Here is a 576,716-nt window from a genome sequence, read left to right as displayed (position 1 = left end):
AAATGACATGGCAAGAGATATTAGCTTACAAGTCAACGTGGGTAAGGCAGAACACAAGCACAGTTATGACCACAGCTAAATGAAATATTATTTTTTGCCTGGCTGATTTCAAAATATGCCTATATTTCTCTACTTTAGCTCTAGTACAAGGTTGTTTGCCACATGTATCCGGCACCTTATAAGTTATCATCCTATTTAGGTCACTTTCATAAATTTAAGGGTTAGTGGAGAGTATAATTAAAGAGTTTAAAAAAGGAACATAAAAAGAACAATCTCCAGTATGAGAGGGTACTCCAAAGTGTTGAGATCAGATTACCCTCTGCATTCATAGCAATACATACTGCTTAGGGATAAAAAGTGTTTCTTGCTCCTCCTAGCTATGATCCTAAGATAAGAGAATCTTATGTACAGACTGGTGGAAATCATGGCAAGTGTTTTATTTGACAGTACTTGGAATTTAACACTTTAAGAGAGTGATGTCAGATTTTAGACTTTCATGAAGATCTCACCACCCTTTGAATTGATTTTGTCCTGTTTGTTTATAAAACCATTCCATGTGATTATACCATCTAGAAACATTATTTGAAGTAAGGAAACAAGCTGACAGTAAAAAATAATGTACTACTGAGTAATCTTGTGGAGGGAATAAGCAATGCACTGTACTTTTAAGGGCTTTAATGGATTCTGCTGCATTGTAGCCAACTGACTAAGGAGCTGCAGTGTTAACCACAAGGCTGACCATCAGATCAGTCCTCACTACTGACTCACTTTATAAACAGCAAACAACCTAAACTGCCTTTGCTACAACTTTAGAAACAACTGTGCTGTAAAAGTGTCAGTGAAAGAGATTAAAATACACTGATACGCAAAATGTTCCAGGTTTATCTCACACAAACATTTAGGAGCACAGAACTGGTAAATTAAAAGACTTATTTTGAGGTGTTTCTGTACAGTATTTATTACAGTTTTGATGACTAAACATAATATGTCACATTTGGTGATTCTAAACAAATCGCCCTTTTTAAATATTGTGCCAAAGACTCTTATTTTCACTTTGAAATGGAGTCAATCTAATTGTTTTTAGTCTACTGATATATTTTCAGCAGTTCCTTTACAACTCAATCTAATGCATACTACAACTCCTCTAAATTTATCACAGTTAAACTATTTTCTATTTTATGATAAAATCATAATCATACTCTATACTCTATAAAGGTAGGGGTATGAACAATATCCCTAAAGTAGGAAGGTTCAGGGCACTCTTTCAGCTGAGCAAGATCTTATTCACAAAGAGGTTGTATACATGCACATTCAAACATGCATACACCTGGACTCACTTTCATATTGCCAAGTGGTTTATCATTATATAGTAGAAGACCAATAATATAAAATTCAACTTGCAGTTATTTTTCTACACTTTTTTCTGTTGATCTTTATTATATTTTTCTCTAAGACAGATTAGTTTAGAGCTTAAAACATAGTTGCCACACTAATTAAGCTAATTTTACTGCTTTCCATGAAGTGATTTGCCACTAATTATGTTGGAAATGCTGAAAAACCATAAGTCAAAATATTGTGACAATAAGTGAAAATTATATTTTTCACTCTATCAATCAATCTATTTCTGGCCTGGATTCTGTCCTGGCAGCAAATAGAACATGAATTAGCAATGGTTGAGACGTCAATATATCACAGAGTACACTCCCATAATCTATACTAATAAAAGGCAAAGTCCTCTCCTCACTCACTCACTCACTCACTCACTCACTGACTCATCACTAATTCTCCAACTTCCCGTGTGGGTGGAAGGCTGAAATTTGGCAGGTTCATTCCTTACAGCTTCCTTACAAAAGTTGTGCAGGTTTTATATCGAAATTCTACGCGTAATGGTCATAACTGGAAGCAGTTTTTCTCCATTTACTGTAATGGAGATGAGCTTCAACGCCGTGGGGCGGAGTTTCGTGTGACATCATCACGCCTCCCACGTAATCACGCAGTACATAGAAAACCAGGAAGACCTCAAAAAAGCGCTGAAGAAAACATGCATTATATAATTGAGAAGGCAGCGAAACAATAAGAAGCGAGCGAGTGACATATACAACCATATTCATGAGTTCTGCTACTTCGGAAACAAAGCACGATGTAAACCTACACTTTAAATTAAGTTCATAGACAGGCTGCCGCTGGCGTTTGTAATTTAGTGCCTGCCCATATAAGGCCGTCCGTCAGCGGCAATCCAATAGCAAACTGCCACGGGTAAATATTCACGGGTGAAGGACTGTGCTTATGGAGAGGAAGATGAGATGGTCAGGGTGGTGTTTGACACAAACTCAGCGAAACTGCGAGAGAAAGTTTTAAGTGCCAGGACTAAGGTGACATTAAATACAGCCATGGACATAGCACGAGATGGCACCAGCACAGCTGGGAAACTTCGATGCATGTACACCGAGTGGCTCACGTGAACTGACGAGTGCACAGATAAAAGCAACAGTTCCAAAGAGCTGAACAAAACCGAATTACACAATTGAAAAGGCAGCAAAAAATATGAAGCGTCTGATACTTACAAGCATATTCATAAATCCAGCTACTGCGGAAACAAAGCACACGGTGGAAAAAGTCAATGTCCCGCTAAAGGAAGACAGTGTAAAAAAAACCCATGCATGCAGTGTGTCAGGTCTCAGATAAAGAAGAAGACGAGCTGTTTATTGATGCAGTAAGAAACGAATCGATGAATGAAACCTGTCATCTTTACAACGATTGACAAACACGGAATGTAACTTGAACACAACACATCCTACAAATACGAACCTGATTGAAAGAAATAATGATAATCAAATCCTTGATGACGGCAACACTCAGTAACACTCACAAAACAAATACTGTATATTGACAGTCACGTTACGTTACGTTATTTACGTTATTTTTAAAATGTTCCCTTTTCTTTTTCTAGCTTTTTTAACACACTACTTCTCCGCTGCGATACGCGGGTATATATATATGTATATATATATCCCGATCTACATACTCGAATAATGGATACTGATCTACATACTCGAATAATGGATACTTTATTCGCCATCAATGATTGTTTTGGTAAAGCCATACTCGGTGTACTCATTAGATGAACGGTAAAAAAGTAAGAGCGAGGGGAGGATGACTCATTGAGGCATGCAGGCTGTAGTGCGTGTCAACTCTATCTGAATTGCGCGATCACATTTGAAAAAATATATCTTTTCAAGTTCTATTTAGTCCATATGTGTCAAACTCAAGGGCGGGCCACATCCGCCCGGTGTGTAATTATATCCGCCCGAGATCATTTTATATACTGTATTATTGTTATTAATGGCCGGGTATATGAAGCGCTGGTAACACAATAAACTACAGATCCCATAATGCAGCGCTTCAGCTGCCTTGCCAACACTTACCGTTAATCAAGTCTAGCTTATGATGCTGCAAGTTATTGCGAAGCTAGAGTTATTGCGCACTGAGTTTGCACGGCGCTTTGGTGACTTTGAAGAACAAAAAAAGTCCGTCTACATGCGGCTCGAACCTTGTGCATGTTTGGTAGCACATATCTGTGTGAGAAGCTCTTCTCAGTGATAAAGACTAACAAAACAGCACACAGGAGTCGCCTCACTGATGAGCACCTGCAATCCATCCTGAGAATCTCCACAACACAGAACCTCACACCAAACATAAACGAACTTGTGGCCAAAAAAAGATGCCAGGCGTCCAGCTCTAAAATGACATATGAGCAAAGACAACTGAATGATTTGATTTGTTATTGCACGTAAGAGCGGAGTCAACGTTTTAACAAACAGCGTATTGCACTGATACGAAATAGCTGTGTGTGTATATATGTAGATATGTATGTATATGTATATATATGTTTATATATGTGTGTGTGTGTATGTATATATATATATATATATGTATTTGTGTGTATATATGTGTGTGTATGTATGTATGTGTGTGTATATATGTGTGTGTATATATGTAGATATATATATGTATGTATATATGTGTATATGTATAGATATGTATATATATATATGTTTATGTGTGTGTGTGTATAATATATATATATATATATATATATATATATATATATATATGACAACAACACTCATCACTCACAACAGTGACAAAACAATTACATTGACAATCAGGTTACGTTATTTTCAAAATGTTTCCTTTTCTTTTCATTGCTTCTTTAACACACTACTTCTCCGCTGCGAAGCGCGGGTATTTTGCTAGTCATGCATAAAAGGCAAATTTAACATTGCCTATCATTCACTTTAGAGTATGGTTGAAAACAAAAGTCAACACCTAAAAGTTTGGAGATAAGAATGTGAAACAGCAACACTACACACAGTGCCATTGCAGTACCCACACATCCTTTTAACTTAATCATGGTGCAGACCATTTCAAGTTTGACAGTAAAGCAAACTGGCAATGAGCAATTTGTTACTAACAATGCAGGAATTACCATTAATGGGGTGTTAGTGGAGTGATGAATAGGAATAATAAAAATTCAGAATTTGGACCAGATATATTTACATGGGTTAAATTAGCACACTGCAGTTACGAAGCATCAGTTTGTGAAAATAATCTAAACTCTGCTATCGAAGCAAAGCCAAGGATGTGTGTGAGGTGTCCACTTGAGAAGGCTAGGGATGGTATCACTGCTTTATATAGATCTTGATGGTGTTAATTTTCCCTGGTAAAGTGAGGTGGGGAGTGCACGCCTTGTTTTCCATGCAGTCAAACAGTAAAATTTTGTTGAAAATGAGCTTTATGTTTACTTGTGATGTTTACCCCTGATCTGTGATGATAAAAGGGAAGGTGTCCAATCTAATGTTGGGTGCTAGAGAATTCACTAGGAAAAGCACACTTTTATTCAAATTAATTTTTATTCCAGATATCTTTTGGAATTCTGCTACTGCTATTAGGACTGCAGGCACAGTACTTTGTGGATATAATATATATAGTATCATATCATCTGCATATAGTGATATTTTCTGTTCAAGTCCTTCTCTGATAATCATCCCCTGTATCTCAGAAGAATTTCAAAAGTAAACAGCCGACGGCTCAATGGTGATTTGTAAATAGCAGTGATGACAGGGGGCATCCTTGTCTAGTGTCAAGTTCTAGTTTGAAGTAGCCTGAAACAATGTTGTTGTTAATACAAACTGAAACTTCTGAACTGGCATACAGTAGTTTGAACCATGCACATATGTTTTGCCCAAACCTAAATTAGTGCAATGTAGTGAATTGGTAGTCCCATTCAACCATATCGAAAGTTTTTTCTGCATCTAACGTTTAGGGTTTCTTTATTTAGTCATGTTTACACAAGAAAACATGAAATTTGCCTTCTCAGTTGCATCTAATAACAGACAGAATGAAATAAAACAGACAAATAGAAACAAGAAAGGTTAAGGTAAGGCAGTTAGATAATACATATTTACACCAAAAAAAAGGTTACAGGATATATATCAAAACCTTAATCATTATCTCCAATATTTCTTATTGAAAAGTCGTATGGCACTAGGAAGAAAGGAATATCTGAAACGATTTGTGTTGGCTTTCAAAGCGACTATCCTTCCTGATTTACTGAACTTTAGTTTTACATGTAATGGATGATTGTCATCAGTTGAGATGATTTCCAGTTTCTTTAACATTGCACTCTGACACACACTAGTCAAATCATCCTAATCAGCCCCAATGACTTCAGCTGCATACTTCATAATCTGCTGGAGCTTTTTTGAGTTTTGGTTTGTCAGACTATTAAACAAGGCAATGAAAACTGAAAGTGATCACAGACTAAATCATACTGAGATAGAAGGACAACATGAGGTCCTTGTCTACTTTAAATAGTTTGAGTTTATGGAGGAGAAATAGGTGCTGGTTGCATTTAGAGATTAATTTTTTGTATTTGTATTCCAGTTAAGATTGTTATCTGGGTAAATTCCTAAGTATTTATATTCAGTCACTATTTCTACCTCCTCTCCCAGAACTACAATAGGTGAACATACAAATTTCTGTCTCTTAAATTCAAATATCATTTCTTTGGTCTTTTTTACATTCAGAGTGAGAGAGTTTTTATTGCACCAGTTTACCATACAGTCAACTTGATTTAGATAGTGGCTTTCATCCTCACCAGATATGCATCCTATGAGCATGGTGTCATCCGCATACTTGATAATGGAGCAGTGGTCATTGTTCTGTCTCAAGTTACTTGTGTACAGAGTAAACAGTAATGGTGATAAGACACACCTCTGTGGACTTCCTGTGTTTGAATGAATGACTATTGAAAAAGTGTTGTGACGTTTCAAAAACGTTTTGAATCCATAGTGTAATAAATGGGTTTACATTCATACTGTTCATTTTCCCAATCAGTTTATGAGGCTGTATAGTATTGAACGCTGAAGAAAAATCCAAAAATAGTGCTCTGACATATGAACCAGGCTGCTCAGGAAAGGTGTAGATTTGATGTAAGATAACAAGCAGAGCATCTTCCACACTTCTATTTGCACAATAAGCAAGCTGATTGTTGTCTTCAAAAGACTTTGTCTCTGTCATTAAAATGTTTTTCACCAAATGTTCAAAGCATTTCATTGGAATAGATGTAAGTGCCACTGGTCTGTAGTCGTTTAAACAGCCTAGAAACCTTAGATACAGGGGTAATGATTGATTGTTTCCACAGATAAGATACAATACCACAGGTCAGAGGGTGAATATATTACATTAAACAGGCATCGAAGATTGGAAACTTAAGTGTGTGCCTTTAATAAATCCAGTTTGGTTCTATGATATTACTGAAGGAAGCACTTTCTTAATCCTTCTAGCTAGAACTTTGAAAAGTATCTTAACATCATTATTCAGAAGTGAGATTGGTCAATATGATGCACATTGTAATAAGTCCTTATTTTTCTTAGGATAGACTCTAATTAATCCTTGGCAAAAAGTTTGAGGTAAAATTTTCTTGTCTCTGGCTTTTATAAATGTTGCTACTGAAAGAGGAGCTGACTTAATTGAATTTTTTTTTTGTAAAATTCGGCAGAGTAGCCATCAGGGCCTTCTGCTTTCCCACTCTGAAGTGAGTTTTTAGAGTCTAGTAATTCTGAGAGTGTCAGAGGTTTATCCAATTCCTCTGCACTGAGAGTATCTAGTTGTGGTATCTGTGATGCATCGAAAAACACATTAAATTGTGTCTTGTTTTCTTTAAACTGAGTAGAATATAAGGACTTATGGTAGTCTCTAAATGTGTGCATTATATTTTTATGGTCAATGATTTTATCTCCGTTCGTGCTGGCGATTGCTGGCATTGCATTGCGAACTTCTTGCTTGTGGATTTGTTGAACTAAGAGCTTATTAGCTTTCTCCCTGTGTTCATAGTACCAATGTTCCGATTTAAAAATGAGTTATTCCATAACTTTTATTATCAGGAGGTTGAGTTCTGATTGCAAAACCTGTCTTTTCCTGTAAAGTACCCCATTAAGGAGCCTGCCATGCTTTTGATCTATGTCCTCTTAAAAATGCCTTCAGAGTTTCCCACAGTATTCCTGCAGAGACCTCAGAGGATGTATTTGACTCTAGAAAAAAATCAATTTGCTTGGATATAAATTCTGTAAAGTTCTCATCAGCTAATAATGCGGTTAAGACGCCAGCTGTGAGATGAGTTTGGGGACGGCAAAACCATTTTCCCCACCGTGTCGCTCCGGCTGGAGAATCCAGTGGCGCGCCGTCGGATCGCCATCCGCAAGTCCTCTATGGACGCGACTGCCTTCCTCTCTAGTACCTGCATCTCTGCCCGGAGGACACGTAGCACCTGGAATAACCGCTGCTCTGCGGGCTGAAGGCACGCCTCCAGCTCCGACAGAGCAGCCGGCAAAGACAGGGAGTTAACCGACGCGGAGCCTACCTGTCTGTCAGCCTCCGATGCCGGCAACTTCCTGTGGGCCTCCTCCTCTGGCCCAATCGGGTCTCCCCCCTGCACGTGATGGATATTCCTTGGTCCCGCCTCTCTGCAGTCATTGGCGGACACACAAGACACACCATCCAATCGCGTGCCTGTCAGTGGGAGGGACTTCTGGTCCGTGGCCATCTTGCCTCCCCTTCTGCGGCAGCGACGTGCTTGCCGACAGCCTTGTTGTTGTGGCTCTCAAGCTGCAGCGTCTCCTCCTCCGCAGGCCTTGCAGCTGCCGCCGTGCTGCCGGATCCCCGCAGACCGGCATGCGCCCGCCACTGACGCAGATCCGGGAGGTCCCTGCCTGGAAAACAAAACAAACACCCGGCCCCCAAGGGCCGGCTGCCGATAGGCAGGGAACTCACCTCCCAGGTCCTGACTAACCAAGGAAACGTCCTCGGCCTGGCCTCTCTGGACGCCATGCCGTCCTGGGCGCCTCCAGCAACGGCGCGCTCGTCGGAGTCTGATGCACTCCTTCCATGCATGCCGCCTGCCCGCAGCAGGGGAAAACGGCCCTCCTGCGGAACCCCTGGCGGTCAGTGGGGTTTCTTTACCCCGCGGGGCTGTGTACACGCAGCACCCGTGGTACGTGGGTGGGATCCCCTGCTACGTAGGGCCGTCCACAACAAGATTTTTATAATCAGGTCCACGCCTTGAAACAGGGAGCATCCTGCCGGCTACACCAGATGTGGAGCCGACCCGGACACAGACATGCGGACATGTTGTTTTTCACTACCACACGTATTTATTATATACAATATTTACAAATAATGGTTACTCAGACCCAGTTCAATGTGCACAAACCCCAACACTCAGTCCTGGCGTTACAAATGCCTCTCTTTGGGCCGCCTCCACACTCCTCACGTGCCTCGTCCTCTTCCACCCGACTCTAGCCTTGAATGAAGGGAGACGGCCCCTTTTATATACTCCCGGACGAGCTCCAGGTGGTTCACGGCATTCCCCTCTTGGCCACGCCCCAGCGTGGCAGAAGTGCCGGCTGTTCTCCCGGCAGCTCTCTGGGTGTCCTCCTAAATCTTCCCCCCAGCACTTCCTGGTATGGCAGAAGTGCTGAGGTCACAAGTCCCCAAGGCATTGGGGCGCCTCCTGGCGGCGACCACGGGCCCCTACAGGGTGGGGCTTCCATGCCCTGAACCCGTGGCCCCCAAAGCAACCAGGAAGGCGGCTGCCACGTGATCCCAGATGGGCACACGCCCACTTCCAGTCCTCTAAGGCGTCCCGGCCGGGTTGTCGCCCCTGGCATCCGCGACACTTGCTCTTTTTGTGTCCCCTTCAGCCCCCATCCCTCCATCCCCCCATTTTGCCTCCCCACCCTCCCAATTTTTCTCGCCACGTGAGGCTAGATTACACTTCACGAAGTCCCAGTCCTCTGACATACCTAGAAACAGAGCACGTCCAAAACAAAACAAGCCCTACAGCAGCAGTGTAGAAGGATTAAAGTAGAGATATCTATTGGCAATACAGTCCAAATACTATAAACGTAGAATATAATCTTAAACAGTCCCAAAAGGTTAAACCCAGGGAATAATGTTAAACAGTGCCCATGGAGAAGCAGATAATGTACTGTATAATAGTACAGTCCTAATACAATAAACCAAGGGTATGATGTTAAACAGTCCCCTTTGGGGAGGAAAAGAAAAAAAAATGAATTAAATTTAAAAAATAAAATACAGAAAAATGTATAATTATAATTGTAATTAACACATAAAAATAGCCGAGAAGAAAACAGAATGTATTATTATGGCAAAAGTCATATTATGAATGGACCAAATTGCAGGTAAGATTTTCTTTGCCTTGCCAGGACGCGATATGACTCATGATTGTATTTCAAAAAGTGTTGAGATCAGTTTTCTTAGTTCTTTTTCTGCTTCATCTACATAACTAAAAATGTAGAACTTGCCTTGAATAACCACTCTCAATTTCTCAGGATCCAAGAGGCTTTATCTGATTTCGGCTTTGCGTAAGCGCTGTTTAATGCTATAAATTGAAGCATGTTTAGCAGTTGTTGAAGGTGAAAAATCAGGAAAAATATAAATGCAGTTATTTTCAAATATAGTCACATGTTTCAGTCTGAGGAGTGACATAAAGGAATCCTTTAAAGCATAAATAAACCTTCATGGGTAATGAATGCTGTTTCTAGTATCCTCATTAAAAAGAACCTCATAATAAGCACATTGTAAACCCTGTGTAGAAAAACAGCACTCCACTGATGTTCACAGAATATTTCTTTCATATGAGGTATTGGATAAATGTCCACTATTACTGCTTTGTTTGGTTCCCTTAGATCCATGCATAAACAAATACTTCCCTCATCTTTTCACCATCACAACAATGGGGGGAGACCCATTCCTAAGACTCCACAGGTTCAATAATGTCCTGCAGTAATAATTTCTCTAGCTCAACCTGTGGGTTGTGGCAGCATTGCAGGTGGGCTGCGGCCAACCCCAACCACTGGTGTGATGATTTATTTTGTGAAGAAACCTTGATCGTATCCTAGAGGCTGAACACACTCTTCAGTGACAACTGACACACACTTCTCTTCAGGGCAAATATATTACATATTTTCTGTAATGTGTCCATTCAGCAACTGCAACCCAAGTTAAGCAAACAGATTTTAGCCTAATATTGCAATTCAATGTCTGGTAATATAAAGTTCTAAGTCGGCAGTATAATTACGAAATTACACTGTAACTTGAACACTGCCCTTCACAACAATTGGATTACCTCCCTAACTAACAAGTCTGAGTCTTGGAGTGCAAAGCCTCAGAGCCTGATTTTCAGGAATGGTTAAACATGAGTAACAAGAAAGGGGGTCAGAAAGAAATGGAAAACAAACCTAAAGCTACATCCAAGTCTAGACAGGCATCAAGTCCAAGTACGAGGTACGGCCTTTCAGAAACTGACCTGGAACAGGCAGACAAAGCACAGACTTCCCAGGACCCCACTCCACTCCATCATCTCCAGTTGAGAGCGAAAATGGGAGAGAAAGTGCAAGTCATGATAGCTCGCTGATTCCAGATGATCACTTGCAATTGAAAATGGCCTTGCAGTCCGCGCTTTCATCTACTCCTCGTGAGCCGGAAGCATCGGCTGTAACGGGGATTGCCACTTCACCCGCGGAGCACGAAAGCCGAAACAATATGTCTGAATTAAAGGTAATGATCGCAACAGTGGCCACTGCCATAAATGAGCTCAAGAAAGACATTCAGAAAAATACAAAGAAAGAAATAAATGGCTTGCTCAAGACAAGCAAGAAGACAAATGAGAAGCTGCATCAGGATAATAAAGACTTGTAAAAATGTATATATAATCGCTTTGATGCAGCCTTTAAAGGTATGCTGGGAAAAATTGAAGAATACATTCAGGAAAATGAGTTCAAACTGAGAACACTTGCCGATCAGCTGGAAGACGTTAAGCAGTCATTCATGACTCAAATTGAAACAGCTGAACATTTGGCATCTACCGCTGATGGAAAAGCTGTGAATTCCGAATGCAAAAAACTCAGAGACAGACATGCGGCTCTAGAAGATGGATGCAGAAGGAATAATATTAGAATTGAAAGTCTACCAGAGAATTGTGAAAGTCCAAACCCAGTAAAACTCGTAGCTGAACTATTCTCAAAAATAATTGTAGAGGATTTTAAATCAGATACCAAGATAGCGGCAACTTATCACATACGTGGATCAAATACCTCTAAACCTAAGACTCTAATTGTTTGCTTCAAGAGATTACAATTTAAGCTTAATGTAATATCACTTCTCAGAGAGTAAAAAGAGATTATATTTGAAAATAACTACATTCGTATTTTCCCTGATTTCTAACCCTCAACAGCTGCTAAACGTAGCTCTTTTTACAACATTAAACAGTGGTTATGGAAAGCCGATGTCAGATACAGCCTATTGTATCCTGCCAAACTGAAAGTGGATAGTCGAAACAAATTTTACATCTTCTTCACCATGGAGGAAGCAGAAAAGAAGTTAAGAAAGCTGATCCCGACACTTTTTTGAAATACGATAGTGAGTCGCATCCTGTCATGGCATGGCAAGAAGAAATTACCTGCTGTCTGATCTGCTTGCAACAATACTGGTACCAAAATTATACATCCTTCTCTCTTCTGGGCCACTTTCTGTTTATGTTTTAATTACAATTATACATGTATGTGTGGAAGAAATGAAAGTAGTTTTTTTACTATTGTGAACGGGACTCGGACCCGGACACAGACAGATGGACATCGTTTTGTACCCAACACACATGTTTATTTACACCACCACTATGTACAATATTCACAAACTTTAGTGCACGTTCCAGTGCCTCCAGCACCGATCCCCCAAAAGTCCAGGCCTTTCACCGTCTTTTATGCCTTTCTTCTGGCCGCCTTCAGTCCTCTCTCCAGCTCCGTCCTCTTCCACCCGACTTCCGCTCTCGAATGAAGGGAGGCAGCCCCTTTTATCACACCCCAGATGGGCTCCAGCTGCTTCCCGGCATTCCTCCGCGGACACGCCCCAGTGTGGCGGAAGTGCCAGCTGCGCACCCGGAAGCCCTCCGGGTGTCCCCTGTCTTCTTCCCCCCAGCACTTCCTGGTGATGCGGAAGTGCTGGGCCCCAGGTTTCTTCAGGCACCGGGGCGCTGCCTGGCGGTGGCCACGGGCTCCTACATGGTTGGGCTTCCAAGCCCCTTACCCGAGGCCACCAACAAAACCAAGGCAATCGTCTCCTCGTGGTCGGGAGGAGGCACCAGCCCTCCTCCGATCCGCTCTGGCGTCCCAGCTGGGCTCCACCCCCAGCCGCCTGTGACACTATTCTAAAGGAGACTGTTTAACATCATACCCTTGGTTTATTGTTATTGTTGCATTAGGGTTTACTATGCTTATCCAGGGCCACTTTTTAACACCACCCCCTGGGTTTACTATCTTAATATTTTAAGACTGTTGAAGATTATATTTTATGCTTGTACTATTTAAATTTTATCGGCAATAGATATCTCTACTTTCTAATCCTCAAATGGCGCTGCTGGGGGGCTTGTTTTGTTTTGGACGTGCTCTGTTTCTAGGTATGTCAGAGGACTGGGACTTTGTGAAAAGGGGTCCAGCCTCACGTGGGGTGGGGATAAGGGGGGGAGAGAAAGAGAGCAAGCTATATCTATTCTATCCTTTTAATCATTATAATTATAATTACCAACGTAACAATAGGCTGCATGGCAATAACTCATGGGAAAATTGGAAATTAAGGTTAAAGCTGTGTCACTTCCAGTTAAGACTACAAAATGACATCAAAAATTCAGAATCAATGTCTCCATGATGGGACAGTTAACCTTGTGAGCTGGAATGTTAAAGGCCTGAATCATGAATTAAAGAGAAAGAAAGTATTCTCTCACCTAACAGGTCAAAATGATAAATAATATTTTTATTGGAGACACACTTACTAAGCAAGGATCAGTTCCAGTTGCAAAAAGACTGGACTGGCCAAATGTTCCATTCCAGATTTAAACAAAGAAAACTAGAGGGGTTGGAATTCTCATATATAGAACAGTCTCATTTGTAGCATCAGATGTAGTATCTGATCCTGAAGGGAGATATGTGATTGTCATGGGCAATTTATTTAACTGTAAAGTGATTCTGATAAATGTTTATGCACCTAATGTCGATGATAGGGAATTCATGCAAAATGTATTGTGCACACTGTGAACACTCATAAAATTATAATGGCTGGGGACTTTAATTGTGTTTTAAATCCACTCTTAGATAGGTCTCTTGTCACAGGGGTGATGACATCTAACACTGCAAAGTTTTTAACTGACCACAACTTAACAGACCCTTGGAGATTTCTAAACCCAAACTCAAGAACATAGTCTTTCTACTCAACAGTGCATCATTGCTACTCAAGAACTGATTATTTCTTTATAGATTATAATTTTCTTGCATACGATTAAATCTTGCAAGTGCAACACCATTGTTATTTCCAACCATGCCTCTCTGATCTTGGAGCTAAAATCATTATGCCCCACATACTCATCTCACAGATTGCGTCTTAACCCACTTCTATTAGCAGATGATAACTGTACAGAATTTATATCCAAACAAATCAGTTTCTTTCTAGAGACAAATTCATCCTCAGAGGTCTCTGCAGGAATACTCTGGGAAACTCTAAAGGCCTTCTGAAGAGGACAGATTATTTCATATCTTTCCCACAGAAATAAATTAGAAACTAAGAAGGTATCAGAGCTAACCAGCGAAATTACTAGAATAGATCAAGAACATGCCAGGTGTCCAAGTGAAGCTCTTCATAGGAAAGGCAGGCTCTGCATTCAGAGCTCAACCTCTTAACAACCAAAGAAACTGAACAACTCATTTTTAAATCAACACCTCATTACTATGAACACGGAGAGAAAGCTAATAAGCTCTTAGTTCAACAAATTCACAAGCAAGACGTTCGCAATGCAATGCCAGCAATCGCCAACACAAACAGAGATAATAAAATCATTGACCATAAAATTATAATGCACACATTTAGAAACTACCATAAATCCTTATATTCTACTGAGTTTAAAGAAGACAACACACAATCTAATGCATTTCTGGATGTATTACAGATACCACAAATAGATACTCTTAGTGAAGAGGAATTGGATAAATCTCTGGCGCTATCAGAATTACTAGATGCTATAAAGTCACTTTAGAGTGGGAAAGCAGGAGGCCCTGATGGCTACCCTGTTGAATTTTATAAGAAGTTCTCCACTCAGCTAGCTCCCTTCTTATTAGCAACATTTCCAAAAGCTAGAGACAATCAAATTCTACCTCAAACTTTTCACCAAGCATTAATCACCGTCTTTCCTAAACAAAATAAGGACTCATTACAATGTGCATCATACAGACCAATTTCACTTATGAAAAATGATGTTAAGATATTCTCCAAAGTCCTAGCTAGAAGGATAGAGAAAGTGCTGCCTTTGCTAATATCACAAGATCAAACTGGATTTATTAAAGGCTGACAGCTTCCAATCTTCGATGCCTGTTTAATGTAATATATTCACCTGCAAAGTCAAACACCCCAGAGATATTATTATCATTGGATGTAGAAAGAGCATTTGATATGATTGAATGGAACTGCCTTTTCACTACATTAGAGAAATTTGGGTTTGACCTGAACATTTGTGTATGAATCAAACTACTGTATACCAATCCAGAAGCTTCAGTTTGTATTAACAATATTTGTTCAGACTACTTTAAACTAGAACGTGGTACCAGGCAAGGATGCCCCCTGTCACCACTACTTTTTGCAATCGCCAGTGAACCACTGGCAGTTCACTGTCAAAATGCTTATCAGATAAAGGGGATTATCAGAGAAGGATTTGAACTGAAAATTTCTCTATATGCAGATGATATGGTACTGTATATATCAGACCCACAAAATACTGTGCCTGCAGCACAGAATTAATTTGAATAAATGTATGCTCTTTCCAGTGAATTCTCAAGCACACAATATTAGATAGACACCTTTTATCATTGCAGATCAGTTTTAATACCTAGGGGTAAATATCATAAGTAAACATAAAGCTCTTTATCAACAAAATTTCGCCATTCTGTATCGAAAGAATTAAACAAGACTTGCAAAGATGGTGTAATAAAGAGACAAAATACTCATAAGGGTTTGGGGTTTTCCAGCTCCGTATACTGTAAACAATGAGCCAAAGTAGATTGGTACAGATGTAGTTCATCTAACAAAGACTGCTTGAATGGTTGAATGGGGAAAGATTTATGGTGAGGGACTGGAAATGAAGAGAGATGAATGCTGGGAAGGAACCAAGATGGATTCTGGGATTGTTGATGTCATCAGGAAGGGAAGGGAAGGAAGGCGGAAGTGGTGATGCGTGGTCAGGTAAACTTGGCAGGTTCATGGTGGTGGGGCGTCTTTCCTTCTGCAGAATAAAAGAGAGAGAGGTTAGTACCCTGCCAATCCCTTCTGGCATGCACTTTCACGCTACAGTTCAGGGGCCTCATGTATAACGCTGTGCGTAGAACTCACACTATAACATGGCGTAAGCACAAAAGCCGAAATGTGCTTACGCACAGAAAAATCCACATGCAGGAATCTGTGCGTACTCAAACTTCCACGTTCTTCCGCTACATAAATCCCGATCAGCATGAAAAGTAACGCTCGTGCACGCGCTTTATGTAACGCCCCAACTCCTCCCAGAATAACGCCTCTTTGAATATGCAAATGAATATAAATCGCCCTTAAGCTCAGCCTTCTGTGAAAAGACAATGGGAAATGCACGGGGGAAAATATAAGAATTTTAGCGAATACCAAGTGGAGGCAAAGGAAAAACATACTATTTGTTCAAATAAACCGTGGTATAATCAACAAAAGGAAGTTGATCAAGTGACATAGCGTGTTTGAGAAACTTGAAAGCTCACGTTCACAAAATCGCACAGTGCCGGAAATAAAAAAGAAGTCACATATCAAAGTCGTCGTGAAAAGGCGAGTTGTAGCCCACTGTCTGAGTGTCATATGAAAGCTTATTAGGGTACAGAGAAAAAAAAGGCACACAGTGGGGAAAAAGCACGAAATGTCAACTTCAATCTCGACATTTCCACATTAATCATGTAGTTTATTTTGTCATTAAAGTAGAACATCATAAACTTCATCTTAAAATCATTTAATTAACCAGTTTCTCAAATCACATCGTAATTAAAGTAGCACGTTAAATGCTTTGTTTTGCATTTGATCTTCTATGTGCTCTATGTGTGTGAATCACTACTTGCTTCTTAAACCGGCTCTCTTTATCCAACTGGACACAGAATCCATGACATTCGTGATATTACAGCTCTGAATAACTAAAATACTGAGATGTATACGTGATATCATTTTCATGATGATAGGAGTTAAAGCACGTTATTAAACATGAGTTTAATGGCGCAGTAATTGTGTGCGACATTCGATGAAATAATTTATTGCAGCAGTACTCAGGGGCGGCTCTAGGCTTGTGGTGGCACTGGGCAGAGGAAGAATCGGTGGCTCCTTCGCCCGCCAATGTCAGTAAGGTAGCTTATGCACGTGAATGGCCACGTCCATTGCAGAGACTGCATAGCCGCCTCGTGCTCACGACACAAGCATTTAACTTTTGCCGAAATTTGTCTCTGCATTTTTAGCTGTGTTGTTATTTTCTCTTTCTGTTTTATATTCAATATATATTGGTGTAGCCGCCACTGCAGTCCTTGCTTTTCTTTCCCCAAATACCCAATCAGAATTGGGGAGTGTCGATTCTTCAAAACGTTTAAGGAACATTGAAATATCTTTGTAGTACATGTTTAATTATTCTATCCTTCACGTCACTCCCAGTGAAGAATATAGATTATTTAAATGAAATTAAAGTTTTATCTGTATAATATAACTAGCAAAATACCCGCGCATCGCAGCAGAGAAGTAGTATGTTAAAGTATTAAAAAAGAAAAGGAAACATTTTAATAATAACGTAACATGATTGACAATGTAATTGTTTTGTCATTGTCATAAGTGTTGCTGGCATATATATTTATATGTATGTTATATATACAGTGGTGTGAAAAACTATTTGCCCCCTTCCTGATTTCTTATTCTTTTGCATGTTTGTCACACAAAATGTTTCTGATCATCAAACACATTTAACCATTAGTCAAATATAACACAAGTAAACACAAAATGCAGTTTTTAAATGATGGTTTTATTATTTAGGAGAAAAAAATCCAAACCTACATGGCCCTGTGTGAAAAAGTAATTGCCCCCTTGTTAAAAAATAACCTAACTGTGGTGTATCACACCTGAGTTCAATTTCTGTAGCCATCCCCTAGCCTGATTACTGCCACACCTGTTTCAATCAAGAAATCACTTAAATAGGAGCTGCCTGACACAGAGAAGCAGACCAAAAGCACCTTAAAAGCTAGACATCATGCCAAGATCCAAAGAAATTCAGGAGCAAATGAGAACAGAAGTAATTGAGATCTATCAGTCTGGTAAAGGTTATAAAGCCATTTCTAAAGCTTTGGGACTCCAGCGAACCACAGTGAGAGCCATTATCCACAAATGGCAAAAATATGGAACAGTGGTGAACCTTCCCAGGAGTGGCCGGCCGACCAAAATTACCCCAAGAGCGCAGAGACGACTCATCCGAGAGGTCACAAAAGACCCCAGGACAACGTCTAAAGAACTGCAGGCCTCACTTGCCTCAATTAAGGTCAGTGTTCACGACTCCACCATAAGAAAGAGACTGGGCAAAATGGCCTGCATGGCAGATTTCCAAGACGCAAACCACTGTTAAGCAAAAGAACATTAGGGCTCGTCTCAATTTTGCTAAGAAACATCTCAATGATTGCCAAGACTTTTGGAAAATACCTTGTGGACTGATGAGACAAAAGTTGAACTTTTTGGAAGGCAAATGTCCCGTTACATCTGGCGTAAAAGGAACACAGCATTTCAGAAAAAGAACATCATACCAACAGTAAAATATGGTGGTGGTAGTGTGATGGTCTGGGGTTGTTTTGCTGCTTCAGGACCTGGAAGGCTTGCTGTGATAGATGGAACCATGAATTCTACTGTCTACCAAAAATCCTGAAGGAGAATGTCCGCCATCTGTTCGTCAACTCAAGCTGAAGCGATCTTGGGTGCTGCAACAGGACAATGACCCAAAACACACCAGCAAATCCACCTCTGAATGGCTGAAGAAAAACAAAATGAAGACTTTGGAGTGGCCTAGTCAAAGTCCTGACCTGAATCCAATTGAGATGCTATGGCATGACCTTAAAAAGGCGGTTCATGCTAGAAAACCCTCAAATAAAGCTGAATTACAACAATTTTGCAAAGATGAGTGCGCCAAAATTCCTCCAGAGCGCTGTAAAAGACTCATTGCAAGTTATCACAAACACTTGATTGCAGTTATTGCTGCTAAGGGTGGCCCAACCAGTTATTAGGTTCAGGGGGGAATTACTTTTTCACACAGGGCCATGTAGGTTTGGATTTTTTTTTCTCCCTAAATAATAAAAACCATCATTTAAAAACTGCATTTTGTGTTTACTTGTGTTATATTTGACTAATGGTTAAATGTGTTTGATGATCAGAAACATTTTGTGTGACAAACATGCAAAAGAATAAGAAATCAGGAAGGGGGCAAATAGTTTTTCACACCACTGTATATACACACACACACACTCATATAAACATATATATACATATACACACACACACACACACACACATATATATATACATATATATGCATATATATACATATACATATTGTAATAAGTGGAGACCAGAGACGTGGAAAGGTTTGGGGCAGCCACCCGTTTATTACGGTTTCCCGGCTGCAAAAGTCTTTGAGGCATTGTTACACAGTTGTTTACACAACAGAGTCCAAAACAGAACTGCCTGCCTAAGCAAAGGCAGTGAGCTTTATAGCACAGAGGGCAGAAATGATGTCGTCCTCTGGGCCGGAACTGGAAGTGACATCATCCTTGGGGCCGGAACCGGAAGTGACCTCATTCTTGGGGCCGGAACCGGAAGTGATGTGTCCTTCCTGGAAATGGCGGCTCCTGGTGGGATTTCCCGGTAAGACCTGCAGAGAACTCAGAAAGAGCGTCAGTGCACCCCGCCCCCCCCTGGGCAGATGTATAAACAGTATTTCCTAAGCCCTTTAGCTGCTTCCCATGCACACGTGTGTGACAATATATATATACATATATACATATACATATATAGCAAAATACCCGCGCTTTGCAGCGGAGAAGTAGTGTGTTAAAGAAGTAATGAAAAAGAAAAGGAAACATTTTAATAATAACGTAACATGATTGACAATGTAATTGTTTTGTCATTGTCATGAGTGTTGCTGGCATATATATATATATATATACCTGTATATATATATATCTATACTAATAAAAGGCAAAGCCCTCACTCACTCACTCACTCACTCACTCACTCACTAATTCTCCAACTTCCCGTGTAGGTGGAAGGCTGAAATTTGGCAGGCTGATTCCTTACAGCTTACTTACAAAAGTTAAGCAGGTTTCATTTCGAAATTCTACACGTAACGGTCATAACGGTCGACAACGTCTGCCATGTTGAACTTTCTTATTTATGGCCCCATCTTCACGAAATTTGGTAGGCAGCTTCCCTGCACTAACCAAAACCGATGTACATACTTATTTCAGTGGTATGACACCAGTCGGCCACCATATTGAACTTTCCAACGTCACTAATTCTCCATCTTCCCGTGTAGGTAGAAGGCTGAAATTTGGCAGGCTTATTCCTTACAGCTTACTTACAAAAGTTAAGCAGGTTTCATTTCGAAATTCTACACGTAACGGTCATAACGGTCGACAACGTCCGCCATGTTGAACTTTCTTATTTATGGCCCCATCTTCACGAAATTTGGCAGGCGGCTTCCCTGCACTAACCGAAACCAATGTACATACTTATTTCGGTGGTATGATGCCACTGTCGCCCACCATATTGAACTTTTCAACGGTCTTTGTTACTTATGGGCCCATCTTCAAGAAATTTGGTATGCAGGTTCCCAACGCTACCTGAATCCGACTTACGTACATATATACATCCATAGCCTGCAGCTCGGTCACCGTGTGAGGCGGCGTTGGGTCCCCATCCCAACGCCTCCCACATTGTTGGCTGCCTGCCTATATAAGGCCATTCGTCGATTCGGCCTCTACATTCCCTTCCTTGCTTCGCCACGGGATTCACATCTCCCTGCTGATAACTACAGCCTTTTTATTTAATCTACGGCTTCTCCGCTGTTTTATTGTTATTAGTTACTGTGTAGGTATTTTAGACTTACTTTACATTGTTCATTTACCCATTTCCTTTATCGGTCCAACCGTACCCCCATTAACATGTCTATTGAGGTGATCACCATCGATCAAAGAACTGTCACTTACCGAGTGGTTTCCATGCCCAGAGATGGCACCTGCCTTTTCCATTCTCTTTGTTACATATTGCACGGCCATATCAGGCTCACTCTTGATATCTGGAGGAACATTGTGTTTTATGTATTGAATGACTGGGACAGGTTCAAGGTGTGGACTGATGACGGTACAGGAGATAATTATACTACACAGGAGCACTATAAGAGTGAAATGCTTAAGCATTTAAATGGTTCTGCATGTGAGTTGATGGCTGCCGCTGAATTGGTCAGTTGTTGCTTTCAAGTGTACCGAAATGGCCAGATATTTTACACCTTTCGACAACCGCCAATGCCTCTTAAACATCTTAGATTCACAGGTGACGATTTCAGTAGTGGACACTTTGATGTTTATGAATGTTTAAACTCTCAAAAGCTGGATGCGAAGTTATCGATGCACCGCTTGTATGCTTACAACGCTTGACAGATGCCGAATGTCACTTCAATACAAGTCCTGCAAATACTGTCGTAATTGAAACAAACCATGAAGCTCAAACTGATTATGACAGCAGCAATCCAAGCTGTGAGATTTGAGACAAGATTACTTTTCACATGGCCAACTGTACGTTGTATGCTCAAGAGTAAGCTCAGCGCACAGCTTGGTCATATTACAACCGGACGGCCGAACCGACAATGTGGTATACAAAGAGATCCTTAACAAATAATTTTTGGTATATTTTCTTCTTCTTAATTTTCTTCTTAATAAAAATTTTAAGGCAGTACTTCGCCGCTGCAAAGCGCGGGTATTTTGCTAGTATATATATATATATACATACATATCTACATATATACACACACACATATACATACACATATCTATCTATCTATATCTTTCTATATCTATATATATGTATATATCTATCTATCTATCTACCTATCTATATAATCTATATATCTATATCTATCTACCTATATATCTATCTATATATGTATATCTATATATATATTGTAAAAGACTCAAAAGGAAACAGCATAAAGGTTTGGGGTTTCCGGCCCCGTATATTGCAGACAAATCCATAATAAATTAAACACTGGTCAAAATATAAACAAAAACAGTTCATATGCGCAACACCAACCATGGCGTCGGCGGCCATTTTATAAAGGAGGAGCCGGAAGTGGAGGAATGCTGGGAAGGAACCGTGAGGGAGGATGGGATTGATGACGTCAGCAAAAATGGCGGAGGAAGGGCGGAAGTAACGTGTTGCGGGAATGAGGCTTATGGTGGCAGAGCGTCTTTTGTTCTGGAAGAAAGCAAAGGAGAAAGGTTAGTACCCCGCCACTCCCTGCCGGCGAACGTCTTCCAATGTGTGTTAAGGTCCGTCCGTGGTCTCCTATTCGCGCGTGCGTGACATGACCCCTCCCTTAGCCTAAGACCGTCAGGTCGGGCGGACCTAACCGAGAGATCGTGGATGCAAGAGAGGGCATCGGCATTGGCCTGAAGGCTGCCGCGACGATAAGTGACCGTGAACTTATAAGGTTACAAGTCCAGAAACCACCTGGTGACCCGCGGATTCGACTCCTTGTGCAGGGACATCCACTGAAGCGCAGCGTGATCGGTCACTAGAGTGAACTTGCGACCCAACAGGTAGTAACGAAGATGGGTCACAGCCCACTTAATGGCCAGGGCTTCCCTCTCCACTGCCGCATACCTGGTGTCTTGGTCCAGCAGTTTCCAGCTTAAGTACATCACGGGGTGTTCGACCCCATCGACGCTTTGGCTCAACATGGCGCCCAGGCCTGTGTCCGAAGCGCCGGTCTGGAGGATAAAAGGGAGCCCAAAATCAGGGGTCCGTAATACAGCGGCCGACGTTAGGGCCTTTTTTAGGTCTCTGAATGCGTGTTCCATCGTCTCGGTCCATACCGAGGGGAGTGCCCTTCTTTGTTAAATTGGTCAAGGGTGCTGCCCTTTCAGAGAAACGGGGCACGAACCGGTGGTAGTACCCCGCTAACCCTAAGAAAGCCTGCACCTGTCTCTTGGTATTCGGACGGGGCCATTCCAGGATGTCTTTGAGTTTTGAACATTGGGGTCTCACCTGTCCTCGTCCCACCAGGTAGCCTAAATACTTGGCCTCCTTCAAGCCAAAAAAACACTTACGGGAGTTAATGCGGGGAGGCCGGCTCTTCTCTGGCTCTTTGCGGCGCTTCCGCAGCGCGTCGAGGGGGCTTGGGGTTAAGGTCCGTCCGCGTTCTCCTATTCGCGTGTGCGTGACAATATATATATATATATATATATATCTCCTTTGGGGTGCGAGCAGCTGTTGCTGGGGTGCCAGAATCCATCGAGGAAGAAAAATTAAAAACATTATTTGTACAAAATCTTAATTTATCTATCCATTCCTAAATAATTAAATGGGCAGGCTATTTGGTATCAGTGCAATACACTGCTTGTTAAAACGAATGACTCCTGCTCTTACGTGCACTTAGTGCTGCGTGGGTATTATGAACTATCGTATCTGTTCAAGTTCTATTTAAATTTTAAATATAAGTAATTTTTATTTGGTTGACAGAAATATGTTTAGTAGGAATTGTAAGTTAAATTTAGTCATCATTGCATAAATTTTTCTTCACCAATTTAAAGACTAAATTCAACTTCCATTCCTACCAAAGATATTTTTGGCGACTAAATAGAACCTACTTATATCCAAAATCGAGCTATTGAACTGTCGCCTGCCTGCCTGAATAAGTCACCCTCGCTTCGCTCTTACTTTTTTACCGTTCATTTAATCATGGCTAGTCATGGAAAAATTATAAAATGGAAGGAGGATTACACTGAGTATGGCTTTACCAAAACAATTATTGATGGCGAATAAAGTATCCATTATTCATAAAGCTTCAATTGGTGATCTGTTTTTCTGCATTAACCTCATATTTTTTCATAATTCTTCTCAAACCAAGGGGGTGCGAGGGTAAAATGAATCGGGAAGTGCTGACATATATATATTGAATACACTGAAATAGTTTTACTGTCAATTAATGCAAACAGTACGCGGCACGTGTTTCGCCCTGATTCTAGGCTCATCAGGCAGTACACACTCACTGCACCCCCTCTCGGGAATCGAACCTCGGATGTCAGCGCTAGAGGCAAAGCCTCTCATGTTGCGCCACGGCATGTGGTTTGTTTATTTGACAGTATGTAGATCGGGGTGTGTGTATATATATATATATATATATATATATATTGCTTTTGAGAATGCAATGTATAGTTTTGTCCAGGAGGAAAGCAATGTTGCCTCAAATCAATGGCAACCTTTTGTAGGGTGTGTCCCTGAGACTTATTAATTGTCATTGCGAAGCAGAGCCTTACTGGAAATTTGAGGCATTTAAATTGGAATGGGAGATCAGAGGGTATAACGGTGATGCCAGGAATACATTCAGATTGTGGCGCTCTGCTGTTTTTTGTGTAGCTGCCTTCACACAGCTTCTCCGCTGCTTTATAAACGAACGCCATATAAGGCCATCGTTTCTCCTTGATTCGCGGTTCTGTACTGTTTTATTGTTCGTTTATTACGATTCTTATAGTTATTGTGTAGCTATTCGAGGCTTACTTTACTGTTCAGGTACACATTTCCTTTATTTAATTCGCGGCTTGTGCATTATTTTTTGCTCGTTTATTACGATCATATAGATATTTATTGATTCCCGTTTTTAGCTGACTGCCTGCTCATATAAGACGCTCTGCTGGTTTTTTGTGAAACAGCCTTTACACAGCTTCTCTGCTCTTTTATAAACGAACGACATATAAATCCATCACCTTGTCAATTGTGTAATGTGTTTTTTGAACAGGTTTGATGCATGGAAGTGATCACTCGTACTGCGTTCAGTAAGTTTACGTGAGCTGCTCTCTTGTGTGATGTTGCGATGTCCACAGCTTAATTTAATGTTAGTTAAGACCCGGCACTTAAAAGTTTCTCACTACAGCAATTTGAACTCCGTTACAAAGTGATCCAAAGTCTCATTTATACCTCATGTCTTTTCATTAAACTTGTATCTCGTGAATAAAGTATTCGGCGTTTTTCTTCAGCGCTCTTTGGGAGCTGTTCCTTCTTTTCTACGTACTGCGGTCACAGTCAGTTCACGTGATTATGTCACACGCAGCTACACCCCAACCCCCATGGCCATCGAGCTAACGTCCATTACAGTATATGGAGAAAAATAGGTTCCAGTTATGACCATTACACGTAGAATTTCGAAATGAAACCTGCCCAACTTTTGTAAGTAAGCTGTAAGGAATGAGCCTGCCAAATTTCAGCCTTCCACCCACACGGGATGTTGGAGAATTAGTGATGAGTTAGTCAGTGAGTGAGTTAGTGAGTGAGTGAGTGAGGGCTTTGCCTTTTATTAGTATAGATAAACATATTTTGCTGCATTTCATATTAAAATAATATCATCATCATATGTAAATATGCGCTTTATAAAGTGGCTAAGGTTGTGCAATATTTTAACTGTAAGTTTACAGTGGGGTGATTGTACTTATAAGTACAAACCGTTCTACAAGGAGCAATTGATTGAGTGCGTTTATAGTTCTTGGGATGAAACTGTTTCTGAACCGCCAGGTCCGTACAAAAAAGGCTTTGAAACGTTTTGCCGTGGCTGAGACAGCGTGTACTTGAAGCTGTATACCGATAATTCTCTTTCCGATCAGCTGCTGCTGTGATTTACACACACAGTGAGAGTAATATGGAACAAGATGATCCGCTGTGGCAACTCCTAACGGGAGCAGCTGAAAGAAGGTGCAGTTAGAGTAACAACGCTAAAGCAGTTATCCATCCATCCATATTCTAACCCGCTGAATCTGAATACAGGGTCACGGGGGTATGCTGGAGCCAATCCCAGCCAACACAGGAACCAATCCCAGGCAGGGTGCCAACCCACCACAGGACACACACAAACTGGGGCCAATTTAGAATCGCCAATCCACCTAACCTGCATGTCTTTGGATTGTGGGAGTAAACCGGAGCACCCAGAGGAAACCCACGCAGACATGGGGAGAACATGCAGGTCTTCTAACTGCGAGGCAGCAGCACTACCACTGCGCCACCGTGCCGCCCTTAAAGCAGTTATGGTATTTGGAATACTATGGCTATTCCCTGGACCATTATATTGTTACAAGTTAATTACAATCAGATGCGTTACACTAATAAACAATATGCGGCTAGCTTCAGTGTATTTATAAAGCCGCGTCAGGAAAATAAAGTGTAACCACACAGGAACAGTAGCACTGCTTTGAATCTGGGTGCCGCCAGTCTGCAAAACCGAGCGGAGAACTTGCGTACGACAAGGTATGAGGTACCGTGGAAAAGTGCGTGTCTTTACGCCAAGTGTAGGTTTTATACATCGCAATTTGAACGTGGAAAAGTTCAACATTTCTGTGCGTACGCACCGTTTATACATGAGGCCCCAGGTCCTTACGCGGCCCCCTAATCGCACATGCGTGAGAATGGTCAACCCTTCATCTCACTCTAGCTGGAAGAATTAACGTTGTTAAGATAAATATCCTTCCTAAGCTTCTCTTTTTATTTTAAAACATTCCAATATACATCAAAAAAACATTTTTTAAGCAATTGGATTAAAAAATAACCTAATTTATTTGGAACTTAAAACATACACGTATCCAAAGAGCAACCCTACAAAGACCAAAGACAGAAGATGGCATGGCTCTACCTAATGTTCAGTTTTATTACTGGGCAGCGAACATACAAGCTATAAAAACCTGGACACAAATAGATGAACATACACAAGCTTGGTGCGCAATAGAAATATAATATTGCAGTACTTCTTTATATTCCCTGCTTTGTGCCCCAATAAATGCAAGTTATCACCAATATACTAATAACCCAATTGTGCTTCACTGACTCAGAATATGGAACCAATGTATGAAGCATTTAAAGATGGAGAGTCTTTTATCTGTGGCACCTTTTTCAACCCTCCCAGTTTTTAATATTTGGAAAACATTTGGGATTAAATTACTTAGAGATCTTTATATAGACAACATCTTTGTTAAACAGAACCTGCTCGATTTTCCTCATCTCCCACCTCCCTCTATGCTGGAAAAAATATTGCTCAGTTTCGAGGACTCAGACAGCATTTCTGCAATATATAAAATTATTTTACAGTCCCTTCCTTTCAAAGATCCAAGAGGAAAATGGGAAAAAGATCTCTTAATCAATATATCAGAAAAGGAGTGGAAAGTAGCATTGCAGAGACTTCACTCGAACTCCATATGCGCAAAGCATACAATTATTTAACTCAAAATTATATATCGAGCACATCTGTCTCGCTTAAAACTGTCCAAAATGTTTCCAGGGCAAGATCCAACCTGCGAACGCTGCACACTAGTTCCAGCCTCACTGGGTCACATGTTTTGGGCCTGCACCAAATTAACATCATTCTGGACAAAACATTTTAAGTGCCTTTCAGACAGCCTTGGTGTCACAATCCCTCCTAACCCATTAACAGCTGTGTTTGGTGTTCTTTCAGATGGGCTTAAAGTGGAGAAGGACAAACAAAATATGATTGCCTTTACTATACTATTGGAACGCAGACTTATTTTGCTAAACTGGAAGAATCCTAACTCCCCTCTTTTAAGTCAGTGGGAAACTGATGTTTTATATTATTTGAAATTGGAAAAAATTTAATTCTCAGAGGATCTGTGCAAAGCTTTTTCAAAACAAGGCAGGATCTAATCATTAATATTTTAGAATAAGCTCTTAAAGCACTGAGGAAGCAGATTCTCTTCCCATTTTTTTTTTCTTCTCCATTTATCTTTATCCGCTTATTAAACTCATCAATTTATTTATTTTTATTAGCTTTAAGTTTTACTCCATTGGTCATGCTGTCTTTCTCAGGGGTGGGGGTTAATTTGTTTTCAATCCTATCTTTTGTAAAAATTGATCTATTTGTATGGAATAATTACAATAAAATCAATACAATTAAAAAAAAGGAATGGTTTCATGTACAATGAAAATGAAAGAACAGAGCAGCTGATCCCATGACTAATATAAGCTGCAATTCACAAGCTTCATGCTCATTTGCTGGCCTAACAAAAATAACACACATGCTTTTATCTGCATTACGATCTGTCTCCATGTTTAATATATACTGTTCAAAAAAATTAAAGGAACACTTTTTAATCAGAGTATAGCATCAAGTTAATGAAACCCCTGGGATATTGATCTGGTCAGTTAAGTAGCAGAGGGTGTTGTTAATCAGTTTCAGTTGCTTTGGTGTTAATGAAATTTACAGGTGCACTAGAGGGGCAACAATGAGACGACCCCCAAAACTGGAATGGTTTAACAGCTGGGGGCCACTGACATTTTTCCCTCCTCATCTTTTGACTGTTTTTTCCCTAGTTTTGCATTTGGCTATGGTCAGTATCACTACTGGTAGCATGAGGCGATACCTGGACCCTACAGAGGTTGCACAATTAGTCCAATTTCTCCAGGATGGCACATTAATAGTGCCATTGCCAGAAGGTTTGCTGTTTCTCCCAACACAGTCTCAAGGGTATGGAGGAAATTCCATGAGGCAGGCAGTTACTCTAGGAGAGGTGGACAGGGCCATAGAAGGTCCTTAACCCATTAGCAGGACTGGCATCTGCTCCTTTGAGCAAGGAGGAACAGGATAAGCACTACCAGAGCACTACAAATTGACTTCCAGCAGGACACTGGTGTGAATCTCTCTGACCAAACAATAAGAAACAGGCTCCATGAGGGTGGCCTGAGGGCCCCATGTCCTCTGGGCCACTGTGCTCACTGTCTGGCACTGAGGAGCTCAATTGGCATTTGCCATAAAATACCAGAATTGGCAGGTCCACCACTGGTGTCCTGTGATTTTCACAGATGAAAGCAGGTTCACCCTGAGCACATGTGAAAAATGCGAAAGGGTCTGGAGAAGCTGTGGAGAACGTTATGCTGCCTGTAACAACATTCAGCATGACCCGCTTGGTGGTGGGTCAGTGATGGTCTGGGGAGGCATATCCATGGAGGAACACCTACAGGCTAGACAACAGCACCTTGAAATTCGTGGATCAATTGTGAGATGCTATGCTGGTGCATTGGGTCCTGGGTTCCTCCTGGTGCACGACAATGCCCGGCCTCGTGTGGCAAGAGTATGCAGGCAGTTCCTGGAGGAGGAAGGAATTGATACCATTGACAGGCCCCCATGCTCTCCTGACCTAAATCCAATAGAAAACCTCTGGAACATTATGTTTCGGTCCATCCAACACTGCCAGGTTACACCTTAAGGTAAGGAGCTCAGTGATGCCCTGGTCCAAATCTGGGAGGAGATCCCCCAGGACACCATCCATCATCTCATTAGGAGCATGCCCCGACGTTGTCAGGCATGCATACAAGCATGTGGGGGCCATGGAAACTACTGAGTACGATTTTGACTTTCTGCAATGAAATTTTGGCAAAATGGACTAGCCTGCCGCATCATTTTTTCACTTTAATTTTCAGTGTGTCTTTGAATACAGCCCTTTGTATGTTGATAATTTTCATTTCCATTAAACGATGTGGCATCCATTCGTACCTAACATATTACTCATTCCATTTCAGTATAGATGGATATCCAGCATGATTTTTTTCCCATTGAGATCTGATGTGTTTTCAAAGTGTCCCTTTAATTTTTTTGAGCAGTTTAGTTGCTTCAGGCACTTCTGCAAGATCCTAACCTACATATCAAATCAGGTTAAAAATCTTCAGTAAACCTTATAATGATTTATACTGAAATTGTCATTTAATGATCACTTCTATTGTGAGACATGGTTCTATAAAAAAATGTGAATTTTTCACTATAAAACTTTAAATTCACATGTTTTAAAGATCCATCTCTTTCAATAGATGTGATCATTTACTGTCACTTTCTGGTGGGATGGGAAGGAGGGGGAGTCATGCTCAATAACTTATCATTAAAATGGATGTGCTTTCAGAGTTAACCTAAGCCACAGACTAATATTGATTCCATGCACTCCAGGCAGGGGACACATTATTGACAGCCACCTCTATTTCTTATGCTACAAGCAATCTACACAACCAATAATAAAAATGCATGTAGGAACAGCTGCATAAAGAAAATTTATAGGTGGGGTAGTCTGTATATGCATGTAATTCCAAGACTGGCATCTTTTGCATTCACTTTGATTAAGCTTATTCTAAATAGGGAGCATTAATATAAGATCAGTTTTACAAGGAAATAAATAATGTGTTTTCTTTGTTTAGTTAAAAGTTTTTATTTACAGATGTTTATATGGTAACACTTTAAAAAACTGACACTGTATGTTTTGTATTAAACAAACACAATTTTTTTTTCTTTGCTCACTCTTGTAAAAGCTACAAAAATTACAGAAACACAACTTGAAAAACAGAAAACATTTATTAACTTTGTAAATATAAAATCATAAATCTCCCTCAGAAGCAACCTTACAAAACTGTTAAGTTCTTATCACATTGGACAAGGTCTGTCCAGTAATGAGTATGATGGGAAACCACAGTATGAATTAAGAATGTGCTTGAGTGGAGTTTATGTGCTTCAGAATCCAAATTTCTGAGATATTACATACTTGCAATACTGTAAATATATACATTTTATCTATCTATTTATAAAGTATATATAGTTGGTAAAAGTTTTGGGCGTATAAGAAGAACTATGTAACTAACTAAGTGCTCTTCTGCATACTTGCATATTTGTAGTTTTTACCAAGGGCTAATATTATTGTCTGGCAGTGTGGTATAGAAGTTAAGGCTTTGGACTTTAGACTTTAAACACAGCTTTTTCCAGTGACTTGGCTTTTGTTGATGGCCATTGCAATCAGTAGGAATAATGCGAAATTTGACTATATATTATCATTATTAGATGTACATGATTTTCATTTGTTTGTGTCATTCACTCAAGTACTGTATTTCTTTTCACAATTTTAATCAGTGTAGCCCTTATAAAACTGCAGATATGAATGTATATGTAAAGCAGTATAAGAAGTGAATATATGTAAGTATCAATACCCCATGTGTTACACTGATGTATTAACGTGAAGAATGGGTAGCATGGAGCATTGTAACAAAATTTCTGTGACTTCCCCATTAGAATTTGAAGATTCACTATTTAAGACCAACATTTCTGCTTTGGAATTTGCAGCACCATCATCGAAGAGTAATGGTGGGAGAGGGAGATGGTTTCCAGCACTGCACCCAGGAGCTGGAAGTTGACAGAGCGAAATTGATAACCAGATGAGAACTGATATGCATCGAAGAGTGCTGGTAATCAACATCAAAAGCAGCATTTCCTAACCACTGAGCTTTGCATCATCCTTGAGCTTCACCAAACTTTTTCTTTCCATTTGTGAATGTGATCATGTCTGTTTTTTTTACTGCCCAGGACACCTCCCTGTCTTCAGTTGCCTGTGCATCCTTTTGGTTACGGGTGGTATTCATTTAGCTCGTCAAGTACTTTTGCTCTGTCTTTCATTGGCATAAAACGTGCTTTTAGCGCAGCATTAATATTAAGAAATATTGACAAAAAAATTATTAACAAATAGAAAAGCGTGTCAGTTAATTTTACTTTTCTGTAGCATCCCTAAATTTCTATTAAATCTGTCAAAGCATTTTTTGTATTGTTTTGGGTTACGGTTTACCCCTAAATACTGGCATATACAAAAATTGTTTCTTAGCGGATACCTACCTACCATCTTGCCAAATTAAAATTTTTTAACTAAACAGAAAGTAGTGTTTTTGTTGAGTGAGTAAATGAGTCAGTCAATGTTGCATTTTGTATATATATATATATATTGTGTTTTAAGATGAAAGACGCAACAAAAAGAGTTGGGGCGTGACTGTTTGCCGTGTTTGTTGTGGTTATTGCTGGACATACATAGTGTAGTGTTTGTAAATCTCTCAGATTGTTGAGTGCATTGTGATTAACTTTATGGTTTGATCACAATTGTGACTGATTACGTCTTCCTTGAAGCCACCAGTTTCTGTGCCTGTGGTATTAGCAAAGGTAGACATTGTACATTAGGTGCTTTGTTTATGGAGACCTGCAGCAGGATTGTCATGTTCTGTGTTTCGTAAAAAAAATTCTTTCTTTAAAATTTTGTCTATCCTTTTCTTTATTGGAAATGAACTCGGATTTGAATGATGTAGGAGGGAAGCAATTCATAATATTTATTCTTATCTTTACTATTTGGACTTATTTTCATCTGACTTAGGGTCTTCATGCTACTCCTCCTATTCAGCCCACATGGACTATATACACAGCAGAGAGAATCTGTTTCAGCAGAACCTGCCTGAACACATGCATCTCCAAATGTCACCACTCTTTTTAATACAGGAAGTTTTTTTAAAAGTTGTGTAAGCATAGAAAAATGAGAAAGGGGAAAAGACAAGGTTTCTGAGAAAGTCAAAAAACAGCAAGAAGTGCAACCTCCTTTACCAATATTTATAAATGAAAATGTTCAGTCACTCTGAAATAAAGTGAATACACTTCAAGCATTCTATTCTTTCAATCCAATTTCTGAGATGCAAAAGAAGGTGAAACGTGAAATAAAGCTGGCATAGCTTAAGTATAAGAAGAGGATTAAGAAAGATCTGCGAACTGATACCCTGGGTGCAGTGTGGAATGGTATGAAGATTAGGGATGGCATTCAGAGTTGGTTTAAACTGAAAATACGTTTTCTCAAAACATCAATGAATTCTATTTAAGGCTTCTGATACGGAATTTTACTTCAAAAATTATTTAGCACAAAGCCAGATTTAGGACTGGAAATTCTTTGATAAGTTAATTAAAAGACAACTACTTAACAAAACCTAAGCTGGTTTGGAGCCTTACCAATTTGCAAACAAAGCAAAGTGTTGGGTTGAGGATGCCATAACAACAACTCTTAATTTACTGCATGAGCAATTGGAAGGACAAAAAAAACCATGTAAGATTTTGTGTTAGCTTTTAATACAATCCTGCCCCACATTTTACCTGACAAAAACTGATCAATAAATTCTGTTTAGATCCTAAATTGGTGGGGTGGATTCTATACTTTTTAACTAACAGAACACAAAGACAGAGCGTTATTGGCTGTCTTTATGATAGTCTTAATTCTTCTCTTAGTTAACCTGAAGGCTGCAGAGTGTCTAAGCTTCTTTTTATCTTATGCACAAATGACTGCAGCAGTTCACACAAGGACAGAGGTATACTGAATTTTGCAGATGACTGTTTTTGCACGTCTTTTACAAGATGGTGTGATCATTTCTTTTTAGAGCTAAATATATGTAAGACAAAGGATAAGGTTGTAGATTTTTAGGTGCACCCTTCTCCCACTCCCTTAACAATAATAAAATGAAGGACCGTTGACATGGTGGAGCACTATAAACACATGTACTGTATCTAGGGATAATCATTGATAACCTCAACCTTCACCTTTTATCCCAACACAGAACAAACTTGTAAAAATGGACAGAAATATCTATTCTTTCTTAGGGAATACAACTATATTAAAGTAAACTATACCATAAAGACACTTTTTAATACATTTGCTTTTATATATTAGTTTGGAAACCACAGAATTAAAAATATGAACTATTTCAACAACATTGTAAACATTACCAATAACATTATTGGTTAGCCCCAGATCTCTGTCACTGAACTGTATTAAAAACAGGTTAGAAAGAAGGCCAACTTATAGTAGTTCTAAAAGACAGTATCTATCCTCATTTTCTTAAACTTCAGCTGTTACAAACAGGGTGCAGATTTAGGTTTCCAAGCATAGGCAGCAAAAGATTTAAGAACTGTTGTATTCCCAGAGCTGTAAGCATTTTGTATTTTGTTACTTTTAGGTATGCTTCTGAATTATTATTTTGTGTACTGTTAAAGGAAATTACTCTTCTTTCTACTAATCTTGAGTGTGTGTACTTATGATAAGTTTATTTCTAAGTTCTTGTGTCTTGGTTTATTTTAATGTATCTGTGTAACAATACCTTATGTTTGTACATTCCAGCTGCAAAGAAAATTCCCTCCGGAATAATAAAAGACATTTAACCTAACTTACCCTAACCTAACCAAAAGAGGTGGGCTTGGATAACGTCAGGACTCCTTTAGGGGTGTTGAGTTCTTCTTGGCTGACAGAGGCAATAAAAAACAGTTCAGCCACTCCATAACCTTTATCTCTTTCCCTGTGTTGCTTTACCCAAGATGCCAGGAGCAACTTTTACATAAAGCTTTAGTGTGTGAAAATATATACATCTATATATCTAGCGTATAATAAAACACAAGGTCTTTGTGTGCCTGGTCCCTCAGATCAATTTGATTGGTCAATTTGGCTTTGATGTCATTTGTCAGTTAGGCTTTTTGATGTGATTAAAAGAGGAAGTTAAACCGTGAGACACATGAGGAAGAGGAAAGGAGCAAGTGACACTCTAAGAGTTGCCTTCAAAGATGGGAAGTATAAAAGCGGACTGGTGGTGGGGAAAACACCTCAAAATGATGAGACTGAGAAGCAAGCCTTACAAAAACATACTTGACAGAGGAACGTCTGGTCAAGAGAGCTTCAGTTACATGAGGATACTTAGAAAAAGTGCTGAAGGTAAGTGTAGGGCAAGACATATCAAATATTTTGAAATTTATCCTATGACCTGTCTTCAACAGATAACATTGCTAGCACAGTATAAATCTACATGTTCCTGATACAGTCACTAACTGACTGACAAGAAATTTGCAGAGCACCTAAGGTAAATCAGTTTACACTTACAGATCATTCTCACGGCCTTAAGGCCCACAAAATTCACTTGTTATAAAAAAATCTGAGAAAACCACAATGTTTTATATTTAATATTTATAAGGAATTTTTCTGTAGTAATACTGGTCCACAGCAGGTGCAGGAAAAGACATATTATAGCATGTCCGACGGCAACACAGAAGCATTGTTGACCTGCTTCTATCTTTATTTAGATTTAATTTATGTTTTATGTTCAAAACTACATACTGTATAGTAATACAAAAAATCTGAAATTAATGTTTATCAGTATAAATGTCCCAAAGGTATCACGTCCTAGTGAGCTGAATGACTTCCGGCCTGTTGCTCTGACGTCACATCTGATGAAGACCATGGAGCGGCTGCTGCTTCACCACCTGAGGCCACAGGTCCATCATGCCCTCGACCCTCTGCAGTTCGCATACCAGGAGAAGGTGGGAGCGGAGGATGCCATCATCTATATGCTACACTGATCCCTCTCCCACCTGGACAGAGGCAGTGGTGCTGTAAGAATTATGTTTTTGGACTTCTCTAGCGCCTTCAACACCATCCAACCCCTGCTCCTTAGGGACAAGCTGACTGAGATGGGAGTAGACTCACACTTGGTGGCATGGATTGTGGACTATCTTACAGACAGACCTCAATATGTGCATATTGGGAACTGCAGGTCTGACATTGTGTTCAGCAATACAGGGGCGCCGCAGGGGACTGTACTTTCTCCGGTCCTGTTCAGCCTATATACATCAGACTTCCAATACCCCTCGGAGTCCTGCCACGTGCAAAAGTTCGCTGATGACAGTGCTATCGTGGGCTGCATCAGGAGTGGGCAGGAGGAGGAGTACAGGAAGCTAATCAAAGACTTTGTTAAATGGTGTGATTCAAACCACTTACACCTTAACACCAACAAGACCAAGGAGCTGGTGATGGATTTTAGGAGGCCTAGGCCCCTCATGGACCCTGTGATCATCAGAGGAGACTGTGTGCAGAGGGTACAGACCTATAAATACCTGGGAGTGCAGCTGGATGACAAATTGGACTGGACTGCCAATACTGATGCTCTATGTAAGAAAGTTCAGAGCAGACTATACTTTCTGAGAAGGTTGGCATCCTTCAACATCTGCAGTAAGATGCTGCAGATGTTCTACCAGATGGTTGTGGCGAGTGCCCTCTTCTACGCGGTGGTGTGCTGGAGTGGCAGCATAAAGATGAAAGACGCCTCACGCCTGGACAAACTTGTTAAGAAGGCAGGCTCTATTGTAGGATTAAAGTTGGACAGTTTAACATCTGTGGCAGAGCGACGGGCACTAAGCAAACTCCTGTCAATCATGAATAATCCACTGGATCCACTTAACAGTGTCATCTCCAGACAGAGGAGTAGCTTCAGTGACAGACTTTTGTCACTGTCCTGCTCCACTGACAGACTGAGGAGATCGTTCCTCCCCCACACTATGCGACTCTTCAATTCCACCCGGGGGAGTAAATGCTAACATTAATTTTATTTTAATTTTTTTCATTTTTATTACTATTTAATTTAATATTGTTTCTTTGTATCAGTATACTGCTGCTGGATTATGTGAATTTCCCCTTAGGATTAATAAAGTATCTATCTATCTATCTATCTATCTATCTATCTATCTATCTATCTATCTATCTATCTATCTATCTATCTATCTAAATGTATCCCTCATCATTGGGGTTGAAATATTAGAACAATGTACACGGCTTCTTTGTCTCTCAAAATATATTATTGATTGGGCAGAATGTCATGGTACAGGAACAAGTGCAAAATACATTTGAATGAATGCACCTTTTTAATGCTAATCTATCATTTAGAGGCTACCAGAAAGCTGATTGTCAATCTCAGATTTTGTATTCCCTTGAGATATTTGCTGTTCTTTGTCTTACTCCAATACCAGCTGCTCTGACAGGTGAAAGCCATCAATAAAGCAGCAGGATTTTCCTCTCTTCTAATTCCTTTGACCATTTTTAGGCACATGCTGGTTCAACAATAAAGGAATGAATAGATTTTTGAATTGATGGTTTATAAAGTAATGAAATATGCTTGGTATATATAAGTTTAAACTATTTGAAATGGGTTCTTTGTGGTCAGATTTCTTTGGCATTTATTCCAAACATGAAACACATAGTTATTGAAAATATAGTTTTACCCAATTCTAATATTTTCATTACTGAAATGATCCACGTTTTGCAGTCTTTTTAGTTTTAGTTAGACTGTTTTGCATAAAATGCATTTCCTTCAAGATTATACAGTTATAAAAATAAAATGACAACAGCTTAATCCAGAAATGGAATTGGGACCCAATAGTATTTTTTTCTCTCAAGTATAATATTCAGTTTAGAATGATTTTTTTTTTTTTTTTGTAATGAGGGATAATCATGAATGACATCTCCCCAGAAAATGTGTTTTTCGTGTATCTAGTACCAATCAAGCATCCTGCAATCTGATTTGTCATTGGGACACATTTTAGGTGTCACTACACATCCATGCTCAGACATTTAGATGTTTCAGGGCGGCTTCAGGTCTGCCTACACCCTTTCTCTCTAATACCAGAGCTGTAGTCTCGTATTAAAAGCTGTGTCATTCCTCCGTTTTATCTGCCTCATGTCTGCCATATAGTATCTTCATTAGGCCAATGGAGATGCTTCCAAATTGAACAACTGATACGATACCCTTGGTCTTACACCCTGTCAATCTGAAGTTAATTTATTAAATTAATTAATTAATTTATTTATGAGATGCAACGTAAACAGGAAAGTTCCCAAAAGTCTCTACTTCACATCTTCTTACAAGCATATACACAGTGATTAATTTATCTAAGCTTAAATATTAAAATCTAGTAGATAATAACACTTCTTTCTAATATTTACTTTATATTTTCATACCCTTCCCATAATTCTTCCCTCATTTGCATATCTCAGAATTTAACACTTTGTTAAAACCCATACCCTAAACATACCACCATTTATTAATAAAGGTGTTTCAAAAGAAAAATAAAGACTGCAAGGTGCCTCATGGAGACCAGTTTCACTCCTGAATGATGATGGAATTATCAATTTACTACGATGCAGAAATTCATATTTAGTCCCAATATATCTGCATGAATTATATTTCTCTATACCAGTCCTGAAGTCTCAATTCACATTAATAACACAAACTCTGAGTCCTTCAGATTAAAAACAGGTACTCAGTAAGAGTGCCCAGTTTCACCAAAGCTATTTGTGTTAGTCATTAAGCCACTAACCATTCATCAATGGAATAAACTAGAAACTCAAACAAAAAATATCACTATTGAATATGCAGATGATATGGTGCTTTATGTATTAGACAGACAATCCTCTTTACCATTAGTCTCAACAATATTAGAAGAATTTCATAAGATCTTTAAATATAAAACTAATCTGAATTTGTGAACTCTCTAGCATATTAAACTAGATTGGATAGCTCTCTGTTTATAATATCAAAACAGTCTAAATATCCGGGGATAACCATCACAAATAAATATAAAGGTCTTTTCCAATACAATTTTGGTAAGACTCTGGATAAAGACGTTAAGAGATGGTCCAACCTCCATCTCACCTTAGCAAGGAAAATTAACATTGTCAAAATGAGCATTCTCAAAAAGATGTCAGAGTATTCCTATATACATAAAAAATCATTTTTTAAGAAGTTAAACTCAATTATAACACCATGAATCTGAAATGCAAAACTTCCATGCATTCAAAAGGCAACTCTACAAAGATCTAAAGCAGATGGTGGACTAGTATTATTTAGCTTTTAATTTTACTACTGGGCAGAAAATATACACACAATACACAACCTTGGAAATCAGCAGAAACTCATAAATTCACACCAACCTGGCTTCCAATGGAAAAGAAATCTTCTTGTTCTGAAATCTTCCTTTTATGCCCTGCTTTGTGCTCTACTCTATAATAATATCGTCAGTACACCAGTAATCCAGTCGTCCACTTACTACTTAAAATATGGAAACAATGCAGGAAACATTTCATGTGTTTCAACCTTTTCAGACGTACTCAGTATTTAATCAATTTATACTACTGTGGATTAAGATATTTAGAGGTCTTTATATAAACACGGTATTTGCATCTTATAAACATACTTCAGATTCAACATCCCAGATACACACTTTTTTCCGTCATGCAAATTAAAACTTTTGTTAAAAGAAATGTTTCCAGCGTTCCACATTTCACACACATATCAATCACAGAGGCCATAATGACCAGATTTGATACAAAATATGACAGGATCTCAACAATATAAAAAAAATAAAAAAAAAAAACTACCTCTCAGTGACCCTAGGAAATGGTTGGAAAACAACCGCTCAATCTGCATCTCAGAAAATGACAGGAACTCAGCCATACATAACAGTTCACACCAGTCCTGCCTGTGGCAGGAATTCAGTAATTCAAGTAAAGGTCTTTCATTGATGACATTTATCTCCTTTAGAAATTGTCCAAAATGTACCCAGGGTAAGACACACCCTGCAATTGCTGCCATCTAGGTTCCAGCTTCACTAGGCATGCACTAAGCTAACCTAATTTTGGACCAAAATCCTTACATACTTCTCAAATAGCCTTGGTGTTGCAATCACACCAAATCCATTAACAGCAATATTTATCGTATTCCCAGATGGCATTAAATTGCATAGACAGAAATTGATTGCAATAGCCTACACCACACTATTAGCACACAGGCTTATCTTGTTCAACTGAAACAATTTCAACCCATCTTTTATAACTCAGGGGGTAAGTGATGTTCTATATTATCACAAATTAGAAAAAATCTAATTCTCTCCCATAGGATATGTCCAAACATTTTTTAAAATATGGCAAGAATTCATTAATACTGTTTTAGAATAAGCACACTGGACATCTGATTGACTCTCCAATGTCATTAACTGGTTTATCATTGCTTAAAAAATTTTAGAGAGGTTTTGTTTTTTTCCCATTTCTTATTGGTAGAAGTTGAATACTTTTTTTCTGCTCTTTGTCTTTGTATTTTTCATTTTCTCTTTGATTTTATTGTCATTTTTTGAAGTAAAAGGTTGTACCTAGTATGTTAATTATTATAATATGTTTGATCTGTTGAATTCCACTGTAATGTGGGTTTGGAACATAAATTGAAAAAAGAAAAAAAAAATAATCTAAATAAAAATGAAAGCTAAAAGTGAATTAAAACTTAATACTTAAAAATAACTGAAATACAAACTGTAATTCAAGAGTGTTATGATATGGGCTTGAACTCTTCAGACTCAGTTTATCATCCTTATTCTCTGTCTCTAACTTTTCTGAATTCTGATAAATGCTTTTGGTCACTTGTACAGTGTTTGCTTAATTTCAGGTGTTGTTATTATTCTAAACCAAAAAAAAAATGTAAACAGTCTAATACACAAATTCTGGGTTCACTCTGTAAAAAAAGCACCACCATCTTGTAATTTCTGGATTAATACAAAAAAAAATAAAAATTTGGAAATAACTTCTTACTTAGAAGTAGAAGCCCAATTAAAAGAAGCTAATTTAGAGGAAATTCTGAATCCACTGGAAAAACTCCCTGTAGGCCCAAACTGTGCAGATGTCACCCTATCTTCTTACCTCTTCAACACTCCTGCAGCTGTTTTGCCCTCATGCTTCTCACCAACTCTGTTCTGTTCCATATCAGATGCTGTACTTGGCCGAACCCCTCTAAAACATTTAAGTATGAGGGGCTAACATGGACACAATGAGGTTTAACCCAACTAAATGTCTGTTCACTGCTTGCTAGCTACTATTAACTCTACATGTCTGAAAGATGGCATACTTGTTAAATTAAGCATAAAACAGTTTACTGCAGATATATGAATAGAACAGAAAATAAGCAATATCCTCTGACTATGACTAGGATCGCCAGACGTCCTTTATATACGGGACATGTCCCATATTTGATAATTTTGTCCCTCGTCCCATACTGTCCCATATTTAGTTTATTTTCAAATTCTGTAATAAAAATATATTTTTACTACCTTTATACGGTACTTAGTTGTAATTTTATAAGTAATTATACTCTTTTCTCAGATTCTCTTGATTAAAATAACCCAAATGTAACGAAGAAACTAGTGTTTGCTGCCTGTTTGCAACTTGTTCAGATGCTATGGTTGGCTGAGGACAGCGACACTGTTACCGTTTTGCTCTCCAGCCATGCTGCTGTGCAGTTCTGCATCAGCATTGCAACATACAGCGTCAACAAAGTGTTTGGTTACTATTTGCCACGGCCTAATTTATTTCTAACTTAATAATTAATCCATCCATCCATCCCAAGATAACAAAATGTAGTTGTGTAAATTTTGTGATGAATATTCCAGCAAATGGATATTTATCAAACAAGGCAGAAGCTGTTTTGAAGCAAACGGTGGTATATGTAATTGCACTTTCAGTATTGAACGTGGCGGGAAGTTCCTGTATTAAATAATAATAATATTTCTCTGTTGTCTATATTAAATAAATATTTTCAAATGATTCCACTTTTATAGAATTTTTTTAGCTTGTATTAAATAAATTTAAAATGATTTTACTTTTGTTTTCCTCATAACTCATTAAAATCCTTGCTTTATGTTTTTAACTTGTGTCTCTGCTTCTATATAATATATTGGCCTGGTGTGTAGGGGGCATGTATAAATTTATATATATGGTAATATAGATAGAGATTTTAAGAGTGTCCCATATTTCTAATTTTCTAATCTGGCAACCCTAACTAAGACATATGTCTTGTTAACAAACCTAGCCTTTCAACGTAGTCAGTGCTGACCCTGTTGCAATTCTTTGAGCAGAAATCTCTAATTTGTTTATTTAATTTCAAACAGTATTCTCCATTTCTAATTTCTTCTCGATCATGTTTCTTGTTTGTATCAGTTAGGCAGTGTGGGGTGGCTGAGATTTAGTACAATCATGTGATTGGACACGTTCACTGAGGATGTGGAGTGGGTAACTCGTGTCATGTCTGTCTCGCATGTGTGGTCCTTTGCTTGCTCACTCGCTGTTACAGCCTGTGGCTTGAGAGCATAGTGACACAGCTCATAGAGAGCACAAGTTTGTCCCATTAGGTAGTTCACATTACATCCATGAAGTAACGATGATTTCGTTTTCCTAAGAAGTTATAGAAATGCTGTTAAAGAAAATAATCTAAATGACTTGCCCCCCCACAAGGTGGAGCCTTATAGGTAGTCAGAGCTCTTCAGCTGCAGCCTAGGGAAGTGTATTTGTTATTCTACATCTGTACATGACTTAAACTGCAGATTATGTGTCTGGTAGCAGTTCTAACTACTGTGCGGCCAAGTGGATCTCATTTTAATATGGAAGATTACCTTCAAGCCCCATCACCAAACCGGAAAATAAGGATTTGACACATGCACACACGCCCAAGCATATAGAAAATACTGCATGCCCAATTTCTCCAGTCCCTAACCTAGAAACGGGCTGATAGCAATCAGCACAAAGACTACAAAAAGCAGTATTTATCTAGAAGAATAATTACATCAAGCATAAGATATACAATCCGAAAAAAAAATGTTTAAGAAGGTAAAGCTGAGGGTTATCATAAATATTTTTAAAAAATTATTTAGGGGGGCGGCGCAGTGGGTAGTGCTGCTGCCTTGCAGTTAGGAGACCCGAGTTTGCTTCCCGGGTCCTCCCTGTGTGGAGTTTCCTTTTTTTCCCTGTGTCTGCCTGGGTTTTCTCCGGGTGCTCCGGTTTCCTCCCACAGTCCAAAGACATACAGGTTAGATGGATTGGCAATCCTAAATTGTCCCTAGTGTGTGCTTGGTGTGTGTGTGTGTGTGTGTGCACGCCCTGCGGTGGGCTAGTGCACTGTCCAGGGTTTGTTTCCTGCCTTGCGCCCTGTGTTGGCTGGGATTGGCTCCAGCAGACTCCTGTGACCCTGTACTTAGGATATAGCGGGTTGGATAATGGATGGATGGATGAAATTATTTAGGGAAGCTTAATATTTATTTTGTACAACATCTGATGTTATTCTGCCCCACTGTCTCTGAATGATGCCTATGTAACCTAATGAGCGTGAACGTTGTCTGCCAGCTAGAAAGAACACATTTTTGCACATGGACACACAGGATACAATTGGCTATGGACAGGATAGCATTTTCTAGGAGTACTTTGATTCTGGAACATGCAGTAACAAGAGCAAGCAGGGATAAACTGCACACATTTATAAACATGCTTAAATTAGTTTTACAGAAATATATAGAAAGAGGTTGAGAAGTCTTACATACTGGAAAAAGACAAATCTACCAAAAAAGGTAAAATGACAGGCTATATTACTCAATAAACCGTTATGCAAAACTTTCCTGTAAATCTTAATTAAATCTGATTGCTGAATTTTTCCCATTAATGCAGTAATTAAACAGAAGCTGCAAATGTTCTTTGTGAGTTTATTTAGGAGTCTAATTGACAAATGTCAATTAAAAAGCTTTTTTCTTCTCAAAAAAAATCCTGCTTCTTCAGGATAATTCAAATCCTTAATAAAAGCAATTCATAGACATTCAAGATTATGCTTTTCATTTGCAGATAATCAGCAGGTATGGTAGCACAGTGATTAGCACTGTTGCTTGACAGTTTCAGGTGTGGGTTTGAATTCCGATCTGTGATTTTTTTTTTTAGGATTTTACATTTTCTTCCTATATATCTGTTTGGCATTTTCCTTTGGGTACTTCAATTGTCCTTGTGCTAGTTTAAGATGGTGTGCATCTGAATGTGTCCTGTGATAGACTGGAGTTCCAGGCAGTTTTGGTGAAGGCAGAAAGTATCATATGTTCAATTAATACTCACTGTAGTTTGAATATTAAATAAGCTTTGTACGAACATAGACTGATCCATCCATCCATCCATTTTCCAACCCACTGAATCCGAACACAGGGTCACGGGGGTCTGCTGGAGCCAATCCCAGCCAACACAGGGCACAAAGCAGGAACCAATCCCGGGCAGGGTGCCAACCCACCGCAGGACACACACAAACACACCCACACACCAAGCACAAACTAGGGCCAATTTAGAATCACCAATCCACCTAACCTGCATGTCTGTGGACTGTGGGAGGAAACCGGAGCGCCCAGAGGAAACCCACGCAGACACGGAGAGAACATACAAACTCCACGCAGGGAGGACATAGACTGATCTGTTTTTTAAATATTACTCTTTCAAATAAAATCTATTTTATTTCTGCTTAATACCAAGCACCATGTTTTGCTTTGCCTTTTTGTTATACTGTATATTCTTACTTTCTTTTTTGGCTATAGTACTGTGTCAGTCTGTGAGAAAATATTTTTTGGATTTTGCCAAGAGTAACAGGGAGAAAGTTATTTGTTTCTTTGATATTTCTAGCAAAAGGGGGTGCAGCTCTTTGTTAAACAAAGACTTGGTTTATTGTACCAAACAATATATTGTATTGGTTTATTTTACCAAACAATATTTTTAATAACCATAGCTATAAATTACATAAACTGTTATCACACTTTGGCATTTGAGAACCCCGTAACCACTGGATACTATACATACTGTGGCAACAGAACTGCTGACCTACTCAACCCTGGACTTTGAATTCTGGCCCTTCATAGACTTCCACCCTCCAAATTTCTCCATTCCCTAACAGCACTAGGAGAAGGTAATGACCAGATCCCAGAGAGCACTTTAAACAGAAAAAGAGAGTGAAAGAAAAAACCTTAGCTGCAGTCATCTTGTCAAATTCTGTTAGGGTTTCTCTAGCATAAAATGGACTATTTGCTGAATTCTTGTAGAAAATATGTGTTTTACGATTGTTTTTTGTTATTTTTGTCACTTTTGTGTATCTTTCTGTATTTCCCAACAGTGCATAAACTGTAGTCCATTTGTAGAGTATATTGTTCTCTGCTGGGTACAGTTAGTTCCTTCCATGGACAAATGCTACTAGTATCGGCTCTGACCTCACTGACAAACCCCACACTGACATGCTTTTTGGCTGTATAGTGTAAACTTACAATCAGTTAGGCCTCCAAGGTTCCTGTTGTCCACAGAGAACAGACTTTTGCCAGTTATTTGCTTGTACGTTTTGCCAGTTAACTTCAAATCAACTACTAAGAAATTTTGCCAGCTTTGAAATATACAATAAAAGAAAGAAGCCCCCTTTGTTAATTCATGTTGCCCTTCTTACCCAACTTGAGTGTCTTTTTTGTATTTGTTGTACAGTTATTACATGTCCCTTTCACGTTGTTTCCTAGAAAACCATGTTTTCTTCTTTATTTGTCCTGCTTAGGTTTGGCCTCCGATGAACCACTGACATTTTCTGATTTAAAAGCTCTGTGGCTCTAAATCATTTACATTCAGTGCCCTTGAAGAATGTTCTTTTGTCTACTTTAGGCAATTGTTATTAAACTGATTTTCTTTGCTCTTATTAAGATGTATACATGTAAAACTAAAAGGGCTTATACATATCAGATTTTCTTGACAATGTAAGGGACAAGATAATTGACTATTTATCTATGACAGGAGCACTTGGTGTATCTTGGTTCAGTGCCATGGAAAAATAAATTGCTCTTTTTGAAAATACTGTAAAATGTATTTTTTGCAAAAATCAAAAGCACCTGCTGCTACTTTATATTATGTGGAACACCAGTTTCAATATTTCCACAGTGGCATTGACCTTTAAGTCAAGAGGTCCATTTCAATGATACTGTTTGTGAATTTGTATTCATTCATTTTTCCATCCATTCATTATCAGTACTCATTCAGTTCAAGATTACAGAAGCCAGACCTTATTCCAACACCACTGGGCACGAATCAGGAGCCAATGCTGGGCATCAGGTTGTCCATTATAGGGCACATTCACACACACATTCACAACTCTTCATATAGCTCATGTTTAGAAATACAATTAAACCTAACGCACATGTCTTTGGAATTTGGAAGGAAAAAACACACAAACAAGGGAAGAATGGTTAACAGTGACAGGGCCTGGGGCTGGAACCCAGTTGTCTGTGCAACCCAAGACATAAACAATAACACAGTAATAAGATGATTGCAGGTATAATGAGGTTATTGCAAAATAAACACATCCTGATTATGCTAGAGCTAACTAACCTTCAGGCTTACTGTATGTTACATGATGGTGGTTATTGTGGAATGTGTTTCACTAATAAAGTACACTGCTGGTGATATGGTGAATGTTCATATTGTGGACAAAATGCATGAAGTAGAAGACAACATTTACAACAGTACCATATCTCTATATACTGTATATATATATATATATATATATATATATATATATATATATATACTGTACACTGTATAATCCAATGTCTGTCTGTATGTCTGCACGCTTTTCACCACAGAACTACTTAATGGATTTAGATTGGGTTTTTTTTCTTTCATTTGCCTGAACATTCTGGTTGATTTTGTGACTTCTCTCATTGCCCTATGTATCATAGTTCGCTTGCGGTACCAATTTATTTGAGCGAATCCGACAGACACGCAGCGGGCCGAGGGGAGGGGGGCAGAGCCTTTCTCACTCACGCACCAGCCTCGGGGCGTTCTTTACCTCAGCTTATCTAGTGAATGAGAGAACTACTTAATGGATTTACATCTGTTTGTTTTCTTTAATTTGCTTGAACATTCCGGTTGATTTTGTGACTTCTCTCATTGAGCTAAGAATCATAGTTTGCTTGCAGGAGTGATATATTTGCGCTAATCCGAGACAGAGGCTGACACATGATATTACAAAAATAAACAAATAAGAAAAAATATGACGTTCATAACGCCAGGGCACAACACTTACACAGTTGTCTACTGATGGTCAGAGCTGAACTTGTTACTGGCCATTTTAGTTGACGTGGTAGGAGTTGTTGATGTAGTAGGGATGGTGTGGGGAGACTGGTCATTGAAAGAAAGTGGAAGTGGGAGGAAAAAATCTATTAAAGGATATGGCATTGAATTATTTGCTTAAGTATCCAGGACTGTCTGACTCTGTCTTTAACATTGTTTGTTACAACTCACCATGGACCCCCAAGTGGTTTACTTTCTCCAGGGATACTGCTGACTGGAGTTTTTCTTAATTTGTAAACTAAATGTAATTAGTCTTTTCACCATTCTAATGATCATATGATCTATAATTTACACCCTGCACAAAGTGGATTTGCTCCTTTACCTGTAGTAGGAAGTGAACAGCCCTTTTTTCTCCTGGTTCCCCTTTTTAAATATGTTCCAGAGGTTACGTGTCCAGAAGGGGTGGTCCTAGGGTGTCTTGGAGGGGTCCTTAGAAGGCTTGTTAAGTCCCATGATATTTCCTCAATAAAACATTCTTTGAGAAAACTAGAGCTCCTTCAATCAACGTTTGTGTTTTCTTTCAGCCTGTGTGTCACAAGGAGCTAGAACAACATTTAACATTATATGTGTGTATCTGCCTGTTTTGTATACTGACTTGATCTGATTCAGGGTCACAGTGATCATATGTTTTAGATTGCATTATTAATTGGTTCACAGCAATATACTGTAACTAATTATTTTCACTATGTGCACAAAACACTTTTTTAATGCCTGAAACATAATTCAAAGGCAATCATTATGATGTATCTTACATGGAGACATATTCTCATTTCCATGAAATCAAAATCTTTTTATGGACTCAGAATATAAATATTCTGTTCTGATCTATAATATAAATTTATTGTAACTTTTCTTATAAAAATATTTATATACTATCCACATTTATTAGTTTTGCACAGTACATATATACATATCATAAGCTCTTAACAATAAGAAATATTCTTAAGAAAGTGGAATGTAAAATTGATTCAGCACAAAACTTTATCATGCATAGTTTGTCTAAGCATATCTGAAAGCTACTGACTTACTACAAGATCGGTTCATCAATCAAAGTGATGTGAATTACAAATAGATGACTTAACTTGACCTTGAAGCACTTCATTCATAAGGCAATGAAAAGAAGAAGAAATACCAAATGCATACAAAATGGTACCCGCAAGATCCTGATAAAGAAAAAAATAACGATTGTTCTAGTCTATTTTCTTTACCATAAAGATATATTTTGATTTTCATAGTTTACTTTACTTAGGTCAGTCAATCAATCATCATTTCAGAACCAAACAAATGGCAAATCTTCGCAAAAGGGTAAACATAAGCAATTCAAAAAAGACAATATTTTTGAAAATATTATTCAAGTTGAAAGAATGTCCTGTTTAAATTGTTACATAATTATGTTGAACATAGGATTATCATTTTGTTAACACAGCATTTAACCATAAAGGTTCAAAATACCTTCTTGGCCAGCAGAGGTTGTTATAGGCTCAGTCTTGTGCTTTTTTATTTTTTACTTAACTGTTGCTTTTGGTCCAGCCATCTCTAATCTCTAATAACTGTAGGTGATCCTAATTATTGGATGATGACCCTGTTTGTGAAAAAGTCCAGCTTATAAAGAGAAAGTATGTCCACCAAGACTTACTCAAATGTCACAAACCAAACCTTATTCTTATACTTAATAATTCATGTATTTTATTTTTTTTCTGAAAGAGGAAGAAAATTCTCTGCAACCATACTGTTTGGACATGAACCCAAGTTGGGACTCTGTTATAGAGAGATTTTTTGGCTTATTAGTTAGTAACTATATGAAAAACACTCTCTGGTAGATGTACACAATATGTATCAACATATACACTGAAAGAATCTTCAATATCTGACAGCATAAACATCATCAACAATTTCCTTAGTGATTCTCTTTAGCTTAACTAATGCACTCTTATTGAGAATACTGGTCAGTATTTCAAAAATGTTCTTGTTCTGTAATGGGAAAGTCTCAGAGTGGTACTTACTTTCACATATATGTTTTAGTTCTTCACTCTCTAATTAGCAATCCACGATTTTAAAAAAATCAGAAGAAATATTAATGTAATAAGATGAGATTTCAATGATTTTAAAATGGATTTTAAGTGGATAAGGCACATAAGCTTCTGAATATAGTAAAGAATGCCTACCTTTAAATCAGTTCTAGGCGTGCTTTAGTGCAGCAGGTAAGAGGCTCCCCTAATCTTAGAATTTTTTATTCTAATGTAAAGCTTCCTTTTCCTTGGCATTTTCTTGATTTTAATTTATATATGTTTTGTATAGACGTTTGTAATTTGAGTTTTTGTTTTTATTACTTTTTGTTTACTTTTTTTAATTTTTGAATTTATATTGATTGCATTATTGTTTTTATTTTGTGTGACCCATCTTGTGGTGCAATTATGTACAATAGGTGATATTCAAACAAATACAATTATTATTTTTTAATGCTAATAATTCAATTCTGAATATCAAGTAGCAATTTGGAAGCCATACCTTAACCAGGCATGAGTGGGAGACATTCACTTCTAAACCCTTGTCATTAATATAGCTAGAAGATTAATAGTTAAATATGAACTGACACAACATCATTCCAGATTTTACAAATCACAGAAGACTTGTCTATTTTTGGAGACGTCTTTAGTATACAACAGCTGCTGCTTGTTTATATTTGACCTTTTTTTCTAATGTTACCTTCTGATGCAAAATTATATTGAAACCTCATTTTTTAATTACACTATAATATACTTTTAAAAAAGTATAGTCTAAATGCTTGCCAAAAGCAATGCTTTAATCTCAGTAAGGAGAATCACTATGAGCATCGTTACCTCATTAGCAGAATCCAGTTTTGTTTTTTTATCTCTGTAAGCACTACTTAGTATGTAAAGTTAAATGATTTTTTTAATGGCAGACTGCGGTCTCTGGTTGCGGGACAACTTGTTTGTTAATTTAGTTGATGGTGGCTTGCTACTCAAGAAGATATTCTGGAAGCATATTTTATAACATAATTATTTTATTAATAGCACAGAAACAATTAAATTATCACAGATATCACAACGTGAAAATGCAGAAAAAATCGCTGCAGTGGGTTGGCGCCCTGCCCGGGGTTTGTTTCCTGCCTTGCGCCCTGTGTTGGCTGGGATTGGCTCCAGCAGACCCCCGTGACCCTGTAGTTAGGATATAGCGGGTTGGATAATGGATGGATGGATGGATAGAGGAATGGTGGTGTTAAGTCATGCATCAGCTGAAGATGACTTCAATGGCAGTATGAACGTCATTCCATCATTCAAATGAACAGTTTTAGTGCCAGAAGCAGGAGAGCCTATAAAAAGGACAAGCCTGCTTCAGTCACATGATTGCCATTTCAGTGTGACTAAGGGAGCTGACCTTCCAAGGATAGTGAGCCACTTAAGAGAACAATGAAATGAGTGATAATCCATTGATTTAGCATTGACCATCACTTTGAAGCTTTAAAATATTGGGCGGGGATACAGAGGCTGCTGTATTTGTATTGTAGGTGCAAGTTATTTGTCTAGTGTATCATTTGAACCTTATATTCCCTTTTTTGGACAGCATGTTCTCCAGCCCCTGACATGTCTGTTGCGAGATGAAGAGAAACTGATGAAGCAGACGCAGGCTGTTGGAGAGTGACACCATATTTCATTTTTTTCCAAAATGAATGTCAGTTTTCAGCTGTTACCGCTATCTCTGCACTCATTCTTCTCATTGGTTACACTGGTGTCAGAAGTAATGGGAGCTTGGAGGAAAAGGCACATCCTTACGCAAATGGTTTGAAACTGATGATGTGCTTTGAACAAGCTCTGACACCAGCACAGACCCCAAAGATGAGAAGGACACAGATAAGACTTTCCACAGTAAAGCAGTATTTAGGCATGGGGAGACTTATCGGGGTAATGTTCAAGGTGGCTGCAGGATTAAACCAATAGTCTCAGGAAGAGAAGGCAGTCCATCTGGCCCTGGTACTTAACTGTTGACAGGCTTTATGAAATTCTGGCTCACTTGCGGGCTGTGAAAGAACTGAGGATGATACTGTGGTGCTACTATCACAAAGGCAAATTACATGACCTAAAAGAACACCATGTCTGCCTCAAATGCACCGTTGAAGAGTTGAAAAGGCACGACATTGTGCTAAAGGAAAGCGAGTCCAAACTGATTAATAAGAATTAGTCAAAGATACCTGGAGGACATTGCACAAAGACAGGAGAGACAGAAATAACACTCCCCAGTCAAGCACAGAACCTTTAAGTCTAGAGAACTGCTACTTAAGCCAGGAAGATGGGACACATTCTGAACTCCCCTGTGATAGTACGGACATCAGTCCTCTGGCAAAAGAGCATGTGATGCCACTACCTTTTGAAGAGGGGTGCTGCACCTCACAAAGAGGAGCAATGGTAGATGCTGCACCTACAGGCGAGCAAGAGGGTGGAGTGGTGGCTCTGAGGCTAAGGATCTGCACTGGTTGCCAGTTCGAATCCCTGTTACTGCTCAAGGGCTGCTGCACAATGGCTGAACCTGCTCCCTAACCACAAGGGGGTACGTGAAAACTAACAAATTCCTAATACAAGAAATTGTATAAGGTGAAATGAAGAGCAAAAAAAAAAAGGTGAGAGAGCTGCTTTGTGGGTAGCAGCAACTAAGTGCAATTCATAGTTTCAAAGGGGCTATACTGTCACATGTACTCTCATTTGCATGTGCTAATCAAAATGAACCCCATTGCCACTCTGGCAGTACGATAAATGAGTATTAATTACTACCTTACCTTGACACCTCTGTCTTCCTTACATTCAAACGTATGTCATCCTTACAACTTAAGTTCCTATTCCTCAGACAGGTACCATAAATAGGGGTGCTTAGCTTTCAGATACACAGTAGCTACAACGCATTCTTATGAATCATATCACAGGAACAAAATATTACATTGCACAAAACATATAAATCGACATATTTTACAATGTTAAACTTGGAAAAAATAGCTTAGGTTTACCTTTTTCCCCCCTAACAACAACCATACAAGAAAAAAAACTCACACATATTCTCTAATACCACTCAAAGTAACATGCACATCATGTGTTGGAGGACACCAGTGTCTCTGAGAAATCCATACAGGCACTCGTAGGTTGAGCAAAGACTCTTTGTGGATGTGATTTTGTAATGTTTCTGTTTTCTCTAATGGAAATACATCAATGTTGTTGTTCTGTGACACTCATTTACCATTAGTTAATCAGCTGTAAAGTTAGCAGCCAACATCAAAAACAGGAAATGCAAAAAAAAAGGCATTCAAATTCCCCTATTGTTTTCCATTGTTCTTCAAAGAATGTGTGCAAAATCATTAGAGTGAAAGAAAAAAAACTATCATCATTTAAATGTAAGCAGATTTTTTTAAACTGTTATTCAAGAGTGTGAAATGTTGTGTCTGTAAGAAGGCAGATTATAAATCTAATTGATCGAATGTAAAAGACTATCCCAAAACAACAACAACTTTGATGTAACATAACATTTGCAACCAACATCGTGCAATCCATGGGTCACAGAGGGCCAGAGTCTGTTTTTGTAGCAATGAGCACAAGACAGTAAAAAGCTTTGGGCAGGCCATCAGTTTATCACACTGTTCACTCACACACACCCTCTGATTCAGGGCCAGTTTTCAATCACCTAACCTGCACATCTTTGGTGATTCCAAATACCCACCTGGAGAAATTTCAGACATAGTATTCAGATCCAAGACCCACTATTTGTGAAGCAGCAGCACTGACCACTGTACTACCCTGCCACAGCAGTTAACCAGTGTGCTGCATATTCTTTTTTCACTCTTAAATGAAGTGTTTTAATTCTCAGACATGAAGTGTTAAAACTTACAGGTTCATTAAATGTTTTTTTCAGAATATGCACTGTCAAAATTAAGTTGGTAACATAAAGACTGTTCATTTATATTAAACACAAGGCAGATACTTTACGTTAGACACAAGTTTGTCAGCACTAGTTTTAGTGGATACTTGTCCAGTAATATATAGAAGGGGATAATTTACTGTGCGGTGGGCTGGCGCCTTGCCCAGGGTTTGTTTCCTGCCTTGCGCCCTGTCTTGGCTGGGATTGGTTCCAGCAGATCCCCGTGACCCTGTAATTAGGATATAGCGGGTTGGATAAAGAATGGATGGGTAATTTACTATTTAGGAAAGGGTTAAAAAAATAAGGATAATGAACTTATCAAGTAAGTGTATTTTTAACAATAAAGTATTGTGGAAAATATTCCTTAATACACTGTAGCTTAACTTATGTTCATGTTAATAACATGAATATTTTAACATTAATATTTTAGCATGTGATATGGCAAGAAAACAATGGAGCATGGTTCCATTTTGCTGTATTAGGAATTGCCATAATTTAATGATGTAAGCCATGATTGCCAATTAATTCCTGGATGTTCCCTACCACTGCAGGTTTTCATCCCAACCAATTTGTTCTTTTAAGTGGATCCTCATATTAATGAAGCAAGTGTTACTTCTCTTTTGATCAATCCAGAAATTACAAACTGGTTACGCTCAATTTTTATTGAATGAAACAGGACTTTAGATACATAAAAATTCTGTTATGTGTTTTAGTATTGTAGTGTCCCGGCCAGGTCGAGGGGTTAGAGCCTGGGGGGCGGGAAGTGAAGGTTGGGTCGATCAAGGGAGGGAGGGGAACAGGGTGGAGGACTGACATCGGGGATATGACCGACAATAATGGGACAAAGAGGGGTGGCACCCTGAATGGAGGGGCAGAGGACGAGGGCAGGGATTTTTTCTTTTCTGGATGGTTCAAGAGATAGGGCCTTTTTGCTTTTACAATCCTGTATTTATTTGACTATTCTCGTAAACTGTTCTGCTTTCCCTTCTTTGGCCTTTCCTGTTTATTGCTTTTAAAACCTGACACGCTGAGGTCGCTACAGTATTTACCTGTGCAAAGCAATAGCAGTTAATCAGAAGCTGGCATGGAGAAGTCAGAATTCAAAAGCAGATATGTAACTGGGAAGATTATATTTAAACAAACAACGCTTAGGATGTGTAGCTAGAATGTAGTCAAAGAACAGACCTTTAAGTCATAAACCACAAAGGGTACACAAAACCAGAAACTGTGCTACTGTACTGAGCTATTAGGTGAAAGGAGAGATCTACACTGTTTTGAGGTTAAAAACAATATTCTAAGTCACACACTATACTCTCCACCCAAGTTCTATTTGCCAAATGAACATGTTAAACAAATAGGTGCTATATTTATTTATGTAGCACATTTTCATATAAACGATGTAACTCAACGTGCTTTACATGATGAAGAAAGAGAAAAAACACAAAATATAAAAAATAAAATTAGGCAATACTAATTAACATAGAATAAAAGTAAGGTCTGATGGCCAGGGAGGATAGAAAAAAAACAAAAAACTCCAGCTGGAGAAAAAAAAAAAAATCTGCAGGGGTTCCAAGGCCATGAGACCACCCAGCCCCCTCTAGGCATTCTACCTAACACAAATGACCTCATTCAGTTCTCATGATATTCAGGCTTCACATGGAAGAACTTGATGATGATGGCCATGTGCACGTATGGCCTTTAATCCATCAATGTAGGGACATCACAGTGCTCTCATTGGGTGGTGGTGGCACAGATCACCACAACAGAAAACCAGAAAAAGAACAGCAGAGAAATGAGGGGTTAGTACTGATTTCCACCATCAACAACAACAACATTTATTTATATAGCACATTTTCATACAAAACAGTAGCTCAAAGTGCTTTACATATTAAAGAATAGAAAAATGAAAGACATAATTATAAAAAATAAATCAACATTAACATCGAATAAGAGTAAGGTTCAATGGCCAGGGGACAGAAAAACAAAAAAACTCCAGACGGCTGGAGAAAAAATAAAATCTGTAGGGATTCCAGACCATGAGACCACCCAGTCCCCTCTGGGCATTCTACCTAACATAAATGAAACAGTCCTCTTTGGATTTAGGGTTCTCACGGAAGGGCTTGATGATGATGATGGTCACGTAGACTTCTGCCTTTTAATCCGTCCATCATTGTTGGAGCATCATGAAGCTTTGAGTAGGTGGAGGTGGCGCAGGCCACCACCACAAAGAAACCGGAAAAAGAAACAGAAAAGAGAGTAGGGGTCAGTACCGATTTTAGAGCCACCATGAATAGTTATTTTGATGAATTGAACATACAGAGTATCAGGATTAAGTTAAATTACGATTAAAATGAAGTTATAAAAAGGCCATGTTAAAGTAATGTGTTTTCAGCAGTGTTTTAAAGTGCTCTACTGTATCAGCCTGGCGAATTCCTATTGGCAGGCTATTCCAGATTTAAATGCATATGCATCCAGAATAATTAAATGCATATACAGAATATCAGAGTTAAACTAAAACGAAGCTATGAGAAAGCCATATTAAAATAAATGAGTTTTTAGTAGTTTAAATACATATGTTAAACAACACAGTAATTCAGAAGAAATATAAGGTGACTGTGTACATTTTTGTATTTCTCACATTCTTTAACGTACATATGTTTTGCATTTATTAATCAACATTTTTTTCACCTCAATAATGTAATATCATTCATTTCACAATTCATATCAGTAATAAACAGTCAGCTAGTGGGCACAGTAGTTAGAAGTAGTGACAAAATTTTAATGTACTAGCAGTATAATAGTTTTTGTTCTTTTTTTTCTTTCTTTATTAATTTTATCGTAATCCATACAAATCAATCAAGTTTTTACAAAAAGAAAAATTGAGTTAAGAACAGATCCCCACCCCTGAGAGAGAGCAAGCCAAAAGGCGTGAAATTTAAGGCTTGTAAACATACCTAAATTAATAAATTCTCTGTGCTTTATGAGCTTATTTTAAAATATTACTGATTAGATCCTGCCATGTTTTCAAAAAAAGTCTGTACGGATCCTCTAATTGAGTATTTGATTTTTTCCAGTTTCAAATAGTATAACATCGATTTCCCACTGACTTAAAAGAGGAGAGTTTGGGTTCTTTCAGTTTAGCAGAATAAGTCTGCGTGCCAAAAGTGTAGTGAATGCAATCACAATTTGTTTGTCTTTCTCCACTTTAAGCCCCTCTGGAAGAACCCCAAACACAGCTGTTAATGGGTTAGGAGGGATTGTGAGTCCAAGGCTGTCTGACAGGTGATTAAAAATTTTTGTCCAGAATAATGTTAATTTGGTGCAGGCCCAGAACATGTAACCCAGTGAGGCTGGGACTTGATTGCAGCATTCGCAGGTTGGATCTTGCCTTGGAAACATTTTGGACAGTTTTAGTCGAGACAGATGTGCTCGATATATAATTTTGAGTTAAATAATTGTATGCTTTGCGCATATGGAGTTCGAGTGAAGTCTCTGCAGTGCTACTTAAAACTCCTTTTCTGATATAGAAATTGAGAGATCTTTTTCCCAGTGTCCTCTTGGATCTTTGAAAGGGAGGGATTGTAAAATGATTTTATATATTGCAGAGATGGTGTCTGAGTCCTTGAGATTGAGCAATATTTTTTCTAGCATGGATGAGGGTGCAAGATGAGGAAAATCTGGAAGGTTCTGTTTAACAAAGTTCCTGATTTGAAGATAGTGAAAGAAATGTGTAGCTGGAATGTTAAATTTGGAATGTAATTGTTCATAGGATGCAAAAACGTTGTCTATATAAAGATCTCTAAGCAAGTTAATTCCAAATTTTTTCCAGATATTAAAAACTGCATATGTTTGCGAAGGTTGAAAGAGGTGGTTTTCTTGCAGACTTGCCACATATAGAACCTTCTCCGTCTTAAAATGCTTTCCAGATTCCAGGTTCCAGATTCTAAGTGAGTGGAGCACAATTGGGTTATTAGTATATTGCTGATAACGTGTGTTTATTGGAGCACAGAGCAAGGAATACAAAGAAGTACTGCAGGATTTTACTTCTATTGCGGACCAAGCTTGTGTATGTTCTTCTGTTTGTGTCCAGGTTCTTATCGCCTGTATACAGTATTTGCTGCCCAGCAATAAAACAAAGAGGCAACAACATAATACAGAAAAGCCTGAAATTTTTTCAAAACGTTTGAAGTGGTGCTACAATTTTTAAAAAGAGGAAAAGGTGCTACTACATACAGAAAGAAGACACGTCAATCAATGCAGGAATAGTGATGCTAGCCTATAAAAATCTAAATCTAAAATATTTTAAAAAGATGAAGCAAAATCCTAGTGGGACTAAAAAGGCCTTAAAATCTGAATTTATATTATAAAAAATTTTACATTTAAATCTAGTAATGTTGTATTTAATATGCTAGTGACATTTCATCTTAAGTACTATTTGTAGTTATAGCCATCCCACTAAAGTCAGACTCAATAGGATGAAACTTGTATATCCAAGAATATACAGTACTGTCTTTCCTGCTCTTTTGGAATGGAAATTCTTTAAACATTGTTATGGGTTGGCTGCACACTCCCTGCTGCATGCTGGGAGCCTCTTGAACTTGAGGCAGTTAATAGTCATAACCGAGATAAGCTGGGCTAATGACCACATGCTCATATCCACTAAAGGATAGATGTAACAAGTGCCAAATGCTTTTGTTTACAACCTGACAAAAACAATGTCCAAATAAATAGTGCAGTTCAATCTTCTTCAAATAAATAAATAATCCAATAATATTGTGCAGTCTGTGGAAGAGACCTACCTTTTTCCACATGCTCGGGTCCCTATTGTTCATGGCTCACAGCAGGGCATCGTGCCGAGCCTCCACTTTCTTCTTCAGCTTCTGCTGCCAGGCTCGGGACCCTGTGGTCCATGATTCCTTTGCAGGGCACCGCACCGAGCTGCTCTTTGCTCAATCAGCTGCTGCTGCCTTTCCTAGCTTTACGTGGGAACAAGCCTCATATCACTGCACTCTTCAAGAAACGCTCAGTTGGGATGACATCACGCTTCCCCAAGAGGCTCTCCTCCTGCTTGTCTGCCTCCTCTCTTCCACATCATGGCATCTCCCAGTCCTGCCACATCTCTCTTTTCCTCTCCATCTCTATTTCCCCTTAAACTCTGTTCTCTTCTTTTTTCTTCCTCTCTGCTGAGCAGGCTCCTCATATATTACCTTCCTAATTGTGCATGGGTGTGAGATGTTGCTCCCTCTGAGGCAATAATGAGACACTTGACTGGCACTCACATTTGCACATGTATGCATGATCAGCCAGGCACCTCAAACATCACAGGAGCGAAGTGCGTTCATGCACACTCACAACTGATTCTGAACCTGCTTGCTTGGGCACAATTATTTATTTAAAATCAGCACAGCGCCATGGACCACTTACCTTAGTCTTGAAAAGGTAAAGCTACATAGGGGCCTCCTTCAGTAATTCTCAAAAGTATGCATAAAGTTAATTAATCAAAACTCTTTCAATTTAATGGTGAACTATATACTTGAGGACACTGGGGAAAATTAATGCAAATGCATTTAAAAGAGAAACCAGCAAATCTGGAACAAAATTATGGAAGTCATATAGCTGAAGACCTTAAAGACTTTTAAAATGCTTGGATATGATATTAGGTTAAATTATTATTGATGGTCTGGGTGGTTTTAAATAAATGACTGCTACTGTCGTTTGAAGAAAATATTTACATTAATACTGTTACTGCAAGGATCAATTTTTACTTATTCAGGAAAATATCTATTAACATACAGTAATTCACTTTAGGTAATTTTTAATACTTTTTTTTGTTTTGTTTTTGGTGAATGCACAATTACTGGAATATATATTATTTGTTTATACTACATTATTCTTCTTGTGCACAGTGTTGTCAGATTGACCTTATTGTACACAGTCCATTTATCAACAATTCCTGGCTGTATTTATCATTATGTCCACACACACATGCGTGATGTCCTGATACATAGTAATATTCACCTTCCTGACTTTTGGATTTATGTTAAGATAGTTTATCTTGGAATTCAAGTAATTTCCTTGGCATATACTTTGCTAGTATAGGACAGCAACTGAAGATAAGGTCAGTTTGCTCTTTGTGCACAAAGTGTCTCTTCTTTTATGTTGTTCTTTTGTTAAAGTACAATAATACTAAACTATAAAGGTTCTTATTAATTTTGTAGGCGCGTTCTTTGTAAACAAACACTCAGAACATTTTTAATGATTTTCTTCTTATTTGTGTTTCTACTTTTTATGTTGGAAATTTTCCAGGATTGAAACTGTATGTCTCTCTTGGCACAGTATTTTATTTAATTTAACTATATTTTATGCATGCCTATTGCTTTTTTCATTTTATAAACCTAATGTTTTATGAACCATACATCAATCCTGAATATAATATATAAATATATACAGTATATATAAAAATGGTAACTGCCAAAAAAAGAACTGGGAAAGCCCGCTAGTAGTGATGGGCCGCTCGATACTCAGGTTTCAACACTGTGTCGAGCTTTCGAAGCACTGGAGATCGAAGCACCGCTTCGAGGCTTGCTTCAAATGCGCCCGTCACGTGATTTTGAACATGCTAGCGTCATGACGTCATTGATATCTGCGCAGTCAGCAGTCGATTTGGTCAGTAACTAGTCTGCTGAAGTGCTTTGGCTCAAAGCGTAAAAGCGGTTGTCTGTGCTATATTAATAAAATATGCTAACCCGAGTTCAAATCCTAGTTGGGGCTCACATATGTTGAAATAAGGATTTCGTATAAAACAGTTAAGTAGTACTTGTCTGAAAGTTAACAAATATATTTTGGAGACATTATGAACGATTTACATGGTGCACCTTTTTCCTTGGTGTGGAATCGTGTCCACCAAGAATTTGTAACAAATTGATGAGTATATTTTGCTAAAGGTAGCACGTATCATAACAATCCAGAATCTATTCTACCCCATGTCGATCATATCAGAGAGGCTAAGAAATGCTTCACTAAAGCCGACGTGGTCATTACACCAGTATATGCGCAAGACATTCCTCATTAATCGTTTTTACTATTCAGTGATTCCCAGATCTGTTGCTGATTTGTATTATTGATTTCCAAAAAGCAATGTGAGTAAAAGCGTGTTCTGCATAACTAATCACAACTGTCTTTAAAACAGAATCAGTGCCATCAACAGTGTCTTCTGCAATTTTAGGAAAGCCTCGGGATTTCTGCGTTAATGAGACAAAAAAGTTGTAAAGAAACTTTGCGAATTCATCCAGAGGTGAACGTAAAGATCACTCAAGTACTGAGAAGAAGGAGCAGTTGGATAAGCACATCTGGAGCCAAACTTTCAAAAAAGCATCTGACTTTGTCAGCAACATCCTTTACTTGTGAATTCATCTTATCAAAGGCTGTGCTGTTTGGGGTAAATAAGTAATCTTCCGAAGTGCAGCACAACAGAGTAAATAATTGACGTAAATAGAATTACTGAAACACTAAGCTTTTGTCGTTTCTGTATTCTTAAACCATCTTCCAGTTACACAATCCCCCGCAGTCAATGTCACATTCAATGTTCCCTGCTCCTTAACCTGTCTTGTTACCCAAAGCATCAACACTCAGTTTCATTCAAGGCTTTACCATCCTTCCTTTCATAGACATAAAATAAAACACATTTCCTCTACATGTCCAATAATAACAGTAAACTTGCAGGAACGAGAAAAAGCACAAGATGGGAATATTTATGACAAGAGCCTAGGCATCAGGATGAGAATGTTCCTTGTCACCCATTACGTGAGCTCGTCTGCCATCCCTCGGTTACACTGGCACACGTTACACTCGGGGGCAAATGCAATGGAGAATACCGACAATGTACACCTTCAGAAGTGGAATAAATCGACTGTATAAGTAGAACATTTCAGATAAACGATGAATTTTGTTAATCATAAACAATGCAACATAACTATCATACGTGTTGTTACTTTTTATTTATACTCACCAAACTTTACATATCTACGAAATGAACATGGGTAATATGTTTATAATCATTCTCACTAAAATACACTGTCAAAATATATTAATGAGCAAATTGAGACAGATTGGCCTTTAGGAAATATAAAAAAGCATGTGCGCTGTCATTTAGGACAGAATGCATTGTTAACGTGATGCACTCTCTACTGACACGATGTCACAAAAAAAGAAACAGCGCAGTCCATGCAAACTCAAATCCTCCTTGATGTTTGACCTTATGATTAATTGTCAATATCAAATCAATAAAGTCATTTTAAGAAGATGACAAGTCTGCTATAGTCAGTTTAATCAACGCTCCTTTTAAAAAGTTTGCTTATACAGAATATAAAACAGAATCTCAATGATACGGGACTCGTGAGTAGTAACGAATAATATGTGACACTGAGAAATTATAATTCCTAATAAAGGGAACAAGTAAAAACTACGACTTCCTAAAACGGACACTGTAAATGTAGGTATTTCAATAAATAATTTAGGAGACTTGTGTGTGCATTTCAATATCGATTTAAGAACTACGTAGGCCACCTGTTGTACTATAAACGGTAGCTCAAGCAGCACTTAACAGTAAATAGTCTAACAGGACAATGATTGACTGAAACGAAGATGCTCCACCGCAACAATTAAGGTTCACACTGTTGTTCTGCATGTTTAGAAGGTGCTGGTTGGCTGAAACTGTTTATAGTGAATTGTCCCAAGTTGGAAGTGCAGTATAGCGATCAGACACGAAAAGACACATTTAGGCATGCTGGACAGTAGTTTGTTTTTCTACAATACAAATTCAGTACGACACCAGGGTCTGCAAACACACAAATATGAAGTTTATTACGTTTTACAGTGAAACTCTTTACATACACAATATAATTAGGGGCGTGTGCCCCCTGCCCGATTACGGTGGTCCAACCTTCCCTCCATAGCTCGATTCACTCGCTATCTGTCCAAGCTTGTTAAATGGAGGAATAGAAAAAAAACGTTCACAAGAGGAGGATCAGCGAAGCGAACCCCTGGTGTTTTTACTGAGAGACAGTGACACCACTGAGCCACCTAATCAGGATAATTAACAAGCTCTGCACAACTGAACTACTACTACTGTTCTTACTGTGGCGGATGAAATATGTTGTTTGACATATGCATGTTAAAATGGTTTAATTGATACGAGAGTATCATTGTTGTATTCTCCTAATGAAGACAAAAAATTATATTTATAGATGTATACTATATGACATATGGTTTTGAACAAAATTAAGTGTTTCATAAAAAGGTTGAACAATTTACCTAATCTTTTCATATATATAAAGTTGATATATGACAATATACCTTTGACACTATGTATCAGACAAAGGAAATCACAGCAATCCACAAGAACAATAATTAATTCTCAGCAACTACCTGAATTGTAGCTTAACCATATCAACTGAAATGTGTAATGTCAATACGAATTACAAAATATAACTAGAGAGTTAAGTGTCAGATAGACTCTCAAAATATAGAGGTCAATGCCTTTCAGTGTGCTGAGGCTTCACAAAGATTCAGTAACCAGTGACCATGTCTGCTTGAAGCCCTGTCATGATCTAATCTTGGTACTACGCATGTCTGAGGCTTCGGAGCCCCGTCATGATCTCAGTAGTACGCATGTCTGAGCCTTCGGAGCCCCGTTCAAAGCCTGTCATGACGCAATCTCAGTATTACGCATGTCTGAGGCTTCAGTAGCCCCGTCGTGATCTCAGTAGTACGCATGTCTGAGGCTTCGGAGCCCCGTTCGAAGCCCGTCATGATGCAATCTCAGTACTACGCATGTCTGAGGCTTCAGTAGCCCCGTCATGATCTCAGTAGTACGCATGTCTGAGGCTTCGAAGCCCCGTTCAAAGCCTGTCATGACTCAGTACTCTGCGCAAAGCTTCGACTCATTATTTATTCATCGAGCTCCCGTTTGAAGTACATATGGCATCAACAGAGTTAAAAAACTCAACAGAATTCCCATTGAAATGAAAGTTTGTAGATGATCAATACATGTTAAATGATTGTGCCCGATAATACGTTGTGGCAAAAAATAAAATTATAAATTATACATCATACAAACGCCGACTTGTTGAATGCATAATGCTGCAAAGAAGAGCTTTAGAAATACAGGTGACGACACATCTCTCACTATAATACGCTCATAAATATCCATTCTTTGCCTCATGCAACGTTTTCATGCAACACTGAAGGTATGTCATATAGTATACATCTATATATAATTTTTTTTTGTCTTCAGTACATACATACATGCATACATTAAAAAACCTACATTATATACCACCCTCCTGAAAATAGTAGTGGTGCAGTGGTAGCGTTACTGCTTCATAATAAAGCATACGTGGGTTCGGGGCCCACGTCCACCCACTGTGAATTATGACCCAAAAGAGTCTGATTTTCTTTTTTTTTTATTAAACAGCAAATTCCAACGTAGACCGGGAGCGAGCAAGGCGAGAACACTAGTAAAGATATATCAAATGGAAATGTGCATCTTGTTTTATGTCTATAACAAAAAAATATTTGAGTAACGATTTCAACTGTTTTTGTAGTTGTTGATGGCGGGTTTAGCGGTTTAAATTTTTAAATATTAAATTGATAAGGTGGAATGTGTTCTTACTTTGAGTGTTAATGTGTTAGTAACTGGGATTGCGCCTCTATTACTGGAAGATTGCTTAGGAATGATACAGACTGGACAACTATATGTTTTAGGAAATGTTTTATTATTGCACTGTGCTGTGACTAAAAAACTTTTTACTGATCACCTGTCCGGACCTTGAAGATGTGTTCACGAGGGAGGGATGCTGTTGTTAAAAGCAAATGTGTTTATCCCACTGCTTTTTGTTGCCTCAGCACTCAATCTTTAATGCCGACTTTGACATGTGCACTGCTCACATTGGAGTGTCCCGTGTGTGTCGGTGACTGATCTGCGCCGTGTCTCTCAGCCTCTCTGATGTGCTACGGATTGATACCTTTGAATGTTTGGTGCAGCAGAGCAAATTCAACCTGATCTACCACAGTGGGTTTGTTATCACCTTATTCCAGCTTTTCTCAACCTTTAAGTATTTGCGACCGAGTTTTCATAACAGTTTTAATCGCCCCAACATTTTTTGAAATGTAGATGCATATTTGATTATACCTACTTAACGTTTATCGACATTTATCTAACTCTATACAGTATTTATTGTTCTATTATCAGAATGTAGTTTAAGTTCATTTGTTTTGGTTCCAACAGATGTTTTCTTTTTTTCACATCTTCGCACACCCCTTTTTGTTACTTCCCGCCCACAGGTTGAGAACCACTGCCTTATTCAATGGAGGGGTTCATGGACGTCAAATGGCTATGAATAGAAATGGATTAATGTAAATACGTGAGCTGCCATCCGCAATTTGACATCGCATTTTGATGCCGATTTTGGTGATTCCCGAACAGATCTCTAATGCGATCCTTCCACAGTATCTCTCAAAATTATTTAGTTCAAATTGGTTATAAAGATTTCAATTCTGATCATTTTTTTTATTATTGTTAATTTTGATGAGTCTTTAAGTCGGATCGAACTTGGGCTAGCACTATGCTCAGAATTTGAAAAGCAACCACCTTAGTTAGTTGAGCCATTGACGGCATCATTTCTTTGTAGCTAATTCGCTACTTTCGTGCTCCACAAAATATTGTAAAGTATCAATAAATTAAATATTTCAATACTTGATCGAATAATAACAACTGATTTAAGGATTTCACCTTTTCTTTCTCAAATGTGCTTACCTATATCATGGCACAGTACAGGGATAAACCTTTATTTTCCGTCTACTCCATTTTAATTAAGTCAAACCAAAGAAAACATTTAAGACTATTAAATGTGATCTCAAGAAAAGATGAAGGTTAATTCTAATACTAATAACAGGACCGATTATAATGATACAGTGCAAAAGTAAATACTAATTGAAAGAGCCGGGAATCCATGAGTGAGGCATCTTATTTTGTTTAACTCGTGCTATCGTATAGTACATTCTGCTTGTCGGCGTTAGTTATATATATATTTATATTTTTTAGACATCAGACACTAGAAGTTGCTGACGAACCCTTCTCTTCGTTGTCAGTCTGTAGTAGCAAAAAAATAAAAGCAATAAGAGTTATAACAGACGTCATTGAAGTGGATCATGAGTTTGTATAATGTTAATGAAAATGGCCAGGAGGGGTCACTAGAGAGGTGAGTGTCAAATGCTTCGAAGCTTCGGTACGATTTCCAACACAATTGCTTCAAACGTTTTGATGCTTCATGAGGCTTCACTCCGCCCATCACTACCCGCTAGTAATAGTTGGGGCGCCAACTGGATGACCCTGTTTAATAACAACATAAAAGAAAACAAGTGCATGAGGGCACGACTGAAAGATGACAGCTAAATAATCCAAAAAGTAATGTACAGCCTGGATTTCTGTTGAGGTCACTGTAGGACAAAGTAGGCATTGCCCATTCTGCTAGCCTTTAGTGGCACACCAGGCCAGTTAAGACAGTTGATTTAACAGGGAGGCAGACATCCAGGTGAGCCTTCACCCACTAATATTCCAAAGTAAGAGACTGAACTCTTCATCCAGGAGCAGTCTGTACTTCATGTGATAACTAAGGTATAAATCATAGTTGAACTGACATCTTTGTGATATTCTATATGGGGTTCCACAAGGCTCTATCCTGGGTCCGCTTCTTTTCTCAATTTATATGCTTCCGTTAGGTCAGATTATCTCAAGTTACAATGTGAGCTACCACAGCTATGCTGATGACACACAGCTGTACTTATCAATAGCACCTGATGACACCGACTCTCTCGAATCAATAACACAATGTCTTACTGGTATTTCTGAATGGATGAATAGTAATTTTCTCAAGTTAAATAAAGAGAAAACTGAAATTTTATTGATTGGCAAACGGATTCAGTGAGGTTATCAGAAATAAACTTGACGCATTAGGATTAGAAGTTAAAACGGAATTAAAAAACTTAGGGGTAACCGTTGACTGTAACCTGAATTTTAAATCACATATTCATCAGACCACTAGGACAGCATTTTTTCATTTAAGAAACATAGCAAAAGTTAGACCTCTTATATCGTTGAAAGATGCTGAGAAATTAATTCACACTTTTGTTTTTAGTCGATTAGATTACTGTAACGCACTGCTCTCAGGACTACCCAAAAAAGACATAAATCATTTGCAACGAGTACAGAATGCAGCTGCTAGAATCCTAACTAGGAAAAGAAAATCCGAACACATTTCTCCTGTTTTGATGTCGCTACACTGGTTACCTGTGTCTTTCAGAATTGACGTTAAAATTCTGCTTATAGTTTACAAAGCCTTAAATAATCTCGCTCCATCTTATATATCGGAATGTCTGACACCCTATATTCCAAATCGTAATCTTAGATCATCAAATGAGTGTCTCCTTACAATTCCAAAAGCTAAACTTAAAAGAAGTGGTGAGGCGGCCTTCTGCTGCTATGCATCTAAAATCTGGAATAGCCTGCCGATAGGAATTCGCCAGGCTAATACAGTGGAGCACTGTAAAACACTGCTGAAAACACATTAATTTAATATGGCCTTCTCATAACTTCACTTTATCTTAATCCTGATACTCTGTATGTTCAATTCATCATAATAACTATTCATGGTGGCTCTAAAATCCGTACTGACCCCTACTCTCTCTTCTGTTTCTTTTTCCGGTTTCTCTGTGGTGGCGGCCTGCGCCACCACCAACCTACTCAAAGCACCATGATGCCCCAGCATTGATGGACTAAAAGCCAGAAGTCCACGTGATCATCATCATCATCATCAAGTCCTTCCGTGAAAACCATAAACACAAAGAGGACTGTTTCATTTATGTTAGGTAGATTGCCCAGAGGGGACTGGGCGGTCTCATGGCCTGGAATCCCTGCAGATTTTATTTTTTTCTCTGGCCGTCTGGAGTTTTTTTTTGTATTTTCTGTCCCCCCTGGCCATTGGACATTACTCTTATTCTATGTTAATTAATGTTGACTTATTTTATTTTCTTACTGTGTCTCTTATTTTCCTATTCTTCATTATGTAAAGCACTTTGAGCTACATTTTTTGTATGAATATGTGCTATATAAATAAATGTTGTTGTTGTTGTTTGAAGAGGCTCACCCAAAAACACTTTCAGGCCAGAAGGTGTGAAATGGACTCAAGCAAGAATAAAGAACCATAATTCAAAGAATGAAAACTCGGACGGATAACAACTTAGTGACTGGCTGTGACTTTAATCTAACAATGTCAGGTTCCACATTCATTCATAAACTTGTAGCATTCATCCAATATTAGTATACTCTCTGGTTCTCAGGAACTCTGAGGAAAATCCCATGGGAGCTCTGCTCTCATTCCTGAGCACTCTCACTGAGCTCCCTGGAGACTATCTTAGGACATTCTCCTTCATGGGTGTTCTGTGCCAGAAGAATACTGTGCTCTTACTATGTAAAATGACCTTCTAAAACCTATCTGTTACCAGAGAGCTTATGAGCTGCTCTCTCATTGGGGATCTAAAAGCTGAGATCCAGTTTGCAGAGAAGTGGCCATTACTTTAAGAAGGGACATTCAGCATCTGAACTGTCCTCCCAGAAAGACTAATACTTTTCCCTATGAGGTTTCACAAGACACAGCAGATGCAAGCTGAGAAAACAGCAACACAGAATACCACAAACAAAAGATCATGCAGAGAGAGAAAGAGTGAACTCCAAAGCAAGAAGAATCCTCCACTTGAACTCGGAGCAATACCTTCACACAACATTGGACATCATCTTTAAAGAATTGGTATCTTAAAACTATTTATCAGTGCCAAGATAAATTGGAACTCTAAATAAACAGTAAACAACCAAACTTTTCTGGGTTATGTGTTTGTTAGTCTAGTCTGTCTCCTGTCTTACGGTCTATCTATCTATCTATCTATTGTGAAAGGGTGCCAGGACACAGACAGACGGACATCGTTGTTCACTCAACACACGCTTTTTTATAATATTTACAAGATCAGTGCACTTCCCAGTGCCTCCAGCACCGATCCCCCAAAGTCCAGGCCTCACAGTCCAAATGCCTTTCCAGCCGCCTCCAATCCTCTCTGCAGCTCCATCCTTCTTCCACCTGACTTCCGCCGCTGAATGAAGGGAGGCGGCCCCTTATATAGGAACCCGGATGGGCTCCAGCTGCTTCCCGGCAATCTCCTGCGGACACACCCCCGTGTGGCGGAAGTGCTGGCTGCGCACCCGGAAGCCCTTCAGGTGTCCTTGCTCCTCTTCCCTCCAGCACTTCCTGAAGTGCTGAGGTCCAGGGTTGTTCAGGCACCGGGGCGCCGCCTGGCGGTGGCCATGGGTCCCTACAGGGTTGGGCTTCCAAACCCTCTACCCGTGGCCCCCAACACAACCAGGGCAGTCGCCCCCTCGTGGTCTGGAGGAGGTACAAGCCCTCCTCCGGTCCTCCTGGGTGTCCCGGCTGGGCTCCACCCCCAGCTGCATGCGACACTATCTATCTATCTATCTATCTATCTATCTATCTATCTATCTATCTATCTATCTATCTATACTGCCATTTATTCATATCTATCTATCTACAGTATATATTGTGAACGATAGGGGGCGCTCTCGCTCCCTTGAACCCCTGTCCATGACTCCAGACACCAGGTAAAAGTCCTCAAGTTGACTTTATTTTGTCGCCACAGTGCACAAAGCACACTCTCCACCACAATACTCATATAAATCACCAATAAATCAATAATACACAATCCTCCAGCTCCCAGACGCATTGCCACCCTTCCACCCAGCTCAGCTCGCCGTCTGGGAGCTCCCATAGTCCTTTTATAATCCCTGACCCGGAAGTGTTCTCAATCCCCAGTCCATGTGATCCTCAATCACTTCCGGGTCAGGTAAAAGTTTTTTTCTTCAACCCGGAAGTCCGTCGCTCTTCCTATGACGAACCTCCAGGTCACAGGGCACGAAGAAGCCCTTGGTCCTCCCTGCAGCTCCCTCCTGTGGCCCCCACGGCATCCAGCAGGGCTTTGCATAAAAACTCCATTGTCCATGATGCCCTGCTGGTCTTCTGGGGACCTACATGCTGCAAGGAGGGCTCCACCTGGCGGCTTGGGGGTATTGGCCGGGATAAATGGCCGGCCATCTTTCAAAATATATATACATGTCCCTGTCTTGCACCCCAAAACACAAGGCTGAGTTTCAGTACTTTAGCAAAACCAGCTTTTATTCAGCTTGAAACAGGAACAGCATGGTTATCTATTGTAATGGGATCTACATATACACAGCAGACAGGCAGGGTAGTGGCCAGGTTAGTAATACTATTCCCTGCATTTATAATGTTCTTTGCATGACCCATCGAGGGCAGGTGCTTATAACGTGACTGCAATCTTTTCGGATTTGCTTTCACAGCGAGCTGCTATAGCACTGGGAGCCTGTGTTTGCCCTGGCAACTGATAGGCCATCTTCCACAGACATAGTGAATGCACTTTGGGACACTCTTCAGCATGTCATCCCATTGGAGGGAGTCCGAAAAGAGTTTAGAAACCTTACAAAATAAATGCAGTTATCATATTTTTATAACCCTTGTGTTTATCAATAAAATGTATTATTCTGTTTCTTAAAAAGAGTGTGCTTCAGTTATCTTAATATAAGTCTTAACAGCCAGGTAAATAAACTAGGAGCCCTACTGAATTATTTAATTGATTACCGGCATTGCCAATGGTAAATCAGATAATTAATTAACCCAGTTAAATCTCTCTTAATTCCTACATCATGTAGGAGATCTGTCCTTTATAAGGCTTGAGTCCAAATGAGACACCTCCTTCCGGGACTGTCTCCAACCTGAAAGGATGAGGTCAGAAGCACAAACTGGGCATCTTGTTTGAGCTACGGGTGGAAGAGAAGAAACAGTTATCAACTGCACAACCTCTCATCCCAGAGTGGTATTGATTACCACAGCTGAGCTGGGAAGGTGATCAATGTCATTAATTGGATCCTCCATGAATGAAAAAAGGTGTAATACCTCCAAAAGGCTTCACTGGCCAGGACAGATCTCCTCTGCCTGTCTGGAAAGAGCCTCACTCTGATGAGCTAACTCAACATTCCAGTGACTTACCTAAGGGTACATAGGCCTAGAAAAGGTGTTTGCCTCAAAATATCCTTAATTGTCAAAAAGACCTCATGAGACAAGCATAACTGAAAACCTTGGCTTGTTCACAGATGGGTATGCAAATAATCATTATGAAAAAAAGATTTATTTGCAAAAAAACAAAAATACAGAAACAGCTTTACAAAAACAACAGAGGCATTAACACTTTTGCCTTAAAAGCAATCCACAGCAAACACAATCCAGTTTTAATAATTCTTAAACAGAGCAAAAATAATCTGAAAACCAGAAACTCCAACAACAAATAGTAATACTTACAATTCCGACTCACAATCACAATAGGGCAGGCAGCAGTTCCTAAACTGAGATGGACAGGTGATCCCACCTCTTGGGGGGGTTCCATCCACAATCTCACATTTAAAGAGAGAGGATATAATTAAAAACATTACAGAAAATATATAAATTCTAAAACAAATAACTCAGAAATAACAAAACAACAATAAAAATCATAAACATGTGAAATACCATAACAATCCCCAGGGCAACATGTATGACAATATACAGTATATAAATTTGTTTTTAAAATTCCTCAGCAAACAAATAACACTAATATCTTTGCATCAGACTTTTCAGACCATTGTTGTCTATTCATTTTCAAACAAAATTATCAGTTACTGAGATCAGTTTTAGTTTGATTCATATTAATTTAGGTATTTGATACACTATATTAATCCCAGAGGGGAAATTGTCTTTTCGGATGACCTTTGGGGGTCAAGGCAAGGCATTGTAAAATGCCTCGGGAGTATTTTTCAGTGCAAGGGCCTTACTGAAGTCTGGCAGTCACTGGATTTGAACTGGCAACCTTCCCATTACCATCGCAGATCCTTACCCTCAGATTCACCACTCTGCCTAATCCCTAGTTTAACTGACATAAAGATAACTTAAATTACATATCTTATAAATAATTATATACTCTACATGCAAGTAAAAAAAGAATATTATATATCTGTACTTAAAGGAAGCTTCTTTTTTAATGGAAAATTTGCAATACCACTTAACATAAACATTTAAAATTGAATAACTCTATTACAAAAAATATTTCCTAATATAATCTGATTTTAACTACATTGCTGTTACATGGCAATTCATATTTCAACATGGATATTTTATCTCAATGCTGTCTATTGGAAGAACGCTGCTAAAGGGGATACATATTGAATAGGCATTACAAAAGCTTTGCTAAAGCAGTTATACTTATTATTGCAGATAATTATTTTGTACTAAATTTATGTATTTGGTGTATTATCAAATATTTATATCAACATGCCCAAATGTTTAAGAAATCATGAAAATTGTTTTCAGTGCTACTTAAGCATATAACATTCCTTAAGAGGCAAAAAATGAAATACTCATAGTTATTATCTTCTTTTTTAGTAAAACATGGTATTCTGACAAAATTATCATTGTTAATTAAATAAATGTAAATAAATAAGTAATATGCTCACTTTTTGTAATGTCAGTACATTGTCTAAGAAAATGGTTGCTGCCCCAAGTTGTGCATGATTTTCCCAGAGGTTAATCATGAACAAAGCATTATAGTCAGCTTACATATTCACAGGTATTTGCATAACATTGTGTTTAATCAGCTTCATAAAATATCTGTGGAAAGTGAAGTGTGTATAACATCATACTAATTATGCCTAAATTGTATATTCATTCAAGTTCAAAAAAGTAGTTTAGAATACAGATCATTTAAAATGTAAAATAAACCTCAGTTTATCTCAGTGTTGTTGGTAAGTTGCATGGGTAGTAATAATGAATGATCCACTGAAATTAAAATATATTACACAAACACTACTTAGATGAGGATATCGAAATGCAATGAAATGATTGAATTTTAATAACACTTTATTTTTCTGTCAATTTCTTAATTATACTTAATGTCCTAATTTTTTTAGTGTTGCAAGAAGCTGAAGTCCATCCTAGAAATATCAGGAGAATCTAGCCCTGAACCATAACAAAGCAGACATGCTGAATTTTCCTTTAAACAACAGTTGAGATTACCACTATAACAGTTTCAATGGACATCTTTTATCACAAGACTATGACAAGACTAACTGAATTAATTAATTAATTAATTTCTTTTAAGACTAAACTCTGTCCATTTCCCATTGTATTTTCCATGATGCTTGCCACATCATGTCTTTTTCCTGTGCAGGGCAACTGTCCCTTTTCACATGTCAGCATCCCCATTTTTCTGCGTGATTAAAGCGTCATCTTGTACAGTGTGGCTATTTTGCTGGCAGCATTCATTTGAATGAACTGCACACCCCATTTCTCTATGCATTCACAGCTGAAGCAAAAAAAGGGTGGAATACATCTATATGTATATATATATATTACATCTATATTACTGATATACTGTATATCAAGAAATTAAAAAACATGCATTGGCTAATTTCTTCTTCTATAACGTCACAAATTTTCAATCAAATCTGCTAAGACATTTTTGATATTTGATTGGTAATATATTAAAATGTCTTCTCTTAGTGGATAACTACTGACTTAGGAGTTCCATCCTAACTAATTTTGGCTTTTTTACAAAACATAAAATAGTGTCTTTTTTATGATAAGTGAGTGAGTGAGTTAGGCAGCTTTGCATCATATAGATAGATATATATAAAATGGAAGTTCAGAAAGTTTCCGCACTTTTATATTTTCATTGGAAACGGTGAAGGCGGGAGGAGTAGTAACTGCTCATGTCTGAGAGTGTCATGTGACTGGGAAGATTACATCACAAAGGAACGTGACTATGTAGAAAAATGATGTAATTTGTTTTTGAAATTCTAAATAGAATTAAAAAAGTGCAGAAACGTCATGTCCCATATATATATATATATATATATATATATATATATATATATATATATATATATATATATATATACACACACAGTGATCCCTCGCTATATCGCACTTCGACTTTCGCGGCTTCACTCCATTGCGGATTTTAAATGTAAGCATATCTAAATATACTCAGCAAAAAAAGAAACGTCCTCTGACTTTCAACTGTTTTTACTTTCAGTAAACTTAATGTGTAAATATTTGTATGAACACTAAAAGAGTCAACACCATAAGACATAAACTAAAAATGTTTCACAATGTGTCCCTGAATGAAGGGAGGCTCAAAATCAAAAGTACCAGTCAGTATCTGGTGTGGCCACCAGCTGCTTGAAGTACCGCAGTGCATCTCCTCCTCATGGACTGGACCAGATTTGTCAGTTCTTGCTGTGAGATGTTACCCCACTCTTCCACCAAGGCACCTGCAAGTTTCTGGACATTTCTGGGGAATGGCCCTAGCCATCGATCCAAATCAATCCCGCTCCAGGGTACAGGCCTCGGTGTAACGCTCATTTCTTCGACGATAAACACGAATCCGTCCATCACCCCTGGTGAGACAAAACCGTGACTCATCAGTGAAGAGCACTTTTTGCCACTCCTGTCTGGTCCAGCGAAGGTGGGTTTGTGCCCATAGGCGGCGTTGTTGCTGGTGATGTCTGGTAAGGATCTGCCTTACAACAGGCCTACAAGCCCTCAGTCCAGCCTCTCTCAGCCTATTGCGGACAGTCTGAGCACTGATGGAGGGATTGTGTGTTCCTGGTGTGACTCGGGCAGTTGTTGTGGCCATCCTGTACCTTTCACGCAGGTGTGATATTCGGATGTACCGATCCTGTGCAGGTGTTGTTACACGTGGTCTTCCACTGCGAGGATGATCAGCTGTCCTTCCTGTCTCCCTGTAGCGCTGTCTTAGGCGTCTCACAGTGCGGACATGGCAATTTATTGCCCTAGCCACATCAGCAGTCCTCATGCCTCCCTGCAGCATGCCTAATGCACGTTCACGCAGATGAGCAGGGACCCTGGGCATCTTTCTTTGGGTGTTTATCACAGTCGGTAGACAAGTCTCTTTAGTGTCCTGCGTTTTTAGAACTGTGACCTTAAATGCCTACTTTCTGTAAGCTGTTAAGTTCTTAACGACCATTCCACAGGTGCATGTTAATTAATTGATTATGGTTAATTGAACATGCATGGAAAACATTGTTTAAACCCTTTACAATAAAGATCTGTAAACTTTTTTGGATTTTTAAAACATTATTGTTGAAATACACAGTCCTGAAAAAGGGACGTTTTTTTGCTGAGTATATATATCACAGATTTTTTGCTGGTTCGTGGATTTCTGCGGACAATGTGTCTTTTAATTTATGGTACATGCTTCCCCAGTTTTCTGCCCAGTTGATTTCATACAAGGGACGCTATTAGCGGATGGCTTAGAAGCTACCCAAACAGAGCATGTATTACATATTAAGTAAAACTCCTCAATGATATACGATACGCTTCCCACGCGGTGCTTGATTGTTTGCTTTTTTTCTGTCTCCCTCACTCTCTCTGCCTGACGGAGGGGGTGTGATCAGAGGGGCTGTTTGCACAGAGGCTGTTTGCTTAGAAGATACGGACACTCCTCTAAAAAATGCCGCTTTATCGCGGTGCTTCGGCATACTTAAAAGCACGTGTTGATTTTTTGATTGTTTGCTTTACTCTTGTGCTCACTCTCTCTCTCTGACATTCTCTGCTCCTGACACGCATTCTTTGAAGAGGAATATAGGTTTGCATTCTTTTAATTGTGAGAAAGAACTGTCATCTCTGTCTTGTCATGGAGCACAGTTTAAACTTTTGACTAAAGGGTGTTATTTCATATCTAGAGGGCTCTAATAATGTTAACAGTGTGGAAGAGTGTATAAGGGCTTAAAATATATAAAAATAACCATACAAACATATGGTTTTTACTTTGCGGATTTTCATCTATCTAGCGATCGAGGAGGGATTACTGTTATATACATATAGTATATATCTTTGATTTTGGAAATTGGGTAAAAATGTTTTCATGGCACTCTATATTATTTTGAATCTGATGATACCAGAATCAAATATATTAATTAAACTTACTGTTAGAGGATCTCCAGACAATGAATTGATATTCGGTCCACACTTTAGTGTTATTTTTGCATTTCTGCTTATATTTATTTTAATTATTTTGCTTGGATTTAGAATTTGTTTTAGTTTCTATTCTTTCTAGTTATAGCATCACAATGATGCAAGTTTGCGTTGCTTTGCAGGTTCTTGGTTTTATAGATCAAGACAAAACAAGCATCATGAAATGACAGAAATGAATGTTGTATCTTGTCTCTGTTAGCATATTGACCTCTTATTTAAAGACAACAATGTGGAGTTGAAAACATAAAGAAAGAAGTAAAAATTTGTAGTTAACATAAGATATTCACACATCAATGAATTTTAGAGTCGTTGATCAAATTAATGCACATGTTTTAATGCTATAGAATAAATCTGGTGAGAACAATGGGAGTTTTTGCTAAGTCAGCTTAGGCAAGATGCAAATTGAGCTCTGAATACAAAATTCTAAAAGTTTGCAACATTAACGTTAACCATTTTAACCCTAGAGCATATATTAAAAATACACTGTGGGTGATGAGTTGTCGATATAAGAATAGCATGGAAAAAGAATTTACAGAAACACTGGGAATTAAAAGCAGATGCTTCCACAATGGACATGAAGAGACCTTTTTTTTATATAACTATAGACAGCAGGCAGACTTTGGTGACTTTGAAAGAGAACTTATTTATGGAGCTTACTTTATGTGAGATCTTGATTGGTGGTGAAGACAACCTAACCAGCTCAAGATCAGGTCTATTATGAATTGGGTTCTACACTTTGTTCATTTTTAATTATGTTGATATATTGTTCTAGCCTATATTATTTTTGGAATGCTGAGGATCTTTTCTTTTAAGTTTCAGATTCACTTTGCATAATGTTCTATTTCTAAGTTGAAATTTTTGATTGTTTATAATTTCACATTTCTCTTGCAACTCCATCTTTGTTGTAGTATAACCATTGTGAAGATGTGACATCATTGCTGAGACATGGAGATGAGTTGATAGTAGATGGTTATTGGATGCCACACAGGTTGACGCCATTGCTGCAAATCTATTTTTTACCTGCTGTTGCTCTGGCATTTATTGTTCAAGATGGACAGATATGAAATGAATATCAAACAAAGTATTCACAGCAATTTAGTGCATTCCTGGTTACCTTAGAAAAATACATTTTCGGGTGTGGGTTTTGATTTTGACTTTTAGCTAATGTGTTGGCTTATACTGGTTTTCTGACTTCCTGTTTTTTGACACGCTCTTGCTTGGACTTGATTTTTGTTTTACCATCTCCTTGTCCTGCTCTCTTGTACCTTTTTTGACAGTATACGCTCAGCATTGGTGTAAGAGAAAACCTCTGTGCTCCGAACAACGTAAGTAAGACAGTTTAATTTGGCTCAACAAGCAATTTATTAATTAGTAATATATTTTTTCATTAATGTTTAATGCAATAAAGCAACTCAGAACAAAAATATATAGATACCAATTATTTTTCCCTGAAATAAAATATAAAATAGTAGTGAGCAGCATTTGGGTGGCACATTCCAGCTGTATGGCCAGTCCAGGTCACAGTAGAGTGAAGTCAACAGGCTTACCATCACTTATCATCACTGACATAGCAAAGTGCCAGTCAAGAGAAGAAAAGTAGATGCTGAATGTTGCATTTTCAAAGAGAAATGGACAAATGATTACTTTTTTGCAAAAGGCAAGCCAGTGTGCCTAATTTGTGAGGACACGTTCGCACTGATGAAAAAGGCCAATCTTGAGCATCATTACAGCTCGAAACATACTTAACTGTATGAGTAGAAGGGACGAATACGCTTGAATAAAGTTAATGCTCTTTGGTGGACTTTAAATACCCAACAAGCTGCTTTTCTGAGGCAAGTTTTGTAGTAAGCGATCTAATTGATAAGAATCTGAAACTTCATTCAGAAGAAGAATTTGTGAAGGACTGTCTTGTTGTTGCTGCAGAGCTGCTAGCACCGGACAAAGTAAAATTGTTCCAAAGTGTCAGTTTGTCTCAATGAACTGTGTGGAAAAATACAAAACAGCTTGATCAATCTGGTGTGCGTGACAAGAGCCATGCAGACCCTGCTTGCCCATGGTGTACGAGACAAGGGTCATGAAGACCCTGCGTGCCCAAAGTATGCGTGTTAAGTGCTACTTCTTGTTTTAAGGTTACTACACAAAAAAAACCACAAGTGTGGACTCATCCAGCCCCAAACTAAGGAAACTAACAGATGTATTTCACCTGTAGATTTCTGTTAGTGCTGATTCAGGCTAATATTTTGAAATACTTGTGTAACTAAAGTCATAAGACAAAAACCCTATAAAAATATGGGACACCAACCCCTCCGGGCAGACGAAGGGCAGGTATCCTAGGACTGTGCTTCTCTGTCATTTTACCTTTGCCTGGTGTGTATCAATTAAATATTTTTACTAACTTTAATTATATCTCTCTGTCTTCAGTCACAAGAAACAACACTATAGAAAAAGTGTCCACAGTTTTCTGGCGCCCAACGTGGGGCAAGAGATGGCCGGCTGACTCCTCGAGCTGGACCATCTCAGTGATCCGTCTTTTAAGCGGACTGCCGCCAATACAGGCCCCGGCAGCAGTGCAAGCAGCTCCGGCAAAAGTTAGGACTGTCCTGTCCTGAGACGGCTCCTGCGTGAGGAGCCCCGGTCTCCTCTTCGGCTGATCCACAGTGACTGAAAGGATTTCCAGACAGAGCTCAAATACTCCCAGGCTGGGGTAAGTACTGGGGAAATCCCCGTTTTTGTACACCGCCGGCATAGGCTTGCTGTTAGGAAACATAGGAAAATTTTTATCTACATACTGGAATATACATACTTTGCTTTCGCCGTGCACTGTGACAGTCGATGCAAGAAAATAGTGCGGTATGCTTCCTCTGGGAATATTAAGGGGAACATTGGGGGCGGGTGTGTGGCACACTGAGCGCTCCAATAGTTCATTGGACAGGGGAAGGAATAGGATAAGTATTTAAAGGAAAATCTGACACAGGGCTTGGGGAAAGGCAAGGGGACATAATGGGAACACATAACAGCAAGCCTGCCAACCGGCGCTCCGGGGGTTCGAAGTCTTTTATGCTGGAAGGGTTATTACAATAGCAAAGATCCCCTGTACCCTGTTATTTGCCCTCCCCCACCTTACCAGCCACCACATGACCCTCCACTTCCACCTCCCAATGCACCAACAGCACCCCAAGTAACAGATGAACCAGGTTTCTTTGATGAGCAATATCGATATGACCCCAATAAGGACGACTCTTCTGGGGATGAAATACTTTTTGAATCCCCGATAGCACATCGCACAAGAGGGGGAAAAAAGACCCCGCCTGTTACCCAGCTCACATGTCCACTCATAGAGGTTCCCAATCCTCGTTATAACCCCGACCTGGCTGTGGGACCCCAGAACCCTACTACTGTCATGATTCATCAAAATTGGGACATTCAAGAATTAAAAGATGTGGTTTCTGAGCTGCCCGATCCTAAGGGCGTAGGGGGACTGAAGTTTGTTGAAAAGCTTGAGCAATTGGACAGTATGTATAAGCCTAATGCTGCAGAGTGGACGCAAGTATTAAGACGGAAACTCGGCACCACTTGGGCAACTGTGAGTCGGCGACATAGAAACGGTGCGCCTTGGGCGTGGAATCAAAGCTTTCATTGAGGAGAGGGTGCCGGTGGAGAGGCTGATTTTGAGCTACAATGGGAGTCATTGAGACAAAATATTTCAGAAAAATATAAGAAAGGCACAGACTGGTTCCTTATCTCAGCCGCTAAACAAAAGAAAGACGAGACAGTTGATGAGTGGGCACATAGAATTCAAGACCTTATGGCTAATCACTCAGGTTTGGAGAATGCAGATGATCGAATTCGTGCTGCGGTTCCTCCTTTTGTCTCGGGACTAAGATCTGACATACAGACCAAAGTGCGCATTTCCTGTATTGGATGGGAGAGCGTTACATTTGAGGAAGTTAAGCGACACGCGGAACATGCTGAAAAACAGAGCAAGCAAAAACTCAGACTAAGCTAATAGCCGCCCAGATGAACTATTACACAGGAGGGTCTTTAGCAAGAGGACGAGGAGCTGGTTTTCGGGGTCGAGGAAGAGGAAGAGGGCGAGGCCGAGGTTTTGGAGCCCCGTCCGTTGAACAATCAAGAAACCCCTTTACACCCTCCTCCTTTAATCCCAATAGGACTCCGTATTCCTGTTATAATTGCGGCGAACCTGGACATTTCCGTCGGGAATGTCCTCAGAAACAGCAACACTCCCCGGCACACCCTCCCCCGCCTGTTTTTCCTGACACACCAGATCAACAGCATTGGGCATAGGAACACGCAGGGACCCCCAGCCACTCGCTTCAGTTGCCACTGCTTACTCATAACTCAAGAGACTGATCCTTTATTGACATTGCTTGTTAATGGCACTGAGACTGTTTTTCTTGTCGACACTGGGGCCACTCGGTCCACCCTCTCGCTGGCTAAGGTCCCTGCCTCGGACGAAACTGTAACCGTGCTTACTGCATCTGGACAACCACATGTTTTACTGGTCTCAAAACCCCTTCGAGTTCAGCTGCTTTCTGGTGGTTCCACTTTAACACACCGATTTCTTTTAAATCAGCTCTGTCCTGTTAATCTTCTAGGAAGGGATCTCATGATGAAGTTTTCTCTCTCTATTTCTATGACAGACCAAGGATTTTCCTGCTCATCCCCCCAGTTACTGTGCCAAATCGCCCCTCACCCCAAACCCTCTTTTGCAGCATGGACTCTAAATATTTCCCCACACACCATCCTCTTTAAAGCCCTACACTCTTTTCCCTCCTGTCTTTTTCCCCACTTGCAGGTCCCTGACACTTTACACTGTACTGCTCAATATTTTCCTGTAGAAGTAGACACCCCCTGGCTAGAATCATTTCTTTCTTTAGGCACTTGCCCCAAAACCCTTCACATCCCCTGTATCTTCAATCTTCCAAGTTCCCAACCAACTTCTCAGTTCTCTGGTTTCAAATATGAAATCATTTGAACTAAAATTAAATCTGTGGCAAGTGCAACTGGGAAAGGGTAACACTGTGCATTTTCCTACTCTGCAAGAACAAAAGGCTGCTGAGACATCTGAACATGCTGGTGAAAGTGCCAAACTACTTCAGGCATTTGGTGAGAGGTCCCAGGAAATAAAAAGTAAACAAAAGGAACTGAATATACTGTACTTGCTATGCCATTTAATATGGAACTAGCTGATGTACTTGACAAGATGCAGCATGAAATCATTGAACTGCAAAGCAGCAACCAGCTCAAAGCTAGGTAGAACAACCTCCCTCTGCTGGAGTTCAATAAACTGTATATACATCCTGAGGAATATCCCACTCTGAGGAGAAATGCTCTGAAATGTTTTGGACAGCCTACTCCTATGAGCCATTCTTTTCAAAGCTAACTCTTGCAAAAAATCGACTACGTTCAAGACTGACTGACCAAAACCTGGATAATCAGGTGAGAGTAGCATCATTTAAATGAAGTAGTTCTAGCCATCGTATTAGAGAGGTTAGTATGATATGTATTGAGTAATTTGGTATGGCCCTTGAAGGATGTTATAAAAAAGTGAAATGACCCTTGATAGGAAAAAAGGTTCCCCACCCCTGCTGTATGGTGATGCTTCAGCATTATAGACATATAGGGTCATTATTTTCACAGAGTTACAATGAAGTGAAATTCTTCCTTGCATGTTGTAATCAACATGCAGCCCATAACTACTTGATTAGTAAGTATAACTGCCTTACATCGAAACTTCTGTAATCCTTCACTGAAAAAAAACTTTTTTGTCATAACATTAAATAGAATATACTAGTGGTCTGACTAGAACTGACTAGAGTCATACCTGTTTACTGGAAGACAGATTACATTCCCTCTTCACCCGAACTAACCTTAGATAGGGTTCCAATCTGAACTCAATGCCACTTATAAAAGAAAGCAGAGTAAGTTAAAAAGGTTGCTTGTAAATGACCAGATTTAACATGATAAAACATGATATATGCTTTTGCTGGGCACAGTCTGTAACAAGCTGGTCCTCTGGTTTCATCAAACGCATATATTGTATTACACCCTATCAAAGTCTCATGTTCACTATTCAGAAAAAACACTGCTTAAAATGGAAGAGCATACTTAGAGATAACAGGGATGCTCCATACTGTTTTAAGAACACTGTGTTCTAAGAATATTTACACCATAATAGGAGAATTTAGAGTCAGGCCAGTATTAAAATGCAACTGAGAAAGAAAAGGTGAAAGTTAATTACACTGGAAATCAGAAAAGAGGCAGCAGGAAAGGGCAAACTCCTGAAAGCGATGACAGTTTTATTGTGTCTAAAGTCAAAGAGACTTGCTTGTAAATCACTTTTAAAATATTTAGATGCCAATTAAAAGTAGGAAATGAGATGTAGTGCTGCAGAAACTGCCCTGCCATGTTAGGTGACTTACATGGAAGGTATTAGGAGTCTTTTATTGTTATTTTTTGTAGTAAGTAAACATGGGGATAGTAGATCCATTATGAAAATAAGAGAAGGGGCGTCTCTTGAATTTCCATCCATCCATTATCCAACCCGCTATATCCTAACTACATGGTCACGGGGGACTGCTGGAGCCAATCCCAGCCAATACAGGGCGCAAAGCAGGAAACAAACCCCGGGCAGGGCGCCAGTCCACCACAGGGCACACACACCAAGCACAAACTAGAGGCAATTTAGAATCGCAGGGCTCTCTTGAATTTGAACTTCTTAAAGTCAGTCCTGGAGCCCTCCTGCAGCTGCAGTTTCAAATTCAGAAAGTCATTTTTTCCCTTTAATTGATCTCACTATTTAATTATCTGTTCTGTTTGTTTATCTTAATTTGTGTCCAGGAAAGTGTGTCTGTGTTAGTTTTACTCTTATAAGAATTTGTGTTTTTGCTATATTTTTTGATGTTTACCTCTGCATTTTTGCTCTCTTAATTGTATTTGAATACTGACAACAAATGGCAAGCATAGCAAACACAAGGGCACACAATACTGATTGCTAAAGGGCAGCTATTTTTGGGTTACCCATTTGTATGCTTAATCGTAAATAATTTTATAAGTAACCAGAAAACCAAAAAGAACAAAATACTAAAAAGCAAAAAATAAATACATCTAAATTCCTGCTTCACTTCTGGACTGATATAAAACCACAAATTTGGAAGTACCATCATGCTTAATTATTGTAGGATTTCAATTTAAACAAGAATGTTGTTGGATTAAAAAAACCTTTAGCGACGGGAGGCCTGCAGGACTGAACTTGAGACCATTATTTAATAATTCACACTTAATGTGATCGGTATCATTTAGCCAATCTCAGCCAACACATGGCACAAGGCAGGAACAAACCCTGGGCAGGGCGCCAGCCCACCACAGGGCAAACACACACAGCCACACACAAGGCACACACTAGTGGCAATTTAGGATCGCCAACGCACCTAACCTGCATGTCTTTGGACTGTGGGAGGAAACCAGAGCATTCAGAGGAAACCCACGCAGACACAGGGAGAACATGCAAACTCCATGCAGGGAGGACCCTTGAAGTGAAACCATGTCTCCTTACTGTGAGGCAGCAGCGCTACTACTGCTCCGTCTAGGCCATTCATTCTTTTCTTATTTTTAACTAGGATATGCCCTCTGATAGGATATTTTATTGAAAGTTTTCAAGGCCAGCAAGGGTTGACACAACAAAGATGTTGGGTAGGAGATAAAGAGAGAGAAAAGAAGATAGCTAGCTAGCTAACTAGAAGATAGCTAGTAATGGCTAGAAATTAATTTTAAAGGGAAGATGTGATTTTTTGATTCTGTTTCATGTTGAAGAGTTCTCCTGTGCATACCAACTTTTTCACTTTTTGTATTGGTGAATGCTAAAAGTACATGGGTGAGTGGCAGAGGTTTAGCATTGCTAATTTGAAATCAGAAACATTACATTAGCAACCAAAACAACTGCGAACATTTTCTTAGTTTTAAAATAACTTTGTATTTATTATGTCATCAATTGATTCTTTGGAATGAAAGCATCCACAGTAATCAGTGCAACACAAAAAATGTGACAAATATATACAAGTGAATTCCACCTCCTTGTATCCCCTTGCACATCAAAATAAACAAAATCTGCTACAAATCCTGACACTCAGTCGAGAGGACTCACAATCCTGCCTATTATATATACTGTATGTAGTATTTCTTGGCAAAACCCAGAGTAAATTTTAATGTCGCAATGTCCATCTTGGGAGACCCCAAATACCACTGCACCCCTGAATCCTGATTTGCACTTTAAGGTCCATGATCCGTGGCAGCAGTTGGACATGCCTGTTCTACTCCTTGGAACAAAGTAGACTATAATGATATAAAATCTATTATATACTAAACTAGTTTAGTAACAAAATAAATCTTTAGAGTCTCCTCATTTTTCATATTTAGTGAGACAAAATCAACCACCTTTTTTCCAACAGGACATTTAATTATACCTTCGCTGGTATAAACATTTTCAACTTTGTATATATAAAATCTAATGTTTGTCTGTCTGTCTGTTTGCTTTTCACAAGAGAAGTACTAAATGGATTTAGATTGTTTTTTTTTTTTTCTATAATTTGCTGAAACATTCCGGTTGATTTTGTGAGTTCTGTCATCGTATGTATCAGAGTTTGCTTGCATGTGCAATTTATTCCAGTGAATTTGAAACAGAGGCTGCAGGCCGAGGGGAGGAGGAAGCATGCCGTCAGGAGTGAGGAGCCAGGGTTGAGCCCTCTTCATTCAAGTGCCAGCCTCCATTCGATTCGCTCTACCTCTCATCACATTTTGAAGTGTACCTTGCCTCCACTTAGCTAGCAATACCTGTTTGTTTATTGATTTTTAAAGTTTGTCCTGTTGTACTACTACACAGGAGGTGCCGGCAGAAGACAGCTAATAGTAATATAACTGAATGTTTTAAGCATACATCTGTTACAACAAGGCACAAAGCATGTCCAATTTAAGTGATGAAAAAAATTAAATTATATATGTACTGTGTGTACATATGTAGATAGTTTTTGAGGTAAACTTTGAACACTGCTTTTATGATCATACTCCTATATCTACAGTCGATTTCTGGGATCCACCAATATCCAGTTGCTGGTGTTTATTTTGCACCCTTGGCCAAACTTATTAGTTTGCCAACCAAGGTTATTATAGTTAACGAAAACTAAAACCAAAACTTAAACTATTATTACATTTTTTTTTCGTTAACTGAAATAAAATAATTTACAAAACCGAAATGAAAAACTAAAACTAAATGAAACTATTAAAGTAGCTGGAAAGACTAACTGAAATTTAGTAAATTATTACTTTAATATTTTTAGTTTTTGAATGAATATTCTTGCCATTAGTCTTTAACCCTTGTAACCTTTAACTCTATAACAGAAAGTACTCCACCACGTTGCACCCGCATATATTCATCCAGTGAACAGCGGATGGTAACGGAGGGCGGGTGTTCACACAGCATTTGTGGTAACACAGAGAGCTGACTACGGGGGCGTAAAATGTGTATAATAGAAAGCGATTTACTGTGCCTCCTTTCTTTACACTTGTTGTATATCAACATGTAATTCAAACGCGTGAAATCAGAATGTGTAGGTCAACAAAACCTTTACCGTATAGACAGAAAATCACGACTGAGTAACATTTCAGTTTATCTCTGAGGTGTCTGCGTTTTGTTGACAATAACTCATCTGCACAGGAGAAATCCTTTCTGAAAATAAAATGTCACTGATCAAGAGACTGACTAGGTCATCATACAAGATCAGCATATTGTTACTGACCGATAACTTTTGCTTTAAAAAGGTCATTTAACAATGAACCGACACAAACCTTGTAAAATTCCTGAGTTGGCAAAGTCTCTACTGAACTACTGGTAGGTAGGTGAAGAGAGTTTGCCAACTGGTGAAAAACTAAACATACTAATGTGTTTTTGTATTTATTCTATATTTATTAGTTTATCTTTTTTTTGTTTACATTCACAGCTCAAAATAACTGATATTGTGAAAATAATCCAGCAGCAGAATTATGTTTTAAACTGTTTGTCCCTCTTTTTTCAATTTTTCTGTCTCTCTTTCTCTCTCAAAATAGATAGAAGAAATATCATAGTCTGTTTTTTCTTAACAATAACCATATCATGCAGTACATATTGCATACCAGGGATTTTTCCTGCCTTGCATCAAACCTGCTGGGGTAGGCTCCAGTTTTCCGGTGATCCTGCTCTGGATAAGCGGCCTTAGATAATATTGTTTCTAATCTCAGATGCTGTTTCTGTCATTTTGTGCCCATCTATACTCCTATTACCTGCTCTTGCTCTGCTCATTATGGGTTTACTGTTCTTATGTGTGGGCTATTTTAGTCTCACTACCCCTAACCGTTACACTACATGCTTGCTTTTCTTTTAATAGAGCTAAGTGGGATCTGCACACTGATTTCTAACTAAAGAGTCCTTTTCTTCCTAAGCCCCTATGATTTTCATCATCAAGCTTGTCAGAATACGGTAGTATCTATTTTCTGATTTTTTATCTTTTCAGGCCTGTAGGTGGCATAATTCTGTCTATACATTGTATGTGCCTGAGATGGAATCAGAGATCAATATGTCTGGTAGAAAATAAAGCCCAGTATGGGAGATTTTTGAATGCAATATTGAAGGCATTAATTATAAGCACATTGTCTTGGAGCAGGATATGTGTGCTATAGACATTTTGAGTAAAAACTCCTCAGACCTTAAAATTCATCTAAATTTCAATACAAATTTGCCCATTTTGGGCAATAAAAAGAAAAGACAAAAACAGTCACACACTTACCTATCATTAAAATAATATTATATCCAAACTTTTTAATTGTACAGTCTGATTGTGAAACAAAACTTAACTCCATAGTAGCACTTTAACCATACCATAATTACTAAAACTAAATAGATACTAAAACTAATAAGTATAAAAATAAAATGGAAATGTCTTTTTGAAATAAAAACTAAATTAAAAATAAAAACATATGATTAAGGAAAACTAAAACTAAACTGAATTTCCAAGTAAAGTCAGAAATAATTCACACATACTTACCAGACCCAGCCAATTTAAAAACACCAATTAAAAATGTACATGCATAAACTTCTGTATGAAGAAGGGGAACAGGGTTTAACTAGAGAGGGAGAAAAACTTGCAGACAGAAGAATTAACAAACTTCACACAAATACACTGATCTGGTTGGGAGTTAAACCCAGTCTCCTAAAAAGCTACACTGAGCTACAATGTCATGTAATAGCTATGATATATTATACAAACATTAACAAATATTAAGAGCTACTGCTAATGGTGTTACCAGAATGGAGAGAGAATGGATTTGCCACAGAAATTATTTAAAAAGAAAATAAGATTATGAAAATTGTTCACATTTTATTTTTTACTAATCAATGCTTCATTTAACAAAGTCAACAAAAATCAATACTGTATTTCAAAATGAGAAGCAATCAATATGTGAAATAAACCCACATGATGTTCCCTCAACCACCCCAATATTTTTCCAAAATTTAAATACAATAGAAAATGTCATATTTTTACCATTTTAGACATGATTAAATAATACTGTAGATCCTAAACCTGTGTGCATAAAATCTCTCAAGAGGGGGAGGAGAATATTTTAATTTCACTGGATTATTCATTATTGCTATCAATTCAATTTACCAACAACGCTGAGATAAATTGGTTTATTTTACATTTTTAAATGATCTGTATTCTAAATTACCTTTTTGTACTTGAGAATAGGTTAGGAGTAAAACAATATTATAACCAAGGATTCAACTTAGGAAGTTGTTAAAAGTGACTTAAACAAAGTCTGGCAAGTTTTTCACAACATTATAAAAAATTAAAGAACATACACTCACCTAAAGAATTATTAGTAACACCTGTTCAATTTCTCATTAATGCAATTATCTAATCAACCAATCACATGGCAGTTGCTTCAATGCATTTAGGGGTGTGGTCCTGGTCAAGACAATCTCCTGAACTCTAAACTGAATGTCAGAATGGGAAAGAAAGGTGATTTAAGCAATTTTGAGCGTGGCATGGTTGGTGGTGCCAGACGGGCCGGTCTGAGTATTTCACAGTCTGCCCAGTTACTGGGATTTTCACGCACAACCATTTCTAGGGTTTATAAAGATTGGTGTGAAAAGGGAAAAACATCCAGTATGCGGCAATCCTGTGGGCGAAAATGCCTTGTTGATGCTAGGGGTCAGAGGAGAATGGGCCGACTGATTCAAGCTGATAGAAGAGCAACTTTGACTGAAATAACCACTCGTTACAACCGAGGTATGCAGCAAAGCATTTGTGAAGCCACAACACGCACAACCTTGAGGCGGATGGGCTACAACAGCAGAAGACCCCACCGGGTACCGCTCATCTCCACTACAAATAGGAAAAAGAGGCAACAAATTGCACGAGCTCACCAAAAATGGACAGTTGAAGACAGGAAAAATGTTGCCTGGTCTGATGAGTCTCGATTTCTGTTGAGACATTCAAATGGTAGAGTCAGAATTTGGCATAAACGGAATGAGAACATGGATCCATCATGCCTTGTTACCACTGTGCAGGCTGGTGGTGGTGGTGTAATGGTATGGGGGATGTTTTCTTGGCACACTTTAGGCCCCTTAGTGCCAATTGGGCATCGTTTAAATGCCACGGGCTACCTGAGCATTGTTTCTGACCACGTCCATCCCTTCATGACCTCCATGTACCCATCCTCTGATGGCTACTTCCAGCAGGATAATGCACCATGTCACAAAGCTCGAATCATTTCAAATTGGTTTCTTGAACATGACAATGAGTTCACTGTACTAAAATGGCCCCCACAGTCACCAGATCTCAACCCAATAGAGCATCTTTGGGATGTGGTGGAACGGGAGCTTCGTGCCCTGGATGTGCATCCCACAAATCTCCATCAACTGCAAGATGCTATCCTATCAATATGGGCCAACATTTTTAAAGAATGCTTTCAGCACCTTGTTGAATCAATGCCACGTAGAATTAAGGCAGTTCTGAAGGTGAAAGGGGGTCAAACACCGTATTAGTATGGTGTTCCTAATAATCCTTTAGGTGAGTGTACATCTTTAGGGTTATTTTAATGAAAAAAATCTTAGTAATGACATATTCAATGCCAGTGACTAAATAACTAAGTATTTAAGAGAATGCATTTAAGTGCTGCCTAATTCCAAAATTTTGTAGATTACCAATTAGGCAAATGAACCAGATTCTAAGCAATGTCCAAGGCTGAGAAGCACCTACTGCTTTTTACTTTTGTTAATATCAGTGTAATTAGCAATTCTGAATCTTTGGAAAATCTCAATCCATTGTTTCTTGAGAACATCAGTTTTACATTCCCCCAGTATGTTGGCCTAGTCAACTTTCTTTAAAAACAGTGCTTTATTAAGACATGGCAGCAATGTCATACATGTATGTGCTCGTTGAACATCTATTTCAAAGCATCTTCTCTTTCGGGAATCCGGGGCAATGGCTTCTGTACATTTAAAGTCTTTTAACATTCATTATCTGTTGTACTCAAATATGTTTTAATTTAATCTCCCCTCTCTCTAAGTCACTTATGGTAGAAAACTTATGTAGAAAACAGAAAACAAACATTTTTTTTCATTCAGTCCACAAACAAATACAATAGTACAATGTTAAATGTATTTTTCTAAAATGCCTGATGAGTTGGTTTGAAGAAAACTACTTTCACCACTCTCTTTGTTTAATTTCTTTGTGAATATTTTATTATTTAAAATAAATAAAAGTGGCAACCTTTACCTCGTGTGATCATTGTAATTCATTCTTAACAGTCTACATATTATAAAAGCCCTTTTAACATGATAAAACCCAATAAAACAAAAGTTACAAATTTCACAAATCTTATTTTTAAAAATTATGAACTATTAATAGAATAATTAATAAAATATTTATAGACTGTTAATAGGCATTTTTAATGGATACCTAAACTAAAGTGTCATACATTTATAAATATAACTGAACCTACTATTTAAAGATTTCCTAATTTCACGAAGTAATACACATACTTTTAATGGATTACCATAGATATGACCACTGGATTTCAAAATGGACAAGGCCTTCAAAAATATCCACAAAAAGCATTTCAGAATCCTAACTGGCCTGCCCACAAATTGGCCTCACCCTAGGGGAGCTTGGCTGTAGGAAATTTGGAGGCATAATCATACATAATTAATGTTCCAAAATGTATCAAGAATATCAAAATGTAAATAATATGCCTGACAAGAGGGAGAACCATAAAATTCTGGCTCTAACAGACAAATTCCACAAGAAATCTTTATAAATGAAAATAGCAAAAGAAAGCGCGAACGGCTCAAAAAAAGGAACAAAAAGGAGTTGCTTAAAAGGCAATCCAGAATAAATAAGTGCATAACTAAAACGCAGAAGAATAATCCAGTAAACAGAAGCAAATGATCAGAAACACAGCACAAAAATTTTGAAAATAGCAATTCTCAGAAAGCCCGCCTCCAAAACTTGAAAGAATTCAGTTTCCCAGTCTGCTTTTAAAGGGTGAGGGAGGGTCCCTTAACTGTGAGGTAAGGGTGGACCCGCCTCTTGAGGATCCACCTACAAAATACAAGGACATAACAGAACACAGTTACACACACAGGAACTAAATAATACATAAATAATAAACAATTTCTAAATAACAAAATTGTTAATACATTAAATATACCTACTAAATAATAAACAGACAGATCCATATTAACAGAAGTGACCAAGACAAATAAACAATAGTGAAAACTGAATTAAAAAGACAGAAAAAAGAAATATAAACATAAGCCAGGAAGAAACCATGGTTAAAACATAACACCCATTTGTTTTATTTGAAATTCTTTAACGATTCAGTCTGAGATTCCTGTGGGTTGCTTTGATTTCCAAGCCTGGCCTTCTTGAAAAAGAATGTGCTTATATTCACTATGCTTCTAAGAATGTTTAATTGATATAATCTCTATATATAATCTTCATTTGGATCTTGATCTTTGTTTGTCTGCAAATGAATTAGAAGAAGAAGCACTAGATGGCAGTAGAGAGACAGCTAAAACATAGGCATTGCATTAAGAATCTCCTCCAGGCTTATACTACTGAAGACTGTAGTACTCCAGTCACACCTCAAAACACAGATATTCAAACTAAACAAATTGTTGTGCTTTAAATTAACTAAAGAGATCTTCATTTAGATCTTGATCTTTGTTTGTCCGCGAATTCCACGCATGCGTAGACCACCTTCCAATTTAGTATGTTGTTGTTACTCACGGATGTCAACAATGTGCCGGAATAACGAAAGGGGTGGTGGACAGTGTTACGCTGGTTAGCTCCTGAGGCCTGATTAGAGAATGAGATTGCCAAAGATAAAAGGTACGTGCCTACGTAACATATGAATGAAAGAAAGATAGTGGGTAAAATGAATGACAACGTAACAGCACGTTCCGGAAATTATTATTGTTACGTTGTAGCCGGCAAGTGCTGTGCATCTCACAGTTGTACCGTGGCTTGCTCACATGTCAGTGAAGTGATCCCTATTTATGCTTTAAACAGCCTGGATACCTATGTGTCCCCCTTTTATAACCATTGCTCCGTGTATATTGCCTTACTCTTTGGATTGCCACAAAGCAACCTGCAAGATTGGAGAAAGGTTGAGAAGAGATCTTGAGAGGAAACGATAGCGTCATGAAAACGAGACGGACTGTGAACGGACAGAAGCAGAAATGCTCCTACACCACCACATAATTACTATTCGGATAGTGATTCCGAGTAGGCCGTTCCTATCGAATCAATGTCCAAGGGTTTTCTTTTTTAATTTTGTTTCCCTTATAAAAATGACGAAGGAAACAGTTCACGACTGGCAGCCGCATTTAAACAGGGAGCCCTTCACAGACAACTTTAACATGCGCAACGTAGTTGGGCACACATGGCTAGTTAAGGTTATATTTTATCCTTTGTGAGAGAATATACATAGAGGCACTGACTACAATGGTTAAGGCTAAATTTTACACAAATATTATCAAACATATGTTAATGCATGACGCCATATGAACTTTGGGTACCAGCAAAAGTTTTTACAAAAGGTTTAATTGGAATAAATGGCCTATTCTCCTCAGAAATATTCAGTATTTTTTATTTGTTACCATTCCTTCTAATGTACTTCTGTAGTAGAATTCTTTACAGAAATACAATATACAGTACCTTGTGTATAGCTTGATATAAGAGGTTATTGAGTGACTTTGTGAACATACTGTAATACAGTGAAGATATACAGTGCATCCAGAAAGTATTCATAGCGAATCACTTTTTCCACATTTTGTTATGTGAGCCTTATTCCAAAATGGATTAAATTCATTTTTTTCCTTAGAATTCTACACACAACACCCCATAATGACAAGAGAAAAAAGTTTACTTGAGATTTTTGAAAATGTATTAAAAATAAAAAAAATTGAGAATGTTAATGAAAATGTATCCTTGAAACCCTGGTTTTTGGGGTCTTCAATGACCTACGGTACTTAAGTGTAGAGTATGGGATTACATATAAATGAAATAAAACCAGTTGGTATACACACGAAATGTTCTTTTGAACCCTTTTCATAAAAAATGAAGCTTGTGCTGTGTTTGTTATTGTTCTGTACCTTGGTTAAAAATGTTTTCAAAAATATTGCTAGAATATTTAGATGAGCAACTGGCTTGAAATAAATTACATTTACTAGGTGAGAGCAGTACAGATTAATTGAAATGGACAGTTGCTTATGAATGCAGGACGAATTGATACACTAAGTTTTCTGTGGCTGCAAACTAACTGTATGTCAAAAGTGATGGAGGTCTAATGCCTTTGATTCTCAGTGGCCAAACAGGGTTGGATTTTAAACACTGTAACCAGCCAACACAGCCATAGAATTAAAGCAAGTGCTCCAAGGCTTCTAAAATGTACTGCATGTCCAAATGCTGTCACCATATTTAGACGTATTAATAAAATAACACTAGCCATGTCATTTAAAACAACAAGATTTAATTTATGATATGCTTCATGCAACCAGTGGTTATTGGGAGGGTGATTAAAGTTAAAGTACACAACTTCTTAGTGAAGAATCATACAATTAATGCTGCAGTGGTGTCCTATTATGGAATGTTTTGTAAAACATAATGCTCATATAAAATATAGAGCAGTACCATTGGCCATGACTCAAATGAGCCTTAACGCATCACCTCTGAACAAAGCAGCTGAACTCATCGGGTCTTTTAAATGGCTAGCAATTTACGGTTTTACCCTGCATAGTAAACATTTGGTCAAGAGACATGTAGTTATTCCTAAGTCACTCTCACTCACTCTCATTTTATTTAAAGGAATTGTAACTTATATGTAATGTCCTTTATTTGAATGTTTTAAATCTGCATTCTAAGCAGCCATGATTTTCTAAAGAAATACATTCTGGTGTCCCTTTTTATACCACCTCATTTTCAAAATCAACAGCATTGCTTATGAATATATTCCGCAATGTCTTATAATGAAACATGGATGGCAATGGAGCTGCGCTATTTGCAAAGACCAGCAAATTTAAATTCAAGTTCAGCCATAAAATCACAGGAAAATGCTTACAAAAAAGATGGACTTCTGTCTGTGTAAATCATTTGTCTGAACATTTTTATTTTCTTTAATTTATTTTTTTAGAGTATCATGTTTGCTTTTGTCATAAGCGCCGGATTAACTTAATATATTCTGAAAGAAAAAGAAGAATTGGCTCAACCATTGACCTTTTAAAAACAGCAGCATTTTCTTTTTTTTTTTTATCCATATTTCGTAAATGGAGGAAATATACCTTTCATTAAAAAAACTGACTACAGGTTTTCTTTCGAAAAATTTTTTTTGAAACCCTGTTAACATGTTTTGAGGATTTTAGGAAAGATGTGTGACAGAGTGTTTTTGTGTTTAATTGTGTGAACAACTGTAACTCTAGAATGATTTGACCGATTCTTATGAAATATTGTGGACAACTTGCACTGTTTCATCTTGTGCTGTTTTGGTTTTTAATGAATTCGAACAATTTAACTTCAAGTTTGTAAACTTCTGCTTTTTAAAACTGATACTATCAAAACCCAAAACACTGTTCAGGAGTTCACAAAGTTTAGCATGCACATTTAGGACTTTGAAAGAAAGATATTTGATACTTTTGATTTCAATCCAATTTTAAGTTTACATTTTTTAAACATGAAAGTTCCAGCAGATAAACTCTCTTTTCTAATTGCAAAGAAAAATCATTTACATTTTTGCCTTTATTAAAATACCTACATACCTATTTGTTTTGTATACCTTTATTAAAATGACTATTTACATATTTGTTTTTAGCAGGTACTGCTTTAAGTTTTTAACTCTGAAAGTTAATATTTGAGTTGGGGGTCTTAGCCCCAAAACCACCTTAACTATGTATCCTGTAAATTTCAACTTTTTAATGAAACAAACCATGTGTAAAGGAATTAATACAAAATTCACTTTGCTATGGGGGAATACATTCATTAACATTAAACTATTAAACTCATTATTGCAGAAAAGCTATATAAGTTTCCCTGTGAGGCAGTTTACTGAACCTTAACAATGACCTTGGTCTGGCAGTGTGAACTACTCTTAGCATCCTCCTTATTTTGGAATTCTGTTTTCAAAAGTATTCCTCTCTCCTCTGAATATTCCACCCATTAAACACATTCATTTCAAATATGTGCGGTATTTATATTTTACTTCCTTCAAATGTTACACTATGAGACTGACCAATGACTCCTGCTGTCAATTATGCACATTCTCTAAAAGAGAATTCAGTTTTTGGAATATATAGTAGTAGTTGTATTGTTATGAGTTCAGGAGGAGGAGGAGGAAGTTGGGAGCATGTAATGATACAGGGTGTTGCTACACCCACCACACTACAAACCACCTCAGGATCCCAGATTAGAACCCGAGTGCAGCCATGCAACAGGTGACACCTCAGCACCACAGTATTTCAAATGTTTTTTTACAGTGGCTGGAGTGCCAATCCTGCCACCAAACCCAGAGTTTTTGTCATGATAAACAAGAATGCAGTAAAATACAAAAATTAACCTTTTACAAAACGTTTTGCAGTACTTTCCTTCTGGTCTGCTGTTTCCAGTCCTCTATCATGCCAGTTAGTCTTTCTTTCTTTCTTTCTTTCTTTCTTTCTTTCTTTCTTTCTTTCTTTCTTTCTTTCTTTCTTTCTTTCTTTCTTTCTTTCTTTCACCTCTGAGACCAGTCTTCCCATTCAAACTCCCAGTGAGGCTACTTTGTTTAGCAGTAATAGCCTCAAAGGCTTTCATAGGGCAATTCCGAAAATCTCCAGACTGTCTTTTAATTAGTGGATGTAAATACTGTCTGTCTTCTAAATTTAACCAATCTTGTGTTTAAATGTAGAAGACAATGTGCTTTAACAGGACATCTGGCTCAAACATTGAAAAAGGTCTCTACTTGGTGCAATAGGAGCAGGCCTCAGTGGCCAGTGATCACCTCTGCCATCTCACCTCATAACATTTCATATTTCTTTGTCCGTCTTTCTTGAGGACCTACTATAGGTGCTCATCTAGTATCTCTTTCTCCTATAGGTCAGGTATCATGGCTGACACTGTTTAATTTGTTCTAAGGAAGATTTGGATGGAGTTTTTTGAGGGGGTGATAAAATGTGGAGTGCTTGTCGGTTTTGGGTGATCAATTTATAGCTTTTTTTTTACTTGCATTTATTTAAAGCATGTAACATTTCATCCAATCAAGTCAAACTTAATAAAACTAATTTCAATTCAACCCTATCCCATGAGAAAGAGAGAAAGTCCAACAGCCAGAGTAAAACGTTTGAGAGTAGTATAGAGAGAAAGAAGTCTTTCTCCCCAATATAAGAGCTAATTCTAGAATATTATTGATTAGGTCCTGCCAGGTTTTAAAAAAGTATTGAACAGACCATCCTTGCATGTCTTGTTTAATTTTTTCCAATTGCAAACAGCAAAATTTTATTGAAAAAGAGCTTTATATTTACTTGTGATGTTTAACCCTAGATATTTAAACTGATCTGCAATGATTAAAGGGAAGGTGTCCAATCTAATACAGTAATCCCTCCTTGATCGCGGGGGTTGCGTTCCAGAACCCCCCGCGATAGACGAAAATCCACGAAGTAGAAACCATATGTTTGTGTAGTTATTTTTATATATTTTAAGCCCTTATAAACTCTCCCACACTGTTAACATTATTAGAGCCCTCTAGACATGAAATAACACCCTTTAGTCAAAAGTTTAAACTGTCCTCCATGACAAGACAGAGATGACAGTTCTTTCTCACAATTAAAAGAATGCAAATAGATCTTCTTCTCTTCAGGAGCAGAGAATTTCAGAGGTAGAGAGAGAGCTCGCGCTCGCAAAGAAAAGCAAACAATCAAAAAATCAATACTTGTGCTTTTAAGTTTGCCGCGGCATTTTTTAGAGGTGCGTTAGTATCTTCTAAGCAAACAGCCTCTGTGCAAACAGCCCCTCTGCTCACATCTCCTCCGTCAGGCGCAGAGAACGTCAGAGAGAGAGAACGAGATTAAAGCAACAATCAAAAAATCAATACGTGTGCTTTTGTGCTTTTAAATATGCCGAGCACCGCAATAAAGCGGCATTTTTTTAGAGGAGCGTCAGTATCTTTTAAGCAAACAGCCCCTCTGTCAGGCACAGAGAATGTCAGAGAGGGTGAGAGAGAGGCAGAGACAAGCAAACAATCAAGCTCCGCGCGGGATGCATATCTTATAGCATTGAGGAGTTTTAGTTAATATGTAATACATGCTCTGATTGGGTAGCTTCTAAGCCATCCGCCAATAGCGTCCCTTGTACGAAATCAACTGGGCAAACAAACTGAGGAAGCGTGTAGCATAAATTAAAAGACCCATTGTCCGCAGAAATCCGCGAACCAGCGAAGAATCCGTGATATATATTTAGATGTGCTTACATTTAAAATCCGCGATAGAGTGAAACCGCGAAAGTCGAAGCGCGATATAGCGAGGGATTACTGTACTGTTTGCTAGAGAATTCACTAGAAAAAGCACACTTTTGTTCAAAATAATGTTGAGTCCAGATATCTTTTGAAATTCTGCTAGTATAGTTAGGGCTGCAGCCACTGTATTTTGTGGGTCTGATATATACAGTACCATATCATCTGCATATAGTGATATTTTCTGTTCAAGTCCTTCTCTGAAAATCCCTGATGAATTTAGAAAGTGAACAGCCAATGACTCAGTGGCGATTGCACATAGCAGTGGTGACAATGGGTATCATGTTCTAGTTTGAAGTAGTCTGAAATAATGTTTTTAGTACAAATTGAAGTTTCTGGACTGGTATGCAGTTGTTTGATCCAAGCACATATATTCGGGCCAAACCCAAATTTATGCAATGTGGTGAATAGGTAGTCCCATTAAACCATATCAAATGCTTCTGCATCCAAACATAATAAGATATGTGGAGTGTTAGACTTTATGGGTGAATATATTACATTAAATAGGCATAGAAGATTGGAGGTTAAGTGTCTACCTTAATTAAATCCGGTTTGGTCTTGTGATATTACCGAAGGGAGCACTTTCTCAATCCTTCCAGCTAGAACTTTGGAGAGTATCTTGACATCATTATTCAGAAGTGAGATTGGTCTGTATGATGCACATTGCAATAAGTCCTTATTTTTGTTAATGCCTTTATTGTCTCTGGTTTCCATTAAATGTTGCTAATAAAAGGGGAGCTAACTTAATAAAAATTTCTTTTTATAAAATTCAGCAGGGTAGCCATCTGGTTCTTTCCTGCTCTGAAATGAGTTTATACCATCAGGTAATTCTGATAGTGCCAGAGGTTTATCCAATTCCTCTGCACTGACAGCATCTAGTTTTGGTATCTGTAATGTATCAAAAAACACATTAGATTGTGTGTTGTATTGTTTAAACTGAGTAATTATATTTTGGTACTCCACCCAGATTAGCATCCCGCAAAAAACAACTTCACTCAGCATTACACTTTAATACTGATATGCAACTGTCTGTATCTTCAATTGAGGGTACATTGGCTGACCTAAGAAAGTAGTATATTTTTCTGAATAGATGCATTGTATATTGTGCTCCTTGTTATTTAACACAGATTGGTAAGTGAAAGGGAAATGCCAAAAAGTATATAATACTGATCCCTTGCAGCTCACGCTTTGTGGATGTTAGTCATAATGGTAGAAGCTCAGGAAAGCGTCACACGTGAGGGCTACAATAGGCCCAGCATAGTTGGCAGATGCTTCCCTAGCTCTCAGGGACACAGATCATCACACCATTATAATCTACTCAAAACTAGTTTAGTTTCTACATCCCGTTAATGACAATGCATTTTGCTAAATATGTTAAAATTCCCAAACATTTGCAGCAAATTCATTGAACTCGAAACAATGCAAATTCAGCAGAGTTCACTCATCTCTGCTGTTGAGTATTGGCTGACTTCATAAACTGCTGGTGTGCAGGAAAGCACTTTTTGTACTTCAGACAGTAAAACGTAAAATTGCTGGTGAATACCAGTCCTTAATTAAGAGCAGCAGTATCACTGGAAAAAGGAAGGAAGGCAACCTATTCTATATGGTATCCTAAAAAGTTATGTTTTTTTTAAGTACATAGTTTACTTTATTTAGAATGTCAATGAAACAATGTTTCTCATCTAAGTTTCTACCTTAGAATCAGATGTATCTAATCATAAGTGTTAGGTATACAGAATTCCTATAATTTTTGGTTTGCTTCTCTTAAGCTCAGCAGGATGTGCAGAATCTAAAAGCAGAAAATAAGTAGTTCACTCAGCAAGTTTCCTTGATATCAATTATTTTTCCAGACAATGTTCTATCTGAAGCACAGCTGCCACCTGTGAATTATCATGGCTGAATGCATTGTAATTAAATATAAAATAGTTAGAGGTCACATGTGCAGTGCTGTCATTGGTGTACTGTTTAGTGATAAGCTTACTGACTATTAAATCTCTGGTAAGGTATTAAGTCTACTTAAATGTAATTATTGGCTCAATGCCTAAAAGAGAAAACATTTGCAATCTTCAAGTAAAATTATAGGTCAAAGAAGACCACAAGAGGCAAAAACAATACATTTATTTGCTATACCGTGTATTCAGTAATCGGGTATTCTGCACATTGTTGCATTTACTTTTTGGTTCTGTTCTTACCCAGCATAAAGAGGGTGACAAATCATTATAGAGGATTCGATACCACACATTTTTGGAACTTCTGCAGTGATGAAATAGATCCTGCAGCTAACTCTTTTACCATGTTTTCTAAAGGCAATCAAATACTTATAAGCAAATGGTCTACACTTTTGTAAATGTTTCTGTAACAATCCCTGTATTAGGTATATCATTTGGTGTCATTGCATATATGGAAAACATTTAGACTTAGTTTCATGGTGTAAGACATGCTATTTTTCGTTGTGTTGTGACCATAGCTATATACAATACTCAATATGTGGTGTCACTAGTGTTGCATCTTGTTCCTTGATTTGTATTTAATAGTTTTACAATATAATTTTCTTTTAGTTGCTTCTATGCATGATATATATGGTGAAAATGATGTGTCAGCATAAGTCCCAAATGTTTTTCAAGGATTCCTTTTTGTAGATTGATGTTGCTCATCTTGTATACATTGTACTATATTTCAAAATGTTTGACCAGTTATGAAAATTGTGCAGGCATTTTTAAAGTTGTCTGATTGCCTCTTAAGTGTTTCCTAGCACTTCAATTTTAGTGACATATGAACATTCCATAAGTTTGCTGACTATATCAGAATGCATGTTGCTATTATTAATTAGAAACATTCATTGACCAAGCTTACATACAGACTTCTGAGACACTTTACTGATGGCCTTGCTCCATGTAAAGCTTTGCTACTATTGGATGTACTATTTATCTTCAGCCCTATTAACTAGCTTGAATCCATTTTTGCAAGTCAATTTTGGTGCCCATGGCTTCTTGCTTCAGAAATAGGGCCAAACTCTCTCCAGTGAGATGGAACTTGCACTGGTGAGAAGAACATGCAAGACTCTCACTGGCTTCCTCAAAATATGTGACATTTGCAAATATGTGTGAGGACTGGCAAATTTATCATTAAGTACTTCTTCAAACTGAACTGATTTAAATATACTGTATGTCTTTTGCCGGTTTTAGCAATATTGGTAGAAGCCCATCAGACCTGGAAGTCTTTGGCTTGGTTTTGAATTTGATCTTAATGCATAAGGATGCTTTTAATCTTATATTTTTTATTATTTTCTTTATTCATCTATTTAATCAGTTCTTTGGATTTTTTATTTTATTTGCTTTTTGTAAATTACTGTGTCACAAATCTTTCTTGAACTTTGCGATATCTGAGCTGGGTGCACAGGAAAACACTACGGTGCAGGCAAAATGTGACAGGTGTCTGGTCACATTTATAGGTAATCTAACCTAAACACAGTTAAAATATCTGACTATGACACCTAGTTTTGTTAAGAGACTGGGAACTCTTGAGATTTACAGATAATTGAACATTGGTTTCTGGAGGTGAGTAAACACACAGTGGAAGACACGACAGCAATTTCAAGAAAAATAACAGCAACTTGTATTAAACCAGACTATATAAAATTCACCAAGAAGAAAAAAGTACATAAGAATATAAAAATATCATTAGTGAAAATCTTTTTGAAAAGAAAAACACTGTTTACGACCTTCTAAATACATTTTTTAACATTATTAGAGCCCTCTAGACATGAAGTAACACCCTTTAGTCAAAAGTTTAAACTGTGCTCCATGACAAGACAGAGATGACAGTTCTTTCTCACAAAAGAATGCAAACATATCTTCCTCTTCAAGGTGCGCGTCAGGAGCGGAGAATGTCAGAGAGAGAGAGTAAAGTAAACAATCAAAAATCAATAGGGCTGTTGCGCTTTTAAGCATGCAAGCGGCGCAATGAAGGGATCAATGTGAAGGTAGCCTTTCAGCATTTTTTTACAGGCGCGTCCATATCTTCTAAGCAAACAGCCACTGTGCAGACAGCCCATCTGCTCACACCCCTTCCATCAGGAACAGATAATGGGGCCAATCATACGCCTCCCTGATGGTATTGCATGATGGATAAGTATCTGCCTGTACTGTATTTGTCAGAGAGAGTGAGAGACAGAGAAAAGCAAACAATGAAAAATCAATACGAGCCGTTAGAGCTTTTAAGTGTGCGAAGCAGCACACGGGAAGCATATTGTATATCATTGAGGAGTTTTATTTAATACGTAATATGTGCTCTGATTGGGTAGCTTCTCGGCCATCCATTAATAGCGTCCCTTGTGTGAAATCAACTGGGCAAACAAACAGGAAGCATGTAACATAAATTGAAAGACCCATTGTCCGCAGAAATCCGCAAACCAGCGAAAAATCTGTGATATATATTTAGATATGCTTGCATTTAAAATCTGTGATGGAGTGAAGCCGCGAAAGTCGAAGCGCGATATAGCGAGGGATCACTGTACAAACTTTTTCCAAAGAAGCAGGCAGTTCTTTTATCATAATATTGTATTGGATGTATGTTTAAGCACTGCAAACTTCAAAGCAGGTGACTCTTTTGCAAGACAGGTAAATATCTACATCCTGTAGACAGCCATCACAATAACCAGCGTGAACTTGAACCCGGACACAGGCAGACAGACATCATTGTTTTCACCACACACTCGTTTTATTTACAATATTTACAGGTTGTCCCGCGCTCAACTCCCCAGTGCCTCTTGCACCGATTCCTCAAATCCAGGCCTTACAATGCCTCCGTCTCTCTTTTCAGGCCTTACAATGCCTCTCTCTCTCTTTTCTCTGGCCGCCTCCAGTCCTCCCGCTAGCTCCGTCCTCTTCCACCCGACTTCCGCTCCAGACTGAAGGGAGGCGGCCCCTTATATAGTGCTCCCGGATGAGCACCAGGTGTTTCCGGCATCCACTCCTTGGCCACGCCCCAGCATGGCGGAAGTGCCGGCTGTCCTCCCAGCATCTCTCCGGTCGCCACAATAAGTCTTCCCCCCAGCACTTCCTGGTGTGGCGGAAGTGCTGGGCTCCAGGGTTCCTCAGGCTCCAGGGCGCCGCCTGGCGGTGGCCACGGGCCCCTACAGGATTAGGCTTCCAAGCCCTCTACCCGTGGCCCCCTATACAACCAGGGCGATCGCCCCCTTGCGGTCTGGAGGAGGCACAAGCCCTCCTCTGGTCCTCCTGGGCGTCCCGGCCGGGGACCACACCAGTAACAGGGTCATTCAGGACATTTGCCTTTTCACTTATTACCCTGGTCTCAACATAGGGAGCCTATCGTCCCTTCATCAATTGCCTTTTTACATGTATTTTGTGCCTAAGAGAAAAAAAGAAAACCACCCATTGTACAAAAAAAAATGTTCCCCTGTGGCAAAAATGCTACAGGTACCTCACCATTTTTGAAAATCATTTGAGGTGAGAACACCAATTGTGGACACAAGTCCATAGAAGAAAGACGGTGAATTCAACAAAAATAAAAAGAGTCAAACCTATTCCAATCTCTTAGAATCCTACAACAGGCCAAAATGAGGTGTCAATGGATCCATTAAGTATTTTAAGTATTTTAGTGAAGGTGTCTCCAAGATTCTTGAGTATCTTGCTTTGTTCTCTGGGTGATGGATTGCCCTAACACAGCACATGCTCTTCAACCCAGTTGCTACAAATTTTCATTGGGTGATTAAAATGTGTGATCTTTTGTGGGAGATTTGAAGGACAGTGGAAAGGCCCAGAGGCAGAGTTTGATTGATATAATGAGTGAACAGCAAGAGAGTATACATGGCTCTCCAGTAGGATTAAGGGAAGAACAAATAAAAAATAATTTACAGATGTGTTGTTTTGGTAGCATCTACTGTGACCCTAACAGCAGGACTAGGAGAGATTAGCCATGGGGCTGCAAGAGAAGATAAAAATGGTGCAAAAAGCATTCATTACTCCGCTTGTCACAAAATTTAATTCAAATCATGAATTAGAATATTTATGAAGTGACATTATATATAGGGTGGTTCAGATCTAATTATGCAATTTTCATTACGCTATAACTTATTAAGTGTATCACATAGAAAATCACCCGTAAAATCCCGGACAATCAAGAAGTGTGTGAACTGACTACATGAAGAATTATCTTTGCACCGAACTAGAATCGTCCCTGCCTAAATCAAAATCATCCAGATGATCTGGATCTGCATAATTAGATCTGGACCACCCTGTATTATTTATAGCCATATTGCTTGTATTGTTTTTTTTTGTAATCAAATTTTTAGTGATAATAGGAAAAGGAATACAGTAAAAAGGAAACCATCAATAATGACTGTACTTTGGGGTATGTAAAAACAAAAACAAAACAGCCCTTCATCCCACTTGAGATGACTAACTAAATAGAAGCACAATAAGAGAAAATTAAAAAAAGAGTCAACAGGAAAACTATAACACACTCACACAACACTAGACTGTTAGGAGAAGTAAGGGGAAAAAAAAACAGGAAAAGTGGACAGGAGAAAGTGCCTCATGGAGCAACCTCCAGCCAGCTCTTTGCTAACTGAACAGCATGAAGCCAGTTGTTGATAGTAGAACAAGAAGAGTTGTTGATATGGGATGCTGTAAGTTCAAACAGGCCACGATCGTAAAATGAACACTTCCAGATTGCAGTAGAGACAGGGGCAGATTTCCACCGAGCAGGTAAAAGCAATTTAGCTGCAATGGTTGCAGTCATTAAAAGCCTCTGCTGGGAGAGAGAAAGAGAAAGTAAGGAAAAAGAGGAAAGGTCTAGGAGGAGAAGAACTTGAGGGCACAAAAGAATGGGAAAAGAAGGAATCGTAGAGATGGATTCAGTCACAGCCGGAGGACATTCCCAGAACATGTGGAGGAAAGTGCCAAAAGGTGACATAAAGGGAGTCGGGTACAGTCTATCAATTAAGGGTTAGGATTTTTAGAACAATTTTTGATATTCAGAAAGATGGTTTGTTGGCACAAGGGGAAAGGTATGTTAGCCAATTAGACATTATTGATAAAATTTTGAGGGAAGCTTTGCGGAGGAGAGAATAGAGATCAGATATTGGATTACACTTAAGAGAAGGATGAAGCAAATGAGTACAGAGGATGAACTGGAAGAGGGGAAGAAAAAGGGAACTCCACATGTCCTGAGTACAGACCTCAGCTGCAAATAGAAAAAGTAGGACTTGGAAGGGATAGGATGCTTAGATTGAAGAGAAAGGAACACTTCCAGCCCTTACTGATTAACTATAAGAAGGAAATTGGACGACTTCTGATATTAAGAGCAGAATTAAGAAATAAAGCATTGTGGAGGTGCCATCTTGGTGGAGTACCCATTAATTTATCAACAGTTCTTCTTGTTTGAATGGAGTAAGACACAATGGAGACAACAATAGGAGAGAGACTTTATTAAAAAGAAAGGAAATTAAGCTGAACAATGGGGGAAAATATATTTTGTTTCTATGGGTAACCAAGAAGGAGGATGCTGGGGAGGACAGATCCAGCACCAGACTGGCATACAGTAAAGGCAATGTGGTACAGTTCAAACTCTTGGAGAGAGAGGCCACCATCTGACCTGTTGTGGATCAAAGTTGAGTGTTTAATAGATAGTCTCTCATGATTCCAAAGGAATGAAGATACCAGAGACTTAACAGATTGCCATCTCTTGGGTGAGAAAGAGGGAGTATAGAGCTAACAAAGCTAATTCTAGGGAGAAAACTAATTTTAATAATTGCCAGTCTAGACTGAAACAAGAGAGGAAGATGAGGCCAAAAAGAAATGGAGTCTCTGACACCCTTCAGCACACGGCAAATGTTGACAACTGCAAAATGTCCATGTGATGTTCCGGGTTAGCTCCATGTTACCAGTTGCATCCGGCAGCCTTTTGAACCCTGATCATCAGTAGTTGTAACCAGGATGAGCCTTGCAGAAGAGGACACATGCATTCCAAACAAGGGGATGATACAAAAAGTGAACTGTGCTTTTACATTACAAATCAAAGCAAAAGCAGGATTCAAAACAAAGTGCAGTGCATCATCATTGTCAATAAATAAATAATCCATAAAATCCATGTGCAAATGTGGAAGTTAAAATATCCAATAAATAGTTAATAGAAATGAGGTTAAAATTACTCAGACAGCAGTCTTCTAAAATCTCACAAACCTTGGTGCATTACTTTTAAACTGACATCTCTCTGGCTTATCCTGTTCGGATCTTGCAGCACGGACTGACGTTGAACCAACAGTTGCAGACAAACCTTAGGTCCTGCTTGAGTCATCACTGTTAATCCCATGGTGTTCCATAGGGCATCTCTGATCTTCCACTCCTTCGACTCCTGCTGCCATTTCTGACCTTGTGTGGGAGGAACAACAGCAGGAACAACCCCCTACCCCCTCTTAAATGTTGGCCACATGCTTCATCCATGGGGCTCCATTCCTGTCCACCTGCTTTCTTCTGTCTTGCACCTGCTCCTTTGCTCCTGCTCTTCTCTCCATTCTTTCTTTTAACCTCTTCACATCTTTTTCCTGTTCTTCCCTTTAATTTTTTCTGTTCTATTTCTCTGCTGTGCAGCCTTCTTTTTATTGCCTGTCTAATTGAGTGCAGGTGTGACACTCCACTCCTCTTAAGGCACAGTCGAGGCACCCGACCGATCTGCTTGCCTCTGCATGTGTATTTGGTTCAGACAACTAGGTACCCCAATTAACTGTGGAGCCAAGCAGGCACACACCGGCTTCTGATTGAAACCCTGCACTTGATTATTAATTTCAAAAGTCGCCCTGTGCCATGGACCACTTATTGCAGTCCAGTCCCAGGTATCTGAATGACACTGTCCAGGGAATGAATAAGGGAAATGTAGAGAGATGACAGAAAAAATTTATTGGGAAAAGACCAGACTGATTTTATTGTTTTGTTTTATTTGCTGTTGTTGTTCTTTATTTCATGCTGGTTGCTCTATTTTTTTGTTTCTTCTGGAGTTGTTTTTGCATCACCTGTCTAACTTTTCCGTTCTTTTAACTCTAAATAGCAGCAGTTCAGTTCTGTTGTGTAGCCAGTGGCTCTTTTTTTTTGTTTATCTGTGGATCTAACGTAACAAACCCCACTACACTATCTCCTCCTCCTCCTGTCTCAGCGTGTAGTATATTTGGCTTTGGAGGATCTGAATCTGCTATATTCATTTTATCTACACAGCTGTATAGATGTGTGATACTTTCCTGTGGAAAGCACCTATATCTCAGACATAGAGTACACAGAATCAGTTTACAATTCCTGATTTTGACTCCAGATGATCTGATTTACATTTTAATTTTGATACATGCTATCCCAGATCAACAGTCTTCTTCCCCTTAATTAAAACACTTTATTGTTTTGTAAATTTCTAGCTGAAATCATGTTGCATCTAGTCTTTCATTTAGGTCCTGTCAGTCAAAAAAATAATGAGGCAAAAAAATTGTTCTATGATTTTGTTCTGGCTGTCCATCTGGATCATGCTATAGAGGTTTTGGCATAACAGTTTTACTGCAGATAAAAGAAGATCCCTCATTACATTCTGATCGTGATCTTTTACTTTATCTGTCTATGCCACAATTTTTGACACTCCTGTGTGCCTATCAAATTTCCAGGATAGAGACTTAACAGGTAACTGGCTTTGCACTTTTGGGTTTTTGTGTATAAAGAAATAATGTATCTCTAAAATTTGTTTTAATTTAGAATTTGAATGTTAATGAGGATTTTCTTGCCCTCTTGTCCTTTGCTAGGGACCTTTGATTTTCAACATTTGCTGTAGATTTATTCATTATTTTCATTTTTGACTGAAATACTAGGATGATTCAATGTTTTGCATTTAGCAGTCTGTGCAGTGCCGGAGCCAAGTCTCTCTAAAGAGCATCCTTCTAAGAAATTCTTAATCTCGCATTTCTGGCATGTGTATCTGCCACCTGATGCCTCAAGTATACTTAAAAATGTAAACCAATGAAAGAAACTAATGAAACTAAATATTATGATATGTTTTCACATGACCCTCCAGAAACCTATTAGCAGATTTTTTTCGACTCTATTCCCGAGGCCAACTTTTTTCCACAGATGGTCAGTATTTTTGCTTTAATTATGAAGGCTACCTTTTCAGTTTCCTCTTGACTGCATATTATTCTGCAGAAACAGATCAGTTTTGGATAGTGTCATCATTATTTATTCCAGTTACATAACTACAGCTTTTATCATTCATGGATGGTTACATATGTCTCTTTTCTTATACTGCAATGTGAATGATGGGCATGCTGCTGGCCAAAGAAGTTCTCGGCTGTCTTGGCAACATCACATTCATGGTCTGAAATAAGGGTCTCTGCTGTTGCTCTTTATTTCAGCATAGCCCAAAATGATTTATTAGAATGGGAAGAGTCTGAATTCTTAAATGTCAGTAAGACATTTGGTATTAATATAGAAAATGATATTTTCATTCACCTGCTTATTTTACTGTACTACTGACACTTTCAAAACAGCTGCCACCCCCTACAATATTTTCAAGGATACTACTAAAGTAATGTAAATAACTACATTTATTCTTTAAAGGCATAGCCCATGCACAAAATGTAATATGTTTTAACTAAACACTCACACTGTGAAATACAGAATTTATAATCTGCTGTAAATCTGATTGTGTTAATACATATTGATTCTTATGTAATTAGAAACTTTTTAGATTAGATTTTAATTATGTTTTAATTTTACAGAAGCTTCAGGGTGTTAGCCATTATGAATGTAGTGAGAAGTCAAGTATAGTGACACCTTTTATTGGCTAACTAAAAGATTACAATATGCAAGCTTTGGAGGCAACTCATGCCCCTTTTAGTTAGCCAATAAAAGGTGTCATTTTGCTTGACTTCTCACAGAAGCTACAAAAAACAAAAAACAACCCTACCAAACACATATAAAAACTTCTGACATGGATAACAGAGAGCTTCTTCTTCATCATCATCTTTTCCCACTTCTTTGTGGGATTGGTGTGCTTGATCAGCCTTCTCCAAATAACTTGGTCCTGCACTTCCTTGCCAGTCAAGCCCTTTTCCTTCAGATCTTCTTTTACTTTATCCATCCACCTTCTTATCTACCTACTATCCTCTCTCATTCCCCATTTCTCTCCCTTACTCCCCACCCTACATGTACCCTCTCTATCATCTGTCAGTTCTTATCTACATGCCCATTTAGATACCACCAACAATCATCTTTTCCCTCACTTGCACCACTCTAAGCTCTTTATCCATTGTGTCCTTCTCCTTTCCCTCAAAGCCCACTTGAAGAGCATGTGTACAAAAGACATTAAATACAGTTGTGTCACCAAAGTGCAGCTTGACACTCATCAAACTATCACTCTTCTTATTCACAGTGACAAGACTATGTTTTAGTTCTTTGGATACCATCATACTTATACAATTTCTTCCTTGCTCATTTGCACATTTGCTCCACTGTACAACAACTTGTAGCCTCCTCCAAATTTTTATTTCCTTTCCATCAGATCTGTCAGGTCTCTTCCTTTCCCAGTCATTTTTCCAATGTTCACTGTTCCCACTCTTACTTTTAACTTACCCTTTTCTTTGCCATCCACTATCTTCCTCTTCTGGACTATCTGTTTTAGCTGAGCTCATCCTTGAACTGGTAGCCCTCACTCACTTTCCACAGTAGTCAGGTGATGCATTTTCTGAAGCTGATAGGATTGATTAAGGTTTTACAGCTGGATGTCCTTCCTTGGTGCATTGCTGTCACTGCTACCACTCATTAAGGAGCCTACCATTCGTATTCCGGAAGGCGTTGGCAACCTTGTTTGGGATAACGGACAGCTGCTGCTATGAACAACATGTTTGTATGTGGCAGTAAAATGAGATCAGATCTGCTCAGATTATGCCACAGGTTTATATTTAAAGTCATTAATATTTAGATAGAGCAGGTCCAGCTTATAGTGTCTAGAATTTGAACATGCCTAATAGACACGATTCCATGTTTGAAGTCACCAGCATTCAGAAGAATTAATCAGAAAAGATACCGGTACAGAGTGAATCATTTATGTTTATGAGTCAGCCAGGATGATGTAACATACTTTCCAGAGCAGTGACAAGGATGAATTCAGTCCACATTTCAGTATCTTGATCACACATTTTAGTGTTAATTATACTGTGCTCACTTATTTCATCATTGCATATTCACAAAAATCTCCAGCATTAAAATTGCACTTGAAATAAAACGTGTCTCTGCAGTATCCAAACTTTTACAGTACCTCAACTTGCCTTAAGTCACTTTGAGATATACAGTAGTTCAAACAGCTTACAATACAACATTTCTCATTTTATGAAGTCAGGCCAGGCCAGAATGCTTTCTATCCTACTTTTATTTGGAATTAGTAAGGAAGGTACAGAAAATGCAAGGATTAAGGAAAGCTTTGTGGGAAATGCATCATACTAGTTGGGTTTAGAAAGAAGAGTGTTAAGGTACAAGACAATAACAGAGTGGCTCCCCAAGACCCCAAACAGTGTCAGAGAACCCCAATATAGCCAGAGATTACAACTAAGATATTTTGTCACAGATTATTGGAACATATTATTTACACATTAGTACAATTTGAGATCATACTGAGGAAGAAAGGACAAGGGTCATGGGATAGACTATGCACAGTATTAATTTATAAAGCTTCTGGAATGATAATCTAGAGAAAAAGCAAGACAATGTAGAAAACGTATAGGTAGGCATCTAAAATATTGCAACAACACTGGACAAGTTACATTAGCCAGGTATCAGACAGATAAGTATGAGCTGGTATGACATCACCAAGGGTCAGGGCGCCTATCAAAACAGCAAATCTGCAAAGTTGCACGTCTTTCTTTCTTTGTGTGGCTTAAAGCTAGAAGTCGTTTTAAATACAGCAAGCTAATAAAAAGAACATAAAATGAGCATGAAGTCATTGGGTCAGGCACCATGCAGCATTACATTGGTGTCAGAAGTGGGATATGGAGAGGACCTATGTTCCAACTCAACCAAGGGTCCAGTGTATCACCGACCCAAAATGGACTTGCTGGGGTTTTTACCCAGTTTCAATGGTCAGATATTGTGGGAAACACAACTGTGCCCGGCCTCTCGCCACAATATATTAGAGGGCTTAAACAACAGCAGCATACCTGGGCATGGCACTGGGAGGAGGAGTGGTCAGTGCATTGCTAGATACTGCCCAGAAGACCATGGAGACCTCACTGTATTGGTGACAGTGCTTGAGAGGAGGTTTTATGGCGAAGGAATGTGGCAGAACATATCCAGACTGCTGTGTCCACTAAGCAAAGAAGGAGCCAAGAAAAGCTTGGAGCTCTGGCAGAGGATATCTTTTTGCTTATCCATTCACTAGACACTGATCACTTGATCCAGACACTGTATTTCAAAGAATCGGAGGGTCAGGTGGTAAGGTGGATAGAATCACTGCAGGACTATGACTTTAAAATCAAGCACCGAGCATGAAGTTGACACTCTAATGCTGATGCCCTCTCACAAAGACGTAGTTTCCAGGAAAAATGCAGCCACTGTGCCAGAGCCGACCAATAATGGGCTACTGAATGCCATGCAATACAAGAGACACTTAAAGAGCTGACCACACTACACAGCATCAGCAAAATCGAATTCCAGAAGGCACAGGAGGAAGATCCAGAATTGGCTATAGTTTGGGGATGGATAGCAAAGGGATGGCACCCATCACAGTGAAGGCATACTGCTCTCAATGGCACAGTTTAGAACTGCAGGATACCACATTTTACAAGTGCTGGTACCCCAGCACCTACGTTAAAAAGTCCTTTGGGGGTATACAGAACACCATGGTTGGAACAAGTTGGTGTTTCTAAGAGGCTGTGGTGACTGAGGCAACAGTTCTACTTACCAGGCTGCAGGCATAACATTGAGTTGTTTGTCCACTGCTGTGACAACTTCTCTGCAAGCAAAGGTCTCACTCCCTGATTGCATGAACCTTTATAGCCTCTACAGGAAAGATCCCAACGGAGCGAGGAACTGTGGTCATCCTCAGCCCGTTCCCAATCATAAAGGCCGGGAATTGTTATGTTCTTGTGGTGTATGTGATTCTGTATCAGAGCGAGACCACCTGTGGTAAGAAGAGATGTTCTGCCGTTTTGATGCATGTGAGTATTTGCACAATGACTAGGTTCAAAACCTCAAGGCTAAACTAATGAAGGATGTTTGTCAGCTCATCCATATCACAAGACTTGTACCACTCCACTGCACCAAGAGGGCGAAGGGCTTGTTGAAAAATTTAATCAAACCACGGTTACACAGCTCTCTGTTTTAATAGCAGAGCATGATAGAGACTGGGACCAACAGCTTCCTGCCTTGCTGTGGTTTTATCATTCTGCTGTCCAGGAATCCACTGGGTTCACACCTGCCATGCAGATGCTCAGGCGGGAGCTGCGAAGTCCTATAATTTTGTACTTTGGGATACCAAAAAATCAATGCCACTACAGGGCCTCAGTATGTGAAGGACTTGCGGGACCACTTTCTAGCTCAGAACCAACAGAAGGATGCTAGCGATTGACAGAAATGTATGACAGTGGATGCCATGGGAGCCCACTACTCCCTGGCGAACCCTAAAATCCCAGTGGAAATGGGGGTCCTTCCCCAAATTGGCCAACAGCTGGCACTGATTGTGTACTATCCTGGCCTTGGTAATCTGAGGTAGTTTACCAGGTAAAAGTAGGATGCCACACAGTGGTGGTGCATTGTGACTGGTTGGCTCCTTACCATCACAAGGGGTAATTGAATTCACAGACCACAGTTGCAGCATCAAACAACACTGCTGCACCATATCACAGCACTGCACCTAACATCCCTGTTGTGCCATCTGCCAGGTCAGGTGCCAACAAAGCTAGCAGTCCATTTAATAATGACATACTATTAAAAGATCATAAAATCAGCATGGGTCAGTGCTGACAGTTACAGCACAGCTTTACAATATCTATCAAGACATATAAAACCTTATGAGTTATATGGATCCATAGTATCAATGCAGATCTTTCACTTCCTGTTCTCTTAATGCTTTACACATAACATCAACATATTTGGAAAATTTCCCAAGGTGCTAATTTCAGACATGTCTTTTCATTACACCTACAGATTTTTGTGTGAAGATATATTATTTCAGCTTTGTAAAAAAATTTTAACCAGCCTCCCCAACTTTGTTAATGAATGTAATTTATTTTAAAGTAGCAGATACCATCTTATATATAAATGCCTATGCGAGGAAGTGTGTGTGTCTGTCCGTCGGCCTGGAAGTGCGAGTCTACAGCATGAAGCTCAAAGAGCCAGCAAGGCGGCCCCAAGTTAATGAGTCGGAACAAGAAAGAATTGCGAGGCTACAGCATGAAGCTGGAAGAAAGCGACTCTGTCCCCAAAGTGAAACCACTAAGGATATCTCGCTTAGCTACTAGCATACAAGCGAGGCAAGGACATCGCCAAAACAGAACCTCTGAAGAGAGAGAACCTCGCTTAGCCAGGGATAGACAAGGGGGGTGAGCACATCTGCAAAATGAAACCGCCGACTCCACATTTCAATTTTTTTTCTGGTTATTTCAATGGTTTCTAGGAACCTAGGTTTTTTACAGCATGGGCTTACACAGCAAATTAACTAATCATTGTAGATGCTTAATTTATAATTTGTGTATAGCTTTAGTCTTGGCTTAAAAGTAATCTTTCTGTGCTTCCTCTTTTAGTAATTCTTCAATAGACATTTTCTGCTAATGGTACCCCTTCTTATACTATTGAAAACAAAACTATACATAGAATCCCAAATGATAGTAAATGTGAAATGTGCTAGTAGAGGGAGTTGCAGGACACTGGGATCCTCAGAGTGATGTTTTGAGAGGTTTGTGTTTTGGTAAGATTACTTTTGGAAATGAAGGGCATCGACCTGAATAGTTGTAATAATGGAGTTGCATTTGATTTCTCATCCTGCCACTATTCATGTTCACTTTGTGATTGCTGAATACAACAAGCTGGCAGCTGCAGTCTTCTTCATCATCTTATCTTCCCAGTCAGCTGATCATTAGCCAGCCAACAGCTGCTACATCCTTTTTCTCTATGTGGCCATATTCTACCACTTTATCTGGTGTGGCCAGTGATAATTTCACCTCTGACCATGAGTATGGACTGTTCATAACTGATGACCAAGTGAGGAGACAACTGAGGCGGCTACACACAGTATAAAACACAGGTCCAGGTGGAGTTAGTCCTTGAGTTCTTAAAGCCTTTGCTGTCCAACTTTGGGGTATCCTCTGTTTACTGTTCAGCCTGTCTCTAGGGCTCCAGAAGGCACTGCCACTGTGAAAAATGTTTCAATTCTAAAGAAAGCAGATGCTTGTTTAACTAATGACTACAGACTAGTGATCTTTACATTGCACATAATGAAGACATTTGAGAGACTGGTCCTGGACTATACAAATCCTCTTGTGAAAGACCACTTGGACACACTACAGTTTTCCTATCAGACAAACATTAGAGTAGAAGTAATAGTTATTTTTCTTCACCATAAGACATATTCCCATCTACACAAAGCTGGCAACACTGTGAGGATTACATATTTCATTTATCCAGTGCCATCAGTATCATCCAGCCGTCCATGTAGAAGGAAAAGTTCAGGGATATGCAAGTGGGTGAGCCTATGGAGCTCCAGATAATTAACTAATTGTCCAGCAAACTGCGGTTTGTGAAACTCAGAGACTGTACCTCTAATGTAGAACTAAGCAAATCTGGAGCACTGTAAGTATAATTCTTGTCCTTCTTTCTGTTTACTCTAGACCTTGGACTATAAATATAACACCAGGTCATGTCACTTGCAGAAATGCTTCTGCAGTAATGTGATGCATTGATGAAACTTTTTCAGGCATATTTGTATGCACACAATTTTTTGTCACAAAATTGTTGCCATTTTGCCTTTTTCTTACTTTTTCTCTTTCGAAAAATTGTTTTTTTACTCATTCCGGTGGGAATGAATCAAGCCAGGATTTAGCATTTTACATATGTACTTTATCACTATAGCTCTTATGCTCAGAGTTCCAAGTCAGTTTTTGGAGTCTTTTTATGAAAATTCCCCTAAGAATTTGCCAAAATTACTTTATCTAGCATCAACATCATTCTTTGAGACATACAGTAGATGAAAATATTGCCAACTATTTGATCAAAAGTCATGGTGACCCTGAAGTTAAACTTAGTATTAGCACAAAACATTAAGGAGTTTTACTAGGGGGTTACCCCCTGCTTGCTTCACTCGCCAACCCCCGTGGTCTTTGGTACGCGCCAGTGACTTCACGTCTCTGCATCTTGTGTTGTGAAGAGGGGTTCTGAATGCATCTCAAGGAGACCCGGTCACTCCTCCAAAACTCCATCTTAAACGGTGATACAATGGAAAACAAATACAGTTTTTTTTTTTACCTCCTCTTTGCTCAATCAGCTGCTGACTTGCTGCTGCCGCGCCATGTGATCTGCATCTTGCGCTGCGCTTCAAACAGTTAAAACACTGTACAGCAGCTGTCTTTGTAATCTACTCTTTGTCTTTTATTTCCGGGCCCCAGGCATGGTTTAATGTCTTGGCACATAGTCTTGTCTCGTGGGACGTGAGTTCTTGACATTTTAGTATTTTAGTTTATAATTTAAAATGGAATAAGAATCTGAAAATCTAACAACATCACATTAAAGTTCGATAAATTCTGAAAAGAATGATACCAAACATATATATTTAGGTTTTAAAATAAGCCCGATTTAAAACGTGACAAAAAACGTGACATAAAAAAATCACATAAAATCATTGCACTTTTAGGCTTAGGATTTTATATATATAGAGTAGATAATGTCTTTCCTTTGTGCATCACTACAAAGCATGAAGAGATGAATGTCCACTTCAGAGATTTTTGTTTCGATTAACCTTTTTATATACTGTAACTGTTCCCATGTGGTAAACTATTACTATTCATAAAAGTAATATCACAGATTTTACAGGTACTTTTCATCAAAAACACACCCCCCATCCCCTCCTTCCACATACAAGTACAGTGCTGTCCTCTGAATGGCTGAAGAAAAACAAAATGAAGACTTTGGAGTGCCCTAGTCAAAAGTCCTGACCTGAATCCAATTGAGATGCTACGGCATGACCTTAAAAAGGCGGTTCATGCTAGAAAACCCTCAAATAAAGCTGAATTACAATTCTGCAAAGATGAGTGGGCCAAAATTCCTCCAGAGCGCTGTAAAAGACTCATTGCAAGTTATCGCAAACGCTTGATTGCAGTTATTGCTGCTAAGGGTGGCCCAACCAGTTATTAGGTTCAGGGGGCAATTACTTTTTCACACAGGGCCATGTAGGTTTGGATTTTTTTCTCCCTAAATAATAAAAACCATCATTTAAAAACTGCATTTTGTGTTTACTTGTGTTATATTTGACTAATGGTTAAATGTGTTTGATGATCAGAAACATTTTGTGTGACAAACATGCAAAAGAATAAGAAATCAGGAAGGGGGCAAATAGTTTTTCACACCACTGTATTTGATACCCACTGTTGGGAAAGATTTATCCAGTTCATGGATGTTTCTAAAATAATGAATTACTTACTTTTCTTATAATGAATAGCAACGTTATTATGTTACAGCTTTGCATTTAATTTTGTATAGTATTTTCCAAAATAAAAAGAAAAGCAACTGTCCATGCAGACTGTGGAATATCCAAACATTTATGTGTAAATACTAATGTGCAGTGTCTGAACAAATATTTAATATTAATTGACTCCTTCACATACTCTTTAAATAAAAACAAAAACATAAAGCCCATGTTTTAGATTCATACATTTTCTGAAGTTATCCTTTTTATTATAAGATATATAGTATATATATAACATAGAACTAGGTCTATAGTTTACCTATTAATATTACAAATATTCACTTAAATATTAAGCCAAATTTAGGTGTTATTTACTGAATGCACAACACAATTTTTGTGCAGTCGTGCTCAACACAATTTCATTATTTAAATTAAAGAAACACGATTCATTGCTTTGAAAAATAAAAAAAGCTTTTCTACATTATCTAAAATGTCACAATGTTAAATAAATACTGCTACATGGAAATACTGCCCTTACGAAAGTGCTGCCTGAGGCGATTGCCTCTTCTTCTCACCCTATGTGCTGGTCCTGATGCCTTTCCTGACAGTACTGGACACAAAGCAAATCAACAAGCCATTTGGAAGCTGTCATTTAAACTACCGTAGAAGTCTTGGCATTGTGGGAGGAGAACAAGAGTGCCTGGTGAAAAACAATGCTAACAGAATGCATGTGCAAACTAAGCACAGGAAGTGCTGTGGCAAAACTCCCCGCTGCCATATATTTCTTCTATGAAGATGTTCTTATTCTGTTTCCTATGTTGTAACTGGACTGTATTAGACTTTGAAAATATCGGAAACAGTTTTACAATTTCTGTTCATAAAGTAAATGCAAAAACTGTTAATAAATTTGACAGTCATCTTCTCACATTTGATATATATTTTCTAATTACAAATATTGATTACATTTTTGAAGAGAAGTCTCTTGTTAAATGATAAAATTAAAATAAAATAGTTTGAACAAATAGACCCTTTGCTACAGTATGTTTTCAGAATATTGGAAGCAACCCATAAGGTGTCACACCAGTAAGAAAAGCTTCAATGAATTTTACTACAATATCCATGTGTGACAGGTGTCTGGTCACACTTATAGGTAATCTAACTTAGACACCATTAAAATATCCAACTACACCACCCAGTTTTATTAAGAGACTGGGAACTCTTGAAATTTACAGAAAATAGCACACATGGTTCTTTAAATTGGGTGGTGAGTAAACACACAATGAAATACACAACAGTAATTTCAGGAAAAGCAACAGTAACTTCTATTACACAAGACAATAATAATTACATTAAAAAGATAAATGAATATAAACAAAATCTGACAATATCAGGAACAAAATTCCTTTTTTAGAAAGGAAAGCACACAGTCCACCCTCTAAAAGTCCATTAAAAACAAGGATTGGAGAACACAACCTTTAGTGGTGCGGAGTCCAGTTTGCGCAGTGTTACCCCAACAACTAATCTTTCAACTGTCCATGGATGCACTCTGTTCACCGGACACTTGTTTCCCAAAAGAAGTTTTATCAAAATCATGGAATCCCTGTCATTGTCTCTTCGTCGTTCCTTTTTTCCACTCTGGGCTCCTTGTGTTGCTGTGACCTAGGCACGCCTCATTTCTCGTCTGCCAGTTTTGCTTGGTCCTTTCATGCGGCTTACCTCTCTCGCTGGAACCACAACTGGCATCCCCTTGTGGAGCTGTCTCTTCCTCCCTAGAAGTAAGTCTTGTGCCTCACGTCGTGCCAGCCATGTACCCTCGTCTGCCTGCGAGCCCCTGTGCTCTGTTCGAGTGTCTTGGCAGCGTTCTCAGTGGACTGTCCCTCTCTTGCCTTCTCCTGCCTAGAAGTTTAAATCTCCTTCAGTCCCTCCTATTATCAGTTTTGGACAATCGGATTAAACAATGGCACATCTAAATTTCCTGGGTTTAACAATTAATGAAAACACAAGTTAACAAAATGTATTGTTACCAACTATTAATGAGTACAGATCTGCTGATTAGAAGCCAATATTGTCAAACGTTAATTTCCAAGTCAGGTAAATACAGACATCCTCCAAGGAAGGAGCAACTTGGTATTGTTTGTAATCTCAACCAGCCACAAATGTCAAAGTGGTGACTCCTTTGCAATACAGCAAATGCCTACATCCTGCAGACAGCCTTTTAACTTCTAACCCCCAGTCCCAACAATGGGTACCTAATGGAACCAGCCAGTGTACAAAAAAATGTCCCCCTCTGACACATGCACTAAATAGACAAGCTATTTTAGGTGAAATTTCTATGTCGCTTGTCTCCTCTGGAGCTGGTGAACATTATTTACATATGTGAGTCTTTGTAGTTTTCATTGCACCTGTAAATGGAATTTCTAAAAACATCAGCAACTGAATACTCAAAGAAAGGCATTAAAACAAGCCAAGATACTGTATATTATGTGAACAGAAAAACTAAGATAAGCTGTGAGTTAAAACTAGTGTCAGCATTTGAATAATACAGGTTTTCTTTCAGCCTTCATAAGTACAGTTCTTGAAGAAGGGTGTTAAGAAAATGCCAGATAACTTTAACTTGAGGACCATTTCGTAGTGCAGTCTTCCTCTTGATATACCAGGAAGTCATGCTGCTCTATGCACCGAGCTCTGTAGAGAAGACTACCAGTTATGTAATTGAGAATGTTCACCAATGACTGTTCTGGCTTTCACTCTGAGAATGAGTACCTTTTCCAACAGATTTGATTAATTGCATGCATAGCTAAAGAAAACAGTGATTTTTGTCATTGTTAGGCCACCACATTACTCAGCATGTATGCCATTTAAAGAAAAAATTTTAGTTAGAACATTCAATAAAACATGGAAGTCTAAAAAACCTTATACTGAGATAAAAGAAAAAAGAAAACAGCAGCACTTCAAAGCTAACAGAAATAAGCACACAATTCTTATAGCTTAATTTTCTATGACAGTTAAAACAAATGACTACTTACACACACTTGTTTTACTAGTACGTTTTTTAATTTTGTGAAAATTATTCAGTAGATCAGTTTTAAGGCAAGCACCATCTGTTAAAAATTTGGAGCTGAATCTAAACCAATCCATCAAGAAAAAAATGTTTGTTTATCTGTTATAAAGAAAATTATTTTTAAAAAAAGGTCATTAATCCAAATTGAACTTAGTGCTGCAAATATGATTACACCATACGACAGTATATACATTAACTGATCTTAATTTTCACAGATTAAATGGCATTAGCAGTTAGGATTGCTCTTCATCCATGTTATTGAATTGCTCAGAACACTGCTTATTATCAAAATTTTAACATAATTCATGGTTTTAGTTATGTATGCTTTGAGGGAGTAAACATGAAAGAGGCATTTAGCCCAAGCATTGCCAATTTACCATATTTGGTCTTCAAAAAAGAAGAAATTGGTAGTAAATGGTGTGGCATCACAAAAGCAATGAATCTTTATTCTTCATTCTATGAAAAAAATGAATAATTTCAACTTAATCATCTCTATATTATAAAACAAAAACTTGGAAGGTTGGAAGGAGACAAGACGTGATTTTCTCACAGAGACACTTTCACATCCCGTGAGACGAGTCTTTGTGCCAAGAAATTTAACCATGCCCGGGGCTGGAAATAAAACAAAGAATAGATGACGAAGCAGAAGTTCATAAAAAATTCAAAAATGTTGGCGCAGTACACATGCAGAGCAGGTTAGAGATAATGGTACAAAAAGTACAAAAATTCGAAAGTCTCTAAAAAAGGATGGTAAAGATCGCATTAGCGCAAACAAACAGAAATTATTACTCAGTGAAATAACGAACAGCAAAAAGAGATTGAATATATTGTTCGGATTTAAACTTTAAGTTATGGTCTTGTAGATCGTCTAATTTGTATTGCCATCAGGGAAAAAAGTAGTGTTTCTTCCCAATGAAGAGGTGTATCCATGAGTATTAAAAGATTTGTTGTTTGGTGAAAATGAAATCCTGTGAGAGAAATCATTTCTCATTTGTGTGAATGCCATTTCACACAAACACTTTTCTTGTAGAAGGAATGAAACGATATTCACTCACTGGCAGTTATATGTTGTGTTGGCACAATGCAATTCCAAACACAGAATCAAAATTCAATGCAATATCGATGAAGAGATAAAAGCGAAAAGAGATCGAATACATGGACATAGTTGATATGACAGAAGTGCGCCATGTGAGATGCAGATCACATGGCACGGCAGCAGCAGCAACCAGCAGCTGATCGCACAAAGAGGAGGTAAAAAAACTATATTTGTTTCCCATTGTATCACCATTTAAGAGGGGGTTTTGGAGGAGCGACCACATCTCCTTGGGGTGTGTTCAGCCCCCCTTTTCACAATGCGCATGCTGGCAGGGGGGTTGAGGAGTTCTTGGGTTGGCGAGCGAAGCCAGCCGGGGGCAAAGCCACCTAGCTTTTATAAAACTTCTTAGAAAACTTTTTAAACAGTTGCTGAGTTGTTATTTTTGGATGAAATATCATCATACATATACCATGAATTTTCAATTTACCACGTATAGGATCTTAACACCTTGTTACATGCATCTGGCAGGATTATGCCTGGTGTACAAAGGTGCTGAAGAAATGTGTTCTGCTAGATTTGTTATAACATCTAATTTCTTATAGGTTTCTGTTGTTCAACCTCATAATAAAATGGATAACAACTGACTGATCTGTAATTCTGTTTACAGTGTCAGTGTGTTAATATTTATAAAATAGTTATCTAAGACACTGGTCTGTTTCACAATTGTTTCACTTTTTTTCAAGATCCACTGTTTTCATTTTGATCAAAAAAAACAAAAAAGATCACATGGTAAATACCACCGCTTCTTCCTCTTCTATGACTTGGCAGTTGGCATTGAGAGTTCTGGGTTAAAGAAAGCTCATTTCCTTCATAACATTTAAATTGTTATAACTGTGTGGATAGGAGTGATTTTATGGATACCATGCATGGCTGTATCAATATTAGCAACTGTTTGGGCTGTGGTATTAAAGAAGTTGATTATTTTTCCTCTGTCTTCATAATTAGTGGGTAAGACTTGGCTCTCAGCTTATTCAGAACTTCCAAGCATAAAAGCAGCCTATGTACAAGCCACATCAAAACATCCAGTTTATCGCAATATTGTGGAAAATTCCCATACATTTTCTGATTTTTAGTGTAAGTGTTAAGTATTGTAAACCACATTGAAAGATCAGGGATTGTAATAATCAACTGTTAAAGCCTTTAGTTAACCTTAGAACCTGCAGAAACAACTGAGTTAAACGCCATTAGTTATTTTCTATCAATAGAAACTATGTGCCTGATAATGCTGCTCTCATAATTTTCTCTTGATTGCTTACCAGAATAATCTGTTTTGTGATACATGTAATTGATTATGTTTAATCTGAGCTGTAATTAAATATTATAATTTATTGTTTGCTTTAGTGCATCTCTTTTACTTTATAAGAGATACTGTACATTTTGCTCTGACAAAGTGGGGTAACCCCAGAAGTGACTATGCTTTTTGAGTTTCCTACACCTGTTTCTTCTTTTTGATTTGAGGTTCACAAATAGTCTGCACTTGAATTGAACAGTTATTAGAAGAGTTTAATTTGTTGACAACCCAGTTGCCTGTTTGAAAGTACATTTTTTATTATTCTAATTAATGGACTTTCAGCCTTATTTGGATGGACTTTTTATCGATACTAACAGTTTATTAGGGTGTTTTTTCCCTGAATATACAGTGTACAATAGAACCTTTTCTTTGTTTTGATATTTATAATTTAGTTGAGAAAATTCCCACCTTCTTTTATGATTTTGATTTGATTATTGTATGGTTACTTCTATTTCTGAAATATTATTTTCCATGGGTTTTTCTTTATATCTATTTTGTTAATATTTTTATGTTAATTTATTACTTAGTATTTATGTATGGTCCATTCATGATGTTAAAATATTTTCTTTTTGTTCTGTGGATGGAATCCCATGAAACAGGTTCTTCCTGATGTCACTACTGCTTCAACCACCGTGCACATTTATATTCTGGTAGAAGAGACAGTTTCAGCAGAGCACCTTTAATAATTTGTAGAGATACCATGGAGTGAGTATGGCTCAAGTTTACTGGTTTGTATTATTATTATTTTCCTTTGTTTAAACACTGAATCTTTGGTTTGCAGATTGGTCTTGTTTGCCTGGAAGGCATACCCTTTTTTGGATTACTTTGTTCTTTTCCCTGTTTTTGCCATTTTTTTTGCTACTTTTTTATATAATTAAATTCTTCATTTATAAAATTCTTCAATGGACTTGTTATTCAGGCCAGAGATTTTATTATGGTTAATCCTCTCCCTTAAAAGCCATTTTGAGTATTTTAATATTTACATTATTTTAAAACTTTTAAAGCATGTATCTTATGTGGCCTGAAAGCCAGCCTCTTGAGTTTTGGCGTATGGCTGCTTGAGATCAGACTTATTTTTTTGAGTTTCAGTGATATCCTTGTCTGGCCCGTTTGTTTTTGAAGGCTTAACATGCCTTTCCTCATCTTGGGGGTATTTTCCGTAAGTCGCTAAAATTACCCAAGATCAGATGCCTCATCTTGGATGAGATAATGCCGGTGAAACTCATCCGGGATAAGTCGTTTTTTCAAATGCAGCTGTGTAGCAGATTAGTCTAGCTGGATCTAATCATCCGATATGAATGCGCGCACCCGCACTGATTGAAAAGCCCATATATATTGAGTCCAGAAAACATGATCAGCAAGTCTTTGAAAGACTGCAACAAAATGATGAAAGAAGAGGCGCATTTTTTCACACAAGAGGAGCAGGACCTTTAACTCGAAGGATATGAAGAATTTGAAGATTTAATATGCACAAGGGGTAAAACTGCAAAAGCAGCCCAAACCAGAAAAGACGGTTGGCAAAAAGTGATGATAAATTAAAAGCGTAAGTAGTGTGCATTGTACTTACTGAATGCAGAATTTCATTTCCTATGTGTCAGATTAATTATTATTTAATATGTCATAATTACAGATCAAACATGAGCACAAGGAGAACATGGGAACAGGTTAAAGTGAAGTACAAGAATATACTTACATAATAATATATAATTTTAAAGCTAATAAGAAGGCAGACAAGCAAAAAACAGGTGTAAGTCCATGTGGTCCAGATCTAACCCCTGCAGAAGAGTTGGCTCTCCAGCAAAATGCCCATCACCCTGTTTCTGAGAGCATTCCGGGGGAAGCTTCTCCTCAGAACCAGTGGCAGGATGCAGTGGTCACTTCATTTCAGGTAAAGGATGGTCATTGCATATATTTGTCCTCAATGTGTGCCATAGGTATGTTCCATATAGCCCTCTTTTTTTGTTGGGTCTGTTGCAGGGAATGTCATATCCCTGGAACCTGTGTCTGACCAACGAGATATTGACCAAGGTCAAATATTTGATGAAGACACTGTGTCTGATTATTCATCAGGAGGAGAGGTAAATTTTCCAAATGTTTGATCAAACTCCACTCTGATCAGTCTCATGTGCCCCAATCACATTTGGAAATCCTGGGTAATGAGAATGTTAGGCTGATGGTTAGATTCTTTATGGAACTGTGGGTGTTTTTGCCCGTGTATTACCTACCTGCAATGGCATGAAACACCTCTTTTATTGTCTGCACACGCAGGTGTCCAGGAAACACTATGAAAACCCAAAGGAAATATTTCAGAGCCAAAGAGACTTTACGACTGCCTGACAAACTGCACTTTTAGATAGATTTTCTGCATCGCCTACAGTATATAAAAAGTGCTGTTTGCAAAAAACCTCAAAGAAATGCATACTGCCTGTGTGGTTGTGAGAGCCCGACTTCGCCTAGTTTGACTTTGAATATAAGGTGCTAATAAATCTTTGACGTACAATATTTCAACCCCCCCACGGGTAAAGCGGTATCTTTTGAAAAGAATTTCCAACAGGAGCAATAAAGAATCTTGCCAATCGCACAAAACCCTCACTATATGGAATTCTCTTCTTATAATTTGCACTCCAATATCAATTGGTCACTCGTTCATGAATGGCGAAGCCATGACTGAATTGAATTCCATGCACGGACACTGATTAATTGTGTGAGCTAATCCTTGTTTACATAGAACAAACCTGCTCCGAGCAGGTTTGAGGATTTGGGTGTGCTGCTATGACAACACATCCAGCAAGAGTTTTGAAAAACCGACAGATCCAGGATCATGCCAAATCGTCAACAATTACATCCCGCTAAATGAGTAATCCACATACGAAAAATACTCCCCTTATGTCACTATTTAATGACACTATCTTATTGACATTTGTCATCAGTAGCATAATTAATGGCATGTTTACAGCTGCCAGAATTTGATGTCATGATAGCCTTTATTTTTATTTATAGGCAAGTAATTTGTGAAGAGCACATCTGAACTTTTTTTTTGAAAAATAAAGAAAAGAGTAAGTATTAAAGGAAACCTTACAAAAAACAAATTAACTATACAAGAAATAGTCCAAACTTTTTTTATGAATTTGGCAAGAATTTATTAATACTATTCTTTGGAAAAGAAGCTGGACCTCTGCTATCCTTTTTAATTTCTTAACATATATAAGGAACTACTTTACATTGGGTTCTCTAATCAAATTATGGAGGGGTATTGAAATTGACATGAAACACATATGAATGAGATGTACTGCTGCTTTTAACGTTTTCCTGTATGTTATATTTTACTCGGTTATCAGAAAGACACAGCATGTTGCAGTGTTGGGTTTTCACTTTTGTACTTTATATTGTGATTTATAGGTGGCGATCTCAAGCTGATTCTAAAAGCTAGGGCAAAATATGCCTGATAATTGTTTAAAAATTATTTTAAACCTCCATACAGTATATTTAATGATATTTTTTCTTTTGCAATTTTCTTTCTATTGATCTCTCATTAAGTACTTATTCTTTTTTTTTTGTCTGTCTCTAAGTTTTCTACCTGACAGTAATATTAACAACAGATATTTAAGTATCATGTATCTTGCTAGCTAGCTGAACAAGACACATTACTTGTACTTCAGTCTGATCCCACAAATAATATCGGGGACGTTTGTTGCGCCTGTCCCTGGTGTAGTCACCATGGGGCGCTACAGTTCGCCAAACTCCCTACACACAAGTTGGCAATGAATAAAGGGCTTTATTGGTGTGAAATGCTTACAAAGAAGTGTTTCTCAGGTCACAACCAGGTTCTGTTCCTCTCTCTCTCTACCATACTGTCATCTCTCCATCATCTCATTCTTTCTCTCCTCCACTCCCCCACAAGCTTTGTTCTCTTCCTCCCAACTCTGGCTCCTGGAGTTGAGTCAGACAGCTCCTTTTATATAAAACCCAGGGAGTACTTCCAGTGTCCCAAAACTTTGGCCTGTGAGCACTTCTGGGTTAATCGCTAGTCTCTTCTGCATTCCCTGAAAGCACCTATGGAACCCAACAGGGCTGACACAGCAGAGTACAATTCCCAGTGTGCTCTGTGGGAATCTGTGGTGGCACTGTTATCTGGGAGGCTGCCATCTAGTGGCTCGGGGGAAGCAGTGCCCTGAGTAAGAAGCCTTCCCCCATCCTTCCATGCCATTGGTATCCTGGCAGGAAAGGATTTCAATACAGCTCAATCTGAGATGCCAGTCCTCAGGTGGTGTCCTTCTTGAACACAGACAAATACACACATACACACTATGATCAATTTAGGATTGCCAATTCACCTAATCTGAATGTCTTTGGACTTTAGGAAAAAGCTGGAGGGAATCCCAAGCAGACATGGGGAGAACGTGCAAACTCACACAGGGATGACCTAGGAAAGCGGTTCTCAAACTGTGGGGCGGGCCCCCCGCCGGGGGACGCAAAGTAACAAAAAGGTGACGCGAAGATGTGAAAAAACGAAAACAGGAATCAAAAATATGAAAAATACATCTATTGAAACCAAAGCAAATGAACTTAAACTACATTCTGATACTAGAAAAATAAATATAGAGTTAGATAAATGTCGATAAAAGTTAAGTAGTATAATAAAATATGCATCTATGACATATCATTAATTAAAAAAGGAACAAATTGGTATTAGTCGGCTCCTTTCAAAAAACGTTAGGGGCGGCACTATTAAAATTGCTATGAAAACTCGGGTCGCAAATACTTAAAGGTTGAGAAACGCTGACCAAGGAGATGAACCCTCGTCTCTTTACTGTGAGACAGCAGCATTACCACTGCATCACCATGCAGTCCCATCAGAAATAAATGACAGAAACAAACACTACAATTATTGAATAAACAGAATAAAAGGGATACATGGAGTCTTGCAACAAAAGTATCTACAGGATGCCGTTTAAGGCGCTGATTAAAATGGTGTAGTTTATACATTCTCAAAGTTTCAACAAATAAAGATAATCAATTGAATGTCAAGTTATAAGAATTTGATGTTAGGTTATAAGTTCAGAGAACTGTTTAAATGCAAAGAACTGATGAATGTAAGGAAAACCTTTAAAAGCAAAATGACATTTAGTTCATCGCAGCTTGTCACTTTTCTATTCATTTAGTGATTCTGCAAAGAAACTGAAGTGAGATGTAAATGCTCCCAGTGTACATCTTTTGCACTGCATTACTTAATAATTGGTTCAATCCATTATCAGCTTTATAAGAAATAAAGTGTCTGTGTAAAATCTGTTCTTAAGCAGCTTCCCATTGTGTCTGCTTGTTTATTTTGAGGGAATTACTTTCAGGTAAAAGCTGAAATTAACCGATTGCAATTACAGTTTCTGAAGCTTTCTCATTTTTTATCTTTTACTAAAGTGGAAAAATTAAGTTAACTTAGCCTTCTAAAAATATTACAAAATCAAAAACCAGAAAAGGTTGCAAGCCATTAAAGAAAATGTCCCCAGCAAATTGGTAGCATCACAAAACTTAAATAAAAAATGGGGATCGGTAATGTAGGCATGTAGTGTTTTTTTGTGATAGTTTGAGGTTGCTGATCATGAATATGATATTTTAAATATTTTGCTGCCTTTCCTAGCCCTTAAGAGTTACTCTCAGAAGATTAAAAACAATTTCTGAATCCATTGTATATAGGGAATGTATGTACTGTATAGTTGCCCTACTTGTAGTATATTTAAAGCATATTTACAATTTTGTTCTAGAATTGCTAAAATGTTGTTTAAAACCTTCAGGTTGCATTAAGCTTTGTAATGTTAATTGTATGACTTACCATAAACAAGCATGCAAAAATAAAATTACTTATGGATATTTCTAGTATCAATTGTAGCATTTTAATTTGACACGCTTTTGATTTATTGAGCTTGATAATAATCCATCTGTTCATAACAATAAAATCCTTCTGTTCAAAACACCTTTTTGTGCCTGATACAAGCCGAATACATTACTGTCATTCTGCTAGCCATTTAGAATTCACAATATTTACATATATACAGTTTTAGTCATGATATTTAGTTTTTTATTAATTTTAGTAAACTGGGAAAGCTTACATGCCCTCTTGAACTTTTTTATAAATGACTGATGACTGATAACTTTTGTTATTTTGAATATAGTATATTGCTGATTAACATTACATTTGTTTTTTGCTGCAGCTTGTTGAAATTTAGTTAATGTTGTTTATATATATATATTTTGTACTGATTGGTCTTCTCAAAACAGTAACTTAGCCACAGTTACAGTTTTGACAAATTTAAATCCAACTCATGTACAGTAGAAATTGTAACAATTACTTTTGGCAAGCTGAGAGTGTTACCTGTGATAAAACGCTTCACAGTAAGTCTCCTTGCACTCACTGTCAGACTCAAGAAGTAAAGTGGGATAAAGTATTGATCTAAAAGATTACATTAAATATGAAAAAAGTTAATAAAAATCAACATAATACATTTAAATTCCACACTCATATTTTCATATTTCAGAAAATCAATGGAAACTAACCAATTGCATTAAAAGCAGGATAAAGAAAATGGCTTAAAGTGAAAAAAATGAACACTGTCAATTAAAGGGCAATAAGGTTTGTACCAACGTGGAAGCAGAATGGGGAAGGGGAATGAGAGGAACCACTTAGATATAGCCCAACTTATAAATGCACTAGTGGCATTGAAAGCAGAATTCTTGATTAAAAGTGGTTTCTGGTCTATTATGGAATAATGCCATGGGAAAGGCTCCAGGGGGTTGAGAGGATACACTTAGCTCTCTTGCATGGCTGCTTACTTTGTGCTGGAATTTTGGAGGGCTGCAGAATGTGTCCATCCATCATTCAGTTATCTGACCAGGTTTCCCAGTTTTGGGTCATGGGGTGCTAGCTACAGAATATACAGTAACTGATTATTTTTGTGTTTACACATAACAGCTGTTCACTGTTTTGGCACGCTTAAAAATGTTTGGTGTGAATTTGAAGGAGCACAATCTGTTGACTCTGGAATTTTACTCAGTGGCTTTAAAGCTCATGTTGAGAATGAAGGAGATTCCTTACGGGACAGGGTTTAGAAGAACAGCCTGTGTGATTTAAATGCCAGAAGTGAGCTGCTATTGGATTTCTGTGCTAGCATAGATTGTCTATAACTAACAACACATTTCAACACAGAGTTACTCAAAATGTGTAGCAACATAGTACCTTAGGTCAAGAAAATGTCTAATGAGTGGCTTCATTAAGGCTGCAATTAACATGTAATCAAAATCAAATCATGACAACAGAGAAACATATCACTGCAATAATCTTTAAATTAATTGACGTAGCATTCTATCATCCAAAGGAAAAGGCATATAACGTTTTTGAAATGAAAGAGTAGGAGATGAAACTTTTTCAAAAGCCCAGGCCAAGTTTGAGATCAAAAAATCATTTTACCTAAAACACTAAACCAAAAATTGTAGTCAGTGAAACACACACACATTTTTGTTAACCAGAAAAAAAAGAAAAAACAATTTTGCATTTCTGCAAACTCAAACACCTAGAAAGTGAATGATGCTGACATTTATACCTTTGACTGGTGATGTCACATGTGGCACAGTTACTGTTGACTTTACCTAACAATGGCATAGCAAATATCAAGACAATTTCCTCACAATTGCAACATCCTGGAAAAAACAAAATGTTGTTGCAGGAGAACATGATACTGTAAATGTAATCGAAAATCAAAAACAAATGTCAGAAATAAATTTGTTGGGCTTCAAAAGCATATTCTACATGGGGAACTTTTAGTAAACACCAGAGGAAAGCTCAGGGAAAATTTTAAACAAAACAGCTGATCATAGCAATTGGATGATTAGAACAGAAGTAATAAAATCTGTATTCTGATGATCATAGAAAATGTGAAAAATGGAAGACACATTAAATTCCTGAAAAAGCCACAGCCTCTTCTGAGATACCATAGAGTGTACATGCTCAGTAATTCCACAGACCCAAGATCTTGTCAACTACTTCCCCTGATTACTCCCTAGTTAAAGAAGGTTACCAGAAAATGATGGTATCAGTGATAAAAAGAGCTTGTGGAGCAGAGTAGCAGCTCTACCTGCTGTACTCTGTTTTCCTCAACTTCACCCATGCATCCAGTAATTTTGTCATACAGGATTCAAAACTGGTTCTTGAAGCATTTGCTGATGTTAAAGTTATATGTTCCATCCAATTATAGTGACTGGTTCTTTACATATTTTATATAACAGACAGGGTCTGATCCTTTTTGTCATTTTAGTTGATTTTGAATTATTATTTAACATGTGTTTCTTGTCATTTTGTAATTTTTTTATTCAATATCCTTTTGTTCATATATTATTTAGTATTCACCCCAAGAGGTGGAGCCACCATGACATCACTGCTGAGGGGCCACCATCAGCCTTTATATTCAGGTTTAGGGTTAAAGCCTCTGTAGCATTGTGGAGTCAAAATCATTGTATGACATTCAGGCTGTAGAATAAGGTCCTTCAGAGTGTCTTTATAGTGTTGTGGTGTAAAAATCATTGTTAACATTGTTTGAATTTTTTTGGTTTAATGGGTTTTTAGCTCGGTCTTTGTGGGTACTTATTTTTGGATTATGGACTGATCTTGTTAGCATTAGGTTGTCTTTTTAGGAAAAAACACTTTTTTCCCCTATTTCCTTGCCTTGATATAGTTTGTGCTTCTTTTGTTTATTTAATAAATCATTTAAAAACAAATATATAAAGACCAATCAATTCAAATCCAATTAAAAGGTTAATAGATAATTTTTGATATTGATGCCAACTCCTACTTGAATCCTCTGTAAGATATATTTCCCATCCCTGCTCAGCATATCTCCAATTCTTCTTGCTCAGTGTACAGAGCTGGTTCTGATTTGAATTTGTCTTTTAGGTTAAAAAATCCTTTGGATATTCCTTATTTTGTTCATCATCAGCCTTAATCCAGACTGAATGATATTTTTATTTCTCAGTCCTTTTCCCTCCTTCATCACAAGTTCCTTTACTGCAACTGCCTCTTTATCTAATCAGAAATGTATTATTTTACACATCCACCAACCTTCCCTTTTGTTGCATTCCTAGGGAATTTTAATATCTCATTACTACAAAATTGTTAATTCTTAAATCAACTATACTAAACAATGGGATAATTTTATATCTGCTCAAACTGGCTTTTTTGATGACTTTAACTCTGTCTAGCAAGTGCAATTAACGACTTCACAATTAGTTTTTCTCAGCGACTTGTCTTATTTGAGATGTCTCAAAATATCTAAAGTAGATTTTACTCTTACCTTTTTGGAGACTACAAGTCAGAAGGTGGTTGACCTAAGTCATGAATCACTTACTATGTGCAGTAAAATTTACCTAAACCTTCTTACCTTTCAATGTGCTGATTCTGAGATTAACACGCAAGAGCTTATGTGATAAGCCCAGTAAGATGCTAGTAATATGTCTTTGGTGATATTAGTCATGTGCTGCAATTTCTGCAATCAAAACATGTTATGCTCACCAACAAACTACCCAAGATAAATAAACAATTGTTAAAGTCCTATTCTGTGCTATTTGTTTGTAACTCTACTGCTTCTCTGTCACTGAAAACTGAAATCCCATTTTATGTATTTTAAATACATAATTTACCTATTCTAAATATTTTGCAGTAGTCCTTTCTGGGTGCACATGCAGGTTTTTTTTGTTTTAATAATAATTTAAAGAGGTGGGATTATCAAGTGACTTACCTTTTGTATATGTTGTGTTTCATTTAATTTTCTGTTGTAAGTACACTTATTCATATTTTATGAGAATGCTTTCATTATTTGTCGTAACGTTTTTTTCACAATGTTATTCCAGGATTGATGTCTCTTTGAGTTCCCAACCAAGTCAATGTTGTGAGAAGCTGCCTTTTTCATTCCTAGGGAAAGGGACATATGTGCACCGGAGATGCTAATCTTAGGTAAAGTTAGGGCTATTTGTGGGGGGGAATTAACTATATGTAAAATAAGATAATGGATTGATGTTAACAAAATACTGTATGTCTGATTATTTAGGAACAAGTATTATAGAATGTTAAAAGTAGTTAAAATATGTTGATTTTATAGGTCTTAAAAGTATGATAAACAAAGTAAATGAGATTTACTTAATATTGATTCCTATTTTTTAATGTCAATGGAAATTGTTGGATGGATGTGGAATTTCTAAACCATATATACACTCACCTAAAGGATTATTAGGAACACCATACTAATACAGTGTTTGACCCCCTTTCGCCTTCAGAACTGCCTTAATTCTACGTGGCATTGATTCAACAAGGTGCTGAAAGCATTCTTTAGAAATGTTGGCCCATATTGATAGGATAGCATCTTGCAGTTGATGGAGATTTGTGGGATGCACATCCAGGGCACGAAGCTCCTGTTCTACCACATCCCAAAGATGCTCTATTGGGTTGAGATCTGGTGACTGTGGGGGCCATTTTAGTACAGTGAACTCATTGTCATGTTCAAGAAACCAATTTGAAATGATTCAAGCTTTGTGACATGGTGCATTATCCTGCTGGAAGTAGCCATCAGAGGATGGGTACATGGTGGTCATGAAGGGATGGACATGGTCAGAAACAATGCTCAGGTAGCCCATGGCATTTAAATGATGCCCAATTGGCATTAAGGGGCCTAAAGTGTGCCAAGAAAACATCCCCCACACCATTACACCACCACCACCAGCCTGCACAGTGGTAACAAGGCATGATGGATCCATGTTCTCATTCTGTTTACGCAAAATTCTGACTCTACCATTTGAATGTCTGACTCATCAGACCAGGCAACATTTTTCCAGTCTTCAACTGTCCAATTTTGGTGAGCTCGTGCAAATTGTAGCCATCTTTTACCTATTTGTAGTGGAGAAGAGTGGTACCCGGTGGGGTCTTCTGCTGTTGTAGCCCATCCGCCTCAAGGTTGTGCGTGTTGTAGCTTCACAAATGCTTTGCTGCATACCTCTGTTGTAACGAGTGGTTATTTCAGTCAAAGTTGCTCTTCTATCAGCTTGAATCAGTCGGCCCATTCTCCTCCGACCTCTAGCATCAACAAGGCATTTTCGCCCACAGGACTGCCGCATACTGGATGTTTTTCCCTTTTCACACCATTCTTTGTAAACCCTAGATATGGTTGTGCGTGAAAATCCCAGTAACTGAGCAGATTGTAAATTACTCAGACCAGCCCGTCTGGCACCAGCAACCATGCCACACTCAAAACTACTTAAATCATCTTTCTTTCCCATTCTGACATTCAGTTTGGAGTTCAGGAGATTGTCTTGACCAGGACCACAACCCTAAATGCATTGAAGCAACTGCCATGTGATTGGTTGATTAGATAATTGCAATAATGAGAAATTGAACAGGTGTTCCTAATAATCCTTTAGGTGAGTGTATACTATCAGAGTAAGATAGAGAACAGCTGAATAGCAGCACTTCACACTGTGAAGACTGTAAATGGAACATTAATTGATTTATATATATATGTACGTGTTCTAAGAAGCAAATAATAAACTAACATACACTAAAGTGCTACTTTTTGTGTCGTTGTGCCATTCATCAGTATTTCATCTAGTGTTGAAGTTGAACCTGTGACATTCTCTTTCTCATATCAAGACACTTTTAAGCAACCTGGCCCTCTCCTGATTGTGAGATGAAACTCTGAAATCAATTATCTGCACTAAGTTACCACACAGATTTCGTTATATTGTGCCAGGATTCTGATAACAAAAATGGACTGTCCATCAAGATATTGTGATGCATTGTATTACATTAATGTTTTAATCATCTGTTATATGATAAGGGCTGTAATAAATATGGGATAATCAGAAGAGCAAAAAGGTTTTACTTTGCTGGGTTCTATGAGGGTGGGTGGAAGGAGCAAGTTTTACCCCATGTGGATTTGTGGGGAAGGCAGTTTGTCCGGGAGTGGGCTCCTTGAGTTGAGGGGGCTCCGTGGACACAAATGAGTGGTCTTTTGTAATGTTTTCCTTTTCCTTGGTAGCTAGGGAAAAGGGGGTGTAGTTGTAGGGCACTTGTGTGTGGGCTGGAGGAGCGTATGTAATAAGATTATGGCAGAAGGAACAGCATGGTCACACATACTCAGGTAGCAGTGTGAATTTATAGCTGGGCTGACTTGCATGATCAAATCCTAGGTGACTTTGTTTTCACAAAACTCTAAGAAAGGTTGCAAGCCTGAACTCTTTTAACAAGGTTTATGACAGATTAACTTCTGGGGACATCAGATGAAGCCAATTAATTTTTTTCCCCTAACATATACAGTATGAAATGGGAAGGACTTACTAGAATTAATGCAAAATAATTGTTTGAAGGAAATTATTAGATTGTTTTGTAGGAAGCTGTAATTTTTGGCTTTATACTGCAGAACTGAAAAATAAGAAGTAATGAACTTTATGTGTGTCTTAATGCATACTATTATACACCAAAGATTTTCATTCTTTATTGGATGTATGCTTTTAATACAGAAGATTTTCCCAATAAAGGTTTTTTAAGACATCCCTCTTGAGCTGGTCTACTCACTGGGTCACTGGTCCTGTGTCCCAGTACTGGACGTCATTCTCCTTTTGATGTAAGGGTGAGGAGATGTGTCACATGGTGCCTGTTGTAAGGCCACAAACTATAAAATCAAGCAAGACAGAGACAGAGAGAGAGAAAGGTGAAGTGAGAATCTTCAGTTTCTCTCTCCAACGATGCGATCCTACTGACTCCCCCAACCACCCCTGCTGCCCTACCCTAACTATCTAACTGAAGCAAAGAAGAGGGAAGTATAAGACTAACGTGAAAGGAGAAATTGGAATGAAAAATTAAGAGAAAATAAATTTAAACCACACAAACAAAGAGTAGCAGCATGTAAGGAAATTAGCAACTCACAGGCAAGATCTGAATTTCAATTAAATTTCAATTAGAACCATCCATATTTTACTTTCAAATCAATTAAACTAGTCTTGATGCAGATGAAAACATAGCAGCTGTCACCAACGGTGAGAATTAGTGTTGCACACTATGGACTTAGCCACCATTTTCATTCATTTTGGGATTTTGTATGCGCTTGTCACCATATGTAACTCGCAGCATGCACAGCTGCTCTTTCTCTCTGTTAGTCCTGATAGCTCCTTCATTTTAATACCCTAATACTGACATTCCCACCTGATTCAAAATATCTCCATTTCCACACCTCTGTATTTTAAAATTAGGTTGAAAATTCCCTCAACTTCTGGTTCTTCCTTTTTTTTTTCTTCCATTCTTGCTAGGCAATTATTAAATTGAACATTATTCTGCATTTTAATTTTGACAGTGCTAGTGCCATGTTCCTTCTCCCCTCCCCCCCCATTTGCACTTCTCTACATTCTCTTTATCCCTCACCGTTCACCTTGTGGATTTATGCTTCCACATGGCAGATCTGTGCAGCTTTTTTCATACTGAGCCTCATTGAGCCATATTGATCACCCTACCTCTGTTACTTGCCAGTGTACACTGCTCCCAGGCCTGGATCCACAAATAGGTTTTGCTATCCCTTTTAAAGGCAAGGTGCTCTACACAACATTGTTTTGCGGATCACTGAGGTACATGGGAACCCTTAACATTCCAAGGTTGCATTCCTAGGTGGAGTTAAATTATACATTTGATCATTATGTCTCTCTTAGGGCAACCTCTGCAGAGTATGTACGATTGATATACAGTATATACTGTACTGTGATCTACTGAAATCTCAGTATGTTATAAATCTTTTTATGAGTTTTACATTTTACAGTGGTTCACATTTAAGCATTGGCCAATATAATTGTTTACATGATTATAACAGTTTGTTTTTAATCTTGATTTTAACCTTTTATCCACACTCCAAGTACTGCTTGAAGAAAGCTTACATTAATAGTGAAAGCACAGTTTGCCAACTTAACGTGGATCAGCATTGCTAGAGAATAAAAAAAGTGGAAAAGGATTAAAAAGGAGCACAAAAAGCACTGACTAAATATAAGCTTCTGTCATCACTGCATGGGGTAGCACAATTAGTACCAGCAAAAGATCAGTTGGTGCGACTTCTGCCCAGCTTGCCAGCCTCCTTTGACAGTTTTGTTGACAGGGACATGGTAAGAGAGACTGTCTCGCCTGGTCTGTACACAACAAGTGACATAATATTAACAGTAAAGTACATAATGGGATCCATTGATATAGTGTGTCTAAATAATGATGCAAATGTTTTACCAATTGTTACTTCTACAGCTTTTAATTGTGAGGGGAGCTCAACAATATTTTTTCCCCCAGGGCAACCTGTGGAGAGTATGTACAATTGATACATGCAGTATATTGTGCTCTACATAAAGCTGAGGAAGACAGATGCTACATTATCTGATAAATGATTTTTACATTTTATAATGGCTCACATTTAAGCATTGGTAAATATAATTATTTTCATAGCAGTTTGTTATTTTTTTAACTATGCATAACACAGATTAGCAAGCACTTCAGGTACATGCATCATCTGGATAGTGCATTTCCATTTATTAACTCATTTGTTGCGTTTGCTCAAACCAGCTGCAACATTGCAGGAGGCTGGGACCTATTCTGAGAGCATAAGGCAAAAGCATGGATTAATAATGAAAAACAAACAGACAAATTTGGAATTTGGGAGGAAAGCTAAAGTACTTGATGAAAAACAGGTGCAGATACAAGTATAATACACAACCATACGGATATTAACCAACATGATCCAGTAGCATTATTTAAATTATTTTATTTAAGGCAAGTAAGCAACCATGTATTTTTTAGTCTTTCTGGAACTGAGTGGGGGAAAAAAGAGTAGACTGTATACAGTACAGATTACTGACACAAATTATTTTCACTATGGTTCATTTGATACAGCTGGGGCGATGACAATTGCAGAGATTACTGATAATGCATCAACTGAAGATGTATGACTGCAGAGCAACACTTTTAACTGCATGTTTTTTAGAAAAAAATGTTAATCAGGAAAGAAATACAGGGATTTTTATTTATATAGAGCTCACAATGATTCCACAGTGAGTACAGGACTGCATGCAAATTGTTATTTGGTACAGTGGGAAGAGTTTGTACTTACAAGGCTTCACTATGTGTAAGACCTGACAATAAGACAAATAAGTCAAAACAGCAAATACAAAATGCAAATTTCTGGCAAATACAACCAGTTCTACAGGACAACCCACTTAACTTACTCTGCTCATGTTAAAACCTGTTTTACCAAGGACCACAATGAAGTGAATCAAATGTGCTAACCCTATAGGATTATATGTGTGGAAGAATAATTTTAGGGTAACATAGCATTCATCTTAAAGAAATAGCATAAAGGGTTAATAAATCCCTAACGTAATACTGCAAAACTTGCATCATTCAATCAAGGTACACAGGGTTGCAGAGCCATTCCAAGCATCACCAGGCACAAGGCAGGAAACAGCCCAGGATGGGGACCCATCTAATTGCAGGGCCCACTGACAAAGATACCAGCACTCACGCTCTCACACATATGGCCATGTAACCCAACCTGCATGTCCATGGGATGTGGCAGTAAAACCCATGAAGAAGACATAGGGAGATATGGGTAGAACGTACAAATTTTACACACATATCTCCAGACAGAATTCCATCTCAGGATAATGGATCTGTGAGGCAAAAGCGTTAAACATTTTGCAAAGGTGTTTTGACCATTTAAACAAAATCTTGAAATATCATCAAAAACCTATGCAGTTATCACGGCAATTCTCCATTATAATTGCCCAGACCCTGGAACATCTGTTACATAGTTGTAGTTACATACCCTGATGTTTTTATTACATTTTGAAAGTATACAATGTATACTATGTAAGATACAATGTAACTATGTAAGTACACTTGTTTTTGGATCAGTGATAAAGTGTTACATTGAAATTATATAAACTGTGGAATAACAATGATAACTGAGTGCAGTAGTTAACTATAGTGTTGCTTTGTATTACACAGTAAGTACAGAGTAATAACTCGTAGTTACACTGTACTTATACAGGTAATTACATGGTAGTTACAATGTAATTATGGACACTTAATGTAAAATGATACCCAATATTTTGTTGTGGAGTTTTAGGAAGCACAGACTTTGAGATATTTGAGGTAGCTGAAATATTTACTAGGATTTAAGTTCAGAGTGTCAGAGATACAAACTAGAGTAAGAGGTAATGTAAATCAAATCTTCTGTCAAACAAGAGTCATTAACATGGATCAGTGGAAAATAAAAAGTCAAAAAAGGCAATTTCAAACTCCATAAATTCTCATTCTTTAATAATTGCACCATGATGATGTCAAACTCCCAAATCAAGTGCTTAGTAACAGGCAATGTTACCATAAACAACACAACTGCACAAAACTATGGCAGGAAAAGCACCAAAAAAGGCACTGTGATGACATCAACAGACAACAAAAAAAGAAACAGAAAACCAAAGTTAAAAATTTATTTTGCCCCAATAATTGTAAAAGTCAGTCCATGTAGGTTCCTTATAATATTAAGCTATAACAGTTTACATCCTCCTAATTGTTAATGCTAATAGAGAGTTTAATTATAATACAAATACCTTTTCTAGATCCATGGTGCTATGCTTGATGTGCTTGTGTTAATTGCTTCCTTTTTATTACTTAAAACCCTTGTTTTTTGTTGTTTTTTTTACTTAAGTTTTATACCTGACCTAAAGTACTATTCTTATTTTATCTTTTTATAGTGTATGCAGGCCTTTCCTTCTTTTTTCTTTCTTATGGTCTACGATGATGTTTATGTTTACCTGAGAGATTTTTTTTTTTTACTTTCGGTATTGGATTTTATCCATGTTGATTTTTTTTTTTCATCTTTTTTCTTCTTACATTGCGACAATCACAGTGACAGGTGCTAATAATGCCCATCTTGAAACATGCCTGTTATGCTATTTTAATGGTATCTGCTTCATAACTATGCACATGCCTGTGCATGACAGCACAAGCATTAATTTCAATTAATTTCTGCAAACTGCACATTAAAGAGTTAAAAAAAAAGAAAATGAATTTCTAATATTCAGAAAAAGTACTATCTAATGTTATAAATAAAAGATAGATGGAAAAGGAAATCTTAATGATAGATAGATAGATAGATAGATAGATATTTACAGAAGTTCAAGTTACATTATAAGAAACAACAACAAGCTCCTTCAAATACACACAAAAATACAAACAAAACAAAACGAAAAAATATCTTATGACTTGGCTAACAATAAGAGAGCAGTTACAGTGAGGTATTGTAAAGGTATAAAGGACCCCCTTTATGCTAAATAATTTGTCAGATAAAAGTACTCATTTTAGTGTGTCATATACTGTATGGGATTGTTGCAATGACCATCAAATTCGTCTTCATTCCCTTCTTTGCTACTACTTCCTGGGGATCCAGAGTGTGTACCAAAACCAAGACTGTTGTTTTAATAGCTTGTTGATTCAGATGGACCGCTCTTGAATTGATGCTATCGGCTCAGCACACCACAGTATAGAAAATCTCACTGGCTATCACAGAGTTGTAGAAAATGTCAAGGATGTAATTTCCCACATTAAAGAAGTGCAGTCTCCCAAGAGGAAAGAGTCTGCCCTGCCCTTTCTTATAATGTTCCTCTGTGTAATGAGACCAGTCCAGCCTGTCACTGATTTGGACCTCCAAGTACTTTTAGTAGTGACCCCTCATCCTCCTCTGAATTTTGAGTGAAAGTCAATAACCAGTTTCTTGGTTTTGTTGATGTCAAGCTGCAGACAATTCACTTTGCCTGACTCCTATATTCTGTCTCAATTCCCAACCCCCTTATCAATAGACCCTATTACTGCAGAATCATCAGAAAATTTCTGCAAGTGACATGACATGGTGTTATATTTATAGTCTCAGGTGTACAGGGGGAACAGAAAAGGAGGCAGGACTGTACCTTTTTCTGTTCCAGCATTACTCACACATTCACATCAGAAACACAGTCCCTGAGTCTCACAAAGTGCAGTCTGCCAGAAAGATAGTAGATTATCCAGGGCACCATAAGCATATTCCAGGATAATCCTAAGCTTCCTCATTATTGCACGGTTGGCTGGATGGTACTGAAGGCACTGGAAAATTCAAAAAACATAATCCTCTCAATGCTCCCAACTATGTCCAGGTGAATATGCCTTGTGGAGCACATAGGAGTGGTACAAAACTTCCACTCCAATGTTTGCCCAATAGGCAAACTGCAGTGGTTCAAAGTGGTCTTTTACAAAAGGACTATAGGATAGGATATAATCAAAGACCCACACCTCATAGGTCTTCTTAATGTTGGACATAAGGGCCACTAGTCTGTAGTCAGAAGTGAATGCTGAGAAAGGGATATAGAACATTATCTACTTTCAATGAAACTGAAAACAATATAATATTAAAAGAAATGAACAAATCTAGTGTTTATTTTGGTTATTTTGTCTGAACTTTAGGATAACTCTGTTATTCAGTTTGGTTCTTTTCTAATGTATGGCTTGAAAATAAGTTAGTAAGTTATAAAATTAGTTTTAAACATTAAAATAGAAAACTGACTTTGTCTTGGTCTAGAGAATTGGATACATAGCATCTATTACTCAAAAATAATCAAAGTAACCAAACAAGGAAATTATATAATTTTATTTATCTGTTTGTGGTTCAATACATCATAACAGTCTTCCATTTGCAAGATGTATTTATTCTTCTTATACTGTAGCTTTTGGACTGAGTTCTTTACATTTTCCTCTATAACCACATTTCATATGTCATGTTATAGTACAAATATGCTTTGACTAAGCAGTGTAGTGGAGAAAAATAAAAATGCTGCTTTGAATGCTTATACAAGCAGAAGGATGAATAAAACAGATAGGTGTCACCGCTGTCTGGGTGATAGAAATAGAATATTAAGCAACATAGTGACAGAAAAGTCAAAAATTGAATATGGAAAAAAAAAGAAAAAATCAAATGACAGTCCAAGTGTACATTCTAATGTGTACATGTGGTATAGTGGGTCTGCGGCTCAGCAATAGGTGGCTAATTTTAAATAAATAATCATGCCCCAAGAAGGTGCAGGCGCCAGATGGGTGGAGGTGTGTGTGAATGCGTTTCATTCTGTGGGAAATGGAGGTGCTGGCTGACCGCACCACATGCACTTGTGGAGGCGGGCAGATTATTCGGGTTCCTCAGTGATGCTGCCTAGGGAGTGGATCCTTGCACCTATGCCCAATTAGGCAGTAGATTATAAGAGAAGCTTGCATGGGCAGAGTGGGGGCAGACGAAAAAAAGAAATGGAAAAGAGGCATGGAGGATAAAGAGTGGAGAGAAGGGCAGAAGCGAGAGAGAGCTGTTATAAAACGGGAGGAAGCAGGTAGACAGGAATGGAGCCACAGGAATGGAGCCCCAGGGAAAGGAGCGCTTCGCTGGCACTCAAGATGAGGCTGAAGGTTACTCCCAAGGACTCCCCAGTAGGCCTGGGGATGGCAGCAACAATTAAAGGGAATAGAAGCTCAGTGGCACCCCGTGGATCGCCAGAGGATTGATGACGGGGACACAGGCAGGATCAGAAGGTTGTCTGAACATGTTGGTTGATGCCTCTCCATGCTGCAAGATCCAAATAGGATAAGCCAGAGAGACATCAGTTTTAAGGAGACACCAGGACTCATGAGTATTAAGAGATAGTGTCCTGCTGTGGAGTTTTGATCTTGTTTTAAGGAAATTTGTTTATTGCATTTTTAACCTCCACTGAACACCTGCATTTTATTGGATCGTTTATCTATAGAAGATTTTGCTGCACGGCACATTGAGCACTGTTTGCTTTTGATTTTGGAATAGTTTTTAATAAAAGCACTGATTTACTATTGCACCTACCCCTTGTCTGGATGTGTCCTCATCTGCTGAGCTCATCTTGGTTACAGTACAGATGGTGGTGGATTCAAAAGACTCCTGAATGCAACAGGAGCATGGAGCTAACCTGCACCATCACAGTACACACAAGAATAATGACTTTGCACTTCCAGTCCCAGGGAGGCTTTATATATTCATACTGCTGATGGTATAAAGGAGCCCCAGTGTTTCCTGCCACACTTCTGATGAATAATTTGTTTGCTGAAAGCACTCAGTGTTAGTATGTCAGACAGACGATGTGCAACATTCTTAATAATGACATTCAGTTTTGCTATAATTCTCTCCTTTGCTACGATCTCCAGGGTAGTCCACAGTGAATTCTATAACTGACCTTGCCCTTTTATTTAGCTTGTGGATTCAGTGGGCCTCTCTTAAAGTGATATTACCAGCCCAGCACGCCACAGCATAGAAAATCACACTGACCATCACAGAGTTATAAAGGATGTGAAGGATGTTATCCCCACATTAGCACTAGAATTACCAGAGCCTACGAAAAAACTTTTAGATCTGGCCCACCTTAAATACATTTGCACCTCTTCGTCAGCGTCTTTTGTCCTGTCGATGTGCTGATAAAGTCAAGCAGCAATCAGCCTGGCATCCCATCCCCCCACTGCCGCAGAACGTGCACAATGTTCTCCCAGCTCATGCCTTGATTGATTATCTGGGAGTGAAGTGCTGGAGTTTTACAGTGGAAATAACAGATCGTTATTTGGAACACATGCATTTCATGTGTGTTCCGTTTCTGTAATAATCTGTGTAAACACAATGTTAAAACAGAAATGTTTTTCCTATTTCAGTAGTAAATGACAAAATGTTGGCATAAACTATATAATGTGTGAAGCATGAAGTCCATAGATCAAATAAACACTTTCACAAAAGGTTCAAGGATGATACAACAACTTCCGTGGCGTAGCAGTAAGATTTGCTGACTTGTAATCAAAAGTTCCCGGTTCGATCCCTACTGCCTCCTGTATTTGCTGTTTTCAGTAGTGAGCTGCTCTTAGTGTTAATATTATACAGTACACACATACATATGGTTTGCGTCTGTAACAGACGGTGTATATTTATAGGACTTGTAAAAGTTACCATTTTTTTTTCACTTTTATTCTCTCAGTTACAATCACGATACATACTACCGCCCTAGGGATCTGACGCTATTAGTTTTAATTTGAAACTGGGAGTAACTGTAGATGTGAGGGGGTGTTTTGAGGCAATGGAACTGGGCATTCTCTGATCTGGAGGGATAAAAGCTGACACACAAATGCTGGCGAATCTGCCTTCTTCGTATCTCACCATCACTTGATTTTTTTTTTATTCAGTTTTATTGAGTGTTCCTGCTTACACTGAATTAGTATGCACCTTATGGTCTATGATGTCAAAAAAACAAAAAAAAGAACCAGAAACATAGGTATATATGATATTTGGAATTACTCATTTTATGACCTGTATAGTACTGTATATTTTGGAAAACATTGTGGTACGGATGCAACATTATTCATATTATTCATATTCATTCGCATCATATCTAGTGGTTGTAATCGGCGGCCGGATGTTTTTTTTTGGTTTTTCCCAATCTTGCCAGTCTCCACGTTGCTGTATGGGGCTGTTTCTTTTGTATTCCAGAACATGCAGAGGAAAGAATAGTACAGAGAGGTAAGTTCAAAATTCAAATGTTAACAGTTTACACACACGCAAGGACCGTCCTTCCTACATTTAAGACATGTGTACCTGTTGCAAGGCACACACTTTTCTCAAAAGTCTTCATGATATGAAATGTAAATACTACTGGTCTGTAGTCATTAGATGAAGAGGCGCCTGCCTTCTTTGGAACAAGAACAATCCTGGACATTTTCCACAGCAGTGGCACTTTCTGATGCCTTAGGGATAGACTGAACAGGTAAAAGAGGACACCACAAAGTTGTTCAGCACAGACCTTAAGAACTCAAGGACTAACTCCATCTGATCCCGCAACATTTCCTGTATGTAGCCTCCTCAGTTGTCTCCTTACTTGGTCTTTAGTTATCGACAGAACATATCAGGGAGGTGAAAAGTTCATCACTTCAAAAACAGTTAATTTGTGGTGAGTAAAAATCCTAAGGAATATAATGTTTTGGGAAAGACACATACTTTGAAAGAGAAAGAAAAAAGTAGTTAAACTTGGAAGCATCTGGAAGGATATGTACATTTTTGATTTTTAGTAACAGAAACAATCATTACGTTACATAGGGGACAGATGGCCAATTAGATTGTAACTTGGGATTGGATGGAAGTAAGTCTGAAACTATTGAAAAGAATAAAAAAAGGAAACAAAGCTATTGCAAAAAGTCCTAAAAGAACTGTGAGAGAACACTGAGAAATAGCTAGTAGACAGAGTGCAGACTGGAGACATCACAGTATTTGCCAAATATGAAAGGAGTGCAAGAAACTGCAAAAAATAAGAGAAGCCTGAAGGAGAGAAGAAAATGAAAACTAAAGACATTAAAGTTAATAGAAAGCAAAATACATTAGTGATTAATGAACAACTACCTGAGAAGAAAAAACAGAAAGCATGTAAGAGTTGTTTGAGGTAGAATATACTACTTTCAATTCGTAACAGAAAAAGGCAAAAACATTTTTTTTACCATCTTTTATTTTTAGTCCCTGTCTTGACACAATCCATTATTTTTACTGAAATTCCTATACATAAATGTCCATTTAAATGCAAATGTTGATATAAGGATGGTTCTATACGTGATTGAAGTTATCATATACTTCACTGAGTCATGTCAGTAAATCAGGTTATTTGCTTTCCAGTGATTACAGCATAAACCAGGAAAAAGATTCATTGTACCACTAAAAACTGTTATTGATGCCTCATCCACACCCACTACCAAGACACAAAAAATTAAAGACACACCAGAGAATATTAAAAATGTTACCTTATCACCAAGCTGTGTTTTGTATTTATTTTATTGTTTTAATCCAGCTCTGTATGTTTTACCTTGATATTGTCACAACCTGAGATGCATATGTCCAAAGGAAGAAAATACAGGTAAACTAGGTAAAGTTTGTTGACTTTTTATTAACACAACAAAAACACAAAGAAACAAATGAACTATAAACAACACACCCCTAATGTTGTGGCCTAGAGGGACACCATCCACACTGCACAGGTGTTCTGGGCCCAGGGTATGCCAGCCAACCTGCCTGCCTACACTTGCTGCATTACAATTCCAAAGAACCTTGTGCCTTCACCGTATGCTATTTTCTCTGCTTTTTCTATCATTTTCCCATTAATTGACTTTACTTTGCTCTTTATCTCTCTAAAACAACAAAATGTACTTCTACAGAATATTTTTATGCATAAGGTATATATCAATTTGCTTTACAAGAAGCCCAAGAAATAGTTACAATCATAGAAAAAAAAAATTAAATAAGAATAATAATGAATAAACAGTACACATATGATAGGTACAGAATTAATGAAAAAGAATCAATTTTTTTTCATTTTATTGAATTTATTAAACTCAAATAATATTCCATACAAGCAAATCAAGTTTTACAAAACTAGCTTTGAAACAAATCAACCTTCACCCCTGAGAAAGAGAGATAGGCCAACAGAATAAAACTTTAATAGTAGGCAAAATAAATAAATAGAATAAAAAAGGGAAGAGAATCCACTTCCTCCATTTAAATACTTATTCTAAAATGTTATTGAATAGATCCTGCCAGATTTTGAAGAAGTTTTGTACTTATCCTCTAAATAAGAATTAGATTTTTTTCAGTTTCAGATACTATATAACATCAGTTACCCATAGACTCTTCAGTATGCGAGTGACTCTCCACACTACTGTTTAGAGCTGGACGATGTATGTGCTCAAAAAAAAAGTCTAACTGCATTCTCGTACCATTGCTTGCGTACTAAAGTGTCAGCAGGCACTTTTCGTGGCATTACACATGTATTTTTTGAGCATGCCTGTGTCGATCAAACACAGGAAGCTCTGCAGTCTACTTGTGACTTTACGCTGTAGGAAGTAAGTAAATAAATTAAGGTGAATAACATTCGATCTGGCTTTTATGTAAGTAACATATAAATGTTAATGTTTTGGACACATGCACCATCCAGATCTAAACACTAGATTGGAGAGTCTATACCTGCAGGTGGAAGCTGCCATCACTGTACTTTGTATATAAGAGCCCGATCGAATGTTATTTACTTATTTACCTTTATTTATTTACTTACTTCCTACAGCATAAAGTCACAAGTAGACTGCAGAGCTTCCTGTGTACATATACAAAGTACAGCGATGGCAAAAGTGCGACGTGCATTCTTGCTCCAATGTAGAACCGTCGTCATGAGCTGAGTTCACCTCTGTTATAACGCGTCTTTATGTGAAAACAGCAGTGTCAGATGGGGAGGGGGGTGGGATCGTGAACGTGACTAAGAGAATAAAACTGAATTAAAAAAAACAAAGCTAACCTTTTCAAGTATCATAAATTTACAATGGCTGTTACAGACTGAAATCAAATGTATGTTTTTATTCTGAGATAGTAAGAATAAGAGCAGCTCACTTCTCAAAATGGACTCGTCCGGGGTTGAACCTGCGAAGTTTTGATTACCAGTCAACAGCTGACACTGTTGCACCACCGAAGTGGTCATAGCAAATGTGTGTCAATGTCACACCCTAACGTGGGTTCTTTTTCTGCAGTTACAGTCTTGAATAGAAGCGCACTTGTTCTGTTATATTTGTACCTTTTGTGAAAGTGTTTATTTGATATTTGGACTTCAGGCTTCACACATTATACACTTCATGTCTACATTTTATCAATTATTACTAAAACATTAAAAACGTTTCTGTTTTAACATTGTGTTTACATAAACATGAAATGCATGTGTTCCAAATAACGATATAGTATTTATAAAAGGTGTCATTTTGCTTGACTTCTCACTCTATATAACTCTAAGCAACTGACACGCAGGTAAACAGACTTGAGCTGAGAAAGCTGTGCTGCAGTGGGGGAATGTGATAATAGGCTGCTTGCTGCTTATTGACACATTTACAGGACAAAAGACGCTGATGGAGAGGTGGGAAGCGATTTAAGGTGGGACGGATTTATGAGCTTTCTCGTAGGCTCTGGTAATTCTAGTTTTAAACAGTGTGGCAGTAGGGGGCAGTAGTGCACCCTTGAACCCTCAGGGATGACTCCAGACACCAGGTAAAAGTACACAACCCTTTATTGTTTAATAACAATGTGCACCAAGCACCCTCCACACTACTCATAAACCAATACTCTAAGTAACACACAATAAACTCTCCTCCTCGCCCAGACACTTGCTCCTCTACCTCCCAGCTCAGCTCCGTGTCTGGACTGAAGCACCGTCCTTTTATAGCCCCTGACCCGGAGGTGTTCCTGTCCCAGCAGTCCACAGTTCCTTATTCCTTCGGGTCAGGGCAATCAGTCTTTTACTTCACCCCGGGAGCACGCCATTCCTTCCCGTCACGTGACTGTGACGTACTCCCGGGTCATAGGACACAACAGATCCCACAAGTCCTCCCACAGCGACTCCTGGTGGTCCCCAAGGTATCCAGCAGGGCTGTGTATAAACACTACAGAGTCCATAAGGCCCTGCTGGACCTCGGGGCACGATCCTGCTGCCGGGAGAGCTCCTCCTGTCGGCCTGGGGGTGCGGACCGGCCTGGGAAGCCGGCAGTCTTCCACAACAGTCTGGAGAGAGTAAACCCAGGGAATGATGTTGAACAGAAGCCCTGGATAAGCATAATAAGCCCTAATACAATAAACCAAGGGTATGATGCTAAACATTCTCCTAAAAATAAAATGTACACTACTCACGATTGTATTTTAAAAAAGTGTCGGGATCAGTTTTCTTAACTCTTTTTCTGCTTCCTCCATTAAAGTAAAAATGTAGAGCTTGCCTTGAATGTCTACTTTCAGTTTGGCAGGATAAAAGAGGCTGTAAGTGATCTTGGCTTTCCATAAACGCTGTTTAATATTGTAAAATGCAGCACGTTTAGCAGCTGTTGAGGGTGAGAAATAAGAGAAAATACAAATGTGGTTGATTTTAAATAAAATCTCTTGTTTCTGTTCAAGAAGTAACATTATATGTAAGTTAACTTGTAATTTTTCAAAACGCACAATGAGAGTCCTAAGTTTTGAGATATCCGATCCATGTATGCGATGAGCTGCTGCTATCTTGATGTCTGATTTGAAGTCCTCTCCGATTATTTTAGAGAATAGTTCAGCTACGAATTTCACTGGGTTTGGGCTTTCAAAATTCTCAGGGATACCTTTGATTCTAATATTATTCCTTCTGCATCCATCTTCTAGTGCAACTAGTCTGTCTGCGAGTACTTTACATTCGTAATTTGCAGCCATTGCTTTTTCATCAGTGGTAGATGCCAGTTGTTCAGCTATTTCAATACGAGTCGTGAATGTTTGTTTAATGTCTTCAAACTGAGCACCAAGTCTTTAAATTTATTCTCAGACTTAGAGGCATTTTTCTGTATTTTTTTCCAAACTTTTTTTCTAGTATACCTATAAAAGTTGCCTCAAAGCGATTATTTAAACGTTTTCCTGGTCTTTAATATTCTGAAGCAGCTTCTCGTTTGTCTTGTGTATGTCCTTTATTTTGTTCCTTATATCATTTCATTCTTTCTTTATATCTTTCTTTAAATCATTCTTGAGCTCCTTTATGACTTAAGCGATGGCAATTGCGGCGATCATTAACTTCAGTTCGGACATATTGTTTCGGTCTTCTTCATGCTCTGCAGGTTGAAGTGGCAGGCCCATTTGGAGTTGATGTTCCTGGCTCACAGATAGTAGTTGACAACGTGCACGGTAAGGCCATTTTCAGTTTCAATTAATCTTCTGGAATCGAAGCAGATTCCACCTGGACCACCAGAAGGAGAGGTGGGCTAAGTGTAAGCAGCAAGGGTTGCATCCAAATCAGTCCCCCTTGTGCCTTCCCAAGACAGCCTTCTCTATTGATCCAAATTCCATTTTCTTAAAAAAAGTTATTCATCTTTATGAATGCTCTGTCTGCAGCAAGGAACCCCCGGCTTATTTACAGGCGACAATATTTGATTCTTTTCATATCCTACAACAGGAGCACTAACTACTACATTACTTACTGTACAAATGACAGCACCATGCAAGACCCTGACTGCACCATGATGCACCTCCCTCAATCACCCACCCTGAAATGATATCTCACTCCCCCCCCCCACTGTTTAAAAGCAAATGGTTGTCCTACCAGAAGTGATTTTGGGTTCAATTGCCTAGCAACCTAGCCAAGCCAATACACAACACTAAAATTATGTCAAAGTGATGCAATAAATAATGGCTGAAGTTATAAGAAATCCTAGCATCTGATTCAGCATCATGGACTCATGTTACAATTGTATAAAATTTGATAATGTTAACGTAAAGGTGTAAGCTCAGTTCTAATTGGATCCATCAAACCACAAACAGAGGAAAATAAATGAATGTCCTATGGGGCTGATGATTAAACTCCTAACTCTTAACACTGCAAGTGAAGCGCACAATTTAGAAATTATGTGGACACTGAGAACACAATATCTTTGATACTATGTCACAAATGTTAAGTATATTTACCTGCGTGAACATTATTAACATATAATGGCCTAAAGACAATATACATTTGATTACAGATAAACTAAATAAAAGTTATGTTCATATTGTAAACTGCGGTAGAGTAAATATGCAACATCTTACAAGTGGAATGAAATGAGATTGAATGTCCTCATTGGGGCTTTCTATCATCTGTAGAGTTGCTTAGATGAAACATGTCCTTTCTGTAGCATATTGAAGTGGCGCATCATTTTCACATACTCTTCTAGTTTTCAGATGTAAGGCTTTCTGGTCAAAGACTTGTGTTTAATAAACAAACTTAATGGTGTGGTGCACAAACACAGTTTTTCTCGACCCTCTGTGATGACGTTTCTAGGAAAAAATTATTTCTGCTCAATGAAAGAAGTCCATGATACAGCCATGGGGTATGTATTGTTACTTTTGGTTCATTTGAAAGTTTGCTGTGCAACAAATCACTAATCATTTACTTATTTGGCACAAAACAGACAAACTATGAATTTAAAAATGTCTTTAGAGTATTGTTTTAATCCCAAGAGTTTCTAATCAGGAATTAAGTATATAAAGTTTTGTTTTTATTTCTTTTTAGTTTAAGAATCTGTTTTTTGTTAGTTTATCTACAATACTATTTTTTAACAATCATTAATTTATTCTCATTGGTTTTCATCATCTGTTTTTATTTATTACTTTGTGTTCTTGAATAGTATCATTTAATTAAATTTTTCATTTGTTAATCATTTGTCTGCATATTTGGAGAGATTAGATGGAGATTGTTTCTTTAAGTTTATTTAATCAATTTTTTTATTGGTTTTCCTTTGAGGTAACCATGATAAAAGCTGTTGGTTATAACAATACTGTATGCTAGCATAAAAAAAAATCCACAAAACGTCCAGAAAAAGTGGGTAATGTTTGCAAGTCAGGGAAAGGAAGCAAACCCAATACACTGGAGTTCCAATGAACCATAATAGAAAAAAATTTTTTTCAAGAATATTTAATATAGAACAAAGTTTTCTCAGAAACACCTTTCCTGTTAAATTCTTTCCTAAATTAATATATTAAACTTCCCATGAAGCTCAATATTTTTTTCTGGCATAGAGGTAGGTGGGGGGTGAGGAAAACTGGGCAGGTTTTGTTTAGCAAGTGTTGCTGGAGAGTTACATTTGGAATGTAATTATTCATAGGATGCAACGACGTTGTCTATGTACAGATCTCTAAGTGATTTAATCCATCATTGTTGGAGCATCGTGATGCTTTGAGTAGGTCACCACCACAAAGAAACAGAAGAGAGAGTAGGGGTCAGTACAGATTTTAGAGCCAACATGAATAGTTATTATGATGAATTGAACATACAGAGTATCAGGATTAAGTTAAAGTGAAGTTATAAAAAGGCCATGTTAAAGTAATATGTTTTCAGCAGTGTTTTAAAGTCCTCTACTGTATTATTGAGAAGAGCAGCGGACCCAGGATAGAGCCTTGTGGAACAGCATATTGGGGGTTAGGTAGTTAGGGAAAGCCATGCCACCTTCCGCCTTAGGTCTTTGTAAGGTCACCCTTTGGATGTGTGGATGTTTTGAATTCCAAATAAATGAGGTTATGCTTGAGTCTAATTTCATTAAAAATGATTTATTGATGTATATTGGAATGTTTTGAAATAAAAAACAAGCTTAGGAAGGATATTCATCTTAACAATGTTAATTCTTCCAGCTAAAGTGAGATGAAGGGTTGAACATCTATGCAAGTCTTGTTTAATTTTTTTCATACAGATGGCAAAATTTTCTTGATAAAGAGTTTTTTGTTTACTTGTGATGTTTACCCCTAGGTATTTAAACTGATCTGTGGTGATGAAAGGGAAGGCGTCCAATCTAATATTGTATGCTTGGGAATTCACAGTGAAAAGCAGAATAAATAACAGAAAAAGGTGATGTGGCTCAATAACAGAAAAATAAGCAAAAGAAAATGATTTTGAGAGCTTTGCCTCCAACAGTAGTGGGTCCAAGAATGATGACCTTGCTCCACTTGTCACCTGGATAAACAGGTCCAAGCCTTGAAGGGACGGTGTTTAGAAGATGTGTCAGGGAAGGCTAGGTGCCCTCTCTGGTCTGAGCTGCAGAGAAAATAGAAGATACAGATTACGACAGCACCCCACTTGCTTTGGAATGGTATTGACTGCTTTACCTTGGCCTTCCTGGTGGTACCAATGTGTGCATGCATGACAGCGAATACTACCAGTAATACTACTACTGTTACTGCTACTAGTAAACCTGATACTGTCATGCTGGAGAAGAACTTCTGCAGAGAAGAATACAATTCCTATACAGCCCTGTGAAAAACTAGCCAATAACTAGCAATTATTTCTGCTTTAATTTAGTTAGTTTTAACATATCCAAGAGGGTGATTACTTTTCAAAATCAGACAATAAGTAGTACAAACCTTCTTTAATATATTAATTAAGTAATGTTTGTAGTCTATTTTATTTTAACTTACATTAATATCCACAAATAGGCAAGAATTTCAACAGAAAAGTACAAGTTATCATAAAGTAAAAGAATATATGGCCTATATATGGCATTGTACATACCAAATTTAAGTCAAACGAAGTTAAACTCCAATGAATTCAGTCATTAAGTAGCTGACAAAGCATTGCAAGCTTCTAATACAACAATAGAACATGCAGATGTCATATACAATACCTTTCACGTTGAGCAAAATTACCGTTTTTTTGTAAATCAAACAAGAGCACACCATTACGAACTGAAGAATAAGGTCATTTGAAAGTAAGAGAAAACATGGTCACAGCAATAATACTTTTCAAATGATGTTAAACAATGAACTGCATGTCAACAGGAGTTCATTAAAAGGATAACTTGATGTTCTGCACACAGCTGTTAGGTACAGGAAAGTACATTTTCAAAAATTACATACAGAGATGGTAGGTCTGAACTGCAAGAGAGAAAAACAGGCATTTTAATGTTTTTTTTCAGCTATCAGATTTTTATTAATAACATGAAAAGGAAAAGAAAGAAACCCATTTTAATGTTGTGATTAATGTAATTTCTTTAGATTTTGACTGCATAGAATGCCTGTAAAAAGCCAAACATGGAAGTATTCATGTTTTATTAATTTACAACTTTGAATTAAAGTGGTCTTAATTTGGCTTTTTTGACATTGACCAACAAAAAAAATTCCTAAATGTCAAATGAAAATTGAAAACTGCAAAGTGCCCTACATTAATTACAAATATTAAACACAAAACAGCTGATCACAGTATTCACATCATTCAAGTCAGTATTTAGTTGATGGACATTTGGTAGCCATAACACTCTTGGGTTTGTGTCCACAGGTCTCTATCAGCTTTGCAATTCTGCACACTTCATATTTTCCCCATTCTTCTTTGTAAACCTGCTCAAGCACTGTCAGGTTACATGCTGATTCTGCATGAATAGAACTTTTCAAGTCCACACACAAATTCCTAATTGGACTGAAATCTGGACTCTGACTCAACTACTCCAGGACTTTAATATTGTTGTTTGTAAACCATTTCTACATAGTTTTGGCTTTATGCATCAGGCTGTTGTCTTACTGAAAAACAAATCTTCTCCAATTACGCAGGTTTCTTGTAGACTAAATGATATTATCCATTAGGATGTCCCTGCTTCATTCATTTTATCCCCACTCTCTCAAGCTTTTCAGGGCCTGCTGCACAGAAGCATCCACACAGTGTGATGCTGCCTCCACCATGCTTCACAGTTTGCAGGGTTTGGCTTACATTAAACATGCCATTTATTTTGATGGGAAAAAAGCTCAACTCTCCATTTGTTTACCTTGACTCTTTTTACTATATATAAATAGTAAAGATGGAATTGGTTTGGGGTCCTTACCTGGATGGGAATGCCTGTAACATGGAAAGACAGTGGAGAGCAATTTATCTTGCTTATTGTCTTCCTTCGTACGCTAGATGGCATCAGCTTTGGATATCGGTACCTGTTTGGACACCTGCAGGGAATACCAGGAATTGCAGTCCAGCATCACATCCTTGCTGGTGGGGGGAGGGGTTTCTGCCACTAGGGGGTGCTACAGGGAGTTATACTCCTTACTATTTCGGACTTCCATATGGCCAGGAAGTGCTTCCAATGGGTGAAGCCCTGGCACCAGAAGTACTCCTGGGTCCTCCATAAAAGAGACTGCACTACCTTATCCAAGCAAGTAGGAGCTAGTAGTAGGAACAGGTAACACTTGCTTTGGAAGAGTAGCAATGTGGTGAAGAGAGAGAAAAGGAGGAATACCACTTGTTTGTCAATTTTATTCAAGGTATAAGTAATAAAAACCCCTTAATTTGAGCCCAGGATTTTTATTGTGTATTGTGGTTAGGGTTTGGGGCTCAGTGGCACCATACAGCTTATGCCACCACAAACGGCACAGTCATCAGGATCTCCCCTAGCTGTCCTAGTGGCTGGATCATGTTATAAGGGAATTTATTATGTAAGGAGTCAAAATTATGTCATAGTACTGCTATGTATATACTTACTGTATATACAATTTTTGTGGACAATTTATGTTCCACATATGGTACATGTGTTAAAAATGATGGTGAACAGGTTGAGACCTTCCTGTAAATCATCTTGCACATATGAAGTATGTTTTGTGAATAAATTGTTTCTTCCAATCAAATGTTAACACAATTTTGTATTTTACTGTGACTGTCACAACTGTTGTATTGGGGAAAAAACATGATAAAAAGAAAACCGGAAAGACCTCAAGAAGCCAGATAATGGACAACACCATTTGTCTTTGGAGTCATCTGGTAGGAAACAAGGAGGACAGGGCAGTGATGTAACCTGCAGAACTACATCCTCAATAAAGATGGTATTGCTGATGGAAGAGGGACGCAAAGGACAACGTCTGCAATAACTATGACGAAAGCTTAGATTCAGAGGTATGTGCCGACTCTGCATTTGACATGCGGGGGTCATGTTAATTATTTCCCATATACCTTCCTCTTCAGCGCTGAAAATGCATCTGTTAACTTGTCGCATTACTGGTGACCCTGACAAGATGGAGATGATGAGCAGTTTTGCCGGTCTAGCTACACAAATCTTGGGACCCGATTTATATATTGATAGGGTGTATGTACATATATACAGTATATATATATATATATATATATATATATCTATACTAATAAAAGGCAAAGCCCTCACTGACTCACTGACTCATCACTAATTCTCCAACTTCCCGTGTAGGTAGAAGGCTGAAATTTGGCAGGCTCATTCCTTACAGCTTCCTTACAAAAGCTGGGCAGGTTTCATTTTGAAATTCTACGCATAATGGTCATAACAAAAGCTATTTTTTCTCCATTTACTGTAATGGAGTTGAGCTCGAAAGCCGTGGGGGGCGGAGTTTCGTGTGACATCATCACGCCTCCCACGTAATTACGCAGTACGTAGAAAACCAGGAAGAGCTCCAAAAAGCACTTAAGAAAACATGCATTATATAATTAAGATGGCAGCGAAACAATTAGAAGTGAGAGAGTGACATATATAACCATATTCAGCGGCTCACGTGAACTGACGCAGTGCACAGACAAAAAGCAACAGTTCCAAAGAGTGCTGAACAAAAACTGAATTACACTGCTACGCTGAAATAAATAAACCACATGCCGTGGCGCAATAGTAGAGGCTTCGCCTCTAGCGCCAACGTCTGAGGTTTGATTCCCGAGAGGGGATGCACTGAGTATATACGCACGCATTTTTATTTATTTTACCTTCGCATCCCCTTGGTTTGAGACGTATGAAAAAATATGCAGTTAACGCAGAAAGACAGATCACCAATTGAAGTTTTATGAATAATGGATACTTTATTCGCGATCAATGATTGTTTTGGTAAAGCCATACTAAGTGTATTCATTAGATGAATGGTAAAAAAGTAAGAGCGAGGGGAGGGTAACTTATTGAGGCGCGCAGGCAAAACCACAATAGCACACGGGCTCGATGTACTGTAGTGCGCGTCAACTCGATTTGAATTGCGCGATCACAATCGAAAAAATATATCTTTTCAAGTTCTATTTAGTCCATATGTGTCAAACTCAAGGCCCACGGGCCACATACCGCCCGGCGTGTAATTAAATCCGCCCGAGATCATTTTATATACTGTATTATTGTTATTAATGGCCGGGGATATGAAGCGCTGGTAACACAATAAACTACAGATCCCATAATGCAGCGCTTCAGCTGCCTTGTCGAACACTTACCACGTTAATCAAGTCTAGCTTATGATGCTGCAACTTATTGCGAAGCTAGCCCACACGATGCCGAAGAGAAAAGGTGATTCTGAACATAGAGCCTTTAAAAACCGATGGAAGGCTGAGTATATGTTTACTGACATTGCCTTTAAACCCGTGTGTCTCATTTGTCGAGCTAATGTGGCTGTAATTACAGAATTTAATCTAAAACGGCACTATGAGACAAAACATCAAGATAACCTGAAAGACCTGAATGCAATGCACAAGATACAGAAAGCAGAAGAGTTAAAGAAGAATCTGACACTTCAGCAGACGTTTTTACCGTGCAAAATCACAAAGTGATTTCAAGTGAAGCTACTTTTATGGGAGACACAAATGCACCAGTGCAACTTTCCCCGCTTTCCCTGTTGCTAAGTAATGTTGAACCAAGTCGGCACAACGGTGTTCCCAAATACGCATTTTGCTGATAAACTGAGCGCACTGCGCACTGAGTTCGCACGGCGCTTTGATGGCTTTGAAGAACAAAAAAAGAATTTTGAGTTGTTTCGCAACCCATTTGCCGTCGATGTGGAAACTGAACCTGTGCAGATTCAGATGGAGGTGATTGAGCTGCAGTGTAATGGCACACTGAAGGCAAAGTACGATACTGCACGGCCCGCACAGTTTATTCACTCCATTCCCGCACAAATGCTCCAGCTCCGTCTACATGTGGCTCGAACCTTGTGCATGTTTGGTAGCACATATCTGTGTGAGAAGCTCTTCTCAGTCATGAAGACTAACAAAACAGCACACAGGAGTCGCCTCACTGATGAGCACCTGCAGTCCATCCTGAGAATCTCCACAACACAGAACCTCACACCAAACAGAAATGAACTTGTTGCCAAAAAAAGATGCCAGGCGTCCAAATCTGATAAAATGACATATGAGCAAAGACAACTGAATGATTTGATTTATTATTGCTGAAAAGAACAAATTTTATTTATATTTCCAGGTTTTGTTATGCACCATGTTCATATTTGAATTTGTAAAATTTTGACAGGATATATTTTTATAGTTATTTAAGGTTTGAGTTGATTTATTCCGGAATAATATTCTGTTGACTAAATAAAAATTCCTTCTATTTAAAATTTATATAGAACTTGAACAGAAACGTAATAATCATAATATCCACGCAGACTTGCACGTAAGAGCGGGAGTCATCCATTTTAACAAACAGTGTATTGCAACGATACAAAATGGCCTGCCCATTTAATTATTTAAGAATGGATAAATAAATTAAGATTTTGTACAAATAATGTTTTTCATTTTTCTTCCTTCATGGATTCTGGCACCCCCAGCAACAGTTGCTCGCACCCCAAAGACTGTATATATATATATATATATATATATGTGTGTGTGTGTGCGTATATGTATATATGTAGATATGTATGTATATATATGTTTATATATATGTGTGTGTATGTATATATATATGTATTTGTGTGTATATATGTGTGTGTATATGTAGATATGTATGTATATGTATATATATATATGTTTATATGTGTGTGTGTATATATATATATATATATATATGACAGCAACACTCATCACTCACAACAATGACAAAACAATAACATTGACAATCATGTTACGTTATTATTAAAATGTATGCTACTATTCATATATATATTCTGTACGTGTATGTTCTTATGCTCACCATCACATACAGTATCACCCTCTTTCATTTGCTATTAGTTCATCAGTTCATATTTGGTAGTTTTCCATGTAATATATTTGATATTGATTAATGTTGTCTTTTGAAATTTACCATAAGTTTCTTAATGTGTAATATATAACGTTGTGCTATGTAAAGAGGTGTTAAAAAATGATCAACTATCCGTTGATTTCATTTCAATTTTGCCATTAAAAGATTTAGCTTACTTTAACCTTGTGATGGAAAAGTGGGTTTGTAATATAAAATATCATCTTCAAACCTACTAAGTCCAGTTCAGTGTTGTTGTGGGCTATTACTATCAGCTTCCTGTGCAATGCATGGAACAGCTCTAAATAGTGTGCCAGTTTATCACATGGCCCAGTCATTTACTCACTTATAATTGGAGCCATTTAGAATTGTCAGATAATGTAACACTTGTCTTAAGGGATGTGGAAAGAAAACAGAAAACAAAACTACTTTAAGAAAAAAAAAAACACATGCAGAGGAATGTGCAAACTTCATGAGACATAAGCACTAAACATTACATCATAGTGTCACCCGCAAATGAGGTTCAACTGAGAAAATCTTCAGTACAGCTGTTCTGTGTACCTATTTGCCCAATTCAGGGTGATGGAGCCAAAGTCTGTCCCAGCGTCATCAGGAGCAAGGCAGGAACCTAAACCCTGAGCTAGTCTTGAATTGAGTATACAACTACATAGAGTCAATCTAGAGTTTATATTTAACTCCTTCTACATGCTGTTGGGATAAGAGAGGAAAATGTTCACATAGACAGTTTCAGGACTGGGATTTGAACCTAGGTGCTGTCACAAAAAATGTTCATTATTATTCCACTGTGCCTTTTACTATTAATATTACAATATCAATGCAGAGAAACCAGCATTTTCTAAATGTCTGACATTTCTAAAATATTTTAAAACAAAAATAAAATAATAATAGATTTTTACTTTTCATAAATAATGAGCCTGTAGTGATATAATAGGGTGACACAGTGGCGCAGTGGGTAGCGCTGCTGCCTCGCAGTTAGGAGACCCGGGTTTGCCTCCCGGGTCCACCCTGCGTGGAGTTTGCATGTTCTCCCTGTGTCTGTGTGGGTTTCCTCTGGGTACTCCGGCTTCCTCCCACAGTCCAAAGACATGCAGGTTAGGTGCATTGGCGATTCTAAATTGTCCCTAGTGTGTGTGTGTTTGTGCCCTGCGGTGAGCTGGTGCCCTGCCGGGGTTTTTTTTTCTGCCTTGCGCCCTGTGTTGGCTGGGATTGGCTCCAGCAGACCCCCGTGACACTGTAGTTAGGATATAGTGGGATGGATGGATGGATAGGTAGTTATATAATACACGTAATTGTTCCTTTTATAAAGTATGCTTTTTAATTTATCTCAGATTTTGAACATTGTATAATATTAAAACAGTAAAATATCCATCCATCCATTTTTCAAATCAACTTATACTGGATAGGATTGCAGGGAGGGGAAGCTAGTCCATCGCAGGGTGAACACACAAACATAAATAAACTTAAGTCCTGTATTCTGGTACACTTTTTGTTTGGCAAGTGCAACATTCTGCACAAATGAAAATGCAGAAATGGGAACAACATCACAAATTAATGCAATATAAAGACAAGCATTTTGATTTTTTAATCTATTTTTCAACCTGCTTATCCAGTTCAGGATCACAGGGCTTGAGTGTGGAAGTCGGTTAGCGCCTATCCTCTGTTTTTCGTTATTAATTTTGCTATTTTATTCTGATCTGTTTTATTTGGCTGAAAGATTCTCCTGTATTGATGCCAAAATGATTAAAAGGCTAAAATCAATATCCAATTTTAGTTAACCATTTAAGATCATTTAGAATGTGAAGGTTCTTCAAAGGCAGTAATTGACAGTTGGACATGGCCCAGAAACTGCCTTTTTCCAAAGGTGCTTTTTTTCATGATGATCTGCCTTTCTCTTAAAAAAATGGAATTTCATGGTTTTTTTTTTTTGGTCTTGAATGCCATTATGCCATATTGTTGCAAATTGATGTGACAGTTTTCATAGCACACCCTTCTAAAGTCTAAGCTCTCCTCTCCCTCCCTCTCTGCATCTCACTCTCTCTCTCTCTCTCAACAAACAAGCACATTCACGCTGGACTCCATCTGGCCAACTCAGACTAGCATTCACTTGATTTGATTTAAATGGCCCTTGGAGCAACGCTGAAGTGTTTCTGTGGCAGATGACTTAAACGAAGATGTTGTTTTAACCAATGCAAATCAGAGGACTGGATACGAGACGATTGGCGCAGTTCACATGGATGTTTGCTACATAGTTAACCCGGTGGATACTTGGAAGTGAACAGCAACAAATTATAAGCTGCCTGAGATTCTGTCATAACTAAATATTGAATGAAATAATTTCCGTTTCAGTATTTTAGTGCCAACATTAGTAGCATCATTACCATTAAACGTTTTCAGTAGCCGTCACGTTTACTCAAAACAGTTTTCAAATCTAATTTAATTAAAATAACGCGATGGAACAAGGGAGATAAGTGGGTGTGCTGGCAACTCACACTGCTATGCTTTGTGAAGCAAGCACGCAATTCAAAATGAGCAGTACCTTATAAAAGATCGTGCGAGGACTCTTAATATCTTTTGTTTTTATTTCCTGCATAATGGAAGCACATTTCTTGCTGTAAGTGCAGATATTTAGGGAAGCAATCCATTATCTATTCACCACATTTAAATCCCTTCTCACGCTTTGTTTTACTTGCTTGTTTCTTTTTATTTCCCCCCTTTGCGCTTCCCCTTGGGGATTGTTAGGGACAAGACATTTCATCTCTGAGAATTTCAATTAGACTTGTGCCAATGGGCAAAGAGTGCATATTAATGATGCTCGGTTTCTGGCAAAGGGAGAAAGCGAGCATTCAATTATTTATAATGCCCACTAAGCTATCATAGACATAATAGTTAAATTGCTTTGTTTACGCGATTTACAGAAAAGGCAGGGTAAAAACAAGTTTTCTGGCAGTTAGAGAAAAATATCTAATGAAAAATGACACTCGTTAAGCTCTCCTGTGATAAAAAGTGCACATTTTCTATGTGTGTGTGTGTGTGTGTATGCTTTCGAGCGTACACACACACTAGTAGTATTTAAACCCTCTTTTTTGTAAGTGTGAGCACCGCACGTGCACATCATACAGGGCAATACGTGCAGTTTTTAGGCATGTTCTTAAACATGACAGTCCACGATTCGGTCTCTCGTTGCCATAAAAATGCCGTACATTGTAAGTATCCCGGGCGTGCATGTCCTCGTGAGCGAAAAAAGTTCACGTGTACTCTTCAGCTTCAGCTGCCTTACCATCCTAATAAACGTTTGTCTTTATCTCCCTCCACCCCCTCCCCCAAATCAACTGGACCCCGATGCTGCCTGCGCTAGCAAAGAGGTGATTATTTCAGGTTACAATTAAACGTGCATCTAATTTCGTTGTGCAACAGTAGACCATGTTTTTGTCACAGCCTCGCAACCATTGCGGTCTTACTGTCATGTTGCAAGGAACGGTTTGACTCGGAGGCATGCAGTATGTACAGATGTCAGTACAGCAAAAATAATACACATTTGTCAGAATTTCACGTTGGCTTTTTTGTTTCCTTTCACGTCACGTAGCAAACATCACTGGGAAACCGATTCAGCTTTCTGATGGTTCATCTCTGAGAATTGTTTTTTTGTCTTCTTGCTTTACATGTCAAGCTTTAGGACCCGGCGGGACTCCTCCTCTTTCTTTGTAGTTTTGTTTCTCCGTTTTAGGGCTGCAGTGAATTAGGAGCCGAATGTCAGAAGGTGAAAAAGGAGCCAAAATTCATGGCTGGTTTCATACAGATCGTTAACTGGAGTAAGACGCTATAACATGAATGTGTACAACAGGCGGCCCAAGTGATTTTTCCAGTGTAAGGAATTTATTCAGGCTCGCCCTTGTTTCTCTTGCGCGTTCACGGGGTCTTACCTAAACCACACGGAACAGCATCCTAGTGCTGCAGTGTGCTCTTAGGCATAACTTTCGCATCTTCTTCCTCCACATTAAGATCAGTCCAAGGAAAACTCAATCTTATTTTCAGGTAAGAACATACCATTAATAATTGCTAATTAAACTTGCACTTCTAAATACGTACAGTGTAGTATATATATATATATATATATATATATATATATATATATATATATATATATATATATATATACTGTGTGTGTGAGTGGGTGGACATGCGTTACATAGCTTAACAGAGAAGTAATGTTTTATTTATACAGAAGATTACAATATTTACACTTTTGTCATAATTCAGTAAATCTTTTTATGTAAGCGTAAACATCACGACTGATGCTTCAGTTTCTCTACACTGTTCCTAATAAGATAGTGTACTTCATTTTTAGATGCTTCCTTTTTGATACTAATATACAACTAGCTAAAGTTATGTCATCTCGTTTACCCGTATCGCTTTAGCAATCAGCATGAACAAAAAATGTAATCACATGAATACGTGATCGGTTTTAATATATCCCGGGTGTCAGTAATACTGTCACAAGAAAAGCAGTTAGCGGTTCATTCCTTATTTAATAAGCATTTGTGGGGAAAGTGCATTTTAAGTTAGGTAAATGGATAGCTCCACGTATTCCCGCACAGCGGCTTTCCTTTAGCGGATGCATAATTTTAGCATGCCTATGGGTAAAAGTTGCATTTAAATGAAATGCACGTGCTTTATTGTACCGATATAATTGGTTGTGTAATTTCTTATTTTAATAGGCTTCCAGTTCCGCTATGAAGAAGATACTCTACACGTTCCAGTGCTTGTGTATTTGTATTTCCTTGACGATATTATGGCAGTCAAGGTAAGTGTATAACATTATTTAAATGTACTTGCCGATTGACGTGAAAGTTAAGAACTACATTTTTATTGACTGTGATTAAAATATTAACAAAAACAATAACGGCATATGGAAGCACAACTCCAAAAAAGCTACCATAAATGTAAGACCCTAAGATAATCACAACATGGGGAATAATATATGTCACTCACTCACTCCACATTAATACTGTCGTTGCTAACAGAATAGCATTTAATAAATATATCGTTTAAGATAATATTTAAAATAATTTGAGAAGAGAAGTGATATTCAGATTGAAATCCTCTAGGTGGAGACAGTATACAGCTTCCCATCCTGAACAGCAAAATAGGCGGATGCTCTGGTCTCCGCTGTTCGTAATGATGGTTCTCACTTAGCACATTCTTTTATAAATGATATTTTGTTACAGAAATGTGAGCAACAATCTGAATAATGTTAAATAAAAAATATCAATAGACATTTGCAGTATATTAAAGTTTATCTGACCAGCTTTAAGTTATTGAGACATTTACGCATATCCCGGCTGATCAAATAATAATAATAATACATTCTTTATTAGCAGTATAAAGTTTTGGAATATTTAACCTTTTCTAGACGCCAATATACAGTTTAAAACGAAAACTTTTAAATACTTCATGCAAAAGTTAAATGTGTAGATGGTTGGGAGAACAGCCTGCTCAACGTGGGTGTGTGAGTGCGATGTCTTTTTAGGTGTTCTACCTCTCTTCTGTATAAACAGGTAACACTGAAACATCAGTTTTATTTAAGATTTTCAGTAAAATCCCGAATTAGTAAGAGTGGTAGAGAGGTTTTCTCCTGTGAGTGCTCCTAATTCAGTCGTGGTATGCGCTGTGATTTGGCAAAAACTGCGTGTGAGACTGAAGTTCGATACTGCCCTGAAAGTACTGAGGTGAGAATCATCGACTGATCCTTTACGTAGATTCACTGTCTGAAACGTAATGGCCTTCGCTCATTTTTTTAATCGCCGCTGCTCCAAAGTTACAAACAAAAGTAAAAATAATATTAATGATATTTATTTCTAAAATAACTATCAAGCTAAATGTTCCATCGCCAGATATCTTAGCACGCATGGCTTAGTTTCCCGGATGAAGTAATTCATTGATATCTCATTTTTGCTCTACTGTAGCAGTCGTGACTAACTTTGGGCTCTTATGTATTTCACATGTGCAAGGCTTCAGATTCAGTATTAACTGAGCGATTTTGGAAAGTATTCCTGGAATATGTTTCTGCAGTACATTATGCCTATAATTGCCACATGTTATTTGTTTTTGAATACTGTTAATCTTTACTTTAATAAATTTATTATCATGAAATTACAATTCAGTTTTACCTCAGAAAACTGTCTATGTGAAGTTCTGTGAACATGCCAAGCAGTTGCATGAAATGCTTTATATCAATGTCCTTAAATTCAAAAACAGAATATAAATGTTAATGTGTGCAATTTCCATTTAGATCAGCCATGGCTAGTTCCTCGGAAGATGAAATGAAAAATAACATCACCTATTTCACTAAGATTCTTGACAGCCTTTTGGATGGCTATGATAATCGACTGAGACCTGGATTAGGAGGTAAACATCTCATTATTCAAAAACAGTACTGTGCACAGGACATCTTACAATTAATAATCACAGAAAGAATTCTTACTTAAAAATGTTATTGTTATTATATCTTGTAAATTTGCTTAGAATTCATTAGATGTTGCTTTTGCTGTTCTGTTTATTATAATTTTACTTGAGGTTAAACCAGTTTCAGATTTCTTTCAGTACATTGTGTACGCAGTTGCATTTTTGGTCATAATTAATAGCAACTAATGTCTCTTTTTGTATTAGCAGTTTCCACTGAGCTTTATCAATAATGAATAAAATAACTATTTCTAATTTTTTTGAACACATTTTGGGGTATCATTATGATTGTTCAAGTAATATACCTAACTGCAATTGCAATAATAGCAAAAGGTTTAACACCACACACCTTTTTGTATTTTACGAGCTTAAAATAAACACCCTTTATGTATACTTCTCCAAACTGCAAATAATTTTAAAGCAATTGTTTTTTATAGCATACATTTATGTAATTAATGTCTTTGTCATTGCCTAATGGCTAGCAAAACTCTTGGAGTTTAAGTAGAGGTATATTATATTTAAACCTGCATTGCTGTACACTTTCAGTAATAATTTTATTGTGTACACTTTCAATAATAATACAGTATGCACATATTGAAGCCATAATACATTTTTTAAAAGATAACTTATCTGAGTGTCATTAGTTATGCATAACACAGACTTTCTTATCTTAGTAAGGCAATACTGGCTGTTGCTTTGTCATTGGTACACATGTTTTCAAATTTGGTCTTAATTGAAAAAAGTAAATAGAATTAATATTTTTATCTTTTGTTCATTGTCATTTTGTAAGTATTGTCTCTCTTTCTGCCTATATGTGTATTTCTATTTTACTTTCCCATTACATACACATTATAGTAGTAAGTAGCAGAAAAAATCATTTATGAGTTCATGACTTGTTCATTAAATGCTGGTCATGTAAATCTGCAATGCAATAATTTATTTGTATGAATTTTATTTTATTCTATTTGCTCCAGGGACTAATGGCTTCATACAAAAGGCAGTATTTGCATTTATTTTTTACAGGAGTAGCTGGAGCTAATGTCTTTTACTATTATACAAACTACTGCATGAAATCAGCTATATTTTCCAATAAAAACTGATACAAACAGACAAATAAATTACACTTTTACTTGAAAAATACCTTGAGTAATTTCTTTAAATAACTGGAAACAAAAGATGAGAAGCAACAATTAAGTTCATGAGAGCTAGTTTTTAAAACCTGCACCAGTCTTGGGAACTTGTAATATTTTAAACCTCTCAGTGCTTAAGGTACTACTTATTTTTGTGCAGTATCTTAAAAAGTGAAGATATCTGAGTTATTATGGTCTGATTTCGTCAATATTTGTTTTGTCAATTATAGTTGTTCTCTGAGCTGAAATTGAATATATAGACATTGTGGTGTTTTATTTTGCACATTTGTGTAAGATAACATTTGTGTGGTTTTCTTCCACTCTATAAGTAATCTTTAATAAGTTGTCCATGGGTTTTGTGTTCTAAAACGGTGTAACATAATTTAAAATATTATTTCTTTATATTTGTGGCAAAGGCACTCTTCTGTTCAATTAAATTAATTTATTTTCGTTTATAAGTAGAGACATTCTGTAAGTAAACTAGACTACCCCATTAAATTAATTCAGAGATGTGAAGAAAAATTCTGTCATCTCTTTAACATAAAACTTAAATATTAAACAAGTAATAACATATCTACAGCAGAATTAAATGTATTAAAAAGATCACAAGCAAGACATTTGAAATTGAAGTGAATTACATTATACTAAACACCTTTAAAGCTGCATTAGCAACAAAGCAAACTTATTAGGCCAAAAATAAAGCCAATCATATAGTAAGTAGTAATGATGAAATATTCTATTAATATTCTTAATAATCTGAATTGCACACTCAGCCACATTCCAGTTCAACATACATGTTCATTCTTTTGGTTGTATACAGTAATAGTGCTTAAACCTTTAGGTCTCCTTTTTTTTAAGTTTTGTAAATCTTTTGTGTGAAATGAATTGTTTCATTACAAAGGTGAATGAATTAATGAGTCCCAGCAGTTACAAGAGTATTATTCTAAACTAATAAAGGAAAAACAAAAAAGTGGAGAAGTGGGAAATAAATTCTTTATGTAAGTGTTATAGGGAAAGCAGAAACCCATGGAAGTCTAGTGCCAACAGATCAACTCTCCTCTAGAATGTTAAATAAATAAAAATTGATTTTCAATTGTTGCAGATGTTCAAATATGCTGAAAATGCATTTAACATTGGCTGTAAAAAACATAATTGGAAAGCCATCATTTTTATAAATAAAAACAAAATGATTATGAGACTACTGCTATGGAGCAAAGCTGCATTGAAAGTTCCAAACCATATTGACTGCTAGGCTTGCTTAGTAAAACACATCTGTGTGAGAGTTTGCACTTATATTATTTCTAATTTGTTATTATCCAACAAGACATAAACATGACAGATAATTCAGTAAATGCAAATGTGTGTTTGAAAGGGCTTTCTATGTTGAAATACTCCGGGATGATCAGAGGGGGTGGATTTTCCTCATGAGCCACCCTTTTTAATTATAATAAGTATTCCGATGACGCAAGGTTAATTATGAATATTCATACCATGTGAAACACAGCATTATATAAATTAGTTTTCGCTGTTGTTGAATTACTTTCATTTGTAATAAAAATGTATATGATTTTTGTAGAAAGGATGGTACACACTTGAAGTAAGCTACATAATGAAATTTCTGAGATAGAGTCTTGGCTATCTTTTAGGAATGTACAGGATGTGATATTTTGATCAAATGGCTTTTAGCTAGCATAATGAACTGGATGGACTCCTTCAACCTGTTGTGTTTTCTAATGTTCTTAAGTGGAATATTCAATAAAACAGTAATAAATAAAGAAGACATAGCCTTGCAAATTTAAAGTATGTCATACGTAGATAACCTGTATATGCAGGCTGATATCTAGACTAGTCATTGGGTAATTTCATGGGCAGTGTGTGTGTATCTTAAAATTGTTCAAATGTTCATACACAAACATATAAAATGAAACCAAAGCGGTTATACATGCATCTTTCTGGTTTTAATTTTTGCTTCTACATTTGTCTCACTCTTGTTCTATTGTGAGCTTTGTGATGTTCATGTTAAATCCATCAGAAAAACAACATCACACCCATCCAGACTGTACTTATTCTTCATCTTTAGGATGCATTTCTAATATTATTTTGTACTTCCAGAAAGGCAAGTATAAAATAGCCAATTTGAAGCAATATTTTTTCATTTGTAAAATACACATAGCAGTCTTCACAATTATTAATTGCACTTGCAAAGACCAGCAAGCTTGGTTTTAACTTTTCACATGCATACATTTTCTAGTTGATAATGGGTCCGTTATGCTAGTACACAAGAACATTCTAGACTGTCTGAGCTGAATATAAATTTTTCCAAAAATATAAAGATAAATTACATGGAAAGAAATAAGTTAAATCTGAAATAATATTAAACAATCATTATCAGAAAAAAATTGCTGCAAATTTATTCAGTTGCAAGTAGCTTTAAGTGGGTCCATGCAGTTTATGAAAATTGAAATAATTTACTATTCATTTATTGGATCTTTCATGGTGTAAAATTCCCTGCAAGAGTCTGGAACCTTGTCCTCTGCAGTTTCCAGCCTTGTGTACAGTGCTGCCAGTATAAACTCTGACCCACCACAACACTGAATTGTATTAAGCAGGTTTTAGAATTGTATGTGATATAATTTTGCATTTAAGAAGTGTAGAAGCAGTTAATTTAAATTAGTTTTACACTCACTATTATTTTAAAATAATGTAAGAACAAAACCTAAATAATTAAAAAAAAAAAATCAAATGGATAAAATAAAGCATAATTTGACTAATAACATCAATATACATGTCTGTCCACATTTTTTCAGAATTAAATTACGCTCAATATGCTGCAATAATCTGAGTGATTAATTCAATGAGCTGAAAAGCAACCCAATGAGCTCAGCAGGTGTTTGATGACCAGAATTGAAACCACACCCTTGATTTACATTTGTGGTATTTTACTGAATGTCAAGTGGCTTCATCTAGGCATGTGACAGAAGCAGGGTATAAACCCTAGGGTATTTTAGAGGTATAATCTTCTTCTTTCGGCTGCTCCCGTTAGGGGTTGCCACAGCAGATCATCTTCTTCCATATCTTTCTTTCCTCTGCATCTTGTTCTGTCAGACCCATCGCCAGCATGTCCTTTCTCACCACATCCATAAACCTTCTCCTTGGCCTTCCTCTTTTTCTGTTACCTGGCAGCTCTATCCTTAGCATCCTTCACCCAATATACCCAGCATCTCTCCTCTGCACATGTCCAAACCAATGCAATCTCACCTCTGACTTTGTCTCCCAACCGTCCAACTTGAGCTGACCCTCTAATGTACTCATTTCTAATCCTATTCATCCTCGTCACACCCAGCGCAAATCTTAACATCTTTAACTCTGCTACCTCCAGCTCTGTCTCCTGCTTTCTGGTCAGTGCCACCATCTCCAACCCATATAACATAGCTGGTCTCACTTGTAGACCTTCCCTTTCACTCTTGCTGATACCCGTCTGTCACAAATTACTCCTGAAACTCTTCTCCACCCATTCCACCCTGCCTGCACTCTCTTTTTCATAAGGGACTATAATGATTACAGGCATTATATACACAAAATCTTCTAGAATATTATCCTACATTCTGTAAATGAACAAAAAGTTGAATACTGATTGCTGTTTTTTGTTTCAATAAAACTGGAAGAACATGTGAAAAAAATGTGAAAAACACTTAGGGACCTTTAAATCTCTATTTGATGTTATTTTGGACAATCTAGGTGAATACGATGGAGAATTTTGTTGGGCTGAATGGCCTGTTCTCGTTACAATGTTTTCAAATGTGCTAATGTTAAATTATGTTTCTTGAACACAGTGATAACAAAGTGAACCTTTGGTTATTGTGCTCAAAATGCCACTGTAAATTGAAACTCAAGAACAAAGATTGCCCTCAATTGTATTGTTACTTACTATGTCATTGAGATGTCTTTCACTCTGAATAAAGCTCCATTCTGAACTTTTTCTTCTGGATCATTCGTATTTTAACAGTAATTGTCACATATTTTCTTACATTTATCGCCGAATCATCTTCCATCCATGCCCTTTCTTATTTGTGGACACTTGACACATTTTTATACACTTCTGGCTACTTGTGATCAGCAGTTGATTATCATCTGTAAATTGGCTTCTGTCCTGGTTCTGTTTTTATGAGGCCACGGTGTACATTTCTGGATGTAAGCAGTCACTTCTTATTTGCTGTTGATGACATCAATAATTTGAATTCTCTCATACCCCATGTTTGATACTGGTCATACTTGATTCAAAGTTCACCTCTGGTACAGCTGATTTGCTTCCAAAAACAATGAATTTTTGTAGTTAATAATGTTAGATTTGACATCTTATTTATGGAATTTGGCCAATTTATGCCTCTGCATGTCCCCTGCTTTTTTTCTACCACTCATAATATTAATGATAATGAAAAATGTCAAAACAGTAGTTGTGTACTGTAGAAAAAAAAGTACAAATGTACTGTACTGATTCTCAGAGAGCTTATTTCTTCTGAATGTCTCTGATTGACCAACATCAACACTTTCGGAGTATAATATCACTTAGTTTATGTAACATAGCAGAGGTATAATTAGAGGTACAATTCAAGATAAATTCAACCTAATGATATAAAACAAAATCTAATAGTACTTTATTTAATTTTGAATGTTTCTGGGTCTTTATGAAACAATGTGTGTTTTATAAATAAATATACCAATGTCATGATTTGCATCAATGATTTGATGTATGTAAAATAATTTAATTAAGTTTAATATATTCTTTATACATTTTAAATATTGGAGCTGCTGCAGTAACAGTCCAATATGACATTCCAAAACACATAATAAACCCATTTTTGAGGGATGCTCATCAGTCCCACTCCCATGTGGGGTTCCCCAGGGTTCCATTTTAGGGCCACTACTTTTTTCAATCTACATCCTGCCTTTAGGTGCAATTTTTAGAAAGCATGCAATTTCATATCACCTATATGCTGACGACTGCCAAATTTATTTCTCCCTCAAGCCAACTGACTCCACCAAACCTCTCCTCGACTGCCTATCTGACATTAAAGACTGGCTGGCTGTAAACTTCCTTCACCTGAACGATTCAAAACCGAGGTCATTGTTTTAGTCCCGACTGCAAACAGGCTCCACCCCTTGGCCTCGTTTCTCTTCCCATTCCAGTAACTTCGTCTGTCTCCAATCTTGGAATCAAAATGGATACGTTCCTGAAAATGGATGCTCAAGTCAACAGCACAGTAAAATCCTGCTTTTTCCATCTAAGGCGAATCGCCAAACTCAAGCCTATTCTTTCTAACCACCTCCTGGAATCAGTAATTCATGCATTCATTACGTCCCGGCTTGACTACTCTAATTCCTGCCTTTTGGTATCAGTAAAGCCACACTTTCTAGACTCCAACTGGCTCAAAATGCGGCTGCAAGGCTTCTAACTGGAAGTAGCAGAATCCAACACATTTCACCAATTTTGAAAACCCTTCACTGGCTGCCGGTTAGATTCAGAATCGATTTTAAGATTCTCCTCCTAACCTATAAGGCATTAAACGGTCTAGCCCCCACCTATTTGAGTGTCTTGCTCCATTGTCACAATCCCCCTCGTGTTCTTAGATCCACAGATCAGCTGCTCCTAACCGTTCCCAAGGCACGTTTTAAAGCTCGTGGTGAAAGGGCTTTCTCCGTCTGTGCACCCAGGCTCTGGAACTCCCTGCCCTTAGTGGTTAGGCAAACCGCTTCAGTCGCCACATTCAAATCTCGCCTAAAAACGCACTTCTTCACATTGGCTTTTAATTCTTAACCTGTTTCATTTTCCACTTGTCTTTTGCTATTTTCTCTATTTTATTTGGTCCCTTGACCTGTTTTTAGTATCTCTGTTTTAATTCTCTCTTAATGTTTATTTTTAATATTTTGCTTTTAGTCCTGCTTGTTGTAACTGTACAGCGCTTTGGTTTTTAAGCGCTCAACAAATAAATATGGTATGGTATGGTATGGTATTCCTACATGGTTTATTTATCAATAGCTTATGAAAAATCTTAACGTTTTAACTTGCTAATTCTGTAGTAATGGAACTGGTCACACTTAATTTTCGGGAGAATTGGATAGCTTCTTCTCTGTCCGGCTGTCTCTTCTTGGTCATGAAGGATTCTGCAAATGTTTATTTTTGAATTTCCAGTGTGGAAGTGTGTGTGAAGTTATTCATTTTTTACACATTTTTAATGATGTGTGTAACTATTGATTTTTTTTACATGCAATATTCAGTTACCCTTCATCCCTTTGTCAGATATTCTTTGTTTATCCCATTCTGACCCATGTCACTGTCTCAGCAGGAATTTCAATATTTTTTTTAGCTTATCCTACTGTATTAACCACTGGCAATAAAACAGACTTTTCATTGTAATCCAACACAGTGTTCCAACCCCTATACATGGTGTACACGGGTAATAATACATTAATGTTCTTTTCATATTTTCTTCTGTGATAGGAACACTCAAATAATGGCACTTTGGCAATGTGTGGAGCAAAGGGAATGATTTTCAAAGAAAAAAATGCTATGTGAATGAAAGTTAAAGGAAGATTGTTTTTATGTTCTTTTGTAAGAAAATATTCTACAAACTTTTTTTTAATGAATTAAAATCAATATTTTTATTTTATTTGGCTGTGCATTAATGGTTTGTCATGCTGTGCTATATAAAAATAATAATTCTTTGCATTTATTTAGCTCTTTTCTCACTACTCAAAATACATTTCTGTTTTATGGAGCAACTTGAGTAGCTACCTGCTATTGTCAGCACCTTTGGCATGAGTGGCTGATGGGAGATTATTCCTAAAAGCCATATTAAGCGTAATCATTATTTTGTAAATAATCTAATATGAAATTTCTGGAATATATGGTAAATTATTAGAATTACCATGTATTAATGAGCTGGGTGAGTAAAAAAAAATAGATGAATGCATTAATAGAATAAAATGTTAACTGAGGTAATAAATCCCTCCAAAACATTCAGTAGGTGGAACTAACTTAGGTTTTGTCTTTTATTTCTTGGTGCGATGACTCTCTAGCCAATTGTACACTGCAGCTACATAAAGCGCAAATAGTGTTGTAATACAGAAAAAAATCACTGAAATGTGATTACTGTGCTCATATGTCCAACTCAAAATTAACAAATTATAAATTAATATATTATTATAAATTGAAATGATTAAACAAGCACATGCTTTCATAATAATTAGACTATGACTTTATCCTGATTTAGCATGTTTTGTCTCTTCAATTGATTTATCTTTAGCAAAAGTAATGTGAAAGTACAGTATATTGACTTAAAAAATGTAACACAAACACTTGCTCTCTATAAAATAATAAAAAATCTACCTTATTAAAAATACGATCAACATTTGTGCCACAGAAAAATGCTGTTAAATATGGCTGATTTTAAAATCAGAAACAGATCGTCTATGTATTATTTCTTACTAAATGAAACCACAAATGCTGCATCCTTAATGTAAAATTTTGCTTAATAATAAAGTGGAGCTTGATCTTAATTTTTGTTCTGTTGCCTGCCTGTTTATGTAGAAAAAATAGTACCATCTCACATCCACTTTTTAATCATCTTAGACGTGTTCATTTATCTGCAAAAATATGGGGGAGCCATACGCAAACATAGTTTCTCATTTCATACTTGACCTGTTTTTGAAACTGCAAAAGATTTAACATAATCCCTTCAAGTAGTAATTTCAAGGTGACGCCCTGTGGCATCTTCCTTATTAAAGAGAGGAGCCTTTGGAGTAGATTGCAAGTGATTACAGGGTAATGTTGTTTTGGCCACTTTCTTTTTAATTGGGAGAGTTCTGAGTACAAAGATAGCTGATATTTTAGCTCAGGCATTCTCTTGATCTTGGTCTGTAAATACTTTGGAGAAAAGGTAAGTCAAATTTTCTCGGATTTTGCTTTAATTGCTGTTGCTACGTTTTTAATCTGTTATTGCAGTAACACATGAATGCATTACTTTAGTTTCCTTGTTACTTTCAAGTAAGCTGTTTCAGGAGAAGTGTAGCTGGTGAACTGTAAGACCCTTACTAATTGGAGCAGTAAAACATTAGATCCGTGTTATTTTACTTGGTCCCTGGTGGATTATGAGTGGGAAGTATTGAGTTGCTGATTAATGTTTTTTGGACTTATAGATTGCCTTTATTTATTTTCAGTTTAGTATTTTACTTCGGAATTGGCTTATTCAGTCAGTGGCTGTTGAGTCACTCTCAAGAATTTACGCTAATAGTATACACCATTGGAGAAGTTTGTTTGTAATGACTATGGTAATAAGCACATTAATTATATATGCATATTTTTTACTTTATTGTAATTCTTTGTACATTATATATCAACACTTGGTTATTTTTTCTTGTTATTTTGAAGAGTAATTTAGGAGTATCCATGTGTTGTGTATTGTGTTTATATATGGTACTATGCACATGTTGTTCTGTCATTACAAACAAATCAATGATTTGACAGAATTTGTTTGTGGTTTTTTTTTTTGTCAATTAGAGAATAAAAAATTTTTACTGACATTGCTTAAACAGTCTTGGTCTGAGTTACTGGGTGCAGGATTCAACTACAGGATGCTGGATCTGTGAAGCAGCTATGCTATACTGCTGTGGTCCCCTGGTGTTTAATTAGTGAATATTATTTTAAGATATATGAGTATGAACACTTTATTTTATAATAATGGTGCTATTGAAACATGCATAAGCAGCTTATTATGGCTTAATGTCTGGTTTTCCTTGTTTGTGTATCTACACATGCCTTCTCTTAAAAAGTCTATTGGCATGAGGTAAATTTATTGGGCTGTACTAACCAAAACTTTACAAATTAGCTGATTATTGCACCAAAGTTTTGTAAAAATAAATTATTTGATAATTATGTTATAAAAAACTGCATGGCCCCTGTTGAATTTTCTTGCAAGTTTCTACTTATTAGTGCTGCTTTATTGGAACACATTGTTTAATATTAATTTTCTATTTATAGTACAGTGCATATGTAATACGAAATCTGCCAAATTGTTAGACAGCTAACATGGTTACAATATGTTATGGATAACGTCACTTTATGTAAAACCTTTAAAATGTTTTTGTTTCAAAATGAAAGAAGAAAATTAAAACATGAATTCTCTGCTCACAATTCAGGGTTTAGATATTTCTGTACAAGGTTTGTTTATTACTGATAATGCTTTACGATAAGTGATACAAGTGCTTTAGATAGTATAATTTGGTAAGCCACTGAAAGAGTGAGCTTTTATCTCAGCAGTTATGCCTGTTATCTTATATAGTAGAAAAATACCAGCAGGCTATTTAGTTTTTTTTACTCCCATTTAGCCTGCACAGAGGATTTTATTCATACTGTTTCACAGTGCTGAAAAACTGGTGTTTCAATTTTTTGGTTATCTGCTTATTAGTCAATTTTTAGAACATGGAGCTTTTTAATTTTTTCACTTTTAAAACTAGTCTAGATTAAGTAACTTTATAGCTGTGGAAAGCTGTGGAAATACTCACATTTATAGTACACACTGTATCATTGCTTTTGCTTTCTTTAGACAAGTGCATCGTGGGTAATTTATAAGTGTTTTCGACTTAAAAGTATGTAGTGTGTGTCAGGGATCTCTGTTTCACAATCCAGCCAGGATGCCAGAAATGTAAAGAGATCTATACAATTTAAAAACAAGATTCATAAACTGTCAAATGTTTATGTTAAATAACCTTCACTTTCTCTGTTGTGGTTTGGATATGACCATAGACTACTTTTTAACAAATAAAAAAACATGCCTACTGCAATAAAGCAAATAATACAATTTATTCATAACATAAGGATAACAGAAATTGGATATATGCATGTATACATAGATATAAATGTATATTTATAGACGAAGGACATATGGTTTGGGGTAGGTGATGCTTTATTCCTTTTGGGTTTGCTTTCTCTGGCTCACGTGAAAGTAATTTAGGTGTGCTTTTCTTTCTTTGTTCAAAAGTTCCCCTCTCTTTTCACCTTGGTCGCACCTTTTGGTTGTTGGCAGTATTGCTATTTTCTCTTTAGGGTTTTACGCACAGTGTCCTCGTCAGCTAACATAAAAGTTTACATCTGCTAAGCAGCTGGTGGTCAGTCAACTTCTGTCTTTAGTAAGACAAACACATGCCTTTGATGTATGGTTCGTCTATTGCTTGTGCATCTTGCGTTACTTTAACAAGGTTTGGACTTATGGCAGGCTCATCTGACTACAGCACCAGGTTAGCCTTCTTCTCAGTAAAAGGAATCTCTCCAGCCTTTGTTTCAGCTATACACTAGGGAATGGGGATCCTGCTATGGAGAAGAAATTATGATCAGGCAGAGAGCATTGAGCATTGAGCATGTAGACAGAGAATAAATCTGGCACATCTGCCATTTGTTTCTTGGTTGCATTTAAGTCCAGTCTTTTGGTTAACAACTGGTGCAAGGTTTTATCCATCAGTGTTGCCCACTCCGGGCAAACCAGTGCACTGGGGCCCCTACCTACACAACCACTCAGCAAGTCACAACATACATAGATTAGCATGGGGCCCCTATGTTTGTGGGGCCCCCGGGCAACTGCCCAGCATGCCCATGTGTTAAGACGGCCCTGCCCATCATTGAGTTATGTCCCTTTGTCCCGGATCAAGTGTTTAGATGGTGCATCAAGAAGACATTTCTGGGATGTCTTCTGGGATGTAATTGACCGTTTTATTGGATAAAGCTCACAAGCTGCATTCCAAAGAGGGCCTGTGAGGAGAGAAACTTGACATTTGAGCTAAAGTGAAGAGTATCTGGCAGTTTGCTTATTAGCAAAGCCATGTGCGCCAAGGTATAGCAAAAGGGGTAATTCCAGTCCACCCTACAGTGACATATGAGTAAATTAGTAATTTCTGACTAAACACCAGTTCAAAAGGTAATCTTCATGACATGATTTTAATGTGGGCAATACCAGGAATGTTTGCTCATATAACACTGTACATTTTGCAGAAGTTACTGTATAGTACATATATTCTGATGGATAGATACTTTGCAGGACTTTGGAAATTCCAATGTAAAATCACACAAAAAGGGCATTGGGCTAGCATATGCCACCAAAAGAACTTGTATATGTCATGACCAATATCTGAATAACAGCAGAAGTCAGGCAGAACTATTTTTCTATTTGAAATTTAATAAGTCTTATGCCTTCTTAATGGAGATGAGAAATCTTATTTTAGCAATAATTTTAGGATCTAAATGGTTAGGTTCTTATCCCGTAATTAACATGTCTGGATAGCTTTTTTGTTGTGTTCTTCAAACCACTGACTGGTCATTCAGAATCATTAAGAAGATGTGACATGGACTTTTCCTTCACTTCTGCAGTAAAGCATTCTGGCTTGTAGGCAATGTTGAATAAATGTTGCAGCAGCAGGTTTATAGAAGGCTTTACTTTATAATAAAAGATACAGAACTCACATGCGATTAAGGAGATACTAAAACATTTCTCTAATTCTTGGATATCTTTCCATTACTAAACTCATTGATACTTTTTATTATAGCAACCTTTTCATATATCCTATATAACCTATATAACCTATTCAATATTTAGAAACTTAGTGCATTAAAATATGTTTACTTGATGTTGGTTATAGATTTTTTTGGTAGCTTTTTCTGATGCTGTGAAATGCCAGTTGGTAATGAAAATTAAGTTGAACAAATAACTACAGAAAGAGTGAAAGGTACACTTTGCTGTTACATGTGTGTAGGAATTATGCACAAAGTTGTTCAGCTACACAATAGGTATTATTAGCCAGGATGAGAAGGAATCAGTCATTATTTCAATAGAAAAATGCTGCAGTATAAAATCTTTCATTAACTTACCATTCTTATATTAGCAGAATCATCTGACTTGGACAACTGATTTTCCCCAAGTATTTCTATAGTTTCGGGCACAATTTAAATATGAGAATTGCATAGAATTTCAAATTACAATCATATGATGTTCAAAAATCTAACTTTTTCTTCAGTCATTTTAATTTAGGTCTTGTTTCAAATTAGTTATTGTATGATTTGTTTAAAAGAGTTTATGTGGCTGTGGTTTGCCTGTTTCAAGTGATGGTAAAGTCTACTGATGAAAAGTTGACTGAAAAGTCCATTTAAATGACCGTTTTTTTATTGTATAAAGTTTTATCTATCAATCCATTTTTTACACATGATATCAATTACAAGTGCTGTGTGCTGGTGCTCATCCTAGTAACTCCATCAAGAACCAAACCTGGAGCAAACGCTAATCTATAGTAGGAAATACTTTCTTTTTCCACAACGAAGTAGTGTCAGGAGTAAAGCTAACATACCTACCTTTAGGATATGCCATTTTAATATAGTACTACACTGATTTAATCTGTATAAATTTAAAATAAAAAATGAACATTTATTTGAGAAAGAGTTCAGCTATATTATTAATTATGTGAACAGTCTATCTAAGCATGGTACTAGTTTGACATTACTTCATAAGAATCTGTTGAATAAGGTAAAAATAAACTGTGCTTGTGATTTGTGGTTTAGTAGGAGCAATCTTAAGAAATAAGATGTTCTTGGTGAATGATCAGGATCAATCTCTGTCTCTATCTGCCTTCTAAGTGTTGCTATAATAGAAATAGAAAGTGATAGAGAAATTCCAAACAAATGAGACAATAATGTCCTAGGTTACAAAGTGTGCGATAATGATTTGCTTGGAATTTAGCATCCTTTTTACTTAAATATTGCATTTATTTAATGTTTTTTGAAACTGCTTCATCTAAACGAAGAGCTCCCAACATGGTCGATATTGACCCCCTGGGGTCGATTTGAACTTTCAAGGGGTCGATAGTTTCAATAAAAAAATTTGGGGGTCGACAACAGCAAAAATAGACCCCCTTACTACTGCTATTTTTTTGTTACTTCAAAATATCTATGATTCCAATAGGCACCTAATTAAGAAGTAAAATAATTCAAAAAAACACTTTTTTGATAAAAACACATTACATACCAAACTTGCAAACGAAAAGGTAAAATGTGTCATTAAAAGAGTCACACTTAAGAATGCATGAAAATACATGTAGCACAAACATATCTGTGCATTGTCTTATCGAACGTATCAAAGCAAGTGCGGACATGAAAAACCGTTGCATGTCCGCACTTGCTCGCGGTGGGATGAGACGATAGATATTTGATATTAGCAGAATCTATCAGTCTTGTGCGGTCATGCGTTCATAAAACACTTAAATTGGTTCGTTTGATGTGACATGTACTTATTTGTGATTTGAACTTTGAATATAATTATTTATTGAGGACCAGTACTACGGAAAAAAAATCAGAGGACACAGTTTATTTATTTGAGTTTTAACAAAAATCTTCTGTTTCAAGTAAGTACATACTTTATTGTTTTTTTTTTATCACAGGAGCTGTTTGTTAATAAAAGTTTTTATTTCTTCAGATAATAATATGACTGAACCAAGAAAGAAATGCAGACAGTACAGCTTGGACTATTTGTACTTATTTTGAATTTACATATTTATTTCATAAATGTCAAAAATGTAAAAAAAAACTTAATTTTTTTTGCTTTAATTTTCGTTAGTGCAGGTTTCGATATTAAATGTTGCACAAGATAATGCCATATTTCGTAGTCCTTTTATCTTTTTCAATCATTAATTACAAGTGATTAAAATGAAAAGTTTGATATCTAGTGAAATATTTAATATCGAGTACTGTACAAATTTATTAATTTGAGTAAGTAAAGTAAATGACTAGGGGGTCGACGATTTTAAAAGTTTTTGGTAAAGGGGTCTGCAGCCGAAAAAAAATTTGGGAACTCTTGATCTAAACAATAATTCTTTAAAGCAGTGCTTGCTTGGAAAGCAACATGCAAAACTATGTCATAAACTAATACTTGCAGTAATCAATTTCCTTTGATATGCATATACCCTGCAAATGAACACCAAAGCAGTTTAGTGTTCATAATCAAGTTAACAGCATGATTTTAAAGAGTACATGGAAACAGGACAGTTCTGAACAATTTGCAAAGTGGTGCTCTGCAGTTTACATGCACTTTGTCCAGGACTGTTTCCTCTTTTTACATCCAGCAAGAATGAAACATCCACCTTAATACAAGGATAAGTGTCTGTGTGTGTGTGTGTGTTCGCATGTCCCTCTGTTTGCTCTGTCTCCTTAATTTCAAAAGATGGCGCATCACAAGCATTTTTAGTAACAAAATGCATTGCACTTCAGTAACATTAACACAGCTTTTATGAATTCCATACAAAATGGCATTTAACAGGTACATATACATTGCAAGGTGCTGCGCAAACGCTAATGCTTCATCTCAAGGTTAAGTCACTCACTCACCCATACATCATGCCAGCTTTAAGTGCCCAATGAACCTAACATTCTCGTCTTTTGAGTATCATCTGGACTTTGGCCTATACAACTATGAATATTTATAGTCTACAGACTATTGTTGACAATATGTTTTTCCAAAAAAAATCAAAAGTGTGAAAAACAAATGTGCAACATATTGGTATATAAATGAATAAAATCATATTTATACTGTCAGAAGTAAAATAAATTAGTGCATACTCTACTGTATTAACAAAGAGTTGATTTTTAAAATAGTAATAAACAATTTAATATTTAGCATTTTTGTTGTCATGTTATTCATATTTTTAGAGTTATAATTGTTATGAATTTATAAATGACTAATGTTTATGTAGTCAATTTCAGTAAACTTTAAATGTATGGTATTTTTCAAATAAAGAAAAAAAATGCACATATTGTGTTAAGAGCTCTGATTGCAGAATTATAATTTCAGACTGATAAGGCTAGTGAAATTAATGCACATTTGGGGAAATAAATCCCCTAAGTGTGGAAATTACCTGTTTTAATGGTATAATCGATATGGCACATACATTTTTAACTTGTTAATAAGAAATAGTATATTAAAGCCCAAAGATGTGAGTAAACTTTTTTTTTTTGCTTTGGGAGTGTGTAAAGCATATTTTTTCAGCTTTCAGAGATGGTAAAAGTCTCCTCACATGTGGGAAAGCTATACATAAAATATACTTCTATATAGTTTCCAACAGTATTAAAGTACTGAAATCTAAACATGTTCGTATTATATGTGTTAAGCATTTGTGTTTATCTCTAACCTTAATTGCAGCCGAATTTGCATAGTCTTATTCTGCACATTTTGTACATTTTTTATTGAATTGCAGTTTTGTGTGAATTGATCGTCCTTTCTCAGCATGCTCGTTTTCTAATTAGCCCATCTGATGTACCAAACTGCTTCAGTAAAATGCACTTTTTTGTTGATGTGGTGGTTTTGTTTTGTCAGTGAAACCCTGGGCTGTTTTAAGAATTAGTGGCAATGCAGACCCTGCTGAAATGATAGATGTTGTACCTAGAAGCTTGATATCGAATTGAGTTTATGGAATTTATTCGGAAACTGAAATATTAAAGCAGCAGTAGTGGATAGTAAAATACTACATTAGGCTTACACTACATGATCATAACTCCTGAAACAATCATAAACATGAAAGTAAATCTGAGTGTAAATCAAGAAGACTAACAGCATACAACATCAAATTTAAACATTAAAACAATCATGGTATGATACGTTTAATGATGTTTGACTTTTTATCTTGAAACATTATGTTTTGTGCTACTGTGGCACATCTTTAGACCAAACTATATTTGTAAATATTAAATAGCATGCAAACTAAATTGAATATTTTGCATGCATTGTAAAAGGTTCACATGTCTGTGTAACACATGTAAAACTTTCCATAAAATGGACCCTTTGGAATTAATAGCCTTCCAAAAAGACAATGTACTGTGTGTTGCAAGACTTTCACTGTTCCTTTATCCAAAAAAAAAAAATACTAGTGACTAAAAACCCTCATTAGCAAGCCTTTGAGGTGTAGCAGCATCACAGACTTAAAAAGATGGCCTGTCAACAGAGTACAGTTGCTATCTCTGTACAATAAACATTGTCTTTCCATTGTAAACACAATCCATATTTCAGCATCTAGAGAACTGTCAGGTTGAATGATTGCTTGGGGCCACAAAGTGAATCAGTGGTTGGGATTGAATCAACGACTTTGTGGATTACAATAAAAAGCTTTGTTCACTAGACCACAACCTCAGTTTAAAATGTGCCCAATCAAGACTGAACTAAGAGAAAACTCTGTTTGCAGACCATTCAAAGGAGTGGTGGCTCTGAGGCTAAGGATCTGTGCTGGTATCCAGAAGGTTGCCGGTTCAAATCCCTGTCAATACCAAAAGAAATCCTACTCTTCTGGGCCCTTGAGCAAGACCCTTAACCTGTGATTGCTCCAGGGGTGCTATACAATGGCTGATCCTGTGCTCTGATCCCAAGGGGTATGTGAAAACTAACAAATTCATAATACAAGAAATTGTATAAGGTGAAATAAAGAACCAAAAAAAAGGCTGTAAACTTCTTTCACAGTAAACAAATCATAAAAAAACTTATGCAGCACATCTTTCTTAGCCAATAACCTTTTAGTTTTGTTCATTAGACATGTTTATACATTACAAGACATCATTTTAGGCATTTCTGGACTGCAGGTTTGCTTAAGTTAAGTTATGGATCACCCACAATAGTTTTTTATTTTAACTACCTAGCATGCTTCAAACAATTGTAAGTAAAACCTAAACAGATTTAAATACAGAAAACTTTAATAGCATTATGTATGAAAATTTTTTCCAATAAAAGATTATCATGTTATTATAATAAATACAAATCAAAGTTACATGTCTCTTCATTCAGAAAATAAACGCCTAACACTAACTAACTCTTATTCAGCAATGAACTCCAGGCACTCTCAAAATAAAATTTCATTTTTGTTTTTTTCACATTCTGAGGAGGGGATAAAAATTGAAAATCTGCCTTTGATATGCCAACTTTTAAATAAAAAGAAAAGGAAAAAGAAAAAGCAAAATTCTGTTTGTCACATCTGTTCATTTGATTGATTTTGTTTGGCAGCCCTGCTCATGTGACTAAATCATGACTGTTCATAAATTTACAACCATTGACTGCAGTACAGGAAAAGAGACACTCAGTATTAGAGTGTATAGAATCATACATGTCACAAACAATAGAAAAACAAAGAGGCTTTTCTACTTATTTTAGAATTTTTTTTATAATGTGTGTTTTCAGATTTCTTAATGGTGCACTATTATGTTATTATATCTCAGGTTCTAAGAGGACTACATATTTCATATTGAAGTAAAGCTTAGTTTCACTAGCTTTTCTATTATTTCATAAATTAAAGCACACATTATCAAAGGCTGAATTTATTTTCATTATTATTTAAATATCTGTCTACTATACATGTGTTTTGGTGATGTCAAAGGATAGTTAAGTTTCTGTTTCAAGTTGGTACTGTCATAGAATAATAGAATATAATAACTATTATCATCACTAGAAACTGTAGTGAACTGGTTCAGGTGTGTGTGAAGTAGCATTTATAGTAATGATAAAGAATTAATTAGGAATGAAGCAGAAGTCCTTATGGACAATGGTGCAGTGTTTTACAGTATTTCCTCACAGCCCCTTATTTCTTAACTTCTTAACTTTTCTTCTTATTTGTGAGAAGTTTTTATGTTTTCTCAGTTTGTTTATGAAGATTTTCATTATATACTCAGGTTTTCCTGATCTTCAAAAAATGTCTGTCATAGATTAACAGGCAGTTGTAATTTAGTCCTATATGAGTGCAAATGTGGCTTTGTGTTATGTGTGCTCTGCTATAGAGTGTTGCCATGTGCAATTACTGCTGACCCCTGGCCCCGAACTGGATTAAGTGGGCCTGACCTGTTATATTATGTAATCTCTTTGTGGAAACCCCTGTACAGATTAGAATATCTTTCCTTTACTAAGACATAGTGTTTAAAGTTTTGGCAGTTGACCTCAACAAACAAATGCACACTACCTTTCTGGCAGTTGTTACAGTATAATTGGCACAGAACGTTTTAAACCTTTGAGAAACTGCGGAACTCCTGGGCTCCTGTGGTTGTCTTCTTTTTCTCCAAACAGTGTCTTAATTTCTGACCAGCTTTTTTAGCTTTAGCAAGACTCTTATCAATTTAACTATTGTATAATTACAATAGGGCGGCACGGTGGCACAGTGGTAGCGCTGCTGCCTTGCAGTTAGGAGGCCCGGGTTTGCTTCCCAGGCCCTCCCTGCGTGGAGTTTGCATGTTCTCCTTGTGTCTGCGTGGCTTTCCTCTAGGTGCTCCAGTTTCCTCCCACAGTCCAAAGACATGCAGGTTAGGTGCATTGGAAAACCTAAATTGTCCAGTGTGAGTGTGTGCTTTGCGGTGGGCTGGTGCCCTGCCCAGGGTTTGTTTCCTGCCTTGTGCCCTGTGTTTGTTGGGATTGGCTACAGCAGACCCCCGTGACCCTGTAGTTAGGATATAGTGGGTTGGATGGATGGATAATTACTATATTTGTTTTTTTTTTACTCATACAAATAATTTATAGAAGATACGTATAAGAGATTGATACATTTTACTGGCTTAATTTAAAATCCAATTCTGTCTTTTCATTTTTTTTTCAAAGTGCTTTTAAAAGATAAGCATGCAATTTGTTAATGATACTGAATTAACTATGTCACCTTAGGCTACACTGTTATTTGCGCCAGTGTCTGCCTAATGTTAATTGTTAGCATTACAAGAAACTGTTTAGAAACCATTAAGGCAATAACCACTTAACAAGAAAGTGAAGAAATAGAACAATTATTATGTAATTGTTATTATGAACAAAATGAATCAAACATGGTGAATAGACTCAAGTGACTGAACAATTACAGTATAACTGCAAAGCACAGATTTCCAGATTTCATGCATAAATACAATTACAATGTAATTATTTATAAGCAAACTTCTGCACAGACTAACTGACAGTCCCACAGAGGATACCACATTTACCCGATGTAAGCAAATGTGAAGCACACACAATGGTGAATTTGTGACTATTAAACAATGAGAGTTGTAACAATAACATGTTTCAAAGCAAGATATTCTGTTTAAGATTTTTGATGCAATAAGAAACAGCTGTCACCCAAGTGCTCTAAAACTGATTTGGGTAGCAGATTAGCAATGCCACCTTTAGAACCGTACATTATTCATAATAATCTTAAATAAAGGATGGTAAGGAAGAGTGCTTAGTTTGTCAAATGTTTAGTTTCTATGGATGCATAATAAAATTTCAGGATTGGCCAACCCCAAAGACAGTAAAAGAATCCATAATGGAGTAGACTTACAGCATGTTTTGCAAACTATGCTAAGCAAATAAGAAAACATTACACATAAAAAGGTATACATTATTATTCTTATCAGTGTTGTTCCATGAAAATTAAATAATTAAGGCATCAATAATAAAAAGTTTTAAAAAATCACAAAGTTCAGTTAAATAGGTCTCAGTATTAAAAAAATGCTTTCTGACAAAGGTGGCTGAAATCTAATAAACTAAACTCCAATAAATACATACTTTTCAAATAACAAATACAGGTATTGCCAGGTTCACAAACATAAATATCCCAGAACATTAAATCTGTCACTACTAATACTTCATAATATGTAATAAGATTTGTAAACGCTACATTGAGAATTTGATCTACAGACTTACTGCTACCATTAATGTGAAAGAACACATTCAACTATTCATTCATTTGACACATATTATTTATTTATATGTGAGTCGAAACTGAAGGTCATTTGGTGTAAACCTAACAACCCATGTCAGAACACATTTTCAAGGTGATCATACCTACTGGGTTGTTAAGAAAGTCTGGATGTATCTCACTAGCAGCCTAACTTCATTTAATATTTCACATTCTTTTTCAAAATTCACAATACAGTATAATCAGAATTTTTTGATCAAAAACACTCATAACCTATTAGATATACAAATCAATTGTCGCACAGTATGGATAACAGCTTATTAGTCAAAAAGCTGTACAAATGTGCAGAAAGCAAACAACAACCTCCTAATTGCATATCTTTGGACTGTATGAGTCAGTAAAGATTATGTGATGTTCAAGCACCCATGCAGAAGATACTATGAAAAGCATGGAACCCGGTCAATACAGCAAGTGGAATATCACAGGTTTTTAAGAGTTATACCTCTATAAAGTGCTTCCTTTCTCCTGTCTCTTTTTTAAAGAATCTTTACTTGCTTGCTTATTACATTCCGGGATGCTTTTGGATAACAGATCTTAAGGTGGATAAATGATAGGGCCCCGTTTTTTGTGTTCTGCCGGGGTTTTGTTAGCTTTTATCTGCACAGAGTGGAAAAGAATATTAACTCTTTTGTCTACCAAATTGTCTACTATTGGAAAAGATCAACAGAGGTTGTCATTATCCATAAAGTCCACCTATCTCTTCCATATCTGGACAGAAAAAATATGAATATTAGAATGCTTTTCATCAACTTTAGTTCAGTATTCAGTACTATCATTCCACAGACATTCAACAGCCTAGACATGAAAGCTGTTATCAATAGCTGTACTTTTTGACCCACAGACCAAAGACTGTCAGGCTTAGAGACAACATCACCCACCTTCATCAGCAAAGCACTGTTATTCCCAAGAGGTGCATACTCAGTCCATTGTTGTACTCTCTGTTTATCCACAACTGTGTAGACAGACATAATGCTTACACACTCATAGGTTTTCTGAAGATGGTACTGTTGTGAGCCTGATCTGTAACATTGATAAGTCAGCTGAGCATTCCTTCATACACATTGGTGGTATATCTGTGAAGATGGACTACAGCTAAATGTTTCTTGGTATTTGTAGCTCTGAGGTCCTCACTTGGAGCAACAATACCACAGCTTTATGAAGGCACAGCAGCAGCTTAATTCCCTGAGAAATTTAAGAAAGGCCAAAGTTTCCCAGAGAATCCTTAACAACTCTTATAACTACACAGTACAGAGCCTCCTGGCCAGCTACATTACCATCTGGTAAGAAAACTGCACTGTTTTAGATAGGAAGGCTCCGGATCGTACTTAACACATCAGAGAATATTACTGGGGTCCCTTCTATACCCCATATAGAACATCTTTTGAAGAATGTGCAGAAGGAGGACCCAGATCATCATGAATGACTATTCACACTCCTGTCACTGACTATTTCTTCCCCTTCTAACCAGGATACAGTACCCCAGTTTTTGGAATGGAATGGCCTGGCATAACATCATTTTCATCCCTTGCTTATCTGCGTCCATCAAGATTTTTATTAACCCATAGGATTGTGTCTATTTATCCATTAGTATATTTTTGAAACTATTTACTGTTGTGTTTATAAAAGGATGTAAGTAAGATAGTGTATGTCTGCTGTGTTGTAGTATGGCAGTAGGCCAATTTACACTGTATGTGAACCAACAAGAAAGCTTGTTTTGTTTGTACTGTACATCTGTGTATTGGGTAATGGTAATTCACTTGACGTGACTTCTAGTGAGAGATTCTGATTCCTCTTGTGCCCACTTACTTTAGTGCCAGAAGGAGTAGAGCCAACATTATACTTACAGTTACTGAACATGGACATAACCTCTAACCTGCACACAGAATACTACTAACTAATGTTACTCATCAATACTCGCCAACAAAAAATTTTAAGGGTTGTGAATGTTGAATAATTGTTGCACAAATGGCTTAATGATCTCGCCTTGCACTCAATTCTGCTGGGTTATATTTTAGGCCAGTTAGGCCCATTGAATGGAAAACCAGGCTAGAAGTGACCCCATGAGATGCCAAAAACATTGTTCTTTGTTAAAAAATATATATGTTATTATTTACTTGTCAGCTAATCAGAAAGCAATTTATATGTACTTTTAATCTAACTTTGTTGACCTTGTAAATTTTCAGTATTGGATGTAGCCAAGATAAAGAACATCAAATACACAAGAAGAAAATAAACTTTTTCATGATGTGAGAGTTCGGGGATCAAATACCACATTCTACTGCTAGTAACGGAAAAAAAAAGAAAAAGAGGGTATCACATTTAAAAACAAAGCAATTGTAAAAGCAATAGAACAATGATAAAATTAGATTTTTTTCATTGCCACTTGAGAATGATTAAATGCTAGTGGATGAAAAATTATACTTTTCATTACATGATCTACAGAGCAATAGTAAATCTGTTAATATTAAAATGTGCACATTTAAAGTGTAAAGGGGTGTCTAATTATATATCAAGGTTGTGAGAAATGTGGCAACACTGTCATGTCATTCCACACGTGATCGAGGCTACTATTTTAACCGGGATTAGAAAGGGAGAGGACATTTTCATTCCACATATGCCTACTATTTCCAACAAACTCCCTTACGAATTCAAATGATTTCAATTTCCTGTACATCTTGCATTTGCAATGTCCATAAATAAAGCGCAAGGACAATCACTTAATGTTACTGGAGTTTCACACAAAGTGCCGTGCTGTTCACACGGCCAGCTATACATTGCCTGTTCCAGAGTAGGATCAAGAAATGATTTATACATTCTTGCTTCTAATGGCAATGAAAATGAAAAATGTTGAGTATCATAAGGCACTCTTAATCTGTTATCTTCTTTTATAATACACTACTTTGGCTGTCCATTTGTCTGTCCAGGATTTTAAATCACCTTTACCTCGCAAACCGTTTGAACTATTGACCTGAAATTTGTTACACATATACTACGTGCCATTTGCTGTCCTCTTTCGAGGTGATGATTGACCTCCAAAGTTATTCTCTTTTTATTTTTATTTTATTTTATTGTAGAATCAACTCTCGGCAGTAGCCAGCAGTTCTCACGTCTACCTCCTTCGCTGTCGCTTCTCCAACCTCTTCATATCTTAACACTAGAATTATCAGAGCTTACAAAAAAACTTGTAGATCCGTCCCACCTTAAACCGCTTCTCACCTCTCCGTCAGCGTCTTTTGTCCTTTAAATATGTTGATAAGCAGCAAGTAGCAAGCTGCCTGCTATCACATCCCCCACCGGTGCACAGTTTTCTCAGCTCAAGTCTGTTTACTTGCGTGTCAGTTGCTTGGAGCTGTATAGAGTGAGAAGTAAAGCAAAATGACACTTTTTATAAATATTATATCATTATTTGGAACACATGCATTTCATGTGTGTTCTTTGTCTACAGCAATCTATATAAACACATTGTTAAAAAAGAAACGGTTTTCATGTTTTAGTAATAATTGACAAAATGTAGATATTAAGTTTATAATGTGTGAAGCCTGAAGTCCAAATATTAAAGAAGCACTTTCACAAAAGGTACAAATATAACAGAACAAGTGCGCTTTTATTAAAAAATATAACTGCAGAAAAAGAACACGCGTTAGGGTGTGACATTGACACACATTAACTGCAACTGCTTCGGTGGTGCAACGGTATCAACTGTTTACTGGTAATTAAAACTTCACAGGTTCGATCCCCAACGAGTCTGTTTTGAGAAGTGAGCTGCTTTTATTCTTACTATTTTAGAATAAAAACATACATTTGATTTCAGTCTGTAACAGCCGGTGTAAAGGTTAGCTTTGTTTTTTTTGAGCGAATGAAACTGAATAATAAAAAAAAAAAAACAAAGCTAACCTTTGCAAGTATCGTACATTTACACCGGCTGTTACAGACTGAAATCAAATGTATGCTTTTATTCTACAATAGTAAGAATAAAAGCAGCTCACTTCTCAACACAGACTTGTTGGGATCAAACCCGTGAAGATTCGATTACCAGTCAACAGTTGATACCGTTGCGCCACCAAAGCAGTCATAATAAATGCGTACCTCTGACTCTATACAACTACAAGCAACTGACACACAAGTAAACAGACTTGAGCTAAGAAAACTGTGCACCGGTGGGGGATGTGATAGCAGACTGCTTGCTGCTTATCAACACATTTAAAGGACAAAAGATCCTGATGGAGAGGTGCAAAGTGTTTTAAGGTGGGATGGATCTACAAGTTTTTTCGTAGACTCTGGTAATTCTTGTGTTAAATCATTCTTGAGGCAGATTTAAGACTTAAGTGCCAGCTTAAGTGAAAAGTTTAAGAAAATGTACTAAGTAATTGCAACACAAACACTGACTAAATCAGTTTAAACACGAAAAGGTGCAGACGAAAGAAGAGAAGAAGCAGGCCCCTAGGGTGGAGAAAAGAAGAGCTTCTCAGGAAGGAGGAAGCGTATCAACCTCTGAGCAAACAAATGCTAAACGTACAGAGAAAGAATATGAAAACTATGAATGCTCAAGTCAAGTGTATATATAAATGGGTGATGTCACAATCAGAAGCAATTTAGTATCCTTGAAATGGAATTTGAACCTTGTGACTGAAGCAAAACATTGTTTATATGGTTTACATTGTATTGCAACTTGCACATTAACACAGTTGTGGTTTTATGGATTTTTTTGTCAAAAGAATCAAAGAACTCCAGTTATCACTCCTTGTTTCTTTGTCACTGTTGTCAATTTCTTTGTCTCTTTTTTAAGTCACCTTTTACTCTGATAGCTGGTAAGAGTTATTTGAAACTATTCAGTGGGTGGAATGGGCTACCTCCACCCTCAGCCCATCCTTTAAATCTTAATTAGTAGGGGTTTGGAGATTTGTTCTTAGCACTTTCTACTGTCTACAGTACGCCCTGCTTCTCTTACCCGTGCCTGATGGGTAAGTAATTCACATAAAAAGCAGGAGGACTGTTGTTGGATTTTTTTTTTGCTTTTTCAGTCCTCCTGGCCATCTGACCTTACTCTATTCTTTGTTACTTAGTATTGCTTAATTTTATTTTTTATATTTTTCCTTTTTCTTTCTTCTTTATCTTGTGAAGCACTTTGAGCTACATAATTTGTATGAAAACGTGCTATATAAATAAATGCTGATGTTGCTCAAATACTGCAGTAGTGTAACTGTGCAATTGCTAACATTTATAGCTCTTCGACCTTTGGTGTTTTGTGCTTTCTGACTTCTTCTTTGGATTTTTGGAAACTGATTTTTTTCCTTTTGTTCCTGTTCTGATCTACAGGTAATGACAATCTGCTTATGTTTGTATTTGGTTTGCAGGTTTCTCATTTTTAGATTGGTTAATGAATCTTTCTGTTTACCTTAGACCAGTCTCTTTGGGGAAAAAAAGTATTCATTTAAAACTAATAAAATCACAAGCTTTTTAGTGTGATGGCTTTTATGTCAGCTCATCAAAATCTAGAGTGCTAGTAATTTGTGCTGCCAGCCGCAGTTGGATCTGTGCACTGTGCTGGGTGCACTGTTGTTTCTTTGAAAGTTTCTGGTCAGTGGGCCCCTGACATATAAACAGACACAACTAACTCTTAGGTGAGCAGTATATCTTACTAATTCCAGTTTAATTTTAAAATTTCTTATAACCGACACAACTTGCAGGAGAATTAGGCTGTTTTCATTGAACTGGTCAGACATCCAATTTCTAATATTAAAAATCTCAAGGATAAAGAGGTTAAGGAGGAAGATAAACAATTCCATCTTTTTCCAGACATAACACCTCAACTGAGGAATCTCTTTCAGTAGTTACAGATGCTTCTAAAGGTTAATCTTGTAGTTTGGGATTTTTTGTACTGCCCAATGATAGTAAAATTACTTACACTACTACCAATAAAGTAAATCAACCTAGCATAGCTCATTATCTGTGTAATAATATAGATGCCAGCCAATATTGTGTTAAGACTAACTGTAAGCTTTAATTGAGAATGTTCGCAATGAGTATTCTGTGCACAGTTCCATGCAGCACTATAGGTGGCATCAAAATCCACATCCAATTAATAAAGCTCAAAAGCACTAATATAAAAAGGTAATGTAACTGAAAATCAAGCAATGCTTTTTAACTTTTAACGCTAGTTCATTTTTTACTTATTGAATTCATCAGTTATAATGTAGCCAGACATGACTTTATCTGGCCATGTTTAAGTAATTAATTATTCAAATTACCAAAACAATGAATTTAAAGTAATAATTTCCATTTATGTCTTCATTATACAAAGCTCTTCACCCAAATGTTAAAAATGCACTTTTCATTTAATTTTGAACTGACACAGCAAAATGCCCGTTTACTAAAACAGATACAATTATACAATGGTAAATCTATGTGTTTTGATCATGTTGTGCTTTTAAGAACCTCTATTCGCTTCATATGCTAGCCCTTATGTCCCTCTTTCTTTGTGCATCTTCTTGCTTTTGGTTGTCAGACATTCTAGACCTTACATCCATCTTTCTTTGTGCTTCTTGTTGCCTTTATTCATCGGACATTGCAACCCTCTTGAGGACACTGGACAACATTAAGCCTAGACATGGACTCAACACTGATGTTTTGCCGTTTTATATATATAGATGTTTTATTTGGAAGAAATCAAATTAATAGTCATGATATTAATGCTTCCACATTCTACCTATTAATCCAGTGTCATTAACTAATTAGCATATCTTATATAACCTTTAACCTGAAACTGTAGAAAAAAATGAGTTCCAAAAATTGTTTGATAGAAGTAATTTGTAAATAGTGTAGGACCCAAATTCAAAGTAAGGCAAATAATACAATTTAATATTTTGGTGCCAGTGGTAAATTAAATCTATCTTTACAGTGTTGATTCTGTTTATTAAATAAAGTACAAATTGTCCATTTATTTACTAAATAATCTTCTTAATGGTTAGGGTCATGTAGATTTGGAGGGTTTTCTTACAATAAAAGGCATCAACTAGAATGAAGGCTTGTTGGTTCTTTGATGGACTCCAAAGCCGCACTAATAATTTGCACCCATCAATTTTGTGAATCCAGATTAATCTAATATGAGCATCACATAGAACAACAGCACTGGATATAAAACAGGATTCAAGGCAGTTTGACACCAATAACATTAAAATAGAACTGAACCATTTCTAGATAGATGATAAATAGTACAAACTAGTTTTGATGCTGCCCTTTTTCTGGAAAGGAAGGTGAAAACACCCAAACACTGAATAGCCTTCACCATTTAAAATTGTGAAGTAGAGTGAAACAGTAACTTAAACCAATATATAATAAATATCTGGTAACGGTTAAGCAATGAATTTATTTATTTTATTTTGTGATTATGTTTCTACATAAGAGAAATTTTTACTGTCTCTGCATTGAAGAGAAACATTTCATAAATCTGGGATTATATACAGTGTGGAATGTGGCCCGGACACAGACAGATGGACAACGGTTTGTCACCCAGCACACACATGTTTATTATTTACAATATTTACAGGTAGTCAAGTCCGTGCACAAACCCAGTGCCTTCAGCACCTATTCCCCAATGTCCAGGCCTTACAGTCCAGTGCCTGCCTTCTGGCTGTTTCCACTCCTCTCTCAGCAGACTCCCGTCTACTTCCACCCGACTCTTGACCCCGAATGAAGGGAGGCGGCCCCTTTTATAGCAGCCCGGATGGGCTCCAGCTACTCCCCGACACTCCTCCGCAGACACTCCCTTGTGTGGCGGAAGTGCCGGCTGCGCACCCGGAAGACCTCCGGGTGTCCCCAGTCTTCTTCCCCCAGCACTTCCTGGTGTGGCGGAAGTGCTGAGGTCCAGGGCTCTTCAGGCACCGGGGCGCCCCCTGGCAGTGACCACGGGCCCCTACAGGGTTGAGCTTCTAAGTTCTGCACCTGTGGCCCCCAGTGCAACCAGGGCAGTCACCCCCTTGTTGCTCCTCCAGTCCTCCTGGTCGTCCCGGCAGGGTACCACCCCCAGCCGTCCGCCACAACAGTAAATTCATTTTAAACATGTAACAGTGAAAGCTGCTGGTGTTACTGTTGAATAAATCAAGTATTTTATTTATTTAAAGCTAATGGATGTTGGATAATTTTCTAAATGTTTATTTGTATTTTAATTAAAGGAGTTTGTCACATTTTTTAATGATCTGCCATTTACATTAGTGAATACTTGGGACAAAAGGGGTAGCATGACACACAAAATCAGAAGATAGAATTAAATGTGATAGCCTGGTCTCTGAATTGTGTAACAGAATAAGGGCCCTACACTGGAAAGTCAAAAGCGAAATTAAATAAAATGAAAAGTTTTCAACTTTTTTCATTTAATTGTTGTACTGTACTATAAATACGATTCAACATGAGTTTGGTGCTGAAAGTTAGTGAATTTTTCTATGTGAAATCTCTTCTTTTTACCTGAAATTCAGTATTTTCTGCTATTAACCAGGGATATAGTTTTATTTTAAGCTTTCAAACATTTTCTGCATTTTTATAATACAGTATTAAATATTGTTTGTTTAATTTAACCCAAATAACAAGTAATGACTGGTATGTTTTCCTGCCTTAACTTTATAACAAAATTCCTGATTTGGAGCAAAAAAAATCAGTGAAAGCAGATCAAAGAATAGCATGAAATAATTGGAAAATATTCATTTTTTTAATTATTTTTGTTATATTTGCTAAAGATTAATCAATAATGACACATAGAAGATAAATGTAACATAGACAAATAAGATCTGAACTTGTTTCGGAAAATATAAAGTTAAACCTTCTGCTCACCTGTAGTAATGTGGGCAACACGTGAAAGAAAAATATTAGTGGATAGTTAATTTATTTGTTATATTGATTAATTTAAATCTGCATTAGTGACATGCTGTCAAAGAAGTCATTGGGGTAGGAGAAATTGTCTAACAGCCCCTGCCTTGTGGAACTAATATAAATAAACTGACAGGTAACACTTGTTTGAGTATGGATGAGAAAGCTTTTGAGTTTTATTGCCTGTACACTAAATGGCTATAATTTTGAGCTGGGGCTTGGTGCTTCTGAGATTGCTGCTGCTGCTTTATATTTTATGCATGTTCTCCTAATGCCTGCATAAGTCCCACTTACCCCTTTTGCCATGGTCTCCAACTATGTTAAAAAGGTGACCTGGTTAGATTTATTGACAAGTCTAAATTGGCCTGGGAAGAGTGAATATTTTGGTGCCTTGCAATAAACAGCTGTCCTGTCTATGTCTGGTTCTTGTTCTGTTCTGTTATGTAAATGCTTGTGTTTAGAAAACAGGTAACAATATGAGATATATAAAAATATTTCATGTTGGTGAAAAGATACTGCAAACAGGTTGATTTCCATACTGTGAAAGAACAGGGTGAAAGTAAAAAATCTAGATTGAGTAAATGAAAAAGATTCAGAATTTATAAAACGCAAATTGCATTAGTGTTCAGATTTGAAGACTTATACCATTTGAATGATTTGACAGTTCATCTTTATTGTACTGTTAAACATAGTTCACTTGGATGTTAAAATATAAAATTTCTTCAATTATGATTAAAGCACTAAGCAAAATACCAGAGTCTTTTAACCAGAAAAATATTAATTCATAACCATGAATAGGCAAACCCAGCCACAGGGGATGCACAAACCAGTGTGTTTCTTTGTGCCGGTCCCAAGCCCGGATAAATGGGGAGGGTTACTTCAGGAAGGGCATCCGGTGTAAAATTATGACAATCAATATGCGGACAACAATACAAATTTCCATACTGGATCGGTCGAGCCCCGGGTTAACAACGACCGCCACCAGTACTGTTAGCCAACAGGGTGCTGGCGGAAATTGGGCTACTGTTGGGCGAAGAAGAAGAAGGAGAAGAAGAGGGGGGAGACATGTCCGGAGGCAGGAGGAGAGGAGGAAAGTAAAGAGAGTGGAACTGTGACTGGTAAGGGGAGAGAGTTATTAGATATGATGGAGAGAAGAAAGGTTGATATATTGTGCGTTCAAGAGACTAAATGGAAGGGGAGTGAGGCCAGGTGGATCGGAGGTGGATTCAAATTGTTCTATCATGGTGTGGATGGGACAAGAAATGGAGTAGGGGTTATTCTGAAGGAACAGTATGTCAAGAGTGTTTTGGAGGTGAAAAGAGTGTCAGACAGAGTAATGATTATGAAGCTGGAAATTGGAGGTGTGATGATGAATGTTGTTAGTGCATATGTACCATAAGTTGCGTTTGCAATGGGTAAGAAAGAAGATCTTTGGAGTGAGTTGGATGAAGTGATGAACAGTGTACCCAAGAGACAGAAAGTGGTGATTGGGGCATATTTCAATGTACATGTTGGTGAAGGGAACAGTGGAGATGAGGAGGTGATGGGTAGATATGGTGTCATAGAGAGGAATGAAGAAGGTCAGAGGATAGTGGATTTTGCCAAAAGGATGGACCTGTACCGATTGGCTAGACAGAGGGACCAAGCTGGGAAAGATGTGCAGCAGGTTAGGGTGATAAAGGATAAAGATGGAATAGTACTCACACGCGAGGAAAGTGTGTTGAGGAGATGGAAAGAGTACTTTGAGAGGCTGATGAATGAAGAGAACGAGAGAGAGAAGTTGGATGATATGGAGATAGTGAATCAGGATGTGTAATGGTTTAGCAAGGAGGAAGTAAGGACTGCTATGAAGAAGATGAAAAATGGAAAGGCCGTTGGTCCAGATGACATACCTATGGAAACATGGAAGTGTTTAGGAGAGATGGCAGTGGCGTTTTTAACCAGATTGTTTAATAGAATCTTGGAAAGTGAGAGGATTCCTGAGGAGTGGAGAAGAAGTGTACTGGTACCAATATTTAAGAATAAGGGGGATGTGCAGGACTGCAGTAACTACAGGGGAATAAAATTGATGAGCCACAGCATGAAGTTATGGGAAAGAGTAGTTGAAGCTAGGTTAAGAAGTGAGGTGATGATTACTGAGCAGCAGTATGGTTTCATGCCAAGAAAGTGCACCACATATGCAATGTTTGCTCTGAGGATGTTGATGGAGACGTTTAGAGAAGGCCAGAAGGAGTTGCTTTGCATCTTTGTGGACCTGGAGAAAGCAAATGACAGGATGCCTCGAGAGGAGCTGTGGTATTGTTTGAGGAAGTCGGGAGTGTCAGAGAAGTACGTAACAGTTGTACAGGATATGTACGAGGAAAGTGCGACTGTGGTGAGGTCTGCGCTAGGAGTGAAGTTGGAAGTGGGATTACGTCAGGGATCGACTCTGAGCCCTTTCTTATTTGCAGTGGTGATGGACAGGTTGACAGACGAGATTAGATTTGAGTCCCCGTGGACTATGATGTTTGCTGATGACATTGTGATCTATAGCGATAGTAGGGAGCAGGTTGAGAAGACCCTGGAGAGGTGGAGATATGCTCTAGTGAAGAGAGGATTAGATGAGTTTAAATACTTGGGATCAACAGTACAGAGTAATGGGGATTGTGGAAGAAAGGTGAAAAAGAGAGTACAGTCAGGGTGGAATGGGTGGAGAAGAGTGTCAGGAGTACTTTGTGACAGACGGGTATCAGCAAGAGTGAAAGGGAAGGTCTACAGGACGGTATTGAGACCAGCTGTGTTATATGGGTTGGAGACGGTGGAACTGACCAGATAGCAGGATACAGAGCTGGAGGTGGCAGAGTTAAAGATGCTAAGATTTGCACTGGGCGTGACAAAAATGAGCAGGATTAGAAATTAATACATTAGAGGGTCAGCTCAAGTTGGACGGTTGGGAGACAAAGTCAGAGAGGCGAGATTGCGTTGCTTTGGTCATGTGCAGAGGAGAGATGCTGAGTATATTTGGAAAAGAATGTTAAAGATAGAGTTGCCAGGCAAGAGAAAAAGAGGGAGGCCTAAGCGAAGGTTTATGGATGTGGTGAGAGAGGACATGCAGGTGATGGGTTTAACAGAACAAGATGCAGAGGACAGAAAGATATGGAAAAAGATCATCTGCTGTGGCGACCCCTAATGGGAGCAGCCAAAAGAAGAAGAAGAAAAACCATGAATAGGCAAATCAAATAACACAATGCACAGTAAAACTGGAATTTTAATATTGGATACTCTTGAATATACAGTAGACCCCCGCGAAGTCGCGGTTCAGGGTTCACAGAACCTAGCTATTAATTGTCAGTGGAAAGCGCAAATATCCTCCACAATTTTTTATGGCTTTTTTCGTGGCAATACTGTGTTGTAGAGAGAACAGGAAGTAACTGCTGAGGGGAACGCGGTTTGGGATGGTGAAAGCAGCCAATTCGAGAACGTTATTCATTTCTCCTTGCTGCTGATTGAGTGTTGCCCTGTGACGCGTCTCCAGGTGAGTGGGTTTACCACTGCATGAGGGAAGCACAGTTTGGGATAGTGAAAATAGCCAATCTGAGAGCGTTATTCATTTCTCCTTGCTGCTGATTGAGTGTTACCCTGTGACGCATGTCCAGGTGAGTGTCCTCGTGTTTTCCATTTTGTTATTGTTTTCATTTTGTTATTCTTAATTGCATAAGATGTCGCCGAAACACCCTGCGCCTTTTAAGGCTTCTGACTCTGAGCCTAAGCTCCAGAAGAAGTTTAAAACACTCCAGGAGAAAGTTGAACTACTGGATTTGCTCCGGGAACTAAAAAAGTTATGCTGCAGTAGCACGCTATTATGGCATTAATGAAAGCACTGTACGCTACATAAAGAAGAATTAGGCTGCGATTCGGAGTACTGTATCTGTAAGTTTCTGTGATAGTGCCAAAAAGGTAACATCCGTAAGTAATAAAAATATCATCAGGATGGAATCTGCCTTGGTATTATGGATCACTCACTGCAGGAAGAAAAGCATCCCCTTGGATAGTAACATCATCCGTGAGAAAGCACGGAAATTGTACCAGCAGTTCGCTACAGGAGGCAATGTAGCAACTTCCATTCACAATGTTCCTGAAACCTATAAAGAAAAGCCAGCACGAAACCCCACTAGAAGAAGACCCGTCCAAAGATATGACTCCTCCTGAAGTGTCTGAAGAAGAGGTACCACCCGAGGAGTTTTAAATCGTCTGCATCGTACTGCACAGCTACTTCATCATCATCATCAATATCATTCATCATTGGTGAGTACCTGTACATTTTACTGTATTTTAATTGAATAAAATCATTATGTATTTACTCTACTTATAAGAAACAAAATGACAGCACATACCAAAGAAAACGCACTTCCATGAATTACAGTACGTATATCGGTAACATCGGTATTTTATATTCTAACACCGCGGGAGACATAGCAGTACAGTACTGTACAGTATACTGGCTTACCTTTACATTCTGTTTTTAGGTAAGTTATTAAAGTAATTTTTTAGGTAATGTATTAATGTATTAAGCTGAGTTTGCAATAAAATTAAAGTGCTTTGGGGGCATACTGTATTTAGGGTTTAAATTATAAAAATAGGCATTTAATAGGCATTTTTTAACCACATCCAAAAGTCATGGTTTTTCACAATTCGTGGGTGCTCTAGGAACGTAACCCCCACGAATTTTGGGGGTGTACTGTATTGCATAATGCAAAAATTGAATAACACAATCATAATCTTTTGGTCCAAACCCTCACATTTAAAGTACAAGTACTTAGACCTCTTAGGAAAGGCAACAATAAAAAATAAAGATATAGTATACTATATCAAATTCAGTCACTGTCATATCCTCAGTCCACTCTATTATAAAAGATGACACAAAGACCCTTAATTAATAATTAATAATCTTGATTGAATATTCTTGTGTAATCTTGAAAAGACAAGAAAAGGGAAAGGGAAACACTTTTTTATATAAACTTTTCACACGGCTGAACAAGATATGATTTGTTTCAGATGTTGTGGTACCAGCATTATAGCATATAAAATAAGGGAAAAATACCTAAATATCAACATTTCATGGAAAACATTATAATAACTGCTCCCACTTAACATAATACTTTGAAGTGTCCAGTTATTACTTATCTAGTTATGTTGGCAGTCATGTATTTAATGCTGGAAAGTCAACATGTAATAAAATTGTATTGTAGAATGACTTATAATAGAAACAGTGACATTTCTGTGTCTTCTGTGTGATGCAATATGTTGTAAAAGAAAGCCTGAAAGACGTTGTATGCAAAATCCACTACAAAGCATCATACATTAACATAAAAGTGAAACTTTTAAAAGAAAGAATGACTTAAGGAGGTTATGGATCATTAGAAAGAAGCTGAAAAGACCAAACGATACACTTGTCCAATGTTTTTAATGGCACTGTATTAAGTATGAACACCAGAGTTTCAAAACAACATCAAGGAGTATTCTGATTCAGTGTGTAACTACCAAATGAGCTTCAAAGCCAGATACAGTAGGAGTTATTCATATCATTAACAACTGCCTATTTAGGCAGTTCAAAGCTTCAACTACCCAAATGCCAGTGAAACAGAATAGGCGATTACTGTATGCAGTACGAGAGTACTGGATCTCGTATGCGAAAAAAAAAAAACAAAACAAAACATTCAACTGGGCTACACACCACTGTGATTAAGAAAACAGGGAGAAGATAATGAAGCAAAAAATGGAAAAGTAAAAGTGATTGAATTGTGCTATTTTAATTGTTGACCTTAAATTGGCCCCATGTAATTGAGTATGGGTAATAGTATGCCCTGTGATAATCTTACAAACCCTTAAAATGTATGAGGCTTCTTTAGAATATAGATTCTGAAACATATCACTTATATACTGATGAATGGATTTAAGCAGCCCAGATGTTTGTCAATCTCTTTCGTCTTTTTAGGGTCAAAATATAACAATGAAACATTTTTAGATTATATAGATACAGTAGATTATACTTGTTGCAATGGGAAATTTGACTTTTCACAGAAGCTCAATAAATATTATAACAAACAACTGCATCCTTCAGACACCCACACTGATTACAAAAGAGAAGAAAACAACTTATGATTTGTTTAGTAATAAGGAAACAGTCACAGCAAGGCATCATAAAGGCATTTTGCTGTAGATATGAAGAAGCCCCAGTAGCATTTCTTAGCACACTTCTGTTAGCCTCCTTAGCGTTATGCTTATCCCCAGGAAAATAAGTCAAAAGTTTTGTTTTTTTTAAATTTTTTTCAACAATAAAAAATGTTACTCTGTGTAACAGGAACATGTACATTTCAAAATGTCAAAATTAATACAGTAGAAAAGATATGTCTAGTGTCCACTAGTTTACTGATGCAGATTTAGTACATCTTCTTCGTGATATGTTTTGAAACAGTTACCAACCCCTAGCGCATCTTTGCAATCGGGAGAGTCAAAGCATTTTTCTTTACACTCTTTTTTTATATTTTTTGTTTCTTGAGGATGAGAGGGTAGAATGTCAGTTCCGGATACATACGATCAATGCGCCCATTGTATTATTCTAGACTATCACAGCACAAGGCTAGAGACTTCTATATTTCCCTTACAAGGATTAAAAACCAGAAGTCTACATGACCATCATCATCTAGTCCTTCCATGGGAACCCTAAACACAAAGAGGACTGTTTCCTTTATGTTAGGTAGAATGCCCAGAGGGGGCTGGGCGGTCTCATGGTCTGGAACCCCTGCAGATTTTTTTTTTTCCAGCCATCTAGAGTTTTTTTTTTGTTTTTTTCTGTCCTCCCTGGCCATTGGACCTTACTTTTACTTTATGTTAATTAGTGTTGTCTTATTTCAATTCTGACTTTGTCTTTTGTTTCTGTTTTATTCATCATGTAAAGCACTTTGAGCTAAATTATTTGTATGAAAATGTGCTATGTAAATAAATGTTGTTGTTATATAGACATTAACAGTTGCTGCGTTGTGAACAATATATGGGCTAAAGTGTTTCTTGTCATCATTCTACTTGATCAAAATATGACCAGTTCACATTATCTTTACCACTGCTTGATTGAACTTGACCTTAGACTGGCAAAATATATTGAAATATTCATGATTTTTTGGAGCATGGTGTTATTTCACACACTAGGTGGCAGCAGAATACTGTCCCAAGTGTTAATTCAGTCTTAAAATTATAAAGCGAGCCTTTACACATCACCCTGAATGTGACTTGGGAATAATCACAATTAAGTAACATTCTGAACCCAAATTACACACGGATTTAAAGTAAAAAATGTTAAATAATTTGTTGGCTAAAAGTGCTAAATATTAGTTTGCACATCATTGTTCACAATGGCAGTTATGCCTTCATTCTGTCTTTTGGGACTAGCAAATAGGACTGCTATTATTATTATTATAGTCAATAAATACAGAAATCCCTTATGATCTTTTATTATTATAATTTTCCAAGAATAAAAGTGACCAAGTGATTTAAAAAATAACTCATTTTCCTCTATTATTTCCATAACACATTTCAGGAGTATTTCAGTTTATCAGAGGATACATTTACTGATGGTGTCAATCACATGTGGGCAATTTAAAGTCTAATTTTGATGTGGGAGGAAAGACATTCAGAAAGGCAAGTCTCTTAAAGCAGTTATAATTGCCACATCATGCCACCTGTAGCTGTGAGATGACAAATCAACAGATATGAAGCGACTGACTCATGTTAACAGCATCAGCTTGTGTCTAAATTCAAAAGCCTGCCAGAGCATAGTCACATTTGAACATTTTATGTTTACAATATTAGCAAAATTAACACAAAGTGATTACAAATTATGCACAATCTCTTTGATATTCATTAGAATTACGCTATGTACATTATGCCTTTACTGTATTTGTCTTACCAGTGTTACACCAGTTCTAGTTTTGCTTCATGGTTCAATCAGTGTTACATAATTTATAAAAGATTCGTAACTGGTATATGAATTTTGTTGCCATGGAGACAAGACGAAAGCTGTCTGCAATTGATTCCATCCCTGCAGCATTTTACATGCCAAGATAAAACTTGCCTAAAAATGTCTACTTTAGATAAAGGTGCTGACTGCACATTGCTCATAAAGGCTGGATTAAGGAATTAGTAAAAGTGATACTTCAAAATGGGGACAGGAAGTCCTTCTAAAATTAAAGGCTCCTTCAGGCTGATTCTTTTAAATTATTTTAGCAACCGAGAGTGAACAATGCTAACAAATTGGCCTTGACTGAAACACTTTGACAAGCATAGTTTCAGTTTACTGAGATTGTAATGCTGTTTGCACTTGGAAGGCTGGGTTCTCAGCTTCTAAACTGAACACTTCAAAAAGCCTTGAAACGGCAGGATCTTCCTTACTTGCCCTATTATTCTGTGAATCCATCACCTGTCTGCTTTCTCTTACTCCCCTTATACCTCTTACACCTCTTTGGCAGCTGCAGATACAGTTTCTTGCTGCTGAGATTATGCCCTACATCTTTGCTTCACTCCTTTGCTTCTGATGCTGAATTGATTCTGTAATGCTTACAGTTTCATTCTAAAGTTTAGGCTGTAAAAGCTTACATGTCATTTAAAAGGAATTCAACTTTTCCCTATATTTTTCTTCTTTCATCTAATACCACTCTCAAGTAAGTTATGTTTTGCAACAGATAATCTTCTGCATTGCTTAGTCAACAGACAGCAGGACAACACATTATAGTTATATACATTTCTTAAAATTATGTTTTCAACTTCCTATAGCTGCCAGAGGTTTTTCTTTTTTTTTATGGTAAACAAGATGCATATATCACTGATAAACATAACACATATCCACAGCACTCCAATAGATGGTCCTGTAAGTATTCCTACTGATGCATCCGTGCATACATGTACATTCCTTGTTCCCTTAAAAGAATTTATATCTCAATTTAAAAATTAAGCCTGACAGGTTTTTTGTGCAAATTACCTGTTAATCTTAAAGACAGAAATGATTACTGCAAGTAACACACATGAGCAGCATAAAGGGAAGAAGGTGGTTGGAGGTTTGAACTTGATCCAAACACTTTACTTGCTGCTAACACCCAGCGAATTGGGCGCTCCACTGATGGTCACCTGTTACTTCAGTAGGAAAGTTGCCAAGCTATAATAATTCTTTAGAGCTAAATGAAGTCTTACTTCACATAACTAGCAGTAGCTTTTTAAATATTTGGATTGACAAGAAATGTTTGGACAGAGAAGAATACTTGTACTCAGTAGTGTCAGGGTATACAGTAAATAGCACTAATATACTGATGTTAATATTATTTTGTGATGAGTTTGGCTGAATAATTGATTTATATTCCTTCTTTGGATACAGCATTCATTTGCTGCTTGTCATTGATGACATCAACTGCTTCATTGGTGGTGTAGCAGTTGTTATTTGTGCAGCTTCATTAATGTTTGATGAGTGTTAAGAAAGGAAAAGAATACTAAAATAAATATAGAAAACATTTTAATTTAAATGTTTTATCATGATTGGCTCCAGCTGGCCCCCGTGACCCTGTAGTTAGGATATAGCGGGTTGGATAATGGATGGATGGATATTTTATCATGGGAACATCTTTTGGGAATATCTTTTCTTAAAACATTAATGCTGGGCAGATTGCCATATTTGAAACACAATGACTGTGTTTCTGATATGGATGTGAGCAATATTGTAGCACTACAAGGAACAATCCTGTCTCTATTTCTCTTTACTCTGTACACCTCTGAATATAAATATAACACCTGGTCATGTCACTTACAGAAACTGTCAGATGAGTTTGCACTTATGGGGAGTATTATCCTGATACAGCACAAAGAAGAGGCAGCATAAAGCAGAGGGACTCCTTATCCCTGGACAAACTGGTGAGGAAGGCAGGCTGTACTGTAGGCACGAAGCTAGACAGTTTGACATCTGTGGCAGAGTGACAGGCACTGAGCAGGCTCCTGTCAATCATGGAGAATCCACTGCCTCCACTGAACAGTATTATCTCCAGACAGAGGAGCAGCTTCAGCGACAGACTGCTGTCACTGTCCTGCTCCACTGACAGACTGAGGAGATCGTTCCTTCCCCACACTATGCGATTCTTCAGTTCCACCCAGGGGGGTAAACGTTAACATTATACAAATTTATTGTCTGTTATACCTTTATTTTTATTACTCTTTAATTTAATATTGTTTTTAATCAGTATGCTGCTGCTATCTATCGGTCTCAGGTGGAGAACCTTTTCTCTTGGTGTAAAGAGAATTGTCTGCATCATAACATTAGCGATCCAAGGAACTGGATATTGATTTTTGCTGCTGCAAAGAGCCTATATGTCCAGTCACTATTGAGATATTTGATGTAGAGATAGTCCAGATGTGGGAAGTGACATCCTTTACATCTTTTATAACTTTGTGATGGCCAGTACAATTTTCTATGTTGTGGTGTGCTGGACTGGTAACATAACTTCAAAAGAGGCCCACAGAATTAACAAGGTAATTAAAAGGGTAGGCTTAGCTATGGGCCACACTCTGGACTCCCTGGAGATAGTAGCAAAGGAGAGAATTAAAACAAAACTGAGTGACATTAGAGTGCACATCCTTTCTCTGACACACAAACACTGAGGACTTTCAGCCAATGAATTATGCAGCAGAAATCTGTCAAGAAACACTACTGGGGCTCCTTTATACCAACAGCAATATGCCTGTTTAATGCCTCATTGTGACTGTTAAAGCCAAGTCCAAATTTTTCTCTTTCATTTTTTTCCTTTTTAGTCATTCTGGTATGTATTCAGACCATAGTGTGTATATATACTCAGCAAAAAAAGAAACGTCCTCTGACTTTCAACTGTTTTTACTTTCAGTAAACTTAATGTGTAAATATTTGTATGAACACTAAAAGAGTCAACACCATAAGACATAAACTAAAAATGTTTCACAATGTGTCCCTGAATGAAGGGAGGCTCAAAATCAAAAGTACCAGTCAGTATCTGGTGTGGCCGCAGTGCATCTCCTACTCATGGACTGGACCAGATTTGTCAGTTCTTGCTGTGAGATATTACCCCACTCTTCCACCAAGGCATCTGCAAGTTTCTGGACATTTCTGGGGGGAATGGCCCTAGCCATCGATCCAAATCGATCCCGCATTGTTGCTGGTGATGTCTGGTAAGGACCTGCCTTACAACAGGCCTACAAGCCCTCAGTCCAGCCTCTCTCAGCCTATTGCGGACAGTCTGAGCACTGATGGAGGGATTGTGTGTTCCTGGTGTGACTCGGGCAGTTGTTGTGGCCATCCTGTACCTGTCACGCAGGTGTGATATTCGGATGTACCGATCCTATGCAGGTGTTGTTACACGTGGTCTTCCACTGCGAGGATGATCAGCTGTCCTTCCTGTCTCCCTGTAGCGCTGTCTTAGGCGTCTCACAGTGCGGACATGGCAATTTATTGCCCTAGCCACATCAGCAGTCCTCATGCCTCCCAGCAGCATGCCAAATACACGTTCACGCAGATGAGCAGGGACCCTGGGCATCTTTCTTTGGGTGTTTTTCACTGTCGGTAGACAAGTCTCTTTAGTGTCCTGCGTTTTTAGAGCTGTGACCTTAAATGCCTACTTTCTGTAAGCTGTTAAGGTCTTAACGACCATTCCACAGGTGCATGTTAATTAATTGATTATGGTTAATTGAACATGTATGGAAAACATTGTTTACAATGAAGATCTGTAAAGTTATTTGGATTTTTAAAACATTATTGTTGAAATACATAGTCCTGAAAAAGGGACGTTTCTTTTTTGCTGAGTTTATATATATATATATATATATATATATATATATATATATATATATATATATATATATATATATATATATATATATATATATATATATACATATATTTAATTACCTATTTATTTGGTTATCTATCTATCTATCTATCTATCTATCTATCTATCTATCTATCTATCTATCTATCTATCTATCTATCTATCTATCTAATACTCTTTTATTAAATGCACAGATTATTTTCCTGTAGACTACAATTTTATGTTACACCTCTGTTGCTACTCCTGTTTATCTATTCTTACACATATTAACTTTAAGGGTAAACAGTTCTCAGCTATAAAGCACTTGCACCAAAGACTATAGACCCAGGTATAGCTGTCACTGCAGCTTATTTCTTACAGCTTTGATTGACCTAGCTGAGAGAAGAACTCATTTTCCCAGCTGTCAGCAGCACAACGAGAGCAAAACATACAAGCAGGAAAGTTGGTTTAGTACGTTTTAATCTGTAAATATTATAGTTAGTACCATAAAGTAAAAGAAAAATGCAGATATGGCTTTTAAAACTATACGTATAACCTGAATAATCCAGTAGGTCTGAAAGCAAAGATCAGCAAAACTTTCAATATGTGTGTATTGATCCATTAGGCCCATAATCTTAGTAGCTGCAAAATGTCTCTGGTCAGATCATCATTTTTTGTCAGCTTTTTCTGGTTAGTTCTGTCTGTAACCAGATCATCATCTAATCTGATTTCTTGCTAGCTTTCCCTCTTTCCCTCTCACTAGCCCTCTTATTGTTTGACTTTTTATTGTCCTCTTATCACTGAGTCTGGCTAAGCTGTCTGTCATTCCTCAAGCTTTCCTTTGGATTGCTTAACTTAAGCTCATCCTGTCCCTTCCAGGCTTTCTGAAATGTAAACATTCCTTCTGATGTTCAGAGGCTCATACAACTCAAAGAAACAACTGTTCTTATCAGTAAAACATTAAAATATCTTGAATATACTTATTGGTCAGAAAGCTGTTTCTTTCTTTTAATTATCCATTTAAAATCTAACCTATCCCTAAAAGACGTAGCAATCAATTATTGTAATGCTAGATATTATAAATACAATACTGAACATTGACAAACAACACTTCAGAAAACATGTGCATTTTGTGCAGTATTTAACTCAGTTAATTTCCCCTTTATGTATTTTAATTTCTGATCATATTTTTAGCCCCTGTTATAATATATAAGGACTGTTTAATACATTCATATTATTAATTTTGTGAACAAAAAAAAAGTTTACAAACGTTTTTCATGTTTTCTTCTGCATGAAGGGTAGAAGAATTATGTTTCGCTTAGTTATTAGTTATTTATATATTTTTTTGTCTGTGATCACTATGAAAGGCAACATTTTTGAAGTACAGGTAAAATTCCATTACAACGAATATCTTTTCAATGAAATTTTCATTACAACAAAGTATTTTTATGGTCTCAACAGTTTCCCCATATGCCACAAGTCTATAGAAATCTCGTTACTATGAAATACATTCAGCAGATACTTTACAACGAAGTGCCTAAAAGACCTTGAAATGCCTGAATGAATCATCCATAGAGCAGTTAGTTCTGTGGTCGCAGCTCAGTTGTGCACAACGCTCCCCCAAACAGAAACACTGTAAAAATGTTTTTCTTTCTTTGAACTTTGCTCGTACTGTTTTTTTGCTATTTTAGTTTTCAGTGGTATTGATACATTTTGCTTATTACTTGTCAACAACTGAAAAACATCCACTGGAATTTAACTTATTGTCACCCTCCTATAGAAATGGCAGACATAAAAAAACAATAACAGTTCATATTAGAAAAAAAAAGAAAAAAAACAAATTTGCAGCTCTTGATTGTGGCCAAAAGAAAAAAAGCAATTGCCAGTCAATTCGGAATTTCGCCATTGACACTGTCAACTTTCTTGAAAAACCGAGCAAAAAAAGAAGAAAATCTGAGGTTGCAAACGTATGTGACCTGCTGCATTTGAAGACGCAGAAAAAGCAGTTTTTTTGTGGTTCAGTGATGCTCGTTTAAGAAACATTCCTATTAATGCGGCACGCATTCAAGAAAATGTGAGGTTTCTTAACTCTCTTGGAACTTTCCCCAACTGGACAATACTCCAAAGAGCATCACAAAGTGCGATCACTGCATCTGTGAAAGACTGTTTATATGTTGCTGAGGCAACAGCAGGCTCACAGCTCGGCTTGCTGCCAAAGCAAACAGAAAAGATCTTGATGGGTGATGCAAGGAACATTGTAAATGCAGGGTACAGGATTACTTGGCCACGACCCTGCCTGACTGCTGTGTCTGTGTATAGCAGAGTGGCAGATCATGCTACAATAAATAACCATGCTGTTCCTGTTTCAAACTGAATCAAGCTGGTTTTGCTAAAGTACTGAGACTCCGCCTCTTGTTTTTGGGTGTTAGACAGGAACTTATAGCACGACCCCAATCTTTTAGGATTTGCTTCTGTGAAGCCTCACTGCACCACTGTGAGCTTGCTGTTGCCCTGCCCTGGAAACGGACAAACAATCTTACACAGACGCGGCAATAGTGCTTCGGGACGACCTTCAGCGTGGCGTTCCCATTGGGTTGGGGGATTGGGGGGATAGGGGGATCCCAAAAGAGTTCAGAAACCTCACAATATGAAGAAGAAGAAAAAGATGATTCAGCTTATGATTGATAACTGTGCTGACCACAACATGCTTCTGCATTTAGATAATGTTTGTGTTGAATTCCTCACACCCAGTTCCACAGCAGTGCTTCAGCTATTGGATTTGGGCATTATTCGCACCCTGAAAGTGTATTATCACAAGGAAATGCTGAGAAAAACTCTCATCAGCATAACTTGTAGACAGGAGAAGATTAAAATTAACACGAAAGAAGCTATTGAAATGATTGCAGATGCCTGGACACAAGTTAAATAAAGCACTATAGCAACAAATACATAATCTCATTACAATGAAATATTTTTTAGGTCCCTGGAAGTTCATTGTAATGGAATTTTACCTGTATTTCAATAAATGTGCATAAGCAATATACATTTTTGTTATCAGGCTGGTGTTATTTTTGACGTTCACTATTTAAAAATTAATAATCACTTTACAGGGCAGCATGGTGGCGCAGTGGTAGCGCTGCTGCCTTGCATAAGGAGACCTGGGTTCGCTTCCTGGGTCCTCCCTGTGTGGAGTTTGCATGTTTTCCCCGTGTCTGCATGGGTTTCCTCTGGGTGCTCTAGTTTCCTTCCACAGTCCAAAGACATGCAGGTTAGGTGCATTGACGATCCTAAATTGTCCCTAGTCTGTGCTTGGTGGGTCGGTGTGTGTGCCCTGTTGTGGGCTGGTGCCCTGCCTGGGATATGTTCCTGCCTTGTGCCTTTTGTTGGCTGGGATTGTCTCCAGCAGACCCCCATGACCCTGTGTTAGGATATAGCAGGTTGGAGAATGAATGACTGACTGACTGACTAATCACTTTACACAACTTGTAGTTGTACAACGTGAGACTTGCTGATTGAAGTTGCTGTCCATGTCAGTTTACATGACTGAAAGTTGCCGGGTATGTCAAAATTTAACGACCAAATACCAACCTTCCATTATAGTTGATCTTGCACCTTTTTCTTAGAGCCAATAGTGTGCTACCTGATGGAGCTGGTGCTATATGAAAGGTTAACAGGTACATAGAATTCAACTGTTATCTCAGCTCTTTTTTTTCTTTTCTCCATTCTGCCATGGTACATAAAAAAGAGACATAAAACAGATGAGATTCTCTTCCGTTTGTGAGGTGAAAAAAAAAAACAATGTTGTATATTCCTTGCCACTGCATTGAATGCATTGTGCTTTCGAATGAGCATTTGTTGGTTACTGGCTTTCACAACCACCAATACGACTTAAGCAAAACTTTTGATTTAGCTGGAGTGAGTCACTGGGTGTGTCACATTACACAACTGGTCTTCATGGGAGCATGCCACCCACTGCTTCTGACTTGCCAACATTATGAACTAAACATCACTGAAAAAGTCATCTAACGTGACGTGGTCTTAATGTGTAGGTCTAACGTATTCATTTTTAAGTGGTGGATTTCCATTTAATGGTTAAGATGAGAAAAACAATTCTAAAAGAATTTATATATATATATATATATATATATATATATATATATATATTTTTTTTTTTTTTTTCAAACTGTAATATCTAAGCTTTGCAATGGATTGGTGAAGTCACATAACTCAGTAATTGATAACTGATAAGAAATATTTATAGTTATAGGTATATGAAAAATGTGCATCCACTGTCTTTATAAATTATCATGTTGTATCAGATTTTCACCTCAGTCATGCTGCACTATGATATTTGCTTGGGCCAAAGCAAAAATATCATAACAGCAGCTTTCTCTGATTTTATTTTTTTTCATTAAATTATATTTTCGGTGAGGTCTGATTTCTCTGAATCACAGAGTCATAAGTTGATCCTTTAGCAAAAAGTGTTTTCTTTCTGTATGTCTTCATATGGCCACGAATCCTTGTCATCTAATCATTCAGTTAGTCTGACATGTACAGCTTCACATATATAGAGTATATAAAACAAGAAATGTAATTATGATTAAGCTACTAAGCTGTATGTTTAACTTTTTGGAAAAATTACACTTAAACAGGGAAGAAGTATGGAAGGAGATGTGCTTGCCTATTTTAAATTACACAACAGCCATTCTTGTGTAATATTTTTAAGTTCATAACATCTATATATGTTGTATATAGTGGCAACATATAATTGATTGTTTGTATTATGTCCCATCGATCCATTATCCAACCCGCTATATCCTAACTACAGGGTCACTGCGGTCTGCTGGAGCCAATCCCAGCCCACACAGGGCCCAAGGCAGGAAACAAATATATATATATATATCTACAGTATATACAGTATATACAAATAGTATTTAATGTGCAGTATATCTATACACCTATTTAATTACTGTATGTTCCTAAATCATCTAAATATTCATTACCGTTGTAGAATGAATGGACTGTAGCAAGTAAAAGTCAAATAAATAACCTCAAGCACAGGCTCTGCTCATTTTAATCAAAATTATATTCTTTGGATTTTTATTAAAGGTTTTAAAATTCTTAAAAATATCCTCATATTTAATCCACTGTCACATTGTGTGAAATATAAAGATTAGTTTTATAAGTAAATTAGATATTTTATTGTTATGTTTTTTTTAGAAATTAAGAAACCAGTTAAGATCCACAATCCTGATCCGTTTCTCTGGCAGATATACTGTATGCTTTTTGATATTTAATTGAGACTCACTGATCAACAGAGAATATGAGAAAAACTAACTGTATAGCAGGTCTGTAAAATTTATTTAGCTTTGCTTATTCCACTTAAGGACTGCATCAGAACAGAGTAGTAATAAGTATAAGACAGATACAAAACATTGACAGTATGCCTTTTAATAACAGAGCAGACTCATACTTATCCACTCTAAGTTACAGTATACAGAGACAAACCTAAACTCAGTCTAACCTTTGGAATTTGGGCTGAAAATCTGGCTGGCAGAAAAAAAAACAAAGCAGGATATGAAAACTCCAAATAGTCAATGATTAGATCAATGTTCACACCCAAATTTCTGGAGCACCAGTGCCAACAACTAAGCCACTGTGCAGCTCAGTTTTGGTCATTAAAATCAATAATTATATGTAGAGTCAACATTTAGGTTAACCTTGAAAAAAAGATTTTTTTATTTTTTATATAGTTTTAAAAAGAAATTCTAGGGAGACAATATGAAGTTTTAAGTGTTTAATTTATAGAATAACATATGTAAATAAACTCTATTACAAGAGCATTGCAGCCATATCTTAAAAAAGAGTTGTTTACTTCTACAAACTGCAGTCTGACATGGATTTCCAATTACTGTTAGACAACTGAATGTTCTAACACTGGCCATCTTATTGTTTTAAAACCACATTACATATCTTATATGCTGACTCAGCTTCGTAATTCTTACTGCCTGATACTCTTGTTACTAAGTTTGTTTGTGAGGCTCCACTTGCCGTGGCCTTCAGACACAAACTAAACATTTACTTGATGTCTCTGGCATCTGTGAATTTGATCTGCTTCTGCTATTCATGGAGGCTGTACAGTCTGTTCTGCACTGTTTAATATATTAACTTGTTGCAGCTCTGAAAGTTCTGCCTGTAATTTATCTATTCATCCATTGTCAATCACTAAACATTTTGTATTTTTAATGTGGATATATTTATTTGAGATATGTAGCTCCTTTTTACATTTTACATTTAAAAAAAAATTAGCAAGTCTAATTTTATGTACCGCTTGTCAGTGTTTCAGTTTTTCATATGTGCTAGTTTGGTTTAAGTTTCTAAGTTAACATAAGCTCTTCGGACCCTGAACTGGATTAAGCAGGTCTGAGAATGTTATTTTATGTTTGTAGTTATTTTTGTACATAATATAATGTTGTTTAAACTTGCTTTGTAATCATGCATACTGCTAATGGAATTCCATGATTGATAAAAATTTTGGAAGATCGAAACAATTGCTAGTTACTTTATGTGCAAAAAGACAAATCTGAATATATTTTAAATATATATATATTTTTTCAGATTATGTGAAAAAGGAAAATAATGTTTAAATCTATTAAAAATTAACCTTAAAAATACCACCTTAATTGACCCTAAGTTTTTAAATAAGGAATTTAACTTATTTAAAATAATATTTAATTTAAAATAAGCCATATCAATACATTAATTCTCCTATAAAGTATTCCTTCTTTCTTTCTTTCTTTCCCAGGCAGCTTGCTGCATGCATGTGAAAATTCTTCACTGAGCAGTTTCTATTTCAGACTATTGTACGCTTTAATGCAGTCTTTCTTATTATTTCTTTCTGTGATACACAAAAGGAAAAGCAATTATTTGCATACCATTAACTGTTTTTATTATGAGCTTTCATTGATACTTTTAGAAGAAAGGCATATTAGAAGGGAAATCCCACACTGTTTTCTCTCTGCCTCCTATTGTTCTTGTCTTACATAACATGTATTGAATTATTTTTTTTTTTAAATAATCCAAAAAAAAGATTTTACCAATCAAATGTAATGACTTGAATGTGCTAAAGTGATTAGTTTAGATTAGATTAGATTAGACTGGACTGATAGAGCATTTGTAGAAGCTTGCTGTATACATCAAACGACCTGAGTCACCTTAGGAAGTACAAGAACTGGCCCTTCATGTACACTGTGTTGTCAGACTAGTCCAGTTTGCCATTTATCTAAACCCCAGGTGCTTGTAGCTCTGCTCCACTTTCACGTCTTTCCCCTGAATGGAGACTGGTCTCAAAGGCTCCTTGACATGCTGGAGGACCACCACCAGCTCTTTTTGTCTTGCTGATGTTGAGCTGCAGGTGGTTCTCCCTGCACCATAAAACAAGTCCTCCACAACCTTGCTATAATCTGACATGTCTCCATTATTAATGCAGCCTATGATGGAGGAGTCATCTGAAAATTTCTATAGGTGGCAAGATCTGGTATTGTACTGGAAGTGTGTTTTGTAGAAACAGGAAAGGAGACAAGACAGTTCCCTGAGGTGCTCCAGTATAGAAAATCACCATTTCTGACACACAGTCCTTGAGCTTCACAAACTGGTATCTGTTGGTCAGGTAGTCAATGATCCAGGAGATTATGGTGGCATCAATATGTATATCCTAGAGCTTCTTTCCCAGTTGGCGAGACATAATGGTGTTAAAGCAGCTAGAAAAGTCAAAAACATGTGGTGGCTTTGTCCAAGAACAAGTACGCTCTGTGGAGCTTGAAGATCAGGGTATCCTTCACACCTATTTGCGTCTGATAGGCAAACTGCAGATGATCCAGATTTAGTGAAAACCAGGGGTCATAGTTGTTTAAGGATTAGCCTCTTAAAGGTCTTCATGATCTAATACTATAATGATCTTCATGATCTAATACTGTACTTGTAAAACTGGAGTTAATCATTCTTTTATACTTTGTAATGTTTACTATAAACAAGGTAACGTGTTTTGTTCAGATGAAATGATAATTTTAGCACTTAAATCAGTTTATTGAATCCTTCTTTTTTTGCCTTTGTCATGAATATATTTAGAAATATAGTATCTGTCCTTCATAAATAAATTGCTGATTATAAGTATGCATTATTTAATAAAATATGAAAACCGTTTGCATAGTCATCTGTTTTTTTAAGCATGATAGCGATACTAGCACCATACAAGTATAAGTAGTCAGGTAGAAGCTGTATTTCACATATAAGATGTTCAATTAAATGTTTGTTATGGGCTTATTTGTGCATTATTTCTGCCTATAATGTGATCTGTTAGCACCAAAATATGCCTTAGGATTTTTTAATTGGCAATTAGTGACAAATAAATATCTAACAGCTTGCCTGTCAATGTAGTCGCTATTGTAAAGCCCTACCAAAATGTATTTACTTATAATAGTAGCCCTATGCAAGTATATGTCAGCAGCTGGAAGCTGTGTATCTAGTATAAGCCGTTAAATTAAATGTTTATTATGAGCTTATTTGTTCATTATTTCTGCCTATAATGTGATTTATTAGCACCAAAATCTGCCTTTTGATTTTTTAAATTGCCATTTAGCCACAAATAAGTATAAAACACATTAACTCTCAATACATTTACTATTGTAAAGTCTTACCAAAATGTGTTTGCTTATTCCACATGTCTGAGACAATTCCATGTTAAATGTGGTTGCTTATTAAATTATTACTAGTAACGCTTAGATTATTGTCATTATTTTAATGGTAGGTGCTATGGATTGTATAGAATTTTTAATCTTCTGGTTTCCTGTACTAATTAATACTCTTTCTCAAAATTCATGTTCATATTATACTACACAAATACAGAAAAATGTGGCAGTTAATGAGCAGCCCCTGAAGGATATATAGGCAGGACAGTCCTTAAGCTGGCCTACACTTAATCACAAATCACTGCACATGGAACTCTGTGACTCATCTCCATGTCTAGAATAGCCTTTTTACATGACTCTAGGTGACTGATGTTTCAAGAGAACGTGATCTTATTTACATACACCTCCAACAGAGCAATGGAGCTTTCTAATATACTTAATTTATTCCCTGAATACTTAGTGTTCTCTACTTGTGACAAGGGGCAATGACTGTACCCACCCCTCCCAACTTTTCTGCCTCATTAAATACATGCAAAATAATTACACCCATGTTTTACCTAATATGTCTTCCATTAATGAATTTCCCGAACGAATAAATCCCAACTGTATGTTTTGCATCAATATAAAGGCATCTGCCATGAAGAACTTCATCAATCAGTCAATAAATCAATCTTTTGTTTAATATAACACTTTTAACATGCAGGCACAATCACAAGGGTACATTAAAGCAAACTACTGGGAGGATACAAGATAATTCATGTCTAAGGTATGCCTTTTGTCATGCCATCTTTTATATATTTACTAGCAAAATACCTGCGCTTCGCAGCGGCGAAGTACTGCCTTAAAATTTTTATTAAGAAGAAAATTAAACCTTTTTAAACTCAGGGAAAATATACCAATAATTATTTGTTAAGGATCTCTTTGTATACCACATTGTGAGTTCGGCCCTCCGGTTGTAACATGACAAAGCTGTGCACTGAGCTTACTCTTGAGCATGCAACGTACAGTTGGCCATGTGAACAGTAATCTTGTTTCAAATCTCACAGCTGAGATTGCTGCTGTCATAATCGGTTTGAGTTTTATGGTTTGTTTCAATTACAACAGTATTTGTAGGACTTGTGTTAAAGAGACATTCGGCATCTGTCAAGTGTTGTAAGCATACAACTGGTTTCATTGATAACTTCACATCCAGCTTCTGAAAGTTTAAACATTCATAAACATCAAAGTGTCCACTACTGAAATTGTCACCTGTGAATGTAAGATGTTTAAGAGGCATTGGCGGTTGTCAAAAGGTGTAAAATATTTGGCCATTTCGGTACACTTGAAAGCAACAACCGAACAATTCAGCGGCAGCCATCAACTCACATGCAGAACCATAGGTGAAGGGTTTAAGCATTTCACTCTTATAGTGCTCCTGTGTAGTATAATTATCTCCTGCACTGTCATCAGTCCACACCTTGAACCTGTCCCAGTCTTTCAATACATAAGACACAATGTTCCTCCGGATATCAAGAGTGAGCCTGATATGGCTGTGCAATATGTAACAAAGAGAATGGAAAAGGCAGGCGCCATCTCCGGGCATGGAAACCACTCGGTAAGTGACAGTTCTTTGATCGATGGTGATCACCTCGATGGACATGTTAATGTGGGTATGGTTGGAATGATAAAGGAAATGGGTACCTGAACAATGTAAAGAAAGTCTAAAATACCTACACAATAACTATAATTGTAATAAACAAACAATAAAACAGTGGAGAAGCCGTGGATTAAATACAAAGGCTGTAGTTATCAGCAGAGAGACGTGAATCCCGTGGCGAAGCAAGGAAGGGAATGTAGAGACCGGAGTGATATAGGCCGGCAGCCAACAACGTGGGAGGCGCGGGGATAGGGGACCTAACGCCGCCTCACATGGCGACCGAGCTGCAGGCTATGGACATATATATGTACGTAAGTAGGATTCAGTTAGCGTTGGGAACCCATGTACCAAATTTCTTGAAGATGGGCCCATAGTTAACAAGGACCATTGAAAAGTTCAATATGGTCATACCACCGAAATAAGTACGTACATTGGTTTCGGTTAGCGCAGGGAAGTCGCCTACCAAATTTTGTGAAGATGGGGCCATAAATAAGAAAATTCAACATGGCAGACATTGTCGACCGTTATGACCGATACGTGTAGAATTTCGAAATGAAACCTGCTTAACTGTTGTAAATAAGTTGTAAGGAATGAGCCTGCCAAATTTCAGCCTTCTACCTACACAGGAAGTTGGAGAATTAGTGATGTTGGAAAGTTCAATATGGCGGAAATCCCTGTGACCCTGTAGTTAGGATATAGCGGATTGGATAATGGATGGATGGATGGATGGATTAATTTAGAAATGTAAATACAGCATAGATCATACATTTGACAGATGTCTTTCTAGGGGTAAACTGTAAAATCACATGGATTTAGAAAGAACTTGCAAACTTCAGATAAAGGAAAATCTGCTAAGAATACAATTAGTGTCCAGTTGCAGTGAAGTTGCTGCTCTACACACTGTCACAATAACACCCCATAATTAAGTATGTAATACAATGGTATATTGAAATTTTTAAGAATGATATTTGAAAAAGAGTATATGAATTACAAATTTTAAATCTTCACCATTCTCAAGAAGCTATGATCTCATTAATTGTATGAACACACAGCAGCAGTAAATGAATGTCTGAGGTGTCTGTGTAAGAAGTAAGAAGATAGCCCAAAAGCTGATTGTTGCACTTCATATCTCTACTTTGTAAACATTTAGAACAATAAAAACAGCAACAAGAACTGCATTTATTTCTATAACACATTTTCACACAAAGGATGATCAAAGTGCTTTAAAAAATGTCAAAGAAATATTTACATGAAAAGAAAAACAAATTAATTTAGATAAAAATAGTAATTCATATATAGTGTACAAAAATTAAGTAATGCACATTTACATAAGATAGATATATATTTAAGAGAATAAATAGAGTCCTTAAATTTGGAATTGTATTTTTAAGTCGCTAATTAACAATCCAATGATAAGGTCAGATGGCCAGGGTAGACAGAAAAAATGAAAACCTCCAGTGAAGTTGGAGAAAAAAACAAAATCTGCAGGGGTTCCAGGCCAAAAGACATACCGGCCCCCAGTGGGCATGTTCCTTAGATGGAAAAAAGCAGCCTTAGTAATATGGTTTATATGGGGTTTAAAGTTTAGGTCAGAGTCCAAGAAAATGCCTAGGTTCTTTACATCCGCCTTTACTTTATAGACAGTGAAAGACAATATGACACTGTTGGTGTTTTCAAGCAAGACTCAGCTATGTCTCTATCTCATCAGTCAGTTTGCTGTTCTCTGAATAACATGAGTGTAAGAGGGGCCACTGGATTTATTATGTGGTGGTATTTGAAATACCTTTCTAAACCATTGGTTCAGCTCTAACACTAGGGCAAGCTACTTCACATTAGAAATTGGGGAATTGCTTTATTGCTTCTAGAACTAAAAATGATTCTCACATTGAGACCTTATGAAATATGTGAGTTTTTTTGTATTTGAAGAAGTGTACCATTCCTCAATCCCTTAAATATTATATAATGTACAAGATCAACAACAAAGAGTATGGGTATATTGAGATTGTGATAATCAAACAATAAATTCCAAATGTTAAACACATATCTCATCATTCAGTATTTAGCTGTCTACCTTCTGAAATCCATTTCTTCAGTATTCTTGCTGCATCTTTTATGGTTGTGTTAATCCATTTAAAGAATGCTTCTTTCTAAGTGGACAGAATTGGCAGCCCACCTAGCCTTAAGACCTACTTGTCCTCAGGTAATTCTTTATCAGTTTTAATTTGGAAAACAAATTACCACCCTCTAGTCACTGACTGCATGCTTTTCTGCAAAATCTTTTGCTATAATTAACAACCTCACAGCCTTGACACGCATCATTTGTTCCTTCAGGGTTTACGTGTTGTGGCAGTCAAAACTCTGTTCAGTCGATATTGTGCCCAGTTCAATGAAATGCTGGTTCAAACTCTTGCTATAATACAGATAAAAGCACTTGGATGGATGTGTATTCCAATTTTACTTTATCATATATTTTTTGTTTGTATTTTGTTTGCCTGATTGATTGATTGTGAGACTTAGTTACTTTTAAATCTTTTTTGTTTTCTGCTCTTGGTTTAATTGTGGATCTGTTCTGTTTTTGTGTGTTCAATTACAATCCATTCCAAGTAGATGCTTGCATTATGACTGATGATGCTAGGATATATAGCATCTCCTGTAACACTAAATGGAAGGATTTTTTTTTCTTTTTTTTGTGGCTGTTAGTGCAGACTACAGTGGACAAGCATCCCACCCTGAGGACCAGACTTTCATTAATGGGCCTTCACTTTACTTTATATTAAGTATAGAATCAAAATTTTACTTCATGCAGAATCAGTCTGAAGTAGCTAAAGAAATTCAAGTCTTCACCTGCTATACTGTATAACCAACTCATCACAACTCACGCAAAGCTGTTTGTAGGTTTCTCATTGGTTTTTAACACCATTCAGCTCCAACTGCTTACAGAGAGACTTACAAATCGTTTGCTTTGGTAGGGTCTCTGACTGGCTTTTTAACAGAAAGAGTTAAAAGAGTCAGTGTGAACAGTTGTCTGACATGCTGACATCATCCACAAGGTCCCATCAGGGCTGTGTTCTTTTGCATATTTTGTATAGCCTCTACAGTGATGGTTGTCACAGTAACTTTGAAACAAGTTCATATTAAAATTTCATTACTATTCTGCAGTCCATGATTTGGAAATTTTAATGTTAGCAGCAAAAATAGGATACATCAAATTGTAAAATCGAGAAAAAAAATAAATAAATAAAAATAAATAACAGGGCCTCAGCCGTCAAGTCTCTCAGACTAGTTCAATATACAAGTATGACGGAAAACAGACTATTCTGTCAGACAGGACTCACCCACTTTGTTCTCAATTTCAGTTGTTGCCAACAGGTTATAGGTTGAAGGTTCTAAGGATTAAAAGTAACCAGTTCAAATACTCCTTGATTCTAAATTATACTATTCTTCTAAATAAGTTAATTTTTAACAAACATCTGCTATCCTAAATCACAGGAACAACAACTATCATTTGCATCATTCATTAGTTAAGTCAAAGTTTTGGTTTAATTTTTATTTGTAATAGTGTATTTGTTTGATTTGTAGTGGTATTTGTTTGATCTAATGTTTCACCCTAAGTATCACGTTCACTGCTATTTTCTATTTGTATGTACTTATATTAAGTTTATGTTTGATGGCTGTGTTCTTTGTGATGGGCTCTCTGTAAACCCAATTTTCCCTTTTGGAACAATACAATTGAATTGAATTGAATTGAGTCTTTTTTGATGAAGCTGTTATATATAGTCGTGGCCAAAATCTTTGAGAATGACACAAGTATTGGTTTTCACAAAGTCTGCTGCTTTAGTGTTTTTAGATCTTTTTTTTTAGATGTTTCTATGGTATACTAAAGTATAATTACAAGCATTTCATAAGTTTCAAAGGCTTTTATTGACAATTACATTAAGTATATGCAAAGAGTCAATATTTGCAGTGTTGGCCCTTCTTTATCAAGACCTCTGCAATTTGCCCTGGCATGCTGTCAAACAACTTCTGGGCCAAATCCTAACTGATGGCAGCCCATTCTTACATAATCAATGCTTGGAGTTTGTCAGAATGTGTGGGTTTTTGTTTGTCCACCCACCTCTTGAGGATTGACCTGAAGTTCTCAATGGGACTAAGATCTGGGGAGTTTCCTGGCCATGGACCCAAAATTTTGATGTTTTTTTCCTTAAGCCACTTAGCTATCACTTTTCAGCACATTTTCAGCACTTTTCAGTGCTCCATCATGCTGGAAAAAGCATTATTCATCACCAAACTGTTCTTGGATGGTTGGGAGAAGTTGCTCTCAGAAGATGTAGAATGACTGTACAGTTGACCCCCGAAATTCACAGGGGTTACGTTCCTAGAGCACCCGCGAATTATGAAAAACCTCAAATTTTGGATGTGGTCAAAAAAATGGCTATTTCTATAGTTTAAACCCTAAATATGCCCCCAAAACACTTTAATTTAATTTCAAACTTGGCTTAATACATTACCCCAAAAAAAAAAAGAATGTAAAGGTAAACCCATATACTGTACAGTACTGTACTGCTATGTCTCCCGCAGTGGTAGAATGTAAAATACCGATGTTACCCCTATATGTACTGTAATTCATGCAAGTGCATTTTCTTGCTATCGTTTTCTTTGGTATAAGTAGGTAAATACAGCAATAATTTAATTGAATTTAATAAAATTACAGAAAAATATACGGGTACTCACCAATAATGAATGATATTGATTGAAGATGATGATGATGAATTAGGTGTGCAGTCTGATGAAGGTATGTAATGAGGATAATTACTACACAGCAAAGCAGAGGATTTACAGGTGGCACCTCTTCTTCAGGCGCTTCAGGAGGAGTTGTATCTTCTGACGGGTCTTCTTCTGGTGGGGTTTTGTGCTGGCTTTTCTTGATAGGTTTGTGAAACATTGTGATGGGAAGTTGCTGTCGTTGTTTCTTCATGGTGGCGAGGAGGGTTTTATATGTCTGAATGGCAGCATCGATGCCATTATTAACTTTGAGAGCCAAAACCATATAGGAATCCCATGCTTAGGTTCATTGCAAGAAGCCTTAGGAGGTGCAGGGCATTTGGGTGGCATCTTAGGGCTTTAAGAAGAACAGAATGAGAAACAGGAGAACACTCAGCAAAACACTCGAGCTAGGTACACGCAGTAAACTGTTATGATGCGGAAATACTGGGCTGCATCTGCTGTAGATGCGTCACAGGGCAGCAGCCAGTCAGCAGCAAGGAGAAATGACTAACACTCTTGGATTGGCTACTTTCAAACCTCCCACCTCTGAGTACAGGGGTTCAGTATTTCACCATCCCAAGCCGCGTTTTCCTCTACAGTTGTTTTGTGTTCTCCCTACAGTACTAAAAAATGTATACAGTATTATATTTTATATGGAAATTATTTATTTATTTTTTCATCATAGCTGGTCTTGATATTAACTGCACAATAGACTTACTGTTAATGCACAACAGAATTTCTGACTTTTTATTTTAAAAGCTTTTATGGAACCTGTATACTTTAAACACTGTTTCAGAACCAATAAATATATATATATATATATATATATATATATATATATATATATATATATATATATATTTGGGCTGAATATTTAAATCAGACAGGACTGTTGCAAATTCTGTCAACCATTTACAGTATTTAGATTCAGAATTATAGCTTACACCATTTTCGATTGAAACATTATAGTAAATCACATAGTAAATCACATGCTGTGAAAGGAACTCTTCCTAAAAGCATTTCTGAATTATTCTTTTATTTAATCAGTTGGTTTTGTGTTTGTTGCAACTTCTGCTAAGCTACCATTTTAACGACACCACTCAGCTAAAGTTGTCCAATAAAATGTGTTTGATTGGCTTTGATTTAGCCAATTATAGTTTTTAATGTTTGCATTTTTTGTTTTTGTTGCTTTTTTCCTTTGATATTATGGGGAACTAAATACATTACCAGTGTATCTTGAAGATGATTGGATATGGTGCCTTGAGGTCTGTTTGTATTTTAAAAAATCTGTGGAATGCCGCCTATGATCAAGTATGATTTACTTATCATACTTATTATTTACTTATTTACTCATCTGGGGCTTCATATATAAATGGTGCGTATGCACAAAAATGTTGCATACGAACATTTCCACGTTCAAATCGCGAAGTATAAAACCTAAACTTGGCGTAAAGTCACTGTGACAGATAGGAGGCAGTATTGCTCCCTTGTTCCGCTGTCCAATACGCCAGACACCAGATAAAAGTTCAAATAACAACAACAACAACATTTATTTATATAGCACATTTTCATACAAACAGTAGCTCAAAGTGCTTTACATATTAAAGAATAGAAAAATGAAAGACACAATTATAAAACAAAATAAATCAACATTAATTAACATCGAATAAGAGTAAGGTTCAATGGCCAGGGGGTACAGAAAAACAAAAAAACTCCAGACGGCTGGAGAAAAAATAAAATCTGTAGGGATTCCAGACCATGAGACCGCCCAGTCCCCTCTGTTGACTTTATTTATTATCAAAAGTGCACAAAGCACCCTCTCCTCTACAATACTCATTAATTCACCAATCACAATCAATAATAAACAATCCACCACTCCCAGACGCGTTGCCCTCCTACCACCCAGCTCAGCTCACCGTCTGGGAGCTCCCACAGTCCTTTTATATTCCCTGAACCAGAAGTGTTTCCAATTCCCAGTCCATGTGATTCTTTATCACTTCCGGGTCAGTTACAAGTCCTTTTCTTCGCCCTGGAAGCACGTCATTCCCCTTGTCCATGTGACTCGGACGTACTTCCGGGGCGTAAGGCAAATACCCATTGTTCCTCCCTGCAGCGTCTTCTAGTGGTCTCCATGGTATCCAGCAGGGCTGTGTATAAAAACTCCAATGACCATGATGCCCTGTTGTTCTTCGGGGAACCTCCATACTGCAGGGAGGGCTCCACCTGGCGGTTTGGGGGTATTGGCCGGGATGAACGGCCGGCCATACACCACACCACTCACATTTCCATGGTAGCTCATACCCTGGTGTACGCAAGTTCTGCGCTCGGTTTTGCAGACTGGCAGCACCCAGCGTCAAAGCAGTACTACTGTTCCAGCGTGGTTTCACTTTCTTTTTTAGATCCACATCCCTGACATGGCATTATAAATACACTGAAATTAACTGCATATTGTTTATTAGTTTAATGCATCTGATTGTAATTAACCTGTAACAATATAATGGTCCACATAATGGTCAAACTATTCTATATACAATAGCTGCTTTAGAGTTGTTACTGTCACTGCACCTTCTTCTTTTTTCAGCTGCTCCTGTTAGGGGTTGCCACAGCGGATCATCTCTTTCCATATTACTGTCAATTAACTACTTGGAGTATTTATATCACTGTAAATGAGTGGGGAATCACAGCTGTACAGCAGCTGATCGGAAAGAGAATTATCGGTATACAGTGGAACCTCAGTTTACGACCATAATTCATTCCAAAACTCTAGTTGTAAACCAATTTGGTTGTGATCCGATGCAATTTTCCCCATAGGATTGTATGTAAATACAATTAATCCGTTCCAGACCATATGAACTGTATGTAAATATATATATTTTTTTAGTTTTTAAGCACAAATATAGTTAATTATACCATAGAATGCACAGGGTAATAGTAAACTAAATGTAAAAACATTGAATAACACTGAGAAAACCTTGAACAACAGAGAAAACTAACACTGTAATAGTTCGCGCTATAGCGCTAAGAACCGCTTCCTAAAAACACTTTTTTTTAATGAGTGTTAAGCACAGGGAAAAAATGAACATTTGAAAAATCCGTAATTTAATAAACCACCAAGAAAAGTAACATTGCAACAATACATGCTACGAACGGATCGCTGTAAACAGTGTGAGGGATTGCCGGCCATGTATCCCGGCCAACAACCCAAAACCGCCAGATGGAGCCATCCCTGCAACATGGAAGGGCCCTGAATTCCAGCAGGGCATCATGGAACTTGGAGTCTTTCATCACAGCCTTGCTGGATACCATGGGGGCCACCGGAGGTCGCTGCAGGGAGGCCCAGGGACTTATACTTTCCTTATAGCCCGGAAATAATTCACAATCGCGGAAACGGACGAAATTATATACTTCCGGGCTGAAGAAAAGAGGAGTTTTGATCTGACCCGGAAGTGCTAGGAATCACATGGACTTGGGGGGGATGGGGGGTGGGATCAGAGGCATTTCCGGGTTAGGAAATATAAAAGGACTCTGGGAACTCCCAGACAACGAGCTGAGCTGGGTGGTAGGGTGGCAACACGTCTGGGAGAGAGGAGGATTATTGATTATTGGAGAATTGATTTGTTTATTATTTATGAGAATTGTGGAGAGGAGCGTGCTTTGTGCACTTATTTATAATAATAAATATTATTATTGGACTTTTACCTGGTGTCTGACGAGTGGTCTGAAGGTTCAAGGGGTCAAGAGAGCCCTAATCTGTCACAACAGAAATGAAAACAAAAACAAGCCCAGTGCATTCTTTAACTGCCTTCTCTACCTTATGCGTCCAGCTCTCTCTCTCGTGTGTGCGTGTGTCTCTCTCGCGTGCCTCTGTGTGTGTGTGTGTGTCACTTTCTCGCGCGCCTGTGTGTGTGTGTATATCTCTGTTGCGTGCCTGTGTGTGATGTCTCTCTCTCGCGTGCCTGTGTTTGTGTGTCTCTCTCTCGTGCGCCTGTCTGTGTGTGTGTGTGTCACGCTCTCTCTTGCTCGCTCACTCTCTGCACAGGAAATGCACAGGGAGAGACTGAACATGTACAAACCGAAAGGGAAACTGGCTTGTTCATATACCGAGTGTGTGGTCGTGAATAGAGGCAAAAGTTTGGCAAACTTTTTGGTCGTAAATCGATTTGTACGTGTACCGAGATGTTCGTGAACCAAGGTTCCACTGTAGAGCATCTAGCACATGCTGCCTCAGCCATGCTGTCTATTGAACTGCTCTCATGCGGCAAATGCTTCAGAGCCTTTCCTGTACGGACCTCACGGTTTCATCCCAAGAACTATAAACGCACTCAATCGTTCATCAAGTGCTCCTTGTAGAACTGTTTGTACTTATAAGTACAATCACCTCACTGTAAACTTGTGATACAGTTATAATATTGCACAACCTGAGCCACTTTATAAAGCCCATATTTACATATTATGACGATATCAATTTTAAGATGAAATGCAGCAAAATATGTTTATTATATTATACAGATAAAACTTTAACTTAATTTAAATAATCTGTATTGTTAACAAATAAACATGTGAGGACACGGTGTTGCAGCGCTAGCAAGGAGCTGGCGCTCCGTTCACGGATTGTTCCTGCCTCGCGCTGTATTCTTGCTGGGACTGGCGCGACACTGGATGGATAGAATAATTTAACATGTACTATGAATATATTTCAATGTTTCTTAAAAGTTTTGAAGAATCGGCGTAGCTAAGCTTACAGAAGGCTTAACATCTGTTAAAGAACTGATTGTGTGGCGATTGGGTATTTAAAGAAAGAAAAGTAACGACAGGAATTAGGGGTTAGTACGTTTGAAAGAGACAGTACTGCTGCAATAAATTATTTCAACAAAGGTCGCGCACGGCGCAGCAAGCATGAGACAGGAACAACCACTGCTCCACTATGTTCCCATATTTAATAACATGCTTTAACTCATATCATCATGAAAATTATATCAAGTATACATCTCAGTATTTTAATTATTCAGAGAGCTGTAATATCACAAATGTAATGGAATCTGTGTCCCGTCAGAGGAAGAGAAATAACGTTTAAGAATCACGTAGTGATTCACACACATAGAGCACATAGAAGATCAAATACAAAACAAAGCATTTAACATGCTACTTTAGTTTCGATGGGATTTGAGAAACAAGTAAATTAAACAATTTTAAGATGAAGTTTATGATGTTCTACTTTAATGACAAAATAAACTACGTGATTAAAGTGGAAATTTAGAGAATTAAGTTGACATTTGAGTTTTTTTCCCACTGTGTGCCTATTTTTTTCTCTGTACCCTAATAAGCTTTCATATGACACTCAGACGATGGGCTACGTCTCGCATTTTCACGGCGACTTTGATATGTGATAACTTCTTTTTTATTTTGGGCACTGTGCGACTTTGTGAACTTGAGCTTTCGAGTTTCTCCGACACTCTATGTCACTCGATCAACTTCCTTTTGTTGCTTATACCACTGGTTAAACCAACAAATGGTACGTTTTTCCTTGCCTCCACTTGGTATTCACTGAAATTCTTCTGTTTCCCCCCATGCTTTTGCCATTGCCTTTTCACAGAACGCTGAGCTTAAGGGCTATTTATATTGATTTGCATATTCAATGAGGCGTAATTCTGGGAGGAGTTTGGGAATGGTAGAAGGCGCGTGTACGTGCGTTACTTTTCACTCTGACTAGGACATATGTAGCAGAAGAACGTGGAAGCTAGTGAGTGCACAGATTTATGCATCTAGATTTTTTTGTGCGTACAAACATTTCCGCTTTTGTCCGTACGCCATGATATAGTGTGAATTCTTCGCACGCCGTTATGCATGAGGCCCCCAGTCTTACTGTAAGCACAAGTTCAATGAAACACTTTTTTATTCAGTGTCATTAAGCAATTATTTTCAGTCTTCATGAATGATTGAATTCACCCACTTGTTCACATTAATTTTTGTAAATGAGGCAGTATGTCACAAAAGTTACGGTATTAAAATAAGCGATGTAAATCCTAATGTAAAATTCAGGAAAGTAAATATTAAAAAAATGAAAAATTCATCAGCTGTCCTCCAGATATATTTAAGGAAGCAGATGCATTTTTTTTTTTTACTTTTTCAAAAAATTAAAAAGAAATTAAAGGGTAATAGTCATATTTTTAAAATGAAACCTTGCCATACATACACAGTATATATTTAATATTGAATATGCCTTTTTTAAATTTAATATAGGGTATCATAGGGCATTTCTACTTACTACATATGCTTATCATAAGCAAAATTCTGTATACTTAAGATTTTTATTTTTGAACATTTACCCCATATCTTACTTAAAGATTTGGACTTAATATATGTTCAGATTAATAAATGATCTGATTCTCAAATGAAACTCCATTTCTCTCTTCTTTTTCAGAATCAGTTTTGTTTGGCACTGGGCTTTGTGGAGCATAGTCTATACTGGCATACTCATTCTCACTTTGCCTGAACAGAGTCACAGATTAACCTAACAGAGTGTCATTTATGCATGCAAGAAAACAGGATCATCATAGTCAACACATAAAAGTATGTAAATTCCAACTAATAAGCTGATTAGGCAAGCTTCTAACTAGAAATAGTCACCATAATGCCTGCTAAGTGAAAATCAAGATCTCATAGTATTAGGGAACTTAAAAATATTTAATAAATAATTTTTCTAAACATTTCTAAACCAGAACAATGTAAGAGTACTATATATATTTTGCTAATAATCCCCGGACATCATTATTATCGATGTATTTTCTAAAACTCCATAACCAGGGCCAGTGTGTTAAATAATGCTGCCTGAAGGAAGGCTCACTTTTACTGACCAGCCCTCTATATCCTTACTACTTTGTACACTTAATTCATATTCAATACTTACTGTGATATAGGCTTCAAGATACAGTTTTCCCATGAAACAATGTATCCTTTAAACAACAGAGAAAGGAATATAATCAATGGAATTATTTTTTGGGAAAATATGAAAAAAAGAACAAGATTAGCTTAAAAACAGTAAACCATACAAAATAGACATTAAATAATAAAAAATATTAGATTCTTCATCATTTCCAAAATATTTTTGAGTTTTGAGATTGCAAAATTTAATGTAAAACTCAGCTGTTTCACTTATGCACGCTTCTCTAAATAACGCCTGCCCTTTTTAATTAAACAAATGCTATTCAGACTTAAAAGATGTTTATAGACTGTGACTGACACCCAAATATCACTCAAGAAATTAATCTGGTAAATTGCACGCACAATATAATATACGAAAATCAGAAAAATGAATGCCAACATCATATACTAATACATAGCATTGAAACTGTAGTGAATCGTGTTTTGTGATATTTAAAACTTTAAAAGATGCTGCTTTACAGTCTGTTGTTCTAGTTCATGGTATGAAGGGTTTTTGACACACATTTATAGATTACGGCTGCACATTACAACTAAGATCACTGAGCTATAGGTGAAAAAAAATAAAATCAGTTTTACAGAACTTGGCATTGTGGTATTATGGGTCAGCGGCTCAGAAAAAGGTCACCAATTTTAATAAATAAATAATTAATTGGTCTGCTTATTCTGCGTGGGTGTGTGTGCTCATGCACCTGCACGTGAGGGTGCAGTCTGTCTTAATTGCTTCAATGGCTTTGTGTGGTGCACGATCAAGATACCGCACCCATAGAGGCCTATAAGAATAAGCCAGCATGAGAAAAAGAGGAGAACCGAGAGACGAGAACAGCGGAGGTTAAACAAAGGAAAGAGAAGCAGGCAGGAAGATGGGAGAGAGAGCCAGTGCAGGTGTGAGCAAGTGGGAGAGAGAGTGAAGCAGGAGGCAGTAAGCTGTGAGGAGAGCCTCTCCAGAGAGTGGGTGGCCACTGGTCAGGGGCTGTTGTGGAGGATCACTCCAGCTGAGTGATGTAGAGAGTTGGAGTGAGAAGATGGTGTGGGTGGCTCACCCCAAAAATCCGGGATGGCAGTGGGAGTCTGCGAGGCTTGGACTGGGAGCTCCATTGTGAGCACCATGGCCTTTGGGGACCCAGGTCTTGGGTCCAGAGTGGGAGCCCTCTCATAGCCTTTGAGTAGCAGTGACCCAGACCCGTAAAAGGTTGGCAGCATCTGTCTACTACTCGTCTACAAGATCCAGTCAGGATGAGCTGAGGAGACGGCTATTTTAAAGGAGTGCACCTGGACTTTTTAAAGACAGTTTCTGCCGTATTTTAACCTCATTTTAATGGATTGTTTGTAAATGTGTTTATGTGAACACAATGAAACATCCATATGTGGAGCATGCTGTTCAGCCTCATACATATACAATCATTCTGCAGAACCTCATTGTTTGGTAGAGTGGCTTCCCACCCGATGTACTGAGACCACACCAACTCCATTTAAGAGAAACTGAAAGCGCAAGATCATTTTAGTACTGCGTTCAGATAAGGGTGTTCGAGCAGGTAGCCACTGTTACCTGGCACATGGAATGCCATGATTGCTGTTATAAAGAATAGTAAATGCCATATGAAAAACTGAGGGTTCAGCTAGTTACATTACCAATAAATCAGCCACTACATACAGAACCATCATGTCTGCCAAAGACACTTTGCCTTAAATGAAAATAATCACCCAGGCTACTAAGCCACAATGTTTGTCACTCTGATCTTGGCATCATGGATGACTTGGGCATTATTAGAATGTCACTGCTCATGCTTAAGGGCACCTAGAGGGAATTAAGCTAGTTAAGAAAAAAGCTTCATTCCTTCTAAGTGCCCCTATTACAATATGAGTTGAGTAAAGTGACCTGCTTGCATTAGACGAACCAGACACTACTGTGAATTGCCTTTTTATATGGGCAAAAATATGTTATGTTTTATGAATGTGCACCCACACTATACGAAATCTGCTGGTTGGTTAATAGCTTCTAGTACAGTACACATACCAGAGTGAAGCTTGGCTGAGATATTTCTGACATGTTGGCCAGTTCACAGAGAAGTGACAAATGGTATTTGATATAAACTTAAGAAGAAACAACAAAGCTCTCCTCTACAAATACACAGCATTCACCTTCTTTAAAGTAAAATATAGTCTGTATATATACATACAGTGCATCTGGAAAGTATTCACAGCGCATCCCTTTTTCCACATTTTGTTATGTTACAGACTTATTCCAAAATGGATTAAATTCATTTTTTTCCTCAGAATTCTACACACAACACCCCATAATGACAATGTGAAAAAGTTTACTTGAGGTTTTTGCAAATTTATTAAAAATAAAAAAACTAAGAAATCACATGTACATAAGTATCCACAGCCTTTGCTCAATACTTTGTCGATGCACCTTTGGCAGCAATTACAGCCTCAAGTCTTTTTGAATATAATGTCACACGCTTGGCACACCTATCCTTGGCCAGTTTCACCCATTCCTCTTTGCAGCACCTCTCAAGCTCCATCACGTTGGATGGTAAGCGTCGGTGCACAGCCATTTTAAGATCTCTCCAGAGATGTTCAATCAGATTCAAGTCTGGACATTCACAGAGTTGTCCTGAAGCCAATCCTTTGATATCTTTGTTGTGTGCTTAGGGTCGTTGTCCTGCTGAAAGATGAACCGTCACCCCAGTCTGAGGTCAAGAGCGCTCTGGAGCAGGTTTTCATCCAGGATGTCTCTGTACATTGCTGCAGTCATCTTTCCCTTTATCCTGACTAGTCTCCCAGTTCCTGCCACTGAAAAACATCCCCACAGCATGATACTGCCACCACCATGCTTCACTGTAGGGATGGTATTGGCCTGGTGATGAGCGGTGCCTGGTTTCCTCCAAATGTGACGCCTGGCATTCACACCAAAGAGTTCAATCTTTGTCTCATCAGACCAGAGAATTTTGTTTCTCATGGTCTGAGAGTCCTTTAGGTGCCTTTTGGCAAACTCCAGGTGGGCTGCCATGTGCCTTTTACTAAGGAGTGGCTTCCGTCTGGCCACTCTACCACACAGGCCTGATTGGTGGATTGCTGCAGAGATGGTTGTCCTTCTGGAAGGTTCTCCTGTCTCCACAGAGGACTTCTGGAGCTCTGACAGAGTGACTATCCGGTTCTTGGTCACCTCCCTGAATTTAATCCATTTTGGAATAAGGCTGTAACATAAGAAAATGTGGAAAAAGTTATGCGCTGTGAATACTTTCCGGATGCACTGTATATACAGTATATTCTTTACTTATGTTTGTCATGTCAGCGTACATTATAATAAATAGTGACATAAATTATTATGTATGCAAGTCGACATTTAGCTGTCTTTGCTGCATATTTCTACTTTATCTAGAGCAGGGTTATTCAATTGGCGGCCCGCGGGCCACTTGCGGCCCAGAATCAACCTCCGAGTGGCCCAGCCCGTGGTTCCGCCCATAGATAATAAATTAATATATATTATTCATAAATTGTTATTTAATATAATTTAATATAAATATATATATATATATTATATTAATATAAATATATAGTATATTAATATAAATATATAGTATATTAATATAAAGTATTTATTATGTCTATGGTCCCGCCAAAAACGCGCATTCCTACGTAAATTCCGTAGCCTGCAACACACAAACAATGCAGAACGTGCCGGTAGTAGCTTAGATTACTATTAATGTCTTTCTCAACACTGAAATGTAAAATTGCCAATGAAAACCGTAAGTTTAACCCTGCCTGGACTGACAAATACTTGTTTATTTTACCGCCACATCCAAACGCCAAACCGATGTGTTTAATTTGTAATGAGTGCGTTGGAGTATTTAAAGATTACAATGTGCGGAGGCATCATGTTGAGAAACACCACACTTTTCGCACCAATTTTCCAGAGGGATCTCAAGAGAGGGCTGCAAAAGTGCAGAGTTTGATTGCATCTTACAACCGGAGCACTACTACCATGGTGCGGTCATTCACAGCCCAAGAGATCGCTACTGCAGCATCCCTTCGTGTTTCCTGCTGGCAAAAAAGAAAAAGGCCATTCACAGACTCTGAAACCGTGAAGAACTGTATGCTGGCTGTCGTGGATGAGGTAAAATGAGCGTGGTATCTGCTATAAAAAACGTTCCCCTGTCAGATACTTCAAACATTCGTAGGGTTGAAATTTTTGCTGCAGATGTGTATGAAACGCTGTTAGGAGACCTGATGAAAGCTGATACTATGTCTATAGCAGTAGATGAGTCAACAGACAAAACTGATACTGCTCAGTTGTGCATATATGTCCGTTTTTTTGATGGCAAATGCTTCCGAGAGGAGCTGCTCGGCCAACTGCCGTTAGAAGGACACACAACTGGCGATATAGTCTTTGGGAAAATTTCCGCCTTTTTTAAAGACGGTGGTCTTGATATGAAGCGTGTGTGCATGCTTGTGACAGATGGGGCTCCGTCCATGACGGGGAAAGTGAATGGTTTGGCAGCACGTTGATCCGCTGTTGCACCTCAGTTGATCTCCTTACACTGCATTGTGCATCAGGCGGTGTTGTGCGCAAAACTAAGCGGGGCGCTCAAAACGACAATGGACAGCGTTTAATGGCTATAATTAATTTTATTCGCTCCACATCAAGCCTCCAACACCGCTTATTCCGCATGCTGCTGTCAGAAATGGCTGCTGAGCACCACGAACTTCTTTTGCACAATGACATGACGTGGCTGTCCAAAGGCAAAGCACTGGAGCGTTTCTGCGGTCTCAGAGAAGAGACCATAACTTTCCTCCACGGCAGCAAGCAAAAAAAGGCAGAAACGCACTTGATTCGCATACTGGACGACAACTTCATGGCCGATGCCTGCTTTCTGAGCGACATATTCAAACACCTGAACGATCTCAATTTGGGACTACAAGGCAGAGACAAAACTGTCATCGACCTTGTGGAACAGATGCGCGCATTCCAAGTTAAACTGGACCTTTTCGCAAATGATTTGAGCACAGGCCGAATGCTGCATTTTCCGACACTCCGCAAATGCATCTCATCCCCCGCACAAATCACGGATGTGATGACAGATTTCATTGCGATGTTGAAAAATAACTTTGCTGGTCGATTGGATGGACTTGATCTGCCCACAGAGTTGGCCGTTTTTGTCAGAGACCCATTCACTGCTTGCAATAGAAGGGGACTTATCCGCCAGAGCTAAGAAACTGGTCCCTTCCATTGACGAGGGGAAATTCACACTCGAACTTGTTGACATGCAGTCGTCTGTAACCATGGCACAGGAGCTTTCCACTAACGGGCCTGTAATGTTTTGGACTGATGTCAACGCACATCAGTTCCCTAACATTAAGAAAGTAGCGATCGTCATGCTCAGTATGTTTGGATCAACATATACATGTGAGTCAAGTTTTTCACACATGAACTCCATAAAAAGCAACTCTTGTTGCTCCCTGACTGACCATACTCTCCACCAATGCCTTCGAATTGCATTGACAACTTACGAGACTAAAGTCACTGCTCTCATTCAAAACAAAAAATGTCACTTCTCCCACTAAGTCAGCAGGGTAACTGTAACCTACAATACATCAATATAATGTGGGATGCGTACCAGAGGCATGCCTACTCACACATGGGGATTTAAAATATGTTCCCTCAGTGTTGTTATAGTTGTGAATACTGTGCACTTTGAGATGTCCATCCATCCATTTTCAAACCCGCTGAATCCGAATACAGGGTCACGGGGGTCTGCTGGAGCCAATCCAAGCCAACACAGGGCACAAGGCAGGAACCAATCCTGGGCAGGGTACCAACCCACCGCAGGACACACACAAACACACCCACACACCAAGCACACACTAGGGCCAATTTAGAATCGCCAATCCACCTAACCCACATGTCTTTGGATTGTGGGAGGAAACCGGAGCGCCCGGAGGAAACCCACGCAGACACGGGGAGAACATGCAAACTCCACGCAGGGAGGACCCGGGAAGCGAACCCGGGTCTCCTAACTGCGAGGCAGCAGCGCTACCACTGCGCCACCGTGCCGCCCTACTTTGAGATGTTCCTGGGTCAAATGTGTGCAAGTTGTTTGTTTTGTTTCAAAGGGAAACAATGTTATTTCTAATAGCCTACTACTGTGCACTATTTTGTTTTATGCACTTTGTGATCAGATAGGTCAGTTTTTTTTCTTTTGTAAGTGGGAAAAATAAATAGGGGTTACCTCAGATTCTGTTAATTCAGCTCTTTTTGTATGCACCTTTTTGCTCTGCAAACTGACCAAAGTTAAAAGAGAAACAATGAATAAACCTTATGTTTTTCAATAAATTTGTTTGTGTTAGTTTTAAAATTTGTCATTACGAGCTGCTTTGCCGCTAAAATGACTGGCCCAGCTAACCTTCTTGGTTTGACAATCTGGCCCAACTGAATTTGTAATTGAATAGCCGTGATCTAGAGTGTCGCCATTTCCCAGTATCTCAGAAATGATGTGTGCACATGGGTAAGAGTTGCCATAAGCGTGCACGTTCCCCCATCAAGTTTTACTTTTTTAAATCCTAACGTTTGAATTGGAAGTTGTGTACACACATTTCCAATGTCTTTTTGTTCATATATAAACTTTATACAGTGGTGTGAAAAACTATTTGCCCCCTTCCTGATTTCTTATTCTTTTGCATGTTTGTCACACAAAATTTTTCTGATCATCAAACACATTTAACCATTAGTCAAATATAACACAAGTAAACACAAAATGCAGTTTTTAAATGATGGTTTTTATTATTTAGGGAGAAAAAAAAATCCAAACCTACATGGCCCTGTGTGAAAAAGTAATTGCCCCCTGAACCTAATAACTAGTTGTGCCACCCTTAGCAGCAATAACTGCAATCAAGCGTTTGCGATAACTTGCAATGAGTCTTTTACAGCGCTCTGGAGGGATTTTGGCCCACTCATCTTTGCAGAATTGTTGTAATTCAGCTTTATTTGAGGGTTTTCTAGCATGAACTGCCTTTTTAAGGTCATGCCATAGCATCTCAATTGGATTCAGGTCAGGACTTTGACTAGGCCACTCCAAAGTCTTCATTTTGTTTTCTTCAGCCATTCAGAGGTGGATTTGCTGGTGTGTTTTGGGTCACTGTCCTGTTGCAACACCCAAGATCGCTTCAGCTTGAGTTGACGAACAGATGGCTAGACATTCTCCTTCAGGATTTTTTGGTAGACAGTAGAATTCATGGTTCCATCTATCACAGCAAGCCTTCCAGGTCCTGAAGCAGCAAAACAACCCCAGACCATCACACTACCACCACCATATTTTACTGTTGGTATGATGTTCTTTTTCTGAAATGCTGTGTTCCTTTTACGCCAGATGTAACGGGACATTTGCCTTCCAAAAGTTCAACTTTTGTCTCATCAGTCCACAAGGTATTTTCCCAAAAGTCTTGGCAATCATTGAGATGTTTCTTAGCAAAATTGAGACAAGCCCTAATGTTCTTTTTGCTTAACAGTGGTTTGCGTCTTGGAAATCTGCCATGCAGGCCGTTTTTGCCCAGTCTCTTTCTTATGGTGGAGTCGTGAACACTGACCTTAATTGAGGCAAGTGAGGCCTGCAGTTCTTTAGACGTTGTCCTGGGGTCTTTTGTGACCTCTCGGATGAGTCGTCTCTGCGCTCTTGGGGTAATTTTGGTCGGCCGGCCACTCCTGGGAAGGTTCACCACTGTTCCATGTTTTTGCCATTTGTGGATAATGGCTCTCACTGTGGTTCGCTGGAGTCCCAAAGCTTTAGAAATGGCTTTATAACCTTTACCAGACTGATAGATCTCAATTACTTCTGTTCTCATTTGTTCCTGAATTTCTTTGGATCTTGGCATGATGTCTAGCTTTTGAGGTGCTTTTGGTCTACTTCTCTGTGTCAGGCAGCTCCTATTTAAGTGATTTCTTGATTGAAACAGGTGTGGCAGTAATCAGGCCTGGGGGTGGCTACGGAAATTGAACTCAGGTGTGATACACCACAGTTAGGTTATTTTTTAACAAGGGGGCAATTACTTTTTCACACAGGGCCATGTAGGTTTGGATTTTTTTTCTCCCTAAATAATAAAAACCATCATTTAAAAACTGCATTTTGTGTTTACTTGTGTTATATTTGACTAATGGTTAAATGTGTTTGATGATCAGAAACATTTTGTGTGACAAACATGCAAAAGAATAAGAAATCAGGAAGGGGGCAAATAGTTTTTCACACCACTGTATATATTCTTCTAGAATCATATTAAAACCTTGAAGTTTTAAAAATGCACCCTAGGGTGAGGTAGACTGCCTAACTTTGATAAATCCTTTTAATATAGATTATTTCAATTTTGGGACTATCACAAATTACTCACAGAAATTAATGGGATGAGGTTAGCATCATGGAGCCCATCCAAACTTTGATGCAACTTCCAGCAGCCACCCTCCATTTACTGACAAAAGGCTAATGCTGGATATTTCTCTTTTTTATGAATGGGTAGTTTCAAGGTCTTCATAAATGTTTCTCTGGCTCTTCAATGCAACTTAATTTATATATTTTCTTTTTTTTGCAAAATCTAGTAAAGCAGTTTAAAGGTGAGTTGAAATCTAGCTGGATCGTGCACCAATGCAATGAATCCAAAAGCAAGTCTATATGAGAATGGGTGAAGAAATATACTGTTTTGGAATAGCTTAGTGGATTAAACACCATATGCTCAAATGATGGGGAAAAATCTGTTTAAAGACTAAGAGCATTTTATTGATTGACTAGCAAAATATCCGCGCTTTGCAGTGGAGAAGTAGTGTGTTAAAGAAGCAATGAAAAAGAAAAGGAAACATTTTGAAAATAACGTAACATTGTCAATGTAATTGTTTTGTCACTGTTGTGAGTGATGAGAGTTGCTGTCATATATATATACTGTATATATACATACATATATACTATATGTATACATATATACATATACACATATATATATATATATACACACACACATATATACATACACATATATACACATAAATCCACATATACAGTGTATATATATATATAATTTATATATCTACATATACACACATACATATACATACACATACATATACACGCAAATACATATATATACATATATACACACACACACATATATATACATATATATACATACTGTACAGTATACATATACACACACACATATATATATATATTGTGGTCCCCGGATACGATCATAATATTCTGGCACCCCCAGCAACAGTTGCTCGCACCCCAAAGACTATATATATATATATATATATATATATATATATATATATATATATATATATATATATATTGTGGTCCCCGGCCGGGGCTGGAGCCTGGCCGGGACGCCCAGGAGGACCAGAGGAGGGCTTGTGCCTCCTCCAGACCGTGAGGGGGCGTCCGTCCTGGTTATGTTGGGGGCCTCGTACAGGGCTTGGAATCCCAGCCCTGTAGGGACCCCTGGCCACCGCCAGGCGGCGCCCCAATGCCTGCATATCCCTGGAGCCCAGCACTTCCGCCACACAGGGGTGTGTCCAATAGGGAGTGCCAGGAAGCAGCTGGAGCCCATCCGGGTTCCCATATAAGGGGCCGCCTCCCTCCAGTCATTAGTGGATGTCGGGTGGAAGAGGACAGAACTGGAGAGAGAACGGGAGGCGGTCAAGAGAAAGGCACAGAGACTGTGAGGCCTGGACAGTTGGGGGAATGGTGCTGGAGGCACTGGGAAGTGCACTGATTTAAAACTGTACATATTGTAAATAAAAGTGTGTTGGGTGAACTATGTTGTCCGTCTGCCTGTGTCCGGGTCCCAGTTCACAGTGGCGTAGTTGACAGGATGGTCCGTCTGGTACAAGACAGGGACCTGTTTTAAAAACAATTATTACCTCCTGGAGCCCGGCCGGGGACCACAATATATATATACAGTCTTTGGGGTGCGAGAACTGTTGCTGGGGGTGCCAGAATATTATGATCGTATCTGTTCAAGTTCTATTTAAATTTTAAATAGAAGGAATTTTTATTTAGTCGACAGAATATTATTCCGGAATAAATCAACTCAAACCTTAAATAATTTATAATATTTTGCTCTCCATAAAAATATATCCTGTCTAAAATATACAAGTTAGAAATAAAGTAAACGTTAAAAGAACAAATATTCAAATTTCTTTACTCTTATGTAATTTTATATAAAAAATAAACTTAAATTTTAAATATCCCAAAAGATTTTGCTCTCCATAAAAATATATCCTGTCAAAATTATACAAATTCAAAATGAACATGGTGCATAACAAACCCTAGAAATATAAATAAAATTTGTTCTTTTCAGCAATAACAAATCAAATCATTCAGTTGTTTTTGCTCTTATGTCATTTTATCAGATTTGGACGCCTGGCATCTTTCTTTGGCAACAAGTTCGTTTATGTTTGGTGTGAGGTTCTGTGTTGTGGAGATTCTCAGGATGGGCTGCAGGTGCTCATCAGTGAGGCGACTCCTGTGTGCTGTTTTGTTAGTCTTCATGACTGAGAAGAGCTTCTCACACTGATATGTGCTACCAAACATGCACAAGGTTCGAGCCGCATGTAGACGGAGCTGGAGCATTTTTGCGGGAATGGAGTGAATAAACTGTGCGGGCCGTGCAGTATCGTACTTTGCCTTCAGTGTGCCATTACACTGCAGCTCAATCACCTCCATCTGAATCTGCACAGGTGCAGTTTCCACATCGACGGCAAATGGGTAGCGAAACAACTCAAAATTCTTTTCTTGTTCTTCAAAGCCACCAAAGCAACGTGCGAACTCAGTGCGCAGTGCGCTCAGTTTATGAGCAAAGTGCGTATTTGGGAACACCGTAGTGTCAACTTGGTTCAACATTACTTGGCAACAGGGAAAGTGGGGCAAGTTGCACTGGTGCATTTGTGTCTCCCATAAAAGTAGCTTCACTTGAAATCACTTTGTGATTTTGCACGGGTAAAACGTCTGCTGAAGTGTCAGATTCTTCTTTAACTCTTCTGCTTTCTGTATCTTGTGCATTGCATTCAGGTCTTTCAGGTTATCTTGATGTTTTGTCTCATAGTGCCGTCTTAGATTAAATTCTGTAATTACAGCCACATTAGCTCCACAAATGAGACACACAGGTTTACCGGCAATGTCAGTAAACATATACTCAGCCTCCTATTGGTTTTTAAAGGCTCTATGTTCAGAATCACCTTTTCTCTTCGGCATCATGTGGGCTAGCTTCGCAATAACTTGCAGCATCATAAGCTAGACTTGATTAACGCGGTAAGTGTTCGGCAAGGCAGCTGAAGCGCTGCATTATGGGATCTGTAGTTTATTGTGTTACCAGCGCTTTATATCCCCGGGCCATTTATAACAATAATATATAAAATGATCTCGCGGGCCGGATATAATTACACTGGCCAGATGTGGCCTGCGGGCCTTGAGTTTGACACATATGGACTAAATAGAACTTGAAAAGATATATTTTTTCAAATGTGATCGCGCAATTCAGATCGAGTTGACGTGCACTACAGTACATCGAGCCCGCATGCTATTGTGGTTTTGCCTGTGTGCCTCAATAAGTTACCCTCCCCTCGCTCTTACTTTTTTACCGTTCATCTAATGAATACACTGAGTATGGCTTTACCAAAACAATCATTGATCGCGAATAAAGTATCCATTATTCATAAAGCTTCAATTGGTGATCTGTCTTTCTGCGTTAACCGCATATTTTTTCATACGTTTCAAACCAAGGGGATGCGAGGCCAAAATGAAGTGAAGCGTGCGTACATACTCAGTGCATCCCCTCTCGGGAACTCCACGGCGTGTGGTTTGTCTATCTGAGCATAGCAGTGTAATTCGATTTTTGTTCAGCACTCTTTGGAATTGTTGCTTTTTGTCTGCGAACTGCGTCAGTTCACATGAGCCGCTGAATATGGTTTTATATGTCACTCGCTCGCTTCTAATTGTTTCGCTTGCTTCTTAATTATATAATGTATGTTTTCATCAGCGGTTTTTGGAGCTCTTCCTGGTTTTCTACGTACTGCGTGATTACGTGGGAGGCGTGATGATGTCACACGAAACTCCGCCCCCACGGCTTTCGAGCTCAACTCCATTATAGTATATGCAGAAAAATAGCTTCCAGTTATGACCATTACGCGTAGAATTTTGAAATGAAACCTGTCCAACTTTTGTAAGGAAGCTGTAAGGAATGAGCCTGCCAAATTTCAGTCTTCTATCTACATGGGAAGTTGGAGAATTAGTGATGAGTCAGTGAGTCAGTCAGTGAGTCAGTCAATCAGTCAGTTAGTGAGGGCTTTGCCTTTTATTAGTATAGATAGAGAGAGCTCTTTCAAGAATGTCTTTACTATAGCAGAGCTATCAAGCCTGTAGTTGTTGACTAAACCCCTCAAAAACCCAATGAAAAACAACATCAGCGAAATTCCCAGTGTAATAGAGGTGCAAGATACCTTTAGGAGCCTGAGAAACAAGAAAGTCTCTGGTCCTGATGGAATCCTAGCAGAGATCTAAAGGAAGGTAGACTAGTAGTACAGCACCACATACACAGCCTGAACCTGGAGGTTTTAGAAAAACAAACATAGAACTTGGGTATTCTGATAGCGAATATATTTACAGGGAGATATGGCAGGATGTGGCAATTACCAAGGCTCCTCCCTTCTGTTTATTGTTCGAAAGATGTTTGTTTGTGACCTAGAAATCGACTTAAACTGTAAACTGTTAAAATGGGTGAAATAGCTGTGTTGTTCACAAGTTAGAGTCCAAACCAGAACTGATTTAAGTTTGTCAAGTGACGTCATTGAGGGTGCCGGAACCGGATGAGATTTCCCGTGAATGGTCTGCAGGGGACTGAGAGAAAAAGTCAGTGCACTTCACCATCCCTTGGTCTGGCGTAAAACTGTCATTATTTAGGCCCTTTAGCTGCCTCCCATGTGTGTGTGTGTAGCAGAAGATATTGCTGCCCTGTTAAATACATACAGATACTAAAGCTGCATTATGATGGCTTGTCAGCCATAGTCCTCAGTGCCAGTGGCTCTGAATTTGAATTCTTTACTGTTGAGACAGTGTCAAAGCAGGGTGACATCTTTGCTTCTTCTGCATTAGCCATCTTTGTTACTGGCATTTCATACCTTATTACTCATGATATGCAACAAGGGAATCATGTTATGAGTGAGTGGCAGATATTACAACCTTAACAGTTTTCAGGCAACAATCAAGGTTAACAGCACCGCATTCACAGAGATTCAGTTTGTAAATGACAAAGCCATGGTAGCACATTCACAAGAAGACCTTCAATATATCAGATAACTTTGCAAAAGTGTTTAAAGCTATGAGCCTATCCTTGAATGTTTAAGATGACTCAAGTCATACATCGCCACCACCCAATCAATAAACTACTCTGTTCTAGATAAACGTTGATCATACTATTCTTGAGAATGTGGGCCACTTTTTTTTACCCTTCATAGTTCTCTCTCTCTTTCCTTAAAAGTGGACACTGATCCAGAGACTAGCCATCACCTGAATTGTATCAGTGGAGCTTATGCAAGGTTAAGGGAAAAATTCTTGAAGATAATGATCTTCAAAATCAAAAAAATGATTGGTTTACAGAGCAGTTATTTTTTTGAAGTCTACCTTATGGGAACAAATTTTGGACCACCTACCATAGGCATCCGGAGATTTTCCATCAATAGTCCTTGAGAAAGTTTCCAAGGATCAGGTAGAAGGATAAATGCACTAACACCAGTTTACAGGAAAAGCCAAGCAAGAACAGTAATAACTTCAAAATAATGTACTATCAAAACAGATAAACTAGACATGTCATTTGGATGTGTAACTCATGCTTCCCCAAACAGATTATTTTTTCACAACTGAAAGAAGGTCAATGATCTTCTGAAGGTCAAAAAAGTGTATTAACGGTGACATCAATACCAACCAGTGTTGGGGAGTAACGAAATACATGTAACGGCGTTACGTAATTAAATTACAAAATAAATGTAACGGTAATACATTACAGTTACTGTATAAAAATGTGTAATTCAATTACAGTTACTTGTGTAATTTTTCAGAATTACAATTTAAGTTACATATTAAAAATGTCAGCAAAGCCTTTATGAAATATGAAATAATATTTTTTTGCCTGTTTCGCACGTTTTCATTAGGCCTATAAACATCGTCCTTTTCCATTCCCCCCCCCTCCCACAGACAATAATTATTTCTGATAGGCTCTCCTATCACGTCTATAATTGCAGCGCCAGCGCCATCACCTCAGTCTGATAGCAGATGCCTGGGCATGTTGTGATCTGAGTTTCAAACTACTACTAGCAATGTCTAATAAAACTGCATTTCACAGCTGGAAATTTAGAAAACATTTCAGATATGTCGGAAAAGGGCATAAATCTAACTGTGCAATGTAATGCTTGTTTGCCGGCTATCAAGATGTTGTCCACATCGAAAACCTCAATGTCCAACCTCAGGAAACATCTAGAGGCAAGTGCTGCTTGTAAGAGCAAACGGAAAGTTTTTTTTTTAGCAATGAAGCCTTCACATTGTCACACAGTCACAGATGCCACGCCACTTTTCACAGCCACACGCTTTTAATGTGCCCAAATGCAGATGTAGCCTATGGCTATTTTAGCTCCCTATTTCGGTTCACTTTAAGCTAGCTACTCTAGATAGCTAGCTAAGGAGGTTGTTGAGCCATATACGCACTTTCCCTCCCATTTTGTCAGTTTTGATATTAGCGTGCCTGACTTGCTATATGTAATTTAAAATGTGCCTCGAATGGTAGATTTTAACAAAGACTACGCATTGTCCAAGTTTTACATGTATTGTCTTGAATGCAAGCGATCGGCTACTTCAGCATTTGTGATTGAAAAATAGACTATAAAATGTTTTGTCTAGTAAAAAGTCACATGTTTTTTGTAAAGTGTAAACACAATAGTGGTGCACCATAGTCAATGTCTACCCCATAATTTAGTTTTAATTAATAATAACCACCATTTAATGCTACGATTTATTTTACAGTTTTACACTTTTATTTAAGTTTTTATTATAGACAAAAAGCTAACAAAGACACATTCCAAAAGAGTTAAGACCTGCTTATTAAAGTACTGCTTATTGTTTCTTATTTTAATTTTCATTGTAGACAAAAAGCTAACAGAGACACATTCCAAAAGAGCTGCTTATTAAAGTAGTTTCTGATACCTACAATGTTAAAAAGAAATCAAAATGTGTGATTTAAAAAAAATGTTTAACAGTAAAATGTATCTTGAAGTCTGACCTTGTGGTGGTTATTATAGTGTCTTTATGAAAGTTCTGATGTTACTTTGTGTATTAAAAGAGGATCAAAAGTGTTTAACTATTTTAAATAAGAAATTCGGTGTGAATTATCCCATAACTCTGTTGTCTGATGTCCCCCAAGTGCTGTCAGCTGGAAAAGAATTTAAAAAATTGATACAACATACTGTACAACATAGACTGTAATAGTCTGGCAACTAACAATAAGTGGATGTGACACAATAATTAACTTTCAGATTATTTTTTCTCTGCTTCATTGATGTAAGAGATATTGGTCCATTATTCGGTCTATGCTGCATCAAAGATTTTTTTTCTTCCTATATACAGGCAGCATTCAGTCACCTTGAACAACAGGGCTATGGACTGATTCACACTTGATTTCACCATAAAGATTATTACTGTCAGGTTTGAAATTGAAAATGGATACATACAAGCAGGCTACGGGTACAGAATACCCATCCAAAAATTGGAAAAGTAATCAAAAAGTAATTAAAAAGTAATTAGTTACGTTACTCAGAACAAGTAATTAAAATAGTTACACTACTATTACATTTTGAACAGGGTAACTTGTAACTGTAACGAATTACATTTTTAAAGTAACCTTCCCAACACTGATACCAACATGATAAATTCAACGTTACATCTAAAAATTGGAAGTATATTGCACTCAGTAGGGAGTCCTAGAACATATCTATTCAAAAGTGAGCTGCACTTTATGAAAAGAGCCTCTGCTGTGATGGAGGGCATAAATGACAGCTACAAAAATAGAGACTGAACACGCACAGTGCCCAAACATTAACTGCAGACACCACTAACACTTCTCCATGTTACACCTGAATATGTGGATCCAAGGGATCCAAGATTTGCCTTTACAGCTACAGATAGTCACTGTGGACAACATCATACTTAATTTAATGAAATAATAGTAAAGTTGGCATAACCTCATGAAGAGTTCAACAGGGCAATTACCTGTCAATATTTCATTTTGAGTATTATATTATTTTCTTTCATAACTAAATTAAATAAATAATTTCATACACAATCTATTATTATGGTCTCTTTTATTTACAGTATTATTATGTTTTGCAGAAGATTAGTAAAATTTGACATATATGTATACTTTTTAAAGAAGTTAGTATAGGGCTGAATCAGCATGAATCTGCAAATGAAAAAAAAGAAAGGTAATTTCCACACTGAAAAGGAAAGAAGATAAAAGATGCAATGTGTTAACAGTTAGTTGGTCATTAAGACCTTGAGAAATTAATGGTTCTAACAAAGAATGAGCTTAACTTCTTCTGTTTTTCTTTCAATAGTATGTTTGTAGCCCTGTGAAAGAATAAAAACAGGAAGATCAGTGGGGCTATGATCAAGGGATAACGAATGTGCTACAAAAAACTTTGTGAGGTCTTATATTTTAATGGCTTTAACATGATTTGTGAAGCAGTCTGCAAGCTCTCTCCCTGTTTCACCTACAGTATGTAGATGGCTGTTCTTTATGAAATAAGAACTTGGCATAGGTTAGGTGGGCATAGGTTAGGTGGTTGATGAAAGGAGATCAATGGATGGTTAGGAAAAAAATGCTCCTTTGGAAGGTTCATTCTGCACTCTTGGGAAATTTTGTTTAATTACCTGTGTGAGAGATAGAGTGCTAAGGTGGAATGGGAGGACCAGCTGAATACTGATTTATTATTGGGGTTCCTCTTAGAGTTGATGTTGTATGGTCTAGTCCTGGCTTGATTGGGGATCCTTCCCACAATATGAGAAGGGTATTCTTTGTCAATAAAATAATTCCTCATTCTGAGTGCTTCTTTATAGACGTCAGCCTCCACTGCAGAGGTGGTGAAGTCTAAGGAACTGTGAAAGAGGTAGAAAGTTTGTAGTATGCCAAGGATGGAGGGAGCTGTGAAGAAGGTAATTGTGTGAGTCAGTTGGCTTGTATCAGACAGAGGTTTGAAGTCCTTGAAAGCTGATAGGAAGACTGATATTTAAAAGTGGTTGAGCTGTGGTGGAAATATGGAACATAAACATATGAGATGGATGGAAACTAGTAAAATCATTAATGAAACTGTCTTTTGGAACAAAAGGTGACGCCAACACAATTGTCAATGTATGTATTATACAAGTATGGTTCAAAGCCTAGGTAAGAAGAAAAGAAGCACTCTTCCACCCAGTTAACAAAGAAGTTGGCATAGTTATGTCCCACTCTATTACCCACTGCAACTGGACTGACCTGATGAAAAAAGCTTTTATCAAGAGAGACGGCAGTGTGAGTAAGAACCAGTTCTGACATGTTAATTAGTGTTTGTTTGAGGATCCTGAACTGGACATCTGCTGAATGCCTGTCTGAGGGCAATGAGACCTTCATCCACGGGAGTGACTGTATACAGAAAAAGTGATATCCATGGTAAAGGTAAAGCAATCAGGAGTGTGAAACCTAAAGCTGTCAAATAACTAGAGAGCATGGTTTTTGTCCTTGAAGTATGAGGCCTTCAGCCAGAGGTCTCATGAGACTGTCAAGGAAAACTGAAACATGATTGATGGGACAGGGGCATACAGAAACAATTGGGCATCCAAGATTGTCCAGTTTGTTGATTTTAGAGAGAAGGTAAAAATGAGATATCGGTAGGTTTTCAACAAACATAGCATTGGGAGGTAATTTCTTCCTGCTGATGAGGAAAGAAATGGTATAGTTTACCTCCTGGTGATAATCATCTGTTGAATCCTTATCCTTTGTTGAGGAAGTCAGAGCCTGGAATTCAAAGTTTTAATGAGGTTGTTGTGGGAAGAAATATACTGAGGAGCAATGCATTGCAGATGGTTCTTGGCTTCCTTAGTAGTACTATCTATGAGTGTAAGTTGTTGTTTAAGGGAATGCATGGGGAAGAGCATGAGTTTATAGGAAAATTAAAGAAGAGGACTTTTCATATTGTTCTGGCATGTGGCATACGCAAAGGATGCTGTGTTGAATTATAAGTGAAATCCTTGAAAAAAAACAAGGTAACAGTGACACATGTACAGAAAACCTAGATGGTTAGAGAGTCATGTTTCACAGCTAGTTAAAATGCAGAATATAGGTTTGATAAGAAAGGAAAGCAGAGAGGTAAGAGAGTAAGAAAAGAGTTATGCAGAATCTTAGGAAAGGTTTTCAAAGAAGGCTTGCAGGGTTACAGAAACTTAAATCTAAAGGAGTTCATGTTGGGCTACGTGGGTGTGCATCTGGGAAGGAAAAAATGTCAAAGTCATTTCCACACTAAAAAGGAAAGAAGTTAAAAGACAAAATATTTTGGCTGTATAGTAGTGCTGTGCGGTATACTGGTTCATACCGAAAAACTTTTTTTATTTTTGTCATGATGTAGATTTTTCTTATACTGCACCACCGGTTTAAATTGCCTAAACAACGTTTGGAACGTGGCGCAGCGGGAAACTGTTTAAGGGGGACCTTTTTCACTGCTACACCGCTAAACACATACAATGGAGTACATGCGTTAGTGGAGGTGTTGCGCAGGGGCTCTTTTTCACTGCTACACCGCTAAACAGGCATGCAATGGAGTACATGCTGTAGTGGAGGTATTGAGCGGTGAAAATGGACAGAGAACATTCCGAAACTGAAGCTGTAGCAGACGATAAAGTTGAACATGATGACACAGAAGAACTTTTTGCTGGAAAAAGGAGCCATGTCTGTTGTCTGGAGATACTTTGGATTTAAAAGGTCGGATGTGGACCATTATGTTCAAATGTGTGAATACTGTTTCTATACTACTGGATAATGCTACAAGCCACGTTGTACTTGTTTTATTTTTTTCAATACTGTGTAATGTACCTGGGTACTGTGTAATAGTGTGACGACATGTTGACTTTATTCTCGACATATAGTTTTTTTTTCTTCCGTGTCCATATTTTTTCTTCTTCTCTGTGCCCTAATACGATTCCGTAGGGTTATACCACAAATATAATTATAAATGCAAGTTGCAGTTTTATTATTTATGTATATAGCTTAGCTTGAAGCAAGGTCCATATTAATGCAATTTGCCTTAATGATGGTTCAGTTGGTAAAGATGTCATCACCAAGTTGCACTTGTTTTATTTTATTTTTATTTGGTGAATACTGTGTAATGCACCTGGGCTTGAAGTCTTGAAGTAATAGTATTATTACTGGAAGTTGCACTATTATTTATTTTTATTATATATTATCTATACTAATAAAAGGCAAAGCCCTCTCTGACTGACTGACTCACTGACTGACTGACTCATCACTAATTCTGCAACTTCCCGTGTAGGTGGAAGGCTAAAAGTTGGCAGGCTCATTCCTTACAGCTTACTTACAAAAGTTAGGCAGGTTTAATTTCGAAATTCTACGTGTAATGGTCATAACAGGATCCTATTTACGTCCATATATACGGCCATAGCCTGCAGCTCGGTCACCGTGTGAGGTGGAGTTGCATCCCGCATCATTATGCCTCCCACGTAATTGAGTGCCTGCCCATATAAGGCTGTCCGTCAGCTGTAATCCAATAGACACACTGCCGCTAAATATTCGCGGGTGAAGGACTGTGCTTATGCAAACAAAGACGCTGCCCCTGGCGTTTGTCATGCCTACGGCGAATACGATATTCGCAAGATACAAGTTTAATGAGAAGACGCAGGGTATAAACACGACTTTTGATCACTTTGTAACGGAGTTAAAATAGTTGTAGCGGAGTTAAAATTGCTGGTGAAGGACTGTGCTTATGCAAACGAATAGGAAAGCAAGGTGTAAAGCTTAACTTTAAATAAAGTTCATAGACATGCTGCCGCTGGCGTTTGTCATGCCGAGAGACTGTGTTTGTGGAGGGATGGACAGTTAAGGCGGGTGGGGGAGTCAGGTCATCATCTCCACTCCCATTCACGTCATTTCATTCACTTCATTTCGCTCTGAGCTCAGCTCCGCAGCTGACACGGTCTTGCCATTCTTTTTCCTAAGTGTTTAGTCCTCTCTCCTTTATTGATTTATATAAAGGAGAGTTGAGATCTGAGAGACTGTGTTTGTGTGTTTGTGGAGGAATTGACAGTTAAGGCAGGGGGGGAGTCACGTCATCATCTCCCCTCCCATTCACCTCATTTCATTCACTTCATTTTGCTCAGAGCTGAGCTCCGCAGCTAGCGCTGTCTTGCGGAAACAACTTCGTGACGCTGCCGCCAAATACTCACAGAAAAATCCACAAGTTCATAGACACGCTGTCGCTACAGTTTCTCCATACTCGGAATCCTCCAGGCACTCCTGAGCATTATCTAATTTTGAGGTTTGGGACACCAATAATGTTACTAAAAAACTTACAACCACCAAAACTTTGCAACGGCACGTGTCTGCAAAAGAACCTAATTGAGGCAACTATTTTTACTGGCAGTTGCTCAGGGAGAGAGTTTTTATTCCTTGCATCCCCGTTATACCCTCTGATCTCCCATTTCAATTCAAATGCCTCCAATTTCTAGTAAGGCTCTGTTTCGCAATGACAATTAATAAGTCTCAGGGACAGACCCTACAAAAGGTTGCCATTGATTTGAGGCAAGATTGCTTTTCACATGGCCAACTATATGTTGCATGCTCAAGAGTAAGCTCGCACAGCTTGGTCATATTACAACAGGAGTGCCGAACTGACAACGTGGTATACAAAGAGATCCTTAACAAATAGTTATTGGTATATTTTCCCTCAGTTTAGAAAGGTTTACTTATCTTCTTAATAAAAATTTAAAAGCAGTACTTCGCCGCTGCGAAGTGCGGGTATTTTGCTACTTTTAAATATTATGCAGTTTAATGATGGTGAAGTTGTTTAAAAAGTCACTTTAACATGTCAGTGGACTGAGATTGTTAACATTAACAGAAAGTGTAGTTGGTTTACAAAAAATATTTACTATGTATTTCTTTTCCAAGACATGTTCAGTGCAATGCAACTTTTGACAAGCACCTCTGGATATAAATGCCTCTTCGGATGGTTGAAAACATGTTGTCAAAATTTTAGTTTAAGTTGTTTGCAAAATTTGTTCAATAAAAAGGTTCTATATTTTGACTGCAACTGTCATGCAATGTGATTCATTCTCTTCATTAGTGCCACCCCCTTGAAAATTATCACTTTATGGGGTCATGCAAACCTGCATTAATACTTATGTGCTCATTAAAATGTTTTTTTTGTACAATGTACAATTCTCATGACAGTGGAATAGGTTATTCTTAGCCAGTCTACTGCAGTAATTGCAGTGGAAAATGTGGTTAACATCCGCTCATGCATGGGAAAAAAATACAGTTGAATACCGTGAAACCAGTATAATTTTGAAAAATACCGTGATATCAAATTTTGCTCATACCACCCAACACTACTGTATAGATTTCTTCAGGTGTGAAGTTTTTAATAGTCATACAGATATCTGATGTTGGGCTGCTATTCTTCTTGTCTAGTTCAAAAGAAACAAGGACACTACAGCTTGTAGAGTGGATACCACAATGGGGTTTCTAAGATTATCAGTCTCTCTTCTTTGAATTTGCAAAGATCCCTCTTCCTCCTATATTTGTGTTACAGTATTCTTGACTTAAAAATAAGTGACCTTCTAACTACATAAGACGGCAAGTGTGATGTCATCTCAGACTCAACCCAGTGTTTCAATTCAGTCAATATCTGTCAATTTCATGGTGGAGTTGAGTACCTAATAGCTTAGGTTCAGTCTCAGATGAGGAACCTTAACTATTCATTTATCAATCAATTTTCATTACCTCCTTATCATGATGAGTGTGGTGAGGTAACAAAGCGTATGCTTTTTATTAATAACTGTAAGGAACTGAACTACATTGGGTAAGACACCACTCTGTTAACAAACCAATTGCGCAAATTTCGAGGCATCATTGTAACCCGAAGGTTTTCCTTAGATTGGATGAAGAAATTTGAATCATTGCAAGGAAAAAACGAACATGACAATACAGTTCTTCATAGACTATCATTTATTTTCTTGGAATTCATCAAAAAATTTATATCAAATTGTTAATGTAAATAAAACTGTAAAGTTACTCCTTTGTAAATGTATCCTACTATTTTAGTCACTCAAACGATATACTTATTGTTTAATCCTTTCTAATTACTGTAAATTTGTAATAGTAGTGCATTACAATTGTTTATTTATAAAACAAAATAACCACAGAGTCAATATGCAAATAATTGCATGGAGAAATAAGTTGAAAAAAACATGAATACCTGGTTTCTCATAAATGGCAATTCACACTCTACTGAATTCTTATCAATATCTACTGCACCATCATGATGCCAAGTTTTCTCTTTTGGAAAGAATTTTCTTAAACTTTTTTCATAAAAATGCAATAGCCATTAGTACAATAGCTTGCCAATTACTTACATTTGAACATCCAGTAGAGAAAAACAAAACTTTACTTCTAATATTCATGGGAACAAGTTGTAGAGCAGAGTATTTAGAACATCGTAGCTAGTTCTGGTCACCCTAGTTATATATAAGAATTTAAGAATAAGCAAACAGTAGATCCGCCAAAGAAATACTGCATCAGGTTAAAGGAACTCACATTTGTTGGTCTTGAGCAGAAAAGAAGCTTCCCTTTGGACCTAATCCAGATGTTTAAAATTCAGAAACATTGCTTTCAACTAGGTAGCAACGCCAGCGCTAGATGAGACTTGTGGAAAGTAAGGGAGCATTTTATAAAACCTGGAATGGTGAGACTTTAAAACAAAGTCATATGGTTGGAGTGTATACTCTGTTACCTTTTAAGATGTGATAAAATGACAAGCTGATTCAAAACTTAATAAACTAACCACATGAAATAAATGGAATCTTTTTGTTTGTAATCATTGCCGTGTTCTTCTTCAACTGAGCAGTTAAGTGCTATTGTTCTCAGGTAATTGAGGTGTAAATAGTGTTTCAGGCACTCAAGTTCCACAGCATGAATCACACTTTCCTTTAGTGTGAATAACATTTGGCAACAAAAGTAATTAATGATATAATTACATCATAAAATAATATAGTCAAAAGTCAGTATATGTAAAATTGTTACCATTTTTCCCTGTACAATAATATGTGAATGTCCAAAAGACATTTTTTAGTCTTAGACTAAAACTGAGTTACTACAGTTTTTTGTATAAAATGCTTTTAACTGTTTGTTAAGGTAGAAATCCTGCCCCAGTCTTTATGAAGTGTGCATATTCTCCACATGTTTGATCTAATTTCTCCTGGTACCCCGGTTTTCTCCTCCATCCATATTCTAGGCTGACTGTATGCATACCATACCCAGGTCTGATTCTTGTCTTTTCATCTGCGTCTCTTAGGATGGACTCTGACATCACATGGCCCTGTATTGATAGAAGCAGGTTTGGAAATAAATGGATAATTAATGAAGCTAAAGACATTTTAGTAAATACAAACCTTCACAAATATATGTAGATACAAAATGTTAAGTGGCTATAAGTTGTTTTTATTATTGTCATTGTACTTAAGAAAGCAACTGTATTTAAATTATATTAAGGGGTGTTTCAATCAAAATGTACAGTTTTATTACTATTTGTTTTTCTGATTCAAGGAGCTATATTGGCACAGTATAAATAGCCAAACAGGTACAAAGGGCCAAAGATGGTGCAAGATTCATCAGCTCATTGATACAGTACCTGCCAAATAATACAAAGAGTACACAACACGTGTTTCAGCCTAAGTGGGATTCATCAGGTATAAGCACCTTTGCTTCACCTTATGGAGATCAAACTTCAGAAGTCAGCACCTGAAATGAATCTTCTAATGTTGTGCCATGGCGGCTGGTTTGCTTACTTAACAGGGTAATAATCTATACTAATAAAAGGCAAAGCCCTCACTCACTCACTCACTGACTCATCACTAATTCTCCAACTTCCCGTGTAGGTAGAAGGCTGAAATTTGGCAGGCTCATTCCTTACAGCTTACTTACAAAAGTTGGGCAGGTTTCATTTTGAAATTCTACACCTAATGGTCATAACTGGAAGGTATTTTTCTCCATTAACTGTAATGGAGTTGAGCTGGAATGACGTGGGGGGGCGGAGTTTCGTGTGACATCATCACGCCTCCCACGTAATCACGTGAACTGATTGTCAACGCAGTGCGTAGAAAACCAGGAAGACCTCCAAAAAGCGCTTAAGAAAACATGCATTATATAATTGAGAAGGCAGCGAAAAACAATAAGAAGCGAGCGAGTGACATATACTACCATATTCATGAGTGTTGCTGCCTCGGAAAGAAAGAAAGGTGTAAACCTAAACTTTAAATTAAGTTCATAGACAGGCTACCGCTGGCGTTTCACATGCCCACAGGTAATGCGGGATACAAGTTTAATGAGAGGACGCAGGATATAAGCGAGAGTTTTGATCACTTTGTAACTAAGTTAAAATTGTAGGTGAAGGGGTGTGCTTATGCAAATTCCGAGAGACTGTGTTTGTGGGGATTGACAGTTAAAGGCGGGTGGGAGTCACGTCATCATCTCCCTCCCATTCATCTAATTTCGGTCTGAGCTGAGCTGAGCTCCGCGGCTAATGCCGTCTTTCGAAGCAACTTCGTCAGACTGCCACCAAATACTCACAGAAAAATCCACAAGTTAATACACACGCTATCTCTCGAGTTTCTCCACACTGAATCCTCCAGGCACTACTTACAAAAGGTCACATTGACAATCGTGTTACGTTATTTTTAAAATCTTTCCTTTTCTTAGCACAAGCACAGCTGAGAAGCTTCGATGCATGTGCTCCATAGCGTTAAAAATAATGCATTTAATCACACTTTGCATTACAAGCAAAGGGAGCTTTTGTCAATGCATGATTTCCTGGTACACGATTACATTGATCAGCGCATCCCGATTCATTTTACCCTCGCACCACCTTAGTTTGAGAAGAAGTCTGAAAAAATATGAGGTTAACACAGAAAAACATCACCAATTCAAGCTTTATGAATAATCGATTACCATCAATAATTGTTTTGGTAAAGCCATCCTCCTTCCATTTTATAATTTTTCCGCCAATAGCCATGATTAAATGAACGGTAAATAAAGTAAGAGCAAAGCGAGGGTGACTTATTTAGGCAGGCATATATATGACAGCAACACTCATGACAATGTCAATCATGTTACGTTATTATTAAAATGTTTCCTTTTCTTTTTCATTACTTCTTTAACACACTACTTCTCCGCTGCGGCGCGGGATTTTGCTATATATATAATATATGAATGACCTCCAAAGAGCGCTGAGACTTTTGATATCATGAGCGTGTCTGCAAAACTGTGGTCTCCTGCCCAGCAAAAGTCGAGCAGCCAGCGCGTGCATAGCTGTGCCGGCCTTTGAGACGCTGACTGCGCTTCTGCCTTAAGTCAAAGTGAGCACTTTTAATTTTTTTCATCCTCCCCCTGCTCTATAGCCCAGACAAGTGCAAACACGGGACCCCTTTTCTACACCACGGAAAAATAATATTAAGGCGATTCACACTTTCTTTTGCACGTATACGATTATGAGGTCATCACCTCGGATTATGAAGACATGCACACGAGTGGAGGACTGACAGTGCCATCACAGCTGATTAATGGCAGGGACGTCTCACCAGTCTACACAAGACCCACTGCGACTGTCCCCAAAAGGCGATCATAACGTCAGCGAACACATCTCTCTATACTATATAAAAGAAAAAGGCAACTTTCCTTTCTTTACACCTTTTATCCCAAACCAAAGCCTTTCTCTCTTAACAGTGCAGAGGACACAAAACTAATTTTCTTTAAATGCGGTAAGGCACATTACCAGAGGCACAAATTTGAGCGTTCACATAGAAAATGTAATTTCTATACCACAGCCGTCGTGTAGCGCCTTTCAAAAGGGATCTACTACCGAGAGATGATCCATATACATTTTAGCTGCTGTTAGTTACTTACCTGTTGTGTTACACAGTCTTTAAAATGTAGTTTAGCCGAAACCACTCCAGTAGGCTCAATGTACCTGTACTTCTTAAAACGTTAATGTTTTACTGTTTAATAACTTATAGACTATATTTTATTATTTTTCCCTTGCACTCAGTGACCAAAGCTATACACACACATATAGACACATACAAACATACACACAAGTATATATATGTGTATATATATGTATGTATATGTATATATATATATATACACACACACACCTATCTACATTATATATATATATATATATATATATATATATATATATATATATATATACACACACACACACACACACACACATACATACATACATACATACACACATATATATAATTTGTGTGTGTGTGTGTATGTATGTGTGTATATATGATGTAGATAGGTATGTATATATATATGTGTATATGTAGATATGTATATATAGATATGTAGATATGAAGATATGTATGTGTATATATATATATGTATGTATATGTGTGTGTGTGTGTGTGTGTGTATATATATGACAGCAGCAATCCAAGCTTTGAGAAAACAGTAAAAGGAGGCGTGTCAGACGTCGTGGTACATTTTCTGATGCAGCTACGAAAACAACTTGTGACGCTGCGCCAAATACACAAAACAATTACTTTGACAATCATGTTACATTATTTTTAAAATGTTTCCTTTTCTTTTCATAACTTCTTAAACACATGACATCGCTGAAGGCTGGTATTTTGCTATATATATATATATATATATATCACAGAGACACTCATAACAGTGACAAAACAATTACATTGACAATCATGTTACGTTATTTTCAAAATGTTTCCTTTTCTTTCTCTTTCCTTCTTTAACACACTACTTCTCCGCTGCCAAGCGCGAGTATATATATATATATAGATAGATAGAGATATATATATATAGATAGATATGAGAACAACATATATATATATATAGATACTGTAGATAGATATATATATATATATATATATAGATAGATATGAGAACAACACTCATATCAATGACAAAACAATTACATTAACAATCATGTTACGTTATTTTTAAAATTTTTCCTTTTCTTTTTCGTACCTTTTTTAACACACTACTTCTCCGCTGCGAAGCGCGGGTATTCTGCTAGTATATATATAACCGGTGCCAATGCCACAGACACCACAGCCTGGAAGGACCAGGGAAAATAGCTTGCACAGGAATGCCAGATGCCTCTGGTCATCGTAGGAACTACAGTTCTTTGCATCAGCCCTGTTGGGTTCTGTGGGTGCTGTCATTGGGTGGAGAAGGGACTAGCGACCCCTACTCTGTTAAGCTCCAGCCTCACCCGGAAGTGCTCCTGGGCCAAGGTTTGGGGACGCAGGAAGTACTTTTGGGTTTTATATAAAAGGAGTTGCCTGCCTAAATTGCACTATCCAGATTCAGGAGGTTGAAGATGAAGCTTACTGAGAGGAGCGGAGGTGAGGCTGAGAGAAAAGAAGACAGAGTATTGTTGTGTGTTGTTTATTGTACTGTGGTTGTGGGCCTTTATCCATTGCAACTTGTGTCAGAGCTGTTTGTGCTGGGTGTTTGTGGAGTACGAATTTGTTGTTGATGTTCTTTTTGATGGACTGACACACTGTCCTGACTTGGTTCCTTCACTAGGGTAGGTTCCAGCGGTTGTGACTGTAAACTGGATTTTATGTGTTTTATAAGAAGTGGATGGTTGATTACTTGACGTATAAGCATGTTATAATTTGAACATTTGTCCTAGTATTTAGTATTCACTTGCGTTAAGCTAAACTGATAGCATAAAGACAAAAAAAAAACTGAACAAATTAAACAGACCAAGACCAATACATGAATCATGGGCTTACCAGTATGTTCATCTAAAATATCTTTTCTAGACCTCTTCATGGAAAATTTGTTGTTATCAATAAATACAATAGAATTTAAACACATTTGATGAGCGACAATATTTATTTGCTTAAATTTTTGCATGGAAGTCAGTCTGTGCAAAATATTCTGAGAAGACAGGGCTGAACTCTCTGTTTAGCAAGAAAAACATAGTTGTGGTTACTGAGGGTCTCTCTGCTTGCTCAGTAGAGACTCCTTTTTTATTTGAGCCTGGGCACACTTTATAACTTGAATCCCATCTAGAAGTGAACCAGAATAAATGATAATCTAGATACTGAACATACTGTGAAGTTTTCCTTAACATGTTTTGAGTACTATTTTTTCTGCATGTAATCAGATTCTCAGTCACTGCCACACTTTTTTCAATCTCTTTTAATCCTCTTTAATAAAACCCCTGTGTGCATCCAGGTGTCTGTGTGTGTGTGTTTTCTGGTGAAGTGCGCATGTGCGGGGCCACACGGCACGTGTTCAGTCTCTTCCTGTGCATTCCCTGTGTGTGCAGAGAGAGAGAGACACACACAGGTGTGTGCGAGCGAGAGACACACACGCAGGCCCGCCCGAGAGACAGACACACACGCACGCACTATGCACGCAGGCAGGCAGGCAAGCCCGCGCGAGAGACAGACACACACGCACGAGAGACAGGCACGCACGCACGCACACACACGCATGCACACAGGCAGGCCCACATGAGAGACAGTCACTCACACACGAGAGACAGACACGCATGCACGAACGCACACACTCAGGCATGCAGGCCCGCGCGAGAGACACACTCACACACACAGGCAGGCAGGCCTGCCCGCATGGGGGACAGACACGCACGCACACAGGCCCACGACAGAGACAGACACGCACACAGGCCCGCCACAGAGACAGATACGCACGCACGCACACACACACGCGCACGCCCGTGATAGAGACAGACATGCACGCCCGCATGCACGCACACACACACACACAGGCCCGCGACAGAGACAGACATACACACACACAGGTGCACGCGTGCATTGTTGAAATGTTATTTTTCTTGGTTGTTTATTAGATTTCGGATTTTTCAAATGTTCATTTTTTTCCTTGTGCTTAAAACTCATTTAAAAAAAGGTGTTTTTAGCGAGTGGGTCGTAAGGCTATAGCGCAAACTCTTGCAGTGTTAGTTTTCTCTGTTGTTCAAGGCTTTCTTAGTGTTATTCAATGTTTTTACATTTAGTTTACTATTACGCTGTGCATTAAAATGGTATAATTAACTATATTTGTGCTTAAAATCTTAAAATAATATATATTTACATACAGTTCATACGGTCTGGAACGGATTAATTGTATTTACATACAATCCAATGGGGGAAATTACTTCGGTTCCACCGAGGTTCCACTGTATTACTGTCCGACACAATTACAGGCATTTTACAGAAATACAAACCAGTATTACTGAGAGAGAAAATTAAAGGCACACAATACAGTGACACATATTACAGCCACATACAAGGTCCCTTACCATTTAATATAGACTGTTCATACAAATGTTTATGCACTACTGTTCTAGCGCCCGTTATTGTAACGGCCTTAATGTCTAGTTATTAATAATCATTTATAATTATAGGGCAATGGTAAAATATGTACATTGTCATTTTGTCATATGACATTTCTTTTATGTAAGCATCAATATGAACATCTAACTGTCCATTCTAAACTTTTTTGGTGTATCATCATAGGGAGCCAGAGACTACAGTCCAAAGTCATATATTTATTCCTACAAAGATTACTTAAAGTTGCCAATTACCCTTGCATGCACATGTTTTGACAGAAAGTGCCAGAGTAAATAGAGAAAACCCATATGAAAAAATGCAACTAAACTCTGGTTACTTAATTGACAATTGCAACACCATGCCAACCTACAGATTATTAAGATGACTAAAAACATATTTAAATTTGATGCTTTCATAATTTGATAACCTTGGCTGCAGCATTAGGGTTGAAAAGGAAAAGCTATTTATTATTAGTAAACTTTAGACTGGAAGAGTAGTGATTTGTTACTGCTTCCCTACACTTTTATTATGCTACTTTATTTAGCTATTTTAGTGCGTTCAGAAATCCTGAATTGCCCTGAGCTGGTTTGTCAGTGGCCAAATATTATAATTATATGGAAAAAATATTATGTATTGATTATTTGGAATTTTGACATGTAAAAGCTGTACTTAAGTGAATAATAATAAAAAAATATAAAAAAGAGTTTTCTTTGTATTCCATAGTTCTATATGATGATGCAAAAAAACTCATGCTGCAAAACAGTGAAACAGAGAATACCGGTATGTCTTGTTGTTTATGGAATCAGTAAAGTAAAGTATCTATTTATCTATTAATCTATCTCTGTCAGAAAATGGGTAATAAAAACTAAACCACAACATAATAATAGACATTTACCTTTCAGTCGGCCACACTTTACAATAACCTGTCTCTTCCTTTTTATTATTTTTGTTCCGTTTATCTCATCGTCACTGTAGATAAATAAGCTTCCGAAACACATCAGAAGTATAGTTTTTCTACTTCTTGATTTAGCTGGAGGCTGTCAAATTAACATCAGTTAATATTTACACATGACGTTTTTCTCATAGACTAACCATTAATTTTTTAAAGCACATTGTACAGCAATACAATTCTTCAGAGACACATTCATTCTTGTGGAAAGAAATAAAATCAGGTTGTGAATTAAGAAATAACATAAATCAAATTGCATAGTAACTTTTCTTTGTAAAAGTGAACTATTATTTGTCACTTAAAGAATTTTGTATTTTCTGCTTACTCATTTCTAGTTACTCTGAATTTGTAAAAATTGGTGCATTGCAAATTTTATTTATTTAATAAATATACTATCCATAGATATTTTAAATTTCATTTATTTGGTTAGAAGATACTTTTAGCCAAAGCGACTTACATAATTGAAAAACATCAGTCATGGGATTGTTTGGGAACAAGTGTTACAGGACAAGGGTACAAAATTAATTTCCACACGTGAAATGTTTTAAACAAAATATAAGCAAGTTACAGGTCCCACATTTACAAAACCTAACAGCTATCACTTAGGCAGAGATTCAACCAAAAAAAAGAGTCTTCAAATGCTCCTTGATCATATTGAGGGAGTCAGAGTTTCGAAGGAGGTTTTGGAATGGAATTCCAAGTGCAATTAATTTTTTGTACAACAAATAAGCAGGAAAAAACATAATGTATGGTTTTTCATCAATGTCTGTTCATAATCAATTGGATTTTTTTACCACTGCTGTCTAGTTGCTGCCCCAGTACGTTTTAAGAAGGATACATAATTTCGAATATTCCTTTTTTTATGCTTGCACTGCAAGATTAGAGAGTGACAGAGCAGTTCCGTCATGTTTTATTTGCACCATAATAGTAAAAAAAAAAATAAAAAGTAGTGGAAGTAGTATCCCCTAATCTGTTCTTTCAGTCTCTCTTATTGACAGCCTCCATTGATTTTTACTTCACAAAGCAAGTTGTGTTGAAAGAATGAGCTGTATACACACAAAGAGGGAATATACAGACAGACAAGATTGTCGATTACAGTCAGATTCTAAGAAATTATTTACAAAATGACAAAATATATACATTCTCTTCACATTTTGTTCTCTATTGGGAAAACAATCATTATAAATTTGTAGTTTCTCGTGAGGCACATTACCAGATGAACAAGTGCCAGCTACCTCATCAAGCAACTTCAAAACCAGATTTTAAAAACAGTAAAAAGTAAGACAGCAGTAGTTACAGCAGAGAGAAAGGTTTTGACAGGTGAAGTCCGTTGTGCATTTTATAGAATAACATTTTTACTATGAGATTATAAATTGCATGATCATTATAACCTTTATGTATGTACATTGTCTGTGCATGAATTTCTTATCTGTTCTAATCATTTTTTTAATAGTCCATTATAAGATAAAACTATGATATGGATTTTAAGCAATAATTTAAAGCTCATTCCTGCCAAGTTCATTTGTATTTGCACATCTTAAACTATGGATTCTAAGAAAAAGAGCAAGTAGTGAAATTGTACTTATGCCCCTCTGCTTAAAATGTTCAGCTTTTAAAACTAATTTTAATAATCTATCAAGAAGTCTCATCATACGCATTTTAAAGCATTCAACTCTAATCACTATGCATGCTATGCAAAAATATTAACAAATATTTTAGGAATGTGGTACTGTTTGTACACATTTTCCATTGGCAAATGCAATATATTTTAGGAATAATAATAAGTAGAAGACTGAGTATATGTCTTAGTAAGGAGAATGTTAATCACTCTGAAGCCCAACCTGCAGGACAGATGGTACTTGCATTTTTTAATTCATTAAACTGACTTCAGTAAACTATTATCTGAACTTTTTTTTGGTAAAACTGCTTCCATTAACCCTCAATGAGAATCGGTCATATTCAGTGTCTTTAAAAGAATCTACCCTAATCCTCTTACATTAAGTTATTTTTAAAAGAGTATATCTTACATAATTAAAAATATCAGAGTATCTTAATGTTGTATGTGATGGATAACTTTGACATTTTTAGGTTTTGGGCATATTGTAAAAAATATCGGAAAATGAGAAGTAGCTCTTGTCATGAGGTGATAATCGGCAGTTTAAACAAAGTAAATCTGAATTGTATGTGCTAGAAAAAAACAAAACTGACAAAATATTCCGAAGACCTTCCTTGAAAAGGGCAAGATAGAAAAATACGTAATTATCACAAGTAATTGAAAATTTGAAGCTTGAGTGAAAATGTCATTATTTTTCCATGGGGGTGAGTATTAAAGTTTAGGCAGTTATTGATACAGAAATAGAATATGTTGAATTCATAAATTATTTGACTCACTTTCTATCAAAAGCTCTAATTTAAGTAATTTTTTTGTTACCTACTGTTAAAGCTAAAGCTGGCTGATGCTTCATTCTATGAGCGGAACAGCTCTAGGACTTAAACTTTTTGACTCTGAAACAGTAGGTGTGTGTCTGGATATTTCCAGTTACACCGTCTGATTAAAAGTACTTGAAACCCACTTCCAAGGACCCTAACAAATCCAAAAAAGTGAATATAGCTGTAATGATGTATGCTTGTATAGGAGAGGTAAATATGAATAGATACCCAAATAGAAACACACGGTTTGTGAACAAGGTGGGTGTTGACTCTTTAACCGGCTAATTCACCCACCTGTATAAAATGGCCTAGAAAAGGTTTGGAGCCAGGTGTGCGAAGAGAGCAGCGGCTAACAGGGTGTTCGATTGCACAGTAGCAGGTATCTATCTATCTATCTATCTATCTATCTATCTATCTATCTATCTATCTATCTATCTATCTATCTATCTATCTATCTATCTATCTATCTATCTATCTATCTATCTATCTATCTATCTATCTATCTATCAGTCTTGATTCCTGCTACCATTTTTTCCTATATATTTGATTGGCTAACATTATTTTAGCATTTTCTCCAAGTTTTTAACAAGAATAACATTTTAAATGAAATATGCTACCTTTCTGACTTTCAGTTATTTTATAGGTTTTTTAAAACATAAATTGTTTCTAAAATAAGATGAGCTTTAAGAAGTGAAAAAATCAGTTTATTTTTATAGAAAAATATCTCTGTGTGCAGTAATGGATTCAGTCACGAATTTCAACTTAAATTATTAGAGCCTGTCAGTGTTCCACTATAAGTGAAGCATAGTCAGAAATAACAATGTCATTAAAATTGCAAGATTTAGTAGAGGATAGCAAATTATATTCAATAAAGAAGGAATCAACCTGTGAGTAAGTATAATGGACTAAAGAGAAATAAAAAAAATACTGTCTTCAATGTGAGTAGGGAAACCTTCATGGTTATGGGACTTTACATTCTTTAAAGAAATGTAAACTGGATTAGGTAGGTTTATGTTGCTATGGTTAAAGATAAGTGTGGTGAAGCCAGCACAAAATTACTGACAACCAGCTGCCTTCTGTTCATGCCGTGTATATTAGTCAATGCCTTTAAAAGGCAAGCAGGATTATTAAAGACCTCAGCCACCCTGCACAGTTGCCCTTCTTACTCCACCCTCCTTTTAATTTCACTTACTATATTTACTTTCTCGTCAGTAGATTCTGGGACAGGTTTTATCCACAAGTCATATTATTACTGAACAGTCAGTCATTGTAATAACATGCAAGGGTAATGAACAGCTATTCTTATTAACAATACTACACTTTTTCTTACACAAATACATATAAATATTATATATATTCATAAATATTTCTTTTTTTGAGGGTGTGCCTTTTGTTCATATATACATGACAAAAAATACCTTAAACTTGAAAATCGCCACCTATTATATGTTTGGGATTAAAATAAAAATAAAAATAAAAAATAACTATGAATTCCTTATCTTCATATTCAATTTTCCATTACTATAATGGCTTTCTGATTCATTAAATACCACAGGGGCAACGAAAGAGATTGCTTTCTGAATCAATATAGCCAGTTCTCTTTTTTATTGTCATAATTGAAGTGAAATACCCGTCCAGTCCATCGTTACTTTGACCTAGTTTGAACTTTAATTTTTAAATATATTTTCTGTAAGAAGGCTATATCTGACTTCAGTGAGCAAATATGTAATGACACCCTTTTTCTTTCCTATGTGTAATTAAGACCCTAGACAATGCAACTAATAATACAGTTACTAAATTATTCTTAGCAAAATAGATATTTGTTATCTTTTTTAGTAGTAGGTTTTGAGTTTTCCTACAGATTGAATTAGTCGTGTAGTCATTCATTTAGTCAGTAATATCTTAAAGTTATTAAATGGATAAAAAGACAAGTTAGGCACAGCTTTCCTCCTACATCCCCTGCCACCCATCTCATCTTGTCTTCCCAAACAACACTTCAGAGCCCCAGTCCGCTGACATGCAGCAGAGCAAAGCACCCAAGAAACTAACCTAATCAGGCAAAAATGAGAATCTAGTAAAAATGATTAGTAGTTAATAAATTGCTGATTGTAAGAAAGGCGCTATATAGCTCCCAACCTGGCACAGACTACTGCAGTGGCATGTGTACAATAACACAGGCTTTTATATATCTTCAGCTGGAGGGCACGTCTTCCCCGTAATCCCCCCAGCCACAACACAGTCCCAAAGCCCTTAAACAGGTAAACCAATACCACATTCCTTCCTCTGGCACCAACAATCCTTCCTCTGGCACCACCACTCCTCTCAGGTAACCTCGTCCTCCTCCTCCCGATTCTGGCTCCTTGAGTGGTGGTGGCTGGTCCTTTTATAGCCCACCCGGAAGCGTTCCAGGTGATTGACCACCTGGTCCTAATTGCACTTCCGGGTGGGGCTGAAGACTTGTCCAGCCAGGCTGTTGGAAGCAGACAGCCCCCCCTAGCGGCCACCCCGGGCCCCAACCAAGCTGTGGAGGACTCCATCTCCCATGGAGCCCTGCGGGTGGTTGGGGAATCACCGTTGGCCAGGGAGGCTGCCACCAAGCATCCCGGGGGAGATATTGGACTGCCCATGGTGGCTCCCCCAGAACATAAGCAGCAGGGGCATCCCTGCAGGGCATGGGACCCGGCTGTCCTTCAGAAACAAAATGATGGAATATTCTAACATTTCTGCATTGCTAATACTATAAAGACTCTTTGCAGTTCATGTACAGTATATACAATGCCCTCAAATAGTATCTACCCCTATTATTACAGATTTGTGTCATATCTTCAGCCAAAGTCAAATAGTAGATAAAGAGTTTCCTCATGAATAAGTAAAACATGTTTTTTAACTTGTTATCTAATACCATCAGGTACTGCATGGAAAAGTACTTCCTGCCCAACTCAACCCAATTAAAGGGATAATTACAGTCATCTGATTGAACACAGTCAGGCTTGATTACATCCAGCCCTGCTCAGTATGAACCTCACTTATTTGGACCCTTACCATTAGAACTGAGTTGCCAGCTGTTTCTTTAAGCTATTTTATAATATTCATCTCAAATCACTTACCGCAATATTGCCATTCATACTTTATTCACTGTGTAAGATTAATTTCCATGATCTTCTTGGCTTTTCAGGAGTGTGAAAAAAAAAAAAAAGTTCTGTTTGAGCTCCATGTCATATGATTACATCAGGGATCATCTCTGAGCCCTTTCTTATTTGCAATGGTGACGTTTGCTGATGACACTGTGATCTGTAGTGAGAGTAAGGAGCAGGTTGAGGAGACCCTGAAGTGGTGGAGATATGCTGTAGAGAGGAGGGGAATGAAGGTCAGTAGGAACAAGACAGAATACATGTGTGTGAATGAGAGGAAGGTCAGTGGAATGGTGAGGATGCAAGGAGTAGAGCTGGCGAACGTGGATAAATTTAAATACTTGGGATCAACAGTACAGAGTAATAGGGATTGTGGAAGAGAGATGAAAAAGAGAGTGCAGGCAGGGTGGAATGGGTGGAGAAGACTGTCAGGAGTAATTTGTGACAGACAGTTATCAGCAAGAGTGGCAGGGAAGATCTACAGGACAGTAGTGAGACTACCTTTATTATATGGGTTGGAGAAGTTGTCAATGACCAGAAAGCAGGAGACAGAGCTGGAGGTGGCAGAGTAAAAAATGCTAAGATTTGCATTGAGTGTGACGAGGGTGGATAGGATTAGAATTGAGTACGTTAGAGGGTTGGCTTAGGTTGGATGGTTGGGAGATAAAGTCAGAGAGGTGAGATTGCCTTGGTTTGAACATGTGCAGAGAAGAGATGCTGGGTATATTTGGAAAAGGATGTTAAAGATAGAGTTGCCAGGCAAGAGAAAAAGAGGAAGGCCTAAGAGGAGGTTTATGGATGTGGTGAGAGAGGACATGCAGGTGGCGGGTGTGACAGAGTAAGATGTAGGAGACAGCAAGATATGGAACAAGATGATCCGCTGTGGCAACCACTAACAGGAGTAGCCAAAAGAAGAAGAAGAAAAAGAAGTAGTCACTGCTTAGTGAAATTTTAAGTTTCTCTTTTTTGTGATTTCAAAAGTAACACCAGAAAAAAAATCTGACCCAGTTGTTTTTCCCCTTACTCTATGAAGTACATTTTCTTTATCTATTCTTTATTCTTTATCTAAAGTTTTTAGAAAATTCTGATTAAAAACTTTTGAAAATTCTTTAACAGTTAAGCAGTGTGCTGTTTCATTTACCATGTTTTACTTAAACACGTTTTCAAAGATTTGGGTGAGCTAACCGTACATAAAAGAGATTTCCATCATTTATTCCTTTGTGGAATTTTAACAATCTCCAGTGATCACTATTTTCAGAAACCATACTACATAGCTCAGCTTGCAGATTCAAATACTCTACCATTTTGCCTCAGGTGGTTACTCATGTTTTTTGAATTAAGATGTAAACACATTGTGCAGTTACCATTTTAATTTTATAAAACACAGGATTGCTCAGACCCAGAAGACACTTCTTAATCTCCTATCTAACCCCAACTGTCTTTCAGTCTTTCAGTTACATATTGTACTCCATTGCTTGTTCTGTATTATATTTTGTAATAGGTTTTATTATGTACTAGTAAAGTATTGTATCCTGTTGATGTCAAAGATGGTAACGGCAAACAAACCATTGTTGCCAAAGAACACAGTAATAAACTATGACTAATGACTGGGCTCAGAGTTGTTGCAGAGTTGGATGTGAAATGTGTTGCTCTGACTAATTTGGTTACTGTTGCATTGGTTAAGCTGCCTCAAGCATCCATGCCTGTAATTTTGAGAAGATTAACTATTTCATTAAGCCATTCAACCTCTTAGAAGAATCCCATTCAATCTACCATCACTAACAGAAAAGAAAATCTAAAAATTGGAAGGTATTATATATTTAGGGTGGGGTAAAGCCCAATGGTTATAGAGCCAAAGGCTAATTTAGAATTTTGTAGTGATATGTAGTTGTTAGAAAATGCTATCCAAACCTACTTATTCAAAAGTAATTTAACTCTTACAAGAAATGGATGGATGTCAAATGTACAGGATATTAGATTTGAAATGGAACTACCATTATTTCAAATGGCTTCATACCTACTTGTATGGCAAAATGCTGTATTTATTTAGTCACTGACCATAAGCTTTAGATTCTATATATAGTTTAGGCTCTAAATCTTAAAAAAGTGTCGAACATTGGATCTGGGGAATACAAACTTGTAATTTTACAGCTGTTTGCGTATTTGGGAAGAGAAAATTGCAAACCTACTGCCTTCTGGAAAGTGCAGAAATAAAAAAAATTACTCCGTCAATGTGGTATACCAAAAGCTGTAATCACAAGAGATGTGGAGAATGTGTCAAATACTGACCACAAATTGAATGAGAGAAAGAAATCTTTCAATTTTGAAATATGCAGTACTTTCTTGCAAGCAGCTAGGGAATTTAAAGTAGTGCAATATCATGTACTTTTTGGAGCTTTCATAGTAATGTAAGATTCAAAGAACTAACCATACTCATGAAGTACATTTAGTAAGATATACAGGCTAACAGACACTGTAAGTTGTGCTAGTGTGTCAGACTGTTGCACAACTAGACAAGTCAGAATTGATAAGATACTGCAATGCACCATAAGACACATATTTTTTCAATTATTTTTGCATATGTTAAAATCTAAATTGAACTACTTCCTGATATAGTGTCTATCACTTCTTTCTAACAGTTTCAAGAACCTGAGTATGTGGAGTGTTTCTTCTTTCCAATGTGTGCTTTTTCCATACATTGGCAAATTAGTGCTCTGTGCTTCCTGCCTTGAGTCCAGTGCTGCAGAGGTAGGCTCTCTATTGTTCCAAAAGCCTGTAGTGCAAGAAGAGGACTGAGAATAATGGACAAATGAATGTTCCATGTGAAAGAGAGGTCAGCCAACTATTCCCAGCTTGTTAAATATAATGAAACCATTTTCACTTAAGTTTGACCTTCGTGGCCTTTCTAGTTTAGTCATTTCTTCACATCTGCAAGAAATATCTAATTGAATGGGGGTTTCAGAACACCAGAGCTTTATCAGTAACTAATCTTAAAAGCAATTACTATTCCATCTGAAAACACACTTGTGCACACACCCACCATGTTTCTTTGTGTTGACAAAGAAAACCCAGGCAGGCTGTCACACATACGTGCCAGAAGATTGCCTTCTGGGGTCACCTGGGTATGTGGTACCACCCTGGGACAATAGGGGGTACTGCCTCTAACAGTCTTGTATCCTTCTTCCATCATAGTGTCAAGAAACTGCCCCTTGAGGGCAATGAAACCACTCCGCCTGGTATTAGAGGGAGACGCTCCTGGAAGGTGGCATCTCATTTGGACCTGACAACGGTGGACAGAAAGTGAAAATGACACCAGAATGATTTAGACAGGCAACAAGCTGAAAATTGTAGCGTCATTGAGTTGTGTTCTGTTTTGAAGCTTTCTTTGTTGTAATTAAAGAGGGTTTTGCCCTGTTGGCACCCCAACTATTTCTAGACTCACCCTGCCTCATCACTTGCCCCTCCATAAGACCTATGGATGACATGCAAACTCAAATGAACCCAGGTCCCTTGGATAGCATAACTGACTACTGCACCACCCCATACTGAACTTGTTGAATGCAAAAATAAAAAAAAGACTGCACTTGATTTTAAATATCCACACTTACTCTATAACTTGTCAGATTTTGTTTTTCAAATTTACAATACAATTAAAATACTATCTTTTTTAAGGCAATGCATGTAATACATTTTACATGAACATAATTATATATATTTTTTTAACTAAAATTTAATTTAATAACTACAGCTTTATGTGTTATAAATTTTATATCTTGTGTTGATGGGTGTGCCCTGCAATGGACTAAAACACCATCCAGGGTTGGTTGTTTTTTCAGTGCTACTTAGATGGGCATCAGCTCCAAGCAACTCTTTGCTTTAATAGAGATTTACTCGGAACTGTTTGACAGAAAGAGGTGATTGGAAACAGCTGATTTAAAAAATATGAAATGACAAAGAATAATGCATTTTTTTTTTGCAGTTTTTAGTATATTACACCAACTTCGGTGTGGTTAATGTATGCTTAATATGAATTAAAGCTCCTGGACTGACATGATATTCACCACTGGCTAACATGTTAATCAAGCGCTAAAAACGAAAAGTGAATGATAAACAAATATTGATTCTAGCTATGGACCATCATGCAGTAGGTTGTCCCTGTGGGCTGAAACTAATCAATGGTTATCTGATAGCAGCAGTAAGAGTGATGAAGATTGTCTTGTCTTGCATTGAAATTGTTATTGTCTAAAGATATTGACAACATAAAATGTATGGGTTTTAGAATAATGTTTATGTTTATTATTGGCATGTATTCTTTGGCCTGGCAGGAAAGAAAGAACTGCAGACATTTAGGCTGTTTAGACAGTATCACAAATTGCATTGTCATTTTGTCTAAGGCACTGAACAAATAATAAGCATATTTTGCTTAAATGCATTTAAACATATGCTTCTGTAGAAATATATATCTAATTGTGGCTCAGTGATTTACTTTTTTGCATCTCCTGACATCTGTTGAGTTTATATTTGAGTTGTAGACATCAGGATTTTGATGTACAGTAAGTGCAAGCTATACTGTATGCTAGCCAAATTCATTTACTTCCCATTATAATTGTTTTTCTCTTGATATAACAAAATTTAACAAAAAAATACCCCTTTCCATTGTTGCAAAAGTCAGTTCTAGTACATTTATTGTCAGATTAATTAGTATCTTACCATTTTCCTCTTACTGCCTCATGATGAAATTATGAAAACGGCCATCTGCTTTTTCTCAAAATAAACCCATGGAACTAATAAAATGTAGTTGAGCGTGCTAATATATATATTGTTAACACATCATTCCCCCATTTATGTCATTCAAGCACACATTTTCTATTATATTCCAAGTCAAACTTTAAGAAAAGTTTGACTTTCTGCACTTGTATGGGTGCTGATTTTACACCAATTATATGTGTCTTATGCATTTGGTTGCATGAGCTTAACTTACATAATTTTAGTGGTCAAAGAATAAAATGAAACTAAAACTGTGGTGTTCAGCCTCCTATAAAAGAATAACATTTGATATTTGCAGGATGTTAAACTCACTTTTTTTCCTAGTTATTTTAATTTCCTTATTTTATTCAGTTCCCACAAGCAGCATTTTTATAAGGAAACACAAATTGTATTTTTTCCTAAGTGGACCTTGTGACTGTCTAGTTTGACGTAATTTATTTTCTGGGACATGACAATGTGTGCTTCAAAGAAATTTACTGAAGATTTTAAAAATGCAATTACCAATACTATAACATGGGACATACTATACAGACTTGGGAGGAAAACTAGAAAATTGATCTCTCAACTGTGCTCAGTTGACCTCAACAGACATTCTTTGCAGCTTTCCTTATTCTTGCAGAGCAATGTCCATTTCTAAATGATGCATGTATGATGGTATAGTTAGAGCATATTTAGTTTAGTTATATTCAGTCAGTAGAGTACAGGAAGATTGTTATACTGTATATGTGGTACATATTTATTAACATAGCCAAAGCATGAACAATATTTCTGTGAATCTGTTACGGTACAGCCATCAATTTTCAGAGTAAACCGTGATCACTGATCATGTGATGTCCCATTGTAACAAAGGATTGGATCTCTATGCAAAAAAAAAAATAAAATAATGCAGAGTTTAGTTCACCTTTAAACATACTGAATCAGCTTACCGAAATAAAATACACCTGCAGATGTGGAGAAAACAAGAGAAATACAGTGGGGTAGATCTGGCAATGAAAAATAAACCAGCAGCAGGTTTTTAATTGGTAGTTACGTTGAGGATGATTTTTTTTCTCTATTCACATGCTTTGCTTGTGAGTGTACATGTGCTAAACACTAAAATAAACGCAAATTGGCTTCTACTTGATGTCTAATTAGTGAATGCGCTCCAAGGGCCTATAAATGTCTTATATTTGGAGAGGCCCTTTCATTTTACATAGAAACTAACCAAATCTGACAATAAGCAGGTCTTAATTTATCAACACAATGGGAGTATGCAGCAAAAAGTAAGTCTGTCTGAAATTGTGAACATTTTAAATTTAATTAGATACTGTATATGGTGATGAGAATTATTTCAATGATATTTTTACTAGAAAAAACTTCATCAGGCAGAAGTATTCTTAAGGATGCAAATAAAAGATAATTTATTTATAGAGCTAAAAGAAAGATGGAGATAATTAATGGGAGAAAAGGTTTATAGATGTCATGGTGTTGTCATAGCAACATTAGCTGTTAAGACTCAAGTAAGCATTGGAGACCTTTTGAAGCAAATGTTGAAAGCTTTCATGTTCTATTTCCCAGGATGAACTTTAGCAGATTATTCAGCTAAACTTATTATTTTCTGCTATGGTTTATTGCAGATCGTGTAACAGAAGTAAAGACTGACATATATGCGACAAGTTTTGGACCTGTGTCTGATACGGATATGGTGAGTACTGATTGAAGTAACACCTTCTGTTATCACCTATCGGAAAGGTACACTGTATTGGAAGGATAAAAGCATCTTTGTGGTGTATGTTCCAATTCTCCAGTTTTTTTATTACTGAGAGCAAGAATAACCTGTCTGCAAATATTTAGGAGGACTATTTCGGAACACTAACCTGCATGTCTTTGCAATGTGAGAGGAAACCAGAACACCCAGAGAACCCACTTATATAATTTGAGAATGTCATATTTTACACGAAAAATGCATGAATAGAGATTTGCATTCACAGCAGTAACCCATTAGTAGAATTAGAATCTAGAATGGCTAAAGGTTTGATACAATTCTAGATATTTTGTGTTTTTTTGATTCCCTGTGACTTATTCAATGACTCATACTTTTTATTATATTAACTGAATTATCAAATGGCTTTGCTCTGTGTTCTCATAATGTTGTTAATAAGGTATATATTTGAAGCATTGAGATATTCTGATTTTTATTGGCAGGTAGATTTGTTTTACCTTCTGTTTTTGATGACATACTTTCTTATAATCAATATTTTGTTTATATAGTTTTTGGTTATGACTGCAACAGGCACAGCGTTTGAATTTTATGTAACCACTCAATGGAAAGGAGTTTAATTAGCACCTCTGGTACTTTCTCTGCTGTACTCTTGTTTACATGGACTTTCACCAAGTAGTCTACAGTCTTGTCTCATCCCAAAGCTCCACATGTTAGATTATTTGCCAAAATTAGATTAATCCTGCATTTGTGAGTGTCAGGGTATGCTTGAGTATACCTAGTATTGAACTGATTCCCAGACTAGGGATGTTTCCTGCCTTACACTAAATGCTTCTTTAGTAGGAATCATCTCCTCATGAGTAACAGGAATATTGTGTTCTCTTTGTCAAGGCAGAAAATGTACATAATAATGTGTACATACTTTTAACACATGAAGGTTCATTGATTCTCTGAAATCATAATTTATTAATTTCTGACTATTACTTCTACGACTTTTTTTAACAACAAGCTAACATAAAGGTCAAATAAAGCTAATGTCTAATTATGTGACTTCCAGTCGTCGGGTATGTCAGACTTGCCAACCACAGTTGTTGAGTTGTAGTCATACCATGTCAGTTTACATGACTGAATATCACTGGGCATGTCAAATTTAGTTATGGAGTGATGACTTTCCAGCACTGTTGAGCTTACCCATTTTTCTCACAGCCAATAGCATGCTGCCAAACAGAGCCAGTACTGTACAAAGGGTTAATAGGTGCTTCAAGTTCAGCTGCAATCTCGGCCCTATTTTTTTCTTATTTCCATTTGTTGATTTATGTATATAATCTCACAAGCTTAGACAAGCTTCTTTTTTGTTTGCAATGTTCAAAACAACTTATTCCTTATCACTGTATTATATGAGTTGTTCTTTCAGATGAGGATTCATTGGTTGTGAGCCGTCATGCACATAGAGTCCACCCTCACAACTAAAGGCAAAATCAAACCTGTTGGAGTTTGTCAGGGTGAGTTATGGACTAGTTGGACTGAGTTACTCGGTAGGTCAGAATACACTACTGGTCTTCTTGAGATTGCCTCTGAAAGTCATGTAATTTGACATGGCCATAAGAATGTATCTTAATTCATAGTTAAATTTTTATGCATTTTGAGTTCCTTGGTAAAGCAACATACTACTGACTGTTTTTATTCACAGACTTAATGAACAAAATGTTTTAGGAAAAGATTCTGTAAAGGTTTGTTTTTATCATTTTTTCAAGAATGTAAACATAATAGCAAAACACAATAGAGTGAAGCATAAATAACATAACATACAGTGGTGTGAAAAACTATTTGCCCCCTTCCTGATTTCTTATTCTTTTGCATGTTTGTCACTCAAAATGTTTCTAATCATCAAACACATTTAACTATTAGTCAAATATAACACAAGTAAACACAAAATGCAGTTTTTAAATGATGGTTTCTCCCTAAATAATAAAAACCATCATTTAAAAACTGCATTTTGTGTTTACTTGTGTTATATTTGACTAATGGTTAAATGTGTTTGATGATCAGAAACATTTTGTGTGACAAACATGCAAAAGAATAAGAAATCAGGAAGGGGGCAAATAGTTTTTCACACCACTGTACAACCATAAGTTCCAAAGAAATTTCACACTTCAACATATAAGGAGTTTAGATTAATAGAATAAATAAATTTTAGAAATAAATTTTATTTTAGAATAAATAAATAAATAAAGTTTGATTGAGAAATACTTGAATTCCACAGTGATTGGGTCAAATTCATAAAAGTGTCAGCATTAAAACAGTGTTTGTAAATGATAACTTAAAGATCAAAGTTTAAGAAAAGAGTTGTGAAATATGAATATAAATTAAAAGAAGGTATACTTTACTAATATTACAGCTATACTAAACCCAATGGCTTCCTCTAGCATTTAAACATCTCATACACTACAGAAACAACAGAACTCCTGCATAGAAGACTATTTTCATTTATAGTCTAAAGCTTGGAGAGCTAACTGCATATTTAACTGTTTTATTCTGCTGAGATCTTAATAAATTATGGAGCAATGCAATTGGGCCTTGTATTGCAAGCCTGAACATGTACAGTATCTGTTGATGCAGTGGCAAAAGAAAATGGAAAATGTAGTTTTCTTGATGGCTACAGAAACCTGCTTTTATATAAATACAGTATAAATGAAATCCTCCAGCTACTTGGAGAATATTAATTGAGGTTGCTGAAGAATCACAGTGGGTGAGGAAAATCTGCCTTCCATCAATCCATGCATTCATTTTCTGAATTTATTTCTGCTGGTATTTGGCCACATTCAGTGCAAGACATCATTATTCAAATAAACATCAATGGTGAGGTCAGTGTCACTAATCAACCCAACCTACATACCAGGAAAACAGAGTATCGCACTGATAAAGTGATGGGGCTATGATTTGAACCCAAGTCCCTGTAACTGTTAGACAGAAGTGCAAGGCACAAGTTTTGCAATTTCTGAAGCTATTTTGCAGTAATTACAATAAACATTGTATATTAGTAAATACATCAGAAAAGAAGTCAGCTTTTAAGTTTTAAGTATTATTCACTATGTTGTCAGTATTGGAAAGCTGCAAGCATGTTTTCGTAGCAATCATGAACATTAAGAGAACAGGAAGGGGCTTATTATCATTTAAGGTCACAATTATTAGATACAGAATACAAGAAACATGCAGTAGACTGAAATGATATCTTGTTATGCCCAAAATATTACTCAGTAACATTATTTAACAAAACAGTGATATAACTCAAAAGACTTTTAAGATTTTAACCAAAACGAAAGTAGCAGAAAATACAAATCCTACAATATCAAATGGATTTGTGCACTTTCAGTTTACATCAGCCCACCTTCATTAAATAATACATTAAACTCATATAATGATGGACTTCAAAGGTAATTAGGATTTTAAAACATACATATTCAAATAAGAATAGGTCCTATTGCTGTTCATCCCTTCATCCCTTAAAATTGCTTGTTTGAGTCTTCTGGAAAGCTACAATGTATTAGCATTTATTACATCTTAAATGTCTATGAATTAACTTGTACATTTCCAAATAAACTAATCTTTTCTTCTCTTCCAATCTCATATTTGTATCTGAAATGAACAGCATGTGCCCATCAAATATAAGCTTGATTGGTTCCGTTATGTTCCCAGTTCTTAACTACCTATTTGTGCTACTAACCTTTCTAGCAGACACAACTGGAATCAAATTGAGTACATAACTTGCTATCAATGGTAGAGAAGTTCATTTCAGCCTTCTCTACCAAGATCAGGGCTGACTATTGACCATGAGCTTTTACTACTTACATTTTGAAGTAAGTTGAAGTATAGATTAACCTTCTAGGACATGCAAAAAAAGAAAACCAACTATTCTGTTTATCATCAGATTGATGTAGGTTGTACAGGACAGTACACATACAGTATACAATAGTACACCTACAATACCAACATGATGACGGCACATGGTGTTATTACATGCATTTAAATGAGGAACTGAAATGACTAAGTGTAGAAATGCTTCATTATGTAACTAAAAACTAAAGTTAGCAAATGCATATTGTGTTTCATTCTTTTGGAATTTTTAGTTTACAATTTAGTTTTACTCATTTTATCTTATAGCTATCAAGAGCAATGTGGTAATAATAATAATGATTCTTTGCATTTATATAGAGCTTTTCTCACTACTCAAAGCACTCAAATGGTTAACTATCTATGACCTCTCAATATGTGTTAGGATCAAAAAGGGAGTCTATGGCAAAGAAATTAACTGACAACCTTATTTTTTATAATACCATGGAACACTGCCTGCCTATTGTGAAACTGAGAAACATCCATAAATATTCCACACTGCCAGTTTAACAAATTTCTAAATATTGATTTACATTTATCATTTTAGGCATTTCTCAACTATCCCATGTATAACTTTGTAGTCTCCTCAAAACCAAAAAATATATGTGCCTTGGTTAAAAAAAAAAAAAAAATTCTTTTCCATTCTCTTGAGTGTCTTAATAGTGAAGAACACAATCTGTAATATGTGTAAACAGAATGCTGTGGGTTTGTTATCTGCATTTTTTTATATTATAGCAACTACCCTAATCTGTTAAAAGTCTATTTCTTTATGATATCTCAATACATTCTTCCTAAATTGAAAAAGACATTTTTATACTCGTTATCATTACATTTTTTCCAGAAACTCTTGAATATTCCAATGTGTAAACCTTGCACTTGTCCATCCACTTTTGCCCACTTATTCCAGTTGAGCTTATTGGAAACCAGAGACTAACCTGCCACCAACAGACACGAGATATGGACGATCATTCAGTGGCATGTCAGTCCATCACAAGGCAAACTTGCATGCACCCATAGGGTTATTTTTAAAAAATAATGACTTTTTTATTTTTTTTAATTACCTAACCATTTTGTTCATTTTTGCTTATATATATATATATATATATATATATATATATATATATATATATATATATATATATATATATATATATATATATATATATAGCCTAAACGTTTCTTGTGAAAAAAGTTAACTAGATACAATATCAATTCTATTGAAATGGAGACTTTTATTTTGTAATTCTAATTCTCGAAACACTATTAATTTAGTGTTAAGTTTAAAGCAAAATTCTGCTAATATCTTTATTTATAACATAACTACATAAATAAAGTTTGTAAAAGTAAAATAGAGCACAGTATTTGATAATTTTTATAAAACTAACAGCGCATGAAATGCTACCTTAATGTTTTTTTCAGTTTCAATAATTTACTTTCACTTTGACTTTTGCAGGTTTTATTTAAATTTTACCTTATTTGTATAGGTGTTTATATTTCATAATGGGACTTTTCTGAAGTGGCATATTTCAAAATATTTTATTATTTATTTCAGAATGTCTCTTTTAATCTGGCTTTGTTATCTATCAACGATTTTTTTACTCTATATAATACATTGTTGCAGTATTTTAAAATGTAATGACCTATTTAATAAATACCATTGCAGTTTTTCAAGAGATTATTTCTTTCATAATTACCATTTAATGTATTTCATTTTGACACAAATTGCATTCCAGAAACTCTTGACAATTGAGATTGCCAGCCTAATTTAATATACCTGACCCTAACAGTCCAATGTTTATTCTACATCATGAGGGACACACAAACAAATTTTATCAACTGACAAAGTCACAACGGTAGCGAGCAAAGTATTAGCAGATGATATATAATGGTGTCCTCGACTCTTTGCAACCCCAATGGCGCTGACTAATTAAAATGGCAATTAATCTAATAAGGTACTGCAGAATATGAAAAGTCTAGTTGAAAGCTTCACCTTGTGCTCCTGATTTTCAAAATAGTTGTTCTCTATTCTGGGACAATCATTTCCTTTTTTCCTTGCTTCTTTCGATCTCTTTTGAAAAACTACTGGTTACTCTAAAAATTAGTGAATCACTGATTCACACCAGGTATGTATTTTTTTGGCATATATGAGTAGTGGTTTTCATTTACGTATTTAATTTGTATATTTTAATAAAATGTATCTGTATTTTACAAATCTATGCCCTGGTTACATTTTAGTTTTTGGACTGCTAGCAGTTTAGGGAAGGTCGATGTGGGGAAACACATTCATAACTCAACACAGAAGGTGTATGTCAAATACTTGCTTGCCCAGTCTTAAAATAATAAAGTAAATAATAACACTTTATGAGCTAATTTATTAAGCAGAATGGCTTTTGTTCATTGTATAATAGCAGAAAAAACACATACCTCCGTTCCTTCCATGGTCAAGGTTACAGGCTCAGTAATAGCCTGAGTACCAAAAGGTTGTTGATTGCACACACTTGACGGCCTGTGGATGCCAGAGCTACCATTCTTCTTCTTTCATGTATTCAGCTCCTGTAATTTGCTTTGCGTTTAGCAGCCATGTCACCTTCTCAAACATTTTGCCTCTGTAGTTTACAGTAAAAATGAAGCAGTTTGTCATTTCATGTTTCACGTCTACCTCACAGTAATCTTTAAATGACTTTTCATTTCAATACTTAAAGCATTCAGTTCACCTCCTCACATTTCCCAAATCCTTTGGATTAAAATTTCCTAGAGTCCTGTCTGCATGACTAACATTACTATCATCTGAATTATCTCTTTTGAGTTAATAATATAAGTAGTGCTAAAGAGAAAATTATATACTTTTTCTGCAGTCCTCATATATGAACCACTCTTGTCAGAGTGTTTGAGACTTGATTGGTTTTTACTGAAGCTGAAAACTTTTTATTTAGACATCAGAAAATAAACAGAGTTCCTTAGTTTATATTGGTGCATAATTATTCATTTAATTGGATTAAGTCCTCTAAGTAGGCAATAACTATTTTCATAAGTGATTCAGTACAATAAACAAGTGAATGAAGCCCCAAATTTCAATATTGTTTTAAATCTCAGTGTCATCTATACATATACCAATACCCACAAAAAAGTTTTTATCAAATTTATTGTTAAAACATGCAAATAATATATTGTTAACACAATGTTTTATACAGCATACATTTCTTTCATTATTATAATTGAGTATACAGGATGAATCAAAGATAATTGGTGAGAAACCCTCAATCACTTTATTGTTTAGTAATTAAAATTTTATTATATATTTTTAAACGTTCATATGTTTACGTCTTTGTCCACAATAATTTCTTCTGCAGCAAATTTCTGATGTACTAATGTCCATTTTTTTTTTTTGTTTCAGTATAATAAGTATTATTTCAATATTATAAGTAGCATTTTAAAGATGATTTATGAAATTGCTTGACAGACTTAAGGTGTTTATAAGGCTTATTTAAGTGTGAACTGTTAAAGATACTCTGCAAAGAGGCTGCAGTGAATCTCGGCAGCTGGTATCGTGTCAGCCTTTCTGAGTAGAGTATCAGCTAACAAGAGGTATGCAAAAAAAGTGTCAAACAGCATGTTCATGCTTTGTTATGGAACTGAAACTGGTCTTGGAATGGATTATGACTACAAATATAATAAAATGAAGTGATACTAAGTTTTACTATATTTTAAAGTATGAATGAAATTGCTTTGCAATTATACAAAGGACTGCCCAATAATAGAAGCAGAAAAGAATAGTGTTACCATTTTAATCCTTGATGGTGAAGACCAAATTAATTATACGGGAAAAGAAAAATGGTCTGTTTAACTGAATACTTTGATGATTTAGAAAATTGTGGCTGGAGGAAATATTACAGTAATTGGGCTGCTGGAAGGTAAATTGAGTAATCTAAAGCTACAGTCAGGTCACTTGAATACTTAGAAACTAAAACTGACTTTGAAGAACACATTTGTTTAATAAGTTTTTAAACTAGGAGTGAATTAGCACTGTGAAACAATAATAGTCAGATTTTACAACTACAAGAACTCTGACACATGGAACTTGTTAGAAGAAAGAAAAGCATATGCCTGGTTTATTCAACTACTTAAAAGATTATACTTATTTTACACCATTTCAAATGCTACTTTATTCTTATAACCATATTTAGGTGTGCACTAATGTTTTATTATGATTACTCTTTGTAATATGTAATGAAAATATAAAGACAAGCATAAAGGGTTGGGGTTTTGAGCGCTGTATACTACAACCAAAGTCTGATATTTCTCTTACAGAAAATCATTGGACAATAAAGGGTTGGCAAAGGGACAACTTATAGAGGCAGACATTAAATGAAAACAGTGGGATGCTGGGAAAGTCGTGGTGGTGGAAGGGTATTGACGTCATCAAACAGGGACCAGGGGGTAGAAAGGAACCCAGAAGCGATGCGGCTCTTTAGTTGTCCGGGTGGAGTTACGGTGGTGGTGCTTAGTTCTTTCTGAGGAAACAAAAAGAGAGAGGTTAGTACCCCATCGTTGTCCCTCACCAGGGTGAACTCCCGGCCCAGCAGGTAGTACTGCAAGTGAGTTACTGCCCACTTGATGGGCAAGGCTTCCCATTCCACCCTTGCATACCTCTTCTCTCAGTCCAACAGTTTCCGGCGCAGTTATATCATAGGGTGCTCGACACCATTGATGCTTTGGCTCAGCATGGCACCTAGACCTGTGTCTGAAGCATTGATCTGGAGGAGAAAATAAAGAGAGAAGTCAGAGTTTCTCAAAATAGGTGCCGTTGTCAGGGCTGTTTTCAAGTCACTGAATGCCGTTCTGTCAAATCGTTCCACACCACATACAAAGGGGCTCTTTTCTTTGTCAAATCTCTCCAGGTGGCAGCCCTATCTGAGAAGCACGGTACAAACCGGCGGTAGTAACTTGCTAGTCCCAAGAAGGCTTACACCTGCTTCTTGACTATTGGAAAAGACATTCAAGGATGTCTTTTATTTTACAACTCTGTGGTTTCACCCATCCCCCACCTACCAGGTAGCCCAAATATTTGGATTCTTTCAATTCGAAGTAACATTTCTGGGGATTGATGTGTAGCCCGGCCTTTGCTAACGTCAGGAGGATGGAGTAAACCTGTAATACATTCTTCTCCCAGGTGTCGGAAAAGATGACAATATCTTCCAGGTAGGCGGCACAATAGGACTGGTGGGGCCTTAGCACTCTGTCGACCAGACGTTGGGAGGTTGCTGGTGCCCCGTGCAGCCCGAATGGGAGGACCTTGTATTGCCAGTGTCCACTAGGTGTGCGGATGCCATTAAGGGAATTTGCCTGTATCCCTTCGTCATGTCAAATAACGGGCCGTCTCCAGCCTCTCGAAGAGCTCATCCACTCGGGGCATGAGATAGGCATCAAATTTGGAGACCTGATTGAGACGGCGGAAGTTGTTACAGAATCTCCACGACCTTTCTTCAATGATGTCCATGTCCAACATCCGCTGAACCTCCAGCTCCACCTCAGCACGTTTCGATTCCGGGAGACAATAGGAGCATTCCCTGACTACCACCCCCAGATCCGTCACTATGTCGTGCTGAATTAACGAGGTCCGGCCCAGTGCTTCACTGACCACTTCCGGGACAGACAGGATCGCACTTTCGAGCTCCTGCCGTTGGTGGGGAGTCAAATTGTGGCCGAGGTTAAGTTTATTTTTTTCTGAGAAAAGGGAAAGGGTAGGGCCAGGAAGAGGGTGTTTTCCTTGGCCTTTCCACAGCTTCAATAAATTAATATGATATACCCTTTTGCTCGGCTGATGATTTGGTTGACTCACCAAATAGTCAATGTGCCCTTTTCTCTCTTTTACCTTGTACGAGTGAGAAGTGGGCACAAGCACCATTACAGGGTCTCCTAGGTGAAACTCACGCATGGAGGTGTTTCTGTTGTAATTCCAGGCCTTCACTGCTTAAGCCCTCGACATATGTTGTTTAAGCAGGGGTCGAATTTTCTGTAATCTATGGCGTAACTGCGCAATATACTCTAGGATGTTGGTGGATGGAAGTGCCTCCCCTTCCCAACCTTCTTTTAGCACGTTCAAAATGCCCCAGGGGTGGCGTCCGTATAGTAGTTCAAAAGGGGAAAAGCCAGTGGAGGCTTGTGGCACCTCCTAGTCCCAATTTCTACCGTCTGTGCTGACTACCTTGCGGAGCATCTGCTTGAGGGTCTGGTTGAATCTTTTGACCAACCCATCTATCTAGGGATGATAAATCGACGTTTTGAGATGCTTAATGCGGAGTAATTTGGCAACCTCCCTGAACATATCCAACGTAAATGGTGTACCTTGGTCTGTAAGGACTTCTTTTGGTATGCCCACTCGGGAAAAAAGCACTACTAATTCCCATGCAATATTTTTTGTGTTAGCGGCTCACAGGGGAACTGTTTCTGGATGCCGAGTTGCGTAATCGACCATCACTAATATGTATTTACAGTATGGCTGTGCGCCGAAGGTTCTAGGGGTCCTACTAAATCGACACCGATCCTCTCAAAGGGAACGTCTATAAGGGGAATCGGGACGCTACCTCCTGAGTATCTGACATAGCTGACATACTGGACAAGACTGGCAGAAACTTCAGACGTCCTTATTGATCCCTGGCCAATAGAACTTGCTCCAAAGTTTTCTTGGCCCTGAGGTGGCTGCCTAAGAGGTGGGAGTGAGCTAGCTCGCAAACCTCCCACTGGTAGGTCTGCGGGACTAACAACAGCTTCCAGACCTCACATTCGTGTTCCACAACTCGATATAGCAGCTCGTTTTCCATTACAAAGTAGGGTTCCAGTGGTGTGAAATCTACCGATGATATGTCATTGACAGACACAATAGCATTCTGGGTAAACTTCAGGGAATCATCGTTCCACTGTTCTCGTGGATCGAAACTGAAAGTCCATGTCGGTGAGCGGATCAAGGATCTGGTCAGGCGAAACATCCATGCAATCCGTGACCTCATCTGGTTGTACTTCTGGGTTGAGGTCCGTCGCTGAAGAAGGCTCCCCCTGACCATCCACGTCATCTAAAATTTCCAAAGAGCACGGCTCGGGAGCAGCTGGGAGAGCTTCTTGGCCCTCCATAATCAGACCCAACCTGGGCTTAGGAGTAATCGCTGTTCTACCGCAGTTTCTTTCTGACCAGTCTTGTCCCAGTATAACTGAAAAGAGGGGCTCAGGCAATACAGCGATAAGCAGTTACTTTGGTTTCCCCCCCGATTATGAAGCACTTTGCGGACCTGTACAATCTGGTCTCCCTGTGTACACAAGTGACGCTCGTTCTTTGAGTCACCCACTGTCGCGGTAGAACATAACTGCAAGCAACAATAGTAATGTTACTCCCGGAGTTAAACAGTGCAACAACTGAGTGGCCATTTATCAATACCACTCCCGTATTTGTGTCCGCCAGAGGATTTGACAGAGCATAGTACCTCTCTCCCTTAGCCCAGTGGCAGTCCATTGGCTCAGTGTTGAGGGGGCAGGTCTTGAGGATATGCCCCACCTCGCTGCACTTGAAACAGCGCAGAGGGTCGGGCACTCTGTCTTTCAGCTTCGCCAGAGCGCTCTGCGAGCGGTGTGCTCTGGGGTGGTGACTTGACCTGAGTTGGGTCACCACCAGTTGGCACTGTAAGACCTCCAGAAGATCATTCATGTCTTTAAAGGGGTGTCTCCGGACCTGCTGGGTGAGAACGTCGGGCATGGCATTGATCAACCCCTCAACAGCTACTTGCTCGACCACCTGGTGAGCCTGGTTGACATCTGGCCTTTGCCCCAGAACTCGAACGTCGGCATAAAATTTCCACTGCCGCCATTCCCTCGCCTGCTGGCCGGAGGTCACACCGTAGCTTTTAAATATTTGAGCCCTCAGGAGGTCATAATTGGCAGCTTCCTCCTCAGGCAGATCGTGATAGGCCCGCTGCATAGGGCCCTTCAGATACGGCGCCAGTATGGATGGCCATTCCAACCTCGACCATTGGTTCCGAGAGGCAGTCCTCTCGAAAACTGACAAATACGACTCTATATCGTCTGCCTCCGAGAGAGGAATGATAGGAGGTTGTAGAGGCCGTGTGGGCTCCAGTTTACTGCTTCAACCACTGAGAGCCGTCTCTTGGTCTCCGCCAGCTCTGCCTTCGTGGCCACCTGCTCCCTCTTGACAGCCTGAAGCTTGTTAGCCAATGTTGTAAGCACTGTATTCAGGTCTTGCCCTTCTGACATCTTTCAAGGGCTTCTATCCAACTACACCACTGTAATGAAAAGTCAAAGACAAGCATAAAGGCTTGGGTTTTGAGCCCCTTAATTTGCAACCAAGGTCTGATATTTCTCTTACAAAAAATCATCGGACAATCATCGGGTTGGCAAAGGGGGACAACTTATAGAGGCAGACAGGAAATGAAAACAGTGGGATGCTGGGAAAGTCCTGGTGGTGGATGGGTACTGACGTCATCAAACAGGGACCAAAGAGAAGAAAGGAACCCGGAAGTGATGCGGCTCTTTAATCATCCAGGTGGAGTTACGCCGGCAGTGCTTTGCTCTTTCTGAGGAAACAAAAAGAGAGAGGTTAGTACCCTGTCATTGTCCCCTGGCACGACTTGCCTCGGTGCGCGTCGGGTCCTTAAGCTGCTCCCCTTGTGCTTGTGACAAATATTACACATGATTTTCTGCAATTGGAGACACTGTGTGGGTAAATGTAAATACAAGGGTATTTTATGTTCTGTTTAATTGTTGTTCCATCAATAAACATTGCATAGATGTCAAGGTTTGCTGAGTTATGTTCCAGATTCCCTGTGACCATGCCCTGGATACGTGGGGTTAAGTAAGTGGTTGGATGAAGGTCAAGTGAGCAAAAGGACTTGGATTTCTAAAAGAAAACAACAGAAACTCCTCTAGACCAATAGGTGGCAGCAGAGTGTTCATAGAACTTATGCTAAACACTATACAGGGCAGGCTGGTGGCCTATGAGCAGGAAAGGAGGCCTAACCTTTTGATTGAAAAAGAGAATTTAAGGATCTTTTTAAGAAATTAATAATAATTGGGATCTTAACAGGGGACTCTGATGGGATCACCCCTGAATGTTCTTTAGACCACCAAATGAAACCTCTTGGCAGAGGTGGGTAGAGTAGCCATAAATTGTACTCAAGTAAGAGTAGTTTTACTTCAAAATAATGTTACTCAAGTAGAAGTAAAAAGTAGTCATCCAAAAAATTACTCAAGTAAGAGTAAAACAGTATTTGGTGAAAACACTACTCAAGTACTGAGTAATTGTTTGAACATAATAAATGATTTATTTTTTAGAAATGTTGTAATAAGACAGACAAAAATATAATATAATGTGCAAATTCTATTTCCAAATAATAAAATAAAAAATGAGTAAAAATAAATAACATCTTTACAAAATAAAGATGCACAAATAACAGTTCCAAATATCAGTTTTTCTCAACAAAGCTTTTGAAGCCAATACCTACAGTAGGTAACATGTATGTTTGAACAGTGCAAACTACTTATAGTGACAAGATATACTGCACATTGACAGTATAATACTGAATATTCACTTTGTGGTGTAGCGGGTCCGCGGCTTCAAAAAAAAGACCAGCTTCAAATCCATTAAGCTGTATCACTCTCTGTGGGCACAATTTCACGACCGCGGGGAGTTAATGAGGTAGTTGGAACGAGTCTCAACTGCACGTGCGGGTGTGATCATTCTCAGTTGCTTCGTTGGCTTCCTGCGGTGTGTGATTAAGGCCCACGGAGATGGGAGTGTATATATATGGGTAGGCACAAAAAAAGGTGGGGGAATCAAAGAAAAGGAAAAAAGAAAAGAGGTTAAAAAACATGAAAGTCAGGCTTGGGAACAACGATCTGGCCACCTGGAGGGAGGAAGCAGTGCAAGCTAGGGCCCCATGAAAGAGCGTTAACTGTGGCACACTAGGGGCTAGTTGGCCCCACTGAACATTTGGGTGGATTATGGCGAGCAAGGCAGGTGCTCTCCCTAGGCTTCCGAGGTGCAACCACATGAACACGAAGGAAGAAGGGAGAAGAGCTGACCTCGCACAGTCTGGCTGTGATGCCTGGAGGCAGTCAAGACGGAGGCTGGCCGAAAGGAGCTTGTGTCTGCTGAGTCTCTGCTAGCTACGCAAGCAATGGGTGAGCTGAGGAGAATGAGAAGGAGGTGGGCTGAGATCAGAAGTTAGTTTGCATTTTAACCTCGGATTTTTAACGGATTTATTTATTGATTTGTTTTATACCCAGTTTTCACAATGATTTTTATGGATTTATATATATATACTGTTTCTTTAGAACACTGGACTATTGACACTTTTGTTGATTTTACTTTTGTTTTGATTGGTTTTTAATAAAAGCACTTGAGCACTTTTTCCACCATCCTCTGGCCTCATCAGTGAATTTTCCTCATGTCAGCTCATCTTGGTCATAACTATCGACGGTGTGGGTTCAGCAGACTCCCACGTGGGAAGAGGGAGTCTGTAGGGGACCGGCATCGTCACACACTTGCCCTCCAAATAGCACAGCTGATAGAAAATAGCATTAGAACAAGGCAGCTTGTGCACGTTGTGGCACGTGGCTGGGGGTGGTACCCAGCCGGGATGCCCAGGAGGACCAGAGGCATGAAGGGGCTACTGCCCTGGTGGCTTTGGAGACCACGGGTACAGAGCTTTGAAGCTCAGCCCTGTAGGGGCCCGTGGTCACCTCCAGAGGGCTCCTCAATGCCTACGGAGCCCTGGACCTCAGCACTTCCGACACACCCGGAAGTGCTGGGGGGAAGAGGATCAGGGACACCCGTAGTGCTTCTGGATGCAGAGCCAGCACTTCCGCCACACTGGGGTGTGCTGGTGGAAGATTGTCGGGAGGCAGCTGGAGCACATCTGGGTGTGTATAAAAGGGGCCGCCTCCTTCCATTCGAGGGCTAGAGTCGGATGGAAGAGGACGAAGTCTTGGTGGAGAGGAGTGGAGATGGCCTGAAGAGACAAAAGCTATTGTGTTGAGGGCCTGACCTTGAGGGTGATTGGTGGTGCAACACTTGGTTGTGTGTTTTTATTGTAAATAGGGCTTGTAAATAAATGTATGTGGTAATATAAAATCATGTCCACCTGTCTGTGTCCAGGCTGTTCCCCACAATGTGCAAGAAGTCTCACTTTACCATGACTGTCTGTGTCTGTGCATGTTTGGTTAAAACATGCTTGTTTTTCACTCAGTGAAGTGATGGTTAAGCTTTAGCAGGAGTTGGCTCTCAAGGTTCTTGCAGTGAAGCTATGACCGTTTAGTAGTGAACAGGAGCAACGCATGACTAAAAAGTCTCTCACAGGCTGCAGACGCAGGAAGTTTGTGTGTGGTCATGTGACTGCATGGCTACGTCTGATTCGTGAAACAGAGTCATGTGATTATTGTTGCTACATCTGATTGGTGAAACAGTCATGCAGTAGATCCACTGGCGACTTCTTTCTGGCAAAATATAGTGTATCTAATGTGTAAATGGAAAATGTAATGAGTTGAGTGTTGCCCAATGTAACGGAGTAAGAGTAGTGTTTCTTCTTCACAAATGTACTCAAGTAAAAGTAAAAAGTATGGTGCAGTAAAACTACTCTTAGAAGTATAATTTTTTTAAAAGTTACTCAAGTAAATGTAACTGAGTAAATGTAACTCGTTACTACCCACCTCTGTCTCTTGGTGAGTTTTAAAGGATATTTGGTACCTGTTGCATGTTGAGCTTAGGTGAGTTTTGGCAAAGGCCCCAGAAGTGCAACTGTACACATTTTTGGAGTTTATCTAGTGAGTGAGAGAAGTTTTTTCATGTGAGGAATTATGTTTGAGTTGGGCAATTGTGCAAGCCAACCCAACTGATTCTTTCATGGGGAGTTGCTGTTTTGTTCTGTGACACAGATGAGTATGAGTGAATAGAGAGAGTTGTGGTGCAATGGCTTCCCTGAAATGTTTGAAAACAGTGTATTTAAACACATAATGTTTCACAATAATTCTAGCAATCTTGTAATGTACATGATTGCTTTCATGATCAAAAAATACTCAAAACATTCTTGAATGTATTAGTCAATCAAACTGACCATAGAATCAGAATGGAAGAATGCCATCATGCGCACAAACACTTGCCTGTACAATATAAGAGGAAGTGAAGAACAATAGCATTGTTGACTAATCAACACTGTTAATCATTTCAAGTGCATGGGAGTTTGCTAAGGGGACCCTCCCTCTGCTTAATTAGTCATGATAAAGATGCATGTAGGTCAGTGCAAATTTTTGTTATCCATGTTGTGTTTTGTTAATTTGTTATGCTTCCAGTGCACAACATTTTAACTGTTCAAATTCTATTGCTTCTGAAGATACTAGGATGTGATGAATTATTAAGTAGTGTTTTAACACAGACAAACCTCTTCATTCCTTCAATGAAACCAAATAAATAACTTGGTAGAGCCATCTAGCTGTTGATTTATTTGCATAGCAATTTCTTGACAGTTGAAATAATCTAAGTGTATCTTTAATTGTTTCTTTCTGACATCTGCCTCACTTTATTTAAATTCACATTTAATAACAGAAGATGGAGGTATTTTTTAAATTGTAACTTTAATGATTTAAATGTTAGTTCATAAAGTATGAACTATTACATGTTATTGTTTTCACAACTTAGTGAAAATGACCTAAAAATACAATAATTCACAAATACTGTAATTAAAAAGCTGCAATGTTTGGACAGTGTCTCAAGCACACATTTCAAAGACACAGATGCCAGTAGTGTCACATGTTGTTTGTTCTATGATTCAGAAAGTCATGACACACAGTAATGAAACTACTATTTCACAAGTGTAGCTTTGCCCCTTGAGGAGTAAAATTTAATATACTTGTGCTTATATTCGTATATGCCACAAGCCACCACTGGCATGTAGTCTGAGTTATTATCAGGGACTATAGTAAAACATAATATTGCTCCAAGCTCTTCTCCTATGAAGTTAGTCATGTTAGACAGTAACATGAATATCTTATTGCACAGGTGTCAAACTCCAGTCCTGGATGGCCGCAGTGACTGCAGGTTTTCATTCTAACCATCTTCTTCATTAGTGGCCAGTTTTTGCTGCTAATTAACTTCTTTTGCCTTAATTTTAATTAACTTGACTCCGCCCCCTTAGTTGTCTCTTTTTCCTCAATTTGCAGCCAAACAATAATGAGACAAAACAAGCCGCCACATCACACAATATCTGAAAATCAAGAAGGGTGATGGTCTCAGTTCGGTTGATCTCCGAGGTCACCCAAACATCTTGGCGGTGTTCTTAGAAAAAACAGAGAAATCAACAGTTTTAGAAATGTCTGCTGTGGCAGAATGAGAGCAACAACAAGCCAATTAACAGCAAGAATCAGCTTCTCATTAAGAGATTGGTTGGAGTTTGCTGTTCATCTGTCAGCTCGTTTCACATCTCATTTCTGTTTGGCTGCCATTTAATGAAGAAAAGAATCAATTCAGAGGACTGAATCCTTCAAGACAGGGCTGTTAAAATGATGGGAAAAGAAATTAATCAACAGTGAAACCTGGTCACTGATTAGGAAAAGGGTTAGAATGAAAACCTGCAGCCACTGCGGCCCTCCAGGCCTGGAGTTCGACACCCCGTCTTATTGGATACCTTTAACAAAATTTTATGTAGTAAAATTTTCTATTTTTTCTAAGTTGTGCTAGATTGTTTGATTTTCCATATTTCACGTCTTCATTCCCTCCATATTTTTTCTTTATCTAGGGCCTCTGTAGTGGAGGGGTGTCTCTCTTTTTCATTGATTTTTATTTTTGGATCATCTTCTGCATATCCCTTCATTATCACATTTCTTTCTTCTTCTTGGTTTCCTTAGAACAATGTTTTCCTTTTGTCTCCATTTATAACCAGCCACTGGAATCTTTCATTAACCATTTTCCACAGTATCCATTTCACCTTTAACCTTCCCTAATATAACAATTTTCTACTCAGTCCTTTTTGTTCACCCCACTCATCCATCACACCATTTTTATCTTATTAACATTTCTTTCAGTCTCATTTTTAGCTTTTCCCCATGTTCCTGCACCATATAATATTGATAGTCTCTCTACCATCTTGTATATTACTTTCGTCACAAATATTCCTCTCTACCTTCTCTACTCATTTCAATCATTTCTGATTCTCTGCCTAATTTGTCTCTGTTGCCCTCCATCCTTTTGAATCATTAATCCTAAGTGCAGAAAGTACTCCATTGCTTCTAACTGATCAGTTCCCAATTTCACTTTTCCATATCTCCTTTTCATGTTATACGACTTTAGAGCATGGTTACAACTCTCTAATTCCATTTGCAGTTTCCTCCTTGTATCTTCACACAACTCAAGATCATCTGTAAACAGCATGACCATGTAGACTTTTTATCTTATCATTACTATTCTCATCTAATATTAGTATAAACAATAATTAATTTTGTACTGACCATTGAAGTAATCACACTCTTCCTTTAAATTTTTCATATTAACTATTATAAAACATTTCTATTTTTGAAAAAACAATAAATGTTTTTAATATCTAACTAGACTGAATACACTATTTCACAATGTTTTCAAGCCACTTATATTTAAGAAAACATTGAGCACTGGTAATTTACTAAATTAAAACTGTGCAATCCTTACAATACACTACACATTTTTCTGTAATTGACCCAGTGCAGAAATAAACTAAGCACTGGTTTAAGGAGCAGCTTCAAATGAGAACCCAGGATTTCTCCAGCTGCATTCGACTCCCCACACCAAGAAGTAACAGGGAAGCGAATTTTCAAGGGACCCCACAACACAATACATGCTTCAAAATAAAAAAGCAATTTTATATTTTGCAGCATACTGATCCTCAGTCCAGTAATGTATTGCAGTTTGTTCCCTCAGACTGAAGTCTAGAAATGAATAAGCTCTATTACACACCCCAAAAAACCCTCAACTGGATTTCTCCCATTTAATTTTTCTTTGAACTATGGAACTGAATTTCAAATATTTTAGCAGTTTCTATTGCAAGATTGAAAATGCTCATTACAGAACATAACATACACCTCTACATAATCTTGACTATTAGGCTGGGTAATTCTCAGAGAAATTAACCCTTAAGTCTAAAATAGGGCTGTCATGGAATAAGAGAGATTTAAATGTTTAGCTTATACAATATGTTTTTATATTAATATGCATGTATAATTCAGGTGGTTACATACAGTACATTTACAGTAGGCTGATGTTAAAAATAAAGTAATGCTGAAGACTACTTCTCAAACACTGTTTAAAGTTTCAAGGTAATTTAATCATGAGAAAAAAAATCTGAAACAAATCTCATTGTGTCTTATTTCTTTCCTTTAACAATAATCTTTAACATTTAAATCTTCCTTATAAAGCTGCATTACAGCGCATATTGCAGAGAGGATGTTTGGTCCAATCATTATGCAATGCACATACAATACAATACAATACAATTTATTTTTGTATAGCCCAAATTCACACAAGGTGTGCCGCAATGGGCTTTAACAGGCCCTGCCTCTTGACAGCACCCCAGCCTTGACTCTCTAAGAAGACAAGGAAAAACTCCCAAAAAAACCCCAGTAGGAAAAAAATGGAATAAACCTCGGGAAAGGCAGTTTATAGAGAGACCCCTTTCCAGGTAGGTTGGGCATGCAGTGAGTGTCAAAAAGAAGGGGGTCATTACAATACGATACAATTCAATACACAGAACAGAACAAATCCTCAATACAGTATAACAATAAAAGTTTTAGAAGTACGTAGCAGAATTTAACAGTGGATGACATCACATAATATGATTTGAATTTGTTTAGAGTCCTGGAGACCTCATCCATCAAGCTGTCTCCCACATTGGGCCACTCCACAGCTGAAACAATGCTGGGCCAGCCAATGAAAGGACCTCTCTTTCCCATGATTCCAGTGAATCCTTCATCAGGGATGACTTTACCATAGGCAGGCACAACCACTTGACAGGTGGGCCATGGCACCAAGTGCCACATTTGAGTACCAAAAAAGGGAAACAGAATAGGTGAGGGTTAGTATCAAATTATAACTATCATGTTACTTATGTTTTAGTGCTAATGACTGACAACAGAGATGCAGTATGTACAGTTAATCAGCAGCTCTATTCAGGATATGCTAAACTGAAATAGTGAGTCTTCAGCCGGGATTTAAAAGCTGAGACTGAAGGGGCATCTCTGATAGTAACAGGCAGACCATTCCACAGTTTAGGGACCCTGTAACTGAAAGCTCGACCTCCCACTGTTATTTTATTAATCCTGGGAATCATAAGCAGACCGGCATCTTCAGATCTTAATGTGCGCTCTGGTTTGTAAGTCATGATAAGTTCAGACAAGTAAGCCGGACCTTGGCCATATAATGCTTTATATGTTAAAAGGAGGATTTTGAAATTTGCCCTAAACTTAACCGGGAGCCAGTGTAAGGATTTAGGAACTGGAGTTATGTGTTCGTATTTTCTTGTTCTTGTGATAATTCTTGCAGCAGCGTTTTGGATTAACTGGAGGCTGTATAAAGAACAGTTTGAATATCCAGTGAACACCGCATTGCAGTAGTCAATCCTACTAGAAATAAATGCATGAATTAATTTCTCAGAATCCTGTTTATTTAGAAAGCCCTTTAATTTCTGAACATTTTTAAGATGGAATAAACATGATTCGGACAACTTTGCAATATGTGCTTTAAATGATGTGCTAGAGTCAAAGAGAACTCCGAGATTTCGGGCTGATTCAGTAAAATTAATGGTGATTAATTTCCAATGAAGACAGAATATTGTTGTGATCAACGTCATTCCCTTAACATTTCTGTTTTATCTGTGTTTAAAGACAAGTAGTTCTCATCCATCCACGCATTTAATTCACTAACACAACTAATTAAAGACAACATTGGAGAAACTTCATTTGATCTAAATAAAAGGTATAACTGGGTGTCATCTGCATATGAGTGAAAATTAACATTATATTTCCTAATGATAGATCCCAGTGGAAGCATGTAAAGTGAAAACAGTAAAGGTCCTTGTACTGAGCCCTGTGGGGCACCATATTAACCTTCTGTGTATGATAATGGAGTACAGTAAGCACATTTCTGTATGTATTGGAATCGAATTGATAAATAAGAACTAAACTAAGCGAGCATGGTGCCTGTAAGCCCAACATCATTTTCTAGCCTGTGCAGCAAAATAGAACGGTCAATGGTGTCAAATGCTGCACTTAAGTCTAACAACATAATTACAGTGGAGCTTCCTTCATCAGAAGATATCAGAATCTTGTTTACAATCCGCGTTAGTGCCGTTTCTGTTCTATAACCAGTGCAGAAACCAGACTGGAATTTCTCAAATAAATTGTAATGCGTAAGATGTGATTGAAGCTGATTGGCGACTACTTTTTCTAGTATTTTAGACAGAAAGGGTAAATTTGAAATAGGCCTATAATTATTAAGTATGTGTGAGTCTAGGTCTGACTTTTTAAGTAATGGTTTAACGACTGACACTTTTAGTGCGTCAGGTACTGTGCCATGCAATAATGAACTATTGATAATGTTTAAAATAGGTGCTGCAAGAACATCCATGGCACTTTTTACTTGTTTTGTTGGCACTGGATCTAGGGAACAAGTAGCGGGCTTCATTTTATAAATTAAAGTTAAGACTTCCTGCTCAGTTACAGGATTAAAATTACTAAAGTGCTGAATGCACTTTTGCACTGTAGATATGAATTCCAATTCATTAATTTATCCACTGTTCTAAATAGTACCCGAGGATTTTTTTATTGCTATCTATTATTGTAGAATAGTATTCTGAGCGGGCTTTAAAGAGGGCTTTTTCTATTTATTAACACTCTCTGTCCATGCAATTTGAAAGACATGTAGTTTTGTTGTTCTCAATCTGCGCTCCAGTTTTCAACACTCTAATTTAAGAGCACAAGTGTTTTCATTAAACCAGGGAGAGTTTCTATGTGCTTTGATCACTTTTGTTTTAAGGGGAGCTACGGTGTCCAGAGCATCTCTCAATGTGATGTTAGCTGATCTAAATTGTTTTCCACGCTTACATTTGATGTTAACTAATCTAAATAATTTTCCTCAATTACACTCGACTTACTCAAAGTATCTATACATTTTGAAACAGAATTACAATCTAGATGTCGCACTGTCTTTGTTTTAATCTGTGAGTGCGTTGGCACAGAACTAAATTAAATGTAATTAAGTAGTGATCGGAAACTTAATTTAATTGAGTAATATTTAAATTTTGAATTTCAACTTTATAAGTTATAATTAAATCTAATGTGTGGTTATGATTATGAGTTGGACCTTTGACAATCTGACAAAATCCTACTGAATTTAACAAATAAGTAAAACATTTGCTAAAAGTGTCAGTTTCCACATCAATGTGTACATTAAAATCCCCCATCAGTACTACGTGATCTGTTGTCTGTAGACTAGCAGTATAATTGTGTTGGAATCTGTTTTAACATTTAAAATGAATGCCTCAAAGGATGTAAAGTTGCCTAGATTTTTAGAAGTGATTTGCATTTTGTTACAATGAATTATTCCAAGTCCTCCACCTCAACCAGAATCTCTAGACTTATGAAGGAACGAGTATCCATCTGGTGATGCCTCAGCTAGGGGAACAGTGTCACATTTACTAAGCCAGGTTTCATGTGAGCATTGCTGCCAAAAGTGATACATGATTTCAGTTGAAGCTTCTTGTAAATACAATTTCCCTTATTCTCTGTGTGTGAAAATCAGAAACAGACATATAGTGCAAAGTGAAGAATTCAGCCTTTGAGCATTGCTTTAAGCTGTTTAAAGAGACAGCCCTGCTTTACACAATACCAAAATACATGTTGTTTATTTAACATTGTTTGCAAATTGCATTTTCCATATCAAGTTCTTTGTTCCCAACAATATTGTGAAAACCAAATGTTTTGACTGTCTTTTTTTTTTTTTACTATTGTAGTGATCTAGGTCACAGGTGACAGTCATATTCCTTAGCCTCAAAACATTTGTGCTACTCAAGTTATTGATAGTCATAACAAAGGCAGTATTTTTTATTAGAATCTACAAAACAGTGTTAATATTATTGAAAGTACAATAAAGTACAAAAATTGCATTTTGACAGCGATGAGTAATCTTTTTCAATGTAGAAGAACTGGAATTTGATAGACAAGTACCAATAAACTACTTGCTTGTAAATTCACGTAGGAAGTGCAGAAAAATAAAAAAAATCTTATTCTGTTTATCAATGATACAACAAAAAGAAATACATTGCAGTGATATGCCATATCAATTTTTTCCCATCTTATGAAAAATTAACCCTTCAAAATGATAGACTGCTTACTATGTTGGACACCTTTTCATGCTCAGTTCAATTCATTTTTATATAAAGCAATTTCATTTGAGAATAAATGAAAATAAAACAAACATTCATAAAGTACAAAACTACCATTTAAATACCCAAACCTAGAAAGAAAAGTGATGTAAACCTGAAATTTATTAACATATTATTTTTTTAAAGAAAAAGACTGAAGAGATAAAAAATCATGAAGAGGGGTTGGGGCACAATATTTTAACCATAAACAAAGAATAAATAAAGCCCTAGCTGTCTCACTGTGTCTGCTTATACAGGACCTGTGTATATGTCACATACTGTATCTCCCCACCATTTGAGCAATTGTCCTGACATATAGCTAAACTCTGTCTTTAATGAGAGGTCTGGCAGTGAGAAGCCCTCAAGCCAAACATGGATTTTCCTAGAAAGCAATTTGAGCTACTCCGGTTTTTAGGATTGCTCTTTGAAATACCATGGGCCTTTCCACGAGAGCATACCATGTTACTCCTGGATATCTCTGTACTCCTAAACCCCAAATTCCAATTAAAAAGATAACGGTATTAACCAGAGTGCAACACCCACTAAAATAGATACCCATTTGTGACCACCTACCAGTTTAAAGACACTTCCCTTGCCCTTTTCAAATCTCATTTTAGTGCCATGTAATGTCTTACGAGGTCCACAGTTAAAGAAATAAGATGTACTGTCACCTTTTAGTCTCCATTTAGCCATAGTAGCACTTACAAGAACATTCTCCAATCAACATTCATTCCCTGTCATATACCAGTCTGCTGTCTTATCTATCCTAGCACCATTTTTCCAGTTAGTTATACTTCTCCCTTGTCTGCAATGCAGGTGAGATTACAAGATTAGGGTTAGGTTTAGGCATTAGGGTTAGACATAATATGATAGGTCTGCCTCTGGTGAAGCTAATGTATCCTTATACTATAAATTCTTCTTCTCATATCTTTTGAACGTATTTAATTTGAAGCCGTGTTAATTGCTCATCTGACTTCTGACTAGTTTTTTTCTTTTGCCTGTGATCTGAACTATCTTGTTAATTTTCCTTACAACATTTATTATTTAGCAGTCACTTGACTGAAGTGGCTGTTGGGGAATCAGAAGATAGCTGGGCAGAAGTAAAAGACTGGTCATAGCCAAATGACAGAATATGTAAGGTGATGTTACAGGCAAAGTTGAGAATAAATCCAATATGGCTGATACAAGGATCAATACTTTTTTATGGGACCATAAGAAAGACATTTTCCAAATTTTATCCAAAACAGCTTTCCTTGTTTGCAGTTGAAATTACCAGTGAACAACAAATCTACTTTGATGTTTTTTTTATTAATTGAGAAACCACTTCTGAATTATCTAAGTGTAGCTTCTTTCTCATAAATTGTTGTATTCCTGCCTTTCTTCAAATGAATGTTTGCTGCACCAAAACAAAAATTTGGACATATAGTGCACCTCTGTTGGGAATGGGCTAGGTTTGCTTTCATCTGCCTTTTGCCTCAGGCTCCTTCTTTATGCATCTGTTGGGGTCTGTTGCATGGCAATAGTTGTAGAACAACAGTCACATAATGGAGGTGCTGTGGCCCCCTTGATTTTGTGTGTTTAGTGCTATGATTTGAATTGGATTTACAGTATTTATTTTTACTTTTTTGCCAGTTTTTGGATTCAATATGATACTTTGAATTTATCTTCTCTTTATATGACCCCCTTCCTCTATATTTTGGATTCTGCTTTTACTGTATTTGTTGGCATCTCTTATCAGCTACGCTTTGTAAAACATTATGATACTGTGACATTCCAGGTTGGCATCACTTATTCCTCTTGTCCACTCTTACCAGTGGAAGAGCTGGCATCTGAGGGCCAGGTTGCACATGCTTCCACCCATTCAATGCAGAGAACCTGTGCACAGTTCAGATATGCCACCTTTTCCCTCACCATTTCAATCTTGCCCAAAAGATATATGTTCATCATAAGCCACAAATAATGAACGTATTCCTAGTATTACTATCATGATGCCTCAGTAGACATTCAGATAGTGAGAAATATTTTGCCTAATTTTTTTATTTATTAGGATTTATCTTTCTAGAAAGTTGTTTATCTGTTTTCACACTTCCAGTTTATCCTAAAGTTGTGCAAAGACTTCTTGCCGCCAACATATTTGTTGCTTCTTATAGATACAATCCATCCTTTTGACAGGTGTGGCAGATGGCCGGGACCCATGCCTGGCCGGGGCGCCCCTTCACCACATCTGCCAGGTAGACAAGGGTGGGAAGCCCAGTATCTCCCCCTAGACGCTAGATGGCAGCATCCCTGGGTTGCAGCGGTGCCTCGGACTCCCCCAGGGCTTCATGAGGATTGGAGTTCTGTGCAGCTCCGTGGGGTTCTGCAGGCAACACCAGCGGGTGCTGCACCAGGAACAACTGCCCCCTTTTGGGCACTGGTTTTGCTGCACCTGGAAGTGCAGCTGGAGGCCAGCAATCAACCACCTGAGCACTTCCAGGTGCCTCATAAAAGGGAGCCAGAAACCAGAACTTGTTGGCCAGAGTCGGGTGGAAGGAGGACAAAGCTGTGGAGGAGTGGTGGTGAAAGAGAGTAGTGTGGTGACTCAGTGATAAGTGCTTGGGACTGTGTTGTGGCTGGAGGGATTATGGGGAAGACGTGCCCTCCAGCTGAAGAAAAATAAAAGTCTTTCTGTTTTATACGTGCCTCCTGTGTCGAATCTGTGCCGGGTCGGGCGTAATATAGCGTCTTTCTTACACAAGGAAAGTGTCTTTGATACAGTAATTTCTGTTTGCAGAAAAAAACATACACACAATGCACAAATTTAAACTTAAATGTTAATAATACATCTGTTTCTCCAACTTGTCAAACCATGTAGTTTCCACAGATTCATAAGTAAAAGGTTAAAAGCCAAAGCTTTATATCTTATAATTAAGCAACCAAATTCTAACTTTTCACTAAATTTATGTACTGTAAGTTAAAAGTGATTTTTTTTTAGCATAAAACTGTTTGGTATAAAACAGATCTAATTTAAATAGCTAAAATTGAATAAAGCATGTAAATCTAATGCAGGTGCCTTAGTAGTGCAGTGCATTTTGAAATACATCTCTCTATTATAAAAAGAAATCCTGGAAAGCAAAAGCAAGTCGACGATACGTGATCTACTTGGAAAGTCTCGAAAGATATTTAAAAGACCTGTGAGATAAAAGAGACTTGCCATGGAGCGTCTCGCGGGGACCGTAAACATGAGACTTGGTGCCAAGAGACTGTCCAAGGGCCATCTCACGGGGACGTGGAACATGAGATTCTTGCAAGACACGCCTTACTTACAACAGATATCATATAAGAGTACATCCATCAAAAAATAGTCAGTCGTATAAAAGCACGTAGTGCACACAGATCCTGTGCTCTCAACACATATGAAGTGTATCAGCACAATACGGAGAATAGACACCCAAAGGCGTTGGAGAGAAAAAAAGGCAGATAAGAGATTATGAAACCAGTAAAATCTGAAAGTATTGCAGCGTCCCAACCAGGTTGCACCCTTTTTGGCTTTAAGTGACTGTTCAATCCGATTGAGGAAGGGTGGAATACAGCACGGAAGACTGATAGCGGGGTATTAATTGATGTTGCAAGACGCCGGGGATGAGGGATTGGAGAGGGTGCTAGAAAGTTGTGTTTGGAGTTACGAAGTCAGCGATTGCTCAAGTAAAACTTTTGTGACACTTTATCATGTCAGTCACTACAGTATCAAAGAAAAGATAGAAAACAAAAGGTGATTAATCATCAGAACCAAGTGTAATTGAAAAAAGAGCAGGACAAATTGAGGTCAGAAATAAAAGGCAAAGAGTAGACAACAAAGTCTTTTCGCATTTGCATCATTCTTATGCACAAAACGTGGATTTACACAATAATAGACCATACACTATGAGAATCTGTGGTCCTGCAACATTTAAAGCAACGATAAGTTGAATTTCAAAGAATGCACAATTCGGTCAGGGGTTTATTTATGATCACAGAGAAGCGATGCACATTTTAACAGGCAAAAAGAAAGATAATGTACAGTATATATTCCGCAAATAACATTACACACCAAAGGAGATCAGGAAGTGTCATTCGTATTAAAATGTTTACAGTTTACTGTGAGAATAACTTTTGCTATAACAATCAATAAATCACAGGGACAAACATTAGAAAAAAAAACCAGAAACAATATTCACTCACGGGCAGTTATATGTTGCGTTGTCACAATGTGTCTATAAAAAATATTGCTTTTAATGAAGTTTTAAAGTAAAAGTGCAAATAATGTTCACAAAAACAACAAAGCACATACTTCTTTCAAGATCACTTTGTAAACCAACTTCTGTTTTTGTTAAAATGGATATATGCTAATAATACCATCCATATTTTATTACAAATGTCTTAAAATCATTCTTTTTTACACATGAGGAATATGTACTGTCACAAAGTTGAGACATACTCAAAGAAAGGTTTGGGGCAGCCACCCGTATAATCTTAAAACCTGGCTGCAAAGTCGTTCATTTCAAAGAGATATAGCACTGAAGTGCATACAACGAGTCCAAGACAAGACTGAGGAAAAAGGGAAAAGGGCAGGCTTTTAAAGGGGAAGACAGGAAGTTAGGTCAAAAGGATCTGGTACGTGTTCATTGCTCATTAGATCAGGCCCGGATGTGACATCAGGGGGGCCGGAGCTGGTATGGTCTGTTTCCATTGGTTCGGTCCCGGAAGTGATGTCAAGAGAGCCAGGTGGAGTCTCCCAGGAATGGTCTACAGGGAAGTGAGAAAAAGAGTCAGTGCACTCTGCCACCTCCTGGCATGTCTCAGAACTGCCTCCACTCAAGCCCTTTAGCTGCCTCCCATGCGCACGTGTGTGACAGTACTTAACCTTTTTTAAACTAACTGAATTCAGTTTATTATATATTAGTACAAGTTCTTGATTATTTGATGCAGTCCCAGCAAAAAGATTTAGAGTTCTCAAGAAACTGCTGCACAACATAAAGTACTATCAAATTCAGAAGCTGGTATAGTACAGTCAGTCCTATTATTGGAGTCATTCACTCTTCCCTTTAATAAGATTTAAACATAATACAGCCATATTTTCTAGTGATAAAGAATGGCTGCTTCAGTAGTCTACCGTATAACTAGCTCATCCAGCTGTATTGCTCTGCCAGGCCCTTTCATTTGATATAATTTATCTGGCATACATTCAGTTCTTTTCGTTGATCTTTCTCTCAAAGCTGCCTTTATTTCCTTGGTTTCCACTTCTTGGAACCCAATAATTTTAATCTCAACTCACTTTAAATAAAACTGACGGCTTATGGGATGGTTAATAAAAATTGAAATTCTTTTGAGATGCACATCTATCTTCAGGAAATGTTCATTTAATCACTTTTTATTTCTTTATTTCGCTACATATTTTCTTGCTCTTTGTTTGCTTTCAAACAGATGACTGTGAATGGATTTGAATACTACTAGTGAGGCAATTTAACAGCATAGACAAATTGAATCTCAGAATTTGACATGTTTATCATGCGGTATATATTTAGAATTTGTAATAGGTTTTAAAAATCATGTCTGATACATTTTGTATGCAACAATAGTGGGCAAAACTGAATGATATACAATATCTTTATAATATGCTTAAAGCCTGTATGTGATCTACTATTTGCGACAGGTTTTATACCCTAGAGCATTTAAGCTCAAAAAAGCAACAAGATTAGAACAGTTATTATAACTTTAGCAAAACAGCATGATTGATTATATTAGAAGTTAAATTGTATTCTTTAAAATTAAAGTACACAGTACTCTCATAAAGTTGGGTTTAGTGTTAAACTCAGAAAAGAAAAAATGTATAATTTCAATATTCTTTGAACGACATGATTGCCTGTTTGCAAAACTTCCAAAAATACCAGAGTCATTACTCTGTGCCAGATATTGACATGTTTTACTTCACACCACCCAGCTGCTCATCTAAGCAGTCAATTCAAATTCACTGTATGAGTATGCAAACGACGGAAAAACATATATTGCTTTGTGACTTTCCTCACTTTGCTTTTCTTGTTATAACAGAAGTTGTTCAATACAATCCATCCATCCATCCATTATCCAACCCGCTATATCCTAATTACAGGGTCACGGGGGTCTGCTAGAGTCAATCCCAGCAAAGGCAGGAAACAAACCCGCCAGCCCACTGCAGGTTCAATGCAATATTTCCTCTTAATTCTGTCTGACAGCTTCTTGAGCTGGGAAAGACTTACATGGAGCAGAATAGACAAAAGGGTCACGAAACAGTGAAAGGGCATAAGGTGTCCAGACTAGTAAGTTTAATTGCATGTCTGACCAGCATCCAGCAGGGTGGGTAAGTGGTGTTGCTCACTGAATTTACATATAGAGGTGAGTTGGCGCAAAAAATGCTAACCTAACTGTGACTTCTTTGTGGTACTTTGTCTCCCTCACTCTTAATCACATCCAATATAGATCCTACTTTTATGGAACAATTAAATCAGCCACAACATCACTGATTTAATCAATCAATCAGATCAGGATGACCTGCTGATAAAGCTGATGAATGAAACAATACATTATATTCCAATGTGATGATTTTATTGCAACTCATCAAGTGCCTTTAGTTAACTCCATTATGAGGCACTGGGTCAATGGATATATTAATTTGTGGTGATGTTTTGATTTCTTTTATTTATTTTTAAGCATGCATTTTACATTTCATGTTATTACAAATAAAATGTACTTTCAGTTAATTTTGAAAATAGCATGGTTTCAGAATTCTGTACATATTTTTAAAAATAATGAACTGAACAAGCCACATGATTAATTAACCAGTCAATTTGAACTTGCTTAACCTTTTAATTTATTTTCTATTTTTGTTCATAAGCAGAGAAAAAAGCAAATGCAATGTTAGGTTATTTTGAAAAATGCTAAATATAAATCAAAGAACATCATGCTCTGGCTGTTTAATGTCTTTTCTGGAGTACTGTGTCTATTTAAACTGAAGCATTTCTTCACACAAAGAGTCACAGAAAACTAGAAAAAATGATTGCTATGTATTTGAAGCTTAAAATTTTATAACTTTTGAAAAAAGTATCTGGATGAGATATTGTGGCAGCAGAACTATTAGTTAGCCAAAACAAGCTTAATCAGCTGAATGCTTACCTTTTGTTTCTTAAACATGTTTGGGGGATTTCAAAGTGTTAATGTGTTTCAGAGAATATTGTTTTGTTTTTTTTTTTCTTTTCTATTATATTTTCCTAAAATACTGAACTGTTTTTAATCCCCTTTATGTTCTCATTCATACACCTAGTCATGGGGAGCCTGTATCTATTTTACCAGCACTGGGCACAGATCTAGAAGCAGCTCTGTATGGGGTGAAAGTCCACATAATAACATTTTCAGACCAGCCTAATCCAATTTAGTGTTACATTGGGATGAAGACTTTCAGCAGGACTGGGCACAGGAAAGGAAACAACACTGGACATCAAAGGGCACAAATTAAAAAAAAAATCTCTTTTAACTGCATTATCTTTTTAGATAATGAAATGTCCATTTATGCATAAAATAAGGTATGCTTTTTTTGCTTGACCCCTTAAACATTAATTAAGAGATTTCCAGAAACTTAACCTTGTAATCTGTGTTGGGGAACTGAGTTTGGATACTAAAAAAATCCATGAAGAAACATATTTTGCAAACAATTTGCCCTGTAGGTCTTGTGAGCTTGTTATTGTGAGTTCCATTAAAAGCTAGACATAGTTTGAGATTATTATGGTTTTGAAATTTAATGTATCAGGAATGGGTAGGGATTCGGCCCCTAGCCCTTCCTCTTTAATGTAACAAAAGGGTTGGGGGTTTGTCTATAGTGCTTCTTTCTATCTACTGTATGCCACCCTTTGTCTTTTTCTTTTGCTGTGCTGTGCATATTGCTTGGCAGTCCCATGAAAAATGGGGCATTTCAAATGGTGGTGTGTCTCAATATACATATACAGGCAGTCCCCGGGTTACGGGTGAGATAGGGACTGTAGGTTTGTACTTAAGTTGAGTTTGTATGTAAGTCAGAACAGGTACATTATTTTAATAAATGATATTGTTGACCGACTGTAACCAAGTGCTCTGCCAATGAATGATGGAGTTTTCACCTCTCTCTGACCATTTTATTATTTCTACTTTATTTTCAATGGTGATGGGTTTTCTCTTCTTTACTGTATCACCAGCACTTGCATCAGATTTGTGTTTCAGAGACATTCTTGAAGGGTGAAGACAAAAGGTTAAGATGAGCTTTTCTGCACAGCACTGTACACGCTATCACAGCAGGAAGGCACCCGTCGTCAACACGTCTGATGTACTGACAAGAGACAACTTCCTGCTATGTGTGTAACAGTACAAGCAGGCTTGCTATTGAGAATGAATTGGGGCGGCGAGGGGCGGTTCATCACCAGCCCACCTCACAGTCACCTCCACTACAGTAGGCTGCCTGCAGCGTCCGCCCACCGAGAATGAACTCGGCGCGGCCAAAGGCAGGTAGTGAATCACCCACCACTGCCCCCATTCAACAGGCAGGCAACCAAGGCACACTACAATGCTACTCCCCACCGCCCAGTTCACCCTCAATGGCCTCCATTCAGCCACAACCAGGTCACCGCTTGCAGCATTACCAGCCGCCCACCGAGAATGAACGGGGCAGCCGCGTGTGGTGGAAAAAAAGATATGCAAAAAAGATATATTAATATTAATAATATTAAGATTTAAAAGGGTAGACACATTACTTTAACTTTAGTCTAATTTCTAGTTTTACGAATTTTTCTAGCATCTAAAATATCTCAAATTCATTCAAGGCCATCATTAGAGCAGTAGTGCAATTGACTGATTTTGGCTTAAGCCATCCATAGCATTAAAACAAAATTCCTAAGTTCAGAATCACATTAAGTAAACCTATTTTATAAAAAAGACAATGACTCTTCTTACTAATGGAATGTGTTGTCTGTTTGGCTTAGGGTTTATTTGCTGTGACAGTGGGATTTGATCCACACACACTCTTTAAGTAAACTTTCCATCATTGAAGAGGTGTGATGCTTTTTTTGAGTAATCATAAACAGAAGTAAATACTGTAAAGAGACTTTTTCAAGGATGTTCAGAGTTGTAGGCTTTTTTCCCTAGTTAGTAGAGGGGCTTGCATGAGAAAATAAGTCCATGTTCCAAGCACAAGTCTTGACTATTCAGAAGCCTTGTCCTTTCTTTCAGACCTTAGTTTGGCAAGGTTAGGAACTCTCGTTGTTCAGTACACCATTATAGTGTGTCAGCTGGTGTTCTTCTCCCTCTTGAAGCCGTAGGTGACATTCCACTGCGCTGGTTTTATTGGCCTAGGCAATCTCCCTGTCACTTCAGGCCTCTTCTGCCAGGTACATGTCATTTTTATGACACTTCCAGTCCTCCCCTGACCAGAGACATTAACATACTCTGAGGCATCTGGTGTACCTTGCCTTTTCCATTACATGTTTTTCCTATTCTTCAAGTTCCTGAATCATCTGAAGAATACTTATTTACTTGTTATTTGTCTCTGTCAAAAGATATAATTCTGAGACTGCTCATTATTTATAACAGGTAAAACTTTACACAAGTAAAGTTTACATGGTTAATTAAAATTGATTTTCTGATTATATTATACTATTTTGATGTAACTCATTTTTTGTTATTTCTTTGCATGTACATTTTTGAAAATGATCAGTTTCTCCTAAAACTCAAGAAAACCAGTTGAAATATCCATCCATTATCAAACCCGCTATATCCCAACCACAGGGTCACAGGGGTCTGCTGGAGCCATTCCCAGTCAACACAGGGCGCAAGGCAGGAAACAAACCCCAGGCAGGGAGCCAGTCCACCACAGGGCACACACACTAGGGACAATTTAGAATTGCCTTTTAGATGTTTTTAGACTGTGAGAGGAAACTGGAGTACACGGAGGAAAGCCACGCAGACACGGGGAGAACATGCAAACACCACGCAGGGAGGACCCAGGACGCGAACCCAGGTCTCCTAACTGTGAGGCAGCAGCGCTACCCACTGAGCCACCATGCCTCCCCGGGTGAAATAATTAAGAAGTATTTCATATCAGTAAGAAATGCTTTGTCATGAAGCTGATGACACATTTGTCTTTTTTTTCTGACTGGACGTATACAAAATTAATGATTTCAGATATTTTAGTAGTCATGATGTGAGTTGAAGGAGCAAAACAAAAGTGGTATACATTTTTTACGAGGAGCAAAAAAGAAAGGCAGTGAATCACATAGCTTTAAATTAAAAGTATGCTAATGAATTTAAATCAACAGTATTCTAAGAATTTGAGATTAATTTGTTATATGAACATTTTGGTTATTATGTCAGCATATTTTCAAACTGAAGGTGAAGTGATTTATAGTAATGCAAAATATATGTTATAAAGTACTAAATGACAGCAAAGATCTGCTGGTGGAGCCAGGCATTTTAATTTCACTCAAGTAAAATGACCTAAAATGTCGATAGCTTTCAATAAGAAATGACTGTAAAACACTAAACATCCTCACCATTATTGTCTGGTAGAACATTGCTGGATGCATTTTCCTGTTTAAAATAGACCCTATGCTGATGAATACACTCCTGCCAAATTCTACTGCACATGGTTTAGAATGATGTTTATATATTTTTGATACTCAAACATTTTTCTTTACTCAGTTATTTATTTATTTATTTTACTCAGCCAATATGTGCTACAAAAACACAGCTTAACGTCATTTAAACCAATGCTTCCACCTGTTTGTCTGATAATACCTAGCAGCATGGATCCACACAGCCATGGCATTTCCTATTCCCAGGGTGATTCAGGAGTATTCAGTCTAGGTGTTTTTTCTTGGTCTACAAGTTTTGGTTTACTTTAGCCCACTGCAACTGTACTTTCATGACTTTCACTGTCAGAAATTGAACATGGATAAGAAGTCAGCATATTTGCCAACGATATCTCTGTTTTGGTGCAAATATTGTATGTCTGCTTTAAGTGATTGTAATCTACATATTCTTCTGCATAAGTCACACCTGTCTCTGTAGGAAAAATGTATCCTTTCATTAGTAGTCTTTGTCTAAAATCAGTAATGCCATTGACTGCATATTTTAGTTTAGTCTATTGAAACATATATTTGTGAGAACCAGGAACCCACTATCTTGTCATTTTCAAAGCCACTTATACAGTACCTTAAGAACTGCTCCTTATCCCAGCAAACTGCAAAAACAAACAAATTAGCTGTTTACTGTTTTAAATAGTATTGTTAGAACATGCTGTATGTATGTTGTTGTCACTGATTGAGCAGCCAGTTATGTAAGACCAGCAAAATACCCGCGCTTCACAGCGGAGAAGTAGTGTGTTATGAGTGTGTCTATGAACTTGTGGAATTGCCTGCGAGTATTTAGTGGCAGTGTCTCTATTAACTTGTGGATTTGCCTGTGAGTATTTAGCGACAGCGTCTCTGTGAACTTATGGATTTGCCTGCGAGTATTTTATCGACAGCGTGTCTATAAACTTGTTGATTTTTCTGCGAGTATTTGGCGGCAGCATCACAAAGTTGTTTCCGTCTAGCTGCATCAGAAAATGTACGATGACGTCTGACACGCCTCCTTTTTACTGTTTTCTCACAGCTTGGATTGCTGCTGTCATAATTGGTTTGAGTTTCATGGTTTGTTTCAATTACGTTAGTATTTGCAGGACTTGTTGTGTTGAAGGGATATTCGGCATCTGTCAAGCGTTGTAAGCATACAACTGGTTTCATCCATAACTTCTAATCCAGTTTTTGAGAATTGAAACATTCATAAACATCAAAGTGTCCACTACTCAAATCGTCACCTGTGAATCTAAGATGTTTAAGAGGCATTGGCGGTTCTCCAAAGGTGTAAAATATTTGGCCATTTCGGTACACTTGAAAGCGACAACCGAACAATTCAGCGGCAGCCATCAACTCACAAGCAGAAGCATATGTGAAGGGCTTAAGCATTTCACTCTTATAGTGCTCCTGTGTAGTATAATTATCTCCTGTACCGTCATCAGCCCACACCTTGAACCTGTCCCAGTCATTCAATACATAAGACACAATGTTCCTCCGGATATCAAGAGTGAGCCTGATATGGCCGTGCAATATGTAACAAAGAGAATGGAAAAGGCAGGCGGCATCTCCAGGCATGGAAACCACTCGGTAAGTGACAGTTCTTTGATCAATGGTGATCACCTCGATAGACATGTTAATGGGGGTATGGTTGGAACAGTAATGGAAATGGGTACCTGAACAGTAAACTAAGTCTAAAATACCTACACAATAACTATAATCGTAATAAACAAACAATAACACAGCGGAGAAACTGTGGATTAAATAAAAAAGGCTGCAGTTATTATCAGGGAGACATGAATACAGTGGCGAAGCAAGGAAGGGAATGAAGAGACCGGAGCAGGCAGCCAACTACATGGGAGGCGTGGAATGGGGAACGCAGTGCCACCTCACATGGTGACTGAGCTGCAGGCTATGGACATATATATGTACATAAGTAGGATTCAATTATGACCGTTACGCATAGAATTTTGAAATGAAACCTGCTTAACTTTTGTAAGTAACCTGCAAGGAATGAGCCTGCCAAATTTCAGCCTTCTACCTACACGGGAAGTTGGAGAATTAGTGATGAGTGAGTCAGTGAGGGCTTTGCCTTTTATTAGTATAGATGGGCAGATAAGAACATAAGATGTTTCACAGGTAAGAGGAGACCATTCAGTCCATCACGGAATTAGTGTTCAACCTTGTGTTATCATGATGTTTGTTGCACCTAATACAAAACTTGCCAACTTTTTTTCTTAATGGGTGGTACAAAGAAATGTCAAAACCATATCAATATCTACTACCTGTAACCTCTTACCTGTGTCACTATCTGTATTATACCTTGTGTAGTCAATACTAAGAACCTGTGATGGAAGGAAGCTTCTGACTCATACCGTCTTTACTTCCAAACATGTAATTTAACCAGGCTTTATCGCAAAGAGCGGTCTTCACAAACTACAGCTAGACAGGGTATGGACAATCTACCTTTCCAGCTGTGCTAATAGCAATCAGACAAACACTTTGATATAAGGTCTCAATTAAAAATGATATATCTATTTGCTTCAACAGCAGTAAATACAAGCAATATAAAGAATTAGAAAACCTTAGTGGATTTGTGCAGTCTTTATTCAGTCCCTGATGACAATTCCCAGATGACTTTTTTACTTTTGGTGCCTATTATGTATCTTTAAGTTAAATGTGTTTGATGATCAGAAACATTTTGTGTGACAAACATGCAAAAGAATAAGAAATCATTAAGGGGGCAAATAGTTTTTCACACCACTGTATTTGGTATTTTATTAAAGAAATCAAAAATGAAGGCAGTCAAAAAAGAGCAAAATGCATCTTTCATTAAGTGCAAACTAAAAGTAAAAAATCAAACAAAAAAAACAAAACATGTTGAGCATGGCTGTATTTTCTACACTTTTGAATAGTCAGGACAGGATGGGGTGCTGTCATGTTTTAGAATGAAAACTACTACACTTGCAAATGCTTGCATGCTTTCATTCTATTCTATTTTTCTAAAATTTTTAATGTCTTGTTTTAACACCATGTTGTGCTTCTTGGGGTCACTATATTGTTTTCACATCTGAAATTTGTTCCACTTGCATGCCCAGGTACATGGTCTTGGTACATGAAATCATCAGGGTTCCACTGTAAAAAGGAGTTGCCAAACCTTTTCAAGAATCCTACCTTTTATTGAAGAATTGTCTAAAACAAGCTTTTTAGAATGGTCAAGAAGTAGAAATTTCAATCAGCATTAAGTGCATTCAGTTTTTGACATCTGCTTTTACACATTAATCACAAGTTTATTTTTGCCTATTGTAAAACTTGAAAATTACCTTTTACTTTGAATTCATAGTCTGGCTCATGTCTACATTTATAGTTTGACTTTGCATAGCCCCTTAATGCTGTTTTCATCTCTTGGTCTCTTATTTCATTATACAGTGGAACCTCGGGTCACAACCGCAATTCGTTCCAAAACTCTGGTCGCATCCCAATTTGGTTGTGACCTTAAGTAATTTCCCCCAAAGGATTGTATGTAAATACAATTAATCCATTCCAGACCATACAAACTGTATGTAAATATATTTTTTTTAAAGATTTTTAAGCACAAAAATAGTTAAGTATACCATTTAATGCATAGCGTAATAGTAAACTAAATGTAAAAATATTGAATAACAAAAAACCTTGAACAGAGAAAAGTAACATTGCAAGAATTCATGCTATAGCCTTACGAACAGCTTGCTGTAAACACTTTTTTTAATGAGTTTTAAGCACAAGGAAATACATGAACATTTGAAAAATCCGTAATTTAATAAACAACAAAGAAAAGTAACATTGCAACAATGCATGCTACGAACCGATTGCTGTAAACAGTAGTGAAGTGGAGGTTAAAATCCAATAGAAAAAAGTCTTCATTAAATACGAGGTTAAAACAATGCTCGAATCAATCTCTTTAAAAGCAAGCCCGGTACATTCTTAAACTGCCTTCTCGGCCATACGTGGCCAGCCCTCTCTTTCTCTCGCTCGCCTGTGCTCTCTCTCTCTCTCACTTGATGCACAGGGAATGCACAGGGAGAGAAACTGGCTTGTTTGTCACCCGAGTATGTGGTCGTGAACAGATGCAAACTTTTTGGTCGTAACTCGATTTGTACGTGGTCCGAGATGTTTGTGACCCGAGGTTCCACTGTACTTTGTACATGGGACACTACTACTACTTTTCTCACAAACATCCAAGACTTTTTTCAACTTGCCATTAACAGAAAGTTAGCAATATATATTAACATATATATTAACGGACTAAATACTTTTTTTTTAAGTTTTGTAGGTAGCTAAAACATAAAAGTAATAAATCAAATTTTATGCTCTTGGGTTAGGTATAAAGGAAGCAGAATGAGGACGTTGGCACATTCAGAAACAAATTTAATAAAGGAAATTTGTTTTGCATACTGACATTTTTGGTACTGGGGAGAGCTTTTCAATGATTTGTGCAGCTTCAAAGTGTGTGACTTTATTTTTGTGCCTGCATGAGATCAAAAATTACAATACATTTTTTAAAAAGTGTTTTTCATGCCATGGATTTTATTAAAAGTATATTCAAATTTACATTTAATATACAAATAAATGTGATATGTTTCTTCTACTAATCTGTTCCTTCCTCATATCAAATTATAGTATTTGCCTTTTTTGTCTTCTAAGCAAAAAATATTCACAGTATCACAATAATTTAGAAGGGTTCTTTTATTCTCTAAGATTAAATCTGACAGAGTGAAGAGAAATTGTTTTAAAGTAGGCTGATAGCATTTCCAGGTGAATTGCATTTTTTAAATGAGTGGATGTGTTTTGATAGGAATAAAAAGTGCTTCAGTACAGAACTGTTATAAATGTTTTATGAAGGTATAGCAATGTAAATGTCTATGGCTACTCAAACTTTTAAAGAAAAGAATATGTTTTCTATAAGTAAAATAAATGTTCTGAGCATAATTTTACTTCTAATCTAATTGGCTTGTTAAAATGAAAAAATCATTTCTGTTCATAGAAGAATTCTGTCCATCTGTAATGATTTTGCTGATTTTGGTACCCTATTTCCATCTAGTTCAATGTAATCTGCCTATGTTACCATCTTTTTAGTTACTTTTTAATCTAAATTATTTTTATAGATTAAAGAGAGTAGTAGCCTAGACAGTGATGTTTTAGGGACTCCACAATTACATTCAGGAAAAAATTAACATTGTTGCAACATATCTTTTTCTTTCTTAAGATAATTCTTTCTCAAGACCATTTTGTCCTGTGTGGACTGTTGAACATTTAATCACTTGCCAAAACCAGGTACTTTTTGAATAAATAAACGGCTTGTTTATTTATTACCTTCACATATACCTAAAGTGTTTATTTATTTATTTTTTATAACAAATGACTAATTTGATGTTTATAAGTTTGAACGGTCTGGTTCTACAGTAGCAGAATATCTCAATAAGTCTCCTTCACGCTGAACTAATTTCTGTATTCACTGTATGCTTGGTCACAGAAATATAAACTATCAGGTAATGCATTGAAAGCATGAAGGTTTCAATTTGTATGTCACAGTGGGCACAAGACAGCACTCTCTGGCTTTATCTCTTATAAATTTTAATGCACAAACTGCAGAAACAAGGTTATATGATAAAAAAATGAAAAGATTACAAGAAGTTGAGCTTATGTAGGGCATACCATGCATAACACCATCATGTCACTTTGTGATGTCCACAGAAGGTATCTCTTATCCCCTAATAAAACTCTTTTGAAAACTGCTTCAGAACAAACTAGGCATTCATTTAGTTCAGGTTGCATGACAACAGACATGCTGACAAAGGAAGATGTTTTTGAAATAAGCACATATAAAGAGAACAATGTGACAGGAAAGCCATTAATAAAAGTGCTGTTCAGTACTTTAGCAATAAAAGAAAACACATGGAGGAGATGATATATTTTAAAAGCACTAAGGGTAAACTGTAATGTACAAGTATAGGAAGTAATTAATGCTGTAAATTTAGATTTTTCTGACACTGTGCAAAAATCATGAGTAACCAACCCAAACATTTTAACAGAGTGATGCATACCATACAGCATACAGTATTTTCAAAAATAATTAGTTATAGTGATTTAACTGAAAGACATTCAAGGTGCAGTGTGCAGAATTTTAGTGTCAGTTTCAAGTCAATGTATGTAATGTATGACAATTAAAATGTTTTAAGCCATTCCTGAGTAGCTTTGGCTTTAGGCCATTGTCTTGCTGGAAATCAAATCTTCTCCCATAGTGCAGGTTTCTTGCAGACTACATCAGGTTTTCCTCCAAGATCTCCCTATATTTTGCTGCATTCTCTTTAGTCTTTACCCTCACTGGCCCTACATGACCTGCTGCAGATAAGCATCATCACATCATAATGCTGCCACCACCATGTTTCACAGTAGGATGGTGTGTTTTTGATAATGTGCAGCATTTGGCCAATACAAGCATGGTGTGTAGTCTGTTAGCCAAAATCACAATTTCACTCTTATCAGACTGTAGAACCTTCTTCTAGTTGACTTCAGAGTCTCCCATTTTTCTTCTGGAAAACTTTAGCTGAGATGTCATGTGCAATCATTTTGTTAACAGGGGATTTCTCTTTCCCTCTCCCCTATAAAGCTTGCCCTGCCGATGTACCTGGGCACTAGTTGTTGTATACACTGTCTCTCCAATCTCAGACACTGGAGCTGGAAACGTCTTCAGAGTTATCATAGGTATATTGGCAGCCTCCCTCAACAGTCTTCATCTTGCATGTTCACTCAGTTCTTGTGGACAACGTTTATCTAGGCAGATTTAGAGTTCAGCCATAATGTTTTCATTTCTTCATTTTCTATTTTACTAGACTTCAAGGGATATTTGGTGATTTGGTTATTTTCTTATATCCATCTCCTGACTTGTCCTTCTCACTCACCTTTTCATGGAGTTGCTTGGAGTGTTCTTTTGTCTTCATTGTGTGGTCACGATACTACTCACCATGAGTTTGACCTTCCAGATACAGATGCATCTATACAACAATCAATTGAAACCCCTTTACTATGGACAAGTGATTTCTTTTTAGCTAATAATGTGACTTCCAAACCCAACTGGATGCACTAGTCATGATTTAAGTGTCCTATATTAAAGTGGCTGATCATTTGTTTTCTGTTTTGTAATTGTAATTAATTTGGACCATCTTGCAGAGATCTGTTTTCACTTTGACATTTAAAAAGCCAATTTAAATCTATTATGATTCAATTTTGTACAACAATAAAATGTGAAAACTTCCAATACTTTTGTAGGCATTGTAGTCAGGCTGCACTATTTTCCATCATATAATAGAAAAAAACTACTTGCTTGAGAAGAGATAAAAACTTTTAAATTGTTTGTGTAAAAGTCAAAGAAGGAAAAAAAAATTCCAGTGTGGATAATTATGTTAAAATAAAGAGTCCAGAGATTAAAAATAAATGGTCATCCTTTTTTGTATAGTCACCAGTAATCACATGACATTTACATTTATATGTATTTGCTTTGTAGATGGTTTTATTCAAAATTACTTACAAAACAGGGGTCAAAATAATGAAATGGGTAAAGAAAATAAATATTTATTTTTTCATTTTAGTATGATAATTAAAACTAAAACTGAAACGCTTTTTATTGTTTATTGAAATGAACAATCAATACATAATACTTCTTGTATGAAGTAATATGCAGCCTTGGATGTGTTTATAAAAAAAGAAAATAAAGAGAGATGCCAAGGTCCCTGCTTCGAATGGTTAATTTCACAATTCACATTATGCCAAGCTGGGTACAAATAAGTTAGTAATGGATTGATTATAACTACTCATACAAGTCAAGTGAGAACACATTCTAAATGAAATATATTTTGGTATGAATCATGCATGCAAACATCTGGCAATGCTAGAGCACTTCTTACTTATTTAAATGAAACAGATGCTATGGAGACAGATGAAAACTTCCAAACATTTCATCATCTACATTTTGAGAGGGAGAGATGCACACAGTTAAGTGCAGTTCAAATAGGTGGGCATAATGTTGAATAATTAGGAATAATAATTTCAAAGAAAGAAAATACTTAGGAGAATGATGTGAACAGCAGGTCATTCTCTTGAGCCTATCAAAACAGCAGTTGGACCCATTGTATGCTCAGTAAATAAAAATGCTTCTGAAGTGAAAATTCAAATAAACACCATTTTAAAAAGTTTCTGAGAATACTACTTGAATTTATCTTCATCTAGACCAGTGTTTCCCAACCTCAGTCCTGTGGCCCCCCTGTCGCTGCAGGTTTTTGTTCCAACCAGCTTCTGTTTTTAATTGGACTCCTGGGCTAATTAAGTGATGTGTTATTTCCCAAGTTCTGTGTTTTGGGAACAATATAGAAATTAGAAAACTAAGTTTGGTAAAAAACAAATATAAATAAAATATATATATATATATATATATATATATATATATATATATATATATATATATACTGTATATACATTAAAATGTACCAAGCAGTTATTTGGGAATAATGTATTTTTTTCTTGATTTTCATTCTACTTTTCTAGATGTTCTAATTGTTTAATTAATCCATTATTTACTGCTTAGTAGGTCTGATGCTAAAGTACTTGCAGCCAAATCTGAGGCCAAATGGACATGAAACCATATTATAAGTCAGGGCAGGGGCTATCCGTGGGGCACCATTCAACACCAGGACAATTGCTTTTTCACTTTTACTGTCAGCTTCATTCTAAATGTTCAACTTCAACCAATATGGTACAAACATCAAAACATCTGCAATATAAGTGACAGTGTTCAAAACTATATATTACTTGTTGAAGCTGCACACAAATACACTAAACTGCCGAAATAGATGACGTCATCCAGTATACGAACTGTGGGATTGTAGCAGTCTGTCTACCAGACGTTGAAAGGTCGCTGGAGCCCCTGGAGCCGGAAATCATTGCAGAATCTCCACAACCCGTCAGGCTTTGGGACCAATACAGCTGGCTGGACCAGGGACTGTTGTTTCTTCAATAACACCAAATCCTGCATACATTTGATTTCCAACTCTAGTTCAGTTTTCTTTGCCTCAGGAAGGCGATAGAGCCTTTCCCTAACAATCACCCCGGGATCAATAATCGTCACGCTCAAGTAGTGAGGTGCAACCATGTTGCTTGCTGACTACTTTTGGAACAGATAGGATTACTGTCTTTAAAGCAGAGTCAAATCTGGTCTGAGATTAAGGGCATGATTTTTAATTGAAAGGGAGTGATGTTGGCCAGAGTTCTGGCTCCCGTTCTTTCCATGGCTTCAACAAATTAATATGGTATATCTACTCACTTGGTCGACGATCAGGTTGTTTTGCCACATAGTCGACGAGCCCTTTTCGTTCCTTAATCTTGTATGGGCCTTGCCAATGAGCCAATAATTTGGAGTGTGAAGTAGACACAAACCTCCGGGAGAAATTTCCAGAGGGTGGTGTTTCGATTATAATATCGAGCATGTACTGATTGAGCCTTATTGAGTTCTTTTAGTAAGGGCTGAATTTTTCCAAATCGATTACGTAATTGCTTGATATATTCTGAAATATTAGAGGAAGGAAGAGCCTCTTCTTCCCAACCTTCTTTTAGGAAGTCCAGAATGCCCCAGGGTTGTTGCCCATATAATAACTCAAACAGGTAAAACCCAGTAGAGGCTTGGGGCACTTCTACAATGGCAAATAGTACGAGGTGAAGTAATTGAGCACAATTTCTCCCATCCTTGCAAACTACCTTGCAAAACATCTGCTTAAGTGTCTGATTAATTCGTTCCACCAACCCGTCAGTCTGGGGATGGTAGACAGAGGTCTTAAGATGCTTTATGCAGAGTAAATTAGCCATCTCCCTGAACATCTCCGAAGTGAAAGGAGTTCCGTGGTTGGTTAGTGCCTCTTTAGGGATTCCTACTTGTGCAAAGACCCCTTCTAATTCCCGTGCGATGTTCTTTGAAGTTTCTGTGTGCAAGGGAACTGCCTATGGATATTGGGTAGCATAATCCACTATGACCAAAATATATTTATGACCATGTGCTGAGGGTTCTAATGGACCTAGGAAATTGATAACGATTCATTTGAAATGGACATCAATTAAGGGTAGAGGAATAAGAGGAGCATGGTCCTTTCTATGAATCTGATGAAGCTAACACTCCAGACGGGAAGTACAGAAGTGTTGGACCTCCTTGTTTATTCATGACCAATAAAATCAGAGCTTAATTCACTCCAGTGTCTTCTCGGTGTCTAAATGGGCACCTAAGAGTTGGGTATGAGTTAGTTCACATACCTGCCCCCAGTAGGTTCATGGAACTAGCAACAGGGACCTCTCCTCACCCTCATTATCTTCTACATGATACAAGAGATAATTTTCTATAACAAAGTGAAGGTCCTAGGGTATAGGATTATGCGTGTGTTGGCCATTAACTGAAATAACTAAATTTCTTGCAAAGGTTAAGGAATTTAGCTTTCCATTGCTCCCTTTTAAAGGAGGATGGCATGATCCTAAACTGATTGATCAGCTGACGTACACGGCGTGGGGGCAGCCGAGTTCAAGTTTTCCTCATCCATTATTAGGCCCAACTTTTTATTAGGGGTGAATATGTTCATACTGCTATTGCTGTCAGACCAGTCCCGCCCCAAGATCACAGAAAATGGAGGGTCCGGTAAAATCGCCGCCTAAATTTTTTTTAAGGTGTCCTGAAAAGTTATGACACGAGAGGCGGACCAGTAATACTGAGTCTCCCTGTGTATACAAGTAAGACTGGTCTTATTTTTCAGCCATTGTTATGGTGGAACAAAACGGTGAGCAACAATGGAAATGTTATTCCCAGACTCGAACATACCAAGCACCCAATGTCCATTTATCAATATCACTCTTGTATGAGGGAGAGAGACAAAGGATTAGTCAAAGCACAGTACCTCTCTCCCTTGGCCCTAGGAGCAGTCCATCGGATTGCTCATTAAAGGACAGGAGGTGATGATATGACCTACTTCCCCACACGTGAAACAGCGGGGAAGGTGGAATTGTTTATCCTTTGGTCTGACTGGAGGCTTGGGTTGGCAACGGGTGGGCCCAATAGGAGTGGCATGTACTTGTTGAGCTATGCAAGTGGTCAGTTCTGACCTCTCTAATTTATAGACCACCTGGTGGTGCTCAATCACCTGAATCAGGGCCTCCATCGTTTTATAAGGTTTGTTTGCGGACCTGGTGGGTGAGATAATCAGGAAGGGTATTGACTGGGGTTTCACAGGCCAGTTGTTCCACCACCTGCCTGGTGTTATTTATGACTGGCCTTAGCCAACAGCCCGTTTTCTCCCATATTTAAAAGGCCTGGCTTCTCATGGGCTTATCTGGGTCGAATTTCCAGAGTCTTCATGCCCTTGCCTACTGGTCCGCAGTGACCCTGTTGTATTTAAAGACCTGAACCCTGAGGATGTCACAATTAGTGGCTTTCTCCTTGGGGAGATCACAATACATGCAAAAGTTCGCTGACAACACTGCTATCGTGGGCTGCATCAGGAGTGGGCAGGAGGAGGAGTATAGGAACCTAATCAAGGACTTTGTTAAAATGAGTGACTCAAACCACCTACAACTGAACACCAGCAAAACCAAAGAAGCTGGTGGTGGATTTTAGGAGGCCCAGGCCCCTCATGGACCCCGTGATCATCAGAGGTGACTGTGTGCAGAGAGTGCAGACCTATAAATACCTGGGAGTGCAGCTGGATGATAAATTGGACTGGACTGCCAATACTGATGCTCTGTGAAAGAGAGGACAGAGCCAACTATACTTCCTTAGAAGGCTAGTGTCCTTCAACATCTACAATAAGATGCTGCAGATGTTCGATCAGACAGTTGTGCTGAGTGCCCTCTTCTACTCGGTGGTGTGCTGGGGAGGCAGCATAAAGAAGAGGGATGCCTCATACCTGGACAAACAAGTGAGGAAGGCAGGCTCTATTGTAGGCACGGAGCTGGACAGACTGACATCTGTGGCGGAGCGATGGGCGCTGTGTAGGCACCTGTCAATCATGGAGAATCCACTGCATCCACTAAACAGTATCATCTACAGACAGAGGAGCAGCTTCAGCGACAGACTGCTGTCACTGTCCTGCTCCACTGACAGACTGAGGAGATTATTCCTCCCCCACACTATACGACTGTTCAATTCCACCTTTAAACGTTAACATTATACAATGTTATACCTGCCTGGGACTCTCCACCTTGCATTTTTTATCTTGCACTGCATTTTTATCACTCTTTAATTAATATTGTTTTTATCAGTATGCTGCTGCTGGAGTATGTGAATTTCCCCTTGAGGATTAATAAAGTATCTATCTATCTATCTATCTATCTATTTATCTATCTATCTATAATATGCCCTTTGCGTGTCACCCTTCAGGTACGGTGCTGATATGTTTGCCCACTCCTCCCTCGGCCAATGATTATGCTTAGCAGTGCATTTGAAAATGTAAAAGTACTTTCAGGCTTTAATGCTGATGGAAAGTCAAGAGTTTTAACAGTTTATAGCTTTTAGTGAGTCAACTGGAAGTCACCTGTTCAACAGTATGCAGCTCAAGTAAACTAATAACATTACCTCTGGTAAAACAATAAAATCGTACAGAAAACTGCTTAGTTAGTTACATAGTACTTCAGATACATCCATTTCACCAATGGCACTATAACTGAGATAACCACTGGTTTGGAAAATTTCCTTGGAAAAGTCAGGTAGCCCAGCTAGTTTCATTATATACCAGGGACTGATCTGATGGTGCCCCACCTTACCCCTCCAAATCAATATTAAACCCTAAGACCAAGGAAATTATTTCTCTGAGGTTGGGATGTCTAGATAATGATAATACATTGCAGCTATCTGTTCCTAATTATATTTGACATCAATGAATATTTACAAGATAGTTACTCATAGCCCTTGTCTATATGAAGACAAATGATTTTCATAAGCAACAGTAGTCCTGGCTTAAATGCTATCAGTCTCACTGCAGCTTTTCAGTGCCTCCACAAAACTCACTTTTAGGAGATGGCTAACAATGTTTTACAGATTTTACCTTTTTCATGTATGGGCACAGTGCTGTGATATATGTGTACTTTATCTGATTTATTTTGCGTTAATTCCTATAAAATTAGTGCTTTGATGTTTTTAATTCATGTCATACAAATGGGTGGCTTGGATGGAATTGTGTGGATGTCTGATTTTGTTGTTTTTTAGTCATTTGTAATCTGGAAAGCACTTTGTGCTTGAAATGTACTATGCAGTACAAATACAATTATTATTATTATTATTATTGCAGTTGTTGTTACTATAACTCAAATAGCACTGTCCAGCTGTTAATAAATGCTTATACATTTGTGAGATCGAAAAAAAATGTGGTACTTTTCTGTTATCGTGACTCAAATCGGTGGGGCCTCCCTCATCACCCAGTGTGCCAGACTTTGCAGGCAGATGGTGCAATGGAAATTAATTTGTTTCCTCTCACAACGACTGACTTCCTACGCGAAAACTTCCTGCATATTGTTCCCTTCGCCATGTCTAGGTTAGCTCCTCACACCATGACAAAATGAACTGAACCACAGTCGTGAATGGTAATCTGGAATTCTCCAGCCAGTTCCCTTGTCGAATTGTGACACTTGTGCGGCAAGTTTTCCTGGAGCACCTCCACTTTACCCAGTCGGAGAAATATAGTTTAATAGGGTGGTTTCGGGGACACTGCCTTTCTATATGAAGAATACCTGTGCCCTGAAGAAAGGACATGAATGTCTCCTTTGCTAGTTGGTAGTTCCCAAATTTTCATTGTTCCAGGGTACACTGCACTATCAAAGAGGCAACTTGAAAAGATTAGTGGCAAGGAATTAACTGTCAACATGGCTTGCTGCACATGTGTGACTTGCAGTGGAAGAGATTGGGGGCGGCGGCCCCACCAATTTGCATCACAATAATAAAAGTTGCGTCATGATAGTAGAAAATTAACAAAAATTTTTTGTATGAGGACAGTGGTAGAAGCTCTCAGCATCATGTGATAATTCTTGGGAATCTGAGGAAACCCTGAAGTTGATGAGGAGAAATTGTACAGCATGCAATAAAAGTTAATTATGTCAATATTTATTTATTTCTTTTTTTTTAGTAGTTAGGCACCGCCGTGAGTGACAGCCTTTCCAGCAGCTCCATGTATGACTTTATCTTGCACTGCACTTTTATCACTATTTAATTAATATTGTTTTTATCAGTATGCTGCTGCTGCAGTATGTGAATTTCCCCTTGGTATTTAATAAATTATCTATCTATCTATCTATCTATCTATCTATCTATCTATCTATCTATCTATCTATCTATCTATCTATCTATCTATCTATCTATCTATCTATCTATCAATATACTGCCATGTCCTGCTGTCTTACTACAACTTGTTGACTGGTTTCTACCATGTCATTCACTTTGGTTTCAAGTTCCTACTGACCTTGTCTGTGACACAAGTGCCTTCTGAACGATGCTTTTCCACACTAAAGCTTGTGAAGAAATAGGATGATGACCTCTGTTACCCAGGAGCACCTTGAGGCTTTTATGCTCATGTAAGTAGAGATAGAAGTGCTGCACTTGATACTGACAAGTATAGCTGACAAAGTTGCAGTGAGCAGTGAACTCTTGTGTCACCTGCTGACTTTCTAGGCAAAGGCAAAACAGTCTATTGTATGGCATGACTTTTTTTTTGATCTGTGGGGTGTGTGAAATTCCTGGCCTGTATTTTAATCCCAGTCCAGCCCTGATTTAAACCATATACCTCAACCAATATAGTCACTGGATCTTGTGCCAATTGAGATTTTAGAGTAGCACCTTTATCCACCATCATCATTAAAACAGAAAAATGCTAAGGAACACCAAAAGGTTTCATTTTCACATTGCTTTTATGTTATAGCATTGGTCTCTACACATCACAAGTCTCATTACTTGTCCTTTTTCATGTAGCATCATTTTATATCTTCCTGGAGATAGTTGTTGTTAAACTAAGCATCTTTTAAACATTCACTCTTACAGTTTATGCTTACTACATATGTACTATGTAAACTACTGTGGATGACTTGCTAAACTAGTTATCAAGCTAATAATTGTTAATAAAATTGTATTTATTCTTCATTATACGTATGCTTAAATGAACATACTTGATTTTTATTAGCCACTACATTTCTTATAAAATTTAACAAACTTAATAGCTTTTGAATGAATTTGCTTGGCTTATTTGGGTTTCCTCAGAGAGCTAAAACACCTGCAGATAGGTTAACTGGGAAATCTCGACTGGATAAGTGTGAGTAATTGTGTGAATGCAGCCTTCATTGTAAACATAAATCACAGCAGTCCCTAACAGCTTGAAATAAAAGATAGAATGTAACTTACTGGATGACATCTTGGAGTAACAGTTTATAAAGATATACTTTTCACTCAACAAAAATTGTAAAGTTTGTTTTAGGTAGCACAAATAGAAATACAGAAAAAAAAGTTAAGAGATCATCTGAAACAGGTAGAGTATATCAAGTTCAAACACACAGCTTTCTTATACTAAACCAAACAGTAAAACAAACACATGGTCACAATTTTTAGCATCAGTCCAGCAATCAGTTTTAAGATTGAATCAGTTTTAAAACTAAATGTGTAGCAAAACTGGTTTTAGTACATTTTTGTCATGGTTCAATGATGTTATATTGGTATCATTATGGTATAGATAGATAGATAGATAGATAGATAGATAGATAGATAGATAGATAGATAGATAGATAGATAGATAGATAGATAGATTGTTAAAATTGCCACTATTGTGTAGCAAGTTCTGTTACTTCTAGAGTCCATGAATGTCTTTATAATGTCATGTGTGCAGTCAAAAAACCATTAGTATTGTGTCATAAACATCAATAAAATGTTAAATACAGAATAAATACAGAGATTAGCATAGTTCAAATAATCAATTTACACAGCAGATGCCCGTGTGAAACAAATGTTAAAATCTGTACTTGAAAGATCAGTGAAACGTTGACATTTTGCCAGGTTTTCTGCACTTTGTTGAAGTAGGGGGCCTTTAAGTTATTTAATTCCAAAACAGAACCAGTAGCATCTTTAAAATGTGACAATAATTATGTCCCATGTGTTTATTGATTACATTATAGCCTCAGACTTTTGATTTACCTACCTTTATTGCAGAGCTGAAACTCATGACTTGGTAGAGCGGCCCCTTTGAGAGTCTATTCTGTTTGCCTAATTTTTGCTGTAATCCACAGTTCAACTAACTGCTGAGCACAACAGATGTTCAATATCTCCATTTATAACACTGTAATTTTAATGGAGCACAGCCTTAACAAATTTCATGGGTTTTAGGACATCTCTAGAACAATGGTAATCAACTTCAATAGCCTTTTATAGTACTGGTACTGAATTTAGTGATTATGAATGAGTCACTGAGGATGTTACACTACACTACGCTAATTGAAGATAGTGGGTGCCCATTGTTATAGTCTACAGCTTGTTTTGATTTTTTTTTTTATTATGTAAATTAAAGCTTTAATTAAAGTCATGTATGGTGTCATCAGTTTTACAAGAAAATACAAACAATTGTAGTACAGTAAAGTAATCAGTTGGTTAAATCAAGAAATCCATCCATCCATCTTCTAACCCGCTGAATCCGAATACAGGGTCACGGGGGTCTGCTGGAGCCAATCCCAGCCAACACAGGGCACAAGGCAGGAACCAATCCTGGGCAGGGTGCCAACCCACCGCAGTAAATCAAGAAATCAGAAGCCCAAATAATCAATGAGAAAAATGAGCCTTACTAGCAGACTAAAAGTCTGAACAAGCACTGATAAGTTGATGCAACCTACTGAAATACTTAAAATATTAAACTTATTATATTTATATCGGTCATATTCAAAGGAGTGACATGTCGTAGGAGTGAGATAACAAAGGAGTGAAACCTCAGATATAAATTTCAAAGGAATGACAACCATCCAACCAACCATCCAAGTGGTAAGTGAGGTGACAACGATTTTTTTGGCGAGCGCACTTTCAGTTGTGTTTGGTAGGTGACTTGTTATGACACTCCAATAAAATGTCACTCCTTTGATACGGTATTTATGTCACTCCTTTGTTATGTCACTCCTGTGAAGTGTGAACCATTTATATATATTCTTTTGTGCAATTGCCCCTAAAGTATAAGTACAGCACCAATATTTAAGTCAATAAACTACTCACACATATTACATATACTGTCTAAAAATCCCTCTATACACAAGCTTTAGGTAAAAGAAGTACAGGTAAAACAATCAGCTATTTCATATACCATTTATAGTTAGGTATTTTGTAAATATGACATGAAAATATCAATGTTTTCTTTTAGATTTAAATTTCCCCTTGTGATTATGAACAGTAATAGCTACTGCTTTTAATGTGTGTGGTGTTATGGGTCCACAGCTCGCTTAGTAAAGGCCATTTAAATGAATAATCACCGCGCTCGCGGCTTCGTGACAGGGCATAGTAGTCGTAGCAAGCCGCGGAGCAATCTGTGGTGTTGGTGTTTCTTACCTAGTGCACAGGTGAGGGAGTGCCCACATCCGTGATTGTTCCCGTGGCTAATGTGCTACAGCTGCTATGGCCCCTCGCTATATAAAAAGAAGCGCAAGTCGGATAAGCAAAAAAAGAGAACAACAAACGAACAGGAAGGAAAGATCAGAGAAAGAGAAGGAAATGGAGGTTGGCGGCAGGAAGCAGTGAGGAGAAACAGAGCAAGTCGGTGAAGCAGGAAGCGGGCGAGTGCTCACAGGCAGCTGAAGGCAGCCTGGGTGTTAGGCCGACACCCAGGGCGTAGTAGTTGTTGTCGCTCCCACAGAGCAAGCATGTAGCGGGAGTGACCAAAGAAGGAGACAGGTGACTCCGCATGGGGCTGCGGATGGCAGTGGGAGTCAGGATTTAGGATGTGGTGTCCTCCACATGAGAGCCTTGGCTGTGTGAGGAATTCCCAAGTCGCGGTCTGGAGGGAGCGGAACCGAAGCCAGGGATCGGGATGCTGCCAGATCTGTAGTGGAGTGAAGGTCAGCTGCAGGCAGAGTGGCTCTCCTGTTGCGAAGCCTGGTCAGGGAGAAGGAGGGGAGTCGCCAGTTAAAAGAAGGCACTGAACTTGTTGATTTTTAAAGACTGCTCCTATAAGAAACGTTTTAACCTCTGGTTTTAAAAGGATTGTTTTTTCTATTGTTGTAACCTCCACGTTTTATTGGATTATTTATTTATTGAAGAATTATGAGTGAACTGCGCTATTTATTGGACACTTTGTTTTTGATTGTTTTTAAATAAAAGCACTTTTTCACTTTTTACCATCCCCTTGCTCAGTTGTTATTGCCTCCACTGACTATCTCATCGGTGACATTACCGACGGTGGTGGGTTCAAGGGCTTCCAAATATCAGATGGGAACGTGGAGCCAGAACCCACATCATCACAATGTGGACATCTCTGAGATACCCAAACATTGTTAATATCCTGGTTAGGAGCTGACACAGTTTTGTTAAAAAATACACTGACAATGATAATAAGATGCACGTAAAACATGCAGCACCAACTCCACTAATGGAGTATTCAGTAGAAGATCAAAAACTTTTCTTACACTGTAAAAATATTATTTATATTTTATTTAACATTAAACAATACATATTTGATAGACTAAGGCCTTTAGGCTTCTATTTGTTTAATTGAAATAGAACCACACTTTTTAATAAACATTTTAAATTAAATTGAGTTTTTATTTGAAATATCCTGACTTGTTTACCTTTGGGGAAGTGAAGTTAGAGTTTATTTTATCTGAGAGATATAACGGATAATTTTCTGATGCCCCATATATTGACCTATGTGATATAGAGTCCTTCCTTTAATCTTAAAATATTTTTGGGAAAATGTTATAATTCCAGTATTCATCATGCAAGCCTTTCTAAAACCTGGTAAAATACATTTTGAAGAATTTCAGCTGGCAAGTGTTCATTTAGTAAGCAGTAGAAAGGGGACACACTTCTATAATAGATCAACATGTTATCAAGTATATGCTAAATATTCACTTGTGCATTCATACTCTATAAACCTTTTGCCTAACAAAGGATTGTTAGCCTAACCCTGTTTGTACTACAAGAGTTACCTGCTTGTATCGTTGTGCACCAGAGATATCTTTGCTAAAAAAATAACTCTTGTATTTACATATTGCTATAAGCTGAAGAACCTTTTTATGTATTTTAAACATGACTCAAGAGATTATTCCTGTCCTATGTCATCCAAACATGTTTCTTTTCTTAATGGGATGTGCATTTAAGTCTGGTCAGGAAGCATCTCTTTACACAAAGGTCTGTGGAACTCTGAAACAATCTACAAAGATTTGCAGTTGAAAAAAAAAACATTTTTACAATCTTTAAGAAGAAAATGGGTTAGACACGCAAGCTTGATGGACTGAATGGTCTCCTATCATTTGTCAAATTTATGTTTTTATGTTAGACATAGTCAGTAAAATACAGTGGCTGCTTGTTTTATTATCTTATTTAAATATATGAGGGTACTCATTTAAAGTATAATCATATAGTCATTAACAATTATTTTATTCATTTTACTGTTTACTACAGAGCAGTGTTTTTAGAAACTTTAAATGAATATGGTATACATGAGTCTCCAGCCTTGATTTAAATGCTGAGACTGATAGCTGCCTTGTTCACTGTGTATTTTGATGTATTCCTAAAGCTACTTTGTTCTCATTTAAGTTAAACTGAAAAAAAACAGAACAAAACAAGGATTCCCTGTTGTATATTTATCAGGATGTTGCATGTGTATACTGTAAGTGAACATATTTCAACCCCAATGGGTTCACATAGTTTTTCTATGTTAGGGCAAGAACAGCACAAAAAAACAATTTTCAGGGAATGATTAAAAACACATTCACTATACGCAGTCAATTAACCAGGCAAGTGGTGATTGAAAGTAACTTTTTTTATCATTTAGTGTTGAAACAACTCCAGAAACACATAATAGCAAAGTACTGGACATGCTGTTAGTTGCACCTTATTTAAAAAACACATTACAATATTATTCACCTCAGAAGATAATGTTTCCCTGAAATTATTAACCTACTGAAACCAGTAATATGTTACATGCTGTGCTAGAAGTTAATAGTGTATGTTATTAAAACAGCATGAATATGAATTTTCTTATTTAAATTTTAAGCCTATACAAGAACAACAGAATCTAATATATATGTAACTTTTCGGTTGATATCATTCCTTTCCAATGAGTCCTATAAAACAGACTGCACCTTTGGTGGTTCAGCTGCTGCAATGTTCCGACTAAATGAGTACATTTGACAGTGCATGAAGCCCTAAAGGCTCTTGTGCAAGTTGGTGAGACAAATCCGGTTTGGCATTAGCCTCAAGTTTAAAACCTGTGTGTAGAATAATAAAAAAATAACTGAAAAGTTGAACTGCAAGATTGGTGATTTTTATTTACACTTTGTGACAAACATTTTTTGTTTTTAGCTATCACAATTTAATTTCTGTTAGATTCTGAAATGCTCACTGAGATCAAGAGGTAACATTTTGAAGGGTTTTTTAATGAGTTAAGTGCAAATGAATGCTTAACCCAGGTACGACAAAGAAAACTAATAGTAAGGATTTTCGTAGATTCCAGAAATGTTTTTCCACCTATTTGAAAGCCTGATTAATACAGTTTACTGTAGATCTGTAGGGTTGAAGCCTATTTTGATATCATTTAGTATCACATCAATGTATCCTTATTAATTTAAACATGCTTTATAGGATTTTGTGGATAAAACCATAACAGTAAATATTTTAGAATTTGTGTTCTGTTTTCTATTAGTTTTCATAATATGTCAAATTTGTTCTTGCTTTTCCAGTGGACTGATAGTTAAGGTGTAAACAACAGAACACTGAATTAGTGAAATAGGTGAAACTCTTTAGAAAAACAGATTTTCTGAAATTATTTCTGAGTTCCAGACTACTAGATGATGATAGTGAGAACATTTGTTAAAAATATAGTGGCTTCACCTTTTTAAAATGCTATAGACAAATTTGGAGATGTAAGTGTTCCAAGGGTGATATTCCACATCCTAAGAGCCAACTTATGTAGCTGAGGATCAGACTGCCAAGGTCCCCGCCTTCGGCCACCACACAATTCACACTGCCCCTGACCTCCTTGGCCCCTCCTACAGGTGGTGAGCCCATGGGAAGGAGAACCCACGTTGTCTCTTTGGGCTGTGCCCGGCCGAGCCCCATGGGTGCAGGCCCAGCCACCAGGCACTCGCCATCGAGTCCCACCTCCAGGCCTGGCTTCAGAGGGGGGCCCTGGTAACCCGTGTCCGGGCAAGGGAAAACGTAGTCCAAGGTTTTTGTTCTTCATAGCAGGTTTGGTTGAACCACTTTTTCTCTCATCCCTCACCTAGGACCAGTTTGCCTTGGGTGACCCTACCAGGGGCATAAAGCATTGGGGACAGTACCCCTGGATTGGCAGACCAGGGTGGTGGCCCCCCTCTTTAAGAAAGGGGACTGGAGGGTGTGTTCCAACAACAGAGGGATCACACTCCTCAGCTTCCCTGGAAAGGTTGCATGGGAGTTTGCCCAACCAGTCTACATGTGTTTTGTGGACTTGGAAAAGGTGTTCGACCGTGTCCCTCTGGGAATGCTGTGGGGGGTGCTCTGGGAGTATGGGGTACCAGACCTTCTGATAAGGGCTGTTTGGTCGCTGTACAACCGGTGTCAGAGCTTGGTCTGCATTGCCAGCAGTAAGTCGAACCCATTACCAGTGAGAGTTGGACTCCGCCAGGGCTGCCATTTGTCACCGATTCTGTTCATAACTTTTATGGAGAGAATGTCTAAGTGAAGCCAGGGTGTTGAGGGGGTCCGGTTTGGTGGACTCAGGATTGGGTCACTGCTTTTTGCAGATGATGTTGTCCTGTTTGCTTCATCAGGCCGTGAACTCCAGCTCTCTCTGAATCGGTTCACAGCTGAGTGTGAAGCGGCTGGGATAGGAATCAGCACCTCCAAATACGAGATTTTGGTCCTCAGCAGGAAAAGGATGAAGTGCTCTCTCAGGGTTGGGAGCGAGATTCTGCCCCAAGTGGAGGAGTTCAAATATCTCGGGGTCTTGTTCACGAGTGAGAGAAGAATGGAGTGCGAGATCGACAAGCGGATCAGTGTGGCGTCCGAAGTGGTGAAAAAGGAGCTGAGCAGTAAGGCAAAGCTCTCAATTTACCAGTCAATCTATGTTCCTACCCTCACCTATGGTCATGAGCTATTGGTAGTGACCAAAAGAACGAGATCATGAATATAAGCGGCTGAAATGAGTTTCCTCCGCACGGTGTCTCGGCTTTCCCTTAAAGATAGGGTGAGAAGCTCAGCCATCCGGGAGGGGCTAAGAGTAGAGCTGCTGCTCCTCCGCATCGAGAGGAGTCAGATGAGGTGGCTCGGGCATCTGATCAGGATGCCTCCTGGACTCCTCCCTGGCGAGGTGTTCCGGGCACATCAAACCAGGAGGAGGCTCTGGGGAAGACCCAGGACACGCTGGAGGGATTATGTCTCCTGACTGGCCTGGGAATGCCTCAGGATTCCCCCAGAAGAGGTTGAAGAAGTGGCTGGGGAGAGGGAAGTCTGGGCATCCCTGCTCAAGCTGCTGCCCCTGCGACCCGACCTCAGATAAGTGGAAGAGGATGGATGGATGAATGGATGGATGTATAGATGGATGGAAGAGTTCCGAGGGAGATAGCACAGAGTCCCATGTGTAAAAATTCTTTATGCAGCAAGGATTTCTTTAGCTGAAGCTCAGAGAGGTCACCAAAAAGAACATTTCCCCATGAAAACACATATATATTTATAAATCTGGTGAATATAACACGAATCATAAGGATAAGGATGGACCAAATTGGGTAACTGGGAAAACATTAGTAATAAAGAAAAATATGAAGTGCGGTTATGAAAGCTTAACTCAGAAAAATTAAATTCTTAACATAAGTTTATGTTTTAGTTCTTTTTGCAACAGAATGAGTTGCATTTTTCATTTAAAGTACAGAAGAAATACACCACAACCCCTTGCTCTTATATCAGATGGCATACCAGTAATACAAAATCAGTTTACATATACACATTTGAAATGCCACATTAAGAAAGAAACAGGGGTGTTCTGCCCAAAATTGTGACATGGCAGAAATCCATATGAAACTTGAGTGAAGGCAGAATAAATAAGAGGTATTAGGGTCAGTTGTGTAATTTCACAAAAGTATTAAAGTATGCCACAGTAAAGAAACATTATAAAATACATTTTTGTGTTCAGCTTGTATGGTGTAAAATAAAAAGATTAGACCATTTTTGGACTAATTTTTAATAAATATCAATCTGGGTTTACAAGTGTCTGATTTTGTGCCTATTTCAAAATACTAAAACCATATTTTCTTAGTTCCTAGTATGTTACATCCCTGGCATTAATAATTGCTGTCTTATAAGAAAGATTACCATCAAAACTACCACAATGTTATTTTTGTCTATGGATATAATCTATGAAATTTTCACATTCAAATATTTACGTTACATCAAAAGCTGCGTACATTCATCGGTCCGTCTATCTGTTACTCAACACATTTTTTCCATTACAAGGTTTCAGAGTGTTGTGAATTTAAACAAGCAGGCATTTAAAATTTAACTAGCTGCAACAAGATGTTTTGCTGGCTGTGAAAAGAAGATAGTAATACTGTATAAGGTGCACAGCATGTATAGCTGTAAGTGCAAAAGAAGGATGAGAAAATGGATAATTTACACGGATGCTTACATTCTTCTGTATATACATTATAAGAGAAAGGCAAGACCACAATAAAGATTTGGGAGTACCACCCTAACTTAATATAATGAAATTAGATGTAAACAAAAGAAAACACGCAGCAATTGTGGAGATATCTTCACAGACACGAGTGCAGAACAGAACTGCCTCAGGAAGGCAGATCTTCCCATCTTAAGTCCCTCTAGCAGGAAAAGGCAGGTCCAGGTGGATGAACATCAGAAGTGACTTCAATGGTGTTAAAGCTGTCAATCATCTGGCCTGCAGAGGGAGGAAAAGAAAAGGCATTAGGATACAGCGCCATCCCCTGGAATGGTGGGGTATTACAATTACCAGAGCCCTTAAGCTGTTCCCTATGTGCATGCTTGTGAAAACATGTCACTTGTATGCTTAATAAGTATTTATGATTATTTAATCCAGTATCCATCCAGGAGTTACATTCTGTTGGACGTATTCAGCATTAATCTTTGAGATGCACCATACAGTGCATCCAGAAAGTATTCACAGCGCATCACTTTTTTCATATTGTATGTTACAGCCTTATTCCAAAATGGATTACATTTATTTTTTTCCTCAGAATTCTACACACAACACCCCATAATGACAATGTGAAAAAAGTTTACTTGAGATTTTTGAAAATTTATTAAAAATAAAAAAAATTGAGGAAGCACATGTACATAAGTATTCACAGCCTTTGGCATGAAGCTCCAAATTGAGCTCAGGTGCATTCTGTTTCCCCTGATCATCCTTGAGATGTTTCTGCAGCTTAATTGGAGTCCACCTGTGGTAAATTCAGTTAATTAGACATTATTTGGAAAGGCACACACCTGTCTATATAAGATCCCACAGTTGACAGTTCATGTCAGAGCACAAACCAAGCATGAAGTCAAAGGAATTGTCTGTAGACCTCCGAGACAGGATTGTCTGGAGGCACAAATCTAGGGAAGGTTACAGAAAAATGTCTGCTGCTTTGAAGGTCCCAATGAGCACAGTGGCCTCCATTATCCGTAAGTGGCAGAAGTTCAAAACCACCAGGACTCTTCCTAGAGCAGGCCGGCCATCTAAACTGAACGATCAGGGGAGAAGGGCCTTAGTCAGGGAGGTGACCAAGAACCTGATGGTCACTCTGTCAGAGCTCCAGAGGTCCTCTGTGAAGAGAGGAGAACCTTCCAGAAGGACAACCATCTCTGCAGCAATCCACCAATCAGGCCTGTATGGTAGAGTAGCCAGACGGAAGCTACTCCTAAGTAAAAGGCACATGGCAGCCCGCCTGGAGTTTGCCAAAAGGCACCTGAAGGACTCTTGGACCATGAGAAACAAAATTCTCTGGTCTAATGAGACTGAACTCTTTGGTGTGAATGCCAGGCGTCATGTTTGGAGAAGACTAGGTACCGCTCATCACCAGGCCAATACCATCTTTACAGTGAAGCATGGTGGTGGGAGCATCATGCTATGGGGAGGAAAAAAATGAATTTAATCCATTTTGGAATAAGGCTGTAACATAACAAAATGTTGATAAAGTGATGCGCTGTGAATAATTTCCGGATGCACTGCATATTGGAATATATTTTGTAATACATGTAATAATAAAATGCACTGCACTTTTGGGTCATTCATGTGTGCTGCTTGCGAATATATATGCAAGATTCCAGTTTATGAAATCTAAAGAGTCATCCATCATCTGTATATACATATTACAATAGCTGCTGTAAGAAGAGAGTTATGTTTGTTACAACCATGATGCATTAGATCCAGGGTCGATTTAAACATATGGGCAACTAGGGCACCAGAACCCCGGGAGCACCCACAGCAAAAACAGTAAAAAAAAAAATGCTGAACTCATGAGCAACTCAATGGCTGCATGCTTCTTTTCATGTCTGTTCACCATTTGAATCACAAAAAAATGAAAATTACACAAAAGCACACACAAAAAAAGATATGTTTCTGCTTTTTGTTCTACCTGTAGTGGCACCAGTTGAGAAAATGTAGTGGCCAGTCATCAGCTTATTGCAGGGGTCCTCCATTTGAGAAGTGCAAGCAGTCTTTTGTTTTATCTTTTGTTCACATGCAGCCTGCCTGGATGTATCTGATGATCAATCAACAAATCATTTGTATTGATTATTTCTTTACACATTTATGTTTAGCTGATGTTTAACACCACACTGTACTGAAAAGCAGCATCTGTCAAACCAGTTTACTAGAACATTTAAAGATGCCTGATGAGTGCTTCATATTGAATAATATTTCAATTTCATTGGTATAAATAATTTCAGATCTCACATAGTTATCAGTCTTTATGCAGTGATTTGCTCAGCTGTTTTCATGTAGCAATTTTTGTCCCATTCACCAGTTGCTCTTCACTTGTTTGCTCTTGTTTCCTTTTTTTGTTTTGGTTTAAAACATGGTGAAAATATCTCTAAAGAAACTGGAAGTGCAAACAGTGCTCTATTTTATTATTTTTCTGTCAAACTGCATCCACGTCTAATGGATGATTCTTTATAGCCTTCCACATTTGGAATTTACAGTGCAGTAAATTCAGTAGGCACAGTAACCATTTATTAATTCATTTGGTGTTTGTTAATTAGGGAATAGGGATGCAGAATTATTACACTCTTTTTTTCTATACAAAATCATCTCTTCTCAACAACATCAGAAAGTGCAATGATATAAGCATTTGTTATTTATGAAAGGAACATATGTAGAAAGCTATTCAAATATGTTGTAGACTATATTTTTAATGACTAATTAATCATACAATGTTGGAGGTTGGTTTTGTTCTACCTAACTGCAAAAAAGGTGGGTTAATTTCTTTTTGTTCAGTGCTCTTCTTCATTGGTATTTTTTTATGAAGATATGATTCCAAAAATTAAACAAATATTCATGTCATTACCAAGTAAATATTATGTGTAAGTATAAACTTTAGTGTCCTTTTCAAGGAAACATGATTTCTTATTGTGTGACCTATGTAGCTTGGTGTCATCAGGGTTTGCTGCCCCTGGGAGAAGAAGGCTGACGACAATTGGCTTAGTGGGTGCGATAAAAGGAAAGAAAAAAAAAGTCTAGAAATGTGGTCATGTTGCAAACTATGCTGAAATCGCTAGATTAACTTTTTAGAAAAGATGAAGCCTCAGATCCATTAGCACTTTGCATTAGTAGGAAAAAATTAACGTTAGTTTAGTCTGGTCTGAGGGGGTAATGTGGTTTTTTGAGTGTAAGTGACACAACTGCCCATTAGCAATTAGCCAACATTAGTATGTCTGAAGAAGATGGAGCCCAGGTTGCGTCTAATGTTCGTCAGTAGAACCCCTAATAGTGTCTCTGTAGACCCCGCACAGTGCAAGCAAAGGAATATCTATTAGGCAGGGGTCTTCATTTTTGAAAAAATACTTTTTGTTCTTTGTCAGTCTTCTCTTTGCTTGCTCTGCACTCTATTTAGATTCATAGATTATCCAAATTTTGTACTGGTAGCTAAAAAGCATTGTGCTTTGCATTATTCTGCTGATTCGTTATATTTTGGACAGTAAGAATTGAATACTAAAGTAATTATAATTCTTGTTGTATGTAATGTCCCTTTTCCTTGGGCATTTTGTTCACATTTTATTATCTTGCTTTAGTACATATAATTGCAAGCACGATGCACAGGCCTTATTTTGTTTGATTCAACTTTTGGGGAAAAAGAACAGCCAAAGATACTAATTTTCTGATTGTGTTTTGTAAATCATTACCAATCATGATAACAGATTCTAACACTCCCAGAAAATTGATGCAGGTGCCAGGTTTCTGCCATTTGAAAACATACTTGCTTTTAATACTGTCTGATAAAGCTTTTTTAGGTGAAATAGTAAAGTGAAGGTATGGATGCCTGGGGCACATTAGAGTCATAATTTGTCCCTGATTTGTTCATATATTAGTTTGCTCTATTATAAATTATGGACTAATGGTATTTTCCCAGTCAGGAGGTCATTGGAATGGAAGGACAGTGGAAGACTGCCTCACAAAATCAAAAATTCCCCCAATACCCTGGGTGACAGCATCCCTCTGGTATGACTTCCATTTGGTCACCCACAGGGCTACATGGGAATTATAATTGTGGTGAGCAATCTTGGTGGGGTCTGTGAGTGCCGCTAGAGGGAGCTGCTGGAGACAGGCTGTCCTCTGACAAAGAGGTCCCACCTGACTTGGAAATTGTTTCTAGGGAGCAACCTTGTTACACTAGAAGTTCTCTCTTGTTCAGGTTAAAAAGGAGTGCTTCACCGTCCCCAGGTGAGTCAGAATTGGGAGTTGAGTTGGGCAAAGCTCTCTTGGGAGGTGTGGAGGAGAAAATAAAAGACAAAGAATTATTGGTATTTCTGAAAGAAATGAGGAGAACTGTTTAAAACAGAAGTCTTAAAAGAAGGTACTTATTTAATAAAAACAAAACGTTTTACTTAACCTGGAACAGTGCTTGTAGTAATTGTGTCAAAGGTTTGTGGCTCTGAGACACCCCTTATATGCCATACTGGTGTTATTGGATGTCTTGGTCAGGAAGTTTGCTTTTGTTTAAGATTACAGATTTTGTTATTTAAATAATGCCAGTAGCATTTGAGACAGTGGCCAATAGTAAAAGATATATTTTTTATATTTTTTCTACTTTTCTAAGTTTTAAAAGTTCATAATTATTCAGATGGGTGATTGGGCTAATGACAGATGCATTGTATCAGATATGTGATGCCTTGGTTAAATTAAATTTTACATCGACTACAAAGTTTAGTATTTATAGTTGAAAAGTTTAAAAATATTATCTGTAAATATGTTTTCGTTGTTTTTGATTAATGAGTATAAAGCTGAGAGTTTCAAATTATATTGATTATAATAGGGTTTTGTTTACAAATAAGAAGATAAAGAATTTAATTACTATAAATTAACTTTTATAAAGTAATGTCGCAGTTAAAACAAAATGCTTATCCACTTTACTAAACTAGGTATGTGCATAATTCTTTACTGATTAAACAAAAAGCATAATGAGATGTAATGATATTCAAAGAACTATTGAGTGCCATGGAAACCGATGAAGTTATCATGGAATATGGATGCTGTATTGTTTTAAATAAAGTAGAGGGCTTTGCCCCCTGCTCACTTTGCTCCTTCGTATGTGGATTTCACTTTCACCAAACAACAAAACTTTTAATTCTCATGGATAGGCCTCTTGTTTTGGAAGAAACACTACTTTTCCCTGATGGCAACACGAAGTAGATGATCTACAAGTCACCAACTTAAAGTTTAAAGCCAAACAATATCTGCATACTTCTGTCATATAACCTATGTCCATATATTCAGTCTCTTTTCGCTTTTACCTTTTTGTCAATATTGCATTAAATTTTGATTCCGTGTTTGGAATTACATCGTGACATTGCAACGTATAATTGCCTGTGAGTGAATATTGTTTCTTTCTCTCTACACGAACTGTGTCTGACAATAGCATTCACACCAATGAGAAATAATTTAACCGTGTGCGTGGTTGTAAATGTTTTAGATGTGGGCAGGACTTTTCCAAATCTCTTTGCATAAAGTCGTGTCTCACAGGTCTTGAAATTTTCTCTCGCAGGATTTCACTTTCACCAAACAACAAATCTTTTAATTCTCGCGGATAAGCCTCTTCATTCGGCAACGCTAATTAGACGATCTACAAGAATCCGACTTAAAGTTTAAATCTGAACAATATAGTCAATCTCTTTTTGCTGTTCCATTATTTCACAGAGTAATAATTTCCATTTGTTTATGCAAATGCGATCTTTACTATCATTTTTTTGAGACCTTTGAATTTTCATATTTCCATTACCTCTATCCTGCTCTGCATGTGTATTGCGCCAACGTTTTTGAATACTTTACGACGTTCTACTTTGTCATCTACTCTTTGTCTTTTATTACTGACACTGGGCATGGTTAAATCTCTTGGCACAATGTCTCGTCTCGCGGGACGTGAAAATGTCTCTCTGAGAAAGTCATGTCTCGTCCCTCTTCCCAAGATTTTTTATTATAATAGAGAGGTGTCTTGTTAGTTTTACACTTTACATCAAATGTGAATGTCATTTTTTTTAACAAAACTGTTTTAAGTCATTACATGAAGGGAATATTTTCTTCTGTTAACATGATTCATATATATAATATACAGTTATTGGTTTACATACATACAACCATTACATTAGAAAAGCTTTAAAATAAAAAAAAATCAAATAGACTGTTATATATTAAAGATTAATAATGTATTTTAAATGGTAGGTTTACTCAGGCATTTATATGTTTTAAAAGCAGCTGGAAAATAAAAATTAAACACAAAGAATAAAACCACTCGGATATAAAAGGGCACAAACATTTTCAGTGTGTACACCCTTTATAAGAATAATTAAAAATAAATGTAAGCTGAACTACTATGCAGCAGATGTTGAATAACTTCTACCCTGAATACATTTTTGGAGTTGTGCCACTTCACCTACAGAATGAGGTGCTGTATATTGAGAATATCTACAGGTTGTTTATGTGAGAGTTTATGTCCATTTAATTAGTCAACTAAGCCCAGCACAATAACATTTTCTGAGTAGAGTAGACATAAAACAGTTCAATTGCACAAACAAACTAGTTGAATATTAGATAGTAAGTATTGGACTTTCTTTTCAAGATTCAAAAGAATTCTGGACTAGTCTGCCACATCATTCATTCACTGTACTTATTTGTCTTGCCACTTATTTTCCTTAATACTATTCTCTTGATTCTCAAACCAGTCTTTTTTGCTGGAATGTGGCTGTTTTCGTGACATATGCTCTCCATCTATATGTTTAGTCTGGTTCATTTCTTCCTGCCCTTAAGCCTTCAAAAAGAGTTTGAAATAAGTACACTTGACACATCTGTTCCTAACCACCATTTCAAATCATCCAGATATATAATATATCCTATATATATATATATATATATATATATATAAACTGTGGAGTACCTATTAGAGTGCTTTGGTTCTTTAGCTAATCTATAGTACTGTATTTGATTTCCAGCAAGTATAGGCACGAATCAAAGCATTGAAATTGAAATTGCTAAATGTCACATTTTAAAGGGACAAATTTTAGAACATCATTTATGTTCTGGGCAGAAAAGAAAAGAGCTAAGCATTAGAACAACTTGGTCTTCCCATGGATAGCAAATTCTTTCACATGAGCGTTGATACTTTGAGTTTGCATTTCTTTGTCATTTAAGTAACTGAATTTATTTATCTATACATTTATATTTATTTTATATTATAATAATGATAATAAATTTGGTAAATGTAAGATTTAAACGTGTATAATAAAAATTAATATTCTCCTACTGTCTTATATACTTCTGTCTTGTGTAATATAAGTAACAAAAATAAAACATGACCCTTTAAGTTGATCTTAATTAGAAGAATGGCATGAACATGACTACAGTATAAATTGGAAATATTGCCACTGCACCTGAAAAGACTGACACACTATGATATTTAAACACACTGTTAATTACACTCTCTGCCTTCAAAACAGCATCTAATGGCATTAATCATATTTGCGTGTCTGAGACATGAAACTCTCTTACAATGCTTATTTTAGAGCATGCTCAGGGCCCTGTATGTGTCTTCTTAAAGATAGTAAAACCAAAATAAATAACAGAATGTGTCCAAGTTTCCTGAAAGTGGTTTAATCAATAAAAATTCAAAGTTTGAAAAATTACACCTTGTGATCTAAGTGAACCACCAACTCATTATGGAGACAGACAGTGCTTGCAGCTTTGACTATCTTAAAACACTACATCTTCTACTCTATTGTACTGTCATTCAGTATTAGCTATTAGGTTGAATTATCATCACAGTGTTGCTTATGGAAAATGTTCAACATTTTGCTGTCAAAGAATATAGGAACACCTACATACACCACTATGTACAGTATACCTCAACTTAATATCATGAATTCTAGAGGGTCAGAAATACTAACACAAAGATTGCCAGGTCACAGTTTTAGAGTCCTATCATATCTTTGAAAACCTGATATTCTCAGATGCTACAACATGGAAAAAGAAATTATTTGAAACTGGAGCTCATCAAATGAGCCAGAAAGTATATGTTAATGTTGTAAAACTTCCAACCTATAGCTATTATTATACAATTATTGCACCTGATTCTTTTTGATGGACTCTCTAGCTCTTATTAGAGTTGACTTCTTTGCATTATCAGCACACTTCTATGTTTAGATATAGTTGTCTTAGTATCGCCTCAACAAAAATTATATCTTAAATAATGGTAATGTTAGTGGCGACAGTATCGTTGATAAGAAGAATAAGGCAGCCCTTGAAATTTTTCAAACATATGAATAAACCTAAACACAGAAAAAGGAATGGTTTCCTGAATTCATTACACCAGTGATAAGGGGAGCTTGTGAAAATTTGATTGGCATCTTAGAAACACGGTATATGGGCTTGTATAAAAACTGGTGTATCTTCTTGGAAACAAAATTATGCAGAAGAGGCAAACAAGAAAGGGTAAATGGCAACAACATCCAAAAGAAAGTTAAGAAAAGTACAGTTTTTAAGGCCTGTGTTTAATTTCACTCAGTCTGGATTTTCTTAATTTCAGCTGATTGTGCAGTTACTCCAAAATAGGTGAAGGAAATAGATTGTATTAATTAACCATTTACACACATTATCATTTTTGCTGTATAATTTCAAATACTGCACAAATGATGCAAGGTTAATTTTAAGATGGTAAGAAAGTAGATTATCACCAGTTTGAAAGAACCTCACATCACCTCCTCTTCACACCTTAACTTTGTTTTCCTAGAGCAAAGCTATTTTGAATAAGACAAGCATAACATTCATAGTAGAAAAACTGAACTTTGCAAAGTAAAGCAGGTTGTAGGTTGACATCACATTACAGAAATGTTAAGGATACATGCTTCTGTTGTATGTAATATATCAGAACGTTAAGAAAAATAATGAATATGTTAAACCTTATAGTTTATTTATTCTTTGAAATGTTTATTAAGTATTAAGTTGTCAAATTCCAAAATTATTTTTCTTATGACAGATATTGAAATGCAAAATCAGAATACATTTTACTTTCATTTTTACTTTACTTTTATATGATTATATTTTATTTTATGTAATCTCATCAATTATGATTTTTTTATGATATAAATATTTTCTGTAGAAGAGAGGCAATCTGCCAATCAGTAAAAAGTTAGTCTTAAAAATGCTGGCCTTGCACAGAATATACTATACATTTTCTGATATATGGGCAGATGACTAAAAGACATTTCTCTGTTATCCAAGACTTATTTCCTTGAAAGCAAAATGTTCTTTCAACATTTTCGTAAGTTAGAAAGTGAAATGTATGTTCCCATTTCTTTATAACTAGACAATTCAAAATTTACATAATTTTGTTATAGAGTCAAGATTGATATCTGGGAAAGATGGTTAAGAACTTGTTGTTCTATTTTTGTGGCTGCCTATGACTCTGCTCCAGATTAGGAAGAATGAATGTAGAAATATTATTTCTTCAGTGTTATTGGGAAATGTATCACTAGTATTTCATTAATAGCTTTAATTTATTGTTAATGAATTGGCATACCATGTAGGGTAGAATGGTTAGATGGAAAAATTTACTGTTTTATCTTGTTTTATCAAATCAACTGTGACATTTACCTAATACGAAAGGTATAAAGTAACCTCTCAAGTTCTTTTCTTAATGAGGGAATAAGGCAATATGTCAAAACCAGGTATATAACAGTTGTCTGTTATCTTTTATGTCTCTCACTATCACTGTGTTGTTCCCCATGTATTTAACACTTGTGTAATCTAATGCCAGTCTGATTGCAGACCGGGATTGTTTTTACTTCCAATCTTTTATTTCATGAGTTTCTCCTCTTGTCTGCGTGGGTTTCCTCTGGGTGCTCCGGTTTCCTCCCACAGTCTAAAGACATGCAGGTTAGGTGCATTGAAGATCCTAAATTGTCCCTAGTGTGTGATTGGTGTGTGTGTGTGTGTGCGCACTGAGGTGTGCTGGTACCCTGTCCAGGATTTGTTCCTGCCTTGCACTCTGTGTTGACTGGGATTGGCTATGGCAGACCTCCGTGACCTTGTGTTAGGATACAGCGGGTTAGGAAATGACTGACTGACTGAGTTTTATTTCAACCTGAATTTACCACCAATATACTGTAGGGCTTCACAAGAGTGTTCACAAGTGCCCTTCACAGACATCAGCTAGACAAGGAATGGACAATATAGCTTCTCAGTTAAGTAAATAGAAATTAAAGATGTTGATTTAAGCTTTCATTTCAAAATTATATTTATTGGCATCAAAACCAACAGCAGCAAATGTAAGTCAATAAAAACAGTTATACAACCTGCTGGGTGGGTTCATGCAATGTTAATTTAGTTCCAGATGGTCCAGTTTCTTAGTTACATATTATATATCCTTAATTGAACAATGAAACCCCTCCTCGAACTGCCACTTTATCATGGTGGAGGAGTTTGCGTTTCCCAATGATACTAGGAGCTCTGTTGTCTGAGGCTTTATGCCCCTGGTAGGGCCACCCAAGGCAAACTGGTCCTAGGTGAGGGATGAGTCAAAGAGCGGTTCAGTAGACCTTCTATGTTGAATAAAAAATTTGGACAGCGTTTTCCCTCATCTGGACACGGGTCACTGGCGCCCCCCTCTGGAACCAGGCCTGGAGGTGGGGCTCAATGGCGAGCACATGGTGGCCGGGCCTGCACCCATGGGGCTCGGCCGGGCACAGCCTGAAAAGGCAATGTGGCTCCACCTTCCCATGGGCTCACCACCTATGGGAGGGGCCAAGGAGGCCGGGTGCAGTGTGAGTTGGGTGGTGGCCGAAAGCGGGGACCTTGGCAGTCCAATCCACGACTACAGAAGCTGACTCTTGGGATGTGGAATGTCACCTCTCTGAAGGGGAAGGAGCCTGAGCTAGTGCACAAGGTTGAGAGGTTCTGGCTAGATATAGTCGGGCTCACCTCGACGCACAGCATGGACTCTGGAACCAATCTCCTTGAGAGGGGCTGGACTCTCTACCACTCTGGAAATGCCCCTGGTGAGAGGCGCCGAGCGGGTGTGGGCATACTTATTGCCCCCCGACTTGGATGCTGTACATTGGGGTTTATCCCGGTGGACGAGAGGGTAGCCTCCCCCCGCCTTCGGGTGGGGGAATGGGTCCTAACTGTTGTTTGTGCATATGGTCCTCAGCCGGAAAAGGGTGGAGTGCCCTCTCAGGGTTGGAGGTGAGATCCTGCCCCAAGTGCAGGAGTTCAAGTATCTCAAGGTCTTGTTTACGAGTGAGGGAAGAATGGAGTGTGAGATCGACAGGCGGATCGGTGCGGCATCCACAGTGATGCATGCTCTGGATCGGTCTGTCGTGGTGAAAAAGGAGCTGAATCATAAAGCAAAGCTCTCAATTTACCAGTTGATCTACGTTCCTACCCTCACCTATGGTCATGAGCTATGGGTAGTGACCGAAAGAACGAGATTGCGAATACAAGCGGCTGAAATGAGTTACCTCTGCAGGGTGTCTGGGCTTTCCCTTAAAGATAGGATGAGAAGCTCAGTTGTCCGGGAGGAGCTCAGAGTAGAGCCGCTGCTCCTCCGCATCGAGAGGAGTCAGATGAGGTGGCTCGGGCATCTGATCAGGATGCCTCCTGGATGTCTCCCTGGCGAGGTGTTCCGGTCCTGTCCAACTGGGAGGAGGCCCCAGGGAAGACCCAGGACATGCTGGAGGGACTATGTCTCCCGGCTGGCCTGGGAACTCCTTGGGATTCTCCCGGAAGAGCTAGAATAAGTGGCCGGGGAGAGTGAAGTCTGGGCATCTCTGCTCAAGCTGCTGCCCCATGACCTGACCTCGGATAAGCGGAAGAAGATGGATAGATGGATGGATGGATGAACAATGAAAAGAAAACATTTTTAGTTTTTTTGTTTCTGGAGAGAAATCTGCTTGGTAAGTGTCCAGCAGCTAAGCAGCATAAAAATGTCTATGAAAGTGTCAGAGGCTTCTCTCAAAGTGTCGATTTCAGCAAATAAACTGAGCTCTTTACAAATGTTTCAGAAAAGCAGCACTTCCCTTCTTCGCACCCAAAATGTGCACCCATCTAATACTTTTTTCTTAGCAGAGCTTACACATTTCTCAAAAGACTTTTGTTATTGAATCATTATCAAAAAGGCAAGTTTTTTTTCTAATGGGAGTCAAAAGCTGTACTTTCTCACTAAGTGAAATACTCTAAATCCTGCTTTGCCTTTCAGCATTTCCATTATACACTACACTTATGTTGACCATGACAAGACTTTCAAGCTAAGGCCTATTGTGATCTGCCAGCTGCAAAGATACAGCTAGCATTTAGTTGTGTGTGGTCACCATCTTGTTCATGAAAGCAGTTAATGTAATGCTACTATGACTGATTTTTTCATTTACAGGATATGTTTTTAACAGTAATCTAATATCTACTTTGACTTCTTTTGACAGGAATACACAATAGATGTCTTCTTTAGACAAAGCTGGAAAGATGAAAGATTAAAATTTAAAGGACCTATGAACATTCTTCGACTAAACAACTTGATGGCCAGTAAAATTTGGACTCCCGATACTTTTTTTCATAATGGGAAGAAGTCTGTGGCCCACAATATGACAATGCCTAATAAACTGCTCAGAATTCAAGATGATGGGACACTTTTATATACTATGAGGTAAATATTATTTTACTGTTTAGTTTAAATATGTCTAAACTACAATCTGAAAAAAAAACCGTTGCAGCAATTTAGTTAATTAAAAAATATAACCTAATATTTTGCATAAAATTTAACATATATAATAGATCATTATAATTGTTATTTTAAAGGCAACATTGTGAAATGATTATCTGTTATGGTAAAAAGATATAACATGTACAAAAGTAGAATCTTCATTTTCCAACTGGAAACCTCAGTAAATACTGTTGCACCTTTATGGATTCCAGTCACTGTGAGAATAAAGAATGTCAAAAATGCCTTCAATTTTATTTTGGCCTGATATCATTTACAGAATATTTTAAGCATATACTGTAAGCAGTTATCCTTCCCTGTGGTAATAGTAGTAGTAGTATCAACTCTCTTTGTTGTTGATTTGTATGTACCATACTTAATAAATTATAGCTTCATGTTCTCAAAGTTGTTTGGATTTTATAAAAAATGCATAACTGCATATTATGAATTCTTCATTACTGTCTTGTCAGCCTTATATCAATTCTGTCATCATTTTTAATAAACTAAAATGCTATGATTCTTTATTAGGTGATGCAATTAATTTGATATGTCATGTTTTATTTCACTATTAACTAAAAGTTACATTTAAACAGTTTTCTGAGCACCATTTATTTTGAGTGAAACAGAACTGATCCTTAATACAGATAGTGCTATGGGAAATATTATCTTCTACATTCTTATTCAGTTTCATCTGGAAGGTGTTTTGTGCATGAAAGATAAGTGCATTAAAAAAAAAAAAAGATTGTAGCCTAAATTAGAATAGTCCATCTCCAGTCTTTGAGGTACACTGAGACTTCTATTTTTTCACTAGCATGGCTGTCAAACTGAATCAAGTGATGCATTCACACTTCACTAGCACTAACCACTTAAAGGAGACATGCTTTGAATACAGAACATTATAATGTCAATACTGACAAAGAAGTAGAAGAACAAACCTATGTTATGCTTGTTTTCATTAATCCAAATTAGGTTCAATAATATATTAAGACAGCTTGTCATATACAGTAGTGAAGAGAAACCAGAGATAAGCTTTTAAAATAAATAAGTAAATTCCCACTTACTAAAAATTTACTTAGAGTATTTTATAGAAATTTCAGAAATGCCATTAATTTAGAAAAATTGTATTCAAAAAGTAACAATTTTCCTTTGTCTTATATTATGAGGTAAAGAAAAACAACTGCATAGCAAACCAAGAAAAGCAAATAACTTTGATGCACATAGTCGGACTTTCTATTATGACTTTTCCTAATTATGTTGTATTTGGAAAATGTCTTCATTCAAAGTGATTTCCTGCACAAGGCTAATCTATATTAAAATTGTTTCATATATTGTTAAATTTAAATATACTTCAACTAATCCTTCCTTTATTAACCCCTTAAGGACACATGATGAAATGTCATTTATATTTCCTAAATTTAAAGTAGGTCATCTCACATTTTACTTTCTAGACTTGCTATGTTGCCTCCTGGTAAACTGTAGGTGTATGTGGTACTGCAAATTCATGAAATGTCAGTATTCACTGATTTATTTCTCCTATTTAATTCTACAACTTCATAGCTGCAAAACCCCTCCTCCTAGTCACCGTATACTGGAGAATAGAATAACCAGTTTCAGAAAATATACCGTTTTTAGAAAAGAAAAATATCATGAAAAAATACATGCAAAAATATGCTTGTTGTAGCACAAAAAGCTTAGGAAATTTATTTTATTTTGTTTATGGTGGTATTTTAATTTTAAAAATAAAAAAATTGGTAACAGTAAATAAAGAACACAGTACATTCTTAACTTTATTTACTCTGTATTAAAGGTATTGCTATGCATCTCCAATGGACACCATATACATATGTGTACATTATATGCTAGTGGCATACGTACCATTCCCAAATTTGCTTAATTCAATGCAGGGTATTGATGGGGTCAGTACAGTCCCTGAAGCATCAAACTTCAGGAGCAAGCTAGGAACCAAGTCCCCAGTTGATAGTTGAGCCTTCTCACTCACCCATGTAAGTGGACCTTACAAAAAACTGAGGACTCTTGGTTCCCCTTTTATCAACAAGAACATTTTTTTCTATAGCACATTTTCATACAAGGAATGTAGCTCAAGGTGCTTTACACAATATAAAAGAAGTGTTACAAGAGAAAAAACAGCCAGTTAGATATAGATATATATATATATATATATATATATATATATATATATATATATATATATATATATATATATAAATAAATAATATATAAAAAATAAATTATAAAGACTCAGTATGCACTTACATAACACAAATATACTAGCAGTAGAATCCTAATTTGAAGATAAGTTTATTAAGTTCATTAAAATAAGTCTGATCTTTGGTCACATGGCCAGGGAGGTGAGAAGAAAACAAAAAAAACTCCAGGGGTGAGATGCTGGAGAAAAAAGCAAAATCTGCAGAGTTTCTAGGCCAAAAGATCTCCCAGTCCCCACTGAGCTTTCTACATAACTTAAAGGTACTAAAGTCAGTCTTATTATTTATTAATATCAATATTAATTAATTTGATGCATTTGGTCACGTAGACAGAGTATCTTCTTTCATTTCATCATTACAAGTGGCTGTACAGTACTGTAATCAGGTGGTGATGGCCACAGGGAAACTGAAAAAAAAAACAGGGATTAATAATGATAGCACATCAATGAAGTATATGTTGTAGCAATGCATATATAATCTGTTAGAAAAAAAATAATTAAGAAAAGGACAACCTGAAAAAATGGGTTTTTAATAGTTTTTTTTTAATTAATCAGTGGTATTACTGGTAAAGTGTTCCACGTTTTTGATGCATAACAACAATAAGCCACCTCACCACTTGTTTTATACTTAGCTCTCAGTATAATAAGCAAACCAGTGTTAGACGATCTAAGGTTACGACTGGGAATAAAGGAGGGAGGCAAGATTATTTAGAGCTCTGTATACCATTAACAGTATTTTAAAATATATTATAAAGGACACAGGTAACCAATGTAACAATGCTAAAATCAGGGAGATGTATTCAGACTTTCTTGTGCTGGATAAGATTCTTCAAGCTGCAGCATTTTGAGGTAACTCCAACCAGTTGCTGTCTTTCTTAGGTAGCACTATTAAGAGAGCATTACAGTAATCTAGTCAACTAAAAACAAAAATGCACATTAATTTTTCAGCGCCTTGCAATGGTATAAGAGGTGTAATGTTTGCAATATATCTCATGCAGTTCTAGTTATATAGTTAATGTGTGATTTAAAGTTCATGATCATAACACACTTCTTAACTTCAGCCTTGACTTTGAAAGCCAAGGGGTCGATTTTATTTCTAACATCTTCAATCTTTCCATTTTCCCCCAACAACTAAAATTTCTGTTTTTTCCTTATTTAGCTTGAGAAAATTACTTTTCATCCATTCAGTACAAAAATACAGACATTGGATCAATGGGCACAGACAGTCAGTGTCATCAGGTTCTATAGACAAGTAAATCTGTATATTGTCTGCATAACTATGGTAGCATACCTTGTGTTTCGAGGAAATCTGGCCTAATGGAAGCATGTAAATTGAAAATAATAGTGGGCCCCATATGAAGTATCATGGATCCTTCAGCTACAATCACCATAACTAACAAAAATGTCCTGTGTGTTAAATGAGACTAAAACTAATTTAGGGCAGTACCAGATAGACTAACCCATTGGCTGGGCGATTAATAAGAACACTGTAGTCTGTGGTGTTGAATACTGCACTCAATTCTAAAAGAATGAGAATAGATATATTGCCTCCATTAGCATTAACCCATAGGTCATTAACTACTTTAACCAATGTAGTCTCTGTACTGTAATTTAGTCTAAAACCTGAGTGAAACTTATCAAGAATGGTGTGCTTATTCAAACTATTATTTAACTGATTAAAAACTGCATTTTCGGCAATATACTGTATATCGGTTAACCAGTTATCTGCATTCAGGACAATAGTTACTCAGACTCAAGTTCATGACCGTTCATTTCCGTATCTCATTCATTTTTGTTATTCGTGTTGTTTGTTATATGTTACAAGGGCAAGGGAGGGTTTGTTATATTCATATAGGTTGTTGTCACGTTGTTGCTTTGGTGGAGGGATATATATATATATATATACTAGCAAAATACCCACGCTTCGCAGCTGCGAAGTAGTGCCCTAAAAGTTTTATTAAGAAGAAAATTAAACCTTTTTAAACTGAGGGAAAATATACCAATAATTATTTGTTAAGGATCTCTTTGTATACCACATTTTGAGTTTGGCCCTCCGGTTGTAATATGACCAAGCTGTGTGCTGATCTTACTCTAAAGCATGCAATGTACAGTTGGCCATGTGAAAAGTAATCTTGTCTCAAATCTCACAGCTTGGATTGCTGCTGTAATAATCGGTTTGAGTTTCATGGTTTGTTTCAATTACGACAGTATTTGTAGGACTTGTGTTGAAGTGACATTCAGCATCTGTCAAGCATTGTAAGTATACAACCAGTTTCATCGATAACTTCACATCCAGCTTTTGAGAGTTTAAACATTCATAAACATCAAAGTGTCCACTACTGAAATCGGCACCTGTGAATCTAAGATGTTTAAGAGGCATTGGCGGTTGTCCAAGGTGTAAAATATTTGGCCATTTCAGTACACGAACAATTCAGCGGCAGCCATCAACTCACATGCAGATGCATAGGTGAAGGGCTTAAGCATTTAACTCTTATAGTGCTCCTGTGTAGTATAATTACTGTATCTCCTGTACCATCAGTCCACACCTTGAACCTGTCCCAGTCATTCAATACATAAGACACAACGTTCCTCCGGATATCAAGAGTGAGTCTGATATGGCCGTGCAATATGTATCAAAGAGAATGGAAAAGGTAGGTGCCATCTCCGGGCATGGAAACCACTCGGTAAGTGACAGTTGTTTGATCAATGGTGATCACCTCGATAGACATGTTAATGCGGGTACAGTTGGAATGATAAAGGAAATGGGTATCTGAACAATGTACAGTAAGTCTAAAATACCTACACAATAACTATAATCGTAATAAATGAACAATAAAACGGCGGAGAAGCCGTGGATTAACTAAAAAGGCTGTAGTTATCAGCAGGGAGACGTGAATCCCGTGGCAAAGCAAGGAAGGGAATGTAGAGACTGGAGCGACGGATAGCCTTATATAGGAAGGCAGCCAACAACGTGGGAGGCATTGGGATGAGGGACCCAACGCCGCCTCACACGGTGACCGAGCTGCAGGCTATGGACATATATATGTACGTAAGTAGGATTCAGTTAGCGTTGGGAACCCGCGTACCAAATTTCTTGAAGATGGGCCCATAAGTAACAAAGACTGTTGAAAAGTTCAATATGGCGGCCCACAGTGGCATCATACCACCGAAATAAGTACCAAATTTCAGCCTTCTATCTACATGGGAAGTTGGAGAATTTCTGACGTTAGAAAATTCAATATGGCGGCTGACAGTGGCGTCATACCACTGAAAAACGTACGTACATTGGTTTCGGTTAGCGCAGGGAAGCCGCCTACCAAATTTCGTGAAGATGGGGCCATGAATAAGAAAGCTCAACATGGCGGACGTTGTCGACCGTTATCGACCGTTATGACCGTTACGTGTATAATTTCGAAATGAAACCTGCTTAACTTTTGTAAGTAAGCTGTAAGGAATAAGCCTGCCAAATTTCAGCCTTCTACCTACACGGGAAGTTGGAGAATTAGTGATGAGTCAGTGAGTGAGTGAGTCAGTCAGTGAGGGCTTTGCCTTTTATTAGTATAGATTGTGGCATCCGGCCGGGGCTGGAGCCCGGCCTGGATGCCCAGAAGGACCAGGGGAGGGCTTGTACCTCCTCCAGACTGCGAGGGGGCAACCGCCCTGGTTACGTTGGGGGCCACGGGTAGAGGGCTTGGAAGCCCAGCCCTGTAGGGACCCGTGGCCACCGCCAGGAGGCGCCCCGGTGCCTGAACAACCCTGGAAGAAGACAAGGGACACCCAGAGGGCTTCCGGGTGCACAGCCGGCACTTCCGCCACACTGGGGTGTGTCTGCGGAGGAGTGCCGGGAAGCAGCTGGAGCCCATCCGGGTTCCTATTTAAGGGGCCTCCTCCCTTCAGTCGAGAGTGGAAGTCGGGTGGAAGAGAGACGAAGCTGGAGAGAGAGGACTGCAGGCGGCCAGGAAGGCACAAAGGACTGTGAGGCCTGGATTGAGGGGGATTGGTGCTGGAGGCACTGGGGTTTGTGTGCACGTAAATAAGTTGTAAATATTGAAAATAAACATTTGTTGGGTGCAAAAGCGATGTCCGTTTGTCTGTGTCTGGGCCAGCGTTCACAGTGGCGTAGCCGGCAGGATGGTCCACCTGGGTCGAGGTGGGGACCTGCGTTAAAGGAAAATCATTCTGTGGACGGCCCAGCGCAGCAGTGGACCCCACACACTCGCCGCGGGAGCGGCACGTGCACAATCCCGCAGGAGCAGTTTACCCCTTGGACTGGCGCCGGACCGCAGAATGGCCATCCCCGGGTGCGGAGGAAGGAGAACGGGCATTGCCAGAGTGCAGCAGGCCCCGAAAGTCTCTCTGTCAGGATGGACGGCCAGGCCGGCGTGGCGACACAGAAGGCCACACCGAGTCAGGGGCCTCAGAGTGACGGGATCCGGGAGGTGAGTGCCCTGCTCTGCAGTAAACGGCCCTTCGGGGTTGAACTTACCTTGTTTCCCACAGGAGGGACTATCCGGATGCGTGTCTGTGGCAGGAGCACGCTGGGCCACGGGCTGTTGGCAGCGCGAGGGTGGCAGCGGAGGAGGCTGCGAAATCGGAGCCGCTGCAGCTCAAAGAATCGCAGCAGCTGCGAGGCTGCCAGGAGGCACGCCACCGCACCCAGAGAAGGGGAGACAAGATGGCTGCGGGCCGGAGGTCAAGCCCGCTGACAGACACTGGATTGGCAGGTGTGTCTTGTGTGCCCGCCAATGACGGTACAGAGGCGGGAAAAAGGAATGCCAGTCTCGTGCCGGGAAGAGACCCTATTGGGCCAGAGGGAGTGGCCCACAGGAGGCAGACAACGGGTGCGACTGATGGACAGGTAAGCCCACCGACGTCTGTCTTCCTGTTTTCGCCGGTGGCTCTGCGCGAGCCGGAGGAGTCCCTTCGGCCCACAGAGTCGCCTTTCTTACAGATGTGTAGTGCTCTCGCCGTCCAGCTGGAGAATCTGAAGGGGAAGGCGGTCACGTCTTCGGAGACGCCGGGTGGACCGGAGGAACGCCGCGTCGCTAGAGCCTTTGGCCGGCAGAGTACGGCGGGGTAGGTAAGTCATGCCCTCCCCGTACAGCATGAGGGAGGATTCGCTGAAAACGGCCTTGACGATAATAAGAGTAACCGGCAGCAAGTAGGCGATCCTCCAACAGCGGACACACGGCGGTTCAGGCTGCACGGGAAGCGAGGAGACAGAGATCGCATGGGCTGGCAGGACAGGGGCGGATGAGTGTCCTGGGTCCTAGCGCCCTGTGCTCCAAGCTCGCGGCAGTCTCCTGCCGCTCTGCAGGGACGCAGACGGGGCTGGGTTTGAGCTTTCATCATGCTCAGACCCAGACCGTCAGTGCGTCCAAAAGGAAAAGGAGGAACCGAGGGGTTAATGCCGGTTCCTCCAATAGGATGGGACGTGTCGCTGGGTGTGCGCGTCCGGTGAAGGGCCGTCCTCTGCGGAGGCAGAGGGAAACCCCTGGGCGAGTGGAGGAGCCGCCTGCGAGAGCAGTCCCGCCAACGACGAATGGACAGGCATGGAACCTGCGGCAGAGGAGCCAGACAGGCAAGTCGCGGGCTGTCGGTAGGGGGGGAGGGTGCTGCCGATACAGAAACCGGTGGGACACTCGGTGCGAGTGTCCAGGCAGTGCTTCTGGCCCTCCCTTTTGTCTTTCCACAGGACCGAAGCCCCGACGAGCACTGGGACCGACGCCGTTAGGAACCTGCCCTCCTGGAACGGGCCGCTCCGCGGGAGGACTCCTCACCGGAGAGCGGATGGTGCTGGCGGGGACGGTGGAGGCGAGGGTGGCGCAGACCAGAGGGGTGCGTTGGCCGCGGAGGGGGTGCCGAAGTAGGGTATCCCAGGGTGCCGTGATGGACCCAGGGTACGTAGTAGGACCCACTCTGGGTACGTGCTGCCCTCTTGGGAAGTGCCGCTCGGACCGACATGTCTTCACTGGCTGTGGGGCACTGTGGAGGAGGACCGGAGGAGGGCTTGTCCCTTCTCCAGACCGCGAGGGGGCGACCGCCCTGGTTACGTTGGGGGCCATGGGGAGAGGGCTTGGAAGCCCAGCCCTGTAGGGACCCGTGGCCACCGCCAGGCAGCACCCCGGTGCCTGAACAACCCTGAAGCCCAACACTTCTGCCACACCATGAAGTGCTGGGGGGAAGAAGACAGGGGACACCCGGAGGGCTTCCGGGTGCACAGCCGGCACTTCCGTCACTCTAGGGCGTGTCTGCGGAGGAGTGCCGGGAAGCAGCTGGAGCCCATCCGGGTTCCTATTTAAGGGGCCGCCTCCCTTCAGTCGAGAGCGGAAGTCGGGTGGAAGAGAGACGGAGCTGGAGAGAGAGGACTGGAGGCGGCCAGGAAGGCACAAAGGACTGTGAGGCCTGGATTGAGGGGGATTGGTGCTGGAGGCACTGGGCTTTGTGTGCATGTAAATAACTTGTAAATATTGTAAATAAACGTGTGTTGGGTGCAAAAGCGATGTCTGTCTGTCTGTCTGTGTCCGGGACAGCGTTCACTATATATATATATATAAAATATATATATATATATATATATATATATATATATACATATATATATATATATATATATATGTATTTGTTTTGCTATTCTGTTTCATTTAATACAATTTATCAGTTTAAGTTTACATATCTGCTTTTCTTTTGTGCTTATTTTATTTACACCGTCGATTGTGGGGAAAAGTTTAATTTGTTAAAGGTACGGCTTGATAATTAAATCCCAACCTCAGTAATTTATCCAGGCCATAGGTCTTGGAGGTGGAGCTGCCAGCCGGGTAAGGGGTCGGCCGTTACAAATTCTCTATCAATCAGATTAGATTGGACACCTTCTCTTTTATCATTGCAGATCAGTTTAAATATCTAGGCATAAACATCACAAGTAAATATAAAGCTCTTTTTCAACAAAATTTTGCTGTCTGCATGGACAAAATTAAACAGGACGTGTGTTCTGATCTCACTATTACATCGTAATAGATATTCAGGCAGCTAAACTCCTCCCTTCATTAATATGAAGACCCGGAGACTGACTTGACGCAAGGTGTACAAATTTCCAGTTTATTAATAGAGCAGGTGTGAAACTACAAGTAAAGAAATATAATATTTAGTATGCAAACAGTTTGATAACAGATTTAAACTATAAGTAGCAGTACAGAGTGGTAACATTTTACAAATATAAACTTACCGGCTATGCTACCATAGGATTAAACAGGCAGGATGAACTTCTTTCTATGTGTTTGTGGCAGATACGCTACCTACATCGGGAACGCCCTACTCTAATGCGGCTTAGGAAGGACAAACGTTACAAAGCGTGCATCTCTGAACACAACAACCGCTCACAAATGGAAATGGTCAATAATTAAGCACATTACCCTTCCCAACAAACATGACAATGTGCATAGATCGTCTACCCTCCATCTTACTTTAGCAGGGAGAATTAACACTGTCAAGATGAATATCCACCTTAAGCTTCTGTTTATATTTCAAAACATCCCCATATACTTTAACAAATATTTTTTTAACAAATTAGATTTAATGATAATCTTATTTATTTGGAATTCTAAATATTCACACATCAAACAGGGCACCCCTACAATGACCTAAATCTGAACGCGGCATGGCTCTGCCTAGTTTTCAGTTTTATTACTGGGTGCCAGACATACAAGTTATAAAAGCCTGGACACTGACACAAACAGATGAACACACACAAGCTTGGTCTTCAATAAAAATGAACTCCTGCAATACCTCTTTATATTACTTGCTTTGTACACCAGTAAACACAAGGTATTGTCAATATACTAACAACCTAATTGTCCTTCATTCACTCAGAATATGGAACCAATGCAGGAAGCACTTCAAGTTAGAGAATATTTTATCTGTGGCACCCCTACATGACTACTACCTTTTTCCACCCTCTCAAATTTACACAGTTTTAATGTTTGAAAAAAATATGGGATTAAATAATTTAGAGATTTGTATATGAATAATGTCTTTGCATCCTTTGAACAAGTACACTCTAAGTTTAGTTTCCCATCAACACAATTTTTCCATTACTTCCGAATTGGAAACTTTGCTATACAAAGTCTGTCCAGTTTTCCTCACCTTTCATCTATTTCCATTCCAGAAGAGATAATGATTAGTCTTGGGGTCTCAGACAGCATTTCTATAATATCTAAAAACATTTTAAAGTCCCTTCCTTTTAAACATCCCAAAGTACAGTGGGAAAAGGATCTCTTACTCAACATTTCAGAAAAAGAGTGGAAGGCAGCCATGCACAGAATTCACTCCAGCTCCATATGTGCAAAGCATTCAGTTATTTAACCTAACATTTTTTATCGAGCACATCTATCTTGTTTTAAATTATACAAAGTGTTTCCAGGGCAAGATCCAACCTGTGAACATTGCATTTGTGGATGAAGGTTCGAGGCAAACAACAGGCAGACAGCCAATATAAAATAAAAAGCAATTTCTTTATTCTTGGCGGCAGAGAGACCACTTCAGCCCTGTCAGGTAGGATCACTGACAGTCACCAGCAATAGCCCAATCTTGGGGGGGTGAGTTTCCTTTTTATAACAGAAATGTTTACATCTTACAGAGATAGCCTATCATGTGACAAGGTTACACAATTCTTTGGGGGGGGATTCAGTAATATGCCCAAAAATTACAACACATTTGTTCAACCACTAAAGATGAAGTGAAAAAGTCTGTTGCTGTTTTACAATCCTAGATGTTTGTTAAGATTAACAGTTTCCTGAGTACAGACTAAAAGGTCAGCAGTTTAACAGAAATATTGCAAGTTACTTTTTTAGCTTACATGTATTTAGCAGAGGCAGTTTAAACAATGGCTTATTGACTATTAGTACATACAATATTATAGCTTAATATCGATTTTTCTTTCTCACAGTCAACCTCCAGCTTCACTAGGCCACATGTTCTGGTTGTGTACCAAATTAACATCATTCTGGACAAAAATCTTTAAATGCCTTTCAGACAGCCTTGGTATCACAATCCCTCCTAATCCACTAACAGCTGTGTTTGGTGTACTCCCAGATGGACTTAAAGTGGAGAAGGACAAACAGCCTGTAATTGCCTTTACTTCATTACTAGCACTTAGACTTATCTTGCACAACTGGAAGAATTCTAACCCACCTCTTTTAAGTCAGTGGATAACTGACGTTATATACTATTTGAAATTGGAAAAAATCTAATTCTCTCTTAGAGGATCTGTTCAAAACTTTTTTTAAAAACCTGGCAGGATGTAATGAATAATATTTTAGAATAAGCACCTATATTAGGGAGAAAGACTCCTTTTTCAATTCATCCCCATATGAGATAAAGAAAATTTTGTTTCGTTAATTTTGACTTGATTGTATGGAATGTTACATGTTAATTCAATTAAAGTTATAAAATATAATAAAATAAAGAACATGTTGGAACTATCAATTATTCTATAAAGTTCAGGTAAAGCTATTTTAGTGAAGGAATTAAGTTGACTATAGTGAGCTTCATAAGGTTCAACAGTATAGGCCTTTGAGGACTGTAATATTGTTTATTTTGTAATTAAAGAATGCTGCAAAAGTTTCTCATTTTTGGCTTGAAATATTCAGGAGGCAATCTGCTGAGTCAGTTTAGAAAATGATCGATAGTAGAAAATAAAACTCTTGAATTTCTTGCATTTTCATTTAGAATTTTAGAAAAATAGGACTGCCTCTCTAGTCATACTGCTTTTCAGTATTCAGTAATATGCACCAGTAATATTTCGTAGTGAACTGTTAATTTTGTTTTTCTCCATGTACTCTCAGCCTTGCAGCATGCCCTCCTAAGTGTAGACAGAGCACAAGTCTTCCAAGGTATTCTGGTGCTGGTGGATTTTTTAACAATTTGTTCTGGGACAAATATGTCAATTACAGATCTTATCTTAGCATTAAAATTGTCCACCTTACTGGTTACATTGCTGGCCATATTAGGATAACCAATACTCTTAAAATGGTCATGCATAATATTAGTAAATGTAAGGGAGGCTGTGGCATCAAAATACCATTATATTCTGCTTTTTAGTGCCAGTCACCGGTATTTCTACATCAACTAAAATGCAGAAATGGTATGATATACCAATGTCTATAACCTGCTTCAGATGCATTATATTAAGGAGGTCAATAAGCCCTGTCCTTGTGTTTCTCAATGCCTGTCGGAGCTCTTCTCATAATATCTTGTACTTGTGCATTGGGAAAACAAGAAACAAATGTTTTACATTTAGGGCATTAAATTATTTTTGGCTCATTCCCATCAACTCTTAAGTGTGTATTGTGCTTGTTTCCCTGCTAGTCTGAAATGCCAAAGTCTGCTTTTGCATCCTAAGTACCATGAGTCAGCTTTGACTGAGATGCCGTCATTTCTGAAAGTTTTATGAGGGTGTCTCTGTGGCACCTGAGCCAGGGCTATGATTTTCTGTGCCGTTGTGAGAGTGAATAGATAGAGGGTACAATGAAAGATACAAAAACAGCAAATTTTTACTCAACCCTGCAGGTTTTGGGTTAAGTGGCGGAGCCGACAAGTAAATGCCTGGGTGAGCCTTCCAAAAGAATAACACTATACAATCTGTGACAGGGCTTCAGTGTTTGCCGGCAGCCAGAGATGCAGTCTGCCAGTTTTGGCAGAGCTAGAACAGTGCCGAGATGGTAGAGTAATAGTCTTGTAGGAACTAGCTGGATGAGACTGATGTACTGAAAAAATTACTGATCTACTGGAGAAAACGGACCCAGGCTGTGTGAGCTATAACTGGGAAACTACTTTTTTATTAAGCTGATTTATTTTTATACAGTGAACTTCACTTTGATGTCTGATACACACATCCATAAAATATTATTATAATAATAAAACATCTTCCAATAAAATGAAGAACACAGTGTAATATGTGTTTGTAATATATACAAATGAGGACTCAATTATTCTTTATTTAGCCTATATCTTACACAGTGTGACTTGCAAAAATCAAAATGTTTCAGTTCTTGCAAACTACAGTTGGACTCAGAATGATAATCTAAGGATGAGTACAAGAAGTTGCCCCTAGGTGTCATCACTTTAAGAGAAGTGATCATACTTTTAATAAAGCAGAGTATGGACACCAGGTAGTTCAATACAATGAGGTATCTCCCACTCTTGCATTGGGCAAGTGGACACTCAATGGTTTCATCAAGTTTGGATGAAATGGCCTGTTGCTGTCATAGTACCCTTTGCATGCACTCAAAACGCCCTGATGCTAGATCAGCCCTTGTTGCAAACACTATATGACAGTTTATTAGTATAAAAAGTAGATTAAAGGTGAGTAAAATCCTAAAAACTGTTTGATATTCAGAATAGACCTGATGGAAAGTATATGCCGTTTCAAGGTGGCACATGAGATGCAACAGAACATCAATAAATTTGAAGCAGTCCAAATGGTCAGAGGAACCTCCCTACAACATTTAAGAACAACAAAAGAGTACAGTAAGAGCTGTACTTTTTAGTGCATATGGCACAAAGATGAGCAATGAAGTTGCAGATTAAGGCAGAAAAATGGCCTTCAGGGAGGTTTGCTGAAGAGACAACACACTGGAGATATTGAGAAACAGAGCCATGTGGCAAGCTCTGGGTCAAGGATATGAATTTTGAACATAATCATAGAAGTGCAGGGAGAAGTGTTACTATAATAAGGAATAGAATACACCACAGTGGCACTAGCATTATACTGTAGATGAGTTGGAGGGGTATTTTTTTTTTTATTCAGTTTTTTTACCTTCATGATACTGATAATGCAATACCGTAAGTAAATGGTAATAACAAACATCCTTAAACTGATCTTAACTTTCATAAATTTATATTAAAAGATAAGTTTGGTGTTTTTCAAGTCAAGGTTATTTTTTTTTACAATCATGGTATTAAAAAAAAAGAGCTAACCTGCTCTTGCATTTTATAATGGAGCTAATGGGTCCCACGGTGAAGAAAAGCATTAAAATTTACTTAGTACATCGACTATGAAGTAGCAAAGTTTTTGTTTTAAGAAAAATGTGCCTCGTGCGTTTCTAAGGCATTTTTGTAACATTAAAACTAAACTAGAAATAATATATTTTATTGCAAATTCTTGGTACTATTTTCTCGAGGTAAGGAAAGGTTTCTTGTTCACTTGTCCCCAGTACCCATTTAAGTCCATTACAAAACACAAGACCAAGCTAGTTCGTTTTTAAAATATTTAAAATATGCTTCACTTTAGAACTTAACATTTTTAAAAAATGTACTGCACTCTGTGGTGATATGAGCAAGAAACATAAGTAGAATTAATTTTAATGATGTGACACACATTATATGTTTTTCCTTCCACATCTTAAAGATGTTTGTTGGGTGAATGTGAATAAGGACATGTGCATAACACTTCATAGTTAATCCATATCCATTGCAAAATGAAGCAGATGCAGGAGTAGTCTACTGTACTTAAACCATTTATTTCTGCTTAGAAATATTTTGTGAATTCTCTGCATTTAAATGGGTTACCTCGACATACCTTTTTGAGATATTAAAATAAAAAGTTTTAAAGCTTTTAATTTTACAATACAGAAAGTTGATTAACCAAGCCAGTGTCCTTATTTCATGCATTAATTTTTATAGATTATTTTTACTGTTAAATGGCTTTGTGTAAACTTTGGCAACATACACCTTGGCTCTCATTTCCTGTCACTGGGCTGCACTTTGATTTTCCCTGTAGACATTCTGAACATAATTCATTCTAAATCCTCTTGTATCCAAAATACCCAACATATCAAATTTGTAAAAAATAATAATAAATGCAGCATGAAATAGAAAGGTCATTAAAATAGCCAATCCAAGAAAAAGCTCACCAGGATGGGGGTGAGAGAAAGGCAGGACACGGAGATAGCCGGTGGGGGTAAGCAAGTGAACAAGCAGGAGAGAGCCATGGACCACGAATCTGGCAGTGGGAGTTGAAAACATGGCGTGGTGCCCTGCCTGGGTTATAGACGGCAGCAGGGGGACAAGCCTAGAAGCAGTGTAAAAGGTTGACTGAACTGCTGATTAGGGGACTCTTTGGCTTCATGACATGTTTGGGGTTAAGCCAAGGAGACGGGTTTATCGGAATGCACCAGTGGTTGTATTTTTTTTAGGAGGGATACCTGCCACTGTTTTACCCTTGTTTTTAGGGATGTATTTATTTGGTTTTTAACCTCCACAACTCACTTGTTATTGTGGATTATTTATTTATTATGGAATTTTTGCACTTATCACTTTCACACCTATCCCTTGCTTTGTGTGAGTGTCCTCATTTGCTGGGCTCATCCCTCAGGTATGTTATTGGTAGTAGCGGGTTCAAGATGCTTCCAGAAGGACCCCGGAGCGTGGGGCTAGCCCACACCGTCAGACAGTTCAACAGATAACCTCATGTACACAGCTAGCACTGGGGATAGTAGTATGATGGACACTAATATGGGTACAAGGTCCTCCAAAAGACCTTCATATGACAGCAACTTGGCATGGAAACCTTACCTGGTGTAGTTAGAAGCAGGCAAGTTGCAATATTGTCATACTAGATCACCAATAGCATCTCCACACGTGTACCTAGTAGAGAATGAGAAAGGCTGATTTAGCAAAATGCATTGGGCATCAGGCTTTATATAGACTGTAAATAATCAATACTGTATGAGCAATACAGTATTCAAGAAATAGCTCAACTTCTCACAAATGCATGTCCTAGGCAAATATATTTCATTTTTTGACGTATTTCACTTTTTAAAAAATGTATCACAAATGAATGCCTCAACACCAGTCTGTATACCTGTTATCATTCTTATCTATTATATGTCATTTATTATTTATCCTTTCTTCTGTTGCTTATAAAAGTGGATTACTTTAACTTTCTCTTATTATTTTTAGGCTTACTGTGCAAGCTGAATGCCCAATGCACCTTGAAGATTTTCCCATGGACACTCATGCCTGCCCATTAAAGTTTGGTAGCTGTAAGTATTCTATAAAAGAAGTTAAACCTTTTAGCAAATAGCTTTAGGCTATTTCATGAAACTTGGTAACAAAAGACATAAAACTTTGTAACAGAATTGTTAACTTTATGAGAAAATGCACTAAAACATAAATATGTCATTTTATTCAGCAGTGATTAGTGATGAATTTATTTATTTTGAAGGGTCTAAATCAGGGGCTCTCAACTTGATCCTGAAGATCCACTGTGGCTGCAAGTTTTTGTTCCAACCAGCTTCTGTTTTTAATTGGACTTACAGGCTAATTAAGTTAACTGTTATTTCCGACATTTTGTGCTTAGGGAACAATACAGAAATATATATATATATATATGTATGGGTGGCACGGTGGCACAGTGGTAGTGCTGCTGCTGCGTGGAGTTTGTATGTTCTCCCCATATCTGCGTGGGTTTCCTCCGGGTACTCTGGTTTCCTCCCACAGTCCAAAGACATGCAGGTTAGGTGCATTGGCGATTCTAAATTGTCCCTAGTGTGTGCTTGGTGTATGGGTGTGTGTGTGTGTGTGTGTGTGTGGCTCTGCGGTGGGCTGGCGCCTTGCCCTGTGTTGGCTGGGATTGGCTCCGGGAGACCCCCGTGACCCTGTAGTTAGGATATAGTGGGTTGGATAATGTATGGATGGATGTATATATATATATATATATAGTGGGGTACAGCCCAGACTAAGACAGGCAGACATGTTGGTTCACCACACGTGTTTTATTTTCAATTCTATTTACAGTGCAAAACTCAGTGCCGCAGCACTAATCACCCCTTCAAGTCCTGGCCAACACAATGCCTTGCTCAGTCCTCATACCGCCTTCACTCCTCTCCTTTGAGCTCCGTCCACTTCCACCCGACTCTTGCCGTCGACTGGAGGGAGGCGGCCCCTTTTATGCACGCCCGGATGGGCTCGAGGTGCTTCCTGAGGAGCCTCCGCCGACACACCCCCGTGTGGTGGAAGCACCAACTGTGTAGCCAGAAGCTCTCCGGGTGTTCCTGCTCCTCTTCCCCCCAGCACCTCCTGGTGTGGCGGAAGTGTTGAGGTTCAGGGCTCCCAAGGCATTGAGGCGCACCCTAGCGGTGACCATGGGCCTCTACAGGGTTAGGCTTCCAAGCCCTCTACCCGTGGCCCCCAACACAACCAGGGCGGTCTCCACAATATATATATATATATATATATATATATATATATATATATATATATTTTTTTTTTTTTTTTCAGGTGTTCTAATTGCTTAATTAGTTAATTATTTATTAATTAGTGGGTCTGACACTAAAGTAGTTCCAGTCTTTCACAATTCTGTGTTGTTTGCCTGGGTGTCTGCTCTGCTAGTTTTTAATTGTCACTTTTAAGACACAATGAAGGGAACAAACTGAATAGAGAAATGGCAAAATATAATGAAATCAACAACAGAGAGTTAAGCATTTAAATCTATAGCAAAAATAGAAATATTTCTAAATGTCTTATTAATGTAAAAATCATGTTGCTCTGCGTTTCTGAATGTAGAATAAGAGAAGAGAAAAAATACCAGCTAATTAAATGAGATCAGTGTTATCTGTAGTTGTCACTGATTATGAATCTGGTTGAAACAAAAACCCGAAGCAACAGTTGGCCGCATGGTCTGAGTCTGAGAACCACTGGTCTAATTATTAACATAAATATAAATACATTTTCTCATGAAAAATTGTAACATTTGTTCACATGACATTTGGTATGTTTGTTTGCCTTGGTTTCTGTCATCATATAGGTTGATTTTTTTCTGCTCCCACACTATAGTTGGGTGTTTACTCAGTGGCAGCTTCTTTGAGAAATCTTACTCGGTGACTCCTTATTTTCTTACATTATCAGTATCAAATCAAGGATGCATACAATCAGATTGTCATGAAAGTTTATGAAGAAATTAAAAGTTGAAACATTTAATATCATTGTATGGTGTACCTTGGTACTACCCCAGGGGTAAACTTGTGGACAAAAATGGTTAAACATTTACATTGATGGGACTGATCTAGCCAGTCATATTCTGTGGGATAAATCCAGTATGTTTGCTACTTCTATTTCCCTTTTTTTATTCATTTTCAAATAACACATTCTCTACAAATATATCCAATTTGAATCTAAGTTATACTGATGCCAGAAGAAAGTGTCTGATGCGGGATTCTGAAAGCAAAGAATAGAAAAACAACCATATGAAGCCGTACCATGGCACTTTGCAGCCACATAATTGAGGCTGAAATATTAACAAATGACGGAACAGGTCTAATAGTTTTTTAGAATATGTCTGGTTCCCAATAATTTCTGTTCTCATTTAAATGTCTGCAATTTCCCATTTGTGTCTGTTTTGCTGTGACCATAAAAACATCAGAATGTCAGACACTGAAAATTGCAGACATTGATTTAAGAACAGATTTTCACTCATATGCAACATTATATATTGCTTGCCAACAAGTGACGTCAAACAGGTCTTTGCATATATACATTCTATGAAATACTTGTAACAAAGGCGCAGACCCGACACAGAAAGACACATAAAAAGTACAAAAGTCTTTTATTTTTCTTCAGCTGTGGGACACGTCTTCCCCGTGCCACACAGCCCAAACACAGTCCCAAAGCACACACTGAAAACCCAACCAACAATCCTTCTTCTCTTCTTCCACTACTCCTCCTCAAGCTTAGTCCTCCTCCTCCCAACCCTGGCTCTCTGAGTGGTGGTGGCTGGCCCTTTTTATAACCCACCCGGAGGTGTTCCAGGTGCTTGACCACCTGGTCCTAATTGCACCTCCCGGTGGGGCTGAAGATTCGTCCAGCCAGGCTGCTGAGTCCATGCAGCTCCCCCTAGCGGCCATCCGAGCCCCCAACCAGGCTGTGGAGGACTCCATCTCCCATGGAGCCCTGCGGGTGGTTGGGGAATCACCGTCAGCCATGGAGGCTGCCACCAAGCGTCCCAGGGAAGGTACTGGAGTGCCCATGGTGGCTCCCCCGGAACATAAGCAGCAGGGGCGTCCCTGCCGGGCATGGGACCCGGCTGTCCCTCACATACTGTACAACAAAAAGTGTAATCATTTAATTGGACTCACAGGCTAATTATTTAAGAAATTAAATTTAATGCAGTTTATTCATTTATATCTACCCATCATAGATGAGCAACTCAGCCAGTAAATAAGTAAATAAGATGTATAATTGTCAAATTGAGACAGACCGCTGCACTTTTATGTATTAAGACATTAATTGCATGGTGTGAAACTGTCCTTCCCTCCTGTGACTATTTTAAAAAATGGTCATTATTAGTTGCCATTTCCTTATTTGTTTTGCACTCTGAGTGACATTTGTCTACTAAAGAAGCAGAAAGGTTATCAGTGGTCTGATGTGAAAGAAACTTGAGAAAAACTTCTCATTGTTTTAAACCATTGCATCGTGCCACATTTTCTCCAAATGTGTATCTTCTGATTGTTAGTACAATGGGATGGAGTAGAAGGTAATATTTGACTTTGCAGAACAAAAACACAAGCAGGCTACAAAAGATGAAATATGCGGGCCAGATGGAAAACTGTAGGGTGTTTGTCTGAATCTCTTAGAAGAACAGTCTGACTGCCATTACCAGTACAATAATCTGTCAAATATAAGGACCATGGCTTAGTAAGCAATGGCCTGTCTTTAAATAAATAAATTATTGAATGGCTGGCTTGATTTCCATGAGTGTGTCTACTTGTGCAGCTGTGGGAGGCTTGTGAGGTAACTGAGACGAGACGCACCTGCACGTGAGAGTGTGGTCTGGCTCAATTGCTTCATTGGCTTTCTGCAGTGCACGATTGAGTTGCTGCACCCGCGGAGACATTTAAAGGGAAGCCAACATGGAAGAAAAGAGGAAAAATATGAAAGGAAGACTGATCAAGATGAGAGAATGGAAAGAAAGAAAGAAATAAAGAAAGAAAAGGCAGTTAAAAGATGGGAATGAGAGAAAGGCAGGGCACAGAAAGAAACGGTCTGAGTAAATCAGTGAACGAGCAAGAGAGAGATGTGGACTTCAGGGGCATGAGCCTGGCAGCGAAAGTTGAAAACATGGAGTGGTGACCTCCTAGATTTATAGATGGCAGGAGGGGCCCGAGCCTAGAAGCAGTGCCAAAGGTTGGCTGAACTGTTGATTAGGTGCCTCATTGGCTGCAACAACATGTTTGGGGTTAAGCCAAGGAGATGTATTTATCAGAATGCACCAGTGGTTGCAGTTTTTTAAGATGGATACCTTCCACTGTTTTAACCTTGTTTTTAGGGATGTGTTTATTTGGATTTTAACAACTCACTGTTTTTATGGATTATTTATTTATTGTGGAATTTTTGCACTTCACTTTTGGACGCTTGGATTAATTATTTTAATAAAAGCACTTATCACTTTCACACCTAGCCCTCGCTTTGTGTGAGTGTCCTCATTTTCCAGGCTCATTCCTCAGGTATGTTATTGGTAGTAGCAGGTTTAAGAGGCTCCCAGAAGGACCCGCTAGCATGGAGCCAACCCACACCATCACACAATGCCACAGATAACCTCATATACACAGCTAGAACTGGAGAAAGTAGTATGACTGACACTATCATGGGTACAGGGACCTCCAAATCACTCGCTGTGGAAACCTTACCTTCATGACTTTTGCTGATTTTGTGAGAGATGCTTATAAGCATCATTTTGATAAATAATATGATTTAGAAGTCAGTCATGTCAGTTAGTCAGCCATTATATAACCCACTATATCCTAACACAGGGTTATGGGGTAATTCTGAAGCCAATCCCAGCCAGCACAGGGCACAAGGCAGGAACAAACCCTGGGTGGAGTGTCAGCCCACCGCAGGGCACATGCACACCCACACACCAAGCACACACTAGGGACAATTTAGGATCGCCAATGCACCTAATCTACATGTCTTTGGACTGTGGGACGAAACCGGAAGAAACCGACGCAGACACAGGGAGAACATGCAAACCCCACGCAGGGAGGACTAGGGATGTGAACCCATGTCTCCTTTCTGTGCCACAGTGCCGCACCAATTTATAAGTTCTCTACAAAAATTGAAGATGCAAATTGCAAACAAAGGCCATTCCACCCAGTTCTTCTATCTAGCTATATGACCACCAGCTATTTCATCAGGCATACAAAGGTGCTATGAACTAATTCACCACCTTGCCACAGACGAGTGCTGCAGTGCAGTTGTAGTTAGATAGAAGTATATCATATCAAGAAAAAAGCATTGTTCTCAGTATAGTGTTGGTATCACTGTATCTCTGTTACTTTCTGCTATCCTTCTTCACACTCTTCAGCATCACTTAGACCGTGGTAGACCGTGGTGATAGCAACAACAATAACAACAGTAAATGGTAATTCCCCCCAGTTGACCTATGAAAATGGTAAAATTCCAGGAGGCTAAACAGTGTGACCCAGATTCAAGTTTCTTCTACCCTGATTTTATGATGCCTTAGATTGAAAAACTCAATAGTTTTGGGGAAGCTGATTAGCCTGTTAGGTATGGCCAACAACCCTGGTATGGCAGGCACTCCCTAAACCCCTTATTTTGCTGTGCACATTTCTAAAGAGGGATTTGTAGTTTTACCAGTTTACTCAAGAAACATGTGAGTATTTTGATTGTGCTTCAGACTTTCACTGACCGAGCACACTATTTCAAAAATATTTTGAAATGGGACCCAGCTGTTTAATGATTCTAGAATGTTCAGAAGCAGTAGTCTTCTCAGATGCTATACATCAATTTATGTTTGTTAGAGGCATAAGTAAAACCCGAGGGGGTGGCGCGGGTGGTTTGCCACACTTTTGCTGGAGAAACCAGATGGCAAGTGGGTGTTTGCTTAACACAGCAGGGCTCTCATCCATGTGGAACACAGTTATTGTGTGATGTCATGGGAGTTCTTGGAAGTGGCACAGGCTACTCATTGCTTCTGCCCTTACCTATATAATTTTCAGATTTACTGTTGACTACAGAGCAGATGGCTCAATGGCTAAACGTCAAGAAGAAGCAGAATTTTTAAATCAATCATTGGGCTGGAAAAAAGCATAGAAATGCTGGTGCAGTCTTCCAGTGACTGAATTGTTAGACTCAACTAGCATGGAGTTAAACATGTACTGTATGTGTGAAGTATTTACTGTTAATGGTCCAGATTCATGTGATGGACATTATAGGTGTGGCCCTAAAAAACTGTAGGCATCTGAGAACTGCTAATGAGTTAGACAGTTAGCAAGAATCAAACTACTCTGGAGATTTATTTGTTCTCCACTTTGAAGAAGTCTGATACTGTGTAACTATTAGGATGCTATAGAAATTTCAAATTGTCTCTTTAGCTAAGTGACCAAGTCCTCCTCCAGTGGTGATCAACAGTATTGCAAACTAGTTGTCCATTTTGCACATCAGTTTGAGTGCAAACATCTGGATGATATGCATTTTAAAGACAGCAAAACCTTGGAGCAGCTCTGCATATTTGGTATTGGTGAGTTTGCTACTGAATCATAGGACATCATGTTGCTAATTGTGCATGTCTGGCATCAGAGCACTTTCAAAAGAAATCTAAAGCCACACTTTAAAAACTTAGAGCTGTAGTACATCTTGGAGGCTGTGGGCTGTTTTACAAAATGGACTAAGGTATATGCCCTGCAAGAACTGAGTTTAGGTAATGCGACAAAAAGCATGGTCTCTAAGACAGAGTTTCCAGAGGAGATGCAGATATACAGGAAAGGATTTCTGAATTTCACTTTCTCATCAAGGCGTGTCAGCATTCTGGAGTGAAGTAGTGATAAGGTGTTAAAACATTAAACTGCTACATATTAAAATTGTATTTTTTATACTGAATTTGGATTAATATACATATTTGCACTTCATGCTTTGATCTTTATATTGCTAAAGGTTCCCCATAACATTGAAATAGTTCTGTGGTGGCTAATAGTGGTTACAATGTGTGCTAAAAATTTTAACCATTGTTGTGAAATGTGTTAGTGCTTTGCATTTACTCAGTTTCAATGCTTTCATTTTTTAATATGTATAGGGAATTTAGGGATCAAAATAGGCTGTGACATGAGCATTACAGAGAAGGCCCCCATATTTTATTATTCCACTAAAATGGAAAGACCAACAGTGGCAGATCTTGTAGGCTCAGAGAGTATCCCACAGTTGATTACTCCTGTTGCACAAAGGTAAGGAAGTGAAACTGGGAATATTTAACTCTTTTAGGGCGGATTTTGACTTTTTTCGACAACATGGTTGAGTGCAGATAATGACTAAAGTCGACATCCATGGATAGAGTGTGATAATCAGCTACAAACGTTGATAAAACTCACCATTGCTTTATAGGTAGACTGTCCTTGCTGGGAGGAATGTCGAATCCCTGCATGTGTGTAAGTAGCGTAAACAATCCCTAGAATGGCATCAACATCTGGAGAGACAACAAAGTGAATGCGCAAAGCAAAATACTCAGTGGGTGACGTTTTACGTATATTTTATTATTTTGAATTGGTCTCTGACTTGTTGGACTCTAGTTTTGGTGCAGGTGGTCTGGAGAACTAAAACGAAAGTGAGGTACCGGCATCAGCTGTGCTCTGTTCTACCGACACCACCCTCATGTATCTGCTGACACTGTCACAGTAGCCAGAAATGGCTAAAATGCTGAAATAAGGCGCTACATGCAGCAACAGACGTTTTACATTGATACATGTGAAAAACTATTGCTTTATGTGCTTTTCAGAAAATGTAGTTTTTGTGAAAAGTATTCAGCCCTGGGAGAAAAGGAAAACAAAAATAAGCCCTAAAAGAGTTAAGAAATGAGCTAGTATACTGCTAAACGTTGAGAAGCTAGAAGTCTGCTAATGTATACCTTTTAAGATACCCTTGAAATTGGAAATTGTCTCTTTATGATAGACAGGGACTTATCCTGTGATGGTAAGCACCAGATGGGTCATAGTAATTTTTTTATTTTGCCTATTTTAATACTTTCTTATGAAGTCTTATTTATCCTTCTTTTTATATCTTTGTATATAATAGGAAATCCTCTCCTTTGTGCTACTGTGGACCTCTTTCATATTTGATTGGGTTTGGGGCAGCTTGAGAGACCCTAACAAAGAGAAGTAAATACACAGTAGCAGATGAAACACTGTTGTCATCTTACTCATCTTTGGACATCTTAGAAGAACAAGAGGCTGGGGAACAAGATAAGGCCAGACACCTTAGTAACCCAGAAAAAAACAAGCAGGGTTTCTACAGGACACCAGAGGGCAAGCAGCCTAACCTTTGCTAGGGAGCATGACTGACGCTGCAAAAGTTTGGAACAAGAGTAGGATACCTTCTGGCTTCTAGAGAGCAGTAAACATTTCCAATTCACAGAATAGGGACTGTGCTGTCTTTTAAGAGTTAAGTCCAGAAACAATAGTAGAAAATAAATTCATCAAATGGCAACATTTGCCCAATGACCCAAACCTACAAAGAATGGGACGTTATGGTCCTTTTAATTAACGCAGCCTAGAAGTAGCACAATAGTCTTGGGCATTTATATGTTCCAGCATGGGGTGCAGAAGTCTGTGAGGCTGACAGAGGACACTATTGCTAGATGGTCCCATGACTTGTAGATCTACCCTGATATCTCATGAATGACACATGGCAAATGCAGATATAAAACGTATACTATAAAATACAAAATGTTAAGAGTTTTTGTTCAATTTGTTCCTAATATATGACACCAAAACAACTGTTTCAGATGCAGAACTGAAAGACCTTGACAGTTTAGAAGTTTAATAAATGCTGAATACACATTTGAGTGCAGCAACTAAAGGGAATTGAAATCATCATGAGGGGCGTGTAATATAGGCGTCAGTTCACCAGCGAAAAAGGGTGTGTGGCTCCGGAAGTGGTCATCAATTTATGGACTTTATAATGTCTGAAGTGCTCAGATCTGTCTGAGGGCTAAAACTGTCTTGACTGCTGCAGGACACTTCTCCTTGAGTCAGGTGGCTCAATTTAAGTAAAATTTATGGAGCAGCAATAAAAGTGATTGAGAAATTGCATATTTGCAAGCCCTGTTTTTGATTGCTTTGAAAAAAAGAAGTTAAAACCTTGAAATAATTGCCAAACTCAAACATGTTTAATGTAGTAAACAATTAAATTACACATTGAATCATCTTTAATAATTAACAAAACAATAAGTGCTCCACCATTCTCATCAATCTAATATAAGGAATAAAGAATTCAATAAGAACAGAAACAGGTGCAGAGATAAAAATAATTAATGATAACTAAAGCAAGATAGTTTAATGGCCAAAAAGTTAAGAAAACAAGAATTTAATTAATCAGGAATTATCTTTAAAAATCCTAGGGGGCTTCGCCCGCCAACCCCTTTCCTCCATACAACCCCGCCCTGGTGTAAAGAGATGGGCTGAATGCACCCCAAGGAGACATGTTTGCTCCTCTGAAACCACACTTAAACGGTGATACAGATATCAGTGTACTCACAACAAGCCTCATAAAAGCAATGAACCTTGGCAAGCTTCAGTGATAGGAACCATTCATACAGAGCTTCCATTGTTTGCTTATTGTCTGTTAAGCTGGTTGGGTGATCTTCAGGGTGGGACACCATTAACCTACTGGACACAGTATGAGGTGGCTGTTCAGGTGGCAGTGAAACTTAAAGAGTGACATTACCTATAATTGGAACAAGAGTAGGTACAAGTCTTATCAAACCATCAAGAAGAAGAAAAGCTGCAAAGGTGATAATTGGTGAAAGGGTAAAGAGACATTTGGTGAGTGAGTGTGTACAAGAAATAGTGATTAAATAAGCAACACTTCCTTTTACATTTAAGAACATTTCTGGGGCTTGCTCAGAATACAATAATCCCTCCTCGATTGCGGAGGTTGCGTTCCAGAACCTCCCGCTCTAGATGGAAATCCGCGAAGTAGAAATCATATGTTTGTATGGTTATTTTTATATATTTTAAGCCCTTATAAACTCTCCCACACTGTTAACATTATTAGAGCCCTCTAGACATGAAATAACACCCTTTATAAAAAGTTTAAACTGTGGTCCATGACAAGACAGAGATGACAGTTCTTTATCACAATTAAAAGAATGCAAACATATCTTCCTCTTCAAAGAATACGTGTCAGGAGCAGAGAATGTCAGAGAGAGAGAAAAGCAAACAATCAAAAATCAATACGTGCTTTTGAGCTTTTAAGTATGCCGAAGCACCGTGATAAAGCGGCATTTTTTATTTTATTATTTTTATTTTTTATTAATTTTATTACAATCCATACAAAACAATCAAGTTTTTACAAAAAGAAAAATTGAGTTAAGAACAAATCAATCCCCACCCTTGAGAGAGAGAGCAAGCCAAACGGCGTGAAATTTAAGGCTTGTAAACATACCTAAATTAATAGGTATCATTTTTCACTTTTAAAACTGCATCTAAAATTCCTGGTTTGGTCATAGTCTCTGTAGACTGTGCATATGATGCTAGTGCTTAAGGGACTTCTCTGCTACATTTGTTAGACACACAAATAAAGTGAACTTATGATTCTAAATTGAATGAACTATGTTTTATTGGTTGGTGACCATAACTTAGTGATTTAATCCAGCTCCAAATTTATAGGCTATATTAAATAATTATAAGGCACAACATTTCATTTTTTTTTCTTTGCATAACTATAAAATACTGTGTTTGAAAGAAACAATAAAGAGGACTTGGTGCCCTTAGAAGTCATTTCCTACTGGCATGGCTTGTTCTATTAATGCTAGCAAGTTACCAAGGAGAAAACACAATGAGAGTCATGAGTAATGAAAAGACAACACATACAAAACTAAATAAAACACTGACTATTTATTTTTGTTAATGTTCCTTAAAATAATGAACGCCAACTAAAAAGAAAAAGTTATATACAAAGTATGGGAACAATATATCAATTTAGCACATATATCTAAGATGGCTTCAAAGATTTTGATTTTTTACATACATACAAATGTGTGAAATAAACTATGCTCCCTTGAAACTAATATTTCATCAGCAGAATATTTTTATCATGGACTGTAACAAACCAATTGTGGAAATCATTTTCAGTGTCTTTATCTTAAAAGTGTATTTATATTATGCAATGAAACCACAAAAGAAATGATAAAGACTTGGGGAACCCTGTATTTCAAAGAACAGCAACACAGAGCTATTTGATACAAAATCAGTGTAATGTCTTTTTATATGCAAGTCCACATCGTGGCTGACTCATGGTTTTATATGATCCTGGCAGGAAGGGTGAGTCTAAGAGGGCAGACGATGGACTTGATGATCAGTGATGGAATGTTGGTCAGTATTCTAATCTGTGAAGGGAGGAATGGAGAAGGATAAACAATGGCGCCAACCCATATTTCAGTGGATAATTACCATTACCAGAGCATTTAAACTGCAACCTATTTGCACATGCGTAACAATTTATATATGTGTGAGTTTATTATTAAAAAGGTAATATTTTAGTTATTATTGTTATCTATACTAATAAAAGGCAAAGCCCTCACTGACTGACTGACTGACTGACTCACTTACTTACTCACTCACTCACTCATCACTAATTCTCCAACTTCCCGTGTAGGTAGAAGGAAGAGAATTTGGCAGGCTTATTCCTTACAGCTTACTTACAAAAGTTAAGTAGGTTTCATTTCGAATTTGGTAGGCGGCTTCCCTGCGCTAGCCGAAATTGATGTATGTACTTATTTTGGTGGTATGACTCCACTGTCGGCCGCCATATTGAACTTTTCAACGTCACTAATTTTCCAACTTCCCGTGTAGGTAGAAGGCTGACCCCATCTTCACGAAATTTGGTAGGTGGCTTCCCTGTGCTAACTGAAACCAACGTATGTACTTATTTTTCAGTTGTATGACGCCACTGTCGGCCGCCATATTGAACTTTCCAACGGTCTTTGTTACTTATGGGCCCATCTTCAAGGAATTTGGTACGCTAGTTCCCAACGCTAACTGAATCCTACTTACGTATATATATATATGTCCATAGCCTGCAGCTCGGTCACTGTGTGAGGCGGCATTGGGTCCCCCCTTCCCAACTCCTCCCACGTTGTTGGCTGCCTGCCTATATAAGGCCGTCCGTCGTTCTGGTCTCTACATTCCCTTCCTTGCTTCGCCACAGGATTCACCTCTACCTGCTGATAACTACAGCCTTTTTATTTAATCCACGGCTTCTACATTGTTTTATTGTTCGTTCATTACGATTACAGTTATTGTGTAGGTATTTTAGACTTACTTTACATTGTTCAGGTGCCCATTTCCTTTATCGTTCCACCGTACCCCCATTAACATGTCTATCGAGGTGATCACCATCAATCAAAGAACTGTCACTTACCGTGTGGTTTCCATGCCCGGAGATGGCACCTGCCTTTTCCATTCTCTTTGTTACATATTGCACGGCCATATCAGGCTCACTCTTGATATCCGGAGGAACATTGTGTCTTATGTATTGAATGACTGGGACAGTTTCAAGGTGTGGACTGATGACGGTACAGGAGATAATTATACTACACAGGAGCACTATAAGAGTGAAATGCTTAAGCCCTTCACCTATGCTTCTGCATGTGAGTTGATGGCTACCGCTGAATTGTTCGGTTGTCGCTTTCAAGTGTACTGAAATGGCCAAATATTTTACACCTTTGGACAACCGCCAATGCCTCTTAAACATCTTAGATTCACAAGTGACGATTTCAGTAGTGGACACTTTGCTGTTTATGAATGTTTAAACTCTCAAAAGCTGGATGTGAAGTTATCGAAACTGTTTGACAACGCTTGACAGATGCCGAATGTCACTTCAACACAAGTCCTGCATATACTGTCGTAACTGAAACAAACCATGAAACTCAAAACGATTATGACAGCAGCAATCCAAGCCGTGAGATCTGAGATAAGATTACTTTTCACATGGCCAACTGTACGGTGCATGCTCAAGAGTAAGCTCAGCGCACAGCTTGGTCATATTACAACCGGAGGTCCGAACTGACAATGTGGTATACAAAGAGATCCTTAAATAATTATTGGTATATTTTCCCTCAGTTTAAAAAGGTTTAATTTTCTTCTTAATAAAAATTTTAAGGCAGTACTTCGCCGCTGCGAAGCGCGGGTATTTTGCTAGTAGTTAATAAAATGCTTTAGATGCTGCTAATACTTGGCTTATAATGGACTCCAAACTTAAAGTGTGGATAATAGAGGTCAGGGTAGAGTCCCACACATGAAGAAGAAAGCCACATGGCTCATGAGAGCGAAATTAGAAGGATATGGTTGGAGGTAAAAAAAAAAGAAAGTTCTTGGTGATACTTTGCAAGTGGAACTGAGTAGACATTAGCTGTGACCCTGAACTGTTCCTTCCTCCAGGACTGTCACTTCTCTCTGGAATTCTTTTTTGGAAATTTCTTGTGACCTGCATTACCGTGATGGTAATCTTAGCTCTGGCAACATTTTGTCAGTCAGACATGTCTCCAATAAATTAAACAGTATACTACCCATGAAACCATTTCCAACCTCTTTGTGTGTATGTAGAAATTTATATACACACAATAAATCTGGTTTGATCTTGTGATATTACAGAACAAAGCACTTTTTCAGTCATTCTATCTAGAACTTTAGAATGTATCTTTAAATGTTGCTAATAATAGTTCAGTTAATTTATTTGAATTTTTTTTTTATAAAGTTCCACTGCATACCCATCAGGGCTGGCTGCTTTCCCAGTATGAAGCGGGTTTATAGCATCTAGTAATTCTCTGAATGTCAGATTGCAAAACCTGTCTTTTCCCATAAAATGCCTCATTTGGTTACCTGACATATTCTAGATCTATTCTGGTAATTTCGCTGATTAACTCAGACACCTTCTTGGTTTACAATTTGTTTTTGTGAGAAGGATATGAAATAATCTGTCCTCTTAAAAATGCTTTCAGAGTTTCCCAGTATTCCTACAGAGACCTCTGGGGATGCGTTTGTCTCCAGAAAATCATCAATTTGCTTAGATATAAATTATGTGCTATGCTTATTAGCTATATGACAAGGGGTTAAAACGCCAGCTACGAGATTAGTGTGTAGGACATAATAAATTAATTTCCATTATCAGATGGGTGTGGTTAGTGATAACAATAGCGTTGTACTGACATGATTTGATAATCATAATCAGTAATCAATTCTTGAGTAACAATGATGAATTTGTGAGAAGAAGGAATATGCTCTAAGATTAGAATTTAAAAACCTTCATGGGTATGATAAATTCTGATCCATTACAAACTGTGTAATTATTTTTGCAGTGTTAGATGTTACCTCCACTGTAGCTGAAAACTTGCCCAGGTCTGGATTTAAAGTACAATTAAAGACTCCAGCCATTATAATTTTATGAGTGTTCACATTAAGAATAGATGCAAATACATTTTGGATGAAATCTATATCATCCACGTTAAGTGCATAAATACTGTATTTATCAGAATCACTTTAGTATTAAATAAATTGCTCACCACCATGACATATCACCAGTCAGGATCACATATTATGTCTGATGCTGCAAATGGAATAGTTCTATGTATTAAGATTCTCACACAACCTAGCTCTCTTTGCATAGCTAGAGTGAAAAATCTATCCAATCCCTTTGCAACCAAATCTGTCATTGTTACTTATTGTGGGAGTCTCCTGTAAAAATACTATCTTGGGCATTTAAACCTGTTAAATAAGTGAATACTTTCTTTCTTTGTAATTCATGATTGAAACCTTTGATATTTCAGCTCACAAAGTTCACTGTTGGGTCATATAAACATTGCTTCTGAACTTTTCTTGACATTATTTAGTCTTAAGTTAAGGTAATGAATTCTTACGTATGATAGCTTTGACCTAGATTTAATATTATTGCCAAATGTTATGACTATGAAGTCTATTACTGTGTTGGCATTGACGGTTATTGGGGTGGAAAATATAAATAAGAAATATCAAATCTCTGTTTCTCTGTCTCCCCCAATCGTGACCCATTTTGCTTCCCTCTTTGCAAAGTCCAAGTCCTTTGACATGCCAAGAGAGACAGAACTTATCCAGAACTCAATGATCCCCCCAGCAGTGGTGTAGAAAAGGTTACAATTGAGGTATCCTCTGAAAGTACAGTCCCGATACAGTAAACCAAAGGAATACATTCCCGATACAATAAATCAAGGATATGAAGAGAAAAGAAAAAAAAAAAAAACACACTGTAAATAGATAGTTATTTTGTGGTTGCCAAAACACACATATACATTATTCAATTAAATACATTTCAGTATAATGTAAAAATTGACAAAAAAGGGAGTGGTTAGCCAAAAAAGGAAATAGAATCTCTGGTTACAGCAAATGTCACATTACAAATGATCCAAGTTGCAAGATTCAAGCAGAATCTTCTTTGCCTTGTCAGAACACGGCATGACTCATGATCATGTTTCAAAAGGATGTCGTGATCAGTCTGCTTAGCTCTTTTTTTGCTTCATTCGGAGAGCTAAAATGTAAAACTGACTTTCAGTATTCACTTTTAATTTGACAGGGTACATGAGGCTGTATCTTATATTAGCACTGTGTAGATGCTGTTTAATACTGTAGTATCTGGTTATTTTCAAATATAATTTCCTCTTTCTTTCTGAGAAGGGACATGAAGTTCTTGGCTTGTAGTTTGTCGAAACGCAATGGTTTTGATGCATTTATCCACATATATGTTAGCCTGCTGAGATCTCGTGTCCAATTTGATGTCCTCCCCAGTTATTTTAGAGAATAGCTCATCTTTGAATATTACTGGGTTTTGACTTTCACAATTTTTAGGGAGAATTCGATTCTGATGTTATTCCTTCTATACCTATCTTCCAGCGCAGGCAGTTTGTCAGTGAACACTTTGGATTCTGATTTTGCAGCTGTTGCCTTTTCGTCATTGGCGGATGTCAATTGTTCAACTATGTCAATACAAGTTGTAAACATTTGCTTAACATCTTTAAGATGAACAGCAAGTATGCTTATTTTACTCTCCAACTTTCTTGTATTTTCCTGTATTTTTTCAGCCATTTTTCCTAGAATTTCTGTAAAGTCTATAGTATACTTAGTACTTAAACATTTCTCCAAGTCTTTTATATCTTGATGCTGTTTCTCATTATTCTTGTATATATAGTATATCCTAATTTATATCACTCTTTATATCATTAATGTCCCCCCACAAGTGCGGCAATCACTTCATTCAGCTTTGAAAGAGTACTGTGTACTCAGTGCTTGCTAAGCGGAATTGTGAGTCCAGTTGGGGTTAGTGAGGCTGACTCGGGGGGGGATATTAGCTGCAGTCGAGAGTTGGGATGAAAGGGCCATGCTCAGTTTTAATAATCCTCCTGAAATTGACAAATCCTCATTTACCTGCCTCGCTCGCAGTTTCGCTTCCACTTTCTCTTTTGGCTGGAGCCATTGCTGCAGCGTCAGGTCCTGGAAGATCTATTCCTTCACCCATCTGTTCCAGGTCAGTTTCTGGTAGGCCATACTGTGACCTGAAAGCTGGTTTTGACTCTATTTTAAAGTCTAGCTGCCTCATCCTTTTCATCTTCTTTCTGAACCCTATATTTACTACTCATGCTTATTTATACTTGTGTTTAATGAAAAGACAGGATATCTCAGGATGATAGTAAAAAAAGGGTAAAATAACACTGCTGCTAACGGAGCTCAAGTCTAGCCTTCCATCTCATGTAAAGAATAAGACCATCATCCATGTAAATATTTAATATCCTTTTGATAGCTGGTATTATTGCTATGTATTATAGTTTTGAAAATGTAAACATACTGTAATAGTAGATATGGTGTGAAAACAACAACTTCAACTTCAACTGGACACGTAGAAAACTATTTTCTTCCAATGTATCTTCTTTGTGAATGTGTCTTTTTATGACCAGTATTTTCAAACCAGAACATCAGGTTTCCAATATTGGTCTAATGTTGATATTTACTAGTGATGCCAGAGAGGTATGATAAAATATACAATAGTGATTTAGAAGTTATCTTAAAGTTGTGAAAGGGGTATATATTGATTTTTTTTTTTTTTTTGCTGACACAGCAATTTGATTGTTAAGCTAAAAGATAATATTAAGGTTGGGCTCTGAAGTTCAGTTAACCTACCTTAATTAAGTACATTGTTATTCCCAAGTTTCTAAGTTTTGGTGTCAATCCAAAAATTACAAAACTGTTTTCCTTTTTTTCTGAGTATAGAAAATATTTATCTACTGTATGTTAACTGAAGAAAATGTAGTGCTTTTTTGTCATCGTCATCAAGATGATTGTCTTTCTTCTTTTCCATGTGTTCAGTATTGTATGTATTTAAACCATTATCCAAGAATGAGCACACTAGTAGCAATGATACAGAAGGAGATGCAGTCCCATTAGCATTCAGTGTAAATTGCCCAAGCTGTCTACTCTGCATGTCATTCACTGTCATTATACAGTTGTCCAAATGAATTAAGCATTTAAAGCTATGTCAAAAAAACAAATATTTCAAAATGCCTTATAATGTTAGTCTGTCATCGCTACAATTTTATGAACGCACAATGAGAGAAGATTAAAATGGCTAGTTAATTAAAAATGTGAGATCAATTAGGCAGAATATAATTCATTAATTGGGAAACTGGACAGAATGAAAAGCTGCAACCACAGGTGGTCCCCAAGACTAAACTTGAAAACTGCTGACATAAACAGTATACGCGTGAAAGCATATTATTGTTCATTCAGAATTATTTGAGTCACACCTAATCCCTTTTTATTGTCTACACCTTTCTACGAAATACTGACAAACACTATGAAAAATACTGGTTCTTTAATGGGTTATGCGGTTCAATGCAGAACTCTTGTTTGACAAAGCACCATTTCATTCTTAGAAGGGCTCTTTGCATATGAAGTTGGTTCTTCATGCTTTGAAAAACTGCCTAATATGTAGAAGAAACCTGAACTCTTTATTGTATGGTAGGCTACCTAGCAGCACATTAAAAGATTAAGAAAACCTAGATGTACAGTCTGTTACTATATGTACTGCAGCAAAAGTGCTTTTAAATTAATAAAAAATTGGCATTTCACAAATATGTTACCATCTATTCATGGCTATTTACTGCATGGAGCCTATTATGGTTCTAAATAAATAATGATTCTTTGTGGAACCTTCACGTGGATGGGTCTTTTTGGAAACAAAACTGTTTCAAATATGGCATTGCCCTGAACAACTACTCTGGCACCTTTATTTTTGCTTCCACTTCCATGAAATGCTTTTTGTCCTGTCATTTTTATATTTATTTATTTATTTTTGAAAATTTCTATTACCGTATCTATATTTCTGTTTTACACCCTTTGATTCTGTTTGATAAACTTGCATTTCTGCTCCAGTAGTTCATGTTCATATATTGTCTCCAGCTATTTTGTTCTTCATGGCTCAGTAATGCAAGACTCTACAAATTGTGAAAGATAAAATTAAACTTGAGTCTATTCTTAACAGTCTGTTTAATGTACTGTATTAGGGTATGTTTATACATTAGTATAGCATTAAAAATATGCCTGGTTTCCTTTGTAGTATTTACAATTCTTGTACAATTTTAGGTCTTCTATGACTTTTTTGCAAGAAAGGTATTTACTGTTTCTTAGTGATCTAAAAAATAATGTTTTATATTAGTTAGTCCATATTTTCACATATGTGAGTTCCCTTACTCATCTATAAAATGATAAATTCAGAATAAAGTTCAAAATCTGTTTTGGACTTCTGTTCAATTATATAAATATAAGTAGTAGTGTGTCATAAAAAACTGGAAGACTCCAAATTTTAGAGTTATTGCAGATACCTGATCAGTCTAATATGTTTAAGCACGTAGTCTTGGAAAACACTAGTGTCAACCACTATGGCACATTTTAATAGTGAAAGGGTCACACCTAAAGAAAAAGGGAACACATAAGGAGGTATATATTAAATTTGCAGGTTTCTGCAACTTCCCATTATGTGGGTTAGGGCAGTAAAGGAAGGCATGAAGGTGGTTTTGTTTAGCAAAACATTGATGCTTTTTTGTGTTTTATACTGCTAAGTGACAGTAATCACTATATTATAATGTATCAGTGCATAGATACCATACTAGTGTAGATTCATATACAGATAAAGACAAAAATTGTGTGTTTTTTATGGAAAAATATTGGTTTGAAAATATATGTAATTATACAGTATAATTTAATCTACATTTTGTGTGAAGAATACTATATTTTGGTTAAATCATCCTGTTAAATATTGCAAGCTATGTAATATGTAAACATAAATTTATTTTTAGTTACAAGATGTTACTAAAGGTGAAAAAATGTGACACAATTGGTATAGATCATATCTATTATATCAACAAAAACTGAAATTCCAGTAATGGTGTGTATGCTTCAGATATTTTAGATCCATTTGAACATGTGTGTAATGGTTTTCTATATGCGATTTACATTGTTTTAAAAGACCTGTTTTCTTGTACAGACAGGCACAGGCCATCCTTCCTTTGGACACATCAATTGTATATACAATACCACCATTTATGCACAACTAATGGATGAATATGTGCCATAACAAAGAGTTGCAAAAATGCATCAAGAAAAGATGATGAAATTGTAATTGCTATGACAGATTGTTACAGTTGTTTCACAGACTGTAATTATAGTACATATGTTTTAAAAAGTTATTGTTTTCATAACACTTTTCATGAAGAATGTGAAGCTGTGTCACTTGTAACAATGCATACAAACTGTTTGGAAGCCAGACCTCCTACCAACATAAGAAAATTGGCTTTAAAATGCCAAAAAACTATCAGATCTTTTGACATCACCAACAAGGAAAATTGTTTTGCATTCCCAAACCTTTTTTTTTTAATAATTGCAGCTAATAATGGTAGGGTGCACAGACCCCACTGGGTTCTATAGTGAAATTAATGAGTGTAAATTACCTGGAACTGCTGTTCAGTTGTGGGAATAAACAGTTAGGCAATCAGTCATTTTTTGTGATTATTTATTATTAATTTAGACACTGCTGAAGAGTTTTGTTTTCTCTTTGACATTTTAGAGATATTTTATGATGTACAGTGCTAAGATATCTCAACAAAATACATTGATTTCATAATGGAAGAAAATAAAAAGGTTTAACATTGAGGAGCTTGAATGAAAAATTATTATACAGTGGTGTGAAAAACTATTTGCCCCCTTCCTGATTTCTTATTCTTTTGCATGTTTGTCACACAAAATGTTTCTGATCATCAAACACATTTAACCATTAGTCAAATATAACACAAGTAAACACAAAATGCAGTTTTTAAATGATGGTTTTATTATTTAGGAGAAAAAATCCAAACCTACATGGCCCTGTGTGAAAAAGTAATTGCCCCCTGAACCTAATAACTTTTTGGGCCACCCTTAGCAGCAATAGCTGCAATCAAGCGTTTGCGATAACTTGCAATGAGTCTTTTACAGCGCTCTGGAGGAATTTTGGCCCACTCATCTTTGCAGAATTGTTGTAATTCAGCTTTATTTGAGGGTTTTCTAGCATGAACCGACTTTTTAAGGTCATGCCATAGCATCTCAATTGGATTCAGGTCAGGACTTTGACTAGGCCACTCCAAAGTCTTTATTTTGTTTTTCTTCAGCCATTCAGAGGTGGATTTGCTGGTGTGTTTTGGGTCATTGTCCTGTTGCAGCACCCAAGATCGCTTCAGCTTGAGTTGACAAACAGATGGCCGGACATTCTCCTTCAGGATTTTTTGGTAGACAGTAGAATTCATGGTTCCATCTATCACAGCAAGCCTTCCAGGCCCTGAAGCAGCAAAACAACCCCAGACCATCACACTACCACCACCATATTTTACTGTTGGTATGATGTTCTTTTTCTGAAATGCTGTGTTCCTTTTACGCCAGATGTAACAGGACATTTGCCTTCCAAAAAGTTCAACTTTTGTCTCATCAGTCCACAAGGTATTTTCCCAAACGTCTTGGCAATCATTGAGATGTTTCTTAGCAAAATTGAGACGAGCCCTAATGTTCTTTTTGCTTAACAGTGGTTTGCGTCTTGGAAATCTGCCATGCAGGCCATTTTGCCCAGTCTCTTTCTTATGGTGGAGTCGTGAACACTGACCTTAATTGAGTCAAGTGAGGCCTGCAGTTCTTTAGACGTTGTCCTGGGGTCTTTTGCGACCTCTCGGATGAGTCGTCTCTGCGCTCTTGGGGTAATTTTGGTCAGCCGGCCACTCCTGGGAAGGTTCACCACTGTTCCATGTTTTTGCCATTTGTGGATAATGGCTCTCACTGTGGTTCGCTGGAGTCCCAAAGCTTTAGAAATGGCTTTATAACCTTTACCAGACTGATAGATCTCAATAACTTCTGTTCTCATTTGTTCCGGAATTTCTTTGGATCTTGGCATGATGTCTAGCTTTTGAGGTGCTTTTGGTCTACTTCTCTGTGTCAGGCAGCTCCTATTTAAGTGATTTCTTGATTGAAACAGGTGTGGCAGTAATCAGGCCTGGGGGTGGCTACGGAAATTGAACTCAGGTGTGATACACCACAGTTAGGTTATTTTTTAATAAGGGGGCAATTACTTTTTCAAACAGGGCCATGTAGGTTTGGATTTTTTTTTCACCCTAAATAATAAAAACCATCATTTAAAAGCTGCATTTTGTGTTTATGTGTGTTATATTTGACTAATGGTTAAATGTGTTTGATGATCAGAAACATTTTGTGTGACAAACATGCAAAAGAATAAGAAATCAGGAAGGGGGCAAATAGTTTTTCACACCACTGTAGCTACTATAATGACCAGACAGCTATTAAGAATGTTCCAGTTTTCTGAGAGTTATGAAAAAAACAAGGCTTCTGAATATTTTCAGGGGATTATTTTCAGTGATTAACACAAGTATATTTTATCTTTTATTATGTAATTTAGTCAATCAAAATGCATTTGTTTTATTAGAACTTAGTTTTGCAATGTTTTTTCAAGTGTCCCAAATCTGCAAGTATACCCACACACCCACTAATATGCCATTGCCAGGTTTATTAGTTATGTAGTAAAATGGCTTACAGACTTTGCTTATGTGACTTCCCATGGATGTTTATAGCATTCAGACTACGAATGTCATGTTTTATTTATGTGTTGCTTAACACTAGAATTACCAGAGCCTACGAAAAAACTCGTAATTCCGTCCCACCTTAAACTGCTTCTTAAATCCCTTCACACCTCTCCGCCAGCGCCCTTTGTCTTCTAAATGTGCTGATAAAGAGAAGCCGGCTATTCCATCCCCCCACCAATTTAGAACGTGCACGAACTTCTCTCAGCTCAGGCCTTGATTGAGTATCTGGGAGTGAAGTGGAGTTTTAGAGTGGAAATAATAGATCGTTGTTTGGAACACACGCATTTCATGTCTGTTCCGTTTCTACAGTAATCTGTGTCAACACATTGTTAAAACAGAAACTTTTTTATATTCTAGTAGTAGATGACAAAATGTAGGCATAAACTATATAATGTATGAAGCCTGAAGTCCAAATAGCAAAGAAACATTTTCACAAGAATAACACAATTGCACTTTTATTCAAACATATAACTGCAGAAAGAAAAAGCCGCCTTAACATGCGACATTGACACCAGTTTACTGTAATTGACTCCGTGGTTCAATCAATACAGCCCCCGCTTGGGAATCAAGGGGTCACGGGTTCGATCCTGCGCTCCTCCCTTTTGAGAAGTCAACTGTTCTTAGTCTTACTGTTTTAGTATAAAAACATACATTTGATTTCAGTCTGTAACAGCCGGTGCAATTTATGATCGTTGTAAAGGTTAGCTTTTTTTTATTCACTTTTCACTCTCTCAGTCGCGTTCAGAATCAATCCATACAACCCCATCTGACACGGCTGTTTTCACTAAAGACGCGCTATAGCTCTGCAGTGTACCACGATGCATACTAACGCCCCGGTTCTGACACACAAACGCTGGCGAAGCTGCCTTCTTCGTATCTCACCGTCACTTGCTTTTCTTTTTATTCAGTTTTATTGAGTGTTCCTGCCAGTCCCCGCATGTTGCTGTATGCTTTTTCTTTTGCACCCCAGGACCTGTGGTAAATTCAGTTGATTGGACATGATTTGGAAAGGCACACACCTGTCTATATAAGATCCCTCAGTTGACAGTTCATGTCAGAGCACAAACCAAGCATGAAGTCAAAGGAATTGTCTGTAGAACTCCGAGACAGGATTGTCTCGAGGCACAAATCTGGGGAAGGTTACAGAAAAATTTCTGCTGCTTTGAAGGTTCCCATGAGCACAGTGGCCTCCATCATTCGTAAGTGGAAAAAGTTCAAAACCACCAGGACTCTTCCTAGAGCTGGCCGGCCATCTAAACTGAGCGATTGGGGGAGAAGAGCCTTAGTCAGGGAGGTGACCAAGAACCCGATGGTCACTTTGTCAGAGCTCCAGAGGTCCTCTGTGAAGAGAGGAGACCCTTCCAGAAGGACAACCATCTCTGCAGCAATCCACCAATCAGGCCTGTCTGGTAGAGTGGCCAGACGAAAGCCACTCCTTAGTAAAGTGCACATGGCAGCCCACCTGGAGTTTGCCAAAAGGCATCTGAAGGACAATCAGACCAAGAGAAACAAAATTCTCTGGTCTGATGAGACAAAGATTGAACTCTTTGGAGTGAATGCCAGGCGTCACGTTTAGAGGAAACCAGGCACCGCTCATCACCAGGCCAATACCATCCCTACAGTGAAGCATGGTGGTGGCAGCAACATGTTGTGGGGATGTTTTTCAGCGGCAGGAACTGGGAGACTAGTCATGATAAAGGGAAAGATAACTGCAGCAATGTACAGAGACATCCTGGATGAAAACCTGCTCCAGAGCGCTCTTGACCTCAGACTGGGGCGACGGTTCATCTTCCAGCAGGACAACGACCCTAAGCACACAGCCAAGATATCAAAGAAGTGGCTTCTGTGAATATCCTTGAGTGGCCCAGCCAGAGCCCAGACTTGAATCCGATTGAACATCTCTGGAGAGATCTTAAAATAGCTGTGCACCGACACTTCCCATCCAACCTGATGGAGCTTGAGAGGTGCTGCAAAGAGGAATGGGTGAAACTGGCCAAGGATAGGTGTGCCAAGCTTGTGGCATCATATTCAAAAAGACTTGAGGCTGTAATTGCTGCCAAAGGAGCATCGACAAAGTATTGAGCAAAGGCTGTTGTTGTGATGTTGGATTTTGCATATAACTTGATAAATGTTTTGTATGTCTTTATTTATAATTTAGGCAAACCAAGTGGTGAGAGGTATTCATGTTTGCCTTCCCCCATCCCCCTTTTTACGACTGTCTCTTTGTAATTTTATGACAGGATTTGGGGGATGTGTCTTAAACCAGTTTGATCTCCCACACAAAGCCAGGTTAGTGTATTATATGGTCTTGGGGGGGTTTGAGGTGTTAAATGTACTATTTCTCCCATTGGTCTGAGATATGGCTGTTTGGAATTGGCTTGTCTCAGAGGCCTTCAAGTACCATGATGTCCTATTGGTTCTAGGAATTGGAGAGAACATCTATAAATGTACTTGCTCAACCACATTCTCTCTCTCTCTGACTGACCCACATATGATGATGAAGACAACACATTGAAGAGCACAGCTCAGCAGCCATATTGAACAGACATGTGGCTGAAAGCTGAGCACCAATGATGCCTTAACTAGAGACATTTTAAGTAACTGCAAGTCTGTGTGCCACCTGAATTACACATCACCATTTTATCAGGTTGTATGGTTGCCAATATTCAAATGTACTTTGCACTTTGTTATTATTTATGAATATTATCAGTAATACATTATTTTATGTGTAACTTAACTCCTGCTTGTCTTTTTACTACATCTAATTGCCTGAGGTTATAGATATAGAAGGGAAGGTGGGGATAAGTTATATACAGTGGTAAGTCTGTGAGATTAGGTATTCTAAGGCTACATATTAATAATACAATAGGGACAGTAGAGCAATATATATATTACTCTACCAAGATAAAACAATTGGCGTAGTCGGCAGGATTTTGGGGTAACCAAGTTTTGCACCCTGTTTGCAAATACTGTTTTGATGTATGTGTTTGTTTATGTATGTGAATTTTAGGGCACCCAGTGTACAAATGCGGTGGAAGTAAAACATTGTTTGGTTGCTGAATGGAATATAACCAACAAAGTGTAGAGACTTCATGTGTGTCACAAGGACACCCGCATGTTTGTTAGTACTGGTGGTAGTGAGTCCCTAATTAAAGTGCTAGGGAGTGGTGAAAGATGCATGCGTCATTCATACGGCATTTAAGTGGTTAAAGTGCTAGGGAGTGATGGGACATGCATTCATTATTCATACGGTACTTATTCGTTTAGAATCTTTGTGTATGTATGTGTATGTTTGCTTACAGGGGCAAAAGTAGGCCAACCCATAACGAATTTGGCAAATTGTATTAGAAAATTGTAGACTTAGAAATGCCTAAGTTCATTTTAAAGTCAGCCATCTTCCAGTGGAGTGGCAGAGGAAGCAGGCTAAAGCTAGGAAACCTGTAGTTCAGGTAGAGAAAGCAGAAGCTGAGCTGAGTGTGCCACAAAATGGAAGGGGGCTGGAAGGATTAAAAGCAAGAAAACAGAGATCAGGTTTAAAGAAGACAGCTGCTGTTATAAGAGGTTTACTAGCTTGTATTATTGGTAATAAGGAAGATCATGATAAGGAAGAAAATAGCAAAGTGAATGAAAGTGAAAGTTGTGGAATGTTGAGTGAGAGTTTTGAAAGATGTAACAGTTGGTGTGATAATTGTGAAGTGTTAGCATGTAGAACATCCGCTGCTAAAGTAGAAAGCAGTGAAAGAAGTGGAAAAAAGAAATGTAAACCACCCATGGTGAAAGTTAGGGCAATAGTAACCAGATCGGACTGGAACCCTAAAACATGGGTGGGTGACTTACATGAGACAGATGTGTGCTCAGATAAAGAGTGGGAATGTGAGTGTGAGGAAAAGGAGAGAGATGAAAGGAAGGGAAAACAGCAAGGGTGTTTTCTTCCTTTATTCTCCACTGCACCACAATCTCCAAGTAATTCTGAGGCCTGTCCAGTATTTAAAGAGCATGCTACACTGATAGATATTTCACCACTGTTAGGAAAGGTAACCAGTGCTGCACTGAAATTTGATTTAGGACAAAGAGATCAGATAGAAGGCAGAGGAGCTGGTGAGTGTGAATGGCAATTGTTGACTAGAGGGCATGAACTGGATATTGGCTTAAGGATACTGAGTAAAGAAAGTGTGGAATTTAAACAAAGAACAATGGAAATGAAAGGAATTCAAGTGCTTGTGTGTGAAAGGTCTGAATGTGCTAGTGCAAGAATGGCTGAGTTGGAAAGAAAGTGCACCAGTTTAGGAGTTGGTTTGAATGAAACAGGACAAGCCAAAGAACAAAGGATGGGGGATGGTGCAGCAGGAAGCTCAGCTAGCAAGCCAGGAATGCACAGGGGTGTGAGGTCCTAACAGCTGTGCTAGGGCCAGCAGTAATTAAAAGCACACACACTTAGGTTCAGTAATTAAACCTGACTGACCAGTTGTTAAAAAGACAGCCTATGAATCTCCATGCAATAAAATGGAGAAAAGTGAGCTGGTCTTTAGTAAAAACACAGGTCAGTTTTAGAAATGCTGGATTTAGAACTTGGGTTTTGGAGAGGCTTCAGTCCACACTTTCAGGTAGCAGTTACCATACAATAAAAAAAGGACACACAGGCAATGAAAAAAAAATAGAAGGGTAGCGCAGGAAGACAGGAAAGGGAAAACAGTTATTTCTGTTTCAATTTTCTGGCCTTTTGCAATAGTGCTACTTCTATTGTAAGGTTTTATGGACTTTGGTTTGGTGCAGGTAATAAATAGTGAAGGCAATTAGCAGAGTAAAATCCATGCAGGAGATCGGGTTACCATTGGCACATTGGAGCAAAGTGGCACTAGTGCCAAGCTGTTCCAATGAATGCCTGGAAGCAAAGTTTGAGTTTTGGCACCAGGTCGACAGCCAAGAAAATGAGATGGACAGAAACTGCTTTGTCACCTTCCATTTTGCAGACCTGCCTACATAGCAGAATGAAAAAGAAAGAGGAAAAGACGACAAAGACAAAAAGCAAAGACTAAAGACAAAGACATGAAGAAGAACTGAAGAGACAGCAAGAAAAAGACACTTACTGGGGTTTAAGTGAGTAACAAGTCCACAAGTCATGCAATAATAAGGACTAGTCACAATAGCTATAGTTTAAAAGGAAAGGTTTGTTCATTACTGCAGCAAATTTATATTCCAAGGGGTGGAAACTGAACAAACCAGTTAGGAATGCCAAAATAAGGGGATTACTTTTGTGCTCATAAAGTATACATTCTGGGTATTAATTAATTAAGTGGGATAATTAATACTATTAAGGAAAATGTATACTAAGAAAATTGGTGAACTTTTCAGGAAAGCAGGTGCAGCTGGTACATTTGCAAGACATATGGGCTCCGATGTTTAGGTATAGTCTAATTGGGAAAATACGGAAGCCCTGCTGAGATTGTCGGCTGTGGTACAGGCACAGGACCAGTGGGCCAATTCTGAACTGAGGTGTTTAGCACAATGAGTATGCATATGGTGAGCAAACAACTCTAGGGGTGGCCTACGGGGGGAATGATGAGAGTTGCAAAGCTTTGATGTCTCATGGTGGTGATGCCAGCCTATACTGGTAAAGGCTGATGGCAGTCAAGAGTTGCACCATGGGTAGGAAAGCACAAGAGGCAACTAAGTCAACCCCAAATGTGTGCAGAGGGGCCACAATGTTGGTTTGTGAACAGTTTATGCAGTGGCACATGTGCTGTCACTTGGGCAGAAGTGGTTGTACTGGCACCTGTGGCATGTTACCTTTCAAATTTTGATGTTAATTGTACAGTTGCATATGCTTAGATAGTTTGGGACAGGGGTCTAATTAGCAGTTAGACAGAGAACAAGTACAGATTAAAAATTCACACAATAGACTCAATTGTAGTGGGCTAGTTTAGTGGAAGGTGTGGACTTGTCTCATTTTGAACCACCAGATCTGATGACATATGAAGACTGCAGAAAGAGTTGACGCAAGCTGGAGCAGATACAAGTCATCAGGAGCGCTTCCAAGTTCTTCAGATTGTCTTTGAAATAAAGAAGATATGTAATGGACAAATGGTCACGGACAACTTTTAACACTGGGAGAGCAAATACTGCAAATCAATGCACAAGTTATGCATCAGACTCTTGAAACAATTTAAAGACATTGTGTATAAAGACACTGTACAAAACATTCATCGGGGTGGAGTGTTGTGATGTAGGATTTTGCATATAACTTGATAAATGTTTTGTATGTCTTTATTTATAATTTAGGCAAACCAAGTGGTGAGAGGTATTCATGTTTGCCTTCCCCCATCCCCCTTTTACGACTGTCTCTTTGTAATTTTATGACAGGATTTGGGGGATGTGTCTTAAACCAGTTTGATCTCCCACACAAAGCCAGGTTAGTGTAATATATGGTCTTGGGGGGGGGGGTTGAGGTGTTAAATGTACTATTTCTCCCATTGGTCTGAGATATGGCTGTTTGGAATTGGCTTGTCTCAGAGGCCTTCAAGTACCATGATGTCCTATTGGTTCTAGGAATTGGAGAGAACATCTATAAATGTACTTGCTCAACCACATTCTCTCTCTCTCTGACTGACCCACATATGATGATGAAGACAACACATTGAAGAGCACAGCTCAGCAGCCATATTGAACAGACATGTGGCTGAAAGCTGAGCACCAATGATGCCTTAACTAGAGACATTTTAAGTAACTGCAAGTCTGTGTGCCACCTGAATTACACATCACCATTTTATCAGGTTGTATGGTTGCCAATATTCAAATGTACTTTGCATTTTGTTATTATTTATGAATATTATCAGTAATACATTATTTTATGTGTAACTTAACTCCTGCTTGTCTTTTTACTACATCTAATTGCCTGAGGTTATAGATATAGAAGGGAAGGTGGGGATAAGTTATATACAGTGGTAAGTCTGTGAGATTAGGTATTCTAAGGCTACATATTAATAATACAATAGGGGACAGTAGAGCAATATATATATTACTCTACCAAGATAAAACAGCTGTGAATACTTGTGTACATGTGATTTCTCAGTTTTTTTATTTTTAATAAATTTGCAAAAACCTCAAGTAAACTTTTTTCACATTGTCATTATGGGGTGTTGTGTGTAGAATTCTGAGGAAAAAAATTAATTTAATCCATTTTGGAATAAGGCTGTAACATAACAAAATGTGGAAAAGGTGATGCGCTGTGAATACTTTCCAGATGCACTGTAGATGGTAAAATCCTACATAGAACTAAGCAAAATTAGAAACTGTACTGTGTTTTTTTACTTTTATGCTATTAGTGTGCAATGCACCCTGCCTGCAAATTTTGACAGGAAGGGAAAAAAACATCTTTTTAAATATGCATTTTATTAGAGAAATTTTAAGCATTTGCATACAACAATAATATGCTCCACAATTATTTTAGAATAACTCTACACTTAAAGTGAGACATCCTGGAGAAAAAAGAAAAATTACATTGATATGACAGAGCTGCGAATTTCACTGACCTACTTTAGGAGAACCATCAAATCATAATTGCACATTGATTCTTATGTTGTCAAAAATACCCTAAAATAAAATTCCCTAAATGCATTTACAGTGTGTCTTTGCAAAAATATCCTAAACATTTGTGACACTTTTTTTCTACTAGTGCCTAAAACTAACTGCTATGTGTATCAGTATAGTATCAAGCTAAAGCCATGTATTGTACTTATTGAGAGTTGAGTCAAATTCAGCCAGCTGCATTGGATTTTATGTATAGAATTGGGTTGAAAAGAGCTTGTATTTTTGTGGTTTATAAAATTAGAAATTGAACTCTTATATATGAAAAAATATTTTTAATAAACAAAGAGCTAAAACTAAACTAAACTGAATTGTGCCTTCCTATTGGGTGTTTAAAAAAATATAATTACTAACTGTGATACAGAAACCACTACTTATCCATGTAAAAGCACTAAAATGCTGATTTATTCCTGACCTGCTTACTTGAGTGACATCTTTATTTCCATATTCTGTTACAGTTGATACTCCTTGTTTCATTTTAAACTTCATCCTATAAAGATATTGTAGTACAAAATTGAAGTTATTGTACTTGTTCATGTGTCACAAAGACTTTCTACAGTTTTTGACTTTCAAATCATACAAAATAGCAATAATACTATGGTCTGTTTGATAGCCAGGGATTTACACTGCTGGACAAAAGTATTAATAGTCTTAAATGTTATCTTATAATAGCATCAAAATTGTTCAATCTGCCCAGGAGTCTGTGTAATCTGAAAATATTTATTCTTAAGCCTTTACAGTATTAAATCCGTAGTCACCACAGTCATTCTATCCCTGTATTCCACAAATCTGCCACCACAGGACTACCAAAGCTGTGACCTGGTCATACCTTAAAGGGAAATTGGAAGTCTGTAGTATCTGTGGATTTGAGAACTGCCACCAAAAGCATCATTCTTAAACATTATCCTTTGCTTAGTAGGAAAAACTAACCACCAAATTTCAGGCTGAAAAGTCTTTTTTCAAAGTTGTTCAAAGTTACCTCCATGACACTATGCCAGGGGTGGGCAAAGTCATTCCTGGAGGGACCGTAGTGGCTGCAAGTTTTTGTTCCAACCCAGTTGCTTAATAAGAAACACTTACTGCTCAAGTAACACTTGTGCTTCATTTTAGTTGTCTTGCTCGTTATGATTCGGAACCCTTATTGCTTCTTTTAGTCTTAAACAGCTGTTCTCTTAGTTTTTAATGGCTTTTTATTAGCAATAAGATTCAAATGACAAAAGAAAGCAGCTTTTCTCCATTTAGCTTGTTGCCATTTACACTTGTGTGTGTTTATCACACACTATTGGGTTTAGTTAAATACTTGGAAGGAAAGTGAAGAGAAAAAAGTGAAAGATTGAGTATTACTCATCCATTTTAGCCTTCAAATCATTTGGATGATTTCCTTACAAAGGGGAAGAACATCTAGGATATGAGAATGGCCTGATATGGCAGAGTTAAAGCACTAACAAGCCATGAAATTAAATTATTTGCAAGGACTGTTTTCTTATTAAGCAACTAGGTTGAAACAAAAAGCTGTAGCCTCTGCGGCCCTCCAGGACTGACTTTGCCCACCCCTGCACTATACTCATCCACCTGTGCCAGCAGAGAGATGACCAACCCACATTATCATTTTAGCTTGAGTAGCAAAAATTAAGTATACTACATAACAGATAGGGCCATAATCAAAAATTTAAAGCAGACATCATAACAGGAATGTCAAAATAGGATCAAAATGAAATAAAAGGCAACCCCAATTCATAATCAGTAACAATCCAAGGATAAACTGTGATGGACAAAATAACGTGCCTATGAGCAGACACTGGTTTTGTAAGTGGAAATGATTGAGATACAGACACAAGAGGATATATTTATATTTTCCTTCAAAAACTAGGTTCATTCATCTCAATTGGTGGGAAAAGCTGCAGGCACCCTCTGAAATGACCACTTGCACTCTCTAAAACCCCCTCCTCTCTGAAATGTAAAGGCTGATGAGCCACTCTCTCTTTGTGAACCTGAACGCTGAGATCCATTCTGACAAGCCAACCTCTGTGCCAGTCACTGAGCCCAGACTGAGAAGACTGGAAGTAATGATTACATCATGAAGGGAACTTCAGTATCTACAGTGGTATGCAAAAGTATTCAATCCCCTTGAAAGTCATCATACTTTAATGCATAACAAAAAGATTTGTACAAATATTTATCCATTCAGCATTTTTAATGTGAACTCTTATGCTGTACAATACATTTCCAAAGTCAAAATAAACTTTTTTTGTGAAATATTAACTGAAATAGAAAATACTCAAAAGTTAGTATTTGCGCAAGTATTTAAAACTTCTGTGTTTTGGAAGCTCCAGGTTTATACAGATGACAAATTAATCACAAACAACACAAAAGTGACAGTTAATTGATCATAATTAAACATAATTAAGTACTACTTGTGAGTCCTTTATATCTCTCTGGATATAGAAAGTACCCTTTATAAGAGCCATAGTCTTTGTTGGACAATCATTCCAAAAATGAAGACAAAGGAGCATTATGCTGACGTTACAAAGTCAATTGAAATGTGCAAGGCAGGAAATGGCTACAAAAAATATTGAAGAGTTTGAATGTCCCATTAAGCACTGTTGAATCCATCATCACAAAGTGGAAGGTTCATCACAGCACCCAGACTAGTACTAGAACAGGCCATCCCTCAAAACTAAACATCAGAACAAGATGTCAACTGGTGAGAGAAGCTACTAAAAATCCAACCTTCACTCTCAGAAGTCTCTAATGCTCTTTGGCTGAAACTGTAATGAAGGTGCATGGGTCCATAACTTTAAGAGCTCTCCGTAAAACAGCCCTCTGCAGGAAGGTAGCAAGAAAGAAGTTATTCCTTAAAAAAGTCCACATAAAAGCATGTATGGCATTTGCTACAAAGCATGAGAAAGACCCAGGTAAGATGTAGGAGAAGGTTTTATGGTCAAATGATGCCAACATAAAACATTTTGGCCAGACTGCACAGAGGTATATGTGGTGTAAAATTAACACTAACCCATGCCCCAGGAAACACCATATCTACAATGAAATATGGCAGTGACAGCATCATGCTATGGGGATGCTTTTCATGTGCTGGGACTGAGAATCTTGTCAGACTTGAGGGGACAATGGATAGACACAAATGTATTGTTACAATATAAGATATCATAAAAATTCAAAAATACTGAATTGTTAAATATGTGTACAAATTTTTTGTCATGTAGAAAATTATTATGACTTTTAATGGGATTAAAAACTTTTGCATCCCAGGAAGCCCCATATTAAATGGCAAGGGACCTTGTATGTGGCTGTAATATACTTCACTGTATTGTGTGCCCTTAATTTTCTCTCACAGTAATACTGGTTTGTATTTCCGTAAAATGCCTGTAATTTACTTTGACAGTAATACAGTGGAACCTCGGTTCACAACCATAATTCGTTCCAAAACTCTGGTCACGAACCAAAGTAATTTCCCCCATAGGATTGTATGTAAACACAATGAATCCATTCCAGACCGCACGAACTGTATGTAAATATATATTTTTTTAAGTTTTTAAGCACAAATATAGTTAATTGTACCATAGAATGCACAGCGTAATAGTAAACTAAATGTAAAAACATTGAATAACACTGAGAAAACCTTGAACAACAGAGACAACGGTGTGACAAAAGATGGCGCCTGTGTCGGCATGCCGTCTACTGCTCTCCTGCCTGATAGTTTGGTTGAGTGCACTGTATTCAAACTGTAGTGCCCTTATAGTCTATGATCGTCAGTGTCTCTTGGATATTAGATCAACTCTTTTTAATTTTCCCAAGTCGGAGATGGAGTGTGTTCTTAATAAACAACATGAGAATTTCAAAATTGTCATTCCGAACTGTATTTGCCGCTGGCCTTTAAACATTATTCGGAGAAACGCAGGAGGAAACGTAGATGCAGGGGAGGATTCGCGATCAAGTTGAAAGCCCGCCTGCATGCGGGCTGTATTACAAGTCCGTTTTCCGAGCCGCTACAAGGTGGCTCTGTGATTTGGCGTCTCGTAGATCAGGTGCACCGGTGGCTTCAACCTGCTCTTCCCCTGTCCTCACCCTCTACCCCCCGGCTTGGACTCCCTCGGATCGGGCACCATCTCCGCAGATCTGGAGTTGACTCAGGTACGCTACGGCCGCTGTGTAGAGTCTCTCTCTTACCCGACGCTGTTCCCTCACCTAAAATGGTTTTAATTAATGCTCGCTCAGCAGTAAACAAGACATTTCTGTTGAATGACTTTTTCTCCTCGCAAAACCTGGATTTTATGTTCATTACTGAGTCATGGATTAAATGTGGTGATCTTACCCCCTTCGCTGAGTTGGTCCCTGTAGACTGTACATTTTTTAATTCCCCCCGCCAAAACGGACGTGGGGGTGGGCTAGCGACTGTTTTGAAAAACTCTCATCGTGCGCAGTGTTCCTCGATCTCTCGGATATTTATACCAGCTTTGAAGCTCAACTTATTCACCTCGACTGGAACGGTCCTATCTGCCTAGGGCTGATTTACCGTCCTCCTCACTCAGATAAGGACTTTCTTCAGCAATTCACTGACTTTATTGGTAATATTGTTACTAAATTTGATCGCTTTTTATTGATGGGCGATTTTAACGTTCATGTTTGTTGTCTGTCAAACCCTCTCTCGAAGGAATTTCTTAATCTAATCGAGGCTTTTAATCTGACACAGTGGGTTAAAAGTCCCACTCACATTCATGGACATACTCTTGACCTCATCCTCTCTTATGGAGTTGATATTACTGAGGTTATTGTCTCTGACTTTATGCTCTCTGATCACAAGCCTGTTTTATTTTCCATGTGTCTTCCTAGCCTTCCTTATGTTTCTTCTAAAGTGACATCTCTGACTAGGGTATACTCACCTCAGTTTAGTGTTAATTTTAGTCAGTGTTTTACAAAGCTTTGTTCTCATCTACTGTTGGACTCTCCATTATCAGACTTGGATGCAGACGAACATCTCAGTCTGTTACAAAATGCCTGGCTTGATGTATTGAATGAAACTGCTCCTTTTAAACTTCTTAAGCTCAAACCTAAATCTGAAGTGTGGCATTCTGCAGAGACTCGGCTACTAAGGCAGATTTGTAGAAAGGCTGAGCGTAAGTGGAAAAGGACAGGTTACACATTCTCTACAGCTGTTCAAAGATAGTCTATCGGCTTATCAGAGAGCTGCCAAATCAGCTAAGGCAACCTATTTTTCTAATTTAATTTTGCATAATCAGTCTAGACCTAAGGTCATGTTTTCTGTTATTAACTCTGTTGTCAATCCCCCGGTACACACTGGGTCAGTTGCTTCTGTTGCCCTTTGTGAAAGCTTCTCGAGATTTTTTAAAGATAAAGTAAGTAAACCTGGTCTGGGAGCCCATATCTTCTCTACCAAGCAGCCTGCTCCTCTGCCGTTGTCTATGTCTTGGGATACTTTTGAACCAGTCTCTATACAGTCACTCAAAGATACTATTGTTAAACTGAAGCCATCTTCCTCTCCATATAACGCTATCCATCCTAGATTTTTAACACAAATCATTGATTCGATCGGACCGGGCTTAGCGTCCTTTTTTAATAAGTGCCTCTCAACAGGCGTGGTTCCTTCTAATTTGAAAGTGGCTACTATTACTCCCTCCTCAAGAAACCTTCACTCGATTTGTCAGTTTTAAAAAACTATCGCCCTATCTCGGTCCTACCGTTTCTTTCTAAGGTTTTGGAAAAGATTGTGTTTTCCAACTTCAATCTTTTCTTGCTTTAAACAATTTGTTTGAGCATTTTCAATCTGGTTTCAAGGCCCACAGTACCGAATCAGCCCTCTTGAGAGTGTTAAATGACATCTTTTTAGCCACTGATACGGGGGATTCTGTGGTCCTTGTTCTATTAGATTTATCAGCTGCTTTCGACACTATCAATCATTCGATATTACTGAATAGACTAGAGTCCTGGGTGGGTCTTTCTGGCACAGTTTTAAAATGGTTTTAGTCATTTTTATCTGATAGAAAATACATGGTTAGGCTAGGAGACTTCTCCTCCTCAACGTCCTCTCTCTCCTGTGGTCTTCCTCAAGGCTCTGTGTTGTCTCCCACTTTATTTTCTCTGTATATGCTACCTCTAGGCTCTATTTTTAGAAAACATGGGGTATCATTTCACCTATATGCTGATGAAACACAAATTTATTTACCTTTTAAGAAAAATGATCCACTGGCTATGAATGCCTTGTTGTCTTGTTTAGATGAAGTTAAATCTTGGCTATCCCAAAACTTCTTATCCTTAAATGAAGAGAAGACTGAGGTGATAGTCTTTGGCCCTTCTGAACATATGAAGGCCCCGGAATTTGACCTGGGACCTTTATCAGCTTTCAGGTCTTCACAGGTTCGGAATCTGGGTGTCCTGTTAGATGACTCATTAAAACTTGACAAACAAGTCTCTGCCGTGATCGGATCGAGCTTTTATCAGCTTCGCACGCTTGCAAAAATTAAACCTTATCTCACTGACAAGACCCTGGAGATGGCCATACATGCTTTTATTACATCTCGCCTCGACTATTGCAACTCTCTTTATTATGGCATCTCCAAATCCCAAATTGCCCGTCTTCAATTGGTCCAGAACGCAGCTGCTAAATTTCTTTTAAAAAAGAAAAAAATGGATCATGTGACTCCGCTTCTGAAGTCCCTTCATTGGTTGCCTGTTCAATTTAGAATACATTTTAAAATCTTATTATTTGTTTTTAAAACACTACACCAACAAGCACCCATCTATTTATCTGAATTGCTTCACCAATATACCCCCCTGAGAAGTTTGAGATCCGGTGATCAGAACCTTCTTTTAATTCCACACTCCAGACTAAAGCGTAGAGGTGACCGTGCTTTCTCGGTAATTGGGCCTCGTCTTTGGAATGATCTGCCTATTGAAATCCGAATGGCTCCTAGTCTGACTATTTTTAAATCTATTTTAAAAACACATCTGTTCTCTCTGGCTTACTAGGCCTTATTTTGCCTACCTAGATGTGTGTAAGTGTAGATATATGTATATGTATAGATATATTTATACAAATTATTTTTATGTGTTTCTGCTGTGCTTCTTTTGGCTAAATCATATATTTCTATTTTATGTTGTTGTTTCTAAATGTACAGCACTTTGGTCAGTCGTGTGGCTGTTGTAAATGTGCTATATAAATAAACTAAACCTAAACCTAAACCTAAAACTAACACTGCAAGAGTTCGCGCTATAGCGCTACGAACCGCTCGCTAAAAACACTTTTTTTTTATGAGTTTTATGCACAGGGAAAAAAAATGAACATCTGAAAAATCCGTAATTTAATAAACAACCAAGAAAAGTAACATTGCAACAATGCACGCGCGTGCCTGTGTGTGTGTCTCTCGCGCACCTGTGTGTGTGTGTCTCTCTCACATGCTTGTGTGTTTGTCACTCTCTCTCGCGTGCCTGTGTGTGTGTGTGTGTCTCAGCCTGTGTGTGTGTGTGTCTCTCTCTCGCACGCGCCTGTGGGTGTCTCTCTCTCTCTCTCTCTCTTTTTGTCTCTGTCTCTGCACAGGGAATGCACAGGGAGAGACTGAACACGTGCGGCCCTGCACATGCGCACTTCACCAGAAGACACACACACGGACACCTGGATGCACATAGGGGTTTTATTAAAGAGGATTACCAGCATTGCCAAAGGCACAACTAATTAAACTAACAAAATTAATTAATAGAATTCTCACCTTTTCCGGAAATGTTGGAAAATTTTTCATCATATGGAGGACCTTAGACATATGGAATAAGTTACCAAGTAGTGTGGTAGAGTGTAGGGCTTAAGGGACTTTCAAAAACTGATTTGAATTTATTTTGGAGAAATTAGGTGGAAAGAATATGCAAGCTTTGTTGAACCGAATGTTTTGCTTGCCTCAGTCATTTTGTAATGTTCTAAAATGATCAATATGTATCTCACCCTGTCCTCCTGAACTGATGGTTTTTTTTCTACAGAATATTCTAGTGCAGTGAAAGGTTTATAATAGAGTAAAAAATAACAATGTATCCAAGTTGTGAGGCAGCGATGATTGATTAATGATTATTCTCTGAATGTCCAACAGCCATGGCAGATGGCTGGTATTAGTGTCTTTTGGTCAAATGAATGCTTGGCCTACAAAATATTGTTACAGAGGTTTTTTATTTTCAAGGGTCTTTATGTTCTCTGCCCCTCCAAGCGTATGATAATATGCCCAATATAGGGGGGGTGTCTGTCAAAATAATTAAACCTTTTAAAAATGTATTAAGTTAAAATAGGAATAAACAAAAGTTAAAAACACACCTTTAGCAACAAAAAAAGGCCAAAGGTCAAAAAGAAAAAAAATGAGAAAAAACATAGGTGAAAATTTAAAAAATACAAACTTTTTTAGGACACTGAACCATTAAATGACAGAAATAATTAATTACGAAACAAAAGGTGCACAAACCAAACTTTAGAATATAAAAATATTATTATACTAATAATCAAAACCCCAAACATAATAATCAAACATTGCTAGCTAAACAAATAAACAAAGTACCAGAAAAAATGACTAATTGTACTTCACTGATGCAGTGACAGAAAGGACTCTAAATTATAATCTTATTTGGGGTCTCACAAAATCCCACTAAAATACAATGATGTATTTATTCTGATATAAGATGGGAGACTTTAGACATACTATACAGCAAATTATATTTTGAAATAGTTTTATTTTTAATAAATGTATTTATTTTATATGTAGAAAGTATTCTTTATATCAAAGGTACAATGATAATGTACTGGTAAGTTTACCTGTTAACAAATTGTGCTTTCATTCATTTTGTAAAGATGGAACACCTAGTAAAAGTTGTAACCCATTAATAGAATGATTAAAACAAAGTGTGTTATTTCTTTCTAAACCTGGAAATTGCTTCTAAGGTGATTTTATTTAATAAAACACCAAATATTCAGTTATTTGATTGTTTTTTCATTTTTCTGATTATTTTAAAAGATACAATGCTTGTCAGTATTGAGCTGCATTTTCTTTAACATTAGAATTACCACAGCCTACGAAAAAACTTGTAGATCCGTCTGACCTTAAATCGCTTCTCACCTCTCCATCAGTGTCTTTTGTCCTGTAAATGTGTGGATAAGCAGCAAACAGCAAGCAGCCTGCTATCACAACCCCCCACCCTGCACAGTTTTCTCAGCTCAAGTCTGTTTACCTGTGTGTCAGTTGGTTAGAGTTGTATAGAGAGAGAAGTCAAGCAAAATCACACCTTTTATAAATATTATATTGTTATTTGGAACACTTGCATTTCATGTGTGTTCCTTGTCTACAACAATCTATTTAAAAACATCATTAAAACAGAAACGTTTTTCATGTTTTAGTAATAATTGACCAAATGTAGACATGAAGTGTATAATGTGTGAAGCCTGAATTCCAAATATCAAAGAAACACTTTCACAAAAGGTACAAATATAACAGAAAAAGTGCGGTTCTATACAATAATATAACTGCAGAAAAAGAACCCGCGTTAGGGTGCGACATTGACACATATTTGCTACGATCGATTCGGTGGCGCAATGGTATCAACTGTTGACTGGTAATCTAAACTTCACGGGTTTGATCCCGGACGAATCCGTTTTGAAAAGTGAGCTGCGCGTATTCTTACTATCCTTATATATAATTTAATACTATCTGTATGTATGGTGTTCAAGTCAATACCCCGTATGTATAGTGTTCGTGTTAGTACACCATATGTATGGTGTTCGCGTCAATACCCCATATGTATGGTGTTCGCGTCAATACCCCATATGTATGGTGTGTGCATCAATACCTCGACTCAGTACAAGTTAGAACCATGCAATGGGACTCTGCCTCTGTAGCTAGAACATAACGTGGCAAATGTGGACGCAGTATTGCATGATTGGCTAAGAATGTTCGAATGCTTCAGTGATGCCACTGGTCGGCCGAGTATATTAAGTTGGTGTTGGTTTGAGCAGATAACAGTAAGTTCGGTTGGTTTTTGGAATGTTGGTTTGCTGGGGCGTACTTTCCAGGACTAACATCAGCGACTGAGTTAAACCCATCGATAGCTTCGGAAACGTAAGTTATTTAGAACGTATCGCCATTTGCTTGGTACATCAATATCTGTCTTTGGGCATTTCGGTTCTTTTTGGCATCCGTTCTTCTGACATCTATTGTCAAACTGAGTAATGATGGCTGGGTATTAAGAACGGTCATTGTTTACATTTTAGCCAATCCCAGATCTAAAATGACCACGTCAACATAATTATTACTCCAACTCTGATTAGAGTCGTAAAATACGGTTCGTTTTGAAAATTTGTTTGCCGGAAAAAATCAAATGAGGTGCTCCGAAGAGCTGACTTCACATCTCGCAGCCCTGTTTAAACAGGAAGCTCTTCATTACATCGACTGAAAAGGTCTATTTTAAGCACAAATCAGTGCCATGATAACAAAATTTTCATTTTCATTTCAAGGACTTAAAAAAACAAATAATTCTTTGCAGAGAAAGTATGGATTTCAAAAACATAGAATTTGTAGCCCAATTCGATCGGGCTCCCATTCGCTAGTTTTAGAATAAAAACATACATCTGATTCCAGTCTGTAACAGCCGGTGTAATTTATGATACTTGTAAAGGTTAGCTTTGTTTTTTTTTTTATTCAGTTTTATTCTCTCTGCTGTGTTCATGATCCCAACACCCCCTCCGCATTTGACACTGCTGTTTTCACATAGACATAACAACTCAGATCATGACGACATTGGACCAAGAATGCACTTTTGCCATCGCTGTACTTTGTATATGTACGTGGGAAGCTCTGACTTGTGACTTTATACTGTAGGAAGTAAGTAAATAAATAAAGGTAAATAGGTAAATAACATTCGATCTGGCTCTTACATACAAAGGATGGTGTATGTAAGGACGGTGCATATGCCCAAAACATTAACATTTATATGTTACTTACGTAAAAGCCAGATCAAATGTTATTTACCTTGAGTTATTTACTTACTTCCTACAGTGTATAGTCACAAGTAGAGTGCAGAGGGCATGCTCAAAAAATACATGTAATGCCATGAAAAGTGCCTGCTGACACTTTAGTACTCAAGCAATGATACAAGAATGCAGTTAGACTTTTTTGGGGGGCACATACACTGTCCAGATCTAAACACTAGCGTGTAGAGTCACTTGCATACTGAAGAGTCTACTGTATAGCTGCAGGTGGAAGCTGCCGTTGCTGTGCTTTGCTGAGAAAACTGTGCAGGGTGGGGGGATGTTATACCAGGCTGCTTGCTGTTTGCTACTTATCCACACATTTACAGGACAAAAGACGCTGACAGAGAGGTGAGAAGCGATTTAAGGTGGGACAGATCTACAAGTTTTTTCATAGGCCCTGGTAATTCTAGTGTTAAAACATGGGCATTTCATTCTCTGTCTACAAGTTGCTAAAAAGAGCTCTCAGTTTTACTTTTTAAAAAGATGAAGCCTGTCATTATGACTGGAACAGAAAAAGTTTGTAATAATTGGCCCAACAGCCAGAGTTCAGTGCATGTGATTAAGGGTCACGTGGATGCTTGAATTAAAAGAATTTCTTTGTTCAAATCATATGAGATTAAAGTTTAACATCATGCATTTAAAGGTATTATAGGATTTCTTATGAAATATTTTTTTAAATATTGAGGAATCTCATTAAAGCACAATGAACTTAGTTTGGCTTTTTGACAATGCTCAAAAGAAAAAGACTCCTTAATGCCAAAGAAAAAAATATCAGTTTAAACTTGACTAAATTATTTCAAGCTATATAAAAATGATAATACTGTTATTCACCCCCTTCAAGTCAGTATTTAGGAGATGCTCTTTTGTCAGCTATGACAGCCTTGAGTCTGTGTGCACAGGTCTCTATCAGCTTTGTATATCAGGACACTGCCATTTTTCCTCATTCTTCTTTAAAAAACTGCTTAAGCTCTGTCAGGCTACATGAGAATCACGAATGAAAAGCCTTTTTTCAACTTCAGCTACAAACTCTGAATTAGATTAAGATGTAGAATATGACTCAGCCACTCCAGGACATTAACATTGTTGTTTTTATGCCATTCCTTTGTGGCTTTGGCTTTATGCTTGAGGCCGCTGTCTTGCTGAAAAAACAGATTTTTCCCCAAAGCACAGGTTTTTGGCAGACTGTATCAGGTTTTCCTCTAGGGTTTCCTTGTATTATTCTGCAGTAGAGCATCCCCATGTAATGCTACCACCTTGCTTCATGGTGGAGATAGTGCATTTTTGATCATGTGCAGTCTTTGGCTTATGCCAAATATAGCATTTTGTCTGATGTACAAAAAGCAAAAATTGAGCTTTTACCAGACCGTGGAATCTTCCTCTAGCTGATTTCAGAATTTCCCATCTGTCTTCTGGCAAACTGGATTCTAAAGTTAATCAACCCAGGAACCAGTTTTCTGTGTAGTTTCTTAATTGTCAGTTAGTGTGGCTTGTAACTCCTTTAAAGTTACTACAGATCTCTTGGTTGATTCCCTCACTAGTCTTCTTCTTTTATTATTTTTTGTGCACATTCTCCTGTAGAAATATCCAGTTTTTAATGATTCATTTAACTGGGCTCATGGATATTCAGGGACTTTAATATTTTCTTATATTTATATCCTTCATTGTTCAGGGTTGGCCACCAAATAAGATACCTTGTTATACTGTGTGAAACTGATTGCCAGCTGAATTCAATACGGAGCAGATAAACACCAATGGAGTAAAATAATAGAAATGATCTTTGCAAGAGGCTTTTAATTTTATTCCCACATGCAAAAGTAGCCATATGACTACTGCTGGAGTGCCACGTCTCACTGTTATATGCTTGTATGTCTGCATACTAAAGACAATTGTCTTCTTAAGTCTGCTAAATGAAACATTCTTTTAAATTAAAGAGGTATTGTTTGGTCCTTATTATTCAGCATTGTTACTTTTTGCCAGTGCTCTTTTTGCACTTGTATAAGGTAAAGATATGTAAATGTTACTGCTTACATTTTTGGGTAAGATTTTATTTTTCTCTTTTTTAGATGCCTATACAACATCAGAAGTAACCTATATTTGGACACGAAATGCTACTGAATCAGTAGTTGTTGCAGAAGATGGATCTAGATTGAACCAGTATGATTTACTTGGACAAACTGTTGGAAAGGAAACTGTAAAATCCAGTACAGGTAAGGAATAAAAAAAAATATGAATTTATTTAATTTTTTTGCAACATAAATTTACTTAATGTAATCATAAAATGACTGTTCCAAAAATGGGCAGACAAACTGCTACATTTATTCCCATTGGTGCATTGAAGAGGAAGATAACTTTTAAGGGCAGAATCTTGTTTAAACATAAAGTGAGTGAAAAGTAATTGTAAATATTAGAGTGCATATGTATTGTATTTTATCATCATGAGTATGATGTTAAACTGTCCAGAACTGCAAGTGGTCCTCCAACTTGCAGGGAAAACATGGGGGTTGGTGGTAGGATTGACACCCCAGCCACCATAAAAACGTCATGCAACTCGGAAATGACAGATAGGACTCCTTTCTGCTCTCCTCTAGAGTGGCTGTGCTGCAGCCACCCTTAGGAAAGCTGCTCGCCTTATGAAGGGTGCAGGACAAAGCCTTCAGGAGGTCCATCCCCAGAAGTGTTGAAACCACTGAAGAGCAAATGAGGTCAGGTCTGTTAGGGATCAGAACTGGTGTGGTGCCGAGACGTTGCCTGCTGCACAATAGCACTAGGGTCCAATTTGAGGTGGCACATCTGGGCAGGTGCATGTGACATCTTGTCTCTTCAGCATGATGACCACCTTCCTCTGATGTCGGAGGAATTTTATAAACTCTGCATTTCAGTGATGGCTCTGTCTGAGGTATACAGACCAGGTACTGGCTAGATTTCTTTAGGTGGGTACATGGTTTATTGTCACTCTGATGGTTGTCATACTCAGGGAGCAACTGTTGCTGTTGTGGATCTGCTGCTTCCAATGTTGTCCAGTGTCACTCCCTTCAACAAATATATTATGAGACTCAGAACAAGACACTCTGTGTGCCTTGACTGTTGTCTCAGTGTATGCTTTTACTGTGGTGAGTGATGTCTCAGTGGTTTATGGGTGCCCGCGAGGTGACAGTCCTCTGGTCATGGGTGACTTCATTGTGACCACTTGCACTGACAGGGCTGACTGTGAGGATTGTATCGGTCTCCCTGGGTCTGCTGACCATGATGAAAGCGGTTCCATGTTACTTGACTTTGCAAAAGATAAGAGGCTACGGATTGCAGGATCCTGGTTCCAGTATCCTTAGCCGAATTGTTGGACTTGGTACTCCAATAATGGACCAAGTGCATCCTAATGGACAGACACTAGAGGCTCCTACACAACTGCAGGGTCAACAGAAGTGCCCAGTTTGTGAATTCTGACCACAGATATTTGTTGCTACTTTGAAGATTCAGCTTAGGTCCAGTAGACTACCGACTACTAGGAAAATGAGGCTGGACCTGTCCAGACTCCAAAATCAGGCTGTCTCTTATGAGTTTGCATGTAATTTGTGTAAAGAACTTGCAGACTTAGGTGCAACTGCTGATCCTAATGTGATGTGGGAGACCTTCCGTGACAAGACCCTGAAGGTTGCTGAGGGTTGTGTTGGTGTTGCTGGTGTTCCCAGAATGAGGTATTTCATCTTGCAGGGCACCCTGGATATCATTGAGAAGAGTTGCAGTGCACGGTTTAATGGCAGCTTCTGTCTATACAGGGAACTGAGAAGGACAATTGCAAGGGCTCTGAGGGCACATAATTAGGTGGAATTAGAGGAATCTGTGAGCAAGTGACACACCATCTATGGTGTACTAACCCATGTCCTGCTACCAGAGGAATCAAAGCATTACACACATCCGAATCTGTTCCTTGGAGAGTCATAGCCAGAGCAGGTAGTGGAATGGTCCTTATGGATGATGCTGTAGCTGTGACCCTTTGGTCTGGCTACTTTGAGCAGCTGTTTAAAGCTGATCCTCTGACTAGGACATTGGACATCTGTGGGTCCAAGGTTCTTGAGGCTAATTCTCCAATTAGCTGTGAACCACCCAGTCTCACTGAGACAGCTAAGGGAAAGGGAGGCTGCAGTGATCTGTGGCATCCAGGGTGAACTTCTCCATGCTGGTGGTAAGGCTGTCCTGGCACTGCAAGCAATCTCTGCTTCCATTTGGAAGATAGGCATCATCTCAACTGACTGGAAAACGGGACTTGTCATTCCTATCTGGAAAGGGAAAGGTGATCGCCTGGATTGCGGCAACTACTGTAGGATAACACTGCTTTCAGTGCTGGGTAAGATCCTTGCTAGGGTCATCCTCAATAGGATCTTTGATCATTTGCTTACCTACCAGCACCCAGAGCAGTCTGGCTTTACGCCTAAGAAGTCTACCATCGACTGCATACTAGCACTGGGGTTTCTCATTGAGTGCAAACATGAATATTGGCAGTTTCTTTGCAGCCTTTGTCGATTTTCATAAAGCTTTCAACTTAGTTGATCAAACTACCCTGTTGAACATCGTGAGATTTCACAGGATGTCCCTGAATTTGCTGGATATCATGGCTGGCCTGTACACTGGTACTGTGAGTGCTGTACAGAGTGGAGACAGAACCTCTTCATTTTCTGTAGTTGAATCTGGAGTTCATAAGGGGCGTGTTCTTGCTCATACTCTATTCAATACTTGCATGGACTGGGTGCTGGGCAAGGTTGTGGGGTCCAGCAGCTGTAGGGCATCTGTTGGTGAAGAGAGATTCAATGATCTTGACTTTCTCAAAGATGCTCTAATCTTCATGAAGTCAATGTAGGCTCTGATTGGGGCTCTCAGGAGACTAAGCGAAGAGTCTCTGGGCCTGTGAGTAACCTGGATATAAACCAAGATTCAGGCTTTTAATGACCTCTTGGGCATCAGTAATGTGTCTGTTTGTGGAGAGAATATTTACCTTGTCGAGGTAGTTTGCTTACCTTACCATTAATGTCTCTGGTGACTCTTCTTACGAAGCCAGTAGATGGATTGGGAGAGCATTAAGATCCATGAGGTTGCTGGAAAGTGGTAAATGGCAGTCTCAATATCTTGAGTATGAAGGTCCACATCTTTAGAATCCTAGTGCTTCCTGTTTTTCTATATGATTGCGAGACTGTGGTAAAGTGAGGTCTATGACTGGTTGGCATAATTTTAAATAAATAATCGGTAGATTCACATCTTAAGTTGGGGTGTGGTAATGTGGAGTAAGCAGTTTCTGTGCATGATGCAGGAGCAGGCAGCCTTGCAATTAGTGCACGGGTGCAGGATCACCTGTGACCATAATTGACTCCAGGAGCTGCTGATCGCTGCAGCTGTACAACGTCCCCACTTTAAAAGTGAAGTGCGAGTGCAGGATGGGGGAAGAATCAGAAGGAATTAAAAAAGAACAGAGGAAAAAGGAAAGAAGGTTAAAAGATGATGTAAGAGAGAAAAGGCAGGAGTGAGGGAGAGATCTGGTGCAAGTGAGGGGGTATAACGAGGGGGTATAACAAAATAAGTTTGTTGGTTATACCATGTCTTTATTTGAAAATGGCGTCAGAGCCCGAGAGTGTGGGGGAGCTTGAATGTGAGTGAGAGAATAAAACTGAAAAAAAAAAACCACTAACTTTAACTAAATTTACAGACGCAAATCAAATGTATGCTTTTATTGCATGATATTAGGAGCACTCACTACAAAAATGGTACATTTGGCAAGCAGCTGATATCGAAACTGCAACCTCTTTTTTCTTCGGTTAAATTCTTGAATAAAAGTGCACTTGTTTTGTTATACTTGTACCTTTTGTGAAAGTGTTCATTTCATATTTGTAATTTCAGGCTTCACACATTATACATTTCATGTCTACATTTTTTCAGTCATTGCTAAAACATGAAAAATGTTTCTGTGTCAACTACGTTTTACATAGATTGTTGTTGACATGGAACACACATGAAATGTATGCATTCCAAATGATGATGTACAATTTTACCCTATAAAACTCTAACACGTCACTCGAAGATAAACACTGAGCACTGAGAAACTTCTTTGTGAAATGAACTACAGTGGTGGGCGGGGGAATGGGATAGCAGGCTGCTTGCTGTTAATCAACACATTTACAGGACTAAAGACTCTGACGGAGAGGTGAGAACGGATTTAAGGTAGGCCAGATTTACGAGCTTTCTCGTAGGCTCTGGTAATTCTAGTGTTAAAGGGTATGTTCAGTACTATAAAAGTGGTATTACCCATATCCTAGCCAATAGCAAAAAAGTGGTAAAAACATGTTTCATATTATAAAAAATATTCTGCTTTTATATTAGTTTTAAATTAAGGCCTTTTTGTTTCTTTCTCAGTCATTAATTGAAAAAAACAAACAAAAAAAAAACAGCTTTTTTTGATAGTGTGTTCACGTCTGCTCAGAGAAACTCAGAACTGAAGCTCAGGGGGAAAAGATGCAATTCAGAGATATGTGAAGAATCGAAATAAGCTAAAGCAGATATATTTTGTTGAAAATACTTAGCTTTGAATGGGGTCTGTCTATCAAATGCCACATTTCTCATGCAACATTTTTATCAAGGGTGAGAAAATAAAATCTTGCAACACCTATAAAATGAATTCTTCACCTCATTTGGAGTTCATGTCTGGCTGAATGATTTTGCAAGATTTATTCAGTAGCCTGTGGGGCTGCCTCATGGCTAATGTCTTATCTTATTCTACTCGATCATTTATCAGGTTCAAAACTATACAGTATATCTTTATTTCCTACCCCTTAATTATTTAAAAGTTCAAATTTGGAACATAATCATAGTATCACAGATACTTAATTTAGATGTTCTCTTATTTAATTGCTTTCTCTTTCTCACTTATTATACACAAAACAACGCAAGTAAGCAAAGTAGATTAATCTTAAAATGGTTTGTATTCACTAACATAAACATTAATAGTTTTGCTATTGTACATTTTAATAAAAATAATAAAAATGAATCTGCTAAACTTGAGATTAGTATGAAAGTTTGGTATGGAATGTTAAATGTATAGTATATATATATACAGTGATACCTTGGTATACATCCGCTTTGGAATAAGTCCAACTTGGTATACATCCTGTTTGGACATGAAAAATTTTGCTTGGTATACGACTCGCGTGCTACCCTTGTTTACCTCTCTTGAGACAAAGCCACGGCAGTCCATGAGCGTCAGTACGGCAGTTGCAAGCATGTGCTACCTATTGTATATGATTGTTCAATGATGCTTTTGTCCATTGCTTTATGTTCGGGTGTTGATTGCTATGGTCTGGGTCTTTTAAGATGTATGACTGCCGGAGGGAGTGGTGTGGTTTAGAAGGCATGTTGTATAGAGAGCTGGTTAAACATGGTTCAAAATAAACAGCATTCGAAACGTTATTCTGAGTGTGTCGCTACTTCAATCTAGAGAACACTACACTACCCTTGTTTACCCCTCTCAAGACAATGCCACGACCGCCAATGAGCATCAGTACGCCAGTTGCTAGCATTCAGTGCTATAACTCTATGTGAATTTTCAGGTGATTTTGTGTTTTTTCACGTGAATTTGAATTGTATGAAGGTGGCATGCGTATCCGGGACATGGCTGCTGCATACCGTATGCCGAGAACGATGGTATCTACGATTGTGAAAAACAAAGACATTATTAAAATGTAAAGTGAGGTTAAATTTTCATTTATTTCATCTAATTGTTTTTGTATTTATGTATTTTAGTATTATGCAGTGTTTAAATTATTTTATACTACCCCATCAATGTATAATATGCCATGGGAACGGACTAATCATTTTGCCTATTTTTCTTATGGAAAAAATTGTTTGGTATGCATCCTGTTTGGTATAAGTCCAAGGATCTGGAATGGATTAAGGACTGTAAAGTATAGCGTGGCCACAGACAGACACGACACCAATGTCTTAAACAAACAGGTTTTATTTACAATCTTCAGCCATGGGGCACGCCTTCCCCGTGTCCCACAGGCCCAACACAGTCCCAAAAAGCACTTAAAAGACCTCTGCACCACTCCTTGTATCACCATTCCTCCCAGGAGACCTCATTTTCTCAATTCTGGCTGTCTGAGTGGTGGAGGCTGGCCCTTTTTATAGCCCACCCGGAAGTGTTCCAGGTGCTTGACCGCCTGGTCCCAATTGCACCTCCAGGTGGGGCTGATGACTCGTCCAGCCGGGTTCTTGAGTCCCAGCAGCACCCCGTAGCGGCCACCCCAGCTCCCAACCAGGCTGTGGAGGACTCCATGTCCCATGGAGCCACGCGGGAGACTGGGGAATCAACGTCGGCCAGGGAGGCTGCCACAAAGTGTCCCGGGGGAGGTATTGAGCACTATTGCCCATGGTGGCTCCCCCGGAACATATGCAGCAGGGGCGTCCCGGCCGGGCATGGGCCCCGGCCGTCCCTCACAGTGCCCCTCTCTCAGATGAGCCTTGTGGGGCTCATTGGCATGCCCTGCGAGGGCCGGTCCTCTCCAGGACAAGGAGTCGACATCCTTAGCTCCACTGCTCTGCCCTGTGGAAACACAATAAACAGGTCTGGGGGTGCTGCCCCAATGTCCTCTCAGGACAACCCCTTCAGACATGGCCACAGTGGCGGCAGTTATAACACAGCCGACCCCCTCCAACTCGACCCTTGCGGGAGCGGAAGCAGGCAGGAAAACCCTGCCCCTTTGCCTGCTCAATAGAGGGCACATGACATCTCTGACCTCTGCAGTGCAGCCCTCCTGTGGTCTCAAGCTGACAGGCTTACACTGCGTTTTGTCAGGAGGTTCCGGTTTCCTCTTCCGAACCCTCCTCTTTCTCTGGGACACACTGGCGGTTTGAGTCCCTCTATGGGAAAAGGAGGGACCCCTCACTGTCTGCATCCCTTTAGACAGCCGCAAGACTGGCGCTGGCAGTCGGGACGGGGTTGTTTGGCAGCCTGCTTCCACCAGCTGCCTCCCCGCATGCTCGCCTGCTCAGCTGTCAGTCATCGCAGCAGCCTCTCATGTAGTGGGCGAGGTGGCCTGGCAAGCAGTACTAACCATCACTACCACTGATGCGTCCTGCCCCCTTTTTTCTATGGCACAGGTCTCACTCACCTGCACCGCTCTGACGTTCCGCATCCACGAAGCCACTCAACCGAGGCTCTGCATGGGCCACTGAGCTTCTTCTTGAGCCCCTCCTTCGTCTCCTGCACGACCTCCACCTCCTGCACATCCTCCACCTCCTGTGCAACCCAGGAGAACTTAATGGTTTTGGTTGGTGGAGGACTCTCCTTGTCCCCGCCCGATCGCGAGCCATCGAGGCTCTGTGGATCCCCTACAGGCCCCTTCGGGTAATCCGGAGGTGTGGGGAGGAGGTCCACCATCCCCGCCTGCCAACCTTCCTCGGCGGGCGACTGATACATGCCCTCCCCCCTGTTACCTGCTTCATGGAGCTGCTCCTGCTCCTCTTGCAGGGACACCGCACGGGGAAGCTCGTCCGGGCTCTCCTCCCTCAGCTGATGGATCAGGCCGAAGGGAAGACACAGCTCCGCCTCGCTCTCTCTCCCGAGCTTGCTCTGCCGTCACGCCATGGACACATACCCCACTATACGCATCGGGTGCTTCGCCCCTCGGCGTCTAGGAGGTAGGTTGACCCACATGCGGAAAAACAGTCCCATGGCCCTTCAGCCTTGGGCCCGTCACCTACCTCCAGCTGTAACCCATGCGGCGGACTAGCGTGGCAGCATCTGCCAGTTGACCTCTGTGTCCGCCTGGCTTTTTTCTTCCCCATTCAATGCGGTGTCGTCAGTAGCTCCTTGGTGGCCTCAGTTGCGCTGTCTCGTGCCGGCTTGCAGCTCTTGCCCAGTGTGCGTGCTTCGCGTCTCTCTCACGCTGCGTGTGCGCGCTTCATTGCGCTGCGCTGAGCTGGTCGGTGACTGCGTCGGGAGCGCTCTCTCCGCGCAGCTGTATCCGACATGTGCCTTGCTGCTGTTGCGCATTACTATGCTGGGTCTTTACACACAATTTTTAATGCAGGTTCTGGTCCAATTGGACGGACCGGGATCCTGCCGACTACGCCAGATGTAAAAGGCGCTATATAGCGCCCGACCCGGCACAGACTGACGCAGAGGCACGTGTAAAAACCAGCAAGCTTTTTATTTTTCTTCACTAGGGATGGGTACCGGTGTCCGGTGCCATTGTGGAACCGGTGCTGACATGAACGGTAGTAACCAGACCGAAAAGCAGCGCACAATTCGGTGCTTCATTTCGGTGCTTTTTTCCCTGAGAAATCTAGCCAATCACTTCCTTTCCAAGGATAGTAGGCGGGCCCAGGTATGTACGGGTTTTTTTTTAGAGCAGAGCTAAAATGCCGAAGCTGAAGCGCTCGAGAGTGTGGCTGTACTTCACAGCAAAAGATATAAACTCAGCAGCCTGCAACAAATGCTTAAAGGTAATAATGTGCAAAGGAGGTAACACCTCAAATCTAATGAAACACATGGCGTCGCATGGCGTTTTTTTAAAAGCCGAAAAATGCACCGCATTTGATAACTTGCAGCAAGACATCACACCGAGCACATCTACTGCGGGTGTGGTGCCTGTTCTCGGAGTTAGCAACATCCAAGAACCCGAGGAGGAGAGTCTGTATAATACTGTAGGTTAACATGTTCATAGCTGCTTAGCTTTGTAAGTCTTCTCTAAATATTATAAGTAAACTATATTTGAATAAAAGGTGAGCTAAATGTTTTTATTTTTTATCTGGAAGAAAAAAATTTATGAAAATTCAAATGTATTTTCTGTTTATTCTGGGAACTGGTTTATATGATTGAGTCCCCTCAATCACAGAGCAGGTACAGAAGGAGCTTCAAATATACAAAAGACTGCCAGGAATTACCTCTGGACAAGACCCTGTGGCCTGGTGGTGGAGTAAGAGGGATACACTCCCCAATTTATCTGCCCTATCAGAAAAATACTTGTGTGTCCCAGCGTCATCAATGCCTTCTGAAAGAGTTTTCTCTTGTGCTGGGCATGCCATCAGCCAAGAGCGATGCCGTATAGCTCCAGAAAAGGCTAATATGATTATCTTCTTGCAAAAAAACTGCTAAACATCACAGGTTTCATGACAAAGTTTGTGTTTTCAATTGTTTAAGCACTGGTTCCAACCAAAGAAGTTATGTTTTATTGACAGAAAGGGCTAGGTTTGTTATAATTTTGTTTAAAAAAAATTACTGGGAAAAATAAAAATGCAAGAGGTTTTTGGACGAAGTTTGTGTTCTTTATTTTTTTAAGCACCGGTTCGAGCACCGTTTAAGCACCGGCACCGTTTCAAAAGTACCGTTTTGGCACCGGTATCGGATAAAACCTAAACGATACCCATCCCTATTCTTCACCTGTGGGGCACATCTTCCCCGTGAACCCCACAGGCATTACATAGTCCCAAAAGCACATACACACAATACTAACAACACTTCCACCTTGCACCACCACTTCTCCCATGCAACCTCGTCCTCTTCCTCCCGATTCTGGCTGATAGATTAGGCTGAACGGAAGACACAGATCTGCCTCAGTCTCTCCCGAGCTTGCTCCACCGTCACGCCATGGACATATGTCCCCATGCCCATATCGGGTGCTTTTCCCTTCGGAGTCTAGTAGGTAGGTTGACCCGCAGATGTAAAAACATTCCTGCAGCCCTCCACCCTTGGGCTTGTCACCTACCTCCGGCAGCAACCTGTGGGGCGGGCACAGAGGCCAGGCGCCAGAAGCCACCACGCTAGGTGCCAGTCATATATATATCCCCCGCGGCTTCATATTATTGAAACAGGACAGTGAAGAGGGTCCTGCCCAGCTTTCTACTCCTGACGTCACTCTTCCCCCTCCCCTCGGCCCGCACCCTCTGTCTTGGATTAGCGCAAATATATCACACAAATATATTGCTCTTGCAAGCAAACTATGATTCTTAGCACAATGAGAGGAGTTGTAAAATCAAACGGAATGTTCAAGCAAATTGTAGAAAAAAAAAGATCTAAACTAAACAGTGTTAAGGTTATACCTCGAGGCAGACATGATAGTGAGGTGGGCCCCACCCTCTCCCCACAGCCTGATGAGTCTGTCTTGGATTTGCGCTAATAAATCGGTACTGCAAGCAAACTATGATACTTAGCGCGACGACAAAGTTGCAAAATCAATTGAATGTTCAAGCAAATTATAGAAAAAAACCTGATCTAAATCCATTAAGTAGCTCTCTCGTAAAAAGTGGACAGACATACAAACGGGTCTAAAAAACTATAAGAAATTTTGCACTTGGACCACTAAATTTTTAAAACCGTTTCTTAGCGAGCACCTATGGGTCAAGAGTAACCTACACTCCAAATTTCAAGTCCCAAGTCCTCATGGTTCGGGAGATTTTGTGCTGAGTGAGTCAGTGGTATTTGGCATATATATATATATATGTGCGGTTTCCTCCGGGGGCTCCGGTTTCCTCCCACAATCCAAAGACATGCAGGTTAGGTGGATTTGCGATTCTAAATTGGCCCTAGTGTGTGCTTGGTGTGTGGGTGTGTTTGTGTGTGTCCTGCGGTGGGTTGGCACCCTGCCCAGGATTGGTTCCTGCCTTGTGCCCTGTGTTGGCTGGGATTGGCTCCAGCAGACCCCCGTGACCCTGTATTCAGATTCAGCGGGTTAGAAAATGGATGGATATATATGTGCATATACAGTATGTATATATATATATATATATATATATATATATATATATATATATATATATATATATATATATATATGGAGTCCTCATAACCTGTTTTCATCATAGTTTATTTCTAATTTGTAGTAGTTTTGATTGATTATGTTTAAACACCATTCTGTACTTGCTGTAGATGTTTTAAAACCTCATTTGCATTATATCAGAAAACACAGAAGTGCTTTAAAATGTAACTCATTCTAGTTTCTTTATTGCTAAGATGTTTAGCTAGATAGCTAGATAGAACTTTATTGGTAATTATCTGAACAATGGTTGATGCTAGCTATGATATCATTTTTATAATATGAATTTTCAAAATATATCACTTTATTTACAATAGGAAGGCTATCATGCCACGTTCCTACTGTAAGTTGAAACTTAATACACTTTTACTTATAGGGCACTAGGGTAATAATAATAATGGAAAATAAAATTCAGAATAGTCAGGTCTATAAGTATTTGGACAGTGACACAATTTTCATAATTTTGGCTCTGTATGCCACCACAATGGATTAGAAATAAAGCAATCGTTATGTGATTTAAGGGGTGTATCAAAAACATCATATGAGCCATTTAGGAATTTCAGACATTTTTATACATGGTCCCCCTATTTTCAGGGTCTCTCAAAAGTATTTGGACAAACTAACATAATCATAAATATAATTAATATTTTCAATATTTGGTTGAAAATCCTTTACATTCAATGACTGAATGAAGTCTGGAACAATGGCTTTCTCTAAATGCTGGGTTTCCAGCCTAATGAGATTTTGCCAGGTTTTTACTGCAGCTGTCTTCAGTTGCTGCTTCTTCATTGGACTGTGTGCCATCAGTTTTGTCTTCAAAGTGAAATGCATGTCCTGTTGGGCTGAGGTTAGTGAATTGACTTGGCCTTTGAATCTTCCACTACTTTGCATTGAAAAGGTCTTGATTTGCTTTCATATTATATTTTGGCTTATTTTCCATCTGTACTATGAAGTGTCATTCTATAGCTTTGCAGAATTTGGCTGAATCTGAGCAAATAGTATACCCCTATACAGTACACTTCAGAATTCACTTCAGCCTTTCATGAAGTCTTCTCTTGATTGAAGACGTTGGCAATGATAGGTTTATGTCCTAGAAAATTTTCTTGGCTTGACTAAAGGTTGTGAAGGGGTTCTTCTTCTCCAAGGACAGAATTCTGCAATCATCCAGCACAGTTTTCTTCTGTGGTTTTCTGGTGTTGCTGGGTTCACCAGTATGTTCCTTCTTTTTAAGAATGTACCAGATGGTTGATTTGACTGTTCTTCATGTTACTGCTATCTCTTTAAAGGGTTTGTTTTGTTAACATAGCCTAATGAAGGCCTGATTTTACTTGCATGGACAGCTCTTTGGACCTCTTTGGATATTGAGAGTTCACAGTGAGAACCTCCAAATGCACATTCCACACTTTGAATCAATTCCAGACCTTTTACCTGCTTAATAGTTAATGAAATAATGAAGGACCTACCCCCAAATGGCTATAGAATAGCTTGTCGGTCAAATGTCCATATGTTTTGAGCCCCTGAACAATATTTTTGGTAAACCCCTTAAATTAAAGCTTAAAGTCTATACTTCAATCACATAATGATTGCATAATTTCAGATTCATTGTGGGAAGATTATGAAAAATGTTGTTGCTGTCCAAATACTTATGGACCTGACTATGTAATGAGAGAGTTCTAATCCACGATGACAAAAGAAAAAAGGCACCTACTGTAAATTAAAACCTTTATAACTGGAAATGTACTGTATTACATTGACCACTGCTAGATACAAGGTGTATAAAATACAGACATTTTACATTCCTTATATGCTCAAGGCCAAATATCTAATTGCTTAACAATATATAGATAGATAGATAGATAGATAGATAGATAGATAGATAGATAGATAGATAGATAGATAGATAGATAGATAGATAGATAGATAGATAGATAGATAGATAGATAGATAGATAGATATTGTGACAAGGAAGGACACCAGACATTGCAAAGGTTTGGGGCAGCCACCTGTATAATGTGTTCCTGGCTGTAAAAGTAAAAGGTTTGGTAGCGAGTAATGTTTACAAGACAGAGTCCAAAACATAACTGAAATCCAGAGGAAGGGAGTGAGGCTTTATAGAAAGTTTGGGGCAAGTGATGTCATCCTTGTGGCCAGGGCTGGGGCTGGAAGTGATGTCATCTTCGGGGCTGGGACCGGAAGTGGGGTGTCCCAAATCAAGGCAGTGGCTCCTGGTGGGATTTCCCGGGAAAGGTCTGCAGGGAACTTAAAGCGTTAGTGCACCCTGCCACCCCCTGGGCAGATGTGTTACCATTATTCTCCAAGCCTTTCAGCTGCCTCCTAGTCACACATGTGTGACAAGACTCCCCTCGCAGCCAAGACCCGTCGGGTCGGGCAGCCTGTATCGAGAGGTCTTGAGCCCGAGGGAGGAGAGGACGTCAGCATTGGCATGAAGAGACCCCTGCCAATGAACGAGCGAAAACTTTTATTGCTGCAGGTCAAGAAACCCACCTAGTGACTCATGGATTCGACTCCTTGTGAAGGGCCATCCACTTTAGGGGTGCATGGTCCATCACCAGAGTGAACACCCGACCCAAGAGATAGTACCAAAACTGTGTAATCGCCCACTTAATCACCAGGGCTTCCTTCTCCTCTGCTGCGTACCTGGTCTCCCGGTCCAACAGTTTCCAGCTAAGGTACATTAGTGGGTCCCAAGCCTTTGTCCAAGGCGTCCGTCTGGAGAACAAATTGAAGAGAAAACTTAGGGGCTATTAATATAGGTGCTGAAGTTAAGCCTGTTTCAAGTCACCAAATGCAGTTTCCACCTTGTCAGATCATACCACTAGGTTGGGAGCTCTTTTCTTCATCAAGTCAGTTAAGGGCGCCGCTCTCTTGGAGAAGCGAGGCACAAACCGGCGGTAGTACCCAGCCAAACCAAGAAATGATTGGACCTGCCGCTTGTTTTGCGGAAAGGGCCATGTCAGTATGGCATTTAATTTGGAACACTGTGGCCTCACAGTACCCCGGCCCACCAGGTAGCCCAAGTATTTAGCCTCTCACAACCCAAAGAAACATTTCTCGGGATTGATTCAAAGCCCAGCCTCTCCTAGTGCCCGCAATATCGATGTGACCTTCTGTACGTGCGTCTTCCATGTTCGGGAATAGATGACGATGTCAACCAGGTAGGCAGCACAATACGTGTTATGGGGCCGGAGCACTTTGTCCACCAGACGCTGGAAAGTTGCAGGCGTGTAACCCAAATGGAAGGACACAATACTGCCAGTGCCAATTAGGGGTGCTAATTAGCGTTTGCGGACTCCGTTAAAGGAACCTGTCAGTACCCCTTCGTCATGTCAAGTATGGTCTGGAACCTAGCTGGTCCCAGCCTCTTGAGACGGTTGTCCACACGAGGCATGGGATAAGCATCGAACTGGGAAACTTGATTAAGCCGACGGAAGTCATTGCAAAACCTCCAACTACCATCAGGCTTAGCGATCAAGATGATGAGACTGGATCAGGCACTAAAACTCTCCTCAATCACTCCTAGTTCCAGCATTCGCATGATTTCCAGTTCCACCTCAGCTTTCTTTGCCTCGAGGAGTCTATAGGGCCGCTCTCGGGCGATCACCGCCCGCTCAGTTGATATGTCATGCACAACCAGAGAGGTGCAGCCGGGTTGTTCACTCACCACCTCTGGGACAGAGCGGATAGCTGTTTCCAGCTCCTGCCTCTGCCTGGAAGCTAATTGCTCACCGAAATTAAGGGGATCCGTTTGAGCAAAGAGTGAGTGGGGCTGACCGGAGGAGGGATCGGGGTCCCTCTCCTTCCACGGTTTCAGCAGGTTTACATGATACACCCGCTCGCTTGGTCGAAGACTGAGTTGTTTCACCAAATAGTCCACCAATCCCTTCCTCTGTTTAATTTCATAAGGGCCTTGCCAATGGGTGAACAATTTGGAGTGAGAGGTGGGAACCAATACCATGACCCGATCCCCTGGACGAAACTCCCAGAGAGTCGTGCCACGGTCATAAAGGCGGGCCTGTGCTGCTTGCGCCTCCTCCATATGACTCTTTAGAATTGGTCTAATTTTATCAAATCTATCATGTAACTGCGCGATATATTCTAGAATATTTGTCAAGGAAAGAGCCTCTCCTTCCCAGCCTTCCTTTATGATATCCAATATACCCCGGGGTTGTCGTCCGTATAACAACTCAAAAGGTGAGAAGCCCATAGAGGCTTGGGGGACTTCCCGGTAGGCAAAAAGAACGAGGGGGAGGAGCTGATCCCAAGTCCTACCATCCTTGCTGACCACCTTATGAAGCATCTGCTTGAGAGTCTGATTGAACCACTCAACTAAACCATCGGTTTGAGGATGATACACAACGGATCTTAAGTGCTTTATCTTCAGTAACTTGGTAATCTCTTTGAACGTTTCCGAAATAAAAGTCGTCCCTTGGTCCGTTAGGACTTCTCTAGTGATGCCACTAGCGCAAATACCCCTACTAGTTCCCGTGCGATTGCTTTAGAAGTAGCTGAGCATAAGGGAACGGCCTTTGGGTATCGGGTCGCATAATCCACGAGGACTAGTATATATTTATGTCCTTGGGCTGAGGGTTCCAAGGGTCCTACTATATCTACCCTATTAGGTCAAAAAGAACATCAATCAGAGGAAGGGGGACAAGAGGAGCGCAATCCCTCCTGGGAATTTGCCGCAGTTGACACTCTGGACAGGAAATGCAAAAACGGCGAACCTCCTCATTAATCCCCAGCCAGAAAAACCAGAGCTCGATTCGCTCTAATGTTTTGTCAGAGCTGAGATGGCCTCCCAGAAAGTGGGTGTGCGCTAACTCGCAGACCTGTTGCTGGTAGCAACTTCCGGTCCTCCCCCTCATGCTCCGCGACCTGATATAATAGGTCATTTTCAATAACGAAGTGAGGTCCCTGTGGCATGGGCTGATGCATGTGTTAGCCGTTGACGAGAACCACTGCATTCTTTGCATGTGTCAGAGAGTTGTCATTCTATTGTTCTCTCTTGAAAGAAGCCTGTATATATACTATACTATACTAATAAAAGGCAAAGCCCTCACTGACTGACTCATCACTAATTCTCCAAGTTCCCGTGTGGGTAGAAGGCTGAAATTTGGCAAGCTTATTCCTTACAGCTTACTTAGAAAAGTTGGGCAGGTTTCATTTCGAAATTCTACGCGTAATGGTCATAACTGGAAGCTATTTTTCTCCATATACTATAATGGAGTTGAGCTGGATGGCCGTGGGGGGCGGAGTTTCGTGTGACATCATCACACCTCCCACGTAATCATGTGAACTGACTATCAACGCAGTACGTAGAAAACCAGGAAGAGCTCCAAAAAGCACTGAAGAAAACATGCATTATATAATTGAGAAGGCAGCGAAACAATAAGAAGCGAGCGACTGACATTTACAACCATATTCATGAGTGCTGCTACTTCGGAAACAAAGCACGGTGTAAACTTAAAGTTTAAATTAAGTTCATAGACAGGCTGCCGCTGGTGTTTGTCATGCCCACGGGTAATGCGGGATACAAGTTTAATGAGAGGACGCAGGATATAAACGAGAGTTTTGATCACTTTGTAACTAAGTTAAAATTGCAGGTGAAGGACTGTGCTTATGCAAATTCTGAGAGACTGTGTTTGTGGGGGATTGACAGTTAAGGCGGGTGGGGGAGTCACGTCATCATCTCCCCTCCCATTCACCTCATTTCGCTCTGAGCTGAGCTCCACGGCTAACGCCGTCTTCCGAAGCAACTTCGTCACACTGCCACCAAATACTCACAGAAAAATCCGCAAGTTAATACACACCCTGTCTCTAAAAGTTTCTCCACACTCAATGTATTCCTCGCGAACCCTTTATACCCTCTGATCTCCCATTTCAATTCAGATGCCTCCAATTTCCAGTAAGGCTCTGCTGCGCGATGACAAGTAATAACTCTCAGGGACAGACCCTACAAAACGATGCCATTGATTTCAGTCAAGATTGCTTTTCTCCTGGACAACTATACTTGCATTCTCAAAAGTGACCTTGCGCAGCTTCGTCATATTACAACCGGAGTGCAGCCAGAAACTTTTAAGTGCCGGGTCTTACTTAACATTAAATTAAGCCGTGGACATCGCAACATCACACAAGAGAGCAGCTCACGTGAACTTACTGAACGCAGTACGAGTGATCACTTCTATGCATCAAACCTGTTCAAAAAACGCATTACACAATTGACAAGGTGATGGCTTTATATGGCGTTCGTTTATAAAGCAGCTGAGAGGATGTGTGAAGGCAGCTACACAAAAAAACTGCAGAACGGCACACTCTGAATGTATTCCTGGCATCACCATTATACCCACTGATCTCCCATTTCAATTGAAATGCCCCAAATTTCCAGTAAGACTCTGCTTTGCGATGACAATAAGTTTCAGGGACACACCCTACAAAAGGTTGCCATTGATTTGAGGCAACATTGCGTTCCTCCTGGACAAAACTATACGTTGCATTCTCAAAAGTAATATATATATATATATATATATATATATATATATATATATATATATATATATATATATACTGTATATATATACACACCTCGATCTACATACTGTCAAATAAACGAACCACACACCCTAGCGCAACATGAGAGGCTTCGCCTTTAGTGCTGACGTCTGAGGTTCGATTCGCAAGAGTGGGTGCAGTGAGTGTGTACTGCCTGATGAGCCCATCAGGCAGTTGGATGTAGTCTTTAAATTTCTATGGTGAAGAAAAATTTATGCAATGATGATTAAATTTAACTTTCATTCCTACTAAACATATTTCTGTCAACCAAATAAAAATTACTTGAAAAAATAAAAAACTTGAACAAATACGATAGTTCATAATACCCACGCAGCACTAAGTGCACGTAAGGTTAGGAGTCACCCATTTTAAAAAGCAGCGTATTGCACTGATACGAAATAGCCTGCACATTTAATTATTTAGGAATGGATAGATAAATTAAGATTTTGTACAAATAATGTTTTTAATTTTTCTTCCTCAATGGATTCTGGTACCCCCAGCAACAGCTGCTAACACCCCAAAGGAGATATATATATATATATATATATATACTGTATATATATATATATATATATATTTATATATATATATATCCATCCATCCATTTTCTAACCCGCTGAATCCGAATAGGGTCACGGGGGTCTGCTGGAGCCAATCCCAGCCAACACAGGGCACAAGGCAGGAACCAATCCTGGGCAGGGTGCCAACCCACCGCAGGACACACACAAACACATCCACACACCAAGCACACACTAGGGCCAATTTAGAATCGCCAATCCACCTAACCTGCATGTCTTTTGACTGTGGGAGGAAACCGGAGTGCCCGGAGGAAACCCACGAGACACGGGAGAACATGCAAACTCCACGCAGGGAGGACCGGAAGCGAACCTGAGTCTCCTAACTGCGAGGCAGCAGCGCTACCACTGCGCCACCCTATATATATATATATACAGTATATATATATATAGATATATATGTAACCTGGTCAGGTTTCAAAATGAAAATATAACTGTTTTTTTTTTATGTGAATAAAGTTTATTGAAAGAATTGGGACACCAGTTGTGGGGGTTGGGTAAAGTTGAGTATATAAATGGGTCGCCTGATTGAAGAAGGGAGACCGCCATTGTAAGATAGTTAAACAGCAGATGTGATATAGTTCGGAGAGCTGAAACCAGGAAAAGAAAAGTATAGTTTCAGGCAAACCGCCGAAACAAGAAGTAAAGAAGAGTTGCAGAAAGAGTCGCAGTTCAGGCAACCCGCCGAAACAAGACGTTAAAAAGAGTTGCAGAAAGCAGAGTTGTAGTGAAGCAAAACGCTGAAACAAGACAAAGAGAGGCGCTGTTGAGGCAAGACGCCGAAGCCAGACGGAAAGAACGAAAGAGAAACGAGAGTCGCAGTTGAGGCAGCACGCCGACACAAGAGTGAAACCAGACGTAAAGAAGAGTTGCAGAAAGAGTCGCAGTTGAGGCAGCACGCCAAAACAAGACGTAAAGAAGAGTTGCAGAAAGGGTCGCAGTTGAGGCAGCCTGCCGAAACAAGACGTAAAGAAGAGAAAAGAGAGGCGCTGTTGAGGCAAAATGCTAAAACAAGAAAAAAGAAAAGAGAGCTGTTTGAGGCAAAACGCCGAAGAAAGACGGAAAGACAGATAGAGGAACTAACGTAAGCACACGGCTAAAACATCAAAGGGAAAACCGGCAGGCTGGACGAAAATGCAGAAATGGCGATCAGTGAGTAAAGAGGGTGTTAGAGAAAGAGGGAGACGGAAGCATAAAGGAGGTACCAGAGTATAATGAGGAAGATATCAAACAAGGTTGGTCTTTATTTTATTTTGTTTGTGTAAAGCTGCTTGAATAAACGTTCAAGTGAAGGGGCCAGTTTTTGTTTTGTTTGTGTGGCCACTACGCACCCGAGCTACGGCTGGGGACCCCAACGGAGTGAGTAACATTTACTGACTGTGTAAATAAGTCCTGGGTGAGCTCACCAGTAGTTTCGGACACATAATATATGTATTGTATAGATGTAAATAATTTAGCGTTTGTTTTATGTATTGTATGTATGTATATATATATTTGTAAATACTTTAAGTTTTGGGAAAACTGTTTATGTTCAAATTAAGTAAAGAGTTTGGTTATATAACATATCTGAGTAACAGCGCTTGGATTGGGCATTACCGAGTTTAAAGTGGACTATAGTGAACCTGCCAACAATATAGGTGGCAACACCGTTATAAAGAGCTCAGGCCTTTGCCTACCGATGAAGGATCGGTGGTGCAAGGGGGTTACATATATATATATATAGATATAGATATATATAGATATATAGATATAGATATACACTCACCTAAAGGATTATTAGGAACACCATACTAATACGGTGTTTGACCCCCTTTCGCCTTCAGAACTGCCTTAATTCTACGTGGCATTAATTCAACAATGTGCTGAAAGCATTCTTTAGAAATGTTGGCCCATATTGATAGGATAGCATCTTGCAGGAGATTTGTGGGATGCACATCCCGTTCCACCACATCCCAAATATGCTCTATTGGGTTGAGATCTGGTGACTGTGGGGGCCATTTTAGTACAGTGAACTCATTGTCATGTTCAAGAAACCAATTTGAAATGATTCGAGCTTTGTGACATGGTGCATTATCCTGCTGGAAGTAGCCATCAGAGGTGGTCATGAAGGGATGGACATGGTCAAGAACAATGCTCAGGTAGCCCGTGGCATTTAAACGATGCCCAATTGGCACTAAGGGGCCTAAAGTGTGCCAAGAAAACATTCCCCACAACTTTACACCACCACCACCATCCTGCACAGTGGTAACAAGGCATGATGGATCCATGTTCTCATTCTGTTTACGCCAAATTCTGACTCTACCATTTGAATGTCTCAACAGAAATCGAGACTCATCAGACCAGGCAACATTTTTCCAGTCTTCAACTGTCCAATTTTGGTGAGCTCGTGCAAATTGTAGCCTCTTTTTCCTATTTGTAGTGGAGATGAGTGGTACCCGGTGGGGTCTTCTGCTGTTGTAGCCCATCCGCCTCAAGGTTGTGCGTGTTGTGGCTTCACAAATGCTTTGCAGTATACCTCGGTTGTAACGAGTGGTTATTTCAGTCAAAGTTGCTCTTCAATCAGCTTGAATCAGTCGACCCATTCTCAACAACGCATTTTCGCCCACAGGACTGCCGCATACTGGATGTTTTTCCCTTTTCACACCATTCTTTGTAAACCCTAGAAATGGTTGTGTGTGAAAATCCCAGTAACTGAGCAGATTGTGAAATACTCAGACCGGCCCGTCTGGCACCAACAACCATGCCACACTCAAAATTGCTTAAATCACATTTCTTTCCAATTCTGACATTCAGTTTGGAGTTCAGGGGCCTCATGTATAACGCCGTGCGTAGAAGTCGCACTATAACATGGCGTAAGCACAAAAGCCGAAATGTGTTTACGCACAGAAAAATTCAGATGCAGGAATCTGTACGTACTCCAACTTCCACGTTCTTCCGCTACATAAATCCCGATCAGCGTGAAAACTAACGCTCGTGCACGCGCTTTATGTAACACCCCTACTCCTCCCAGAATTACGCCTCTTTGAATATGCAAATCAATATAAATCGCCCTTAAGCGCAGCCTTCTGTGAAAAGACAATAGGAAAAGCACGGGGAAAATATAAGAATTTCAGCGAATACCAAGTGGAGGCAAAGGAAAAACATACTATTTGTTCAAATAAACCGTGGTATAATCAACAAAATGAAGTTGATCGAGTGACATAGCGTGTTGGAGAAACTTGAAAGCTCACATTCACAAAATCGCATAGTGCCGGAAATAAAAAAGAAGTCACATATCAAAGTCGCCATGAAAAGCCGAGTTGTAGCCCACTGTCTGAGTGTCATATGAAAGCTTATTAGGGTACAGAGAAAAAAGGCACACAGCGGGGAAAAAGCACGAAATGTCAACTTCAATCTCGACATTGAAGGGAGTGAGGCTTTATAGGAAGTCTGGGGCAAGTGATGTCGTCCTCGGGGATTGTACTATGACATACTCCTTTTGAAATTGTCAGCAATAATATTAAAATGACCTTGACCTGAAAAGTAATAATATTACCTGTTTTGCATGACTTTTGGACATCAGAGCGAATGGTCAACCATTGTACAGTGCCCGTGGAGCAATTTCCAGGTCGAGCACTTTGCTTAAAGGACCCAGTGGAGCAGGATCCTATCTGGCAGTAATAGGAATTGAACTAGCAAACTTCCAAATACCAGAGCAGATACTTACTTGGCCATAGAGCCACCACTCCACTCTACTATGGTGTCAGATACCACTTTCTCAAAGTATGTTTCTAACAGAAAAACATTTGCCAAACCGTCTTTATGTTGCTTATATCAAAAACAAACGTGAACTAAAAATGACTTTTGAGGAGGTTCATTTTGATTACCACAGACATTTATTTTGTGCACAGTAAAAGTTTTTTTGGAAATTGCTGTTCATTGGATCAATTCTAAAGTAAAGCGCAAAAAAAGCTGCAATTACTTGCAGGGCCATTCACGGCCTATGATGCGACTGCTACTGAAATTGATGGCGTACATACTTCATTATCCTGGATAAACTGAAAAATTCAAAAAGTGTGGAATGCCACTATTAATTTCTAAGAATTAAGCATGGTTTCATACGATACAGTATACCAGTCTCATTTGGTTCTCCTGTTCTTAGACTATTCAGTTATGGAAGTACTGGGCTCAGCTCACACCTAAATCACATTTCAGATTTTCATTTTGAAAGGCTGCTTCTTATGAGATATAAAAAAGACGTATTTTGTTTCAAAGAATAAATATGAACACATGGGTCCCTGATATTTTGGGAAAATTGAGCTAGTATTTTTGCTATGTTTTTTACTTTTATTGCATAGGTCAAACTTAATTTGGTTGCAAAAAGTCACATAACCTAGTGTGTATTTATTTATTTATTTATTTGCTTTCATACTTATCTACCTATTTATGTATTTATTTAAAAAGCTTCTGTAAAAAGCCAAATTTCCCCTGGGGTTAAAAAAAGTTATAAAAAAAAAAAAAGTTATAAAAAGTTCTAACTATATATCATAATTACATTACATAATAACTGTGTCAAGTTTAAGTTAGTTGCATCAAGGGCCTATAATATTTTTAATATACAAAAATGAGGATGTCTTTGTATGGCAGGGATCAGTAGTGCTCATTTAATTTAAGACCAATAACGAAAAGTACACATCTTTTATTTATTTATTTCCTTATTGTGAATATATTGAAAATGGATTGCTATAGTGTGCTCTGTGTGTGCATAATCACTTCCAGATGTGTCCACAAATGTACTATGTTATCTTAAAGGATATTTCTTGCTGAATATTTTAGAAAGTTTCACATTTATTTGTGAAGTCATAAAAGTAATGTAAAAAAATTAATTAATAAAAGCAATTTTTTAATACTTTTTAAAAGTATTATGGAGTATATAAAAATAAATACATAAATAATAAAATGTATATTGTGCAAAAAACTTCAAAAATAAAAGAGTATATTGGGAGGAAGCATCAGATTGCCTGATAGAAGTGGGCAGAAAAGATCTACAGATCTTCATAGTTCCCTTGAAAATAACCCAATCAAGCAGTGGAAGTATATGCAAACCCCATATATTCAGTGATTGGGTCACCTTATCTTATAGAACTGCAACTTATATTAACCCATATGCCACCCCAAATATGATCAATCTATTTAAAATTAAATGACAACTAAATAATAATTATAGATATACTTTAGAAAATGTACACTGTAGACCCTTATGCTTATCTTTGGCAACATTAGGTTGTTGATAAGAATTGTGTTTTGCTAGGGTTGACACAAATTTTTGTGGCATAGATAAATAATTTCAAATCGTAATTTCATATTTTAAACCTCATCATTTTCACTCTGTATTAGTGTCACATCCTAAATAAAGCAGATACACATTTAAAGTGGCATAATAGTGCAATTATTCAAAATTGAGATAAACTTTTTACGCATTTTTTCCGCCTCTTGTAATCTTGTGAGCTGCACTGTAATGGTAATAAATTATTCATGTTTTTCGTGTTTTTCAAGCTGCATGGTGCTTAGTTGCTTTCATCTTTTTTGCTGTAGCAATTTTATTTAATCTGATAACAACACAAGCTGAAGACCTGTAAAGGACAATATATGTTAAATATCTCTGATGAAAAGTTGTATTCCCCTTATCTCATTTATACATACAATAGGTTAGGGAAAACTTTAAACACATGTATAATAATAATCAATTTATAGCAGAGAAAGAAATGCATTCATTGCATTCAACTGCTTCGTAAACATTTTGAATAAAAAACACACTTTTAAAAATACTGTCAAGTACATGGAGGTCTACTTTTGAATTTAACAATAATGATGGTAAGTTGGATTTCTCATTAAATAGGTTTTCAGTTCAATGGAGAAATGGTGTAAATTAAAAAAATGATCTCTACTTGTACTATGTTAGTCACTTGATTTATTGAAAGTTGTTATTGTTGTAAATTATGTTATTGTGATAATAGTGTTAGTTTTCTTTGTGGGGGAATTAATGTTTCTTTTTTACCATGTTGTATTCATGTATTAGTGGTTTAAAGCATTGTTATTTACACAACAATTAAATGTGAACTGCAGCTATGAATATGGCGTCAGTGACTTTAATTTTTATATTATTTATTGATTTTAATTAGAAGCAAATAATATTCCATACAATCTTGTCAAATTTACCAAACCAAACTTCAACCCCCACACATGAGAAAGAGAGGAGAGCCCCCCTGTAAAAAAATACTATCTTGGCTTTTAGACCTGTTTATTATATATTATTAAATAATTTCTTTTTAATTCTTGGTTGGGACCTTTGACATTCCAGCTTACAAAGTTCAGTATTTTGCCATAAAGACATTGCTCCTGAACTTTTCTTGACATTTTGTAGTCTTAAGTTAAGGTAGTACATTTTTACATATGATAGATTTGACGTAGATTTCACATTATTGTCAGGTGTTAATACTATAAAGTCCATTGTTATGTTGGCAGTTGTGGATATTGGGGTAGAAAAGATAAATACAATTGCTCATTCCCCCAAGTTATGCCTCTCCAAGTGAGGTAGTCCTAGTCCTCTGATATTCCAAGAGACAAAGCACATCCAGAACAAAATGAAAAGGAAAAGTGGCCGAAAAGGAAATAGCATGTATAGTTATGGTAAATGTTGCATTAAAATGGACCACGTTGCAAGCAGAATCTTCTTTGCCTTGCCAGAACATGGCATGACTTATGATTGTGTTTCGAAGGATCTCAGAATTAGTCTCCTTCATTCTTTTTCTGCTTCATCCAGAAAACTAAAAATGTGAAATTGACCACCGATAACCACTTTCAGTTTGGTAGGGTACAAGAGGCTGTATCTGATTTCAGCTCTGTGTAGGTGCTGTTTAATGCATAGAATGTGGTGCATTTAGCATCTGTTGCAGGGGAGAAATGTGGTTATTTTCATCTATAATCTTCTCTTTCAGTATGAGAAGAGACATCAAGTTTTTTTTAGCCCATTTTTGTCAAAACGGACAATTAGGCTTCTCGGCTTTCAGGGTTAACCCTCTTCAGATTAGGAATTTAAAGGCAGTTTGCAACCACTTATTTCATGCTTTTTTTCTAAAACTATAAATGTTCATTGTCAATTAACTTAAATAATATGGACAAGGAGCTGAGATTGGAGATTCAAAGTATGAACAGGTAATGAAGAAAGTGATAAGCTTCAAATGCAAAGCAACACTTAAATACAGGAAAATTCATACACCAAAATAAAAAAATAGATTTATATAGCAAGGCATATGCACATTTCTATGCAATGTATCTTTATAAATCACAATCAACTTGTAAATGTGTATACGGATATGTGAGCAGGCCTCAAACTCTGCCTGAAACATCTATACATAGCCTATGCTAACCAACCTCATACATATGCAATATCAATGCTGCAGAACCTCATTGGCTAGTAGAGCAGCCTCCCTTCTGACTCATCAAGACTCTGCCACCAGCATTGAAGAGTATCTGGCTGCACTCCACAACTGACAGTGCAAAATCATGTGCGGCATTATAGCGTCTTTCTCTCTCTCTCTGTCTCCCTCTCTCTCTCCTTTGTGTTCTCGGGGTCAGGGAAGGGCATAAGGCACCAGAGTCTGAGCAGGTAGCCACTATCACCTGGCACATGTAATGGCATGATTATTGTATCTCGGATAAGCCATTTGAAAAACTGAGGGATCAGTCAGTCACGGGTTTACCCAAGCCATGACATTTTTCAATCTAATCTTAGCATCACATATGACTTGGGTGTTAATGGAATGTAACTGCTCATGGTTAACAAAAGCAGTGTCATTCTCACTAGGTGCACTCATTGCAGTAAGAGTGTTAGAAGAACCAGACACTGCTGCAAATTGACTTTTTATGTAGTCAAAAACTTATATTTTATGTATGTAATTCCACACCTTACTAAATCTTGTGAGTTGGCTAACAGCTCCCAGCCCAGCTGACATGATGGAGTGAAGCTTGGCTGAGATATTCCTGACATGTCAGCCAGTCCCAGGTAGTAAGTAGTCATTTTAAACTGAAGAAAAACCATTAAGGTTCTTCAGTGCATATATGTCCTTCTTAAAAATTAAACTAAAATACAGTCTGTACATCATAATTTTCACTTTTGAAGTGTAATATACTTATCATGTCAACGCACATTCTAAGAATGGCTTGGCAATATGATTTATGTATAAAAGTGATGTGAATGAGTCATCTTTCAGCTGGTTTAGGTGCATTTCCGTACTTAATCAAAGGTGTCGTCATTTCCTAGGTTCTCTGAAATATTGCATATGGATGGGTCAGAGCTGCTGTAAATATATACACGTTCTCCTATCACATCTTCTTTTATAAATCCCATTGTTTGCCTGGAAAGTCTTATCAATTTGACTCTTGGACACTATTTCCTATGTCTATTTGTCTGTTAGTAATCCTCCTATTACTCATCCACACTTTACACCGTGTTTTAAGCTATGCTATTTATCACTGTTTTAATCAATTTCAGTGCCTGTATCTAAATGTGATTCAGTTACACAATAAAATCATGAAACATCTGACTTGTGCAAATTTGTATATCTATTGGTTTGTAGGAATGTATCTGCATGCTTGTGATGTCATGGGTAACGCACTTGTGGCCATGACAGTGACTTTTAAAAAAGCAAGCAGCTTGCTCAGAAAGCATTTGCAATTTATTGTAAATAAAGGAACAGCTCATTGGCAAGAAAAAGCTAGTTTGTATAAGAATTGAATTTCTGTTTTAGGTTTTACTTTGGCTTTTTTTTCTTGTTTCCTGATTATGAGTTTGAATTATCCTGTTGTCTTGGTTGATGGTCATTTAGAGTGTAAGATTCTTTTATGCCAGGTTACTTTTCTTAATAGTCTTAAAAATTTCTACCACTATGTTAACTTACTGCTTTAAAATAATATAGGCAGTTTAGCATTGTTATTTTTTACAAAGAATCTGTTCTGACATTATAAAAAAGGTTGTGATTGTAGTGGTTTTTAATAAGCAAATCTGCTTCCTAAAAATTGCTATAAAGCAAGCAGAATGTCGTTCATAAAAAGGTAAGCAGGATTAGCCAGAAATCCAAAAATAATAGGAAGAAAAATTGGTTCTCATGACAAAATTCTTAATCTTGAAAGCCAAAGCAAAAACAATATATCAGGACTTCTAAAGGAGTCTTATAAATAAAAATAATAAGACATTTTATTCATATAGCACCTTTCCCATGCTCAAGGTGATGGCTGTCACACATAAACTGACACAATGCTTCAGTCCTCTTTTTTAATGTTTCTTCTGTATAATTGCTATGTAAGAGACATTGCATATTAACCAAAACAGATAGGAAATAAACAGCGGACAGAAGGAAGTGCTAAAGACAAAACCCCAACCCTTTACTGACATAGAAAGACTTGGAGTGAACACCATATATTAAGAAAGGGCTAAGAATGTTGACATCCAGTCAGTTCCTGACAAATATAGTTTCAAAATTATAGTAATCTCTAACCATGTGTACCCACTTGTCATGGACCTCAAGCCTTCAAGAACAGCCTTCTCTTTGTTTGTGAAACACATTTATTTAGAGATTGATTTCTTAAATAAAATCAGTTCCTCCAGAGATTTCAAGAGTAGTTTTCATTAAATCATTCAATGCATATTTAAGGGTCTAACAACAACAACAACAACATTTATTTACGTATATAGCACAGTTTCATACAAAAAGTAGCTCAAAATGCTTTACATAATGAAGAAAAGAAAAATAAAAGACAAAATAAGAAATTAAAATAACATTAGTTAACATAGAAAAGGAGTAAGGTCCGATGACCTCTGTTTAAACAAATCTTTTTGCTTTCTGTATGACGGGCTGAACAACTATTCCTATTGAATTATGAGCACAAAGAGACAGAAATGAAGTATTAGGATATGGCAGCTTTTGAATGTTTCTTTTGTGTTTTTGTTTTTGAGTCATACATTTTTTTGTCCTTTTCCTATTTGATGTCTAGCATTGAGCACTGATGACACAATTTATCATGAATGCAGATACGCATTAGTGTATCATAAGTGGCATTTCATATATAAAAACTAGTCAGGCTTTATTCATATATCAGAATTGTGTCAAGTGTAGTATCACTCTGTGTTTATTTGTTTTCATTTTAAAAATAAATTAATTTTAAAATAGCCAATAATGAAAGAGAAAGAACACAATTTATGTTTTTGTTTTAGTCAAAGTGGATATTTAGAAAAGTCTTCTTTTTCCAGTCAGCGCACGCTCGTGTATGCGCCTGCCACCCCACCCCGCTTCCTCCCAGAATTACGCCTCTTTGATTATTTGTGTTCTATGAAAAGACAATGGCAAAAACCCAGGGGAAAAAAAATTTCATCAAAAACCAAGTGGAGGCAAGGAAAAACAACAAAAAATAGTTGATCGAGTGACAGAGTGGCAGAGAAATTTGAAAGTTCAAGTTCAGAAAGTTGCACAGTGCCTAAATATAAAAGAAATGGTCAGATATCAAAGTCCTTGTGAAAAGGCGAGTTGTAGCCCACCGTCTGAGTGTTATATAGAATCGTATTAGTGTACAGAGAAAAGATAAACAAAATTGGGACAAAAGTGGAAAAAATGTCCAAATATCAGATTAAATCTCGAAATTTCCACTTTAATCATATGGTTTATTTTGTCATTAAAGTAGAATGTTATAAACTTTATCTTTAAATCGTTTAATCCACTAGTTTCTCAAATCCCATCGTAACTAAAGTAGCACATTAAATGCTTCGTATTCTATGTGTTCTTCTATGTAGTCTATGTGTGTGAATCACTACGTTCTTCTTAAACAGGCTTTCTCTTCTGTCAACAGGACACGGAATACATTACATTCATAATATTACAGCTTTCTGAACAATTTAAATACTAAGATGTATACTTGATAGAATTTTCATAATGATAGTAATTAAAGCATGTATTAAACATGGGGACACAAGGACGCAGTGGTAGCAACGAGCTGGCTCCCCGTCCAGAGATTGTTCCTGCCTCACGCAAGATGCTTGCTGCACCATGTGTGACCTTCAATGAAATAATTTATTGCAGCAGTACTGGCTCCCTCAAACATACTAACCCCCCCAGTTCCTGTCCTTCCTTTTTTTTCTCCAAGTAACCAATCGACACACGATCATCTCTGTAACCTTAGAACACCAATTCTTCATAACCTTTATGGAACATTTAAATATTTTCGTAGTACATATTTAATTATTCCATCGATCTATCCATCCAGGGTCGCGCCAATCCCAGCAAGCATACAGCACGAGGCAGGAACAATCCCTGAATGGCGCCAGCTCGTCACTACCACTGCACCACCATGTCTTCACATGTTTAATTATTAACAATATACATTATTTAAATGAAGTTAAAAATGTATCTTTATAATGTAATATACGTATTTTACTGCATTTCATGTTAAAAATGATTTCAAGAGCTCCAAGAAGATAGTGCTTGGAAATCTAAATCGACTTAGAAGCCAGTCATCATCATATGTAAATATGTTCTTTATAAAGTGGCTGAGGTTGTGCAATATTACAACTTTAGTGCAAGTTTACAGTGAGGTGATTGTACTTACAAGTACAAGCAGTTCTACCAGGAGTACTTGATGGACTGATCGAGTGCATTTAGATCTCTTGGCATGAAACTGTTTCTGAAACGCGAGGTCCCTACAGGAAGCATTTGCCATACTGTATGGGTGAAGTTCAAATACACTGCGCATGGCTGAGGCAGCATGTGCTTGATGTTGTATACCAATAATCCGATCAGCTGCCGTAGAGCTGTCATTCCACACTCAGATACAGTAGGTTAAATACTCTGAGTGATGCACTGAGAGTGACAACACTAAAGCAACGATGGTATTTGAAATTTGGCCATTCCGTGGATCATTATATAGTTACGGTTTGATTACAATCAGATGCTTTAAACTAGTAAACGATATCCGGTTAGTGTCAGTGTATTTGATAAAGCTGCTCAGGGATGTGGATCTAAAAAAGAAAGGGAAACTACACAGGAACAGTAGCACTCCTTTGACACTGGGTGCTGCCAGTTTGCAAAACCGAGCAAAGAACTTGTGTTCGAAAGGGATTGAGCTACGTGAAAATGTGCATGGCTTTACGCCAAGTTTTGTTTTCATACATCTTGATGTGAGCGTGGAAACAGGTGTACACAACATTTAGTGCATACTCACCATTTATACATGAAGCCCCTGGTGTTTATTTCCTTTTCTATATACTATGCATAAAATACATAATTAATATATCTTTGTTTTATATGATGTTGCTGTGTTGTCAAGTGTAAAATCAGAAAGCACCTAGGTCAAAAATTTTTAACATGACACTGATTTCCAATTATTTGTATTTTTTCTAGGTGAATATACAGTCATGACAGTACATTTTCATCTCAAGAGGAAGATTGGATACTTTGTGATTCAAACATATTTACCATGCATAATGACTGTCATTTTATCACAAGTGTCCTTTTGGTTGAATAGAGAGTCTGTTCCTGCAAGAACAGTTTTTGGTAAGTATTTTAATGATAAAGAAATTGGTAATATTCTAAATTTGCAAAGGGTTAAACCTGATACAGAAAGTATACAGTTAATCATTAGATTGGTTAAAGAATTGATATTTATGAATATTTTATGTTTCAAAACTAAATTTTTGTAATGTCAGCTGCATACATTGGCTCAAAAACCGTAGAAAAGAACAGCATATTAAATGTCTGTTAGTCATTTTCTAACCTATTTAGTCCTGAACAGGGTCACGGGGGGAGCTGGAGCCTATCCAAAACTCCAATAAAAGTCACTTGCTAAGTGACCAAATTGCTTTTCTTAGACTGTGCTTACACTGCCACTCTAATGTGTTCTGATTTTTTTTTTTTTTGTATCTAACACAGACTGGATTTAGTTTACACACTAAAAAACCACATAGCATCTGATTTTTTTGAGAATTGATACAGGGTCAAGGATGTGATCTGTTTAGGTTGTTTTTGTACAAAATGTTACACATTGAAAGAAGAGAGACATGGGAATAGGCAAGACAATTCAAGAAGCATTAAAATGTTAATTTGTCTCATTCGGAACTTCTCTAGCCATTAGGATTTATAAAAGCAGTTATCAATATACTTCTGCCACTCCAGACTTCTGTTTTGAATTGATATTCTCCTCTGAATGAAGGTGGAGGAAATCATGGAAGAAAACAAAGGCGTATATAATGCTATAGCTCTTCTGTGCTTGCTCAACATATTCATAAAGTGAGCTTTCTCTCTTAAATGCAGAAAACTGAGCAGCAGCAGCACAAAAAAAAAGTGAGGAATCTATGTTTATGGCTCACTTGCGTTACTACATTACAACAAATGCATGCGGCAAATATTTTACTTTGGCCGAATGTATATATCAATACTTAGGCCACTGTAAACAGCACAGACATCATGTTGGATTTCTTCACCAGTTCCGATTTGGGCATTGGGACCTTATAATGTAAATGAAGTATCAGTCACCTTTTTAAGCTGTCCTAAAACTACTTTATAATATTGTTACCTGGCGTTGGAGAAAGCCATGGAAAAAAGCCACCCATTATGCCCATTAAAGTAGAAAAATGTAAAGGTTATTTTGTTTTCTTGCCAAACTCCTCTTTCTATCAGGTCAGATTTTCATCTTGGTTAAGATGAACACCAAGTATGGCAATGTGTCATACTGCATCAACTATGTATTCTGTTATAATTAGTTACCTCAAATTGTGTTGGAAAATTTGATGTAATTATGGAAGTGACATTTTTCACCCAGGCATTCAAGTGCATAGATGTGCATAAATAAATTACTAGATATATTAATATTCAACATGAAAGTAGAAATGAACTTTACCTGTTAAAGAGAGATAGCGTGGAAGTGTTAGTGGTATCTTGACAGAACCAAAGAGCTGCTTTGAAAGAGCAGTTTAAAGCAGTAAAAACCAAATGAGAAGGTCCACAGCTAAACAATTCAACAAGTCGGTATAAGTGACACATGAAAAGAACAAAAATGCAATACTAAAATATAAAGTCAAATGAACATTTTTATTGCATATATTAGTAAATAAAATTTTAGTTGTATTCTATGAAACTTTCAAGTAATAATAGCATAATAGCAACACAAACTTTTAGTCTGGTTTTTTGCTAATCTGCATACAAGCAATATCCATTGTTACTTTAATGAGATAGGCAGTAACATTTTTTTAAAGTCAAATACGCAAGCCTTCCCTGTTCAAGACAAATCACTAGGGCTTGGTTTCATAATGTGGCTTTTTCCTGCTGTGTAAAGTACCTTGCATTTCTGCCATCTACCTTAAAATGTAAAATAGGGTTTTAAACAAACCATTAGATATTCAGTTATTGCTTGACTACAAATTGAGGTTGGTTAGCTCCTGATAACTAGTATTATTACACGTTACAAAAAAATCTGGTGTTGGCGGTCACGCAATGCTCTTCATACTGTTTTGTACTCAGCACATCTGTGCTTCAAAGTCCAATTTAATAAATAACAAAATTAACATCAGTGCTCACTCTACAGACATTAATGTAATATTAATCTCTTTTAAGTGCAATAGACTGAAGATGGATAGGGTATTGCTAAGTGGACATCTCCTTGCCATTAATTTGACTATTCCTTCCTTTGCATGTAATGATTAAGAATTCCAAAATATATTTCAAAGAAACATTGTAGATTTTTTTATTTGAAACATTTTTCTTAAAAACAAACACATAAATGGCAAAAATTTGTATGTGGTGTATATAAGTAAGGCAATCGGTACCCTCATTTTGATTTTTTTTTTTGGTTGGTGGCTATACTATGGCAATGGGAATTATTTGCAATTCAGTGTTCATCACTGGTAGTATTCACATCAAACTTTATTACCTTCCACCACTTTATCTTTCAATTGTAATTGTGCAGATAACTAATGAGTGTTATATTCTAGAGTTTTTATTGTATACCTCTTGTAGATGCAACACACCCTTCACAAATTTCCAGAATACTCCTTTAGCTGAGTAGATAGCTACCACTTTTTATTAGTTTTCTTTTTTCTCCCTTTTTTAATTACTACCTCACCAACCCCCCTGCCTGTATTACACGCCAGCAACTTTGCGTATCTGCCGCACGTGTATGTGGATTTCACTTTCACCAAACAACAAAACTTTTATTTCTTGCGGATAGGCCTCTTTATTGGGAAGAAACACATTTGCAACACAAATAAGACGATCTACAAGTCTCAGACTAAAAGCTTAAAGCCAAACAGTATCTGCATCCTTTTGTCATATCACCATGTCCATATATTCAATCTCTTTTTGCTTCTACCTTTTCATCAATATCACATTGAATTTTGATTACGTGTTTGGAATTACATCGTGACAACGCAACGTAAATGAATATCTTTTATCTCTCTCTACACGAACTGTGTCTGACAATAGCATTCACACAAATGAGAAATAATTGAACCATTTTCCAGATCTCTTTGCATAAAGTTGTGTCTCGTGGGGCTTGAAATTTTCTCTTGAAGAATTTTATATTCACCAAACAACAAATCTTTTAAATCTCGCAGATATGCCTCTTCATTGGGAAAAAAACACTACTTTTCTCTGATGGCAACACAAATTAGATGATCTACAAGTCTTCAACTTAAAGTTTAAATCCAAACAATATTATTCAAACTCATTTCGCTGTTCCGTTATCATTTTTTTGAGACTTTCGAATTTTCGTACTTCCATTATCTCTAACCTGCTCTGCATGTGTATTGCAGCATCGTTTTTGAATTCTTTGCGACATTCTACTTTGTCATCTAGTCTTTTTCTTTTATTTCCGTCCCCAGACATGGTTAAATCTCTTGGCACAAAGTCTCATCTTGCGGGACGTGAAAGTTTCTCTCTGAGAAAGTCACATCTCACCCAAGATTTTTTTATTATAATAGAGAGAAGTCTTTTAATGAATAACTTTAGGGGTGCTGTCTGTGTGACATATTGACCCCTTTTTTGTGTGTTTTCCTTTATTAAATGACTTCACAAGAACCCCCTCTTATCACATACATTAAAGTAAGTCATAAGAGAGATCACACTATCCTTTGTACCACAGTATCACCCCATCCCCACATTGATTTTAAAATTTTGTTTTGGGTTTTGCTTTTAAATATAGGTAGCTTATTGCTGGATGTCTAATTATTTGACTTTTGAAACATTTCATTGTCCCTTTATAATTGACCAGTATACATGAAAGAACTTGTAACTGTTATAGGCAGAATGCAGATGAGGAGTATTTAGAGATGTACTGTTCTGGTTTTAAAAAAGAGAATATGAAGTATATGACTGCCCTGCCCGGGGTTTGTTTCCTGCCTTGCACCCTATGTTGGCTGGGGTTGGCTCCAGCTGACCCCAGTGACCCTGTTGTTGGGACATAGCGGGTTGGATAATGGATGGATGGATAAGTAAATGAAGTATATGAGGGTGATCCATCTTGCAGGATCCTCATTGTTGAGGACCCGAGTGGCTGGACCAGGCCAAAGGGATGCCCACGTAAAAACTTGCAGAAATTTTTATCATATGTCTTGATTAAGAATTCTGTTACAATGATTTGTTTTTAAAAATCTTGGTTATGTAGTAATTCAGTGTCTTTTTGAACATTATGTTCAAAAAATGTCTGTGCTCTGATAAAAGTAACAACTAAGTCTTTCGGGGCAGATTTTTCAATTCTATGTCGTACAACCAGTCAGTGAAAGTGCTCAACACAGATGCTTGTAATCCCTTCAAAATTCAGCTTAAACTGCATGTGACATTTTAGTCACTGTCGGAATATATAAAGTCAAAACTTGAATATATAAAGTCAGCATCGGTATATATAAAGTCAAAACTTGTTTTTGAATATATAAAGTCAAAACTTGAATATATAAAGTCAGCGTCGGAATATATAAAGTCAAAGCTTGAATATATAAAGTCAGCGTTGGAATATATAAAGTCAAAGCTTGAATATATAAAGTCATTGTCGAATATATAAAGTTAAACCTTGAATATATAAAGTCAAAACCTGAGTATATAAAGTCAGCGTTGGAATATTTAAAGTCAAAACTTGAATATACAAAGTCAGCGCTGGAATATCCATCCATTTCCCAACCCGTTGAATCCGACCACAGGGTCACGGGGGTCTGCTGGAGCCAATCCCAGCCAACACTGGGCGCAAGGCAGGAACCAATCCTGGGCAGGGCACATGCATCATTTTCAAAACATTAACCGAACAGTGTTTTTTTAATTTATTTTTCTGAATACGTTTTTGTTCACTTAGTTCAGTTCAGAGTTGTTTCAATCAATAGATTTTGACTTATATTCAGGAGTTAGTTTATATACTCCAATGTTGACTTTATATAATCAGGAATGACTTTATAAATTCTGACGCTGACTTTATATATTCAGGTTTTGACTTTATATATTCCAGCGATGACTTTATATATTCAACTTTTGACTTTATATATTCAGAAACAAGTTTGACTTTATATATACCGACACTGACTTTCTATATTCAACTTTTGACTTTATATATTCCAGCGCTGACTTTATATATTCAGGTTTTGACTTTATATATTCCAGCTCTGACTTTATATATTCTGACGCTGACTTTATATATTCAAGTTTTGACTTTATATATTCCAGCGATGACTTTATATATTCTGACGCTGACTTTATATATTCAAGTTTTGACTTTATATATTCCAGCGATGACTTTAAATATTCCAGTTTTGACTTTATATATTCCAGCGCTGACTTTATATATTCAAGTTTTGACTTTATATATTCCAATGATGACTTTATATATTCTGACGCTGACTTTATATATTCCAGTTTTGACTTTATATATTCCAGCGCTGACTTTATATATTCCAGTTTTGACTTTATATATTCCAGCGCTGACTTTATATATTCAAGTTTTGACTTTATATATTCAGAAATGACTTTATATATTCAAGTTTTGACTTTATATATTCTGACGCCTTGACTTCATATATTCAGAAAATCAATGTATTTGCCTGTTTGGCACCCTATAATATATATATATATATATATATATATATATATATATATATATATATATATATATATATATATATATATATATATATATATATATATATATATATATATATATATATATATATATATATATATATATATATATATATATATATATATATATATATATATATATGTGTGTGTGTCATGAAGGAAAAGTGTTAAATGGGGTTTATTAGAATTGTATTTATTTATTATTATTATTATGATAATGATGATGATAATGATGCAGCTGAACTCATTGAAATTGGGGATGGAGCACTAAAAGGTGTTAGCTGCTTTAGGAGCCCACATTCTGGCTTGTTTACTCACTGTAATACAGAAAACATGAGAAACAGAAATAACAAATGTGGGGAATGGGATCCAGCAAAAAAGTGAAAAAAGGAGAACAATGTCAATCAAGTAGAGAAAGGCTGATGAAATGAAGAGGTGAAAGAGAGTCAAGAGTAGGAAGGAAATGATTTGTTTTACTTTATGAGTGTGCTTTGTTGCAAACCTATTCAGCAAACTACATGAGAGCAGGTTACAAAGTGTTATGATTGTCTTTTATTTGTCTAGTTTTTGATAGTGATGCAGACTGCAAAAGAATTTGATTACATCCAGAAAAGTGATTTCTCATTAAATTTTTAGTTGGCGTCTTTAAAGGGAATAAATTATTATTATTTTTAATTTTTTTCCATTTTTTTTTGTTTTCATTTTAATTTATACAAGATGACCTGACTGTATTTGTGTGCATATGGAAGATTCTATTAGACAGTTTCTCTGTAAAGTAAAAAATAAATGTAATATTTGTGGGTTGTGTTTTTAACATTTTTTGACATGAATTCCAACAACTCTTTTGCTGGAAAGAGTTGGTTTTGCTTACATTCATCCTTGTTTACCTGTGACTTTAAATTAATAAAATAAAGTATTTAGATGTTGGCTCAACTCATAGGCAGGACTGAAACTTGGAAATTAGGCAAAATTAATTTTACAGAGTTATGAGGGTTGTGTCTTTTAAGCTACAACTCTGGCCAAGGTGTTTTATAACCAAGAAATGAGCTGTGTCATGTAGGGATATAAAATTAATTAAATATTAGCATTAAAAGAGCTAGATGTGAGGGTGTTATATAAAATGACATATAAAATTCCCACAGTGAACCTTGTATTGTTTTCTCTTGTCAGAAGACACAATTTCGTGAAAATTTTTAAATGATTTTTTTGTAGCCTATATTTACTGATATTATGCTATACACTGGATTAGAAAGGTTAATGTTGTGAGTCTTAATTTTTGAGGAAATTACACGTTTATCTTTCACACAGTGATTATGTTTGCAATTAATCATTATCTTCTTTCATTAGTCAGAGCTGCACTCTGCTCATCCCAAAGGTTCCTTTACTTTCTATCAAGGGTAATGCTTACAAATTTGCACATTAATTGCAGTCTACCATGCACTATATGAATAAGTAAAAGAGCTATAACAAAAAAAATTGTGTTATTTAAAGTTTGTCATATTCAAAGCAGCAGAAAACTCTTCAAAAGTTGTCATTTGATAAGCTTAAAACCCTAGGGTTTTATAGTATTGAAATAAAACAAATCATATTTGCATCAGAAATGCAATATGCATAAAAAATTAACTTGTGGTAGTGTACATTGTAGAGGATACTTTTGTTTGAATGGTGTTTTTTTTAATAAAATGACACAAACAATTACAAATTATTTTCTGTTATAATCAAATGTTCTGGATAATGTTATAATAATGGCTGAAAAGATGCAACCTGTTTATGGGTATTAAATCATGCTTTATCAAGAAACCTAGCTACACATAAAAAAAGTATACAAAACATGCAGATAAGTGCAGAGATAATGTTCTATTCCCTTGGTTGTCTATATAGAACAAAAGAACGAAGAGGTGGTTGCCTAATTAACAGCATAAGTTATCTGTGGTTATTTGTATAATTAGTTATTATTTATATGCAGAGGCTGTCTTTGCAACAAAATTAGCACTACTGAAGCTCTTACTGTATTAAGAGGTTAGGACACGCTTTCATGTGTCATTCCATGTTTAATTTTGGGATTATATTAATAGCTGCTAGTTTTTCAGCACAGCAATTAAATGTGATTTACTCATACTAAACCATACCATCAAGCACTCCTGAAAATTATTAGCATTATGACTGTGAACCTGTGTCATGCCCAACAATGGCACTTGTAACCATATTTCTTTATTAAATAGACTTTTAATTTGTACTTTTAATATGTGCTATGTCAATGCCATCATAAATATAGGTTTGGAAACTTGTGAATGTTACAGATGTGCATACAGCTGGTTTAAGTAGAAAATTTGCAAACAGTAATAAAGTTGAAGGGTATTAAATCAGTTGGACTTCTCCATGGCATGTGATCATTGCAGTATATTCATAGTCTAATTACTTTATATATAAACAGTCTTCTTTTATGTTGTAGGTGTTTTCATTGAAATCAATTTCAGTAATTTGCATAAGTTGGATGGATAGATAGATAGATAGATAGATAGATAGATAGATAGATAGATAGATAGATAGATAGATAGATAGATAGATAGATAGATAGATAGATAATTATTTGTCTCCAGTAATGCAACAAAATGCCTTTCCTAACTCTGTAACCTTAGCAACTGATTATTAACATTTGCTTGTTTATGTGTGCTATTGGTCTTTAAATATATATATAAATATGTGCACACACACGCACACATATATACTGTATATATATATATATATACTGTATATATATATATAGTATATATATATATATATATATATATACTGTATATAAAATTAAAAGGGACTGTGACATTATGTTTCTGGAAAAAAAAAAAATACTGTTATAGATGTGTTTCAGCTTTTCAACCTTCTTAAATGTGAGCATCACGTGGAATAATTGAAGAGTGTTACATGTGGTGGTGGATGTTGGGCTGATGTTATAGATAACTGCACAAGTGTTATGTCAGGGCACATGTTTTGCATTGAAAATTATAGTGCATGCCAAGGGGCCCATGACGGTAAGGGGCCTTTTAACCAATCTGCTTGATGAATCCACAGATTATCTCTGTGCAAAAATGATCAAGATGGACCCTGCCCCTGTTGATGAAACAATTGACTATCCACATGTTGCTGAAATGACTAAGGTGGATCCAGACTTATCCAGGTGGATTGAGTCCCGCACTGTAATCAAGAGTGAGAAATTCCACGCAAAATTAAACAGCCCAGTGTCTGCATGCTGTATTGTTAAAAGTGTGATCAACTCTAGGTTATGAAGTTAAATCACTCAGGAACCTATGAGGTCCTTAAAATCTGGCCTTGAGAACAACCAACATTTCAAAAAGTAATATTAACTACACAAATAGTTCCACCTTTATTAAGGAAACACACATATGTTTTGTAAACTTGTTTCATTTGAAGGTTATATGGCCATGAAGACCAGAAGTCCATACCAGTAACATTTGTATATGGCAGGAACCAGCTCTGAACTAGATGCTAGTCTGTTACAGAGCCTTCTCTCAAACACACAAATACTCACTCAATTATAACACGTGGAACAGGCTTACAAAAACCTCTTGGAGATTAGGAAGAAAACAGCAGCACCCAGAGAAAATACAGAGAAAGTATTCAGACTTCACAAAAAGAGTTTCTGGGCTAGAAATCAAACTTGGACCCTTGGAGCAGCACTGTTTTATGGATTAAAATAAGTTCAAGAGTCAGTCTTTTAAAGAGTAAGCATTGGATAAAAACAGTTCTCTGTAAGCAGCTTTTATTAGAGTGGCAGTAAACCTTCTTATTTTTACCTCTGAAAAGCCAAAAAAAAAAAAACCCAGAAGGTTGAATACATTTAAATACATTTACTTTCACTGAGTATTTAGTCATTTAGACATTCAGATACACTCATCTGCACTATGATGGTTAAAACATAAGAAAGCATTTAGGGTCATCCAAAAGTCTTTTAAATGAGTTATTTTTGTTTCTATTGTAGTCATTGTTCTAAATGCGATTTTATTTAAAAAAAGAATGAAAGGTAAAATAATATGAAAATTGAGTACAATTTATACAAATTTCATTTGTATGGATATGCATTATTTATTGAATGTTGTGAGGTTAATATAGGTGCAAAATATCTCTAAATGAAATATTTTCTTAACATAAAATTGGTAATAAACCAGCCAGTGATCATTATGTAGTGCTCTTTTAAGCAGAACTGGGGCAAAGCAGAATATAATGTTTTCTGACATTCCTGAGGATTGGGGTGAAAAATCGGCACTGAATGTTTAAGGAAACAAGAATTGCGAATCACATTAAATTATTGTTCATTTGAATTTTTCGCATGGAATGCCTGTTTTAATAGCTGCTGAAAATAAAAGAATAAACCATCATACAAATTTTCATTAAGCTTGTTGAAATTCATTTCGCTTGTAAGACCTCTTTGCAATGCTCCCAAGCTAAAGCATACTGATCTTGTACAATGTAAACTACAAACAACCTCTAAATATAAAATCTGTATTTCACACCTGAGACTTCTCATGCTAGGAAAACATTTGTAAAATTAAATCAAGATTTATTTGAGCTTTTATTGTATCCATCAACAATCTTTTTCACAAGGAAAAAAATGTCAGTTAGTCTGGATGTTAATTAATATGTAAATGTGCAGGAAGTAGGCAAGGCATGGCTATTTACATTAACCTTTTCCCTGGCCATTTGCATTATTAACTCTGACAAGTTCTCTGTGTGTTATTTGGCATGATTGATAGAACTATTCCTAACTGGAACACTGAAAATTAGAACGCTACAGCTAGAGGAATAGTTCTCAGCCTTTGGTATGTAGAGAGTGACACAATTTGAAGCCATTAAGTATTTTAGGAGCTTATTACTATGTTCCAATCTATCAAGCTCACCTTCATTTAGCTTCTATTTAAAGTTTATAAATAAGAAGAAATTAATAATTGTTTCTTTGTAAATTAAATCCTTTAGAAGTGTGCAGCCTTTTCTGTTGTTTTTATCAATTTTAAAATAATGTAATATAATTTTACTAGATTGGTATTGCTTGTGCTCATATCTGAAAAAGACATATACAATTTCACATAAAGAGAACATTTAACAGTTCTGCATAATATTTTATGAAAGTGTTCACACTAATTTGTACGTGATGTCAGGCAATGTGGAAGCACTATTTTAGATAATACTTAGAGTACAATAGGTTCTTTTGTTCTAATGTAAATTTAAATTATAATGAAGCAACACTTTATAAAACTGTTAAAATTAAGCACATTTTGTTCGGTGAAAAAGCTTAGGGTTAAGGAATATAAAGATTTTTCTTTTTTTTAACTTCAAATCCCAGCTCACCTACTAACCTTGCACAGCCTGTAATCCTCCTTACAGCCTGTCCTGAAGATGACAGGTGAAAATTAAATTCTACTGTAAGTGCTCCTGAAGCGACTTCTGATATTTAGTCCATATATTTTTTTATTGTACTGGTGTGTTAGAGTATGATTACATTTTAAATGCCACTTGTTAAACCCTAGTAGACTTGAGCTTCAACTTCTCAATGCAAACATATGTTGAGAAAGCCTCAAGTTACTACTCCATTCATTTAAGATAAAAAATTAGAAGGCTAGCAGTCCAATGCTACCAAATAGATCTCTATGTATTGTGACAGGGTTCAACATGCAAGCCAGATATACTGCAGTTATTTTATCAGCATTATGCCAAACAATGCTAATAACCACCTAGGCTACAGAAATTCATTTTTGGCCTTTTGTGTATTTGGTCCCAAGTGAAGGGTCAACTTTAGGGCAAATTACATTGAAGACAAAATACTGTAAATAGACTTAAGTGTACTAAAAGCGTACTGAGGGTGAAGTTACTTCTGAAAAAGGGCAGATAAAAGATTTTAATGGCAATATAGACTTGACTGGTATGCAGTTTTACATACACTACACTTCTGATTGTACAGTATATTTTATTAAATGATTTCTTCACTTTATAAAGAGTATCCTCCATAATGTTTGGGCCATGGACACATTTTTCCTTAATTTACCTCTCTGCTCCACAGTTTAAAATTACAAATCATACAATTCTGGTATGATTAAAATCCACATTGCAGACTTTTATTTATGGGTATTTGCACACATTTTGGTCACACCATGTAGAAATGACAAAATTATTTCTATATGGTCCTGCCATTTCTGGGAACCATAATGTCTGGGACATAGCAATGGTAGGTAAATTAAAGCAGTAATATTTATTACTTTGTTGCATATCTCTTTTAGGCAATGGATGCTTGAAGTCTGTGATTCATAGACATCACCATGTACTGAGGATATTCTCTGTTGATGCTCTGCCAAGCCTCTAAAAACCATCTTCAGTTCCTGTTTGTTTCAGGGCTTTGTCCCCTTAGGTTTTCTCTTCTGCATATGGAAAGCATGCTCAATAGGATTTACATTTTGTGACTGGTTTGGCCATTCTAGAATTTTCAGTTTTTTAGCTTTAAAAATCTCCTCTGTTGCCCTAGCAGTATTTTGGGATCATTATCTTATTATGGGATTAAGTGCTATCCAATGAGTCTGGAGGCATTTACTGTAACTTGAGCAGATAAGATGTTTCTGTAAAACTCAGAATTCATTGTGCGACTGCCATCAGCAGTTACATCATCAATGAAAATTAAGTGTGCCAATACCTTTGGCAACCATACATGCCTAAGCCATAACACCCACCATCATGTTTAACAGATGAGGTTGTATGCTTTGGACCGTCAGCAGTTCCTGTTCATCTCCACACTTTGCTCTTACCCTCATTCTAATACAGGCTAATCTTTGTCGCATCTTCCCACAAGACCTTTTTTCAGAATTCTGCAGACTCTTTTAAGTTCTTTTTTGCAATCTGTAATCTGACCATGCTGTTTTATGGCTAACTAGTGGTTTTCTCTGTTTCTGATCTGTTGGACAGGCTTCTGGGGCTTTTTCTGTACTATTCTGTCATTAGCAGTGAAGGTTTTCTTTGACCTACCAGTCCCTTTGAAATTTCTGTGCTCAAAATTGTGTTCTTTCTTCTTAATGATACTCCAGATAGTTGATTTAGGTTATCCTAAGGTTCTGCTGATGTCTCTAATGGTTTTATTCTTGTTTTACAGCCTCATAATGATTTCTTTGACTTTCATTGGCACAGCTCTTGTCCTTACGTTGAACAATGGCAACTACAGCAGACCCTAAAGGTAGTCTGAAGGTAAAAGCAAGCCTAGTTTTCTTATGACTGTACTAATGTAGCAATGAAACACATCAGAGTAATCACAAACACCTGTGACGCCAATTGTCCCAAACGTGATGGTGCCGGGAAATAAGGGGACCATGTAGAAAAAGTGTTCTTATTTCTACATGGTATAACCAAATGCAAATACCCTTAAATTAAAGTCTGTAGTGTGCACGTTAAACATATCTGAATTGTTTGGTTGTAATTCTTAACTGCAGACAATAGGTTAAATAAAGGGAAAATATTTCTTTGTCCCAAACATCATAAAGGGCACTGAACATATGCATATAATGTCAAGTCAAACAGATGTCATAGTGTCCTCTGAAATTAAGAGCAAAAACTCTATATCCTAAGTGTCTTCTCCTTTCCGTAATCCTATTTTTATATACTATATACTATATATATATATATATATATAACTTTATGTGTATATATATATGTATATATATATATATATATATATATATATATATATATATATATATATAACTTTATGTATATATACAGTGGTGTGAAAAACTATTTGCCCCCTTCCTGATTTCTTATTCTTTTGCATGTTTGTCACACAAAATGTTTCTGATCATCAAACACATTTAACCATTCGTCAAATATAACACAAGTAAACACAAAATGCAGTTTTTAAATGATGGTTTTATTATTTAGGGAGAAAAAATCCAAACCTACATGGCCCTGTGTGAAAAGTAATTGCCCCTTGTTAAAAATAACCTAACTGTGGTGTATCACACCTGAGTTCAATTTCCGTAGCCACCCCCAGGCCTGATTACTGCCACACCTGTTTCAATCAAGAAATCACTTAAATAGGAGCTGCCTGACACAGAGAAGTAGACTAAAACCACCTCAAAAGCTAGACATCATGCCAAGATCCAAAGAAATTCAGGAACAAATGAGAACAGAAGTAATTGAGATCTATCAGTCTGGTAAAGGTTATAAAGCCATTTCTAAAGCTTTGGGACTCCAGCGAACCACAGTAAGTGCCATTATCCACAAATGACAAAAACATGGAACAGTGGTGAACCTTCCCAGGAGTGGCTGGCCGACCAAAATTACCGCAAGAGCGCAGAGACGACTCATCCGAGAGGTCACAAAAGACCCCAGGACAACGTCTAAAGAACTGCAGGCCTCACTTGCCTCAATTAAGGTCAGTGTTCACAACTCCACCATAAGAAAGAGACTGGGCAAAAACGGCCTGTATGGCAGATTTCCAAGACGCAAACCACTGTTAAGCAAAAGAACATTAGGGCTCGTCTCAATTTTGCTAAGAAACATCTCAATGATTGCCAAGACTTTTGGGAAAATACCTTGTGGACTGATAAGACAAAAGTTGAATTTTTTGGAAGGCAAATGTCCCGTTACATCTGGCGTAAAAGGAACACAGCATTTCAGAAAAGAACATCATACCAACAGTAAAATATGGTGGTGGTAGTGTGATGGTCTGGGGTTGTTTTGCTGCTTCAGGACCTGGAAGGCTTGCTGTGATAGATGGAACCATGAATTCTACTGTCTACCAAAAAATCCTGAAGGAGAATGTCGGGCCATCTGTTCGTCAACTCAAGCTGAAGTGATCTTGGGTGCTGCAACAGGACAATGACCCAAAACACACCAGCAAATCCACCTCTGAATGGCTGAAGAAAAACAAAATGAAGACTTTGGAGTGGCCAAGTCAAAGTCCTGACCTGAATCCAATTGAGATGCTATGGCATGACCTTAAAAGGCGGTTCATGCTAGAAAACCCTCAAATAAAGCTGAATTACAACAATTCTGCAAAGATGAGTGGGCCAAAATTCCTCCAGAGCGCTGTAAAAGACTCATTGCAAGTTATCGCAAATGCTTGATTGCAGTTATTGCTGCTAAGGGTGGCCCAACAGTTATTAGGTTCAGGGGCAATTACTTTTCACACAGGGCCATGTAGGTTTGGATTTTTTCTCCCTAAATAATAAAACCATCATTTAAAAACTGCATTTTGTGTTTACTTGTGTTATATTTGACTAATGGTTAAATGTGTTTGATGATCAGAAACATTTTGCGTGACAAACATGCAAAAGAATAAGAAATCATGAAGGGGGCAAATAGTTTTTCACACCACTGTATATATATATATAACTTATATATATATATATATATATATATATATATATATATATATATATATATATATATAAAAGAGAGATAGATTATATTGATATTTGTACAATATGTATATCATTAGAAATAAATATATCAACATTACCAACTGCAACTTTCCAAAAGTTAAATGGCAGCTTGATCTTGTTACAGTGTGGTTTTCAGGTTTTCTTAATGATGGCTCTATACTACTGGGGGAAGTAGCTTAGAGACTGCACAAAGCAATCATAAATGGCTTTGTGAAGAGCTGTGCCAGCACTAAAATTACAAAACAGCATTTCATGGGAATCAGTAAAGCTCATGTTACTGTTCATTCAATCACATTAGCTTAACTTGGCACTCCCAAGAACTGCTACAGATTTTAATATCAAGACCCTCAGGATATGTAAAATTACAGTAGTAAATAATTATATATATATGTGTTTACTGAAAACAGTAAACTAGGAATAACTATCATTTAAAATATAGTTTTTATATTTAAATAAAAGACTGTCATATTAATTTTCTGTAATTATTTAAGTAGTTCATAGGTTCACAATAAATAATCCAGATCAAGTAACTATAATGATCTGGTCATTCTTTGAAAAATCTCCATTATGTTAAATTAATACTTACTAGAAGTGGATTTACAAAAAAAGATTCTGAACAATATTGTAATATTTTATTTGTCACAATATATAATCAATGGTCACAGGGCAAGTGTCAGAAATGTTTATTTTTACTTTTTTACAGCAGGCATAGGCATAGAAATCTCCACATGATTGTTTACATTTCTGGTGCACCATCTGTGGGAGTGTAGACTGCATTTTACGTATTCTTCTATAACAAAATGTATTCCTTTACATACAGATGGCGCAGAGACTTATAGAAAAGCACTTATAGCATAGCAAATGTGTTCTCAACATTTAGGTTGATTGTACAGACTTAAGAAACAAGACAGTGGAGTTTTTTATTGAAAGGGATCAGGAAATGAGACCTAATCAAATAATAATAATAGTTAATTACACTTAAGGGGTGCTTTTCTAACGTACTCAAAGTGCTTTTTACATAGACAATGGGGAACCACTTCAGCCACCACCAATGTGTAGAACCCACCTGGATGATGTAATGGCAACCATTCTTGCACCAGTATGCTCACCAGTATTAGTTTTTAGGTAGTGAAAGGGTGAGTGTGATAGTTAGCCAATAAGAGACAGGGCATGATTAGGTGCCAGAATGGACAAGGCCATGATGGGTAATTTAGCCAGGAGATTGAGAAACATCCTACTCTTTTATTAGATGTCCGTGGATCTTTTATGACTGCAGAGAGTCAGGATTTTCGGTTTTACTTCTCATCCAGAGGACAGCACCAATTTTTACAACACAATGTGTCCATCACTGCACTGGGACATTAGGATGCAAATAGAGACCACAGGGTAAGTGCCCCCTTGCTGGTCTTGCCAACATTTATACCACCCAAACTTTTCCTAGATAGTCTCCAGTCCAAGTACTGAAGATGTCAAAAATCAAACCAAGTTGTTTCCAAAAGTCTAATCAATCTGCCGATACATGCAAAACCCAAGTCCAAAATCAAAGGTTGTAGAATCAAAATCAGGTTTGTGCACTGAAAAAGATTTAGTCAAAAATAGAATTACACATTAAAACTGTTTTTTACCCTATTTTCAGGTAGTACTTAAGAGACGCATGCTGACCTTTAGGTGGTCACTCTGGCAATGTCACCCATGGCCCAGTCTCAGTGCCATCTGATAATGATCATGATGGAAATCCTAACAGTAAGTGCAAGAAACAGTGGCATTCAAAATAATAACAAAATGGTGTCCCAAAATAATGATATCGAAATTATAACTTTTTCCAGAAGCCTACTATGAAAAACTAATTCAAAACTGAATTCTCTGAGTGGAAAGCCCTCAGAAGGACACATATACATTCAAATAGGACTCTTGAATTTTACCCCAAAAATTTAAGTAATTACAGATCACTGCATTAAGAATTTTGATTCATTTTGCCTTTCACAATTAGAATGAATGAATCAGAATTAGAAAACAGGTAATATTGAACATGCTGTTAGCAAGCATTGTCATGCTAAAATTGAATGCTCCAAGACACTACAAAGTGGGAGTGTCTCTCTAACCTCAGGTGATTAAAGTATTTAAGACTCATGTATAGAGTCTTAGAATTCACACACTAATGTAATCAGTGAGAAAACAGAGAAACAAGAAAACTCAATGGCAATTGTTTGCCTCATTTAGCTGCAGTGTGCAAGCTCCTGTGGACAGTTTGTTTCCTTCTGTCCTGGCTGTGCAAATTTCATCTACATATTGTGATCACTTGGGACACTCCACCAACCTCTACAAGAATGCCTTACATTGAGATTCCAATATCTATCTTACATATGCTTTTAATAAGTTAAATCTAAAAACCACAATTAGCGAGAACAGTCCATTCCTCATGATTTATCAAAGTCCTATGCTGTCTCATGTAATTGACACATAGATAGATAGATAGATAGATAGATACTTTATTAATCCCAAGGGGAAATTCACATAATCCAGCAGCAGTATACTGATACAAAGAAACAATATTAAATTAAATAGTAATAAAAATAAAAAAAATTAAAATAAAATTAATGTTAGCATTTACTCCCCCGGGTGGAATTGAAGAGTCGCATAGTGTGGGGGAGGAACGATCTCCTCAGTCTGTCAGTGGAGCAGGACAGTGACAAAAGTCTGTCACTGAAGCTACTCCTCTGCCTTGAGATGACACTGTTCAGTGGATGCAGTGGATTATTCATGATTGACAGGAGTTTGCTTAGTGCCCGTTGCTCTGCCACAGATGTTAAACTGTCCAACTTTAATCCTACAATGGAGCCTGCCTTCTTAACAAGCTTGTCCAGGTGTGAGGCGTCTTTCATCTTTATGCTGCCACCCCAGCACACCACCGCGTAGGGCACTTGCCACAAGCGTCTGGTAGAACATCTGCAGCATCTTACTGCAGATGTTGAAGGATGCCAACCTTCTCAGAAAGTATAGTCTGCTTTGACCTTTCTTACATAGAGCATCAGTATTGGCAGTCCCTTCCAATTTGTCATCCATCTGCACTCCCAGATATTTAAAGGTCTGCACCCTCTGCACACAGTCACCTCTGATGATCACAGGGTCCATGAGGGGCCTAGGCCTACATACATGTATTCATTTCAAAAAATGAGTTTTTAGAGTTTACCACAGCCATTTTATTCACCCTAAGTATCAGGGACATAGTGTTCCTTTAAGTATAAAAATCCTTGTGGACAGATCATGACGGTGGCAGTTCATGACAGCAAATTAAGCAGGTACAGAATACAGGACAGTATATGCAGGTTAAAACAATGTAAGAATGAATAGTTTTGACAGCCTTTACATGCTCATTATCTGGTAATTATAATGACACAAACCTTTATCTGATTGTTTTGGTTATACTGAACTATATAAAGTTGAAAAACTGCAAATACAGCAAACTTTCAGAATGATGGATAACAGCATTACTTGTCAATAACTAATAATTAGTGTTTAAAATGAGTAAATCCACTGCCATTTTATTCTCATTTGAGATGATATATTTAGATTCAGTTTTTTTAATTCCACTCATATCCAATATAAATATATTACTACCAGAATCAGCAATAAAGATGTCTAATGTCCCAAGGCTTACATCACTGTCATCTGAGTTAGTGAAACTGAACATTTATCTTTGTTATAGCATTCTTTTGGTGAATAAGATATGCTTTCCTCTGATTCTGAGGTAACTTTGAATAATTATTACGGCAAGCAGTGCAACAATACAAAGGTAAATAATGGTGACAGAATAATAACAGCAAAATCTGATTTTTTTTCTTAATGTTTGTTTTTCTAATTTTCACTATAGCTAGATTATGAGTGTGATGGTAAAGGTCCTGCTCCAGTTTGGGAACCTTTCGAACCCAACACGGTCGATAGTGTAACCGAGTGAGCTGAGAGATGGGGACAAATCACACACTTAGCAATCGGACGGTGTAAGGGTGTTCAGTACTTTTATTAAAAAAATCAAAACAAAACAGTGTCCAAATAATTAATGCCCTGATTCAAAAATAGTCTATAAATGAATAATCCATAAAATTGTGGTGAAAAGTGGGGGATAAAATCACAATAAATAAATCCTTTAAAAGCAGAGATTAAAAACACAGTTACTGGATCCTTAATGTTCTCTTCAGAACGTGATGATTACAGCCCACCACATTCGTCTCCCCGGCTCACCCATAACTAGCACAGCCAGTGGAGACTCAGCAGCCATGGTCTTAATTACCACAATGAGCACATAAAATCTATTCAAGTTTGAATAAATTCAGGTACATAGCTACATACTGTAATTATGTTATAACATAACATAGTAACACTAGGTAAAATGTGTTGCAAATGTTTATGTCGTAAAGAAATGTGCCTTTTAGATTACACACAAAGGTTTAAGTACTATATACTGTACTGGTTAAGAAATCACCTTATTTAAATAAGCTAAACAAAAAATGGCCAAAGTATCCTATTTAATCACTTCTTAACACCTTAATACCTGAAATTCCACATCAGTTGCATCATTTCTACTATACCCCACATAAGACAATAACATTATCCAATGGAATATATTAAACAATTGGTTGTTTTGTACATCTACAAAAATGAGTAATTATCTTGGGCGGGATTCTAGACTTTTCATCAAACAGGATGCAAGGAGTGCATGTAAATGGAATTCTGATGTACCAAACTTGCTCCTCAACTGGCTCTCCACAAGGATGTGTGTTTTCACCTCTATTATTTATCCTTGATACAAATATGTGTCAGAGTAAGTAGGAAAATTGGACCATTCAAAAGTACACAGATGACTCTCTTATTATTAGTCAGCTCCAGGATAATGGCAACAGTCACGGCCCAATTATCAACGAATTTATAAGTGGTGTAATTAATTGATTTTAGAAGATATTCCTGCACAAATTAAGTCACTTTTATAAATGGCCAGAAAGTAGAAGGTTAATGTTAATGTCCTTTCTTTAAAAGGATTTTTACATTCATGTTGAAAATGTAAAATCTGGTGTTACGTTTGAATGTATGGCATTATTAGACTTCTATTGTTAATTTACTACCACAACTACTCTGGCCACTAGTAATCTACATGATTCCAATGAATACTGCCAAGCTTGAGAAGAAGGTTTAACTCTTCCTTCGCAGGTGGTTATGGCTTCCATGGAGCCTGAGGAACAACAGCCTATATGGCACAGTAATCAATAATAGCTTCCATTCAACAACCTAATAGAGGAGCTCATGGTGACTGCAATAAAGAAGGTGCTTCTCTTAGCTTCTCTTAAAGGACTCCGCTAACAGCAAAGTCAATAGAGCTGGAATTGAAGTATTGACCAGGAGAAAATGGTAGGTCAGTGAAGCAAACGAACAAACTGAAGTGAATCTTGATTGCAGCTCTGGTTCCCAGTTGCCATTATAGTAACCATCCTCAGGCAGCAACAAGATATGTGGTCATGCTGGAAATCACTATCCCCTGGAAGGACCGAATAGAGGTAGCAAACAAAAGGAAGAGAGAAAAGTAAGAGGATTTGGTAAGTGAATGGTGAAGAAATGGTTGCCGAGCTCAATGTAAATCAATTGAGGTGAGCTGTAGAGGCTTTTCTGGCCAATTCTTATATTGAATCTCAAGCACCTTGCCATTATAGGCCTGCACATGAAGAAGGCCATCAAGAGTATCACAGAGGCAACAGAAAACTCTTCCAGGTAAATTTGGATCAGGAGAGGTGAAGCATGGCCCACAAATCTTCTTGGACACAGGCCAGGGATTAATCACCCTTGGCCTTGTGAGGGTGTATGATGGTTAAAGATCTGAAATACCCAGTAACTCTTAAGTTCCATCACTGAGGATGTGCCAAAAGTAAATAGATTTATGTTAGTACTGCTTACAATTGTGAGCACACATAACCAAGTATGTGTAAATGTCTGTCCTACGTTAAGTTGGCTGGTGATGATTTTAATCTTATAATCACAAAGTTATGTGTACACAAGGCATCTTTGGATTACTCTGTCCCTTCTAACAGCATGTCTCCCCATCAGCATTTCTATGCCAAAAACTCCACTGCTTCTTGTATAAAAGCATATTCTGTTAGTAGTCCTTGATATTGATGGTGAAATGATATAGCAGGTATAAAAACAATTAGAATGTTGCAGATATTGAGTATACTCAATAGTAACGTCCTCAGAAATGGCAATACCAACCTGTTCTTGTTTAATGAAAAAAAGTGTTACAGTGTAGTGACAAATGTCAGCAACAATTGATTAATGCATGTTATTCAGCCATGCATATATAAAATTGAGGTTTCGAGCTATTTGGAGGTTTTAAAGTCAGCAATCATGTCAAATGTTAGTAATAAAGCAGCACTAATTTTTTACAGTGCAATAAGAAATGTAGAGTTTAGCAATATTGTAATATAAAAAACACTAACTTTCTGTAAACATCCAGTGGTATATATCAAAAGAACAGACTGAAGCACATTCAGTCTTTTTTTTCTGCATTCTAGTTCTGGGGAATCAGTAACCAGCACTAGTTAGGATGTTAGTCTGTCACAGGGTACACTCCTACTGGACAGATTTTGACTTGCCAGTTAACCTGCTTGCATGTCTTGGGGATTTGTCTAGAAAGAAGAAAAACACATGACAACACAACTAGAATATGCCAATTGTACATTCACATTGGTTGGAATAAAATCATGGGTGTAGTGGTGGCTCTGTGACTATTGGAGCTGGGCTGGTAATTCAAAGGTTGCCAGTTTAAATCTCGACAATGAGAGAAGGAATGCTACACTGTTGGGCCCTTGAGCAAGGCCCCTAACCTGTAATTGCTCCAGGGGTGCTGTGCAAATACCTGACCCTGTGCTCTGACCCTTAAAGTCTAAGTAACTTGGGTTATGCAAAAAATAAAGTCCATCTAAAAGAAATGGCAAATGAAGTAAATTCTTATTATATAAAAAATGTTATTTCCACCTGAGAGCAAGATGATTCTTCATATCAAAACACAATCATCTCAAAGTAGGTTACAGGTCTTAGTGTATTTCAAACACTTGTTATGGCTTATCTCAGAATCAATAAATTATCATGACTTGATGCCCAGTGTGAAAGGATACAGAAAAAGTGATTTCTTGATTTATAATTCATACACAATCCAGAATTCCTCATATCATTATGAGAAAATTTGTGCATGCTGACACATAGTTGTATCAGTGTCAATTCATGTCTGAAATTGTGTTACTGCCTCAGTTTGTATCTGGATTTATTATACAGATTTGGCTTATTTTTGTATATTTGCTAAAATTCATCTTGGTATTAGAACTTTTATTACATATTACAAAGATATGTTCTTGCGTTGACCTACACCATTGGGTCGACCCTTTGTTTGTATTCACAGGGATGCACTTACATTTCAGTACTTTTAACAGACTAGACCTTGAGTCCTCAATAAAAGTTTATTTGAGCTTAAGCAATTCCGAAAATGGATTAATGGGTTTACATATCAGTTCATTAACTTCTTTGAGATCTAAAAGATTAATATTGTTTTGCCCTGGTGACTTATTTAATTTTAATTTGCTTGGTGTTTCTGATACATTTGTCTCTTTGATCTCCATTTTGAAAATGAACTCATTGCACTCTGCTGTAGCCAGTAAGTTAGAAACTTCTTCACTTGGTCAATTTAAATAATGGGAGTATCCATTATATTGAGTAACAGGTTTTGTCTTTTAATACTAGAGCAAAATTGTACTATTTAAACTGTTGTTGTTTTAACTGTTGTTTTTATTTAATAGCAGAATATGATTTTAATATTTGTTTTATTCATAAGACTTGCAAATTATGGTGCTAATTGTTTACTCATGCTACTTTATATTGTCTTACATTTAGTATTATTATTACAAATTTTTGTTACCATGGTTATCTGCTTTCAGTGACTTCGATTTGATTCCCTATCCCCCAGAATTTTTTTGTAGTCTTCTACCACCTCCTACCATCCCTTTAATTAGAAGTCTAGTTTACAAATGAATGTTTGGATTGCTCATATTTAATATGACTAATTGCTCAATGTATATTTTCAACTACTGTACTTTATTTCATTGTTCATAACCCTAACACATGATGAAATTTAGATCTAAAAATTATTGTAAACATAAATAATACTAAATGAGAATTTCTAATAATGAAACTTATGAAATTTCTAATTAACTGATATCCAATTGCTTTTACATTAGACCAGTGTTTCTTAAACTACAAGTCGCTGACATGTTTGTGATGGGTTGCCACATGATTGTTTAGCAAAATTAGCTGTGTCCCTCCAAGTGCATATTCTGTGCCAAATAATATAACACCTTCTATTAGCATACTATTTACTGTGGTAGTATACAAAACAATAATATTGATGCATCACAAAAGTCTTTGGGTCCTATGGTATCAAAGCCCAATAAATATTGCCACGATACCTCCAACTATCTCACAATCAATGAATTAATCAGCTGAGATGATTAACAAGCAAAAACACCAATTAGAAGTGGGAAGAGTGGAGTGAATGACAGAGACAAGCTGGTGAGGTGAAAGGACTGTAGCAGTAGTCAAAATGAAAATAACAGCAGCAGCGCAAGGATTTGCTGATTTTTGGGGTGTTGTGCAGGGTGAGTAAATAGGGTTTGGGTATATATAATGCCATGGCAGTGTGTTGCATGGTAAATCTCATTTCAGCGGCCAGCATTACAGCATCTTGTTTATTGAATCCAATTCTGTAACAGAAGTGCAATAAAAATTTTGCATTAAGTTTATAATTCTAAGATAGACTTGCTTCTTTTAACATTATTTTAAAGTGGTTCAATAAATCCCAGTCTTCTGGTAGTGTGAAAAGATGTGTTGCTTGTTGGACCTCTATCAAAAATGTGAGACAGGCTGTAGGGCAGCATTCTGCACAATGACACTCAGTAGCATTTCAATCTGGAACTAGAGTGATTGGCAAATTATTTATCAAGATTCATCCTATAAACCGTATAAAATATAAACAGTGCATACAATTTTTAGGAATGATTCAGATATGCAACTCAACTTTTTACTCTGTGTATTTAATTGCTAGTTGAAAATTGGAATGTTGAACTACTTGTGAACTCATTTAGAAACATGTATGTTTTTTTATAAAAAGAGAAAAATATTTTTTAGGACAAGGTAAATAAACTGCATCGATTAATTATTTTTAAATTTCTGTATTCCTTATGCAGGCAATGAATCAAGTGACTAAGTTAAGTGACCATCATGCTGCCCTTTCAAAAATAATCATATTGTAATGCTGAACCTTTTAAAAAGAATTTATTTTTACTACAGCCAACATGAAACATATACATTGGCAGTGGTATATCTCAGGCATCTATTCCATATTTTGAATAGTAATTATTGTTTATAATAATATGTTTGCCTTCCACTTTTCATTTTCAGCAAAATTAATGTGAAAAATACACTTCTAAGGAAATAAGGTTAATTAGCTTAATACTGCATTTCATTAATGAGCCACCTATTATAAAAACTGAAGATAGGTCAAAAGATGGAAATAATCCCTAAAGGTGACACAATGAAAAAGCCTAAATAACAGCTGTTCTTTTGATAGTGTCCATCCGTCTTTAGTTTAAGACTCTGGGGGTCTAATGGGGTGGGTATTTTAGGCATTAATAGAATAAATGGTGGTTCTTTGAAAAATTAAATTAATAGCAGGTCTAAAGAATAAACACAATAGGCAATCAGAGTCCATGTTAGGCAGTTTGAATGTGATATATTGGCAATGCACATGTAAATTCAAGCTTAGCAGTAAGAAATTTTGCAGCAACAATTTACTTCATCTGTTCATTCTGAAAAAAAGTCAAAAATTATGTTTTGGAGTTTTAAGGCAATAGCACTAAACTTGATGTCACAGTGTTATCCATTGTATTCCTTCCTTTCAAAATTTACTATAAAAAAATGTCATTCCTAAACCCATTTCCATTACTCACAGACGAGGAGTTACCTACTAGTCTCCAGTACAAGTGTCTGGGGTGTGGGAGGTAACAAAAAAGCATTCAAATCATCAAAAGAGAAACCGTAACAATAATTGCCAGAGAAGCCAAAACAAACAGCAAACTTTTTCAGTACTACTCTAGTAAAAAGACGATGAAAGACAATTTAAAAAACCTTAGGGACACGAATGGAAAAATAACTGAAAATAGGAAAGAAATAGCAAATGGACTGAACAAATACTTCACCGAAGTATTTATAAAGGAAGAAACAAGTGGAATGCCTCATGCAGAAGTAAAAACAAACTCTTGATTTCATAGATTTTAATATAAGAGTCAGATATACTTCAGCCCTCAATACATTGAAGACCAATAAAACCTTTCAAAAGTCACTTCAGAAAGATATACATGAGTACTGAAAGTTGTGAATGTGACTCCAGTCTTCAAGAACAGATACAAAATGGATCCTAGTAATTATAGACCAATTAGTCTTAGTTTTGTTCCATGCAAAATTATGAATAATGAGATATAATAATAAGAATTAGAAATAAATTGAAAACTACCCACATGAAAATAATAATGTAAATAGCAGCCACCATGGGTTTATGAGAAGAAGGTCCTGCCAAACCAATCTTTTAGATTTTTTTGAAGAAGCAACCAGAATAGTTGACAAAAACAAAATATATGACATACTTTACCTAGATTTCAAAAAGCATTTCATACAGTTCCCCACCAAAGAATAATTCTGAAACTAGAAGCTGTAGGCACCAGAGGTAACCTACAAAGTTAGATCGGTACTTGGTTAACGAAGCACCGACAAGAGCAGAGTGATCCGCATGGAGCAAGTTCATCAGTGGAGTCCCTCAGGGGTCTGTCCTTGGACTATTACTTTTCCTGATTTACATTAATGACATTGATTCTGTTATGGTTAGTAAACTTGTCAAATATGTAGGTGACACTAAAATTAGAGGGATGGCAGACACTGAGGAGGCAGCAAAAAGAATTCAAAAAGACCTGGACAACCTTCAGAACTGGGCAAACACCTGGAAAATGCAGTTTAATGTAGAAAAGCTCAAAGTGCTGTGCATGGGCAAAAGGAACATTAATTATAAATACAAGATGGGAAACACTGTCATACAGTAAGCAAACTCTGGAAAGGATTTAGAGATACATGATGACACAACATTTTCATCGACTTAGTAATGCAGAAACGAAATTAAAAAGGCAATTAAAATGTTAGGTTATATCATAAAAACTGATATATTTAAGTCAAGGGACATTATACTCAAACTGTATAATGCACTAACAAATGTAAATTCTGTGCAGTTCTGGTCACCACAGCACAAGAAAGACATAACAGCACTTGAAGCTGTGCAGAGGAGAATAGCCAAGTGCATTCTAGGACTTAACACTAGAATTACCAGAGTCTACGAAAAAACTCGTAATTCCGTCCCACCTTAAACTGCTTCTTAAATCCCTTCACACCTCTCCGCCAGCGTCCTTTGTCTTCTAAACGTGCTGATAAAGAGAAGCTTGGAGCAGCCGGCTATTCCATCCCCCCCACCAATTTAGAACGTGCACGAACTTCAGCTTGATTGAGAATCTGGGAGTGAAGTGGAGTTTTAGAGTGGAAATAATAGATCGTTATTTGGAACACACGCATTTCATGTCTGTTCAGTTTCTACAGTAATCTGTGTCAACACATTGTTAAAACAGAAACTTTTTTTATATTCTAGTAGTAGATGACAAAATGTAGGCATAAACTATATAATGTATGAAGCCTGAAGTCCAAATAGCAAAGAAACATTTTCACAAAAATAACACAATTGCGCTTTTATTCAAAAATATAGCTGCAGAAACAAAAAGCCGCCTTAACATGCGACATTGACAGCGCTTTATTGTAACTGCCTCTGTGGTTCAATAGACTCAGCCCCCGCTTGGGAATCAAGAGGTCACGAGTTGATCCTCGCCCCTCCGTTTTGAGAAGTAAACTGCTCTTATTCTTACTGTTTTAGAATAAAAGCATACATTTGATTTCAGTCTGTAACAGCCGGTGCAATTTATAAACCTTGTAAAGGTTAGCTTTTTTTATTATTCACTTTTCATTCTCTCAGTCGCGTTCAGAATCAATCCATACAACCCCATCTGACGGCTGTTTTCACTAAAGGCGCGCTATAGCTCTGCAGTGTACCACGATGCATACTAACGCCAAACAACCACCCGGGTTCTGACACACAAACGCTGGCGAAGCTGCCTTCTTCGTATCTCACCGTCACTTGCTTTTCTTTTTATTCAGTTTTCTTGAGTGTCCCCGCATGTTGCTGTATGCTTTTCTTTTGTACTCCAGGACATGCAGAGGAAAGAATGGTAGAGACCAGTAAGTTCGGCGCTATATGCAATCATCAGACACTCCCCATCTGCCCGCGTCGTTCAAACACAGGAACATATATTGGTGTAAAAGTATAACAAAAGTGCACTTTTATTCAAGTGCACTTTTTCCATCGCCTTTTCCTGTAAGAAGCAATGTACACACTTCTCTCTATGCTGTGGTTTCTATTACACACCTGAAAGAAAGAGACAATATATGTGAAAATATAATCGCACTAATGCAATATTATTTGAAAACGAACAGCGTCAGATCGGGTGTGAATTTATGCAGGAACTGGAAATCCTCTGATGCGGGACCTTCTCCCAGGGAAGAAAGTACAGTGTCAGGTGCTCATTCAGTGTAATAGAAACCATAGCACAGAGAGGTTTGTACACGGCAACAAGTAAATGTAGGAAGGACGGTCCTTGGGTGTGTGGGAACTGTTAATATTTGAATGTGATGATTTTATATAGCACGGAATGAAAATCTGCACTTCTTAGCATTGCACCATGCAAGCTGTCGTATCAATCGCCTACTGTAACTTGCTTTCTTTTTTCTTCGGTTATACAGGTAGGTGTGTAATAGAAACCACAGCATAGAGAGAAGTGTGTACATTGCTTCTTACAGGAAAAGGCGATGGAAAAAGTGCACTTGAATAAAAGTGCACTTTTGTTATACTTTTACACCAATATATTTTCCTGTGTTTGAACGACACGGGCAGATGGGGAGTGTCTGATGATTGCATATAGCGCCGAACTTACTGGTCTTTACCATTCTTTCCTCTGCATGTCCTGGAGTACAAAAGAAAAAGCATACAGCAACATGCGGGGACACTCAAGAAAACTGAATAAAAAGAAAAGCAAGTGACGGTGAGATACGAAGAAGGCAGCTTCGCCAGCGTTTGTGTGTCAGAACCCCTAGGGGGGTGTTTGGCGTTAGTATGCATCGTGGTACACTGCAGAGCTATAGCGCGTCTTTAGTGAAAACAGCCGAGTCAGATGGGGTTGTATGGATTGATTCTGAACGCGACTGAGAGAATGAAAAGTGAATAAAATTAAAAAAAAAAACTAACCTTTACAAGGATCATAAATTGCACCGGCTGTTATAGACTGAAATCAAATGTATTCTTTTATTCTAAAACAGTAAGAATAAGAGCAGTTTACTTCTCAAAACGGAGGGGCGCAAGATCGAACTCGTGACCCCTTGATTCCCAAGTGGGGGCTGAGTCAATTGAACCACAGAGACAGTTACAGTAAACTGGTGTCAATGTCGCATGTTAAGGCGGCTTTTTGTTTCTGCAGTTATATTTTTGAATAAAAGTGTAATTGTGTTATTCTTGTGAAAATGTTTCTTTGCTATTTGGACTTCAGGCTTCATACATTATATAGTTTATGCCTACATTTTGTCATCTACTACTAGAATATAAAAAAACGTTTCTGTTTTAACAATGTGTTGACACAGATTACTGTAGAAACGGAACAGACATGAAATGCGTGTGTTCCAAACAACGATCTATTATTTCCACTCTAAAACTCCACTTCACTCCCAGATACTCAATCAAGGCATGAGCTGAGAGAAGTTTGTGCACGTTCTAAATTGGTGGGGGGATGGAATAGCCGGCTGCTCCTAGCTTCTCTTTATCAGCACATTTAGAGGATAAAGGACGCTGGCGGAGAGGTGTGAAGGGATTTAAGAAGCAGTTTAAGGTGGGACGGAATTACGAGTTTTTTCGTAGGCTCTGGTAATTCTAGTGTTAAGGACATGTCCTACTCTGACAAACTCACCAAATTTAACCTGTTTAGTCACGAGCAGAGAAGACAGATTGGGTACCTAATTTAGTGGTTTAAATTCCTCAAAGGCATTGATAAAGTAGATCCAGTAATGTATTTCAGCTGAAAGGTGAATCACCACCTCAAGGACATCATTGGAAATTAAGGGGAAGTTCATTTAAAACTGAAGACGGAAAACATTTCTTTACTCAAAGAGTTGTGGAATTCTGGAACAAACTACCAAGGCATGTAGTTGAAGCAGAAACCCTGACAACCTTTAAGAAGAATCTGGATGAGATTTTTGATAGCTTTGCTATTAGCTAAAGAAACAGGCTTGATGGACTGAATGGTCTCCTCTTGTTTGTCAAATGTTCTAATACCTAGAGAAAAGCCATGAAACTATGGGAAGGATGTTCAAATCGAATACAGACAGGGTTTAAACTGAGATTTGGATACAGGTCATTACAGATGTAATGAACCAGAGGAAACAGGTTGAGTTACATTTATGTGTTTTTATTAGATCAGGCAATTCTTAGCAAAAAAATAAGGAAGAATTTAAATTAGAAGACAGTATTTAATTTAACAAAAAGTGGTTACTACATTATTCTACAATATTAATGGAGAAAACTAGTCATTCACATAGAGTAATACTGGTTTTTTTTTTATAGACCCTGCCATTTGACAATTTAGAAAGGTTACTATAATTGGTTTTTATGATTTGTAATTGTTTACATTTTACTTTGTTCAGTTTTACGATTACCTTGCTAATATTCAACACCTGGAATAATAATTAAAAAGTAATGTTACAAAAATTCTATTTTTTTTTTTTCTATTTACTGAGTTACGGATATATCCCTTCTTGCCAATATTGCTGGTAATTTCTTGTGACAATCAATGCAGTTATTTTCCTTCTCTTTTCAGCAGGCTGGTCACAGTCAACAGCATGTGATAAAAATTCATATTGATCTCGTGGTTCATTTGGGCCTGAAATTAGGTCTGTATTGTTATCACAAATTTTAGCAAGAAAGCATTCAAATCACAATTACTAGCAACAGCAATATTTTAATGGATCTATTTTCTCGACTTGTAATAGTACAATTGACTTATATACAGTATGAAGACATAATGAGTTCCTAGAAAATGCATACATTTAGGATGCTGATGATAGCACAGTAGGTTTCTGAATTAAATATATCTGACAGACGCACAAAGTCTTTTAGTGTCCAGTTTGATCAAATATTTTGATTGTTGAGCGGAAGAGTCCTTTCAGGGAAAAAAAAGAAACACAAATCCACCTATACAGCAGTAAAATAATTGATATGCAAGTGCATTTTTCAGGAAGAAGTGCATTGTCTTTTTGAAGTAAAGACATCCTATTTAGAATTTTTTTTTTTTTATTTCATACCATGTGGGATTAATAATCTGTAATTGGAAAGTACTTAAAATATGCTGCTTAAAATGTCCCTTAGTAAAGCAGATTTATCAATCAAACCACAATTTTATTCATCCAAAGATTAAAATACAAATTTAATATTATTTACTTGAAAAAGTCCCAAGTGTAAAATTGCTTAAAGCAATTCAGGTTGAAATTATTAAATTTCATGCTAGAATCTCATGTTGTTTATTTCTCATGTCTGAGGAAGCATGCAGGAAATCTAAATTCACGGCAAAATGTATTATATGAATACAAATTACTGGCAAATTTCTACACTATAACCTGTGAACTGTACCCCTTAAAAGTTTACATAATATATACCTTAATGTCAGTAGCTGTAAAGAATGCCTTGACCAGTATTAAAGAAAGCATTCACATTAACCAATGAAATTGAAATTACAATTTAACATTGGAGATGTCTTATCTTTATAAGATAAAAAATGCAAAACAATAAGGGCCCATATTCAGTGTTGCTTAAGTATTTACCAGTTACATGTGTGCATGCCTGTACAGAATAAGCATTCAGTTATGCAAAAGAACAATACAATGAGACACACAATAAATAATGCAAACATGAGTCAAAGCACACTTGCCAGGTGTCTGATAAAATCTTTTCAATATGCCTAACATGAGTCACATTTTATCATTTGCAGGAGTGTGCCTCTACATTAATGTATTTATTTGTGTCAACTTAAGAAAAAGAAGTTGCAACCAATCCTGACAGCAGTCTTTTGCAAGGCATCTTCACCAACACATATACATGCATACACACAATCATCATACTGGTGCTAGGCTGGAGTCTCCTAGTAATCTAACATGTAAGTCTTTGAACTGTTAGAACAAAGTTAAAGTCTGTACTTGTGTAAACTAATACAGCAAGTTATTAAAAATATTATGCTGAAAGTGACTGAACTGTGCTGCAAAAACATTTAAAATGCAATTAAATAGTACATAACAGGAAACAATGTGAACTTGTGACTGTAAATGCCAGAATACTGCTGGCTTTTTGGGTTATTATTTAGGTTAAGATAACTTAAAATAAAACAAATCTGAAAAAACTGAAAATTATGTCAAAGTCCTAGGTTTATAACACTTTTTAACACTTATGATTGCACTGTTCAATCAGGAGCTTACTAAACATTTACGTTAGACATTAAGGCCTGATTTAACAGTCATGTACTATTTAGTAAATGAAAATTTGAGATTGAAATACACAATTATTCATTGTTTAAAATATATATAATTACTAAAAAGTATTCTTTATTATTTTCTAATATATGGTTTTTGTGAGCCAAAGAATATTCGATTGTCACTCACACCAGGTGAATATAGAGTTAGTATTTTGAAGTGTGTGGGAAAACTATATTCCTTGAAGAAATACCATACACATATAAAGAAGCATGAAAACTGTACACATATAGCAGCCCGATCTGTCTCCAAATTCTAAAATCGTGGCATTGCTACATTTTTGTGATGGAACAGTGGCATCCTGGGATTGAATATTACATTTGGTCACAGTCAGTATAGAGCTCTGCATATTGTCTTTTTTTATATGTAGCTCTTCTCTGGGTATTTCAGCTTTCCTCTCACACCACAAAGTCAAGTATAAACTGATGTAGTAAGAGTGTAGGTGAGTTTTAACGACTTGTATTGATTTTAAAGACAACAAGAACAAGCAAATGAGAAATGTCACAGCAACATGCATTGTATGCCACTTTCCACACAAATATTAAAACCGAACAGGGAGCCAGGACACTACAGTGCATATTTAAGTATATACAGTGGATTCAGAAAGTATTTAGAGTTTCACTTTTGAATACTTTTTATTGTGCTGTAGATTTCATATTAAATTGATTAATTTGCCGTTTTTGCTCATCTGTCTATTCTCAGTAAACCATAATGACAAAGTGAAAAAATTCCTGAAAAGTTTCTAAAAATTGAGTATTCCCAAGAGCACATTGGACTTAACAATTGTGAAATGGAAAAAAACCCAATGGTGATTCAAACAAAGCTTATGAAATCCTCTACTCCATAAGGCAGAGCCTATCAGAGTGATAACATTTTGTCAGCACTCCATCGATCAGGTGTTTTTCATAGATTGGCTACATGAAAGAATATGACAGGCTGTTGGGACTCTGAGGGTACAAAGAAAAAGATTTGCTGGTCTGATGAGATAAAAATGAAACCCTTTGTGACAGAACTCCAAATACAATGCCTGGAGAAGAACAGGCAATACTAATCACCTGCCTAATACCATCTATGGTGGTGACAGCATCATCCTATGGGGATGTTTCAGTGGCAAAGATAGGGAAATTGATCAGAACTGATGGGAACATGAATGCAGCCAAATACAGAGAGGTCTTTGAAGAAGATGTGCTCTAGAGTGCACACGACCCTTACACTGGGCCGATGGTTCACCTTTAACAAGATAATGACCCAAAGCATACAGCCAAGACAACACTTGAGTGATTTCAAGTCTCCAACACTTCTTGAGTAGCCCAGCCAAAGCCCAGAATTGAACTCTATAGAACATCTGTTTAGAGACCTGAAGATGGCACTTTACATATGCTTTTCATCCTGTCTAATGGAGCTTGAGATGGTCTGGCAGGAAGAACAGAATAAACTGCCCAAATTCTAATGTGCTAAGTTTGTAGTGACTTACCCAAGGAAAAGACTCAAAGCTGTGATTGCTGCTACAAGGCATCCTACAAAGTACTGAATTAAGGGTCTGAATACTTACTGTACATGAATGAGAGATTTCAGTGATTTTTAATAAATTTGCAAATCTTTCTAAAAACATGTTTGCATTTTGTCACTATGGGATATTGAGTATACAGTATATTGATGTTCAAAGATTTTACATTTATCCATTTGAAATGAAATTACAACACAATAAAGTGTACAAAAAGTAAAGGCATCTGAATACTTCCTAAATCCACAATACAGAGAAAATTGAGGGACAGCTTTGGAAAATTAAAGCTTTAGGATTTTGTGACATTTCAAAATCTAATCAATTTGATTAATTCATTAAATACTATTTTTGATCATGGCCTTACTAAACAACTGACCTAAGGAGTCTTACCTGTGAGCCTGGTTTCTACAGTACCCTCAATTAATATACAGTGACTCCGGAAAGTATTCACAGCGCATCACTTTTTCCACATTTTGTTATGTTACAACCTTATTCCAAAATGGATTAAATTAATTTTTTTCTCAGAATTCTACACACAACACCCCATAATGACAATGTGAAAAAAGTTTACTTGAGGTTTTTGCAAATTTATTAAAAATAAAAAAACTGAGAAATCACATGTACATAAGTATTCACAACCTTTGCTCAATACTTTGTCAGTGCACCTTTAGCAGCAATTACAGCCTCAAGTCTTTTTGAATATGATGCCACAGGCTTGGCACACCTATCCTTGGCCAGTTTTGCCCATTCCTCTTTGCAGCACCTCTCAAACTCTATCAGTTTGGATGGGACGCATCGGTGCACAGCCATTTTAAGATCTCTCCAGAGATGTTCAATCGGATTCAAGTCTGGGTTCTGGCTGGGCCACTCAAGGACATTCACAGAGTTGTCCTGAAGCCACTCCTTTGATATCTTGGCTGTGTGCTTAGGGTCGTTGTCCTGCTGAAAGATGAACCGTCGCCCCAGTCTAAGGTCAAGAGCGCTCTGGAGTAGGTGTTCATCCAGGATGTCTCAGTACATTGCTGCAGTCATCTTTCCCTTTATCCTGACTAGTCTCCCAGTTCCTGCCACTGAAAAACATCCTCACAGCATGATGCTGCCACCACCATGCTTTACTGTAGGGATGGTATTGGCCTGGTGATGAGCGGTGCCTGGTTTCCTCCAAACGTGACACCTGGCATTCACACTAAAGAGTTCAATCTTTATCTCATCAGACCAGAGAATTTTGTTTCTCATGGTCTGAGAGTCCTTCAGGTGCCTTTTGGCAAACTCCAGGCGGGCTGCCATGTGTCTTTTACTAAGGAGTGGCTTCCATCTGGCCACTATACCATACAGGCCTGATTGATGGATTGCTGCAGTGATGGTTATCCTTCTGGAAGGTTCTTCTCTCTCCACAGAGGACCTCTGGAGCTCTGACAGAGTGACCATCGGGTTCTTGGTCACCTCCCTGACCTCCCTCACTCAGTTTAGATGGTCAGCCAGCTCTAGAAAGAGTCCTAGTGGTTTCGAACTTCTTCCACTTATGGATAATGGAGGCCACTGTGCTCATTGGGACCTTCAAAACAGCAGAAATTTTTCTGTAACCTTCCCCAGATTTGTGCCTCAAGACAATCCTGTCTCGGAGGTCTACAGACTTCCTGGTTAACACTGCATTCAGCACGCAGGAACTTAATTGCGTGCTCTGATTGGTTAGCTTCTCAGTCAGGAGAACTTAACTGCGTGCTCTGATTTGTTAGCTCCTCAGTCATCCTCCAATAGCGTCCCTTGTATGAAATCAACTGGGCAAACCAACTGAGGAAGCATGTACAGGAAGTAAAAAGACACATTGTCCACAGAACCCGCGAAGCAGCGAAAAATCTGCGTTATATATTTAGTTATGCTTTCATATAAAATCCACGATAGAGTGAAGCTGCGAAAGTCGAAGCGCGATATAGTGAGGGATTACTGTACAGGTTAAAACTTTTTTTTTTTTGAAGGCGCGCGCCCGGTATACCACACGTGTTGTTCTAGCACACAAGTCGTATTCCAAACAAAGGTCGTATACCAAGCAAAATATTTCGCCTCTAAACAGGACGTATACCAAGTTGGACTTATTCCAAAGCAGACGTATACCGAGGTACCACTGTAAATATCTGAGTAATTGTCAAATGCCTGGGATTAACAGGCACTGCCCAGGAATTGATTTCAATGTTCATTAGAGAATTGTTTGTCATGTGTAATTTATGTTCAAGTTAAGGTTTATTGTCAGGTGTACACAAGGTACTGTACAATGAATTTATTACTTACTTGTCTTCCTTAGGCTAATGGCGGCAATATAATAAATTAATTTAAAAACAGACAATAAACATAACACCAGGTGATACATCAGAAAAACACACAAACAACATGGGCATTCATTCAGTTATGAGAATGATTGCAATGATAATCAACAACTGTTGGGTATGATCTTATGATCTGAGAGTGAAAACTGGCTCAAAATATAGTAGTGAAAATACTATTGGTCCAGTAAGGCTGGTTTCTACTATACATGCCTGTTTTAAATCATCTGTGATGGTGACTCCATGAAATTTAATGCTTCTAATCCTCTCCACATCATCTTCACCAATGTGAAAGGGAGTGTAGTCTACCTTCTGCTTCCATGACCATTTTTGTTTGATTTGGCAGACTTTAAGGGTTAGATTGTTGCCTTGGAGCCACTGTGTCAGAAAACAGATCTTTTCCCTATAATCCAATTCAGGTATGTGTAATGGTAGTGTCATCAGGAAATTAAGAAGTTGAAGCTGAATCTGGCTACACCATCATAGGAGAACAAAGTGTATAAGAGGAAGTTCAGCAACTCTTGGGAGTACCACTGTTAAGGATCAACATGGAGGAAGTGATGCTATCTGTCAGCATTTGTTGGGGTTTGGCAATTTTGCTGTCCAAAAACAGTAGCAAAGGATGGAACTAAGTCTCTAATCTAGAGGCTTGGTGATTAGCTTTGATGGAATTACAGTGGTATATGTTGACCGATAGTCTATAAACAGTACACTGGCAAATGAGTTTTATTATCCTGGTGTTCCAGGATGACATTTAGTGCAAGGGCTACAGTGTTGTTTTCAGCTGTTGATGTGGAAACTGGATAGGTTCATGAGTGATCAAGCACCAATCTCTAAAAACATTTTATCACAGTTGTAGCGAGTGCCCAGTGTGACAGTTCTAAGAGAGTTGTTTTTGTCTTCTTTGGTACCTTTGATGTCTTTTTAATGCAGGTTGTAAACTATAGATTCTCTTAGTGAGACCCTGAAACTGTTAGTAAAAGTGGCAACTAATTGAGTACCAAAGAGTTTTAAGCATGACAAAACAACCCGTCTGAACTGGCAGTTTCATGGATGTTGACTCATTTAAAAATATCCCTTTCATCACAAAAACAGGACAAATTTAATTAAAATTGTTGCAGTCACTTAAAACTTGTTTTTTCAGTAGATAAATGTACATTACTTTTATACCACTGGTGGGCAATCTATAAATGCACATTTCCTCCAGGATATGTAACAGTGGTTCAGTTACTTAAAATTAATATTATCCTCTCTGCCTACGGTATTTTAGGCAGAGAACCACTGTGGGCAGATGTATTTTATCAAATGATTTGTCAATGTACCTGACATGAAATAACATGATTTGGAATCACTAACTTGTGCTGCTCATTGTTTTAATGAGCTGTTACTGATGTGCCTCCTTTTTCAATTGACAGTTGGAAGACTGTGTTTTTTGTGTCAGTTTTTTGCAGAAAAGTTAACAGTTTGTTGGTTGTCCCATCACCGCGGTGTTCCTAATGTCTTTACCTTTATTATCATATGGTTCATTAATTTATATCAACATAGTTCTTCTCCCATCAAAAAGTAGACTTTCACCACAAGTCAGCCTGCGGTGACAAAGCTTTAACATTTTCTACTGTAACGATTATGCCCTTATCCATCTGCACACACTTTATGCCAATTACAAAGCCAAACTCCAAAAAAATTAAGCTGCCATTAAGAGTGGCTTTTGCAGGTAAACTTCAAAAAAATCTTAACGTTAAAACATTAGAAGAGAATCTAGTACTTTAGTTTGTTATAATATGTAGGTTCTCATTGCAAAGTAAGCAATTGTCATTTTCATGTACTGTAAAATACAAATAAGGAGAATTTAGGGGCAAGGTAAAACATGCAGGTAGACCCAGTGCCCACAAAATGTAGTTAATTAAAATAAAACGTGACCTTTGAACTGTAGTTTGCTTTAAAAATAGCTTCCTTGCCAAGACCCTTTCTGTATAATTTACTGCTACATTATGGCACTAGTACGTTGACTACTAGGTTTTGAAGCAACACATATTGACTTGGCTGTATGCTTTTGAAGCACAACGGCTGAATGCTTCTTAGGTACAGCAACAGAATATTATCAATACCTGTATGCAACAAACAACCTTAATGTTAGTATTACCCTTCAGTAGCAAACACCATAGTTTACAAGTAAGCCAAGAATTAGAATACAGTTGATTTTTTTTTTTTTTGGTTGCATGGTTACTAGTTAAGTGTAATAAAGTGAGAAGATGGATACTATTGAAGCCGCAATCTTAAAGTTAGAGCACTAACTACTAGGTCATACCACCTACCCACTATTATAATCACCATGAGTTAGATCTCGAAAATGATGAACCAGACAGTAGAGCTTCCACAAGTGTGAGCCATGGGCCACAATGTTTTTGGTCATATTTTAAAGAACTCTTTCACGTAGCATATACACTTCAGGATTAAGTGTCCCTTAGATTAGGCCTTTAACTAATGAGGGAAAATTAAAAAAAAAACACATCTAGACATGCAAAAAAACTGCAGACAGAGGACATCTTAACAAAGATGTAGTGTGAACTTCAAAAACTTTTAGACAAGCACTAAACATGGTCTGCTCAATGCAACAGAACAATGCCATTCTCTCAGTTAGGAATGGGAAGGTGAGACTACAATGGGCACTTGATTATCAAAACGGGATGAAGATTAAAAAAAATGTTGCCTGGTCTAACAGATATTGATTTTCTGCTGCATCATGCATATGGTAGGGTCAGAACTTAGTGTAAATAGCATGAATTCATCAACCTATTCTGTATTTTGTCAGTAGTCAGTGATAGTGTAATGGTCTGGTGAAGGTTTGCTTGCTACACGTTAACCTATTAATTTCAAATGATTGTCATTTGAATGCCACAACATATATGGCAATAATGTATGCTTCTTTAATTAGACACTTCCAACATAACAGTGTGCCACATAATAAACAGCAAACCATGTGACTTTATTTTAATCCAATGTCATGTACTGTTTCCACATTTAAATTCAATAGAACACCTTTGAGCTGAGGTGGAACAGGACATTCAAAGCATGAGTTGGCATGGACCAAAATATTTCTATTACCTTGTTTCCAAGAAGAATTCAGTCTGTTCTGAAAGGGTCTACATGGGTGAATCTCATTAAAAGGTCACTTTCTCTAGAAGTTCAATGAGAAAACCCAAGTGTTGTCATATCTACTTGCACCATCACTGTGCCACCCTTTTGAATCTATAGGTATTCTATTGATGCTTGTAACCCATTCCATGTGCAAAAGATTCAGTTTCTTCCATCCATTTTTAAGTAAAAAATACAATTGTTTGCACATTGTCTAAAATGCATGTTTTCATTTCATTGTGCTGAATTCTTTCATCATCTGTCTGAAAATAGAATTTTGACACAAGGAAGCTGAAATACAGTTGACTTTTTAAAATTCTTCCTGAGCACTGTTTCTAAGCATTTCTATACCGTATAACATTCTTGCTAGTCAGTTCTTGCTAAATACTTTTTAATTGACAGTTTCTTTGTTTTAATTCAAAATAACCTAAGATTATTAATAATTCATCTGGTTTTGCTCTAGGGAGAAACTCTTTGCAAAGCAGTGCATAGTCTCAATGGAATTTAGCTGAGCATTTTTTATTTTGCATTAAAAAAGGAAAACAAGCAGAATAATTTGGTTTATTTGCCAGTTGCATTGTAAATATTAGTTTTATCTTTTTTAATTGTACTATAACATAAGTGAAGCTCAAATTCTTCCTGTCATTTGTGTTTTTATCCCAGCTCACATCTCATCTCTAGGGTTACTTTACTTGGCCATGAAGCAGCTTTGTACTTCATTTTGGCGAGACATTTAGGGTCAGAAGTAGCTCTACATGTGCTCTGAGAACACCAGGAAAGATGTCCCTTTTGTGACACCACTTGCATCCATGCAGCGCTTTCCTTTATGTTGTCCCTTAAATGGCTAGGTTTTATGATTTTTGGTTTAGGGGTAGAAAGGAGGGCCAATAGACCCCCAAAGCAATGTGCTAATTTATTACTTGTCTTATTTACTATTTACTTACACAGTCAATTAAATACAGACCTTTCAAAAAAGTTCAAAAGGCAAAAGTACAATTACCACCAACAAATACAAAACCAAGGTACATAAATACTACAATAAGAAACAGCCAAGAAATACTAATATCAAATACCATAAAAAAAGAAGAAAAGACCAAGCACTATAAAGCCAAAATAGAATTATGTGTAAAGGGCAAAGCAATGCAAAATCCAAAATACCAAAAATACAAAAATAAGAAAAAAGTAAGAAACACAAAGAGCAAAATATAGAAATAGGTCTAAAAATGCTTTAAAGCTAAGCAATATAAAAGTCCAATAATCCAAAACACAATACTGAAGAAAATAATGAATAAAAGACCAAGAAATCCAAAAGGCAAAAAGGGTTAAACAATGCTTAAAGGCCAAGCTATACTTAATGGTTTAGAACTGTTGTCTTAAAAATCAACCAAAATCAAAAATTTAACACTTAAACTAATTTACCTTCAACAAGAAATCCAAATGTTTTGAAAAAATTGAGAAAGGAATCTAAAGAAAATTAGAAACTCAAAATGTAAAATAAAAAAACAGCTGAAACACCTCAGTTATCTTAAAGCATTAGCTTAAACTGTGTAAAAGAAGCACTCAATAACAAAGTTAAAGGGTTGGGGAACCGTCCCCGTATACTGTAGGTCAAGATGTGGTCTGGCAAGTTTGTTACAGGCAACTGTAAAAACATAGATACAAGATAGTCTTTAGGTGGAAAAGATGGAATATTTAAGGAGAAGGGGACAGTGAAAAGGATGTCGAGAACAGCAGGGAATCCTGGGAAGGTCGTGATGTTATCAGGAAGGGACGAGCCATGACTAAGAAATGTGGAAGTGGTGCATCCGTCCGAGGTGTTGTTACGGTGTTGGACTCTTTAGTGGCTCGTCCTTCCTGTGAGAGAACAGAGAGATGGGTTAGTACAATGTCTTGCGGGTTCACACAGTGCATCGGGTCCTTTGGTTGCCCCCTAATCGCACATGTGTGACAACTGTTAGCTTAAGCAGTTAGTTTAGTGTTCACTTAAGCAGTTAACTTAAGTGTTCTCTTAAACACTTTAAAAAACACACCTTCAACAAGAAATCCAAATGTTTTGAAAATAAATAAAATGGGAGACAAATACAAGGTAAAATTCTAATTGAACCAGCAATTATCTTGGGACCTGCCAAACTCTTAAATAAGGCAGGCTGAAGTGGCAACCCCATTAGCTGAGTACTTATGTTATGGGGAGGACTGACCCTATACGTGCACCACATAAAAAAAGAAAGAAGATAGATGGCAACACTATTAAAAGACAAAAATAAAATTACAAAGTGATTTCACAAAAATAGGTATATTTAATAGAAATCAATTACATAATTGTAAAATAGTTTTTTTTCCTTTTGTTAAAGTAGTTGTATATTGTTTATTAAACACTTTTTCCAAAGAAAAATAAAATAGATAAAAATAAGCAACACTAAAGTCATGAGACAGAGCTCTCACAAAACCAAAACCCTAAGCACTTTACTGCAACACCAAAGTTCCCATTGGGACTGGATAGACAATATAGTGCCAGCCAACCATGACCTCACCCTCAAAAAGATAACCTGGATCAAGCTACTCAAGTCCACCCTTTCTTTTCCCTCTTATTCCCTGTAGAGTCACACTTGCCTATCACCTGCTGAGTCATCAACCCTCACAGTGTCTCAGAGGAACATTACCTATACCTGCCCAGGACCTTATTTCTCTTTCACTTGTACCTCTTGCCCTTTCAGTGCCTATAGCACAACTACAGGATGTACTGCCACAGTGTTTTGGCCTCTTAAATAATGGCATGAGCTGGTCTCTCCTACCGTTGATGTGGCTGCCTCTCTTCCCTGGAGACTTTCTGTGGAAGCTGAAGATGTCTTGAATCTACCAGCCCTGGCAAATCTTGTGAACCAGATACTTCTTCACACAATTACATAAATTTAAGTCAGGAAGTATCCACAAAACATTTAGCGTAACAGTGAAATGAAGAACTAACATGTACATTGATTTAGAAAATGCTTATCGTCCATTTCTCAGGTTTTGTATGTATTACAAAAAATACATTTTGGCTGGCTAGGAAGCACATTTACCTAAAGGAGAAAAGTGATGTTTCCAATATCATAATGTGTAAGTAAGTATTTCAGGCTTGGGCAGCATTATGGAAAAGGGCATACTGTACTTTACTGTAACCACGTAACACATGGCAGCTGGTCAGAGAATTTCTGCTCCATCAGTCTGAAAAAAGTCATGCTTTCAGATGTTTTTGAGAAATATGTAAAAGCTTATGAAATGCTGAACTAAGTGTACTACTGAAAACACACAGTGAGCTTTTTTACTTCTTTTGTGCTCATTTGCATAACAAAAAATTGTAGATATTATATGTTTCACTTTTTATGCTAAGAAATCAAATAATAAGCTAATATTCAAAACAAGCTTCAGAGTGGAAGTAATAGTATTAAAAATAATACATTCCTGACTTGCAATGAACTGCCAATCTGACCAGTGTTGGCTTCTGCTTTAATGTTGCCAATATAAGGTACAGCCCAATAGCTGAAAGAAGCAGTTTCTGATAATTCTCACAAAACAGCATCTTTCAGTCAAGTGCAGACCTTAAACTCTGGATAAGCAGATTAGAAAATAGTTATTGTCTTTTGACAGTTTTTTTCTTTATAATAATATATCCATTTTGTTTAAAGTGGAAGAGTGATGTAGCAGGCACTGTGTCCTTTTCAAAGTATTGTGAACCTAGTTCTTTACAGACCTGCATACATAGTTTATAGTTTACTACGTACAAACATAGTTTGTTGTGTTTTGTGTGAATCCCTAGGACTCTGACCTCCTCCAACAGACCCATGACAACTTGTAAGGTAGATTGGCTCAGTTTGAATAAATGTGAGTGTGGATGTTTGTGCACCCTGTGATGGGTGGCTGCTGTTTTGTTCCCTTAGCTTTCCGGGCAAGCTCTGATCCCCCACAAACTTAGAATGGGAAAGAGGCTTTTGAAAATGAGTGGAATAAACGATTAGATAGAATGCATTTTATCAAGCTTGTTTTTCTATTTTTTTTTTCCTAGGGTGTTGCCATGGATACATTGCTTCTCTGGCAGAGTGACTAAAATAGATGTCATTCTGTAATGCAAAGTATTTTTGAATATATTCAGACCAGTAGATTTTGTGATGTTTGTCTCAAGTCCTGTTTTCTTTAAGACTTAACCTTAGTATTATCTGGTGCCTAAATTTAGAAACATGGGGTATTCCTCAGTGCCAGTTAAATCAAAAACCTCCAATGAATGTTTCACATATTTATACATAGAGCTAGGCGATTATTCTTCTGGTGCCTCAAGGAAACAGGCATAATGTCAGTAAAGCCACAAATGTGGAAAGCAGTTTATTTCATATAAACAAACCATACAGGGAAGAGATAAATATGGAGAACTCAAAGTCCAAATGAAAGGATCAGTCAATAAACCCGAAGTCTCACCAAGTCTACTCACATGGGATAAATCATTATTTGTACTGTATATTTGGGCAGCTCACTCACTTGCCCATCGCTAAAGTATCCCCAAAGGAACTCTCCGTTTGTCTATCCAGATTCCCACTTTCACAATCCTATCATTTCTTCCTCGTGTCAGAGAGTCTTTGCCACAACGCAATACCAGCTACCAGTCAAATATTCAGCTAGTTTTCTGGACTAATGCAATCTTAAACATCATTCTATAGTTTTTTTCAATTGAGGGTCTGCAGTGATGTTTGAGTGTTCCAATCAAATGATAACATGATGGATCAAGAATACTGAGAACAACTACCATGAGGTATTCATTTACGTCATTATACCCTTTATAGCACTTAAGGGTCAGTATCCTTTAGGTAAACTGCCTGGGCTGCCTGTCCTTATTGAGCGTCATAGTCTTGGTCCTTCTCATCAGGGAATGTGCACTGCCATCTGGCTAGCTAAAGTGCAACATGATCCCATCTTCTAGGGCTTAGGACCCTGTGAGTCAGCAGTGTTGTGTGTATGATGTGGCATACTGTCAGCCCAGCACAGCATCATACTCTTTCTCAAAGAAGAGTGTCAGACTCCTTTAGCAGCTCTAGATTACCGGTCTTTTAGCGCTGTTGGAATCTCCTTACTTTAAAGAGAAATAAAGGCAATCGATGAAACCATGAATTTCATCAAAAACATTTGTTTTTATGGCATATTTTCACACAAAGCATGTAGCTCAAAGTGGTTTTAAAGAAACTGAAGAAAAAAATCACAATTATGTAAATAAATAAATACCTAAATAGATATATTAAAAACAAAAAATAAATAAATAAAATGCAAACTTACGTAATATAGATGAAAAGTAGGTAATAGAAATGATTGAGTCCTTAAGTATGGATTAAATTGCTAAATTAATTTTTTAAGTTTCTAATCATAAGTCTGAGGCTATGGTCAGATGACCGGGGAGGGCAGGAAAATAAAACTATAGCTAGTGAGATGTCAGAGAAGAAAATACCTGCAGGGGTTCCAAGGCTATTGACCATCCAACACATACTGAGCATTCTGCTAAACATAAATCTGCTAAAGGTATTCATTACTGCTATAATGCACTCTTCTAGAAGTGTCCACATTTCTTCCACCATCACAGGTGGTGATAAAATACAAGATACCATCACAGAAAACTGGAAAAGAATACGGAGAACAGTGGAGGTTGCTAATGATTACAAATCTATGAAGTATATTTATATTGCAATACATTTTATAATCTTTTAGAATTTATACAGAAAAAAGTATGTATGAAAAGCCCAATTTAAAAAGTGGACTTTTAGGAGTTTTTAGAAAGTCTCTATTGGTAAAGCATTCCAAATTTTCGGTTCATAATAACAAAAGGCTGCCTCACTATCTGTTTTATACTTAGCTAATGGAATAGTAAGAAAAACAGTCTTTGAGGATGTAAGATTACAACTGGGATTCTGTATTTTATATGGAGCTGGCACTCCAAAATAGTAGAAACAGTAACATTTTTCAAAGTTTGGGGCGGAATGGGGGCTCTGAGATAGGGATTGGCACTGGCATACCTGGTTGTGTGCTCAAAGAATGTGCCAGTCAACTGGCTGGTGTCCTCACATACATCTTCAACACATCTCTGAGCCAGTCGTCAGTCCCATCATGCTTCAAGTCGACCACCATCATACCAGTGCCGAAGAAGTCATCAGTGACATGCTTGAATGACTATCGACCAGTTGCACGCATGCCAATCATAATGAAGTGCTTCGAAAGGTTAGTCATGTCACACATAAAGACTAATCTCCCTGCCTCCCTTGACTCTCTTCAGTTTACATACTGCTCAAACATTTCAATTGAGGATGTCATATGCTCTGCCCTTCACCTCTCCCTGGCACATCTGAATAAAAAAGACACATTTGTCAGGATGCTATTCATAGACTTTAGCTCTGCCTTCAACATAATCATCCCTCAAAAGCTGGTTGTAAAACTATGCAGGTTGGGCCAGAACACCACCCTCTGCAATTGGATCCTGGACTTGACAGAGAGGCCCCAGTCAGTTCGGATGGACTGCAACACTTCCAGCAACATCACACTGAGCACTGGAGAGCCACAGGGCTGCATGCTTAGTCCACTGCTCTTCACCCTGCTCACTCACGACTGCACAGCCACGCACTACACCAACCACATCATCAAGGTTGCAGATGATACGATGGTGCTGGGACTGATAAGCAGGGATGATGAAACAGCATACAGAGATGAGGTGGAACGGTTGTCTGCATGGTGTGAAGACAACAATCTATCTCTCAATGTTGACAAGACAAAAGAGATAATCGTGGACTTCAGAAAATCACATGCTGCCCACATCCCACTCAGCATCAACGGTTCAGATGTGGAGACTGTTAGGAGTACGAAGTTCCTCAGTGTGCACATAACTGAGAAACTGTTCGTGGACACATAACACCTCATCACTAATCAAGAAAGCCCAGCAGAGGCTACACTTCCTGAGGCGGCTGTTCTACAGAGGCACCATTAAGAGTGTTCTGACTGTGTGTGTGTGTCTGGTATGGCAACTGCAACATGTCAGACAGCAGAGAACATTATTGGGGTGCCTCTCCCTTCAGTACAGGACATATTTTACAAACTCAGTGTCTGCAAGGCTTGCAGCATTGTGCAGGACCCCTTACACCCCTCACATGGACTTTTCACATTTCTGCCATCCAAGAGAAGATACTGCAGCATCAGAGCCAAATCTGCCATGCTGCAGGAGAGTTTTTACTCCCAAGCTGTCAGACTCCTTAACACCATGCTGCTCCCTGGGATCTTCCACACTGCTTCAGCCACCTCTAAAAACAGAACTTTGATACATGCAAGCCACTTTCCTGCAAAGACGAGTGTGTATGTAGAAAAGAACTGAAAATCTCATACTGACCTTTTTTTGACACTCTTGATATCATTCTGCTGTGAAACATTCTGACCTGTCATTATTTACACATGTCTTAAACAACTATTATCATACACTGATAATTTCTGTATTATCTATATCTATTATTTATTATTTATTTATTATATTATATATCTATTGACTATATTTATGTATCTAGATTGCAAATACCATACACTGCATCAATGTTCATATTGCTAACTACACGCCAATATTGCTGCTACTTCTTTGTCTTGTCTTTGCACAATGTCTTGTCTTGTTTGTGTTTTAATTTTAAATTAAAATTTTAATTCTATTTTTAATTTATTATTTGCATGTCATGTTGTTACACTGTGGACCCTGAGCTTCACAATTTCGACTATCTGTATACTTGTATATGGTTGAGATGACAATAAAGTTCACTTTGACTTTGATGTATGCCTCCAACTTGCAGGGAAAACCTGGGGGTTGGTGGCAGAATTGGCACTCCAGCCACCATAAAAAATAAACCTCACATTGTTCCATTCCATCTGAACTAGTGTGGTGCTGAGGTATCACCCATTGCATGGCTACACTCGTGTCCTAATCTGGATCCTGAGTTGGTTTGTGGTGGGTGCGGCAATGCACTATATCAGTGCGTACTCCTAACCTCCTCCTCCTATATCTATTATTTATTGTTTATTTATTATATTACATATCTATTGACTATATTTATGTATCTAGATTGCAAATATCATACATTGCATCAATGTTCATATTGCTAACTGCACATCAATATTGCTGCTACTTCTTTGTCTTGTCTTTGCACAATGTTTGTTGTTTAATTTTAAATTTGAATTCTATTTTTAATTTATTATTTGCACGTCATTTTGTTACACTGTGGACCCTGAGCTTCGCAATTTTGTCTGTCTGCATACTTGTATATGGTTGAGATGACAATAAAGTTCACTTTGACTTTGATGTAGGGCCTCCAACCTGCAGGGAAAATCTGGGGCTGGTGGCAGGACTGGCACTCCAGTTACCATAAAAAACTTCACAATGTTCCATTCCATCTTAGCTATAGTGGGGTTCTGAGGTGTCACCCGCTACTTGGCTGCACTCAGGTCCTAATCTTGGATCCTGAGTTGGATTGTCATGTGGTGAGTGCATCAATGTGCTGTATCTCTCCCTCTTTATATATGACAAAATTATTTTAAACATAGGTAACCAATGTAATGATGCTAGCTGGTGAGTTGTGTTCATATTTCCTTTTACTAGTTTTACTGGTTAAGACTGCTGCATTCTGAACTAGTTGCAGTTGATTTATGTCTTTCTTAGGTGGTCCTGTTAGGAGTACATCACAGTAATTTAATCGATTGAAAAAAAGCGTTAATTCATTTTTCAGCATCTTGACATGTTATAAGAGGTTATCTTTTGCAATGATTCTTAAATGAAAAAGTCAGTCTTAGTAGTATAGTATATAGGCAATTTAAAGTTAAGATCCAAGTTTATAATAACACCTGAAAACTTTACTTCAGGCTTTATTTGAAAAGCCCAGTACCTAAGTTTATTTCTAAGACCCTCTCTTTAGTAATTTTTTCCAAGAACTAAAAGTTCCATTTTATCCTTGTTTAGTTTAAGGAAATTACTACTTGTTTATTCTGTAATGCTTGTAAGACATTGGATAAGTGGGTGCAGATCCTCAGGTTCATCAGGCGCCATGGCTAAGTAAAATGGTGTGTATATGTGGTAGCTCACCTTGTGAAATAATCTGGCCTAATGTTAACATTTAGATTGAAAATAACAGTAGGCCCAGAATATATTGGAGCATATAACCTTATATCTGTTTTTAATCCATTTGAAATTATTAGATCCAACATAACCTCCTTTGTGTGTTGGCTGGGTGACATGCTAAATTAGATTAAATGATTGTGGTAAATTGAAACCAAATCCTGAGTTGGTAAATTCAGGACTTAGCCAGTTTGATGATCAGCCTGAGAGTTTCAGGGCTTGGAAGTCTTCCTTCACTAATGCTACTGGAGGCTTGTGACTTTCAGCAGCAGAAGAGCTGGACCTGCTAACAAAGTGGTTGGAAAAGGAATCGTCTGAGCATGTAAAGAGAATCCGTCAAGTGAACATCAATAATACAGGAGTAGCCCGCAGGAAAGCCTGGGACAGACTGAACGAGTGCTATGCTGCACCAGAAGTAATTGAAGATGCTCTCTTTAAAAGGCTAGACATTTTTCCTAGTATCTCTAGCAAAGACTATAGCAAGCTGCGAGAGCTAGGAGATCTTTTAATGGAACTTCAGTCAGCAAAAGAAGATGGCTACTTACCCGGACTTACCTTCTTAGATACTGCCCGTGGTATAAATCCCATTGTAGAGAAGCTTCCACATGCTTTGCAAGTATAATGGGTGTCCTGTGGTTCTAAGTATAAGGCCAATAACAAGGGACGCTTTCCCCCCTTTTCTTTTTTTAATGCATTTATAAGTCAAGGAGCACGAGCCAGGAATGACCCTAGTTTCATCCTCTTCAGTAACCACAGCACTCCAGCAAGAGAAAAATCATATTATCAGCACTCACACTCACGAATTCCCATATCTGCACATAAAACAGGTGTTGACACAAAAGTTGATTCACTGGAAAATGTTCTTTCAGTGCAGAATGACGACTCGGACAAAAGATGCCCTATTCACAAGAAACCACACCTACTTAAAAAGTGCAGAGCATTTAGGGCAAAGTTTTTGGAAGAAAGAAAGGCCTTTCTTAGAGACAACGGAATCTGCTACAAATGCTATGCATCTACTTCTCATCAAGCTAGGGACTACAAAGTGCAAGTTAAATGTTTAGAGTGTCTGACATGTTTCAGCAATGCACCCTGGTCCACCCCACTTTTTCAGAAGATACGGTCTCAGGAGTAGATAATGCCGAGAAAGGTCAAAGGGATTCCATTGACACTTCCTCTGTTACCTGCCACTGCACCGAAGTCTGTGATGAAGCCCAATTACCCAGGTCATGTGCAAAGATATGTCTCGTCAGAGTGTTTCCCGAGGGTCAGAGAGAGAAAGCAGTCAAGATGTATGCTGTACTTGATGACCAGAGCAATTGCTCACTTGCCCAGTCAGAGTTTTTTTTAACTGTTTTATGTTCATGGTCAACCTTACTCGTATTCACTTAGAACCTACTCTGGAATAACTGACTTGTCTGGGAGAAGAGCAGAAGGCTTCTGGATTGAATCAGTCAGTGAAAGAATCAACATGGCTCTACCGCCACTCATCGAATGCAATTAGATACCTGACAACAGGTCAGAAATACCAACTCCAAATATTGCTATGTATCATCCGCATCTAAAATCTGTGGCAAAATACATCCCTGAGATTGACCCTGAAGTGGAGATCCTCCTATTGCTAGGGAGAGATAGTATACAAGCACACAAAGTCATACAACAGATCAGTGGTCCCCGTGATGCACCCTTTGTACAGAAGCTAGATTTAGGTTTGATCCTTATTGGTGAGGTATGCCTTCGAGGTACACACAAGCCAAATGTGAGTTCATTTAAGACTAACATTTTATTCAGTGGGCGGCCAACTTCCCTCACTTCATGTGAAAGTTTAATTCATCTTCAGGAAGGGAAGCCCCATGGCGGGGAGAAAAAAAAACATCAACAGTGTATATGGAACAAGTACTTCAGAGTACAGCGTTGGGTGCACAGTGTTCAATCATACGATAAATGACAATGATCTGGCTCCATCAATTGAAGATTCAGTGTTTTTAAATATTATGGACCGTGAAATGTATAGGGATGACGTCAACAGTTGGGTAGCCCCACTCCCATTTAAAGTGCCCAGACAAAAACTCCTTAACAACCGTAAGCAAACTATGAATCGGCTTGCCTCTCTGAACCACACACTGAATCGCAAACCTGAGATGAGAGATCAGTTTCTGACCTTCATGGGTAAAATTCTTGAAAATGATCATGCAGAGCTAGCACTGACTCTGATGAAAATTGAAGAATGCTGGTATTTGCCATTTTTTGGGGTCCATCATCCTAAGAAACCCAGTCAGATAAGGGTTGTCTTTGATTCGAGCGCTTGGCATCTGAATGTTTCATTGAACAATGTGCTGCTTAAAGGCCCATACCTCAACAACAGTTTGTTAGGAGTTTTAATCCACTTTAGATGATAGCGAGTAGCATTTACAGCAGACATTCAACAAATGTTTTACTGTTTTATTGTGAGAGAGGACCATAGTCATTTCTTAAGATTCCTGTGGTATAGAGACAATGACATGTCTAAGGACATTGCGGAGTGCAGGATGAAAGTTCATGTCTTTGGCAACAGTCTTTCACCAGCAGTTGCCATTTATGGACTTAGAAGGGCAGCTGAAGCAGGTGAGCAGGAACATGGCACAGACACCCGGCAGTTTTTTGAGAGACACTTTTATGTGGATGATTTATGTCCTTGTCTTCAGATGAAGTAGTTACTGACCTCTTAAAAAGGATTAAAGAGTCACTCGCTGATTCAAATATTCAACTGCACAAAATCACTTCTAACAGTCCAGTTGTCATGCAAGCCCTTCCCTCAGAGGATCACGCTGAAGGCATGAAGGACTTAGACTTCAGGGAAGATACAGAGGCCAGTCAGTGCAGTTTGGGACTTTGCTGGGAAATAGCAGCAGACACCTTTACATTAAAAATGTCCACAAGTGATAAGCCATTCACACGGCGAGGTGTTTTATCCATGGTTAATAGCCTTTTATACCCACTTGGTTTGGTTGCTTCAGTGACCATACAGGGTAGGGCTTTGTTGTGGGAACTTTGCTGCAATGTCTGTTAATGGGACACACCATTTCCAGAACAAAGGCGACAGGAATGGGAAACTTGGAGGAATTCACTACAACATTTGCAACATCTACATATTCCACGTATGCATACTACCAGCTCTATATCTAATGCAGCACGCAAGGAGCTTTGTGTGTTTTCTGACGCATCTACTAAAGCTATTGGGGCTGTGGTCTACATTAGAAGTATCAGCAAAGAGTGGAAAATCGATGTGGGCTCTGTCTTTGGAAAAGCCAGGCTGGCTCCTCCATCTGAGCCTACTATTCCTCAGCTTGAGCTATGTGCTGCGGTAATACAAGTGGAAATTGCAGAGCTCATCCTCCGTGAAATAGACTTACAGCTGGACACGGTTACTTTTTACTGTGACAGCAAAGTTGTCTTAGGCTAAATACACAATCAGACAAGACGCTTCTATGTGTATGTGTACAACAGAATTTAGCGCATTTGTCAGTCAACAAAGCCTGAACAATGGTTTTATGTACTTTCGAATGAAAACCCAGCAGATCATGCATCTAGATCCATCAGTGCTTCACATCTGGCAGAGACAATATGGTTTACTGGACCAGCTTTCCTCTAAAGCACCATGACAATCAACAAGAGACATCAGTGTTTTTTGAACTTGTGAACCCTGAGAAAGATGCTGAAATATGGCAAATAGTTACAAACTATGCCACTCACATTCAAGTAAAAAAAGGGCTGACCACTGACCGCTTTAAAAGATTCTCTACCTGGGACTCATTAGTTAGAGCTATAGCCATCCTTATTCACATTGCTCACTCCTTCAAGGCAGCTCAAAACATCACTGAATACAGAGGCTGGCACTACTGCTTTAAACAACGTACACCTGATGAACTTTCTCGGGCTTCAGATACCATCATTAAGTCTGTCCAGAGTCCAAAACAGAACTGCCTGCCAGAGCAAAGGCAGTGTGCTTTATAGCACAGAGGGCGGAAGTGATGTTGTCCTCTGGGCCGGAACTGGAAGTGACATCATCCTTGGGGCCGGAACCGGAAGTGACCTCATCCTTGGGGCTGGAAGTGATGTGTCCTTCCTGGAAATGGCGGCTCCTGGTGGGATTTCCCGGGTAAGACCTGCAGAGAACTCAGAAAGAGCGTCAGCGTAAGGGGCAGATGTATAAGCAGTATTTTCTAAGCCCTTCGGCTGCCTCCCATGCACACGTGTGTGACAATATGTTGATATGTGTATATATATGTATATATATGTAGATGTGTATATATATATAGATATGTGTATATGTAGATATGTATATATGTATATGTATATATGTTTATATGTGTGTGTGTCTGTGTGTGTGTGTATATATACTGTATATACAGTATATATATATATATATGACAGCAACACTCATAGCAGTGACAAAACAATTACATTGACAATCATGTTACGTTATTTTTAAAATGTTTCCTTTTCTTTTTTATAACTTCTTTAACACACTACTTCTCCGCTGCGAAGCGCGGGTATTTTGCTAGTTTTATATATATAGAAGATTGTTTTGTTCTTCAAATACTGAAAAAAATGAATACTTCATATTTCCTTCTTTGGTAAGGAAAAAAAGGAAGTACACTTGTCCTGATTAGATTTTAAAGTTTTAATTCTAATCTTGTGTCTTAGTGAATTACTGTATTCTAAACAATCTAGAATGTTGATATACATATTTTAACTGTACATGGCATATTCAGCATTTATACCATTATTAACTACAGATATGAGTGCATTTTAATGTATTCAAGTTGTAAGGTTTATATTCTAATCATTTTTGAGATGTCTTAAATAGATAAAAAGCATTTATATTACAAAAACACCCAAATGCTCTATTTTGAAAGTACTCTTACATTTCTTTCTTATGAAATGATTTAAAATCATATATGCTTTTAATTATTTTGTTTTAAATTTTCTATCTTTTATATCATATGGCTTTGATTTATTTTTGTCATTTCAGATTTCTGTCTTTGTAATTTGTGACTTTCCTTCAAGTAAGAGCCAAGTAGCAAATCTTTTATTTTAAATTCCCAGTTGTATTAAAGAATATACTTGCAAAAGCTAGAATTGAGGTCCTTTGATATTACAAACAAACAGAGTTACTTACTTACTTACAGACAATGCTTAAAATGTAATTTCAGTTCTTTCTATTTGTTACTGTTTAGAGATGTTTTATAAAGAATGCAAACAAAATATATATATATATATATATATATATATATATATATATATATATATATATATATATATAGTACTGAGATACAGTATGTATTATACATATTGTGAGTTAATATAATACATGTACTACATATAGTAAAGAGAGACAGGTAGGAATGAAATGTTAAAATGTACTTTGAAACTATTTTCTTTTTTTTCCAACATGTTGTAGTGTAAGGGGTAAATCATAATTTAAGTTAGCAGGTGCACAATCATCCATCCATTTTCTAACCCACTGAATCCGAATACAGGGTCACGGGGGGTCTGCTGGAGCAATCCCAGCCAACACAGGGCACAAGGCAGGAACCAATCCTGGGCAGGGTGCCAACCCACCGCAGGACACACACAAACACACCCACCACACACTATGGCCAATTTAGAATCGCCAATCCACCTAACCTGCATTTCTTTGGATTGTGGGAGGAAACCAGAGCGCCTGGAGGAAACCCACGCAGACATGTGGAAAACATGCAAACTCCACGCAGGGAGGACCTGGGAAGCGAACCCAAGTCTCCTAACTGCGAGGCCGCCCGTGCGCAATCATATAAATATTAAAAATCAGACACTGGAGACCTTTCTATGAAAAGCTAAAAATATGTACAAAACCATTTCCTGTACTCATTTTCATAGTCAAGGATATGGGTGCTTAGGATACACTATTTTTTTATCCATATTCCGTATGTGACTGATATTTTAATTTCAGGTCTTATGTACACCTCTTGTATTAATTTGCTGGATATATGCCATGTTCCATCTGGCACAAGTATTTGGGATTACAGCTTCCTGTGACGACTTGAGGGTGGATAAGCACATTTTTCATTGTCAATATGAGATATTCAGAAAAATCAGCTAGCAAAACTTGATTGCAGGCTTTATATTTATGTCATTACTTTACTCTTTTCTAAAGCTATTGCATCCAGAAAACTTTTAAAAATATATATTATAATGGATAAATATCCTAGCAACTTTTATTTAAAATGCTGACCAATCTAGCCTCCAAGTTTAGGTAACTAATACTTATCCAAAAATGCACGAAACAAAGCAAGAAAAAAGGCTAAATATATTTTTCTTCTATATACTATGAATTAACCCTTGATTATGTGACAGCTGCTTTAAGTAATGGAGGCTCCTGATTCATAATTGGTTCAAATAAGGGTTGTACAGATATTCAGAAGAATTACAAGTTGTACCAGACAACTAATTAAACACCAAAAAATATTCACAAAATAGCAGTGAAATGCCCAGAGGTTTATCCCCCCATTCACATTCTACTAACTAATGCCATCCAAGTGCTAGCATTTTAATTTCTATCACTCCTTCACAATGTGTGGCACTGTCATTTCATAAGAAATATAAAATGTTTTGGAGGTTGTAAAACTACAGTATACTGTCAATTTACAGTCAGTTTTTGTTTTTAAAAAGTATTTTAATCAGCAGACAAAAACATTTTAAAAGTCACAAAGATAAAACAAGAACAGGTTTAGAGTTAGACCCTGACCAAAGGCATTCGCTTAATTTTGTAATTGAAAGATAAAAACCAGCTGAAAATGCAAATGTGCTCAATGTCTAAAAGGAAAATATATACAGAAAGTTATAACTCTTCTTCTGGTGAAATCCAGAAATCCTTTATCAGGAATAAACGCACACAGCTGTTTCATGATATTGTGTATAAAAACAAAGAAGAATGCCTCTGTGTAATTTAAAAAAGTATAAGAGTGAAAAATCTAAAATGAATGCTGACATGCATAGAATAGAATGTCTGAAGACCATTGTTCTGAGTAGAAATAAAAGCCTTGATTAGTTCAGCTGTTGCATCGAAATGCAGCTTTAAATCTTTGTCGTAGCTTAAGGTTGGAGGGGTACATTTTTTGGGGCGGCATTATTGGCCACAAAGCTCAGTACAATTCGTGTGTAAGCAGCAGGGTTCGGAAAAATATCACTCATATATGAAAAAAGTCAAATTGTCTGATTTTTAACCACAAATGCTTGAAAAAAATTCAGACTGTCCTTCTGCATCAGACACAGCAGTTGAAATGTATGAGGCAATGACAAAAATAAACATAAACGTTACACCGATAATAATTTCTAGGAAGAGAAACAACTAATTTACAATTTATAATTTTGTTTCGTTATTAATCCGAATGTGTTCTTGCTCTGCGCAGAAAACATCCCCACCTATTACATTGGTTCTGGTTTTCGTAGCATAATTATATTAAACTAATAATTAGAACACGGCTTATCAGTGCGTCTATACTATATTCTTGTCTAGTTGATGCTTATAAATGTATATACAAAATTATTGCTGTTTCTTTATATATGAATAAATCTATGCAAAATGTATCTTAATTTTTCTCTATACGTCATTTTAATTTTCTATGTAAATAGTTTAACATATTCAGATATGTTGGAGGGCGGCACATTGAAGCCCTGCCCCGAGCGGCACGAACTCGAGCTACGCCATTGCTTTAAATGCTATTATAATTAAAGCTAACACCTATTGTTACAGAATTTTACAATATGAAACTATGGGAAAAGTTTTAACTTCTTTTTTTAACTCAGCTTTCCTTGAATAGTATGTCCAAGAATGACTCTTAATACATCAGTATGAATTACACTTTATACAGTATTTCATTCATGATGATCATTTTCCTGTGTTTCTTCACTGATATTAATATGTGACTCTTAATTCTGTTGTTTTTAATGGATTCTTCTTTGAATATATTTTGTTTTTTTTCTTGTTATATTGTATTGTTTTTAGTATTTTGTCATATAGCCATTATTTTCTACTTTTCCTTGTGTCTTCTTTTTGTTACTTCTACTTTTCCTGTTATATGTACCACATTTTCAACATTATAAGTGGCTTCCATTGATAGTTTTTTTATTTGCATTTGGAGACTACTTTCTTGAGACCTGAAGAGCTTATAACATGTTTTTTAAATTGCAAAATCAATTTTTGATATTAATGCTCTGTGCTGCTCTTAGAAGTGGCTTTATGCAAACGAAGGATGCAGCAGAAGTGATTTCAAGCTGCACTAACCAATAGAGTAGACATATGACTGAAGATGAAGCAATATCCTAGACAGGAAAAACCAGACATAATCACTCCTGCTGTGTATACTGAGATATACATTTGAAATAGTTCAGCAAAGCTCAAGGAAGGTGTGAAACTCAATAATTAGCAAGCCTCTTGTAATCAGAATAATAAGTTAAATGTCACTGTGCTCTGTACAAAAAATATTTTATAAATCCACTCACATGTACAGGCCAAATTTAGCACACAGGGGCTCATCATTTAGAATTGCTAGGCAAGCATTAGATAGATAGATACTTTATTAATCCCAAGGAGAAATTCACATACTCCAGCAGCAGCATATTGATAAAAACAATATTAAATAGTGATACAAATGCAGGTATAACAGACAATAACTTTTCAGGGGATACAGTGGATTCTTCATGACTGACAGGAACCAACTCAGCGCCCGTCGCTCTGCCAAGGATGTCAAACTGTTCAGCTCCGTGCCTGCAATAGAGCCTGCCTTCCTCACCAGTTTGTCCAGATGTGAGACGTCCTTCTTCTTTATGCTACCTCCCCAGCACACCACTGCGTAGAAGAGGGCTCAACCGTCTGATAAAACATCTGCAGCATCTTATTGCAGATGTTAAAAGACACCAGCCTTCTAAGGAAATATAGTCGGCTCTGTCCTCTCTTCATCAGTATTGGCAGTCCAGTCCAATTTATCATCCAGCTGCACTCCCAGAAATTTATAGATCTGCACTTTCTGCACACAGTAACCTCTGATGATCACGGGGTCAATGAGGGGCCTGGGCCTCCCAAAATCCACCACCAGCTCCTTGGTTTTGCTGGTGTTCAGTTGTAGGTGGTTATGTTGCACCATTTAACAAAGTCCTTGATTAGGTTCCTATACTCCTCCTCCTGCCCACTCCTGATGCAGCCTACGATAGCAGTGTCATCAGCAAACTTTTGCACGTGGCAGGACTCTGAGTTGTATTGGAAGTCCGAATGTATATAGGCTGAACAGCACCATAGAAAGTACAGTCCCCTGCAGCGCTCCTGTGTTGCTGACCACAATGTCAGACCTGCAGTTCCCGAGATGCACATACTGAGGTCTGCCTGTAAGACAGTCCATGATCCATGCCACCAGGTATGAATCTACTCCCATCTCTGTCAGCTTGTCACTAAGGAGCAGAGGGTGGATGGTGTTGAAGTCCAGAAACATAATTCTTACAGCACCACTGCCTCTGTCCAAGTGGGAGAGGGATCAGTGTAACATATACAGTCGATGATGGCATCCTCCGCTCCCACCTTCTCGTGGTATGTGAACTGTAGAGGGTCAAGGGCATGGTGGACCTGTGGCCTCAGGTGGTGAAGCAGCAGCCGCTCTATAGTCTTCATCACATATGACGTCAGAGTGACAGGCCGGAAGTCATTCAGGTCACTAGGACGTGATACCTTTGGGACTGGGGTGATGCAAGATGTTTTCCAAAGCCTTGGGACTCTCCGCTGTTCCAGGCTCAGGTTGAAGATGCGCTGTAGAGGACTCCCCAGCTCCAGCGCACAGGCCTTCAGCAGTCATGGCGATACTCCATCTGGACCCACTGCTTTGCTGGCATGAAGTCTCCTCAACTCTCTGCTTACCTGGGCTGCTGTAATTGTGTAATTAGAAAGGGACAACTACGAAAATGGGCATTGTACTATTTCTGTATGTTAGAGATGAAATTGAATCCTCTCCTTGTCTTGTTTGGAATGGCATGATTTACCCAAGTAAGGACCTGCACATGGAGAAAACAGTATAAAAGACTTGGACAGCAGCCAAACACCTCAAAGCCAATGGACGGATGGAAGATTCCATCATTCCATCCTAAAAATCCTTTCAGCGCAGCAACGAAAATGGCAAACTCTACACAAAGTGTTGTCATGGCTTCCTCGTCTGTTATGCCGCATAAAATAGTCATTAAAGAAAGTTATTTTCTCTTATGTGATTTCTTTTTTTTTTTTTAATTTTATTCATTTTATTGCAGTCATTCCATACAAGTCAATCAATTTTTACAAAAAGTAGGATTAAGGACAAGTCGACCCCGACCCAAGAGAGAGAGCAAGGCCAATGGAGTAAAACTTAAGGCTTGTAAACATACCTAAATTGATGAGTTTGATAAGCCAATAGATATGGATGGAGAAGAAAAAGAAATGCAGAAATAATTCCTTCCTCTGTGCTTTAAGAGCTTATTCTAAAATATTACTGATTAGATCCTGCCATGTTTTGAAAAAAATTTGTACAGATACTCTAATTGAGTATTTGATTTTTTCCAATTTCAAATAGTATAAAACATCGGTTTCCCACTGACTTAAAAGAGGAGAGTTAGAATTCTTCCAGTTTAGCAAAATCAGTCTGCGTGCCAAAAGTATAGTGAATGCAATCACAGTTTGTTTGTCCTTCTCCACTTTAAACCCATCTGGAAGAATCCCAAACACAGCTGTTAATGGGTTAGGAGGGATTGTCAGATTGAGGCTGTCTGAAAGGCAATTAAAAATTTTGCGCCAGAATAATGTTAATTTGGTGCAGGACCAAAACATGTGACCCAGTGAGGCTGGGACTTGATTGCAGCCTTCGCAGATTGGATCATGCCCTGGAAACATTTTGGAGAGTTTTAGATGAGACAGATGTGCTCGATATATAATTTTGAGTTGAATAATTGTATGCTTTGCGCATATGGAGCTCGAGTGAATTCTCTGCATTGCTACTTTCTAATCTTATGTGATTTCTTACTGCTGTATCACTATGGGAGGGATCTCGCCTTTTTACATTATATCTATATGGTTTTCGGTTACTTAAAACGCCGCAATTAACTTTACAAAAGAACTTATTCCAACCAGGAAGCTAGTGACCCCTGCTGGAAATACCTCTCTGGCACCATTTACATTTATGTGTGTCTGCTTACTTTGAACAGGTTTGCCCCAAACCCCCCTCTACTATGCTCTAAAATTCTGTACATATAAATAGCACACAGGCTTTTCAAAGAACATTTCCTTATTTCTAAAGCTTAAAATGAAATGTTGTGATTTCCTATTGCTCTCATTGTGCTTAAAACCTGCTTCAACTCTTCTTCTGGATCAATGAAAAGCACCATTTTTTACTGATTAACCAAACATCTTTTGATGAAATGCGATTTTATTTTAATCATATTATGTTCTCCCAGAAGAGTGTAGTATATTTTGTAAACCATATACTTCCAAAATTATATTCGACCTTTAGTCACTAAACATTCTAATTCATGAAATTTCAGGAAAAAAAGAAATATATTAATATATTAAGAACAGAACAACAACAAAACAAGGTAAGGTCAGATGGCTGGAAGGACAGAAAAAACAATAAATAAAACAAAACAAAAAAACTCAGGTTAAAATCTGCAGGGTTTCCAAGGCCAAAAGTCCATCTAGCCCCACAGATCACCATCACAGAAGAACCAAAAAAAAACAGATAGAATAGTGGAGATTATTACACAATTTGGATACCTAAAGACTATGATGACTCTTGTTTTTAACATTTTATTAATTTATTTAAAATCTTATTTTTTGTAAAAATCGATTTTTATGGAATGATTACAATAAAATTAATTAAAATAAAAATAAATCAAAAAACATTCCATAGAAGTAAATCAAGTTTTAGAGAACTAGGTTTGAATCAAATCAATACCCACCCATGAGAAAGAGCTAGGCCAATAGAGTGAAACTTTAATAGTATCCATCCATCCATTATCCAAACCACTATATCCTAACTACAGGGTCACGGGGGTCTGCTGGAGCCAATCCCAGCCAACACAGGGCACAAGGTAGCAAACAAACCCCAGGCAGGGCACCAGGCCACCCACACACACGAGACAGTTTAGAATCGCCAATGCACCTAACCTGCATGTCTTTGGACTCTGGGAGGAAACCAGAGCACCTGGAGGAAACCATGCAGACATGGGGAGAACATGCAAACTCCATGCAGGGAGGACCCAGGAAGCGAACCCGGGTCTCCTAACTGTGAGGCAGCAGCACTACTCACTGCACCACCATGCCGCCCAACTTTAATAGTAGGAAAAATAAAATAAATAAATAAATAAATAAATATAAATAGAATGAAAAAGCGAAGAGAATCCACTTCCTCAGTTTAAATGTTTATTCTAAAACGTTATTAATTAGATGCTGCCAGGTTTTGAAAAAGTTTTGTACACATCCTCTAAGTGAGGATTTGATTTTTCTCAATTTCAAATAGTATATAACATCAGTTACCAACTGACTTAAGACATGTGAATTAGAATTCTTCCAGTTCAGCAAGATAAGTCTACATGCCAGTAGTGTAGTAAAGGCAATCACAGTTTGTTTGTCCTTCTCCACTTTAAGCCCGTCTGGAAGTACACCATTGCTGTTAATGGATTAGGAGGGACTGTGACACCAAGGCTGTCTGATAGGCATTTAAAGATTTTGGTCCAGAATGATGTTAATTTGGTGCAGTCCCAAAACTTATGGCCCAATGAGCCTGGAACTTAATTGCAACATTCACAGTTTGGATCTTGCCATGGAAACATTTTGGACAATTTTAAACGAGATAGATGTGCTTGATATATAACTTTGAGTTGAATAATTGTATGTTTTGAGGGTATGGAGCTCGAGTGAATTCTGTGCATTGCTACCTTCCATTCCTTTTCTGAAATGTTGAGTGAGAGGTCCGTTTCCCACTGTACTCTGGGATCTTTGAAAGGAAGGAACTTTAAAATGTTCTTATATATAACAGAAATGCTGCTTGAGTCTTCAAGACTGATCAGTATTTTTTACAAAATAGAGGTAGGTGGGAGATGAGGAAAATTGGGCAAATTGGGTTTTGTTTAGTAAAGTTTCTGATTTGAAGGTGATGAAAGAAATGTGTTGCTGGAAAGTTAAATTTGGAGTGTAATTGTTCGTAGGAGGCAAAGGTGTTGTCTTTGTACAGATCTCTAAGTGATTTGATCCCGAATGTTTTTCAGACATTAAAAACTGCGTACATTTGAGAGGGTGGAAAAAGGTGGCTATGATGGACAGGTATCTTTCTATATTGATTCCATATTCTGAGTGAAAGAAGCACAACTGGGTAGTTAGTATATTGGAGATGACTTGTATTTATTGGGGTACTACAGAGCAAGGAATATACTGAAGTACTGCAGGATTTTATTTCTATTGCAGACTAAGCCTGTGTATGTTCATCTATTTTTGTCACTGCCCAGGTTTTTATAGCTTGTATGTTTGCTGCCCAGTAATAAAACTGAAAGTTAGGTAGAGCCATGCCACCTTCTGCCTTAGGTCTTTGTTGGGTCGCCCTTTGGATACGTGGATGTTTTGAATTCCAAGTAAATGAGGTTATGATTGAATCTAATTTCATTGAAATGATTTATTGGTGTATATTGGAATGTTTTGAAATAGAAAAAGAAGGTTAGGAAAAATATTCATCATGACAGTGTTAATTCTTCCAGCTAAAGTGAGATGAAGGGTAGACCATCTATGCAAGTATTATTTATTTTTTTCTGTACAGGCAGCAAAATTTTATTGATAAAGAGCTTTATGTTTACTTGTGATGTTTACCCCTAGGTATTTAAACTGATGTACAATCTTTTGAAATTCTGTTAGTACTGTTAGAAATGCAGTATATAGTACCATATCATCTGAATATAGTGAAATTTTCTGTTCAAGTCCTTCTCTGATAAACTCCTTTATCTCATAACCATTTCAACAGTGAACTACCAGTGGCTCAATGACGATTGCAAAAAGCAGTGGTGACAAGGGGCATCTTTGTCTAGTACCATGTTCTAGTTTAAAGTAGTTTGAATTAATGTTGTTAATAGAAACTGAAGCTTTGGACTGGTATACAATAGTTTGATCCAAGCACAAGTGTTCAGGCCAAACCCAAATTTCTCCAATGCAGTGAAAAGGTATTTCCATTCGACCATACCAAATGCTTTTTCTGCATCCATTGATAATAATATCTCCGGGGTGTTAGACTTTGTAGTTGAATATATTACATTATGTTTATGATATAATTATCATATTCACTTTTTTGTTTATGTATAATTGATAATTACAGTTTGTATTAAAATCTTTCTTTTTGTGGCACATGGAACAAAACTGTTTATATGTTTATGGAATTGTCTTAGAATGCCTGTGTTAGTTGCAAAGTACTACATAAGCACTGAATGGAAATAAATGAATACACTTTATCAGTAAATTCATCAGTGAGAATGTATGTTGATATTACTGATACTTATACCAGTTTCATACATTGTCAAACTACTTCACTTGGTTTTCTACTTAATTCTTTGCTGATATATTTTTTTTTAGTTCCTTGGGAAGGTTAATGTGGTACACATTACTTATCATTGATTTAATAAATTACTGTTTTTTTAATACAGTTATTCTTTACGTTTTGTTTCTTGCCTTTTGTATTTTTTGACTTTGTCTTTCAATATAATTCTCAAGTTGATGGCAAAACAATGTTAGTTTTAATTTACTCCCAGCAACATTTTAGTTTATGGACATGAATACTTTGTACAGTTTTAAATGGCATGAATGCATGTTTAGCCTAGATTGGAAAAAGCTAATTTGTTGGAGAGTGACACTCCATTTTAGAATTTTCCACTTGGCATTACTTTCCAAGGTCGATGGCAGAGCTGCCTAGTAATCAGCAACCTATAACATAGATTTTACATTACTTTAGAACCATTTAATAGTTGTTTTTCAATATTAGATGAAGAGGATTAGTTTTAGAAACTTTGTGTATCAATATTTTTAGATGAATTGTGTTTCATTTTTTAATGATACAAATGTGTAATGATTTACATATAATGCACTTATCAGAAATGAAGTGCAAAATATCCTAGTGAAGAAGTACATTATATGGTGCATTTGTCAACAAGTAACTACCTTCTATTTAAAGATTTACTTATAAACTGTAGCTTTGGCAACATGAAGTCTTAGTTTTTAGTGCTTCATTTCTCAGTTCAAGAGTCCTGGCTTCAAATCTGCCTAGATTTGAACATTGTCGGATTCACTTATTTCTCTTATGTTCCTGTAAGTTTTTTTCAGGGTACTCTTAACTGAGTATAGGTGAGGTTGGGTGAATGTGCCCTAAGATGGACTGGGACTCATCCAAAACCAATTTCTGCCTTGAGTGTGATGCTCAAATGTCGAAAGCACCTATATTGGAGTACTACTATTACACCCTAAGCAGCCCTGTACTGGGTCGAGTGAACGTTTAAAAATATTTTGCTATATCATACAGGTGAACTATACCACACATTGACAAAAACAAGCAACGGGTGTCAACTTTATGCTTATAGTAATTCAAATGCTACAATATTTACTATTGACTTTTAATATTGTATGAAATCATATATGTGTTGTTTCACAATTGTCACAAAAAATATTTGGAAAAATACTTATTCTTTGCAAGGAATACCCCAGTGTTATACAACAATCAAAAAGTTCAGACCAATAGATTTCAACCAATGTTATGAACCCTTCAACTGACTGAGGAAACTGAAGCAATAGGCTGAAAACTGCAAACAGTACTACACCGCTGTTCTGATTTTTCATGTGCTCTTGCATATTACTTCACAAAACAACATCAAATATTATAAGTGACACATCAGTATTTACAGCAGATTCTCCTGCTCAAAACAAGTCCAAGCACATTATTCTACGATGCATCAATCATGAGATATCCTCTGAATATTGGAGGGACTGAGAGGCCACCTTTAGGAAGTACCAACCTCCCATTTCCAGGTCATTAGCTTTGACTCAATATGCCACACACTCACAAACCTCATGCCATTGGATGGCAGCAACTGTGAGTCTCCAATACGTAGATGTCCATATATGGACATAATGAGACACAACTGAAAGAATGTATAATGAAAAAATAAACCATTTGAAGCAGGAGCAGACAGTGTAAATAGTGTAGGTGGGAGGGGGGATACTTGGGTGTAAGAGTGTATCGGGGATGGGGCTCCGGGTTTTTATGTGATTTACTGTTTTATGTGCATTAAAATTGTTATAAAGCTGCATTCCCGTTTGGAGGGGTTTTGGATAAGGGTGAGGATCCATGGTGCCAAATACTGTAACAATTTATTTATTTTTGTTATTTACAAGAAATGTTAGACAGGAACAGTGGGAATATCACAGAGGTGAAAAACTGCCCTGGCATTACTTGTACATGAGATATACTGTATCATTACTGACTGATCATAACACTTGATACTAGAGTATAAAGTTCACCTCTCTCAGTTTCCTTTATAATGTACTCTTCAGTCACTTTGTTGATCTTTGCATTATAATTTTCCAGCATATGGAAATAAATATGAACATTTACAGACACAAATATATGCATGATACCAGTATATTGCATTTTACAGTCATTCCCTTTAAAGGTAGTGGGTTTGATTAGAGTAGCTAAGAATGTTGATCTTTTTATGTTACATAATTTATGTCAGTAATGCATCTCATATTAAATTAATCAGTAATGTATGATATCAATCATTTATAAAAAATGTCTCTACACATCATAAAGAAGGTTATTACTCTGTTCGGATGATCTCTGCAATTTGGGTTCAATGAAGTTGTCCATAAGATGATCTAATGTAGCCTTTGGAGTGATGGTAAAAGTGCTACTTTACATTATTTGATTAATTAATGGTAGATAGTAACTGTCTTTGTTAAAAATGCATTACTATGACTGGTAATACTTAAATTATTTTAAAAATTTCCTACAAGCTTAATGTTATCAAAGTTGTTTCTTACCACCTTGGACTGAACCTTACATTGACAAGTAATTACTACTCCACAGTCAATTGACAAAAGGTGTTAAAAAGTTGCTAAAATAATTTTTTATGTGTTTTTTTCTTATGTATTCTCCCACTTTATATAATCCCTCTAATATATACAGCCTTCACTAAAATAATAAAATTTAAAATAAAATTTATTTATTTTTTACTTTTGATTTTGAACATTTTTCATTCTGACACTAGGAAATTAATTGCTGACACTTCATGTTCCTGTACAACTGGTTCCAACACTACTTCTGCTGGTGTTGAGCATCATATGGCCAGGAGGCACTCCATTACAAAGAAGTAGATTAACCTTGTACATCTACTGCATTCTGGCCTATAGAAAAGTACTGGACACAGCTTATAAAAATAAGAAACAGAAATTGGCAGTTAATTTACTGCCTTATCCTGTCAGACTGTTGTTGAGATTACCATGTATTGTGAATTTTAGCAGTCATACACGATCAAGTAGAAATGGGTAGATATTTGAAAAGAAGCTGTCCACAGATTAATCCATTACTGTATAATCAGAATACATTTGGAATTACCTTTCAAGGTTGATGGTATATAGTGATTGTTTGCAAAGTAATGAGGATTTTCAGGATACTGCAGTGTCCATTCATGCTACAGTATGTTGTTTTATACTGTAATATACAAAGGAAGGCACTGTATCTTCGGTGTGCATTGCTTGAATGTTTTTATAAGAATGTTCAAAGACAGATCCTTCCCCATCCCGCACTGTATGACAGTCAAGATTATTTATTATAATACTGTTAATTTATCCTTATAGGTTCTACTTGTCAAAGTTCCTTGATCATAATTTCAGCTATGCCTTTATAATCAAGCAAAACAGAGTTCACAAAGCTTAGAAATAACTATATAAGGATATTGTAATCCAACAAGAACATGGGTTGAAAGTATTTTTTATGAACTCAATTGCATGTACTAAAACATGATGAGTGCAAGAGGGAATGTAAAACTTCCACATAGACAGTGACAAGACCAGGATTCAAATCCAGTCTTCTGAAACTGTAGGCAACAGATCTCATGGCTGCACATTTATTTATGAAGAATTAGTGTCAATAGCACATTATGTCTTCAAGAAAAGTTAATCATGATTATTTTTTAATTTTTTTTTTGCATTATTTATTAAATGACAAGACCTTTCAGGACTGTTTCATTAACCGTTGAAGCATTGGAAATGTTAAATACAATTTGTTACTTAATAATATTTTTATTCTGTGTTCGAAGTAAGAAAACAGATAAAAAATCACGTCATTGCAATTTGATATAACGTATTTTACCCATTACCTTTTTATCTTCATTAATTAATTTCTCGTAAAGTGCTCAGTTCCAGGTCAAATTTTAAGCAGATGACTGCATTATGAAAACTTGATTTGTTATTTCATATTCATGTAACATATTTTATACAACTGATACATGGAAGACTGTTTTTTATATAAGCCAAAGTTTTAAAAATATACAACTATTATATAATTTTTTAATGTATTTGTTTTTTAGGTGTAACTACAGTACTGACTATGACTACTTTGAGTATCAGTGCAAGAAATTCACTTCCCAAAGTAGCATATGCAACAGCCATGGATTGGTTCATAGCCGTCTGTTATGCCTTCGTCTTTTCTGCATTGATAGAATTTGCCACAGTGAACTATTTTACAAAGAGAGGATGGGCCTGGGATGGAAAGACAGTAGTGAATGATAAGGTATTTTTTCAGTATTATTTATATTCACCATACCGATCTCTTTTTGTTATACTTATTTGAACTGTGAACTTCCAAAACATGTTGCTTGTTTCCTGTGATGTATTAATAGTTTTTCTTTGCCCTTCCAAGTAAGTACATATTTGTAAAATGTTTATTTTATATATGCACTTTGTCAATTTTTGTTTCAAATTAAGTAACCTGCTGTGTAACTAAAATTCAGTTTTTGGGTTTTAATTAACAAAACACAAAACAGCACTGAAAATTGTATGTCTTAAAACAATTCAATGTGTGCAAAACTATTTGATGAGAATCAGTGTCAGGTCACAAGTAAACTAGTAGAATGTGAAAATATAATGAAGTCAAAGAATGCCTCTTGGCTTAAAATAATGAATGCAAAATTGCCCTAATTTTGTTCTGGCCTATCATCAGTAGTATAGTCACTTAACAACTTGCAGAACTAGTCATGCAGCAGTCATTCAATTGGAGAAACATAGGAAAAGTGAATACACTGGGCTATTGTCACTGCTCTATAATTGTGCCAAATGAAGTTTCTGTTTAAGATTTATAGTTTGGAGTTTTTTTCTTTATATGTGTTTCTTAACTACTTGCCTGCTATTTGGATTTTTTCTTTTTGTGGTTTTCAGATTTTTTATCTTTGCGCAGTGATAGGTTATATTCAGTTTTCTGAGTGAAGCAAAACTGTTTGCCTGATTGTTAGTTCATCAATCACATAACAACATCAGAATTAATTTTCACTAAATTGTTCATGTGCATTGCTATTCATCCAAGTTAAAATGTAGGCTATAAGGTGTATTGGAGAGGGGGGCAGTAATAGAAAGATCAACCCAAAAACTAGCACCAACGTAACTAGGGACTACAACTACCATCAGGCAGCAGGAGAGCACTGAGGCTGATGGGAGGATACTGTTATAAAGTTTCCTACTGGTCAAAGCAGAATCTTGTCTAAGACTGCAGATATACAGCATTTTGTACTGAACTAATTTGGATAACAGTTTTATTTTCTCCCCAGATTACAGCTTTTGTCTAATAGTATTTCATTTTGTCTCATCACGGATTGTGTTTAGCCATGTTGAATGTCCAATAGGCCTTTTATCTGTTTTGACTCTTTTCTGAGAAATATACAGGTGTGTGTATATATATATATATATATATATATATATATATATATATATATATATATATATATATATATATATATATATATATATATATACTCAGCAAAAAGAAACGTCCCTTTTTCAGGACTGTGTATTTCAACAATAATGTTTTAAAAATCCAAATAACTTTACAGATCTTCATTGTAAAGGGTTTAAACAAGGTTTTCCATGCATGTTCAATTAACCATAATCAATTAACTAACATGCACCTGTGGAATGGTCGTTAAGACCTTAACAGCTTACAGAAAGTAGGCATTTAAGGTCACAGTTCTAAAAACGCAGGACACTAAAGACACCCAAAGAAAGATGCCCAGGGTCCCTGCTAATCTGCGTGAACGTGCATTAGGCATGCTGCAGGGAGGCATGAGGACTGCTGATGTGGCTAGGGCAATAAATTGCCATGTCCGCACTGTGAGACGCCTAAGACAGCGCTACAGGGAGACAGGAAGGACAGCTGATCATCCTTGCAGTGGAAGACCACGTGTAACAACACCTGCACAGGATAGGTACATCCGAATATCACACCTGCATGACAGGTACAGGATGGCCACAACAACTGCCAGAGTCACACCAGGAACACACAATCCCTCCATCAGTGCTCAGACTGTCCGCAATAGGCTGAGAGAGGCTGGACTGAGGGCTTGTAGGCCTGTTGTAAGGCAGGTCCTTACCAGACATCACCAGCAACAATGCCGCCTATGGGCACAAACCAACCTTCGCTGGACCAGACAGGAGTGGCAAAAAGTGCTCTTCACTGATGAGTCACGGTTTTGTCTCACCATGGGTGATGGACGGATTCGTGTTTATCGTCGAAGGAATGAGCGTTACACCGAGGCCTGTACCCTGGAGCGGGATCGATTTGGATCGATGGCTAGGGCCATTCCCCCCAGAAATGTCCAGAAACTTGCAGGTGCCTTGGTGGAAGAGTGGGGTAACATCTCACAGCAAGAATTGACAAATCTGGTCCAGTCCATGAGGAGGAGATGCACTGCAGTACTTCAAGCAGCTGGTGGCCACACCAGATACTGACTGGTACTTTTGATTTTGAGCCTCCCTTCATTCAGGGACACATTGTGAAACATTTTTAGTTTATGTCTTATGGTGTTGACTCTTTTAGTGTTCATACAGATATTTACACAGTAAGTTTACTGAAAGTAAAAACAGTTGAAAGTCAGAGGACGTTTCTTTTTTTGCTGAGTATATATATATATGTACAGTTGGCATAGTCTCGGCAGGATTCTCTGGCCATCGGTTTGGCAGTGGATATGTATTTAAAAATTTACTGTGGACAGAACCCTAAGAAGGCAGAGTCATGACACACGGGAAAAATCTCCAAACCCAAATTTACCAAGTCAGTCATGGCAAGAAGAAGGCCAGTAAGAGCTGCAGTACCAGCGGAAGTCCAGCGCCTAATATTGTCGGTGCTCAAAACGAGCCATGGAGCAACTACGCGTACCGGGAGATGTTTCCGGAAGACGACGACTGCTACGAGGTATGTGCCGGGAGCGAAAATGAAAACCTTTTTAAAGTAACGCATCTTGTCCCGTGCTCATACTTCGTAGAGAAGCATTCGGAAACCCTGAGGGAGGCAGAAGATACTTCCAAAGGAGATAGTACGCTCTCGCTCGAACAGAAGCGCCAGAAAGACTTCTGCATTACGGTTGCCGGCAAGGGACACATGACCTACCACAAGAGATTCCAGGAAGGTGACGTTCCGTGTCACACTGCAGGTGACTTCACTCAAAAGAAGACGAACTTGGGTTTTCCGGAGGGGAAGGGGGAGGCGAGTGAAGCGCCACTCAACCCACAAAAAGGAAAGGAGGGGGGGGAAATGATTGATCGATCCGCCGACAAATTAATACAGGCGGGTCGCAGTCCACTAAAGATGGCGACCCGGTCCTCTGAAATAGAGAACTCCAATTCCCAGAAGCCTGTGTGCAGCCGAACGTGCCAGGAACCGGCGTGCTTATTGTCTCCCAGTCGGGAGGTAAAGCTATTGATGGCTTGAGCCTGCCTTCGGCTGAACTAATTAATATGGATGTGTGCGAGCTTGAGAAATTGCTTCAGCCCATACACAGTTTTTTACAGGTGGTGCAAGCAATCCAGACGATCGTTGCAGACTTGCGAGGAGCGGCTGAAAAAGAAATTAAATGAGTACCTGCGGCGATTTTCTCAGGAGCCTCCTGTCTTAATTAATTCGGTGGTACAGGTAAGTGAGACCTGTACCATATATAATGAAATACGGACGCAGTGTGATCTGGGCCCGCGTTTAATAAGCAGCAGGTGCCGAGTCACTGCTTGCCCTACAAAAGAGCGTGGAATATTAACAGAGTGGTCGGGGGAAGGGCCGATCGAGCCGGAGCAGCTGGATGGTGCTGTCTTTCGGAGTGCTTCGGTCCTGAAGACCCCGACCCGTGTTGTAAATGAGTCGAAGGAGGTGCAAACAGTAAAGCGTCTCTCTCTCTATCTCATAGAGAGACTCAGACTGTGGGGAAGCCCCAGTGTAAAAAGGAGATCCCAATTGAGACAAATGGGTCTCCTGACAAGATAAAAAAGGGAGCTGAAAGCTCAAGGGTGGCCAGGAAACCCTCCTCAGCGGAGAGAAGGACAGAGCCAGTTTCCGAGCTGTTTTCAGTCTCACAGGGGGAGACTAACAGGGGGACGACATCTGTGTTATGCATGCCGTCGACCGGGCCACATTTGGTGAAATTGTCCACGGAGAACCGAGGAAAAACTGTTTAACTCATGTGATGTTCCCCCTAGGTTCTCTAAGAGGTATTTTCCCCGACATAGTCAAGGACCGGCCACAGCCAGAGGCTCTTCATGGAGGATGATGTCCCTCGCAGGGCTGGACACTCCGCCCCACTGGGCTTCGCTGAGGGGAGGGAACTGTGAGGGATTGCCGGCCGTGTATCCTGGCCAACACCCCCACACCGTCAGATTGAGCCATCCCTGCAACATGGAAGGGCCCCGAATTCCAGCAGGGCACCATGGAACTTGGAGTTTTTCATCACAACCTTGCTGGATACCTTGGGGGCCACCGGAGGACGCTGCAGGGAGGCCCAGGGACTTATACTTTCCTTATAGCCCAGAAGTAATTCACAATTGCAGAAACCGAAGAAATGATATACTTCCGGGCTGAAGTAAAAGAGAAGTTTTTGCCTGACCCGGAAGTGCTGGATAATCACATGGACTGAAGGCTCAGAAGCACTTCCGGGTCGAGGACTATATAGGACTGTGGGAGATCCCAGACAGATTAGCTGAGTTGGGAGGCAGGGTGGCTAAGCGTCTGGGAGTGGAGGATTTGTGATTTGATTATTGGAGAATTGATTTGTTTATTATTTATGAGAATTGTGGAGAGGAGCGTGCTTTGTGCACATTATTATTGTAATAAATAATTATTGGACTTTTTATCTGGTGTCTGAGGGTTCAAGGGAGCGAGAGTGCCCTTAATCTACCACAATGTATATATATATATACAGTACAGGCCAAAAGTTTCGACACACCTCCTCATTCAATGTGTTTTCTTTATTTTCATGACCATTTACATTGGTAGATTCTCACTGAAGGCATCAAAACTATGAATGAACACATGTGGAGTTATGTACTTAACAAAAAAAGGTGAAATAACTGAAAACATGTTTTATATTCTAGTTTCTTCAAAATAGCCACCCTTTACTCTGATTACTGCTTTGCACACTCTTGGCATTCTCTCGATGAGCTTCAACAGGTAGTCACCTGAAATGGTTTTCACTTCACAGGTGTGCCTTATCCGGGTTATTTAGTTGAATTTCTTGCTTTATCAATGGGGTTGGGACCAGCAGTTGTGTTGTGCAGAAGTCAGGTTAGTTGGACGATCATTTATTTTTCGGTGCGTGATATGGTACTGTATATTTCGGACCCAGAAAATTCTGTGCCTGCAGTCTTAGCAGCACTCACAGAATTTCAAAACATCTCTGGTCTCAGAATTAATCTGAATAAAAGTGTACTCTTTCTAGTGAATTCTCAAGCATATAATATTAGATTAGATACCCTACCTTTTATCATTGCAGAACAGTTTAAATACCTAGGGGTAAACATCACAAGTAAACATAAAGCTCTATATCAACAAAATTTCGCCGTCCGCATGTAAAAAATTAAACAAGACTTGCATAGATGGTCAACCCTTCATCTCACACTAGCTGGAAGAATTAACACTGTTAAGATGAATATTCTTCCTAAGCTCCTTTTTTTATTTCAAAACATTCCAATATACATTAATAAATCATTCTTTAGGCAATTAGATTCAACAATAACCTCATTTATTTGGAATTCAAAACATCCACGCATCAAATGAGCGACCCTACAAAGACAAAAGGCAGAAGGCGACATGGCTCTACCTAACTTCCAGTTTTATTACTGGGCAGCAAATATACAGGCGATAAGAACCTGGACACAAATAGAAGAACATACTCAGGCTTGGACCGCAATAGAAGTAAAATCCTGCAGTACGTCTTTGTATTCCTTGCTCTGTGCTCCAATAAACACACATAATCAGCAATAAACAAATAACCCAATTGTGCTCCACTAACTTAGAATCTGGAACCAATGTAGAAAGCATTTTAAGACGAAGAAGCTTCTATCTGTGGCACCTCTGCAAGAGAACCACCTCTTTCAACTTTCACAAACATAAGCAGTTTTTAATATCTGGAAAAAATTTGGAGTTAACTTGCTTATAAATCTTTATACTGTATAGACAACGTCTTTGCATCCTATGAACAATTACATTCCAAATTTAACATTCCAGCTACACATTTCTTTCACTATCTTCAAATCAGGAACTTTGTTAAACAGAACCTTCCAGATTTTCCTCATCTTGCACCCTCATCCATGCTGAAAAAAGTATTGCTCAATCTCAAGGACTTAGACTCCATCTCTACAATATATAAAATCATTTTACAATCCCTCCCTTTCAAAGATCCAGGAGGACACTGGGAAAAAGATCTCTCAATTAATATATCAGAAAAGGAGTGGAAAGTAGCAATGCAGAGAATTCACTCGAGCTCCATATGCGCAAAGCATACAATTATACAACTTAAAATTATATATCGAGCATCTGTCTCGACTAAAACTCTCCAAAATGTTTCCAGGGCATGATCCAACCTGCGAACGTTGCAACCAAGTCCCAGCCTCACTGGGTCACATGTTCTGGGCCTGCACCAAATTAACATTATTCTGGACAAAAATTTTTAATTACCTTTCAGACAGCCTTGGACTCACAATCCCTCCTAACCCATTAACAGCTGTGTTTGGGGTTCTTCCAGAGGGCTTAAAGTGGAGAAAGACAAACAAATTGTGATTGCATTCACTACACTTTTGGCACGCAGACTTATTCTGATAAACTGTGTTATGTGTTATATTATTTGAAATTGGAAAAAATCAAATACTCAGTTAGAGAATCCGTACAGACTTTTTTCAAAACATGGCAGGATCTAATCAGTAATATTTTAAAATAAGTTCATAAAGCACAGAGTATTTATTAATTTAGGTATGTTAACAAGCCTTAAATTTAACGCTGTTTGGCTTGCTCTCTCTCTCAGGGGTGGGGATTGATCTGTTCTTAACTCAATTTTTCTTTTTGTAAAAACTTGATTGCTTTGTATGGATAGCAATAAAATTAATACAAAACAATATATATATATATATATATTTATATATATATATATATATGTGTTCTTTTTTAAAGATTTTCACATCATGTATCACTTTATCACATTACATCTCCAAAACAAACATCTTTATAAGGTCAAATCTAGATTAAAATCAAGTGTTTTATTTGGTGGGAATTAAAACACAATATTAATAAATTTTTAGGTAAGGAATTCCATATAGTAAATTAGACCTCATAAAATAAGTTGATTTTCCCTTCTTTAAAAAGATAATACAACTGTCTTGATTTGCAAACTTGTTGTGAATGAACTTTAGGATGCCAAAATATATCATGGACTTATCATGCTAATGTCTGAGCCACTGCTTAAGAAATGGTATTTTATAAACTTTTATCTTTTTATTATTGTCTTCTAATCATATAGGTCAACAATTGCATGTTAATATTGCAGCCCCTTTTTATCAAAAGAAAAAAAAGGCTCTGCAACAAATAACATTCTGAATGTAAGCAATTTAATAAGCACAGCAATCAAACTTCACTACTGTTTACGTAATAGTATAGAATAGTCCAAAGTTTTGCTCTTCTTTTACTCTCATTTTCATGGTGAAATCAAGAACAGACTCCAACAAAATGTTCTTTCCCATTTGATAAATGATCGTTGTATCAGTGAAACTAAAAGATAACAGTACTTTATAGCCTAAGCTGTGCTTCTGCCAGGGTTTTTCATATTATAGGCTCAAAGGATTTATGATTACTCTACATAACAGTATGATGGCCAAAGACATAGTGGAGAAAATGATTGTTCTAAAATAAGGTAACATAGAGGTCTTTGTCAAAATCTGTGTTTAGAGATTTAATGGTGTGTCCAATGAATTTAGTACTTAATGTGTTATGCATGTACCTGAAGTCTGTGTTCCTTATAAACAAAGCTGATCACAAACTTTAAACTCAACTCTTCTTGCTTAGCATTATTTATCGTCTTCCTTCTCTACAGCTATACAGTATATGTTTTGATTCCATTAATGATCATGGAGTTTATTTATTTCAATAGTGTTCTTTTCAAAACTATGTCAGACTGCTAATTCACAGACCTATTGTAACATGACTCAAAAGTTTGACTCATTACTCTTTCACAATTCCATACTCAGTATTGTAATCTAAAAACATTGTAAATACTTCATATCTGTCATACACCTTGTTAAGAATCCATATTTAAATGTTAATGTACGATGTTAGTGAGTTTGTTGAGTGGTACAGTAATTCAGTTTTGATTTTATTTGTCTGGCTTTCTGACCTGCCTTCTTTATGAGTTATGGTAGGATTTCCCTCTTACACACACACACAATCATTGGTTTCGATCTTGCCCTACCCTGATTAAGAATCTTAGATGTTTATCCAATTGCTTACATTTGATTTGAAGAATTTGCTGGTTACAGGTACACTTGCAATTTTAATTGCATTTTTGAATTGCAATTGACTTACTTAAACACTAGTACTGGTAATTAAAGGAAATCTAGAAGCAATTATATTAAGCTAATGAATTGTAACATGATTGTGCATCCTAGGCTGGCATCTAGGACAATGAAATAGAATGCTCCAGTTAGTCTGAGTGTAATGTCATCAGATGTTGATAAGGGGTAGTGTTGATGTTTAATAGCTTTGCTCAAGTCACTTGAGTTAAGAAATTAAGTTTTTCTGCATACTTTCTTTACCACATCTAATGTATCAACCTATTGCATAGGGGCTGTAACCGTGATAATGATACCTGATTCTGCTATTGTTTTAAGCTGTTGTTTAAGATGGTTGTGCAGCATGAAGAGTGATTATCTCTGTAGGCACTGAGGGCTAAGTAAAGGGGTTGACACAGATTACATTAGCTTAATAAGGTCCATGGGTGAACATATTTTCAAAGCTAGCAGGAATGTGAGTAAGTATCTGGAAACACACAAACATATTTTTGTCTTTGTATTTGCAGTTTTCCATGAATGCAGCTTTATCATGTATTGGATCCCCATCATAATTTATCAGTCTGAAGTATGATTGTACTGCAACATCTCACTCTAAGTTGCTGCATACAATATAGTATGATAAGGATTTAAATACAAATATCAGTTTTTTATCTCAATATTTACCTTATCCTACTTACTATAATACCTGGAAAAAAATGACAGTGCATCAGCAGGCAGCCTGTTATTAGCTGTCTGAATTTCATTAACTGCTTGTGTTTTCTCTTCTCATTTTAAATATCCCAATTCAGGAAAACAGCTTTGATTTTAAGTCTTCTTTGCAGTTTTTTGTGGGATGTCTGCATTTTTCTATTCATTCTTTTAAGCTTCATTACAGTTACATGCCTTCTTTCTTCCTAACTGGCTATAGATCCTATTTGCTCATGCAGCCTTTATGCTGTTTTAAGTTATCAGGTGAGGATAGATTGGAGAACAGGCACTGATGCAGCACGTTGCCACACCCACCACACAACAAAACAGCTTGGGATCCTGGTTGGCAACCCCCCAGGCAGACGCGTTGTCCACTTTCACCCTCCGGAAATGACCATCTATCTACCACAGCCAGGTGTTCTGTGGGCATCCCCTTGGCCTGGCCCAGCTACTTGGGTCCTCAATAATGATGACCCTGCAAGCTGAATCACCCTCGGGGAATCATGCCACATAGCCCTAGTGCTGTAACTGACACTCTGTCACAATGTGCTTCATTCGGGACTCTGTGAACAACTGCTCATTCGACAGAAAATCAAACCAGTTGTACCCAAGGATTCTCCAAAGGCAGTCATCTCAGATCACTGGATATTGTCCATGTTTCGCAACCATATAGCAATACAGGAAGCACCAGGACTCTAAAGAGTTGGACCTTCGTCCTTTTGCACGAAGCGCCACACACCCCTTTCCAGCGACCTCATGACCTCCCATGCTCTCCCAATCCATCTACTGATTTCATAGGAAGAGTCACCAGTGACATGAATGTCACTGCTGAGGTAAGTAAACCTCTCGACAAGGTTGGCACTCTCTTCACAAACAAACACAATGCTGATGGCTATGCCTAAGAAGTCATTAAAGCAATTCTTGTAATATTTAGTGAGGTTGAGAACTATGTTTCGCTTTGTTCGACATAAATTCAGAGCTCACAGTCAAGTTTCTTATTCACAGCAAGTATAATAAAAAATAGTATTGTTTCAAACTATTTACTTATCGTTAATGGCATTTTGCTGGCAGCTCTTCAGTCACGGAATTCTCAGGTGATTTACTAGTTTCTTTTATTTTATTTTGGAATGTATTTGTGTTGAGCAATACATTTGAAAGCTATTATAATAGAGTTTGGTATATTTTCCTTGTGTAAATGTTTCAGGTTGTATAAATATTTCTCCCTTTTTTAATAAATCAAGAATATTTTTGTTTTTGCATCCCCTTTGCCCATAAACAGGCATTAAACTATAGTTCCACATGTTGTTTGAATTTTCATGGGACATCAGCTATGTCATTCCTTTTTTTCTTTCTTTGCAAACGAAATTTAATTTATTTCCAGATAAATGCATTAAAGTGGAAGATATATAATGCAAAATTCAAACACATAAACTGCTATAAAGCGAAGACAGAATATCAGTTCAATCAAAAATACAGTCAATCTAATACATAACAGAAAGAGATTAAGTCATCATAAACAATTCTACCATTTCTAAAAAAAATTCTTTTTGTTGTTTTATTCTTTTTTGTAATTCATGTTTATTACAATACCTTGCACCATCTTTTTACAACATGGCTGAATTTCTTCAGTGCCCTGCACAGGTAAAAAGCATTTGCTAAACTCCCACTGGCTTTTACAAGCAGAGTAATTCACCTGCATGAGAACTGATACACCTTCTCACAACTTCAGAAGATGAAAATCTTCTAAATGATTGAATATGTACAGTTCATATTATCTCATGGAAAATGGTCACTCAATATACCAAATCTTTAACAGAAAAGATATACCACAGACAGAACCGTAAACTAAAGGAGTATTTAAAATATATATTGACAGATTAAGTGAGAATAAATCAGTACAAAATATTGTTTACAAAGCATGATGGCACTCAAATACCATTAAGATTTGTGTCTAGGGATTAGACTTTAATGTTCTCCATTTAAGACAAAAAAGAAGGCATTCACCTTGACTATAACGTGCAAGACCTGGTTACTCTAAAAATGCCTTCCCAGAGGTTATTTTTAGAATATCCTGAGAGATATACTAAAGATGAGTACTTCTTCAGTATACCCTTCAGTTATAAATGTGGGCAGAGCCCAGACAGCTGTTGTACCACTGTATATAAGACGTAGACAAAAAAAAAAATTATAGTTTTCCAAATATGATTGATCTTAATTTTGGCACACGTAGTAGAATTAAAACCCCCATCAGTGAGCCTCAAATTATCGTAACAACCTGAGGTGATGGGAGATGAAGGAATGTTAGCAACGTTAATGGTTGTTGCTTCTTAAAAGGACTGCTGGTTCCTTGCCAGCTGTACTCTCTTTGTCATTTTCCAGCTGCTCTGAAATGGCACTCAAATGAACTTAGGTTCTACACCTTCCCAGTTGCCTCTGAACAAAAGCCAGGATCTTATATCAGGCTTCGTTCCCAGGCCAATGAAACTTGGCAGCTGAGAGACATCCAGGTTCTTTCAGAAAGTGCTCTATTTCCACTCCAACACACTCAGGGTGTTCTCATAATCAGTGGCCATATAAGAAATGTGTCTCTCTATGCTCCATACTAAGATGTTTGCATTAAAGTATATCCTTCCTCAAATATATAAATCAACTTTGGCCCCAAGTTATAACAGAAGTCAGATTAAGTACAGTGCAATCGCATTATGTTAACTATGTGTATTCAGTATGCATTTACAGCTTTTTATAGGAATAAAGTATATATTTGATGAAAAATATTTTAATGTTTCAACAAAAAATTACTATTTACTGTAAATTCTATATGTATTAGATAACCTGTAATTTCTGTTTATCCAAACAGCAGAACAGGAGAAGCAAGCACTATGTGTATTTCATTTTCGGCACGTACTTTCTATTTTTCTTCTTATTGTAATTAGTTTAAAATCAAAACTTACAAACAAGTCAGGAAATATTATAAAATATAAAAATACCTAAAAATGTTAATCGTTAACTCAGAGATTTCCAAACATGCTAAAAAATTTGCCATTGAAGTGAATTATTAATACCCATAATACCCATATGCCTTTTGTATATAATGAAAATTGTTAAAATAATAATATATCACTGCTGCAAATTGAATACTTAGTTTGTACATTTACAGTGTAAGAAAGTAAATTTTAGGATATATTTTCCAATTCTAATACTTTGCCATTAAAATGTAATTTTGGTGTACTTTGTAAAAAAAAAAAAAAAATAAAATCTGTAGTACAAAATCACATTCATGCCTTAATTATAACTTGCTATTCAGTACAGCTAGTGATTATTGTAAGGTTTCTCTATAAATGCACTTCTAAATGGATTAATGCATTTTGAATTGACAAAAAAAATCCGGCTGGTCTACCTAATTGATGCAGGACCATTTAATCCTCTTCTAAGTACCTGCCACGAAAATGAAAATGAAGATTATATCTGTGGTAAGACATATTGATGGAAAAATCCTTTGGTCAAATGTAACTACCAGTAGAGGGCAAATAATAGAGAGAAGCTCATTTAATAACTCAACCATCTATATCACATTATAGGTTACGGACTAAAGTCATGATAAGTTATCAGTTTAAATGGTGTATTGTATTATCTTTCCAAATATCCTGTATGACAGTCAACTGGAATAATTACACAGTAAGCTGTTTAAGTCTTCACCATTATATAAAATAAGTATTCCTAGAGTGGAACACATTATACTGTATACAGAAATCCAATTTGCTTAGAAGGATTTGTTGTTTGGATCAGGGTGAATGAACTCGAACAGAGCATTTTTAAGAAACTCACAAAGTATTGCAGAAAGCATTACAATACTGAGAAACAATTGAAATGGATTCATATAAAGCTTTATGCAATTTTGATGTTTAGAATGGGCCATAATTCTGTTGTTGACATACTGTGCAAGATTTAACTGGTTAGCAGCAAATGATTGATTGTTGAAGTATGGGAATGTTCAGAAATCAAATTATAAGATATAATAAAACATGCATTGGAGAACATTTTACTGTCAGAAAGGAAAAGTGATTCTGGTAAAACTTTTATTATGGCCAAATAAATTCCAGTGTGTAATTATGAGTAATTTTGTCTCTGAAGGAATAAATGTGACTGTTTGAAGCATACTTTTCACATGTATAGATGCTTATGAATAAAGGCACATTTTATACTCTCTTCTTTATGGTCAGGGGTACTGGAGGTTAATGCATTTTTTTCTGAAACTAGCAGGCATTTGGGTGTCACCATTCATATAAAGACCACCAATTCATGGCATTCCACACTCTGGCAGAAGGCAATGTTTTAAATCAGTCAATCTGCCTAAAAGCATGCACTGTAGATAGTAATGCATACCCTTCTACAATGAAAAATACACTGAGAAAGCACACAAGCTGGGAATTACGCACATGGTGAGCACTTTACCACCCAAGCATATAAAAAATTGATACTTAAATACAATTTTTAACAATAGTTATTTGTTAAATAATTAGAATTAACATTTATATTATCAACAATTAAAAGAAATGGATTATTTAATAAAAATATGTGTATTAAAATATGAAAACAAAATATTTCCTTTGCATCGTTTTAGGAATTAATTAATATTTTTAGTTAGCATGTCTCTGATGTTCATAAGCAACAGCATTTTATATCTAAAGAAAGAGAGATACTTTGGGTTTGTATTTTGCAGTATGTAATCAGTCAGAAAATTACACTGACAGACTATAGTGCTTTGAAAGCTTTGAAAAAGAAGAGGTAGGAGGATAAGAGTGATGCAGTCCTTCAGGTTTAAATATGGTTGAGTTGCTAATAGTGAGGTGAGTTGTCTCCCTTGACAGTGCCTAAGAATAAAGCACTTCGCATACTACATATTTATAAGGCGATGTCTTCCTGAAGCTCAATGAATAATTAATGGTGTTCATCAGGAGTCACAGTTTCTTTGAAGCATTTTTTTTTTCTTTCAGCTCCCTGTGCCAAATAAAGCTAACTTATGATATGAAGGGTGAGACTAAAAAGTAAACCTTTGAATACTCCTCAGAAGGAGATCTGTATAATTAACAAAGACGGTAGGTAAAAAGTCGAAAACAAGATTCCTGCAAAACTTCTAAAATGTCATCCTGCCAATTGTGTAAAGTTTTCAACCACCTACATATCACCTGCACAACCACCAGTAGTGTAACTGCAACAAAATAGAATTTAAATACCCTCATATACTGTAAAGGATTTGATACAATGTGTGATGTATACAAATATAAATCTTCTTTATGATTAAAGGAAAATAAGGATACAGTAAAAGTGTTTCTTAATCAAGCAAAAAGAAAAGTAAATTCAATAAAGTTATGCACATTTATGACTTCCAACATATAGTAAAGAGTTGCACAGGAAATAAATGATTAAGTATGCTAAATATGCAAATAATAATTTCACAAACTTTAACTGTTTGGCAGCATTGCTAGTACTAAAGCAGAGCAATTTGTTTTGGATTTTCTATTATGGTTAACATGTTATGTATAGATGGAAAATGATCTGATGCTGTTGAAAACTAATAATATTAATTACATCAGTTTTGTAAACATTCAAGAAGAAGTCTGCATTTAATATGGTCTAAAATCTGCAACAAATACCTGGCAGCTCAGGCTGTATATTTTAAGCTAAAAATCATTAATATAAGCACTATGCATAATGCCAGATTACAAGGTTTATGGGAAAAGAAGAAAAAATATCACACCAAGGCCCACATTTATGTAATTTGTTTACTGTTATGTTGAGTCTGATGCCAACAACATGAACAAAAAGAAAATTGCAAGCAACTTTTTAATAGGGCTTGCAGTTTGAGAAAACATTAATAACTAAATTTCATTTCAGTAGTGCTAACAAGGCTGCAAAATACATTTAGAATGAATAAAGTAATTATTTTCATTATTGCAACAGTTCTCAGGTGAATATGATGTGTGTCACCCTGTTGTAATCTATTATAGATAAATTGAGAATTTTTGTGAAACAATTGGTGCACACATATATACATTTAAACTTTGCCTTAGTAAATGTAAATACATAAGATTTGTGTTGTTTATGTAATTCCAACAATTTATTTACAGTAATACAGAAACTATGCATTTACTCCAAAACACTCCCAATAAAAGCAGTAATACGGCCTGCACAGATCAGTCTGAATGTGTAATCTTTCTATAATGAATTAGCAAGCTTTTGTATTAATTAAAATCATTTCTTAAAAAAAAGGTATAATCAGGCTCTTCTTAAACGACCTTTACAAAAACACCAAAATTCCCATTGCAGGGGACTGATATACATTTTATTTAAAAATCATGAAACCAGAACTCCAAAGTTATCATCAAAGGGTTTTTTCATCTCAAAGAGAGTACACATTGTATATAAGAGCTTTCTTTATTAAAATGCATCATCCATGTTTGCTAATATATTTCATTTAAAGTATATTTATTTTATACAAGTAATTTGTCATGAGCTCCCATTACTATAGATTGCTGGTTCAGCTGAAATCTTTTACTTTTACCAGCACAACAACAATGTGTGCAGAAGACCAGGCAGGACAAGACCTTTATTTGCTACGTAGTAATTTAATGGACTGGCTAACAAAGCCCACAATCACATTGTGGCTATGCTTTAATAAATCTCTTCAAGTTTCTAATTACAGGAAAAAATTGACATTTGCTCAAACATATGTACACTTGAACTTACAAATATACAATCTAAAATCTTTTTTTGAAGAAGAATCAAATGGGAATGATCTATCGAATGAATCTTTTGAAGAAGTCAGTTAGAGGAAATAAATCCCTGGCATGAATATCTATACTATAAAAAACAGCAAAGCAATGAACAATAAATTATCCTAAACATGTCAGAGTAAGGGTAGGCATCCTGGTTTAGTGGTTAATTCCGCTGACTTACACATTCAGACTCCAGTGTTTGAATTCCGAACTTGTCCATTTTTTGTGCAGAGTTAATCCATTTTTCTCATGTCGGTGGAAGTAAAAGTGAACAAGTTGGGATGACTGAAATGCCATGTTGGCCCAGGTGTAGTCATATATGCATGAATGGGCCCTGAAGTGAGTGGACACCCCATTCAGGGATCATTTCTGTCTTGCACGCAATCCTGCTGCCACTAGCCAGCTATATTCATAGGGCTAGAGCAATGGAATTAGCAAGATCTGAGAATATTATGTAATGTGTTACATTATAGCAAAATCTACCAAACACATGCATGTCTTTTTCAAATCCAAGGAATAAGATATCCTGATCACTGTTGGATAACGTGGCTCATTGTGTATAAACTAATATCCTATTCCACCCACCCGTTCATCTTCCAAACCTGCTTTACTCTGAGTAGGGTCACAGGGAAGCTGGAGCCTATCTCAGCTAGCATAGGGCAAAAAATCAAGAACAATCCCTGTATAGGGTGCCAGTACATCACAGGGTGAACAAACACACACACACATACTCACAAAAAGGCCAATTTAGCATCGCCAATCCAACTAATCTGCAGGTCTTTGGACTGTTTAAAATAAAGAGAACACCCAGAGGAAACCAACATTAACACATGGAGAACATGCAAAAACTAATTTGCGACTGTGACATCAATGTCCTGTTCAGTGTAGTATGTACTAGTATTTAATGCTTGATCATTATCTGCATTTCTAAAGCATTGTGAAAAATTATTCTTACATTTCCCACGGTTAATGCAAGATGATAAATATATTAAAAATTATTGAATCAGAAAGATTGTGAAGCTGAGCTTAAGTATGCTATTATGAATATTGGTGTTTTCAAGTTTCCCTGAAGGGGAATGAATCTACTTTTTAGTCTTTGTCTAAGAATCAAAGCTGGGACATAAAGTAAATACCACAAGAGTGTTTTTTTTTTAAACTTTATTAATCCCGAAGGAAATTACTTGTTTTTTTTCGCATACCCTTTGGGGTCAGAGCGCAGGGTCAGCCATTGTACAGTGCCCCTGGAGCAATTGAAGGTTAAGGGTCTTGCTCAAGGGCCCAGCAGAGTAGGATCTGTTTTGGCAGTGACGGGGATTCGAACCGGCCTACTTCAGGATACCAGCGCAGATCCTTTTGGGATCATAGTTAAATAATTTCACAACAAAATTGCTCATTTGTGTCATGATTTCAAAGAATTATAAAAAAAAAATCTTTCAGATACTTAAAGCCTGTAAAGGTTGTGCAGTTAAGGCAGCAGCATCAGCTTTGTTACTGTCCAATATCCAGAAGGCAATGCAGTTGGGATTCATCAGTCTCCGAATCTGACTGTGAGCCTTATAATTTTTGCCAGTTTCATCAGTTTCATTAAATAGTGCAAATATATCTCTCACAAACAGTGTGTAGATATTTGCACCTGAATCGTTTTAAATGTAACACACCAACATATTTATGCCTACGTTATCAAAAATTTGTAAAATCAAGTGATTGTTTTGCTTACTTTGCGCTGCATAGTTTGTTACCCTGTAAGGCATTCCTGCAGTTAGTTTGCTCCTACATTTACTTTAAAGTTGAACTTTAAATACATTGTATCAATAAATAAATAAAATCAGCTTTGAATATGCAGTCATGGCTAAAAATTGCTTTCAGAAGTATTTTGTCCTGTGGGATAGAGATATGATAATTGCATTTCTAATTCATGTGTGGAAATCAAGGAGTATCTTCAGCCTCATAAAAGCAGCAGCTAGAATACAAGCACAACCCACTGTACAATTCAGTCTTGAAGGACTTCTATGGCAGTGTTGTTTTTCTCCAGCCAGTCTCACCATCAGTGTATCATTCTTACTTTCAAGTGATCTCATTGTTTGAGTTGTCCTTTTAAATTCTCTTATTCAAAAAAAAAAAATCTAATTTTATATGCCTCCATTTAAAAAATTTTGATATTTTTATTTTGATTCACCCTTTTCTCTAGAGTTCACTTCTTTAATTTAATCCAAATTCTGATAACATTGAATGGTAAAGGAAGAGCACCCTGTCCAGGGTTTGCTCCTACCTTGTGCACTATGCTAGCTGGTACCGGCTTCAGACTCCCCCAATGCCCCCCAACCCCTGTTCTGGATTGAGTAGTTTAGAAATTGGTTGAAGAAAAAAAACTCACAGCCATGGAGGTCTCACAATACTGGTTGAATACTGCCGTTTTAAACAATAATCCACTATTTTGGATTGAGCAATTTTATGTAGTTGGAGTAGAGTGAAAGATGCACAAACACAATGACATTTTTCATATGTTATATTCAAAAGCTGAGCTCTAATTAAAGAATTAAAATGGCATATTTGGCTGCATTGCTGGATTGTAGTGCCAATTATCTTTACTGTATGAATCATTGAGCCTGTAAAGCACAACAAAAAAGTATAATATTGTTTAGAAAAAGACCATTTTTATTTTTAGCAGGATATGTTAAGGTATAGCTCATAACTTTTATTAGATATTTTGGAAGTAATGGAAAACCTGCAGTAGTACTGTTAAAATATTTAAATTCATGTAATTTTTTTATATAATGAAAAAAACAAAGCAATAAAAACAGAAAAAAAACTTCAAGTGCATTAAAAATATACCAAACATTGTCTACATATGTACATGTATAGTATCTATTACATATATGATTGTTTCTGGTAAGCTGCTACAGCTCTGAGCACAGTAGTCATTTTTACAATTAAATGGCAGTGCATACATGAGTGAAGCTGAGGTCACTTGGAAATGAAGTAGAGGATCACAAATCCAAACTTTTAACAGGCTACAAAGGAAAATGTACATCTTCGGTTAACAGTCATTTAAAAAGTTGATCTCTTGAAATTCCCTAATATTGATTGCATAATCCCTGTGAGTTTAAATTAAACACACTTCATTTGACCAATGTATTGGATCTATTCTAACTTCAAATACCTTTAAGTTAAATGTTGTTAGTTAAGAATATAATCATAAATAGTAATAATATTTTTTTGTTAAGCCAGATGTTGCGCTTACTATAACATAGCTCATCTTGTGGTAAGCACTAACCCAAGGTATTTACAAATATGTTTTATGAAAATGTACATCATAAAATAATATAATAATATATATTATTATTATATATTCACGTATCTTTATTATTATAAAAAATTTTTATCTATTATAGAATATTTATTTATTCACTATGCTCTCATAGTATATGTGACAATAAAGATCTCTAATCTCTAATATAATCTGGACACAGGTAATTAAGTTAATCGTCTTCAAACCCATTTCATTAAATGTCAGGCCACATAACCTCTTCTCCTTGTTGTTGTTGTTCTTCTTTTTCACCACTAACCTTCTGCTAGGCCTCCGCTGCCTTGATAAGTCTTCTCCATGTTTGTCTATCCTGCACATTGTCCTCCCTGGAACCCCTCTAACCTTGTGTCACTCCCCAGACAGTCCCCCTATCTAAACTTCCTTTGACGTCCTTCTATTGAAAAGCCTATTCTAGATTTTCCCAATCATTTTCCCTTGTTTTTCCTTAGGACATGTCTGTGCTGTCTCAATTTAGCATCTCAAATTTTCTTTTCTTTTTTTTAAAGCATTTTATTGAATTTATTAAAAGCAAATAACATTCCATACAAGCAAGTCAACTTTTACAAAACTCACAAGTTCACATCAAATCAACCCTTACCCAGGAAAGGCCAACAGAGTAAAACTTTAATGGCAGGAAGAATAAGTAAATCAATACATAAATAAAAATAATTAAAATAAATAAGGGAAGAGAATCCACTTCCTTAATTTAAATGCTTATTCTATTGATTATATCCTGCCAGGTTTTTAAAAAGTTTTGCACAGATCATTTAAGTGTAAATTTGATTTTTTCCAGTTTCAAATAGTATATAACATCAGCTACCCACTGACTTAAAAGAGGTGGGTTAGGATTCTTACATTTGAGCAAAATAAGTCTGCATGCCAATAGTGTAGTGAAGGCAATCACAGTTTGTTTGTCCTTCTCCACTTTAAGCCCATCTGGAGGAACACCAAACACAGCTGTTAGTGGGTTAGGAGGGATTGTGACACCCAGGCTGCCTGAAAAGCATTTAAAGATTTTTGTCCAGAATGATGTTAATTTGGTGCAGGCCCAAAACATGTGACCCAGCGAGGCTGGGACTTGATTGCAACGTTTGCAGGTTGGATCTTCCCTTGGAAACATTTTGGAGAGTTTTAGATGAGACAGACATTTTCAGCTAAAACACCATTTTTTACAAGATGAAAACAGGCAAAAAGGAGCAGGAATCCATTGACCATAGTATCTAAGATAGTCCAAAAAAAGGAATTAATTTTGCCAGTGTTTCATTTAAATGAATAATTCAAATTAGTCCAATTTCTCCTATGAATTCACATGCAGGAATATTTTTCACGTATTCAGCCTTCCATAGGATATTATTGCTATAACAGTGGTCATCTTTTCTGTATTCTGTTCCAGAACATTTTTATTCAAATAATACGTAAGTGTTTTTTTTTTTTTGTACTTTCTAGATGTATCTTTATACTAGCACAACTGCTCTGCCCACTCATGTTAACAGTTATGTTGCAAACAGTGTTGGAAATTTAAATTTACCAGAGTTTTTAGGTATCATATGGAAATATTTGGTTTATCTAAATCCTGAATGTACCATGCATGATTCTAAAATTGTTACAATGTATACAAATACAGTATGTAGAATATAAAAGCTGATTTTAAAAAAGCATTACCAATGTCTAGTATACCTGGGTTTGTCCCACACTTGCCTTCCTCCAAATTAGTATTGTACTCAACACTCCACATGTCACCTTGTGGATGGCTTTTCCGGGGCTGAGACTGACTAGGCTATGCGGCTCACCTGGCCATCAAACTTTTCCTGTCAATATTATTCCTAGATCGGGTTCCAGGACTAAGTTTCTTCTAGCTGTAAGGATCTTAGTGGCCACCAAACCCTCATGCTAAGCTCCCAAACCTAGGAGGAGCATGTAGTTTGGATGACCCCTATGTACCACACAAAGGCAGTGTTCCAGATGTGATCCACACGAGCAAGACCGAGTTACAGACCCAGAAGGGATTATATCTCTCTATTGCCCTGGAAGCATCAGGGAATTATCCAGGGATAGCGGAAAGAAGTTGCTAGGTCCATGCATTCCTGTGATCCTTACCAAGAAAAGATGAGTGAATATATCTGAATATTCAAAAACTAGAAAATGAAAAGAAATAAAAATATAGTACCCCTAGGGATGTAAGATGTATATACAGAGATTATTGTGTTAAGATGAAAATCTTTCAATTAGCACTATGATACAGTATGTGCAGAAAATATTCATTTGCGCCCAGGTCTAGGGTCAGACATAATCATTGGCATACATTTCAGATCAAAGTCCAATCTTTATAGTAAAATATGTGCTATGACTCCAAAGAGGAAATTGTTGTTAAGAGAAACATGGAGTAAAACAATGTTAGCCAATTGAAGATATTGAATTAAACAAAGGCTGCACATGGAATTAAGAGTTAAATTGATTTTGTGAAGAGAACTGAAGTGATGACAAATTGTGAATCCGTTTGGTCCACCTTATTGAATACCTTTAGAGTTTAATTATGTTTTTGTTTTTAAGTCTATTGATTGACTGGATTAGAATGTTTAAATTGATCAAATTATCCCTCTGTATAATCTTGTCTGCAAAGAAAACCGATTGCACATCAACCCAGTATGCAGTTGTGCAATAGAGAAGCTACGCTGGCACTGTTTTTTGGGCTCTGTTCATATTTATTTTGTTAGGATTCATTAAAAATATACAATGTTGAATTTAGCACTGTTTTAAGTTTTTTTTTTTAATAATACTTAATTTAGTTACTTCATCGATGATTTAAATATAATCTATTAACTGGTGGCAAGCTCAATGGAGTGAATCATGATTTATTTTACTTTACATATATTGAGTTAGTCTTTTCTTTAAAGTAGCAGCAGTATAAAAGCATGAAGTTCACTGAAAATTGTATGTTAAGAAAACAATACTAGACCACCAAGAGTGAAGGATGAGATAAAAGAATGTTCTGCTTAGAGCATAAACAAAAGAATAACATGTGTCTACTGTCTAAGAATGACACTCTGAATTTTAAGAGAATAAAAGACAGGTTAGACAAAATGGTTCTTCTTGGCAGAGAGGTCTGTAAAGCATCATGCAGTGATGATTGTATGAATTATTTGTCAGACTGTAGGCTTATTTTGAGGACTTTGCGAGTGTAGTAGTTAACAGAATTAAAGTGCAATAAAATAATCTTGTAACAGTTAAAGTCAAGCCAACAAGAATAGGATACAGCAGTAATCAGCTTTCATATTTTAACAATAGCCACTTGAGTCTCTTTCTGCTTGAAATTCACTGTGCATTGCTGTTATTTGTTATAGCAGTACCTCACTAAAATGGAATACTGTAAAATCTATTACACAACCTGGCTACAGTACAGTTTGCAAATGATTGTGGGACTGCAGCAGAGTTTTGAAAGGAGCCATCTAAACTGGCAGTTTATCTTTGGAAACTCAAGCTTATCTTTGGAATTCTCAAGTAATATTAACGGAGAGTTAACAATAATCTTCATTTCTGTGCCCCATTATGATGCAAATAAACAAACCATATTTGTGTTACATATTTTCTTTTTTTAAACATGTACTAATTTGTACATGTTATCTTCCCAAAATTTATTTTCTTGTGAAACTGTCTTTTCCATACAGGATAAATACGTTTAGATGCATAGCATTTCACTCGGACAGGGAGCTAACTCAAGAAAGGATATCATCATCTGTCCATTCCTGTTATTTCAATTCAGGATGACAAAGATCCAGACTCTATCCTGCCAGCACAAGGAAAACACACCCCTACACACTTTAGTCACCATAGGTCTTAGAGAACAGAATGGATGGGGGTAAATAGGAGTATGAGGAGAAACAAAATGATCATAAAACACACAAGGAAAATGTGTAAAGTCTACAAAGACAACAAACAGGCCTGGGCTTGAAGAACTCATTATATAGTATAATGCTATACAGTAACTGTAACATATTACACTGTGATTGATTACAATCCGATCCTCAATAAAAACATAAATGAAAATAAGGACAGAGAGAGAAGTAAGCACCTCAATAAAAACATAAATGAAAATAAGGACAGAGAGAGAAATAAGCAGCGTTCTGCTGTGCATTTGAGTCTGTTCACTATTCTGTTCATTTTTTCACCTCTCTACAGTTCTTTCTGGGTCTAGCATGGCTTTTTACAATATTGTAAGATTTGCCCAGATTTAATTTGTAGGCTTCAATAAGCAATGCTGGCAAACAGGACTACTAAGTGCACTTGATATACATATATATTTAGATTTTTGTACATTACACATTGCTTTGTGAACCTCCTTTAGGAAGTGATGTTTCAAACTTAGTTATTAAAATGAATTACACTGATCTTAAGCGCAATCAAAACAAATGCAGAAAATATTGATTTAAAACAATATATTGTACTTCCAAATCAACATTAAATAATGGTGGAAGGTATTTAAATAGAGTGCAGTTTTAAGGTGCACATTTGTCATGTTCAGCATTGATATTTCCAAAAACAAATATTTTTGATTTTGCATATGGTATTATTGACACTCTTGACCAAGCAAAACTTGAACTTTCTTTTATAAACTAAAATTTACAAAACAATTTGCAGACATATTTTTAATATAATTACATTTCATTTTTAAAAAGCACAGTATTACAATGACATACCACTCAAACAAATTACAACATAGCAGAAACACTAATTTCCTTCAAAAGCATTACAGAGAAAACAAAAAAAATGAATTACAAAACAAATCAAGATTGAAGACTTGTAAGGTGTAAAAAAATATTAAAAGGCACTGCACATATTTTCTTGGCTCAGTGGCTTATAAAAAATAAATTTTTTAAACTACCAACATCCTGGCTAAATATGGCTCTCTCATCTGCATTTAATTACCAAATAAATTGGAACGTCATTCTTACAGAAATCAGTGACTGCCATTATAGATAATATTCACAAAGCCAACAGTCTTCCAAGGCATTCCATTTGAAAGGCTTTTATGAGAGAATTACATGTCCCAAAGTCTATAGTGCACATATGTTGAGGACTGTCTTGTGAAAAGCCTAAATTACTCATATTTATACTTGGGTTCTTCACTTGATTTCACATTTCATCAGCATATAATTCTGCAACAGACCAGAAATGCAATAATTTTGCAATAACTTCTACAAAATACTGCACAGTCGTTAGCTTTTTTCAAGTCCACAAAACACATTTAGAAGGTACTGTAATTGCAAACTCCTTTGATGCTTAAGATGTCTTTGTGAAGACAAAGACTAGGTCCAGTCTTCTATATCCAAGACAGGATCTACGTTTTCCTTCTGAATCTATGATTCCACTGTCGGCTAAGTCCAGGAATATTATATTGTGAGATTTTTTAACTCTTTTGAGACCCTCCCCAACGGGGCCACTCTCCAAAATGCGATTGATGCATCTGTCGAGGGCTTCTTGTCCATCACCGAGGCAACCGCAGGTTTACAATGCCACAGAGTCAATGACAAGCTCACTGCCTCCTTGCCCAGCATGTGTTTCCTCCAATGGGTGATGCGAGGAACACTATTAACTTGGCAACTGACCTGGCCCCAGCCCTGCCCATTTGCTGTGTCTTTGAGTAGTAGAGTGGTAGCTCCTGTTGCAGTAAATAACCTTGCTGTTCCTGTTTCAATTTGAATAAAGCTGATTTTCCTGAAATCCTTATACTCGGCCTTGTCTTTTGGCCGCAAGGCAAATGTCACAATATGGACTGCCACTTTCATTAACTGGGGAGCTTACATCAGTGTTGGTGGTTATAAACATGCACTGAGATTGCTGCCACAATAGGCACTAACCACTTTTTGTCCATTGCTCTTTGCCTCCTATATTGAGGTCTTAGACAGGTCTATATACGGGCCACTTAAATCTTTATATGTGAGCAGAAGAAAGTAGTCTAAAACTTTGCTGGAAGCCAATGTAAAGACTTAAGAACAGGAGTTATGTTGTCGTACTTCTTATCACTAGTAATAATTTTGTAGAAACATTTTAAATTAACTGAAATCCACAAAGTAAGTAATTGAACAGTCTGGGAATAACGCATTGCTGTAGTCAATTAAGATACAAATGAATGAATTAACTTGTCTATATCCTACATTTTTAGTAATCATTTCAATTTTCCAAAACTTTCAGCTGGAATATTCAGTTATTTGTGATAAAAGATGGACTTACGGCAAAGTTAACATGTAAATTGTATGCTGATTCAATAAAATGAATATTTAAGCCTGAGTTAAAAAGTCACAGGATTTTATTGTATCATTCTCACTAACTAATATCATTACATTCTTTTTGTTTGCATTCAGAGACAAGCAGTTATCAGTCATCCAATAAATTAAATCATCAACAGAATTAAATAGAGGCACAATAGCAATATTGTGTCAAGAAAAGATATAGTAGGGAATAATCTACATATGTGACAACAGATATTATATTTTCTAACTATTTCTCTCAGGGATAACTTTAAATATAAAAACGTAATGGTCCAAATATTAAGCCTTGAGGGATGCCTTATCTAAATTCAAACAATAAATTCAGAGTATTGTCATAACATTTCTTACAAACTGGAATTATTTTGATAAGTTTAAACTAAACCTCGCAAGAACCACTGCATGCACAAAATTCTCACTTAACGTAATTTTCAGGGATGTTTAACAGAAAAAAGTGTTCAATTGTTTCAAAGACTGCATTTAACATCTAACCTTACAATAAGTGTAAAATTTCCTTCATCATGTCATGTATATCCTGAGTTAATGCTGTTTCTGTACTGTGAATTATGAAATTGAAAAGCAAGAGAGCAAGATTAGGAAAAAGAGAAATGCATTGGGATATCAAACAGAATGAGCATTGCACATTTTAAACAACACCTCCCAATAATTAGGCATTCGCCATCTTCATATGCATAAAATGTGGAATAAATTGCATAGCTTTGCTTACAGACATTTTAAAAACTAGGTTCAGTCCACATGACCTTCCATCACTCTGCAGAATACTCAAAAATATGATGAAAATTAAATCTATAATTTAACATTAAGATCAAAAGTCCATGGAAACAACTACATATTTCTGATTCTTTGTACAAAATGGTCAGCAAATTTCATGAATTGTCATGCTCCTAGTTTACAGCAACACTGTGGAAAGAAGTGACTTGATTCAGGTACCGTGTTTCCCCGAAAATAAGACCTACTCCTAAAATAAGCCCTAGCATGATTTTCGAGCTGCTCTATAATATAAGCCCTACCCCAAAAATAAGCCCTAGTCAAGATCGTCAGGTGAAAAGTAAGGTGCCTAAGGCCAGGTTTATACTTCACGTGATGCGATGCATGTGCTCGAAACATCCACTAAATTCCAAGGACACCTTGCCACAATATCTCTGAAAAGGATGTTTAATGATTACATCCATCAATTTGGGGGTGCACCCATTCCAGCAGCATCGGTGCAAGAGAGAAACAAATTCTCTGGATGGGGCAACAGCTCACCGTAAGGTGAACACAAGCACACACATACACTGGCGTCATTGTAGCTTCACCAAATCCCTAAACCTTCATGTCTTTGGATGGAAAACTGAGCACACTGTTGAAACCCACCAGGAAAATATGCAAACTCCAGGTCAGGGATCAGAATGAACATGACTCCCTGCGAGACAGCAGCGCTACTGCTTTGCCACCATGCCACCCCATATATGTAACTCTTAACAGTATTCATTATTTAAACAAAGTTAACGATTTATCTGTAAAATGTAACATACATACTTTAATGCATTTCATCATGAAAGTGATATCAAGTATAAATCTAAGAATTCTAAATGTGCTGGAATATTATAAATGTAATGTGTTGTGTGTGGCCATCTATTGCTTCTTGCCTCTTCTGTCTGGTCAGGAGGAAGCCCCAGAAGCACGTAGCGATTTAACAGCTGGGTAAGATGACATTTACGACAGTCTGCTTTAATGATAAAGTAAACTACGAGGTTAAAGTGGACATTTTGAGGTTAAAGTCGAAATTTTTACTTTAATCACAAAATAGACATTTTCATTATGTCCTTATTTTTTTTCTCTGTGGCTCAAATATGCCGCTGTACATTCTGATGGTATTGTAAAGGTGCAAAAAAAAAAAGATGGCACAGAAGATGGTATGTGAGACTTTTAAAATATATTGTGTCATTACTTTGGGGTATATGCGACGCTTGAATATAAAAGCACCACGAATGCATTTGTATGTCAGCATTTTGCTTCACCACATCGAACCATTCATCAAACATTGAAGCATCCACATTTATCCTGGAGGATCCTAGAAGCACCTGATGTAGCAAGAAATTCAGGCTGGAATTCAGGGTTTGAACGTGGAGAGTTATGACGATATTCCAGAGAAAGATGACATGACCTTATTTGGATAAATATACTGTATATTGTTGTACATGAATAAATATAAGATATCCCATGAAAATAAGCCCTAGTGTATCTTTTGGTGCAAAAATTAATATAAGACCCTGTCTTATTTTCAAGTAAACATGGTAGAAAAGACTGTAATAAGACCACTGACTGTGGCAAAAATGTTGTGCTATTATTTCTAAAGATAGACAGAAAAAATTACACTAAGCAGTAAGTCAAATTAAAAACAGTTTCATCCCAGTCTTAAATTATATTCTTATCATCTGATGATTTGGAGACAACACTTTCATCAAAAGACCCTGAGTGTACAAGGAAATAAGATATATTTTGGTGACATTGCATAACTTTGTCTTATTCCCCTATGTAAAATAAACTGGAGTCAGAATAATAGCATGAATCAAATCCTGAACTAAATTAAATACAGTAATTAAGACTTTTTTGGGGGACAACTTTTCTCTATTAAGTTAACATTGGTACTCATGTAATTGAAAGTCGGGATCTCTCTCCCATCTGTGTCACCAGATCTGAAGAGAAATCAGGACTTTTCACTTTCAGTGACTTGATATGCAATTAAATAACATATAATGATATTAAAGAAAAAATCTGAATATATGAATTGGGTGGATACATTAGAGAAATAAAAATAAGTTTAAAATGTATTTACAAAGAGTAAGATTAAAAAGATAGTAAACACAATAGACAGTGTATATAATATTATAGCAGCTGGCAGACCGCTCATCACAGGCAGTCCAGTAATGCATCTCTCTGCAAGTGTTTAACTGGTAAGAAAGAGGACACCATTTTTTGACAAATCTCAGGAGAATATGAGAAAGAGAGCTGAAAATGTCATTGGAAATTAATTAATAGATCCATTCAGTACCTGTCTTGGTCACAGTGATACTGAAATGTATGTCTCTGGATAGCAGAAAGTGACAATGAATGCTGATACTGATGTACTTTTTCCGGTTTTACTTTTGTTATTGGTAATATTTCCCATGTAAAGTAATCAGTCTTATAAGTGTATTAGAGTATATAGTTGTTGTTTATTATTTTTCAAAAACCAAACCTGTTATTAGTCTGAACAACGATTGATCAATTATTTAGTGTATGTCTTAGTGCCTACATATCAGTACTCTCTACAATATGCTCAAATATGAATTCAGAAAAGCTGTTAAAGCATTGTAATCTTGAAATAGTGTGCTTCTGACTTCCATGCTCTTAAATAATTAGAGTTGTAGTGCTAGTGTGGACGAAATCTCAGACCCGACAGCAGGTGTGGTTATAAAGCAGCTTTATTTTCAGAGTCACGGTGAGAAGAGTTTCAGAAAAGCAGACAATCAAATATACATGACAGCGTCAGGGCTCTTCTGAACCCCGTCTGTTGGGTGGGGTCCAGTTTTATACCCCTAGAATGCGTGATTTAATATCATTATAAAATGTAACAGTCAACACTTTATTATACACAATCCTTGAGCCCCTTTAACGCCCCTTATGCAACTTGATTTCTTGGCCCCTTTTGTTATGGTGTTCAGATGTAAGCTAAGGGAAAACGTGATAAGGCAGACTCATGTGTGGAATGCTCAGACCTTGAGTCCTTTGCACAAACATTTTTCTGTTTGCTAAAAACAAAGCATGTTATTACATGGTATTGTAAAGTTTACTTCTCAGACATTAATTAGTACAAGGGAACGAAGAGAACATTCGTCTTCCACACTAGTCTGTGGAAAGTTACCACTGGAGTAAACTGGCTCATTGAACACAACTACCTTAATGTGTATGATGAAATGGAAATGTGTCAAAAAGACTGTCTGTACTTCATGATGCATATCCATGTATGATGGAGTTTTTCTACTGAAGATAGACATAAGGTTAGATTACAGTGTGCTCCACACAAAGTGCTGTGATTGGCTTTGACCACTTGTACCTAGGTATAGTAGTAAAAGGATTAACATTGGTTTTGGACTGTAAGTGCTCCTTTTTGTTATGGAAATGTATACACAAACACATAGAGATAGTTAATATCCCAACATTCTTTGTGATGTCTTGTATACATGTTTACTGTAAACTTATTTATCTTATCCTATCAAAGAATTATTTTTTAACAGGGATTTTGATGTAGTTACATATTCTATTCATGTTTTATCATTTATATTCTTTCAGAAATTAAGTGGTAGTGGTACAACACACTTACAGCAACTACTATTACATAATGAAGGGTAATAATTTAACAGCTTATTGTTAATTTTTGGCATATTTATTGTAAATCTTAATTAAATTAGTCTAAATATAATAATGTACAAAACACCAAATTTTACCACTTTATTTACTAGTAGTAATGCATTTATGTCAAGTTGGTAGTTTATTATTTTCAGCAGGATTTAGATAGATAGATAGATAGATAGATAGATAGATAGATAGATAGATAGATAGATAGATAGATAGATAGATAGATAGATAGATAGATAGATAGCCAAAATAACCGGATATTTTGTATGTATTTCACTTTGTGAACATGGATAGGATAGCTTTTTTGCAGAGGTTTTCTGACCATTGCTTCTTCTTTCTTTGTATAAAGTCATTTGTCTTGCAAAGTATTAAGAAGGAACATGAAATCTACTGGAATGCCATATGAATTTAGACTGTTTGGTAGAGTACCAGGCAGTGTCAGTGCCATAAGTGAAACAGAAATCTCCAAAAGGGTACAAAATAATAAAAAGAAATAAACCCTGAAAACTAAACATAATAAACATTTCTAAAAATGCCAACAGCTTACCATATGTACATGTGTCAGCTTTTAATCATTCTTATAGTAACTATACTCTCAAAACTCTTTTGCTTTGCATAGCATCTGTTGTGGCTATTTGCTGATTTTACACTAGATTTACTTTGCCTTAGGTAAAAGGCATATCTTCATCCTCTGGTTTAAAAAAACATTTAAAGAAGTAAGGACTTAGAAGCATCTTTCCTAATATAAGAAAAACATTTTATGCAATCTCCTACTGCAAACGTTAAAACCCATGATTAATTTATTGGTAAACTTCCACCATATGAGGATGTTTCTTTGTCCGTTCATTTGTTTGGAAGACTCTTTAGTTTAGGTACTGCAAAATGCATCTATTACAAATTTACACTTATGTAATGAGACGTTGACACACACTTCTTTCTACAAAGCATCAGCAAAGTGTATCTTCATCTCTGCAATGTGACCTACTAACAAAAATTCACTTTGGAGTCGTCTGAGGTGGCTTGAGACGGATTTCTCTAGATATTACATATTTAGTATAAAACTTGTGAATCCTTCATATTAACAAGTCATTTTACTATTACATGGGTATGTAATACTGCCTAAAAATGAGTAACCCACCAATTGATATTTTAGAAGTGGTATAAAGACCCAAAGAAGTCTTTGTTAAGGGCGTGTTACATAAAGTCAATGAGTAATAGATGCATTTATGCAATACCTAAAGTGTTACATTTTTGAATCCGATTTTTTGAGATTAAAACAAAAGATATCAGATTGATGCAAGGACTTGAGAACGTACCAAACTATGAAACACACACACATGCATTTGGTACTGGGACAATTTATTGTCTGTTGACGTAGCATGCATGTATCTGTCTCTGTTCATTTCAAAATTCTGGTATGGACTTTTAAGGGAAGTAGCTGCTTACTTTGAGTTTAGGTACATATGATAAGGATCAAATTACATTCTGTTCAGGGCATCTCTTTGTGTGAAATTTCTATAAACACCTGTTTATATATTTAATTTAACAATCTTACAGTAAATATAGTTTTAAAGAATTCAATATTTGATATACAATAGCCCATAGCTATGTATAAATTCATATTCTTAACACATATTCTTTTTTTCATGATTTTGCAAGTGATCAGAATGTCTGCTAAGTCTATTATTATATTTTATTAAGCAATCGACCATATTTAATATTATACTAGCCATTGTAATCATAAAACTGTTGCTGAATTTTAATATACTTTTTTACAGAGAAAGCCCACTCTTCACTTCTGTTCCAGCCTAGTCACTGTGTGGTTGTTTTCCAGTGTCTCTTTAGGTTGTTTCTAGAGACTGTGGATTCCTGGTATATCTCAAAGACATTTCTTTTGTAATTGGTAACTCTATATTGATCCTGCACATTACTAAGCTAATCTGCTGGATAGATTTCCTCCCCATTTTCAATTTCTTCTTTGTGCCCAATGCTGATGGAATGCTGCCACACAAACTTCAAAATGATCAAAATTAGTTCTGAAGAAAGTCAAATAGAATTAATGAATGCTTATAAAAATACTAGTGGCACACTAAAGTAATCTGCACCCAAATTTTAGGATTCAATACAAATATGAAAAGGTAAATTACATGACAATCAAATCTGCGTAAATTTGTTTACTACCTCACAAAATCCCAACTCTCTTACCAGTGCATGTTTGCTGTTGTTTTGGACATGTTAATGTCCCTTAACAGTAGTACTTTGTTTCAGCCTGGACAGTATCATTTCTCCAATGATCATACATTTATTCTCTCTAGAGTCTAATGAATCTTTATAGTGTTTTCTCCATCATCTGGCACTGTTAAGCAGAGCTGGGAGTAGGTCGGTACAATATTAGTCATTACTGCAATCTCATTATATTTCACAGCAACAAAGTAGTGTAATGAGTCACAATTTGAGTTCTTCAGTTCTTCTTCTGATGTATGTCGAATTTTGTTACTTATGTTACACATCTATATATATAATCGACCAAGTCGCCCAACCATGGGAAGCATGACCATGGGGTACGCACGACGGAGCCCCATCCTCCAACTCTAACCCTACTCCCGTGCCTACCCTCACTCTCGAGGCATGCGCACTGCCTGCTCATGTGCCCGCCCCAACACATCACCAAACACATGTTTACACGCTGCATACAGCGATTCCCGTCCGCGACAAAAATGTTTCTTCTTAGATGGTCCTTCAGGAACAGGGAAAACCTTTGTCTACAAAACCCTGATTCATACCATAAGAGCTAGGGGAGACATTCCTACAACCGTAGCATCTACAGGAATAGCTGCAACATTGTTACCGGGTGGACGTACTGCACATTCCGTTTTTAAAATACCGTTGAAGCTGACTGTGGATTCCTGGTATATCTCAAAGACATCTGACTACTACTTCCACATGCAACATCAAATGTACCTTTCCACACACTCAACATCTTCTGCAATCCAAATTGATAATATGGGAAGAGGCGCCAATGACACATGCATACGCATTCCAGGCAGTTGACAGGTTATTACATGACCTCACAGGTGACACGCAGCCATTTGGAGGGAAAACAATACTATTGGGTGGAGATTTCTGACAAATGCTCCCGGACATTATGCGTGGCTCCCGAGCACTTACTGTCGCCAGTTGCATTAACAAGCAACCTTTGTGGCGTCACATGCATGTACTTACACTGACAACAAATATGAGAGCTCTTCCTCACGAACAACATTTCGCAAAATGGCTCCTCGATGTTGGAGACGGGAAAAATGGAACAGCTGTAACATTACCTTCACATTTTTTTCCTTTTAATTCTGATCCCGTTCAACAACTATATGGGCACATTGACTTCTCAACTGTCACTCCGGAACAACTCAGAACGTTAGCTATATTAAGCGTCACAAACGAAGACTCGCTACACCTTAATGAACAAGTACTGAAACTTATCCCTACAGACGAAGTAACTTTCATCAGCATTGACTCCATCGTCACAGACCATCCCACAGATCAACTTTCATTCCCCGAAGAATTTCTTAAGTCTTACTCCCACTGGCATGCCTCTGCATAAACTCAGAATTAAAATTGGTTCAGTCATCATGCTTCTCAGAAACCTCATGCCAGCAAGATGTCTCTGTAATGGCACTAGAATTCCAGCATTCACCGCAATGTACTGGAGTGTAAAACTATCGCAGCTCCTACCTCACAAACTGTCCTTATTCCCCAGATTTCCCTGACCCCATCAAATTCAAATTTGCCTTTTATTTTTACACGCAGACAATTTCCTGTTAGATTAGCCTTTGCAATGACAATTAATAAGGCACAGGGCCAAACTTTCAAAAAAATATGCCTGTATCTGCCAAAACCAGTTTTCAGTCATGGACAATTGTATGTTGCTGTCTGCAGTGTTCCATCTTTTCATTCTCTCACAGTCATATCCTCAAACCCACCCCATACGGACAACTGTGTCTTTCAGGAAGTGTTCACCCATCAATGAATAATTATGCAGCGTATGCTACGCCACGGGTCGGCTAGTATGTTTTAAAACAAATAATATGTCAATTTACATAAATCTTTTGAAGGGCAGGCAGTCCAGTTCACATAACGTTCAAGGTGGTGAGTGTGGCTACCTGATCATCTGCACCAGAGATGTGTATTTTTCATTAAAGTTTGATATTTTATTAAGTTTCACTTTGTGTTTATTAAAAAAAAATTAAGTCTTATTTTGAAAAATAACAACTTTTCATTTTACAATGCAATAAAAGAGGAGCGAGAGTTTAATTTTAGTTTAAGGAGGATAGAGCAAAGGAAACCATTAATTGTTGTGTGATCACATTCTCTTGATCAATGAGCCCATGAGGACTTTGATTTGCATATGCCGAAAAGAATTTGACATCAAATCAAATGAAAATGTTATAGTTGTCATGAATTCAGAAATTGTAGTGCCATAATCCAATATACATTTTTACTGTATTTTGTTGTCACATCTCAACTTTCCCACAAAAGTGGAGAATTCTATGCATAAGTAACTTATTTTACGCTGTTTTTAATTGTTATTGAATACTGTACACAATACAGACTTACATAAAAATAGATACAGAATTAATAGATAGAGAAAGTCCTTATATGTAGTATCATATTCTAAGTCTCTAATAATAAGTACAATGAAAAGGTCAGATGGCATGAAGGACAGAAAAATATGTAAAAAGTCAAGTCAAGCTGGGGAAAAAAAAACTGCAGGGGTTCCAGGGCTAAAAGACCACCCAGCCCCTACTGGGCATTCTAAATAACATAAATGTCTTAAGTTGCTCCTCATTGTTTCCAGGCTTCATCCCATCTTCCAGGCTTCATCAATGCAATGGGTCTCATGAAGAGTTGGGACATCCACATTCATTCAAGTACGGGTGGCTCAGGTGGCTCAGGTGGTAGTGGCACAGAATACCATCACAGAAAGACTGTAAAAGAAAGCAGAGAAGAGTACAGACTAATAATGATTGCAAATCCACATTGAATATGATCATTCTGTGTATGCATAATCTTTTAGAAATACAACTAAAATGTAGGTATGAAAAAGTCAAATTTAAAAAATGGGTTTTAGGAGTTTTTTTTAAATGATCCAAAGTATTAGCCTGGCATTTCTTTATTCGTAATGTATTCCATATGTTTGGTGCTTAACAGCAAAAGGCTGCCTTACCAATTCTTTTTTGTATAAATTCTTGGAAAAAATAAGCAGAGTACTATTAAAATATCTAAATTTACGACTTGAAATGTATGGGGACAGGGATTCCAATATATAGGAAGGAGAATGGTTATGTAAAGCTTTACATACCTGCAGTACTATTTTAAAAACAGTTCTTAAGGACACAGGTAAGCTGTGTAACAATGCTAAAACAGGTGAGATGAGCTGTAGTTGACTTTTTCTGGTTAAAGTTCTAACTGCTACATTCTTAACTGGTGTTTTTCTTGGGTAGTTCAGTTAGGAGTGGATTGCAGTAATCTAGCTAACTAAAATAAAATGTGTGAGTTAATTTCTCAGCATCTTACAGAGATAGAAGAGGCCTAACTTTTGCAGTTTTCCTTAAATGGATAAATGCAGTCCTAGTAATCTTGTTAATGTGTGATTTAAATTTTAGGTCAGATTACACCAAAATTCTTTATTTCCATCTTGACGTTTAATCCCAGGGGATCAAGTTCATTTCTAAGGCCCGCACTATTTCCATTTTTACCAAACAATACATTTTTTTTTTACCTTTATGTAGCTTGAGAAAATTATTATTCATCTATTCAGTAGTACAAGTAAGACACTGGGTAAGAGAGCCCAGCATATCAGGGTTATCAGGAGCTATAAATAAGTAAAGCCATGTGTCACCTTGTTCACCTTGTTTTTTGAGAAAGGCTGGTTTAATGGGAGCATGCAGACTGAAAAAAAGCAGTGGGTTTAGAATAGATCCTGGTAGTGTCAAGAGCAATGGTACAAGACAGCCACAGAGACTTGACATCATGTTGCAATATAAACACTGCAGGTAGCTGGACCTACCCAATCAATAAGTGCAGTCTTCTACTGATTGCAAAACTAGCATAATGTTACCGTTTACTGTCTCCATGTTTGTAAATGTTAAAGTGGTTAAGTCTGTTTTATTAAAAAAAAAATGTAATTTTTATTAAGAATACTTTAAGTGACCTAGAAGCCTGTACTTGCTGATTCATATGTTTAAAATGGTACAGGGATAATATATGTCATGTAGTTTAACTGCTAAATTCACATTCAGTGTTATTGGTCATTCCATTCCTATTTAAATAGTATAAGGACATTTGGGTGTCATCCTTATAGTTTCCAATTGGTACATACAGTATTTGCATGGATTTAGAGAGTATTGTAAAAGTGAAGTTACTAATAATTTGATTACTTTTTCCAGGAAGTAATGAGTAACACAATCCTGTTACAGTATACAAGGAGCAATTTGTAATGTATTGCTTTCATTGAGGAAGTAACCTATTTCTGCTTATAAGCATGTTACAGTCATCAGGGGATTTTTTTTTTTAATTTAAAAGTAATCTGAGCATCATACTTTGCTGAAAACAAAATATCCTTGCCTGTCATTTTTCCAAATAAATAATCTTTACTCAAATTTGAAGATAGATTGCGCTACTAGTTACAGTACCACACATTTCCACACTGGTATTTACAGGCATATTTCGCTAATTTGAATACACCCATTACTTTGACTATGAGTCTCGTATAAGTTATTTTCCTATAATTAAAGTCCAGGTAAGTTGTGCATACTGCTACTTAGAGCTACATTGTGTATTAAATGCAACTACAGAATTATTGTGCTGGATTTGAATCAAAAAAACACCATTCCTTTCTGATTCATTTTTCTAATTTATTTCCACAGAAAAAAGAGAAAGCTTCAATCATTAAGAAAAACAATGCTTATGCTGTGGCTGTTGCAAACTATGCACCAAATATTACAAAGGACTCAGTATTGCCTACCATCTCTAAAAGTGCCACTGCAGATCCAAACAAAGCAAAGCCAGATGCAAAACCACAGGAAGCCAAGAAGACATTCAACAGCGTAAGCAAAATTGACAGGATGTCCAGAATAATGTTCCCTGTTTTATTTGGAACCTTTAATTTGGTGTACTGGGCTACCTATTTAAACAGGGAACCAGCCATAAAAGGATTAGTGCCATCCAAATAGGTGATCAGATATACTGTATGAGAATTCTAAATATAGGACTGATGAAATGCCAAATACAACAAATAACTGCTAATATATGTGCTTTTGGTAAGTCTGTAAAAGGCAGCCAAGCACGAGTACAAATGTTTTCTTAATGCTTCACTGTCACTATTTAAATATTGTTAGAATACAGTATTTGTTTTCTTAAACTTGGTATTTCATTTTCTTGTTGTTAAAATGTTTGGAAGTATTCATTTCTTGCCATTTTTGATATTTCATTTTTCCCATACTTTAGAATACAAATGAGTCGCTGTTACATTTAAAGCCACATGTAGCTGCACTATACACTATGCCAGTTTCTCTGCTTTTTGTCTGTTTGTCAGCAACAGTTGTACTATGTTGATTTTTGTCTTCAGCTAGTGAATTTTTTGAGGACCAAAATACCTGCAAGTGCTTAAATCTGAAGGATACTTAAAAATTGATCCTTTTTTCTATTTAGTTTTTCACCAAATAATTATGGAATTTTGAAATCCATTTTTTAAATCTATTTCATAGATATTTACGACTTTAAGCAACTTACTCTGTCTCAGCTAAAAGATGTGTTTCATAAATAATTTGAAATAGGGTTACTGAATTAGAATGTCTCATTTGAAAATTGAAGTAATGATGACCTCAAACAAGTTCAACATGTAACTTTCAAAGAAAAGTTTATTTTTTTGTGATTTGCACAACAAATTAATTGGCCATAATTTTAGCTCTGACTGCTCCCTGCAGTGAACATCCTGAAGGGTTTTTATTTATGTGTGTATGTCTGTGTGTTTTTATGTATTTATTTATACATCAGATCATCTCAAAAATGATAACCATTCACTGAATATTGTAAAAAAAAATGCATTGACAAATTATCAAAAACATTTCTAAAGAGCACTGCCTCTCTCTTTTATTGGGCAGGTAGCTATGCTGATGTAAAATGATTCTGACCCAATATACTTGATATCCATAAAGATGATTTACTGTTAAAGTAGAATTTGTCATTTTCATATGCAAGTAAAAGTTTAGTATTGTCAGCTAATTCTTGATTCATTCATTTTTTTTTCTCAAATGATATAATAACCACTTGTAAATTCATTACTGTGACTCAAACTATTGTAAATGTACAGTAAATGAGACATTATTATTTAGAATAGAAATAATTATTGTTCAAGAATTCACTGAATTAATTATTGTTAATTTTAAGTGCACATCTTTTCATCAAACAGCAGCCAGGGATGACTTTAAGATATTTCTTAAATACCCCATTTATATTGAATAAAAATGTTTTTATTGCTTTCTTGATTCGTCTCACTGAGTGACAATTTTTTGAGAAAAAAATTAATTTTATACATACATTAGCAGTTGTTAGTTGATATGAATACAGAAAGATCTTTGTTATAAACATTTTTATTGTAAGTAAATATAAAGTTTAGTGCAAATTGTTACAGTAGTGTACAGTAAAAACTTAAATAATACTTTCTAAGGTGTGGTGCACAATATTGCAATCTCCTTATGATGTAAAGAAAAGTGTTTCTTTAAAGTATTTAAATTGTACGTTCTGGAATTTAAGGAAGGAAATCATATGTTGGATTCCCTGTTTTGCCCCTACTTGCTTTTATTACTATTATTGTTTGGTTTGTTGTAATATTTTAGTGTCTTGCATGTGATAATGGTGTCAAGGTCATAAATTTAATTTCAACAGAAGACAGAATTATACAAGCACCTTGTCCTTGCATTCAGGGAAGTATTCAGGTCTATATACAGGAAAATCTCTTTTTGACTTTGGCCTCTTTTAACCATTCGGATTAAAGACATGGGGGAAATGCACTTTAAGATAACCCATCGAAGTACTTTGATCATAAAGTTAGTCTCTTCCAGTTCACACAAAGGATTGTGCAATAGTTGGGTATGCAGAATATGATAAGCAATAAAACGTACTAAGTTTGGACTGTATGCTTGCCCTTTAAAAATATTAAGTAAAAAATACATGGTAGTGCCATTATATCCCAAAAATGCCAATTTATTTTCCAATTTGGTTTCTTTTGATATTCTTGTGTGCATATAGAGTATGCACAGTCCATTCTGATTATGTGATCCAAAATTTTCATTTCAGCACTAATTCTACAAATGTAATGCTCTTGTTATAATTTCCTTATCATTTCCAACTTCACTCTGTTTTTGTATGTGCGGCCATAACTCCATTTCTGTATTTTAAGAGATATTTATGCCCCCAAATATTGCCTTTTAATTTGAATGAAAAAAAAAATAGCTCAAAACACCTTCAACAGCTGCAGTTAGCTGAAGGTTTGCCAGGTACATTATGTCATTTTTGTCATTTTTAGTAGAAAATTATGTTTATTGTTGAGCTGGACAACAAATAGGAATGATACATTGTTTTGCTTGACCTATTGCATTACATAAGGCACGCCATCTTTTCTTACAGTAGCATTATGCAATGCGAATATTAAATATACTTGAACTTAATCTGATTTCAAATCAATTTCCCTTATTATAATATTCTCAACTTCAGCCTAGAGTAATGTGTTCTATAGAGTGCTCAGATAACTTAAATCCAGCAAAGTAAAACAATTGAAAACATAGAATAATGGAGTTGAAAATGTCTGAATAATTGTATGTATTGTATGTTACTAGAGGGTGAATTACTATTTAAAATTCTACCATTTAATGAATTTTCTACCAAAGTGAGTCTTCCACATGTATACTATTCCTTAAAAGATTAATATAAGATCCAGTTAAACCAAACAAGACGAGTAAATATTTCATTCAACATCGAAAATAGTTTTTCTGTCATTTATTGCAGAATCAGATTATATTACCCCTTGCCCAATACTATTTAAGAATACACAATTAACTAATTAAGTAATAATATTTCTACATTATTTTAAATTGTTTTATTTTCCTGGCACTACAGTTTGCCATCCCTTTTAAAATATGCGTTTATGAAAATAATTAGTGACTTTAAATTGGGCTGATCTGAGAGTGAGTATGAGTGTGCAATCTAACAAACTGGAATCCCATCCAAGACTGTTTTTCTGCCTGCACATAACGTTGTAAGTGTTGCGCTAGCTTAGCCAACTACAACTCTGTATTGAAATTTAAGGGTTCAGAAAGTGAAAGAATGAATTATAAATGTTGACTGATCAAGTTTGAGGTTGATTATTATTAGCCTACTCAATAAATGTATTAGTGTGTTTTGTAATGTATTAAAAATAATTGGGAATCTTTAATATTCAGTACATCAGCACTGTAGAAATGATTCATTTCTGGTGTCCCGGCTATGTATTAAAAATAAACTTACACAAATTTAATGTAAACCTATGCTTTGCCATAGGAAAAGAGTAAATATATTCTTGAAATGGTAGCTCAGTATATAAACTATCCTATTTTTGCTACACTATGAGTATTATCTACAATACTTCCAATAGTTTTTTAACAATGATAATAGACTTGCTAATGTCATGCATGCAGCCTGTAAAATATTTAAAATATTTACAAACTTTGTGTGAATTATTAAATTATTGGAGGTTGTTTAATTATTACATTTTAAAGTATGACTGTCACCCCTTTTTTAAAAAGGTGTGTAAGCATGTCCTTGCATACTGGTTGCTTGTTTGCAACACAGTTTGGCCGAGGCTTTGCTTTTTTTCAAAATCTGGTCTACCTCATACCAGCTAACAGCCTCTGTAAGTTGTCAACCTTACTAAATGTCTTATCATTTTACATTTCTTAGCCCTGTTTGCCCACTTTTTAGAGACTGGTGGTCTTTTTTTCCTTCATTTCAGATATATATTGTGGTTAATGGTTAAAGTGTTAATGAATACGTGATTACTTCATTGAATATGCTGCTCTGTTACGTTTTACTGTAAAAAGACACATAAACGTTATTGTATACTGTCTTTATCGATTAATTTAGATTTATTAGAAGAAAGGGACTTTCTAATATTAAAACAGTTTCTGTCTACAAATATACTGTAGATATAAAGGTACTGTTCATCTGTATCAAATATGAGTTGTTCATTTGATAGAAATGGGCAATTAACAGAAATAAGTTATAGGATACAATATAGAATGAGGGTAATGAAAAAGAGGTAAGAACTGATCATTGAAACTAACATGTTCTGTCACTTTATGTAGTTAAAAATACAAATTGTGTGATAACTTGTGTGTAGTAGGTCATACAAATAAACACTTATAGCATCCACTCATTTCTTACATTAACATCCAGATGCATTATGATGTATGTGCCTTTATACTTTAGCAAAAGGCTACTCAACAGCAGTAAATCCCATTTCCATTTGTGTGCCATTAACAAAAATACACAGCTAAAGTTTTCAGCCACTGCACAGTATGCAAAAAAGAGTAAATATAGAACTGGAGTCAGAACTTCTGGGGTTGTGGTGGTTTTGAGTGACTTTACAATTTCTTTTAAGATTTTATGTCCATGTGTGATTATGTTTGCCCAAAATAGTCCTGTTTATGTTCTCAGCATTGTTCAGTAATTATAGTTCTATCAGTGGAAAGTGTTCTGTCATGCTGGACGCTGGTAGGTTTACAAAAAGGCCCGTCAGAAACTAGAATTCGAACCAATAAAAAGTGTTTTCTTAGTATGTTGTCAGACGTGTCATGTGTTAGTAACATTCAAAAAGAAGGGAAAACATTTTTAAATAAACAACTTTAGGACTCCGTGGCAAGGCAAATTTATATTTAGAAACATCTCAAAATGTTTTTAAAATAACTTTTGAGTCATCTGATATGCAGTAGATATCTTTAAAAGTTTCTGCATATTTAATAGGACTTTGTGTTATTTTAAGATGCCTTCAAATGCCATTTTAAAATACCATAAGATAGCTATTAGCTTTTTCAAAATATTATGAAACTATCATATTTTAAATATATCTAAAAGTGTAGAAAAACTTAAGATGAAGTACATTTTAAAATATGTGAAATTCATTGTAAGAAGTCTGCAAATGTTAATTTGGCTTTCTGCAAATCTCTGTTAGATTCTTTGGACCAGACTTGGTAATATAAAAATATATGGAGCTGCTTAAAATCCTTATTGTTTTGCTAAAATTTTGTGTACAGTTTACACTATAATGCAAAGATTTTGAATTTCCTTCCTTCAGTATAGAATAATTAATAAAGCAAAGTTTACTAAAACCAGTATGCATGTGTGTAAGTCTAAGGTCAAATAAAGTCAATGTTAAGACAAAGATGAGGACACAATCAAAATAATAATTGTACTTCTCTTAAAAATTTTAGAAATTACAACATGAAGAACATGCTGGGAGAACTAATCCTAATGTATATTCTAATTTAATCCATTTCTCTTTCAAAATTCATTATTTAAATTAAAATGCTTTGCACCTAAACTTTTTGCAAACAGATCCAGTACATCATGAAATCATAATGGGCTACGAAATACAAACATGATAGTTACTTATACACAAAATTAAAAATGATTCATCCATTTTCTAAACCCGCTTCTCTTGAGCAGGGTCACAGTAAATGAAGTAAAACTTCATTATCAGAAGCCGTACAATTTTTGGGCAGTTACTCTGCTGAATTGACTATATCAGTATTCTTCGTGTTCACAGGACTGTGGAAGGACTAATCGGACTAGAGAAGGGTATAACAGGGTTAGCATTGGACAACAAGATTCATGTACAGTTAGGTCTGGTAGACATTCCAGGGAGATTGATCAGTTATTATGTTCTCTCTTATCGCATGACAAATGAAGCAACATTTTATTATTTTTATGGATTATCTTAAATTACAATTTTAAACATACCCTAACCAAAAATCAGCATTTAACAACCTTTGAAAATCTGGCTAATTTATTAAAACCTTGTCCCTGGGAATACAACACATTCACATTTTTTTTTTCTCAAATATTTCTAAAATGAAATTAATTTACACTTTCTCCCTGCACATTTGTGGGTTTTTCTGTGGGTACTCTTGTTGCCATCCCTCTGCCCATGTTACATGTTAATCTAAAAATTATCCCTCGATGTGTGGTTGTGTGAATGAGTTCACACTGTAATAGAATAATGCCCTGTCCCGGGTGGTCTGCAGCTTGGTTTGTATGCTAATCTGGTGTGATAAACTCAGGCCCCCTGTACTGCATTCTGCAGGTTTGAGCTGATGAACATTCATTTTCTTTTATGCATTTAATAAATGCCTTCACTAGGTGCACATTATTTCAATCAAAGGCCTTTCATCATTCATTTGTTTCATTATAATGACCCTCCTGGTCCTTTCTGTAGATCCAGTATGTTCTTCATGTCAGTGAGCACTGATGATGTCAGTTTAATGGTGTTATGATAAACAAAATGACTGCAAAATATTGCATGGTACATTACTTCATTCAGACTTATCTATTGCCTGTATTAAATGCTTTACAGGCTTAACTATTAAGCCTTTTTACCATTAATTAAAGTTTTATTGTAAGCTAATCTTGGCTAAACAAAAAAAATAAAATTAGACCCGATCTGCCTTAGAATAAAGGTTTTGATACTTGTTATAAAGTGGTTCAGGGTAAATGTATATTTCAGAAGAATGTTCATGCAGGAAAAGTACAATGCTTTGATTAAAATGTGTGAAAAGTCATTTTGGGCAAATCTTACTTTATAGATAAATGTGCAGCACTGTAATATTTTTCATCATTTTCCTAATTACTTAATAGAAATGTTCTGCTTCTTATGTTTCAGTTATTGCAGTAGAATGTTAGAAATGCCATCTGCATCTGGGATTGTAGCTGTACCTACTGTAAAAAATAAATAGTGTCTTTATTATTACAAATCAAATACAAAATATTAGGAGCTGTAATGAGGGTAAAGGGTGCATAAGCTGTATTAAAGGTTTTTAATTTTATTTTAGAAGTCTGCACTATTTAAAAGCTTAACGAGATATCATATTTTATGTTTCATTTAAATAACCCAAAAATATCACAATGGTTATATTAAATAATCATATAGGACTTGTACAGAGAAATTTTTTTCTGGATAAAGTTCTTGCTTGTTGCACATTGACCTAAGAGCAGTATATGAAGAGTTTGTATTTTATGATGAAATATGTAAATAAAACATGTTGCAATTAGAAGGAATGTTTTGCATGTACTAAGATATGAATGTATAATAATTACACAGTTTTGCCATACAGGAGCACTGTTCAGAAAGCTAACATATTTATAAAGATGTGAGTTTTCTTTCTTTCTTTCTTTCTTTAATTTATATATCACTCCAGATTTATATGTGATAACTGTACTTAAGTTACATGAGGTTTTGTAATGTTACTTTTTTTTAATAAAGCAATAAAACAAAACCAATGTTTTTTTGTATTTTTTATTGACACTGTCATTCTCTCCAGTCACCAAACACAGGAATAAAAGTAAATTGGAGCATGTACAGTATATATCTACACTCAAACAGTACTGAGAAAACAAAGTACTATAGTTCTAAAGTAACAGAAGTTTTCTCTTTCACCGCGCTTACTACAATAGCACCAGTAAAAATGGCTGTACAATTTGTTTCAGTAAGTATTCATAAGACAGCACCTTTGAGCCAAATAAACAAAACATAGACTCTTTCACAATGACTCTTATGAATCAAACAACTAATTTGCTACACGTAATCGTCAAGTCCAGGTTGTGAGAAGAAATATTGGTGGAAAATGAACATGGAGTGACAGACTGATGTTTTGGGTAAGTAGTCAGGGTTTACGATTTCTATGGGTAGGTCCAGTGGGGTATCGGAATTTTGTTATGTTTACCATTTTATTTTTAGTTTGTGTTCTTAGTGTTGTGTTTAATCGCACATTCATGAACCCCTTCTTCTTTTGGGCCCCTTTGATCTTATTTGGTTTGGGGATTGCTTTTGAGCAACCACCAAGGTCCTTAAGGTTCATTAAGTGAATGAGCACAATTGCATAAGAGGAATCAGGAAAACTGACCAATATCCATGTAAAAAAGAACAGAGTTTAATTTGTAACAGGATAAGAAATATGTATGCATTTTCAGTTTTTTACCATTCATTTTGTTAAATGAATCTGCAGATAATTTTTTTAAGGATTATCTCATATCAAGATAAAACTGAGCTGGTTTCATCTGTTTATAAAACTGACTGACTGTTCAATAGTGTTGATCAGTGAATTTTGCCAAAGCATTATTTGCGGTGAATTTGCTGGATTCGTGTTCTCCCTTGTTTATCAAATTATTAGTCAAATTAATTTATTAATGGGACTGCCTGTCCGGGCATTTAATGCTGATATTTCCATTACAGACTCTGTGAGACAAGTTATCTGTGCTTGTAGCCAAAGGTGCAGGTTAATCTTCAAGTTCCACGTCAGTATAAGAGACGGAGACTCATGCCCTATGCATGCATAATAATTAGCCACGAGGCAAGACAAGAGTGAAAACAAACCTTGAAGTCTGACACCCCACCCCTCCCAAACACAGGAGACTATATGAAACAATAATAGTAACAAATGATTTATTACTATTTACAATACATTTAATCTTTTTTATAGAATAGAAAGTGCAAAGCATCAGTACAGAGAGTTTGGAGAGCTTTCAGCACGACTTCAAAAAATAAAACAAGCCAGCGGTTTCAATCATGACATGCCTTTAAAGGACCTACATATTTTTTCTGTCTTTTTACTATGATTTCAGCATTTCCTCTTTGTTTTGATTAAATCTATGATTGCTCATCTCTAACTACGTTCTTTATTCTTTGATGTCACTAAAGAACGGTGGTGCAGTGGTTGGCTCTGCTGCCACACAGCTCAGGTCACCTTTTTAGCCACAGTAATCGGCCCAGTATAGTTGGAAGAGATTTCCATAGCCCTTAGGGACACTTTAAAGATGCTTGCACCATTATAATTTACAACAACAACAACATTTATTTATATAGCACATTTTTATACAAAAAAGTAGCTCAAAGTGCTTTACATAATGAAGAAAAATAAAAGACATAATAGGAAATTAAAATAAGACATTAGTTAACAGAAAAAGAGTAAGGTCCGATGGCCAGGGAGGACAGAAAAAACAAAAAAAACTCCAGATGGCTGGAGAAAAAAATAAAATCTGCAGGGGTTCCAGGCCACGAGACCACCCAGTCCCCTCTGGGCATTCTACCTAACATAAATGAAATACAGTGGAACCTCGGTTTGCGAGTAACTTGGTTTACAAGTGTTTTGCAAGACAAGCTAAATTTTTAAATAAATTTTGACTTGATAAACGAACGATGTCTTGCAATACGAGTAGTATGGATACACTTTGTCTACTCGCGCGCATATCTCTCTCTCTCTCTCACTCTCTCTCTTCTCTTGAGGGCAATCGTCTCCTATTCTTCGTCTGCATGTCCGTGATTATTTTTGGATACGCTTATATGGCGAACTGCTACATCGCTGGGAGACTGCGATTGCTTTGGGACACTCCTCCGCGTGTTGTCCTGTTGGGTGGAATCCCACAAGAGTTTAGAAACTCACTCACACCAGCCATGATTCTTTTTAAAGGTAAAGTGCAGGTTAATTTGTTTTATGTATTTTTACTTTATATTTTGTATTACCGTAATCATTTTTATATGAATAGTTTTGGGTTGTAGAATGAATCATCTGAGTTTCCATTATTTCTTTTGGGGAAATTCACTTTGATATACGAGTGCTTTGGACTGCAAGCACGTTTCCAGAACGAATTATGCTCGCAAAACGAGGTTCCACTGTAGTCCTTTTTGTATTTAGGGTTCTCACGGACGGACTTGATGATGATGGTCATGCAGACTTCTGGCTTTTAATCCATCACTGTCGGAACATCATGGTGCTTTGATTAGGTGGTGGTGGTGCAAGTCACCACCAAAAGGACACCGGAAAAAGAAACAGAAGAGAGAATAGGGGTTAGTACAGATTTTAGAGCCACCATGAATAGTTATTATAATGAATTGGATATACAGAGTATCAGGATTAAATTACACTGAAGTTATGAGAAGGCTATGTTAAAATAATGTGTTTTCAGCAGTTTTTTGAAGTGCTCCACTGTATTAGCCTGGTGAATTCCTATTGGCAGGCTATTCCAGATTTTAGGTGCATAAGAGCAGAAGGCCGCTTCACCGCTTCTTTTAAGTTTTGCTCTTGGAATTCTAAGGAGACACTCATTTGAGGATCTGAGGTTACAATTTGGAATATAAGATTTCAGACATATATAAGATGGGGCGAGATTATTTAAGGCTTTATAAACCATAAGCAGAAGTCAAATCTAATTCAGTTAGTCCTTCCCCAGTGACTAATACATTTCTCCAAGTTAAGCAAATATCGCAAATATTTCTGTTATTTCGAGGAACTCACTGTGAAGCAAACTCCGTAATGTTCGCCAATCACTACTGTCCATTAAAATGTTCAATTTATGTAATTCAGCTCATTAATTCTATTCTAATATGATATACTTCCATTAACAGTGCTATCTTATAATTGTACAGATTCAGAAATGCAATGTAATTTAACAAAAACAAACAATAAATATGTAGTCAGAGATAAAAATACAATGCTGAACACAAAACACCATTAAATATGTAAATAGAAATGCATTAATATATGGGAGTGTGTGTATATATAGTAAATACTAGCAAAATACCCGCGCTTCGCAGTGGAGAAGTAGTGTGTTAAAGAAGCAATGAAAAAGAAAAGGAAACATTTTGAAAATAACGTAACATGATTGTCAATGTAATTGTTTTGTCACTGTTGTGAGTGATGAGTGTTGTTCTCATATATATATATATATATATATATATATATATATATATATATATATATATATATATACACACATAAATACATACACACATACATACATACACACACAAATATACATATATATATACATACATACACACACACATATATAAACATATATATACATATACATACATATCTACATATATACACACACAGCTATTTCAGTATCAGTGCAATACGCTGCTTGTTAAAACGGATGACTCCGCTCTTACGTGCAAGTCTGCGTGGATATTATGAACTATCGTATTTGTTCAAGTTCTATTTAAATTTTAAATAGAAGGAATTTTTATTTAGTCGACAGAAATATCTTTGGTAGGAATGGTAAAACAGACAGGAATATTATTAGTGAATAAATCAACTCAAACCTTAAACAACTTATAATATTTTGCTCTCCATAAAAATATATCCTGTCTAAATTATACAAGTTAGAAATAAAGTAAACGTTAAAAGAACAAACATTCAAATTTCTTTACTCTTATGTAATTTTATATAAAAATAAACTTAGATTTTAAATATCCCAAAAGATTTTGCTCTCCATAAAAATATATCCTGTCAAAATTATACAAATTCAAATATGAACATGCTGCATAACAAAACCTAGAAATATAAATAAAATGTGTTCCTTTCAGCAATAACAAATCAAATCATTCAGTTGTCTTTGCTCATATGTCATTTTAGAGCTGGACGCCTGGCATCTTTTTTTGGCCACAGATTCGTTTCTGTTTGGTGTGAGGTTCTGTGTTGTGGAGATTCTCAGGATGGATTGCAGGTGCTCATCAGTGAGGCGACTCCTGTGTGCTGTTTTGTTAGTCTTTATCACTGAGAAGAGCTTCTCACACAGATATGTGCTACCAAACATGCACAAGGTTCGAGCCGCATGTAGACGGACTTTTTGTTCTTCAAAGTCACCAAAGCGCCGTGCAAACTCAGTGCGCTCAGTTTATCAGCAAAGTGCGATTTGGGAACACCGTAGTGACGACTTGGTTTAACATTACTTGGCAACAGGGAAAGTGGGGCAAATTGCACTGGTGCATTTGTGTCTCCCATAAAAGCAGCTTCACTTGAAATCACTTTGTGATTGTGCACGGTTAAAGCGTCCGCTGAAGTGTCAGATTCTTATTTAATTATGCTGCTTTCTGTATCTTCTGCATTGCATTCAGGTTACCCTGATGTTTTGTCTCATAGTGCCGTCTTAGATTAAATTCTGTAATTACAGCCACATTAGCTCCACAAATGAGACACACGGGTTCAGTAAACATATACTCAGCCTCCCATCGGTTTTTAAAGGCTCTATTTTCAGAATCAACTTTTCTCTTCAGCATCGTGTGAGCTAGCTTTGCAATAACTTGCAGCATCATAAGGTAGACTTGATTAACGCGTAAGTGTTGGCAAGGCAGCTGAAGCGCTGCATTATGGGATCTGTAGTTTATTGTGTTACCAGCGCTTCATATACCGGCTTTAATAACAATAATACAGTATATAAAATGATCTGCGGGCGGATATAATTACACGGGCGGATGTGGCCCTGACCCTTGAGTTTGACACATATGGACTAAATAGAACTTGAAAAGATATATTTTTTCAAATGTGATCGCAATTCAGATAGAGTTGACGCACTACAGCCTGCATGCCTCAATAAGTCATCCTCCCTCGCTCTTACTTTTTACCGTTCATCTAATGAATACACTGAGTATGGCTTTACCAAAACAATCATTGATGGCGAATAAAGTATCCATTATTCGAGTATGTAGATCGGGATATATATATACATATATATATACCAGCGTCGCAGCGAGAAGTAGTGTGTTAAAAAGCTAGAAAAGAAAAGGGAACATTTTAAAAATAGCGTAACATGACTGTCAATATACAGTATTTGTTTTGTGAGTGTTACTGAGTGTTGCTGTCATCAAGGATTTGATTATCATTATTTCTTTCAATCAGGTTCGTATTTGTAGGATGTGTTGTGTTCAAGTTACATTCCGTGTTTGTCAATCGTTGTAAAGATGACAGGTTTCATTCATCGATTCGTTTCTTACTGCATCAATAAACAGCTCGTCTTCTTCTTTATCTGAGACCTGACACACTGCATGCACGGGTTTTTTACACTGTCTTCCTTTAGCGGGACATTGACTTTTCCAACGTGTGCTTTGTTTTGGATTTATGAATATGCTTGTATGTATCAGACGCTTCATATTTTTGCTGCCTTTTCAATTGTGTAATTCGGTTTTGTTCAGCTCTTTGGAACTGTTGCTTTTATCTGTGCACTGCGTCAGTTCACGTGAGCCGCTCGGTGTACATGCATCGAAGGTTCCCAGCTGTGCTGGTGCCATCTCGTGCTATGTCCATGGCTGTATTTAATGTTACCTTAGTCCTGGCACTTAAAACTTTCTCTCGCAGTTTAGCTGAGTTTGTGTCAAACACCACCCTGACCATCTCATCTTCCTCTCCATAAGCACAGTCCTTAACCCGTGAATATTTAGTGGGAGTTTGCTATTGGATTGCCGCTGACGGACGGCCTTATATGGGCAGGCACTAAATTACAAACGCCAGCGGAAGCCTGCCTATGAACTTAATTTAAAGTGTAGGTTTACATCGTGCTTTGTTTCCGAAGTAGCAGAACTCATCAATATGGCTGTATATGTCACTCGCCGCTTCTTATTGTTTCGCTGCCTTCTCAATTATATAATGCATGTTTTCTTCAGCGCTTTTTTGAGGTCTTCCTGGTTTTCTATGTACTGCGTGATTACGTGGGAGGCGTGATGATGTCACACGAAACTCCGCCCCACGGCGTTCAAGCTCATCTCCATTACAGTAAATGGAGAAAAACTGCTTCCAGTTATGACCATTACGCGTAGAATTTCGATATAAAACCTGCCCAACTTTTGTAAGGAAGCTGTAAGGAATGAACCTGCCAAATTTCAGCCTTCCACCCACACGGGAAGTTGGAGAATTAGTGATGAGTCAGTGAGTGAGTGAGTGAGGGCTTTGCCTTTTATTAGTATAGATATATGTAAAATCCTAAGCCAAAAAGTGCAACAGTTTTATGTGACGTTTTATGGCATGTTTTTATATCACACTTTAAATCAGGCTTATTTTAAAACCTACATATATATGTTTGTTATCATTCTTTTCAGGATTTATCGAACTTTAATGTGATATAAGATTTTCAGATTCTATTTTCTGTTTTTAAATTATAAACTAAAATCACAAGAAAGTTGTGGTTTTTAATATCAAGAAAGTCATGGTTTTTATTTTTGATTCAGTAAACTTTCACAGGAACAAACTATTAAAAGAAAATATCTATTCATAACACCAATGATGTATTTAGGTGATTTAGTTAGCTGAAGGTTGAGAGCCAAAGGCACGAGGGGGGCTTGCCCCCCTAGTATATATAGATATATAGTAAATATATATATTTACTAGCATTCAGAAGTTTGGAACCACCCAGAAATGTTGATGTTTTGGATAGAAGTATGTACCTTTTCTTTTAAATATACAGCCACGACTTTACTAATGGTGCTAATGGCTATTACTTCTTGGAATGATGTTTGTGCCAACGTCTTAATCTAGTATAGTTTTTGTTTTAAAAATAGTTGTCAAATTTTATTTCATGTTTTAATTAACATTTTCCACCATTTTTGTCTCTGAGAGTGTTAGGCAGATTGGGCCAAGGCTGGGTGAATTCCTGGCGTTCCCAATAAAATAAATAAATCAATGCTTAAATTGGTGAAACTCTTAGCAGCCTACAGACCAATCTTTGACTGCTAAAGGATTATCTGTTTTTTTTCTTGGGATCTCATGATTTAGAGTCAGGAGTCTTTTCTTGTTTACATTTTTAAAACATTCCTCTGTTTGCCCATGGCAGTGTGCTTTTTCTCCCATTAAGAAATGTGTGTGTTTCGTTAAAATGGAGACAGAAAAATGTTAAAAACCTCTGGCTACAATGTGAAAGGAATAAAAAATCTAAATAATTCTTAATTTTGAAATACAGATGCAAGAATCAAAATTGCAAAACGTGCAAAGGAATAAAACAAAAAACTAATGAGGAAAGAGACAAAAAGGTAAATTAAGAAATCTAAAATACACAAAAATTATTCAAAGGAAGCAAAAGAATGACAAAATTCTAAAAAATGACCAAAGACCATTTGTTCAAATCAATCAGACCAAATCTAAACTCAAAATTTGAAAGATCAAAAATTCCAAGATGAGGTGGCCAGAGATCAAACAACTAAATAACAAAAAAAGAGTAAAAGGAATTTTAAGGACATGGCACTAGGCGCCAGGTAATGCTACTGCTGTGAAGAAGTGGCTATAAGAACCTTAAATATGTCTTGAAATGAGGATAACTGAACACATCTTGGGCCTTTAATTTATTTGATGGTCTCAATTTACCTTCATCAAACAGAATAAGACATTTAACATAAAATACGAATAATTAACTGAAATAAAAATAAAACAGATGATCTACAGAAAATGACAGACAACAAGACACAAATAAAGCAACAAACAAACCCTTAAGTGCAGACCCACCGTAGACCATACGAATGAGTCAAGAAGCACTCTTGGTCCTTTGCCGTCTTTAAACAGGAATCATCGCAGCAGCAAGAGAAAAGATAGATAGATAGATAGATAGATAGATACTTTATTAATCCCCTAGGGGAAATTCATATACTCCAGCAGCAGCATACTGATAAAAATAATATTAATTAAAGATTAATAAAAGCACAGTGCAAGTTAAAAAAAATGCAAGGTGGAGAGTGTGAGGCAGGTATAACAGACTATAATCTTGTGTAGTGTTAACGTTTAACCCCGGGTGGAATTGAAGAGTTGCATATTGTGGGAGAGGAAGGATCTCCTCAGATTGTCAGTGGAGCAGGTCAGTGACAGCAGTCTGTTGCTGAAGCTGCTCCTCTGTTTGGTAAAGATACTGCTCAGTGGATTCATTGGATTCTTCATGATTGACAGAAGCCTGCTCAGCGCCCGTTGCTCTGCCACAGATGTCAAACTGTCCCTCTTCTTTATGCTGCCTCCCCAGCACACCACTGCATAGAAGAGGGTGCTCGCCACAACCATCTTATTGCACATGTAGGACGCCAGCCTTCTAAGGAAGTATAGTCAGCTCTGTTCTCTCTTGCACAGAGCATCAGTATTGGCGGTCCAGTCCAATTTATCACTCAGCTGCACTCCCAGGTATTTATTGGTCTGTATCCTCTGCACACAGTCACCTCTGATAATCACAGGGTTTGGGAGGGGCCTGGGCCTCCTAAAATCCACCACCAGCTCCTTGGTTTTGCTGGTGTTCAGTTGTAGGTGGTTTGAGTCGCACCAATTAACAAAGTCCTTGATTAGGTTCCTATACTCCTCCTCCTGCCACTCATGATGCAGCCCACAATAGCAGTGACATCAGTGAACTTTTGCACGTGGCAGGACTCTGAGTTGTATTGGAAGTCCGATGTATATAGGCTGAACAGGACCGGAGAAAGCACAGTCCCCTGCAGTGCTCCTGTGCTGCTGACCACAATGTCAGACCTGCAGTTCCCGAGATGCACGTACTGAGGTCTGTCTGTAAGATAGTCCATGATCCATGACACCAGGTATGAATCTATTCCCATCTCTGTCAGCTTGTCACTAAGGAGCCGAGGTTGAATGGTGTTGAAGGCGCTAGAGAAGTCCAAAAACATCATTCTAACAGCACCACTACCTCTGTCCAAGTGGGAGAGGGATCGTTGTAGCATAAGTTGATGGCATCCTCCGCTCCTACCTTCTCCTAGTATGCAAACTGCAGAGGGTTGAGGCTGTAGCAGACCTGTGGCCTCAGGTGGTGAAGCAGCAGCCGCTCCATGGTCTTCATCACATGTGACGTCAGAGCGACAGGCCAGAAGTCATTCAGCTCACCAGGTCGTGATACCTTTGGGACTGGGGTGATGCAAGATGTTTTCCAAAGCCTCTGGAATCTCCCCTGTTCCAGGCTCAATTTGAAGATGCGCTGTAGTGGACTCCACAACTTCAACACACAGGCCTTCAGCAGTTGTGGTGATACTCCATCTGGACCCACTGCTTTGCTGGCACAAAGTCTCCTCAGCTCTCTGCTTACCTGGGATGCTGTAATTGTGGGTGGGAGGAAACTCTCTCCTATGCTGGTATCAGCAAAAGGATGAGTGGAGGATGCAGTACTCTGAGGTGAGAGTGGGTTAGGGTGGTCAAACCTGTTAAAGAAATTGTTCATCAGGTTTGATTTCTCCATGTCTCTGTCAATGGTGGCACCCCGCTTCGAGCTGCAGCCAGTGATGATCTTTATCCCATCCCACACTTCCTTCATGCTGTTATTCTGCAACCTCTGCTCCAGCTTTCTCCTGTACTATTCTTTTGCCTCCCTGAGCTGGACTAGGAGTTCCTTCTTCATACGCTTGAGCTCATGCTGATCACTGCCTTTAAAAGCCCTTTTCTTCTGGTTCAAAAGGCCCTTGATGTCACTTTTAATCCATGGCTTGTTGTTAGCATAGCAGCGTACTGTTCTTACTGGAACTACAATGTCCATACAGAAGTTGATGCAGTCAGTAGTGTAGTCAACAACTTCCTCAATGTTCTCACTATGTGACCCCAGCAGTATATCCCAGTCTGTAGTTCCAAAGCACTCTCAGGGCCTGCTCTGCCTCAGGGGACCACTTCCTGAATGATCGTGTGGTTGTAGGTAGCTTCCTCACTCTTGGTTTGTAGTGAGGCTGAAGAAGAACCAGGTTATGATCTGCTTTCCCAAGAGCAGGCAGCAGGGTGGCGCTGTATGTGTCTTTAACATTCGCATACAGTAGGTCAATAGTCCTATTTCCCCGGGTGTTACAATCCACATACTGGGAGAAGGCAGGTAATACTTTGTCCAGTGTCACATGGTTAAAGTCTCCAGAGATTAGTACAAGCGCCTCGGGGTGCTGTGTTTGTAGTTTTGCAATAGTGGCATGGATTATGTCACCCGATATCTCCACGTCTGCCCGAGGAAGGATGTAAATAACAACAATGACGTATCCAAACTCTCTGGGCAAGTAGTAGGGACGCAGACTTACAGCCAACAGTTCGATGTCCCTGCAGCAAGCAGAGATTTTGACGTTTACATATCCAGGGTTGCACCACCTTGTGTTCGCATAGAGAGCGAGTTGTCCTCCTTTTCGCTTCATGCAGGTATTTGCGTCTCTGTCCGCTCTAACTGTGCTAAACCCAGGTATTTCCACTATAGCATCTGGGAAACATAGCTGTTGCTAGACAATTGAATGATTGGAAGTAAAAACTGCTGCAGTCTTGTCACTTGATTTACTTCCAGCCATTCCCTCAGCATCCTACATCCAAGACTCAATAAATGTAAGTACAAGCACAAAGAATTGTTTTAACACCAGATCTGATGCCACTACTATAAATTTAACACCTGAACTTTGGCCCAAGGTAAGCTTTTATAAAGCACACTGGTGAGCAACTCTGTGCCTGTTCTGTAAAATTCATTACTAGTGCCAAAAAAACAACTCGTTGCTGCCATTTAGATCAGATAGTTACACCCCATCATGCATCTCCAGGTACTTGTGTCACTCTACATGTGAACGCTGACGCCTCTCAGTGTGATAACATATTGCAGTCAGCAGGATATCATCTTTCAGATCTTTAGTCTCCCAAAAGACTGAATACTCTGAAGAAATATTAGAGGTATACACATAAACAATAATAAAAATGTTCTGTTCAGGAATAGAAAGTTGCATTGAGTCAATTACTTGTGAACCAGAACAACACAATTTAGGAGAAGCAATCGTTTCTACACCCAGAAAAAATCAACTGAAAAACTAGTAAACACTGATGTTGTGTGACTTGTATTATTGTATGACTTCTGGAGGTTACTGCAAAGAGGGAAAAAATTCAATCCCCATCAAGATGGCCAACTTTATTTTAGTTTTTCCAAGCAACTGGTCTTTACTTTCCAATCAAGAAATGCACCACGTCTCAGAAAATGTCAGATGAAAAAAATGTTAAATGTTCATGCGTTTGATAATATTTATAATTGTATTAGATGTTTTTGTACAGAGTATAATCTTAATTATTTAATTTTGTTTACTTATATTTTAGTAAAATGTCCTATAACTTTGGCCTTTAAGTAGAGGACCCTGGTAGTTCTTGTCTCGTTTAGATATACTGAAGAAAAAAGAAAGATTTGCTCATATAAGTACTGTATTGTAATACTATTTGTGTTATGTTAGTCATTTACATAAGAGAGAGAGGGAGGTTGGGAGCATGCGCTGATAACTAAGATGACTGTAAAACTGTCTAACAATACCAGAACAGTGTATAACTATGTAAGTTCATATGTATAAGCATACATATCTGTTCGAATAAATATTTCTAGAAAGAACTGTAATGAATTGGCTAAAACTGAAATTGAAATGATACTGAAAACAGATGTGGCCATTGAGAAACATGTGATTTCACAAATATAACAACAAAAATTAACAATGTAATAATTCCAGAAATCAAATGAAACAGTTCATGGTAATAACTAAAAAGTTCCTGATAGTAAATGCTTGAAGTTGTGTTAAAAGGAGTTTTTTAATTGTCACCTTCACTGATGCCCAGATCGGTAAACTTTAGGAGATTTCTTTGCACGAGTCTTGCACATGTAAAACCAAACAAAAATAAAAATTACATTTACAAAGAAAAGTTTTTAAAAACTTGTACATGTTTTTCTTTAGTAGGTTCACAATATTCAAGGTCAGCTGGAGTAGATCACAGTGCAGATAACAACATCAATTACCACAGAAGACCACAAACGTCTGTCATTGGCAATGAAACATCTGTTTGCAGGTACACTAAGGGATATATGCCAATTAGAACAGCAAAAAGAGACTTAATAACAGCAAAACATAACAACTGCTACAATTACTAAACAGCAAAATGAAAATGTGATTTAAATGCCATATATAGTAGCTAGTAATATATATACTATACTAACTTATAATATGGAATCTTGGCTTATTTGATAATATATTTTGCCAGTAATCAAAACAAAACAAAAACATAATTTAGAAAAGTAAGATAAATTTTACAAATTCTCTTAATTAAATTAGATTATTACAAAATTTGTGATGAGAACATTTAGTCTCACAAGCTCATCTATACTATCTACCTTAGATGTCCACAAAAACATCAAGTTCAGATTTGAAGGTTCCTAATGCCCTACTGTCTACCACACTATTTTTTCATTTATTCAATTTCTTTGTGTGAAGAAAGCCTTTCTAGTATTTGTGTGAACTCTGCCATTAACAAGATTCTAACTTTCTAAATTTTTTTTTCAAAGTAACAACTGAGATTAACTTTACTAATCCCTTCAATAACTTTAAACACATCAATCATGTCCCCTCTTTATCTCCATTTTGCTTAAACTGAAAAGTTTCAGTGTCTTCAATTTCGCCTCATAGCTCATACCTGTTAGTCCCTGAATCAGCCTTATCACATTTCTTTTATCTTTATCTAGCATTGTTTTGTCTTTTTTTGTATATGAAGACCACTAGAGCACTTTATAAGTTAAGCATAACCTCCCATTACTTTTACTGTGCTCTTTGTGATATACTGTATAACCCTAAAACCCTTTTAACTTTCTTGATCAATTCTGCACACAATTCTTTCACATAAAACGAGGCATTTTGGCATATTCTGTGTATTAAAAGTTGTTTTTTTTTACCTTTAAAGCCTAAACCTTAATTTGGGCCTGTCCAGGCCTTAAAGCATGCCTTTTTAGAGTGGGATCAGACTGCCTGGGGTGAGGCCTGTTTCTGCGGATGACCAATGAAGTTCTCATCAGGTTTAATGGCATTTTAAAGTCTGCACCCGTATTTTCCAGTTTTGTGTCACTGGGTCACACAAAAATATATTATACCTCAGTAAGAGAAGGTAGAATATTGGATGGAAAGGACCAGAAGATGAAATGTCAAATTGAAAAAGACAATCCTATCATTCAGCAAAGGTTGCAAACAATAACAAGAATCATAGTCAAGAAACCGTACAAAACAGGTTGTTTAAGAATAAGATGAAAGTAAGAGGCAAAGTGGTTTTTAGAAGAGAATTACATGGGAATGTATGACATGACCTTAATGCTGTCAAACAAGTGGTGTCACATGTCATGCACTCCTGGCTATCAATGCAAAGCAACACCCTAAAAATATTTCAAGGAATATCTTAACTAATTCATGAATAAAACCAGTTCATATTGTCAACACTAGTGTTCACATATTCTGCTTGAGGGATTAAGGCAAACTTTTAAATCTACTGCTTGGTGACAGGCCCATCAAATTGACCTGAAAACACAAAATATAATTTTAAAAAAAAAAATCTGGATCAAGAAAATGTGCAAATATCTATTAAAAACACAGTAGTATATGTGGAACCAAACAACAAAATTGTGGGTAGAATGTGAACTTTCACAAGTAGCTAATCATTTGCAGAAGTTTGACCAAAGGATTAAGTGGAGAATTCACATGGCGATGATTGAATTTTAGGGAGGAATATAAGAGCAAAATAAGACTGAGAGTTGATAGTGACAAAAATATACAAGAGGATATGTGTTTTGTATTATACTGTATAATGAAAAAAAGGAATACTTGACCCAAAGTGAAATTTGTTATGTTACTTACTCCATGTACTTTGTAGTAAAAGCTGAGCAAAAAATGTAATCTGTTGTATTCATGCAGAATGGAGAGGTAAATGTTTATGACATAAAACAAGCCAATAGTGACCAATGATGTAGAACAGCAAACAAAATTTGTGCAAATTGTCCATAAAAAAAAAAAAACTCACACTACTTGTGTCACAAACTCCACATATCACTTGTTCAGTCATATACTCAAAACGTGTAAAATGCATGTTTTTGTGCTAAAATATTGTTAGTTACTTCTGGAATATTCTCCATAGTTGAAGCAGACACTATAAATACTATATACTATACTATATACACTATAAAAAAATATTGATATTATTATTAATCCCTTTGGTTTCAGTACTAAGTACTATATTGTGCACAGGGATAGTTCTTCACGTCTTCCTGAGATCATCAGAGGAAATTTAATGGACTAAATTACAATGGCCAGGTGTGCACAGCAGGTAATATCTTATACCCTTAAAAAAATAATGTATTTCATTCATACCTTCATTCAGTAAACATTTTGCTTTCATGTAAGTTACATTGTTACTTGAAAAAACATTTCACATAAATGATTTATAGCTACATACAGCAGTGGTTCTCAACCTGTGGGGCAAGCCCCCCGTAGGGGGGGTGCAAAGTAACAAAAAGGGGGGCGCGAAGATGTGAAAAAAAGAAAACAAGAATCAAAAATATGAAAAAAAAATCTGTTGAAACCAAAACAAATTAACTTAAACTACATTCTGATACTAGAACAATACATATAGAGTTAGATAAATGTCAATAAAAGTTAAGGAGGTATAATAAAATATCCATCTACATTTCAAAAAATTGTTAAGGGTCGGCGCGATTAAAACTGTTATGAAAACTCGGGTCACAAATACTTAAAACTTGAGAAATGCTGAAATACAGTATAGCAACTCAATAAGTAAGTAAAATACAAACGGGCATGATACTTTTTATAGTCATTTTGTAAAAAAACTAATTTTCATAAAAGTAATTTACCTAATTCCACAAAATGAAGGTATTGTATTTACGTTGTACTAGCTATTTAACCTGGCTTTGCCCAAGAAATTTCCTAGCACAATGGGCCTCCAATAATCAGATGTATCAGAAGTATTATGTAACTAAGTACTTTTTTCTATACAATATTTGTAGTTTTTTTTTTTTTTTTTTACTGGGAGCTACTAGTTAGCTAGCTATTAGTGACTGACATTGGCTTTTATTAATGATCAATGTGAAACATAATTTTACAGGAAACTGCATTTTTTAATTAAAACATGATATTGGTAGTAATAATGGTAATTCTGAGTATTTATGTCCACCTTGTGATGAATGAGTGGTCTATGGCATTGTTAAAACAATACACTTTTAACAATGAATCATGTTGATACACAAAGCAATGTGGCCGACTCAATGAATTAAATGTTTGAAATGCTTATATTATACCCTAAAACATGTACACTGCTTACAGAAATGCACCCCCCATACCTCCCATACCTCTGTGAGCCAAAAGCTATGGAGTATAAATGTATATTTAATGAAACCTATCTGCAAAATACCAAAGAGTATAGTTTTTTTTGTGTTATGAAGATAATAATATGTGTTGCAACATTTTCAGTACAATACACCCCAGTGCAAGTCGGACTAATGCTCACTCCCAGATGCCGCTTGGCGCAAAGTTTATGGCATTCAATGCAAAAATTTACAAACTTCTCAATTTTTAGCTACAGTTTTGTTACAGGCAAGTCACTAAATGTTTGTATATTGTGATGTATAAACCTACAAAATTTAAGCTTTTTAACTAAATGGGAAAGAGTGTTTTGTTGATGATTGAGTGATTAAATGAGTCAGTTAACGTTGCATTATCTATCAGTTAGATAGATAGACAGATTTTACATAAAGGTTTGTGTCACTGTGCATTTGCATTATATTTAGAGAAAACAATGTTATTGACAATTTTTTGTCTTATTAAAAATAAATTGAATGTTATTTTCGATCTTTTTCATAGAACTATATTTTATATCTTCAGTCACTCAGCTATCTCTCTTAACATGAGAAAAACTACAATGAAAAAGGTGAAAAAAGTGATGCTTGCTTAAAGGAATCTATGACAGAAAATCTGTCAAGGCTGCCTTTACTTTGATTTGTGGATTTCTGTAGTAGAAAACCTGAAGCGGCACAAGTAAATAAATCAAGTAAGAAGCAATCATGTGAACACACAGACATTTTTCAAATTCAGGTATGTGTTCAAGTTTCAAAATAGCTGATCTAATGGTACTGACTTTAACTTTAAATCATTTTGAAGTGGGCCCAGTTCTACCTCAAGTATGACACCATCCATGTGCATGATAAATGTGTTTTGTGACTACGCCCCTACCAGCGTCAGTATCACATAAATGCTTTTGAATACAATGCATTTTAAAACCAAAACCAATCAAGAAAATTAAAATTCTTTTTAAAGTTTAATTGTAAAATAGCTACTTTGATAGTGTGGAAGACAGCCCGGACACAGACAGGCAGACATCATTTTAATCACCACCACACATTTATTTACAAGTAAACTATATACAGATGTGCACACAAACCCCCAAAACTCCCCCAAAGTCCAGGCCTCACGATGCCTTTTCCTTCTTCAGGCCGCCTCTGTTCCTCTCTTCCTGAGCTCTGTCCATCTACACTCCTGACTCCAGCCTTTGAATTAAGAGAGGCGGCCCCTTTTATCTCCACCCGTATGTGCTCCAGGTGCCTCCCAATTAGTTTCAGCTGACATCTCCAGTGTGGCGGAAGTACCGGCTGTGGCGGAAGTTCTGAGGGCCAGGGCTCCTCAGGCATTCGGGCTCCCCCTGGCGGTGACCACGGGCCCTCCTCCGGTCCTCTTGGGCGTCCCGGCTGGGTAGCAGCCCCAGCCACTCACCTGAATTGATTTGCATATAAACATAAATGTAACACACTGTTTCATACAGGCTAAAATGTTACTAATAGTTAATTAAAAATGGCAAAGTCTTCAGAAAAATTCAATAGTAGTAATAAGTTCAAATGCCTACTTGTATCACGTGCTTTGAAACAAATTCTATAACCATATAAAAAAATCTTTTATCATTAATAGTTACATAGAATTAATTGTAAATAATAATATTAATTGTACGAGAATGTAATACATATATAATGTATTTTCAAGCAGATGCCATTTGTAAACATAGTATACCAAAATGTTTAGTTGTTAACTTCAAATCACAAAAACAAAAATAAGAATGATTTAAAAAGACCATAGTATTAATAATAAAAAGACCATAAAACTAAGGAATAATTGCAGTTATTGCATAAAATGAATGGAATTGAATACTGTATTACAGAAGACTCTTTAATGGTGACACAGTGATCAGCCAGAGCACTATAAAAAGGAATTATTTTCTTTTGTGTAGATCAGAGGAGAGGTTTAAAGTAGTTTAGCTGATAAATAGGAGTGCAAAAGTTTTCTTCAGCCTTTTGTAATTTATTTAATGAATTACAGAGTAATATATATATACCAATAATTCACCCAAATGCTTTTAAAAATGTGAAGTGTTTTCACTTCAGCTAAACAAATAATAATAGTAATAACTCTGATGATTTAAACCAATGTCCTTAAGTACAAGACTGACAATTTATATGAAGGAATTCTGATAGATCAGTTTTATTGATGCCAATCTAAATTCTGAATACCTGGAAAAAGTTTGCATGCAGCCTTCTCTGATCAAAGCTAAAGAGATTTACTGTAGTTCTTTTAGACTTCAAGAGCTAAACAAGCCATTTAGTTAAACTATGCACTTACTTGATCCTCTCCACACACCTTACAAAATGCTCTGTCTTTTTGGTAGCGTGTTGTCCATAACTGTACACAATGCTTAAGATGAGACTTCCTACTAGGGACACACTCCAGTTGTAACTCTACCCACCATCTTCTTTCTCATCTAGGGGATGGCTTTAGTATGCTCCCATTGCCCATCTTTTGCGATTCCAGTGTCATGGCATGGAACTTTTATTTCAAGTGTTAATGTATTATTGTGATATTCGTATCTCCATTACTATAACAGAAATAAAAGGAAGGAATCTTCCTATTGTCCACCTTTTTTAGAATGGGCACTCATTTATGCTGCAGTGACATGAAAAGAAATTAAGCGGTTCACTCTAGTTTTGGGTATTAGGATTTTATCTTCGGTATTAATGGAAAATCTAGACAAATGTATTATATGTAGTATTTAATAGAATTTGTAATTTGTTCTGGAAAATTTGAGGTTTCTGTGAGATCTGGAAGGCAGAACTAGAATCTTAGTAAGAGATCATGTCAGTCTTCATACTTCATATTTTATTGTTCTTGCAAAATTTTAAGAAAAATGGCCAGTGTTGACTCATTTCATTTACTAGTTGATTTATGCCATCCCTAGACCCGTGTATGGGTCTTGCTTTGTGCTTGCTTCAGAAATCCACTCCTCACATCTCTACCATTTAACAAACCAAATTAACATTAAGGTAAATCTCTACATTATTTTGGAATCTTTATATACAATTAAGGTATCTTAAAATTAATATTAGGTATTTAATAATTGATCATAAATGCATTTACATATATATTTTAAATTACATTTCATCTCCATCTAGTTTATTTTGAGATATTTTAAAATGACTGAAAGTTCTAATTAAAAAAAAACTGCAGATTTACATGAGGTGATTTCGAGATATTTCAAGATTATTCTTGGATATCTTAAAATGAATAGAAGGTAATATTAAATAATCTCAAAATGTATAACTTGAAATGCATTACAACAGCAACATGTATTTATAAAACAAATTTCATACAAATGATGTAGCTCAAAGTGCTTTACATGATGAAGAAAGAGAAAAAAGACAAAATAAATAAGAAAATAGAATTAGGGAACACTAATTAACATAGAATAAAAGTAAGGTCCGATGGCCAGGGAGAACAGAAAAATGGATGGCTGGAGACAAAAAAAATTCTGCAAGGGTTCCTAGGCCACGAGACCACCCCGCCCCCTCTAGGCATTCTACCTAACATAAATTACCTCACAATCAGTCTTCATTGTATTCAATGTTCACATGGAAGAACTTTATGGTCATGTGGACTTCTGGCCTTCAATCCATCAATGTAGGGACAGCATGGTGCTTTGATCAGGTGGTGGTGGTGCAGATTGCCACCACAGAAAACCAGAAAAAGAACAGAAGAGAAAGTAGGGGTTAGTATGGATTACGGAGCCACCAGGAATGATATTGATAATTAAAAGCATATACAGAGTCAGTCAGATTTAACTACAGCAGTCTGGGAAAACCCCCGTATCTAATGATGAGTTTACTATGTCAAGAATACTATCAATTAGCACACCAGATACTTCTTTGAAAAAATTTGTTGGTATTGGGTCAAGGACGCAGGTGGATGGTCTCAGTTGAGAAATTATTTTATATAAATCAGGTAAATCTATCCTGGTGAAAGAATTTAATTTGTTTATAATGGAGTACCAGGGTTTAAGAGGATCAATATTGGGGAGATGTACTATATTGTTTCTAATATCATTAATTTTTGAATTAAAATATACAGCAAAAGCCTCACAAGTCTCACTGGAAATTTTTTGGAGGCATTCCATTGGAGGCATTCAATTGAGTGACCTGGGTTTAGCAGATTATCAGAAAATATTGATTAGAAATATCTCAAAATATTTGGCAGCTGCCTTAAGCTACAGACTAACATATTTAAGAATATCTTGAAATGAGGTATTTGGACAGCTGAAATACATTCTAAAATATCTAAAATTAATGTTCTTTTGACTTGCCACAAGCATTCTGACTCACATGCTACTATTCAGGCAGTGGATGTAGAGGTGGTTCACTTCTACAAGTACCTGGGCGCCCACAGGTTGGGCTGGTCTCAGAACACAAAGGAACTATAAAAGAAAGTGTAGAGCAGACTCTTTTTCCTTAGGAAACTGCATTCCTTTAATGTGGGAAGTGACAACCTTCACATCTTCTATAACTTTGTGATGGCCAGTGTGATTTTCTACACTGTGGTATACTGGGCTGGTAACATCACTTCAGGAGAAGCCCACTGAACCGACTAGCTAATTGAAAGGGCAAGCTCAGTTACAGGATGCAGTCTGGATCTCCTGGACGAAGTAGTAAAGGAGGAAATTAAAACAAAACTGAGTGCGATTATTAAGAATGCTGCACATCCTCTCTCTGACACACTAACAATGAGGACTTTCAGCCAATTAATTATTCAGCAGAGTTTTGTCAAGAAATGCAACTGGGGCCCCTTTATACCACCAGCACTATGTCTGCATAATGCCTCTCTCTGACTGTGACAGCCAAGTCCGAACTTATCTTTCTTTTTAATTTTCTTGCTTTATAATCATTCTGGTGTGTGTTCAGACCATAGTATGGGTGTGTATTTATTTGTTTATCTATGTATGTATGTATGCTTTTATCTATATGAAGGGCTTCAGTTATAAAAAGCTAAATTTTCCTCTGGCGACAAATAAAGTTCTATCTATCTATCTATCTATCTATCTATCTATCTATCTATCTAGATGGTTTCTTATCTTGCTGTAAAGAATTCCTCTTATATAGCCCAGCATTTTCTATGTAGGTGGTGTTAGAAGTTTACTTTGCAACACATTACTTGTTACTTATTTGCAGTACCCCCTGCGTGCCATTCAATATGCCCAAAACAGTTGCTGGTTATTTATATTAATCTGTCATGTTTTTTCCAAAAATGTTCTCCTTATTCCCTGAAGCAAAGCAGTTTTCACAGTCTCACTCAATTTTTTAATCTGTTGCGTAAAATAAAAGAGCTTGAGCTGAACACCATGTAATGTTTCTTTGAAGCTGTAAAAAATACTGAGGTCACTGAGCCTCCAATCTGGCAATTTCTCTAAGCACTTCTGTCATATTTTGTAATGTGCTGACCTTTAATAATGCAGTAACAGATGATGCACATATATTGATAAATGACTACAGCCTCTGTCAGAGTTTGGTATTGATACAGTCTGCTTCTGCAGTTTCTAGAGGAGACCCTGTGATGGCTCTGCTTGATCTTGTCTTCAACAGAATAGCAAATGACATTTCTGCCAGCTTCAAACTAAATGGTATACTGCTAGTATGGGTGATATTATTTGAAACATTTAGTTTGTAAGCAAAATAGAAAATGTCAACTTAGACTCCCATTAATGGATACGCTCTATAGGCAATTTTCCTGACAAGTTGTATTCTTTATTATGTTGCATAACATGAAAAAGGTTGATTTCTGTTTTGTGAACTATTGTAATGTATCACTGTTGCTTGTGCAAGGCACACTAAGGTGAATGAACATTATGACTGGTAAGCAGAATGTTTTGTATTGTGATGATCTGTAATGGAAGGTAGCAAAGTAGGTTTTTCCTTCTGTTACCTCAGAGCACAATGTTTTTTGATCATCTTCATCAGAAGAGCTGCAGTAGACACTCTGCATCTCCTATCGTAATGCAAGTCAAAAATTATATGCAAATTATATTAATTATGTGTTAAATTCCCCTTTCTTTGTATCCTGTGAAAGAAAAATGTTCAATATAAAACTCACTGATTTGCTGTTATTGGTGCTCTGAAACTAGATCTGCACCGTCAAGCTTTTGTTAAATCTTTTCCATTTATGAAGCATCTGTAAGTGACTGCCAAGCCATCTTCATGAACATAGTATGCAAATGTACTTGGGGAAAAAAAAAGACAAACCGCAAAAAAAAAAAATGTACATGTAAATAGTACAGTCAAGGTGCTATGCAAAGTGTGAAAAGCAACAAAGGTGAAGACCTGCATGGCAACCTTTAGGAGGTACTATTGGACAGGTACTGGACTTTGCAAGGGCCTGACAAATAGAATGGAGTCTTGTTCTGCCAGAACCAAAAATAGAATACCAGCAGGGGCCACAAATCTCATAAATAGAGCTGAGAAGTTCAGTGGCAGTTATCAAAGGGAAACTAGAATAGCCAACTGACAGTGGGTGACGACTGCCAACAGCAATCATTTTTTGAGCAACATGGGATAGGACCCCCCCTTGTACTGACACATTCTAGAAGTACCAATTAGTTGTGGATGCCTGTCAATTTAAGTATTTTATGGTGCTCAAAAAGTGCACAGGATCTGGGGCCACTTGAAACAGCTCCTGTCATACGGCACCATAAGCTGTTCTTCAGATTGCTCTGAAAGTGATATTAGGTTGGGGATATAAAACCACAGCATTGCCACCCATCAGGTGAGCTTAGAGGCAGAGGCAGAGGTTCGACAGAGTGTATGAATCCTGCATGGATAGTGAGCTGGAAGTCTTTTACCTTTATTATGTGGGAGAGTTGGTCCAAAATGACAGAATGTAGATAAGGTCTGCCTTATGGGAGGCCCGGAAGAATACTTTGTTGTTTTTGTTTGTTTTTTTTTTTTTCTCACTCTTAAAATTACTCTTCCTTATTGATAAGACACCTTCATGTTTTACTATGGATTCTTCTGTTTTTCAAGATGTCCCTATGTTTTTGTCAGACAAAAACAAAACATATACTTACTTTAGTTTTTTTTTTATTTAAATATATTAGAGTAGCAAATATAACACGTACTTTCTAGTGAAAACAAAAAAATATGGTATTTGAAGAAATGCAACTATTTGTTGTTAGAGAAGGATAGTTAGTGGGATACTTCCAAAATGGCTGAATTCTAAACATCAAAAAGTCAAAATCCCATTTTAATATATGCTTAGAAAGAGATATAATTTTATGCAAAGGTCATAGTCATATTTTAAATTTGAAAAATCCCTTTGAACTCTTTTTTTATTATTGCAAAATACCTACTATTGATTTTAATGTGACATGCGGAAACAAGTGACCTTTATGTTTTGCACAGAACAGCATGCTGGCTCCTTTGAAGTTAGCTAGTAAAAGTCACAGGGGATGTTCAAAGATTAATAAATGTGAAGACCACAGCATGATGGATATTGTAAAACACTCTGCTTCATACTGAAAATGAATAACGCACGTCACACTTCACACATATAGAGGAACCGAAGGGGCATATTTGACTTCATAAAGGCTAAAACTTTCATTCTTAGCAATAGGTTTACCTTTATCAAATTTCTATAATTTTTTGATGTTTAGACAATTAATCATTAAGATTATTACAAAAGAAAGGACACTGAAAAAATGTGGCTACTGTGTAGTGTTTCCCTGCAATTTTTAAATCTATATAAAATTACTAAGTTGCTGTTAAATAAATTAACCACAAAGTCTGATGTGGAATGGTGTTAATTCACACAAAATGTTAGAAGTAGTGGTGAAAAACTTCAGTTATGTAACAGGTAGCCTTACCAGTGCCTGCTTCTCAATAGTCAAGAAAGTGGTAGAATTTACTGTACAAAGAATCATGAAGGACAAAATCTGTGTGTAACAATATATGTTGTTTTCCTTCTTGATTTGCATATTATAAAGCAAAAATCATGAGAATTAGTTATGGACATTAGAGTAATTGTGACAAAAGCAGGTCATTTGCTTATTTGATCCACGTGTCTGTGGTTCTTTGTGTAAAAAAATAAACCTAACATTTATTCAAAATGTGCCCTTAACAATCTTCTAATGATGTTTTTATGCACAGAATTGTATGTTTTCTAGGCAGAAGTTGTTAGACTTGTTGGGACTGCCTCACCATTTTGAGTCCAAAAAGTCAGTCTAGACACAGCTTGCAAATAGTTTGTATGTGTTCACTAAGTCTGCATGGCTTGTCCTCTCACATCCCTAAGACATCTAAAACTCTCAGCTTGATGTCATTTTGAAAACTTTAGTTGAGAAGGGACTGACTAGCTATGCTGGGATGAATTGCCCGCTCTCATCAAAACTGTGGTTATGTTCCTTATATCTTGTAAGTTTGCCACCCAGTAATAAAGCTGAAAATTAGGTAGAGCTGCCTTCAGAATTATGTTATTGTGTAGGTTCACCTTTTGAAAGTGTGGGCATTTCAAATTCCAAATAAATGAGTTTATGATTGACCCTAATTGCTTAAAAAAAGATTTGCTAATGTATATGGGGATGTTTTGAAATAGACCTGGGTTCGCTTCACGGGTCCTTCCTGCGTGGAGTTTACATGTTCTCCCCATGTCTGCGTGGGTTTCCTCCGGGTACTCCGATTTCCTCCCACAGTCCAAAGACATGCAGGTTAGGTGGATTGGCGATTCTAAATTGTCCTTAGTGTGTGCTTGGTGTGTGTGTACGCCCTGTGGTGGGCTGGCGGCCTGCCCGGGGTTTGTTTCCTGCCTGTGTTGGCTGGGACAGGCTCCAGCAGACCCCCGTGACCCTATAGTTAGGATATAGCGGGTCAGATAATTGATGGATGGATCTTTTGAAATAGGAACAGAAGCTGGTTATGTTCCTTATGTTCTCTAGACTGGTAAAACGTGAAATGAATGTAGGCAAGTGTAGTCAGTGTTCCTTCAAAGGCATTTCCATCCAGTGCTGATTCTCACCTTTAACGCAGTATTGCCAGGACAGAATTTCAGACATCCAGAGCAGGATTTTGTGTTTTTATTTATTTTTGCGCTCTGCACATAACAGGTAACCACATGCTGGGTGTTTTTATTTAGAAAAGAGCTTAAATAAGCACAAAAAGATAATAATAGCTCTAGTAAGCAACATGTTATTTCAAATGACAGAAGTGAAACTTCACATAAAGGAAACATTCTTTTGATCTAAATGAAACATTTAGAATCTGACAGTAGTGGTTGGTGTAGAGATTAAAATGGTGATGATCCTGCTTCATACACTAAATAAAAAAACTGCACATATTCATACATCGTGAACAAAAATGTTCAATTACTTAAACCATTTGAAAACAGAAAAAAACAGTCCAGATGTGTGGTGCATTGCTTTTAAATGGTCTAAATGGTCACACACCTCACATTTCAAGCACAGAAAAAGACATTCAATTTAGACTATCAGAGGACTGTCCACTACCTGATGTGGAAGAAGAGCCTTCTGTTGTAGCAGCTCTGAAGAATCAAATCTCGTGCAAGGCAGGGTGAAACATATAAATATTTGGTCAAAGTGGTACCCACAATGGGAAAAAAACCCAAACATATAGGAGCTTCTATCTATAACCCACTATTCACCTAGAATTGTTTTTATACTGCAACTTTAAAAAAGCTTATTTCAATAATCTCGATGACACCAAAATCCATATCCAGAGCAGTCCCAGGCTTGGAAAAAAACAGCAGATGCTCTCCTACTCATTGCCGTGAAATCCTAGTAGCTCCCACTGGTCTTTGAGCAGCGCTGAACCTTTTCTTTTAATATGTGCAGCTCAGAAATCATCATTTTGATATATAAAATAGTAAAACTCTTTAGCTCTGAGGGTATCTGGAAGGTTGCCAGTACAAATCCTGTTAGTACCAAATGGAATTCTACTCTGTTAGGACATTGAGCAAGTTCCTTAACCTGAAAATTGCTAGAGTGCTGTACAATGACTGACCCTACACCCTGACCTCCACAGATCATGCAAAAAGTCGATTTCCCCACAGGGAATAATAAAATATATCAAATCAAAATAAAAATTAATGGATTTACTATGAAAACTTTTTTCAGTGTGTTATCTCAAGAATTTTTATTGATAATGGGACTTTTCCTGAAGAAACTATTGTATTTCTTGTTATTATTAATTCTGTGTAAATGGTTCAATATTTTTACAATATTAATATTATTAAAATTAGATATTATTCGCAAATAGAATAGTGACTCGCAGATGTCTCGCAGGTCCAAAGGCCATCTTCCTGTGGCCATGTGGGTTTTTTTCCTAAGGTACTCTTGTTCCTTCTCATCACAATGACTGCCCATGCTTTATTAACTGGTAACTCTACAGCGTTTCTCAACCTTTAAGTATTTGCGAGTTTTCATAAAAGTTTTAATCGTGCCCTCCCCTAACATTTTTTTGAAATGTAGATACATGTTTTATTATACCTACTTAATTTTTCTCGACATTTATCTAACTCTATATTTATTGTTCTAGTATCAGAATGTAGTTTAAGTTAATTTGTTTTGGTTTCAACAGATGTTTTTTTCATATTTTTGATTCTTGTTTTTTTTCACATCTTCGCGGCCCCCTTTTTGTTACTTCGTGCCCCCCTAGGGGGGCCCGCCCCACAGGTTGAGAACCACTGCTTTAGAGTGTTCTAGCATGAGAAAGTGTGACTCCATATTTCATCTGTAGCAAATACAAAAAGGAAAACCAACTATGTGACTTCTTTAGGTTGTCCTTCAATAAGATCTGAAAATAGTGTTTCATCGTCCTGCCATCACTCTCGTACTATGCATTACATCTCCTCTCAAGAGTCTCTCAGATACCATTACCATCACTAAACGGATTCACAGCTCACCAGTTGTTTTTATTTGACTGCAAAACAACTAACCTCAGATTGCAAGGCTACAGAGTCAATCACTAATCAAACTCTCAAGAAGTTACACTTACCCTCGACCTAGTGTTCAAACATGGTATTTGTTATAGAAAATCTATGACTAGCATAGAAATCCAATAGCAATTAACCACATCAATTAAAATCCTACAGGTTTTCCCATCAGTCTTGCCACAAGTGGTGTTCTCATTATTTCCAAATAAACAAGTTTCCTAAGAAGGCTCCTAAGTGTACACATTGAATACTTTTTAGTAACTTTCAGTATCATCTTTTAACACTTAACATGCACACGTACCGGTCCCGGTACATAACGACGATTGGACGACGTCACAGCCATGTCACAGCCATGTGTGCATGCCCCTCTGTCATGCACCTCGACATACTACACATCAAATGAAAATTCAGAGTCTCGTCTTTCCGATGATATAAACCATTTTGACACACAACAACCACAGCACTGACACTAAATCCTTTTTACAGGGAAGTAAATACTTTTAAGAGCTGACTTTTCCTACCTTTGACTACCTTTGAAGGCTCTCTGCAAGTCAAACATCAATATTTCCGAGCAATATTGATCTCATTCTGTCCGTAAGGCTCCAGGGAATATAATCCAGTAAAATGATTAGGTCCAAAACACACGATAGATACTCAAAGGGACAAAAACTACAGAAAACGTTTCTTAACTTGAGACTAGCTCCGACATTTTTTTTTATTTCTATTGGTCATATCAGATGTAATTTGTTTCTGTCGGCAATAATCATGCTAAAGCATGTTACACAGAAGTGTTAGCTTCTGATTGACACCAAAGTTGGCCAATTACGAGGGGTCTGGGGGTGACTGGCACCTCGTATAGCCAACGAGTGTCAGAACAGCTGAACGATGATGCACAACTCCAAACCCTGGTAAAATCTACCAGTTTGATTGGACGCTGTGAGTGACACTCCAAACTTACAGCCAATGAGCAGCTGAGCACGCCGATATGTAACTTGCCATGCTAACTTGTAAACAAAACCGATCGGAGCTTCGCAAAGCTGGCATTTGTGCCAGTCTGCAGACTTGGTGCGTGGTTGTTTATTGTGATTTCACCAAGTTTTTTCGCATTTTAAATATGGATAAAAGTACAGATAAACGTAAATACACTCGATTAAGTAGTAGAGGCATGTGCGCGTGACAGTGATCAATCGGACCAGGAGGCGTCTAATGGCAGAAGCGACATGTGACACACCCTTGTGCTTTCTGCCTGCTAGGGATTGCTACAATCAGTGGCACATGGAAAAACGCTGAGCTGTGTTGTAACAGTTTGTAAAAAAATGTATATAGTTTGTGTGTATTTTATTTAAAAAAAAGTAAAAATAAAATATATATATATATATATATATATATTTGGCCCATAAGACTTGTTTTGACTATTTTTATATTGAAATGTGTATTTTTATTGTTTTATTATGGAATATGAATTTCCATAACTAATAGAGTGACACTGTGTGTAGATATAGATTCCTTTAGGTGTAAGCTTTCAGTAGAGCCCTCATTGATATATGTAGGTTGAAGCATTCAAAAGTTATTACACTTTTTCCATACGTTCCAAAATGTGGATAATGGTCCCTCTAAAAAGCACCTGGACATGCCCACATAAAAACTGGTGTAAACATATCATTTTTACAGGTATTCTTTTCAAATTTGAAATGTGAGTAGTCAACAAGTTATTCTGTTGGTACTTAGTGTGTTTCTGTCCCCACCTACCTACTGCAGCTATAGAGGCCTTTATTTTCACAAAAAAACTTAGGCGAGAACAAAAAAATTCATTTTTTGTGTGAGTTCTAATGTGCATAACTTTTGATCAGTCACACCTACAGTGATTCTGACTACTAAGGGTGAAACTAGAGAATGTTACCTTTACAAAGAGACCAAACATGTGTTTATACTCCAGATAGTTCAATAACAGCAATGATTCTAATTTGGAGAGGTCAAATTACAAGCAAATGGTTTAACAGTTGTTAGTCCTGTGCATGAATACATGACTTAAAGTCTTCTCTGCCTCTTCAAGTCACTTTTTCTTTCATTGCTAAAAAGCCCAAAGGCATAACACTCAGCCTGACACTTGTGATTATTTCTATGCCCACCAAGTTCACATTTGACAGTTCCAAAGAAAGACACAAATCAACATTGTTTAAAAAGTCTTACAATATGTAGATTTTTCAAACTCTACTTCATTTTTGCATTTGAAGTAATATTCCACATTTAAGGAACTAATCTTCCTCATCATGGTCTTGCCTATTTGAATTTCTTTCATTTCTGTCAATTACTCAAGTGTCATTTTATGTATAGCAACCCAACCCAAATTTTTCACCTTGTAAGTGGTAGGCCTGTTAGGCTTGGTTAGTTACCTGGCCAACTGGTCCTTGTCAGTAGCCATCAGTATTCCTCTTCTGAGCAAAAATCTTTTATACAGATGTGTATTAGGGCCACAGAGAGAAAAAAAATTAAGACACAGTAAAGAGAAAAGGGCCTATTTTGTGAATTAAATTGAAATTTTGACTTGAATCTTGAAATTTCCAATTTAATCTTGTCATTTATTTTGTGATTAAAGTAGAACATCGTAAACTCCATCTTAAAATCTCTGTGTAGTTTACTAGAGTTTCTCAAACCCCATCGTAACCGAAGTAGCACTTTAAAAACTTTGTATTCGAAGTGCTCCCCGACCCAGTCGTTAATCACTAAGTGCTTCTTAAATGGACTTCCTTTTGCACTGGCAGAGCTGCAGGTAGTGACTGCAGTACAGAATGCATTAAATTCACTATATTACATTTCTCTGAACATTTAAAATACTAAGATTTATACTTGATATCATTTTCATGATGAAATGCATTAGCAGGGGTGTCAAACTCCGGGCCTGGAGGGCCACAGTGGCTGCAGGTTTTTATTCTGACCCTTTTCCTAATCAATGACCAGTTTTCACTGCTAATGAACTTCTTTTCCCTTCATTTTAATAGCCCTGATTTTAAGGACTCAGTCCCCTGAATTGATTCCTTTCTTCATTAAATAGCAGCCGAAATAAAATGAAATGTGAAACGAGCCAACAGATGACCAGCTAAAACAATTTTACTCCAATCACTTTCTTAATGAGAAGCCTATCTTGCTGTTAATTAAACCCATTATTTAATTCAATGGCTTCTTGCTATTTTTATTCTGCCACAGCAGACATTTCCAAAACTGTTGATTTTTCTGTTTTTTCTAAGAACATCGTCAAGATGTTTTGGTGACCTGAGCAATCAACCTTACCAAGGCTGTCACCTTTCTTTATTTTTAGATAATGTTTTTAGATATTGTGTGATGGGCGCAGGTTAGCTGGTCATGTGGCGGCTTGTTTTGTGTCTCATTATTGTTTGGCTGCTAATTAAAGATAAAGAGGCAACTAAGGGGTCTGAGTCAAGTTAATTAAAACGGAGGCAAAAGAAGTTAATTAGCAGCAAAAATTGGTCACTAATGAAGAAGATGGTCAGAATGAAAACCTGCAGCCACTGCTGCCCTCCAGGACTGGAGTTCGACACCCATGCATTAAAGGATGTATATTGCATTTTACAGATAGATTGTTAACTTTATTTAAATAATTTATACTATTAATAATTAATTATCTGTGTGGCACAGTAATGCTCCTGCCTTGTACTAAGGGGGTCACGTCCCAGGTTATCCCTGCCTGGAGTATGCATGTTTTCCTTGTAGGTTTCTTCGGCATGCTCTGGTTTTCTTTCAGAGACATGTACTGTAGGTTAGGTGATATAGTGATGTTAAATTGATGCAGTGTATGTGTGAGTTTGTATTCATCCTGCGATGCCTGACACACTGTCCAGGTATTGTACAATTCGTAGGGTATACAAGTCCCTCCACCAAGTCAAAATCGCAAAAACTTTTACTGTTAATACATTTTTCTCCATAATATTATATTCTTGCTTTGTTGTCCATTTTCTGCTTTAGGCAGTCCTGTTAATTATATCCTTTTTGTTTTTTCTTTATGACAAAACCTCCACTTCATATTTTTTTGCTACCTTGGAATTCATCCTGGATTTGGGGACAGCTTGAATGTGCACTCAATTTTTCACAATACTCAGCTGAAGATAAAGTAACACTATGTCCACTTGTTCTCTTTCACTGTTAAATAAGAATTAATTTGGTAATTCTTTCTGTAGAAACAATTAAATGAGTGAAGTTAAATTTTCTATTGCTTTGGTTGGGACCAGATGTTTGACAGGACTTGTATCCCACCAAAAAAATCTAAGAGAGAGTAACCTTTTGAGAGGAAGAAAGGGGCAGAAAAAGAAAATTATAAAGGCAAAAAAATATATATTAACTGACAGAAAAAGATAACTGGAAGGAAAAGACAGATCATGCTTTAAAATCAAACAAATGTGAAAAGGGGACTCATTTTTAAAGATATGGATAGATGAAGGAAAAGGAAAGTGTACAAGTTTCATCCTTCAGAAAAAAATATTTTCTTAGGAGAACATTTCTCTGTGTTATTTTTGGATATTACATGGCCTTCATTGGGACTTTAAGCTTTTTAAAAGAAAAAGACTGTCTAGAATCCCTAGATGCAAAATATACAAGCTAAAAAGGGACCAGCCAAAGTTTTCAAAATATTGAATAAGACATGGACATTAGAACTTGTTAAGTTTTAATGGATCTATCTGTCTATTCGCAATCATAGACAAGGATTTAGTACTGAACCAGAATTTTACAAAATTGACAGTGGATAATTAACAATAAAGGTGGAAATCCTCAAGACAGTGTCACAACAGATTAATGTACAGTGCTTTACTTGTGGCACTTTGCATTTACCTACATATTTCTAAGTATTTGTTAATTTTATTTATTTTTGACCACTTACATGTTGGTAATGTCCAGGTCTTCCCTTCATTACCCAGCCCAACGTTGTCAGTCCAGATCTCTCAAGGCTTCTGAGTCATATTCATGAATAAATAAGTATCATGGCAAACATACCTTCTTCAAGTTTGGCATCTTAAACTGGCCTTCTGCTTCTTCATCCATTGTCCTTGATTATGTTACCCTGAAGTCAACCAAAAATGTTTCCAGTCAACCAATGTACAAGCACCTCTTTAATAAACACCTTTTTAGAAATGAAATGTTTTACGGAAGAAATTATAAATAATATATTTCTAGATTAAAAAGGTAATTCAGTAGGAGTAATTTTGTCTTGGCACATTTGATTTTATAAAAGAAAGAATTGTAAAACTATTAGCCATTAAGACTGATACTATGTTAACTGCTTCATTGTTTAAGAATACCAGAATCTATGTTACTCTTTAGAGTTTGTTGATTTTCACACCAGAATTTGTATATTGTCCAGAGAAGAAAATAAATTATAAATAAAATGGTAATGAATAATGAATAAAAGTGGGCAACATACACAGTGTAGGTGTGAGCATCTCCGGATTGTGAGAGGATGGAATAACTTAGCATTGTTCATGACTGTCATAAAGTGGTTCAAGCATAGTTTTTAAACCATCTTCATGGATTCACTGCCAATAATCATGTGCACGTGAAGCATGATCAATACAGGCAATGAAATAACTTTCTAATTTTAACAATAAAATAAATTGCAAAAGTGACTTCTAAGTCATTTAGTAGACCCATAACATTAGCTAAAAATCTAATAACCAAAGTAGTTGAGGACTGGATGCACTAATCGTCTTTGTGAAGTATCTTTTGCATATGTGAATTGAGTTTTTTTATGTTTTAAAGCAAAGTATTAATACTAGAACTGGGTGCATATTTCTCAACTGAGATTCATAGTATAGTAAGTTAGGGATTTGCAATAATAATTAGTACAATTCTGATCTTCAAATTTCATAGTGTCCTTTCTCACTGAGGATAAATAATTTAAATAGTGTACCCAAACCTGCAGCTTCATCTGTAAAAACATTCACTTCCTTAAATAACTTACATGAATGTTGTGTTTTAACCTAACCCAGCTAAAACTGGAAGTCACATTGCTCTCTTTGGTTTTTAATTACTGCAGTTAAGGTGAGTAGCATTTGCCTCCTCATGAGAAGATCAAGCATGTTTCTGGCTTCACAACACTATAATCTCATCCTCACTCATCAAAGTTGAAATTCTAACTTTTTGAGCACCAGTATACACACAAGAGTCAAGACTACTACTGAAGGGATGACTATGAAATGCGTATAAATGATATTATTCCTTATGAAGCCTTTAAACACATGTTGAGTATAAATGGGTCTACATTGAGCTAGTATTAGGGACCATAAATTCAATACAATTTACTACATTATTGTATGTCACTCTTTACTGAGTTCAGGCATAGAGTGCTTTTACAGATTTAGAAATATAATGCATGTAATTTGTAACTTTATAGCATTTACATACATAAACACAAATATTTATATATATATATTTATATATATATATATATATATATATATATATATATATATAGTGGTAGATATGGGGCGCTCTCACTCCCTTGAACCCCTGTCCACAACTCCAGACACCAGGTAAAAATCCTCAGATTGACTTTATTAATCTTCCACAGTGCTCAAAGCACCCTCTCCTCCACAATACTCATACAATTAACACAATAATACAATAAACAAATCCTCCAGCTCCCAGACGCGTTGCAACCCTTCCACCCAGTTCAGCTCCCCGTCTGGGAGCTCTCACAGTCCTTTTATATCTCCTGACCCGGAAGTGTTCCCAATCCCCAGTCCATGTGATTCTCAATCACTTCCGGGTCAGGTAAAAGCTCTTCTCTTCAACCCGGAAGCCCGTTGCTCTTCCTATGATGAACTTCCGGGTCATAGGGCACGAAGAAGTCCTCGGTCCTCCCTGCAGCTCCCTCTTGTGGCCCCCATGGCATCCAGCAGGGCTGTGCATAAAAACCACATTGTCCATGATGCCCTGCTGGTCTTCTGGGAACCTCCATGCTGCAAGGAGGGCTCCACCTGGCGGCTTGGGGGTATTGACCGGGATAAACGGCCGGCCATCCACCACAATATATATATATATATGGAAAAAGTAAAGTAAACAAACTATTGGTTACATATTAACAAGTTCCTGTGACAATGGCGAAGTAGAAAACAAAAAAATCACTTGAAAGCTTACAATTTATAACACACAAAATTTGATTGCAGTACCAAACCAAAGCTCTTATTTGTATAATGCAGAGTAAATGTAGGTCTGGCATTGTTACAGAGGATTGTAAACCCTAAGGTTCTCAAATACTGTGATGTCCTAATCAATGGAGAGGAAGAATAGCTTCTTAAAGTAACAAAGGCTCCAAGTGCCAATGAAGGATAGTGACAACAGAAATCAATCAGAAGAGGGTGATTAACTGTTCATATAAGATTTCTAAGCTTCTGTTTTCAATAAACACATTTGCAACATAACTTAACCTACGTGGCAATACTAACTTTTTAGCATGGATTTAAATACAGAGACTGACAGCAATCTTCAGCTGGCAATTAGATCATTCCATGAAGATGCAGATAAAGCTCAGTCTTTTAAACTGGTTTGTTTTTATCCTGGACATTTACAAGAAAAACAATAATCTGTGACATAAATATATATGCTGTGGTATTTATACTATATGTTAATATGTTATCTTAGGTAAAGAAGGCAAAAAGCATTTGAAACTAAGTTTAGAAGGATTTTGAAAATCCTATATTTAACTTTAATGTAATGCAGATATGGGACAGCACGGTAAGGAGACCTGAGTTTGCTTCCCGGGTCCTCCCTGTGTGGAGTTTGCATGTTCTCCCCGTGTCTGCGTGAGTTTCCTCTGGGTGCTCCGGTTTCCTCCCACAATCCAAAGATGTGCAGGTTAATAGGTGCATTGGCGATCCTAAATTGTCCCTAGTATGTCCTTGGTGTGTGGGTGTGTGTGTCCTGCGGTGGGCTGGTGCTCTGCCTGGGATTTGTTCCTGCCTTGCACCCTCTGTTGGCTGGGATTGGCTCTAGCAGACCCCCGTGACCCTGTGTTAGGATATAGCGGGTATGGAAAATGACTGACTGACTAATGCAGATACACAAGGACAGGGGTTGTCCGGTCTGATTTTCAAAACCCTACTAATGACCTTTAGGGCATAACTTTTCTGTAGCCTACACAATGAAAAAATGCATACATTTCCCCGATATTTTAGCTAATGAAAACAGGTTTTGTATAATATTGTAACATCAGTACTCAAAGACAGACTGCTGTCACTGTCCTGCTCCACTGACAGACTGAGGAGATTGTTCCTCCCCCACACTATGTGACTCTTTAATTCCACCCAGGGGGGTAAATGTTAACATTATACAAAGTTATAGATGCCAGGGGCAACGACCCGGCCGGGACGCCTTGGAGGACCGGAAGTGGGCGTGTGCCCATCTGGGATCACCTGGGGGCCACCTTCCTGGTTGCTTTGGGGTCCAGGGGTTCAGGGCATGGAAGCCCCACCCTGTAGGGGCCTGTGGTCACCGCCAGGAGGCGCCGCAATGCCTTGGGGACTTGTGACCTCAGCACTTCCGCCACACCAGGAAGTGCTGGGGGGAAGATTTAGAAGGGCACCCTGAGAGCTGCCGGGAGAACAGCCGGCACTTCCGCCACACTGGGGCGTGGCCAACGAGGGAATGCCGGGGACCACCTGGGGCTCATCTGGGAGCATATAAAAGGGGCTGTCTCCCTTCATTCGAGGCTGGAGTCGGGTGGAAGACGGACAAGGCACGAGAGAGAGGTGTGGAGGTGGCCCGAAGAAAGGCGTTTGTGAGGCCAGGACTGTGTGTTTGGGGGTGTTTTGTGCACGGAACTATCTAAGTTTTGTGCTGATTTATCAAAAATAATGTTGCAGTCCCCAATTTTAAAATATGACAATAATATGTCACTGTCTGCAGCATTCCTGCCAATGAAGATAATGTTTTAATACATAAACAGAAGTAGTAGAAAAGTAGATTTCAGTTATTTATTTTTATTTAACTTATTGAAGCAGTTAATAAAAAACACAAGAAGGGAAACCTTATTAGGTGTATCTCCAGCAAAAGTTATGAATTGCTTATAAAATGTTTCTCATGCAGCAGGGGATGAAAGCTGTAAAAACAATGATTCAGTAACCTTTCATTTAATGGGTAAACTGGAAATAATAGTCAGGAGTGCTTAGTTGGAAATATTATATTATAAAAAAAGCCTTGATTTTAAATTCTTAAATTCTTCCTTTGATTTTCTAACGGAATACCGAGTTGTACTGCAACTCTTGGTTTCAAACAGAGACCAATGGAAATGTCATCTGTTCATGAAAGCAAAGCAAAATGTTGCAAATAGAAAACAAGACAAAGTAAACTACAGTATAATGTCATCAGGAATGCAACAAAAAAGTAAACAGTAAAATAAAATAATTTTTCAAGAAATAAAAAGCACAATAATACATTAGATCTCTAATAGAATGAGGGATATGTGTAGTGGAGTAAATCTGTGTGAAAATGAAAAGAAATGGAATATTGTGTTTTATAACTTCAGACATAACAGTCAAAAAAGTCAAAGCGAACTTTGTCATCTCAACAAGTATACAGATAGATGAAATTGCGAAGCTCAGGGTCCACAGTGTAACAACATGAAGTGCAAATAAAAAATGTAAATTAAATTAAAATTAGAATTAAAATGAAAAATTAAAAATTTAAATTTAAATTTAAAATTAAAATGAAAACACAAACAAGATAAGACATTGTGCAAATACAAGACAAAGAAGTAGCAGCAATATTGACGTGTAGTAAGCAATATGAACATTGATGCAATGTATGGTATTTGCAATCTAGATACATAAATATAGTCAATAAATATGTAATACAATAAATAAATAATAAATATAAATAATACTGAAATTATCAATTTATGATAATAGTTGTCTAAGACATGTGTAAACAATGACAGGTAATAATGTTTGACAGCAGAAGGATATTAGTACAGGAAGCTAATCAAAGACTTTGTTAAATGGTGCGACTCAAACCACTTACATCTTAACACCAGCAAAACCAAGGAGCTGGTGGTGGATTTTAGGAGGCCTAGGCCCCTCATGGACCCTGTGATCATCAGAGGTGACTGTGTGCAGAGGGTGCAGACCTATAAATACCTGGGAGTGCAGCTGGATCATAAATTGGACTGGACTGCCAATACTGATGCTCTATGTAAGAAAGGTCAGAGCAGACTATACTTTCTGAGAAGGTTGGCAATAAGATGCTGCAGATGTTCTACCAGATGGTTGTGGCGAGTGCCATCTTCTACGTGGTGGTGTGCTGGGGAGGCAGCATAAAGATGAAAGACACCTCACGCCTGGACAAACTTGTTAAGAAGGCAGGCTCTATTGTAGGAGTAAAGTTGGACAGTTTAACATCTGTGGCAGAGCGACGGGCACTAAGCAAACCCCTGTCAATCATGTAGAATCCACTGCATCCACTGAACAGTGTCATCTCAAGGCAGAGGAGTAGCTTCAGTGACAGACTTCTGTCACTGTCCTGCTCCACTGACAGACTGAGGAGATCGTTCCTCCCCCACACTATGTGACTCTTCAATTCCATCCGGGGGAGTAAATGCTAACATCACTCAAAGTTATTGTCTGCTTTTTTATTTTTATTTTTTCTCATTTT

General features: G+C 37.4%; 1 protein-coding gene across 3 annotated transcripts; it reads left to right on the top strand.

Moving 5' to 3' along the window:
• The first annotated feature begins 158,939 nt into the window (after nt 1-158,939).
• LOC120527686 (gamma-aminobutyric acid receptor subunit alpha-2-like) lies at nt 158,940-536,679 on the top strand. Of its 3 annotated transcripts, none has more exons than XM_039751381.1 (10): nt 158,941-159,353; nt 160,205-160,290; nt 161,779-161,894; nt 268,166-268,233; nt 338,607-338,827; nt 355,065-355,147; nt 397,978-398,121; nt 428,282-428,434; nt 494,969-495,171; nt 531,826-536,679. In XM_039751381.1, the coding sequence occupies exons 1-10, from the start codon at nt 159,318-159,320 to the stop codon at nt 532,129-532,131; spliced, it is 1,416 nt and encodes a 471-aa protein (XP_039607315.1). In that variant the 5' UTR covers nt 158,941-159,317; the 3' UTR covers nt 532,132-536,679. The 3 variants fall into 3 exon arrangements, with proteins under 3 accessions (XP_039607317.1, XP_039607315.1, XP_039607316.1); XM_039751382.1 differs by having other exon boundaries at nt 158,942-159,521; XM_039751383.1 differs by lacking the exons at nt 494,969-495,171; nt 531,826-536,679 and adding an exon at nt 437,060-437,664 and having other exon boundaries at nt 158,940-159,353.
• The last annotated feature ends 40,037 nt before the right edge of the window (nt 536,680-576,716 follow it).

The sequence above is a fragment of the Polypterus senegalus genome, chromosome 4 (genome assembly GCF_016835505.1).
Source record: "Polypterus senegalus isolate Bchr_013 chromosome 4, ASM1683550v1, whole genome shotgun sequence".
Taxonomy (NCBI): domain Eukaryota; kingdom Metazoa; phylum Chordata; class Cladistia; order Polypteriformes; family Polypteridae; genus Polypterus; species Polypterus senegalus.
The sequence above is the reverse complement of the archived record's forward strand: the minus strand, read 5'-3'. Positions and strand labels throughout refer to the sequence as shown.

Excerpts from the sequence above, each read along its gene's own strand:
- LOC120527686 (XM_039751381.1), top strand. The coding sequence starts at position 159,318 with ATGTGTACAACAGGCGGCCCAAGTGATTTTTCCAGT. Across the intron at positions 159,354-160,204 it reads GCCCAAGTGATTTTTCCAGT|GCTTCCAGTTCCGCTATGAA; the intron begins GTAAGGAATTTA and ends TTATTTTAATAG. Across the intron at positions 398,122-428,281 it reads AACTGTAAAATCCAGTACAG|GTGAATATACAGTCATGACA; the intron begins GTAAGGAATAAA and ends TATTTTTTCTAG.